Source organism: Manis pentadactyla, chromosome X (genome assembly GCF_030020395.1).
Source record: "Manis pentadactyla isolate mManPen7 chromosome X, mManPen7.hap1, whole genome shotgun sequence".
Lineage (NCBI taxonomy): Eukaryota > Metazoa > Chordata > Mammalia > Pholidota > Manidae > Manis > Manis pentadactyla.
The window spans coordinates 56,871,746-57,409,634 of NC_080038.1; the positions used below are offsets into that span (position 1 = coordinate 56,871,746).

General features: G+C 39.6%; 2 protein-coding genes, 1 long non-coding RNA gene and 1 pseudogene across 12 annotated transcripts; 1 reads left to right on the forward strand and 3 right to left on the reverse strand.

Moving 5' to 3' along the window:
• Positions 1 to 32,021: 32,021 nt before the first annotated feature.
• ZC3H12B (zinc finger CCCH-type containing 12B) lies at positions 32,022 to 299,811 on the forward strand. Its single transcript, XM_036892719.2, has 8 exons — positions 32,022 to 32,114; positions 132,284 to 132,550; positions 134,548 to 134,714; positions 257,802 to 258,566; positions 293,453 to 293,592; positions 295,010 to 295,244; positions 295,887 to 295,993; positions 297,170 to 299,811. Exons 4-8 carry the CDS (start codon positions 257,956 to 257,958, stop codon positions 298,588 to 298,590), a joined length of 2,514 nt encoding a protein of 837 aa, XP_036748614.2. The 5' UTR covers positions 32,022 to 32,114; positions 132,284 to 132,550; positions 134,548 to 134,714; positions 257,802 to 257,955; the 3' UTR covers positions 298,591 to 299,811.
• Positions 144,715 to 169,390, reverse strand: LOC118916129 (chromobox protein homolog 3-like; annotated as a pseudogene).
• On the reverse strand, positions 266,278 to 272,611 carry LOC130681889 (uncharacterized). Of its 2 annotated transcripts, XR_008995130.1 has the most exons (4): positions 272,538 to 272,611; positions 272,347 to 272,464; positions 267,482 to 267,543; positions 266,278 to 266,975 (listed from the first exon to the last, which is right to left on the reverse strand). It is a non-coding gene; the product is annotated as an uncharacterized LOC130681889 (long non-coding RNA). The 2 variants fall into 2 exon arrangements; XR_008995129.1 differs by having other exon boundaries at positions 266,278 to 267,543.
• On the reverse strand, positions 294,069 to 326,831 carry LAS1L (LAS1 like ribosome biogenesis factor). 9 transcript variants are annotated; one of them, XM_036892721.2, is made up of 15 exons: positions 326,481 to 326,820; positions 325,591 to 325,716; positions 324,525 to 324,594; positions 323,611 to 323,692; positions 322,459 to 322,743; positions 322,125 to 322,171; positions 321,161 to 321,270; positions 319,283 to 319,368; positions 318,890 to 318,940; positions 318,364 to 318,570; positions 317,875 to 318,022; positions 311,957 to 312,459; positions 308,878 to 309,028; positions 306,853 to 307,019; positions 294,069 to 294,513 (listed from the first exon to the last, which is right to left on the reverse strand). In XM_036892721.2, exons 1-14 carry the CDS (start codon positions 326,669 to 326,671, stop codon positions 306,887 to 306,889), a joined length of 2,190 nt encoding a protein of 729 aa, XP_036748616.2. In that variant the 5' UTR covers positions 326,672 to 326,820; the 3' UTR covers positions 294,069 to 294,513; positions 306,853 to 306,886. The 9 variants fall into 9 exon arrangements, 8 of the variants coding, with proteins under 8 accessions (XP_036748616.2, XP_036748618.2, XP_036748617.2 ...); XM_036892723.2 differs by lacking the exon at positions 294,069 to 294,513 and adding an exon at positions 294,593 to 295,170; XM_036892722.2 differs by lacking the exon at positions 294,069 to 294,513 and adding an exon at positions 304,128 to 304,264.
• Positions 326,832 to 537,889: the final 211,058 nt, after the last annotated feature.

The window sequence follows — 537,889 nt, forward strand, 5'->3', positions numbered from 1 at the left end:
GTTTATATAAAGAAAATCACAAAGTTTTCAGCCTTTGGAGCCTGGCTTTTTTCACACTGCATAACACATTTGAAATTCATCGATGCCATAACATGTAACAGTAGTTTGTTCTTTTTATTGCTGAGTAGTATTCTATCATAAGAATATATTACAATTTGTGTATCCATTCATCTATTGATGGACATTTAGTTTGTTTCCAGTTTTTGGCTATTGCAAGTAAAACTGATATGGCTTTTAATATATGAGATTTTATATGAACATTTCTTTTCTTTCTCTTGTATATATCCCAAGAAGTGGAATGGCTGGGTCATATTGTAGTTGTACATTTGTGAATAAATTGTACTTGTGAATAAATTACCAAACTTTTCCAAAGTGGCTGTACCATTTTACATTTCTGCCAGCCATATATGAGTTCCAAGTCCTCTGTGTCCTCAGAAACACTTGATATGGTCAATCTTTTTAAATTTTAGCCAGTTCAATAGGTGTGTTGTGATATCTCATTGTAGCTTTAGAGTGCATTTCCCTAATGACAAATGATATTGATCATCTTTTCACATGTTGCTATTTATTGAATGTCCTCTCCCCACCACCAATTTCATAGGTTGAAGCTCTAATCTCAAATGTGTTGGTGTATGGGGCCTTTGAGAGGTAATTATGTCATGAGAATGGTGGCTTCATGATGGTATTAGTGACTTTATAAGAAGAGACATGAAAAGGCTGCTTCCCCTTCCATCCACCCCACTTTCTCTTTCTTTCTTTTTCTCTCCTGGTCGTGTTAGGATACAGTGATAAGGCAGCTGTCTATGAGCTGGAAAACAGACCTTCACTAGACACAATATCTTCTGGTGTCTTGATCTTAGACTTTATAGCTCCCAGAACTGTAATCAATAAATTTATGTTGTTTAAGCCACTCAGTCTGTGGTATTTTTAATACCTCAAACTAAAATAGAAATTAGTACTGAGAAGTGGGGTGGTACTGTAAGAAATACCTAAAAATTCTTTGGATGCTGCTTTGGTAGAGGCTGGAAAGTTTTGAGATGCATGCTAGAAAAAGTCAATATTGCTATAAAGGGAATGCTAAAGACAATTTTCATGAAAGCTTAGAAAGAAAGAAAAGCTGGAGAGAAAGCTTCCATCTTCTTAGAGAACTCATAAATAATCATATACAAATGTTAGTAGAGATATGTTTGGTGAAGGCCATTCTGATGAGGTCTTGGATAGAAATGAGGAACATGTTATTGGACAACAGAGAAAAGGTAATCCTTGTTATAAAGGGGCAAAGAACTTGGCTGAATTTTATTCATGTTCTAGTGTAATGTGGAAAGTAGAACTCGGAAGTGATGAAATTGGATGTTTAGTCGAGAAAATTTCTAATCCAAATGTTGAAAAGACTTTCTCAGTTTCCCTGACTACTTGTAAAATGTAAGAAGAAAGAAATGAGTTGAAGGATTTGTTAAGCAAAAAGGAACCAGAACCTAAATTTGGAACATTCTCAGCCTCTCCATATTGCAAAAAATGAGAAAGCATATTCTGAAGAGAATACCAAGGGTGGAGCAGACCAACCATTTAATAAAGAGATTAGCATGGGCATGAACAAGGAACCTAATCAGCCACGACAGAAGGAACACTAACATTTTTCTTTTACCATCAAGTCTTTCTACTGAGTGTAACTTGCCTCTTTTGAATGAGCTGCCACGTGTGTAATTTATTTTTTATCAAAGTATAGTTGACATAATATTATAATAGTTTCCAGTGTACAGCATAATGCTTCAACATTTATATACATTACAAAATGCTCACCACAGTAAGTGCAATTACATTCTGTCACCATACCAAGTTAATACAATATTATTAATTATATCAAGCTATACTTCTCATCCCTATTACTTATTTACTTTCTAACGTAAGTTTGTACATATTGGTCCCCTTCACTTATTTTATCTATACCTCCCCCACTTCCCCTCCACTCTTGCAACTAACAATTTGTTCTGTGTATATATGATTATTTCTGGGGTTTTTTGTTTCATTGTTCATTTATTTTTTAGTTTTCACATGAAGGTGAAATCGTATTGTATTGTCTTTCTCTGAGTGGCTTATTTCACTCAGCATAATACACTGTAGGTCCATCCATGTTGTCACAAATGGCAAAATTTCATTATTTTTTAAGACTAATAGTCCACTCTGTATATATACCATATCTTCTTTATACATTTATACATTTATGTGGCTCCCATCTCTTGGAGGTAGTAAATAATGCTGCAATAAATGTAGAATTGCATGTATCTTTTTGACTTAGTGTTTTTGTTTTATTTAGGTAAATACTCAGAGGTGGAATTACGGGATTGTATTGTATTTCAGTTTTTAACTTTTTAAATAACTTGCTTACTGTTTTTCATGGTGGCTGCACCAGTTTACATTCCCAATAAGAGTTTATGAGGGTTGCCTTTTCTCCAGATCCTTACCAACACTTGTTATTTCTTCTCATTTTTTGATAATATCCATTCTGACTGGTGTGATGTTTGATCTCATTGTGGTTTTGATTTTCATTTCCCTGATAATTAGTGATTTGTAGGATCTTTTCATGCGTCTGTTTGCCATCTATATGTCTCTTTTGGAAAAAATGTAAATACGGATCCTCTGCCCACTTTTACATTGGATTATCTGGGGGGTTTTGGTGTTGAGTTCTTTATGTAATTTGAATATAAACCCCTTGTTAGATACATCAGTTGAGAATATATTCTCACATTCTGAATGTTGTCATTTTGTGATGATTTCCTTTGCTGTGCAGAAATGTTTTAGTTTGATGTAGTCTCACTTTTAGTTTTGCTTTTGTTCCCCTTTCCTGGGGACATGTATGCAGAAAAAAAATGTAAGGTACATGATGCCCAATAGTTTTCTTTTAGGTCTTTTCAGGTCTTAGATTATAGTATTGAATCCATTGCTAGTTTACTTTTATGTATGGTCTAAGATAGTGGTCCAGTTTCATGATGTATGAACCTGTCCAGTTTTCCGAACACCACTTATTGAAGATACTGTCCTTTTGTGCTTTCTTTGTTGTAGATTATTTGATCATATAAGCATAGGCTTATATGAAATATAAGCTTTATTTCTAAGGTCTATATTCTCTTCCATTGTTCTATGGGTCTATTTTTGTGCCTGTAAATACTATTTTGATTATTATAGCTTTGTAGTATAAGTTGAAATCAGGAATTGTGATATTTCCAGTTTTGTTCTTCTTTCTCAACATTGCTTTGGCTTTTTGGATTTTTTTGTGGTTCCATAAAAATTTTAGGACTATTCATACTTGTTCTGTAAAAAAAAGTCATTGATCATTATTTTCAAATACTTCCATGGTTGTTAGTGTATTTTCACTTTTTCTACATCTTCTTGGGTCAATTTTTTCCCCTAGAAAACCATCTGCTTAAGTGAGATTTTACCTATTAATAAATGTGATATATATTTAAAATAAGAAAGTCATTGGTATTTTGATAAGAATTTCATTGAATCTGTAGATTGCTTTTGGAAGTATAGATATTTTAGCAATATAAATTCTTCTAATCCATGAATTATTTCTCTCCATTTATTTATGTCATCTTTAATTTCTTTTATGAATATAATATGTTTTCAAAGTACTAGTTTTTCTCTTCCTAGGTTGAATTTATTCAAAGTATTTGATTATCTTTGGTACAGTTGAAAGTATGATAGTTTTCTCTTTTTTTATTTTGGTATCATTAATCTACAATTACATGAGGAACATTTTGTTTCCTAGACTCCCCCCATCACCAAGTCCCCCACACATACCCCATTACAGTCACTGTCCATAAGCGTAGTAAGATGTTGTAGAATCACTACTTGTCTTCTCTGTGTTGCACAGCCCTCCCCTTTCCCCCACCCCCCACATTATACATGCTAATCATAATACCCCCTTTCTTATTTCCCTCCCTACCCTCCCGTTCTCCGCAGTCCCTTTCCCTTTGGTAACTGTTAGTCCCTTCTTGGGTTCTGTGATTCTGCTGATGTTTTGTTCCTTCAGTTTTTCTTTTGTTCTTGTACTCCACAGGTGAGTGAAATCATTTGGTATTTGTCTTTCTCCACTTGGCTTATTTCACTGAGCATAATACCCTCTAGCTCCATCCATGTTGTTGCAAATGGTAGAATTTGATTTCTTCTTATGGCTGAATAATATTCCATTGTGTATATGTACCACATCTTCTTTATCCATTCATCTACTGGTGGACACTTAGGTTGCTTCCATTTCTTGGCTATTGTAAATAGTGCTGCGATAAACATAGGGGTGCATCTGTCTTTCTCAAACTGGGCTGCTGCATTCTTAGGGTAAATTCCTAGAAGTGGAATTCCTGGGTCAAATGGTAAGTCTATTTTGAGCATTTTGAGGAACCCCTATACTGCTTTCCACAATGGTTGAACTAATTTAAATTCCCTCCAGCAGTGTAGGAGGGTTCCCCTTTCTCCACAACTTCACCAACATTTGTTGTTGTTTGTCTTTTGGATGGTAGCCATCCTTACTGGTGTGAGGTGATATCTCATTGTGGTTTTGATTTGCATTTCTCTGATAACTAGTGATGTGGAGCATCTTTTCATGTGTCTGTTGGCCATCTGAATTTCTTCTTTGGAGAACTGTCTGTTCAGCTCCTCTGCCCATTTTTTAATTGGATTATTTGCTTTTTGTTTGTTGAGGTGCATGAGCTCTTTATATATTTTGGATATCTAGCCTTTATCGGATCTGTCATTTACGAATATATTCTCCCATACTGTAGGGTACCTTTATGTGGAATAATTTTTATAAGTTTTCCTCCATGTTTTCTCTGGTGACTTTGGGATAGCCTCTTTATCTTTGGATTATTGTACTTTAATCATGAAATGTCTAACTCTGGGGTTTTTCTCTGGTTTCACTTTATAGTTACCTTTAACAAAGTTTGGATCTGTGATTTAATTTTTTCATTATTTCTTTTGCACAATTTTTCCCTCTCTTCTCATTCTAGTATACCAACTCCACATGCATTAGACTATTTTATATTGTCCTATAGCTCCTGAATACTCAGTTATATTTTTTCCACAGTTTTTTAATCATTGTATATCAACTTCCATAATTTCTACTGTCTTATATTCAAGTTCAGTAATTTTTTGCTTACATTTATGATGTCTATTGATATAACTCTTTTTGGTAAGCAGAATAATGGCTCTCCCCCAAAGATGTTCATACCATAATCCCTGGAACTTGTGTGTATGTTGTTTATGGCAAAGAAAAAGTCACATATTGGATGATAATCCACTGACTTTGAGTTGGGGTGGTTATCCTGGATTATTCGTGTGAGATCAATAAAATCACAAAGGTCCTTAAGAGTAGAAAAAAGAAGAAGAAGATGAGAATCAGTGGGAGGTATGAATATGGAATAATAGTCAAAGAAATGCAACATTGCTAGGAAAGAGTCCATGAACCAAGTAATGTGGGCAGCTCTAGATTTGGAAATTGCAAAGAAATGGATTCTTTTCTAGAGCCTCTGGAAAGGATTACAACCATGAGAACACGTTCATTTTAGTCCGCTGAGACTTACACCATACCCTTGACTTATAGAACTGTAAGATTATAAATTTGTTTTTAGCTGCTGAGTTTGTGGTAATTTGTTAGAGCATCAATAGAAAACTAATACATCCTTTGAAGGCATTCTTCACCTTGGTTACCATGTTTTTATTTCTAACATTCTGTTTGACTATTTCTTACTGCTCCCATCTCTGCTCAAATTCACCATCTGTTTATACATGTGGTCCACCTTTTACACTACACTCTCTAACATATTTATCATATTTATTAAAAATTTTCTGTCTGATAGTCTTAATAGAGTCACTTATGAGTCTGGTTCTTTTCATTATTTTCCCTGTTTAACATTGAGTTACTTCTTTTTTTTGCCTTTTTGTGACTATTATACTTTTAACATGAATATTATATAGCAGATGTAGGAAAGTTGAGTCCGAGGTAATAATAATTATGGCTAGAAAATGGCATGCCTCCTCTTCTGCTTCTTTACCCCCCACATTAATGTAAAGGTTTGACACTTAGGCAGGTTGAGATCAAGTTGTATTTGGTTTGCCAGTTTCAAATTCCTCCAACATCTCCTTGGCAGCATCCACCCAAATGTCCCATCTCATATTTTAGGGTTCCATGTTTTTCAAACCACATCCATGACCTTCATTGAACATAAATTTCTACTCTGATAGATTCTGAGTTTGATCTTCTCCTGTGTTTGCTATATCTGAAGGAGATAATGTTCTCTTTTTAACCTAATAGAAAGACATTATGTCTCTCAAACTTAGTTTTGAACTATTTGTGTTCAGTTTTCTTATTACGTCTCTGTAAGTTGCCAATGCAACATAATGGTAACTAGCCAATCCCATTGCCTTTCTATGTGTTGTTCCTTCATGCTTTTCAAATGCTTGAACCATCTCATTGACTAAGGTGTCCCCTTCCACTGAGATGTTTTCCTGTCACCTTAAGTGAACTATTCAATAATTGATCTGCCACTTTATGCTGGGGTTTATCCAGGCCACATACCATTCAGGATGGGATGCTTTCCAGGAGGAAGTGAGTGATCTATTCTCAAAAACACTTCTTAACTGCCTATTTTATCAGAACACTTATGGTACCAACTGTATCCATTTGGGTCCTCTAGGAATTAGACCTAAGTTTAATTTAGAAGTGCTATAGATTTACTGGAGGTGATGCTTATGGAATATTACTCCCACTAAGCAGATACAAACAGCAAAAGCCTTCAGGCTGAAATAAAAGTCTAACATCTCTGAAGGGAGAGTGGGGAAGTAGGGAGAATTAAGTGAGAAAAGCCTGTCTGTGGTACAGCTCTGGGAAAGTCTCAGCCAAATGGGGAGCATCAGGGCAAAGATTTCCCATAGAGGGGCCCTATATTAGGCAGAAAATAGCCAGAACTTAGTTCCTTGACTATGTTGAGTTATTGGCTGGGACTGCCTGAGAAGAGAATGGCTTTAGCTGAAACACTGTGGCTGATCTGAAAAGGACTGCAGCTATAATGTGTCATCTTAACTGGGCTCCTTGTGGCAATTTCTCTCTTGAAAGGAGAGTTGAATTGCACACCTCCATTGCCACCAAATTGATTTAAATATTTGTATCATGTTAATAAATTCTCTATAGAAATTCAATTCTCTAGTATGCAAGTGCAACAGATTTATAATTTCATCTTGGGAAAAATATAAAATATACCTTATTAGAGTTATGAAAACTAAGGCCTATTATAGCCTTTTTAATATTAACTATTGACATGCAGTACTGAATTATATTTTAAAAACTCATTAGATAAAAATTTCTATAAAAACATTTATAAATGATAAAACATTTAATAAACATACAAATATTTAGAGAATTTCTTTTGTTATTTCTTTAAGTAAATGTTTAAATTATGGCCTTGGTTGTGTTGTTATGTGGTTTGTTTCTCTCCATTTAATCCCAAGTATTTTTGTTTGTTTCTGGAACTCAGGAGCTTTTAAAATATTCTAGGAAACATATCTAGGCATTAGTTGTTCTTGATGTAGATTATTAAAAAGTTTTTAAGAGAAGCTGTATAAGGGGTCCCTCAGACAACACCCCCAGGTTCACAGATTCATTAGAATATAGTTCTACTCATGGCTAAGAATCATTATAGAAGTGAAGTTAGACTATGCAGCTGAATTGTAAGTGGAAACAACACAGGCAACAGTCTGGAGTAATCCCTGTATAGGCTTTCTTGTGCTCCCTCCCTCCCATGAGGAGTCACAAAGATTCCACTCTCTTACAGCAATGAAAATACAGCAACACATGTGAATTTTCCACCCTGGGAGCCCATAGAAGTACATGTACTGCCATCAATATGCCTTCCTTAGACTCCCCTGCCAGGTATTCTATTCACTCAAGCAACTCCTGAAATCTGACCTCTTCTAAAGACTTAAAAACACCTTTTATACACTGTGAACTGTGTCATACATTAAAAACTATGAAAACTTGTACTGTTAAAAAATTACAACAAAATGAACACCAATATATCCACCACCAATCCAAGAAACACAAAGACATCTTTAATAAATGCTAAACAAGTAACGCATTCCTCCAGGCCTCTTTCTAAATATATTATCCCTATAACTACCATTTCTCTCCTATCATGCCCAGCACTCATGTACTTTTTTTTTCACTGAACATTAAAATATCATTCAATTGTTTGCTACATGGCTTGTGAGTCCTTCGGGTTTGTACACCTGAAAGAATCTGTTAACAGAGTTAACAATTATGACATGTGGAAGTAGTGGCAATTGTTGAGAAAAAAATTGAGACAGAATAACATGCCAGTTCACAAATACAGAATTAGGTAATCTTACTGTAGATAAAAAAATACACTAGATAAATGTGGGTTCCAGCAAGTGGGAACAAAGCTGTAGTGGAATTTCATATCTAATCATATGGAACTAAAATTATCATTGTTGTACAACATCTCACTTTTACCAGTCAGAATATATTCAAATTGCATCAGTACTTGCATTGAGCAACAAACTAAACAAACATTAAGTGACAACATAAAAAAGAGTGAAAATATTGAAGATTTATCATGGAATTCTGAGGAGCTATTGAAGAGTTTAAGCATAGTGACACCATAAAAATTATGTTAGCAAGAAAACTCAGAAGAATTGACATTTAATACAAAGGAGAGAAGGTTAGGGACCAGGAGAATGGTTAAGAAGTTATGACAATTATCCAGGTGAGAGATATTACAGAACAGTTGCAGTGGTGATAGAAAAGCATAGACAAAAAGCTGTTAAGGAAATAATCAAGAGGCCTTAGAAATCAGTTGGATGTGAAAGTTTACAGGAGCAGAGTTTGGAATGATTCAGTCCTAGTTTCTGGCTCTCCACTACTTAAATAGTGATGTCATTACCCAAGACAGAGGAATACAACTGAATTAACAAGTTTTGGTGAATGCTACAAATGTTAATTTCAAGAGAGTGGTGTAGACTAGAGGCATAAAATGTGGCATAATCAGAATATATATATATATAAACATTTTTGGGGAAGAGTATTAGTTGTCTCTGAAAATACCATATTTATTTATGTTAGGTTGTATAACCTCTTGATATATTTATTTAGCATTGATACTTTAGTGACTTGTAGTCCTCAGTTTTTACTTGGAACTAGATATTCTGGTGAGTTACTGTTCTTAATTCAAGGGTTATTTAGTTTAAATAACTAGAACAATTGTATAGAATCAAGTGAAACTCTCCTCTGAATGGTACTTCAGACAAAACTGCCTGTCATTCTCATTTTTTAGGAGAAAATGAAGAGACAAATATCAGAAAATATTATGAAATAGGAACTTTTTATAGACAAGGTAAGAGAGAATTAAAATTATAGGAAGTATCATCTAATAAAAAGAGCTTTGAATTAAGCTCTACTACAAGCAGCTATGTAGCCTTTGACCAAGTCACTGTTTCCTCATCTGGAAAATAATAATAATGAGGTAGAATACATTATCTTAAGTTCCATTTTAGCTCTAAAAGATTGTGAGAAAATGAAACTAACATAAAAGGGATGATCTCTTAATGAGTACATAATTCCAGAATTTTAACAGGGAGGAAATAAAAAAATTACTGTTTTAATTTTTTTTAAGAATGTTAGTTCCAGAAATTATACAGGCTTTTAAGGCTACATGAATGCCCTAAGCAGACAAACTTCATACTTAGGAGAATGAATAACGTAAAACAGAACTATTTGTAAGCTTTGCAGGACCGTATTTCTTTGTTCAGCTTTTTACACTGTACCTATGAGACCAGTTCCACAAGTATCTCTCTTTGATACAATCTTTTTTGGCCTGTTTTTAAGATTACAAACCAAAAAAAATAGTTTATAATGTAAAACTTTCTACATTTAGATGTTTTAGCAATGTCCTAGTCACAATTTATTTTTATATTTGCAGTAGACCAAGACATTGAGCCACTGTAGGTAAATGTGAATTTAATAGGTAACATCCAATGTCTAGCTGATTTTACATATGTTGTGTATACACAGCTTCTGAGCAAAATTATAAAATCAATAGAAAAACATAAAGCTGAGCTTTTTTTACCCAAATTCATTAAAGACAAATCACAAATGTGGCATTTCATTTATCAAAATTGTATATTAAAAAACACAAAAGCCATTCAGAACTTAACTTAGTGTTAACTTGATTGTGAACAGTACTCCAGAAGGTCATAGCTATAAACATCACTGACCACACTCCAGATGTGTGAAACTACTAGTCATAGAAAAAATCCAGACAAGAGCTTCTATCAAAAAAAATAATTTTTATTTAAGCTTTCAGTCACCTATTTTTGTCTGCTAGCCATATAAATGTGTATAAAATATGGGAAAAAAATAATTTCATCCATATCTATCTGATGATCTGGATAAAGAACAAAGCAAAGGAAACAACTGAATGGAGTACTTTCATGATAATGGAAGTTAACAGAGGTAATCAAAATAGGATTATGTATATAATATTCAAATCATTTTCCCAGTATATATGGTGTGTTTGAATTCCTGATAAATTGTTTCAGAAAATCTTAATGTTCCTATAGCAAATATAATAAATGGTTAAGGAAATATATTTTTCTTCAATGTTTTTGTGTATGCACACACATGTATTTTTAAACCATTCTTTATGCCTCTAATGTGTTTGGTACATAAATTTCTCTTTCAATACTGCTTCAGCAGTGTCCCACAAATTTTGATATACTGTATTTCAAATTCAATTACTTCAATGTATTTTTTATTGAAGTATAGTTGATATACAATGTTATATTCATTTCAAGTATACAACACAGTTGTTCAAGAGTTAAATAGATTATTAACTCCTCAGCCCAACTAGTGCAGTTACTATCTGTCAACATAGAAAGATGTTACAGAATCATTGGCCATATTCTCCATGCTGTACTATCATCCCTGTGAGAAAATTTTATATATATATATATATATTATGGTTGAGAATTTTTGTGCCCTTTTATCATCCTCCCCCATGATAATCACCAGTCACTTCTCAATGTCTATAAGGCTATTGCTGTTTTGTTCATTTTCTTTTGTTTTGTTCTTAGATTCCACAAATAAGTGGAATCATATGGTAGTTGTCTTTCTCAGCTTGGCTTATTTCACTTAGCTTATGCCCTCTAGGTCCATCCATGTTGTCACAAATGGCAGGATTTCTTTCTTTTTATGGCTAAGTCATATTCCATTGTGTATATGTACAGTCTCTTCTTTATCCACTCATATATTGATGAACATTTAGGTTGCTTCCATATCTTGGCTATTGTAAATAATGTGGCCATACATATGGGTGTATATATCTTTTGGAATTAGGGAATTTGTTTTTTTGGGTAAAATTCCTAGACGTAGAAATACTGAGTAGTATGGAATTTCTATTTTTAGTCTGTGAAGAACCTCCATACTGATTTCCACAGCGGTTGTGGTTGAATCAATTTACATTCCCAACATCAGTGTAAGAGGCTTCCATTTTCTCCATATTGTGGCCAACACTTGTTATCTCTTCTCTTAGGGATAGTGGTCATTCTAATTGGTGTGAGGTGATATCTCACTGTGGTTAGTTTTGATTTGCATTTCCCTGATGAATAGCAATGTGCAGCATCTTCTCAAGTGCCTGCTGGCCATCTGAATTTCTTCTTTGGAGAAATGTCTGTTCAGGTCCTCTGCCAATTTTTTTTATTAAGGTAGCATTGATAAACAATCTTGTGAAGGTTTCACATGAGCAACATTGTGGTTACAACATTCACCCAAAATATCAAGTCCTCCCCCACACCCAGGTGCAGTCTCTGTCCATCAGCATAGTAAGATATTATATGGTCACTATCTCTCCGTGCTATACTGCCTTCCCCATGACCTACATTATGTGTGCTAATCATAATGCCCCTTGATCCCATTCTCCCTCCCTCCCCATCCATCCTCCCCAACCCTATCACTTTAGTAACTGCTGGTTCCTTCTTGGAGTCTGGAGTCTGCTACTGTATTGTTCCTTCAGTTTTGCATTGTTGTTATACTCCACAAATGAACGAAATCATTTGGTACTTGTCTTTGTTGCCTGACTTATGTCCCTGAGCATAATACCCTCTAGCTCCATCCATATTGTTTCAAATGGTAGGATTTGTTTTCTTCTTATGGCTGAATAATATTCCATTGTGTATATGGAATCTTCTTTATCCATTTATCTACTGATGGACAGTTATGTTGCTTTGATATCTTGGCTAATGTAAATAGTCCTCTGATAAACATAGGTCTACATATGTCTTTTTGAATCAGGGATTTTGTTTCTTTGTGTAAATTCTTAGGAGTAGAATTCTGGGTCGAATGGTATTTCTATTTTAGTTTTTTGAGGAACCTCCACATTGCTTTCCACAATGATTGAACTAATTTACATTTCCACCAATAGTATACAAGAGTTCCACTTTCTCTGAATCCTCGCCAACATTTGCTGTTCCTTGTCTTTTGGATGGTGGCCATCCTAACTGGTGTGAGGTGATATCTCACTATGGTTTTAATTTGTATTTCCCTGATGATTAGTGATGTGGATCATCTTTTCATGTGCCTGTTCATCTGAATTTCTTCTTTGGAGAGGTGTCTGTTCATAACCTCTGCCCATTTTTTAATTGGATTATTTCCATTTTGGGTATTGAGGTGTGTGAGCTATTAATATATTTTGGATGTTACACCCTTATCGATATGTCATTTATGAATATATTCTCCAATATTGTAGGATGTCTTTTGGTTCTTCTAATGGTGTCCTTTGCTGTACAGAAGCTTTTTAGCTTGATGTAGTCCCATTTGTTCAGTTTTGCTTTTGTTTCCCTTGCCCAAGGAGATGCGTTCAGGGAAAAGTGTCTCATATTCAAGAGATTTTTGCCTATGTTTTCTTGTATGAGTTTCATGGTTTCATGACGTACATTCAGGTCTTTGATCCAATTTGAGTTTATTTTTGTGTATGGAGATAGACAATAATCAAGTTTCATTCACATACACATAGCTGTCCAGTTTTGAAAACATCCATTGTTGAAGAGGTCCTCATTTCCCATTGTATATCCATGGCTCCTTAATCATATATTAATTGGCCATATATGTATGGGATTATACCTGGACTCTCTATTCTATTCCATTGAGCTATGGGTCTGTTCTTGTGCCAGTACCAAATTGTCTTGAATACTGTGGCTTTTTAGTAGAGCTTAAAGTTGGGGAGCACAATGCCCCCAGTTTATTCTTCCTTCTCAGGATTGCTGTGGATATTCAGGGTCTTTTGTGGTTCCATATGAATTTTAGAACTATTTATTCTAGTTTGTTGATGAATGCTGTCAGTATTTGATAGGGATTGCACTAAATCTATATATTGCTTTAGGCAGGATGGCCATTTTGACAATATTAATTCTTCCTATGCATGAGGAGAGGATGTATTTCTATTTATTGATTGGTATCTTCTTTAATTTCTCTCATGAGTGTCTTGTAGTTTTCAGGGTATAGGTCTTTCATCTCCATTATTAGGTTTATTATTAGATATTTTATTCTTTCTGATGCAGTTGTGAATGGAACTGTTTAACTGATTTCCTTTCTGCTAGTTCACTATTTACTTTACAGGAATGCAGCAGATTTCTGCATATTAATTTTATATCCTGTAACTTTGCTGAATTCAGTTATTCTCATAGTTTTGGGGTGGATTTTTTAAGGTATTTTTTTTTTTACATAATATACTTTTTTCTTCCTTTTTAAAAATTTTGATATCATTAATGTACAATTACTTGAACATTATGATTACCAGACTCCCCTTATTATCAAGTCCCCCCACACACATACCCCATTACAGTCACAGTCCTCCAGCATAGTAAGATGCTTTAGAATCATTATTTGTCTTCTCTGTATATAATGCCTTCCCCATGTCCCCACCCATCTACATTATGTGTGCTAATCATAATGCCCAGTTTCCCCTAGTATCCCTCCCTTCCCACCCGTCCTCCCCAGTCCTTTTCCTATTGGTAACTTTTAGTCTACTCTTGGGTTCTGTGAGTCTGCTGCTGTTTTGTTCCTTCAGATTTTTCTTTGTTGCTATACTCCACAGATGAGTGAAATCATTTGATACTTTTCTTTATCTGCCTGGCTTATTTCACTGAGCATAATACCCTCCAGCTCCATCCATGTTGTTGCAAATGGTAGAATTTGTTTTCTTCTTATGGCTGAATAATATTCCATTGTGTATATGTACCACATCTTCTTTATCCATTCATCTACTGGTGGACACTTAGGTTGCTTCCATTTCTTGGCTATTGTAAATAGTGCTGCGATAAACATAGGGGTGCATCTGTCTTTCTCAAACTGGGCTGCTGCATTCTTAGGGTAAATTCCTAGGAGTGGAATTCCTGGGTCAAATGGTATTTCTATTTTGAGCTTTTTGAGGAACCTCCATACTGCTTTCCACTATGGTTGAATTAGTTTACATTCCCACCAGCATTGTAGGAGGGTTTCCCTTTCTCCACATCCTCGCCAACATTTGTTTTTGTTTGTCTTTTGGATGTTGGCCATCCTAACTGGTGTGAGCTGATATCTCATTGTGGTTTTAATTTGCATTTCCCTGATGATTAGTGATGTGGAGCATCTTTTCATGTGTCTGTTGGCCATCTGAAATTCTTCCTTAGAGAAGTGTCTGTTCAGATCCTGTGGGCATTTTTTTATTGGATTATTTGCTTTTTGTTTGTTGAGGTGTGTGAGCTCTATATATATGTTGGATGTCAACCCTTTATCGGGTATGTAATTTATGAATATATTCTCCCATACTGTAGGATGTCTTTTTGTTCTACTGATGGTATCCTTTGCTGTACAGAAGCTTTTCAGCTTGATATAGTCCCACTTGTTCATTTTTGCTTTTGCTTCCGTTGCCCAGGGAGATATGTTCATGAAGAGGTCACTCATGTTCATGCCCAAGAGATTTTTGCCTATTTTTTCTAAGAGTTTTATGGTTTCATGACATACATTCAGGTCTTTGATCCATTTCAAATTTACTTTTGTGCATGGGGTTAGACAATTATCCAGTTTCATTCTCTTACATGTAGCTGTCCAGTTTTGCCAACACCAGCTGTTGAAGAGGCTGTCATTTCCCCATTGTATGTCCATGGCTTCTTTATCATATATTAATTGACCATACATATTTGGGTTAATGTCTGGAGACTCGATTCTGTTCCACTGGTCTGGGGCTCTGTTCTTGTGCCAGTACCAAATTGTCTTAATTACTGTGGCTTTTTAGTAGAGCTTGAAGTTGAGGAGCGAGATCCTCCCCCACTTTATTCTTCCTTCTCAGGATTTCTTTGGCTATTCGGGGTCTGTTTTAGTCCCATATGAATTTTAGAACTATTTGTTCCAGTTCATTGAAGAATGCTGTTGGTAATTTGACAGGAATTGCTTTAGGCAAGGTGGCCATTTTGACAATATTAATTCTTCCTAGCCCAGAGCTTTGGATGAATTTTCATTTATTAGTGTCCTTTTTAATTTCCTTTAAGAGTGTCCCGTATTTTTCATGGTATAGGTCTTTCACTTCCTTCATTAGATTTATTCCTAGGTATTTTATTCTTTTTGGTACAATTGTGAATGGAATTGTTTTCCTGATTTCTCTTTCTTTTAGTTCATCGTTAGTGTATAGGAATGCAACAGATTTCTGTGTATAAATTTAATTTAATTTAATTTAATTTTTTTAGATAATTATTTTTTATTGAAGGGTACTTGACGCAGAGTATTACATTACATTAGTTTCAGGTGTACAACACAGTGATTCAACATTTATATACATGATAATTCTAGGTACCAGCTATCACCATACCAAGTTGTTACAATATTTTGACTATATTCCTTATGCTGTACATTACATCCTGGTTACTTGTTTATTTTACAATTGGAAGTGTGTACTTTTTTTTTGTGAGGGCATCTCTCATATTTATTGATCAAATGCTTGTTAACAACAATAAAATTCTGTATAGGGGAGTCAATGCTCAATGCACAATCATTAATCCACCCCAAGCCTAATTTTCGTCAGTCTCCAATCTTCTGAAGCATAACAAACAAGTTCTTACATGGAGAACAAATTCTTACATAGTGAATAAGTTATATGGTGAACAGTATAAGGGCAGTCATCACAGAAACTTTCGGTTTTGCTCATGCGTTATGAACTATAAACAGTCAGTTCAAATATGAATACTCATTTGATTTTTATACTTCATTTATACGTGGATACCACATTTCTCTCTTTATTATTATTATTTTTAATAAAATGCTGAAGTGCTAGGTAGATACAAGATAAAGGTAGAAAACATAGCTTAGTGTTGTAAGAGAGCAAATGTAGATGATCAGGTGTGTGCCTGTAGACTATGTGTTAATCCAAGCTAGACAAGGGCAAAAAAACATCCACAGATGCAGAAGATTTCTCTCAGAGCAGGGGGGGTGAGGTTCTAAGCCTCACCTCTGTTGATCCCCAATTTCTCACCTGATGACCCCCCTGCGACTGTGCCTGTCTTAGGTTGTTCCTCCCTTGAGGAATCTTACCCGTCTCTGGCTAACCAATCATCTTCCAGGGCCATACAGGGAAATGTAAAGTTGGTAAGTGAGAGAAAAGCCTTATTGTTTGAAACGGTTAGCTTTTTACTTCTTTGCATTTTATGCCCTGTAGCTTCTATGCCCAGCATTTGTCTTGAGGTATCTTTACCACTTGGAAGAATTATGATACTCAGTAAATTTGATATGGGGCACGAATTCTATTTAAGGGTTGTAATTAGGAAGGAAGAAGAAAAGCTATAGAAGTAGTAGGCGGAAGAAAACATGGGAAGATTGATTATTTCTTTGACATATCTTCTTGTAGAGTAACTTCAGCATGTATAGGTTTTAAACTACTACTTAAATTGTGCGCACACATTAACATAATAGGAGTATAGTTACATAACCAAAGTATATCTGTAATTACCAGCCATCTCCAGTGAAACCAAGAAAACCAGTTAGGCACCTTAGGCATTTGTGAAAACTTATCTATGATATGGTGGATATTGTCCAACTGAACTTGAACAGTCTGAGAGAAATCAGACAAATTGAAACAACCCATTCCTGGGGAATGTTCACATCCCTTATGTTCTTTTAACAGTAAATAGTCTGTAGTTGTAAGATTTTACAGTGCTACAATTTGCACTTCTCCTAATTCTTGGTTGAGTTCCAACAGTGTAGATCCAGTCAAATTTGTTGTTTTACTGTATGTACAGGGCAGCTTAGATATCTCCTTCTTCATTCCAATGGCAAGTCCAGGAACTGGTGGGATGAGTGCATCTACAGCTGTAGCAGTGTGTGGATCTTTGTTGGGGTTTTTTGATGATCATCTTCTGGCATGAGTCTTCCAGAGAGTGCTGATGTTGGAAGTTCTTTTTCATCCTGTGTCTTAGTTCATTTTCGGGGTAGCCCAATTAGGCTTTGATCCTCTGTATAAACACAAACAGACCCTTTGCCTACACTTTTATATGCCCTTTATACCCTTGTGTAGAACTCTTTAGAAGTTACCACACAGGAACTGCCTTTTTTTTTTTTGGTATCACTAATCTACACTTACATGACGAATATTATGTTTACTAGGCTCTCCCCTAGACCAGGTCCCCCCTATAAACCATTTTACAGTCACTGTCCATCAGCATAGCAAAATGTTGTAGAATCACTACTTGCCTTCTCTGTGTTGTACAGCCCTCCCCTTTCTCCCAACCCCCATGCATACTAATCTTAATACCCCCTACTTCTTCCACACCCCTTATCCCTCCCTACCCACCCATCCTTCCCAGTCCCTTTCCCTTTGGTACCTGTTAGTCCATTCTTGAGTTCTGTGATTCTCCTGCTGTTTTGTTCCTTCAGTTTTTCCTTTGTTCTTATATTCCACAGATGAGTGAAATTATTTGGTGTTTCTCTTTCTCCGCTTGGCTTGTTTCCCTGAGCATAGTACCCTCCAGCTCCATCCATGTTGCTGCAAATGGTAGGATTTGCCCTTTTCTTATGGCTGAGTAGTATTCCATTGTGTATATGTACCACATCTCCTTTAGCCATTCATCTATCGATGAACATTTAGGTTGCTTCCAAATCTTGGCTATTGTAAATAGTGCTGTGATAAACATAGGGGTGCACTGATTTTTCTCATACTTGATTGCTGCATTCTTAGGGTAAATTCCTAGGAGTGCAATTCCTGGGTCAAATAGTAAGTCTGTTTTGAGCATTTTGATGTACCTCCATACTGCTTTCCACAATGGTTGAACTAACATACATTCCCACCAGAAGTGTAGGAGGGTTCCACTTTCTCCACAGCCTCGCCAACATTTGTTGTTGTTTGTCTTTTGGATGGCAGGCATCCTTACTGGTGTGAGGTGATACCTCATTGTAGTTTTAATTTGCATTTCTCTGATAATTAGCGATGTGGAGCATCTTTTCATGTGTCTGTTGGCCATCTGTATTTCTTTTTTTGGAGAACTGTCTGTTCAGTTCCTCTGCCCATTTTTTAATTGGGTTATTTTGTTTTTTGTTTGTTGTGGCATGTGAGCTCTGTATATATTCTGGACGTCAAGCCTTTATCAGATGAATCATTTTCAAATTTATTCTCCCATACTGTAGGGTTCCTTTTTGTTCTATTGACGGTGTCTTTTTCTGTACAGAAGCTTTTCAGCTTGATATAGTCCCACTTGTTCATTTTTGCTGTTGTTTTCCTTAAGCGGGGAGATATGTTCAAGAAGAGGTCACTCATGTTTATGTCTAAGAGGATTTTGCCTATGTTTTCTTCCAAGAGTTTAAAGGTATCATGACTTACATTCAGGTCTTTGATCCATTTTGATTTTACTTTTCTATATGGGGTTAGACAATGGTCCAGTTTCATTCTCCTACATGTAGTTGTCCAGTTTTGCCAGCACCATCTGTTGAAGAGACTGTCATTTCGCCATTGTATGTCCATGGCTCCTTTATCAAATATTAATTGATCATATATGTCTGGGTTAATGTCTGTTTTCTCTAGTCTGTTCCATTGGTCTGTGGCTCTGTTCTTGTGCCAGTACCAAATTGTCTTGATTACTATGGCTTTATAGTAGAGCTTGAAGTTGGGGAGTGAGATCCCCCCTACTTTATTCTTCTTTCTCAGGATTGCTTTGGTTATTCGGGGTCTTTGGTGGTTCCATATGAATTTTTGAATTATTTGTTCCAGTTCATTGAAGAATGTTGCTGGTAGTTTCATAGGGATTGCATCAAATCTGTATATTGCTTTGGGCAGGATGGCCATTTTGACGATATTAATTCTTCCTAGCCACGAGCATGGGATGAGTTTCCATCTGTTAGTGTCCCCTTTAATTTCTCTTAAGAGTGACTTGTAGTTTTCAGAGCATAAGTCTTTCACTTCTTTGGTTAGGTTTATTCCTAGGTATTTTATTTTTTTTGATGCAATTGTGAATGGAGTTGTTTTCCTGATTTCTCTTTCTGTTGATTCATTGTTAGTGTATAGCAACGCCACAGATTTCTGTGTATGGATTTTGTATCCTGCAACTTTGCTGAATTCCGATATCAGTTATAGTAGTTTTGGGGTGGAGTCTTTAGGGTTTTTTATGTGCAGTATCATGTCATCTGCAAATAGTGAAAGTTTAACTTCTTCTTCACCAATCTGGATTCCTTGTATTTTTTTGCTTTTGTCTGATTGCCATGGCCAGGGCCTCCAGTACTATTTTAAATAACAGTGGGGAGAGTGGGCATCCCTGTCTTGTTCCCAATCTCAGAGGAAATGCTTTCAGCTTCTCGCTGTTCAATATAATGTTGGCTGTGGGTTTATCATAGGTGGCCTTTATTATGTTGAGGTACTTGCCCTCTATTCCCATTTTGCTGAGAGTTTTTATCATGAATGGATGTTGAATTTTGTCAAATGCTTTTTCAGCATCTATGGAGATGACCATGTGGTTTTTGTCTTTCTTTTTGTTGATGTGGTGGATGATGTTGATGGACTTTCGAATGTTGTACCATCCTTGCATCCCTGGAATGAATCCCACTTGGTCATGGTGTATGATCCTTTTGATGTAATTTTGAATTCGGTTTGCTAATATTTTGTTGAGTATTTTTGCATCTACGTTCATCAGGGATATTGGTCTGTAGTTTTCTTTTTTGGTGGGTTCTTTGCCTGGTTTTGGTATTAGGGTGATGTTAGCTTCATAGAATGAGTTTGGGAGTATCTCATTCTCCTCTATTTTTTGGAAAACTTTAAGGAGAATGGGTATTATATCTTCCCTGTATGTCTGATAAAATTCCGAGGTAAATCCATCTTTCCTGGGGGTTTTGTTCTTTGGTAGTTTTTTGTTTACCGCTTCAATTTCGTTGCTGGTTATTGGTCTGCTTAGATTTTCTGTTTCTTTCTGGGTCAGTCTTGGAAGGTGGTATTTTCCTAGGAAGTTGTCCATTTCTCCTAAGTTTCCCAGCTTGTTAGCATATAGGTTTTCATAGTATTCTCTTATAATTCTTTGTATTTCTGTGGGGTCCATCGTGATTTTTCCTTTCTCGTTTCTGATACTGTTGATTTGTGTTGACTCTCTTTTCTTCTTTATAAGTCTGGCTAGAGGCTTATCTATTTTGTTTATTTTCTCAAAGAACCAGCTCTTGGTTTCTTTGATTTTTGCTATTGTTTTATTCTTCTCAATTTTATTTATTTCTTCTCTGATCTTTATTATGTCCCTCCTTCTGCTGACCTTTGGCCTCATTTGTTCTTCTTTTTCCAATTTCGATAATTGTGACATTAGACCATTCATTTGGGCTTGTTCTTCCTTTTTTAAGTATGCTTGGATTGCTATATACTTTCCTCTTAAGACTGCTTTTGCTGTGTCCCACAGAAGTTGGGGCTTAGTGTTGTTGTTGTCATTTGTTTCCATATATTGCTGGATCTCCATTTTGATTTGGTCATTGATCCATTGATTATTTAGGAGCGTATTGTTAAGCCTCCATGTGTCTGTGAGCCTCTTTGCTTTCTTTGTACTTTATTTCTAGTTTTATGCCTTTGTGGTCTAAAAAATTGGTTGGTAGGATTTAAATCTTTTGGAATTTTCTGAGGCTCTTTTTGTGTCCTAGTATGTGGTCTATTCTGGAGAATGTTCCATGTGCACTTGAGAAGAATGTATATCCTGTTGCTTTTGGATGTAGAGTTCTATAGATGTCTATTAGGTCCATCTGCGCTACTGTGTTGTTCAGTGCTTCCGTGTCCTTACTTATTTTCTGCCCAGTGGATCTATCCTTTGGGGTGAGTGGTGTGTTGAAGTCTCCTAGAATGAATGTATTGCAGTCTATTTCCCCCTTTAGTTCTGTTAGTATTTGTTTCACATATGCTGGTGCTCCTGTTTTGGGTGCATATATATTTAGAATGGTTATATCCTCTTGTTTGTCTGAGCCCTTTATCATTATGTAGTGTCCTTCTTTATCTCTTGTTACTTTCTTTGTTCTGAAGTCTATTTTGTCTGATATTAGTACTGCAACCCCTGCTTTGTTCTCGCTGTTGTTTGCTTAAAATATGTTTTTCCATCCCTTGACTTTTAGTCTGTACATGTCTTTGGGTTTGAGGTGAGTTTCTTGTAAGCAGCATATAGATGGGTCTTGCTTTTTTATCCATTCTATTACTCTGAGTCTTTTGATTGGTGCATTCAGCCCATTAACATTTAGGTTGACTATTGAAAGATATGTACTTATTGCCATTGCAGGCTTTAAATTCGTGGTTACCAAAGGTTCAAGGTTAGCCTCTTTAGTATCTTACTGCCTAACTTAGCTCGCTTATTGAGCTGTTATATACACTGTCTGGAGATTCTTTTCTTCTCTCCCTTCTTATTCCTCCTCCTCGATTCTTCATATGTTGGGTGTTTTGTGCTGTGCTCTTTCTAGGAGTGCTCCCATCTAGAGCAGTCCCTGTAAGATGTTCTGTAGAGGTGGTTTGTGGAAAGCAAATTCCCTCAGCTTTTGTTTTTCTGGGAATTGTTTAATCCCACCATCACATTTGAATGATAGTCGTGCTGGATACAGTATCCTTGCTTCAAGGCCCTTCTGTTTCATTGTATTAAATATTTCATGCCATTCTCTTCTGGCCTGTAGGGTTTCTGTTGAGAAGTCTGATGTTAGCCTGATGGGTTTTCCTTTATAGGTGACCTTTTTCTCTCTAGCTACCTTTAACACTCTTTCCTTGTCCTTGATCTTTGCCATTTTAATTATTATGTGTCTTGGTGTTGTCCTCCTTGGATCCTTTCTGTTGGGGGTTCTGTGTATCGCCGTGCTCTGTTCGATTATTTCCTCCTCCAGTTTGGGGAAGTTTTCAGCAATTATTTCTTCCAAGATACTTTCCATCCCTTTTCCTTTCTCTTTTTCTGGTACACCTATAATACGGATATTGTTCCTTTTGGATTGGTCACACAGTTCTCTTAAAATTGTTTCATTCCTGTAGATCCTTTTATCTCTCTCTATGTCAGCTTCTATGCGTTCCTGTTCTCTGGTTTCAATTCCATCAATGGCCTCTTGCATCCTATCCATTCTACTTATAAACCCTTCCAGAGTTTATTTCATTTCTGTAATCTCCTTTCTGGCATCTGTGATCTCCCTCCGGACTTCATCCCATCTCTCTTGTGTATTTCTCTGCATCTCTGTCAGCATATTTATGATTTTTATTTTGAATTCTTTGTCAGGAAGACTGGTTAGGTCTGTCTCCTTCTCTGTTGTTGTCTCTGTGATCTTTGTCTGCCTGTAGTTTTGCCTTTTCATGGTGATAGGAATAGTTTGCAGAGCTGGGACGAGTGATGGCTGGAAGAACTTCCCTTCTTGTTGGTTTGTGGCCCTCCTCTCCTGGGAGAACAGCGACCTCTAGTGGCTTGTGCTGTGCAGCTGTGCACAGACAGGGCTTCTGCTTCCTGCCCGGCTGCTATGGAGTTTATCTCCGCTGTTGCTGTTGGCTTGGCCTGGTTCGGGCTGCTTCTCCAAAGTGGTGGAGTTGCGTTGGAGGGGGAGCGGCTGGAAGGCTATTCATCTCCCTAAGAGGCCTCCCTGCTCCCTGCAGCCCAGGGGTTAGGGTGCCCAGAGATCCCTGGATTCCCTACCTCTGGATTAAGTGTCCCGCCCTGCCCCTTTAAGACTTCCAAAAAGCACCCGCCAAAACAAAACGACCAAAAAAAAAAAAAAATTGGCCACTCGTCGTTTTTCTTTATTCTCCGGTGCCAGCCTCAGGCATCTGCTCACTGGTCTTTCTGCCCTTTTTCCCTAGTATTTGGTCCCTATCCCTTTAAGACTTCCAAAAAGCGCTCGCCAAAACAAAACAGCAAAAAAAAAAAAAAAAATGTTCGCTCGCTTTTCTGGTGTCCTCCTGCGCCAGGTCTCCGGTGCCCGCTCACTGTTCTTGCTGCCCTGTTTCCCTAGTATCCAGGGTCCCCCGCACACTCACTGTGTCTGCACTCTGTCCGGATGGCTGCGGCTGGGTGTTCGGCAGTCCTGGGCTCCGTCTCCCTCCCACTCTGCCTATTCTTCTCCCACCGGGAGCTGGGGGGAGGCGCGCTCAGCTCCCGCTGTGCCGGGGCTTATATCTTACCCCCTTCGCGAGGCACTAGGTTCTCTCAGGTGTGGATGCGGTCTGGATATTGTCCTGTGTCCTCTGGTTTTTTATTCTAGGAAGAGTTGTCTTTGTTATATTTTCATAGATATATGTGGTTTTGGGAGGAGATTTCCGCTGCTCTACTCACGCCACCATCTTGCCTCCCTCCCTTCTGTATTAATTTTATATCCCGCAACTTTGCTGAATTCAGATATTGGATCTAGTAGTTTTGGAGTTCTTTAGGGTTTTTATGGACAATATCATTCATCTTCAAACAGGGACAGTTTGACTTCTTCCTTGGCAATCTGGATGCTTTTATTTCTATGTGTTGTGTGATTTGCTGTGGCTAGGACCTCCAGAACTATGTTGAATAATAGTGGGGAGAGTGGGCATCCTTGTCTTATTCCCAATTTTAAAAGAAAAAATTTCAGTTTCTCACTGGCAAGTATAATGTTGGCTGTGGGTTTTTCATATATGGCCTTTACTATGTTGAGGTACTTGCCCTCTATGCCCATTTTTTTGAGCATTTTTGTCATGAGTGGATATTGAATTTTGTCAAATGCTTTTTCAGTATCTATGGAGATAATCATATGATTTTTGTCCTTCTTTTTGTTGATGTAGTGGATGATGTTGAAGGATTTTCTAATGTACCATCCTTGCATCCTTGGGATGAATCCCACTTGATCATGATGGATGATCTTTTTGATGTATTTTTGAATTTGGTTTGCTAATATTTTGTTGAGTATTTTTGCATCTATGTTCATCAGGTATATTGGTCTATAATTTTCTTTTTTGTGGTATCTTTGTCTGGTTTTGGTATTAGAGTGATGTTGGCCTCATGGAATGAGTTTGGGAGTATTCCCTCCTCTTCTACTTTTTGGAAAACTTCAAGGAGGATGGGTATTAGGTTTTCACTAAATGTTTGATAAAATTCAGCAGTGAAACAATCTGGTCCAGGGGTTTTGTTCTTAGGTATTTTTTTGATTACTATTTCAATTTCCTTGCTGGTATTTGGTCTATTCAGATTTTTTGTCTCTTCCTGGGTCAGATTTGGAAGGTTGTATTTTTCTACAAAGTTTTCCATTTCTTCTAGGTTATCCAGTTTGTTACCATATGATTTTTCATAGTATTCTCTCATAATTCTTTGTATCTCTGTGGTGTCCCTGGTGATTTTTCCTTTCTCATTTCTGATTCTTTTTATGTGTGTAGACTCTCTTTTTTTCTTGGTTTCCCTGGCTAGTGGTTTATCTATTTTGTTTATTTTCTCAAAGTATGAATTCCTGTTTCATTGATTCTTTGTATTGTTTTATTCTTCTCAATTTTATTTATTTTCATCTGATCTTTATTGTCTCTCATCCTACTGACTTTGGACCTCATTTTTTTCTTCTATTTCTAGTTTCATTAATTGTGAGTTTAGGCTGTTCATTTGGGATTATTCTTCTTCTTGAGGTAAACCTGTATGGCTATATACTTTCCTCTTAGAACTGCCTTTCCTGCATCTCATAGGCTATGGGCTGTTGAGTTGTTTTCATTTGTCTACATATATTGCTTGATCAATATTTCATTTGGTCATTGATTTATTGACTATTTAGGAGCATGTTGTTAATTCTCCATGTATTTTTGGGTTTTTTTGTTCTGCTTGCATAATTTATTTCTAGTTTCATACCTCTGTGTTCTGAGAAGCTGGTTGGTACAATTTTAATGATTTTAAATTTATTCAGGTTCTTTTTATTTCCTAGTATGTAATCTATTCTGTGAAACATTCCATATACACATGAGGAGAATATGTATCCTGTTGCTTTTGAGTGGAGTTTTCTGTAGATGTCTGTTAGGTCTTTCTGTTCTAATGCAATTTTAAGTGCCTCAGTTTCCTTACTTATTTCTGTCTGGTTGATCTGTCTTTTGGTGTGAGTGGTATATTAAAGTCTCCTAAAGTGAGTACATTCCATTCTATTTCCCCTTTCAATTCTGTTAGTATTTGTTACACATATTTAGGTGTTCCTATATTGGGTGCATAGATATTTAATTGGTTATATCCCCTTGTTGGGATGACCCCTTTGTCAACATGTAATGTCCTTCTTTGTCTCTTGTTTCTTTCTTTGTTTTGAAATCTATTTTGTCTGATAAAATAGTGGTACTCCTGCTTTTTTGCCCCTATCATTTACATGAAATATCTTTTTCCATCCCTTTACTTTTAGTCTGTGTATGTCTTTGGGTTTGAACTAAGTCTCTTGTAGACAGTATATAGACGGATCTTGGTTTTTATCCATTCTTCATCTTTATGTCTTTTGATTGGTGTATTTAGTCAATTTACATTTAGGTTTATTATCGATAGATGTGTAATTATTGCCATTGTATGCTTTAGATTTGTGGTTACAAAAGGTTCAAGGACAGCTGCCTTACTGTTTAACAATCTATCTTAAATCACTTATTACTGTATTCCAAATACAATGTAATGATTCTTTTTTTTCTGCCTCTTCTTCCTCCTCTAATCTTTATATATTAGGTGTCATACACTGTACTCTTTGTGTATCCCTTGAGTAACTTTGTGAGTAGTTTATATTAATTTTGTGTTTGCTTTTTTTTGTGGGTTTATTTTCTCTGATTACAGCTATTTACCCCTAGGAGCATTTCCATCCAGAGCAGTCCCCTTAGGAGATTTCATAGAACTGGTTTGTTGGTGCTCAATTCCTTCAACTTTTACTTAGCTACAGTTTTTTTAAACCCTGCTTCAAATTTACATAATAATCTTGCTGTGTAGAGTACTCTTGGTTGGGGACCCATCTCTTTCATTATATCAAATATATCATGCCACTCCCTTCTGGCCTGTAATGTTTCTGCTGAGAAGGCTGCTGATAGCCTGGTGGGCTTTCCTTTATAAGTGATGTTTTTTCTCTCTCTGGCTGCTTTTCAGTACTCTCTCTGTGTCCTTGGTCTTTACCATTTTAATTATTATATGTCTTGGTGTTGGCTTCCTAGGATTCCTTTTGTTGAGTCATCTTTGTGCTTCCATGACCTGGGTATCTATTTCCTTACCTAGAGTGGGGAAGCATTCAACAATTATTTTCTCAAAGAGACTTTCTATTTCTTTGTGTCTCTCTTCTTCTGGTACCCGTAGAGCGCTCATGTTTTCCGTTTCGATTGGTCACAGCTCTCTTGTTGTTCTTTCATTCTTAGAGATCCTTTTTTCTCTCTGTTCCTCAGATTCTTTGTCTTCTTGTTCTCTAATATCTATTTCATTTACTGTCTCCTTTACCTCATCTTATCTACTTTTAAATCCCTCCACTTTATGTTTCATTTCAGATACTGCATTCTTCATCTCTGAGTGGCTTTTTTTGAGGATTTCTCTTTGTTGAAGTCCTCCCTGAGATCTTGAATACTTTTCTGTAAATATGTGAGCATATTTATGACTTTTATTTTGAAATATTTATTGAGAAAATTGATGATTTCAGTTTCACTAATCCCTCTTTCTGTTTTTTCTTGAATTTTTGTTTGGACCAGATTCTTCTTTCTCTTCAATTTTTTTAGTGTTTTTATGGGATAACAGGTTTGAACACAAGGTACCCTCTAATGCCCAGAAGCTCAGTTTCCTGTGTGAGAGCCCCAGCTGTTGGTGTGCAGTGGTTGTGGTACCTGTCTGCCTTGCTAGTAGTGTTCTGAATTCATATGGGCTGTGTGGGCTGTTAGCTGATCACAGGAGCTGGGATAATACTGTCTGGAGCTTCCCTGGGTGGGGCCACCCTCTGTCTAGCCTGCTATGTTGGCAGGTGCTTCTGGTGAGTGGGACCATCACCTGCTGGTAGGAAAGATCTCCTGGTGCTATGCTACATTTAGGCATGCAGGTCTGTGAGACCACAGTTGTCGTGTTTGGAGCTGCCCTCTACCTGGTCTGCTGTGATGGTGCAGGCTGCTGTTGAACGGGACCAATGCCTCCTGGGAGGAAAGAGCTCCCAGGTCCGGCTCTTGCATGTAGCTCCCCAGCTGGCCCAAAATAGAGATGAGCAGGCTAATGTTCTCCCCCTGCCTAACCAGGAGTAAAATCTGATTTTACTTTCTGCTGTGAGGCCATGTGCCACTGTGAGGAGACTCCAGGCTGTGTTGCCAATGAGGGGATTGAGTGTCTGAAGCTCGAGAGGGCTCCCAGCCTGTTGGGCTGAGGGCAGGCTGGGGATGCATTGTCCACTTGACCTTTCTCCTAAACAGAGAGCACTGTGCAATCCTTGCCCCTCTGGCACACTTTCACTGTTGGGAAGTCTTTCAAACTGCCCTGTGCTTTCTTTCTCAAGGGGGCCAGTAGAGCATGCCTGATCTCCACAGACAGCTGGCTCTTAGCCTCCCTGAATGTTCTGCCTATCTCTGTGTCCAGCCCCACAAATCACCAGGGCACCATGAATGTGGGTTCGTGTTCCCATTGCAGATCTCCAGGGGCAGGTGTTCAAAGATCCTGGGCTTCTACTCCTTCCCCAGTCCATTCCTCTTCCTCTCACCTGTGGTCCAGGGTGGGGGTGGGCTTGGGGTCCACAAGATTGTGGCTTTGCCATTTTACCCTTTTATGTAGGATCTTCTCTTACTCAGATATAGGTGGTTAATTCTAAAGTCTTCAGGTTGATTTCAGGTCTAGTTGTATTTGCTGTAATTTCATGTTCTATATGATTTTGGGAGGAAGTTTTGCCTCACCTTCGTACACTGCCATCTTTTTTCCCCATCTCCACGTTTTTGTTTGTTTTAGTTTTTTGGATATGTTTTTCTTTAGTTATTTGTGTTCATTTAAATGGTCTATTTAAAGTTCTGCATTTCAAGTCCAATAACTCGGCTTCTTCTGGAACTGCTTCTATTTATTTCATTTTTTTCATATATATGTTATACTTTCTTTTTTCTTTGCATGCCTTGTAATTTTTTTGTTTAAAACTGAACATTTTGATATTATAATATGGCATCTGTTGCACTTATAATTTTCTTCCTCTCAAGAGTTTATTGTTGCATGTTGTAAACTTGTTCTTTAGTGACTTTTCTGAACTATTTTTGCAAATTCTGTGTATTTTTCATGTGTGGCCACTAAAGTTTATATTCCACTGATTTGGAAGTCAGCTAGTGATTCAGTGGTGACTTTATGAAATCTCTGAAGCCAAAAAAAAAAATTGAAATACTGTCTAGTATTTGAAGTTTTACCCCATATGTGTTGGGGTACACATTCAGTACTCAACTTGGCAGTTTACAACCCATCCTTAGCTTTCACTTCCAGCTTGTTAGACGTGTGAATGACAGCCATAAGTGAGAACTTAGAGTTTTGCAGTTTTTTTCTGAGTAGGCACCTGGTTATGGGCATGCATGTGGCCTTTCATATTCCCAGGAATACCTGGAAGCTTTTTAAAATCTTTATCCACACAGTGTTTCTTTCCCAACCTCTCCTCTAAAGCATTATGTATTGTTTGCCTCTGTTGTTATCCTTTGATCCAGGAAGCAGCAGCTAATACATTTGCCCTTAAATATTTTATTTAATGACTCCAGGTAACTTCCTAAGCCCTGGTAGAATTCTCAGTTACACAAAATAAAGGCAAGCCCTTTGAACTGGACATTGAAGGAGCCATAAGACCTGTCAAATTACCAAACAAAATTTTTTGAGAATAAGATATTTTCTGACTCCTCCAGTTCTAGGAACATATACTAGGAATATAGGTTATTGTCTTCAATGTCACCCCCAAGGGGGATCACAAGGGATAAGGCCAGGGTAAGTTCAAATGCTATGAAGCTTTTGCTGAAATTCAGATTTTTTTCTTGATTAAAAATTCCCCTCGAGTGACATCAACAATATGGAGGGATAGGGAGTCCCAACTCTTATTGCTTCCATAAAAACATCAAAACCTATAAAGACACAATTATTAAGCAATGAAAATAGCTCTGGGAAAGCCCTGGACTATAATTGAGAAGCAGCTTAAACTCAAAGGAGCTCAAACACTGAAGATGGCCACCTAGAAAAACAAAGGAAACAACCTGCAACAACCTGTATCCCAGTCCAGGGCCTCTTGGTGCCAGGAAGGATCCTCTTGGAGTGATTTTATCTTACCGGGTAAAGAAGAGCAAAAGAGCCCAAACAATTTTGAATATTTGCAGCCTTTGCTACTGAGGACTCTCACAGTTTTCACCAACACTGAGTCAAGCAACAGTGCTTCCCATAGTCCCCACCATTATGTTTCATTCCTGGGGCTGTGAGACCTGCCTCTAGAGGTTCTAATTTATGTGCCCTGCTCTCAAGTTTTGGGACACCACAGAAACTTGCCATCTATGAAACTGCAGCTGCTGCTTCTCTGATCCCTAGCCATGGGTTCCAGGTTTTAACTTCAATCTGCCCTACCAGACATTGCTGCCACTGCTCTGAGGCCTGCCCCTGATATCTCAGGTCATGGCATTAATTCTCTGTTACTGAGCTGTGCTGCTGCTACTCTAAACAGTGCCCCTGAGTCCCAGGTCACTGCTTTGATCTATCATTACCAGAGCTGCATAGCTGATGCTCTGTGGTCTCCACAGTCTGAAGTCATGGTTTAGGTCTGCCATTGGTGGGGCAGAGCTGCTGCTATTCTACATCACATCCCTTGGGTCCTGTCACTCAGCTTTAGTGGGTTATTTCTATGGACAGTCTACTGCTGTTCTGTGACTTATCATTTGGCCAGAGTTAAAACCTTGACCCACCATCCCCAGGCCATGCTGCTACTGAACCCACTAGGCCCAGGCCACAACTTAACCCTATAATCCCAGAACCCATGCCACTTCTGTATCCTATCCCCCAGCTCATGTTTTTGGGTGGCAAGATCCAGAGACCCAGTTCTACATATCTGCACATTCCCTCACCAAAGGTACCAACAGCACTGCCACAAAAAAAAGTATGCCTTTGCCCCAAGATCCAGGAACTGTTACAGTTCCACTTGCCCTTGATCTTAAGATCCTGGCTCCACTACTCCTCTGGGTACCAACATGCCAGACCTGGCAAGGAGAGGGGTCTGCATTGGGTAGAACTTACTCCTATGGACAAAAATGAAGATTTCAGCAGCCTTTGCCTTTAAGGACCCCAGTAGCCCTACTTTCCACTGCCACTGAAAAACCTCCACAGTATTTGCTGATGTTGATCTCAGCTGATGGAGCTTCACAGACACTATGCTACTGTTCTCTCTGATGATCAGAGACACTACACCTCACCCAGCTGGCACTTTCACAGCCACCTTCATATGAAAGTGTTTCTCCAGCAAAGCCAGTCCAAAAGGCTAGGAGAGATGACTGCTCAGTCAAATGAGTATGCGTTAATGCAAAACCACCAGAAATTCAAAATCCTGCAAAATATTACACCACCAAAGTAACACAATAATTTTCTAATAACTACCACCAAAAACATGGAGATCTGTGAGTTACCTGTCAACGAATTCAAACTATGTATTTTAAGGAAGCTCAGCAAGAATCAAATAACTCAGACACTTAAACACAGATAAGATCACTTGAAATTAATAAACCACCTTTAACTGTATAATTTATGAATACCTAGTTGGGTGTTTGAGTAAATAAAGTCATGCTTGATTAAAATTAAAGTGGTTTGGAATGTTATGCCAATCATTTCTTTAGGGCTAAAGATAAGGTTTCTTCCCCAAGTTCATCTAGCATACTTCCATCACTCCCTAAATAGTATATTACTTTTATCACATTCTAGTAGCATTCTTCCCAGATGGTAGCAAACTTGGGCATATCATATGCAAGGAAGAATTAATTACTTTGTGTTGTCATTTCATAGGCAGATTTTTTAAAAACAGTTACCAGAACTGATTAACTGACTAACTTTCCAACCCTGAAAAAAATTAAGGATGAATAAAATAAAAAATCCTTTTCATTATTTTAAATTAAGGTTCCTTGTAAATATATCTGAAAGCTTTCTTTGGCTGATCTTCAAGCCAATGCCATGACATCTTCCCTTTGTGTACTTGGATTTGGGAGAGGGGACTTCTCTTACCTGATGCTTTGAGTTCACTGTGTCCCTCCTAACCTCTTCAAATTTCCTGGTAATATTTCAAAAATATGAAAATGTGCTCCTTTTTCTAGGAAACATTAACAAACCTTTCTTACATTATTAAAATGGAAAGTAGGGGAGACCTTATTTTATTTCCATCTTAATCTAACAGTCAAAATACCACAAAAGAACTGTATTGCTGACATCTGTTATACTTGCACCAGCTCAGTTTTAAATCTTTGCTACAGAAACAATGTTAACGTAAACCCAAGATACTTAGTAACAACTATATAAATTGACTTAGTGATTTGTGTCACTTAGTAATCTGAAGGAAAGTAATTGAATAATTATCTCTCCCACATAGCATTCTGCAGGAATCATATGAGCCAATAGTAAACTTTGATAATCAGTCCATCTGGATGTGATCGCTTACTCAAGTGTCTGCAATAAGCAGGGTAAGTTTCATCTCATTGCATGTATGTGGTTTTAGAGTGGTTTCACTTAGTATCAAATATAAATAAATGTACTTGCCCTTCTCATTTCCCCATGATACCATATACCACATGGATACATTTTAGCCTATTATTGGCTAACTCACAGTCCTGGGAAAGTTTTTCCTAACAAAAGTAATCCTAAACTTTGCAAAAAATATTGCTGAGGCTTTTGTTCCCTCATTCTTGTAAAGATTTTTAGTATCACTGTGTTTTCCTCTTGACTGCTTAAACTTAAGTTTATTTCACTCTCTTTGTCTAAACAAAAAGGCTGTGTAGTGGACACTATTCTTAGCCTGGATCTTTAGATTAATAATCAGTCTTTTCCACTTTATAAGATTCTTAATTATTCTTTATTTTGTCAAATCAGTATTTAAAGGATGGAATAATCAGAAATAACAGCCACTTATACTTTTCTTCTTTATATTTTAAGGTGTTACCTTTATTTTTTTGTCTTATGTACAACTTGGATGCTACTAAATTTCTTTACAACACAGTAAAGGTGGATGATAATGTTTAAATATTTTTATTGAAATATATTTGACATGTAACATGCAAATTTAAGGTATACATGTTTATTTCATGTATTTTAATATTTTAATGATTGACATTGTAGTGATAATTACTACACCTATAACATTACATACTTATCCTTTCTTTTTAGTGGTTGGAATCAATAAGTTCTAGTTTCTTAAAATGTTTGATGATTACAACAAAGTATTGTCTATACTCAATATATTGTACATAAGGTCTCTAGGGCTTATTTAGTATGTGTTGCAATTTTTTTACCCTTAAACAACACTTGTGTTATTCCCCATATTCTGAGAACCACCATTTTATTTTCTGGTTTTAAGTTTCTTTTTTTAGATTCTACATATAAAATGATGTCATACAGTACTTTTCTTTGATTTATCTTATTTGGCCTAATATGCTCAAGGTCCATTCATGTTGTCACAGATGGCACGATATTTTTTCTCATAGCTCAATAATATTCCATTGTGTGTGTGTCTACACACACACACACACATTTTCTTCATTTATTCATTGGTGGGCATTTAGATTGTTTCCACATCTCAACTATTGTGAATAATACTACAACAAACACAAGACTGCATGTACATCTTCAATGTCGTGATTTCATTCCCTATGGGTATATATGCAAAAGTGCAGTTCTTGGATAATATGGTATGTCTATTTTTAATTTCTTGAAGAACCTCTATATTGTTTTCCATAATGCTTGAATCAATTTACATTCCCACCAGTATGTACAAGAATTATATTTTTCCCACACTCTCAACAGCACTTATTATCTCTTGTGCTCCAAACGATAGCCATTTTAATAAGTGTGAGGTAATATCTCATTGTGGTTTGATTTTTACTTCTAACTCACTCCAACCCTAAATGAATGAAATAATTCTATCTTTACTCTCATTCCATAAATCTACCTAATGTCAATAACTACACTGCAGAACCCTGTGATCATTAGTGTATAGAATAAACACTTGTCTGTCTCTGCAGAGGACAATGATTAACTATTGAAATGGGAAAATAACTTAATTTTCACCTACCATAGGTCTCAGGAAAATCAGGCAACTCAGCTACTAACAAAGTCAGTTGGAAGAAGCAGAGGAGTAATACCATTTTATTTAAATTTTTATCTCTTGCATTATATAAATGGATGACTTTCTTACTTGACAGGCATTAATCCAAGTAATTTGACATTAGCCTTATAAAAACAAAATAGGAAAAAAATACTGCTACCAATACTGGAGTGTTTCTTCTACTTTTATTCATGGAAGCCAAATATTGAAAAATGTGACTTCATGAATTAAATCTTTTTTACTTCTGATTTAGTCTTCAAACAATGAGATTGTATTTAATTTACTATAATAATGATAATGATCAACATTTATATAGTTCTTACTATGGACCAGGCACTGTTCTAAGAACTTTACACATATTAACTAATTTAATCCCTATGTTCGTACTCTTATTATCCCCTTTTTATACATGAAAGACCAAAGCACAGAAAACTTAAGGGACTTCTTTAAGATCATAGAGCAAGAAAGTAGTAGACCTGAGTAATGGATTCAGCCAGGCTTCTTCTGCAATCATAGTTTGCCAATTCTCCATTTAGCTTCCCAATTTAATACTAGCCACTTTTTTAACTGGCCATTGATATAGCTTTAATTAGATTTAATACTAATCTTTGTTATTTTTTTCTCATTATTGTATAAAGATTTTTATATGTAGCAAAAGGAGCAGCAATAAATTAGTAAATTGATTAGGAAATTAGAATTTTTAAGGCAAGAAACTAAAGAATTTATTATAGCCAATTTGTCCCCTACATAAAAGTAAAATTATTTTCTTCTTTTTAAAATATATAGTAGATGTCTTTTATCTTTCCATGGAGGCCAGCATGGTATAACACAAAGAACATGAAATTAAGAGACTGGGTTGAATTCATAACTGCTAATTATTAACTGTTTAACCTTGAGCAAGTTAGATTACCTGAGCCTTGGATTTCACATCTATAATATTAAGAAAATAGCATGGGTCCAGAAAGCTAGCTACTTTTCAGCACATGAGCCTGAGTTGTCTCTCTCTCTCTGACACATGGCCATTACCTCACATTGATAGCATCCTTGGAGTAATCAAGGGGCATGGCCCTGGCAGACCATTGCTCAATTAGGTTGTGCATGCTCAAATAGAAGAAGAGTAAAGAAATAGTGGATACCACTGGAAAGTTGACAGGAGAGCTGAATAGGACTTACTTGGAGGATACACACTCAAAATTTCCTTGTCTGAAAGGTCTCTAAATTGACTTCATATTTCTTCATGACCCTGACCTTCAAGATTCATATGTGGGATACAACTGAAGAACCAGGGGAACATGGCAAAACAGAAGAATAGTGAGCCCACCTTTTCCCATGGACACACTGAGTCAAAACTACATATAATGCAACTCACTCTGAAAACAACTTGAAGACTAGAAGAATAGACCTTCCACAGTAAAGAAAATAAAGAAGCCACAACAAAAAGAGTAGGATGGCAGAAGTACGATTGGAAACCAAACTCCCAGCGCAGTGACCACAGATGGGAGGAATACCATAGGCATGAAGGTCATCCCTGAGGAACAAGGGGATAAAGCCCTGAGGACTTGCAGTAGGACGATGAGCACCCACAGAGTCTGGCATTGAAAATAAGTGGGACTTAACTCTGGGAGCCTTGAAAATCAGTGGGAATTCACCTTGGGAAAGCTGGAGGGCCATAGGAAACCAAGACTCCACTCTTAAAAGGGCTAGTGTGCTATATCACAAAGTCTCAGACCCAATATAGTTAGAAAAATAGTTGAAAAGGCAGTAGTTTGAATAAGACCTGGGCTATACATGAAGGAAATTTATTGACTAATTTTAAGGCATGTGCTAGAGGGGCAGGGATCTGTATGTAGGAGTTTTCACTGGAATAGGAGTGCTTGAGGGTGCCATTTTTTCTTAACTTCCTTCAGCCTAGCTGGCCAGACACTTGTGGAAACCAGTTCTGATATTTTCCATCTACCATGCTAGCACCATTCACCCTACCCACGTGACCCCCTGCTGAACTGTACCACCCAACTCACCAGCCCAGGCAGGTGCCCATCCAAAGTGGCCTGCCCTGCAATATGCATCAGATAATCTCAGTAGGTCCCAGTGTTCCCTAATAGTGACTTTAACTGTAGCACACCTCATAGACAGACACAGCTAGGATCACTCCTTTAAAACAATTTGGGGTAGAGTGCCAGCCCTACCCACCAATACACCTGCAGGGGATACAGCTATGCCTTCCAGCCAGCAGAGCCAGGAGCTAATTCCACCCACAGCACATACTCAACAGTTGTGCCAGGCCTCAGTCAACCATGTCAGGGAATGGCCACACCCACATGCATGCCCATGGTAGTCTCAGCCAGATGTTCTGGAGACTGACTCCAACTATAAAGGCACATGAAGTACACACAGAAGATGCCCAAAGTACCTTGTTCTAGTGACCAGGGGGATAGCACTATTGGCTTTGCAGGACACCTTAACACAAGGCAACTGTTTTCAATACATCAAAACACATCTGACCTACATAATACATAGAAATATCACATAGATTTAAAAAAATGAGACTAGGAATATGTTCCAAACAAAAGATAAAACTTTAGAAAACAACTAAACAAAATTGTGGTAACCAAAGTTTTCAAAGTAATGGTCACAAATATTCTTATCAGATTGAGAGAAGAGTGGGTGACCTCAGTAACAGTTTCAACAGAGATAAAGTAATAATGAAAAAGAACCAGTTGGAGGTGAAGAATATAATAGCTGATTAAAAAACACTACGGAGAATCAACAGCAGATTACAAGGTGCAGAAGAACATATAAGGGATCTAGAAGTCAGGGCAAAAGAAAGCACCCAAGTTGAGCAAAAAGAAAAATATTTTTAAAAGGATACATTAAGGGACATAGAACAATATTAAGCATGCTAACATTCAAAGATTCTGGGGGTCTCAGAAGAAGAGACATAAAGCGGCAGAAAATGTATTTTAAGAACTAATAGCTGTAAACTTTCCTAACCAGGGAAAGGAAACAGACATCCAGGTCCAGGAAGCACAGAGAGCCCTACACAAGTTGAACCAAAGAAAGTCCCCATTAAGACACATAATAATTAAAATGTCAAATATTAAAGAGAGAAACAAAAGCAGCAAGAGAAAAGCAAGCAGTTACATACAAGGGAAACCCCACAAAGCTATCAGCTGATTTTTTCAGCACAAACATTTCAGGCCAGAAGCGTGATATATTCAAAGTGCTCAAAGGAAAAATCCTACAACAGAATACCCTACCCAGAAAGATAATAATTCAGAATTGAAGGAGAGATAAATACTCTCCCAGACAAACAAAACTTAAAGGAGTTCATCACCACTAAATTGGCTTTGCAAGAAATATTAAAGGAACTTCATTAAGCAGAAGAGAAAGTCATAACTTAAAGTAAAAAAATTATGAAAAGAACAAATTTCACTTGCAAAAAGCAAACAAAATAAAAGTACAAGAATAATCATTTATAAAGCTAATATAAAAGTTAAAAGATGAAAGTAATAAAATCATATTTGCAAAAATTAGTTAAGGAATACAATTTTAAAATGTAAAATATGACATAATATTCATAAAACATGGAGGGAATAGGTAAAAAAAAGAGTGCTTTTAGAATGTGTTCCAAATTAAGTACCATGAAATTAATATAGACTTCTGCATACATATAATGTTATATATCAGCTTCATAGTAAACACAAACCAAATACTATATAATAGATATAAAACATTAAGGAAAAAAGAATCCAAGACACTAAAGAAAGTCACCAATAACAAGGGATGAGAACAAGAGAAGAATATAAAAGAGAACTACAAAACAACCAGAAAACAATTTTTAAAAATGGCAATAATAACATATCAATAATTATTTTATATTAAATGGACTAAAGCTCCAATCAAAAGACATAGACTGACTGAATGGATAAAAAACAAGACCCATCTATGTTCTACCTACAAAAGACTCACTTCAGACCTAAAGAAATGTACAGACTGAAAGTGAAGGGATGGAAGGGAATATTTCTTTGAAATGGAAGTGAAAAATAAGCTAGGGTAGCAATGCTGATACTAAAAAATATTGCCTTTGAAACAAATACTGCAACAACAAAGGACAAAATAATAAGGGGATGCATCCAAAAAGAGAATATGGCAACTTCAAATATCTATGCACTCAACATAGGAGCACTTAAATACACAGGACAAATACAGGCCTAAAAAGAGAAATTGACAGTAATAAGATAATAGTAGGGGGCTTTAATACTCTACTGACATCAGTGGATAGATGACTGCCATAAAACCAATAAAGAAACACTGGCTTTTAACAATACATTATACCACATGGACTTAACAGATATATACAGTATCTTTACCAACAGAATATTCCATCCAAAATCAACAAATGCACATTCTTTTCAAGTGCACATGAAACATCCAGGATAGATCACATGTTAAGCCACAAGACAAGTCTCAATAAATTTAATATTAAAACCATATAATTTTTTTCTGATGACAGCAATATAAAACTAGAAATCAATTGCAAGAGAAAAGCTAGAAAAAACACAAGCATGTGGAAGCTGAACATGCTACTAAGCAACCACTGAATCAAAGAAATCAAAGAGGAAATAAAAAAATACCTGGAGAAAATAAAAATGGAAACATAACAGTTCAATATCTTTGGGACACAGCAAAAGTAGTTCTAAGAGGAAAGTTTATAGCAATATAGGCCTATTTCATGAAATAATAAAAAAAATCTCAAATAAATCTCACACTACAGCTAAAGGAACTGGAAAAGAACAAAACCCAAAGTTAGTAGAAGAAAAGAAATAATAAGAGCAAAACTAAATGAAACAGAGACAAGGAAAACAAGAGAAACTGAGGACATTCTTTGAAAAAATAAACAAAACTGATATGTTTTTAGCCATACTCATGAAGAAAATGAGAAAGAACTCAAAATCAGAAATGAAAAAGATGTTACAACTGACAACACAGAAATACAAAAGGTTATGACACTACTTAGAAAATTGTATGCCAACAAACTGAGCAACCTTGAAGAAATATATAAATTTACATGACACTATATATAGAAAGACCTAAAAAATATTAGAATAATGAATTCAATAAAATTACAGGATATAAAATTAATATACAGAAATCTGTTATGTTTCTACACCCTAATAATAAATAGAAAAAAATTAAAAAATCACAATTGTATCAAAAAGAACAAAATACCTTGAAATAAATCTAATCAAAGTGGGGAATGACCTGTACTCTGAAAACTATAATAAATTGATGAAAGAAATTAAAGATGATGCAAATAAATGGAAAAATATACCATGCTCATGGATTGGAAGAACTAATATTTTTAAACTGTTCATACTACCTAAAGCAATAAAAAATTCACTGTAATCCCTATCAATTAACTGACTTTTGTCACAGAACAGGAATAATCCTAAAATTTCTATAGAGTCACAGAAGACCTGGAGTAGCCAAAGCAGTCTTGAGAAAGAAGACAAAGGTGATGGTATCACACTCCCTGATTTCAAACTATAGTAATAAAAAATGTATGGTACTGGCAGAAAAAATATACACACAGATCAATGAAACAGAATATAGAGCTCTGAAAGAACCCCACTGTTATATGGTCAATTAATATATGACAAAGGAAGCAATAATATACAATGGGGAAAAGACTATTCAATAAATGGTGTTGGGAAAACTGGATAGCTACATACAGAAGAGTGAAACTGGATTACTCTCTTAAGCTGTACAGAAAAATAAACTCAAAATAGTTTAAAGCCCTAACTGTAAGGCCTATAACCATCAAAATACTGAAAGAAAACACGGGCAGTAACGTCTTAGACATAAGCCTTAGCAATATTTTCTAAGATCTGTCTCATCAGGTAAGGGAAAATAAACAATTGGGACTATATCAAACTAAAAAGCTTTCCTACATCCGAAGAACTTACCAACAAATGAAAAGATAAACCACTAAATGGGAGAAGATATCTGCAAATGATATATCTGATTAGGGGTTAATATGCAAAATATATAAAGAACTCATACAACTCAATATTTAAAAATCTGATTAAAAAATGGCAGAGGAACTGAGTAGGCATTTTTCCAAAGACGACCTACAATTGCACAACATATACTTGAAAAGATGCTCAACATCACTAATCATCAGAGAAATGCACTAAAAAGCACAGTGGGATTTCACCTCTCAACAGTTGTAATGGCTAGTATCAAAAAGAAAAGAAACAACATGTGTTGGCAAGGATATGGAAAAAAGGGAACACTCATGCACTGTTGATTGGGATATAATCGTGTGCAGTCACTATGGAAAACAGTATGCAGGTTCATCTAGAAACCTAACAATGGAAATTCCATATAATCTAGTAATTACCCTTCTGGATATTTACCTGAAGGAAATGAAAACATTAATTTTAAAAGATATATGCACCCCTATATTTACTGCAGCATTATTTACAATAGCCAAGATGTGGAAGCTAATGTCCATTAGTAGATAAACAGATAAAGATGTATTTTACATGTACACACACACACACACACAATGGAATATTGTTCATCCATAAAAATAAATCAAATCTTGCCACTTGTGACATCAGAGGGTAATATGTTAAGTGAAATAAGTCATAAAAAAAGAAATATCATGTATGATCTCACTTATATATGGAAGTAAAAAGCAACAAATGAACAAAGAAATATAAAAAACAGAAATAGACTCATAAATATAGAGAACTTGTAGTTGTCAGAGGGGAGGAGATGTGGGGGGATGGGTGAAATAAGCACAGGAGATAAAGAAGTATAAACACAGTTATAAAATAAATGTCACAGGAATGAAAAGTACAGCATAGGAAAAATATTCAATAATATTTTAATGACTTTGTATGGTGTTTAAGGAAACTACACAGCATGGTGAGAATTTTGTAATGTATATAATTGTCAAATCACTATGTTGTACACCTGAAACTAATATAATACTGTATGTCAACTTCAATTAAAATAAAAGTGGGGTGGACTTGGTGAAGGGGGGAGCCTAGTAAACATAATGTTCTTCATGCAGTTGTAGATTAATGACACCAAAATAAAAAAATTAATTAAAAAAGAAATTTTAAAAAGAAAATAGTATGTAGTTCACAATTATTGTAGGTAATGATGTAAGTAAATGAGAATCCTTACGATAATGTTTGTTATGTAATAAACATTCAATGAATATTAAGCTTTCTCCCTCTACTTTCATTTTCCTTTATAAAAACGATTTCAAACACTTTATGCATATAAATTAAAATCCATGAACCATATTAGAAAATCAGAACCAGTAAAGTAAAGGAAGTTTGGAATGCAAACTATAATGATTAACATTATTGCTGAGACTGAACATCAAATGTATCCTTGAGCTTCTTAGCAACCAAAGCAAAAAGGGGCACATAATAACACAGCTCTCACTATCGAAGAGAACTGAGGTAACCAACATTTCTCTAGCAGTAAATCTGAAAGTAAAAATTTTATTTGGGACTTTATACAAATATTAAACAAGATAATTGCTAATATCTTTAACCTTTTCACAGAAAATGACAATTTATATATCTAATCACTACAGATAGCTATTTCTAGGAATGGACTTTCATAGTGTTATTCAGGCATTATATTAAAATACATCTTGCAGAGATGATTCTACAAGATGGTAGGTCCAAGTATGTAGACTTTCAGTGGTCTCACTTAATCTAAAGCAATGTTACCCAAATATGGTATACATACATACCACCCAAGATTATTTGAGGTGGGTAAATTTTATTTTAATGGTTATGTGTTTAATATTTATTAGGAAAAATCATCTACCCATCACATCAAACCCAAAATTTCATTAATGTGTTGCTCTAGAGTATGCTAAATGAAAATGCAAGTCAATTTAAAGAAGAGTAAATTATAAGAGTTAGTACCCAGATATGTCAAAACTTGTGATAATGGCCTGAAATAACTGAGTTGTCAGAATCATTCATCCAAAGGAAAAAAATTGTCCCAAAATGCAGATTCTTCAAATGTATATTAGGTTTGATTCCTGAAAGATAATTTATCATAGCACACCTTTTTTCTCTCTCTTTCAGGTATTTGAAGAGTTCATGTAGCTTTAGTAGATTTTATGTGATTTTTTCTACTACCATCCTCTTCTATTATAGGTTCTTTTTATAGGTCTTTTAAAGTCATATTAATTCTTCAGTTGCAAATGGACTTATTTAAAAAGAAGAGTCATTCCATTATCTCTTTGCCAAATAAAACCTAATATATAATACTTATACTTAATTGACAGGATACTTAATTGTTCAGAAACACATGCTCTCTGTCTTCTGATTTACTCATTTGGCCACATGTACCTGGAGTTAGCTTATGTATGATTTTAAGACTAGTTTAAGAGAATAAGCTGAGAGAAAAGTTCTCAAGAGCAGCCCTCTGAAAGGAGCGTATTATTGTTTTCTGAGATCTTGTTCCCTTATAAATAAGCACCCTCTGGCAGCAGCAGCTTCTAACAAACTTAATTCTGACTTCAGTGATTATTTTCTGAGTCTTCAGTGGTTGAAATTTGATCATTTTGGCAAATTTGAGCACTGTTTGGGTCACCTTCTTGATGGTTTACTAGTGATGGGGATAAAAAATCATAACCATCTGCCTGCTATAAAAATGAATTCCTACTACCATGACAGATGAAAATGAAAGAAGGGGACCACATGCTAATTTTTGTGTATATTATTTTATCTAATCCTCATTAAAAAAAAACATTGTAAGGTAAATGTTGATTATCTTTTTTAGAGTTGAAGACACAGACTCCAAGAAGTGAAATTACTTGTCCAAGGTCATAATGTAAATAGGATTATTTTATCCCTCATTAAGATGTCTATTATATTAATTAATTTTCATGCATTATTTTCATTAAATCAGAAAATATGTATTAAATGTCTACTGTGTGCTGGAGAGCATAGTAAATAATTACTAAATATCTACTGTGTTCTAGATACTGTATATATATGGTATATATAACATATATATATTAAATATATTATATATACTTACTACATATATGTAAGTGAAGGAATAAGGAATACAGTTAAGACATGGTCCACAAACTTAAGTATTGCATAGCAGTAAAAAGTACCATTTTGTAAGTCATATAAACCTGAGCTCATGTCCCAGCTCTTATTAATGTATGACTTTTGGCAAGTTAACTTTACAAAACTTTCACTCTCTCACTTTTAAAATGAGGATAATCTTTCTCATTAAGCTTTTGTGAGATTAAAAATAAATGAAATAATATGTATATGACTTTTGCATAGTGGTTGGCAGATAATATCACTTGGTAAATGGAGTTATTAGCTATTATCATTGAGCAATTCACAAACAAATACAACAGACACATGTAATTACAATACGTTGTGATTAGGACTTTGAGATATTTTTAAACACTTTTGTAATCATAAAAGAGGGATGGTTATTTGTGCCTAGTAAGGATAATGAAAGTGTCATAGAGAAAGCACATGTTATCTGGGACTTACAGGATTCAGTTGGCAGACAAAAGGCAATCTACGTACAGCAAACAGCATGAGAAAAAGTATTAAACTCTAAAAATTCATGGCTGAACCAGGGCTACCTAGAGAAATGCATCAGAAAACTGGATGCTTCTGTAAGGTCAAAGGATAATTGTAATGAGAGAATTTGAGGTATAGATGGTTATGGTCTAAAAGTAGAATAATATTGATATCAGAAAATTAATATATTTAATGATAGCAAGTTCTCATATAAAATAAGTGGGTGCTTGAAATGTAATGGAAATGAAGACAAGTGTATACAGCTCATTCATAATCAATTTTCAAGTTAAAAATTTATTTTGGTAATATTGAATTTGACATTTCTTCAAATTTCTACATATAATTATGCATAGAATTTTATATTTCTTTAATTTTCTGTCCATAAATTTGACCTATGCAGAATTTATCCATATTTCATTTCATTACAAAATGGGAGATGGGAAACTTGAATATCAGAAAAAGTTTAATTTAAATCAGTAGTATTTATTGAACATTTTAATTTATTGAGTAACTTTATATTCACTGTCATTTGTTCCTACAAACTGGTTTTTTTAAAAGGGAAGGATTTATTACTATTATTTGACAGATGAGGAAACTTAAACCTAGATGATTTGCTTTAGGTCATGCGGGTACATGCAAGGCTTATGCCCACATTTTCTGAATCAAAATTCCTGTGCACCTTCCACTGCAGAGGTACTGATTTTGGGAATAGATCTCAAGCTGGAACAATTGTTGTATATAAACAATGCTCCTACTCATACATATTGGTCAAGAATGCCCACAAATAAAATCAAAGAAGGTACAAACCATCTAGTGTATGGATGAGAAATTGAGGGTAGGGAGAAGTGATTTGCATACAGCTGTTTAAAGAAACTGAAAACACTAGCTGGCTACTAAGCTAACAAAACAGTTTTCACAAGACACATGAAAAAGAATACAGCTTTACAAAATTAGTTTAGAAAATGTACTAAGAAGCACACAATAACAATCCACAATAAGCAGCTACAGAAAACCCCAAAGAAGGGAGACAATCTGATTTCCAGAGAGCAAAACTATAATATTCAAAATTTTCAGGTTTCAACCCAAAATTAAAAGATGCAAGGGAACAAGAAAGTATGGTCCATACAAAGGAAAAAAATAAATCCAGGCATAGGGAATATAATCAATCATTCTGTAACATCTTTCTATGTACACAAATAGCTAACTACACCAAGTTGGGATGAGGATCTGATAATGACTGTTGAATCACTATGTAGTATACTTGAAACCAACACAACATTGTATATCAACTATGCTTCAATAAAAATGGAATTGTTTAATAAGTAAATATGTATTTTGAACATTTGAACAGGAGAAAGAGAAACTTCCAAAGGAAGCCTAGGTATTCCACTTAATATATAAAGATTTTAACATAAACTATGTTAAATATGCCATTAAAAAAAGCTAAAGGAATACATGAGCATAATGTCTCACCAAATTGAACTATCAATAACAGAAAGTATAAAAATAAACAAATAGACATTTGGGGGATTAAAAGCAGGCAGAAGAAAGAATCTATAAATTTGAACATAGGCCAATTGTGATTATCCAGACTGAGGAGCAGAAAGGAAAAAGGAATGAGAAAAGTGAATAAATCCAAAAAGAACTGTGGGACACCAGAAAGTATACTAATATACATATAATTGGTTTTCCAGAGAGGGAAGAAAGGAGGGGTCTAGAAAGTTTATTTAAATAAATAATGGCCAAAAATCTCTAAAATTTATTTAAAGACATGAATCTACACATCAAGGAAGTTCAACAAAATACAAGCAGGATAAATTCAGAGATCCATATAAGAAACATGATAATCAAAATATTAAAAGTCAAGGAGAAAGAATCTTGAAAGTAGCAAAAGAAAAATAACTCATTCTAACAAAATATCCTCAATAAGAGCCAAATTATCTTCAAATATGATGGAAATCAGAAAGAATTTGGATAACATATCTTTAGTGCTGATAGCAAAAAGCACGTGAACTAGAATTCTGTATCTGGCAAAACTCTATTTCAAAAAAAGAATTTAAAACAATTATCAGATACAATGACACTTCTATTAGAATGGCCAAAACCCAGAACACTGACAACCTAAAATCTGAGCAAGGATGTGGGGCAAAAAGAACTCTTAAACATTGTTGATGAGAATGAAAAATGGTACAGCCAATTTGGAAGAGAGTTTTGCATCTTCTTACAAAACTACCTATATTCTTGCCATACAAACCAGCAGTAATGATCCATGATATTTATCCAAAGGAGCTGAAAATTTATTTCCACACAAAAACCTGTATATGGCTTTTTTTTTTTTTTTGTCTTGGAAGATACAGTTAATATTTTATTAAAAAAAGATGCTATGTTAACATGCAATGAGGTTTTTATTGTTACTTTAAAAGGAATTAATATTTTTAAAATTTCTCATTTAACATTTTGATTAGATAGTAAGCATTAAAAGCGACAACCTTCAAAAACAAGCTCTTTGGGATCCTCAATAGTTTTTTTTTTTTTTTTAGATAATTATTTTTTATTGAAGGGTAGTTGACACACAGTATTACATTACATTAGTTTCAGGTGTACAACACAGTGATTCAACATTTATATACATGATAATTCTAGGTACCAGCTATCACCATACCAAGTTGTTACAATATTTTGACTATATTCCTTATGCTATACATTACATCCCGGTTACTTATTTATTTTACAATTGGAAGTGTGTACTTTTTTTTGGTTGTTGTTGTTAGGGCATCTCTCATATTTATTGATCAAATGGTTGTTAACAACAATAAAATTCTGTATAGGGGAGTCAATGCTCAATGCACAATCATTAATCCACCCCAAGCCTAATTTTCGTCAGTCTCCAATCTTCTGAAGCATAACGAACAAGTTCTTACATGGAGAACAAATTCTTACATAGTGAATAAGTTACATGGTGAACAGTACAAGGGCAGTCATCACAGAAACTTTTGGTTTTGCTCATGCATTATGAACTATAAACAGTCAGTTCAAATATGAATACACATTTGATTTTTATACTTGATTTATATGTGGATACCACATTTCTCTCTTTATTATTTTTAATAAAATGCTGAAGTGGTAGGTAGATACAACATAAAGGTAGAAAACATAGTTTAGTGTTGTAAGAGAGCAAATGTAGATGATCAGGTGTGTGCCTGTAGACTATGTGTTAATCCAAGCTAGACAAGGGCAATAAAACATCCACGTATGCAGAAGATTTCTCTCAGAACATGGGGGGTGAGGTTCTAAGCCTCACCTCTGTTGATCCCCAATTTCTCACCTGATGACCCCCCTGCGACTGTGCCTGTCTTAGGTTGTTCCTCCCTTGAGGAATCTTACCCGTCTCTGGCTAACCAGTCATCTTCCGGGGCCATACAGGGAAATGTTAAGTTGGTAAGTGAGAGAGAAGCCTTATTGTTTGAAATGGTTAGCTTTTTATTTCTTTGCATATTTATGCCCTGTGGCTTCTATGCCCAGCATTTGTCTTGAGGTATCTTTACCACTTGGAGGAGTTATGATACTCGGTAAATTTGATATGAGGCACGAATTCTATTTAAGAATTCGTTGTAATTAGGAAGGAAGAAGAAAAGCTATAGAAGTAGCAGGCGGGAGAAAACATGGGAAGATTGATTATTTCTTTGACATATCTTCTTGTAGAGTAACTTCAGCATGTATAGCTTTTAAGCTACTACTTAAATTGCGCACACACATTAACATAATAGGAGTATAGTTACATAACCAAAGCATACCTGTAATTACCAGCCATCTCCAGTGAAACCAAGAAAACCAGTTAGGCACCCTAGGCATTTGTGAAAACTTATCAATGATATGATGGTTATTATCTAACTGAATTTGAATAGTTTGAGAAAAATCAGACAAATTAAAACAACCCATTCCTGGGGAATGTTCACATCCCATATGTTCTTTTAACAGTAAATAGTCTGTAGTTGTAAGATTTTGGAGCGCTACAATTTGCACTTCTCCTAATTCTTGGTTGAGTTCCAACAGTATAGATCCAGTCAAATTTGTTGTTTTACTGTATGCACAGGCCAGCTTAGATATCTCCTTCATTCCCATGGCAAGTCCAGGATCTGGTGGGATGAGTGCATCTACAGCTGTAGCAGTGCGTGGATCTTTGTTGGGGTTTTTTGATGATCATCTTCTGGCATGAGTCTTCCCGAGAGTGCTGATGTTGGAAGTTCTCTTTCATATCGTATCTTAGTTCATTTTCGGGGTAGCCAAATTAGGCTTTGATCCTCTGTATAAACACAAACAGACCCTTTGCCTACACTTTTATATGTCCTTTATATCATTGTGTAGAACTCATTAGAGGTCACCACATAGGAACTGCATTTTTTTTTAAATCATTAATCTACACTTACATGACGAATACTTTGTTTACTAGGCTCTCCCCTATACCAGGTCCCCCCTATATACTCCTTTACAGTCACTGTCCGTCAGCGTAGCAACCTGTTGTAGAATCACTACTTGTCTTCTCTGTGTTGTACAGCCCTCCCCTTTCTCCCACCCCGCTATGGATGCTAATCTTAATACCCCCCTACTTCTCTCCCCCTTATCCCTCCCTACCCACCCATCCTCCCCTGTCCCTTTCCCTTTGGTACCTGTTAGTCCATTCTTGAGTTCTGTGATTCTGCTGCTGTTTTGTTCCTTCAGTTTTTCCTTTGTTCTTATATTCCACAGATGAGTGAAATCATTTGGTATTTCTCTTTCTCTGCTTGGCTTGTTTCACTGAGCAAAATACCCTCCAGCTCCATCCATGTTGCTGCAAATGGTTGGATTTGCCCTTTTCTTATGGCTGAGTAGTATTCCATTGTGTATATGTACCACATCTTCTTTATCCATTCATCTATTGATGGACATTTAGGTTGCTTCCAATTCTTGGCTATTGTAAATAGTGCTGCGATAAACATAGGGGTGCACTGATCTTTCTCATACTTGATTGCTGCATTCTTAGGGTAAATTCCTAGGAGTGCAATTCCTGGGTAAAATGGTAAGTCTGTTTTGAGCATTTTGATGTACCTCCATACTGCTTTCCACAATGGTTGAACAAGTTTACATTCCCACCAGCAGTGTAGGAGGGTTCCCCTTTCTCCACAGCCTCGCCAACATTTGTTGTTGTTTGTCTTTTGGATGGCAGCCATCCTTACTGGTGTGAGGTGATACCTCATTGTAGTTTTAATTTGCATTTCTCTGATAATTAGCGATGTGGAGCATCTTTTCATGTGTCTGTTGGCCATCTGTATTTCTTTTTTGGAGAACCGTCTGTTCAGTTCCTTTGCCCATTTTTTAATTGGGTTATTTGTTTTTTGTTTGTTGAGGCGTGTGAGCTCTTTATATATTCTGGACGTCAAGCCTTTATCGGATGTGTCATTTTCAAAGATATTCTCCCATACTGTAGGGTTCCTTTTTGTTCTATTGATGGTGTCATTTGCTGTACAGAAGCTTTTCAGCTTAATATAGTCCCACTTGTTCATTTTTGCTGTTGTTTTCCTTGCCCGGGGAGATACGTTCAAGAAGAGGTCACTCATGTTTATGTCTAAGAGGTTTGTGCCTATGTTTTCTTCCAAGAGTTTAATGGTTTCATGACTTACATTCAGGTCTTTGATCCATTTTGAGTTTACTTTTGTATATGGGGTTAGACGATGGTCCAGTTTCATTCTCCTACATGTAGCTGTCCAGTTTTGCCAGCACCATCTGTTGAAGAGACTGTCATTTCGCCATTGTATGTCCATGGCTCCTTTATCAAATATTAATTGACCATATATGTCTGAGTTAATGTCTGGATTGTCTAGTCTGTTCCATTGGTCTGTGGCTCTGTTCTTGTGCCAGTACCAAATTGTCTTGATTACTATGGCTTTATAATAGAGCTTGAAGTTGGGGAGTGAGATCCCCCCTACTTTATTCTTCTTTCTCAGGATTGCTTTGGCTATCCGGGGTCTTTGGTGGTTCCATATGAATTTTTGAATTATTTGTTCCAATTCATTGAAGAATGTTGCTGGTAGTTTCATAGGGATTGCATCAAATCTGTATATTGCTTTGGGCAGGATGGCCATTTTGACGATATTAATTCTTCCTAGCCATGAGCATGGGATGCGTTTCCATCTGTTAGTGTCCCCTTTAATTTCTTTTAAGAGTGACTTGTAGTTTTCAGAATATAAGTCTTTCACTTCTTTGGTTAGGTTTATTCCTAGGTATTTTATTTTTTTTGATGCAATTGTGAATGGAGTTGTTTTCCTGATTTCTCTTTCTGTTGGTTCATTGTTGGTATATAGGAAAGCCACAGATTTCTGTGTGTTGATTTTGTATCCTGCAACTTTGCTGTATTCCGATATCAGTTCTAGTAGTTCTGGGGTGGAGTCTTTAGGGTTTTTTATGTACAGTATCATGTCATCTGCAAATAGTGACAGTTTGACTTCTTCTTTGCCAATCTGGATTCCTTGTATTTTTTTGTTTTGTCTGATTGCCGTGGCTAGGACCTCTAGTACAATGTTAAATAACAGTGGGGAGAGTGGTCATCCCTGTCTAGTTCCCGATCTCAGCGGAAATGCTTTCAGCTTCTCGCTATTCAATATAATGTTGGCTGTGGGTTTTTCATAGATGGCCTTTATTATGTTGAGGTACTTGCCCTCTATTCCCATTTTGCTGAGAGTTTTTATCATGAATGGATGTTGAACTTTGTCAAATGCTTTTTCAGCATCTATGGAGATGATCATGTGGTTTTTGTCTTTCTTTTTGTTGATGTGGTGGATGATATAGATGGACTTTCGAATGTTGTGCCATCCTTGCATCCCTGGGATGAATCCCACTTGGTCATGGTGTACGATGGTTTTGATGTATTTTTGAATTCGGTTTGCTAAAATTTTGTTGAGTATTTTTGCGTCTACGTTCATCAGGGATATTGGTCTGTAGTTTTCTTTTTTGGTGGAGTCTTTGCCTGGTTTTGGTATTAGGGTGATGTTAGCTTCATAGAATGAGTTTGGGAGTATCCCCTCCTCTTCTATTTCTTGGAAAACTTTAAGGAGAATGGGTATTATGTCTTCCCTGTATGTCTGATAAAATTCCGAGGTAAATCCATCTGGCCTGGGGGTTTTGTTCTTTGGTAGTTTTTTGATTACCGCTTCAATTTCGTTGCTGGTAATTGGTCTGTTTAGATTTTCTGTTTCTTTTTGGGTCAGTCTTGGAAGGTTGTATTTTTCTAGGAAGTTGTCCATTTCTCCTAGGTTTCCCAGCTTGTTAGTCTCTAATAATTCTTTGTATTTCTGCGGGATCTGTTGTGATTTTTCCTTTCTCATTTCTGATACTGTTGATTTGTGTTGACTCTCTTTTCCTCTTATTAAGTCTGGCTAGAGGCTTATCTATTTTGTTTATTTTCTCGAAGAACCAGCTCTTGGTTTCATTGATTTTTGCTATTGTTTTATTCTTCTCAATTTTATTTATTTCTTCTCTGATCTTTATTATGTCCCTCCTTCTGCTGACCTTAGGCCTCATTTGTTCTTCTTTTTCCAATTATGATAGTTGTGACATTAGACCGTTCATTTGGGATTGCTCTTCCTTTTTTAAATATGCTTGGAGTGCTATATACTTTCCTCTTAAGACTGCTTTTGCTGCGTCCCACAGAAGTTGGGGCTTAGTGTTGTTGTTGTCATTTGTTTCCATATATTGCTGGATCTCCATTTTGATTTGGTCATTGATCCATTGATTATTTAGGAGCGTGTTGTTTAGCCTCCATGTGTTTGTGAGCCTTTTTGCTTTCTTTGAACAGTTTATTTCTAGTTTAATTCCTTTGTGGTCTGAAAAGTTGGTTGGTAGGATTTCAATCTTTTGGAATTTACTGAGGCTCTTTTTGTGTCCTAGTATGTGGTCTATTATGGAGAATGTTCCATGTGCACTTGAGAAGAACGTGTATCCTGTTGCTTTTGGATGTAGAGTTCTGTAGATGTCTATTAGGTCCATCTGTTCTAGTGTGTTGTTCAGTGCCTCTGTGTCCTTACTTATTTTCTGTCTGGTGGATCTGTCCTTTGGAGTGAGTGGTGTGTTGAAGTCTCCTAGAATGAATGCATTGCATTCTATTTCCCCCTTTAGTTCTGTTATTATTTGTTTCAGGTATGTTGGTGCTCCTGTATTGGGTGCATATATATTTATAATGGTTATATCCTCTTGATGGACTGAGCCGTTTATCATTATGTAATGTCCTTCTTTGTCTTTTGTTACTTTCTTTATTTGGAAGTCTGTTTTGTCTGATACCAGAATTGCAACACCTGCTTTCTTCTCTCTGTTGTTTGCTTGAAATATCTTTTTCCATCCCTTGACTTTAAGTCTGTGCGCGTCTTTTGGTTTGAGGTGAGTCTCTTGTAAGCAGCATATGGATGGATCTTGCTTTTTTATCCATTCTATTACTCTGTGTCTTTTGATTGGTGCATTCAGTCCATTTACATTTAGGGTGATTATTGAAAGGTATGAATTTATTGCCATTGCAGGCTTTAAGTTTGTGGTTACCAAAGGTTTAGGGTTAGCTTCTTTACTGTCTTACTGTCTAAGTTAACTCGCTTGTTGAGCTATTATAAACACAATCTGATGATTCTTTATTTCTCTCCCTTCTTATTCCTCCTCCTCCCTTCTTCATATGTTGGGTGTTTTGTTGTGTGCTCTTTTTAGGAGTGCTCCCATCTAGAGCAGTCCCTGTAGGATGCCCTGTAGAGGTGGTTTGTGGGAGGCAAATTCCCTCAACTTTTGCTTCTCTGGGAATTGTTTAATCCCTCCTTCATATTTAAATGATATTCGTGCTGGATACAGTAGTCTTGGTTCGAGGCCCTTCTGTTTCATTGCATTAAGTATATCATGCCATTCTCTTCTGGCCTGTAGGGTTTCTGTTGAGAAGTCTGATGATAGCCTGATGGGTTTTCCTTTGTAGGTAACCTTTTTTTTCTCTCTGGCTGCTTGTAATACTTTGTCCTTGTCTTTGATCTTTGCCATTTTAATTATTATGTGTCTTGGTGTTGCCCTCCTTGGATCCCTTGTCATGGGAGTTCTGTGTACCTCTGTGGTCTGAGAGGCCATTTCTTCCCCTAGTTTGGGGAAATTTTCAGCAATTATTTCTTCAAAGACATTTTCTATCCCCTTTTCTCTCTCTACTTCTTCTGGAATGCCTATGATTCTTATATTATTCCTTTTATATTGATCACTCAGCTCTCTTAAAATTCTTTCATTCCTGGAGATCCTTTTATCTCTCTCTGCATCAGCTTCTCTGCGTTCCTGTTCTCTGTTTTCTAGTCCATTAATGGTCTCTTGCATCTCGTCAATTCTGTTTTGAAGTCCTTCCAGAGCTTGTTTTATTTCTGAATTCTCCTTCCTTAGTTCTTGCATATTTCTCTGCAAGTCCATCAGCATGGTTATGACTTTTGTTTTGAATTCTTTTTCAGGTAGACTGGCTAAATCTATCTCCCCAGATTCCTTCTCAGGGGAAGATGTAGCAGATGCTGAAGCTGTCTGGGTTAGTCTTGTCTGGATCATATTTTTTTGCCTTTTCATGTTGACAGGTGCTATTGACTGTCAGCTGGGAGGGCCAAAATTTTCACTTGCTACTGGCCTTTCTTTACTGGGGCAACTGCGACCCCTAGTGGCTTGTGTTGGGTAATTGCGTGTAGAGTGGGTCTTTGTGTCTTGTCTGGCCGGGAGGGAGAAATTTCCCTTTCTGTGGGCGGAATCTGTCTCAGGCTGCTTCTCTGCTTTCGCAGCGCCCGGTGGGGTGATGGATGGGGGGGCTGCTTGACTGTTTGCCTCCGTGAGGGGTCTCAGAGCTGTTGCCCAGGGGGTTAGTGCACCCGGTTTTCCCTGTAATTTCCAGCTGCTGTACTGTGACCTGGGTTGTTTCCGTCAAGCTGTTAAGTCCCTGTCCCTTTAAGACTTTCAAAAAGCCCCCGCTTTTCTTTGTCACAGGGGCATCAGCTTCAGCACCCGCTCAGAGGTCTTACTCCCTGTTCCCCCAGTATCCAGGGCCCCCTGGGCATGTACTGTGTCTGCGCTCTGGCCCGGATGGCTGGTGCTGGGTGTTCGGCAGTCCTGGGCTCCGTCTCCCTCCCGCTCTGCCTATTCTTCTCCCGCCCGGGAGCTGGGGGGAGGGGCGCTCGGGTCCCGCCGGGCCGGGGCTTGTATCTTACCCCTTTCACCAGTCGCTGGGTTCTCGCTGGTGTAGCTGCAGTCTGGCCACTGTCCTGCGTCTTCTGGTCTCTCTTTTAGGGCTAGTTGTGTTTGTTGTATTTTCAAAAGTATATATGTTTTTGGGAGGAGATTCCCACTGTCCTACTCACGCCGCCATGTTGGCTCCGCCTCTCTGTATATGGCTTTTTATAGCAGCTTTATTTATAATTGTAAAAACCTGAAGGAAACCAAGATATTCTTCAGTAGGTGAGTGGATAAATAAACTGTAGTTCATCCAGATAATGAAATATTAGTGCTAAAAAGGAATGAGCTATGAAGATATGAAAAGACATGAAGGAACATTAAGTGTGTATTTCTAAGTGAAAGAAGCCAATCTGAAAAGACTCAATGCTGTATGATTCCAACTATATGATATTCTGGAAAAGGCAAAACTATAGAGACAGTTAAAAGATCAATGGCTAAAAAAAAAAAAAAAAAAAAAAGATCAATGGCTGTCAGAAAGTTAGGGGGAGGGTGGGATTCATAGGCAGAATACAGGATATTTTAGAGCTGTGAAATTATTCTGTATGATACTAAAATGGTGAATATACACCATTATACATTTGTCATAAACCACAGAATGTATACCGAGAGTGAACCCTAATGTAAACTATGGACTCTAGGTGATAATGATGTGTCAGTGTAAGTTGATTGTGTAAATATAACACCCTGATGCAGAGTGTTGATAGTGGGGGAGGTTGTGCATGTATGGAGACAGAGAATATATGGGAACTCCTTGTGTTTTCCTCTCAATTTTTCTGTGAATCAAAAATTGCCCTAAAAAATAAAGTCTATTTCTTTAAAATTCCTGGAAAGAAAATACTAGAGCCAGATAGCTTCACTGCTGAATTCTATTAAATATTTAAGAAATAAAAAGTACATATACTGAACAAACACTGAAAATATTGAAGAGCAGCACATGCATCGCAATCGAAGCCACAGAGACAGCATTACTCTCAAACAGAATCAAAGAAAGGCCTTATAATAAGTAAATTACAAATAAAATCTTCATGATCATGAAGTAAAAATTATTTATAAAATCTTAGGAAATCAAATCCAAAAATAAAAAGACTACATCATGACTAAGTGGAAGCTTTCCAGGAGTGTAAGGTCATTTTAACATTTGAAAATCAAACAACATAATTCACTTTACTAACAAACTAAAAATGAAAAAGCACATGATCATCTCAATAGGTGCAAATAAAACACATTTGACAAAGCATCATACATGCCTAATAAAATCTCTCAGCAATGTAGAAATAAAAGGGGTCTTCCTCTGCCTTCTATAAAAAAATACACAGATAACATAATAATTAATAAATACTCTCCCACTAAGATGAGAAATAAGGGAAGATCTACATGTTCCACTTCAATTTAATACTGTACTTGAGGTTCTAATCAGTACAATAAAGCATGAAAGTTTGAAGAATGTTACATTCGTTTACAAAAGTCAAATGCATTTCTATATAACAGCAAGGAACAATAAGAATTTGGAAAATCAATACTATTTACAATGGCATTTTAAAATACCAAATGCATAAGGATGGATGAACCTGACAAAAGATATATAAGACTTGTACATTAAAAATAAAAAAACATTTCTGACCAAAATTAAAGACCTAAATAAAATTGAGATAAATACAGTGTAATGGATTTGAATACTCAACTCTTTTAAGATTCCAGTTCTTCTCAAATTGACATATCGATACAATGTAATGTCAATCAAACTCTCAGCAAGCATACTTGTAGAAATTAACTGACTTTAATATTCATTTGGAATTACAAAGTACCTAGATTAATCAAACAAATTGAAAATGAAGAATAAAGTTGGAGGACTTACCCTGTATTCAGGACCTTTTATATAAATAATATATTCAAGACATTGTGATTACTGGCATTAGTAAGGACTAATATATCAAAGGAAGATCATAGAGAGCCCAGTAACAGAGCCACATATATATGGATGATTGGGTTTCAACAAATGCTAAGCTCAGAGAAAGAAGGATATCATCCTTGTTAGTGTGTTAGAAAATTGGATACCCATATGCACATACACATAAAATGAACCTTGACCTATATCTCACACTGGATACAAAAATTAACTCAAAATGGATGATAAAACTCAATGCAAAACCTAAAATAAAAATACATACTTCTAGAACAAACATGAGAGATAATCTTAAGTTAGGCATTAAATATGAGTCTGAAAGAACAATCCATAAAGAAAAAATGATAAATTGGACTTCATCAAATTAAGATCTTCTGCAGTTTGAAAGACTTTTTTAAATGTAAAGAGAAACTATAGTCTTGGAGAAAATATTTACAACTTGCATATATCATAAAGGATTGAATACAGAATATGCCTTCTAAAAGCCTCAAAACTCAATAATAAGTAAACAAACCACCAAATAATCAGTGGATGAAATATTTGAACAGATACTTTATAAGAGAATGCATACAGATGGAAGTTGAACACATTATGACAATTCAATAAAATAACATCAATATTTTTAAAAGAAATGCCATTAAAACCACAATGAGATATCACTGACCGCCAATTAAATTATCAAATTTAAAAATTAATAATAAGAACCATTGGTAAGGTTGTAGAGGAACTAGAACTCTCAAAAACTTCTAGTGGGAATGCAAAATTATACGATACTTTGGGAAAAGATTTGGTTTTTTAGAAAATGTTATGTATACATTTACTTTGATCTAGCTATTCCACATCTAGATATTTACACAATAGAAATGAAAGCATATGTCCACACAGAAATTTGTATGCAAATATATTCATAGCAGCTGTACTTGTAAAATTGAAAATAACCCCAAGGTTCATTAAAAGGTGAATGAATAAGGAAATAGTTATATGTCCATACAATGGGGTACTACTCAACAATAAAAAGGAATTACTATTAATACATACCGCAAGGTGAATAAATCTCAAATAATTGAGTGAAAGAAGCTAAATATACAGAGTATATGCTGTACAATTCCATTTATATGAATTTCTAGATAATGCAAACTGTCATTACAGAAAATAAATGATTGGTTGCCTGTGGCTGGAATATCAGGAGGCATGGGAATGATGGACAACAAAGAAATAAGAAAATTGTTGAGGGTAATGGATATACTCATTTTCCGTATTCTGATGATAGTATCATGAGTGTACATAAATTAAAATGTATCAATGTATACACTTTAAATACATGTTTATTTTATGTACTTATATCTCAGTAAAGCTTTTAAAAAATAGTGGACACTCTTGAAAGTAATAAACTCCGGGTACAATATAACACATAATGTCTGCCAATCAATCAAAAATTAGTAGACCTAAAATAAATATGTGACTAAAAATAGGAAGAAAAGTTAGTCAATGGAAAAGTAGTCTCAAATGACTGATTGTGTAATTCTCAAAGACTTTAAAGCAGTTATAAATATTCTCAAGTAAGTAAAGGAAAACGTGAGCTTCATGTTCAGAGGAATGGACAATGCAAAAGGAATCTAAAGAAACTTAGAAATTTGAAATACAATACCTGAAATTTAAAAATATCTATTGGTGGGCTCTACCACAGAACAGACAATGAGGATAATAAGTGATTAATTGGAAACATAGCAATAGAAACAATCTATAATGAATCAAAGAAAATATTCCTGAAAAAAATTAGCAGATTCTTAGTGATCATGATACAGTGCTAAGCAGTCTAATCTGTGTGAATTCAGAATCCAAGACAGGAAACAGACATTTTTGAATAAATGATATTCACAGATGCAAGAAGCTGAGCAAACCACAAGCAGAATAAACACAGACACACACTAATTGTCAAATCACCATTATATATCTGAAACCTATGTAATATTGTATATTAACTATATTCTAGTAAACAAAAAGAAAGCCACACACTGAAATAACCATAATAAAATTGTTGAAACCATCAATAAAGAGAAATGTTTAAAGGAATCAGCAGAAAGAAGACACAAAACTTTTATGGAACAAAAAATTACTGTGAATTCTTGTAAGAAACAATGCAAGCCAAAAGACAAAGGAATGTCCTCTTTAAAATACTGAAAGGATGCAGACTGTCATATTTAAAGTCTTATATCCAGCAAAAATGTCTTTCATAAATAAAGGTAAAATAAATACATTGTCAATGAAAAACTGGAAATTTCTTGTTAACAATCCCACACCACTAGATATGCTAAAGAAAGTTCCTCACACTGAACAAAAATTATACCAGTTGAGAACTTGGACCTACACAAAATAATGGAGAGTGCCAAGATTGTTAATTATGTGGATAAATATGAAAAACTTTTGTATTGCCGTTTTTAATATCTTTAAAAAATAAGAATTCGGCTCCTACAGAAAAATGGATTAGTCCCACTACAGCCTATCCTTCTCACTGATTACAACTAAAACCTATGGAAAAAATACAAAATCAAATGTCGGAAGACTGAAAAGTAACTAAAGCAGGCAGTCTAGGGACTGAAATAAAACTTGAAGAACAATCAGTATGATAACTGAATTTCTTGGCTTTCCCTTCCTCTATATCCTAAATTTCATCTGAATGCAGGTTGACATGTAACTGAATAACAGGAGCAGACAAAAAAACCTCTGAGAGAAACCTATCTTTCTGGCCAGAGGATTGGGAAAAGGGGCCTCTGCAGGGTGGACAGTGTGGTAGGAATTGTTGAGGTTTTTTCCCCCTCTTTTCTTGTAAGCCCTTCTCCAAGGTCACAAATCAGCACTATGGTGATGATGGCAAAAACACCAAAAACTATGAAAGTAAATCCATCTTTTTGGATAGAAGAACCAGAAAAAGAGAGCAGGCACTCTTATGCAAAAATTGAGGAATTGCCATTATTATTTTCTCACTTCTTCACCATGAGGGTAGTTCTAATTTCAAAACTATGGAGGGTAAAAATCTAAGAGAAGCCTATCATTCTAGCTAAAGAAACTTGGAAAGTTGGTGTCTAGCCAGATAAACCAGGAAAATGGCTACTAGCATGCAGATAATCTGCAGGAAATGCTGGAGAGGAGAGAGCTAAAGAAAGGGATCACCCAAATCTGTTTATGAGCAAACATAACTCCAGGCTCATCTACAAGTTGTAGATGCACAGGTATACACAAAGATACATAGAAAAGGTTTTAAGAACTGCAGTATCAACCAATGTCTAAGTCTCAGGTAACACCATAATTGGCACAAATAAAGGTAGACACAAACAGCTTAACAAAGGCTTTGAAAGCTTAAAAGACATTGTAATGTCCATCCACAGGAGGCAAAATAATTCGTAGTATGCATGTAACTAGATTGACTACCTACCAAAGCAAACAAAAATCAATATCACTCAGAGGATTTTAACAGGACCTAGAGTCTCAAATCATGACATTAAAGTATCAATGATATAATCCAAAATTATTTCACAGAGAATATCTGACCAATTCTCAACAGAAAAGACAGACAATCAATGGATGGCAACCTGGAAGTGACCCAGATGATGAAATTATAAGACATAGATTTTAAAGCAGCTTTTATAAACATATTCCATAAGCCAAGATGAATACTCTTGAGAAGAATGGAAAAATAGTAGTCATCAGCAAAGGAAGAGGAAGTATAAAAAATCAAATGAGAATCTTATAACAGAAAAAAAAATACATTGAAATGACATTTACAGGGTAGACTCAATAGCAGAATGAAGATAGAAGAAAGTATCAATTAATTCAAATTAAAATTCAAATCTAAGATAGAATAGAAATTATGCTGTCTAAAGAAAACATGAATAAAGATTGAAAAAAAACAAAATATCGGATCTGTGGAACAATATCAAAAGGTCTGACATTGGTATCAGTGTTGTCTCCACTGGAGAGAAATATATTGACAGAGAAAAATAAGTTTTGAAGAAATAATGGTTGAAGTTACCCAAACTTGATTAAGTACTTAAATTCATATATTGAAAAATCTCACAAAACATACAAAGGAAACAACACTGACACACTATAATCAAATCATTGGAAAACCAAAGTTAAAGAAACCATGTTGAAAGCAGCCAGAGAAAAATGACACATTACAGGGAATGATGATTCAAATTACTCCTAGTGGCTCATCAGAAAACATGATGTATAGAAAGTGAAACATCTTTAAAGTACTGCACTAAGGACTTCTGGTTCCACAGGAAAGGAGATTGGAAGTCATTACTCCATGCTAACAACAAGTAAAAACCTGAATAGACAGAAATATCAGTAACTTGTGGTATCTTTAAGAGGAGATATAAGGCAAACTAATGCCTCCAAGATTGGAGAGACAGATGGTTATGGCTTACCAGAGCAGAAAATCATGAGGAGAAACCAACAAGAGAAGCAGTGTCTGGGTAGGAAAACCTGAACTATCATTGACTAATTGTTGGAAATTCAATGTGGACGACTCCAAGGATACCCAGTCATAGGAAGGATACCACAATATTGTGAGATTTACCTTCAGGAGTTCAAATATGTTCCACAGTAAATATCAGAGAAAAATCTCCTCGCACTTCTAGAAGTGGGGGGAAGGAAACACTTTGAAAAGTGCTAGAGCACCATATTCTTAATAAGGTCTCCATCAGGAGAAACTACTTAACCACAGCCTAAACTTCTGGGGTACTATCAAAGCCTAACTGACCTGGGGGAAGGGAAATACCCAACTTAAGCCCACTCTAGCCATTTTGTCTCAACTCAGGGTAGAGAAAAAGCTGAGAAAGTTTTTAAGCTTCCGTCAGGAGGAATAAGCTCACTAAAAGACTGAGACTTGATCATAGGACTATAGAACACTACCACCACACTTCACCTCACCACTACATTATTAAAAGCCTATTTGTAGCAGTTACTTTTATCTGGTACATTATGCCTATCAAAAAAAAATTCAATTCATTCCCCCCAAAACAGAAAATAAACCCCACATGATAGAGATATTAGAATTATCAGACTGAACTTACAATAGCTACGATTTATATGCTAAGAGATCTAATGGATAAAATACATGCACAAACAGATAAACAATGTAATCATAGAGATAGAAATACTAAGGAAGAATTAAAAAGTGCTAGAGATAAAAAACACTAACTGGAATGAAGAATGTCTAAATGGACTTATTAATTAGACTGAACTTGGCTTAGGAAACAATCTGTGAGCTAGAGAATATATCAACACCATTCTCGAAAGCCAAAAATCAAATAGAACAGACTGAAAAAACAGAACTGAATACACAAGGACTGTTAGAAAACTACAAAAAGTATAACATACACATAAAGGAAATATGCAAAGATGAGACAGGAAGAAAGATAATATATATTTGAAAAAATAATGACTGAGAATTTCCAAACAATAATGTAAGACTCCAAACAACAAATACAGGATCTCAGAGAATATCAAGAAGGATTGATGCCAAAAAAAACCATATATATATATATATATGTGTGTGTGTGTGTGTGTGTGTGTGTGTGTGTGTGTGTGTTTATAGGCATATCACTTTCAAATTGCTGAAAAAATGTTTGAATCCTGAAAGAAGCCAGAAGGATAAAACACATTGCCTACAGAGGGACAAAAAAAGAACTACATCCAACTTCTCAGGAAAGACACAAGCAAGAAGATACTACAGTGAAGTATTTAAAGTCTTCAGAGAAAAAATCTACCAAACTAGAATTCTGTACTCTGTGATACTATTCTTCAAAAGTGAAGGAGAGAGGAGGGAACACTCCCAAACTCATTCTACGAGGCCAACATCATTCGAATATCAAAACCAAGCAAAGACCCCACCAAAAAAAGATAATTACAGACCAATATCCCTGGTGAACATAAATGCAGAAATACTCAACAAAATATGAGCAAACTGAATTCAAAAATACATCAAGAGAATCATACACCATGATCAAGTGGGATTCATCCCAGGGATGCAAGGATGGTACAACATTCGAAAATCCATCAACATCATACAACACATAAACAAAAAGAAGGACAGAAAGCACATGATTGTCTCCATAGATGCTGAAAAAGAATTCGACAGAATTCAACATCCATTCATTATAAAAACACTCAACAAAATGGGTATAAAAGTCAAGTACCTCGACATAATAAAGGCCATATATGACAAACCAACAGGCAACATTATACTTAACAATGAGAAGCTGAAAGCTTTTCCTTTAAGATCGGGAACAAGACAAGGATGCCCACTCTCCCCACTTTTATTCAACATAGTTTTGGAGGTCCTAGCCACAGCAATCAGAAAACACAAAGAAATAAAAGGCATCCAGATGGATAAGGAAGAAGTCAAACTGTCCGTGCTTGCAGATGACATGATATTGTATATAAAAAACCCTAAAGAATCCAATCAAAAACTACTAGATCTAATATCTGAATTCAGCAAAGTTGTAGGATATAAAATTGATACACAGAAATATGTTGCATTCTGATACACTAATAATGAACTAGCAGAAAGAGAAATCAGGAAAACAATTCCATTCACAATTGCATCACAAAAAATAAAGTACCTAGGAATAAACCTAACCAAGGAAGTGAAAGACCTATACTATGAAAACTACAAGACACTCATGAGAGAAATTAAAGAAAATATGAATAAATGGAAACATATCCCATGCTCATGGATAGGAAGAATTAATATTGTCAAAATGGCCATCCTGCCTAAAGCAATCTACTGATTCAATGCAATCCTTATCAAAATACTAACAGCATTCTCTAATGAACTGGAGCAAATAGTTCTAAAATTCATATGGAACCACAAAAGACCCCAAATATCCAAAGCAATCCTGAGAAGGAAAAATAAAGCAGGGGAAATTACACTCCCTGACTTCAAGCTCTACTACAAAGCCACAGTAAACAAGACAATTTGGTACTTTCACAGAACAGACCCATAGACCAATGGAATAGAACTATAGAGCCCAGAAATAAAGCCAAGCACATATGGTCAATTTACATATGATAAAGGAGCCACATATATACAATGGGGAAATGACAGCCTCTTCAACAGCTGGTGTCAGCAAAACTGGACAGCTACATGAAAGAGAATGAAACTGAATCATTGTCTAACCCCATACACAAAAGTAAACTTGAAATGGATTAAAGACTTGAATGTAAGTCATGAAACCATAAAACTCTTAGAAAAAAACATAGGAAAAATCTCTTGGACATAAACATGAGCAACTTCTTCATGAGCATATCTCCCTGGGCAAGGGAAACAAAAGAAAAAGTGAACAAGTGGGACTATATCAAATTAAAAAGCTTCTGTACAGCAAAGGACACCATCAGTAGAATAAAAAGACATCCTACAGTATGGGAGAATATATTCATAAATGACATATGGGGTTGACATCCAAATTATATAAAGAGCTCACACACCTCAACAAACAAAAAGCAAATAAGCCAATTAAAAAATGTGCAGAGGTACTGAACAGACACTTCTCCAAAGAAGAAATTCAGATGGCCAACAGGCACTTAAAAAGATGCTCCACATTGCTAATCAAAAGAAAAATGCAGATTAAAACCACAATGAGATATCACCTCACACCAGTTAGGATGGCCAACATACAAAAGACAAACAACAGCAAATGTTGGTGAGGATGTGGAGAAAGGGAACCCTCCTACACTGCTGGAGGGAATGTAAAATAAATCAACCATAGTGGAAAGCAGTATGGAGGTTCCTCAAAAAACTAAAAATAGAAATACCGTTTGACCCAGGAATTTCACTCCTAGGAATTTACCCTAAGAATGCAGGAGCCCAGTTTGTAAAAGACAGATGCACCCCTATGTTTAGCACAGCACTTTTTACAATAGCAAAGAAATGGAAACAATCTAAGTGTCCATCGGTAGATGAATGGATAAAGAAGATGTGGTACATATACACAATGGAATATTATTCAGCCATTAGAAGGAAAGAAATCATACCATTTGCAACAACATGGATGGAGCTAGAGGGTATTATGCTAGGTGAAATAAGCCATGCAGAAAAAGACAAGTATCAAATGATTTCACTCATCTGTGGAGTATAAAACAAAGGAAAAACTGAAGGAACAAAACAGCAGCAGACTCACTTACAACCCCAAAATGGACTAACAGTTACCAAAGGGAAAGGGATTGGGGAGGATGGGTGGGAAGGGAGGGATAAAGGGGGAAAAGGGACATCACAATTAGCATGTATAATGTAGCGGGGGAGACACAGGGAAGGCAGTGTAACACAGAGAAGACAAGTAGTGATTCTATAGCATCTTACTATGCTGATGGACAGTGACTGTAATGGGGTATGTGGTGGGGACTTGATAATAGGGAGAGTCTAGTAACCATGATGTTGTTCATGTACATTAATGATAGGAAAATTTTAAAAAATGAAAGAGAATTAAATGCTTTCTAAAAAATTTGGTGAATTTGTTGTCAATAGCAGGAAGAGCATCTAAGAAGGGACAGGTGAAGGTAAATTTAAAAACTTCATTTTTCTTACTCTTAATTTGTCTAAGAGATAACGTTATTCTTTCAACATATTGGCAACAATTTATTTGATTATGTATGCTTATAGATATATCATATATATATATATATATATAACACTGTATGCTAATTTATAAGTGAAATGAATGACAATAATGATACAAGGGATAGGAGAGAGGAATTAGGATTGTTTTGTTATTATAAGGTGTACAACACACATACAGCGGTATAGCTTTATTTGAGTGCAGATTTCCATGATATGAAAGTGCATATTGTAAATTCTAACATAGCCACCAGAAATATAAACAAGGGAGTACCGGTGATAAACTGAGGAGAAAAAGATCAAATCCTATAAAATTCTGGATTAAAACCACAAAAAGAAGAAAAAAGAGTGAAGGGCAAAAATAAGAATAAGAATATAAGGCAACAAATGGAAAAGAGTAATGCAAATGGTAGATATTAATATTCAATATTCAGCAGGATTTTAAGTGAAATAAAGATATTCTCAGATAAAGGAAAGTTAATTTTTTTTACAGTAAACCTGTTGAAAATTAAATAAAATCTTATGTAGGCTGAAGAAGAAAGATACCAAAAGAAAAATGATGATTTGGGAATGAAAGAACAGAAATAGTAAATTTCTGAGTAAATATTATACACTATTTTGTCCTCTTTGTTTCTTTAAAATATGTATAACTGCTAAACAATAAATATATAATTGAAAGCAATGTTATGCATATGATATTTTTAATACAAAAGGGAAGAATAAGGGGACCAATATGGTTTTAAGACATCTGTATTTTACATGAAGTAGTAAAATTTTAACTGAATAAACTATGAGCAATTAGTTATGTATCCCTAGAGCAACCATTCAGGTAATACAACAAGTTATAGTCAAAAATCTAATAGATGAATTAAAATGCAACAGTAAAATTGTTTATAATATAGAAAAAGTCAGGAAACTGGGGTTAGGGAAACAAAACACAAAGGGAGAAAACAGAAAAATAATAAATGGCAGACCTAAATGTAAATACAATTAATTTATATTTAATATATACAATTAAAGACAAATACAAATAATTTTATTAAATGTAAACTACATACAGCATTTAAAAGAAAATGATTTCAGTTTGGAAAATAAAGGGAGTCTCAACTATATGCTATATACAAGAAAGTCTCTTTAAATGTAATGATATTTAAATTACATTAATATTTAAATTACAATGTTATTTAAATTAGATTACAAGTGAAGGGAAAATAATTAAATAACAAAAAATTATAATAAATCTTGGGGTTTTTAGCATATATAGAAATGTATGACAAAAATAGCACATGATGGATGGGAGGGGTAAATGGAAGTATACAGGTTTAAAATACTTGCATTGTACATAAAGTGTTATACCATTTGAAGATGGAACTGATAAATGAAAGATAGGTACTACAAACCAAATAATCACAGAAAAAAGAAAATGGTACAACTAATAAGCCAATAGAGGAAATAAAATGGAATACCAAAAGCCATAGGGAGATATCATTACCTACCCACTATTATGGCTACAACTAAAATATCTGAAAATATCAAGTGTTGACAAGGACTTGAAATAAGTGGAACTCATGGATTCCTGGAGAGAGTGTTGTGAAATGGTATATGATTTGAAGTCATGTTATAAAAAGAAAAGACCACTCTACTTTATTACTCAGGCATTACATTCCTAGATATTTAACCAAGAAAAATGGAAACATATATCCAAAAAAGAATTTCAACAAATGTTCACAACCATTTTATTAACAATAGCTCCAAATTCAAAACAGTGCAAATGCCCCTCAGCAGATAAATGGATAACTAAAATGTGTTATAACCATACAATAAAATATATTCAGTTAAAAAGAATGAGCTACTGGACTTGGATAAAAGATGATGGCATGAGAGGAGAGACAGAGGCTTCCTCCTAAAACTGGATACAATTAGAAAATTAATTGGCGCAACTAGTCCTGAGAGAGCAACAGGGAAGACGACGCATCAGACTGCACAAACCTGGAGAAAAGAGCAGACCTCAGCGAACAGTGTAATGTAGCAGAGCCATGGCTCCACAAGACCCAAGCCCCTCCCCCACCCAAGCTCACCGGCTGGAGAAAGAGAAAAGGAACAGGGAGGGAGTGGAAGACTTGGGACTGCTGAATACCTAGCTCCGGAAATCTGCGCTGGGAGCACAAACCTACATTTCATCGTACTTTCATGAGACTCGCATGACTACCAGGTTGGAAAGTTAATAAAGGCAGAGTTCCTGGGGAGACTGGGATTCCGGCTGCTTGTGGAAAGCAGAGATCCATATCTGGCTGCTCTGGGACAAAAACTTATACCTGGGTGCCCAGCCCACTGGCTCAGGCAGTGGAGACAGGCACAGGAGCCAGGAGGCGGGTAACAGCTATTTCCTACCCCCAGTACTGCTCCCCTGCAACCCCCGACATAGCTTCAGGGGCTCAGCAGCTCCAGAATAGAGCTTCTGGACACTAGAGGGTTTCATATACAAACATGAAATGCCAAAGAACCTTGTCCAGAGTAAAATTGTTAATACAACTCCAGAGAAGGACTTAAATGATATGGACCTTGTGACTCTTCCTGAAAGGGATTTCAAAATAAAAATAATCAACATCTTAATGGAGGTACGGAAAGACATCCAAGAACTCAGGAATGAATTTAGGTCAGAGATCCAATTGTTAAAGAACATAATGGACAGTATTAAAAGCGGGTTGGATATGGTGGAGGAGACAATAAATGAAATAGAAACTATAGAAGAGGAATACAAAGAAGCTGAGGCACAGAGAGAAAAAAGGATCTCTAAAAATGAAAGAATATTGAGAGAAATGTGTGACCAATCCAAGTGGAACAATATTCGCATTATAGGGATACCAGAAGAAGAAGAGAGAAAAAAAGGGATAGAAAGTGTCTTTGAGGAGGTAGTTGCTGAAAACTTCCCCAATCTGGGGAAGGAGATTGTCTCTCAGGCCATGGAGATCCACAGATCCCCCTACACAAGGGACCCAAGAAAGACAACAGCAAGACATATAGTAATTAAAATGGGAAAGATCAAGGATAAGGACAGACTGTTAAAAGCAGCCAGAGGCAGAAATAAGACCACATACAAAGGAAAGCCCACCAGACTAACAACAGACTTCTCAGCAGAAACCTTACAGGCCAGAAGGGAGTGGCATGATTTATTGAATGTCATGAAGCAGAAGGGCCTGGAACCAAGATTACTTTATCCAGTGAGATTATCATTTAAATTTGAAGGAGGGATTAAACAATTTCCAGATAAACAAAAGCTGAGAGAGTTTACCTCCCCAAAAACATCTCTGCAGTCTATTTTGGAGGGACTTCTATAGATGGAAGTGTTCCTAGGGTTGGACAGCTGTCACCAGAGATAGTAAAATCATGGTAGGGAGGGTGGAGCAGCTGATTGTGAGGCAAAAGCAAAATTAAATTGACTATCCCCAAAGCCAATCAAGGGATAGAGGAAAAGTATAGAATCTGATACCTAATATGTAAAGAATGAAGGAGGAAGAAAAAGGAGGAGAAATAGAAAAGAACCTTTAGATTGTGTTTGTAACAACATACTAAGTGAGTTAAGTTAGACTCTTAGATAGTAAGGAAAGTAACCTGAAACCTTTGGTAACCATGAATCTAAAGCCTGAAATGGCAATAAGTACATACCTATCGATAATCACCCTAAATGTAAATGTAAATGGCCTGAATGCACCAATCAAAAGACATAGAGTCACTGAATGGATAAAAAAACAAGACCCATCTTTACGCTGCTTACAAGAGACTCCCCTCAAACCCAAAGACATTCACAGATTAAAAGTCAAGGGATGGAAAAAGATATTTCATGCAAAAAATAGGGAGAAAAAAGCAGGAGTTGCAGTACTAGCATCAGACAAAATAGACTTCAAAACAAAGAAAGTAACATGAGATAAAGAAGGACATTACATAATGATAAAGGGCTCAGTCCAACAAGAGGATATAACCATTATAAATATATATAAACCCAAAACAGGAGCATCAGCATATGTGAAACAAATATTAACAGAACTAAAGGAGGAAATAGACTGCAGTGCATTCATTTTAGGAGACTTCAACACACCATTCACTCCAAAGGACAGAACCACCAGACAGAAAATAAGTAAGGACACAGAGGCACTGAAGAACACAATAGAACAGATGGACCTAATAGACATCTATAGAACTCTACACCCAAAAGCAACAGGATACACATTCTTCTCAAGTGCACATGGAACATTCTCCAGAATAGACCACATACTAGGCCACAAAAAGAGCCTCAGTAAATTCAAAAAGATTAAAATTCTACCAACCAACTTTTCAGACCACAAAGGTATAAAACTAGAAATAAGTTGTACCAAGAAAGCAAAAAGGCTCACAAAAACATGGAGGCTTAACAACACGCTTCTAAATAGTCAATGGATCAACGACCAAATTAAAATGGAGATCCAGCAATATATGAAAATAAATGACAACAACAACACAAAGCCCCACCTTCTGTGGGACGCAGCAAAAGCAGTCTTAAGAGGAAAGTATATAGCAATCCAGGCATATTTAAATAAGGAAGAACAAACACAAATGAATAGTCTAACATCACAACTATCAAAATTGGAAAAAGAAGAACAAATGAGGCCTAAAGTCAGCAGAAGGAGGGACATAATAAAGATCAGAGAAGAAATAAATAAAATTGAGAAGAATAAAACAATAGAAAAAATCAATGAAACCAAGAGTTGGTTCTTTGAGAAAATAAACAAAATAGAAAAGCCTCTAGTCAGACTTATTAAGAGAAAAAGAGAATCAACACACATCAACAGAATCAGAAATGAGAAATGAAACATCACAACGGACCCAACAGAAATACAAAGAATTATTATAGACTACTATGAAAACCTATATGCTAAGAAGCTGGAAAACCTAGAAGAAATGGACAACTTCCTAGAAAAATACAACCTTCCAAGACTGACCAAGGAAGAAACACAAAATCAAAACAAACCAATTACCAGCAAAGAAATTGAAGCAGTAATCAAAAAACTACCCAAGAAAAAAACCCCTGGGTCAGATGGATTTACCTCAGAATTTTATCAGACATACAGAGAATATATAATACCCATTGTCCTTAATGTTTTCCAAAAAGTAGAAGAGGAGGGAATACTCCCAAACTCATTCTATGAAGCCAACATCACCCTAATACCAAAACCAGGCAAAGATCCCACCAAAAAAGAAAATTACAGACCAATATCCCTGATGAACATAGATACGAAAATACTCAAAAATAAACCGAATTCAAAATATATCAAAAGGATCATACACCACGACCAAGTGGGATTCATCCCAGGGATGCAAGGATTCGAAAATCCATCAACATCATTCACCAAATAAAAACAAAAAGAAAGACAAAACCACATGATCATCTCCATAGATGCTGAAAAAGCATTTGACAAAATTCAACATCCACTCATGATAAAAACTCTGAGCAAAATGGGTATAGAGGGCAAGTACCTCAACATAATAAAGGCCATATACGATAAACCCACAGCCAACATCATACTGAACAGCGAGAAGCTGAAAGCTTTTCCTCTGAGATTGGGAACAAGACAGGGATGCCCACTCTCCCCACTGTTATTTAACATAGTACTGTAAGTCCTAGCCACAGCAATTAGACAAAACAAAGAATTACAAGGAATCCAGATTGGTAAAGAAGAAGTTAAACTCTCACTATTTGCAGATGACATGATATTGTACATAAAAAACCCTAAAGACTCCACTCCAAAACTACTGGAACTGATATAGGAATACAGCAAAGTTGCAGGATACAAAATTAACACACAGAAATCTGTGGCTTTCCTATACACTAACAATGAGACAATAGAGCGAGAAATCAGGTAAACAATTCCATTCACAATTGCATCAAGAAGAATAAAATACCTAGGAATAAACCTAACCAAAGAAGTGAAAGACCTATACCCTGACAACTCTAAGACACTCTTAAGAGAAGTTAAAGAGGATACTAACAAATGGAAACTCATCCCATGCTCTTGGTTAGGAAGAATTAATATCTTCAAAATGGCCATCCTGCCCAAAGCAATATACAGATTTGACGCAATCCCTATCAAATTACCAACAACATTCTTCAATGAACTGGAACAAATAGTTCAAAAATTCATATGGAAACACCAAAGACCCCGAATAGCCAAAGCAATCCTGAGAAAGAAGAATAAAGTGGCGGGGATCTCACTCCCCAACTTCAAGCTCTACTACAAAGCCATATTAAGACAATTTGGTACTGGCACAGGAACAGAGCCACAGACCAGTGGAACAGATTAGAGACTCCAGACATTAACCCAAGCATGTATGGTCAATTAATATTTGATAAAGGAGCCATGGACATACAATGGGGAAATGACAGTCTCTTCAACAGATGGTGGTGGCAGAACTGGACAGCTACATGTAAGAGAATGAAACTGGATCACTGTCTAACCCCATACACAAAAGTAAATTCAAAATGGATCAAAGACCTGAATGTAAGTCATGAAACCATAAAACTCTTAGAAAAAAACATAGGCAAAAATCTCTTGGGTGTGAACATTAGTGACTTCTTCATGAATATATCTCCCCAGGCAAGGAAAACAAAATAAAAAATGGACAAGTCGGACTATATCAAACTGAAAAGCTTCTGTACAGCAAAGGACACCATCAGTAGAACAAAAAGGTACCCTACAGTATGAGAGAACATTTTCATAAATGACAGATCCGATAAAGGCTTGACATTCAAAATATATAAAGAGCTCATGCTCCTCAACAGACAAAAAGCAAATAATCCAATTAAAAAATGGGCAGAGGAGATGAACAGACAGTTCTCCAAAGAAGAAATTCAGATGGCCAACTGACACATGTAAAGGTGCTCCACATCACTAGTTATCAGAGAAATGCAAATTAAAACCACAATGAGATATCACCTCACACCAGTAAGGATGGCCACCATCCAAAAGACAAAGAACAACAAATGTTGGCGAGGTTGTGGAGAAAGGGGAACCGTCCTACACTCTTGGTGGGAATGTAAATTAGTTCAACCATAGTGGAAAGCAGTACAGAGGTTCCTCAAAATGCTCAAAATAGACTTACCATTTGACCCAGGAATTCCACTTCTAATAATTAACCCTAAGAATGCAGCAGCCCAGTTTGAAAAAGACAGATGCACCCCTATGTTTATCGCAGCACTATTTACAATAGCCAAGAAATGGAAGCAACCTAAGTGTCCATCAGTAGATGAATGGATAAAGAAGATGTGGTACATATACACAATGGAATATTATTCAGCCATAAGAAGAAAACAAATCCTACCATTTGCAACAACATGGATGGAGCTAGAGGGTATTATGCTCAGTGAAATAAGCCAAGCGGAGAAAAACAAATACCGAATGATTTCACTCATCTGTGGAGTATAAGAACAAAAGAAAAACTGAAGGAACAAAACAGCAGCAGAATCACAGAACTCAAGAATGGACTAAAGTTACCAAATGGAAAGAGACTTTGGAGAATGGGAGGGTAGGGTGGGATAAGGGCGGGAAAGAAGAAAGGAGGTATTATGATTAGCATGCATAATGTAGGTGTTGGGGGAAAGGGAAGGGTTTTGCAACACAGAGAAGACAAGTAGTGATTCTACAACATCTTACTATGCTGATGGACAGTGACTGTAATGGGGTTTGTGGGGGGGGACTTGGGGTAGGGGAGAGCCTAGTAAACATAATGTTCTTCAAAAAAATAAAAATTAATTAATTAAAAAAAAAGAATGAGCTACTGATATACACAATTTGGATGTATCCCAGAAACATTACGCTGACTATTCAGGAAGCCAAAACACACAAAATAACATATCCTATATGATTCCATTTATGTGAAGTTCTGGAAGAAGCAAAATAATTTGTAAGTACATTAAATATCATTGGTTCACTTGAGCCATGAGTAACAAAAAGACTGAATTCAAAGTGACACAAGGGACCTTTTTGAAGAAATAGGAGAATGAGTTTGGAAGTTTAATATCTTTCTATATTCTGATATAGCTCATAAACAGATATTAGAGCTATAGAGATTTGGTAAAGCTTACTTATAAATTTGTCACTTTATTTTCAATCTTCTATACCACTTTGTTTCATTTGTAATTTGAAAATAGCATATAGCTCCATTTCATAAGCTGAATCACTTGACACTACCAGAATTATATTTGGAGTTATTTTTTCTGTCATATTATTTTATTTATCTTTTTTTATAATTAAATGTTTATTTAAGTATAGTTGATAATATTATATTGGTTTCAAGTATACAACACATTGATTCAACTGTTACATACATTATTCAATCCTCATCCCAACTAGTGCCATTACTATCTGTCAAATAAAAAAGATGTTACAGTCACTGGCTATGTTCTCAATGATTCATTTCCATCCCCATAACAAACCTATATTATGACTGAGATTTTGTTCCATTTTATCCCCTTTACCTATTCACCACCCATCCCAGTCCCTCCCCAATGGTAACTACTAGTCACTTCTCAGTGTCTATGTGTCTATGGCTGTTTTGTTCTTCGATTCCACATATGAGTGAAATCATGGTATTTGTCATTCTCCATGTGGCTTACTTCACTTAGCATGATACCTTCTAAGACCATCCATGTTGTTCCAAATGGTGGGATTCCTTTCTTTTCTATGGCTGAATAAAATTTCATTGTGTATATGTACCACACCTTCTTTACCAATTCTTCTACTGATGGGCACTTTAGTTTCTTCCATATCTTGTCTATTGTAAACAATGCAATGATAAACACAGGGTTACATATATCCTTTTGAATCAGAATTTTTGTTATCTTCATGTAAATTCCTAGAAATGGAGTTATTAAGTCATACAGTATTTCTATTTTTAACTTTTTGAGGAACCTCCATACAGCTTTCCAAAGCAGCTGCATCAATTTACATTCCCACAGAGTAAGAAGGTTCCCTTTTTTTTTCCTACACATTCTCAATAACCCTTGTTATTTCTTGTATTTTGGATACTGAGCACTCTGAAAAGGTATGAGGTGATATCTCACTGTGGTTTTAATTTGTATTTCCCTGGTGATTAGTGATGTGGAGTGTCTTTCCATATTTCTGTTGTTCATATATATTTATTCCTTAGAAAAATACCTATTTAGATCTTTTGTCCATTTTTGAATTGGGTTCTTTTTTTTTTTGGTGTTGAGTCATATGATTTCTTTACATATTTTGGATGTTAATCCCTTATCAGTTAAATCATTTACAAATATATTCTCCCATACTGCAGACTGCATTTTTGTTTTGTTGATGGTTTCCTTTGGGGTACATAAGCTTTTTGTTTGATGTAGTCCCATTTGTTCATTTTGGCTTATGTTTACCTTCCCTGAAGAGATGTGTCCAGAAAAAATATCACTCATGCTTATATTCAAGAGATTTTTGAGCAATCCCCTCTGGTTCTCCCTGCACCTCAACTCTCAGACGTGTACTCTTATCTTTTTCTGAACTTTATTCTCCAAATAAACTTTTAATGCTCAGAAAAAGGTTTTTGCCTTTGTTTTCTTTTAAGAGATTTATGGTTTCATGTCTTATATTTAGATCTTCAATTCATTTGAGTTTACTTTGTGTGAAGTTAAACAGTAATCCAGTTTCATTCTCCTGCATGTAGCTGTCCAGTTTTCCAAACACCTGTTATTGAAGAGTCTGTCTTTTCCCAACTATATATTCATGGCCCCTTTGTCATATATTAATGAACCATATATGTATGGGTTTATTTCTGGGATCTCTATTCTGTTCAATTGATGTATGGATATTTTCTTGTGCAATTACCATACTGTTTTGAGCATTGTAGCTTTGTAGTAGATTTTGAAGTGAGGGAGTGTAATAATCCCAGCTTTGTTCTTCTTTCTCAAGATTGCTTTGGCTATTTGGGATTTTTTTTGCTTCCATATAAATTTTAGGATTATTTTCTCTAGGGCATAGAAAATTTCCATTTAAATTTTGATGGAGATTGCATTGAATCAATAAATTACTTCAAGAAGAATGGTCATTTTGACAATATTAATTCTTCCTGCCATGACCTTGAGATAGTTTTCTATTTATTTGTGTCTTCCTTCATCAATGTCTTATAGTTTTCACAGTGCAGGTCTTTCACCTCCTTAGTTTTATTCCTAGGTATTATATTTTTTATGTAAATTGATTGTATTTTTAATTTCTGTTTCTGTTAGTTCATCATTACTATGTAGAAATGCAACAGATTTTGTATACTACGACTTTACTGAATTCATTTGTTAGTTCCAATATTTTTTTAATAGAATCCATAGGGTTTTCTATATATAGCAACATGTCATCTGCAAGTAGTGATAGTTTTACTTCTTACCTGAAAATTTGGATGATTTTTATCTTTTTATTGTCTGATTGCTGTGGCTAGGACTTCCAGTACTATGTTGAATAAAAATGGTGAAAATGGGCATCCTTGTCTTGTTCCTGATGTTATATAAAATGCTTTCAGCTTTTGCTCATTAAGTATGATACTATCTGTGAGTTTGTTGTATATTGCCTTTATTATATTGAAATATACCCATTTTGTTGAGAGTTTTTTTTTTATCATGAATGGCTGCTGGATTTTTGTCAAATGCTTTTTCAGCTTCTATTTAAATGATCATATTATTTTTATCCTTCTTTTTGTTAATGTGGTGTGTCACATTGATTTATGAGTATTGTACCATCCTTGAATTCCTAGAATAAATTCCACTTGGTCGTAATGGATGATCTTTTTGATCTTTGAGCTGATGATTTTTAAATTCAGTTCACAATATTTTGTTGAGGATTTTTGTATCTATGTCAGGGATAGTGGTCTTTAATTTCCTTTATTTGTAGTGTCTTTGCCTAGTTTTAGTTTTAGAGTGATCCTGGCCTCATAGAATTAGTTTGGGATATTCCATCCTCTTCTATTTTTGGTATACTTTAAGAAGGATGGGTGTTAGCTCTTGTTTAGATGTTATGTATAATTCAGCTATGAAGCCATCTGGTCCTGGACCTTTGTGTATTTGGAGTTCTTTGATCACCAAATCAATTTTGTTGCTGGTAATTGGTCTGTTCAGCTTTTGTTTTTCTTCCTGGGTCAGTATTAGAAGGTTGCATATTTCAAGGAATTTGTCTACTTCTTCTAGGTCTTCTAATTTATTGACATATAATTTTTTCATAGAATTATCTAATAATTGTTCATATTTCTGTGGTGTCAGTTGTCACATCTCCTTTTTCATTTCTGATTTTGTTTGTATACTTTCTTTTGTTTTCCTGATAAGTCTGTCTAGGGGTTTGCTACCTTGTTTATCTTCTCAAAGAACCAGCTCCTGGTTTCATTAATTTTTTCTGTTGTTTTCTCAGTCTCTATTTTATTTTTTTATGCTCTAATCTGTATTATGCTCCTACTTCTACTAATTCTTAGTTTAATTTTTTCTTTTTCTAATTACTTTAGTTGTGTTTAGACTGTTTTTTGGGACTGTCCTTGTTTCTTGAGATAGGCCTGTATTGCAGCATCCCACATATTTTGAACACTTGTTTTTCTGTTTTCATTTGTGTCCATGTAGTTTTTAATTTCATCTGATTTGTTCATTGATCTATTTCTTATTTAGAAGAATGTTGTTTAGTCTCCATTTGTTTGTGGGCTTTTATGTGTTTTTTTCATGTAATTGCTTTCTAGTTTCACTTCATTGTGATCTGAAAGATATTTGATACAATTTCAATCTTTTAAGTTTATTAAGGCTCTTTCTGTGGCCTAATACATGATGTATTCTGGAAAAGGCTCCTATGCACTTGAGAAAAATGTTATCCTGCTGCTTTGGGGCAAAAATTCTGTGTATATCTCTTAAGTCCATATGGTTTAATGTGTCATTCAATGCCTCTGTTTCCTTATTTATTTTCTGCTTGGATGACCTATTTATTGATGTAACTGGAGTGTGAAAATCCCCTAATATGACTATGTTGTTATTTCACCCATTAGGTCTGTTAGTATGTGTTTTACATAATTAGGTACTCCTATGTTGGATGGACATTTACAATTGTTATATCCTTTTGTTGTACTAATCCCTTTATCATTATATATTTTCCTATTATGTCTTTTGTTACTTTGGTTTGAAGTCTATTTTGTCTTATATAAGTACTGGTACTTTTTTTCTCCCTTTTATTTGCATGAAATATCTTTCTCCATTTCTTCACTTACAGTCTGTGTGTTTTTAGGTCTCAAATGAGTCTCTTGTAGGCAGTATATAGATGAGACTTGTTTCTTTACCCATTCAGCCACTCTACTTCTTTTGAGTGCCACTTTTAGTTCATTTATGCTTCTGGTAATTATTAACAGTTATGCACTTATTGCCATTTTATTCATGCTTTCCTTGTTTTTGTAGTTCCTCTCTGTTCCTTTATTTGTCTCTTATATGCTTTTGTGGTGGTTTGATGGTTTTCTTTAGTGTCATGCTTGGATTTCTTTTGTTTTGAACTTTTTGTGTCTCTGTTATAGATGTTAGGTTTGTGGTTACCATAAGGTTCATAGTGTTCTAAATATATAAATGTGTGTATTAATGTAATGGTTGTATTTTTAACACAATCTAAAACTAATATATTTTTATTCTTCCTCCTCCACACATTATGTATAAGATGTCATAATATACATCTGTTTACCTTTGATGTATTTTGTGTATAGTTGATTTTACTACTTTTGTTTTTTGAATTTATACTTTCTTAGTAAATGATAGTTTTGCTACATTTACTGTAGGTCTATTTTCACTGATTAAAAATATTTAGGTTTAAGAACATTTCCATCTACAGAAGTCCCTTTAACGTTTCCTGTAAGGCTAGTTTAGTGGGAGTGAATTCTTTTAACTTGTTTTCTGGGAAACTTTTAATTTCATCCACTTCTGAATGATAACCTTGGTGGGTAGAGGATTCTTGGTTGTAGGTTCATTCTTTTCAATACATTAAATATTGTGGGCCACTCCCTTATGGCCTGTAAATTTTCCACTGAGAAATCTGATAGCCTTATGGAGGTTCCCTTATAGGTAACTGTTTGCTTCTCTTTTGCTGCATTTAAGATTCTCTCTTTATCTTTAATCTTTGCCATTTTAATTATTATATGTCTTGATGTTTTTTCCTGGGTTTCCTCTTGTTAGGTACTCTCTGGGGAAGGTTTCTATTTCCTTCCCCAGATTAGAGATGTTTTGGAGTGTTCTTTCTTCTAAGAGACTTTCTACTCCTTTGTCTCACTCTTCTCCTTCTGGGACGCCTATTATTCAAATATTTTTTCATTTCTCGTTATCATAAAAATCTCTTAGCATCTTCTCATTTTCAGAAATTCTTTTTTCTCTCTGTTCCTAAGCTTGTTTTCCTGCTATTTTCCATCTCAGTGACTCTTTGCTATTCCAGCAGTCTCCTATTCATTCCCTCCAATTTGTTTTTCCTTTCAGTTATTTTATTCTTTAGCTCTGAATGAATATCTTTAAAATTTTCTATCTCTTTGTTGTAGTTCTTGCTGAGTCATCAATTCTTTCCCCAATGTCAGTGAACATCTTTATTACTGTTATTTTGAAATCTTTACCAAACACATAATCTCCATTTCATTTATCCATTTTTCTGGTGTCTTATCTTATTCTTTTGATTCAAAGTTATGCCTCTGACTCCTGATTTTGTCTGTGTTTCTGTGTTTCTTTGTATTAGATCAGCTATGCCTTCTTGTCTAGAAAGTAATGGCATTGTAAAGTAGGTGTCCTGTGGTTCCCAATAGCTCAAGACTCTGCACACAATTTCCTGGTTCACTTTTATGGTGGAGTTGCAGTTGATGTTAGTGGGCTGTGGGTGGGCCCACCTTTCTTCCTGTCTTTTGGCAGTGGCTGATTTCTATCAGCAGAGGCCAACAGCTCAGCACTTTGTGACCTTTCTGTGCTGTGGGGGCACTTCTGCTGGGATTTATTGTTTGTGGGAATGCCATCTGTGTGCTGGTCAGCAATGGAGGCCACTGCTAGACAGGAAGCCCAGGCAGGTTGGAGGCACAAGGTAGTGACTTCACAGTGCTGAGCCACAAGTGAGGGAGCTGAACAATTTAAAGCTGGCTCCTTCAAGTGCCCCACCAGTTAGGCTGAGGGTGGGCCAAGATATTTGGGAAAGCCTCCCTCTGCCTGCTAGGCAGCAAAGTCAATGGGATGTTTTCTTTCTTTTCCTTTCTGATAGTTGATTTTTAGTTTATAGAACAACAATTGATTTTTGCATATTGATTTTGTATCCTGCACCTTCACTGAATAAATTAATTCTAACAGGCTTTTTTTGGTGGATTCCTTAGTGTTTCCTATATATATATCAGGTCATCTGCAAATGGAGACAGTTTTACTCCTTCTTTTCCAATTTGAATACCTTTTATTTCCTTTTCTGCCTGATTATTCTGGAAGACCTCCAGCACATGTTGAAAAAAAGTGGCAGGTATAGGCATCATTGCCATGTTCCTGCTCTTAGAGGAAAAACGTTCAGCTTATATCACTGAGTATGATTTCAACTGTATACTGGTCATATATAGCCTTTATTATATTTAGGTATCTTCCCTCTATATCCACCTTGTAGAGTTTTTAACATAAGTGAATATTTAATTGTCAAATGTTTTTTTTCTGCATCTATTGAGGTGATCATATGTTTTTTATCCTTTCTATTGTTAATGTGGTGTATCACATTAACTGATTTGTGTATGTTGAACCATCCTTGTATCCCTGGAATAAATCCAACTTGATTATGGTGGACCATCATTCTAATGTATGGTAGGATTCACTTTACTAATATTTTGTTGAGAATTTTTGCACCTATGGTCATTAAAGATAGTGGCCTGTAATTTTCTTTTCTTGATGTGTCCTTCTCTGGTTTTGGTGTCAGTCAATTCCAGCATTATAAAATAAGTTTTGAAGTATTCTCACCACTTCAATTTTTAAAAAGAATTTGAGAAGTATTGGTATTAATTATTCCTTAATTGTTTGGTAGAATTCAACAGCAGAACCATCTGGTCCTGGACTTTTGTTTGTTGGGAGAATATTTTTGTTACTGATTCAATTTCCTGCCTCGTTTCTGGTCAGTTCAAATTTTCTTTTTCTCCATGATTCATTCTTCATAGGTTGTATGTTTCTAGGAAATTATCCATTTCTTCTAGGTTGTCCAGTTTGATGGTATATAATTATTCATAACAATCTTTTATAATCCTTTGTATTTGTGGTATCAGTGGGAAGATATCTTTCAATTCTGATTCTGAGTTCTTGCTTTATTTTTCTTGTTTAGTAAAGCTAGAGGTTTGTCAAGTTTGCCTTGCAAAAGAACCGGCTAATACTTTCATTGACCTTTTATATTCTCTTTTTTTCCCTCCATTTCATTCATATGTTTGATTTTTGTTATTTTCCTCCTTCTACTAACTTTGGGCTTCATTTTTTCTCTTTCTAGTTCTTTTATGTGTAAAGTTAGGTTGTTTATTTGAGATCCACGTTGTTCCTTGAAGTACATGTATTTTATTAAAGACTTTCATCTTAGGGAACTGCTTTTCTGCTTCCCATACATTTTGGCATCTTTTATTTCCATTTTAACTTATCTTAAGGTCTATTTTAATTTCTTTTTTTCATTTCTTCATTGATACATTGGTTGTTCGGTAGCATGCCATTTAATTTCCACATATTTTTTAATTTTCCAGTTTTCTGGTAATTGGTTTCTATTTATTACCATGTGGTTGCAAAAGATGTGTTATATGATTTTAATCTTCTAAAATATGGTACTTTTTGTTTTGTGACCTAACATATCATGTATCCTGGAGATTTTGCCATCTTCACTTGAGAAAACTGTGTATTCTGTTTCTTTTGGACTGAATATTCTATATTTATCTATGTCTACCTGTATAACATGCCATGTAAGGACAGTTTTTCCTTATTGGTTTTCTGTTTGAGGGACCAAACCATGAATGAAAGTCAGATTGCAAAGCTACTAATATTATTGTTTTGCTGTGTATCTCTGCCTTTTCATCTATTTAAGTTTCCTTTATGCATTTAGGTCCTCTTCTGTTGGGTGCCTAAATATTTATAAATAAGTTCTTATGGGATTGTTTTTTTATTTTAAAATAACCTTCTTTGTTTCATATTACACTCTTTTGACTTTGAGTCTGGTTTGGATGATACAAGTACAGCTAATGTAAAGTTCTTTTTATTTTTGGTATCACTAGTCTATAATTACATGAGGAACATTATGTTCACTAGACTCCCCCCTTCAACAAGTTCCCTGACAAACCCCATTAGTCACTATCCATCAGCGTAATAAGATGCTGTAAAATCACTACTTGTCTTCTCTGTGTGGCACAGCCCTCCCCGTGCACCGCCCCACATAATACATGCTAATCGTAAGGCCCCATTTCTTCTCCCCCCACTTCTCCCTCCCTTCCCACCCATCCTCCGCAGTCCCTCTCCCTTTGGTAACTGTTAGTCCATTCTTGGGTTCTGTGATTCTGCTGCTGTTTTTTTCCTTCAATTTTTCCTTGGTTCTTATATTCCACATATGTGTGAAATCATTTGGTACTTATCTTTATCTACCTGGCTTATTTCACTGAGCATAATACCCTCTAGCTCCATCCATGTTGTTGCAAATGGTAGGATTTGTTTTCTTCTTATGGCTGAATAATATTCCATTGTGTATATGTACCACATCTTCTTTATCTATTCATCTACTGATGGACACTTAGGTTGCTCCCATTTCTTGGCTATTGTAAATAGTGCTATAATAAACATAGGGGTGCATCTGTCTTTTTCAAACTGGAGTGCTGCATTCTTAGGGTAAATTCCTAGGAGTGGAATTCCTGAGTCAAATGGTATTTCTATTTTGAGCTTTTTGAGGAATCTCCATACTGCATACCACAATGGTTGAACATATTTACATTCCCACCAAGAGTGTAGGAGGGTTCCCCTTTCTCCACAACCTCACCAACATTTGTTGTTGTTTGTCTTTTGGATGGTGGCCATCCTTACTGGTGTGAGGTGATATCTCATTGTGGTTTTAATTTGCATTTCTGTGATAATTAGCAATGTGGAGCATCTTTTCATTTGCCGTTGGCCATCTGAACTTCTTCTTTGGAGAACTGTCTGTTCAGCTCCTCTGCCCATTTTTTCATTGGATTATTCACTTTTTGTTTGTTGAGGTGCGGGAGCTCTTTATATATTTTGGATGTCAACCCTTTATCGGATCTGTCATTTGTGAATATATTCTCCCATACTGTAGGGTGCCTTTTTCTTCTATTGATGGTGTCCTTTGGTGTACAGAAGCTTTTCAGCTTGATATAGTCCCACTTGTTTATTTATGCTTTTGTTTCCCTTGCCCAGGGAGATATGTTCATGAAGAAGTCACTCATGTTTATGTCCAAGAGATTTTTGTCTATGTTTATTTCTAAGATTTTAATGGTTTCATAGCTTACATTCAGGTCTTTGATCCATTTCGAATTTACTTTTGTGTGTGGGGTTAGACAATGATCCAGTTTCATTCTCTTACCTGTAGTTATCCAGTTTTGCCAACAGCAGCTGTTGAAGAGGTTGTCATTTCCCTATTGTATGTCCATGGCTCCTTTATCATATATTAATTGACCATATATCTTTGGGTTAATGTCTGGAGACTCTATTCTGTTCCACTGGTCTGTGGCTCTGTTCTTGTGCCAGTACCAAATTGTCTTGATTACTGTGGCTTTGTAGTAGTGCTTGAAGTTGGGAAGAGAGATCCCCCGCACTTTATTCTTCCTTCCCAGTATTGCTTTGGGTATTCAGGGTCTTTGGTGATTCCATATGAATTTTAGAACTATTTTTTCCAGTTCATTGAAGAATGCTGTTGGTAGTTTGATAGAGATAACATTGAATCTGCAGATTGCTTTAAGCAGGATGGCCATTTTGACAATATTAATTCTTCCTAACCAAGAGCATGGGATGAGTTTCCATTTCTTAGTGTCCTCTCTAATTTCTCTAAGAGTGTCTTGTAGTTTTTGGGATATAGATCTTCCACTTCCTTGGTTAGGTTTATTCCTAGGTATTTTATTCCTTGATGCAATTGTGAATGGAATTATTTTCCTGATTTCTCTTTCTGCTAGTTTGTCATTAGTGTATAGGAAAGCAACAGATTGCTGTATATTAACTTTGTATCCTACAACTTCACTGTATTGCGATATTAGTTCTAGTCGTTTTGGAGTGGAGTCTTTAGGGTTTTTTTTATGTACAATATCATGTCATCTGTGAATAGTGACAGTTTGACTTCTTCTTTACCGATCTGGATTCCTCGTATTTCTTTGTTTTGTCTAATTGCCATGGCTAGGACCTCCAGTACTATGTTGAATAACAGTGGGGAGAGTGGGAATCCTTGTCTTGTTCCCAATCTTAAAGGAAAAGCTTTCAGCTTCTCGCTGTTAAGTATGATGGTGGCTGTGGGTTTTTCACATATGGCCTTTATTATGTTGAGGTTCTTGCCCTCTATACCCATTTTGTTGAGAGTTTTTATCATGAATGGATGTTGAATTTTGTCGAATGCTTTTTCAGCATCTATGGAGATGATCATGTGGTTTTTGTCCTTCTTTTTGTTTATGTGATGGATGATGTTGATGGATTTTTGAATGTTGTACCATCCTTGCATCCCTGAGATGAGTCCCACTTGGTCATGTATGATTCTCTTGATGTATTTTTGAATTCAGTTTGCTAATATTTTGTTGAGTATTTTTTTACATCTTTGTTCATCAGGGATATTGGTCTGTAATTTTCTTTTTTGCTGGGGTGTTTGCCTGGTTTTGGTATTGGGGTGATTGTGGCTTCATAGAATTATTCTGGAAGTATTCCCTCCTCTTCTAATTTTTCAGAAAACTTTAAGGAGAATTGGTATTATTTCCTCTCTGTATGTTTGGTAAAACTTGGCAGTAAATCCATCTGGCCCTGGAGTTTTGCTCTTGGGTAGTTTTTTGATTACCGATTCAATTTCTTTGCTGGTAATTGATCTGTTTAGATTTTCTGTTTCTTCCTTGGTCAGTCTTGGATTGTTTTATTTTTCTAGGAAGTTGTCCATTTCTTCTAGGTTTTCCAACTTGTTAGCATATAGTTTTTTGTAGTATTCTCTAAGAATTCTTTGTATTTCTGTGGGGTCCATCATGATTTTTCCTTTCTCATTTCTGATTCTGTTGATGTGGGTAGATTCTCTTTTTCTCTTAATATGTCTGTCTAGGGGCTTATCTATTCTGTTTATTTTCTCAAAGAACCAGCTCTTGTTTTCATTGATTTTTTCTATTGCTTTATTCTTCTAAATTTTATTTATTTATTTTCTGATCTTTATTATGTCCCTCCTTCTGCTGACTTAGACCTCATTGTTCTACTTTTTCCAATTTCAATAACTGTGTCTTTAGACTATTCATTTGGGATTGCTCTTCCTTCATTAAGTATGCCTGGATTGTTGTATGCTTTCCTCTTAAAACTGCTTTGGCTTCTTCCCACAGAAATTGGGGCATTGTGTTGTTGTTGTCATTTGTTTCCATATATTGCTTGATCTCTATTTTGATTTGGTCGTTGATCCATTGATTATTTAGGAGCATGTTGTTAAGCCTCTATGTGTTTGTGAGCCTTTTTCTTTTCTTTGTACAATTTATTTCTAGTTTTATGCCTTTGTTGTCTGAGAAGTTAGTTGGTAGAATTTCAATCTTTTTGAGTTTACTGAGGCTCATTTTGTGGCCTTGTATGTGGTCTATTCTGGAGAATGTTCCATGTGTACTTGAGAAGAATGTGTATCCTGTTGCTTTTGGGTGTAGAGTTTTATAAATGTCTATTAGGTCCATTTGTTCTATTGTGTTGTTCAGTGCCTCTGTGTCCTTACTTATTTTCTGTCTGATGGATCTGTCCTTTGGAGTTAGTGGTATGTTGAAGTCTTCTAAAATAAATGCATTGCACTCTATTTCCTCCTTTAATTCTGTTAGTATTTGTTTCATATATGTTGGTGCTCCTGTATTGGGTGCATATATGTTTATTATGGTTATATCCTCTTGTTGGATTGATCCCTTTATAATTATGTAATGTCCTTTATTTCTTGTTACTTTCTTTGTTTTGAAGTCTGTCTTGTCTGGTACTAGTACTGCAACACCTGCTTTTTTCTCTCTGTTGTTTGCATGAAATATCTTTTTCCTTTCCTTTACTTTTAGTCTTTGCATGTCTTTGGGTATGAGGTGAGTCTCTTCTAGGCAGCGTATAGATGGGCCTTGCTTTTTTATCCATTGTATTACTCTGTGTCTTTTGATTGGTGCATTCAGTCCATTTACATTTAGGGTGATTATTGAAAGATATGTACTTATTGCCATTGCAGGCTTTAGGTTCATGGTTACCAAAGATCCAAGGTTAGCTTCTTTACTATCTTACCGTCTAACTTAACTTGCTTATTGAGTTATTATAAACACAGTCTGATGATTATTTCTCTCCTTTCTTATTTCTCCTCCTCCATTCTTTATATGTTAGGTGTTTTATTTTGTGCTCTTTTGTGTTTCCTTTGACTGATTTTGTGGGTAGTTGATTTTATTTTTCTTTTAGTTAGTAGTTGATTGTTTTGCTTACTTTGCTGTGATTTCATTTTTTCTGGTGACATCTATTTGGCCTTAGGAATACTTTCATCTGGAGCAGTCCCTCTAAAATACCCTGTAGAGTTGGTTTGTGGGAGACAAATTCTCTCAACTTTTGCTTTTCTGGGAATTGTTTAATCCCTCCTTCATATTTAAATGATAATCTCCTGGATACAGTATATTGTTGGTTCAAGGCCCTTCTGTTTCTTTGCATTAAATATATCATGCCATTCTCTTTTGGCCTGTAAGGTTTCTGTTGAGAATTCTGGTAATAGCCTAATGGGTTTTCCTTTGTAGGTGAACTTTTTTCTCTCTCTGGCTGCCTTTAATACTCTGTCCTTGTCCTTGATCTTTGCCATTTTAATTATTATGTGTCTTGTTGTTGTACTCCTAGGGTCCCTTGTGTTGGGAGTTCTGTGTGCTTCTGTGGTTTGAGTGACTATTTCCTCCCCCAGTTTGGAAAAGTTTTCAGCAATTATTTCTTCAAATACACTTTCTATCCCTTTTTCTCTCTCTTCTTCTTCTGGTACCCCTATAATGTGAATATTGCTCCGTTTGGATTGCTCACACAGTTCTCTTAATATTCTTTCATTCCTGGAGATCAGCTTCTCTGCTTTCCTGTTCTCTGATTTCTATTTCATTAATGACCTCTTGCACGTCATCCTTTCTGCTTTTAAGTCCCTCCAGAGATTGTTTTATTTCTGTATTCTCCCTCCTTAGCTCTTAAATATTTCTCTGCAAGTCCATCAGCATGGTTATGACCTTCATTTTGAATTCTTTTTCAGGAAGATTGGTTAAGTCTATCTCCCCAGGTTCCCTCTCAGGGAAGGATGTCCGTGTGATTTTGGTCCGGATAAAATTCTTCTGCCTTTCCATGGTGATAGATGTAGTCGTGGGCAGTTGGCACGTGTATCAGCTGGGAGAACAAAGTCCCTTCCTGCTTGGTCCTTGACTTCCTTTCCTGGGAGAACTGCGACCCCTAGTTTCTTGTGCTGGGCAGCTGCGCACAAATGAGTTCTCTGATTCATCCCCCGGCCACTGTGGAGGAAGCTCTGCATGGCTGCTGTGGGTGTGACAGGTCTCAGGCTGCTGCTCCACTATGAAGGGGCCATGCCATTGGAAACGGGCTGGAGATTGTTTATCGCTGTGAGGGTCCTCATAGCTGCACTGTCACCCAAGGGGGCTAGGGCACCCAGAGTTCCCTGGGATTCCCAACTGCTGGGCTGAGTGTGCCAGGACGGTTCTGTCCAGCTGTGAGGTTCCTGTCCCTTTAAGACTTTCAAAAAGCACTCGTTTTTCTTTTTTCCCAGGGGCGCCAGCTGTGGGAACCTTCTTGCAGATTTTACTGTTCTGTTCCCCTAGTATCCAGCACACCATGCACTGTGTGTCCACGCTCCCGGTGAAGATTTCTGGGGCTTGGTATTTAGCAGTCCTGGGCTCCCACTCCCTCCCTAGTCCAACTCCTGTCCCCCACCGGGTAGCTGGGGTGAGGGTTGTGCTCAGATCCCGCCAGGCCGCAGCTTGTTTCTTACCCCTTTCATGAGGCGCTGGGTTTTCGCTGATGTAGATGCAGCCTGGCTGTTGTCCTGGATCTTCTGGTCTCTCTTTTAAGAATAGTTGTATTTGTTGTATTTTCAAAAATATATATGGTTTTGGGAGGACACTTCCACTGCCCTACCTATGCCGCCATCTACCCTAACTTTCTTTTGATTTCCATTTACATGGAATATCTTTTGAATCCCTTCACTTTTAGTGTGTGTGTATACTTACATCAGAAGTTTATCTGCTATAGGCAGCATACAAATGAATCTTGCTTTTTTTTGCCATTGAGTAACTCTGTCATTTTATTGGAGAATTTAGTCCAATTGCATTTAGGTAATTATATATATTTAGAAATTTTTGACATTTTGCGCTTTGTTTTCTGTTTTGTAATTCCTTCATTTCTTCTTTTGTTCTTTTTTATGATTTGAGATTCTGTAGTGGTTTGCTAAGACTCCTTTATCTTTTGTGTATCTACTATAGTATGCTTTGTGGTTTCTATAAGGCTTACATAAAATAAACATATTTTTAATAGTCTATTTTAAGTTGATAGCAAGTTTGAATGCATTGTAAACTCTATATTTTTGCTTCTTCTACATGTTTAATGTTTTTGGTGTCACAATTTACATGTTTTTGTCTTGTGTACACATTCAAATTATTGTAGCTATAGTTATTTTTACTTCTTTGATTTTGAGCTACACATTAGCTTTAAAAGTGATTTTTCCATCACCTTTAAAATAGATTACTTGTAGTTTACTCTCTATTCACCTCTGTGAAATTTTTTCTTCTAGGAAGTTGTCCATTTCTCCTAGGTTTCCCAGCTTGTTAGCATATAGGTTTTCATAGTATTCTCTAATAATTCTTTGTATTTCTGTGGGGTCCATCGTGATTTTTCCTTTCTCGTTTCTGATACTGTTGATTTGTGTTGACTCTCTTTTCTTCTTAATAAGTCTGGCTAGAGGCTTATCTATTTTGTTTATTTTCTCGAAGAACCAGCTCTTGGTTTCATTGATTTTTGCTATTGTTTTATTCTTCTCAATTTTATTTATTTCTTCTCTGATCTTTATTATGTCCCTCCTTCTGCTGACCTTAGGCCTCATCTGTTCTTCTTTTTCCAATTTCGATAATTGTGACATTAGACCATTCATTTGGGATTGCTCTTCCTTTTTTAAATATGCTTGGATTGCTATATACTTTCCTCTTAAGACTGCTTTTGCTGTGTCCCACAGAAGTTGGGGCTTAGTGTTGTTGTTGTCATTTGTTTCCATATATTGCTGGATCTCCATTTTGATTTGGTCAATGATCCATTGATTATTGAGGAGCGTGTTGTTAAGCCTCCATGTGTTTGTGAGCCTCTTTGCTTTCTTTGTACTGTTTATTTCTAGTTTTATGCCTTTGTGGTCTGAAAAGTTGGTTGGTAGGATTTCAATCTTTTGGAATTTTCTGAGGCTCTTTTTGTGGCCTAGTATGTGGTCTATTCTGGAGAATGTTCCATGTGCACTTGAGAAGAATGTATATCCTGTTGCTTTTGGATGTAGAGTTCTATAGATGTCTATTAGGTCCATCTGCTCTACTGTGTTGTTCAGTGCTTCCGTGTCCTTACTTATTTTCTGCCCAGTGGATCTATCCTTTGGGGTGAGTGGTGTGTTGAAGTCTCCTAGAATGAATGCATTGCAGTCTATTTCCCCCTTTAGTTCTGTTAGTATTTGTTTCACATATGCTGGTGATCCTGTGTTGGGTGCATATATATTTAGAATGGTTATATCCTCTTGTTTGACTGAGCCCTCTATCATTATGTAGTGTCCTTCTTTATCTCTTGTTACTTTCTTTGTTTTGAAGTCTATTTTGTCTGGTATTAGTACTGCAACCCTGCTTTCTTCTCGCTGTTGTTTGCTTGAAATATGTTTTTCCATCCCTTGACTTTTAGTCTGTACATGTCTTTGGGTTTGAGGTGAGTTTCTTGTAAGCAGCATATAGATGGGTCTTGCTTTTTTATCCATTCTGTTACTCTGTGTCTTTTGAATGGTGCTTTCAACCCATTAACATTTAGGGTGACTATTGAAAGATATGTACTTATTGCCATTGCAGGCTTTAAATTCGTGGTTACCAAAGGTTCAAGGTTAGCCTCTTTAGTATCTTACTGCCTAACTTAGCTCGCTTATTGAGCTGTTATATACACTGTCTGGAGATTCTTTTCTTCTCTTCCTTCTTGTTCCTCCTCCTCGATTCTTCATATGTTGGGTGTTTTGTGCTGTGCTCTTTCTAGGAGTGCTCCCATCTAGAGCAGTCCCTGTAAGATGTTCTGTAGAGGTGGTTTGTGGAAAGCAAATTCCCTCAGCTTTTGTTTGTCTGGGAATTGTTTAATCCCACCATCATATTTGAATGATAGTCGTGCTGGATACAGTATCCTTGTTTCAAGGCCCTTCTGTTTCATTGTATTAAATATATCATGCCATTCTCTTCTGGCCTGTAGGGTTTCTGTTGAGAAATCTGATGTTAGCCTGATGGGTTTTCCTTTATAGGTGACCTTTTTCTCTCTAGCTGCCTTTAACACTCTTTCCTTGTCCTTGATCTTTGCCATTTTAATTATTATGTGTCTTGGTGTTGTCCTTCTTGGATCCTTTCTGTTGGGGGTTCTGTGTATTTCCGTGGTGTGTTCGATTATTTCCTCCCCCAGTTTGGGGAAGTTTTCAGCAATTATTTCTTCTAAGATACTTTCCATCTCTTTTCCTCTCTCTTCTTCTTCTGGGACCCCTATAATACGGATATTGTTCCTTTTGGATTGGTCACACAGTTCTCTTATTATTGTTTCATTCCTGGAGATCCTTTTGTCTCTCTCTATGTCAGCTTCTATGCGTTCCTGTTCTCTGATTTCAATTCCATCAATGGCCTCTTGCATTCTATCCATTCTGCTTATAAACCCTTCCAGAGTTTGTTTCATTTCTGTAATCTCCTTTCTGGCATCTGTGATCTCCCTCCAGACTTCATCCCATCTCTCTTGCGTATTTCTCTGCATCTCTGTCAGCATGTTTATGATTTTTATTTTGAATTCTTTGTCAGGAAGACTGGTTAGGTCTGTCTCCTTCTCTGGTGTTGTCTCTGTGATCTTTGTCTGCCTGTAGTTTTGCCTTTTCATGGTGATAGGAATAGTTTGCAGAGCTGGGACGAGTGATGGCTGGAAGAACTTCCCTTCTTGTTGGTTTGTGGCCCTCCTCTCCTGGGAGAACAGTGACCTCTAGTGGCTTGTGCTGTGCAGCTGTGCGCAGACAGGGCTTCTGCTTCCTGCCCATCTGCTATGGAGTTTATCTCCACTGTTGCTGTTGGCGTGGCCTGGTTCGGGCTGCTCCTCCAAAGTGGTGGAGTCGCGTTGGAGGGGGAGCGGCTGGGAGGCTATTCATCTCCCTAAGGGGCCTCCCTGCTCCCTGCAGCCCAGTGGTTAGGGTGCCCAGAGATCCCTGGATTCCCTACCTCTGGATTAAGTGTCCCGCCCTGCCCCTTTAAGACTTCCAAAAAGCACCCGCCAAAACAAAACAATGACCAAAAACAAAAAAAAAGTGGCCGATCGTCGTTTTTCTTTATTATTCGGTGCCAGCCTCAGGCATCTGCTCACCGGTCTTGCTGCCCTGTTTCCCTAGTATTTTGGTCCCTATCCCTTTAAGACTTCCAAAAAGCGCTCGCCAAAACAAAACAGCAAAAAAGCAAAAAAAAATGGTCGCGCTCTTTTCTTATGTCCTCCGGCACCCGGCCGCCAGTGCCCGCTCACTGTTCTTGCTGCCCTGTTTTCCTAGTATCGAGGACCCTGCACTCTGTCCTGGATGGCTGGGGCTGGGTGTTCAGCAGCCCTGTGCTCCGTCTCCCTCCCTCTCTGCCTATTCTTCTCCCGCCGGAAGCTGGGGGGAGGGGCGCTCGGCTCCCACCGGTCCGGGGCTTGTATCTTACCCCCTTCACGAGGCTCTGCTTTCTCTCAGGTGCGGATGTGGTCTGGATATTGTCCTGTGTCCTCTGGTCTTTATTCTAGGAAGGGTTGTCTTTGTTATATTTTCATAGATATATGTTGTTTTGGGAGGAGATTTCCGCTGCTCTACTCACGCCGCCATCTTCCACCCCTCATCAAATTTTTTCTGCTATATGTTTTTCTGTTACTTGTTATTACTCTTTTATTTCAGCTTAAAGAAATATCTTTAACATTTATTTTAAGGTTCATCAACTAATAAATTCCTTCAGATTTTGCTTGTCTAGAAAAATGTATTTTTCCTTCAGTTTGAAGGACAACTTTGCCATGTAGATTACTCTTGGTTGGCAGGTATTTTCTTTTAGCCCTTTGAGCGTATTGTGCAACTCCCTTCTGACTGTGAAATTTTTGCTGAAAAATCTGCTGACAGTCTTATAAGGGTTCCCCTGCATGTAACAAGTTGGTTTGCTTTTTTTACTTTTAAGATTATATCTCTTTTACTTTTGACACTTTATGGTGTGTGTTGTTGGGGTCTTTTGGGGTTTTTATTACTTGGAACTTACTGGGCTTCCTAGAACTCTGTGTCTGTTTCTTTCCCTGGTTAGGGATATTTTCAGCTATTATTTTTTAAATGTTTTCTGCCCCTTTCTCAGTCTTCTTTTGGGACTCTGTAATGTAAATATTGGTCCACTGGTGTTTTTCCATGAGCCCCTTAAGCTATCTTCATCTTTTTCATTTTTTTCTGCTCTGATTTGTGTTCCACTGCCCAGTCTTTGATTTCACTGATTCTTTGTTCTTTCATTTCATTTTCTGTTGAACGCCTCTGTCATATTTTTCATGTCAGTTATTATATTGTTCAGTTCTGTGACTTCTGTTTCAAAATCCATTATATTTTTTATCTGTTGAAATTCTGCCTTTGTTCATCCATTCTTCTGATTTTTCTTCTTCCATTCTTTCTTTGCCTTTTCTTCCCCTTATCTTTCTTTTCCACTCTTTTCTTGTCTTAATCAATTGATGTTTCTTTGAAGCATTCTTTCCTCTACTGGTTTGGAATTTAAGCATTCTATAGCTAGTCTAGTGATTGCCCTAAAATTGTTGCAGTTGAAAGTTCAAGACTTAATTTGGCAAATGTATCTTCATTCTGAATAAAACAAAAGTATTATCATTTCCCCTATCATTTGTCCTAGTGACTATCCTCCAAAACACATCCTGCCTTTTTATATTTTGCAATCATCTGTGATTTTGGTTGCACATAGCTATAAGATTTGTTTATTTATGTAACTCACAACTACAAATTTTACCCATTCATTAATGGTTTTTATATTATTTTCTTCCTCAAAATCATTTAATTCTTTTCTGTAATAATCTTTTAGTGTTTCTGGAAAAAATAAATGTGAAAATTAATTATTTTATGAATGCCTATAAGTATATTTTCTCCTTCACTGATCATTTTTGTCAGTGTGGAATTCTAATTTCAACATAATCTTCCCTTAGAGCTTTGAAAATATTGTATCATTGTTTACAAGTATCTAGTGATGTTAAGAAGTCTGAAGTCAATTGTGTCCTCATTTCTTTATAGGTAGGCTGGGGTTCTTTGTACGAAAGTATTTTAGTATTGATTCTTTATCTTTGTAGTTTTAAAAATAGTACCATAATTCATCTAACTACTCGTGATCTATTTCAGTCACAACAGTTCTCTCAAGTACTGATTTCTTAGACTTCCCCACCCCTGCTGGAAGTCTCCCACTTCAAGCAAGTCCCTACTTTTAGAGTTTTATTCTGAAGTCAAATATGGATGCTGCCTGTTTTCCAGTATAACTAGCCCTGTTTTCCAAATATAATTTTAAATGAATTAACTGTCCTAACATTTGCCCCCAAGGCCACTCTTTTATTTATTACATTTGTCCTCTGACCTTGGAATTTATCTAAATCACCATTTACTTTTAAAATAAATTTCTCCAGTGGAGGGTTTTCTCTATTCACCTTTGGTCCTTGTAATTTCTCTCACCCCAAAATTCTTCAGTTTTTGATCTACTAATGGTAATTTTGTTTTCCAGTATCATTAAATATATACTCTATTTGTATATTCTTTCAAATTTTTAAGGGCTTTGGAGCAGAATGAGAAGAAATGACATATCCTTAGTATATCATACTGATACAACAGATCCCAAATCAGTTTTAAAACTATTAGTTTCCTAATTCATATATTACTTCTTATCACACACATATTCAACAAGTTTTCCATAAGGTGACAAGTAAATAATAATAAATAAAATTGTGTATACTTTCCTTGTTAATGCAAATAAGTGATACATTGATATATCACAACTGAAATGAAATTAAAACACAAGAATGGATGAATATTATGAATGCATGTACTTTTAATATGTACATTGTATTTTTATTTCTCAATGTATAAAAGTTGTTAAAGGAAATGTAAGATAGAAAAGCATAAGTCAGTTTCTTTTTAGCAGAGAAAGTAACACAATCAGAAATTATTTCAGGATTTGGTATTTTTATTATCAAATGTACATCACAGTGTTTCAGCAGTCCCCCTCCCCTTCTACCCCCTTTCCACCCACTCCCCTCCTCCTTCATAACCACTAATCACTTGTCAGTGTCTATGAGTCTAATGTTCTTTTCTTCCTTCTGATTTGCTTTGCTTTTATATTCCACAAATAAGTGAAATCCTACTGTATATGTGTTTCTCTGCCTGGCTTATTTCACTGAGCATAATACCCTCTAGATCCATCCATGTTGTTCCAAATGGCAGGATTTATTTTCTTTTTATGGCTGAATAATATTACATTGTGTATATGTACCATGTCTTCTTTATCCATTCGTCTATTGATGGACACTTAGGGTGCTTCTACATCTTGCCTATTGCAAACGGTGCAATGATAAACATAGGGGTGCATATATCTTTTTACACCAGGGATTTTGTTTTTCTTGGGTAAATTCCTAGGAGTGGAATTATGGGGTCAAATGGAATATCTATTTTTAGTTTTTCTAGGAAGCTCCATACTGCTTTCCACAGTGGTTGCACCAATTTGCAGTCCCAACAACAGTGTAGGAGGGTTTCACATCCTTACCAGTATTTATTCTTCCTTCTATTTCGGATAGTGGCCATTCTAACTGATGTGAGATAATATCTCATTTTGGTTATAATTTAAATTTAACTGATGATTACTGATACAGAGCATCTTTTCATGTGCCTGTTGGCCATTTGTATTTCTTCTTTGAAGAATTGTCTGTTCAGATCCTCTGCCCATTTTTTTATCAGGTTATTTTTTTAGGGGGTGTTGAAGCATGTGAGTTCTTTATATATTTTGGATTTTAACCCCTATCTGATAAATCTTTTATGAATTTATTCTCCCAAACTATAGGATGCCTTTTTGTTCTGCTGATGGTGTCCTTTGCTATACAGAAGCTTTTTAGTTTGATGTAGGGCCACTTGTTCATTTTTTATTTTGTTTCCCTTGCTCAAGGAGATATGTCCAGGAAAAATTGCTCATGATCATATTCAAGAGATTTTTGCCTATGTTTTCTTCTAAGAGTTTTGTGGTTTCATGGATTACATTCAGGTCTTTGATCCATTTTGAGTTTACTTTTGTGTCTGGAGTTAGACAATAATCCAGTTTCATTCTCATATGTAGCTGTCCAGTTTTGCCCACATCAATTTTTGAAGAGGCTCTGCTCTCCCTATTGTATATTCATGGCCCCTGTATCATATATCAATTGACCTTATATGTGTGGATTTATATGTGAGCTCTCTATTCTGTTCCATTGATCTGTGGGTCTGGTTTTCTGCCAGGACCAAATTGTTTTGATTATGGTAGCTTTGTAGTAGAGCTTGAAGTCAGGGAGCATAATCCTCCCAGTTTTGTTCTTTTTCCTCATGATTGCTTTGGCTATTCAGGGTCTTTTGTGGTTCCATATGAATTTTAGAACTATTTGTTCTAGCTCATTGAAGAATGTTGTTGGTATTTTCATACAGATTGCATTGAATCTCTAAATTGCTTTGAGGATGGTCATTTTGACTATTCTAGTTCTTATTATACATGAGAATGGGATAGATTTCCATTTATTGGTATCTCCTTTAATTTCTTTCATGAGTGTCCTGTAGTTTTCAGAGTATAAGTCTTTTAGCTCCTTGGTTAGATTTATTCTTAGGTATTTTATTCTCTTTTTTTTGAAATTATAAATGAAGTTATTTTCCTGATTTCTCTTTCTGCTAAGCCTTTGTTAATATATAAGAATACAACAGATTTCTGTGTATTAATTTTGTATCCTGCAACTTTGCTTAATTTAGTTATTAGTTCTAGCATTTTTTGGGTGGATTCTCTAGGGTTTTCTATGTACAAAATCATGTGATCTGCAAATAGTAAGAGTTTATCTTCTACCTTACCAATTTGGATGACTTTTATTTCTTTATTCTGTCTGCCAAGGCTAGGACCTCCAGTATTATGTTGAAGAAAAGTGGTGAGAGTGATCATCGTTGTCTTTTTCCCTATCTTAGAGGAAAGTATTTCAGGGTTTTTCAATTAAGTATGAAGTTGGCTGTGGGTTTGTCCTATAAAGCATTTATCATGTTGAAGTACAAACACTCTACATCCATTTTGTTGAGAGTTTTTATCATGAATGGATGTTGACTTTTTTCAAATGCTTTCTCGGCTTCTATTGAGATGATCATGTGGTTTTTATCCTTTCTGTTAATGGTGTATATCATATTGATTAATTTATGAATATTGTATCATACTTGCATCACTGTAATAAATCACACTTGGTCATGAGATGGATGATCTTTTTGACATATTTTTAATTCAGTTTGATAATATTTTGGTGAGTATTTTTGCATCTATGTTCATCAGGGATATAGGTCTGTAGTTTTCTTTTCCTGTGGTGTCTTTGATTTTGATATTAGAGTGATGCTGGACTCATAGAATGAGTTTGGAAGTATTCCCTCCCCTTCTACTTTTTAGAATGCTTTAAGAAGGATGAGTATTAAATCTTCTTTAAATGTTTGGTAGAATTTGGCTATGAAAGCATTGGGACATGGAGTTTTTTTGGGGGTGAGTTTTTTTATTACCAGTTGAATTTCATTGCTGGTAATAGGTCAGTTCTGAATTTCTGATTCTTCATGGATCAGTCTTGGAAGGTTGTATTTTTCATGGAAGTTGTCTCTTCTAAGTTGTCCGATTTATTGGCATATAATTTTTCAGAGTATTCTCTAATAATTCTTTGTATTTCCATGTTGTCTGTAGCGATTTTTCCTTTGTCATTTCTGATTCTGTCTATGGGTATACACTCGCCGTTTTTCTTGATAAGTTTGGCTAGTGGTTTATCTATTTTGTTTATTTTCACAAAGAATCAGTTCCTGGTTTCATTGATTTTCTTCCATTGTTTTATTCTTCTCTATTTTATTTATTTCTGCTGTGATGTTTGTTATGTCCAACAATGAATTTCATTTGTTTTTCTCTTTTAGTTTCCTTAATTCTGATTTAGACTGCTTATTTGGGATTTTTCTTGTTTTTTGAGGCAAGCCTGTATTGCTATGCACTTTCTTCTTAGAACTGCATTTGCTGCATCCCACAGATTTTGTGATGTGTTGTTGCTTTCTTTTGCCTCCATGTATTGCCTGATTTCTGTTTTAATTTGATCACTGATTCACTGATTGTTTAGAATGATATTGTTTGGCCTCAATGTGTTTGTAAGTCTTTTTGTTTTCTTTGTGTAATTTATTTATAGTTTCATACCATTGTGACCTGAGAATCTGCTTGATACAATTTCAATTTTTAGAATTTATTGAGGATTTTTTTGTGGCCTGGTATGTGATCTATTCTGGAGAACAGTCCATGTACACTTGAGAAGAATGTATATCCTGCTGCTTTTGAGTGGAACGTTCTGTAGATATCTGTTAAGTCCATTTGATCTAATGTATTCCTCAGTGCCTCTCTTTCCTTAGTTATTTTCTGTCTGCTTGATCTATTGATGTGAGTTTTGTGTTAACATTTCTTAAAATGAACGTGTTGCAATCTACTTCCTCCTTTAATTCCATTGGTATTTGTTTTGCATATTTAGGTGCCCCTATGTCGGCTGCATAATATTTATAATTATTATATCCTCCTCTTGGACTGACCCCTTATCATTATGTAATATCCTTCTTTGTGTCTTGTTAGTTTCTTTGTTTTGAAATTAATTTTGTCTGAAATAAGTATGGTTACTCCTGCTTTTTTCTCCCTATTATTTGCATGCATTATATTTTTCCATCCCTTTACCTTTAGTCTGTGTATGTGTTTGGGTCTGAAATGAGTCTCTTGTAGGCAGCATACAGATGGATTTTGTTTCCTTATCCATTCTGCCATTCTATGTCTTTTTATTGGTGCATTTAGTCCATTTACATTTAAAGTGATTACTGATAGATATATATACTTATTGCCATTTTATTAATTGTTTACTGGCTGTTTTTTGTATTTTCTCTCTGTTCCCTCCTTCCTCACTTAGACTCTTCTCTTGTTATTGATGATTTGCTTTAGTGTTGTAGTTGTATTTCTCTCTTTTTTAATTAAGTTATTTGTTGTCTGAGTGTGTGTACTTATTGTAGGTTTTAGTTTTGTGGTTAACAAAGATTCAAGGATAGCTTATTTACTGTATAATAGTCTATCTGAAATTGCTGATTACTCTAACATAATCGAAAGGAACTGTTTTACTTTCTTCTTCCTCCTCATTTTTTTTGTACTAGATTTCATAATCTAAACTTTTTGTGTATACCTTGACTGATTTTTTGTATAGTTGGTTCTGCTTCTTCTGTTTTTGTTTAATTTTGTTCTTGCTTGGTACTTAACTGGTCTACTGCCTTTACTGTGTGTTTATTTCCACTGGTGAGGGCTATTTCACCTTTGAATCATTTCCATCTACAGCAATTTCTTTAACATATCATGTAAAACTGGCTTAATAGCTGAGAATTCCTTCAACTTTTATTTATCTGGAAATTGTTTAATACTTGCTTCAAATTTAAATGATAATCTTGCTGGGTAGAGGACTCTCCATTGGAGCTCCTTCTGTTTCAGTGTATTAAATATATCATGCCACTCCTTTCTAGCCTGTAGAGTTTCTGTAGAGAAGTCTGCTAATAACCTGATGGGAGTTCCTTTATGAGTAATCTTTTTTCTCTCTCTGCCTGCTTTCAACACTCTCTTGTCTTTGATCTTTGCCATTTTAATCATTATAGGTCTTGGTGTTGTCTTCCTGGGGTTCCTTTTGTTAGGGGATCTCTATACTTCTGTGACCTGAGTGTCTTTTTCCTTCCCCAGACTGCAGAAGTTTTCAACAATTATTTCCTTAAAGAGGCTTTCTATCCCTTCGTTTTTCCCTTCTTCTGTTACCCCTATTATATGAATCTTGTTTCATTTGGATTGGTCACATGCCTCTCTTATTCTTTTATTCCTACCTTTCTCAGTTTCTCAGCTTCCTTGTTTTCCTGTTCCCAATTTTATTTCATTTCCCATCTCCTCTACATGATTTAATTTACTCTTAAATCCCTCCCTTGTATGTTTCATTTCTGATACTGTATTTTTCAAAGTTTCTATCTCTTTATTTGTCCTCCCTCCAGGTGATTTTGAACATTTTTCTGTAGCTCTGTGAAGCATGTTTATTATTTTAATTTTGAAATCTTTTTCAAGAAGATTGGTGATTTCCGTTTCACTTAGGCCTCTTTCTGGTGTCTGCTGGATTTTTGTTTGTACTAATTTTTTTTGCCATTTCATATTTCTGTTAACTGCTATGGAATAATAACTTTGTGTAGGAGGCACCTTCTAGTGCCCAGAAGCTCTACACCCTGGAGCTGTTCAGCACCTGGAGCAATGGAAGGGTTTTTTAGGCATGTGGCATCAGTGCTTGCTGGGAAGAAAGAGCTCTTTTTTCTGCTTCCCAGCTGCAGTGCCTGCCTCCACTTCCAAGTCCAGTGGGCCAAGCACTCAGAGAGGAGCCTCTACATTATGCCCCTGTAGCTGATGTAGATGGGGCCACCCTCCAGCTTGGCCTAGTGTGATGGTGGGGGCAGCAGGTTGTTTGGCTGGTGCTTGCTATGAGGAAGGAGCAACAGGCTCTGTATCACAGGCTGCCTTAGCACTGTATTGCCAGCCTGGGGGTGCAGCATCTGAAGCTCCTGAAGGTTCCCAATCTGCTGGACTGAGTGTGCTGGGATGATTTTGTCCACCTGACCTTTCTCCTGAGCAGCAAGCTCTGTGTAATCTTTGCCCCTTTAGCACTCCTCTTTCTGTTGGGAAGCCTTTCAAAGTGCCTTCCTTTCTTTTGTCCTGGAGTGGCCAGTTGTGCATACCTGTTCTCCACAAGCAGCTGGAATCTCAGTCTCTTCGAGCATTCTGTCTTTGCTTTCCAAGCCCTGTAACCAGCAGAACACCATGTATTGTGGGTTCACACTCCCAGAGCATATATCCAGGGCTGTGTGGTTAGTAGTTCTGGGCTTCTACTCCCTCTGCACTCTATTTCTCTTCCTCCAGCCTCTGCACTGGGGTGGGGGGAGAGCTTGGGGCCCACCAGATCATGTCTTTGCTGCTTTACCCTTTTCTGTGAGATATTCTTTTATCCCCAGATGTAAGCAGCCTGTTCTGCTGTCTTTGGGTTGCTTTTCAGGATTACTTGTATTTGCTGTATTTTTGTGTTATATGTGGTTTTGGGAGGAGGTTTCTGCCTCACTTCTCATGCTGTCATCTTTTTTTTTATATTTTGTAAACTTTATTAAGATGATTCATGATATCTGTTTCTTTAGCCCTCTCTCTGGGGTTCTGTCTTGTAGTTTTCTTTGGATCATAGTCCTCTGCCTGCTCATTTTATCAGGTACTCTGTGTTTCCTCCTGTGTATTAGATGTCTCTGCTATGGGTTCTGGTCTAATGAGTAATAGCTTTATGAAGAAGGTGTGCTATGGTGCCCAGAAGCTCAAGATTCTTTACTCTCTCTAGTGACAGGTTCTATTTTGTGGGGGCTGCAGCTGTTGTCATGCTCTGGGTGGGGCTTTCCTTCTGTCTAGTTTCTGCCATGGTCTAAGTCTGGAATGGCAGTTTTCTTGAGCTTCTGCCTTTGTGATTAGCTCAGGAATCTATGTTGAACTCGGTGTGGGCTGGGCCACCATCTGCCTGTTCTGCAGCAATGGCGGCTGCAAGGTTAATGTGGTGGGCCAACCAATGTGCCCTGGGCAGATGTGCAGCACTGGGTTTGGACACCCACAGAGAAGGAGGAGCTCTTGGGGTGGGATCCTCCAGTCAACTCTGGCTGGGCTAAAATGGAGCCAAGGGAGCAGGGAGAGTCTCTCTCTGCCTGCCAGGCATAAAAGTCTGATGCTGCCAGTGGGCCAAGTGGGTTGTCTGTTGGCAGCACATGCATGGAGGAGCCTTGGGGCTGTGTTGCCAGGAAGGGAAGTGGAGCATTTGGGGCTTCCAAGAGTTCCAATCCATTGGGCTGAGGAAGGGCTTGGGAGGTATCCTCCACCTGTCCTTTCTCCTGAGAAGAGATTTCCATCCAACCCTCATCCCCTCTTGTACCCCTCCCACTGATGGCAAGTCTTTCAAACTGCCATGTCTGCTTTGGGTCCCAGAACTGGAAGTGTGCCTTCCCTCCACACTGGCTGGACTATCAGCCTCCCAGTGCATTCCACCTTCTCCTGGTGTCCAGCCCCAATAATCACCAGAACCAAATGTAATGTGGGCTTGTGCTCCCAGAGAAGATCTCAGGGCCAGGTGTATAGTGTTCCTGGGATCCTACCCCTTTCCACTCTGTTCCTCTTTCTCCTGCCTGTAAGTTGTGATGGAGGAAGAGCTTGGATCTCAGTCAATCTCAGCTTTGCCACCTCATCCTTTTCTATGTGGTCCTCTCTCCTTCCCCAGGTGTAGGGTGCCTATTCTGAAGTCTTCAGGACTTTTTCAGGTGTAGTTGCATTTGTTGTATTTTCCTCTTTTATGTATTTTTGGGAGTAAGTTTTGCTCTTGCCTTCCTATTTCACCATCTTTAATTGATCTTTCTGGGATTCAAAATTGTATATCAATAGGTAATTTTTTATCAAACCTTGGAAATACATCAAAGAGAATTTGGACATGTGATGATAAAGATATTTTTGTATGTTTTATCATTCTACTATTGATTTATTCATACTTTCAGTATATAGTATTTGCCATTAGAGGCAGTCTGTGACATGCAGCTGTGTTTCATCAACTGGTTATGCATATGAATACATACAAGACAGTACATCCATTTAAACCCATTTTCCATGTTGACTCAGAGTTTTAAATAGGAGGCACTTTCTGAATATCTTGGACACATCATATTTGAAAATAGAAGTCACTTAATGTTTTCCTTTGCAAAGGTTATACCTACATATACTATAATTTGAATCCACAATGAAATTTAAAAACAGCTCTTCTCTTATCATAGCTGATTACTACATACAAGACTGTTCTGCTGTTTGTTACCCTTTGTAATCACAAGCTCTTTCTGTAGACTTTTTTCCAGGATTTTATTATAGAATTTTAAAATGCACCATTGGTCACTTAGGAACTTTTGTTATAAACAGCAATTGCCACAAAATGAAGCCACAGCCTGTTGTTTTAATTTTAGAAAGCTCTGTCAGGACAAGCTGGCTGGGTTTAATGTAGCTGCTTAATTTTTGTCGACAGTAGACAACAGCCAATTGTCATTATTTGTGATAGTTATGTTTTATAAAGTCATTGTAAATTCATGAATACTGAACCATTGCCCCTAGGGGAAATGCAGGGTTGGGTTAGATTCCTAAAAGCCTCTAGTCACAACATGTTCATCAACTATCAGAACATAATCTTGTTTTTTTATGTGTGTTTTTGTTTAAGGAATCCTTATTTAATATATTTTTTATTCATTAACATTAAATTCAAAGCTAGCAGCACTATAATGAATGCCTGAAGTAAGCTTATCTGCACACATTTTTTTCTCCATAAGGTACATTACAGCTTTCTTGCCCTGAGGAACAATGAAAAGCACTTCAGAACTATACCTAAGGATCCATTTTAAGAAGTAAAATCACCATAGGAGTAGAACTACAACATAGAAAATATAACCAATAATATTGTAATATCCTGGTATGTTAATGGTGTAACTACACTTAACTGTGGCAAGCATTTAGTAATGTATATAATTACTGAATCACTGTACTGTACATCTGAAACCAATGTAATATTTTATATCAACTATATAGCAATAAAAATTATAAAATAAATAAAAAGGTAACCAACAAATAGCATAAAAATATACAAAAATGTGGCACTAAATAGACCATGGAAAGGACACATTTATTTAGAGTATGAGAGCTGAAGCAGGAAGGCAGAGTGTTGTCTTGTTCAACCTGAGCTGGGAATATGCACATCAGGTTAGTCAATTTTTTTGCTGCTCTTCACATCTTATAATGACTGCAGAAGTGCTTCAAGTATTGATTTGGGAGTTACAAATAAATTTTAGCAAGTAGGCAAATTTACAAATACAGAATCTTCAAATAATTAAGATCTACTGCATTATGAACAGAATGTAGGGCTATAGCAGAGAAGAAAAAAGTAAGGCCTGGATACCTTGAGCACAACTGCTACTGATCCTCTTACTGTCATACAAGGAAACACTCCTAATATCAAGGATGTGAAGGAAATGTCAAAGGTCTGTGGTGCCCATTTTCTCTTCCACATTTTCATGATGTGTTTACTTAGTTCATCTAGACCATTCAAACCAGCATAGCAGATACTCTAGGAGAGGTAGAAACAAAATGCTGCCAAGAAACAGAGGAAACAATTATTAACTGAGCCTGGAGAGAGTTGAGGAAAATCACAGAAGTGACGTTTGAATTAGAACTTGATGGATGTGCAACATTCTAAAGGGAGAATTTTGGAGAGGTTGACATTTCAGAGGGAGTAGAATATTCAAAAGCAGAAAATCCTGATAAGACATAATATTTCTGTGGAACTGTGAAAAGTACAATGAGACTAAATTAGGGTATGTGGAGTGGGGTTGAGATATTATGTTGGAAAGAACAGCCAGGACCAAATAGTAAAATTGGTTTTCTACTGTTAACAATGGAAAATTAATGGCAATCACCCATTTTTGACCTCTTAATTTCACTAAGTGTATAATAAAGCATACTTAGATTTTTACCATAGCCGTTTATTAATATCTGTGGAATATGTCAGAGAAAATCAGCTAGTGTGGCAATGTAACATAATTTATTCTGAAGCACAAATTTTATTCAGAAGTTGGAGGAAAAGAAAAAAATTGTATTGGAGGTCATCAATTACAAAATCCATGGAAATATTCTAATATCTGCCACTAGCTCAAATTCTCCATTTCCAGCACAATCCTCAGTATTCACAAGGGGGATATGTCATACATCTGAAACCAACATCATATTGGATGTCAACTATAATCTAATACTTTTTAAAAACTAGAAATAAAATAAAATATTTACTCACAATTTTTAAAAATGTTGGCAACTACGTAATGACAGTAGTCTTTGTACTGCTACTTGAAAAAGTGTAAAAATGACAAATTAAAAAAAAATTAAACAAGTTATCAACTTCTGACATTAAGCTACAAAGAACATGCCATTTAAGCCTAACCCATGCTGACTGACAAAGATAGGCTGACAGTTGAGACCCCCATATGATGACTTTGGAAAAAGCCATTGTCACTACTGAGTATGACTTAAAAGTTTTCATAAAATTAGTGTTTTTTTAAAGACATGTACAATTTTTCTTGCACTACTGCTTGGCAAGATGTTTCTATTGAATTGATTTCTGCTATGTATTAAATATTAAAAGAACATAACAGTAAATGTACTAAACTTTGATGTATGTTCCACTTCAGACTATTAAAATTTAATTGTTTTGGTTATATGTTTTCTATCAAAGACCACTCCCCATATTTTTAACTAGGTCCTGTTACTTTTTTCAGAGCCTATCTTTTCTTAATAGTTAAATGACCTTTAGAAATACACCCTTTCTAGTTAAATGAGATCAAATTTTAAGGTGACTCAATGTACAAGTTTTCTTTATGCACATCACCACCAACTCCAAATAAAAAATGTATTGTGACCTGAAAAAAACAAAACAATCTCTTCCCACACAATCTTTATTGACATTTGCCAAAACTTTCCATATGTACATTTCCTATGTGGAATTCTATGGTGGAAAACAATTAAAATTTGCCTGACCTCCCTGGAGCTAGTTTCATTTTACTTTGAGCTAGATCCTGGGAAATTTGGGGGATTTTTAACTTGAAACACCAGGTATTTAATTTGAAAGCCTGAGGTCAACTTTGGGAGGACTTTTGTCCCCATTCCTGAAGTCTTATTTTAGTATTAGGTTAGTTTTTAAATTAAAAAAATGTTTTCTCTCTTCTGCAAAGATAATAATACTGTCCAGTGTTAGCAAGTCAATCCATTTGGAATGCTTTCCATGTTATCTTATTCAGCCTCATTGCTATGTGATATCTATTCAGGCACAATTGGTTACAATAAGGGAGTAATAATTTGAACAAGAGGCTAAACCATTTATGGACACTGCAGACCACCTTGGTTCAAACAAGAACCATGTTGTAACCCAGTGTTCTCAAAAACTTTTGATCAACTATGTTTATCACTTAAGACATTAGCCACTGATAGACAGTGACTGTAATGGGGTATGTGGTGGGGACTTGATAATGGGGGTTATCTAGTAACCATAATGTTGCTCATGTAATTGTAGATTAATGATACCAAAATAAAAAATAAAAATAAACCACCCTTAGAAAAAGAAAAGAAGACATTAGTTTGAGATCTATCCTCCTAGTGAATTTCACATATATAGTATAATATTAAATATCATCATGATACTGTACATTAGCTCTCCAGAACTCATTCATCTTGAATAATAGAAACTTTTACATTTTGACTGAATTCTCTCCTCCCATCTACCCATGACTATCACCCTTCTACTCTCTGCTTGTGAATTTGACTATTTTAGATTACAAGTATAAATGTGATCATGCAGTATTTGTCTTTCTGTGTCTAGATTCTTTCACTTAACAGAATTCTCCTCAGGTTCATCTATGCTGTCACATAAACAAAATGTAATTTTTATGTACCAAAGATATCTCAATAAAGTTGTTAAAATGAAATAAAAATTCTAGAAAAAAGTATAATATGTGCCCTAACATTTTATAGTTATGTACATTAATATATAAACATGCACATTAATATACATAAATATTTACATATATTTGCAAATATTTATTTATTTATAAATTATGGACATGGACTACTATACCAGTATATTATATAAATTGCAAAACATATGCAAAACATAAATGTTCAAAGAATAAGATAAAATATAAATATAAAAAGTTCTATTATCAATCTTTCTGAATCCCACTGGATTGCCTTTTATACCACACTTTGGAAACTGCTTTTCTAACAGTTAACCACCAAAATAATTGTCCTTCTTTTGTGAAGACAGTGGTTCTTTTCTTTCCATTAACAGAGTTTCTTGCTCTCCCCCAACTAATAATTAAAACAAAGCAATGTTACTTTTTGTGCTTGTTAGTAAATCCTAATTGAATTAAGTGTTTCCATTTATTCATAGCTCCTTTAGTACTGTTTTCTGCAGTTTATCACTAAAATAAATAATTTGTGAAAATAAGCACCTTGGAGATTCGGATTAAAGATGGTGGTGTGAAAGGAGAGACAGAGACTTCCTCCTAAAACTGTACACAATTAGAAAATACAGTTGGTGCAACTAATCCTGAGAGAACAGCAGGAAAGAGGACTGTGCCAGACTGCATACACCTGCAGAAAAGAATAGACCTCACGGAACAGGTCACCAATCCAAATCCCATGGAACCCCCAACATTACCTCAAGGGCTCAGCAGCTCCAGAGAATAGAGCTTCTGAACACTACAGGGCGCCATATACAAATATGAAACACCAAAGGAAACTGGTCCTGAGTAAAATTAACATAACACCAGAGAAAGATTTAAATGACATGGACCTTATGACTCTTCCTGAAAGGGAGTTCAAAATAAAAATCATCAACATGCTAATGGTGGTACAGAAAGATATCCAAGAACTCAGGAATAAATTCCAGTTGGAGATCCAATAGTTGAGGAGCACAACAGAGGGTATTAAAAGCAGGTTGGATACTGTGGAGGAGATGATAAATGAAATATAAACTAGAGAAGAGGAATAAAAAGAAGCTGATGCACAGAGAGAAAAAAGGATCTCTAACAATGAAAGAATATTGAGAGAACTGTGTGACAAATCCAAATGGAACAATATTAGCATTATAGGGATACCAGAAGAAGAAGAGAAAGAGAAAGGTATAGAAAGTGTCTTTGAGGAGGTAATTGCTGAAAACCTCCCCAATCTGGGTAAGGAGGTAGTCTCTTAGGCCATGGAGATCCACAAATCTCTCAACACAAGGGACCCAAGGAGGACAACACCAAGACATATAGTAATAAAATTGGCAAAGATCAAGGATAAGGACAGACTATTAAAAGCAGCCAGAGAGAGAAATAAAGTCATATACAAAGGAAAGCCCATCTGGCTAACATCAGACTTCTCAGCAGAAACCTTACAGGTCAGAAGGGAGTGGCATGACATATTTAATGCAATGAAGCAGAAGGGACTGGAACCAAGATTACTTTACCAGCAAGATTATCATTTAAATTGGAAGGAAGGATTAAACAATTTCTATATAAGCAAAAGCTGAGAGAATTTACCTACCACAAACCATCTCTACAGTCTATTTTGGAGGAACTTCTAGAGATGGAAGTGTTCCTAAGGTTTAATAGCTGTCACCAGAGGTGATAATTCCACAATAAAGAAGGTAGAACAGCAAATTACAAAGCAAATGCAACATTAAATTAACTATCCCCAAAGTCAATCAAGGGATAGACAAAGAATACAGAATATGATACCTAATATATGAAGAATGGAGGAGGAAGAAAAAGGAGGAGAAAAAGAAAAGAACCTTTAGATTGTGTTTGTAACAGCATATTAAGTGAGTTAAGTTAGAATCATAGATAATAAGGAAATTAACCTTGAACCTTTGGTAACCACGAATCTAAAGCCTGCAATGGCAATAAGTACATACTTATCAATAATCACCCTAAATGTAAATGGACTGAATGCACCAATCAAAACACATAGAGTCACTGAATGGATAAAAAAATAAGACCCATCTATATGCTGCCTACAAGAGACTTACTTTAAACCCAAAGACATACACAGACTAAAAGTCAAGGGATGGAAAAAGATATTTCACGCAACTAACAGAGAGAAAAAAGCAGGAGTTGCAGTGCTTGTATCAGACAAAATAGACTTCACACTGAAAGCCACAAGAGACAAAGAAGGACATTACATAATGATAAAGGGGTCAATCCAACAAGAAGATATAAACATTATAAATATCTATGCTCCAAACACAGAAGCACCCACATTTGTGAAAGAAATACTAACAGACTTAAAAGGGGAAATAGAATGCAATGCTTTCATTCTAGAAAACTTCAACACTCCACTTACTCTGAATGACAAATCAACTAGACAAAAGATAAGTAAGGAGACAGAGGCACTGAACAACACAATAGAACAGATGGACTTAACAGACATCTACAGAACTCTACACCCAAAAACAACAGAATACACATTCTTCTCAAGTGCACAAGGAACACTTTCAAGAATAGATCATGTACTAGGCCACAAAAAGAGCCTCAGTAAATTCAAAATGATTGAAATTGTACCATCCAGTTTCTCAGACCACAAAGGTATGAAACTAGAAATAAATTACACAAAGAAAATGAAAAATCCCACAAACAAATGGAGGCTTCAAAACCTGCTCCTAAATAACCAATGGATCAATGACGAAATAAAAACAGAGATCAAGGAATATATGGAGACAAATGAAAACAATAATTCAACACTGCAAAATTGGTGGGACGCAGCCAAGGCTTTGTTAAAAGGAAAGTATATTGCAATACAGGCCTACCTCAAGAAAGAAGAACAATCCTATATAAGCAGTCTAAACTCACAATTAACGAAACTGGAAAAAGAACAACAAATGTGGCCCAAAGTCAGTAGAAGGAGGAAAATAATAAAGATTAGAGCAGAAATAAATAAAATGGAGAAGAATAAAACAACAGAAAGAATCAATGAAAGCAAGAGCTGGTTCTTCAAGAAAATAAACAAAATAGATAAACCCCTAGCTAGAATTACCAAGAAAAAAAGAGAGTATACACACATAATCAGAATCAGAAATAAAGGAAAAATCACTATGGACACCACAGAAATACAAACAATTATTAGAGAATACTATGAAAAATTATATGCGAACAAACTGGAAAACCTGGAAGAAATGGATAACTTTCTAGAAAAATACAACTTTCCAAGGCTGACCAAGGAAGAAACAGAATATCTGAACAGACCAATTACCAGCAACGAAATTGAACTGGTAATCAAAAACCTGACTCAGAACAAAACCCTGGACCAGATGGCTTCACGACTGAATTTTATCAAACATTTAGAGAAAACCTAATACCCATTATCCTTAAAGTTTTCAAAGAAATAGAAGGGGAGGGAATACTTCCAAACTCATTCTATGAGGCTAGCATCACTCTAATACCAAAACCAGGCAAAGACACCACAAAAAAAGAAAATTACAGACCAATATCCCTGAAGAACATAGATGCAAAACTACTCAACAAAATATAAGCAAACTGTATTCAAAAATACATAAAAAAGATCATCCATCATGATGAAGTAGGATTTATGTGAGGGGTGTAAGGATGGTACAACATTTGAAAATCCATCAACATCATCCACCACATCAACAAAGAGAAGGACATAAACCACATAATCATCTCCATAGATGCTGAAAAAGCATTTGACAAAATTCAACATCCATTCATGATAAAAACTCTCAAAAAAATGGGTATAGATGGCAAGTACCTCAACATAATTAAGGCCATATATGACAAACCCACAGCCAACATTATACTTAACAGTGAGAAGCTGAAATCTCTCCTTTTAAGATCAGGAATAATACAAGGATGCCCACTCTCCCCAGTTCTATTCAACATAGTACTGGAGGTCCTAGCCATGGCAATCAGACAACACAAAGAAATAAAAGGCATACAGATTGGCAAGGAAGAAGTTAAACTGTCCCTGTTTGCAGATGACATGATATTGTATGTAAAAATCCCTAAAGAATCCACTCAAAAACTGCTAGATCTAAAACCTGAATTCAGCCAAGTTGCAGGATACAAAGTTAATACACAGAAATCTGTGGCATTCTATACACTAACAATGAACTAGCAGAAAGAGAAATGAGGAGAACAATTCCATTAATAATTGCATCAAAAAGAATAAAATTCCTAGGAATAAACCTAACCAAGGAAGTGAAAGACCTATACTCTGTAAACTACAAGGCACTCATGAGAGAAATTAAAGAAGATACCAATAAATGGAAACACATCCCGTGCTCATGGATAGCAAGAATTAATACTGTCAAAATGGCCATCCTGCCTAGACAATCTATAGATTCAATGCAATTCCTATCAAAATACCAACAGCATTCTTCAATGAACTAGAGAAAATAGTCCTAAAATTCATATGGAAACCACAAAAGACCTCGAATAGCCAAAGTAATCCTGAAAAGGAAGAATAAAACGGGGGATTACGCTCCCCAAGTTCAAGCTCTACTACAAAGTTGCAGTAATCAAGACAATTTGGTACTGGCACAAGAACAGACCCAAAGACCAATGGAACACACTAGAGAGCCCTGATATAAACCCAAACATATATGGTCAATTAATATATGATAAAGGAGCCATGGACATACAATGGGGAAATGACAGCCTCTTCAACAGCTGGTGTTGGCAAAACTGGACAGCTACATGCAAGAGAATGAAACTAGATTATTGTTTAACCCCATACACAAAAGTAACCTTGAAATGGATTAAAGACTTGAATGTAAGTCATGAAACCATAAAACTCTTAGAAGACAGCATAGGTAAACATCTCCTGAATATGAGCATGAGCAACTTCTTCCTGAACCCATATCCTCGAGAAAGGGAAAGAAATGCAAAAATGAACTCATGGGACTACATCAAACTAAAAAATTTTGTATATCAAAGGACATCATCAACAAAACAAAAAGGCATCCTACAGTATGGGAGAATATATTTGTAAATGACGTATCGGACAAGGGGTTAACATCCAAAATATATGAAGAACTTACACACCTCAACACCCAAAAAGCAAATAACCGGATTAACAAATGGGCAGAGGATATGAGGAGACAGTGCTCCAAAGAAGAAATTCAGATGGCCAACAGGCACATGAAAAGATGTGCCACATCACTAATCATCAGGGAAATGCAAATTAAAACCACAATGAGATATTTCCCCTCACACCAGTGAGGATGGCCAGCATCGAAAAGACTAAGAAAAACAAATGCTGGCAAGGATGTGGAGAAAGGGGAACCCTCCTACACTGCTGGTGGGAATGTAAGCTAGTTCAACCATTGTGGAAAGCCATATGGAGGTTCCTCAAAAAACTAAAAATAGAAATACCATTTGACCCAGGAATTCCACTCCTAGGAATTTACCCAAAGAATACAACTTCTCAGATTCAAAAAGACTTATGCACCCCTATGTTTATTGCAGCACTTTTTTACAATAGCCAAGATATGGAAGCAACCTATGTCTCCATCTGTAGATGAATGGATAAAGAAGCTGTGGTACATATATACAATGGAATACTATTCAGCCATAAGAAAGAAACAAATCCTACCATTTGCAACAACATGGATGGAGCTGGAGGATATTATGCTCAGTGAAATAAGCCAGGTGGCGAAAGACAAATGCCAAATGATTTCCCTCATTTGTGGAGTATAACAATGAAGCAAAACTGAAGGAAAAAAATGGCAGCAGACCCAGAGACTCCAAGAATGAACTAGTGGTTACCAAAGGGGAGGGGTGTGGGAGGGCAGGTGGGGAGGGAGGGAGAAGGGGACTGAGGAATATTGTGTTTAGTACACATGGCGTGTGGGATTACGGGGAGAACAGTGTATCACAGAGAAGGGACATAGTGGATCTCTGGCATCTTGATGCACTGATGGACAGTGACTGCATTGGGGTATGGGTGGGGACTTGATAATATGGGTAAAGGTAGTAACCATATTGTTTTTTTATGTGAAACCTTCATAAGAGTGTATATCGATCATACCACAGCAAATCTGGTTGTACATAACTAATCTTCTTCTAAAATAACTGCTGTCTTACCTCACACAGCAGTTGAATACAAGTATATAAGACTTTTGGAAGATTATATTATAAATATGTAATAAAGTATATTTCTTAGTAAGTAAATAAGTTATTCCTCACTAAAGAGAGAATGTAGGAAGATTTACAGTTGAAGTAACCAAAAAGATTTAGACTCTGTTTTCAAATAAATCCCTATACTGTCCTGGAGTAACATACTAGCCAATAAAGTTATTTAAGATTCTTAAAGTTAATTTTAAAAACCACAGATACAAAAATAAACTTGAAATGGATTAAAAACATAAATGTAAGACCTGAAATGATAAAACTCCTAGAAGAAAACACAGGCAGTAAACTCTTGAACATTGGTCTTAGCAAATATTTTTTGCTAATTGCATACATTTCCCTAAGAAAAAGAAGCAGAAACAAAAAATGTGGGATAACATCAAACTAAAAACTTCTGCATAGCGAAATAAATCATCAGCAAAATGAAAAGACAACCTACAGAATGGGAAAAAATATTTTCAAATAATATACCCCATGAAAGGTCAATATGCAAACTATATAAAGAGCTCATAAAACTCAACACATAAAACACAAAGAATCTTATTTAGAAATGGGCAGAGGACCTCAATTTACATTTTCTCCAAGAAGAAATACAGATGGCAAAAAGACATAGAAAGATGTTCAACATTACTAATCATGCAAATACAAATCAAAACCACAATGAGCTATCACCTCACACCTGTCATAATGGCTAGTATGTAAAAGACAAGAAATGACAAGTGTTGATGAGGATGTAGAGAAAAGAAGACACTCATGGACTGTTGGAAGGAATTTAAACTGGTGCAGCCAATATGAAAACAGTATAGGGTTTCCTCAAAAAACTACAAATAGAAGTACCATATGACCCAGAAATTCCACTTATAGGAATACCCAAAGAAAACAAAATCCCTGATTATGAAAGTTATATGCACCTCTAAGTTTATTGCCATAATATTTACAATAGCCAAGATATAGAAGCAACCAAAGTGTCCATCAATAGATGAATGAATAAAGTAAATGTGGTACATATACAATGGAATATAACTCACCCATAAAATAGAATGAAATCTTGTCATTTGCAACAACATAAAAAGACCTAGAGGCTATTATGCGAAGTGGAATAAGTTATGCAAAGACAAATAGCAATATATTTCACTTATATGTCGAATCTAAAAACAAAATGAATGAACAAACTGATAAACAAACAAAACCCCACATACAAGCTCATACGTAGAACAAATTGGTGATTGCTACGGTGGAGGAAAACAGGCGGAAAGCCTAAGCAGGTGAAGGGATTTAAGAGGTAGATACCTCCACTTATAAAATAAGTAATGGGGTTGAAAAGTGCAGCATAGAGAAGATTAACAATAATATTTTTATGACTATTTTGAAAGATGGTAACTATGCTTATAGTGGTGAGCATTTTTTAATTATATAAATGTCAAATCACTATTTTTGCCCCTAAAACATACTGTGTCAAGTATACTTCAATTAATAAAATATAAAGCAAGGTCTTTTATTATTTCATAAACATTGTGGTTTTAGTTTCTATTTTGTAAAATAAGAAGTCTCTCCCTAAAATGTAGTCTTCTTATCCATTCTTATCAGCTGTTGTTTATACTTCTGGTTGCTGGTTAATTTCAAAACAAAATCTAGATTCTGTGTGGTTAACCTGAAAGACTCTCTATGCAATTTCTAGGCAGCTGGTAATTAAGTCCATATTCTATGTTCCCTGAGCTGGAACTATAGTCATTTTAACATGGTGTCTTTCCAATGGGTTTCAGCCCCGGACAAGTTTGCTATGGATTCAGTGTGACCAAAGAAATTGACAGCAAAACGTTCTTTGGGGTGAAAGGGTTTATTACCTGGCTTGTTCTCCCGGTGATCAGTCTAGCACTAACGTCTCTACCTCAGCGCAGAGCACTGGGCCGAGTTCTCTATATAGCACAACAATAGCTTATTGCCAAAGGTGTGGAAGTGGCAGCCTAGCAACAGGCCAGTTACATCACCAGGTGTTTTAAGTTCAGTGAGGATCCTGGCCATAGGAACCTCAACTTCCCCACACATGGCTTCAGTTCAATATGTTTTATTATCTTTTCCATTGGGTTTTGCAAGTGAACATTACATCTAGTGGCACTTTCCACAAAGAGTTGGGAGGTTACTCAGTTTTTACTAGCCTGTGTTCTTTCTGATTAAATTATGTTCAAGATTATTTGTGAATTGTTTCTATCAGGAGCTACATTATTCAACAATGTATACATTGCTTTTATCTTCATAATTATGACAGGTATCATATGGTTATAGAATATAATCCAGTTATAAGGTCTTGGAACAAAGAAATAGCTCAATGAATGAAAAATTGGGGACCCATTCTTGCTACTCCCTTGCATATATTAATTGCAACACTATAGAAAAAAAAATAACCCATAGAACTGGCCTGAGCCTACTTTAAAATTGTTACCAATTGGTATGGCTTCCCTGGGCCTGGACACTGAGAATTGGAGTGGGGTGTTGTCAAGAAAGACACAAAGAAACGCTGTCCCTGCTTGAAAGAGAGAAGGATGGAATAAAATGTTATTGTCTTCTTACTCCTGCAAGATTTTTTTAGGGATTGGGATAAGGGTACAGGTATAATATCTATCAAGAGCCAGAGGAGAAATGTGTGTCCTCACTGCAGAAATAAACAGATGCTTCTTCCAGGATGTGATGGAAAGCAGCTAATATTTATTGAGTGCTTACAATGTATTGGGCACTGAGACAACCACTTTCTTACATATTATATATTTCATCTTCTCAAGAGTCCTGTGACATAAGTATTTATAGCTCCAGTTTCAGGTGGAGTACCATGAGTACCTTAAGTAGGGTAATACTAGGGAATACTGAAAGATTGGCTTTCAAATGTTGGTTCAGCATGTATTTAAGATGAGACTGAAAGCTGTATGAGGCAAAAGAAGTGGACTGCTGTATTCACTCATTCAAATATACACTATCTACTGTGGACTGAGTACTTAGTGGGCACAAGTACCTGTTTTCATGGACTGTATATAGCTTGAATTCTGTGACTCCATTATTTTTTTTTATTGAAGGGTAGTTGACACATAGTATTACATTAATTTCAGGTGTACAACACAGTGATTCAACATTTATATACATGATAATTCTAGGTACCAGCTATCACCATACCAAGATGTTACAATATTTTGACTATATTCCTTATGCTATACATTACATCCTGGTTACTTATTTATTTTACAATTGGAAGTCTGTGTATATATATATATATATATATATATATATATATATATATATATATATATATATATATCTTTTGTGAGGGCATCTCTCATATTTATTGATCAAATGGTTGTTGACAACAATAAAATTCTGTATAGGGGGGGTCAATGCTCAATGCACAACGCACAATCATTAATCCACCCCAAGCCTAATTTTCGTCAGTCTACAATCTTTTGAAGCTTAACGAACAAGTTCTTACATGGAGTACAAATTCTTACATAGTGAATAAGTTACATGGTGAACAGTACAAGAGCAGTCATCGCAGAAGCTTTTGGTTTTGCTCATGAATTATGAACTATAAACAGTTCAAATATGAATATTCATTTGATTTTTATACTTGATTTATATGTGGATACCACATTTCTCTCTTTATTATTATTATTTTTAATAAAATGCTGAAGTGGTAGGTAGATACAAGACAAAGGTAGAAAACATAGTTTAGTGTTGTAAGAGAGCAAATGTAGATGATCAGGTGTGTGCCTGTAGCCTATGTGTTAATCCACGCTAGACACGGGCAATAAAACATCCACGTATGCGGAAGATTTCTCTCAGAACAGGGGGGTTGAGGTTCTAAGCCTAACCTCTGTTGATCCCCAATTTCTCACCTGATGGCCCCCCTGCGACTGTGCCTGTCTTAGGTTGATCCTCCCTTGAGGAATCTTACCCGTCTCTGGCTAACCAGTCATCTTCCGGGGCCATACAGGGAAATGTAAAGTTGGTAAGTGAGAGAGAAGCCTTATTGTTTGAAAAGGTTAGCTTTTTACTTCTTTGCATATTTATGCCCTGTGGCTTCTATGCCCAGTATTTGTCTTGAGGTGTCTTTACCCCTTGGAAGAATTATGATACTCAGTAAATTCGATATATGGCACGAATTCTACTTAAGGGTTGTAAATAGAAAGGAAGAATAAAAGCTATAGAAGTAGCAGGCGGAAGAAAACCTGGGGAGATTGATTATTTCTTTGACATATCTTCTTGTAGAGTAACTTCAGCATGTATAGTTTTTAAACTACTAAGTAAATTGTGCACACACATTAACATAATAGGAGTACAGTTACGTAACCAAAGCATACCTGTAATTACCAGCCATCTCCAGTGAAACCAAGAAAACCAGTTAGGCACCTTAGGCATTTGTGAAAACTTATCTATGATATGGTGGATAATGTCCAACTGAAATTGAACAGTCTGAAGGAATTCAGATAAATTAAAACAACCCATTCCTGGGGACTGTTCACACCCCATATGTTCTTTTAACAGTAAATAGTCTGTAGTTGTAAGATTTTGGAGTGCTACAATTTGCACTTCTCCTAATTCTTGGTTGAGTTCCAACAGTATAGATACAGTCAAATTTGTTGTTTTACTGTATGCACAGGCCAGCTTAGATATCTCCTTCTTCATTCCCATGGCAAGTTCAGGAATTGGTGGGATGAGTGCATTTACACCTGTAGCAGTGCGTGGATCTTTGTTGGGGTTTTTTGATGATCATCTTCTGGCATGAGTCCTCCCAAGAGTGCTGATGTTGAAAGTTCTTTTTCATATCGTATCTTAGTTCATTTTCGAGGTAGCCAAATTAGGCTTTGATCCTCTGTATAAACACAAACAGACCCTTTGCCTACACTTTTATATGCCCTTTATATAATTATGTAGAGCTCATTGGAGGTCACCACACAGGAACAGCCTTTTTTTTTTAACATTAATTTACCCTTACATGATGAATACTTTGTTTACTAGGCTCACCCCTATACCAGGTCCCCCCTATATACCCCTTTACAGTCACTGTCCATCAGCGTAACAAAATGTTGTAGAATCACTACTTGTCTTCTCTGTGTTGTACAGCCCTCCCCTTTCTCCCAACCCCCATGCATGATAATCTTAATACCCCCTACTTCTCCCTCCCCCTTATCCCTCCCTACCCACCCATCCTCCCCAGTCCCTTTCCCTTTGGTACCTGTTAGTCCATTCTTGAGTTCTGTGATTCTGCTGCTGTTTTGTTCCTTCAGTTTTTCCTTTGTTCTTATACTCCACAGATGAGTGAGATCATTTGGTATTTCTCTTTCTCCACTTGGCTTGTTTCACTGAGCATACTACCCTCCAGCTCCATCCATGTTGCTGCAAATGGTAGGATTTGGCCTTTTCTTATGGCTGAGTAGTATTCCATTGGGTATATGTACCACATCTTCTTTATCCATTCATCTATCGATGGACATTTAGGTTGCTTCCAATTCTTGGCTATTGTAAATAGTGCTGCGATAAACATAGGGGTGCATTTGTCTTTCTCATACTTGATTGCTGCATTCTTAGGGTAAATTCCTAGGAGTGCAATTCCTGGGTCAAATGTTATGTTTGTTTTGAGCATTTTGATGTACCTCCATACTGCTTTCCACAATGGTTGAACTAATTTACATTCCCACCAGGAGTGTAGGAGGGTTCCGCTTTCTGCACAGCCTCGCCAACATTTGTTGTTGTTTGTCTTTTGGATGGCAGCCATCCTTACTGGTGTGAGGTGATACCTCATTGTAGTTTTAATTTGCATTTCTCTGATAATTAGCGATGTGGAGCATCTTTTCAAGTGTCTGTTGGCCATCTGTATTTCTTTTTTGGAGAACTGTTTGTTCAGTTCCTCTGCCCATTTTTTAATTGGATTATTTGTTTTTTGTTTGTTGCAGCATGTGAGCTCTTTATATATACTGGACATCAAGCCTTTATCGGATGTATCATTTTCAAATATATTCTCCTATACTGTAGGGTTCCTTTTTGTTCTATTGACGGTGTCTTTTGCTGTACAGAAGCTTTTCAGCTTAATATAGTCCCACTTGTTCATTTTTGCTGTTGTTTTCCTTGCCCGGGGAGATATGTTCAAGAAGAGGTCACTCATGTTTATGTCTAAGAGGTTTTTGCCTATGTTTTCTTCCAAGAGTTTAATGGTTTCGTGACTTACATTCAGGTCTTTGATCCATTTTGAGTTTTCTTTTGTATATGGGGTTAGACAATGGTCCAGTTTCATTCTCCTACATGTAGCTGTCCAGTTTTGCCAGCACCATCTGTTGAAAAGACTGTCATTTCGCCATTGTATGTCCGTGGCTCCGTTGTCAAATATTAATTGACCATGTATGTCTTGGTTAATGTCTGGATTGTCTAGTCTGTTCCATTGGTCTGTGGCTCTGTTCTTGTGCCAGTACCAAATTGCCTTGATTACTATGGCTTTATAATAGAGCTTGAAGTTGGGGAGTGAGATCCCCCATACTTTTTTCTTCTTTCTCAGGATTGCTTTGTCTATTCGGGGTCTTTGGTGGTTCCATATGAATTTTTGAATTATTTGTTCCAGTTCATTGAAGAATGTTGCTGGTAGTGTCATAGGGATTGCATCAAATCTGTATATTGCTTTGGGCAGGATGGCCATTTTGACGATATTAATTCTTCCTAGCCACGACCATGGGATCAGTTTCCATCTGTTAGTGTCCCCTTTAATTTCTCTTAAGAGTGACTTGTAGTTTTCAGAGTATAAGTCTTTCACTTCTTTGGTGAGGTTTATTCCTAGGTATTTTATTTTTTTTGATGCAATTGTGAATGGAGTTGTTTTCCTGATTTCTCTTTCTGTTGGTTCATTGTTAGAGTATAGGAAAGCCACAGATTTCTGTGTGTTGATTTTGTATCCTGCAACTTTGCTGTATTCCGATATCAGTTCTAGTAGTTCTGGGGTGGAGTCTTTAGGGTTTTTTATGTACAGTATCATGTCATCTGCAAATAGTGACAGTTTGACTTCTTCTTTGCCAATCTGGATTCCTTGTATTTTTTTGTTTTGTCTGATTGCCGTGGCTAGGACCTCTAGTACAATGTTAAATAACAGTGGGGAGAGTGGTCATCCCTGTCTAGTTCCCGATCTCAGCGGAAATGCTTTCAGCTTCTCGCTATTCAATATAATGTTGGCTGTGGGTTTTTCATAGATGGCCTTTATTATGTTGAGGTACTTGCCCTCTATTCCCATTTTGCTGAGAGTTTTTATCATGAATGGATGTTGAACTTTGTCAAATGCTTTTTCAGCATCTATGGAGATGATCATGTGGTTTTTGTCTTTCTCTTTGTTGATGTGGTGGATGATGTTGATGGACTTTCGAATGTTGTGCCATCCTTGCATCCCTGGGATTAATCCCACTTGGTCATGGTGTACGTTCCTTTTGATGTATTTTTGAATTCGGTTTGCTAAAATTTTGTTGACTATTTTTGCATCTACGTTCATCAGGGATATTGGTCTGTAGTTTTCTTTTTTGGTGGGGACTTTGCCTGGTTTTGGTATTAGGGTGATGTTAGTGTCATAGAATGAGTTTCGGAGTATCCCCTCCTCTTCTATTTTTTGGAAAACTTTAAGGAGAATGGGTATTATATCTTCCCTGTATGTCTGATAAAATTCCAAGGTAAATCCACCTGGCCCGGGGGTTTTGTTATTTGGTAGTTTTTTTATTACTGCTTCAATTTCTTTGCAGATAATTGGTCTGTTTAGATTTTCTGTTTCTTTCTGGGTCAGTCTTGGAATGTTGTATTTTTCTAGGAAGTTGTCCATTTCTCCTAGGTTTCCCAGCTTGTTAGCATATAAGTTTTCATAGTACTCTTTAATAATTCTTTGTATTTTTTGTGGGGTCCGTCGTGATTTTTCCTTTCTCATTTCTGATACTGTTGATTTGTGTTGACTCTCTTTTTCTCTTAATAAGTCTAGCTAGAGTCTTATCTGTTTTGTTTATTTTCTCGAAGAACCAGCTCTTGGTTTCATTGATTTTTGCTATTGTTTTATTCTTCTCAATTTTATTTATTTCTTCTCTGATCTTTATTATGTCCCTCCTTCTGCTGACTTCAGGCCTCATTTGTTCTTCTTTTTCCAATTTCGTAATTGTGACATTAGACCATTCATTTGGGCTTGTTCTTCCTTTTTTAAATATGCTTGGATTGCTATATACTTTCCTCTTAAGACTGCTTTTGCTGTGTCCCACAGAAGTTGGGGCTTAGTTTTGTTGTTGTCGTTTGTTTCCATATATTGCTGGATCTCCATTTTGATTTGGTCATTGATCCATTGATTATTTAGGAGCGTGTTGTTTAGCCTCCAAGTGTTTGTGAGCCTTTTTGCTTTCTTTGTATAGTTTATTTCTAGTTTTATGCCTTTGTGGTCTGAAAAGTTGTTTGGTAGGATTTCAATCTTTTGGAATTTACTGAGGCTCTTTTTGTGGCCTAGTATGTGGTCTATTCTGGGGAATGTTCCATGTGCACTTGAGAAGAATGTGTATCCTGTGGCTTTTGGATGTAGAGTTCTGTAGATGTCTATTAGGTCCATCTGTTCTAATGTGTTGTTCAGTGCCTCTGTGTCCTTACTTATTTTCTGTCTGGTGCATCTGTCCTTTGGAGTGGGTGGTGTGTTGAAGTCTCCTAGAATGAATGCATTGCATTCTATTTCCTCCTTTAGTTCTGTTAATATTTGTTTCACATATGTTCGTGCTCCTGTATTGGGTGCATATATATTTATAATGGTTATATCCTCTTGATGGACTGAGCCCTTTATCATTATGTAATGTCCTTCTTTGTCTTTTGTTACTTTCTTTATTTTGAAGTCTGTTTTGTCTGATACCAGAATTGCAACACCTGCTTTCTTCTCTCTGTTGTTTGCTTGAAATATCTTTTTCCATCCCTTGACTTTAAGTCTCTGCGCGTCTTTGGGTTTGAGGTGAGTCTCTTGTAAGCAGCATATGGATGGATCTTGCTTTTTTATCCATTCTATTACACTGTGTCTTTTGATTGGTGCATTCAGTCCATTTACATTTAGGGTGATTATTGAAAGGTATGAATTTATTGCCATTGCAGGCTTTAAGTTTGTGGTTACCAAAGGTTCAGTGTTAGCTTCTTTATTATCTTACTGTCTAACTTAACTCGCTTGTTGAGCTATTATAAACGTGGTCTGATGATTCTTTATTTCTCTCCCTTCTTATTTCTCCTCCTCCCTTCTTCATATGTTGGGTGATTTGTTCTGTGCTCTTTTTAGGAGTGCTCCCATCTTGAGCAGTCCCTGTAGGGTGCCCTGAATAAGTGATTTGTGGGAGGCAAATTCCCTCAATTTTTGTTTTTCTGTAAATTGCTTAATCCCTCCTTCATATTTAAATGATATTCGTGCTGGATACAGCAGTCTTGGTTCGAGGCCCTTCTGTTTCATTGCATTAAGTATATCATGCCATTCTCTTCTGGCCTGTAGGGTTTCTGTTGAGAAGTCTGATGATAGCCTGATGGGTTTTCCTTTGTAGGTGACCTTTTTTTCTCTCTGGCTGCCTTTAATATTTTTTCCTTGTCTTTAATCTTTGCCATTTTAATTTTTATGTGTCTTGGTGTTGCCCTCCTTGGATCTCTTGTCATGGGAGTTCTGTGTACCTCTGTGGTCTGAGATGCCATTTCTTCCCCTAATTTGGGGAAGTTTTTGGCAATTTTTTCTTCAAAGACACTTTCTATCCCTTTTTCTGTCTCTTCTCCTTCTGGTATTCCGATGATGCATATATTATTCCTTTTTGATTGGTCACTCAGCTCTCTTAAAATTCTTTCATTCCTGGAGATCCTTTTATCTCTCTCTGCATCAGCTTCTCTGCGTTCCTGTTCTCTGTTTTCTAGTCCATTAATGATCTCTTGCATCTCGTCCATTCTGTTTTGAAGTCCTTCCAGAGCTTGTTTTATTTCTGTATTCTCCTTCCTTAGTTCTTGCATATTTCTCTGCAAGTCCATCAGCATGGTTATGACTTTTGTTTTGAATTCTTTTTCAGGAAGACTGGCTAAATCTATCTCCCCAGGTTCCTTCTGAGGGGAAGATGTAGCAGATGCCGAAGCTGTCTGGGTTAGTCTTGTCTGGATCATATTTTTTTGCCTTTTCATGTTGACAGGTGCTATTGACTGTCGGCTGGGCGGGCCAAACTTTTCACTTGCTACTGGCCTTTCTTTACTGGGACAACTGCGACCTCTAGTGGCTTGTGTTGGGTAATTGCGAGTAGGCTGGGTCTTTGTGTCTTGCCTGGTGGATATGGATGGATCTCCCTTCCTGTGGGCGGGGTTTGCCTTAGGCTGTTTCTCTGCTTTCGCAGAGCCTGGAGGGGTAATGGACCAGGGGGGGGCTGTTTGGCTGTTTACCTCCATGAGGGGTCTCAGAGCTGTTGCCCAGGGGATTAGTGCGCCCGGTTTTCCCTGTAATTTCCTGCCCCTGGGCTGTGACCTATGCTGTTTCCGTCCAGCTGTTAAGTCCCTGTCCCTTTAAGACTTTCAAAAAGCCTCCACTTTTCTTTGTCACAGGGGCATCAGCTTCGGCACCCACTCAGAGGTCTTGCTGCCCTATTTCATTAGTTACCAGCCCTCCACACATGCACTGTGCCTGCGCTCTGGTGCGGGTGGCTGGGGCTGGGTGTTTAGCAGTCCTGGGCTCCATCTCTCTCCCGCTCTGCCTACTCTTCTCCTGCCGGTAGCTGGGTGGAGGTGTGCTCGGGTCCCGCCATGCCAGGGGCTTGTATCTTACCCCTTTCACCAGGTGTTGGGTTCTCGCTGGTCTAGTGGTATTCTGTCTCTTGTCCTGTGTCTTCTGGTCTCTCTTTTAGGATTAGTTGTATTTGTTGTATTTTCAAAAATATATATGTTTTTGGGAGGAGATTCCCACTGTCCTACTCACGCCGCCATGTTGACTCCGCCCCCCGACTCCATTATTTTTATGAAACAGACACTTCAGATCTGGCACTAAAACCAGAAGAAACCCCCCTCCTCAGAAGACAGTATATCAACCGTACAAGCATGTCCTTTGGGACCCACAACCACAATCAGTTAACTCATTGAAGTATTATTTCCAAATTCTCATATAATGTTCTTTCTTCAAAGAGAGCTCAAAGAACTTCAGTAGGCAATACAGTGTGGCATTGGTGAAAGTATGGACACATAAATCAATGGTACAGTTTAGAGAGTCCATAAATAGATCCACACATATATGGTCAAATGATTTTTGATAAAGATGCAAAGTTCATTTAATGGAAAAAGGATAATCTCTCAACAAGTATTGCTGGAACAATTGTACATCCATATACAAAAGAAAAAGAAGAACCTCAAAATTTAACACTTAACTCACAGCATAAACAAAAATTAACTAAAAAATGGATCCTAGATCTAAATGTAAAATAAAAGCAATTATAAGAATTTAAAACAAGAAAACAGAGGAGGAAAACTCTGAGACCTCAGGTTAAACCAAGATTTGTTAGAATCAACACCAAAAGCTCAATCTATAAAAGAAAAAAAAATGATAAATTGTACCTCTCTAAAATTAAGAACTTCTGCTCTTCATATGACACTGTCAAGAGAATGAAAAGATAAGCCACAGAGTGGGAAAAAGAAGAGATATTAACAAATCACATGTCTGATAAATGCCTTGGATATGAAATATATAAAGAATTATCAAAACTCAGTAAGTGGAATAGCTCTTAATGAGTACTGGGATGATGAAATTTTTGGAAATTAGTAGTGATGATGTTTGCACACCTCTAAATATGCTAAAACTCACTGAAGTTTATACTTTAGTATGAATGCATGAGTTGTATGGTATGTGAATGATATCTCAATAAAGTGGTTTTTGGTTTTTTACATTTTATTAAAGTGTGGTTGATATGTAATATTATAATGGTTTCAAGTATACAGCAAAGTGATTTTACAGTTATATACATTTTTAAATCCTCACCCCAACTAATGTAGTTAATCTCTATCAACATAGAAGGATATTGTAGAACCATTGGCTATAATCCCTATGCTGTACTTTCATCCCAGTGACTAATTTACATTATGATTGAGATTTTGTGCCTATTTATCCCCTTCACCTATTTTACCCATCCACCCAAACCCTTCCCCCATGGTAACCACCAGTCACTTTTCAATGCCAATGTGTCTACTGCTGTTTTATTCATTTTGTTTTGTGTTGCTTTGTTTTCAGATTCCACATATAAGTGAAGTCATATGATATTTGTCTTTCTCCACCTGATCTATTTCACTTAGCATAATACCCATTAAGTCCATCTATGTTGTCACAAATGACAAGGTTTCTTTATTTTTATGGTTGATAATATTCCACTGTGTATATGAACCTCATCTTCTTTATCCACTCATCTACTGTTAGATGCTTACTTTCCTTTCTTAGCTAGGCTATTGTAAATAATGTGGCAATAAATGTAGGGTGCATATATCTTTTCAAATCAGAGATTTTGTTTTCTTTGTGTAAACTCCTAGAAGTGGAGTTGCTGGGTCATATGGTATTTCTAATTTTAGTTTTTTGAGGAACCTTCACACTGCTTTCCATACTGGTTGTACCAATTTACATTCCCACCAACAGTGTAGGAGGGTTCGCCTTTCTCTACATCCCCGTTAGCATTTGTTATTTCTTGCCTTTTGGACAGTGGCCATTCTGCCTGGTGTGACATGATATCTCATTGTGATTTTGATTTGCATTGCCTTGATAATTAGTAATGTGGACCATCTCATGTGTCTATTGGCCATCTGCATGTTACTTTGCAAAAATTCAGGGCCTCTGCCCATTTTTAAATCAGTTATTTTTTATTGTGTTGTGAATGCAAGTTCTTTATATATTTTGGGTGTTAATCCTTTGTCAGATATATCATTTATGAATACTCACAAAGTGAAAGTTGTCTTTTTGTTTTGTTGATGGTGTCTTTTGCTACATGGAAGCCTTTTAGTTTGAGGTACTCCCACTTGTGTACTTCTGATTTTGCTTCCTTTGACTGGGAAGACATGTCCAGAATAAAAATTACTCATGCTTTTGTTCAAAGAATTTTTGCCTATATTTTCTTCTAAGAGTTTTATCGTTTCTTGTCTTATATTTAGGTTTTTAATCCATTTCAGCTTTACTTTTGTGTATGGAGTTAATCCAGTTTCTTTCTTTTGCATGTAGCTGTCCAGTTTCCCCAACACCATTTGTTGAAGAGACTTTTCCTCATTGTATATTCATGGCTCCTTTGTAATATATTATTTGACCATATATGCATGGGTTTTCTATAAAGCTATTCTTGAAAAGTTCACTATTTCCATATTTATTTCACATTTTCTTCGTATTTTTAACATTTTGTTAGTGTTCCTAATTCATAAATTTTTTAAATGCTATGAAACTAAATATTGCATATAGTTCAAATATAAGAATATTTCATTATATCAAATGTAAATGAAAACATTTATGTTATATAAATGTTAAGTGCATATTATCAGTCTCATATAAATTATTAGCATATACAGTCAATAAAAATATAGTACTAGTCAAAATATAAACTTACCACAGTGTGTAATAGAGAAAAGCATCATCAGAAATGAAAGCAAATAGTATTTCTCTTCTCTAGAATGTGCTGTCTGAAGAAACAGTGTTTTAGTTGTTTCATTATTGAGTTAGGAATCTATTTCTGTGCTTTTATTCTCCAGCAGCCAAAACAAGCTCTTTCAGATTCTCAACTGATTGGGTAGTAGGGAGGATATATTTATAGGCCTACTCCAGTTATTTCTAACAGGGTCCTTTATCATGATTAATTACATGTGAATACTTTTTGAACATATTTGTTTTTAGACAGAAGACAAAAGTTTTGTTCACATGGTTTTCATCTTTGTTTTCAGACAATCTTTTTTCTTCCATTGCTACTCTCATTTGATTTCAACAGTATAAATTGAGATTCTAATGCATAGTTGTTACCTATATTAATAGAGATTTGTAAAATAGATCACTGATTTATGAAATATTTGAACTAAAATATGATTTATTCTTGCCCTTAAAAAAACCTCCATAAAAAGAAAACAAACCACCTAATTTTAAAAGGGGGAAAATATTTGAATAGGCACTTCACTATGAAAGAGATAGGAATCATAAATAAGCATTTAAAAAGATTCAATAGCATTAGTCATTAGAGAAATGAAAGTTAAAGCCACAATGAGATATTACTATACACTTACTAGACTGACTAATTTTTTTTTAACTGACCATACCAAATGTTAGAAAGAAGGTGGAGAATCTAGAACTCATACTGGTAAGAATTTAAATTGATAAAGTTACTTTGGAAAACAGTTTGGCAGCTTCTTAAAAAGTTAAAAATAGGAGTACCATGTGAACCAGTCATTCCACTCTTAATTATTAACCTGAAAAAATGAAGGCATATGACAGTTATTTAACCAACCAAAAGGAAAGCATATGTCCAAACAAATATTTGCAGACAAATATTCATTGCATCTTTATTTGTAAAGGTGGAAATAATCCAAAGATTCAATTACAGGTGAATAAATAAATTATAATATATTCATACAGTGCAATACTACTCAGCAGCAGTCTAGAAGCAGAAATAAAAATGTACCAGGGGATGGAGGGAGCCAAGATGGCGGCATGTGTAGAGCAGCAGAAATCTCCTCCCAAACCATATATATTTTTGAAAATAAAGCAAATACAACTATCCCTAAAAGAGAGACCAGAAGATACAGGACAACAGCCAGGCTATATCCACACTGGTGAGAACTCAGCACTTCATGAAGGGGGTAAGATACAAGCCATGGTCCAGCAGGACCCGAGCACCCCTCACCCCAGCTCCCAGCAGGAGGAGAGGAGTCGGAGAGGAGAGGGAGAGGGAGCCCAGAACTGCTAAACACCCAGCTGTAGCCATCCACACCAGAGCTCAGACACACAGTGCATGTGTGGGGTGCTGGAAACTAGGAAAACAGGACAGTAAAACCTGTGAGTGGGTCCCTGCAGCCGGCGTCCCTGGGACAAAGAAAAGCGAGTGCTTTTTGAAAGTCTTAAAGGGACAGGGACCCCACAGCTGGAGGAAACATCCCAGGACACTTAGCCTAGCAGCTGGGAATCCCGGGGAACTCCAGGTGCCCTAACCCCTGGGCAGCAGAGCAGTTCAGAGCCCCCTCACAGAGATAAACAGTCTCCCGCCCATCTCCCCTCCAATGTGGCTCCACCATATTGGAGAAGCAGCATGAGGCAGCAGGGCAGGGCTTCTTTCACATTGGCTGGGCAAGAATTAGAAACCCCATCTGGGTGAAGCTGCCCAGGACAAGCCACTAGGGGTCTCTGTTCTCCCAGGAGAGGAAGGCCACAACTGGCAAGAAGGGATGTTCTCCCAGCCAACACATGTGACAGCTCCCCACAAATACCTCTATCACCATGAAAAGGCAAAAGAATTTGATATACATACCAGACTAACCCAGACATCCTCCCCTGACAAGGAATCTTGGGAGATAGACCTAACTAATCTTCCTGAAAAAGAATTCAAAATAAAGGTCATAACCATGCTGATGCAGCTGGAGAGAAATATGCAAGATCTAAGGGATGACATATGGAAGAAGATTACAGAAATGAAACAATCTCTGGAAGGATTTATAAGCAGAATGGATAAGATGTAAGAAGCCATTGATGGAATAGAAACCAGAGAACAGGAACGCAAAGAAGCTGACACAGAGACAGATAAAAGGATCTCCAGGAAAGAATCAATATTAAGAGAACTATGTGACCAATCCAAATGGAACAATATTTGCATTATAGGGGTACCAGAAGAAGAAGAGAGAGGGAGGAAATAATCATTCAGACGATGGAAGCATACAGAACTCCAAACAGAAGGGACCCACGGAGGACAACACCCAGACACATAATAATGAAAATGGCAAAGATCAAGGACAAGGACGGAGTTTTAAAGGGTGCTAGAGAGAGGAATAAGGTCACCTACAAAGGAAAACCCATCAGCCTATCATCAGACTTCTCAACAGAAACCTTACAGGCAAGAAGAGAATGGCATGATATATTTAACACAATGAAAAAGAAGGGCCTTGAACCAAGAATACTGTATCCAGCACGATTATCATTTAAATATGAAGGAGGGATTGAACAATTCCCAGACAAGCAAAAGTTGAGGGAATTTGCCTCCCACAAACCACCTCTACAGGGTATTTTACAGGGACTGCTCTAGATGGGAGCACTCCTAAGGCTAAACAGATGTCACCAGGGAAAATAAAATCACAGGAAAGAAAACAGACCAACCAAATATTAACTAAAGGCAAAAATAAAATCAGCTACCCAGAAAAGCAGTTAAAGGAAACACAAAAGAGCACAGAATAAAACATGCAACATATAAAGAATGAAGGAGGAGGAATAAGAAAGGAGAGAAATAAAGAATCACCAGACAGTGTTTATAATAGCTCAATAAGTGAGTTAAGTTAGGCAGTAAGAAACTGAAGAAGCTAACCTTGAACCTTTGGAAAACACAGATCTAAAGCCTGCAATGGCAATAAGTACATATCTTTCAATAACCACAATAAATGTAAATGTACGGAATGCACCAATAAAAAGACACAGGGTAATAGAATGGATAAAATAGCAAGACCCATCTATATGCTGCTCACAAGAGACTCACCTCAAACCCAAAGACATGCACAAACTAAAAGTCAAGACATGGAAAAAGATATTTCATGCAAACAACAGGGAGAATAAAGCAGGTGTTGCAGTACTAGTATCAGACAAAGTAGACTTCAAAACAAAGAAAGCAATAAGAGATAAACAAGGTCAATAAATAATGATAAACGGGTCAGTCCAACAAGAGGATACAACCATTATAAATATATATGCACCCAACACAGGAGCACCAGCATATGTGAAACGAATACTAACAGAATTAAAGGAGGAAATAGAATGCAATGCATTCATTTTAGGAGACTTGAACACACCACTCACTCCAAAGGATAGATCCACCAGACAGAAAATAAGTAAAGACACAGAGGCACTGAACAACACATTAGAGCAGATGGACCTAATAGACATCTATAGAACTCTACATCCAAAAGCAACCAGATACACATTCTTCTCAAGTGCACATGGAATATTTTCCAGAATAGATCACATACTAGGCCACAAAAAGAGCCTCAGTAAATTCCAAAATATTGAAATCCTACCAACCAACTTTTCAGACACAAAGGTATAAAACTAGAAATAAATTTTACAAAGAAAGCAAAAAGGCTCACAAACACATGGAGGCTTAAAAACATGCTCCTAAGTACTCAATGGATCAACGATCAAATTAAAATGGAAATCCAGCAATATATGGAAACAAATGACAACAACAACACAAAGCCCCAAGTTCTGTGGGATGCAGTGATAGAAGTCTAAAGAGGAAAGTATAAAGCAAACCAGGCATATTTAAAGAAGGAAGAACAATCCCAAATGAATAGTTTCACGTCAAAATTATGAAATTGGAAGAAGAACAAATGAGGCCTAAAGTCAGCAGAAGGAGGGACATAATAAAGATAAGAGAAGAAATAAATAAAATTGAGAAGAATAAAACAATAGAAAGAATCAATGAAACCAAGAGCTGGTTCTTTGATAAAATAAACAAAATAGATAAGCCTCTAGCCAGACTTATTAAGAGAAAAAGAGAGTCAACACACATCAACAGAATCAGAAACAAGAAAGGAAATATCACGACGGACCCCACAGAAATACAAAGAATTATCAGAGAACACTATGTAAACCTATATGCTAACAAGCTGGAAAACCTGGAAGAAATGGACAACTTCCTAGAAAAATACAACCTTCTAAGACTGACCAAGAAAGAAACACAAAATCTAAGCAAACCAATTACCAGCAAAGAAATTGAATTGGTAATCAAAAAACTACCCAGGAACAAAACCCCCGGGCCAGATGGATTTACCTCAGAATTTTATCAGACATACAGAAAAGACATAACACCCATTCTCCTTAAAGTTTTCCAAAAAATAGAAAAGGAGGACTCATTCTATGAAGCCAACATTACCCTAATACCAAAACCAGGCATAGACCCCACCAAAAAAGAAAATTACAAACCAATTTCCCTGATGAATGTAGATGCAACAACAGTCAACAAAATATTAGCAAACCGAATTCAAAAATACATCAAAAGGATCATACACTATGACCAAGTGGAATTCATCCCAGGAATGCAAGGATGGTACAACATTTGAAAATCCATCAACATCATCCACCACATAAACAAAAAGAAAGACAAAAACCACATGATCATCTCCATCAATGCTGAAAAGGCATTTGACAAAATTCAACATCCATTCATGATAAAAACTCTCAGCAAAATGGGTAAACAGGGCAAGTACTTCAATATAATAAAGGCCATATATGATAAGACCACACCAAAGACCCTGAATAGCCAAAGCAATCTTGAGAAGGAAGAATAAAGTGTGGGGGGATCTCGCTCCCCAACTTCAAGTTCTACTACAAAGCCATAGTAATTAAGATAATTTGGTACTGGCACAACAACAGAGTCACAGACCAGTGGAACAGGATAGACACTCCAGACATTAACCCAAAAATATGTGGTCAATTAACATATGATAAAAGAGCCATGGACATACAATGGGGAAATGACAGTCTCTTCAACAGATGGTGCTGACAAAACTGGACAGCTACATGTAAGAGAATGAAACTGGATCACTGTCTAACCCCATACACGAAAGTAAATTAGAAATAGATCAAATACCTGAATGTAAGTCATGAAACCATAAAACTCCTAGAGAAAAACATAGGCAAAAATCTCATGGACATAAACATGAGTGACTTCTTCATGGACATTTCTCCCCGGGCAAGGAAAACAAAAGCAAAAATGAACAAGTGGGACTATATCAAGCTGAAAAGTTTCTTTACAGCAAAGGATACCATCAATAGAAAAAAAAGGTACCCTATAGTATGGGAGAATATATTCATAAACGACAGATCCCATAAAGGGTTGACATCCAAAATATATAAAGAGCTCATACACCTCAACAAACAATAAGCAAATAATCCAATTAAAAAATGGGCAGAGGAGCTGAACAGACAGTTCTCCAAAGAAGAAATTCAGATGGCCAAAAGACACATGAAAAGGTTCTCCACATCGCTGATCATCAGAGAAATGCAAATTAAAACCATAATGAGATATTACCTCACACCAATAAGGATGGCTACCATCCAAAAGACAAACAACAACAAATGTTAGCGAGGTTGTGGAGAAAGGGGAACCCTCCTACACTGCTGGTAGTAATTTAAACTAGTTCAACCATTGTGGAAAGCAGTATGGAGGTTCCTCAAAATGTTCAAAATAGACATAACATTTGACCCAGGAATTCAATTCCTAGGAATTTACCCTAAGAATGCAGTATCCCGGTTTAAAAAAGACAGATTGACCCCTATGTTTATTGCAGCATTATTTACAATAGCCAAGAAATGGATGCAACCTAAATGTCCATCAGTAGATGAATGGATAAAGAAGATGTGGTGCATATACAGAATGGAATATTATTCAGCCATAAAAAGAAAACAAATCCTACCATTTGCAACAACATGGATGGAGCTAGAGGGTATTATGCTCAGTAAAATAAGCCAGACAGAGGAAGACAAGTATCAAATGATTTCACTCATATGTGGAGTATAAGAATAAAAAAAATAACTGAAGGAACCAAACAGCAGCAGAATCACAGAACCCAAGAATGGACTAACAGTTACCAAAGGGAAAGGAACTGAGGAGGATGCGTGGGAAGGGAGGGATAAGTGGGGGGAAGAAAGGGGGTATTACGATTATCATGTATAATTAGCATGTGGGGGGCGCATGTGGAGGGCTGTGCAACACAGGGAAGACAAGTAGTGATTCTACGCTGATGGATAGTGACTGAAATGGGGTGTGTGGGAGGTTACTTGATAAAGGGGGGATCCTAGTAAACATAATGTTCTTCATGTAATTGTAGATTAATGATAACAAAACAAAATGTACCTGGTGTCAGAAGACCTGTGTTACCCTTCTATCTCCATCAGTGTGGTGTTTCATTACGTGGAATAAGTCACATAACATTTCAGGCCCTCAGTTTCTTCATTTAGGTAATGGAGGAAATATAATTACATTGTTTATTTAGTATTTTGGTTGTAATACTCAAATGAGTTAAATACATGGAACTGTTTGATGAACTATATTTATGTTACATTTATATTGGCCTTTTAACTTCTTATACTGATTAAATTTATGAAAATATGTTTTCTGGAATTTTAATTTTTCTCTAATATTTTCTCTATTTAAAAATGCTACATAGTCTGAGATCTTTAAGTCCTAAGTAGTAATTAACACGCTTGACACTCTTGGAAATTTTTTGCATTTGCTAAGAGATGGGAAGAATATAATTATAATTATGACTGTATGTTTTAGAATATCAATTCAGACTTTGAATTGTATTCCCTGACTTCTGGACCCCAATAAGTGATTTGGAATACTAAATCATTTAATCTATTACTCTTACATTGTGAAACTCAAAGTCTTCTGAATGTAGCATATCCTTATTATGAGGAAACATGATTAGTACTTACACATGCAATTTTGGGTCCAAAATTGTGCAGATTTCTTCTCTTTATTTGGTTTCGTGACCTTTTTAAAGCAATAATTGCATAAGAACATAAAAAAACTTACAAAAATAATTCCACCAAAGAAAATATACAAAAGTATGTCAATCATTGGATGATTACACAGCATCAGATTACTTAATAGTGTAAATTGGAATCTGACTCTTATTGGCTTACCTATATTAATGGTTTACCACATGTGAACTGTCCATTGCACTGATACATTGCTAGGTACATATAGAATAAATATATGTTCGCAGTGTATGTATATATATTTATGTTCTTAGACCCTTGAACTTGGGTTTCTACTGTGTAGATCCACTTGAATGTAGATGTGTTTCAATAAATATAAAAAGTTTTGAAGATTTATGACAATTTAAACAATGTTTTCTTTTCTCTAGCTTACTTAAGTGTAAGAATATGGTATATAATACATACAACATACAAAATATGTTAATTGTTTATGCTATCAGTAAGATTTCTGGTCAACAGTGGGCTATTTATTAGTAGTTCTATTTTGGGGGAGTCAAAACATATACACATGGATTTTCAGCCATGTGGGGGGCCAGTGCTCCCAACACCCACATTGCTCAGCTTTGTGTGTGTGTGTGTGTGTGTATTAGAGCAAGAGAAAGGGTATGACTTTTTTCCATCAGGGGAAAAACACTTTCAGATTTATCAACTATACAAAGAGGAATTATCCTTTTTTCCAACTGGTAGAAATTGGAAACAAGTTCAGTAATTTGGTGTCTTTTTCTAATAGAGACTCGTTTCTTCCTTGTGATTGTCATCTCTTCTGATAGGTAGCCCTTTAACTTGCTCATGAAATTTAGAAAATTCTTGGGATTATGTTGTATGTGTATATTTATTCTTTGCTATTGCTCGGTCATTTATTTACTTTTCTTTCTCTCTCTCTTTTTTGTTCTGTTCAGTTAAATCATTGTGAAGACAAGATGCTGGAAAGCAAGTGAAGACTGATACACTTATCCCTCTTCACCACCTCCTGTATTCTACCATGATTACACTCTAAGGAGGACATTTAGTTAATAGTCATCAATTGTGCTTCTCCTTACCCCTCTATGAGGAAGTAGCCTAATAGCCAAGTTGCAAGCTTCTTCTAAGGGCCATGAGTTTCATAGGTGACACCTGGAAAATGAGATAATGACCACCTATCTCCTTTATCCTGGGCATTCAGAAAGGTAAGTTAAGTAGCAGATCTTCCAAAGGACATATCCATATTTGCACCATTGTGTGAACCATTTTATCTCTTTCTCCAAAACATTGTTTCCTGTCCCACTATAAGATGACAGTCAACTCAATGAAATAACTGCTATTCAGTGATGAGGACAAAAAGAAAAACTTGGAAGGTCAGAAAAACGCTTCCCTCCTTGGGGATCTTATAAACTATTTGGAAGGTATTTGTGGAGTATATACTACATGTGAGCTTGGCACAGGAGACATAGGGTTTAGTAAGACTCACCCTATCCTCAAGAAGCTTAGTATAGCAGAATGAAAGCTACTGAGAACATTCTTCCTATAGAAGTGTCCTTCTAGACTCTAGAGGCAGGTCATGAGCCTTTTCATGGCTGCCCACAAATGTAGTATTAGTGCATCTACAAATCACTAAAACTAGAATCAGAAGGGGATCTCTCAAGAGTGGGTAAGGGTAAACAAAGTAAACAAGGTTGACGTTTTTATCATGATAGTTGTGGCAATAAGGAGATACAGCTAACAACATATTTGCTGGTATGGCCAGCTGAGATGACAGTACCTTATGTGATATATGTTCCTACAGATTGGTGATGCCAGGTTGAGCAGTAACTTTAAGAACCTGATAATATATGCATAGGGTATCAACTTCAGAACAGCTTTAAACTCCTGAACATGTTTCATTTCTAATAGAGTGTCATGGTTTATTTGCATAAAGCTGCATGTCATTTTCTTAAAGTTTATATGTCTAAATGAATTGCAGAATATATGCTATAATGATTTCAGGTTAAATATTATTGCCTGTGTCCCCAGTCTTGACTTTTCAACTGATTATTTCACCTATTTAGTGTCATTGCCTCATATGTCCTATTTATAGAGTAACCAAATTTTCCAAGACATTCTTAATTTTGAACATTCCCTTCTGTTATTCTTCTAAACCATCAGAGTCCAACAAGTTACAATTTTTTCAACATCAAAGTTACATCTCCACCAAGAAGCAACACAACAACCTCATTTATCAGATCTTATGGGACCTGGAGTTTGGAAAATATAGTCATGACATTACTAATACTAATATTCAGAGAATAAAAAAATATGCACAGCAGGGGAATGGATAAATAATGATAAGGACCTCTACAAACCTTTGTTATAGATATAATTTACTTCTGGACCATAGTCCAATGCTTGAACTTCTAGATGGGAAACATGTTTTAAACCACTTAAAATTAGAAAATGGTAATTGGTTATTATTGTAATGATTTAGCTATTTAATTTTCCAAAAAGATGACTAATTAATTTATTTTGATGTGAGAAAGAAATGAGTAGAAGGTTCAAGACTAGTCTTATCCAAGTGTTTTTTCTTATTTCTGTCAACTGTAAACTGCATATGTGATTTTTTAGTTAATTGGACCATGAGCAAACTAAACAATAGACAATTCTCAAGGTAGAAATATGATATATTTCAAGTCATTTGGAAATTAATGTTTATTCTAAATTGTGACCTTTTAGTACTTATGGTCTTGTTTTGCATAGAAGATCAAGAGGAAATAGTAATACCTAATCTGTAAATTGTACATAGACTATTTATGGAAACAGTCTGAATCTTAATGAAAAGTTTAGACAAAGTAGTTCTTAAATTCGCTATTCATCTGTGTCTTTCTTTTTTTAAACTATCTGTCCATGAATGCATAATGCAGCTATTATTCTTTAGACTTAGTCTTATCCACATCCATGAGTTGAGTTCTCTCATGCCTGTGGAAGATTCTAAGTATCAGCATACATGTAAGAGACTAAAAGAATCCTTTGCATCAGATTAGCACAATTATTGAAAAGAAGTGTCAACCTTTGAAATCCAAATCTCTTGCTTTCCTGACTACAGTACTGAACTTTAAATGGGTAAAACATGTTTCAGAGGATGGTTTATTGAGTTCTCACTGTAGGTTTGCTTTCTGCTCATGCAACTCTATTGAAATATTCCTTTCTCAAGGGTTTGGACTCTTTTTGACATTTCTGAATCAACAACAGAGGATAACAGCTATGATGTGATGTATAAGCCACACAAATAAATACAAATGTGGACTGTAGGCCTCCAAAGAAGAAATGAACTTGCTGAGGATCTGTGCCAGACACTAGAAATGTCTGAGATGTTAAGAGGTATGTACATTGGTGGTGGTTGTTGAGGGGGTCGGTGTTGGTAAGGGTAGAATGTTATGAGATTATCATGATCTGTATAATATGAAAAACAAGCTATTTTTATAAGAAAGTTAAGCTTCTTTCAGAAAGTTGAACTATCAAAGCAGTAGTGATAATCTGAAGAACACCGCTAATGACATTATCTTCTTAGGTTGAAAAAAAATGTAGGGTTTTGTAACAGGAAATCAGCCTAGGAGCCAGTGAAAGGAAAAGAGTTGTCATTTATTTAGTTTTACTAATCAAATACCAGGAGCTTTACATGTGTCATCCCATTTAATCCTCATAGCAATCATATGATGTATGTATTATTATGTCCATTTTACACATATAAAACAGTCTTGAACAGGTTACTTGACTTGCATAAGGTCATATAGCTATTAAGTTCAGGGTTGTGTTTTAGATGCAGTTCTCTCAACTTCTAACAGAGGACTAAACATGTAAGAGAAAACTGTGAGTTTATCATTTCTCTTATGAAGAATTGTACCTTCCCCTCATTTTAGTTCTCTGAGAAAAGTTTTTCACATAATATATCCAGAAAATGCTTTAGCAACCTCAATATATGCAACTGAAGAAAAATCAGTCGTAGAGAATAAAGCAATCATTCTCAGCAATGAAAATAGCTGTAGTTCTGACTTTTTTTCTCTTTCCTTCTTATGAAATTTTTTATATGTTATGTAAATGGAGATCAAATTTTCCAGAGCAGGTATACCCTTTGCTATGCGGAAATGAAGCCTTCCATTTTGAGATGTTTAATTTATTTAGCTAAAATGCAAATGCAGAGTTCATGCTCACTGACTCTAGATTTATTTTACATACTTTGGACATATGATCAACATAAGGAATTTAAGCCTCTTCTATTTTTATAGTTTAGATGTTTAGGTAGTTTTAAAGAGATGTGAAAAGATTAGTCTATTAAGTTACAGCTTCTAGAACTTCTTTCACGTGGCATTTATTAACTTTTAATTACATATTTTAAACTGTTTTACAGAATTCATTAAGTATGCCAAAATTATAGGCATCTGTGGTATAGTGAGTAATAGTGAGTAGATCCCTTGATTTGAAGTCAGGGAATCAGAATTGAAATCTCAGTTCTGCCTTTTATTTACTATGTAAATTTGGGTAATTCATTTGATATCTTTGGGCCTCAGTTTTCTCATCTATAATATTGGGATAATAACCCCTACCTCATATAATTGTGAGAATAACGAGATAATAAATAAGAATGAACTTTGGAGACAATAAGACTCAATGGCAATGTGAAGGAAAGGTAATCAAATGAACACTAGAGGAACACTTACTACTGTGGTAGCTGGTAATTGATTTTTTCTTTGATGCTTCCATCAAGACAAAGGCCTTCATATCTGTTAGGTGGGAGGCCTATATTTCGCGTTCTGGCTAAGAGGTGCCTCTTTGATTAACAAGGTGTGGTTATTTGATTGGCAGGTCCATCTATATAGCCATCCCTCTCAGTGTGCATGTCCTTTCCTATGATGAGGCACATTTTGGGCAGTTCCTAGTTTTGTTTGATTGTACCCATATTGGGATTAGGTTGGAACCAATTTAGCCTGGTTCTGATAGGCAAGGAAGTTATATCTTCCTATAAAGCATTTGTTGTCTTCAAGTGGGACCCCCTGAGTGGTCTTCTCCCTTGAAACTTATCTTCCCCTTCCCCAGCTGTTCATGTCTATCTTTATACCTAACATTCCCCCCTCAAGCAGTTGGGACCCAATTCTTTGGGGTTTGGGCAACAAATGCTCTGGCTGCTTCCTGCTGATAGAGGTGGTGTACCCAAACTGGTTCCCAGGGATTGCCCTCTGTCAATCAGGGTTTGAAGGTTATGACTGGTTGGTTAAGTACTGTCCGGCCCAGGGTCTGGGAGACCATGTCCAGATGAAGGTTCTGGTTGATCCAGAGGTCCCATACAGATAGAGGGTAAGGATATCTGAACTGGCTGACAGCCATCTTGAATCATCATTTGTAGATGTAGAGCCTGAAACTTGTAAGAGAGAAATCAAATAAAGAGATTAGGTAAAGGAGGTCTAGTGGTAAAGGGTACAACTAGTAAAACTAAGGGAAATACCAGGGTAGAAGGAGGGATATTAACCATGATTTCCAGCTTGAGGCTGCCATGCCAATAGTTTGAATCTTATCTGTGGAGTCTAGGATCTGCCAGACATCTTCTTGTACTTGGCCTGACTGATTGATATAGAAGTAGCATTCCTCCCCGTAGGTACAAGCAGGATCCTCCCTTGCTTACAGTGAGGAGGTCTAATGCTATGCTGTTTGGAAGAGCCACCCCAGCAAGTGAGTCTCATTGACTCTGAAGCCCTGTTAAGGCAGCAACTGTTTGGTGGAAATTCTCAGCTATTTCCTGGGATAATTGGGATTGAATGCCTAGGGAGGAACCTCCAGTGGTTGCTCCTGCAGTTCCCCATACTGAGAGGCCCACTGCCAGTAGGAGAAGGTGTCACACCCATTTGCTCAACTTTGGTGATACACCTTATAAGGCAAGGACATACTGGCCATAGCCAAGGACATACTGTCTTTTACTATAAAAGCCAAAGAGCACCATCCAGTCCATCTGGAAGGGAGCTTAAAATAAGCTCTATGTCCACACACCCAGTATAGTCCCAAAGAGGGAACAGTTGGGCAGTGAATGAGGTAATAAACAGCAGAGTTATGGTACAGTCCCTCTCCATCCATTTGGAAATTTATTCCCTTGAAGTTGAGTAGTCTGGACAGCTAAATTGGCTGCTATAAAGGGAAAAACAGTCGAGTCACGGGGTGTGGTTTGATTAGGTTGACCCATGTGTCTGGGAAAGAGGATGCCTTGGGTTGGGTTCCAGAGTAGTTGGTGGCCTTCTTATGTGAATAAGATGGAACATGACTGTTTTAAGAGTGGACTCATAAATGTGTGGGTTGTGGGCCACCCTTGACCAAAATAAGTCTGTTTGGAGGGAATTGGAAAGAGGGGTTTGACAGGAGTTCCTAGAGGACTGAGTAATAAGTTGGTCACTGCAGTAGTGTGGCCATTCATTGAAGTAATTCCCACAGAGGTATTAAGGGAAACCTGGACCTGGACATGGAAAGTGGAGTTACACTGCCAAGGCTGGAGAAGCCCAACATTGGGCCCAGAGGAAAGGTTGCTAATAATGCGAAAGGAGTAGACAACCTTCTGGCTATTTGTTAGATTGGAAAATAGGGGTCCTTCAGGAGTAGAAGTGAAACTATTCCAGCAGAGTAGGTAAGTTTCCAGGGATCTGATGAGGTAATCTTGGTTAATGGTTGTTATGGCTAAGAATCCCCATTCCAGGCTTACTGGGTGAGTTTTCACATCCATCAGGCCTAGAGTGATTGCCCATATAACTGCTGGCACTGGAATGACAGAACTCCATCCCTCGGTGGTAACACATAGCCATAAGTATCTGGTGAGGTTAGGGAGTTCAACCTTCTGGTTTACTAGATCAAGGGCTGAGTTTTTTATGGGAAAGCCATAGTTAGGTGGGTGGTCAGTTGTGGCCTTGGCACTGGCTGAGGCCAAAAACAGAACTAATGGCAGCCAAGATAATAACATTACTTATCTGAGACTTCTGCTGTGGTCCTTTTGTAAAAGAATCTTAGATCTTCTACTGGTTCACAAGCATAAGCTGGTTGTGTTGTCTCAAGCCCATGCATGGTCCAGGGCTTGACCCATGAGTGGTGAATCCAGCTAGTGATCTCAGGTGCCTTAATGGTGATAGAAGAAGATGAGTACTAGATAAGGTCCCTTCCAGGTTGTTTGCAATTGGGAGGCTGGAGAGCCCTCCTTCCATAATTTGATTAGGACCTGGGTTCCTGGTGGATATAAGGGGTCATTTGGGTTTACTGGGAATCTATGACAACCCATATTCTCTTAGGACCTGCTGGAATTGACTTAACTTGCATATCGATGTAAAGCTAAGGCCTCTGAATCAAGGAGAATCTCTGATTGAATGAAGGGACTCCCATACAATTGCCTCAAATGGGCTGAATTCCAAGGATGCCTTGGGTGCTACCCTCATTTTTATGAGGGCAATTGGGAGTGCCTCTGCCCACTGAAGGGCAGTCTCCTGGGTGATTTTTCTTATGGCTTATTTTAAGAATCAGTTGTCCAGTTCCACCTTCCCAGGGGATTGGGGTCACCAGGAGTAATGTAAGCCGTATTTAATCCCTGGAGCCTTAAACACATTCTGAACAATGGAAGCTGTGAATGCAGGGCCATTGTCACTCTGAATGAAGAGTGGAGGCCCAAACCTGGGAATAATTTCATGCAACAGCTTGCTGGCTACCTCAGTGAACTTCTCTTTCTGAGTTGGGAAGGCCTCTATCCATCTTGTGAAGATGTCTACAAACAACAGTAGAAACTTAGACTGTGTGGTGGAAGGCATTTCTGTAAAATCTAGTTGCCAGTCCTCCCCTGGTATGTCCCTGCTCATTTATGTGGCCTGAACCAGGGAGGACTTTCATGCCCCTTGAGGGTTATTGAAGGTACAGGTAGGTCAGGCTTTGGACACCTGTTCAGTGACCTTAGAAAAGTCCCTCCCTGAGAACACCTTGGATGTTAGAGTGACAAGGACATTTCTCCCTAGATGGGTATAGCATCATGTAAGGATGTTAATACCTTCCAAAGGAAGTTTTGGAGTAGAAAAAGAACCTTTCCTTTTTGGAGCCATCCTGAAGACAGGGGCTCAATCCCTTTTGCTGTGCCTAGGTCCTTTCCTCTGGTGTGTGGATAGGTGTGGGAAGGGCTTCAGATCTGGTACCACAGTGTCCAGAAGAGGTTCCTATAAGACTTCCTCTCTGACTGTTTCATCAGCCATCTGGTTCCCTTTGGCCACTATAATATATACATTTTGGTGGCCTTTACAGTGTACAGTAGCCACTAATTTGGGCAGCAAGGCTGCCTCCAAGAGGCATTTGATCTGGTCAGCATATTTGATCTGAGAGTCTCAGGAAATTAGAAATCATCACTTCCCCCATACAGCTGCATGTGCATGGAGGACAAGAGAAGTGTACTTGGAGTCTGTGTAAGTGGTTGTTATTCTCTCAGCTAGTTCAACGGCTCATGTCAGGGCAACAAATTCAGCCAATTGGGCAGAAGTGCTAGGGGGTGAGGACCACAGCATATCAAGCTACTTGCCTCCAATTTGACATAAAGCTACTCCCATCAATGAATCAGATTTCATCAGGACTGTTCAAGGGCTGGTCAGTCAGATCAGGGTGGGGACTAGTGGATAAGGAGAATGTTTCTTCACAAGAATGAAGTACGAGAGTATTATCAGAAGGGGGCAGCAGGGTAGCAGGGTTTAAAGAACATTACAGGTGGAGACTATAATCTCTGGGTTTTCTAAGTGGAATATTTGACTGTCAGACAACTAAATATGGCTTTTGTTCTATAATAGGGGAGCCACCTGATGGCTGGTGGAAAACTGAAGGGGAGACCCCAAGGTGAACTCCACAAGCAGCTAGAAGTCTCAAGCATTCTGGCCATCCTTGGGATTCTGAACCAAGTCTCTTGGATAGGTATCCCAGGGACCTTGTACTGGACCTAGTGTCTGGGATATTACTCCCAGGGCCATGCCTTCCCTTTCATGCACATATAAGTGAAAAGGTTTGGAAGGATCAGGCAGTCCCAAAGCAGGTGTCTGAAGCAGGAGATCTTTTAACTGCTGCATTGAGTTTTGCTGTTCAGGCACCCATAAAAAGCATTCCCAATCATATTTTCCTTTTAAGCAGTCATATAAGGACTTGGCTATTAAGCCATAATTTGACATCCAAATTTGTCAGTATCCTGTAAGCCCCAGGAAAGCCCTTAGCCGTTTATGGGTGGTTGGCTCAGGTAGCTGGATAATGCCCTAGACCTAATCAGAGGAAAGTCTCCGGTTGCCAGGTGACAATGGGATCCTTAAGTAATAGATATTTTGTTGTGCTAATTGAGCTTTAGATCAGAATGCTTTTCACCCATGCTCTGCCAAAACAATTTAGGGCCTGGATGGCATTCTCTTAGGCCTTAGCTTGGGTGAGTGAGCAGATAAGATCATCTACATATTGGAGGATGGTGCCCCACTAAAGCTGTAAATCTTATAAATCCTGAGATAAGACTTGTCCAAATAGGAGGGGGCTGTCTTGAAAGCCCTGTGGCAACAGGTTAATTTTAGGTGGAAAGCACCTGGATTATCCTATTCAAAGGCAAAAAGATATTGTGAGTGGGGACTTAGTGGTATACAGAAAAAGGCCTTCCTTATGATCTAAGGTGCTGAAGACCTTATGATCATGAGGTCTCTGGAGGGATGGTTCCCAGCAAAGTATAGGGGTTTGGAACCACCAGATGAAGGGGAATTACTGCTTCATTTATTATCCTTAAGTCTATGTACCAGATGGTAAGAGCTGTCTCATTTTCTTATAGGCAGAATTGGGGTGTTGCAGGGAGAGTTAGTGGGTATTAAGAGTCAATGTTGGATAAACTTGGATATTAAAGACTGAAGTCCCTTTTGAACCTCAGGCCTGATGGGCTATTGTTTCCAGTTTGGGAACTTAGTAGGATCCTTTAGTCCAACTATCACAGAGGAAGCCTTAATGGCTATCTCAGAGATGTCTTGGTGCCAGACATCAGGGTTGATAAAATTTTCCTAAGGTGCTGGTTTTTGTCCTGAGTTCTCTTTATCAGCCAGTACAAGCATTTGTAGGTGAGTCCAGTTGGAGGACAATTCTTCCAGAGTGACTCAAGTTCCCAGTTTTTGTAGAATATCCTGGCCTAGCAATGGGATGGGACATGCAGGCATTAACAGGAAGCTGTAGGAAAAGGTATGAACCTCCCACAGACAGCACAAAAGGGGAGTAAATGGCAGGGTAGTAGGTTTACTGTTAAGCCCCAAGATAGTACAGGTCCTTGAGGTGAGGGTCTAGAGAAGGAAGTCACAACAGAGTAGGTGACCCCAGTATCCAAAAGGAAAGTTACTGTCCTACCTGCAACATCCACTGGTACCCTTGGCTCCAGTACAGAGATAGTGATCTGTGGTGGGGCCAACTGGATGGCGCTGCATCAGTACATGTTGAGCAGTTGTAGGTCTGGGACTGCCTCAGACCCCCTGAACCCTTCAGTTTGAGAGACAGAGGGCAGCCTAGTGCCCACTTTCCACATTTTTGGCAGTCAGTGACAGGCAACTTGTGTATTCAGGGACATTCTTTGGCACAATGTCCTGATTGGTGGCAGATATAGCACATTGTGGAGACGTCTTTGGGTGTGGTTGGGGTACCAATGAAATGTCTTTGGCCTTGTAGGTCCACCATCATCTGGGCATGTCTAGCTTCTCTTTCCTGTTCATTCTCCTGTTGCCTCACCTTCTTCATCCTTTCTTTCTCCTGAGCCCAGGCCTCCATAACCTGCTCTCAGTTATAAAACACTGAACACTGAACTTGCTGCAGTAAGCATGTCATCTATCATGGCCTCTGAATCTGAGCTACTATTTGGATTTTCCTTCTAATATCTGGTGCTGACTGGGTCAGATATCTGTCCTTCAGGATGACCATGCCTTCATATGAGTCCAGGTCCAGATTGGTATGAATAATGGGTGCCTCTTTAAGCCTTTCAAGAAAGGCAGCTATGTTCTCAGTGGGCTCTTGGGTCACAGCAGAGACATTCATATAGCTGATTATCTATCTGTAGCCTTAAGCCCAGCCTTTTTGCAGAAGAATTTGAGCCTTGATCTCGTCAGGGTCTGGAGTTAAAGTGTTCCCATTGTCAGAAGATGCAACCCAGGGGGCTATCACAGGGAGTCGAGTATTTATTACCCATCTAGAATGAATAGGAAGAAGGACTAGTGAGTACAAGAACCTGGTGTCCCAGGGTCATAATTGGTGGCCTAGCATATGTATAGTGCCAAACAGTGCTCTGGATGGATGTCTCTGCCAATTGCATTCATGATAGCCAGTGAAATGGTACCTTTACACTGCCATTAATTGCCATGTATCTAGATCCAACCTAGGGTGAGGAGCCCTAGCACTCAATTAGGGTAAGGGTTGTGATCAAAGGTGAAGAGTCCAAGCAGCACCTCTTGGACATCCCTGGGGTTTGGTCAGCAATTAACACAATCTGGCATACCCTACTCCTTGCAATCTGCTGGAGGAGCAGCATCCCCAAGGGGCAATGTTCCTGGCTCCAGGATTCCCTAGTGACCTCCCACATTAAGCAGTAGTATTGCATTGAGCGGATGGTATCTGTGATTATTTGTCCTTATTGGAAGGGGCAGGGGTGGAACCATTCCAATCATATGCAGAGGAAATGGGAGAATAGGATTATAGGGGAGTAATCTTCAAGGAAACTTTGCTCTCTATACCTGCTGGATCTCCATTGGTCAAGGTTTTGGCAGTAGCTACAGGTACCAGGTAAAGGAAGAAAGAATAGGCGAGAGGAATATCTCAGCTGAGCTCCTAGAGTCACCAAAGGCATAAAGGGAAGGTTCTAGCTAGGCAAGCCTCACAGAGATCCAAGATCCTCACTGGGGCCAATAGGAAGAGGCCTAAATCAATGTATGAACCCAGGAGACCACCAAATTAGTTAGGAATCATCTCCAGTTGCGTAATGGGCTAGGGCAGCCATGAGAAAAAAAAACTTCTGCACTGGGGAAGTGGTTCTGGCCTGCTATGTTGCAGTCTGTTAGGCAGGAGAGATGGTTCATGATGGGATGTCAGAGTTAAGGTGGACCTGCAGATCTCATCAAGAATAAATGTCTCTGTTCACCTCTAAATGGAAAATAGGGCAAATACAATAATAGAAAGAACTCTGAGAGCAAAAGGGACAAAGGGTCATAGAATCAAAATGAGTGAGAAGGCTCTTAACTCCCATGTGGAGCCAATGGTAAGGAAGAGAGTAATAGGAGAAATCTTAGGCTGCTCTGGATGACATTCTGAGGACCCAATAATGACCTTCCTGCTAGGGAGGGGTACCCTGCTAGGGGACAACAAGCAGATACTGCCTTTGGCTGGGTTGGGTGCACATCTTGTGGCCAGGAGGAACATGAGATGAGGGTCTCTGGGTGATTACCCCAGAACAAGTCAGAGGGAAGCCTGTCATGGGAGTCTTAAGATTGACGGGTATCCTATTGATTTTTAACTGGCCGCCTGTGCCTGAGTGTTTGATAGTGACAGCTAGGGTCTGATTAGCTGACTTGAACATAATACAAAAAGCAAGGAGTAAGGGAAGAAAAGAAATGCAGCAAGTGGGAGAAATTTGAGAACACAGAAAAGGAAGTCTCTTGTATAGACATATTAAATACTACATAGGGATTTTCCATGGTGTTGGAAGTGGGTACTTTTTACAGTGTGCCTCTGTTTCACAGGCATTGTCTTGCAGTCAGTGGGGTGCCTAATGCAATTTTCCACAGTCTGTGACCTACTTATCCTGTCACAGGAGTCTTCCTTTGGTGAGTACCCTAATGGCATTTAAGTGATCAACCTATGCCCAGTGTGCAAATGACTTTTGGTTCATGAGAGAAAGAGAAGAAAGGGAAGGATTCCCAGAGAATAGGTAAGTAGTGAGTGCCTCCACCCAGGGCCAAGACACATGTGGCTTACCAGGAGCAGGGATCTGAGTCAAAAACCAAATATGTTATGGGCTGAATTTGTTCTCCTTGGTCCTTGTCCTGCAACAAATAATTGAAAGGCAGAGACATAATAGTGAGGCAGAGCAAAAGTTTTATCTCAATACACTCCAAGGGAGGATTGTGCCAGAGTCAAGGGAGACTAAAGGCCTCAATCTGTTAGGCAAGAGGTCTGTATACAACATTGCATTCTGGCTGGGATGTGCCTCTTTGATTGACAAGGCGGGGTCATTTTATTGACAGGACCATCTACATAGCCATCTCTATCAGTGTACATGTCTTTTCCTTTGATGAGGTATATTTTTGGAAGTTCTTAGTTTTGTTCAATTGTGCCCACATTGGGATCAGTTTGGGACCAGTTTGTCCTGGTACTCATAGGCAAAGATGTTATCTCCCTACAAAGACATTGTTGTTTTCAAGTGGGACTCCCTATCTGGGCAATTCTGGCAGTTTTTTCCTTAACTTTATTTCTCCTTCATCTGGCTGCTCATGCCTATCTTTTTACCTAATAGAAAAGCACTGTATTGGAAGAAAGAGAACCAGAGTTCCAATCCCGGTTTTGCTACCGAATTAATTGCATAACCTAAAGCAAGTCCCTTTCCCCTTTTGGCCTCAAGGTTCTCTATACAGTGAAATGAGATGTAGTTGATCTATCTCCAAAGTCTATTCCAAAGTCTATACTCTGTAATCCATTTTTAATAATAATAAAAATGTTTATATTATACAGATTTTAGAATGCCAATTTATACCTCAAAAAGAAAAAGAAAAAAATACACAAATTGTTTTTGCATTGTGTATAGTAAAAATTCACTTGTTTTAATACTTTATGGGGTATAGATAACATAATCCTTTGCATTTTCAAAGTATTTTAAGATCTATCATCTCATTTGAATCTCATAATACTGTTATTTCATCAACTATCCTCAGAAATTGAGAAACCGAGGCTCAAAGAATTGATAATAAATTATGAAATTGAGGACCAAAGGTTTGCACAAAGTGACACAGCTAAAACATTATAGAGCCAGTAATCTAACTCTGGTCTGTCTCGAAACCCATTGCTTTCCCACAAGCTGCCTAGGTTATTTAATCAAGGCTTAGAATAATAGAATTTATCTAGAAAATGAATTTAGAAGGAAAGAGTTACTATTTTAATATATGTTAAAATTAAAGAATAAGGACTTTAGAAAATATTCCTTAAACAAATTCCTTTACATTTGAGACTGAAGTTGCTAACCACATTGAAACAATTGCAGAAACAGTGTAAATGCATTTTCCAGATTCCTATGGATTATGAAAGATTAAAGAAATAATATATGTTATACATTTAAAAATAATTGGAAGAAAATGGCTATTTAAATATAGCATTTGGAGCTATAATCCTTAGTCATGCAACAGAAAGGAAAGGATTGAATGATGGGGAGGCAATCAAGATGGCAGCATGAGTAGGATGGCAGAAATCTCCTCCCAAAACCATATATATTTTTGAAAATACTGCAAATACAACTATTCCTAAAAGAGAGACCAGAAGATAAAGTACAACAGCCAAGCTACATCTACATCTGCAAGAATTCAGCCTCTCACAAAAAGGGTAAAATACAAAGCTGGACCTGGCAGGACCCGAGTGCTTCCCCACCTCAGCTCACTGGCAAGAGGAAACGAATCAGAGTGGGGAGGGAGTGGAAGCACAGGACTGCCAAATAACCAGCCCTAGTAATCTGCACCGGGAGCACAGACTCACATTGCATGGTGTACTGGATATTACAGAAATGGAAAAGTAAAATCCGAGATGGAGACTGCGAGTGGGTCCCCACAGCCAGCTCCTCTGCAACAAAAGAAAAGCCGATGCTTTAGAAGTCTTAAAGGGACAATGGTATAACAGGTGGACAAAATTGGCCCAACACACTCAGCCCAGCAGGCTGGGAATCTTAAGGAACTTCAAGCACCCTAGCCCTCTGGGTGGCAATGCAGCTCCAAAGCCCCTCTCAGAGATAAGCAGCCAGCTGATCATTCCACCCTGCCAGCAAGCAAACCAGTTGACCCGCCACTGCAGCAGACCAGCCGAGGAACAACCCCACCCACAGCAACCACATAGAGTCTTCTCCCAGCACATAGATAACCAGACCAGGCCCAGAGATTGTCACCAGAAGGCAGCTGCCAGACACAGGCAGAGGAAGCTGGCATAAGTTCCGGAAGGCACAAAGGGGCACCATTCTTCCAGGAGAACACACCCGGCATGTCTGCCAACCCCCATAGTGCCATAGGCTATCCTGAGGGACACCCTGCACATGGTAGCTCAGGAGATTAACCCAGAGACTGCTCCAGGTATTCAGGTAACTGGCACAGGCAGCAGAGAAGGGCACAGTGACCAGCAAGCAGGAAGGGACTTTGTTCTCCCAGCTGACACATGTGCCACATGCCGGCGATCACTTCTATCACCATGAAAAGGCAGAAGGATCTGGTCCACTCAAAAATCACTCAAACAGCCCCAGAGAGAGGGCCTGGCAGGATAGATATAACTAATCTTCCTGAAAAAGAATTCAAAATAAAAATCATAACCATGCTGATGGACCTGCAGAGAAATACACAAGAGCTAAGGGATGAAATCTGGAGGGAGATAACAGAAATGAAACAATCTATAGAAGAATTTAAGAGCAGACTGGATGAGGTGCAAGGGACTCTTAATGGAAGAGAAATCAGAGAACAGGAATACAGAGAAGCTGGGACAGAGAGAAATAAAAGGATCTCTAGGAATGAAAGAATATTAAGAGAACTGTGTGACAAAACCACACAGAACAATATTCACATTATAGAGGTACCATAAGAAGAAGAAGAGATAAAAAGGGATAGAAAGTGTATTTGAAGAAATAATTGCTGAAAACTTCCACAAGCTGGGGAAGGAAATAGTCTCTCAGACCATGGAAGCCCACAGATCTTCCAACACAAGGGGACCAAGGAGGACAAGAACAAGACATATAACAAATAAAATGGCAAAGATCAAAGACAAGGGGAGAGTATTAAAGGAAGCCAGGGAGAGAAAAAAGATCACCTACAAAGGAAAACTCATTAGGCTATCACTAGACTTCTCAACAGAAACCTTACAAGCCAGAAAATAATGGCATGATATATTTAATGGAATGAAACAGGGGGGCCTTGAACCAAAAATACTAACCCATCAAGATTATCATTTAAATTTGAGGGAGTGATTAAACAATTTCCAGATAAGCAAAAGTTGCTGGAATTTGCCTCCCACAAACCACCTCTACAGGGTATTTTTTATTATTTTTTATTAAGGTATGATTGATAAACACTCTTATGAAGGTTTCACATGAGAAAACAATGTGGTTACTACTTTTACCCATATTATTAAGTCCCCACCCATACCCCAATGCAGTCACTGTCCATCAGTGCAGCAAGTTGCCAGAGATCCACTATGACCCTTCTCAGTGATACACTGTTATCCCCGTGATCCCCCACACCATGTGCACTAAACACAATACCCCTCAGTCCCCTTCTCCCTCCCTCCCCACCAGCCTTCCCACACCTCTCCCCTTTGGAAACCATGAGTTCATTCTTGGAGTCTCTGAGTCAGCTGCCATTTTGTTCCTTCAGTTTTGTCTCACTGTTATACTCCACAAATTAGGGAAATCATTTGGCATTTGTCTTTCTCTGCCTGGCATATTTTACTGAGCATAATACCCTCTAGCTCCATCCATGTTGTTGCAAATGGTAGGATTTGTTTCCTTCTTATGGCTGACATTTGTATATATGTACCACATCTTCTTTATCCATTCATCTACAGATGGACACTTAAGTTGCTTCCATATCTTGGCTATTGTAAAAAGTGCTGGAATAAACATAGGGGTGCATATGTCTTTTTGAATCTGAGAAGTTGTATTTTTTGGGTATATTCCAAGGAGTGGGATTCCAGGGTCAAATGGTATTTCTATTTTTAGTTTTTTGAGGAACCTCCATATGGCTTTCCACAATGGTTGAACTAGCTTACATTCCCACCAGCAGTGTAGGAGGGTTCCCCTTTCTCCACATCCTTGCTGACATTTGCTGTTCTTAGTCTTTTCGATGCTGGCCATCCTTACTGGTGTGAGTTGATATCTCATTGTGGTTTTAATTTGCAATTCCCTAATGATTGGTGATGTGGAGCATCTTTTCATGTGCCTGTTAGCCATCTGAATTTCTTCTTTGGAGCACAGTCTCTTCATACCCTCTGCCCATTTGTTAATCAGGTTATTTGCTTTTTGGGTGTTGAGGTGTGTAAGTTCTTTATGTATTTTGGATGTTAACCCCTTGTTGGGTATGTCATTCACAAATATATTCTCCCATACTGTAGGATACCTTTTTGTTTTGTTGATGATGTCCTTGGCCATACAAAACTTTTTAGTTTGATGTAGTCCCATGAGTTCATTTTTGCTTTTCTTTCCCTTTCTTGAGGAGATGGGTTCATGAAGAAGTTGCTAATACTTATATTAAGGAGATGTTTGCCAATGTTGTCTTCTAAGAGTTTTATAGCTTCATGACTTACATTCAAGTCCTTAATCCATTTCTAGTTTACTTTTGTGTATGGGGTTAAACAATAATCCAGTTTCATTCTCTTGCATGTAGCTGTCCAGTTTTGCCAACACCAGCTGTTGAAGAGGCTGTCATTTCCCCATTGTATGTCCATGGCTCCTTTATCATATATTAATTGACCATATATGTTTGGGTTTATATCAGGGCTCTCTGGTGTGTTCCATTGGACTATGGGTCTGTTCTTGTACCAGTACCAAATGGTCTTGACTACTGTGGCTTTGTAGTAGAGCTTGAAGTTGGGGAGCATAATTCCCCCTGCTTTATTCTTCCTTCTCAGGATTTCTTTGGCTATTCAAGGTGTTTTGTGGTTCCATATGAATTTTAGAACGATGTTCTCTAGTTCGTTGAAGAATGCTATTGGTGTCTTGATAGGAATTGCATTGAATCTATAGATTGTTTAGGCAGGATGGCCATTTTGACATCATTAATTCTTGCTATCCATGAGCACGGGATGTGTTTCCATTTATTGGTATCTTCTTTAATTTCTCTCATGAGTGTCTTGTAGTTTACAGAGTATAGGTCTTTCACTTCGTTGTTTAGGTTTATTCCTAGGTATTTTATTCTTTTTGATGCAATTGTGAATGGAATTGTTTTCCTCATTTCTCTTTCTGCTAGTTCATTGTTAGTGTATAGGAATGCCACAGATTTCTGTGTATTAATTTTGTATCCTGCAACTTGGCTGAATTCAGATATTATATCTAGTAGTTTTTGAGTGGATTCTTTATAGGGATTTTTATGTACAATATCACATCATCTGCAAACAGGGAGAGTTTAACTTCTCCCTTGCCAATCTGGATGCCTTTTATTTCTTTGTGTTGTCTGATTGCTGTGGCTAGGACCTCCAGTACTATGTTGAATAGAAGTGGGGAGAGTGGGCATCCTTGTCTTGTTCCCAATCTTAAAGGAAAAGATTTCAGCTTCTCACTATTAAGTATAATGTTGGATGTGGGTTTGTCATATATGGCCTTAATTATGTTGAGGTACTTGCCCTCTATACCCATTTTGTTGAGAGTGTTTATCATGAATGGATGTTGAATTTTGTCAAATGCCTTTTCAGCATCTGTGGAGATGATGATGTGGTTTTTGCCCTTCTTTTTGTTGATGTGGTGGATGACGTTGATGGATTCTCGAATGTTGTACCATCCCTGCATCGCTGGCATAAATCCAACTTCATCATGATGGATGATCTTTTTGATGTATTTTTGAATACATTTGGTAATACTTTGTTGAGTAGTTTTTCATCTGTGTTCATCAGGGATATTGGTCTGTAATTTTCTTTTATTTGTGGTGTCTTTGCCGGGTTTTGGTATTAGAGTGATGCTAGCCTCATAGAATAAGTTTGGAAGTGTTCCCTCCTCTTTTATTTTTTGGAGAACTTTAAGGAGAATGGGTATTAGGTCTTCAGTAAATGTTTGATAAAATTCAGCGTTGAAGCCATCTGGTCCAGGAGGTTTGTTCTTAGGTAGGTTTTTGATTACCAGTTCAATTTCATCGCTGTTAATTGGTCTGTTCATATTTTCTATTTCTTCCATGGTCAGCTTTGGAAGGTTGTATTTTTCTAGAAAGTTGTTCATTTCTTCTAGGTTATCCAGTTTCTTACTATATAATTTTTCATAGTATTCTCTAATAATGTGTTGTATTACTGTGGTGTCCGTAGTGATTTTTCCTTTCTCATTTTTGATTCTGATTATGTATGTAGACTCTCTTTTTTTCCTGTTAAATCTGGCTAGGGGTTTATCTATTTTGTTTATTTTCTCAAAGAACCAGCTCTTGCTTTTGTTGATTCTTTCTATTGTTTTAATCTTCTCAATTTTATTTATTTATGCTCTAATCTTTAATATTTTCCACCTTTTACTGACTTTGGGCCTTATTTGTTGTTCTTTTTCCAGTTTCATTAATTGTGAGCTTAGAGTGCTTATGTGGGGTTGTTCTTCTTTCTTGAGGAAGGCCTGTATTGCAATATACTTTCTTCTTAGCACAACACGTCCCACAGATTTTGCGGTGTTGAATTATTGTTGTCTTTTGTATCCATAGATTGCTTGATCTCTGTTTTTATTTGACCATTGGTCCATTTGTTATTTAAGAGCATGTTGTGAAGCCTCCATGTGTTTGTTGGATTTTTCATTTTCTTTGCATAATTTATTTCTAGTTCCATAGCTTTGTGATCTGAGAAACTGGTTGGTACAATTTCAAGTTTTTTTAATTTACTGAGGCTCTTTTTGTGGCCTAGGATATGATCTATTCTTGAAAATGCTCCTTGTGCACTTGTGAAGAATGTGTATTCTGTTGCTTTTGGGTGTAGAGTTCTGTAGATGTCTGTAAGGTCCATCTGTTCTATTGTGTTGTTCAGTGCCTCTGTCTCCTTACTTATCTTCTGTCTGGTTGATCTGTCCTTCAGAGTGAGTGGAGTGTGTAATTCTCCTAGAATGAATGCATTGCATTCTATTTCCCTTTTAATTCTGTTAGTATTTGTTTCATATATGTGGGTGCTCCTGTGTTGGGAGCATAGATATTTATAATAATGGTTATGTCTTCTTGTTGGATTGACCCCTTTATCATTATGTAATGTCCTTCTTTGTCTCTTGTTGCTTTCAGTGTTTTGAAGTCTATTTTGTCTGATACAAGCACTGCAACTCCTGCTTTTTCTCTCTGTTAGTTGCATGAAATATCTTTTTCCATCCCTTGACTTTTAGTCTGTGTATGTCTTTGGGTTTAAAGTAAGTCTCTTGTAGGCAGCATATAGATGGGTCTTGTTTTTTGTATCCATTCAGTGACTCTATGTGTTTTGATTGGTGCATTCAGTCCATTTACATTTAGGGTGATTATCGATAGGTATGTACTTATTGCCATTGCATGCTTTAGATTCGTGGTTACCAAAGATCAAGGTTAATTTCCTTACTATCTAAGAGTCTAACTTAACTCACTTAAGATGCTGTTACAAACACAATCTAAAGGTTCTTTTCTTTTTCCCCTCCTTTTTCTTCCTCCTCCATTCTTTATTTATTAGGTATCATATTCTGTATTCTTTGTCTATCCCTTGATTGACTTTGGGGATAGTTAATTTAATTTTGCATTTCTTTAATAATTAGCTGTTCTACTTTCTTTACTGTGGTTTTATTTCCTCTGGTGACTGCTATTAAACCTTAGGAACACTTTCATCTATAGTAGTTCCTTCAAAGTAGACTGCAGAGATGGTTTGTGGGAGGTAAATTCTCTCAGCCTTGGCGTATCTGGAAATTGTTTAATCCCTCCTTCAAACTTAAATGATAATCTTGCCAGATAAAATAATCTTGGTTCCAGGCCCTTCTGCTTCATTGCATTAAACACATTATGCCACTCCCTTCTGGCCTGTAAAGTTTCTCCTGAGAAGTCTGATGTTAGCCAGATGGGCTTTCCTTTGTATGTGATCATATTTTTCTCTCTATCTGCTTTTAAAAGTCTCTCCTTATCCTTGATCTTTGCAAATTTTATTACTATATTTCTTGGTGTTGTCTTCCTTGGGTCCCTTGTGCTGGGAGATCTGTGGATCTCCATGGCCTTAGAGACTATCTCCTTCCCCGGATTGGGGATGTTTTCAGCAACTACCTCCCCAGAGACCCTTTCTATCCCTTTCTCTTTCTCTTCTTCTTCTGGTATCCCTATAATGCAAATATTGTTCCGTTTGGATTGGTCACACAGTTCTCTCAATATTTTTCATTCTTAGAGATCCTTTTTTCTCTCTGTGCCTCAGCTTCTTTTTATTCCTCTTCTCTAGTTTCTATTTCATTTATTGTCTCCTCCACCGCATCCAACCTGCTTTAATACCCTCCATCGTGCTCTTCAGTGACTGGATCTCCTAACTGAATTCATTCCTGAGTTCTTGGATATCTTTCCATACCTCCATTAGCATGTTTATGATTTTTATTTTGAGCTCCCTTTCAGGAAGAGTCATAAAGTCCATATCATTTAAATCTTTCTCCAGAGTTATATTAATTTTACTCTGGACCAGGCTCCTTTGGCATTTCATGTTTGTATATGGCGCCCTCTAGTGTCCAGAAGCTCTTTTCTCGAGCTGCTCAGCCCCTGAAGCAATATCGGGCAATGCCGGGGAGTGGTATTGGTGCCTGGGGGGAGGAAAGAGCTGTTTCCTGTTTCCTGGCTTCTGTGCCTGTCTCCACTGCCTTAACCAATGGGCTGAGCACACAGGTATAAGCTTTTGTCCCAGAGCAGCTGGATATGGATCCCTTCTTTCTACAAGCAACTAGAATCTCAGTCTCTCCAGGAATTCTGCCTCTATTAGCTTTCCAACCTGGTTGTCATGTGAATATCATGAAAGCACCCTGAAATGTAGGTTTATACTCCCCGAGCAGATCTCCGATGCTAGGTATTCAGCAGTCCCAGGCCTTCCACTCCCTCCCTGCTCCATTTCTCTTCCTCCCATCAGTGAGCTGACGTAGGGGAAGGGCTTGGGTTCTGCCTGGTCACAGCTTTGGTATGTTACCCTATTCCATGAGGTCTGCTCTTTTGCCCAGGTGTATGCAGTCTGGTGCCATCCTCTTTCCTGTTGCTCTCTCAGGATTAGTTGTACCAACTATATTTTCTAACTGTATAAAGTTTTAGGAGGAAGCCTCTGTCTCTCCTCTCATGCTGCCATCTTTAATACATGTTTTCTACAGGGTATTTTAAAGGGACTTCTCTAGATGGAACTACTCCTAAGGCTAAATAGATGTCACCGGAGAATATAAAACCATAGTAAGGAAAGCAGACCAAGCAAATACCAACTAAAGGCAGAAAATAAAATCAGCTATCCACAAAAGCAGTCAAAGGAAACACAAAAGAGTAGAGAATAAAACACCTAACATGTGAAGAGTGGAGGAGGAAGAATAAGAAGGAAGAGAATTAAAGAATTATCAGACTGTGTTTATAATAGCATAATAACTGAGTTAAAGTTAGATGGTTAGATAGTAAAGAAGCTACCCTTGAACCTTTGAAAACCACGAATCCAAAGACTCCAATGACAATAAGTACATATCTCTTGATAAGCACCCTAAATGTAAATGGACTGAATGCACCAATCAAAAGACACAGAGTAATAGAATGGATAAAAAAGCAAGACCCATCTATATGCTGCTCACAAGAGACTCACCTCAAACCCAAAAATGTGCACAGACTAAAGGTGAAGGGATGGAAAAAGATATTTCATGCAAACAATAGGATAAAAAAGCAGGTTTTGCAGTACTTGTATCAGACAAAATAGACCTCAAAACAAAGAAAGTAGCAACAGAAAAAGACATTACATAATCATAAAGGGGCCCACCCAAGAAGAGGATATAACCATTATAAATACATATGCACCCAACACAGGAGCATGAACCTATAGGAAACAAATACTAAGAGAATTAAAAGAGGAAATAGAATGCAATGCATTCGTCTTAAGAGACTTCACCACACCACTCACTCCAAAGGACATATCAACCACACAGAAAATAAGTAAGGACACTGAGACACTGAACAACACCCGAGAACAGATGGACCTAACAGACATCTACAGAACTCTACACCCAAAAGCAGCAGGATACACATTCTTCTCAAATGCACTTGGAACATTTTCCAGAATAAACCACATACCATGCCACAAACAGAGCTTCAGTAAATTCAAAAAGATTGAAATTCTTCTACCCAACTTCTCACATCACAAAAGTATAAAACTAGAAATAAATTGTACAAAGAAAACAAAAAAAGCTCACCAACACATGGAGGCTTAACAACATGCTCCTAAATAATCAATGGATCAGTGACCAAATGAAAACAGAGATCAAGCAATATATGGAGACAAATGACAACAACAGCAAAATGCCCCAACTTCTGTGGGATGAGGCAAAAGCATTTCTAAGAGGAAAGTATATAGCAATCCAGGCCTATTTAAAGAAGGAAGAATAATTCCAAATGAATAGTCTAAAGTCACAATTATTGAACCTGGAGAAAGAAGAACAAATGAGGCCCAAAGTCAGCAGAAGGAGGGACATAATAAAGATCAGAGAACAAATAAATAAAAATGAGAAGAATAAAACTGTAGAAAAAAATCAATGAAACCAAGAGTTGGATCTTTGAGAAAATAAACAAAATAGATAATCCCCTAGCCAGTCTAATTAAAAGAAAAAGAGAACCTACACACAAGCAGAATTAGAAATGAGAAAGGAAAAATTATGACAGACACCACAGAAGTACAAAGAATTATTAGAGAATACTATGAATATCTATATGCTAACAAGCTGGATAACCTATAAGAAACTGAGACCATTCTAGAAAAATAAAACCTTCCAAGACTGACCAAGGAAGAAACAGAATATCTAAACAGACCAATTACCAGCAATGAAATTGAATTGGTAATCAAAAATCTACCCAAGAATGAAACATCCTGTACAGAAGGATTCACCACTGAATTTCATCAGACATATAGAGAAGACATAACAACCATTCTAATTAAGTTTTCCAAAAAATAGAAAAGGGGGGAATACTTCCAAACTCTTTCTGTGAAGCCAGCATCACTCTAATACCAAAACCAGGCAAAAAGACCACAAAAAAAGAAAATTACAGACCAATATCCCTGATGAACACAGATGCAAAAATACTCAACAAAATATTAGCAAACCGAATTCAAAAATACATCAAGAGGATCATACATTATGATCAAGTGGGATTCAACTCAGGGTTGCAAGGATGGTACAACATTTGAAAATGCATCAACATCATCCACCACATAAACAAAAAAAAGGACAAAAACCACATGATCATCTCCATATATGCTGAAAAGGTGTTGGACAAAATTCAACATTCATTCATGATATAAACTCTCAACAAAATGGGTATAGAAGGCAAGAACTTCAACATAATAAAGGCCATATATGACAAACCCACAGCCAACATCATATTTAATAACAAGAAACTGAAATCTTTTCACCTAATATCTCAAACAAGACAGGATTCCCACTCTCCCCACTTTTATGCAATATAGTACTGGAGGTCCTAGCCATGGCAATCAGACAACACAAAGAAATAAAATTCATCCTAACTGTAAAGATCACTATTTTTAAATGACATGATAATGGACATAAAAATCCCTGAACACTCCACTCCAAAACTTCTAGAACTAATATCTGAATTCAGCAAAGTTGCAGGATACAAAATTAATACACATAAATCTGTTGCATTCCTATACAATAATGATGAACTAGCAGAAAGGGAAATCAGGAAAACATTTCCATTCACAATTCCATCAAAACCAATAAAATACCTGTGAATAAACCTAACCAAGGAAGTGAAAGACCTATACCCTGAAAACTGCAAGACAATCTCGAGAGAAATTAGAGAGGACACTCACAAATGGAAATTCATCCTATGCTCTCGGGTAAGAGGAATTAATATTGTCAAAATGGCCGTCCTACCCAAAAAAATCTACAGATTCAATGCCATCCCTATCAAAATACAAACAGCATTCTTAAATGAACTGGGACAAATAGTTCTAAAATTCACATGGAACCACAAAAGACCCCAAGTAGCCAAAGCAATCTTGAAAAAGAAGAATAAAGCAGGAGGGATCTCGCTTTCCAACTTCACCTCTACTACAAAGCCACAGTAATCAATACAATTTGGTACTGGCACAAGAGCAGACCCACAGACAAGGGGAACAGACTAGAGAGTCCAGATATTAACTGAAACATATATTGCCAATTAATATATGATAAAGGAGCCATGGATACACAGTGGGGAAATGGCACCCTCTTCAACAGCTGATGTTGGCAAAACTGGACAGCTACATGTAAGAGAATGAGACTGGGTCACTGTCTAACCCCATACACAAAAGCAAATTCGAAATGGATCAAAGACTTGAATGTAAGTCATGAAATCATAAAACTCTTAGAAAAAGACATAGGCAAAAATCCCTTGGACATAAACGTGAGCAACTTCTTCATGAACGTATCTCCCTGGGCAAGGGAAACAAAAGCAAAAATGAACAAATGGGACTACATCAAGCCGAAAGCTCTGTACCACAAAGGACACCATCAATAGAACAAAAAGGCATCCTACAGTATGGGAGATTATATTCATAAATTACATATGCAATAAAGGGTTGACATCCACAGTATATAAAGAGCTCCCACACCTCAACAAAGAAAAGCAAATAAGTCAATTAAAATGTGGGCAAAGGATCTGAATAGACACTTCTCCAAAGAAGAAATCCAGATGGCCAACAGGCACATGAAAAGATGATCCACATCGCTAATCATTAGAGAAATGCAAATTAAAACCACAATGAGATATCACCTCACACCAGTTAGGATGGCCAACATCCAAAAGACAAACAACAATAAATGTTGGCAAGGATGTGGAGAAAGCAGAACCCTCCTACACTGCTGGTGGGAATGTAAATTAGTTCAGCCATTGTGGAAAGCAGTATGGAGGTTCCTCAAAAAACTCAAAATAGAAATACCATTTGATCCAGGAATTCCACTAGTAGGAATTTACCCTAAGAATGCAGGAGCCCAATTTGTAAAAGACTTATGCACCTTTATGTTTATTGCAGCATTATTTACAATAGCCAAGAAGTGGAAGCAACCTAAGTGTACATCAGTAGATGAATGGATAAAGAAGAGGTGGTACATATACACAGTGGAATATTATTCAGACATAAGAAGCCAACAAATCCTACCATTTGCAACGACATGGATGGAGCTAGAGGGTATTATGCTCACTGAAATAAGCCATGTGGAAAAAGACAAGTATCAAATGATTTCACTCATCTGTGGAATATAAGAACAAAGAAGAAAACTGAAGGAACAAAACAGCAGCAGACTCACAGGACCCAAGAATAGACTAACAGTTATCAAAGGGAAAGGGACTGGGGAGAATGGGTGAGAAGGGAGAGATAAGGGGGGAAAAGGGGCATTACAATTAGCAGATATATTGTAGGGGGAGGTACGGGGAAGGCAGTACAACACAGAGAAGACAAGTAGTGAATCTATAGCATCTTACTATACTTGTGGAAAGTGACTGTAATGGAGTATTTGGTGGGTACTTGATAATGGGGGGAGTCTAGTAACCATAATGTTGCTCATGTAATTTTAGATTAATGATACAAAAATGAATAAAAAGTAAAACAATGAATGATGGTATTAAAGATGGTATCTGTTTATATAAGGATCATCTATCACATTCATGGTGTTGTATAAACTTTTCTGACATCCACTATACTCTCCTATTCCTTCCCGTGTTTCTTCCATCACCCCCCAATAACTATCATAGAATTTAAGGAGTTTCAAGTAAGTCATCTCTGATCATCTGTGACAATAATTGGAATGACTCTTTGTTATTGGTGTTATAGCAACAAGTTATAAATGGATAATTTGTGTATAATATCATTATTAACAATGATTTCAGAAAATGTGTTATCTCTGGGGAGCACATGCATTTAAAGGAAATAAACTCCATTTCTCCGGTGAATAAATTGTGAGTGTGGAAGCCATTAACTCCCTTATTAGCCTGTTAATCTTTTAATCAGAGGCAGCAAAAGGGATTTAGGTATATTAGACTCAAAGGCTCTGGAAGATGATTTTATGTGCATTATGAAGAAGTCTGTTGTTCCAAAAACACACATTCTGAGCCTTTACACCTCATGGTATGTATCAAATATTTACTAGGAACTCAACGTTTTTAGGGAGACAACATAGGTTTAAGATATGGACACTGCCCTCCTCGGGTTTACCACCTGACAGAGAACACAGAAATATATCTTACATCCATTACCTTATTTAAGAAGAAATCTAGACTATTATCCTAATTTCACAGATTGAGGAACTCACATTCAGAGAATTTAGGAAACTTGCCCAAAGTCACACAGCTAGTATTTGGCAAGTTCAGGTTTCAAACACATTGATTGTAAGATCTATACATTTCTTAACACAAAACACAGGACAAGGTAGACAAAGAAAAAAATAACACTTTAATAATATATAATAAAGAGAACATAATAATAATAATATATAGAACATACTTTAAGTGCAAAAGGAATTCAGAGAAGGATGATCTGAATTCAAGTTGGAGTATAATCAGTCCATACTCCCCACAGGGATATAGTACCTAAGGTAAGTGTTGTAGATTTTGTCTAAGGAGAAGAAACTAATCTTGTCTAATTAGAGGAAAAGGGGGAAAGAATAACCCTGTCACTGAGTTTGTTTCCTCATTTGTAATGAAGAGTTGATGCTCTCCACCCCATAGTACAATTGCTAAGAATGAATAAAATGGCATGTGTAAAAGCATTTAGTAAATTAAAAATCATTAAACAATGCATGTGATATGTGTACATAGCTGACTGTGAGGATATTTTTAAAAAGATGGACAACCCTCCCACTAACGATTTACAGAATTATAACCTCTCATATTAGAGACTCATTTTAGACCTAAAGACAAACACAGACTGAAGGGATGGAAAAAGATATTCCTTGCAAATAGGAATGAAAAATAAAAAGGTGGAGTAGCAGTACTTATATCAGACAAAATAGACTAAAAAATGACACACTGGATATTATATAATGATTCAGCCAGGAGATATAACAATTTTAATTATCTATGCACCCAAGAAAGAAGCACCTAAATACACCGTGCAAATATTAATGGACATGAAGGGAGAAACTGACAGTAGTACAGTAACAGAATAATAGTATCAGACTTTAACATCCCACTTACGTCAATGGACAGTTCATCAAGATAGAAAATCAATAAGGAAACAGTTGCTCGAAACAGCACATAACAATAAAAAACATCAGAATACTCATTCTTTTCAGGTGTACATGGAACATTCCCCAAGATAAATGACATTTTAGGCCACAATGCAAGTCAATAAATTTAGGAAGATTGAAGTTATACCAAGTATATTTTCACATCACAATAGTATGAAACTGAAAATCAATTACTGGGAACAAAAAACTGGAGAAAGCACAGATATGCATAGGCTAAACAGTATTCTATTAAACAGCCAATGGTTCAAAGAATAAACCAAAGAGGAAAAAAACACTTGGAGAATAATGAAAATAGAAACACAGAAATGCAGCAAAATCAGATATAAAATAGAAGATTTTAACATTGCAGAACTACCTCAAGAAACAGGAAAACTCTCAAGTAATGATCTAACTGTACATCTAAAAGAACTAGAAAAAGAAACAAACAAAGCCCAAAGTTAGTTGAAAGAATGAAATAATAAAAATCAGGGTGAAAATAAATGAAGTACAGATTTAAAATAACAATACAAAAACAATGAAACAAAGTTGTCTTTTTAAAAGATAAACAAGATTAATAAATCTTTGGCAAGACTTATCAAGAAAAGAGAAAGAGGACTCAAAATCAGAAATGAAAGCAGAGAAGGTACAAATAACAACACAGAAATACAAATAATTACAAAAGATTTCTGTGAAAATTTATGACAGCAAATTAGAAAACCTCAAGGAAATGGGTAAATTCCTAGAGATGTGCCATCTTCTAAGACTTAAGTAGGAAGAAATACAGAATTTGAGAAGACCAGTTACTAGCAAGGACGTTGAAGCAGTAATCAAAATAACCCTAACAACATTCAAGGATCACCTAACTACTCAGGAGAATTCTACCAATCATTTAAAGAGTTAATGTCTATTCTTCTCAAACAATCCCCCAAAAAATTAAAGAGGAAGGAAAGTTTTTAAATTCATTTCATGAGGCAAGCATCACCTAAATACAAAAACCAGATAATGACACTACAAAAGAGAAAACTACAGACAAATATCCCTCATGAACATAGATGCAAAAATCCTCAACAAAATATTACTACATTGAACTCAAAAATACATTACAGGGGGCTGAAGAGAGGCAAAAAATGACAGACTAGGATGGCAAGGTAAAACTTCCTCCCATGTACACACCAAAGAAGCAACTATAACAAATACCATTAACCATGAAAATGATCTTAACACTGCAGAATGGACCACCTACACCTGGTGAAGTGAGGACCACACAGAGAGGAAAAGGGAGAGAGCCCAGGTTGATTTGGAACCAAGCCTTTATGTATTCCAGCCAACAAGTGGAAGGGAAAAGAAAGGATTGGGGTGGGGATCAGCACTGAGGAATATGGCACACCAGGCCCTGGAGATCTTCTCTGGGAACATGAGTCAACATTGCACTGGGCTTTGGGGAGTAACAAGGCTGGACACCAGGGAGAGTAGGAGCAATCTGTGGGGTCAAGACTCCTGTTGCTTGTGGAGGACAGGGATGCTCCATGAAGCCCAGTGAGACCCTATTTCAGATTGACAAGCTGCAGTAAGTGTGCCAGAGGAGCAGGGTTCAGAGGAAGCACTCTCCAGAAAAGAAAGTGCAACTGTTTAGTCTCTCATGGGAGCCAGTTCCAAATGCTCCATCTTCCTCTCTGGTGGCTCAGCTCCAAAACAGTACTCCCTTGCACACTATCCTTGTCTAGCACCCTCAGGCCAGCAGCAGTCCAATTTTGCTGTCTGGCAGAGGGAGGACACTTTCCAGGGTTTCCCAAGCCTCCCTCATTCCAACTTATGGAGTGATTTCTGGAGACAGCTCTAAATTCTCCAGCTCCCTCATCATCAGCATAGCTCTGTGGAGATTCTCCACTGTGCAACTGCCCCTACTGGCTCTAAATTCTCCAGCTCCCTCATCATCAGCATAGCCCTGTGGATATTCTCCACTGTGCAACTGCCCCTACTGGCCATTGTTGACTAGCAGTCAGAGGGCAGCCCCACGCACAACAAATCCCAACAAAAGTGACACATAATAGAAAGGACATGCAGAAGTGATCCATTACCCTCTGCTGACAGAGATTGGCTACTGCCAGCAGACAGAAAGGTGGGCTTGGATCACAGGAAATTGACAGGGCTGCAGCTGCAGCTCCACTACAAGTAAACCAGACACTGGTGAGGAAAGAGTCTTTAGCTTCTGTACATCACAGGATGCTACTTCATAAGGCCATTATTTTTAGGCCAGGAGGCACAGAAACCCAGACAAAATCAGGGAGCAGAGGAATATCTTCCAAACAAAAGAACAAGATAAGACACCATGAAAATGAATAAATGAAAAGGATCTTACCAATCATCTTGATAAAAATTTCAAAGTAACAGTCATAAATATGCTCACTGAACTGGGAGATAGAATTGATTATCTCAGTGAGAACTTCAACAAAGAGAAGATTTGAAAAAGAGCCACTCAGAGCTACAGAGTACAATAACTAAAATGAAAAACACAGTGGAAGGAATAAATAATATACAACTGGAAGTAGAGTAAAGAATATGATGGGAGATAAAGAGCAGCAAAATATCCAACTTGAGGAACAGAGATAAAAAAGAATTTCTAAAAGTAAGTATATGCAAAGAGAGTTGTGAGACAGCTACAAATTAAACAATATTCACATAATAGGAGTCCCAAAGTAGAAAAAAGAGTGTTAGAAAGTCTCTTTGAAGAAATAGTAGCTGAAAACTTTCCCAACCTGGGAAAGGAAATGGACACCTAAGTCCTGGAAATGCATAAAGCCCCTAAGAAAAAAGGACTTTCTTACATGGAAATGTCCTTAAGTCTAAATATTTTACATCAATGAAAATAAAAGTACTGTAAAGTAGTAGAACAATTACTTACTAAGGAAACATGAAGTTAAAAAAAAATAATAATAAAATCAACTATATAAAAAGATTAATCAAGGGATAAACAAAAGATGTAGATTATTAAATCTTATAAATAAAGTGTGGAGGAGGAAGAAGAATAAAGAGGTAGTACTTTTAGATTGTTTTCAAAATATTGCTACCATCAACTTCATATAGACTGTTATATATTTAGGAAACTGCCTATGAACCATATGATAAGCACAAACCAGAAGCCATAATAGATACACAAAAACCTTTAAAAGAATAAATAAAGCATATGGGGTGGAGCCAAGATGGCAGCCTGAGTAGGACAGTGGGAATCTCCTCCCCAAAACATATATATTTTTGAAAATACAACAAATACAACTAATCCTAAAAGAGAGACCAGAAGACACAGGACAACAGCCAGACTACATCCACATGTGCAAGAGCCCAGTGCCTGGTGAAAGGGGTAAGATACAAGCCGCGGCCCAGCGGGACCCAAGCGCCCCTCACCCCAGCTCCCGGCGGGAGGAGAGGAGTCGGAGCGGGGAGGGAGAGGGAACCCAGGACTGCTAAACACCCAGCCCTAGCCATCCGCACAAGAGCACAGACACAGTGCATGTGTGGAGGGCTGGAAACTAGGGAAACAGGGCAGCAAGAACTCTGAGCAGGTCCCGAAGCTGATGCCCCTGTGACAAAGAAAAGCGAGTGCTTTTTGAAAGTCTTAAAGGGACAGGGATGCAACAGCTGGACAGAAACAACCCAGGTCACAGTACAGCAGCTGGAAACTCTAGGGAAACCCAGGTGCACTAACTCCCCGGGGCAACAGCTCTGAGACCCCTCACGATGGTAAACAGCCAAACAGCCCCCCGTCCATTACCCTTCCGGGGTGTTGCCATAGCAGAGAAACAGCCTAAGACTGGCCATGACCTCGGCAAGGGAGCTTCCTCCATACCGGTGGGCAAGACACAAAGACCCAGTCTACACGAAATTGCCCAAAACAAGCCACTAGGGGTCGTGGCTGTCCCAGTAAAGAAAGGCCAGTAGCAAGTGGAAAGTCTGGCTCTCCCAGCTGACAGTCAATAGCACATATCCACATGAAAAGGCAAAAAAATTTGATCCAGACAAGAATAACCCAGACAGCTTTGGCATCTGCTACATCTTCCCCTGAGAAGGAAACTGGGGAGATAGATTTAACCAGTCTTCCTGAAAAAGAATTCAAAACAAAAGTCATAACCATGCTGATGGACTTGCAGAGAAATATGCAAGAACTAAGGAAGAAGAATACAGAAATAAAACAAGCTCTGGAAGGACTTCAAAACAGAAAGGACAAGATGCAAGAGACCATAAATGGACTAGAAAACAGAGAACAGGAACGCAGAGAAGCTGATGCAGAGAGAGATAAAAGGATCTCCAGGAATGAAAGAATTCTAAGAGAGCTGAGTGACCAATCAAAACGGAACAATATCCGCATTATAGGGGCACCAGAAGAAGGAGAAGAGAGAAAAAGGGATAGAAAGTGTCTTTGAAGAAATAATTGCTGAAAACTTCCCCAAACTAGGGGAGGAAATGGCCTCTCAGACCACAGAGGTACACAGAACTCCCATGACAAGGGATCCAAGGAGGGCAAAACCAAGACATAATAATTAAAATGGCAAAGATCAAAGATGAGGACAAAGTATGAAAGGCAGCTAGAGAGAAAAAAAAAGGTCACCTACAAAGGAAAACCCATCAGGCTATCATCAGACTTCTCAACAGATACCCTACAGGCCAGAAGAGAATGGCATGATATACTTAATGCAATGAAACAGAAGGGCCTCGAACCAAGACTACTGTATCCAGCACGATTATCATTTAAATATGAAGAAGGGATTAAACAATTCCCAGACAAGCAAAAGTTGAGGGAATTTGCCTCCCACAAACCACCTCTACAGGGCATCTTACAGGGACTGCTCTAGATGGGAGAAATCCTAAAAAGAGCACAGAACAAAACACCCAACATATGAAGAAGGGAGGAGGAGGAATAAGAAGGGAGAGAAATAAAGAATCATCAGACAGTGTTTATAATAGCTCAACAAGCGAGTTAAGTTAGACAGTAAGATAGTAAAGAAGCTAACCCTGAACCTTTGGTAACCATAAATTTAAAGCCTGCAATGGCAGTAAGTACATACCTTTCAATAATCACCCTAAATGTAAATGGACTGAATGCACCAATCAAAAGACACAGAGTAATAGAATGGATAAAAAAGCAAGATCCGTCCATATGCTGCTTACAAGAGACTCACCTCAAACCCAAAGACATGCATACACTTAAAGTCAAGGGATGAAAAACATATGTCATGCAAACAACAGAGATAAAAAAGCAGGTGTTGCAATACTAGTATCAGACAAAACAGACTTCAAAATAAAGAAAGTAACAAAAGATAAAGAAGGACATTACATAATGATAAAGGGCTCAGTCCAACAAGAGTATATAACCATTATAAATATATATGCACCCAATACAAGAGCAACAACATATCTGAAACAAATACTAACAGAACTAAAGGAGGAAATAGAATGCTATGCATTCATTCTGGGAGGCTTCAACACACCACTCACTTCAAAGGACAGATCCACCAGACAGAAAATAAGTAAGGACACAGAGGAACTGAACAACACACTAGAACAGATGGACATAATAGACATCTACAGAACTCTACATCCAAAAGCCACAGGATACACATTCTTCTCAAGTGCACATGGAACATTCTCCAGAATAGACCACATACTAGGCCACAAAAAGAGCCTCAGTAAATTCCAAAAGATTGAAATCCTACCAACCAACTTTTCAGACCACAAAGGCATAAAACTAGAAATAAACTATACAAAGAAAGCAAAAAGGCTCACAAATACTTGGAGGCTAAACAACACGCTCCTAAATAATCAATGGATCAATACCCAAATCAAAATGGAGATCCAGCAATACATGGAAACAAACGACAACAACAACGCTAAGCCCCAACTTCTGTGGGACACAGCAAAAGCAGTCTTAAGAGGAAAGTATATAGCAATCCAAGCATATTTAAAAAAGGAAGAACAAGCCCAAATGAATGGTCTAATGTCACAATTATCAAAATTAGAAAAAGAAGAACAAATGAGGCCTAAGATCAGCAGAAGGAGAGACGTAATAATGATCAGAGGAGAAATAAATAAAATTGAGAAGAAAAAAACAATAGAAAAAATCAATGAAACCCAGAGCCAGTTCTTTGAGAAAATAAACAAAATAGATAAGCCTCTAGCCAGACTTATTAAGAGGAAAAGAGAGTCAACACAAATCAACAGAATCAGAAACGAGAAAGGAAAAATCATGACGGACCCCACAGAAATACAAAGTATTATTAGAGAGTACTATGAAAACCTATATGCTAACAAGCTGGGAAACCTAGGAGAAATGGACAACTTCCTAGAAAAATACAACCTTCCAAGACTGACCCAGAAAGAAACAGAAAATCTAAACAGACCAATTACCGGCAACGAAATTGAAATGGTAATCAAAAAACTGCCAAAGAACAAAACTACCAGGCCAGATGGATTTACCTCGGAATTTTATCAGACATACAGGGAAGACATAATACCCATTCTCCTTAAAGTTTTCCAAAAAATAGAAGAGGAGGGAATACTCCCAAACTCATTCTATGAAGCCAACTTCACCCTAATACCAAAACCAGGCAAAGATCCCACCAAAAAAGAAAACTACAGACCAATATCCCTGATGAGCATAGATGCAAAAATACTCAATAAAATATTAGCAAACCAAATTCCAAAATACATCAAAAGGATCGTACACCATGACCAAGTGGGATTCATCCCAGGGATGCAAGGATAGCACAACATTAGAAAATCCATCAACATCATCCGCCACATCAACAAAAAGAAAGACAAAAACCACATGATCATCTCCATAGATGCTGAAAAAGCATTTGACAAACTTCAACATGCATTCATGACAAAACCTGTCAGCAAAATGGGAATAGAGGGCAAGTACCTCAACATAATAAAGGCCGTATACCATAAACCCACAGCCAACATTATACTGAACAGCGAGAAGCTGAAAGCTTTTCCTCTAAGATTGGGAACAAGACAGGGATGGCCACTCTCCCCACTGTTATTTAACATAGTACTGGAGGTCCTAGCCATGGCAATTAGACAAAACAAAGTAATACAAGGCTTCCAGATTGGTAAAGAAGAAATCAATCTGCCACTATTTGCAGATGACATGATATTATACATAAAAACCCCTAAAGACTCCATACCAAAACTACTAGAACTGTTATCGGAATTCAGCAGAGTTGCAAGACACAAAATTAACACACTGTTGCTTTCCTATACACTAACGATGAACTAGCAGAAAGAGAAATCAGGAAAACAATTCCATTCACAATTGCATCAAAAAGAATAAAATACCTAGGAATAAACCTAACAAAGGAAGTGAAAAACCTATACCCTGAAAACTACAAGACACTCTTAAAGAAATTAAAGAGGACAGTAACAAATGGAAACTCTTCCCATGCTCTTTGCTAGGATGAATTAATATTGTCAAAATGGCCATCCTGCCTAAAGCAATCTACAGATTCAAAGCCATTCCTATTGAAATACCAACAGCATTCTTCAAAAAACTGGAACAAATAGTCTTAAAATTCACATGGAACCACAAAAACCTCGAATAGCTAAAGCAATCCTGAGAAAGAAGAATAAAGTCAGGGGGACCTCACATCCAAACTTCAGGCTCTACTACAAAGCCACAGTACCATTTGGTACTGGCAGAAGAAGAGACTCACAGACCAGTGGAACCGAATAGAGACTCCAAATATTAACCCAAAGATATATAGTCAATTAATATACAATAAAGGAGCCATGGACATGCAATGGGGAAATGACGGCCTCTTCAACAGTTGGTGCTGGCAAACCTGGACAGCTACATGTAAGAGAATGAAACTGGACCATTGTCTAACCCCATACACAAAAGTAAATTTGAAATGGATCAAATACCTGAATGTAAGTCATGAAACCATAAAACTATTAGAAAAAACATAGGCAAAAATCTCTTGGACATAATCATGTACATATTCTTCATGAGCATATCTCCCTGGGCAAGGGAAACAAAAGCAAAAAGGAACAAGCGGGCCTATATCAAACTGAAAAGTTCTGTACAACAAAGGATACCACCTATAGAACAGGAAGGCATCTTACAGTATGGGAGAATATATTCATAAATTTCAGATCCGATAAATGGTTGACATCCACAATATATAGAGCTCACACAGCTCAACAAACAAAAAGCAAATAATTCAATTAAAAAATGGGTTCAGGATCTGAATGGACACTTCTCCAAAGAAGAAATACAGATGGCCAACAGACACATGAGAAGTTGCTCCACATTCCTAGTCATCAGAGAAATGCAAATTAAAATCACAGTGAGATACCACCTCACACCAGTAAGGATCGCCACCACCCAAAAGACAAACGACAAATGTTGATGAGGTTGTGGAGAAAGGGGAGCCCTCCTACACTGCTGGTGGGAATGTATATTAGTTTAACCATTGTGGAAAGCAGTATGGAGGTTCCTCAAAAAACACAAAATAGAAATACCATTTGACCCAGGAATTCCACTTCTAGGAATTTACCCTAAGAATGCAGCAGCCCAGTTTGAAAAAGACATATGCACACCTATGTTTATTGCAGCACTATTTACAATAGCCAAGAAATGGAAGCAACCTAAGTGTCCATCAGTAGATGAATGGATAGAGAAGCTGTGGTACATATATACAATGGAATATTATTTAGCCATAAGAAGAAAACAAATCCTACCATTTGCAACAACATGGATGAAGCTAGAGTGTATTATGCTCAGTGAAATAAGCCAGATGGAGAAAGATAAGTATCAAATGATTTAACTCATCTGTGGAGTACAAGAACAAAGAAAAATCTGAAGGAGCACAATGGCAGCAAACTCACAGAACCCAAGAATGGACTAACAGTTACCAAAGGGAAAGGGACTGGGGAGGATGGGTGGGAAAGGAGGGATAAGGGGGGAGGAAAAAGAAAGGGGGCATTATGATTTGCTTGTATAATGTGCGGTGGGGGTCACAGGGAGGGCTATACAACACAGGAATGCAAGTAGTGATTCTACAGCATCTATGCTGATGGACTGTGACTGTAATGGGGTATGTGGGGGGAACTTGGTGATGGGGGTGTCTAGTAAGCATAATGTTCCTCATGTAATTGTAGATTAATGATACCAAAAGAAAAAAAGCAATTACAATTTGAGGACAGTTTATAGTTGCCTTTTTTTGCGAGCACCAAGTCTGCCTTATCTGAATCTCTCCATTTCATGAGTAACTTTAACTCCACACTTCTGTCCATGACACCAATTATTCTATCAGGATCAAGGCCTCTGCCAAAACCTCTTGGTTTATCAGCATCATCTCTTTTCTTCTTTCATTTGCTATCTTCAGATTTACTGTCAGATGAAGATTTTCTTTTTGTACCATCTTTTTCTTTACCAGCTTTTTGAAAATTAAGAAATGCTTCAATTAACTCTGGACAAACTAAATTTTCTTCAGGTTCCCAATTATTGTCAGCATCTGTAAATCCCTTCCACTTCAGGAAATACTCCACCTTCCCATTCATGACATGTCAGTCTAGTACTTTTTCCACCACAAATTCTTCAGGCTCTGCCTCTTCAACTTTTTTACTCTTTCCATTCTGTTTTTTTCCCCATTTTTTGCAATGTAGTTTTATTAGAGGCCATTTTTTATTGCAGATTTGAAGAGCTATTTTTCACTGCCTCTGAGCTGCTCCAGGTTGCTGCTTGGCAGCATCTCCTGCCTGGCACACCTCCAGTCCCATTTCTTTATTTTTGCTTTTGTTGCCTTTGTTTTGGTATGAAATACAAAAAAAAAGATCACCAACACAAATGTCTAAGGAATTTACCACCTATGTTTTCTTCTAAGAGTTTTATGGTTTGAGGTCTTACATTCAAGTCTTAATCCATTTTGCCTTAATTTTTGTATAGGTATAAGTGGTCCAATTTCATCTTTTATATGTGGCTGTCCAGTTTTCCCAAGATCATTTACTAAAGAAACTATCCTTTCCTCGTTGTATATTCTTGTCTACTTTGTCATAAATTAATTGACCAAACATGTGCAGGACTATTTCTGGGCTATTATGTTCCACTGATCCATGTTTCTGTTTTTATGCTAGTACCACACTCTTTGATTACTGTAGTTTTGTAATATAGTTCAAATTCAGTGAGCATGATGCCTCCGGCTTTCTTTTTTCTCAAGACTGTTTTGAATATTTGGGGTCTTTTATGGTGGTTCCATACAAATTTTAGGATGGGTTGTTCTATTTCTGGGAAAAATGCCATTGGTATTTTCAGAGATTGTATTGTGTCTGTAGACTGCTGTGGGTAGTATTGACATTTTAACAATACCAAGTCCTCCAATCCAAGAGCAAGTTACTTTCCATTTATTTGTGCCTTCTTATATTATATTTCTTTCTTTGGTGTCTTATAGTTTTCATCGTATAGGTCTTTCACCTCCTTGGTTAAATTTATCCTTAGGCATTTTATTCTTTTTGATGCAATTGTTAGTGGGGTTATTTTCTTAATTTCTCTTTCTGATAGTTTGTTAAAAGTATATAGAAACAAATCAATTTCTGTATATTGATTTTGTATCCTGCAAGTTTACTGAATCAGTGTATTAATTATAACAGTATTTTGGTGGACTCTTTAGTGTTTCTATATATAATATCATGTCCTCTGCAATTAGTGATAGTTTTGCTTCTTCATTTACAATATAGATGCATTTCATTTCTTTTCCTTACATTATTACTCTGACTAGGACTCTAAATACTATGTTGAATAAAAATGAAGAGACTGGGCATCTCTGCCTTGTTCTTGTTTAGAGAAAAAAATTTCAGTTTTTCATCTTTGAGTCTAATGTTAGCTGTGAGCTTTTCTTACATGGTCTCTTTTATATTGAGGTATGTTCCTTCTGTACCTACTTTTTTCAGAGTTTTTATCACAGATGGATGTTGTATTCTGTCAAATGCTTTTTCTCCATCTATTGATATAGCAATATGATTTTTATCCTCCCAATTTGTTAATGTTGTGTGTCACATTGAGATTTGCATATGTTGAAACATCCTTACACCCCTGGAATTAATCCTACCAGGTCATGATATATGGTCCTTTTTATGCATTGTTGATGTTTCTTAATATTTTACTGAGATTTTTGCATCTATGTTCATCAAGGATAAACATATAATTTTTTTTTTCCTTTTTGGCTTCAGGGTAATGCTGGCTTTGTAAAATAAGTTTGTAAGTGCTCCTCTTCTATTTTTTGGAAGAGTTTGAGAATCATTGGTACTAATTCTTTGATGTTTGATAGAATTCACCAGGGAAGTAAGCCATCTGGTCCTGAACATTTTTTACCTGGTTATTTATTTATTACTTATTTACTCTTACTAATAATCAGTCTATTCAGTTTCTATTTCTTCATTATCTAGTCTTGAAAGATAGTATGTTTCTAGGATTCAACATTTCTTCAGTTGGTGAATAGTTGTTCATAATAGTCTTTTATGATCCTTTGCATTTTTGTGATGTCAGCTATAATGCTTCCAGCTTCATTTGATTTTATTTATTTGAGTCCTCTTTTTTTGGTGGGTATAAGTAAAAGCTTATCTATTTTGTTTGTATTTTCCAAGAACCGGTTCTTGATTTCATTGATCTTTTCCATTATCTTTTTAGCTTCTATTTAATTTACTTTTGCTGTGATTTCTATTTCCTTCCTTCTACTAACTTTGGGCTTCATTTGTTCTTTCTCAGTCTTTGCAAGTATTAAATTAGGTTGTTTATTTGAGATTCTTTCTTTTTCCTTTATATCATTTATCACCAAGTACTTCCCCCATAGAATTGCTTTGACTGCATCCCATAAGTTTTGGTGCACTGTATTTACATTTTCATTTGTCTCACATTATTTATTATCTTTTGATTTCTTTGTTGCCCATTGGTTATTCAGTAACATGTTGTTTATCACCACACATTTATGAATTTTCCAGTTTTCTTGTAGTATTTATTTCTGTTTTCATACCACTGTGGTTGGAAAAGATGTTTGATATGATTTCAATCTTCTTGAATTTATTAAGACCTGTTTGGTAGCCTAGAATATGATTTATACTGGAGAATGTCCCATGTGTATTCTCTGAATGTTAGTATGCATTCTGCTTCTTTAAGATGGACAATTCTATATATCTAAGTCCGTCTAGTCTAGTGTGTCATTTTAGGCCAATATTTCCTTGTTGATTTTCCATCTGGATGAGCTATCCATTGATGTAAGGAGTTTTAAAGTCCTTTTTTATTATTGTGTGGCTATTTTTCCCTTTAGTTCTATTAATATTTGCTTTATATATTTTGGTGATACTATGTTGAGTACATGTATATTTATAGTTATATTCTCCTGCTGGATTGATCCCTTTATCATATATAATGTCCTCCTTTGTACTTATTAAACTTTGTTTTAGAGTCTATATCCCCTAATATAAACATAGCTTGCACAGCTTTTATTTCTATTTGCATATAATATATTTTTCCATCCCTTCACTTTCAGTCTGTGTATGTCCTTAAGTCTGAAATGAATTGCTTGGAAGCTATTTTCCAGTATGTCCACCCAGGAGACACATCCACATCCTGGCTTTTGTGGCCAGTAGTGCTTATGTTTGCAGTCTCATAGAACTGTATATACTTGTGTTCTTTGAAAGCTGCTGCCTCAGGGTCTACCTTCTAATCAGCCTGGATCTAGGTGCTGTTGGAAATTCTCCCTTTTAGAGCACTGACTGGTCTTGACATATCATCAACTACTGGGAGTTATTAAAAATAAAACAGACTGCCTGAATAATTTATAGTTATTTTATTCTCCTGCTGAGTTATTATATTACTTATTGTTCAGAGTTTTTATCACAGATGGATGTTGTATTCTGTTGTAATCAAAAGACACAGAGTAGCTAAATGGATTTTTAAAAAGACCATTTTTTTAATCCATTTTAAAACCCATTTTTAAAATCCTTTGTATTTACATTTTCATTTGTCTCACATTATTTTTTATCTTTTTAAAAATCCACTCAGCTACTCTGTGTCTTTCGATTAGAAATTTGAGTCCATTTACATTTAAAGTAATGACTGATGGATATGTACCTACTACCACTTTGTTAACTTTCTTTTGTTTGTAAGATATTCTCTGTTTCTTAATTTTGCTTTACTCTTTGTTTTGGTTTCTATGCATTAGATAAAACAGATACCACCTCTCCTAGTCTTAAAGGGTTGGCCCTATATAAGAAATGAATCTCATCATTAATCCCTTCCCTAGCTCTTGGTTGTCTCTCAAACATTTGTGACTGTTAAAATAGCCTGTTTTATTTTTAATAACTCCAAGTAGTTGATGACATCCCATACTCATGAATAAGAATAATTAGTATTGTCAAATTGGCCATCCTGCCCAAAGCAATTTACATAGTCAATGCAATCCTTGTCAAAATATCAATTGAATTTTTCAATGAAAATGAGCTTACAGAAATAGTGGTAGAACAATGAATTATTAGGCTGGTATGAAGATAAAAAGTAGTAAAATCAACTATACACAAAATGAGTCAAAGGATAACAAAAGAAGTAGATTAGGACATCTTATACATAAAGTTTGGAGAATGAAGAAGAAAAAAGTACAATTTAAGACTGTATTTGAAACAGAGTTACCATCAACTTATATTTAGGAAACTATCTAGTACTTTATGGTAACTACAAACCTAAAGCCCATAATGGATACAAACACAAAAAACAAAAGAAAAGAAATCCAAGAATAACACTAAAGAAAACCTTTAAATCACAATAGTATAAGAAAGGAAGAGAGAGGAACTACAAAAACAAGAAAATAATAAAGTGGTACTAAATAGATACCTATCAATAATGACTTTAAATACAGATATACTAAATGCACCAATCAAAAGATAAAGGGTGGCAGAATAAAGAAACAAGACCTATTTATATACTGCCTGCAATGGACTTATTACAGACCTAAACACATACATGGATTGAAGTGAAGGGATGGAAAAGATATTTCATGTGATAAAAGGTAGAAAAAAGCAGGAGCAGCAATATATATATATATCTCAAAATAGGCTTCAACGAAAAGAAAATCATGACAGAAAAGGAGGGACATTGCAAATCATGAAGGGATCAGACCAACAAAAGGATGTAACAATTGTAAATATCTATGAACTGAACATAAGAGTGCATAAATATATAAAACAAAAGCTAACAGACCTTAAAGGGGACATAGACAGCAACACAATCATATTAGGGAATTTAACAGATGATTTCCATCAATGAATTCCATCAATGAGATTATCCAGTCAGGAAATAAAATAGGAAACAAGCATTGAATGACACATTAGACCAGATAGACTTAACAGGTATATACAGAATGATCCAGCAAAAAGAAGCAGAATACATATTTTTCTGAAGTGTGCATGGAAGGTTCTCAAGAATAGAAAACATTGGGACACATAAAAGACTCAATAAATTGAAAAAGATTAAAACTGTGTTAAACACCTTTTCAGACCACAATGGAATGCAACTAGAAATCAATTACATGAAAAAAAAACAAAAGCCTAAACAACAGACTTCTAAAAAATCAATGGATAAATGAAAAAATCAAACAGAAAATCAAGCAACATGTAAAGACAAGTGGAAAAAAATACAACAGCTCAAAACCTGGGATGCTGTAAAAGCAGTTCTAAAAGGAAGAACATAGCAATACAGGCCTAATTTAAGAAACAAGAACAATCCCAAATAAACATTCTAAATTCACAACAAAAGAAACTAGGGAAAGAGGATTAAAGATGGTGGCGTGAGAGTTGAGACAGAGGTTTCCTCCTGAAACTGCATATAATATGAAAATATAATTAATACAACTAATCCTGAAAGAGCAACAGGGAAGAGGACTGCACCAGACTGCATACACCTGAAGAAAAGAGCACACCTCACGGAACAAAGCTGTGGCCCAGTGGGACCCAAGCCCTTCCCCCACCCCAGCTCACCGGCTGGAGGAAGAAGAAACTAGGGAAAGAAAAACAAGTGAAACCAAAATTTAGTAGAGGGAGGGACATAATAAAGATCAGAGCAGAAATAAATAAAAGAGAGAATAATAAAACAATGAGGAAATAATGAAAACAAAATTTGGTTCTTTGAGAAGATAAATAAAATAGACAAACCCCTACTCATACACACCCAGAGAAAGGGAAAGAGGACACAAGTAAAATCAAAACTGAAAAAGAAGGTACAAATGAAACCACAGAAAGACAAAGAATTATTAGAGATTTCTATGAAGAATTGTATGCCAATAAATTGGACAACCTAGAAGTGGACAAATTCCTAGAAACATGTAACCTTCCAAGACTGAGCCAGGAAGAAACAGAAAATCTAAACAGATAAGTTACCAGCAATGAAATACTGAATTAGTAATCAAAAAAACTCCCAACAAAAAAAATTCCAGAATCACATGGGTTCACAGCTGAATTCTACCAAATGTTTAGACAAGAGCTAATACCCATCCTTCTTAAAGTATATAAAAAATAGAAGAGTAGAGAATACTTCCAACCTCATTCTATGCTATCATCAGTCCAAAACCAAAACCAAAGAAACTGCAAAAACTTAAAATTATAGACCAACTCTGATGAACACATATGCAAAAATCCTGAGCAGAACATTAGCAAACTGAACTAAAAAATACACCCAAAAGCTCATCCATTATAACCAAGTGATATTTATTCCAGGGATTCAAGGATGTTATGATATTCATAAATCAGTCAATGTCATATACTATATTAACAAAAGGAAGTATAAAATCCATATGATCATCTCAGTAGAGGCTGAAAAAGCATTTAAAAAAATTAGACATCCATTTATGATAGAAACTCTCAGTAAAGTGGTTGTAGAGGGAACATACCTCAACATAATAAAGATCATATATGACAAAACCACAGCTACCATCATAGTCAATGGTGAAAAGCAGAGTTTTTTCTCTGAGATCAGGAACAAGATAAAGATACCCACTCTCACCTCTTTTATTCAATATAGTACTGGAAATCTTAGCCACAGCAATCACACAAGAAAAATAGATAAATGGGTACAAATTGGTAGGGAACAAGTAAAACTGTCACTATTTTTGCAGGTGACATGATATTATGTACATAAAACCCTAAGGACTCCACCAAAAAGCTATTTAACTAGATTTGGAGATCATAGGATACAAAATCAATATACATAAATCTGTTGCATTCCCATATACTAACAATGAACTAGCAGAAAGAGAAATCATGAAAACAACTCCATTTACAATTACATAAAAAAGATGAAAATATCTTGGAGTAAACATAACCAAATTGTGAATGACCTATACTCTGAAAATGACAAGACACTTGTGAGAGAATCTGAAGAAGACACAAATAAATGGAAATCTATCCCATACTCATGGATAAGAAAAATTAATATTGTCAAAATGGCCATCCTGCCCAAAACAATCTACAGATTCAAGGAAATCTTTATCTAAATATCAATAGTATTCTTCAAGGAAGTAGAATAAATAGTTCTAAAATTCATATGTAACCACAAAAGACCCTGAATAGCCAAAGCAATCCTGAGAAGGAAGAACAAAGCTGAGGGGATTATGCTCCCTAACTTCAAGCTCTATTACAAAGCCACAGTAATGAAAACAATTTGGTACTGGCACAAGAACAGTACCAAATGGATCAGAATGGAGATCCCAGATATAAACCCACACATATATGGTCAATTAACATACAATAAAGGAGCCATGAATATACATTGAGGAAAGACAGCCTCTTCAACAACTGGTGTTGGCCAAACTGGGAAGCTACATGTAAGAGAATGAAACTGGATCACTAACTCCATATGCAAAAGTAAACTAGAAATGGATCAAAGACCTGAATATAAGTCATGAAAACATAAAACTCAGAAGAAAACATAGGCAAATTCTCTTCAATATAAACATGAGTGACTTTTTCATGAACACATATCCTTAGGCAAGGGAAACAAAATCAATATGCAGAAATCTGTTGAATTCCATTTCCAAATCAAAAAGAATAAAATACCAGGAATAATCCTAACCAAGGAGGTAAAAGACCTGTACTCTGAAAACTATAAGACACTCATGAGAGAATTTGAAAAAGACACAAATAAATAGAAATTCATCCCATACTCATGGATAAGAATAATTAGTATTGTCAAAATGGCCATTCTGCCCAAAGCATTGTACATATTCAATGCAATCCTTCTCAAAATATCAATGGAATTTTTCAATTAAGTAGAGAAAATAATCCTAGAATTCATATGTAACCACAAAAGATCCTGAATTGCCAAAGCAATTTTGAGAAAGGAACAAAGCCAAGGGTATTATGCTTCCTGACTTTAGGCTGTACAAGATTGGTACAGTAATCTGAATAACTTGGTGCTGGCACAAGGACAGACCCCTAGATCAATGGACCAAAATAGAGAACCAAGAAATAAACCCACACATATATAATCAATTAATATATGATGAAAGAGCCATGAATATACAATGGGGAGAGATCACAGGAATATGGCGGCATGAGTAGTTCAGAGGAAATCTCCTCCCCAAAACATATATATTTATGAAAATACAATAAATACAACTATTCCTAAAAGAGACACCAGTGGATGCAGTACTACAGCCAGGATACATCTACATCTGTGAGAACCCAACATCACATGAAGGGGGTAAGATACAAGCCGTGGCCAGGCAGGACCCGAACCCTCCCCCACCCCAAAACCCAGCAGGAAGAAAGGAGTCAGAACAGGGAGGGAGTGAAAGCCCAGGACTGCTAAAGAACCAGCTCTAGTAATCTGCACCCAGAATGCAGACAAAAGGAACACGGAGTGCTGGATATTAGAGAAACGGAAAAGCAAAACCTGTGGGCAGGTCCCTGCAACCGGCGCCCCTGAGACAAAAGAAAAGTGAGTCTTTCTGCAAGTCTTAAAGAGACAGGGACCCCATAGCTGGATGAAGTTGTCGCGGCACACATAGCCAGCAGCTGGGAATCCCAGGGAAACTTAGGCGCCCTAAACCCCGGGGAGGCAGTGCAGCTCTGAAGCCCTTCACGGCACTAAGCAGCCTGCCAGTCATTCCTCCAACTGGCGCGGACCCCTACACACCAGCCCAGTAGCAGGAGAGTGGCAGCGCGTGCCAGGGACGGCAGCGCCACATGGGACCAGGAACAGATCCATGCACCAGCAGTGCCAGATGGGACCAAGAGAGGCTTGTGCGAGTCCGCAACAGTGCGACCAAATAGCCCGGGCACAGCTTGTGCACACCAGCGGCAGTAAAGCCAGAGGAGCCTGGTAGACGCCCGCGTGGGAGAGCCCCATGCGGGAAAGCCCTGCACGCACCTGCAGCAGAGCGAAAGGGAGAAGGTGCACTCCCAGCAGCCGACCGGAATCCCAGCCCAATACACAGCCGCACAGGCCAGCCCCAAAGGGGGATGCTGCCACACAGCTGCATGGCAGGGGTGCTGCTAGCACGGAGGAGTGCAGCTGGTGTGCCTGCCACTCCCCACAGGGCTTCGTGCTGCTCTGATGGACACCCCGCCCACAGCAGCTTAGGGGACTAACCTGGTGGCTGCTCCAGGAGTGCAGGTAACCATCACAGGCAGCGGAGAAGGGCAAGGCATCCAGCAAGCAGGAAAGGACTTTCTTCTCCCAGCTGACACACCCGCAACCTGCCTACAGCCACTGCTATCACCATGAAAAGGCAAAAAAATTTATCCAGTCCAAGATAGTTCAAACAACACCTGAGAAAGGATCTGCAGAGGCAGACCTATCCAGTCTCCCTGAAAAAGAATTCAAAATAAAAACCATAAACATGCTGACAGAGCTGCAGAGAAATATACAAGAGCTAAGGGATGAAGTCTGGAGGGAGAGTACAGACATCCGGAGGGAGATTACAGAAGTGAAAAAGACTCTGGAAGGATTTATAAGCAGAATGGATAAGATGCAAGAGGCCATTGATGGAATAGAAACCAGAGAACAGGAATGCATAGAAGCTGACGCAGAGAGAGATAAAAGGATCTCCAGGAATGAAACAATATTAAGAGAACTGTGTGACCAATCCAAAAGGAACAATATCTGCATTATACAGGTACCAGAGGAAGAAGAGAGAGAAAAAGGGATAGAAAGTGTCTTTGAAGAAATAATTGCTGACAACTTCCCCAAACTGGGGGAAGAAATAGTTGCTCAGTCTACAGAGGCACACAGAACTCCCGAGAGATGGGACCCAAAGAGGACAACACCAAGACACATAATAATTAAAATGGCAAAGATCAAGGAGAATGACAGAGTATGAAAGGCAGCCATAGAGAGAAAAAGGGTAACCTACAAAGGAAAACCCATCAGGCTATCATCAGACTTCTCAACAGAAACCTTATAGGCCAGAATAGAATGGCATGATATATTTAATGCAATGAAACAGAAGGGCCTTCAAACAAGAATACTCTACCTGGCAAGATTATTACTTAAATTTGAAGGACGGATTAAACAACTCCCAGACAAGCAAAAGTTGAACAAATTCGTCTCCCACAAACAACACTTACAGGATATTTTAAAGGGACTGTTCTAAATGGAAGCACTCCTTAGTCCAAATTGATGTCACCGGAAAAAATAAAATCACAACAAAGAAAGCAGATCAAATATTAATTAACAGAAAAAAATAAAAACAACTACCCACAAAAGCAGTCAAAGGAAATACAAAAGAGCCCAAAATAAAAAACCCAGCATATAAAGAATGGACAAGGAGGAATAAGAAGGGAGAGAAATAAGAATCATCAGACTGTGTTTATAATAGCTCAATAAGCAAGTTATGCTAGACAGTAAGATAGTAAAGAAGCTAACCTTGAACCTTTGGTAACCACAAATCTAAACCTTGCAATGGCAATAAGTAAATATCTTTCAATAATCACCCTAAATGTAAATGGACTGAATGCACCAATCAAAAGACACAGAGTAACAGAATGGATAAAAAAGCAAGACCTATCTATATGCTGCTTACAAGAGACTCGCCTCAAACCCAAAAACATGCACAGACTAAAAGTCAAGGGATGGAAAAATATATTTCATGCAAAGAAGAGGGAGGAAAAAGCAGGAGTTGCAGTACTAGTATCAGACTAAATAGACTTCAAAACAAAGAAGGTAACAAGAGATAAAGAAGGACATTACATAATGATAAAGGGGTCAATCCAACCAAAGGATATAACCATTATAAATACATATGCACCCAACACAGGAGCACTAACATATGTGAAACAAATACTAACAGAATTAAAGGAGGAAATGGAATGCAATGCATTTATTTTAAGAGACGTCAACATAACACTCACTTAAAAGGACATATCCACCAGACAGAAAATAAGTAAGGACACAGGGGCACTGAAGAACACACTAGAATATATGGACCTAATAGACATCTATAGAACTCTACACCAGAAAACAACAGGATACACATTCTTCTCAAATGCACATGGAACATTATCCAGAATAGATAAACAAAAAGAGCCTCAGTAAAGTAAAAAAGATTGAAATTCTACCAACCAGATTCTCAGACAACAAAAGTATAAAAATAGAAATAAATTGTACAAAGAAAGCAAGAAGGCTCACAAACACATGGAGGCTTAAAAACATGCTCCTAAATAATCAATGGACCAATGACCAAATCAAAATAGAGATCAAACAATATATGGAAACAAATGACAACAACAACACAATGCCAAAATTTCTGTGGGAAGCAGCCAAAGCACTTTTAAGAGGGAAGTATATAGCAATCCAGGCACATTTAAAGAAGGAAGAACAATCCCAAATGAATAGTCTAAAGACACAATTACCAAATTTGGAAAAAGAAGAACAAATGAGGACTAATGTCAGCAGAAGGAGGAACATAATAAAGATCAGAGAAGAAATAAATAAAATAAAGCAGTATAAAACAATAGAAAAAGTCAATGAAACCAAGAGCTGGTTCTTTGAGAAAATAAACAAAACAGATAAGACCCTAGCCAAACTTATTCAGAGAAAAAGAGAATCAACACACATCAACAGAATCAGAAATGAGAAAGGAAAAATCATGACAGACCCCACAGAAATACAAAGAATTATTAGAGAATACTATGAAAACCTATATGCTAAGAAGCTGAAAAACCTGGAAGAAATGGACAACTTCCTAGAAAAATACAACCTTCCAAGACTGACCAAGGAAGAAAGACAAAATCTAAACAAACCAATTACCAGCAAAGAAATTGAATTGGTAATCAAAAAACTACCCAAGGAAAAAAACCCCGGGCCAGATGGATTTACCTCGGAATTTTATCAGACATACAGAGAAGACATAACACCCATTCTTCTTAAAGTTTTCCAAAAAATGGAAGAGGAGGGAATACTCCCAAACTCATTCTATGAAGCGAACATCATCCTAATACCAAAACCAGGCCAATATCCCACCAAAAAGGAAAATTACAGACCAATATCCCTGATGAACATAGATGCAAAAATACTCAATAAAATATTAGCAGACCAAATTCAAAAATATATCAAAATGATCATACACCACGACCAAGTGGGATTCATTCCAGGATGCAAGGGTGGTACAACATTCGAAAATCCATCAACATCATCCACCACATAAACAAAAAGAAAGACAAAAAACTCATGATCATCTCCATAGATGCTGAAAAAGCATTCGACAAAATTCAACATCCATTCATGACAAAAACTCTCAGCAAAATGGGTATAGAGGGCAAGTACCTCAACATAATAAAGGCCATATATGATAAACCCACAGCCAACATCATACTGAACAGTGAGAAGCTGAAAGCTTTTCCTCTGAGATCGGGAAAAGACAGGGATGCCCACTCTCCCAACTGTTATTAAACATAGTACTGGAGGTCCGAGCCACAGCAATTAGACAAAACAAAGAAATAAAAGGAATCCAGGTTGCTAAAGAAGAAGTCAAACTGTCACAATTTTCAGATGACATGATATTGTACAAAAAAAACCCTAAAGACTCCACTCCAAAACTACTAGAACTGATATCGGAATACAGCAAAGTTGTATCCTCAAAGGTGCAGGATACAAAATTAACACACAGAAATCTGTGGCTTACCTATACACTAACAATGAACCAATAGAAAGAGAAATCAGGAAAACAATTCCATTCACAATTGCATCAAAAAGAATAAAATACCTAGGAATAAACCTAACCAAAGAAGTGAAAGACCTACGCCCTGAAAACTACAAGACACTCTTAAGAGAAATTAAAGAAGACTCTAACAAATGGAAACTCATTCTATGCTCCTGGCTAGGAAGAATTAATATAGTCAAAATGGCCATCCTGCCCAAAGCAATATACAGATTTGATGCAATCCCTATCAAATTACCAAGAACATTCTTTAATGAACTGGAACAAATACCTCAAAAATTCATATGGAAACACCAAAGACCCCAAACAGCCAAAGCAATCCTGAGAAAGAATAAAGTGGGGGTGTCTCACACCCCAACTTTAAGCTTTACTACAAAGCCATAGTAATCAAGACAATTTGGTACTGGCACAAGAACAGAGCCACAGACCAGTGGAACAGAATAGATACTCCAGACATTAACCCAAACATATATGGTCAATAATATTCGATAAAGGAGCCATGGACATACAATGGGGAAATGATAGTCTCTTCAACAGATGGTGCTGGCAAAACTGGACAGCTCCCTGTAAGAGAATGAAACTGCATCACTGTCTAACCCCATACACAAAAGTAAATTCAAAATGGATCAAAGACCTGAATGTAAGTCATGAAACCATAAAACTCTTAGAAAAAAACATAGGCAAAAATCTCTTGTACATAAACAGTAGCGACTTCTTCATGAACATATCTCCCCGGGCAAGGAAAACAAAAGCAAAAATGAACAAGTGGGACTATATCAAGCTGAAAATCTTCTGTACAGCAAAGGACACCAACAATAGAACAAAAAGGTACCCTACAGTGTGAGAGAATATATTCTTTAATGACAGATCCGATAAAGTCTTGACATCCAAAATATATAAAGAGCTCACACACCTCATCAAACAAAAAGCAAATAATCCAATTAAAAAATGGGCAGAGGAGCTGCACAGACAGTTCTCCAAAGAAGAAATTCAGATGGCCAACAGACACATGAAAAGGTGCTCCACATCGCTAGTTATCAGAGAAATGCAAATTTAAACCACAATGAGATATCACCTCACACCAGTAAGGATGGCTACCATCCAAAAGACAAACAACAACAAATGTTGGCGAGGTTGTGGAGAAAGGGGAATCCTCCTACACTGCTGGTGGGAATTTAAATTAGTTCAACCATTGTGGAAAGCAGTATGGAGGTTCCTCAAAAAACACAAAATAGACTTACCATTTGACCCAGGAATTCTACTTCTAGGAATTGACCCTAAGAATGCAGCACTCCAGTTTGAAAAAGACAGATGAACCCCTATGTTTATCGCAGCACTATTTACAATAGCCAAGAAATGGAAGCAACCTAAGTGTCCATCAGTAGATGAATGGATAAAGAAGAGGTGGTATATATACACAATGGAATATTACTAAGCCGTAAGAAGAAAACAAATCCTACCATTTGCAGTAACATGGACGGAGCTAGAGGGTATTATGCTCAGTTAAATAAGGTAGGCAGTAAAATACATGTATCAAATGGTTTCACTCATATGTGGAGTATAAGAAGAAAAAAAACTGAAGAAACAAAACAGCAGCAGACTCACAGAACCCAAGAATGGACTAACAGTTACCAAAGGGAAAGGGACTGAGGAGGATGAGTGGGAAGGGATGGACAAGAGGGAAAAAGGGGCATTACAATTAGCACACATAATGTGGGTGGTTGGCACGGGAAAGGCAGTACAACACAGAGAAGACAAGTAGTAATTCTATAGCATCTTACTACATTGGTGGACAGTGAATGTAATGGAGCATGTGGTGGAGTCTTGATGATGAAAGGAGTCTAGTAACCACAATGTTGCTCATGTAATTATAAATTAAGGATACCAAAATAATATAAAAATAGAAAACTATAACAAGAAACAAAAATAACATTATATAATGTTTAATGCCTAAATTCAGCAAGAAGATACAACAATTGTACTTATCTACACATGTAAAAAGGAGCACCAAATATAGAAAGCAAATATGAATGGACATAAAGGGAGAAATTGACAGTAATAAAATAATAATAGAGGACTTTATCATCCCATTAAAAGCTATGAGTGGATATCTGGATATCCAGACAGACAATCAGTGAGTAAATAGTGGCTTTGATTGACACATTAGACCAAATGGTTTAGTGATATATACAAAACATTACAGTCAAAAACAGAATACACATTCTTTTCAAGTATACACAGAACATTCTCCAGGAAAGATCATGTTAGGAAAAAAAAACCTCAATACATTTAAGAAGATTGAAATTGTATCAAGCATCTTTTATAAAGACAACAGTATGAAACAGGAAATCAATTACAAGAAAAAAATCTCAACAAAACCTAAACATGTGGACGATTAGCAGCATGCTATTAAACAAGGAGTCAATGAAGAAATCAAAAAATACCTGGAGAATATTGAAAATAGAAACACAATGACTCAGAATCTATGGTATGCAGCAAAAGCAGTTCTAAGAGAGAAGTTTATAGTGATATCAGGCTTCTTATTTGCAGAGTTGAAAAATGAACTTCACAAACACTTATGGTAGGCAACAGGAGAACAGGTTTTTATTCAGAGAAAGGAAAGTACCGAACTCCCAGTGCACGCTGGAAGGGGCAAGGCTGCTGCTTATGGGCTCATGTCTAGGGGTTTTATGCCTGTTGCATCAGCGAGGAAGATAAGCTATCTGTTGTCTATAGGTTCACTCCAGAATGCTAGCTATGTTTCAACTTATCATATTAGAGATAACTTTTATTTTAAACTCATATATCTATCTCTGTGACTATGGTCAGCAAACTGTTCCATATTACTGGGTTTTGGGTGGAATTTCCCTATACATTGTTTCATTGTTTCAAGCACAAGTATTATATTTACCTTTACATTCCTAAAGCTTTAGCAAGGTTTTGTCCTTTTTCATGGTCCCATATCCTACTCTAACTGGACAGGAGCTGCCCCCTGTCACTTCCTTGTCTCACTCTCCCCTCTGCAGATGAAGACCCTAGCTGCTGTTAGGTCATTGGGTGATAACTGCTCTAACTGCTTCAGGCTGAGAGGGGGCGAAGTGAAGGATGCAGTCAGGTCTCCATCACTGGCCAATCAAGAGGGCCCCAGAAAATGGACATTTCCATCACCATCTGTAGTTTTATGGCTTCTAGGAGAGATCAAAGAAATTGTATCAGTAGGTTAAGCAAACAAGGTCCAAACACTAGTATAAGAATAATGATGAGCCCAATAAGTAGGATATAGCTCCACCAAAAAGACTCAGAAAACCAGTTCCATATTGTAGTGGTCCATGGGATATCAGAATCTGATATGACTTGGACCTGTTTTTGGAGATTGTGGAGTGAATCACAAACATTTTGTGAATAATCTGGAAAATATACACAACACTCAGTTTTAATTATGGCACAAGTTTCTCCTTGTGCTGCCATTAAGATATATAATGACATCCTGTTCTGTATAACAGCTTGGCACTTTAATCTAACTTCAGTATTAAGAAGAGAAATTTCTTGGATAGTATAATTCAAGGCCTTCTGCGTAAAGTTAGGTAAGGATTCCATATGCCAGATTACTTCTTCTAGTCCAAAAGATGGCTTCAAAATATAAGCTAAGTGGTCATGCCAATGAAAAACACTCCTAGCCCATCCTAGTGTTGGAGGACTGGGAGGTTTGCAGGGCATGGGATTTCTTTGACCCAATGCCCTTGTAACCAAGGGAATTCCAGTGTGCATCTTCCTGTCCATCCTGGATGGAGCCATGGCCAAAGGTTAGTCCCACATAGCCAGTGAGTGCTGTTTGGGGAAGGCCAATGGATTCCTGGGTGGTATGGCCAATATATTGCAAACCAATCTGTAGCCTGTAAGGTTGTTAAGTGTGAACAATGGTCCTTAGGGTCCAACCCAGATATTGGTGCAGTTTGGGTAATTTTTAGAGTGGTTTCTTTGTTCCCAACACAGAGGGACCTTTTGGTTCAGGCGTCCTGCAGTTGGGGTGACCCAGGGAACTCATCCCAGATTTGAGAAAAATGTTTTCATATCTGTGATTATTCCTATGGAGAATTGGCATCCCGGAAGCATTCTGTAGTTGGAGAAGTGCTAGAATGGTGTGGTTAGATTCTTTGTAACATTACAGGAGAAGGGAAAATTGTGTCCTTTGTTTGATCAAGTGTCATTAATGGGCTAGGAGCCCAGATTTCAATTGGTTGCTCCTGCATAAAATACACTCTTGGTGGTGCATGCATCATTTGTAAAAGCTTGCAACTGAAACTAATCACATCCATGAAGTGAAGACACCCACCAAGGAAGTCCTGAGGAACTAGGGACAGGAAGTATTCCACACATCCAACAAGATGAACTCCCATTGACTCTGGCCACTTCCTTAGCCCAATTTAGAAAGGAAATAGATTCACTCATCATGAAATGGACACCAGAAAGCAATAAGCAAAGGAATAGAGTAGGCCTCTTGTTAATCAAACAAATCAGGGTAATAACTTATTTCAGACTAAACAGGGGCAGAGATGCTCCCGGCCTATGGGAGGTGGCTCACCATAACACAGGGCAAAAAGGACAATGTGAATGCCTACATCTACAATGATAACAAAGAGAATCCAATACCTAGAAATCATGGAGTGCTTATCTTAAGGGTCTATCATCTGAGAAGACTTCCTTTTGAAGATTAGTTTCAGACCCTCTAAAGGTTTGCAGGCATAATTGCATTCCTGACTCTTGGTGCTCTCTGAAATGGGTTTCTCTTTGTCTGTGCTATTTGAGAGGTCTTCAAGAAAGTTTTTCCAGGCTTTACTCTGGAGTGGTGGATCCAGGCCTCGATACCTGTGATCTTAATGGCCATAGGGGAAGAAAGTATAACAGTATGGGGCCCTTCCCCCACTGGACTAAGAGTTGGAAAATTAGAGGAAATTGATTTAGTCAGTACTTGGTCCCCTGGTTCAAAGAGGGCTACCCAAGTGGCTCTACTTTGCCCTCTGGACAGATTTTGAAGGAGTGTCTAGGATTTGGCAAGATGTGTCACATATTGGACTATCTCTGTGACTTCTCAGACCATCATTAAATCGTTTCTCAGGAAAACTCTTCCATAGAGCATTTCAAAGGGGCTCAATCCTGAAGTTTGGGGAGTATTTCTTATTTTTATCATGGCTAGTGGTAGTAAGTCAGACCAAGGCATGTGGGTTTCTAGTGACAACTTCCTTAAGTGTCTTTTTAAGATATCATTGCCCTTTTCTACTTTACCTGAGGATTGCAGTCTCTAGACACAATGAAAATTATACTAAATGCCAAGGGACAATGACACTCCTTGAGTCACAGCTCCCTTAAATGCCAGGCCATTGTCACTCTGCAATCCTCAGGGCATCCCAAAGCAGGGAATAATTTCATGCAAGAGTACTTTCACTACTTGCCTTGCCTGTTCAGCTGTACAGGGGAAGGCCTCTACCCATCTTGTGAAGGTATCTACCCACACAAGGAGCTATTGGAACCCTTTTGCCTTTGGAATATGTGTAAAATCTACTTTCCAATCTTGCTCTGGGTATCTGCCTGATCACTGCAACCCTGGGAAGCAGTTCTTTCACTCAGCAGGTTATTCCCTTGACAAATCTCTCAAGCTTTAGTGATCTGTTCTATGGTTTTCAATAGACTTCTTGCAAAAATACTTTTGGCCATTTGGTAAGTATTTTCTATACCTAGGTGGAAAGTCTGGTGTAAGGTTTTAAGAACTTTCCATTCTGCACTCTGAGGCAGATGGATTTTCTCATCCTCAGTCTGAAGCCAGCCAGAGGGAAGGAGAGTGCCACCTTTGGAGAGGACATCCCGTAGCTCTTTCTCACTATAATGGGGGATAACATCAGTCGGCATTCCTGTCTGTAATAGAGGGCTTGAATAGGTGCCTTATAAGTTTCTCATGCTGCTTCTTTGGCCTTTGTATCTGCTCTCCTGTTTTCTTCTGTTATCTCATCCACTCCCTTCTGGTAGCCTCCGCAGTGAATAACTGCTACCTCTCTAGGCTTATGCACAGCCTGTATTAGCTGGTTAATTTCATTATGGTATTGATAGGGGAACCTTCAGAGTTTAAAAAGTCTCTTTCTATTTGGCTGCATGGGCATGCAGCACTAGGTAGACATATTTAGAAGTCATTGTATATATTTGCTATCTTTCCTCCCTGCATTTCAAGGGCCCACGTTAGGGCTGTCAATTCTTCCAGCTGGGCACTCATGCCCCGTGGAAGCGGCTGACATTTGATAGTATCCCACAGACAGAAAACTGCATAGCTGGCTTTCTGCTGGCCCTGCTCAATAAATGAGCTGCCATATGTGAAGAGGACAAGCTCTAGGTTATCTAAGGGGGAGTCCTTCAGATCTTCTCTGGTGGAATAGTTTAGGGCAAAGACCTGCTGGCAATCATGCTCAGGTTCCTTGCTCATGGATTCTGGCAGAAAGGTGGCTAAATTCAGGGTAGACAATGTCCACAGCTGGGTCACAGGGCCCTTGAGGAGGAGTGGCTGGTATTTCAGTAGGCTGCTATCTGACAACCACAGGTATCCCCGGGTATTTCATAAGTTGATGTTGTTATGGGGTGTGTGTACTATCAAGTCTTTTCCCAGGGTTAGTTTTGTGGCCTCAGGTACTAGCAATGTGATTGCTGCCACAGATCTCAGGGAGTGTGGCCAGACTTTAGCTAGTAGGTCCATCTCTTTACTCAAATAGATAGGCTGCTGTGCTTCTCCTTGAGCTTGGATTAGTACTCCCAGTGCCACTCCTGACCTCTCAGTAAAAAACAGGTTAAACTGATTCCCAGTGTGCAAACTTAAAGCAGGATCCTGGAGTAAGGCCTCTTTAAAGTCTCATAAGCTGCATCAGGTTCCCACTGGAGTTTTATCATGCCCTCCCTTTGGGCTTCTTTAAGTAGCTGATAGAGGGATCTGGCTAACTCTCCATATCTGGGGATCCAAATTCTGCAGAATCAAGTGATGCCCAAGAATCCCCCCAGGTGTATGATAGTACTGGGTAAGGGGTGGCAGAGAATGGGCCATACTCCCTTTTCTCCCAGGGCTCTGGTGCCCTGAAAGAGGTTAAGGCCTAGGTATTTCACCTGCTGCTGACAGATCTGTGCTTTTCAGAAGGAGACCTTATAGCCACACTCAGCTAGAAAGTTCAGCAATATCTGAGTACTTTTCTGGGATTCTGCCTCTGAAGCAGCACAGAAGTATATCATCCACATATTGGATGATCTCTACCTTCTCTGAATCAGAGGAGGCCAGGTCTTTTGTAAAGACCTGCCCAAATAAATGTAGGCTGCCCCTGAATCTCTGGGGCAAAACTGTCCAGGTTAACTGGACTGAGGGTCTTACAGGATCCTTGAAAGCCAAAAGAAACTGGGATTCAGATGCAAGCAGGACACAAAAGAAAGCATCCTTTAGATCTAGCACAGTAAACCTTGGCACTCCCTCAGGAATCTTGGATAATGAAGTGTAGGGATTAGGTACTACTGGGTGCAGGGGCACAACTGCTTCATTAATGTCTCATAGGTCTTGCACAAGGTGCCAACTTCCATCTGGTTTTTGTACTCCCAAGATGGGAGTGTTACAGGGACTGTTACAGGGTATCAGGAGACCTTGGGTTTTCAGATTGTCAATGACTGGCCTCAGACCCTCATGAGCTTCTAGTTTCAAGGGTTACTGCCCCTTATGAGAAAAGTGTTTGGGGTCTTTGAAGTGGATCTGCACTGGTTGGGCTGACTTAGCCCTGCCAATAATTCCATCAGTTGCCCAGACCTCAGGATTAATGTCTTCTTCCACTAGAGGGAGGCATCATTCATCTTTTTCCATGTTCATATGTACAGAGACCTGTACCTTAGCACATTATGGTCTAGGAGTGGTTTTGGGCTTTCTAAAACCACTAGGAAGGCATGGGAGAACGGCACAGAGTTCCACTCACAGCTTAAAGGCTGAGCAAAATATTTGGTCATTGGCTTCTCAGATATGCCTCTAACAGTAGTTAACTGGAAGGAGGGAGGACTGGGATTGTGGAAGACTGAATAGGCAGCTCCTGTATTGAGCAAGAAATCAATGGTGTGGCCCCCTACAGAGAGAATCACCTGGAGCTTCTATGGAGTTATAATGGTGATAGGAGCCAGCATGGGTAGCCATGGGCCCCTTCAGTTCTGAATATGCTGTTGCAAGCCTGACCCCAGTTGCATATACTTCTGAGGGCAGTCTCACTTCCACTGGTCTCCTTGAAAGAGTGGGCATGGCTTTGGCAGTTTTTGGCACCCAAGCCTAGGGCATTCTTGCTTAAAATGCCCCTTTCTGACACAGAGAAAACAAGCCCTGGGCCCGGTCCCTTGGGCTGGCTTCCCTTTCTCAAACCTCGGAATTCCAAGGCTAAATTCCTGCAAGACCATCACAAATGCCTTTGCCTCTCACTTGCGTCTCCTATCCCATTCCCTCTTCTCTTCCTCATCCCTATTATAGAAAACTAATGTGATGATTATCAGGAGGCTCTCCAGATTTTGTTCTGGGCCAAATACCTATTTCTGCAACTTCCCCCTGATATCTGGGGCTGACTGAGTGATGAATTTATCTTTAAGAACAATTTGGCCCTCTGGGGACTCTGAAGACATATAAGTGTGCTTTACCAGTGCCTCCCTGAGTTGCTCAAGGAAGGCCAAGGGACTCTCCTTTTCTTCCTGTGTCACTTCTGATAACTTGGAGTACCTCAGGGGTTACACTCATGTCCTATTAGCCCTTCCAGAATGCAGGTTATAAAATGGTTCTGGTCACAGTTATTGGTATCATCTGCATCTTGGTGCCCCTCTGGGTCAGTGAGTGGTACTGCCTGACAGCCAGTGGGGACTCGGGTTAGTTCCTCTGGAGAGTTGCCACTCTCATTTACAGTGTACCATTCATCTCCAAATTCTAGGGCTCCCTGATCATTTTTTCTTTCTCCCCTCCAGTAAGGGTTTAGTTTAATATAAGCATGATGTCCTTCCAGGTTAGCTCAAAGGTCAAGATAAGTCCTTGGAAGGCTTCTATGTATTTGTCTGGGTCATCTGAAAACTTTCCCAGGTCCTGTCTTATTTGCCTCAGGTCTTGGAGGGAGAAAGGAACATGGACTTGAACTTGCCCCCATTCTCCATTGGCTACTTCTTATAGGGACAGTAAGGATGAATATAATTGTTTCACTGCCTCCTGGGGAGCCTGGCATGGCCATTGGCCTGATGGTGTTTGAGGTTGTGGCTTTCCTGTGGCCTGACTTTCGGACATCTCAGTGGGTGGACCTGGATAGGGTGAGCAAAACAGGGCCAATGGCAAGGGGCTAGTCCTTGGAGGAGGGTCAGGAGTTAATCCACATTCTTTGCATACTCTTTTATCTTCTCAAAGGGCAAAGAAAGCCTGCACATATGGGACCTCTGACCATTTCCCCTCCCTACAGCAAAACAAATCTAGCTGCAAGATCTTATTGTATTGGATATCTCCCTCAGGGGGCCAGGTCTCTCCATCAAGGAGTTTGTAGTGAGGCCACTCTTGCGTGCAGAAGATTACATGCTTCTTTTTCAGAGTCAGGGGATCAAAATACTCCCAATTCCTCAGTATACACATTAGTGGGGTGCCTGACTTTAGGCTTGATGAGGTTTTTATCATATGGAAGAGAAAGCAGGAACAGACATCCAGCACCTGGCTGTCTTCTTCCCTTATTGGGGCATCCCCATCTAACAGCTGGGAGACAAGGTGAATAGTGAAAGTTCACCTCCTTGGGCCTACTGGACTCTAGTCACTCCTTTACCAGTATGGCCATATCTGTACTCATCCCCTACTTCCCACTAGGTAAGGGGTGCAGGGCATCTGTTTTAGTGGGTTTATACTGGTGTCATTGTTCCCTACTGACTTTGGGAATTTTGACTTGGACTAGAATCCTCTGTTTGCATGCTTGTGCATGAACACAGAAGCACAAATTTGGTGGTAGATTTCCTCAGTGCAGCATTCAAATATGCATCTTACACACAATTACACCAAGGACTGGAGATTCTTATTCAACTGGAATCTGACCTTTACCAGGGCAAAGGCCTCCCTAGCCTTTGGGAAATCTCCAAAATATTGAAGGGAATTGGACATTTTGAGTTCTACTGAAATCCAATCTAGGAAGACAAGGTGCACAGCCTAGGTGAGATCTTGGGCCCATTGATCTTGGACCCTTGAACTTCCTTCATACTACAGTGGAGAAAGTGGCAGAGCCCAAGGAGAACTGCCTCCAATAAGGAGGTGGTGGAACCTGGCCAGAGCCACAAGTCAAAGGGGGAGCAGGGGTGCCAAAGACAGCGATGAGGCTGGGAGCCAATAACTCCAAGAACCAGTTCTTGCACTGCTGGTGAATTATTTTACTGGTTACCCTCTGTAGAAAGTCCAGGCTACTGGGTAAGAGTTTGGGGTTATCTGCAACTCTTGCATAGGCAGCAGCCTAGCTAGAGGTTCGCTCAGCGCCAGCAGTCAGCTTCAGCTGAGACCCAAGGACCACTGTCCACTAGTTCAGTCTGCCCTCAGAGTCCACAGGTTAAGATAGGAAAGTAAGAAGTCAGCTCAGCTACCTTTGAGACTCACATCTGGAGGTGGAGAATCAAGGGGCAGCAGATGCCCAGACAACTTTCACCCAAGTCTTGAAGCTTGTGGACTATGCTAATCACTCTTAAGTGGCCAATGGGTGCCCAGACACATTTATGAGACAAAGCAAAAGTGCAGCAATAGGGTCAAGAGCAAAGCAAAGCATGTATCTCCTACCTTGTGGTGGTAAGCATCAGGTTCTGTGAAATTGATAGAAAAGTCAAAAGTATACTGAGAGAGCAAAAAGGAAGTAAGGAAGCACCTCCCAGAAGGGCCAGAGTGGCCTGGAGAAGTAGAGAGTGGCTGGTAGTCAGAAAGAGAAAGCAGCTCCTCATGGATACCTGATTGTGCAGTTGGGGTCTGAGTTCAGACATGCAGACCTTTGAGAGGTTGCTGAGGTGCAGCCTCAGCCTGGACTCTCACAATTGTCCACTTGCTTTCATCAGTCCTTTGCATCCAAGGAGAGCCTCTGAAAGAGAATCCTGGTCCCCACTCAGTCGACTGTCCTGGCTCCTAAGGGAGATGGGGGATCCATGGAGGGAGACACAGGGTAACCTATCACTCAAGGCTTAAGATCAGCAGCTGGGCTGGTCCCATTTAAATGACTGACAAGCATCCAGTGTTGTGTGCCATAGACGATGTCCTAAGAAAAGTTGAAGAAAAGGAAGAGTTTGGATGCAGATACTCACCTCTGAAGATGATCCCAAACGAGCCCCCAAAAAGATGATACCAGGGTTCTTGTTCACAGTCAAAGAATGAACTTCACAAATGCTCAAGGTAAGCAAGCAGGAGAAAAGGTTTATATTCAGAGAAAGGAAAGTACAGAACTCCCAGTGCATGCCAGGGAGAGACAGCCTGCTGTTTCTGGGCTCGGGTCTAGGAGTTTTATGCCTGTTGCATCAGTGAGAAAAATGAACCATCTATTGTCTACAGGTTCACTCCAGAATTATAGCTATGTTTTAACCAATCAAATTAAAAGTCACTTTTATTTTAAACTCACATGTCTACATGACTATGGTCATCAAAGTGTTCCATATCACTGGGTTTTAGGTGGAATTTCTATATATATTCTTACATTGTTTCAACCACAAGCATCCTGTTTTCCTTTTAACATTCCTGAAGCCTTAGTGAGGTTTTGTCCTTTTCCATGGGCCTGTATTCTACTCTAACAAGACAGGGGTTGACCTCTGTTACTTCCCTGTTTCAACAGTGATATAGGCCTACATCAAGAAAAGAGGGTAGCAGAGGAAGATGCAGAATAGGAGCACTGTGATAACCTTGTCCCACGTACATACTGAGGAAGCAGCTATAGCAAATACAACTAACTCTGAAAATGATCTGAAGGCCACAGAAAAGATATCTATGCCTGACAAAGAAGAGACCACACTGAGAAGAGTAATGGCAGAGCCACAATCAATCAGGATCCAAGACCTGTATCCTGGAGCACAAGTGGGAGATAGAGGAATGGAGTGGGGATGGGATAAATGCTCTGCAGTCCAGCATACCTGGCCCTGAGGATCTGCTCTGGGAATATAAATCCTCATTAAACTGGGGTTGAAGATTAATGGGGCTGGAAACCAGGGAGAGTTGGAACACTATGGAGGACTGAGTCTCCAGGCACTTGAAGAAGTCCAGCATGCTCTATCAATCCCTCTGAGATGCAACAGAGAGACAGCAGCTTAAAAGGGTTGCTAGCCTTGGGAAGTGTGTTGTAGAGGCAAGTGTCTCAGGGAGCTCTCTCCAGAGGAGAAAGTGCAAGTGGATGACACATTTCTGGCCCTCCCTCAACCCAACTATCCAGAGGCCTGGGGTTCCAGCCCTAAAACTCTCCACCTATTCTGTTGGTTGAGCCAAGACATTCCCATGTACACTTGTACCACCCAACATGCTCAGCCCAGCAGTAGTTGGCCATTGTGGGCAGCCAGGCAGAGGAAGGCTCCACCCACATTGCACTCTGGGAGAAATGCCAGAGTCACACAAAGGTGCATTCGTGATGAAGCACCACTGCTGAGAGATGGGCAGAGTAAGATCCATCCACAGGGCATCTCAGCAGAAATACACAGGTTAGCAGTGGAGATCTGCCATTGCGGCAGACAGGCAGAATGAAGGTTCAACCCACAGCTTACCAATATTCTCCAGAGTCCAGCCACAATAGCCACACTTCTAGAACACCTGGCTCTGGTGAAAAAATGGATTTTGTGCTTCTGGACACAAGAAGGAACATACCAGATAAAGCCACTACTTTCCAGACCAGGGGCCATAGCTGCTCTATCTAATACAGAGGAAGAAATGTGGAGACACAGGCAAAATTAGGAGGCAAAGAAATATGTTCCAAACAAAAGAACAAGGTAAAACACCAGAAAAAGGGATAAATGAAATGGATATAAGCAATCTCCATCACAAAGAAATCAAAGTAGTGAACTTGGGGAAAGAAATTATTATCTCATCAAAAACTTCAACAAAGAGAGAGAAAATATTTTAAAAGACCACTCAGAGCTAAAGGATACAATAACTGGAAAGGAATATAATAGAGGGAATAAATCATAGACTAGAGGAGGCAGACGAAAGGATCTGTGAGTTGCAAGGCTGGAATTGAAAGTAATCAAGCCGAGGAACAGAGAAAAAGAATTTCTAAATATAAGATGCTAAGAGAGCTCTGAAACAACTCCAAATGAAACATTATTTGCATAACAGAGGTCAGAAGGAGAGAGGAAAGAATAGATAGACTCTTTTAGGAAATAATAACTAAAATCTTCCCCAACCTGGGGAAGGAAACAAACATCCAGGGCATGGAAGTATATAGAGCCCTAACAAGATGAAACTAAGGAGAACAACACCAATGTACATAGTAATTACAGTAGCAAAGATTAAAGATAAAGAGAAAATCTTAAAAGCAGCAAGAGAAAGGCAAATAGGGAGATTCTGGGAAAAAAGATGGAGTATGAAGGCAAGCTGGAAAACTCCTCCCACAAATATACCAAGGAAGCAACTACAGCAAATACATCTAACCGTGAAAGTGACCTGATAACTGCAGAACAGACCACCTACACCTGGAGGAGAAGAGAAGACCACACAGGAAAGAGTAAAGTGACAGGGCCATGATAGAGCAGGACCCAAGCCCTTCCCCCATACCAGTCCACAGGTAGGAGGAAGAGGAATGGAACAGTGAGGGGATAGGCACCCAGGAACTCTGCATACCTGACCCTGGAGATCTTCTCTATAAGCACAAGTCCACATTGCATTGGATGCTGGTGTTTAGTGGCACTGTACACCAGGGACAATTGGAACACTATGGGAAGCTGAGGCTCTGGCCACTTAGGGAGGACAAGAATCTCCACCAGTCCTGCTAATACCCAAAGCACAGGAGCAGTTTAAAACACTTGCAACAATGAGAGGGGTACCAGCAGGGCAAGGGCTGGACAGAGCTCTCTCCATGGGAGAAAGGGCAGGTGGACAGACTTCCCCATCCCTCCCTCAGCCCAACAGCTTGGGCACTCTCAGGAACCCCAGACATGCCATGCACCTTCCTGGTGGCTCAGCATGAAGGTGCATCCCTGTGCATCACTAATGAGCTAGCTCACTTGGCCCAAGAGCATCATACTTTGATGTCTGGCAGGCAGAGGGAGGCTGTCCCAGCCTTCTTGGCCATCTCAGCCCACGAGGGAGGCACCAGCAAGAGCCATTTTGAAGAGCTGCTTCCTCCCTTTGGGCAGCCTAGCCCAGTCTTGAATGGCTCACTGCTGCCAGGGGTTGTCTGCATAACTTGCTGCCACAGCAAGCCAGGACACCACAGATACACTGCACCCTGTCCTGCCCCAGAGCCATGCAACCTCCCCTCCCTCACTATAGGGCACCCCCACCATTGCTACAGAGCAGGCAGAGGGTGTCCCCACCCACAAGGGTCCTTGCAGAAGCCACTGCTCTGATCACAAAGGGCTGGCTGAGGCAACTTGCCAGCTGCAGCAGAATGAGACCACTTCTGATAGACAGAAAGGTAGCCTGGTCCATTGCCCACAAACAGTAACTGGGGCTCCAACACAAAGGAGAACCAGGCACTGTAATAAAGAATCTTGAGCTTTTGGGCACCACAGGATAGGCATTACCTGGTATCATAAAGGCATTACTCTCTAGACCTGGAAGCATAGCAGAACCATCTAATAAAGGGATAAAAAACACAGAAACCCTGATGAAATGAGGAAGCAGGAGAATTTTTTCCAAACAAAACTACAGTATAAGACATCAGAAATAGGGCTAAATGAAACAGAGATTACCAATCTTCCTATTAGAGATTACAAAGTAAAAGTCATAAATATGCTCATGAATCTGGAGAAAAGTATTGAAGCTGTCAGGAACAACTACAGCAAAGAGTTACAAAAGCTAAAAAACAACTACTCTGAGTTGAAGAATACACTTGCTGAAATGAAACATACAATGGAGGGAATGAATAATAGATTGCTGAAAGTAGAAGAGACAATCAATGAGATGGAATTTAGAGAAGAGAATACAACATAGCTGAGGAACATAGACAAAAAAGAATTTGAAGGAATGAAAGAATAATAGGAGAGCTACGTGACCAAACCAAATGAAACAATATTGTCATAATAGGGGTACCAGAAGGAGAAGAGAGTGACAAAAGGAAAGAAAGTCTCTTTGAGGATATAATTGTTGAAAAATTCCTGAATCTAGGGAATGAAATAGGCATGCAGGTCATGGAAGCACAGTGATACCCTAAAAAAAAGGAATTTTTGGAAGACCACACCAAGACATATAATAATTAAAATAAACAATATTAGGGATAAGGAGAGAGACAAAAGATTACTTATATGGGAAAATCCATCAGGCTATCAGCAGAACTCTCAGCAGAAATGTTACAGACCAGAAGGGAGTGGCAAGAAATATTTAATGTATTAAAAAAGAAGGGCCTTCAACCAAGAATCCTCTACCCAGCGATACTACCATTTAAATTTGAAGCAGAGATTAAACAGTTTCCAGATAAATGAATGCTCAGGGAATTTGTAACTACTAAATCAGTATTATAGGGACTGTTATAGATGGAAATGTTCCTAAGGCTAGTTTTCACTAGTGAAAATTAGCCCATAGTAAAGGCAATAGACCAATTAATTACCAAAAAAGTACAAAATTAAAATGGAACAAAAGCAGTAAAGCCAACTATACACAAAATCAGTCAAGGGATTCACAAAAAGGGCAGATTATGATATCTACTAGATAAAGTGTAGATGAGGAAGGAGAAAAATGAAACAGTTTTAGGTTGTGTTTGAAACAGGGTGATCATCAACTTAATATAGATGGTTATATAAACAGGAAGCTATCCTTCAATCTTTGCTTACCACATAACAAAAGTCTATAATACATACACACAAAATACTAAAAGAGAGGAATCTAATCACAATGCTAAAGAAAATCATAAAATAACAAAAGAATATAAGAGAGGAAGAAAGCAACAAAGAGGAGTGATACAAACAACCAGGAAACAATTAATAAAATGGCAATAAGTACATAGGGATAAAAAATTACCTTAATTGGAAGGAGGAAGCAAGATGGCAACATGAGTAGGGCAGTGGAAATGTCCTTCTAAAACCATGTATATTTTTGAAAATACAACAAATATAACTATTCCTAAAAGACAGACCAGAAGATATAGTACAACAGCCAGGCTACATCTATACCTGCAAGAACCCAGCGCATCACGATGGGGGTTAGATACAAGCCATGGCCCAACAGGAACCGAGCGCGCCCCCCACCCAAGCTTCCAGGTGGGAGGAGAGGAGTCAGAGCGGGTAGGGAGTGGAAGCCCAGGACTGCTAAATACCCGGTCCTAGTCATCTGCACCGGGAGCACAGACACACAGTGCATGGTGTGCTGGATACTATGGAAACAGAACAGTAAAACCTGTGACTGGGTTCCCACAGCCAGCGCACCTGGGACAAAAGAAAAGCTAGTGCTTTTTGAAAGTCTTAAAGGGACAAGAGCCTCACAGAACACACAGCCCAGCAGCTGGGAATGCCAGGGAACTCCAGGCAACCTAACCCCATGGGGGGCAGTGCAGCTCTGAGGCCCCTCATGGCAATAAACAGCCTCCCACCAGTTCCCCCTCTGGCACAGACACACCATAGCAGAGCACCAGCCTGAAACTGGCCACGCCCACAGCAGCCATGCAGAGCATCCTCAGACTCAGAGGACCCGTCGAGCACAGATGACCGGCACGAGACTCTAGGGGTCGCCATTCTCACAGGAAGGGAAGGCAACTGAAAAGCAGGAAGGGATTTTGTTCCCCCAGCTGACACATGCGTCAACTACCTACAACAACCTCTATCGACATGAAAAGGCATAAGAATTTGATACAGACAAGAATACCACAGACATACCCTAAGATGGAACCTGGGGAGATAGATTTAACCAATCTTCCTGAAAAAGAACTCAAATTAAGGTCATAACCATGCTGATGGAGCTGCAGAGAAAAATGCAAGAGATAACAGATAAAATAGAGAGGAAGAATACAGAAATAAAACTATCTCTCCAAGAACTTAAATGCAGAATGGATGAGGCACAAGAGCCTGATAATGGAATAGAAATCAAAGAACAGGAATGGAGAGAAGCTGACACAGAGAGAGATAAAAGGATCTCCAGGAATGAAAGAATATTAACACAATGGTGTGACCAATCCAAATGGAACAATATTCGCATTATAGGGGTACCAGAAGAAGAAGAGAGAGAAAAAGCGAGAGAAAGTGTATTTAAAGAAATAATTGCTGAAAACTTCCCCAAACTGGGGGAGGAAATAGTTGCTCAGACCAGGGAAGAATACAGAACTCCCAAAACAAGGGACCCAAGGAGTACAACACCAAGACACATAATAATTAAAATGGCAAAGATCAAGGACAAGGACAGACTATTAAAGGCAGGTAGAGAGAGAAAAAAGGTCACCTACAAAGGAAAACCCATCATGCTATCATCAGACTTCTCAACAGAAAACTTACAGGCCAGAAGAGAATGGCATGATATATTTAATGCAATGAAACACAACGGCCTTGAACCAAGGATACTGTATCCAGCATGATTATCATTTAAAAATGAAGGAGGGATTAAAAAATTCCCAAAAAAGCAAAAGTTGAGGGAATTTGCCTCCCACAAACAACCTCTAAAGGGAATTCTACAGGGACTGCCCTAGATGGAAGCACTCCTAAGGCTAAATAGATTTCACCAGAAAAAAACAAAATCACAGCAAAGAAAGCAGACCAACCAAACACTAACTAAAGGCAAAAAGTAAAATAAACTACACACAAAATCAGTCAAAGGAAACACAAAAGAGCACAAAATAAAAAACCTAGCATATAAAGAATGGACGAGGAGGAATAAGAAGGGAGATAAATCAGAATCATCTGAATGTGTTTATAGTAGCTCAATAAGTGAGTTAAGTTAGACAGTAAGATAGTAAAGAAGCTAAACTTGACAGTTTGGTAACCACAAATCTAAAGCCTGCAATAGCAATAAGTACATAACTTTCAATAATCACCCAAGATGTAAATGGACTGAATGCACCAATCAAAAGACACAGAGTAATAAAATGGATAAAAAAGCAAGACCCATTTGTATGATGCTTACAAGAGACTCACCTCAAACCCAAAGACCTGCACAGACTAAAAGTCAAGAGATGGAAAAAGATATTTCATGCAAACAACAGGGAGAAAAAGCAAATGTTGCAGTACTAGTTTCAGACAAAATAAATTTCAAAAGAGAGAAAGTAACAAGAGATAAAGAAGGACATTACATAATGATAAACGGGTCAGTCCAGCAAGAGGATATAACGATTATAAATATATATGCACCAAACACAGGAGCACCAACATATGTGAAACAAATACTAACAGAAGGAGGAAATAGAATGCAATGCATTCATTTTAGGAGACTTCAACACACCACTCACTGCAAAGGACAGATTCAAGAGACAGAAAATAAGTAAGGACACAGAGGCACTGAACAACACACTAGAACAGATGGACCTAATAGACATATATAGAACTCTACACCCAAAACCAACAGGATTCTCAATCTTTTCAAGAGCACATGGAACATTCTAAAAAATAGGCCACATACTAGGACACAAAAAGAGCCTCAGTAAATTCAAGAAGATTGAAATTCTAGCAACCAACTTCTCAGACCACGAAGGTATAAAACTAGAAATAAATTATACAAAGAAAGCAAAAAGGCTCACAAATACATGGAGGCTTAACAACATGCTCCTAAATAATCAATGGATCAACAACCAAATTTAAAATAGAGATCAAGCAATATATGGAAACAAATGATGACAACACAAAGCCCTAACATCTGTGGGACGCAGTGAAAGCAGTCTTAAGAGGACAGTACATAGCAATCCAGGCACATTTAAAAAAGGAAGAACAAACCCAAATGAATAGTCTCACATCACAATTATAGAAACTGGAAAAAGAAGAAAAAATGAGGCCTGAAGTCAGCAGAAGGATGGACATAATAAGGATCAGAGAAGAAATAAAAAAAATTGAGAAGAATAAAACAATAGAAAAAATCAATGAAACCAAGTGATGGTTCTTTGAGAAAATAAATGAAATAGATAAGCCTCTAGCCAGAATTATTAAGAGAAAAAGAGAATCAACACACATCAACAGAATAAGAAACGAGAAAGGAAATATCACGAGGGACCCAACAGAAATACAAAGAATTATTAGAGAATACTGTGAAAACCTATATGCTAACAAGTAGGAAAACCTAGAAGAAACAGAGAACTTCCTAGAAAAATACAACCTTCGAAGACTGACCAAGGAAGAAACAGAAAATCTAAACAGACCAATTACCAGCAACAAAACAGAAGAAGTAATTTAAAAACTACCCAAGAGCAAAACCCCTGAGCCAGATGGATTTACTGCAGAATTTTATCAGACATACAGAGAAGACATAATACCCATTATCCTTAAAGTTTTCAAAAAAATGGAAGAGGAGGGAATACTCCCAAACTCATTCTATGAAGCCAACATCACCCTAATACCAAAACCAGGCAAAGACCCAACCAAAAAAGAAAACTACAGACCAATATCCCTGATGAATGTAGATGCAAAAATACTCAACAAAATATTAGCAAACTGAATTCAAAAATACATCAAAAGGATCATACACCATGACCAAGTCGGATTCATCCCAGGGATGCAAGGATGGTACAACATTCGAAAATCTATGAACATTATCCACCACATGAACAAAAAGAAAGACAAAAACCACATGATCATTTCCATAGATGCTGAAAAAGCATTCGACAAAATTCAACATCTATTCATGATAAAAACTCTCAACAAAATGGGTATAGAGGGCAAGTATCTCAACATAATAAAGGCCATATATGATAAACCCACAGCCAACATCATACTGAACAGCGAGAAGCTGAAAGCTTTTCCTCTAAGATCGGGAACAAGACAGGAATGCAACTCTCCCAACTGTTACATAACATAGTACTGGAGGTCCTAGCCATGGCAATTAGGCAAAACAAAGAAATACAAGGAATCCAGACTGGTAAAGAATAAATCAAACTGTCACTATTTGCAGATGAAATGATATTGTACATAAAAAAACCCTAAAGAATCCACTCCAAAACTACAAGAATTAAAATCGGATTTCAGCAAAAGTTGCAGGATACAAAACTAACAGACAGAAATATGTGGCTTTCCTATACAATAATAATGAACTAATAGAAAGAAAAATCAGGAAATCAATTCCATTCACAATAGCATCAAAAACAATAGAATACCTAGGAATAAACCTAACCAAGGAAGTGAAAGACCTATACCCTGAAAACAACAAGACACTCTTAAGAGAAATTGAAGGGGTCACTAACAAATGGAAACTCATCCCATGCTCCTGGCTAGGAAGAATTAATATCATCAAAATGGCCATCCTGCCCAAAGCAATATACAGATTCGATGCAATCCCCATCAAATTACCAACAGCATTCTTCAATGAACTGGAACAAATAGTTCAAAAATTCATATGGAACCGTCAAAGACCCCGAATAGCCAACGCAAACCTGAGAAGGAAGAATAAAGTGGGGGGGATCATGCTCCCCAACTTCAAGCTCTATTACAAAGCCACAGTTATCAAGACAATTTGGTACTGGCACAAGAACAGAGCCACAGACCAGTGGAACAGAATAGAGACTCCGAATATTAACCCAAACATATACGGTCAATTAATATATCATAAAGGAGCCATTGACATACAATGGGGAAATGACAGTCTCTTCAACAGATGGTGCTGGCAAAACTGGACAGCTACATGTAAGAGAATGAAACTTGATCATTGTCTAACCCCATACACAAAAGTAAACTCCAAATGGATCAAAGACCTGAATGTAAGTAATGAAACCATAAATCTCTTAGAAAAAAACATAGGCAAAAATCTCATGGACGTAAACATGAGTGACTTCTTCATGAACATATCTCCCCGGGCAAGGGAACCAAAGGGAAAAATGAACAAGTGAGACTATATCAAGCTAAAAAGCTTCTGTACAGCAGAGGACACCATCAATAGAACAAAAAGTATCCTACAGTATGGAGAACATATTCATAAATGACAGATCCGATAAAGGATTGACATCCAAAATATATAAAGAGCTCACATGCCTCATCAAACAAAAATCAAATAATCCAATTAAAAAATGGGCAGAGGAGCTGAATAGACAATTCTCTAAAGAAGAAATTCAGATGGCCAACAGGCACATGAAAAGATGCTCCACGTCACCAATCATCAGAGAAATGCAAATTAAAACCACAATGAGATATCACCTCACACCAGTAAGGATTGCCATCATCGAAAAGACAAACAACAACAAATATTGGTGAGGTTGTGGACAAAGGGGAACGAACCCTCCTACACTGCTGGTGGGAATGTAAACTAGTTCAACCATTGTGGAAAGAAGTATGGAGGTACCTCAAAATGCTCAAAATAGAAATACCATTTGACCCAGGAATTCCACTTCTCGGAATTTACCCTAAGAATGCAGCACTCCAGTTTGAAAAAGACAGATGCACCCCTATGTTTATCACTGCAATGTTTACAATAGCCAAGATATGGCAGCAACCTAAATGTCCATCAGTAGATGAATGGATAAAGAAGATGTGGTACATATACACAATGGAATATTATGCAGCCATAAGAAAAAATCAGATCCTACCATTCGCAACAACATGGATGGAGCTAGAGGGTATTATGCTCAGTGAAATAACCATTTGAAATAAAAATCAAAAACAATAGAATACCTAGGAATAAACCTAACCAAGGAAGTGAAAGACCTATACCCTGAAAACTACAAGACACTCTTAAGGGAAACTGAAGGGGTCACTAACAAATGGAAACTCATCCCATGCTCCTGGCTAGGAAGAATTAATATCATCAAAATGGCCATCCTGCCCAAAGCAATATACAGATTCGATGCAATCCCCATCAAATTACCAACAGCATTCTTCAATGAACTGGAACAAATTGTTCAAAAATTCATATGGAACCGTCAAAGACCCCGAATAGCCAACGCAATCCTGAGAAGGAAGAATAAAGGGGTGGGGGGAATCACGCTCCCCAAATTCAAGCTCTGTTACAAAGCCACAGTAATCAAGACAATTTGGTACTGGCACAAGAACAGAGCCACAGACCAGTGGAACAGAATAGAGACTCTGAATATTAACCCAAACATATAAAGTCAATTAATATATGATAAAGGATTCATGGACATACAATGGGGAAATGACAGCCTCTTCAACAGTTGGTGTTGGCAAAACTGTACAGCTACACGTAAAAGAATGGAACTTGATCATTGTCTAACCCCATACACAAAAGTAAATTTGAAATGGATCAAAGACCTGAATGTAAGTCATGAAACCATATAACTCTTAGAAAAAACATAGGTAAAAATCTCTTTGACATAAACATGAACTAATTCTTCATGAACATATCTCCCCAGACAAGGGAATCAAGTTGGACTATATCAAGCTGCAAAGCTTCTGTACAGCAAAGGACACCAACAATAGAACAAAAAGGCACCCTACAGTTTGGGAGAATATATTCATAAATGACAGATCCAATAAAGGGTTGACATCCAAAATATATAAAGAGTTCACCCACCTCAATAAACAAAAAGCAAATAATCCAGTTGAAAAATGGGCAGAGGAGATGAACAGACATTTGACCAAAGAAGAAATTCAGATGGCAAACAGTCACATGAAAAAATGCTCCACATCGCTAGTCATCAGAGAAATGTAACTTAAAACCACAATATCACCTCACACCAGTAAAGATCACCACCATCCAAAAGTCAAACAACTACAAATGTTGGCAAGATTGTGGAGAAAGGGGAACCCTCCTACGCTGCTGGTGGGAATGTAAATTAGTTGAACCATTGTTGAAAGCAATACTGATGTTGATCAGATGCTCAAAATAGAAATACCATCTGACCCAGGAATTCCACTTCTAGGAATTTACCCTAAGAATGCAGCACTCCAGTCTGAAAAAGACAGATGCACCCCTATGTTTATCGCAGCACTATTTACAATAGCCAAGATATGGAAGCAACCTAAATATCCATCAGTAGATGAATGGATAAAGAAGAGGTGGTACATATATGCAATGGAATATTACTCAGCCATAAGAAGAAAACAGATCCTACCATTTTCAACAACATGGATGGATATAGAGGGCATTATGCTCACTGAAATAAGCCATGCGGAGAAGTACAAGTACCAAATGATTTCACTCATATGTGGAGTATAAGAACAAAGGAAAACTGAGGGAACAAAACACCAGCAGAATCACAGAACCCAAGAATGGACTAACAGTTACCAAAGGGAAAGGGACTGGGGAGGATGGGTGGGAAGGGAGGGATAAGGGTGGGGAAAAAGAAAGGGGGCATTACGATTAGCATGTATAGTGTGGGGGGGTGCACAGTGCGGACTGTGCAACACAGAGAAGACAAGTAGTGATTTTAATACATCTAACTACACTGATGGACAGTGACTGTGAAGGGGTATGTGGGGGAGACTTAGTGAAGGGGGAAGCCTAGTAAACTTAATATTCTTCATGTAATTGTATATTAATGATAACAAAATAAAAATATAAAAATAAAAGAAATACCATTTGACCCAAGAATTCCACTTCTAGGAATTTACACTGAGAATGCAGCAGCCCAGTTTGAAAAAGACAGATGCACCCCTATGTTTATCGCAGCACTATTTACAATAGTGCTTAAATGGAAGCAACCTAAGTATCCATCTGTAGATGAATGAATAAAGAAGATGTGGTACATATACACAATGGAATATTATTCAGCCATAGGAAGAAAATAAATCCTATCATTTGCATCAACATGGATGAGCTCAAAGGTAATATGCTCAGTGAAATAAGCCAGGCATTGTAAGGCAAGTACCAAATGATTTCACTCATATGTGGAGTATAAGAACAAAGAAAAAACTGAAGGAACCAAACAGCAGCAGAATCACAGAACGAAAGAATGGACTAACAGTTACCAAAGAGAAAGGGATGGGGGAGAATGGGTGGGAAGGGAGAGAGAAGTGGGGGGAAAAGAGAGAGCATTATGATTAGCATGTATAATGTGGGTGGAGGCACAGGGAAGGCTGTGCAATACAGGGAAGACAAGCAGTGACTCTACAGCATCTCACTACACTGATGGACAGTGACTGTAATTGGGTTTGTGGGGGGGACTTGGTGAAGGGAGAGCCTAGTAAATATAATGTTCCTCATGTAGTTGTAGATTAATGATAAAAAATTGCCTTAATTGTAAAGGGACTGAATGTACCAATCAAAAGACATAGATTGTCAGAATGGATAAACAAAGAATATCCATTTACATGATGCCTACAAGAGACTCTTCTCAGAACCATCTGGTCCAGGGATTTTGTTCTTGAGAAGTTTTTTGATTACCAATTAAACTTTATTGAATGTAATTGGTCTGTTCAGATTTTCTCTTTCTTCCTGGGTCAGTTTTGATAGGTTCTATTTTTCTAGAAAGTGTCCATTTCTTCCAGGATATCCAGCTTGTTAACATATAATTTTTCATAGTATTCTCTAATAACTCTTTGTATTTCTGTGGTGTCTGTCTCGATTTTACATTTCTCATTTCTGATTCTTTTTATGTTTGTAGATTCTTTTTTTTTTCTCTGTAAGTCTGGCTGGGTATTTATCTATTTTGTTTATTTACTCATAGAATCAGCTCTTAGTTTCATTAATTCTTTCTATATTTTTATTCTTCTCAATTTTATTTATTTCTTCTCTGATCATTATTATGTCCCTCCTCCTACTGACTTTTGGCCTCATTTGTTTTTATTTTTCCAGTTTCAATAATTGTGAATTTATTACTGTTCATTTGGGATTTTTCTTCCTTCTTTAAATAGGCCTAAATTGCTGTATACTTTCCGCTTAGAACTGCCTTTGCTGCATCGCACAGAAGGGATGTTGAGCTGTTGTTTTCATTTATCTCCATATATAGCTTGGTCTCTGTTTCAATTTGGTCGTTGATCCATTAATTATTTATGACCATGTTGTTAAGCCTCCATATGTTTGTGAGCCTTTTTATTTTCTTTGAACCATTTATTTCTAGTTTCATACTTTATTGATCTGAGAGGTTGGTTGGTACAATTTCAATCTTTTTGAATTTGCTGAGGCACTTTTTGTGGCCTAGTATGTGATCAATTCTGGAAAATGTTCTGTGTGCACTTGATAAGAATATGTATCCTGTTGCATTTGGGTGGAGTGTTCCATAGATGTCTGTTAGGTCCATCTGTTCTAGTGTATTGTTCTATGTCTTTGTCTCCTTACTTATTTTCTGTCTGGTTGATCTGTCCTTTGGATTGAGTGTTGTGCTGAAGTCTCCTACCGTGAATGCATTGCATTCTATTTCCCCCTTTAATTCTGTTAGTATTTTTTGTAAATATTTGGGTGCTCCTATGTTGGGTGTGTAGATATTTATAATATGATAATGGTTATACCTTATTGTGGAACTACCCCTTTATAACTATGTAATGTTCTTCTTTATCTCTTGTTATTTTCTTTGTTTTGTTATTTATTTAATCTGATACAAGTATTGCAACACCTGCTACTTTCTCCCCATTGTTTGCATGAAATATCTTTTTCCATCCTTTCACTTTTAGTCTGTGTATGTCTTTGGGTTTGAAGTGAGTCTCTTATAGGAAGTATATAGATGAGTCTTGCTTTTTTACCCATTGTGTAACTATGTGTTTTGATTGGTGCATTCAGTCCATTACACTGAGGTTGACTATCGATAGATATATACTTATTGCCATTGCAGGCTTTGGATTCTTGGTTACCAAAGATTCAAAGGCACCTTCTTTACTATCTTGAAGTCTACCTTAACACTTATTATCCTTTCTAAAGACAATCTGAAGATTCTCCCCAACCTTTCTTTTTCTTCCTCCTCCACTCTTTATATGTTAGGTGTCATATTCTGTTCTCTTTGTGTTTCACTTGACTGACTTTGTGGGTAGCTGATAACAGCATTTGGTTAGTATTTAGTTGGTCTACTTCCTTTGCTATAGTTTTCTTTTCTCTGATGACAGCTATTTATCCTTAGGTACACTTTCAACTAGAGCACTGCCTTTAAAATACATTGTAGAGATGGTTTGTGGGAGGTAAATTCCCTCAGCTTTTGCTTATCTGGGAATTGTTTAATCACTCCTTCAAATTTAAATGATAATCTTGCTGGATAGAGTATTCTTGGTTCGAGGCCCTTCTGTTTCATTGCATTGAATATATCATGTCACTCCCTTCTGGCCTGTAAGGTTTTTTGCTGAGAAGTCAGATGACAGCCTGATGGGTTTTTCTTTGTAGTGATCTTTTTTCTCTTTCTGGCTGCTTTTTATACTCTGTCCTTGTCCTTGATCTTTGCCATTTAAATTATATGTCCTTGTGTTGTCTTCCTTAGGTCCCTTGTGATGGGAGATCTGTAGACTTCCATGGCCTGAGAGACTACCTCCTTCCCCAGATTGGGGAATTTTTCAGTAATTATTTCTTCAAAGACATTTTCTATCCTTTTTTCTCTCTCTTCTTCTTCTGTTACCCATACAATTTGAATATTGTTCTGTTTACATTGGTCACACAGTTCTCTTAATATTCTTTCATTCCTAGAGTTCCTTTTTCTCTCTCTGCCTCAGCTTATCTGTATTCTTGTTCTCTAATTTCTATTCCATTTACTATCTCCTCTACCTCATCTAATCTGCTTTTAAATCCCTCCATTCTTTGTTACATTTCAGTTATCTCCATTCTGAATTCATCCCTTAGCTCTTGAATGTTTCTCTGTAGCTCCATTAGCATTCTTATGACTTTTATGATGTTATACAAGGAAAATCCTAAAGACTCCAAAAAATCTATTGGAACAAATAACTGGATTCAGCAAAATCATGGGATGTGAAATTAATTCACAAAAATCTGTTGTGTACCTATATATTAACAATGAAATAGCATAAAGAGAAATCAGGAAAATATTACATTTACACTGTCATTAAAAATGAATAAAATACCTAGGAATAAACCTAAACCTAACCAAGAAAGTGAAAGTCCTGTACTATGAAAACTATGAGACACTCATGGGAGAAACTGAAGTAGACTCAAATAAATGGACATTGATCCAATGCTCATGGAGAGGAAGAATTAGTATTTTCAAAATGGCCATCCTGTCTGAAGCAATTGACAGATTTAATGCAATCCCTATAAAAAACCCAACAGTGTTTTTCAGTGAACTAGAACAGTTCTAAAATTCATATTAATGCACAAAATATCCAAACTCGCAAAGAAATCCTGAGAAAGAAGAACAATGTTGGGAGGATTATACTCCCTGACATCAAACTATACTGAAATGACACAATAATCAAAGCAATTTGATTCTGGCCCAAGAACAGACCCATATGTCATTGGAACAGAATAGAAATCCCAGATATAAAACCATGCATATATGGTCAATTAATATAAAATAGCCATAAATATATATGGGGAAAATATACAGTCTCTTCAATAACTGGTGCTGTGAAAACTAAACAGCTACATGCAGCAGAATGAAACTGGATTAGTGTCTAACTCCATACACAAAAGTAAACTCAAAATTGATTAAATACCTGAATGCAAGTTCTGAAACCATAGAATTCTTAGGAGAAAACACAGGCAGGAATTTCTTGAATATATATAATTGATGTTTTTCCTGGACATATCTCATTGGGCAATGGAATCAAAACAGAAAATGAACAATTGGGACTAGTTCAAACGAAAAAGGTTCTGTAGAGTGAAGGACACCATCAGCAGAACAAAGAGGCAACTTAAAGTGTGGTAGAATATATTTGTAAATTATTTATTCAATAAAAGTGTGGTAGAATATATTTGTAAATTATTTATTCAATAAGGGATTAATATCCAAAATATATAAAGAACACATACACCTCAACACCAAAAGAACAAATAACACAAATCAAAAATAGCAGATGATATGAATAAACATTTTCCCAAAGACATACAGATAGATTGCCAACTGGCACAGGAAAAGATTCTTCACTTTGCTTATCATCAGGGAAATGCAAATCAAAACCATGAGCTATCAGTCAGAATTGCTATTATTCAAATGACAAGAATTAACAAATGTTGGCAGGGATGTGGGCAAAAAGGAAACCTCTTACACTGTTGGTGGGAATGTAAATTGGCTCAGGTACTGTAGAAAACATTATGGAGGTTCCTCAGAAAAAAAAAAAACACCTAAAAATAAAAATACCATACAACCCAGCATTTACACTTCTGTGAATTCACCTGAAGAAAACAAAACTACTTATTTGAAAAGATGCATGATCTCCTATGTTTATTTCCATATTAGTTACATTAGCCAAGATATGGAAGCAACAAAAGTTTCCATCAATAGATGAATGGATGAAGGAGTCTTCATTATCATGGAATAGAATATTACTCAGCCATTAAAAATAATGTAATCTTGCCTTTTCCAACAACATGGGTGGCTCTAGTGAGTATTTACCTAAATGAGATTAGCCAGGCAAACAAATACAAATACCATGTGATTTCACTTATACATGGAGTCTAAAAACACAAAACAAGCAAAACAAATAGACTCAGACACAGAGAAAAGCCTGGTTGTTAACATGGGAAAAAGCTTGGGGTGCATGGATGAACTGGGGGAAGAGGATGAAGAGGCACAAAATCTCAGTTATAGTATAAATTATTCAAAGGATGAAATGAAAGTACATTATAGAAAATATAGTCAATAATACTGTAATATCTATGTTAAGAGACAGAAACTACTTACTGGGGTGAGCATTTAATAATGTAGGTAACTGTTGAATCACTATGTTGTATACTTAAAACCAATAAAGTACTGTCTCTCTTCTCCTCCTGGCACCATATTATGCAAATACTGTTACATTTGCAGTTGTTGCAAAACTCTCAGCATCTTCTCATTTTTACAAATTCTTTTTTCTCTGTTTCTCAGCTTGGTTACATTCCACTACCATCTTCCAGCTAACTGATCCATTCTTCTGCATCCTCTAGGCACCTATGCATTTCCTCTAAATTATTTTTCATTTCAGCTATTGGGTTCCTCAGCACTGAGTCATTATTTTTTATATTTTATATTTATATCTTCATTTAAGTTCTCACTGAGATTGTCATTTCTTTATCTCAATTCAGTGAATTTTGAATTCTTTATTAGCTAGATGGCTTATCCCTGTTTATTTTAGCACTTTTTCTAGTGTTTTGTCTTGTTCTTTTGTTTATAATATATTTATGACCCTCATTTTGTCTGGGTCTCTGTGTTTCATCCTTTGTATTAGATAGATCAGCTGTGGTTCCTGGTCTTGAAAGTAGTGGCTTTATGTAGTAGGTATCCTATGCTGTAATGAATTGCAAAACTCCTGATCACCAGAATCCTGTTCTCTTCTGTGGCAAAGCAGTGGCTGCTGTTGGTGGGCTGCGGGCCAGGCCCACATTTCTGCTTGTCTGCAGTAATGGCAGATCCCCACTGCTAGCCTCTGTGTGCCCTTTGAGTAATGTCTGTCATTTCTGCTGTGATGCATAGTAGGTAGGGACGTCGTCTGCCTGTGTGTTAGCAATGGCTGACTACCAATTATCACTGGGCTAAACATGTTGGGTGAAGCTGCTCTGCAGGGAAATACTGAGACTGAACCAGTGTGAACATCCCAGAGTTGTTTTCCACAGGCATCTGGCAAGTTGAGCTGAGGGAGGGCTGGAAATGTGTTATCTGCCCACCTTTCTCCTCTGGAGAGAGAGCTCTCTCAGGTCCTGCCCCACCCCCAGCACATCTCCCAAGAGTAGCAAGTTTTTCAAAATGCTCTCCCTGTGTTGGGCCTCAGAGGGATCAACAGAGTACTCCATTCCTTCATAAGTGAAAGTAGACTCATTCCCTCATAGCACTCCAATTCACCTTAGTGTCCAACCTCATTAATAGTCAAAGCCCAATACAATGGGGACTCCTCTTCCCAGTGCAGATCCTCAGGGCCAGGTGTACCAGGTTCCTGAGTGTTTATTCCTCTCTCTTCTTTTTGTGGGCTGGTACGGGAGAAAGGTTTGGATCCCAATCAATTGTGACTCTGCCCCTTTACCATTTTCTTCTTACCCAAAGTCTTTTTCATATTTTCTTCTTTTCCAGGTGTATACATTCTCTTATGCTGTTTTCAGGTCATTTTCAGAGTTAGCTGTATTTTGTGTAGTCACTTCCTCAGTATGTATATGAGAGGTTATCACAGTGACCTCCTATTCTGTCATCTTCCTCTGACTACTTGTTCTCTCTTTTCTATATATTTTAGTTATTTTCCTAGAAATTGCTCTGGGTATTACAATGAATATCTTCACTTATAAAATTCTACTTCATAATAACATCAATTTATTTAAAATAACGAATAAAATTTTGTTTTAACTCTGATTCGTTCTGATATAATTTGTTTTCACATACAAATTACATCTTTGTACATTATGGGTCCATCAACCTAATTTTATCTTTATTGAATAATGCAGTTGTCTTTTAAATCCAACAGAAAAAAAATAATTATGAACCAAAATACATATATATTGGCTTTTATATTTTTCTATTTAGTTACCTTACCAGTACACCTTCATTTTCAAGTGTATTCAAGCTACTATTTAGTGTCCTTTTTTTAGCATGAAAGGCTCCTTTAGTATTTGTAATAGAGCAGGTCTGCCAATAACAAATTGTTTCAGGTATTTAGGAATTTCTTCATTTCTCCTAATTTTTAAAGGATAGTTTAACTGGATATAGAATTTATGGTTCACAATCTGTTTCCGTGTTTCAATCAGTACTTTGAGTTTGTCTTCCCACTCACTGCCTTCTGGCTCCATTTCTAATCAGAAGTACCTGTTATTCTTAATGAGTATACCTTGTACATGATAAATACTCTCTTGTGACACCCAGTATTCCTTTTATCTCTGACTTTTTTTTGTTGTAGATAATTATTTTTTATTGAAGGGAAGTTGACACACAGTATTACATTACATTGGCTTCAGGTGTACAACATAGTGATTCAACATTTGTATACATGATAATTCTAGGTACCACCTATCACCATATCTACTTGTTACAATATTTTGACTATATTCCTTATGCTATACATTACATCCCGGTTACTTATTTATTTTACAATTGGAAGTGTGTGCATTATTTTTGTTTGTTTGTTTGTGAGGGCATCTCTCATATTTATTGATCAAATGGTTGTTAACAACAATAAAATTCTGTATAGGGGAGTCAATGCTCAATGCACAATCATTAATCCACCCCAAGCCTAATTTTCGTCAGCCTTCAATCTTCTGAGGCATAACAAACAAGTTCTTACATGGAGAACAAATTCTTACATAGTGAATAAGTTACATGGTGAACAGTACAAGGGCAGTCATCACAGAAACGTTCGGTTTTGCTCATGCATTATGAACTATAAACAGTCAGTTCAAATATGAACACTCATTTGATTTTTATACTTGATTTATATGTGAATACCACATTTCTCTCTTTATTATTATTATTTTTAATAAAATGCTGAAGTGGTAGGTAGATACAAGATAAAGGTAGAAAACATAGTTTAGTGTTGTAAGAGAGCAAATGTAGATGATCAGGTGTGTGCCTGTAGACTATGTGTTAATCCAAGCTAGACAAGGGCAATAAAACATCCACGTATGCAGAAGATTTCTCTCACAACAGGGGGGGTGATGTTCTAAGCCTCACCTCTGTTGATCCCCAATTTCTCACCTGATGAACCCCCTGCGAATGTGCCTGTCTTAGGTTGTTCCTCCCTTGAGGAAACTTACCCGTCTCTGGCTAACCAGTCATCTTCCGGGGCCATACAGGGAAATGTAAAGTTGGTAAATGAAGAGAAGCTTTATTGTTTAAAATGGTTAGCTTTTTATTTCTTTGCATATTTATGCCCTGTAGCTTCTATGCCCATCATTTGTCTTGAGGTATCTTTACCACTTGGAAGAATTATGATACTCGGTAAATTCGATATATGGCACGAATTCTACTTAAGGGTTGTAATTAGGAAGGAAGAAGAAAAGCTATAGAAGTAGCAGGCAGAAGAAAACATGGGAACATTGATTATTTCTTTGACATCTTCTTGTAGAGTAACTTCAGCATGTATAGGTCTTAAGCTACTACTTAAATTGCACACACACATTAACATAATAGGAGTATAGATACATAACCAAAGCATACCTGTAATAACCAGCCATCTCCAGTGAAACCAAGAAAACCAGTTAGGCCCCTTAGGCATTTGGGAAACTTACCTATGATATGGTGGATATTGTCCAACTGAACTTGAACAGTCTGAGAGAAATCAGACAAATTAAAACAACCCATTCCTGGGGACTGTTCACATGCCATATGTTCTTTTAACAGTAAATAGTCTGTAGTTGTAAGATTTTGGAGCGCTACAATTTGCACTTCTCCTAATTCTTGGTTGAGTTCCAACAGTATAGATCCAGTCAAATTTGTTGCTTTACTGTATGCACAGGCCAGCTTAGATATCTCCTTCTTCATTCCCATGGCAAGTCCAGGAACTGGTGGGATGAGTGCATCTACAGCTGTAGCAGTGCGTGGATCTTTGTTGGGGTTTTTTGATGATCATCTTCTGGCATGAGTCTTCCAGAGAGTTCTGATGTTGAAGTTCTTTTTCATATCGTATCTTAGTTCATTTTCGGGGTAGCCCAATTAGGCTTTGATCCTCTGTATAAACACAAACAGACCCTTTGCCTACACTTTTATATGCCCTTTATACCCTTGTGTAGACCTCATTGGAGGTTACCACACAGGAACTGCCTTTTTTCTTTTCTTTTGGTATCACTAATCTACACTTACATGACAAATATTATGTTTACTAGGCTCTCCCCTAGACCAGGTCCCCCCTATAAACCCCTTTACAGTCACTGTCCATCAGCATAGCAAAATATTGTAGAATCACTACTTGCCTTCTCTGTGTTGTACAGCCCTCCCTTTTCTCCCACCCCCCCATGCATGCTAATCTTAATACCCCCCTTCTTCTCACCCCCCCAATCCCTCCTTACCCACCCATCCTCCCCAGTCCCTTTTCCTTTGGTACCTCTTAGTCCATTCTTGAGTTCTGTGATTCTGCTGCTGTTTTGTTCCTTCAGGTTTTCCTTTGTTCTTATATTCCACAGATAAGTGAAATCATTTGGTATTTTTCTTTCTCCGCTTGGCTTGTTTCACAGAGCATAATACCCTCCAGCTCCATCCATGTTGCTGCAAATGGTAGGATTTGCCCTTTACTTATGGCTGAGTAGTATTCCATTGTGTACATGTACCACATCTCCTTTAGCCATTCATCTATCGATGGACATTTAGGTTGCTTCCAATTCTTGGCTATTGTAAATAGTGCTGCGATAAACATAGGGGTGCACTGATCTTTCTCATACTTGATTGCTGCATTCTTAGGGTAAATTCCTAGGAGTGCAATTCCTGAGTCAAATGGTAAGTCTGTTTTGAGCATTTTGATGTACCTCCATACTGCTTTCCACAATGGTTGAACTAATTTACATTCCCACCAGCAGTGTAGGAGGGTTCCCCTTTCTCCACAGCCTCGCCAACATTTGTTGTTGTTTGTCTTTTGGATGGCAGCCATCCTTACTGGTGTGAGGTGATACCTCATTGTAGTTTTAATTTGCATTTCTCTGATAATTAGCGATGTGGAGCATCTTTTCATGTGTCTGTTGGCCATCTGTATTTCTTTTTTGGAGAACTGTCTGTTCAGTTCCTCTGCCCATTTTTTAATTGGGTTATTTGTTTTTTGTTTGTTGATGCGTGTGAGCTCTTTATATATTCTGGACGTCAAGCCTTTACCGGATGTGTCATTTTCACATATATTCTCCCATACTGTAGGGTTCCTTTTTATTCTATTGATGGTGTCTTTTGCTGTACAGAATCTTTTCAGCTTAATATAGTCCCACTTATTCATTTTTGCTGTTGTTTTCCTTGCCCGGGGAGATATGTTCAAGAAGAGGTCACTCATGTTTATGTCTAAGAGGTTTTTGACCTATGTTTTCTTCCAAGAGTTTAATGGTTTCATGAATTACATTCAGGTCTTTGATCCATTTTGAGTTTACTTTTGTATATGGGGTTAGACAATGGTCCAGTTTCATTCTCTGACATGCAGCTGTCCAGTTTTGCCAGCACTATGTGTTGAAGAGACTGTCATTTCGCCATTGTATGTCCATGGCTCCTTTATCAAATATAAATTGACCATATATGTCTGGGTTAATGTCTGGATTCTCTAGTCTGTTCCATTGGGCTGTGGCTCTGTTCTTGTGCCAGTAGCAAATTGTCTTGATTACTACGGCTTTATAGTAGAGCTTGAAGTTGGGGAGTGAGATCCCCCCTACTTTATTCTTCTTTCTCAGGATTGCTTTGGCTATTCGGGGTCTTTGGTGGTTCCATATGAATTTTTGAATTATTTGGTCCAGTTCATTGAAGAATGTTGCTGGTAGTTTCATAGGGATTGCATCAAATCTGTATATTGCTTTGGGCAGGATGGCCATTTTGATGATATTAATTCTTCCTAGCCATGAGCATGGGATGAGTTTCCATCTGTTAGTGTCCCCTTTAATTTATCTTAAAAGTGACTTGTAGTTTACAGAGTATAAGTCTTTCACTTCTTTGGTTAGGTTTATTCCTAGGTATTTTATTTTTTTGATGCAATTGTGAATGGAGTTGTTTTCCTGATTTCTCTTTCTGTTGGATTCATTGTTAGTGTATTGGAAAGCCGCAGATTTCTGTGTGCATTGATTTTTTATCCTGCAATTTTGCTGTATTCGGACATCAGTTCTAGTAGTTTTTGGGGTGGAGTCTTTAGGGTTTTTTATGTACAGCATCATGTCATCAGCAAATAGTGACAGTTTAACTTCTTCTTTACCAATCTGGATTCCTTGTATTTATTTGTTTTGTCTGATTGCCATGGCTAGGACCTCCAGTACTACGTTAAATAAAAGTGGGGAGAGTGGGCATCACTGTCCAGTTCCCAATCTCAGAGGAAATGCTTTCAGCTTCTCGCTGTTCAATATAATGTTGGCTGTGGGTTTATCATAGATGGCCTTTATTATGTTGACTTCCTTGCCCTCTATTCCCATTTTGCTGAGAGTTTTTACCATGAATGGATGTTGAACTTTGTCAAATGCTTTTTCAGCATCTATGGAGATGATCATGTGGTTTTTGTCTTTCTTTTTGTTGATGTGGTGGATGATGTTGATGGACTTTCGAATGTTGTACCATCCTTGCATCCCTGGGATGAATCCCACTTGGTCATTGTGTATGATCCTTTTGATATATTTTTGAATTCGGTTTGCTAAAATTTTGTTGAGTATTTTTGCATCTACGTTCATCAGGGATATTGGTCTGTAGTTTTCTTTTTTGGTGGGGTCTTTGCCTGGTTTTGGTATTAGGTTGATGTTAGCTTCATAGAATGAGTTTGGGAGTATCCCCTCCTCCTCTATTTTTTGGAAAACTTTAAGGAGAATGGGTATTATGTCTTCACTGTATGTCTGATAAAATTCCAAGGTGAATCCATCTGGCCCGGGGGTTTTGTTCTTTGTTAGTTTTTTGATTACCGCTTCAATTTCGTTGCTGGTAATTGGTCAGTTTAGATTTTCTGTTTCTTTCTGGGTCAGTCTTTGAAGGTTGTATTTTTCTAGGAAGTTATCCATTTCTCCTAGGTTTCACAGCTTGTTAGCATATAGGTTTTCATAGTATTCTCTAATAATTCTTTTATTTCTGTTGGTTCCGTCATAATTTTTCCTTTCTCATTTCTGATACTGTTGATTTGTGTTGACTCTCTTTTCTTCTTAATAAGTCTGGCTAGAGGCTTATCTGTTTTGTTTATTTTCTCGAAGAACCAGCTCTTGGTTTCATTGATTTTTGCTATTGTTTTATTCTTCTCAATTTTATTTATTTTTCTCTGATCTTTATTATGTCCCTCCTTCTGCTGACCTCAGGCCTCACTTGTTCTTCTTTTTCCAATTTCGTAATTGTGACATTAGACCATTCATTTGGGATTGTTCTTCCTTTTTTAAATATGCTTGGATTGCTATATACTTTCCTCTTAAGACTGCTTTTGCTGTGTCCCACAGAAGTTGGGGCTTAGTGTTGTTGTTGTCATTTGTTTCCATATATTACTGGATCTCCATTTTGATTTGGTCATTGATCCATTGATTATTTAGGAGCGTGTTGTTAAGCCTCCATGTGTTTGTGAGCCTCTTTGCTTTCTTTGTACAGTTTATTTCTAGTTTTATGCCTTTGTGGTCTGAAAAGTTGGTTGGTAGGATTTCAATCTTTTGGAATTTACTGAGGCTCTTTTTGTGGCCTAGTATATGGTCTATTCTGGAGAATGTTCCATGTGCACTTGAGAAGAATGTATATCCTGTTGCTTTTGGATGTAGGGTTCTATAGATGTCTATTAGGTCCATCTGCTCTACTGTGTTGTTCAGTGCTTCCGTGTCCTTACTTATTTTCTGCCCGGTGGATCTATCCTTTGGGGTGAGTGGTGTGTTGAAGTCTCCTAGAATGAATGCATTGCTGTCTATTTCCCCCTTTAGTTCTGTTAATATTTGTTTCACATATGCTGGTGCTCCTGTGTTGGGTGCATATATATTTAGAATGGTTATATCCTCTTGTTGGACTGAGCCCTTTGTCATTATGTAGTGTCCTTCTTTATCTCTTTTTACTTTCTTTGTTTTGAAGTCTATTTTGTCTGATATTAGTACTGCAACCCTACTTTCTTCTCGCTGTTGTTTGCTTGAAATATGTTTTTCCATCCCTTGACTTTTAGTCTGTACATGTCTTTGGGTTTGAGGTGAGTTTCTTGTAAGCAGCATATAGATGGGTCTTGCTTTTTATCCATTCTATTACTCTATGTCTTTTGTTTGGTGCATTCAGCCCATTAACATTTAGGGTGACTATTGAAAGATATGTACTTATTGCCATTGCAGGCTTTAAATTCGTGGTTACCAAAGGTTCAAGGTTAGCCTCTTTAGTATCTTACTGCCTAACTTAGCTCACTTATTGAGCTGTTATATACACTGTCTGGAGATTCTTTTCTTCTCTCCCTTCTTATTCCTCCTCCTCGATTCTTCATATGTTGGGTGTTTTGTGCTGTGCTCTTTCTAGGAGTGCTCCCATCTAGAGCAGTCCCTGTAAGATGTTCTGTAGAGATGGTTTGTGGGAAGCAAATTCCCTCAGCTTTTGTTTGTCTGGGAATTGTTTAATCCCACCATCATATTTGATTGATAGTCGTGCTGTATACAGTATCCTTGCTTCTAGGCCCTTCTGTTTCATTGTATTAAATATATCATGCCATTCTCTTCTGGCCTGTAGGGTTTCTGTCGAGAAGTCTGATGTTAGCCTGATGGGTTTTCCTTTATAGGTGACCTTTTTCTCTATAGCTGCCTTTAAAACTCTTTCCTTGTCCTTGATCTTTGCCATTTTAATTATTATGTGTCTTGGTGTTGTCCTCCTTGGATCCTTTCTGTTGTGGGTTCTGTGTATTTCCGTGGTCTGTTTGATTATTTCCTCCCCCAGTTTTGGGAAGTTTTCAGCAATTATTTCTTCTAAGATACTTTCCATCTCTTTTCCTCTCTCTTCTTCTTCTGGAACCCCTATAATACGGATATTGTTCCTTTTGGATTGGTCACACAGTTCTCTTAATATTGTTTCATTCCTGGAGATCCTTTTATATCTCTCTGTGTTAGCCTCTATGCGTTCCTGTTCTCTGGTTTCAATTCCATCAATGGCCTCTTGCATCCTATCCATTCTGCTTATAAACCCTCCAGAGTTTGTTTCATTTCTGTAATCTCCTTCTGGCATCTGTGATCTCCCTCCGGACTTCATCCCATTTCTCTTGCGTACTTCTCTGCATCTCTGTCAGCATGTTTATGATTCTTATTTTGAATTCTTTGTCAGGAAGACTGGTTAGGTCTGTCTCCTTCTCTGGTGTTGTCTCTGTGATCTTTGTCTGCCTGTAGCTTTGCCTCTTCATGGTGATAGGAATAGTTTGCAGAGCTGGGACGAGTGACGGCTGGAAGAACTTCCCTTCTTGTTGGTTTGTGGCCCTCCTCTCCTGGGAGAACAGCTACCTCTAGTGGCTTGTGCTGAGCAGCTGTGTGCAGACAGAGTTTCTGCTTCCTGCCCAGCTGCTATGGAGTTTATCTCCTTTGTTGCTGTGGGCATGGCCTGGCTCGGGCGCTGCTCCAAAGTGGTGGAGTCACGTTGGAGGGGGAGCAGCTGGGAGGCTATTTATCTCTGTAAGGGGCCTCCCTGCTCCCTGCATCCCAGGGGTTAGTGTGCCCAGAGATCCCCGGATTCCCTACCTCTGGATTAAGTGTCCCGCCCTGCCCCTTTAAGACTTCCAAATAGTGCCTGCCAAAACAAAACAACCACAAAAAAAAAAAAAAATTTTTAAGTAAAAAAAAAAAAAAAAAAGTGGCCACTTGTTTTAATTTATTCTCTGGTCTTGCTGCCCCATTTCCCTATTATTGAGGTCCCTATCCCTTTAAGACTTCCAAAAAGTGCTCGCCAAAACAAAACAGAAAAAACTAAAAATGGTCGCTCGCTTTTCTGGTGTTCTCCAGCGTCAGGCCTCCGGTGCCCGCTCAGTGTTCTTGCTGCCCTGTTTCCCTAGTATCCAGGGCCCCCTGCTCACGCACTGTGTCTGTACTCTGGCCTGGATGGCTGGGGCTGGGTGTTCGGCAGTCCTGGGCTCCGTCTCCCTCCCGCTCTGCCTATTCTTCTCCTGCCGGGAGTTGGGGAGATGGGCTCTCGGCTCCCGCGGGGCTGGGGCTTGTATTTTACCCCCTTTGCGAGACGCTGGTTTCTCTCAGGTGCAGATGTGGTCTGGATATTGGCCTGTGTCCTCTGGTCTTTATTCTAGGAAGGGTTGTCTTTGTTCTATTTTCATAGATATATGTGGTTTTGGGAGGAGATTTCCGCTGCTCTACTTAGGCCGCCATCTTACGATTTCTGCCTTGTCTCTGACTTTTGAACATCTGATTACACTGTGTCTAGGTGTGTATCTTTTTTATCCAAGTTGGACTTCATTGATCTTAAGTGTGATAATTTTTCATCAGATGTTGGAAATTTTGGCCATTATTTCTTCAAATTATTATTTCTGATCCTTACCTTCCCTTTCTCCTCTCCTTCTGAGACTTTTATTTTATGTGTATGTTTGGTACACTTGATGATGTACCACAGTTTTCTTGGTCTCTACTGGTTTTTCTTCATTCTTTTCAATTTCTGCTCCTCATGCTAATTTTACTTGACATAGAAAATTCACTGTTCTTTTATTTTGCTAGGTGAAATCTGCTGTGAATACCTCTAATGGCTTTTTTTCACTTGTCCTTTTCAACTTCAGAATTTGGATTTGTTTTTACAATTTCTATATTTTTATTAATATTATATATTTGGTAAGACACCATACTTATATTTTCATTTAGTTCTTTAGAAATGTTTTCTTAGTAGTTCTTTGAACATGTTTAAAACAGCTGTTTTAATACTTTGTCTAGTAACCCTGACATCTGTGCCTGCTCAGAGATAGTTTCTATTGCCTGCCTTTTTCCTGCATAAGGGCCATAAATTAGTAGCACTATTATGTTAATTCACATATACATTGCCTCACATAGATATCTTGTTTCTTACACTTTTTGTGTGTTGATAACACTGAAGATGTACTGTCTTAGAAAATTTCAATTATACACTCCTGTATTATTAACTATAGGCAACTTGCTGTACATTATATCCCCAGAAATTATTCATCTTGTAAATGAAAGTTTGTAATCTTCAAGAAACACCTCCCTACTTCCCCTTCCCCCACTGCACCTAATAACCACCATTTTACTTTCTGGTTCTTTAAGAACAACATTTTTAGATTTCCATATAAATGAGATCATACAGTACTTGTCTTTCTCTGTCTGGTTTATTTCACTTAGCACAATGTCCTCCACATTATTGTAAATTCCAGGATTTCCTTCTTTTTTATGGTTGAATAACATTTAATTTTGTGTATATATAATATTTTCTTTATCCATTCATCTGTTGATTTACACATATCTTGGCTATGTGAATAGTTGTGTAATGAATATGGCCATGCAGATGTCTCTTAGAGACAGTGGTTTCATTTCCTTTCTGTATATACACAGTATGGATTGCTGGATTGTATGGTAGTCCTATTTTTAATTTTTTGAAGGAATATCCACACTATTGTCCATAATAGCAACCCCGTTCCAAAAGTGTACAAGGTTTTCCTCCTTTCTTCATGAACACTTATTTATCTTTTTGTTAGAAGACATGCTAACACATATGAAGTTATATCATTTGTGGGGGGGGGGGTTGGTATCATTAAGCTACAATTACATGAGGAACATTATGTTTGCTAGATTCCCCCCATCACCAAGCCCCCCCTCACATACCCCATTACAGTCACTGTCCATCAGCATTGTAAGATGCTGTAGAAACACTACTTGTGTTCTCTGTGTTGTACAGCCCTCCCTGTGCCCTCCCACATTATACATGCTAATCATAATGCCACATTTCTTTTCCCCCCATCCCTCCCTTCCTACCCATCCTCCCCCATCCCCTTCCCTTTGGTAACTGTTAGTCCATTCTTGGGTTCTGTGATTCTGCTGCTGTTTTGTTCCTTCAGTTTTTCTTTGTTCTTATACTCTACAGATGAGTGGAATCATTTGGTACTTGTCTTTCTTCACCTGGCTTATTTCACTGAGCATAATACCCTCTAGCTCCATCCATGTTGTTGCAAATGGTAGGATTTGTTTTCTTCTTATGGCTGAATAATATTCCATTGTGTATATGTACCACATCTTCTTTATCCATTCATCTCATCCACTGATGGACACTTGGGTTGCTTTCATTTATTGGCTATTGTAAACAGTGCTGTGATAAACATAGGGGTGCATCTGTCTTTTTCAAACTGGAGTGCTGCATTCTTAGGGTAAATTCCTAGAAGTGGAATTCCTGGTCAAATGGTATTTCTATTTTGAGCTATCTGAGGAACCTCCATATTGCTTTCCACAATGGTTGAACTAATTTACATTCCCACCAGCAGTGTAGGAGGGTTCCCCTTTCTCCACAACCTTGCCAACATTTGTTGTTGTTTGTCACACCTTACTGGTGTGAGGTGATATCTCATTGTGGTTTTAATTTGCATTTCTCTGATGACAAGTGATGTGGAGCATCTTTTCATGTGTCTGTTGGCCATCTGAATTTCTTGTTTAGAGAACTGTCTATTCAGCTCCTCTGCCCATTTTTAAATTGCATTATTTGATTTTTGGTTGTTGAGGTGTATGAGCTCTTTATATATTTTGTATGTCAACCCATTATCGGTATGTCATTTATGAATATATTCTCCCACACTGTAGGATGCTTTTTTGTTCTATTGGTGGTGTCCTTTGCTGTACAGAAGCTTTTCAGCTTGATATAGTCCCACTTACTCATTTTTGCTTTTGTTTCCCTTGCCCGGGGAGATATGTTCATGAATCATTTGTGGTTTTAATGTGTATTTCCTTGATTATTAGTGACGTTGTGAACCTTACCATCTCATTGGCCATTTGTGTGTTTCTTTCTTGGAAAATATACACTTAGGTCCTCTACCTATTCTATAATCAGATTGTTTCTATTTGTTTGTTTGTTTTTGGGTTGTACAAGCTCCTTATATATTTTGCATACTAAGCCATGAAAGATTTCTGTTTTGCAAATATTTTCTCCCATTCTATGGGTTGCCTTTTCATTGTGTTGATTCAATCATTGCTATAGAGAAGATTTTCTATTTGATTTTTTGTTAGCTTTCATTGCCTATGCTTTTGGTGTCATATCAAAAAAAAAAACCCTGCCAAGAACAATGTCAAGGATATTTTTCCTGTTTTCATCTAGGAATTTGATGGTTTTAGTTATTATATTTATATATTTAATCCTTTTGGATTCGATTTTTATATTGGTGTAAAATAAGGGTCCAATTTCATTTTCTTACATATGGATATACAGTTTTGTCAGCACTATTTATTGAACAGACACCTCTTTACCTATTGTGTATTCTTGGTGCCCTTGTCAGAGATCAATTGAATGTATAAGCATGAATTTATTGTTGTGCTCTGTGTTGAATCTTTGATCTATGTGTGTATATTTATGCCAGTATCATGCTGTTTTGGTTAATGTAGCTTTGCAATATAGTTCAAAACATGAAGTGTGATATCTCCCACTTTGTCCTTATTTTTTGAAGTTGCTCCTTCTTTCTTGAAGTTGCTTAGGCTGCTCTGGGTCTTTTGTGATTCCATGTGAATTTTAGGATTATATTTTCTCTTTCTTTGAAAAATGCCATTGGATTTTGATGAGGATCCCATTGTATATCATTTTGAATAGTATAGATATTTTCACAATAATTATTTATATCATAAACATGGAATATATTCCCAATTATTTGTATCTTCAATTTTTTCATCAATGTTTTACAGTTTTCCATGTACAGATTTTTCACTCCCTTGGTTAAATAGTTTTTCACTGAGAATCACTGTTTGTTTTTAAATAATTATACTTTTACAGAAAGTTGCACAGACAGAACAGAGCAGTTCCAGGTGCACTATTCACTCTGTTTCTCCTGATGGTAATATCTTGCAAATATATGGTATAGTATGACAACTAGGATATTGTCACTAATATAATCAAAACAGAACATTTCCATTACCACAAGGATCCTTTATGTTGATTGCCTTTTTACAGCCACTTCCCTTCCACTCCGGTCTCCTTAATGTCTGGCAACTACTAATCTTTCTCTATTTCCATAATTTTGCCCCTTCAAGAATGTTCTTTAAATAGAATCAATCTGCATGCAACAGTTTGAGATTGGCTATTTTCTATTTTTTGTTGTTTTTGAAGTATAGTTGATATATATACACTCATATTAGTTTCAAGTATACAACACAGTGGCTCAATAGTTACCCATATTATTAAATATCACCACAACTAGTGAAGTTACTGTCAACATAAGATGTTACAGAATCATTGTCTATATTCTCCATGCTGTACTACTACCATCCCCATGACCAACTTATATTGAGAATTCTGTGCCCCTTAATACTTTTATTCTATAAACCCTCCCCACCCACTCACTCCAACTCCTCCCCCGGGTTCATAAGTATTTTATTTGATGCTACTGTAAATGAAATTCATGTCTTCAGTTTCTTTTACAGACAGTTAATTGTTAATATAAATGCAACTGATTTTTGTACATTGGTTTTGTATCCTGCAACTGTACTGAATTTGTTAGTTCTAACAATGTTTTGGTGAAGTATTTCAGGTGTTCTACATAAAGTATCATGTAGTCTACAGAGAGATAGCTGTGCTTTTTCCTTTCTGACTCAGATACATTTCTTTTTCTTACCTAATTGGTCTGGCTAGGATTTCCATTATTGTGTTGAATAGAAGAGGTAAGAGTGGGCATCCTTACATTTCTGATCCAGGAGGAAAAGCTTTCAAGTTTTCACCATTCAGTATGATGCTAGCTGTGGACTTATAGGCTTTTATTAAGTTGAAAAACATTTTTATCATGAAAGGAAAAATTTTGTGAAGTGTGTTTTCTGTGTCTTGTTTACATGATCATATGATTTTTATCCTTCATTCTATTAATGTGATGTATCACATTTATTGATTTGTATATGTTGAACCATCCCAGCATTCCAGGGATAAATCTCCTTTGATCAAGGTATTGATCCTTTTAATGTTTTGTTGAATTTAGTTTGCTAGTGTTATTTTTAGGATTTTTTCACTGATGTTCATCAGGAATATTGGCCTGTAACTTTCTTTTCTTGTTGTATCTGTGTCTGGCTTTCATCTGGTATTAGGGTAATGCTGGCCTCATAAACTGAGTATGTAAGTGTTCTTAAACTTGGGGGAAGATTTTGAGAAGGATTGGTATTGATTGTTTTTTAAATGTTTAATAGAATTCACCAGCAGAGCCATCTGGAACTGGAGTTTTCTTTGTTGGCAGGCCTTTTATTACTGCTTTGGTCTCTTAACTCATTATTAGTCTGCTCAGATTTTCTATTTCTTCATGATTAATCTTGGTAGGTTGCATGTTTCTAAGAATTTAGCCATTTCTTCTAAGTTATCCAGAATTTCACTTGTAATTTTTCATAGATGTCTTTATGACCCTTTATATTTCTATGGAATTAACTCTAATAAAGTCTCTAATGATCCTTTATATTTCTATGACAACACTTGTAATAATTTTCTTTACTTGAGTCCTCTCTTTTTTCTTGGTTCTATCTAAAGGTTTGTCAAATTGTTTATCTTTTCAAGTAAACAACTATAAATTTCACTGATTTTTTTCTATTGTCTTTCTAGTCTATTTCATTTTCTCTGCTCTAATCTTTATTATTTCCTTCCTTCTGCTAACATTGGGCTTCTTTTGTTCTCTTTCTACTGTATTGACATATAAATTTAGCTTGTTTGCTTGAGGTTATTTTCCTTATTTGTCTCTGAACTTCCCTCTTAGAACTGCTTTTGCTGCATCCTGTAAGTTTTGGTATGCTTTTTTTTCCATTTTTTTGTTTGTTTGTGTCAAGTACATTATGATTCCCCTTTTAATTTTTTCTTTGATGTATTGGTTTTTTTTTAAGAGTGAGTTATTTAATTTCCACACATTTGTGGATTTTTCAATTTACCTCCTGTTATTCATTTTTTGTTTCATACCATTGTGGTTCAAACACAAGCTTGATATGAATTTGATCATAATTTTCTTGGCCTTCTTTGTGACCCAATGTATGATCTATCCTTGGGAATGTTTCTTGTATGCTTGAGAAGAATGTGAATTCTGCTTTTGTTGGATGGAATGCTATGTGTATATGTCTGTTAGTCCCACTTGTTCCATAGTATTATTCAAATCCACTGCTTCCTTATTGGTTTTCTGCCTGTATAATCTATCCAGTGTTGAAAGTGCAGTATTGAATTATCCTACTATTGTATTACTGCCTATTTCTCCCTTTAGTTCTGTTTATATTTGATTTTTAAGTGTTCCAGTATTGGGTACATATATACTTAAAAGTGTTACATCCTCTTGATGAATAAACCCCTTTTTATTATATACAGATCTTTTTTGTTTCCTGTGGCCAATTTTGACTGAAAAATCTATTTTATCTTAGTATGGCCAGGCCTGCTGTCTCCTAGTTGCCATTTGCATAGAATATCTTTTTTTTATCCCTTCACTTTCATCCTCATTGTGTCCTTAAGTGAGTCTCTTATAGGCAGTATATTGTTGGATCTTATTTTTACATTCATTCAGCCACTCTATGTCTTTTATTTGAAAAATGTAATCTATTTATATTTAAAGTAATTACTAATAGATCAAACCTTACTATTGACATTTTGTTCATTATTTCCTGATATTTCTGTAGTTCCTTTTTTGTATTCTTCTACTCTTGCTATCTTCCACTGTGATTATTTTTTGTAGCAGCATGCTTTAACCTTTCTTTTTATCTTTTTTGTATCTACCAGAGGTTTTTTTCCTTTGTGATTACCATGAGTCCTACACAAATTATCTTATCATTGTAACAGTTGATTTCAAGTTGATAACAACTTATCATCAACTACATATAAAAATTGTACAACTTTACTTCTCTCCCCACATTTTATGGCACTGATGTCACACTACATATTTTCATGTTGTGCACCCATTAAAAATTATTGTAACTATAGTTATTTTTAATACTATTAATGTTTAACTTTTACACCAGAAAAAAAATGATTTATTCACCAGTACAGTATTAGAGTATTCTGAATTTGATTATATATTTACCTTTACCAGTGAGTTTTATACTTTCATATGTTTTCAAGTTGTTACTTAGCATCCTCTCACTTCAACTTGAAGAACTCCCTTGGTATTTCTTGTAAGGCAGGTCTAGTGGTGATAAACTCCCTCAGCTTTTGTTTGGGAATGTCTTCATCTCTCCATTTCTGAAGGATGGTTTTGCCAGGTATACTATCCTTGGTAGTAATTTTTTTCTTTCAGCACTTTGAATATTTCATCTCTTTGCCCCCTGGCCAGCAAGTTTTCTTTCTATGAACTGAGAAATCTGTAACCTTATGGGGTTCACTTGTATAGGACAAGTCATTTTTCTCTTGCTGTTTTCAAAATTCTCTCTTGCCTTTGTCTTTGGCATAACAATTTGATTATCTTCTTTGGGTTGATCTTGCTCAGGGTCCTTTGAGCTTCATATACCTCAGTATCTGTATCCCTCTCAAAATTGGAAATCAGCCATTATTTTTTAAATAAGCTTTTTGCCCCTTTTGTTACTTCTGGGACTTCCATAATCCAAATGTTCATTTGCTTGATTGTGTCCCATAATTTATATAGGTTTTCTTCAGTCTTTTTCATTATTTTTGTTTCTCTACCTAGGTAATTTCAAATCACCTGTCTGAATTTGCTGAATCTTTCTTCTGCATGATTGATTCTGCAATTGAAGCTTTCTGTTGAATTTGTCTGTTTTGTCATTGTATTCCTAAGCTCCAGGGTTTCTTAGTTCTTTGTTAAATAACTTTGTTTCTATTTCTTTAATAAACTTCTCTGTCTGTTAATACATTTTTTCTTCATTGCACTTAGGTGTGTTTTGTCTTGCATGTCACTGATATTTTTATAGATTTTTTTATTTCTTGTCAAGAAATTCATAGATTCCATTTATTTGGTTTCAGTTACTAGAGGTTTATTGTAATGTTCGGTCTTGTCATACTTGGTTGATTCCTTGGGATCTGTGTAGATTTGCATTTATGTGTGCGTTTGAAGAAGAAAACACTTCTTCCATCTTTACAGACTGGTTATGGCAGTTAGGGACGTTTTTCTGTTGGTTCTCTGGGTTGTTGGGACTACCGCCAGAATTGCTGTCAAGTTGGTTTGGGGCTGGTTCATGTGAATATCACTGAGTCTGCAGCTGGGTCCCTAGTTGGTGAATCTGTTATAAGAGGCTCAGCTGGATGTGGATACTGTTTTTACCTTAGGTGAATGGGACTTCTTCTAGTACCTTACTGGTAGCCACTAGTAACGGGGGCTCTGGGACGTGGGTCTACTTTAAGGTCCACAGAAAGTGGGCCTGTTACCAAGTGGTGGGCTTGGCTTTGGCTAGGTGACTAAGTAGATCCCTAGTCAGGCAAGACTGGCCATGTACTGTGATTCACAAGGGATGAAATCAAGTCCTAGGCATACTACAGGGTCCACATCCAGGACTGAGGGCTGTATATGTGGCTCAGGAATCACAGACAGGTATGTCTCCCACCACCAGTTCCATGAACAGGCAAGAATGCTCCCTGGCTGCTATTAGAAAGGGCTCAAACTGAATTACAGGGCCTTTTCAGGATATGCAGTTTGTAGTTTTTGAGATTCCCTCTGGGTGCATGTACAGATGTTTTCCTGGTAGGACTCTGGGTAGGCAGGATTACTCACACATGATGGCTGGGAGTGGCTGGAACTAAGTTATAAGGGTGTTCCAGCATCTACTATTGAAGTGAAATTAGCTGCCTTACCTCTACAGATACCAATGGGTATACTTCCAAGCAGGACACTGGGTAGGGCAGGAGGGCTCTCTGAGCATGGCTGGGTGGAGCCAAAGCCTAGTAACAAGACTGTTTCAGGATCTCTAGGGGCACAGACAGGCATGTCTCCCACCAGGTCTCAGAGCTGATGGGACTGCTCCAAGACTGCAGCTGGGAGGTGCTGGAGCTGAGTATCAGAGCTATTTTAAAATCTTTAAAGGAAAGAAAGTGCATCTCCCTACAGATTCATGGCAAGTAGTATTGCTTGCAGACTGCTTCTGAGAGCAGGTAAAGTCTAGTTACTGGGAAGTTTCAGAATCTACATTTAGATCAAATTCAGTGGGCTTGGCTCCAAGGGCTCCTGGACAATGGCCCATATAGGCTAGTGCCAGGTCATGGACCACTTCAGAATCCATAGCAAAGACCAAGATCTACAGGACTGTAACCTGAGGCATGGACAGAATGGACCCCCTGTGTCCCTTGGCATGTGGTACTGGTGGCAGGACCAAGGCCAAAAAGGGATGTATCAATACCAAAGGAGGACAGACTGTTTGTAGGTCTGTAGCCATGACTACAGTTGGTGAATCAGCCACTTGGATATGGACCTGACTTCTCAAAATGGCCCTCATCAGTCAGACTCTATGAATTTTCACAATCTCCTATCTGGATCCCTAAACCCATAGGGCACTTTTATTCATGGATGGCTGTCAAATTGTTATTGCTGAGGGGCAATACATCGGCCTCCTATTCCACCAACTCGCTAACATCAACTGGGACATGCATTTTTGTTCTTTGTTCATAATTCTTTATTGAAAATTGGACATTTTAAAAAAGCATAATATGAGGGGATTCTGTAAAGATGGCACACTAGGAGGTTGCTGTGATAACCTCTTCCCATGTACACACTGGGGAAGCAACTACATCTAATACAACTAACTCTGAAAATGACCTGAATATAAGCAGAACAGACGTTCTACACCTAACAAAAAGAGAGAATGAAATTGAGAAGTGTAGAGGGGTGGATTCATGATCTATCTGGATAAAAGGCCTCCCAACCCACAAGTGGGAGGGAGTGAGGAATGGAGGGCGAGGAGATAAACAGGAACTGGCACACCTGGCCTAGGGTCCTCCACCAGGAGGAAGAGTCCCAACAGCATTGGGATTTGAAAATCAATAGGGCTTAACACCAGGGAATGCTGGGGGATGGGAGAGACATAGTCTCTACTTATGGAAGACTGGAATCCTGTGTCAGTCACTCTGAGATCCAGCACAGGAGCAGCAGTAGTAATTGGCTACTGGAGTCAAGCTGAGTGTGGACCACACCTACAGACAACTAACAGCAATAGTGCCTAAGCCACATCAGGAGTGTGCACACAATCCACACAAAAGACAGCCCTAGCCCTGGAGCACCTGACTATGTTGAGTAGGGGGCTTTGGGCTTCTGGACCCCACAGGACACCTACTACAAAAAGCCACTGCCTTCAGGACCAGGAGACATAGCTGATCTACCCAAATACATAGAAACAGAGAACCAAACAAAATGAGGAGATAGAGGGATATGTTCCAAACACAGAACAAAACAAAACACCAGAAAAAGTGCTAAATAAAATTGAGATAAACAATTTATCTGATAAATAATTCAAACTAATGGCCATAAAGATTCTCACTGGACTGAGGAAAAGAATAGGTGAACTCTAGGTTGACTTCTACAAAGGGGCAGAAAATATAAAAAGTCAGAACTGAAGAATACAATACCTGTAATGAAAAATACAATAAAGTGAATGAATAGCAGATTAGAGGATGCAGAAAGCAGATCAGTGATCTAGAAGGCAGTGTAGTAGAAAGCAAAAAGCTAGCAGCAGAAATAAGAAATTCTAAAAATGAGAAGGTGCTAAGAGATTCTGTGACAACTTCAAATTAATCACCATTCACATCAGAGAGGTCACAGAAGAAGAGAGAAAGGGAAAGAAATCCTATTTGAAGAAATGACTGAAATATTTCCCAACCTGGGAAAGGAAAAAGAAATTCAAGTCCAAGAAGCCTAGAGAACCCCTAACAAGATTAACTCAAGGAGGTCAGCACCAAGGCACATAGTAATTACAATGGGAAAGATTAAATATAATAAAATCTCCAAAGAAGGAAAACAAATGCAGACAGTTACCTACAAGAGAAAGCATCTATGGTTATCAGTTTTTTCAGCAGAAATTTTGCATGCCATAACGGAGAGGCATGAAATATTCAAGGTGCTGAAAGAGCAAAATCTACAACCAGGAATGGTCTACCCAGCAAGGATATCATTTGGAATTTAAGGAGAGATAAAAAGTTTTCCAGATAAATAACTGTCAAAAAATGAAAGAAAGTTTAATGGAATCCTTTATATAGAAAAAAATTTCATGGGGGAAAACAAATCAACAGTAAAGATAGACCAATTGGTTACAAAGTGAGTAAAAAGTTTAAGAAACAAAAGTAATAAAACCACTTCTACAAAAAAATTATCTGAGATTCACAAAAAAATCTAGATTATGACATCATGTATATAAAATATTGAGGGGAAAATAATGATAAAAAGTGTCACTTTCAGAATATGTTTAACTTAAGTGACCATCAACCTAATATAGACTGTTATATATATTGTATGCTATTTATGAACCATTAGGAACCACAAACCAAGAGACTATAATACATACATAGAAAATAAAGACAAAGGAATTCAAGCATAGCACTAAAGAAAATTGTCAGATCACAAGGGAAGAGAGTAAGAAACAGAGAATTACAAAAACAACCAGAAAAAATTAACAAATTGGCAATAAGTACATACTTCTCCATGATTATTTTCAATATAAATGTACTAAATGCTCCAGTCAAAAGACAGAATGGCTGAATGCATAAAGAAACAAAATCCAGCTACATGCTTCTTGAGACTCACTTTGGACTTTAAAACATAAAGACTAAAAGTGAAAGGATGGAACCAGATATTCCACACAAATAGAAGTAAAAAAAAGCAGAAGTAGCAATATATATATGACAAAATTGACTTCAAAACAAAATGAGACACAGAAGGGCATTAAATAGTGATAAAGGGATCATTCAAACAAGGATATAACAATTGTAAACACCTATGCACCAACATAGGAGAACCTAAATATATAAAGCAAGTACTAACAAACCTAAAGGGAGAAACTGACAATAACACAATTATAGTAGGGGATTTTTAAAAAATACTTACATTAATGGATATATCATCCAGACAGAAAATAAATAAGGAAACAGTGGAATTCAATGACATATTTGACCAGATGGACTTAAACATTACAGAACATTCCACGTAAAATCAGGAGAATACATTCTTCTCAAATGTACATGGAACATTTTCCAGAATAGATCACCTGTTAGGTCACAGGTCTCAATAAATGTAAGAAGATTGAAATCATATCAAGCACCTTTTCTGATCACAGTGGTATGAAACTAGAAATCAATTACAAGAAAAAAACTGGAGAAAACTCAAACGCATGGAGGATAAACAACATGCATGTAAATAATCAATAGATCAGTGAATAGATCAAGGAGAAAATCAAACAACACACATGGAGACAAATGAAAACAGAAACACAATGGTTCAAACTATGTGGATTAAAGCAAAAGTAGTTCTAAGAGGGAAGCTCATAGTAATACAGCCCTACTTCAAGAACAATCTAACTGTATAACTAAAGGCACTAGGGAAAAAAAGAACAATTGCCAATGTCAGTAGAGAGGGACATAGTAAAGATCAGAGCAGAAAAAAGTAAAATAGAGATTAAGAAAACAGTAGAAAAACAATGGAATTAAGAAATGGTTCTTTTAAAAGATAAACAAAATTGAAAAATCTTTAGACAGAGATATGGAGACAAAATGAGAAAGGACTTAAAAGAACAAAATTAGCAATGATGAAGAAGTTACAACAGATTAACTCTAATAGAACTGAATTGGTAATTTTAAAAAGCTTCCAGAAAATAAAAGTCCAGGACCAGATGGCTTCACAAGTTAATTCTACCAAACATTTTAAGAAGAGCTAATACTTATCCTTCCTAAAGTATTCCAAAAAATAGAAGAGAAAATAATATTCCAAACATTCCATAAGACCAGTATTACTCTAAAAACAAAACCAAAGATGCTACAAAATAAAATTACAGACCAATATCCCTGAAGAACATGGATCCAGAAATCCTCAACAAAATAGCAAACTAAACTCACATATACATCAAAAGGATCATTCATGACAACCAAGTGGGATTTATTCCAGGGATGAAAGGAAGGTACATTATTTGTAAATCTATCAATGTGATACACCACATTATCAAAAGTGTAAGTACCATATGATCAACTCAATAGATGCTGAAAAAGATTTTGAAAATTCAACATCTGTTCATGTTAAAAACTCTCAACAAAAAGTCATAAAGGGAATGTACCTCAACAAAATAAAGGCCATATATGACAAATCCAGAGCAAATATCATACTCAATGGAAAAAAGCTGAAAAAAAAGCAGCAAAAAGCTGAAAGTTTTTCCCCTAAATCAGGAACAAGACAAAAATGCCCATTCTCATTGCTTTTATCCAATATAGTACTAAAAGTCCTAGCCACAGGAATCAAAGAAGAAAAATAAATATAAAGGCATTCAAATTGGCAAGGAAAAAGTAAAACTGTCATTATTAACAGATGATATGATACTATATAAAAAACTCCACTAAAAACTATTAGAACTAATTGAATTCAGTAAAATTGAAGGATACAAAATCAAAACTTAAATATGTTGCATTTCTATACACAAACTAGGAGAAAGAGAAATCAAAAAAACCACTTCATTTGCAATTGTATAAAACAACAATGAAGTACCTAGAATAAACTTAACCAAGGAGGTGAAAGATATAAGAAATTGAACAAGATACAAATAAATATAAAGATATTCCATGAATTAGTATTGTCAAATTGCCAAAATGGCCATATGGCCCAAAGTAATCTACAGATTCAATGCAATCCTTATCAAAATACCAATGGCATTTTTCACTGCACTAGAGCACATAATACTAAAATTTGTATGGAACCACAAAAGACCCCCAAATCACCAAAGCAATCTTGAGAAAAAGAAACAAAGATGGGAGTATCACAGTTCCCTATTTCAAGCTATACTACAAAGCTACAATGATTTAAAAAGTATGGTACTGAAACAAGAACAGACCCATAGATTATCGGAAGAGAATAAAGAGCCCAGAAGTAAACTTATGCTTTATAGGGTCAATTAAACTATGATAAAGGAGGCAAGAATTTGTAATGGGGAAAAGACAATCTTTTCAATAAATAATGTTGGTAAACTGGATAGTTACATGAAGAAAAAAACTGGATCACTGAATCACACACACACAAAAACAGACAGTCAAAATGGATTAAAGACCTAAATGTAGAACATTAAACCATAAACCTCTGAAAAGGAAACATAGACAGTAAACTCTTGAATATCAGCAGTAGTAATTTTTTTGTTGTCGATAGGACTCTCAAGGCAAGGGAAACAAAAGCAAAAATAAGAGGACTACATCAAACCACAAAGCTTTTGCACAGCAAAGAAAACAACAAAATGAAAAGACTACCTATTTTATTGGAGAATAATATTTGCAAATGATATATCCAGTAAGTGGATAATATCCAAAATATATAAAGAATTTACACAACTCAAAACCAAATAAAGATTAAAAACTGGGGAGAGGACCCAAACAGACATTTTTCCACAGAAGACATACACATGGCCAACAAGCACATGAAAAGGTGCTCCACAACATTAATGACCAGGTAAATGCAACACAAAACCCAATGAATATCATCCCACACCAGTCAGAATGGCTACTATGGAAAAGACAAGAAATAAATAACAAATGTTGGTGAGCATGTGTAGAAACTGGAACCCCCCTATGCTGTTAGTGGAAATGTAAACACATCCAGCCACCATGGAAAGCAGTAAGGAGAAACCTCAAAAAATTAAAAATAAAAAAAAAGAAAACTACAGACCAACATCCCTGATGAACACAGATGGAAAAATACTCAACAAAATACTAGTAGACAGAATTCAAAAATACTTAAAAAGATCATCCCTCATGATCAAGTGGGATTCATCCCAGGGACGCAAGGACGGTACAACATCAAAAAATCTATCAAAATCATCCACCACATCAACAAAAAGGACAAAAACCACATGATTGTCTCCATAGATGCTGAAAAAGCATTCAACAATATGCAACATCCATTCACAATAAAAACTCTGACCAAAGTGGGTATAGAGGGAAAGTACCTCAACATAACAAAGGCCATATATGACAAAACCACAGCCAATATTATACTTAACAGCGAGAAGCTGAAAGCTTTTCCTTTAAGATCAGGAACAAGACAAGTATGCCCACTCTCCCCACTTTTATTCAACATAGTTCAGGAGGTCCTAGCCATAGCAATCAGAAAACACAAAGAAATAAAAGGCATCCAGATTGGTAAGGAAGAAGTCAAACTGTCCATGTTTGCAGATGACATGATATTGTATATAAAAAACCCTAAAGAATCCACTCCAAAACTACTAGATCTAATATCTGAATTCAGCAAAGTTGCGGGATACAAATTTAACACACAGAAATCTGTTGCATTCCTATACACTAACGATGAACTAGCAGAAAGAGAAATCAGGAAAACCAATTCCATTCACAATTGCATCAAAAAGAATAAAACACCTAGGAATAAACCTAACCAAGGAAGTGAAAGACCTATACTATGAAAACTACAACACTCTCATGAAAGAAATTAAAGAAGATACCAATAAATGGAAACACATTCCATGCTCATGGATAGGAAGAATTAATATTGACAAAATGGCCATCATGCCTAAAGCAGTCTACAGATACAATGCAATCCCTATCAAAATACCAACAGCATTCTTCAATGAACTAGAGCAAACAGTTCTAAAATTCATATGGAACCACCAAAACCCCGAATAGCCAAAGCAATCCTGAGCAAGAAGAATAAAGCAGGGGAAATTAAGCTGCCTGACTTCAAGCTATACTACAAAGCCACAGTTATCAATACAATTTGGTACTATCACAAGAACAGATCCATAGACCAATGGAACAGATGAGAGGGCCCAGATATAAACCCAAGCATATATGGTCAATTAATATATGATAAAGGAGCCATGGATATATAATGAGGAAATGACAACCTCTTCAACAGCTGGTGTTGGCAAAACTGGACAGCTACATCTAAGAGAATGAAACTGGATTATTGTCTAACCCCATATACAAAAGTAAACTCAGAATGGATCAAAGACCTGAATGTAAGCCATGAAACCATTAAACTCTTAGAAAAAAACATAGGCAAAAATATATTGGAAATAAACATGAGCAACGTCTTCATGAACATATCTCCCCGGGCAAGGGAAACAAAAGCAAAAATGAACAAGTACAGCAAAGGACACCATCTGTAGAGCAAAAAGACATCTCACAGTATGGGGGAATATATTCATAAATGACATATCCAACAAGGGGTTGACATCCAAATTATATAAAGAACTCACACACATCAACAAACAAAAAGCAAATAAGCCAATTAAAACATGCACAGAGGAGCTGCACAGACACTTCTCCAAAGAAGAAATTCAAATGGCCAACAGGCACATGGAAAGATGCTCCAGATCCCTAATCATCAGAGAAATGCAAATAAAAACCACAATGAGATATCACCTCACACCAGTTAGGATGGCCACCATCCAAAAGAAAAACAACAAATGTTGATGATGATGTGGAGAAAGGGAACCCTCCTACACTGCTGGTGGGAATGTAAGATAGTTCAACCATTGTGGAAAGCAGTATGAAGGTTCCTCAAAAAGCTCAAAATAGAAATACCACTTGACCCAGGAATTCCACTCCTAGGACTTTACCCTAAGAATGCAGGAGCCTAGTTTTAAAAAAGCATATGCACCCCATGTTTATCGCAGCACTATTTACAATAGTCAAGAAATGGAAACAACCTAAGTGTCCATCAATACATGAATGGATAAAGAAGATGTGGTACATATATACAATAGAATATTATTCAGCCATAAGAAGAAGACAGATCCTACCATTTGCAACAACATGAATGGAGCTAGAGCGTATTATGCTCAGTGAAATAAGCCAGGCAGAAAAAGACAAGTATCAAATGATTTCACACATCTGTGGAGTATAAGACCAAAGCAAAAACTGAAGGAACAAAACAGCAGCAGACTCACAGAACCCAAGAATGGACTAACAGTTACCAAACGGAAAGGGACTGGGGAGGATCGGTGGGAAGGGAGGAAAAAGGGATAAAAGGGGGCATCACGATTGCCACATATAATGTAGGCGGGGAACACGGGGAAGGCAATGCAACACAGAAAAGACAAGTAGTGATTCTATAGCATCTTACGATGCTGATGGACAGTGGCTGTGATGGGGTTATGCAGTGGGGACTTGATAATAGGGGGAGTCTATTAACCATAATGTTCATGTAATTATACATTAATGATAGCAAAATTAATTAATTAATTAATTAATTAAAAAATAGAAATATCAAATGACCAATCACTTCCACTTCTGAGAATGTACCCAAAGAAAACAAAATAACTGATTTGAAGGTATATATGCACTCTTATGTTTATTACAGCATTATTTAAAATTGCCAAAATATGGAAGCAACCAAAGTGTCCATTAGTAGATGAATGGATAAAGAAGACATGGTTCATGTACACAGTGGAATATTCCTCAGCCATGGAAAAGAATGAAATCTTTACATTTGCAGCCACATGGGTGGACTTATAGGATATTATGCTATGTGAAATAATCCAGGCAGAGAAAGACAAATACTGTATGATTTCACTTATCTGTAGACTATAAAAACAAAACAAAACAGATGAACAAAATAGCCATAGATTTATAGACACTGAGAAGTGACTGGTGGTTACCATGTGTTGGTGGGTAGGTAGGGATGGTAAGGGGGATAAAGGGGCACAAAAATTCTCTATCAGAATATAATTTGGTCACAGGGATGGTAGTACAGCATGGAGAATATAGTCAATGATTCTGTAACATCTTCCTATGTTGAAAGATAAAAACTGCACTAGTGGGGGCAAGGATTTAATAATATAGGTTACCCTTGAACCACTGTGTTGTATACTTGAAACCAATATAAGATTGTGTATTGGTGATACTTCAACTGAAAAGAGAAGTATAGGTCTCAGTTCTGTAAATATTTGGTAGATTTCAGCTGTGAAGCCATCTGTTCCCAGAATTTTGTTTACTGGGAGTTTTTTGATTACCAACTCAATTCCCTTACTGGTAACTCATGTATTCACATTTTCTGTTTCCTCCTGTGTCAGTCATGGAATATTTATGTTTCCAGGTATTTGTCCATTTCTTCTAGGTCGTCCAATTTATTGGCATAAAGTTTGTCATAGAATTCTCTAATAATTCTTTGAATTTCTGTGGTGTCAGTTTTCCTTTTCCTTTTATGTTTCTGATTTTATTGATTTGCATGTTCCCTCCCTTTTTCTTGATAAGTATGGCTAGTGGTTTGTCTATTTTATTTACCTTCTCTAAGAATTAGCCCTTGGTTTCACTGTTTATTCTATTTTCTTGTTCTCTTATTTATTTAGTATTTATTATTATGTCCTTCTATCTACTAACTTTGGGCTTTGTTTAGTTTTCCAGTTCCTTTAGTTGTGAGTTTAAATTTTTACTTGGGATTTTTCTTGTTTATTGATGCAGGCCTGTGTTGCTCTGGACTTCCTAGAACCACTTTTGCTGCACACCCTATATTTTGAACTGTTATGTTTCTGTTTTCATTTGTTCCCATGTGTTGTTTGATTTCCTGTTTGATTTATTCATTGATACATTGTCTATTTACAAACATGTTGTTTAGCCTCCATGTGTTTGTGGGGTTTTTTGGTTTTCTTCATATAATTCACTCCTAGTTTCATACCATTGTGGTATGAAAAGATGTTGCTTCAATTTCAATATTTTTTAATTGAATGAGGCTCTTTTTATGGCCTAACGTGATCTATACTGGAGAATGTTCCATGTGCACTTGAGAAAAATGTGTATCCTATTGCTTTTGGGTGGAATGTTATCTGTTAACTCCATTTGTCTAATGTGTCATTCAACATCTGTATTTCCTTATTTATTTTCTGCTTGGATGGTCTATCCACTGATGTAAGTGGGGTGTTAAAATTCCCTAATATGTTTGTGTTGCTGTCTATTTCTCTCTTTAAGCCTGTTACTATTTGTTTTATATATTTATGTGCCCCTATGTTGGGTACATAGATACTCACAATTGTTACATCCTCTTGTTGGACTGATCCCTTTACCATTGTTTAATGTTCCTCTTTGTCTCTTGTTACTTTCTTTGTTTTCCATTCTATTTTGTCTGATAGAAGTACTGCTACCTCTGCCTTTTTCTTACTTTTATTTGCATGAAATATCTTTTTCCATCCCTTCGCTTTCAGTCTATGTATGTCTTAAGTCTTAAATGAGTCCCTTGTAAGCAGCATATAGATGGGTCTTGTTTCTTTATCGGTTCTGCCACCTTATGTCTTCTGATTGGTGCATTTAGTCCATTTAAATTTTAGTTAATTATTGATAAGTATGTACTTACTGCCATTTTATTATTTTCTGGTTGTTTTTTATAGTTCTTCTCTCTTCCTTTCTTCCTCTTATACTCTTCTGATTTGATGTTTTTCTTTAGTGTTGTGCTTAGATTCCTTTTTAAATTTATTTGTCTATCTATTGCAGGCTTTAGGTTTGTGGTTACCATGAAGTTCATAGATAGTTTACTAAACATGTACCAGTATATATTAAGTTGACGGTTGCTCTATTTCAAATACAACCTAAAAGTAGTACATTTTTTATTCTTCCTTCTTCATGCTTTACATATGTCATAATCTAAATCTTTTGTGCTTCCCTTGAGTAGTTTTGTGCATAATGATTTTACTACTTTTGTTTTTTTAACTTCATGTTTGCTGTTAAGTAATTGGTCTACTACCTTTCCTTAGGTTTCTTTTCACTGATGAAAACTATATAGGCTTATGAACATTTCCATCTACAGAAGTCCCTTTAACATCCTGTAAGTCCAGTTTAGTGGTGGTAAATTCTTTTAACTTTTTTTTTTATCTGGGAAACTTTTAATCTCTCTTTCAACTCTGACTGAAAGCCTTGCTGGTAGGGAATTATTGGTTGTTTGCTCTTCCCTTTCAATACTTTGAATATTTCATGCCACACTCTTTTGGCCTATAAAATTTTTGTTGAGAAATCTGCTGAGAGTTTTATAGAGTTTCCCTTAGAAGTAACTGTCTGCCTCTCTCTTGCTGCTTTTAAGATTCTCTCTTTATCTTTGAGATTTTAATTACTATGTGTCTTGGTGTTTTCTTCCTGGGGTTCACTTGCTGGGGGCTCTCTATGCTTCCAGGACCTAGATGTCTATTTACTTCCTAAGGTTGGGGAATTTTTCAGCTATTATCTCTTCAAATAGACTCTCTATCCCTTGGTCTCTCTTTTCTCCTTCTGTGACCCTTATTATGAAAATATTGTTTCATTTGGAATTGTCACACAGCTCTCTTAGCCTCTTATAATTTTTAAAAATTCTTTTTTCTCTCTGTTCTTCAGTTTGGTTCCTCTGCAGTTCTCTATGTTTCATCATGCTGATTCATTCCTCTGACTCCTCTAAACTGCTTATGATTCCCTGTATTGTATTTTTTCATTTCAGTTATTGTATTCTTCAGCTCTGAATGGCTTTCTTTCATACTTTCCATCTCTTTATTGTAATTCTCTTTGAGCTTATGAATTGATTTCTCCATATCATTGAGCACCTTTATGACTGTTAACTTGAATTCTTTATCACAGTTCAAGTTTAAATGAATCTCTATTTCATTTAGCCCCTTTTCTGGTGTTTCATATTGTTCTTTTGTTTGTAATATATTCATCTCTTTCCATATTTTGTCTGTTTTTCTGTTTTTTTCTTTATATTAGATAGATCAACTATGCCTCTTGTTTGTGAAAGTAATGGCTTTGTAGAGCAGACATCCCTTGGTGCCCAGTTGCTCAAGACTCTTTGCCACCAATGCGTCATTGTTTTGTGTAGCTGAGCTGCAGTTGCTGTTGCCTGGCTGTGATTGGGGCCTATCATTTTGGCTATTATCCAGTAATGGCTGATCTCAGAATTCACTTCTGTGTGCCCTCTGTTTGACATGAGTCACTTCTGCTGGGATTCATTTTGGGCTGGGCTGTCCTATGCCTGCTGGTCACCAATGGTAGACACTGCTGGGTCAAACATGCTGGGCAGTGTGGGCACACCTTGAGGTGCTGGGGTTAAACCAGTGGGGCAGGTAGATAATTTAGAGTTGCTCCCATAAGCATCTGGCCAGTTGAGCTGAGAAGTGCTGAGAGTCAGGAAAGTGTAGTCCACCCTCTGCCTGACAGTCAGCAAAATTGGCCATCTGCTGGGCTGAATGAGATAGCTGCCAATCACGATAGGTATGCAGAGGAGTGCCACCATGGCTCTGAACTTCAGCAATAGAGATGGAGATTTCCAGAGAAGATCCCCATGAGCCCATGACCAGTTGAGCTGAGGGAGGGCCAGGAAAGTGTCATCTGCCCTCCACTTGCCAATCAGAAAAGTCAGCCCACTTCTAAGAGGAGTGTGCCATGTGGGGCACATATGGGTTGAACTGTCAACAAAGTAGATGGAACATTTTGGAGCTGTGTCCCCTGAGTTCTGGGCCAGTTGGGCTGAAGGAGGTCTAGGAAAACATCATTCACCTGTCCTTTCACCTCTGGATTGAGCTACCTCTGACCCCCACCTCTCTGGCACATTTTCCACTGCTGATAAATCTTTCAAACTGCCACCTCTGTATTGGGTCTCAGCAGGATTGGCAGAGTATGCCTGTCCTCCACAAGTGAGAGGACTCTTGGTCCCCTAGAGTGCGCTAACTCTCCCTGGTGTCCAGCCCTATTAATCACCTAAGCCCAATACAATGTAGACTCTATTACCAGAGCAGATATCCAGGGCCAGGTGTGCAGGATTCCCGAGTGTTCTTCTCTTCCCCACTCCATTCCAATCTCTCCTGCTTTTGGGCTAAGATGGGGGAAGGGCTTGTGTCTTGATCAACCACTGCTCTAATCCTTTACCTTTCTCAATATGGCCCTTTCTTCTTCACCAGGTGTAAATGGTATATTCTGCAGTTTTCAGTTCATTTTCAGGGTTCATTGTATTTTCTCTAATTGCTTCCTCAGTGTGTACACGGGAGGTGGTTTTTACCTTGCTGTCCTATTCTGCCGTCTGTTTACTATGCCAAAACCTTTATTCCACTTATTTTTCAAAGCAACTTAATTGGAGAAAATTCATAAAGATCAAGCTCAGTATTATTAACTGAATGGGATTCTCAAGATATATTTATTGCTATTAAAGTCATAAAACAGGAGCCATTTCTTCTTCAATCTATTTTAAGTATAGGCTAACACAACTATATTTCCCTATAGTTTTTGACCACAAGACTGTTGGCGGAAGAGTGTGTGGCACAGAGAGAAAAAGAAGAAAATGGAGAGGAAGGGGAAAAAGAGGTAGAGGGGATAAAAGAGTGAAAGAAAGGAAGGAAGAAGGAAGGATGAAGATAAGAAACTTCACCAATGAGTCATGAAAGTTGGTACATTCTAAGGAGAAGCTACTTTCATAACAGCTCCCCAGCTGTTGCTGGGGGCTAGAGAACACATATTCAGTACACATTCTAACAGAGACCGTCTTTTTTAGTGTATGATGCAGCTTCCCCACATGAATTGCAACTGGCCTTTCTTTAGACCTTCTTTATATGGAAAGAAGAAAATAATAAATATGGTTGCATATAGTTTCCTTATCCTTCTGGATGGTTGAGCACTAGAAATTCTTTTTCTATAGGAAATTGAATCCTGTATAAATTGACATTACATTTACCAATGTGGTTTTAATTAATTTGGACAACAGAGTGTGTGTGCTGCAAGGTGTTTTAGATGTGTTATGGACATAAGTTCTTCCTAATGGGATAAGTGGTAGTGATGGAAGGTAGCAGGAAAATGAGCCCCAGTTCAAAACATAAGGATAATGGGTTTTGAAATATAATGATTGTGTGTCTATTATGTTTGAAATCCTAGAAGAATGAATGGATAATGGAAGTCAACAGACCACTATTTTCCTATGAACATTTGTCTAAAGCTTCAACAATGATGTTAGGGAGAGGAACAAGAATCGAAGCCATTTTCTCATGCAAAGCTTTGAAATGAAATCCTAAATTTTGACTAACTCAGTTGTACTTAGCTCTGGCAGTGGCAAATTTTGCTCTTATATGCATCATACTGAGAATGCATTAAAGATAAAAAAGAAAAAGTCAGTTTTGCTTTACACAGTATTATAAAAACAGGCTGACAAGCATGCTCTCATTGTTTGAGGGAAATCCCACTCCTACAAACCACAGAAAATGTGCTTTTTCTTATACTTATTTCTTTGCTAAGTGTTACTACATATAAGCCATTAAAAAGCTCATGAATAAGTGAATGTAACTGGATGTTGAAGAAGCAGCAAAGTAACTGTTTATTCCCTTTATGATATAATTTCTGTATGTGATTTATTTACTATAACTGAAAATGGAAAGTTAGGAATTTTGGATTTCCTCAAATCACCTTTGTGTGAAACATTTTCATTTTGAGAATCAGTAAAGGTTTCAAACCCTTTTTCATCCCAAGCATTGAGAAAGCTTACCCTTTATGCTTTATCCCTGGGATCTATGTAACTTCTTTAGCTGATGTGCTTGACACAGAGACTTAAAGGTGACCTACATAAGTTAAAACCACCCAAATCTCAGACAGGAATAAAGACGGCAATCGGAGAGGAGAGACAGAGGCTTCCTCCTAAAACCATATACAATTAGAAAATATAGTTGGCGCAACTAATCCTGAGAGAGCAACAGGAAAGAGGATGGTGCCAGACTGCATACACCTGGAGAAAAGAGCAGACCTCACCAAACGGGGTAACATACCAGAGCTGTGGCTCGGTGGGAACTGAGCCCTTCCCCCACCCCAGTTCACCAGTGGGAGGAAGAGAAACTGAGCAGGGAGGGAGTGGAAGGCTTGGGACTGCTGAATACCAAGGTCCATAGATCTGCTCTGGGAGCAGAAACCTACATTTCATGGTGCTTTCATCATACTCTTCTGATTACAAGGTTGGAAAGCTGGGGCAGGTGGAGTTCCTGGGAAGACTGGGACTCTGGCCACTTGTGGAAATCAGGGATCCATATCCAGCTGCTCTGGCACAAAAGCTTATATCTGTGTGCTTGGCCCACTGATTCAGGCAGTGGAGACAGGCACAGCAGCCAGGAAGCGGGGAACAGCTCTTTCCTCCCCCCAGGCACCAATACCGCTCCCCTGCAACAGCTGATATTGCTTCAGGCACTGAGAAGCTCCAGAATAGAGCTTCTGGACATGAGAGGGTGCCATATACAAATCTGAAATGCCAAAGAAACCTGGTCCAGAGTAAAATTATAAATACAACTCCCGAGAAAGATTTAAATAATATGGACCTCGTGACTCTTCCTGAAAGGGAGTTCAAAATAAAAATCATCAACATTCTAATGGAGGTACGGAAAGACATCCAAGAACTCAGGAATGAATTTAGGTCAGAGATCCAGTCATTGAAGAGCACGATGGAGGGTATTAAAAGCAGGTTGGATACGGTGGAGGAGACAATAAATGAAATAGAAACTAGAGAAGAGGAATACAAAGAAGCTGAGGCACAGAGAGAAAAAAGGATCTCTAAGAACGAAAGAATATTGAGAGAACTGTGTGACCAATCCAAATGGAACAATATTCACATTATAGGGATACCAGAAGAAGAAGAGAGAGAGAAAGGGATAGAAGGTGTCTTTGAGGAGGTAGTTGCTGAAAACTTCCCCAATCTGGAGAAGGAGATATCTCTCAGGCCATGGAGATGCACAGATCTCCCAACACAAGGGACCCAAGGAAGACAACACCAAGACACATAGTAATTAAAATGGTAAAGATCAAGGATAAGGACAGACTTTTAAAAGCAGCCAGAAACAGAAATAAGATCACATACAAAGGAAAGCCCATCAGGATAACATCAGAATTCTCAGCAGAAACCTTACAGGCCAGAAGGGAGTGCCATGATGTATTTAATGCCATGAAGCAGAATGGCCTAGAACAAAGATTACTTTATCCAGCAATATTATCATTTAAATTTGAAGGAGGGATTAAACAATTTCTATATAAGCAAAAGCTGAGAGAATTTACCTCCCACAAACCATCTCTACAGTCTATTTTGGAGGGACTGCTATAGATGGAAGTGTTTCTAAAGTTTAGTACCTGTCACCAGAGGTAATAAAACCACAGTAAAGAAAGTAGAACAGCTAATTATGAAGCAACTGTAAAATTAAATTAACTATACCCAAAGTCAATCAAGGGATAGACAAAAAGTACAGAATGTGATACCTAATATACGAAGAATGGAGGAGGAAGGAAAATGAGGAGAAACAGAAAAGAATCTTTAGATTGTGTTTGCAACAGCATACTAAGTGAGTTAATTTAGACTCTTAGATAGTAAGGAAATTAACCTTGAGCCTTTGGTAACCATGAATCCAAAGCCTGCAATGGCAATAAGTACATACCTATCAATAATCACCCTAAATGGAAATGAACTGAATGCACCAATAAAAAGACATAGAGTCAGAGGGGAGAACAAAGGTGGCGGCATGAGTAGAGCAGTGGAAATCTCCTCCCAAAACCATATATATTTTTGAAAATACAACAAATACAACTATTCTTAAAAGAGAGACCAGAAGACACAGGACAACAGCCAGACTACATCCACACCTGCGAGAACCCAGCACCTCACAAAGGGGGTAAGATACAAGCCATGGTCCAGCGGGACCCGAGCGTCCCTCTCCCCAGCCCCCGGTGGGAGAAGAGGAGTTGGAGCGGGGAGGGAGAGGGAGCCCAGGACTGCTAAACACCCAGCCTTAGGCATCTGCACTGAGAACGCAGACACAGTGTCTGAGGTGCTGGATACTAGGGAAACAGGACAGTAAGACCTGTGAGCAGGTCCCTGCATCCAGCGCACCCAGGACAAAGAAAAGCGACTGCTTTTTGAAAGTCTTAAAGGGACAGGGACCCCACAGCTGGATGGAAGTGTCCCGGGACACTTACCCCTGCAGCTGGGAATCCCAGGGAACTCCAGGTACCCTAACCACCTGGGCGGAAACGCAGCCTGGAGGCCCCTCACGGTGATAAACAGCCTCCCGCACATTCCCTCTCCGATGTCAGAGCAGCAGCCTGAGGCAGGCCATGCCCACAGCAACCACAGAGCTCCACAGCGGCTGGGAAAGAATCAGAAGCCCTGTCTGCGTGCAGCTGCCCAGCACAAGCTGCTAGAGGTCGTTGTTCTCCCAGGAGAGGAAGGCCACAAACCAGCAAGAAAGGACTTTCTCTTAGCCAACACATGCACCAGCTCCCCACAAATACCTCTATCGCCATGAAAAGGCAGAAGAATTTGATACAGACCAAGACCACAGAGGCAAACCCTGAGAAGGAGATAGACCTAACCAATCTCCCTGAAAAAGAATTAAAAATAAAGCTCATAACCATGCTGATGGAGCTGCAGAGAAATATGCAAGAGCTACGTGATGATGTCCGGAAGGAGATTACAGAAATGAAACAATCTCTGGAAGGATTTATAAGCAGAATGGATAAGATGCAAGAGACCATTGATGGAATAGAAACCAGAGAACAGGAATGCCTAGAAGCTGACGCAGAGAGAGATAAAAGGATCTCCAGGAATGAAACAATATTAAGAGAACTGTGTAACCAATCCAAAAGGAACAATATCTGCATTATAGGGGTACCAGAAGAAGAAGAGAGAGAAAAAGGGATAGGATGTGTCTTTGAAGAAATAATTGCTGAAAACTTCCCCAATCTGGGGAAGGAAATAATCATTCAGACCAGGGAAGTGCACAGAACCACCAACAGAAGGGACCCAAGGAGGACAAAAGCAAGACACATACTAATTAAAATAACAAAGATCAAGGACAAGGACAGAGTTTGAAAGGCAGCTAGAGAGAGGAAAAAGGTCACCTACAAAGGAAAACCCATCAGGCTATCATCAGACTTACCAACAGAAACCTTACAGGCAGAAGAGAATGGCATGATATATTTAATGCAATTAAATAGAAGGACCTAGAACCAAGAATACTGTATCCAGCACAATTATCATTTAAATATGAAGGAGGGATTAAACAATTCCAAGACAAGCAAAAGTTGAGGGAATCTGCCTCACACAAACCACATCTACAGGGTATTTTAGAGGGACTGCTCTAGATGGGAGCACTCTTAAAACTAAATAGATGTTACCAGAGAAAATAAAATCATACCAAAGAAAGCAGACCTATCAAACACTAACTAAAGGCAAAAAATAAAATCAAATACACACAAAAGCAGTTAAAGGAAACACTAAAGAGCACAGAATAAAACAACCAACATATAAAGAACGGAGGAGGAGGAATAAGAAAGGAGAAAAATAAAGAATCACCAGACAGTGTTTAAAATAGCTAAACAAATGAGTTAAGTTAGACAGTAAGATAGTAAAGAAGCTAAACTTGAACCTTTGGTAACCACAAATCTAAAGGCTGCAATGGCAATAAGTACATATCTTTCAATAATCACCCTAAATGTAAATGTACTGAATGCACCAATCAAAAGACACAGAGTAATAGAATGGATAAAAAAGCAAGACCCAACTTTATGCTGGTTACAAAAAACTCACCTCAAACCCAAAGACATGCACAGATTAAAAGTCAAGGGATGGAAAAAGATATTTCATGCAAACAACAGGGAGAAAAAAGCAGGTGTTGCAGTAATATCAGACAAAATAGACCTCAAAACAAAGAAAGTAACAAAAGATAAAGAAGGACATTACATAATGATAAAGGGCTCAGTCCAATAAGGGGATATAACCATTATAAATATAAATGCACCAAACACAGGAGCACCAACATATGTGAAACAAATACTAACAGAACTAAAGGAGGAAAGAGAATGCAATGCATTCATTTTAGGAGACTTCAACTTGCCGCTCACTCCAAATGATAGATCCATTGGACAGAAAATAAGTAAGGACAAAGAGGCACTGAAAAACACACTAGAACAGATGGACCTAATAGACATCTATAGAACTCTACATCCAAAAGCCACTACTTACAATAGCCAAGAAATGGAAGCAACCTAAGTGTCCATCAGTAGATGAATGGATAAAGAAGATGAGGTACATATACACAATGGAATATTATTAAAGCATAAGAAGAAAACAAATCCTACCATTTTCAACAACATGGGTGGAGGTAGAGGGTATAAATAAGCCAGGCAGAGAAAGACAACCACCAAATAATTTCACTTATATGTGGAGTATAAGAACAAAGAAAGACTGAAGGAACAAAACAGCAGCAGAATCACAGAACGTAAGAATGGACTAACCATTACCAAACGGAAAGGGACTGGGGAGAATGGGAGGGAAGGGTGGGGAAAAAGAAAGCGGGAATTACGATTAGCATGTATAATGTGGGAGGGGGCATGGGGAGAGCTGTGCAACACAGAGAAGACAAGTAGTGATTCTACAGCATCTTACTACGCTGATGGACAGTGCCATAATGGGGTTTGTGGGGGGGACTTGGTGAAGGGGGGACCCTATGAAACATAATGTACTTCATGTAATTGTAGATTAATGACAGCAAAACAATAAAATAAAAAACAACTTTAAAAAAAGACATAGAGGCACTGAATGGAAAAAAAAAGCAAGACCCATCTATATGCTGCCTAGAAGAGACTCACCTCAAACCCAAGGATATGCACAGACTAAAAGTCAAGGAATGGAAAAAGATATTGCATGCAGACAAGAAGGAGAAAAAAGCAGGTGTTGCAGTACTAGTATCAGACAAAATAGACTTCAAAACAAAGAAAGTAACAAGAGATAAAGAAGGACATTACATAATGATGAAGGGCTCAGTTCAACAAGAGGACATAACCATTATAAATATATGTGGACCCAACACAGCAGCACCAGCATATGTGAAACAAATACTAACAGAACTAAAGGAGTAAATAGAATGCAATGCATTCATTTTAGGAGACTTCAACACACCATTCACTCCAAAGGACAGATCCACCAGACAGGAAATAAGTAAGGACACAGAGGCACTGAACAACACCCTAAAACAGATGGACTTAATAGCCACCTTTAGAACTCTACATCCAAAAGCCACAGGATACACATTCTTCTCAAGTGCACATGGAACATTCTCCAGAATAGACCACATACTAGGCCACAAAAAGAGCCTCAGTAAATTCAAAAAGATTGAAATTCTACAAACCAACTTTACAGAACACAAAGGTATAAAACTAGAACTAAATTGTACAAGAAAGCAGAAGACCCACAAACACATGGAGGCTTATCAACATGCTCCTAAATAATCAGTGGATCAACGACCAAATAAAAATAGAGATGCAGCAATATATGGGAACAAATGACAACAACAACACAAAGCCCCAACTTCTGTGGGACACAACAAAAGCAGTCTTAAGAGGAAAGTATATAGCAATCCAGGCATATTTAAATAAGGAAGAACAAACCCAAATGAATACTCTAATGTCACAATAATCGAAATTGGAAAAAGAAGAACAAATGAGGCCTAAATTCAGCAGGAGGGACAGAATAAAGAACAGACAAGAAATAAATAAAATTGAGAAGAATAAAACAATAGAAAAAATCAATGAAACTAAGAGCTGTTTCTTTGAGAAAATAAACAAAATAGATAAGCCTCTAGCCAGACACACTAAGAGAAAAAGAGAATCAACACACATCCACAGAATCATAAACAAGAAAGGAAACATCACGATGGACCCTACAGAAATACAAAGAATTATTAGAGAATATGATGAAAACCTATATGCTAACAAGCTGGAAAACCTAGAAGAAATGGACAACTTCTTAGAAAAATACTACCTTCCAAGACTGACCAAGGACGAAACACAAAATCTAAAAAGCTCAATTACCAGAAAAGAAAATGAAGTAGTAATCAAAAAACTACCAAAGAACAAAACACCCAGGCCAGATGGACTTACTTCGAAATTTTATCAGACATACAGAGAAGACATAATACCCATTCTCCTTAAAGTTTTCCAAAAAATAGAAGAGGAGGGAATACTCCCAAACTCATTCTATGAAGAAAACATCACCCTAATACCAAAACCAGGCAAAACCCCACCAAAAAAGAAAATTACAGACCAATATCCCTAATGAACATAGATGCAAAAATACTCAACAAAATTTTAGCAAACCGAATTCAAAAATACATCAAAAGGATCATACACCATGACCAAGTGGAATTCATCCCAGGGATGCAAGGATGGTACAACATTCGAAAATCCATCAACATCATCCACCACATCAACAAAAAGAAGGACAAAAGCCACATGATCATCTCTATAGATGCTGAAAAAGCATTCGATAAAATTCAACATCCATTCATGATAAAAACTCTCAACAAAATGGGTATAGAGGGCAAGTACCTCAACATAACAAAGGCCATATATGATAAACCCACAGCCAACATCATACTGAACAGCGAGAAGCTGAAAGCTTTCCCTCTGAAATCGGGAACAAGACAGGGATGTCCACTCTCCCCCCTGTTATTCAAAAGAGTACTTGAGGTCCTAGCCACAGCAATTAGACAAAACAAAGAAATACAAGGAATCTAAATTGGTAAAGAAGAAGTTAAACAGTCACTATTTGCAGATGAATGATATTGTACATAAAAAACCCTAAAGACTCCACTCCAAAATGACTAGAACTGATATCAGAATATAGCAAAGTGGCAGGGTACAAAATTAACACACAGAAATCTGTGGCTTTCCTGTACACTAATAATGAACTAATAAAAAGAGAAATCAGGAAAACAATTCCATTCACAATTGCATCAAAAAGAATGAAATACTTAGGAATAAACCTAACCAAGGAAGTGAAAGACCTATACCCTGAAAACTATAAGATACTCTTAAGAGAAATTAAAAAGTACACTAACAAATGGAAACTCATCCCATGCTCTTGGCTAGGAAGAATTAATATCATCAAACTGGCCATCCTGCCCAAAGCAATACACAGATTTGATGCAATCCCTATCAAATTACCAACAGCATTCTTCAATGAACTGGAACAAATAGTTAAAAAATTCATATGGAAACACCAAAGACCCCAAATAGCCAAAGAAATCCTGAGAAGGAAGAATAAACTGGGGGGGTATTTTGCTCCCCAACTTCAAGCTCTAATACAAAGCCACAGTAATCAAGACAATTTGGTACTGGCACAAGAACAGAGCCACAGACCAGTGGAACAGAATAGAGACTCCAGACATTAACCCAAACATATATGGTCAATTAATATATGATAAAGGAGCCATGAACATACAATGGGGAAATGACAGTCTCTTCAACAGATGGTGCTGGCAAAACTGGGCAGCTACATTTAAGAAAATGAAACTGGATCACTGTCTAAACCCATACACAAAAGTAAATTTGAAATGGATCAAAGACCTGAGTGTAAGTCATGAAACCATAAAACTCTTAGAAAAAAACATAGGCAAAAATATCTTGGACATCAACATGAGCAACTTCTTCATGAACATATCTCCCTGGGTAAGGGAAACAAAAGCAAAAATAAACAAGTGGGACTATATAAAGCTGAAAATCTTCTTTACAGCAAAGGACACCATCCATAGAACAAAAATGCATCCTACAGTATGGGAGAATATATTCATAAATGACATATCCAATAAAGGGTTGACATCCAAAATGTATAAAGAGCTCACACACCTCAATAATCATAAAGCAAATAATCCAATTAAAAAATGGGCAGAGGAGCTGAACAGACAGTTCTCCAAAGAAGAAATTCAGATGGCCAACAGACACATGAAATATGTTCCACATCACTAGTCATCAGAGTAATGCAAATTAAAACCACAATGAGATATCACCTCACATCAGTAAGGATCGCCATCATCCAAAGACAAACAACAAATGTTGGCAAGGTTGTGGAGAAAGAGGAACCCTCCTACACTGCTGGTGGGAATGTAAATTAGTTCAACCATTGTGGAAAGCAGTATGGAGGTTCCTCAAAAAGCTCAAAATAGACACACCATTTGACCCAGGATTTCTACTTCTAGGAATTTACCCTAAGAATGCAGCAGCCCAGTTTGAAAAAGACAGATGCACCCCTATGTTTATTACAGCACTATTTACAATAGCCAAGAAATGGAAGCAACCTAATTGTCCATCCATAGATGAATGGATAAAGAAGATGTGGTACATATACACAATGGAATATTATTCAGCCATAAGAAAAATCAAATCCTACCATTTACAACAACATGGATGGAGTTAGAGGGTATTATGCTCAGTGAAATAAGCCAGGTGGCAAAAGACAAGTACCAAATGATTTCACTCATCTGTGGAGTATAAGAACAAAGAAAAACTGAAGGAACAAAACAGCAGCAGAATCACAGAATCCAAGAATGGACTAACGGTTACCAAAGGGAAAGGAACTGGGGAGGATGGGTGCAAAGGGAGGGATAAGGGTGGGGAAAAAGAAAGGGGGCATTAAGATTAGCATGTATAATATGGGCGGGGGCATAGGGAGGGATGTGAAACAGAGAAGACAAGTAGTGATTCTACAGCATCTTACTACGCTGATGGACAGTGACTGTAGTGGGGTTTGTGGGGGGGACTTGTTGAAGGGGGGAGTCTAGTAAACGTAATGTTGTTCATGCAATTGTAGATTAATGATAACATAATGAATTTTAAAAACCCCACCGAAATCTGCACTGTGCAGGAGAAGGCAAATAGTGACTCTGTGGCATCTTACTATACTGATGTGTAGTGACTGCACTGGGGTATCAGGGAGACACGATAATATGGGTGAATGTAGTAACCACATTGTTTTTTCATGTGAAACCTTCATAAGAGTGTATATCAATAATACCTCACTAAAAAAAATCTGCACTGTGCAGGCAGTGATATGGCCCTGTTGACTGAGAGCATGTATGTGAAAGTACTTAGGCAACTCTAACATGCAAAGCAAATGTAAGTCATTGTTCATATTTTATATGCCTATTACTAAAGTTTCATAATAACTTTTTTCTTTGCCACTTTTAAAGTAAAGTATGATGGGTAGATACAATACAGGCTTGCATTTGTAGTTTTTAAAGCTAATTCTAAAAACAGTCGTACAGTTCAAAGAGTACAAACCAAGAAAAGATCTTAGTATTCTAATGAGACTGAACCATATTCACTTCTCAGTTATCTAGGCCCACCAAAATTCCCACACAGTAGACAGTTTTTGATATGTTTATTTTCTTTGAGGATGCTTATTATGAAGAGCTGGGAGAGAAAGGGAAGGGCAGTTGTCTAACTAGTTATCCCTAAGTGTCTCTTAAAACATGCCTTCCTAGAGCACAGCTTGAATTTAACAACTCCACAAATAATAAAGTAGCTTAGCCAAATAGAAATAATTTAGAATTTACTATTCTGACCTTGACTTGGACACCTGCTGAATAGCTCTGTCCTATATGCTTATATGGCCATTGGGCTTTTTAAAATATCTCCAATGGTTTTGGCTCAGTAGACACAGCCAGATGTTTCTGTCTCCACACAGGGTGTTTGGCAGAGTTTGGAAAAGATGAGGTGGAATCTGTAGTAGAAACTAAAGATCGATCTTGGAAAAATACTCTATGTAAATGCAAAATGAATGAATTGTATTTCATAATAAAAAGATGGGGGCAGGGGCTGAAGTAGATTCAGCAGACTTAATGGTAAGGAGAAGAGTCTTTTTTTTGCCTTAATTTAAATTTCTTGAACTCACTACTGGCAGCTTTTGCTTGCACGTGTTTCTCTGCTTTTTTAGGTTCAAATACAAGGTTGCAATCATTTGTTGAATCATATTCTTAAATTATAGGCAAGATCTGTACCCTATACCATGCAGATTTGTGGTTACAATACTCTTAGATCCATATACAAGTTACATGCAGTCCTTTAATTTCATTTGACTAATGTGATTTTCCAAAGTATGCCTGTCTTTAATGTCTTCATTTATGATTTTTTTCAATCAATAACAATGGAAAGTAAAAACTCTTAGCAACACTGGTCATAAATAGCAAGTAGAACATCATCTTCAAAACTTTTTTCCCACTCACATTACTTTTTGGGCCAAAGTAACTATTTTCCTTTAGCCATCCTCAATGCTTTGATTTATCACTCCTCACCATTAATATTAGACATGAAGTGTTAATTAAGCACAATATATTAATGTTCATATTTCTATAATTTTAAAACCTCTTCCCTGACCTACAAATTGTTACTTTCCTTTAAGCCTCAACTCATTTCTCCCTATATTTTTTAGCATTGAATCACTTGTCACAGTTTGTAATTATGAATTATATAATTATTTGATTGTGGTTTGTCTCCACTACCCACTACCACAATAAGCCCCTAGAGATCATGATCTGTGTCTGTTTTTATATCCCCAGTGCCTAACATGCTTCCTGGAACATAGTACTAAATAAATGTTTATTTAGTAATTAATCAGAAAATAACTTCAAATATTATATCCTTAAATTATTTCCTAATCTCTTTAGCCACTATCCCTATTTCTCACACCACTCACAGAATTAAAATTTTCCTCTTCTATATGTCAACACAAATTTTCATGTTATTTGAAGGACCAACTGTACATTCAGGTTTGCCTGGTACATCCCTAGTTTATGCTTATTGTTCTGACATAATTGTTAATAATGCTTCTTTCATTTTCAAAAGTGTTCCAGTTTAGACTGTAATTAAAATGGTCAACCTCTATAGAAGTTTGTTTCAGCACTTCCTAAAGCCACTTTTAGCCAACATTTTTTATTAGTTTCCAAATTCTTTGAGGACAGGATTATTTCAGGTTTACCTTCCTAGACCTAGGGCTTATCATAGTGTCTGGCACTCAGTGACTGTTCTTTTCAGTGAAAAGACATTCCTGCAATTGCAAAGAAGTTTGCATTGTAAAGCAAGCAAAACAAACACAAAAAACACATGACACCTACACACCTGCAAACATTTTAGGACAGACAACAAACCTTTTTATTAAAATTTTGCTTAAGACTTTGAAAGGTAAATCCAAGTTTATGTCTACTAGGTCATCTATTTCTTTTCTACCTTTAGGTTATTGAGTAGGAAGCATTCACAATAATAACTAGTAATTTCAATGCATGCTTACTATGTTGTGGGATTTTCCCTGAGTTTAAATTTGCTATAATATGTGTACATGAACATGGTAAAGGTGCTCACATCAACGTCAATTTTAATAGAGTCAGATATCAGAGAGTAGAGGAGAAAAACATTCTGTGGTCCTTAGCTAAACTTGTCTTCTACAGGTACCTTCCATTTGCCAATAAAGTATGCAGTTAGTCTTATAAACAGTTGCATTTAAGTGATTTTGGAGCTTTAAATAAGTGCAGGGGGAAAATCTTGATGTCATGTGTTCACTAGAAATTATTTTGGAGGGAATAAAATGAAAGTCAGATAGTAAATGTGGAATTTATAGAGGAAATAAGCTTTAAAATTTGAATAACAAAGATTAATGGAAAAGTGAAAGTAAAATGGCTATGTGTTGGCTAATTAAGGGAAAATTTGCAGTCAGAAGTGGTAGCACAATCATTAGAGAAGTAATTATATGCTATCTGAATGTCAGTTCTGAGAAGTCAATTCTGTGTGCATATGATGTTTCCAAATGTGACACTTTTAACATAAGCATGCCATTATCCATGCTTAGATAGAGATGTTGGTTATTTTTTTCTCCTGTCTGTATAAATAGGATTGAAGTAGCTGGAAAATATTAGTACGCTGGTTACATAGATAGTCTGGTTTTAGATTAGTGAGCACACCTGCTATCTGAAAAGCATGTCAGTGCTCACAGGTCTACAGCCTTGCCTGTCAGTCTTCTTTTTCTTTTTAAACCAAATTCCTAGTGGTGTCTGTTGCACTCTTTACATATATCGAGAACCTACTATGTTCTGTACACTTTTCTAAAGACTTTCTCTGCTTATATTATTTAATCTCTGCCCTATAAGATAACTATCAGTGACCTCATTTTACATGTGGGGAAACCAAGACTCAAATTAAAGGAAACAATTTGGCCAGGTTAGAACTCAGAACTGCAGGGACAGATGAAAGAGGTGAGATGAGGAGTTTAGAAATAAAATTGTCCTTAATTCTTTCCTGTAAATATTCTTTTTAAAATGTTCTGGTTTCTCATGCAAACTGAGTTGATGTTTGCCTGTTTTACAATACAATAAATATAATTGCAGCAAATAAAAGAGGCTGCAGGTACAATTCATGAGTGTGCACAAATCTCTTTCCTTATCTGGAGCACACCTCTCTGTCATTCTTATTGCCTGCTTCAATTGCTTGAAAGCAATTTTAATGATTTTTTAGTCACCCCAGTAGATGTTGTCCCTGATATCTGGCAAAGAGTAGTACTGAAGAGGTTGTGCTCTTTAGGGGTGTAGCTCAACCTTAGCAAGAAGGATCAACTGCAGAACCTGGAAAAGCTTACCTGACAGAAATAAATAGAATTCTTTCAAGGATATATATATTCCTGCAGCCTTGTTGAAAAGCTATGTTCCTCTTTTTCAAAGTTGTTTCAGTATGCAGTTAATTTTAGCTGTGATTTTCCTGTCTGTGTGGGAATTACAGCATTTTTTCTATCCCTGAAATTTTTATTTTTAGAATTATTAGAGAATTAGAGACTTTATTTTTTAATGTAAGGTGAGTCCAAACATTTTAAGCAGAAAAATAAAATGTCAGACAACCTGTAGTTTCTCATGAAGAAACCTTGTGTTTTACAATGCTTTTCCAGAACTTCACTAAACATGATTATGGTATGTGTGTTTACTTGTAGAAACTGGTAACGTCTGAACATATCCAACCAAACAGGCAAAATCGTGCACCATCACTACCACCACATTTTACCACAAAGGAATGCCACTGCACATGGACTCCAAGCAGATTAAAAATAAAAATAGTTGATTAGACTTCAGACTGTCCTGAACGGGATGACGGCTACAGCTACAGTGAAGACACCAAAAATGGAGAAGAGTGCCTCCAAGGAAGAGAAACAGCAGCCTAAGCAGGACAGCACAGAGCAGGGCAAAGCTGATTCTGAAGAGTGGATGAGCTCTGAGAGTGACCCTAAACAAATGAGCCTTATGAGTGGTAACCACAATGAAGACAGCTGTCAACCTGGGGTTTCTCAGTTAAAGAAAGATGTGATTTCCTCCAAGTCACACCGCCAGCTCTGTAGATCACCCTGCCTAGATTGTCCAAGCTTCTCCCAGAGCAGCATTTTGCAGTATGGGACGCTTGACTTGGAAAAGGAATATCAAGCCAAGATGGATTTTGCTCTAAAGTTGGGCTATGCAGAGGAACAGATTCAATCAGTGCTGAACAAGTTGGGCCCAGAATCACTTATTAATGATGTATTGGCAGAACTTGTAAGACTTGGGAACAAAGGTGATACAGAAGGACAGGTCAACTTGAGTCTGTTAGTGCCTCGGGGGCCCAATTCCAGAGAGATTACAAGCCCTGAACTGTCTTTTGAAGGTGAAATAGAAAATATTGACAATTTGAGGCCTGTTGTCATTGATGGAAGTAATGTAGCAATGAGGTAAGCATGGTGTATTTTCTCTCTTTCTTTAAAACTGTCCTGAGTTCATAGAAATCATCTTCCTTTGCAAAGCACTAGGAGAGGCACTTGGTTGTTGTCGGTGGCTTGTGCTTTCCTAGGTGGACAGAGGCTAAAATGATCCTTCCCCGGCCTTTTCTCTCTCCTTTGAAATTGTTACCAACTTGTTTTCAGGTGTTCTGGAAGCAGCTGAGACATCACTGATGCTTCAGAGGAGATATAACCATTCAGCCTTTGTTCCTCTTGAGGTCCCCTCTCCCATCTCTACTTGGCTAGACCAATCATCCTGAAAATTCTTCTTTAATAATGTCACTTGGGGCCTTACTTGGGAACTTGCAGTAACTCCCAATTGCTCTTCTACCAAATTTGGATCCCTTTGCCTGGCTTTGTGATCTGACCTTTCCATCCTCCCATTTAATTGCATCTCTCACTTAACTACATTTACAGCAATTCATTAACAGTCTACATGTAAAGTATGCTGATTTCTGCCCTCACTACTTGTGTTTATATCATTTCCCAACCTAGGAGTGACTTCCTCCTTATCTCCAAACTAGCAAGTTTCTCATTTGATTATCCCATTTTCTTTGAAGGCCGGGATATTGTTTTATGTCTCCCTTGTTTCCCCCACAGCATATAGTATAATATTGGATGCTCCTATGGAGATACAAGGGAGCAGGGATAGGAATAAGTCTTATGAACCATACCATTGCTGTGTGCAAGACTTGTTTAACATGCTATCTGGGGGTACATTTTAATATATAGTTCTATTTAATCCTCACAGAAATTTAATCCTAGTGATGAGAAAACTAGGTTTTCAGCAAAGTGACTTCCCTGAGGTTACTTGCTATAGTTAATAAGTAGCAAACTAAGGGCATGGACTTCAACTTAACTCTTCTGGATTCAAATGAATGAAATGAAACTAACACTTAATATCTATTCTGTGCCAACTACTTTTGTATATGTTATTTAATCCTCACTAAAGACCCTACAAGGATGAACTAATTAGGTTCATTTTTGCAGGTGAAGAGACTCAGGTTCAGAGAGAGTAAGTGTCCAAGGTTACACAAGAAATAAATGACAAAGCTTGTATTAAAACCCGAATCTAACTCCAAAACTCCTTTGACAATATCATTCAATAATGTGTTGTTAAGAATATTTGATATCCCTCCTAGTAGTCGAAAATATATTTACAGATTTCCTTTTGCAAATCTTTTAAACAATGACAGCATCATCAAAAAGTGGGTAAAGCAGGTTAGACATCTCCCCTATTTTAATGACGGGAAACTAGAAGCTTAGTAACAAGAAAGTTAAATGACCTGCAAGGCAGTGGGCCAATAAAAAGGACAGGGTGATTTAAATGTTCTAAGAGCCAAAGGTAGCTCTACTCCCCTCCAACACGGATAAACTAGAGTAATTCCTGAGGGGAAGAGTTACGGGATCTGCCAAACTCAATCTCTTATGAGATTAGACCCTCAGAACACCTTAGATTGGACCTGTTTCCCAAGGCCTACCCTTCTTTAAGGGTTTTGTATTTTAGAGGTGGTGATGAAAAGAACCCAGGATTTATTGAAGACTTTGACTTTATGATGATACAAAATCTTCTTTGGCTTTGAACTACTGTTCAAGCATTGCTGGTTATAGCACCCTATGGTCTTTTTGTTTTGTAAGGAATAATGAAGAGATCAATTACCAAGGTAATTAGTTTCAATATACCTAGCCTGTGCCAGTAGCAAACTGTTATAGTAAGATGAACTATTGTCATTTGTAGAAGTTGATTAGCTAAATTAAAGATAACTCACACAATTTAAATAAAGAAAATAAAGAAAAAAGCAACCACTCAAGCTTATTTTTAGGAGCATATCAAAATAGTGCATAGTGGACCACATGATTTTTTAAATGTCCAGCTTGTCCTTGTTAGTGTCTCTTACGTTGTCTGACTAGGTAAGTTATTAATGAATCCCATTTATTCTGCAATCACATTTCACACGGTTAAAGTATAGCACCATAGTCTGCTTATGAATTTGTTAGTGCTGTTAACCTAATCTAATCTGGTATGTTTTCCCCATTGTCTAACTAACTTTATCATGAGGTTGATACTTCTTAGACAAATTATATACTGAAAAGTATTGTTACTCAGCATATTATGTGAATATGGGTTGAAGTCATGATGTTTTGTCATCTGTAGCATTTGCTTAACATTTGCAGTAGTGGTGTACCTGTGATTTACATACTGATATATGTGAAGATCCTAAAGGGTACATTCATTCTGAAATCTTTCTCCTTTGGGAGGAAAAATCAATTTCAGGGAAATTAAAGCTTTCAAATGTAAATGTCACCATATCCTTAGTTAAGTATGGGAGAAGCCCAAATATTTGAACCCTACAAAAAAAAAAATTGCAGAGGAAGAGGTCAGTAACCCATCTGCTAGGCAGAATTTGGCTTGAAACCTGGATCATGATATGTGTCTTGATCAGTTTACAGAACAAAGTAAGCTGTTGTCAACAAGACACTCTGTGACTTTCAGGTCCTAGGTTTTTAGGTTGCATTTTAGATAGGCTTTTAGGACCTAGCTTTTTTTAATTAAGGTATCATTGATATATGTATGATCTTATGGTTTCACTTGAGCAACACTGTGGTTACAACATTCAGCCATATTATCAAGTCCCCCACACAGACACACCACAGCCACTGTCCATCAGCATAGAAAAATGCTATAAAGTCACTACTTGTCTTCTCTGTGCTGTACTGCCTTCCCTGTGACCCCCCTACATTATGTGTGCTAATCATAATGCCCCTTAGTCATCCACCCACCCTCCCCAACACCTTCCCTTTGGTAATCCATAGTCCTTTCTTGGAGTCTGTGAGTCTGTTGCTGTTTTGTTCCTTCAGTTTTGCTTTGTTGTTATACTCCACAAATGAGTGAAATGATTTGGTACTTGTCTTTCTCCACCTGGCTTATTTCACTGAGCATAATACTCTCTAGCTCCATCCATGTTGTTGCAAATGGTAGGATTTGTTTTCTTCTTATGGCTGAATAATACTCCATTGTGAATATGTACCACATTTTCTTTATCCATTAATCTACTGATGGACACTTAGGTTGATTCCATATCTCAGCTATTGTAAATAGTAGGTCCTAGCTTTTTTTTTCATTGCAAATAATATTTTGAGGGTGTGGGCTAAAACAGGTCATACTGTAAGCATTACTTTATTTTCCCCTTTTTTTCATTTATTCATTCCTTAAATATTTACCAAGCACTAAACTTTGCACAGTGAGCTCTTATGTGGGACTTCATTGCCACCCTGATAAATGTTGAAAGTGAATTCAAATTCCTCTTGGGAATTTGGTACCTCTGATGGAATGCTACAGTGGTATGATTTTAACATACTTTCAATGGAATGCTATAGGTATTTTACACTTTTTATGGGGTAATTCTCAGTATATCAAAAAATTTGTATCAAAATACAGATGTAGGGTTCTCTTGTCCACTCATGGCATGAGCCAGGAGCTCTTTCCTCTCATTTTATTTCTAAATAAAAGCCTGTACCTTGCTCTCCTACATTGAGTGTTTGTGAAGCTCATTCTTCCGCTCCGCAAACAAGAACCCTGGCATCATCTTTGGGGGCTTGCCTGGGATTACCTCAGAGGTGAGTATTGGCATCCAAGCCCACCTTTTCTTTCACTGTCCTTATAGAAGGAAGCTGTCTATGGCACACAATGTTGGGCACTAATCAACCACTTAAGTGGGACTAGTCCAGCTGCCATTCTCAAAGTCTTGAGCAACTGGTTCCCCTGTGTCTCCCTCAGCAGATCCCCAATGTCCCTTGGGAGCCAGGAAAGTCTCCTGAATGGAGGCCAGGATTCCCTTTCAGAGGCATCTCCTTGGATGTGAGGGACTGAAGAGAGCCGTGGACAACTGCAAGAGTCTAGGCTGAGGCTGCATTTCAGTGGCTCTGCAAAGGTCTGCGTGTCTGGAATCAGGCCCCAAAAGCCCAACTGGGTATCCATGAGGAGTGTCTCTCTCTCTCTGTCTCTATGACTTCCAGCCTGCTTTTTCAGGCTGCCCTGGCCTCTGGGTGAGGCAAGGATGATCTTTACTTCCTTTACACACTCTCTATGTGCTTCTAACTTTGTCAATTTCATGGAACCAGATGCTCACCACCACAAGGTAGGAGATCTACACTTTGCTCTTATCCCTGACTTAATGCTGTACTCTTTATCTCACAAAATGTGTCTGGGCACCCATTAGCCACTTAAAAGATGATTAGTGTTGGCTAACAGTTTTAAGTCTTGGGTGAAAGGTTTCCTGGTGTCTGCTGCTCCTTGGTCCCCCACCTCCAGATGGATGGGAATGTCGGGAAGTGGCTGAGCCAATATCCTACTTTCCTATCCTAATTTGCACACTCTGAGGGCAGACTGGACTAGTAGACAGTGGTCCTTGTATCTAGGCTCCAGCTGATTGATCCAATGGCGCTGAGTGAACCTCTGGCTAGGCTGCTGCCATTGTGAGAGTCACAGATGGCCCCTGACCTCATGTCTCACAGATCAGATTTCTTACAGTGAATGACTAGCAGGCTGATTCCCAGGCAGTGGCAGAAACTGGTGTTTAAGAGTATAGACCCCCTCCCTTTAATGTCCACTGCAGTCTCTGAACAATCTCTGGCCTTGGAAAAAGTTCCCCTGCTCCCCATTCAAATCAGTCCTCTTAGGCCTGTGCCACCTCCTGTGTAATGTAAATGAAATCTGTGAAGTAATCAAACTGAAACCTTGAGCCCAACATGTAAATGGCATTATTCTATTGATTTCCCTATTTTAGAGGCAGTCATCCTGGGGCTAGGCATTTCCTTTTCTGCAGCCCCAGGGAAGCGAAACAGGCTTGTGATTCTAACCAAGGCTCTGGCAGCAAGAGGTCACACAGTCCCTGCACTTATCGGACAGGCAAGGTCTCTCAAGGAATGACTAAAGCTCATGCAGAGAAAACTAGGAAAACTCCCAAAAGGCATAAAGTAGGAGCACACTGGTAAGGTCCCACTAAATCCAGAGCTCTGAGGTGACTCTTGCTTAATGGGAAGGCAAAAGGGGAATCAAAGCAAGGTACAGGCCATACTGATAAGGAGTGGTTAAGTCCAGTAGGCCTGGCAGGGGAGGTGACTGACTACTGTCACCCAGGCTCCAAGGCGAGTGGACGCCCTCAAGCAGAGAAAGGCCGACCAGGTGTTGCACACCTGTCTTTCTCTTTTCCAGGTGGGAGCTTCCTGTTCAAGTTTAAAGCCAGACATGCCTCTGGCTTGCATTCTAAAGAACTGGGAGCAAATTTGATCCCCAGACCCTGAAAAAGTGCCTTATCTTCTGCACACAAGCCTGGCCTCAATACAAACTCTCTAATGGAGAGGCTTGGCCCCTGAGAGAAGTACACGATATTATAAGGTTATACAACTAAATATATTTTGCCGCAAAGAAGGAAAATAGTCAAAAGTCCTGTAGACTACTACAATATGGTACTAGTTTTCTAAATTTTTTTTAATGAAAATCTATTGTTATTGATGATGCCGGGGTTCTTGCTCACAAAGCTGAAGAATGAGCTTCACAAACACTCAAGGTAGGAGAGCAAGGTACAGGCTTTTATTTAGAAATAAAGTGAGAGAATAGAGCTCCTGGTTCATGCCAGGAGGGGACAAGAGAGCCTGTAGTGGTGCGTTGTCTAAGGGGTTTTATAGGCAGTTGAGGATTTTTTGAGAACATGAAAAACTTAGGGGTGGGGACTTTTTAAGTGGTTCCTGAATATTAAAATTTAACGTAAGGAATTTCCTGCCTTGATTTCTCTCTGGGACACCGGCGCCTTGGTCTGGGAGCACATCAAAGGGCTGCCTGCCCAGCCCCCCAAGGTGGGCTGAGGTATTGTCTACTTGCTAAAGAATCTTGCCTCTTGAACTTCCTGGGTGTTAAAATGCAATCATCTTTAAGATGGAATTCTTCCTGCCTTTTACCATGCTGTCTACAGCTGGGTCTACATGCTGTTAGTTGCTTAGTTTGCAAAATCACCTTGTCAGATCTGAAGGAGGAAAGACAGCACATAGGCCTGGACCTTTTAGCATGCTAAAGTGAATCTTACACATGGTTACAAATGATTAGCATAATAAAACGTGCTACTCTTCTTTATCTGGGGAATATTAACTGATATCACTGAAGAATGATTCTAGAGCTCAATGTTTAACATAGAGTTTTAGTAGGGGGGTTTCCTTGCATGTAGTTACATTTCTCTGACTGCAAATATCCCGCTCTGCCCCCTCCAGAGGCCCTCACCCTACTCTGACAACACCCATGGTCCCTGTCTCATTGGGTTCATCATTATCCTCAAAAATTAGGTTTTAAAACTAGACTCCCTGAAACAGAAGAAATTTATCTTTTATAATACAGCCTGGTTTTAAATGACTGGTGCTAGAATTCTACTTGCATTTCATTTCCAGTCCCCTGGACACACACAGTCCCTATCAGTTCAGAGCTTTCATCGGCCCTGTTAGTCTGGGGCCATCTAAACCTTAACCCAGTTATGTAAACTGCTTGCCTGTGGAATGTATTCTTGAAAACTGAGATACTTTTAGTCAAATAAGCTAAAAGGAAAGAAGGCGATTGGATATCAGTAACTCAAATCTTTGTATCAGTTTATCTGTGTATATGTTCTTTTATGAAAAATGTTGCTAACTGTAGTCATTATGTCTCAATCTGTATGTTTGTGTCTAAGTGTGTAAATGAAAAATATTTTTCTATGTCCAGATGGTATTAATAAAATTGATTTAAAGACAAGCGCTTGTGGAAACTGGGCATTCTAAAACTTTCAGAAAATTCTAATAGAAAATGTAAGATAAATTCCAATAAATTCCGACTGAAGTAAGCAGGCGAAGAGAAACAACAAAGGGCCAGGCAGTTTATTTGAGCGAATTCCCTGGGTGATATTCCACCGGTCTGGGTACTACAGGCCAGGGAAGTCACATCCAGCAGGGCAGGCAGCAAGTTTTTAAAGGCAGGGGGAGGGAGAGCAAAGGTGTACATTGGCGCGAGGATTGGCTCGTCTAGGGTACATGGGGGTCTCTTACTGGCCTTTAGCCAGGTACTGGAAAGTAACCACTAATCCTTTAGCTTGGGGGAAGGGCTCTAGTTGGGAGGGTTATCCGATCAGGTGCTGGAATGTTCGCCTCGTTTGGGGAGGCCTGAGTTTGTCCAGCAGGCTCACCCCTTCCCCTGATGCCTTCCGCCTAACAGAAAATATTAAGCATTAATGCTAATTTAAGTGAAACTGAAACGGACAAGTCCTTATGGTTATCAGCTGCCTAAGTTTACCTAAAGTTATTTAAGTTGATGTTATCTGTTAAATCTTTCAAGGAAAAATGCTTGAAGGCATGGTTTTGTCTAGTAATATAGCATAGTTGTTAGGAATGAATAAACTAAGTGTAGCAAGTGAACCTTATAATTGTGTGTAACAGTGTGTATACCTACAGCCTGAGAATCTTTGTGGTAACCTAAAACCTTAAAGTTTTGCTACGTTTATACATATTTTGTGCTTAGTGAGATTGTGCTGTAAAGCACACAGTTCCAGAAATTATAAAATGTGTTCATAAATATGTCAATCTAAAGAATGTGATGCCCGGGTTCTTGTTCACGAAGCTGAAAAATGAGCTTCAGAAACACTCAGGGTAGGAGAGCAAGGTACCGGCTTTTATTTAGAGATAAAGTGAAAGGACAGATCTCCCAGCTCACGCCAGGAAGGGAAGAGAGTCCGTGGTGGTGCGTTGTTTAGGGGGTTTTATAGGCAGTTGAGGATTTTTTGAGAACATGAAAAAAACTTAGTGGTGTGGACTTGCATCACCTGCCCTGTCCTCAAGGTGGGCTGGGTCACAGTCTGATTGCTAGGGCTGACAGCAGAGTCACGGGTTATACTGATACCCTTGCAGAACACTCAAACAATCCAGGCCAAGTTGCTTCTGGCCTTTTGACCTTTAGCTGATCTTACTGAAGATGTCTATATTCTTAGGTATCTTTCCCTAGAGAATTAGTGTGACCTTGACTTTGCATAATGCTTAACAGAGTTTCAATGGGGACTTCTGTGCCCATTGTTACATTGCTCTGACTGTAAATATTCCGCCCTGCTTTTCCCAGAGGACCTCACCCTACTGACTACACCCACCATCCCTGTCTCATTCCCCCCTCTACAGATGGAGACCCTAGCTGCTGCTAGGGAAAGGGGCGATGACCTCTCTGGCTGCTTCACGCTGAGAAAGGGCGCAGTAAAGGGTGCAGTTAGGTCTCCATCAGTGGTCATTTGAGAGGGCCTCGGAAGATTGGTGCTTCTATTCCAGGTTCTATTTCTATTACTATTTGCAGTTTTGTGGCTTCTAGGCAAGATAGAACAAATTGTGTTATTAGGTTAAGTAGAATATCTGGAGTTGGATTTTCCATTCTGGAAAGACAAACTTGATGAGATTAAGAATGCATGGTTGAATATGAGAACTAGAAATAGTAAAACTTTAATTGAAATGATAGGAGAAAACTAAAACATCTAGAAAATCATCATAGCCAGACATTTTGAAGAAGCTAGAATTCTGGATCGAGTTTATGTCCCAATGACTAGTATTAGGATTTAGTATGTATAAGGCTGCATTATTGAAAGAATATTTTGCTCTAAAATCACCATCATTTTTATTAGAAGTAATCAGATTAAGAAAATAATTAACACTTGGCTTTATTTGCATAAATGCAGCAAGAAGAGCAATTGATTACATAGGCTCTTTTAAATGTGCTTTGCTGGAACTTTTTGTAAGGAATTTCAGATTGAATTTTTAAAGGCCTCTTGAGGCCAGACAGCCAAGCCAGACTTGCCATTAGGTTTTGCCTGCAGTACCTGTAGATTTGGGTGAATTCCTCTCTTCTCAAGGTCCCCAAGACATCCAGAGGTTCCTGCACCTGCCAGGAAGTGACTTTCCTTACTCACCTGGTAAGGCTGCTGGGAACCATGTAGGCAAGGTACCAGGCCTGTTCTTCCAAGGGGCTTTGTTGACTTTATAAAGTCAACCTTAGTTCCTTAAAGCTGTTCATATCTGAGCTTTATGCACGTGTCTCTCAGGCATGACATTTCAGTCAAAGCCTTGGTAGTATAACCTGTGGTTTTAATTGGTCCACTTACAACGAAAGCAGATTCTTATTGAACTTATGCAAATAAACATACTGCTATGAAATATAAAAACAGTCACTGAGAGTTTTTAAATTCTGGAGGTATCAGGTAGAGAGAAAGATAAATGTTTCAATTTTGCTTATAAAAAGTCTTTACTAAACTGTTGTCAGCTTAAGAGAAAAAGCTTAAAACACTTTAGAAGTGAGCAACATTTGAAACAAAGTCACAAAATCACCTTCCTTAATTTACTTAATCTTATGTAACCAATACCTGTTCTGCAGAAATCTAGTTCTTTACTAGCTTAGGAGTACTAAAACAGTGGCTATAAATGACAAAGGATTTAAATGACAATGGTTAAATATCTGATGAGAGCTTACTGTATGACAGTTGACATAAGGATATTCGGATATTTCTGTAACACAAAACATTCAGTAACAAAGTTTAGCATCATTCCCTTTGATAGTGCTTTTCAGGTAATTAAGCAGGTAATTATATATCAGATAAATAAGCTAAATTAGCCAAATACTTTCTCCAATGAGAAAAAAATTCCTCTGACATGTTCCAGGGGCCCTCTGGAAAATATCAGAATTAACTCGAGGTAAAAGCACCTTTTTGCATTTGATTTTTTTTTTTTGGCATTTGCTTAAATAGGATTATAGGTTGCCATGAAGCAATACTTATCCATTTAACCAGAATGACAACAAAATACCTCACAGGCAAATAAAGGTTACACAGTTGTTAGCAAAGTTTAGCTTTTAGTCCTTTTAATATTAAGATCTCATTTTCTTAAATACTCCAAAAACTCATTGAGACTTTAAGCATGAGAAAGTGCTTTGATAAAACAATTAGAGAACTCTTTGCAATCTTTCAATATTAGGAGCAGACTAAGTTAAGAAATCTTTGACTTTTTAACTTTAAACAAAATTCTAATTTTGCTGTGTACTTGATACCGAGCTGCACTGTAGAACAATTACTTTCTTTTATCAAAAGACACATTCTTTAGCATGCAGAAATGTTTTCCTTATTACTTTAAGTAGTTTTAATTAGAACTTACAACCATTAGGTACCTTAACTTTTAGTGAACACTGAGGAGGAGGCTATTATAAACTGTTACACTAGCATTCTTTGGATTGACAAATTTATGAACATTTTATAATTTCTGTTAACTATGAGCTTTACAACACAATTTCTCACTAAGCACAATGTATATCTTCTTAACTTAGCAAAACTTTAAGGTTTTTGGTTACCACAAAGATTCTCAGGCTGTAGATAGGTATACACACCGTCACACACAATTATTAACAAGTTCACTTGCTACGTTTAGTTTACTCATTCTTAACAACTATGCTAGACTACTTACAAAACCTTTTGTAAGATAAATTCTAGCCGGAATAAGCAGGCAAAGAGAGGCAACAAAGGGCCAGGTACTTTATTTAAATACCCCCGGGTCATGTTCTCGCAGCCTGGGTACTACAAGCCAGAGAAGTCACTCCCAGTTAGGGAGGTGGGGCGCTTATAAGGGATTAGGAGGGGGAGGAGTGGGCAAGCTATCCTAAGGGGTGTTGAGAGGTATGATTGGCTAAAGGTGACATAATAGTCAACTAGAAACTTTTTTCCTTCCAAAAGGAGGCTGACATCCGGGTCTTGGCACATCAGGATGGAATTCAGGAAGAGCTGTCCCCTTTCCATATATGGCACGGACTTTGGGGTCTGGTCTGTTCTCCCCCTATGGCATCTCTCTGTTCTGTTTGCATGTCCTTGTTTTTCCTTTCTCCAGCCTTTTGGTCATAATGGGCGATGACTCAATCTGGCTACTTCTGGCTGACAAGGGGCGTCGTGGGAGTTTGAGGCTGGTATTAGGCCGAAGGAGGGGGTTCAGTGGAAGAGGTGCGTAACGGTGAAGTAACATCTGGTTGGTGGCAACTCGGGTCATCTGGGTTAGCTGCTGTTGGAGGAACCTGAGGACACAAGGGGCAACTAAGAGTAAACTACAAACTGTTATTAAGGTGCCCAGTAAGGGCATTAGCCAGGCTGTTATGAGGGACTGGAATTCTGGATCGAGTTTACATTTCAATGACTAGTATTAGGATTTAGTATAGATAAGACTGCATTATTGAAACAATACTTTTCTTTAAAATCACCCTTATTTTTATTAGAAGTAGTTAGATTAAGAAAATAACTAACAGTTAGCTTGATTATTTGCATAAGTGCAGCAAGAAGAGCAATTGATTACATGGGCTCTTTTAAATATGCTTTGCTGGAGCTTTTTGTAGGGAATTTCAGATTGGACTTTTAAGGGCCTCTTGAGGCCAGAAAGCCAAGCCAGACTTGCCATCAGGTTGTGCCTGCAGTACCTGTACATTTGGGTGAATTCTTCTCTTCTTGAGGTTCCGGCACCTGCCAGGAAGTGACTTTCCTTACTCACCTGGTAAGGCTGCTGGGAACTCTGTAAGCAAGGTACCAGGCCAGTTTTTTTAGGGGGCTTTGTTGGCTCCATAAAGTCAATCTTAGTTCGTTAAAGTTGTCTGTTCATATCTGAGTTTACACACGTATCTCTCAGGTATGATGTTCCAGTCAAAGCTTTGGTAGTATAACTAGTGTTTTTAATTGGTCCTCTTACAAGGAAAGCAGATTCTTATTGAACTTATGCAAATAAACATACTGCCATGAAATATAAAAATAGTCACTGAGAGTTTTTAAATTCTGGAGGGATCAGGTGGAGAGAAAGATAAAGCTTCAATTCTGCTTATAAAGGCAGTCATTTACTAAACTGTTGTCAGCTTAAGAGAAAAAGCTTAAAACACTTTATCAACAACATTTGAAACAAAAAGTCACAAAATCATCTTCTTTAGCTTACTTAATCTTATGTAACTAATACCTGTTCTGCTGAAATCTAGTTCTTTACTAGTGTAGGAGTAATAAAACAGTGACTATAAATGGCAAAAGACTTACAAATGACCGTGGTTAAAGATCTGATGAGAGCTTACTGTAAGACCATTGACATAAGGAAATTCTGATATTTCTGTAACACAAAACATTCAGTAACAGTTTAGCATCATTCTTTTTGACAGTGCCTTCCAGGCAATTAAGCAGGTAATTATATATCAGATAAATAAGGCAAATTAGCCATATACTTTCTCCAATAAGAAACAATTCCTCTGACATGTCCCAGGGGCCCTCTGGAAAATATCAGAGTTAACTAGAGGTAAAAGCACTTTTTTGAATTTGATTTTGGGAAGTTGTTAAAAGTTTTAAGGCACTTGCTTAAATAAGATTATAGGTTGCTATGAAGCAATACTTATCCAATTAACTAGAATGACAACAAAGTACTTCAAAGGCAAATAAAGAAGGTTACATAGTTATTATCAAAGTCTTAAAAGATTTAGCAGATAAACATTGATTTAAATGACCTTAGGTAAACTTAGGCAGCTGATAACAACAAGGACATGCCCGCCTCAGCTAAACTCAAATTAGCTTTCATGCTTAACATTTTTTTACTAGATTGTCTGGAAGTTCTAGAATGCTCAATCTTCACAAGCGCTTGTTTTTAAATAAAATATTTTTCATTTATACACTTAGACACACAAACGTACAAACTGTGATACAACAACTACAGTCAGCAACACTTTTTTCATAAAAACACATACACAGATAGACAAACCGATACAAAGACTTGAGTCACTGATATCTAATTTCCTTCTCTCTTCTCAGCTTCTTGTCTGTGGCTTCTGGAACTAGAGGGCGGGAGGGGCGTGTTCTGGTGGGGGAAGAGGGCGGTGAAGGTGGAAGGAGAGGGGGAGGGGTGGTGAGGCCACCGGAAGAGGAGAGCAGGACAACGGCATGGTTGATAATGCAGGAATTTAAGATGGAGGCGACACGTGGGAAGACAAAGGACTTAGAGATGGTGGTGGAGAGAGGGAGAGGGGATTGCGAGCTGAGGGAGGTGGGCGACTGAGGTTCTGGCGGATCTGAAAAGGACGGACTGAGCAGAATAACAGGCTGACAATCTTTAACTGGAGATCGGGCCAAAAGAACCTGAGTTATATAACACTTAACATAAAGGTTTTGACGGGAGTGCAAAGTCCAAAAAGCCTGCACATGTGGGCTTTCATTCTACTTTCCGCTCTGGTGGCAATAATTAGTTAAGTCGGTGAGGAGGCTAAAATCAAAAGTTCCCTCAGGGGGCCAGCGAGATTGGTTGTCCAAGGGATACTGAGGCCCGGCCTCAGAGCAAAGGAAGACTAACTTCCATTTGCGAATTTCCCAGGACAAACAGAGTAGCCAGATTAGAAATGAGACACCGCAGCCGGGTCTGAGCCTCTGCTTTCATGGGCTGGTTTCCCATGTCTGCATTCACTTCCCAAAAAATATCCCGCTGAGAGGAAGCACCCAGCGTCCCAAGTGCACCAAGTCAGGGGAGACGGCCTGGGAGCCTGGGTGAGGGACGTCTCCCCCACCGCAGGGCCAGGGGCGAGTATCCCGGATACTCGCAACGGAGGACTGAATGCCCAGACCTGGACGTAGCTACGATTTTGGACGGACCAGGTGAAATGGACTTAGGAAGGGAAGCAGACCGGGGAAACTGAGGGACTCACCGGAAAATAGTCCACGCAGCGGAGAGCAGGCTGAGGTCCTGGGTCGGGAAGGAGGGGCCGGGCCGCCAGTGGCCGGTAGGGGCCTCGTGCTCACACTCCTCCCGGGTTTCGGCACCATCTGTAAGATAAATTCTAGCTGGAATAAGCAGGCAAAGAGAGGCAACAAAGGGCCAGGTACTTTATTTAAATACCCCCGGGTGATGTTCTCGCAGCCTGGGTACTACAAACTGGAGAAGTCACTCCCAGTTAGGGAGGTGGGGCGCTTATAAGGGATTAGGAGAGGGAGGAGTGGGCAAGCTATCCTAAGGGGTGTTGAGAGGTATGATTGGCTAAAGGTGACATACTAGTCAACTAGAAACTTTTTTCCTTCCAAGAGGGAGGAGGCTGACATCCGGGTCTTGGCACATCAGGATGGAATTCAGGAAGAGCTGTCCCCTTTCCATATATGGCACAGACTTTGGGGTCTGCTCTGTTCTCCCCCTATGGCATCTCTCTGTTCTGTTTGCATGTCCTTGTTTTTCCTTTCTCCAGCCTAACACCTTTACTGAATATTAGACAAAGTCAAGCCTCTAAGCATTTTATTCTTGAAAGATTTAGCAGATAACATCAACATCAACTTAAATGACTTTAGATAAACTTAGGCAGCTGATAACCATAAGGACATGTCCATTTCAGTTCAACTTTAATTAGCATTAATGCTTAATATTTTCCATTAAAATTCTCTGGAAGTTTTAGAATGCCTAATTTTCACAAGCGCTTGTCTTTAAATCAATTTTATTAGTACCATCCGGAGGTAGAGAAATCTTTCATCTACACGCTTAGACAAACAAACATACAGACTGAGACATAATGACTACAGTTAGCAACACTCTTCATAAAAAGTACATATACACAGACAGATAAACTGACACAGAGACTTGAGTTACTGGTATCTAATTGCCTTTCCTTTTAGCTTATTTGACTAAAAGTATCTCAGTTTTCAAGAATACACTCCACAGGCAAGCAGTTTATATAACTAGGTTAAGGTTTAGTTGGCCTCAGACTAACAGGGCCGATGAAGGTTCTGAACTGATAGGTGTAAGAATATAGTGATTTATCCTCCATTTAACCCATGGTCCCAAGCACATAAGCTGGTGAGAATTATGCCTGAGCTTGCCTGGGGCTTGACTGGGCTTACCCCTCCTTATCTCTAAACATCCCAACCCTCCCCCAAAGGAACAGGCCGAGCGGATCCGCCACAATAAAAGGCACCACGCTGCTGCCCTCTCTTCCTCTCTCTCTCTCTCTCTCTCGCTCTCGCTCTCGCTCTCGCTCTCGCTCGCTGCTTTCTGTCTCTGTCTCTCTCACTCGCTGCTCTCTCTGTCTCTCTGCTGCCCTCTCTCTGTCTCTGTTTCTCTCTCTCCCTCCCTCCCTCTCTCTCTCTCTGCTCTCTCTGTCCCGCTGCTTTCTCTGCTCTCTCTCCCCACCCCTGTCTGGGGCAGCCACTGTCTCTCTGTCTCTTTCAGATAATAAAATCTCTTGCGTGGGCCCTTGTCTCCCGAGTCGTTCTGGGTAAGGAGGGTCGCGGCGAGATACCCTTTCAATAGGGACTGTGTGTCTCCAGGTGGCTGGAAATGAAATGCAAGCACAATTCTAGCTCCAGTCGTTTAAACCCAGGCTGTATTGCACAAGATACATTTCTTCTGTTTCATGGAGTCTAGTTTAAAAACTTCTCAACTTTTGAAGATAATGAACCCAATTAAGTAGAATAGATTTCCACCAAAATAACTTAAAAAACTAGTTCCATATTGTAGTTCACGGGACTTTTGACTATTTTCTTTCTTTGCATTAAACTAAATTTAGCTGCATAACCTTATATTGTGTACTTCTCTCAGGGGCCAAGCCTCTCCATCAGAGAGTTTATATTGAGGCCAGACTTGTGTGCAGAAGATAAAGCACTTTTTCAGGGTATGGGGATCAAAATTGCTCCCAGTTCATCAGAATGCATGCCAGAGGTGTGTCTGGCTTTAACCTTGAAGAGGATGCTCCCATCTGAAAGAGAGAGAGAAAGACGGGTGTCCAGCACCTGATCAGCTTTTCTCTGTGAGGACGTCCCCTAGCTTTGGAGCCTAGGTGACAGTGGTCAGTCACCCCCTCTGCCAGGCCTACTGGAATTAACCAACCACTCTTTACCAGCGTGGCCTGTACTTTGCCTTGATTCCCCTCTTGCTTTCCCACTAAGTAAGAGTCACCTCAGAGCTCTGGATTTAGTGGGACCTTACCAGTGTGCTCCTACTTTACACCTTTTGGGAGTTTCCCTAGTTCTCTCTGCAGGAGCTTTCTTTGAGCACCTCCTGCCTGTCTGATAAGTGCAGCGACTGTGTGATTTCTTGCTGCCAGAGCCCTGATCTAAGTCACAGGCCTGTTTTGCTTTCCTGGGGCTGCAGAAAAGGAAATGCCTAGCCCCAGGACAACTGCCCCTAAGGAAAGGAGATCAACAGAATAGAGCTATTTACATGTTGGTCAGAGGTTTCTGCTTGATTACTTAACAGACATCATTTACATTACACAGGAGAAAGTGGTGCAGGCCTAAGAGAACTGCTTTGAATGGAGAGCAAGGGAACTTTTTGCTAAGGCCAGAAATAAAATTCAGGGGCTGCCACGGACATTTATGGGGTGGGGGGGGCTATACTCTCAAACACCAGTTTCTGCCACTGCCTGGAAATTATCTCGCCAGTCACCCACTATAACAAATCTGATCACTGAGACAAGAGGTCGGGGGTCATCTGCGACTCTCACATAGGCAGCAGCCTAGCCAGAGGTTCACTCAGCGCCATGGGATCAATCGGCTGGAGCCTAGATACAAGGACCACTGTCTACTAGTCCGGTCTGCACTCAGAGTCCGCAGATTAGGATAGGAAAGTAGGAAATTGGCTCAGCCACTCCCCAACACTCCTGTCCATCCGGAGGCGGGGGATCAAAGAGCAGCTGACATCGGGAAACTTTTCACCTGAGACTTAAGACTGGTAGCCAACGCTAATCGTCTTTTAAGTGGCTAACGGGTGCCCACACACATTTTTGTGAGATAAAAAGTGCAGCATTTAGTTAGGAATAAGAGCAAAGCATGGATCTCCTACCTTGCGGTGGTGAGCATCGGGTTCCATGAAATTGATGAAGTTAGAAGGGAGTTAGGGGTGCCCCCTGCCTCACTGAGGCCAGGGCGGCCTGAAGAAGCAGGCTGGAAGTCCCAGACAGAGAAAGAGAGATGCTCCTCATGGATACCCAGTTGGGCTGTCAGGGTCTGTTTCCAGACACGCAAGCCTCTGAGAAGCCGCTGAAATGTAGCCTCAGCCTAGACTCTTGCAGTTGCCCACAACTTTCCTCAGTCCCTCGCATCTGAGGAGATGCCTCTGAAAGGGAATCCTGGCCTCCACTCAGGTGACATTCCCGGCTGCCAAGGGAGACAGGGGATCCACTGAGGGAGACGCAGGGGAACCTGTCGCTTGAGACTTTGAGATCGGCAGCCAGGCTAGTCCCATTTAAGTGGCTGACAAGCGCCCAATTTTGTGTGCCATAGATGGCTTCTTTCTATAAGGACAGTGAAAGAAAAGGCAGGCTTGGATGCCGATACTCACCTCCAGACTTGTCCCAGATGAGCCCCCAAAGATGATGCCGGGGTTCTTGTTCACGAAGCCAAAGAATGAGCTTCACAAACAGTCAAGGTAGGAGAGCATGGTACAGGCTTTTATTTAGAGATAAAATGAAAGGACAGATCTCCCAGCTCACGCCAGGAGGGAACAAGAGAGTCCATAGTGGTGCGTTGTCTAGGGGGTTTTATAGGCAGTTGAGGATTTTTTGAGAACATGAAAAAAACTTAGTGGTGTGGACTTGCATCACCTGCCCTGTCCTCAAGGTGGGCTGGGTCACAGTCTGATTGCTAGGGCTGACAGCAGAGTCACAGGTTATACTGATACCCTTGCAGAACACTCAAACAATCCAGGCCAAGTTGCTTCTGGCCTTTTGACCTTTAGCTGATCTCACTGAAGATGTCTATATTCTTAGGTATCTTTCCCTAGAGAATTAGTGTGACCTTGACTTTGCATAATGCTTAACAGAGTTTCAATGGGGACTTCTGTGCCCATTGTTACATTGCTCTGACTGTAAATATTCCGCCCTGCTTTTCCCAGAGGACCTCACCCTACTCTGACTACCCCCACCATCCCTGTCTCAAATGCTAGTGGAACAATTTACAGTGGCCTACTTCTTAGTGTTCACTGAAAATTAAGGTTCCTAATGGTTTTAAGTTCTAATTAAAACTACTGAAAGTAATAAGGAAAACATTTCTGCATGCTGAAGAATGTGTCTTTTGATAAAAGAAAGTAATTATTCTAAAGTACAGCTGTTTAAAGAAGAACTCTGAATGTAAAAGGAAGTTGTAGAAAGTTTGTGGAAGAATTGATGTGGTCATGCTACATAAAATTAAAGGAAATGAGTCTCAATATCAAGTACACAGCAAAATTAGAATTTTGTTTTCAGTTAAAATGAAAAAGTTGTCTTAAACTGTTAGTCTGCTCTTAATGTTGAAAGATTGCAAAGCGTTCTCTCATTGTTTTATCAAAGCACCTTCTCATGCTTAAAGTCTCAGTGAGTTGTCTGAGTATTTAATAAAATGAGATCTTAATATTAAAAGGACTAAAAGCTAAACTTTGCTAACTGTAACCTTCTGTATTTGCCTTTGAGGTATTTTGCTGTCAATCTGGTTAAATGGATAAGTATTGCTTCAATGGCAACCTATAATCCTATTTAAGCAAGTGCCAAAGAAACTTACAGCTTCCCAAAGTCAAATGCAAAAAGGTGCTTTTACCTCTAGTTAACTCTGATATTCTCCAGAGGGCCCCTGGAACATGTCAGAGGAATTTTTTTCTCATTGAGGAAAGTTATTTGGCTTATTTATCTGATATATAACTACCTGCTTAATTAGCTGAAAAGCACTGTCAAAGGGAGTGATGCTAAACTTTGTTACTGAATGTTTTCTGTTAAAAAAATATCCAAATTTCCTTATGTCAACTATCTTATAGTAAGCTCTCATCAGATCTTTAACCATTGCCATTTGTAAGTCTTTTGTCATCTATAGTCACTGTTTTATTACTCCTAAACTAGTAAAGAACTAGATTTCAGCAGAACAGGTATTGATTACATAAGATTAAGTAAACTAAGGAAGATGATTTTGTGGCTTTTTGTTTCAAATGTTGCTGATAAAGTGTTTTAAGCTTTTTCTCTTAAGTTGACAACAGTTTAGTAAATGACTATCTTTATGAGCAGAACTGAGACATTTATCTTTCTACCTGATACCTCCAGAATTTAAAAACTCTCAGTGACTGTTTTTATATTTCATAGCAGTATGTTTATTTGCATAAGTTCAATAAGAATCTGCTTTCGTTGTAAGTGGACCAATTAAAACCACAGGTTATACTACCAAGGCTTTGACTGAAATGTCATGCCTGAGAGACATGTGCATAAAGCTCAGATATGAACAGCTTTAAGGAACTAAGGTTGACTTTATAAAGCCAACAAAGCCCCTTGGAAGAACAGGCCTGGTACCTTGCCTACATGGTTCCCAGCAGCCTTACCAGGTGAGTAAGGAAAGTCACTTCCTGGCAGGTGCAGGAACCTCAGAATGTCTTGGAGACCTTGAGAAGAGAGGAATTCACCCAAATCTACAGGTACTGCAGGCAAAACCTGATGGCAAGTCTGGCTTGGCTGTCTGGCCTCAAGAGGCCTTTAAAAGTCCAATCTGAAATTCCTTATAAAAAGTACCAGCAAAGCACATTTAAAAGAGCCTATATAATCAATTGCTCTTCTTGCTGCACTTATGCAAATTACCAAGCCAAGTGTTAATTATTTTATTAATCTGGTTACTTCTAATAAAAATGAAGGTGATGTTAGAGAAAAGTATTGTTTCAATAATGCAGCCTTTATCTATACTAAATCCTAATACTAGTCATTGGGACATAAACTAGATCCAGAATTCTAGTTTCCCCAAAATATCGGCTTTGAATTCTCTAGATGTTTTAGTTTTTTCTTATCATTTCTATTAAAGTTTTATTATTTCTAGCCATGCATTATTAATCTCATCAAGTTGATCCAAAATGAAAACTCCAACTGCAGATGTTACTACTTAACCTAATAACACAATTTGTTCTATCTTGCCTAGAAGCCACAAAACTGCAAATAATACCAGAAATGGAATCTGGAATAGAAGTGTCCATCTTCCGAGGCCCTCTCAACCGACCAGTGATGGAGACATAACTGCATCCCTTACTTGCACCCCGTCTCAGCATGAAGCAGCCAGAGTGGTTGTCGCCCCCCTTTCCCTAGCAGCAGCTAGGGTCTCCATCTGTAGAGGGGGGAATGAGACAGGGATCATGGGCTTAGACAGAATAGGGTGAGGTTCTCTGGAAAAAAGCAAGGCAAGATATTTACAGTCAGAACAATGTAACTACATGCAAGTTAACCTACCAAAACTGTACTAAACATTAAGCTCTAGAATCATTCTTCAGTGAGATTAGTTGATACTCGCCCGGTAAAGGAAAGTAGCCCATGTTTTTATTATGCTAATTGTTTGTAATCATGTGTAAGATTCACTGATTAAGTCCCTAAAAGAGACTTAAAGTCTCATCAAGGACAAACATCCTGAGGCCACTTTTAACAAGTCCACACCCTGAGCCCTTTATCAGTTCCCGAAACACCTCAACTGCCTATAAATTCCCTGGACAATACAGCAGCCCGGTCTCTCTTGTCTCCCGCCTCCTGACATGAGCCAGGAGCTCTTTCCTCTCATTTTATTTCTAAAAAGCCTCTCCCTGGCTCTCCTAAAAAAAAAAAAACAGATGTATCAAAATATTAACAGTATTTTGCTCTGGTTGGTAGTGAAATGTATTCTGCAGCAATTTTTTAATTTTTTGTGTAGTTTCCACATTTTATAATATAAGCATATATTTTATAATAATGAAAAAATTTATTGAAAATAACTCACATACAATATTGTATTAGTTTGATACACAACGTAGTGATACTATATTTATATACACTATGAAAAGGTCATCACAATAAGTTGTTACCATTGTTCACCATACAAAGTTGTTACGATATTATCGACTAAATTCCACAGGCTTTACATTACATCCTGTGCCTTACTTCTTTGATAACTGGAAGACTGCCTCTTAATCCCCTTCTCCAATTTTGTCCATCCCTTCGCCCCATTCCTCTACAGCAACCATCAGTTTGTTCTCTGTATCTATGAGCCTGTGGATGTTCTGTTTTATTTATTCATTTGTTTTGTATTTTAGATTCTACATATAAGTGAAATCATACTGTTTTTGTCTTTATTTGTCTGACTTTTTTCGCCTAGCATAATACCTATTAGGTAATTTCTTTTTTTATGACTGTTGTCTATACATACCACATATTCTTTATCCATTCATCTATTGACACACACTTCAGTTACTTCCATATGTTGGCTATTGTAATAATACAATAAACATAAGAATACATTCATCTTTTCAGATAAATTATTTTGTTTTCTTTAGGTAAATTCCCCGAAATGTAATTGCTGGGTCATATAGTATTTCTATTTTTAACTTTTTGAAGAACCTTCATACTGCTTTGCATAGTTGCTGGATTAATTTACATTCCCACCAACAGTGTAAGAGGGTTTCCTTTTCTCCACATCCTCTCCAATACTTGCCATTCCTTTTCTCTTGGATAGTGGCCGTTCTGACTGGTGTGAGGTGATAACCATTGTGATTTGATTTACATTTCCCAGATGATTAGTGATGTGGAGCATCTTTTCATGTGTCTGTTGGCCATCTGTATGTCTTTTGTAGAAAAATGTCTACCCATATCCTCTGCTCATTTTTAATCAGGTTGTTTCATTTTTATATTGAGCTGCATGAGTTATTTATATATTTCAGATGTTAATCCCTTAACAGATATATCATTTCTAAATATCTTGTCCTATTTAGGTTGCCTATTCATTTTGTTAAAGGCATCTTCTACTCTGCAAAAACTTTTAGTTTGATGTAGTCCCATTTGTTTATTTTTGCTTTTGTTTCCCTTGCCTGAGGAGACTGATCCAAAAAGATATTGCTACAACTGATGTCAAAGAGCTCACTACCTATGTTTTCTTCCAGGAATTTTATGGTGTCAGATACTACATTCAAGTCAATTTATTTTGAGTTTATTTTTGGCCTAAGATAGTGGTCCAATTTCATTCTTATACATGAAGCTGTCCAATTTTCCAACACGATTTATTGAAGGGACTGTCTTTTCCTTATTGGATATTCTTGCCTCCTTTGTTATAGCTAAAGTGACTATATAAACATGGGTTTATTTCTGAGCTACTATGTATGTTTTTGTGCCACTCCCATATCGTTTTGATTACTACAGCTTTATAGTATAGTTTGAAATCTGGGAACGTAATGGTGCCAACTTTGTTCTTTTTCAAGACTGCTTTGGGTTTTGGGGATCTTTCGTGGTTCAATACAAATTTTAGGGTTATTCTAGTTGTGAGAAAAATGCCATTGATATTTTCAAAGGGAATGTATTGAATCTGTAGATTGCTTTGGGTAGTATATGGACTACATAAGTATTTATTTAGCTATATTAATTCTTCCAATCCATGAGTACAGTATATCTTTCCATGTATTTCTGCCATCTTCAATTTCTTTCATCAATATCTTATAGTTTAAGAGTACAGATCTTTCACCTCCTTGGTTAGGTTTATTCCTAGGTATTTTATTTTTCCGGATGCAATTGGAAATGGAATTGTCTCTTGGTTTCTTTTTCTGCTAGTTCATTTTTAGATAGAGGAATGCAACAGATTTCTGCATGTTAATTTTGTATACTACAAATTTACTGAATCTATTTATGAGTTCTAATAGTTTTTTGATGGAGTCCTTGGGGTTTTCTATATATAGTATCATGTCATCTAGTTTTATAGCTTTGTGGTCTGAAAGGATGGTTGGTAGAATTTCAATCTTCTTGAATTTACTGAGGCTCTTTTTGTGACCGAATTGTAAGATAAATTCCAATAAATTCCAGCCGAAATAAGCAGGTGAAGAGAGGCAACAAAGGGCCAGGCAGTTTATTTCAACGCAATCCCCAGGTAATGTTCCATGGTCTGAAACACAGGCCAGGGAAGTCACACCCAGCAGGGCAGGCAGCAAGTTTTTAAAGAAGGCAGGGGGAGGGAGAGCAAAGGTGTACATTGGCACGAGGATTGGCTCGTCTAGGGTATGTGGGGGTCTCTCATTGGCCTTTAGCCAGGTACTGGAAAGTTACCACTAATCCTTTAGCTTGGGGGAAGGGCTCTAGTTGGGAGGGTTATCTGATCAGGCTCTGGAATGTTGTGAGACAGGAACCTGTTGGTCTCTTCACCTCCTTTGGTGAGGCCTGAGCTTGTCCATCAGGCTCACCCCTTCCCCTGATGTCTCCAGCCTTACACTAATATGTGGCCTATTCTGGAGAATGTTCCATGTGCACTTGAGAAGAATGTGTATCCTGTTGCTTTTGGGTGTAGAGTTCTATAGATGTCTATTAGGTCCATCTGTTCTAGTGTGTTCTTCAGTGCCTCTGTGTCCTTACTTATTTTCTGTCTGGTGGATCGGTCCTTTGCAGTGAGTGGTGTGTTGAAGTCTCCTGAAGTGAATGTATTGCATTCTATTTCCTCCTTTATAGCTTTCTGGTCTGAAAATGTTCCATGTGCACTTGAAAAGAATGTGTTTATTCCTAGGTATTTCATTTTTCTTTGTTTCACATATGTTGGTGCTCCTGTATTGGGTGTGTGTGTGTATATATATATATATATATATATATATATATATATATATATATATATATATATATATAATTAATCTACAATTACAGGAAGAACATTATGTTTACTAGGCTTCCCCCTTCACCAAGTTCCCCCAAACACCCCTTTACAGTCACTGTCCATCAGCATAGTGAGATACTGTAAAATTACTAATTGTCTTCTCTGTGTTGCACAGCCCTTCCCGTGCCCCGCCCTCCACTATACATACTAAACGTAATGCCCCCTTATACATCCCTTCCCACCAAACCTCCCTAGTCCCTTTCCATTTGGTAACTGTTCTTGGGTACTCTGATTCTGCTGCTGTTTTGTTCCTTCAGTTTTCCTTTGTTCTTATACTCCACATATGAGTGAAATCATTTGGTACTTGTCTTTCTCGGCCTGGCTTATTTCACTGACCATAATACCCTCTAACTCCACTCATTTTTTTATTTATTAATTTTATTTTGGTACCATTAATCTACAATTACATGAAGGACATTATGTTTACTAGGTTCCCCCCTTCACCAAGTCCCACCCACATACACGTTCACAGTCACTGTCCATCAACATAGTAAGATGCTGTAAAATCACTACTTGTCTTCTCTGTGTTGCACAGCCCTGCCCATGCCCACCCACACTATACATGTTAATCGTAATGCCCCCTTTCCTTTTTCCCGCCCTTATGCCTCCCTTCCCACCCATCCTCCCCAGTCCCTTTCCCTTTGGTAACTGTTAGTACATTCTTGGGTTCTGTGCTTCTGCTGCTGTTTTGTTCCTTCAGTTTTTTTTGTTCTTATACTCCACATATGAGTGAAATCATTGGTACTTGTCTTTCTCTGCCTGGCTTATTTCACTGAGCATAATATCCTCTAGCTCCATCCATGTTGTTGCAAATGGTAGGATCTGTTTTTTTCTTACAGATTAGTAATATTCCATTTTGTATATGTACCACATCTTCTTTATCCATTCATCTACTGGTGGACATTTGGTTGCTTCCATATCTTGGCTATTGTAAATAGTGTAGGAATAAGCATAGGGGTGCATCTGTTTTTTTCAAACTGAAGTGCTGCATTTTTAGGGTAAATTCCTAGAAGTGGAATTCCTGGGTCAAATGGTATGTCTATTTTGAGCTTTTTGAGGAACCTCCATACTGCTTTCCACAATGGTTGAACTAATTTACATTCCCACCAGCAGTGTAGGAGGGTTCCCCTTTCTCCACAACCTTGCCAACATTTGTTGTTGTTTGTCTTTGGATGATGGCGATCCTTACTGGTGTGAGGTGATATCTCATTGTGGTTTTAATTTGCATTACTCTGATGACTAGTGATGTGGAGCATCTTTTCATGTGTCTGTTGTCCATCTGAATTTCTTCTTTGGAGAACTGTCTGTTCAGCTCCTCTGCCCATTTTTTAATTGGATTATTTGCTTTTTGTTTGTTGAGGTGTGTGTGCTCTTTATATATTTTGGATGGCAATCCTTTATCAGATCTGTTATTTATGAATATATTCTCCCATACTGTAGGATACCTTTTTGTTCTATTGATGGTGTCCTTTGCTGTACAGAAGCTTTGCAGCTTCATATAGTCCCATTTGTTCATTTTTGCTTTTGTTTCCCTTGCCCGGGGAGCTATGTTCAAGAAGAGGTCACTCATGTTTATGTCTAAGAGATTTTTGCCTATGTTTTTTTCTAAGAGTTTTATGGTTTCATGACTTAGATTCAAGTCTTTGATCCATTTCGAATTTACTTTTGTGTATGGGGTTAGACAGTGATCCAGTTTCATTCTCTTACGTGTAGCTGTCCAGTTCTGCCAGCACCATCTGTTGAAGAGAGTGTCATTTCCCCATTGTATGTCCATGGCCCCTTTGTCAAATATTAATTGACCATATATGTCTGGGTTAATGTCTGGATTGTCTATTCTGTTCCATTGGTCTGTGGCTCTGTTCTTGTGCCAGTACCAAATTGTCTTGATTACTGTGGCTTTGTAGTAGAGCTTGAAGTTGGGGAGTGAGATCCCCCCCACTTTATTATTCCTTCTCAGGACTGCATTAACTATTCGGGGTCTTTGGTGTTTCCATATGAATTTTTAAAGTATTTGTTCCAGTTCATTGAAGAATGCTGTTGGTAGCTTGATAGGGATTTCATCGAATCTGTATATTGCTTTGGGCAGGATGGCATTTTGACTATATTAATTCTTCCGAGCCAGGAGCATGGGATGAGTTTCCATTTGTTAGTGACCTCTTTTATTTCTCTTAAGAGTGTCTTATACTTTACAGGGTATAGGTCTTTCACTTCCTTGGTTAGGTTTAGTCCTAGGAATTTTATTCTTTTTGATGCTATTGTGAATGGAATTGTCTTCCTGATTTCTCTATCAGTTAATTTTTAGTGTACAGGAAAGCCACAGATTTCTGTGTGTTAATATTGTATCCTGCAACTTTGCTGAATTCCAATATTAGTTCTAGTAGTTTTGCAGTGGAGTCTTTAGGATTTTTTATGTACAATATCATGTCATCTACAAATAGTGACAGTTTGACTTCTTCTTTACCAATCTGGATTACTTGTATTTCTTTGTTTTGTCTGATTGCCGTGGATAGGACCTCCAGTATTATGCTGAATAACAGTTGGGAGAGTGGGCATCCCTGTCTTGTTCCCAATCTCAGAGGAAAAGCTTTCAGCTTCTTGCTGTTCAGTATGATGTTGGCTGTGGGTTTATCATATATGGCCTTTATTATGTTGAGGTACTTGCCCTCTATGCCCATTTTGTTGACTTTTTATCATGAATAGATGTTGAATTTTTGAGTTCTATTTAAGTATCTATGGAGATGATCATGTGATTTTTGTCCTTCTTTTTGTTCACGTGGTGGATGATGTTGATGGACTTTCGAATGTTGTGCCATCCTTGCATCCCTGGGATGAATCCCACTTGGTCATGGTGTATGATCTTTTTGATGTATTTTTAATTTTGTTTGCTAAAATTTTGTTGAGTATTTTTGCATCTACGTTCATCAGGAATATTGGTCTGTAGTTTACTTTTTTGGTGGGGTCTTTGCCTGGTTTTGGTATTAGGGTGATGTTGACTTCATAGAATGAGTTTGGGAGTATTCACTCCTCTTCTATTTTTTGGAAAACTTTTAGGTGAATGGGTATTATGTCTTCTCTCTATGTATGATAAAATTCCAAGGTAAATCCATCTAGCCCGCGGGTTTTGTTCTTTGGTAGTTTTTTGATTACTTCTTCAATTTCGTTGTTGGTAATTGGTCTGTTTAGATTTTCTGTTTCTTTCTGGGTCAATCTTGGAAGGTTGTGTTTTTCTAGGAAGTTGTCCATTTTTCCTAAGTTTCTAAGCTTGTTAGCATATAGGTTTTCATATTACTCTCTAATAATTCTTTGTATTTCTGTGGGGTCCGTTGTGATTTTTCCTTTCTCATTTCTGATTCTGTTTATGTGTGTTGACTCTCTTTTTCTCTTAATAAGTCTGGCTAGAGGCTTATCTATTTTGTTTATTTTGTCAAAGAACCAGCTCTTGGTTTCATTGATTTTTTTGTATTGTTTTATTCTTCTCAATTTTATTTATTTCTTCTCTGATCTTTATTATATCCCTCCTTATGCTGACCTTAGGCCTCATTTGTTCTCCTTTTTCCAATTTCAATAATTGTGACATTAGACTATTCATTTGGGATTGTTCTTCCTTCTTTAAATATGCCTGAATTGCTATATACTTTCCTTTTAAGACTGCTTTTGCTGTATCCTACAGTAGTTGGGGCTTTGTGTTGTTGTTGTCATTTGTTTCCATATATTGCTGGATCTCCATTTTAATTTGGTCATTGAATCATTGATGCATTGATTATTTAGGAGCATGTTGTTAAGCCTCCATGTGTTTGTGAGCCTTTTTGCTTTCTTTGAACAGTTTATTTCTAGTTTAATGCCTTTGTGGTCTGAAAAGTTGGTTGGTAGGGTTTCAATCTTTTGGAATTTACTGAGGCTCTTTTTGTGTCCTAGTATGTGGTCTATTCTGGAGAATGTTCCATGTGCACTTGATCAGAATGTGTATCGTGTTGCTTTTGGATGTAGAGTTCTATAGATGTCTATTAGGTCCCTCTTTTCTATTGTGTTGTTCAGTGCCTCTGTGTCCTTACCTATTTTCTGTCTGGTGGATCTGTCCTTTAGAGTGAGTGGTGTGTTAAAGTATCCCAGAATGAATGCATTGCATTCTATTTCCTCCTTTAATTCTGTTAGTATTTGTTTCACATATATTGGTGCTCCTGTATTGGGTGCATATATGTTTATAATGGTTATATCCTCTTGATGGACTGAGCCCTTTATCATTATGTAATGTCCTTCTTTATCTCTTGTTACTTTCTTTGTTTTGAAGTCTATTTTGTCTGAGACTAGTATTGCAACACCTGCTTTTTTCTCCCTGTTGTTTGCATGTAATATATTTTTCCATCCCTTGACTTTTAATATGTGCATGTCTTTGAGTTTGAGGTGAGTCTCTTGTAAGCAGCATATAGATGGGTCTTGTTTTTTTTATCCATTCTATTACTCTCTGTCTTTTGATTGGTGCATTCAGTCCATTTACATTTAGGGTGTTTATTGAAAGATATGTACTTATTGCCATTGCAGGCTTTAGATTCGTGGTTACCAAAGGTTCAATGTTAGGTTCTTTACTACTTTACTGTCTAACTTAACTTGCTTATTGAGCTATTATAAACACTGTCTGATGATTCTTTATTTCTCTCCCTTCTTATTCCTCCTCCTCCATTCTTCATATGTTGGGTGTTTTGTTCTGTGCTCTTTTTAAGAGTGCTCCCGACTAGAGAAGTCCCTCCAAAATACCCTGTAGAGGTGGTTTGTGGGAGGCAAATTCCCTCAACTTTTGCTTGTCTGGAAATTGTTTAATCCCTCCTTCATATTTAAATGTTAGTCGTACTGGATACAGTATCCTTGGTTCAAGGCCCTTCTGTTTCATTGCATTAAATATAACATGCCATTCTCTTCTGGCCTGTAACGTTTCTGTTGAGAAGTCTGATGATAGCCTGATGGGTTTTCCTTTGTATGTGACCTTTTTTCTCTCTCTGGCTGCCTTTAATACTCTGTCCTTTTCCTTGATCTTTGCTATTTTAATTATGTGTCTTGGTGGTGTCCTCTTTGGGTCCCTTCTCTGAGTAGTTCTGTGTGCTTCCGTAGTCTGAGCAACTATTTCTTCCCCCAGTTTGTGTAAGTTCTCAGCAATTATTTCTTCAAAGACACGTTCTATCCCTTTCTCTCTCTCTTCTTCTTCTGGTATCCCTTTTTCTCTCTTTTCTTCTTCTGGTACCCCTATAATGCGAATATTGTTCATTTTGGATTGGTCACACAGTTCTCTTAATATTGTTTCATTCCTGTAGATCCTTTTTTCTCTGTCTGCGTCAGCTTCTATGCGTTCCTGTTCTCTGGTTTCTATTCCATCAATGGCCTGTCACATCTTATCAATTCTTCTTATAAATCCTTCCAGAGATTGACTTCTGTAATCTCCCTCCAGACATCATCCCTTAGCTCTTGTATATTTCTCTGCAGCTCTTTCTACATGTTTATGATTTTTATTTTGAATTCTTTTAAGGGAGACTGGTTAGGTCTGTCTCTGCAGTTCCTCTCTCAGGTGTTGTCTGAACTATCTTGGACTGGACAACATTTTATTGCCTTTTCATGGTGATCGTGCTGGCTGTAGGCAGGTTGCAGGTGTGTCAGCTGGGAGAAGAAAGTCCTTTCCTGCTTGCTGGATGCCTTGCCCTTCTCCACTGCCTGTGTCAATTACCCACTCTCCTAGAGCAGCCACTGGGTTAATCCCCTAAGCTGCTGTGGGTGGGGTCTCTGTCATAGCAGTGCAGCACCCTGTGGGGAGTGGCAGGCACACCAGGTGCGCTCCTCCGCAATAGCGATGCCCTTGCTGGGCAACTGTGTCCCAGCAGTGGCCTTTGGGTCTGGCCTGGGTGGCTGTGCGTCAGGCTAGGATTCTGGCCGGCTGCTGGGAGCATGGCCGCTCCCTCTTGCACCGCTGTAGGTGCACGCTGGCATTTCCCGTGCAGACTTCTTCCAGGCTTCTCTGGTGCCACTGCTGCCTGCGCTCGCATGCCGCACTCTGGCTGTTCAGTCACCACCGCAGCAGGCATGCACGAGCCCCTCCCAGTCCCCTCCGGCACCGGCGGTGCACGCAATCTGCTCCCAGTTCCCTCCGGCGCTGCCACCGCCGGTGCTCGCTGCCCGTCTTCCACTACTGGGCCCGTGGGTCAGGGTCCGTGCCAGTTGGAGGAACTACTGGCAGGCTGCTTTGTGCCATGAGGGGCTTCAGGGCTGCACTACTGCCCCAGGGTTTAGGGTGCCTAATGTTCCCCGGAATTCTGAGCTGCTGGGACAACTTCGTCCAGCGATGGGGGTCCCTGTCTCTTTAAGACTTGCAAAAAGCACCCGCTTTTATTTTGTCTCAGGGATGCTGGTTGCAGGGACCTGCCCACAGGTTTTGCTTTTTCATTTCTCTAATATCCAGCACCCCGTGCACCTGGTGTCTGCGCTCCGGGTGCAGATTTCTAGAGCTGGCTGTTTAGCAGTCCTGGGCTTTCACTCCCTCCCCGTTCCAACTCCTTTCTTCCCACTGGGTTCTGGGGTGGGGGAGCGTTCAGGTCCTGCCTGGTCGCAGCTTGTATCTTACCCCCTTTGTGTGATGTTGAGTTCTCACAGATGTAGATGTATCCTGGCTGTTGTACTACATCCACTGGTGTCTCTTTTAGGAATAGTTGTATTTATTGTATTTTCATAAATATGTATGTTTTGGGGAGGAGATTCACACTGAACTCACACTGCCAGCTTCCCGTGATCCTTATTGGGTGCTTATATATTTATAATGGTTATATCCTCTTGTTGTATTGACCCCTTCATCATTATATAATGTCCTTCTTTATCTCCTGTGACTTTCTTTGTTTTGAAGTCTATTTTGTCTGATACTAGTACTGCAACACCTGTTTTTTTGTCCTTGTTTGCATGAAATATCTTTTTCCATCCCTTGGCTTTGGGTTTGAGGTGAGTCTCTTGTAAGCAGCATACAGATGGGTCTTGCTTTTTTTCCCATTCTATTACTCTGTGTCTTTAGATTGGTGCATTCAGTCCATTTACATTTAGGGTGATTATTGAAAGATATGTACTTATTACCATTGCAGGCTTTAGGTTCGTGGTTACCAAAGGTTCAAGATTAGCTTCTTTACTATCTTACTGTCTAACTTAACTCACTTATTGCGCTATTATAAACACAGTCTGATGATTCTTTATTTCTCTCCCCTATTCCTCCTCATCCATTCTTTGTATGTTAGGTGTTTTTTGTGTGTGTGTGTTTGTGCTCTTTTGTGTTTCCTTTGACTGCTTTTGTGGGTAGTTGATTTTATTTTTTGCCTTTAGTTAGTATTCGATTGTTCTGCTTTCTTTGCTGTGATTTTATTTTCTCTGGTGACATCTGTTTAGCCTTAGGAGCGCTTCCATCTAAAGCAGTCCCTCTAAAATACCCTGTAGAGGTGGTTTGTGTGAGGCAAATTCCCTCAACTTTTGCTTGTCTGGGAATTGTTTAATTGCTTCTTTGTAGTTAAATAATAATCATGGTGGATACAGTATCCTTGGTTCAAGGCCCTTCTGTTTCATTGCATTAAATATATCATGCCATTCTCTTCTGGCCTGTAAGGTTTCTGTTGAGAAGTCTGATGATAGCCTGATGGGTTTTCCTTTGTATGTGACCTTTTTTCTCTCTCTGGCTGCCTTTAACACTCTGTCCTTGTCTTTCATGTTTGCCATTTTAATTATTATATATCTTGGTGTTGTCCTCCTTGGGTCCCTTGTGTTGGGACTTCTGTGTGCTTCTGTGGTCTGAGAGGCTATTTCCTCCCCCAGTTTGGGGAAGTTTTCAGCAATTATTTCTTCAAATACACTTTCTATCTTTTTTTCTCTCTGTTTTTCTGGTACCCCTATAATGTGGATATTGTTCAGTTTAAATTGTTCACACAGTTCTCTTAATATTCTTTCATTCCTGGAGATCCTTTTTTCTCTCTCTGCATCAGTTTCTCTGCATTCCTGTTCTCTTATTTCTATTCCATCAATGGCCTCTTATGTCTTGTCCATTCTGATTTTAAGTCCTTCCAGAGATTGTTTTATTTCTGTATTTTCCCTCCTTAGCTCTTGCATATTTCTCTGCAAGTCCATCAGCATGGTTATGAGCTTTATTTTGAATTCTTTTTCAGGAAGATTGGTTAGGTCTCTCTCCCCAGGTTCCTTCTCAGGGGAGGATGTCTGTGTGATTCTGGTCTGAATGAAATTCTTCTGCCTTTTCATGGCAATGGGCAGATGGCAGGTGTGTCAGCTGGGAGAACAAAATCCCTTCCTGCTTGCTCCTCGCATTCCTCTCCTGGGAGAATGACGACCCCTAGCGGCTTGTGCTGGGCAGCTGCACGGAGGCCTGTAAGTCTGGCTCAGGCGGCTACTGTGGGCATGGCTGGCCTGACTGCTGCTCCGTTATTTTAGAGCTGCCCCCAAGGGGGAACAGGTGGGAGGCTGTTTATTGCCGTGAGGAGCCTCAGAGCTGCGCTGCTGCCCAGGGGGTTAGGGCACCCGGAGATCCCCGTCATTCCCAGCTGCTGGGCTGTGTGCACCGATACACTTCCATCCAGCTGTGAGGCCCCTGTCTCTTTAAGACTTTCAAAAAGCACTTGCTTTACTTTTGTCCCCGGGGCGTCAGCTGTGGGGACCCGCTCTGCAGGTTTTACTGTCCCGTTTCCCTAGTATCCAGCACACCACGCACTGTGTGTCTGTGCTCCCAGTGCAGATGGGTAAGGCTGGGTATTTAGCAGTCCTGGGCTCCCTCTCCCTCCCTGCTCTGACTCCTCTCCTCCCGCCAGGGAGCTGGGGTAGGGGTGTCTCTTGGGTCCCGCCGGGCCACGACTTGTATCTTACCCCCTTCGTGAGGCGCTGGGTTCTTGCAGATATAGATGTAGCCAGGCTGTTGATCTGTATCTTCTGGTCTTTTAGGAATAGTTGTATTTGTTGTATTTTCAAAAATATATATGTTTTTGGGAGATTTCTGCTGTCCTACTCCCGCCGCCATCTTGGCTCCTGTTTTGATGTATTTTTTTTATTGAAGTTTAGCTGATACTGTATTTGTTTCAAGTATAAAACATAGTAATTCAAGTTTCATTATTAAATCTCCAACCCAACTAGTGCAGTTATTATCTATCAACATAGATTTTACAGAACTATTGACTATATTCCTCTATGCTCTACTTTCATTTGTACTTTTTAAGTGGCTGATTTACTTCCTTTACCAGTGATATTCTTCTCATTTATTTTCATATTTCTAGTTACGTCCTTTTCTTCTATGCTTAGTGAAGACCCTTTTAACATTCTTTATACAGCCAGTTTAGTGTTGTATAAACTTTTGCTTGTCTGGGAAATTCTTATCTCTCCTTCAACTGTGAATGATATAACCTTGTCAGGTAGATTATTTTTGGTTGTAAGTTTTTCCTTTCAGCATGTTAAATATATCCTGCCACTCTTTTCTGGTCTGCAAAGTTTCCACTGACAAATCAAGTGACAGTCTCAGAGGGTTTCCCTTGTATGTATTTGCTTCTCTCTTGCTGCCTTTAAGATTTTCTTTTCACCTTTAAATTTTGCCAATTTAATTGTAATATGCCTTGGTATAGATCTCTTTGTGTTCATCTTGTTTGGGACTCTCTGTTTTTCTTGGACCTGGACGTGTATTTTCTTCCCCAGATTAGGAAAGTTTTCAGCCATTGTTTTTTCAAGTAAGTTTTCTTTCTCTCTTCTCCTTCTAGGACCCCTATAATGTGAATGTTATTGTGCTTGATGCTATCCCAAAGATCCCTTAATCTCATTTTTTAAAAATTTTTTTCTTTCTGCTGTTCTGATTGGGTGGTTTCCACTATTGTATTTTCTAGTTTACTGATCCCTTCTGCATCATCTAATCTGCTGTTGATTTCCTTTAGTGTATTTTGCACTTTAATTATTGCATTCTTCAGCTCTGTGACTTCTGTTTAGTACTTTCTTATATTTTCTCTTTGTTAAAGAGTTCTGTGAATGTCTTTATGACCATTATTTTGAACTCTTAATCTGGTTAATTATTTTTCTCCACTTCATTAAGGTTTTTTTCTGGGGTTTTATTTTTTCACTTGGAACATATTCTTCTATCTCCTTATTTTGTTCGACTTTCTGTGTTTGTTTCTATGAACCAGGTAGACCAGCCACCTCTCTCCGTCCTAAAAAAGTGGTCTTGTATAGGAATGTTCCCTGTGTATGCTGTGTGTGCCTGGCAGCTCTGGGTGGCCTGCCAGAGATAGAGTGGTTTTGGACTAGGGGTACTGTGGGGCATGCAGTACCTGCTCAGTGGAAAGGCTGGAGTTGCAGCAGGTGCAGGCTGGGAAGTTCCCAGGGTACTCTACTCCAAGGCTACCCTGGAAGGGTGGCTGTAGGTAGAGTGGGCTCAGGCCAGGAGTGTCCTGATACATGTCACACAAGGGCAGTCCTAACAAAACTTCTGAGTCAGGTGCAGGCCAGCGGGTTTCCAGAGCATGCTGCACAAGGGCTGCCTAGGTGGAATGGCTGCAGTTGGTGTGGCTAGGGGGCTGAGGCTCATGGGTTGCCACAGCATGCTGCCTAGATCACCTAGAATTTGCTCCCACCCACACTATCAAAGTTGAGGGGGAATATAAATAATGGCCTTTATCCATACCTGTGACCCTGAATTGACTTCCAGCAGTTCTTCCACTGTCTCCCAGATACTTTAGGATTAGTAAATGGATTTCCATCACTTGTTTTCTAATTGCCCTTTAAATAGCTATTTTCTTGTTGTGCTCCAAGGTGGACAAGTCTTCCTGTGAGCCCATCAGTGATATCCTTCCCTGCTGCAGGTTGCCACATCAGGAGTGGGGTTTCCACCATTACCATGTCTCCTACTCTTCTGCCCTTATCTATCCTTTGTTGTGCAGAAGCTGTTCAATCAGCCTTCAGTTTTAATTCAGGAGAAATTTTTCTCTATATAGGTATAGATTTGGTTAGGTGGGAGTAGGTAAATTCAGGGTCTACCTATGCTGCCATCTTGGACTGCCTCCTAAAAAAAACATTTTTGGCATCATCAAGAAAGAAAATGTGTGTTATCAATGTCTTGGTGCTAAGAAAAAAATTTGTTTGGAGTATTTCTTTGCTACTTGTTGTTAATCCTCTCTTCTTTCATTCTCTATCTTCCTAAAGCCATGGGAATAAAGAAGAGTTCTCCTGCAGAGGAATCCAACTTGCTGTAGATTGGTTTCTAGATAAAGGCCATAAGGATATTACTGTATTTGTGCCTGCATGGAGAAAGGAGCAATCTCGTCCTGATGCACCAATTACAGGTATTTCAAATAAGACATTTCTTCTCTTCCAGAGACAAAACTAGCAAGAGAGTTTGGGGAAAGGTTGATGGTCCCAATTTATATATTTTTCTAAGTTTATTAACTACACTTAAAATTCCTTTTATTAAGCGCATTTTTAAGCATATTTTTCTTGACCCAAATAAAGCCATTATATTGTGGCATATAGTAGTTAAATAGAAAAAACCTCAATTCAGCAAATAATGAAGCACACAGTTAAAAAAAGGAGTGGTTTTCTATTTGACCATAGACTTCAGACTAAAGGGGGCTAAATCAAGTTATGAAAGTGACTGAGTTTTCCAAAAGACTAAGGAAACCATGGTAGACAATGGATCTCATTGCGTAACAGAGAAGTGATCATGGGATTTGCAAATTATAGGGCATAATAGAAAGAGAGAAAAACCCCATGACAGTCAGAGCCAGTTATCCCAGTGCCTAGAGCCCACAATACATTTAGGGTCCCACAGAAAAGTTTTAATTTTTTTTCTTTTAATGTCAGAAGGGAAAAATGAAAACAATAACAACGAATGTATAATAATGTATCTAACTAGGTTGTTTTTATGCCAACACAGTTGTAAAGTATAATTTTTAATACTTCTTTGTGGAAGAAAGGACCTAGAAAGCAAAAGTGTCTAAGGTCTAAAAAAGTCATGATGTGGCCATAATATCAGTAGAATCTCAACATTCACTTACAATAGTATATGTAGGTAGCTCTTTACAGCATTTGAGAGCATATGGACCCAGTTCTCTGTTCTCAGCTGTTGCCTGATGTGCCAAATGAGGAAGTCCAGGGAATGACAGTAAGCTGTGTCGAGTTGTCTGCCAGCTGCTGAACAGGCTCCCAGCCTCAGTCAGAGCAGATCCTGGCCTTGCTGGAGCCCAGCCTGCAAGCTTTCTTAGCAACTAAAAGGCCAAAAGGAAAGGGGGTCAGTGCTCACATACTACAGCTTTATGTTCTTCCTTAGTTGTGGCCTTCCTTCAGGTAGGCAAAAATGTAAGTTCCTAGGAGTTGTGCTTTACTCTCTGACACATCCTCAGCATACTCCCGTTTTCCTCAGCAACCAAAAGCTGGTGCTTCAGCCAAAGGGCAAAACAAGCATCATAAATGCTAGGATATCAATGTTATTTCTCACTCTTCATAGTAGTTTTTAAAACTTAGATGTCATTGAATCCAGTTCCTTTATCTTATTGAAAAGAGAACTGAAGTCTGAAGGGGAAAGTGACTTGCCTAAGGTCACAATCCAAATTGGTGTCATAGCCAGGAACAGAGGTTACTTTCTCTCTAAGGGCAAATAATGTACTCATCCAGTACCAACTTTTGTATGTGTAATATGAGGACAATGGTGTTAATTTCCAGAGACAATTTTTACTCTGTGGTATGTAATCCATATTTCAACAGATCAAGATATCCTGCGTAAACTGGAGAAGGAAAAGATTCTTGTCTTTACACCATCGCGAAGGGTCCAAGGCAGGAGAGTTGTCTGCTATGATGACCGGTTCATAGTCAAACTGGCTTTTGATTCTGATGGCATCATTGTATCCAATGATAACTACAGAGACCTTCAAGTTGAAAAGCCAGAATGGAAGAAGTTTATAGAGGAGCGGTTGCTGATGTATTCTTTTGTGAATGACAAGTATGTTTCTTTACAGTAGGCTCTGAATAGGCTAAATTTAAGTTACTCTAGGGATAGATTTAATTTCAATGAACATTTATTGAACACTTACTGGGTACTACACATTATGCTGGTTACCATGGGGATGAAAGGCTGAATAAGAAAGAGGACTTACCCTTAAGAGGCCCAAAGTGTAGTGGAGAAGAAAGAGAGAGACAAATACAATGTATTTTAATTAACTGCTCAGGTTCAAGTTTTTTTAATTCCTTTGTCTACATGAAATGATAAGAAACAGCCTTACAGAGGAGGTGACATTTGAGATGAAGTTTACAGACAGGGTTTTACAGGTGAAGGGGACACCATGAATAAAGCCATGAAGACGTGAAATTAGGTTGCATGTTGGGGGAATGAGCAGGCATGCCACTATGGTTGGAACATATAGTCCATGGCAGAATGATGCACAGCAAAAATGTATCCTTTTTTGTGATCAAGTAGGAACAGAAGGAAGAACTGTTGGCTTAGCAGAAGATAAACCTGAGGCAGGAAGGGCAATTGGAAGGCTGTGACAAGAGTACAGTCAAGAGGTAATGAAGGATTGAACTCCTGAATAGGGTGAATGCGGACAGAAGGGAAGACATTTACCTCTTGCTTGTTTGCTTTCAGATTTATGCCACCAGATGATCCTTTAGGACGCCATGGCCCAAGTCTTGAAAATTTCTTAAGAAAAAGACCAATTGTTCCTGAGCACAAGAAGCAACCATGCCCTTATGGTGAGTACACTATGGACAGAACTGAGTTCTGTATTAAGGGAAACATAAGGACTCTGTGAGTAGTTTCTCTTCAAGATTTCCCTGTCAAATGAAAAATCCTGGCTTGTCCTTTTTCTGTGAGTTAAAGTCTGTGTCTTCATGTATGCTCAGTTAGGCATTTAAAGAAACATCCTAGAAATGGCACAAGGAAAATGTATCTAGAATTTGAAGGGAAGATTGTCACTTGTTAAAATGATGCATGTGTTCTAGCTGCCTCTGTCCTTAACAGTGTTCATGGGGGCATGGAAGTGCAGAAACCTACATGGCCTGTGGAAGCAAAAACGAAAATGCTAAATTGGGTTTGACCCTGAGAAGGATGTGTCTCTCAGGCAGATGAATGTACCCTCTTCAACTATTAATACCCTTTCCTTCTAATGTGTGCTTTCCAGTTTGCTTCCCAAGTTCATTTTCATTTGCTTTTTTAAAAATATAGTTTCATGCAGTGCTTTCATGATCTTACCCAAGTCACTCTGACAGAAAGTTTGTGAGCCTAATAGTGCAACATGGGCTGCCTGGTCTGAGGCTACTTTGTATGATCACTCTTTTTGGATAATTTGTTTATGAGACATTTTGGTTTTTGTTCTGATTAACATTTAAATCATAAACTGTTTTCATATTTATTATCTTCACTTACTCTTCACAATGACCATATAATATAGGCATGATTATGAATATTCTTTATAGAAGAGGAAAATGAGGCTTAGAAAGAAAAGTTACTTACTAAGGTCACATGGCTAGTAAATGAAACATCTGGAGTTGAAACTCAGGTCTGATTGGCCTCCAAGCCTGTGCTCTTTGCACTACACCATGCTGCCTCCTGCTGCTATATACCACCTCAGCATACAGTTTTATGCCTTGGCAAAATTTTGAATTACAGGAAAATGAAGGTGGTTTAACTGCTCAGCTCTTAGCATTGACACTGCAGTTTACTCCCCAGCTTTCTACTTCTTCCCTTTACGTTCACAGTGTGTGATGCCTCGTTGGTATTGTCTCTCATCTTTATGGATAGTTAATTTTCTGCCTTAAACCCAAAGTGTTAAAGCTCTAACCTGAGTGAACAGATTGTTACTACAGTTTCTGGCACAGAGATTTGCACCACTATGAGAGAGAGTCTTACCCTAAGGCATTATTTTTCAGGCAAAAAATGCACCTACGGCCACAAGTGCAAATACTACCACCCGGAGCGGGCCAACCAACCCCAGCGTTCGGTGGCTGATGAGCTCCGCATCAGTGCCAAACTGTCCACAGTGAAAACCATGAGTGAAAGTACCCTGGCAAAATGTGGCGCAGGGTTGTCTAGTGCCAAAGGTGAGATAACCTCAGAAGTCAAACGTGTGGCCCCCAAGCGCCAGTCAGATCCCAGCATCCGGTCTGTGGCTGTGGAGCCTGAGGAATGGTTGTCCATTGCCCGTAAACCTGAGGCCAGCTCTGTCCCCTCACTTGTGACTGCCCTAAGTGTCCCTACAATCCCACCCCCCAAAAGCCATGCAGTGGGTGCCCTCAATACCCGTTCAGCCAGCAGCCCAGTGCCAGGATCCTCTCATTTTCCCCACCAGAAGGCCTCGTTGGAGCACATGGCCAGCATGCAGTACCCCCCTATTCTGGTTACCAATAGCCATGGCACCCCTATTAACTATGCTGAGCAATACCCAAAGTTTGAGTCCTTGGGAGATCACAGCTACTATTCAATGTTAGGTGACTTCTCCAAACTGAACATCAACAGCATGCATAACCGAGAGTACTACATGGCTGAAGCAGACAGGGGCATGTATGCCCGGAATCCCAATCTCTGTCCTGACAGCCATATGAGCCATACCAGGAATGACAACTATTCCTCTTATAACAACCTGTACTTGGCTGTGGCTGATGCCCATCCTGAAGGCAGTTTGAAGCTGCATCGCTCAGCATCTCAGAACCATCTTCAGCCTTTTCCTCATGGTTACCATGAAGCCTTAACACGAGTGCAGAGCTATGGCTCAGAGGATTCTAAGCAAGCCCCCCACAAGCAGTCAGTCCCCCACTTAGTTCTGCATGCCCAGCACCCAGCAACTGGACCACGCTCCAGCTGTCCTGCAGACTATCCCATGCCTCCCAGTATCCATCCTGGAGCCACCCCCCAGCAAGGACGTGCCCTGGTGATGACTCGGATGGACAGCATTTCTGACTCCCGCCTCTATGAGAGCAACCCCATGAGACAAAGGCGACCTCCTCTGTGCCGGGAACAACATGCCAGCTGGGACCCACTGCCCTGTGCAACCGACTCATATGGCTACCACTCTTATCCCTTGAGTAACAGCCTCATGCAACCATGCTATGAGCCAGTCATGGTAAGAAGTGTGCCTGAAAAGATGGAGCAGCTTTGGAGGAATCCTTGGGTTGGGATGTGCAATGATTTCAGGGAGCATAGGATCCCAGAGCACCAGTATCAGACCTACAAGAACCTTTGCAATATTTTTCCTTCAAACATTGTCCTTGCAGTAATGGAGAAGAATCCACACACAGTAGATGCCCAGCAACTGGCAGCCTTGATTGTTTCTAAGCTTCGGGCTGCACACTGACATGACATAGGATACATCCCTTTATATAAAAATATGAATACTAATATGAATAATCACTAATACCGTGATAGTAACTACTAATTTTGTGTTGCGCTTTACAAGTTATATCTTGAAGCGTGTAACAACCCTGTGAGGTAAGTCTTACTAATGTCTTGTCTCTAGACAAGGAAACTGAAGCTCAGTGAGATTAAGTGACCTGCCAAGGTCACACTACTAGCAAATGTCCAAGCCAGAACTCACACCCAAGTCCTCTGAATCCAAATCTCATGCCCTTTTGCCCTGCACCATGCAGGTAATGGAGGACAAAACCCAGGAGACGAGGTCTAAGTTTAAGAAACTCCAAGGAATTCCATTACCAATGTTTTCTTAGTCACACATTCTGTATTACAAAGTAATGATGATAAAACTAATTTAGAGATCAAGAGCATCAGAATCAGATCATATGTTGAATTAACCTTTTGAGATTTTTCATAGGAATATTTAAAGCTATTTAAAAGTAAATGCATACTTTATTGCATGGATATCTGACCATTCAATACCTTTGCTAACCAAGCTATAGGGTCACATTGAAGTTTCTAGAAATATATTTCAAACATAAGGTTAACAATTATATTGCATGAATGACTATATATCTAGTTTGAGATGTGTGTGTATTTCTGCATAACATTTTACATAGTGATGATAAGACAGGCTTTGCACAGTCCTTAGCCTAACAGCTTACAGATCACAAATCTGACTTGATTTTGTCACATTTATAGTTTCAAAAAATACTTTGAAAGTGAAATTACATGCCAATATTTGAACATTGCTTCCTTAGGCACCAGAGCAAATAGCTCTTTCCTTTGCATTTTTTACTTGTCAAAATTTATTGACAGTTTTTAGCTTTCAAGTCTCTTCACCTCAGCAAATTAGGGATCAAATTGCAGCCACCTTCTGCAGAAGAGCTGTTGGATAAAATCAAGTTCCAAGCATAGTAGGCGTGTGCACGACAAGCGCAGAAAAGTCTGACCAAGACCAAGGGATTTACTACCAGAGTCTGCTTCTCTTATCCCAGAAGAAATGGCCGAACTTATGTGGCATTAAATGATGAACACAAAAGCTGCACTCAAGGGAGAATCTAAAGGATGCTCTTTGGACTTTTGACCTATGCAGCATTCAATATCACAGGATGAAATGTAATGGAAGACAGTGCATAGCCATGTAACACACTTTCTGCAGCTGTCCACCAGGGTCGATCATTGATCGGGCAGAATTTCTTTAGGAAACAAATCCAGGGGATTTTTCTAGGTGGAAAAAGGCAGCTTCCAAAAGGGGATGCTACATCTTTGCGAATAGCTGGCTATTATACATTTCAAATCCATGGAAAGAAGGTGCACTTGCCCTTAGATAATTCTTAAATGTGTTACTATAGACGGCAGGATTCTGGGTTGAGCTGCACCATTTGTGCAACTTGTATCTTGCTCAGGGTGGAAACCTTTGTAGCTAAATGCCTTTAGAAGAGGCATTTATTGTTTTTGTTTTTCTTGAGCTGTACACTAAATGAACCCCCTTTTTGAATCCATTGTATATTTTAACATTTTGAACCACAACCAGCTATTTTTTGAGCTATTACTTGCTAATCTCTATGGTCGTTTGTCATGAAAGTTGAAAAGGCCTGCTCTCGGCCTTTTGTTTCTTCATGAGATGGTCTGACAACTGCCTATAAAAGTTTCTTACTGTGAAACACTCCGAATGTGAGGCTGTAGTCAGGGTGGTTTCTGGTGGTTTGATAATGGTTTGCATGCTACTTTCTGACTTTCTCAGTCCTAGTTGATCAAAATTGCATCTTAACCAATGTTTCTCTTCAGTTAACTACAGCTTCAAATTCATCTCCTATCCTCTGATCTTTTCTTCCCCCAGCATACTGAGGTATTTTCTGTCAGATAGGTCCATAGAGAATGACAGCTGCCACTGATATGTTTGCTATTTCACACAAACACCATTTCATACCTTCAACTACCTGAACCTTCTAAATCTGTCCCATGTCTAAATCAGGATATTTGACAATCTTAGATGACTCTACTGCCTTTGTACCAATTAGCTTATGTTCCTCCCAAAATCCTCAATGGCACCACTATATCCACCAGCTGTATAATTTACACAGATGCACAAGACCAATCTTGTCAGCTGCAATTCATCTTGAGCATGTTCAGATTTAGTACTCAAAAAAATTGTAAAATTGTAAGCTCCTTCCAAAACAGAAAATATTTTTCAAGGCAGGATATGTATTTCTTCCTAAAAACAATTGTTATTCTTCTCTTCTCATAAAATGTGTATGAACCAAAGTGGCTAAAAGCAATGCCTCAAATAACCAGAAATGACCTTTTGTTGATACAAATTTTATCTTTTTGCCTAATTGTATAGAGACAAATGTACAAAACTGATCTTTAACTAGGTTTGGTACTGGGTTTTCACCAAGATGTTTGTGGCACTACATGTCACAGGGAAGTAGCCCCAGGGTCATGAGGAAGCTTTTATTTCCAGAGGGCAGAAGTAGTTTATAGGCAAAGACAAATTTTCAAGGCCTCTTTATTACTATGTACACAACTATTTTGTGTACAGTTTCAAGCATTATATTGCATAAGTTCTCTTTAGCCTGTTAAATTCAGTATGTTCTTGCAAAAGGGATTTTGTGTAAAAATGTGTTTAGTGAATCATCTGCAATAATCTATAAATGGAGCTGTACAATTATGAATGCATAAATTCAACTTGTTCTTGGTGAAGTTACTAGAGAAACATTTTTTTAAACTGAGGTGAGAACACTTCTTGACTTTTCCTGTTTGTACTTATAAAACAGCAAATACAAAGAAGCACTGGGACCCCCTTGGCTCCCTTGATAATAAAATCAAGCTTCCTTTCTGGGGCTTAGCGTGTGTCCTTCAGGAGATTTACCTCCAAGCACTCAGCGAGGATTACTGCACAGTGTTTGTGTGGTTTTTAAGAAGCAGTGTATTTTGCAAGAGGTGCTTTGTAATTTTAATTATTTCACTGAGTTTCTGAACTCATAGCAAGTCTGCCTGTTCAGGCCTTAATTTTGTAGATTTTGTGATTTTTTTGTGTGTGTGATTCTGCTGTTATTTTTATTTTGACCTGAAAAATTGTTGAGTCTAGGGTAGCATGGTCAGTCAGGAGCACCATTTCTGTAAGACAGTTAAGGGAAAGGATCCTTTTCGATAGTAACATAACAGCTATTGCACTTTCTTAAGGTACAAGGTATGGAAGGGGGAATGACAGATGCCTTATGGAAATGGTCTACAAAACTTTTCTTCTTCTAAGTAATGAAACACACACACACACACAATTTCCCTTTCCTCTTTCTCTGCTAGTTTCCAGGATACTTTTAAAACCCATTTTTTCTATCGTAGAATAAATTATCTTTATACAGTAATTCAAATATTGATACCCATTAACCTTGGGCACGGGGTTTTCTTCTAACATAGAAGAGTTCATTTTGAGAGGCACTCAGTTACCATTCTATCTATGCTGTTAAGTATGGGACTTTGTACAAATGCCCTTTTTGAGGGCCAACAGTTTCAATACACTTTGTTTTTCTCTGTGAACCAGGTGTGGAACTGCACAGGGAAAGTAATGTTGAGCTGTCCAAAGAGCCCTGCTCAGGTCTCCTCCTAAACCTTTTCTGCCTTCCCCTAGTTGCTACTCCTCAGGTCTGAAACTGAAGACTGCAGTCTTCAACTGAAGTGGCACTACAGTTAGTTCTCATTGGAAACCAAACCAGTATATTTCGGGAACCTGTTTGTCTAAAGTAGTCAATGCCTTTGAAAAGACTCAGCATATTAAATATTACATTGTAGCTAGCTATATACATAGGCAAATTGACTATTTTTAGTCCTGGTTTGTGTATCATTGAGCTATAATAGTTTGCTTTATCCACTTGTGGGATTAAACAATACTGTTTAATGGTCGTAAACTTTTATATAACCTCTTTGGGTTTTTTGTTTGACCCAAACATAACGTAAGTCTCAATGACAAAATACACAAAGCCAACCAGAGGTGAGTGAAAATATATCCCATCCCCAATTTTGTCTGCCCCTATAATGCACGTGCAATGCTTTGCAGTATGTTCTCACTAGCATGAATGTGCTATGACTACTTCCTGAGATTTTGTTTCACCTATAATCACGACAGAAAATGATGTATCACTGACAACAATGAACTGTACCACACTTATTTACTGCATAAAGTATTTGTCTACTAACCACTAATGGCTCTGTTTCTTTAAGAATATCAACAACAAAAGCCATACCACACCTACATACACACACACTCTAGTTTGTTCCTAAAAAAATTAAACTTGTGTCCTTGGGACTTGTATCTTGAGATAAGCTATAAAAGTAAAGTTCTCCCCAAATGAGTTTATCTTCATTTTATCACAGTAAAGCACACGTCCTCTAATTTTTGTATACTAACACAACTCCAAGTGCTAGTCAACTGGTGTTTCCCACTGGGATGAACTGGGTCTCCACTGGTTGAGTCAGAAACAAGTAGAGGGCTCAGTGCCAGGCTTACTTCCATAAACAACCTATAGTTTCTCCCCTGAATAGCCTCAGAGTCACAGAGACATCATCTGCTGGGCCTTAGGCAGAATATCAGAGCTAAAGCAGCCTGACAGCTGACACTTCAAAGAAGTCATTCAGAAGTGCTCAGCTGCATCAACTCCATGAGGTTATAAGTATGGGAACTGAGACTCAGAGAACTGCAGAGATTGGACTAAAGCTGAGCAGTCAGGACTGGAACCCAAGGATCATTGCTCCCAGGCCAGTGAGCCCTGTATCACAGTGGTGTCTGCTCTTCCCTCAGGCCTCTCTGGAACACCCTACTCACACCTCACCCCCACCCCCAACTGTGACCATTTTCATTCTAAAGGCAGAAGTGGCCACAGTAGCTGTAGGGGAGCCCAGCTTTAAAACCTTTGGAAGGGGCTATTTGTGAATCAGATTATCTTTATCATCCTTCTTGGGACCATGAGTGCTCATCTTTCCCCACTCTTCCTCTTTACTCTTGCTGCCTCCTTTCACATTTCTTAGGCACACATGTATCAGGTTCTTACTGAATACCAAATAGGGGCCTGGCCCATACTGGGCTAAGGAGACAGAGAAGAGGAAACAGTTATTGTCTTCTGGAGCTTATGTGATTGTGAGGGAATGAAGCACACTTAGAAAATACATTAATAAACTAAGATTTTCTTGGAGAGCCCATGGCAGCATGAGGGTAGGGACAGTGGTAATAAAATTCCAAGAAGGGACAAATCAATGTCCAATACACAGGTGGAAAATCAACTAGTTGGATCGTATCCCTGTCTGGCTTACCATTCTTGTCTCACAACCTGCCATATTCTTCACATAACCCATGCTCCAATTAACCTGGACCCTTCACTCATGCCTCAACATGCCATATTCTTATCCCCTCCAGACTTTTACCTTCCTTCTACTCCTTGTTCTGACTAGTAAACTTTTGCCTTTGAAGACTGCTAATGTCACCTCCTCTATTAAGTTGTCTCACTTCCTTGTCCAAGCGTTGTTAATCCTTTTCCCCAGTGGGCCTTGCAGGCATCTTGAACAGTACCTCCATGTCAGCACTTATCACTGCTATGTTGGTATACAGACTGCAGACAACTCTGAAATATGGAGAGTTCCTTAGGATCAGGAATAATTTCTTGACCACTAATGAATTATCTTCAGTCAGAAGAGGTGACTCTCAATTACTGTTCTTGAATAACAATATAATCTATGCTCCCTTCTCTTGAATCCCAGCCCTATTCTCCCATTAAATATGTGCAGTTCAAAGACTTTTTCTTACCAGTCTCTGATCTCTAGTTGGAAAAGATCCAAGGGCATGGAGCTAAGGTTTCTTCCTGGTCAGTTCTCCCCCTTCCTCTCCCATTCCCATCTGAAGGAACCTGGTTTCAGAATCCCAGGTTTCTGGTGGACTCTAACCACCAATGACCGTTCGTTCTTACTCTCCTTGGACCTGGACTAGAAGTGAGCTCAAAGAGCCTGCTCCTTATTAGGTCAGTCTTTGAGGGCCAGGAGAAAGCACTCTGTCCTGGAGTTGGAGACCTGAGTCCTGAGTTCAAGGCCCACCAACCCTGTAATGAATGCACATGACTTACACAAAGCATGGTAAGCTTTAGAGAGAACTTTCATATCTATTTTTTGATCCTTACAACAAGCCTATAAGGCAAAAATTATCCTTCTTCTACAGATGAAAGAATTGTGGCATAGTTTGCAGAAGGTTGTTCCCGGTGGAGCTTGCCTGGAACCTAAATCTTCGGGTAGCTTTATCCTCTATACCAGTGGATCTCAAACTTTAGTGTGCATCACAATCACCTGAAGGGCTTGACAAACCATATTGCTCCCTATGCTCAACCTGACTCAGGTCAGGAGTAGGATTTAATAATTTGCATTTCTAACAAATACTGAGGTGATGCTGATGTTGCAATGTCTCAGTGCACATGAGAGGGCTAGACTAGAACTTATTTCCAAACTTTTTTAGCAGCAAAACCCACTTTGCCAAAAAAATTATGTATACACTACATACACAATAGATAAAATCCAGGCTGCTCTAGAGAAGTGGTGGAGGAGAACCAAGAGTTTGCAGCATGCATCTCCCCACAGAACAGGCAATGAGCTACTTCCCCAAAGACATATTTGAAAATCCCTTGACTACATGTGGCCTAGATGCTCTTTGAAGGCTCCTTCATCTCTGGATGACTTAGGAGGCTGAAAGACTTAGCATTTGCCATTGTGGCAGGAGAGAGAAGAGTTGGAGGGAAACTGATTTTGCATTAACCAGTGTAGGAGATTGCTCTGCTTATACCTAATGCTTGGATCCACACACAACAAGAAATCTTAACCCTGTTGGACCGTTGGACTCATGGACCCCTTTCATAACCTGATTAGGCCTGAGAACCAGCTCTAGAAAAATTGTATACACATACCCACAAAGATATTCAGGGTATCTCTCAGAGGTGTTGCAGACTCCCTAGGGGTCCTACCTCAAGATAAAAACCTTTCTTGACTGGGCTGGAAACACATTTGCACTATTATTTCTCCTTGGCATTTTCACAGCATAAATGTTCTCCTTCCCTTCTTTCATCATTATTGAGCTCAGCTACCTTGGGGGCCAGGTTCTTGACTAGAATGCTGCCTGGTACTATCCCATGCCCCTTTTCTAGGCCAAAACTTGGCTCCACAGATACCCACTTTCTTGCCCAGCTATTACTCTCCCCAGAGTGGGGATCGGAGGTTCTGTAGCCACACTTGACCTCAGTCAACTGCCACCAGGAACCACCACCCTGAGAAAAACAAAGAACACCAAAGCTCCCTTAAGGTACTTAGCGGAGGCATCAGGTGATAAGTGATGACTATCTCCTCTCACCAGGTGGAGGGCTCAGACACCTGAGAACATAGCAGACTGTACACTGGTCTGCTCCACATGGTCTCCTGGCAGCTCAGGGCTAGGCACTCTGAGTGTCTGAGGGAATTGGGTGACCACAGAGGAACTATGAATCAGCCCCTAAGGCATTTCTTTGGCCCCATTGTCCAGCACAGAGAAGCCACTCTTAACTTTTCAAGGCCAAAGGAGTAGAAAAGTGACAAAGAAAGGTTTCTGTTTAGCTTTCAACTGTTGTTTGGTGCCCAGTGAAGGCAGGTAGGGAAATGAGCCAGAGCCTGCTGGGTGGCATCAGTAAGGCCCTGGGTATTCCTGCAGTCAAGAGGTTCTGAGCAGATTCTCCTTATGTTGGCTGGGCTCTATGATCAGCAATGCTTCTTTTCTGGGGGCCTAATGCTTCCAAGTAAGCTGGCTCCATACCACAGCTGAAGGGAATGAAAATGATTTGAGACAGGAAGAATGTATGAGTAGGGCCTGGTGGGTAGAAACAATCAGGGGCAGTAGGCCCTAAGGACCTCAGGACCCAGCTCCTGCTGGAAGCCCTGTTATGACCATGCCTTCTCTGGAGCACCCAGAATAAAGGGAGAACTACACTGATCTGCTCCAGCACACAGCCCCTCATTTCACAAATACTTAAACAACAGTTGCCTGTTTATTGTTTTTCAAAACAAAAGAAAAAAATCCCAAAACACATTCAAAACTCCACTGTGGTGGAAAACTGAGCTGATGTGGGCCATCTCCCAGGTTGTTTCATGGAGCATCAGGAACACTGTGGAGGTGGGGGTGGGGGTCAGGGGGGATCTTCCATACCATGGCTGGATCAACACTTGTACCAGGGCAGGCATCAGAAGAGCTGCAGGCCCATTTTGAGCCCATGAAGCTGTCCCTGGCTCCAGAGAAGGCCCTCCAAGTTGCTGCTGCCGTCGCTGCTGTCATTGCAGCTGCCACTCCTGACACCACAGCTCAGACCCAGGGTGCTATGGAGAGAGTCGGGGGGTGGTCAGTCAGGAAAGGAGGCAGCTTTAGGCTCTGGAAGGGCTAAGGGTGCTTGATGTGTATGCCTTTGGGAAGAACCCACCCTCCTCCCTTACTTTACAAAGAAGCAGCTAGAGCAAATCTGAGAAACAACTTCAGGGTTGGCTCTGCCCTCTCCTAGTTGAGGGGGGGGAGGGGGAGGAAAGGAGTAGAACTTTTCAAGTGAAGCTGTATGCAGAGCCCCAGTACATACACCAAATTAAACTGAGCTATTTGGGATGAAGTAGGAGAAGGGGACCTGTACTACCACACCCCCAGGAAAATATTGGAAGTGGCTGCCTTAACAGGCCTTCTTCCAAGGTCCTAGTACTTGGGGGCACAAAGGACCATGGGCTGGATCCCTCCCACCCCCAACAGCTGGTTAATGGGCCCAAATCCAGGCTTGGGCTGTAGGGATAGGCCCAGCTCCCATCCCAGGATTGCAAGATTGCTCTAGGAAGGTAACTGCCCTCCCCCTCCCTGGCCCTGCTCAGAACACTCTTGCTTCCTCTGATTCCTTCAGGTCAGAGGTCCTTCCAGGTAGATGAGGGTGACAGCTGAGAGCAAAGCCATCATCCTTCCCCTCAGGCAGATCCACGGTTACACTACTGCAGCTGAAAAAACCCTTAGAAATGATCTAGTCCCATCCCCTCCCAACACCCACCATCTTATAGACAAGGGAACTGAGGCCCAGAAATGAAAAGGGATGTGCTCAATCCACAGGGCCAGGTCAAAGATGGAGGTTAGAAAAGAAGCAGGAGTGGGCATGCCCACTCCAGCAGAGGACCCCTCTCCACTACAGGGCATGTGGAAGCTTTCTTCTGGATTTCACAGCTCCACCTGTGCACTTGATACCCTGGTACTCATCAAGCCAACCTTACCCAAGGGGAGAGGAGACATCTCAGACATGTGGCTCCACTCCCAACTACAGACCACCTGTTTCCCCAACTGCCTCCTCTTCTTTCCAAGAGGCCTGATGCCCCTTGCCCTAGGACATAAAGTCCACGGCACTGCCTTGGGCCTGGCCTGCTGCTGGGGCCCCTGGGTTCTATAGCCTTCTTCCTGAATGTCCAGAGGAAGAGGAGTTCATCTCCCAGGGAGTGGGCAGGCAGCATAGGGATAGACTCTCAGTTTCTCAGGGGCCCACAGAGGTTTCTCTCTGGTACTAACAGGATTCTCCCAGTCACAATGGCCCCGCATTCCGGAATGTACAGGCCCTCTGGACGGGCTCCTTTGTGTTACCAGCAGCGCCCCTTAGCAAGGGCTGCTTGGTTCCTGGCTCCCTGGTGACCCAAGGGCTCCCATGCTTGTGATCCAGAGGCGAGTTTCGAGGGAGAGCATGGAGCCCTGTGCAGGCCTTGCTACCAAGATGCCTGGACAGTGCGGGGAGGCCTACTGATTACTCTGTACACCTTTGGACAAATCCCTTCCCCTTTCTGGGCCTCAGTTTTCTCAGGAACATAAGGAAGTTGTATTAGAGCATCCATTCTTGACCTTTTGGGAGTGGAGGACTCTTATGAGAATCCTTTGAAAACTATGGACTTCCCCCAAAATGTGCGTGCACAAACGCATACTCATGAACAAACTGGATGCAAACTGAGAGGGGTGCCAAGTCAGTTCTGCATGGCTGCCTCACTGGCTCCCCCCATTAGGGGCTGAGTCCTGACAAAGGCCCAGCCAGAGACTGAAACTTTCATTTCATTCAGGCCATGACTGGGGACAGCTACCTCCCAACCCACTCTAGTTTGTGTCTCTCTCCCTCCCTCCCTCCTGCAGGAGGCAAAGAAAGGGGTGAGAAATCCTGCTGCCATGGGCACTCACCCAGTTTTGGACGTTGGGGGTTCCAGCCGCTGCTCTAGCACAGGCTGGTCCAAAAGATACATGGTGTCGTAATTCTCCAGCATAAGCTCTGCTGGGTCCTCAGTCTGACCTGGTACTTGGCCTAAGGGGAAGGCGTCCCATCGTACATCTTCTGTGGAGCAAAGGGAGGAGGCAAGAGTGGGTACACAGGTCCATCTATCCACCTCAATTAACCTACTCAGCATGGGCCTTCTGTGTTTCTCCAGCCTTATTCCTCTCTGCATCATTTAACCTTTGCACTCCCTACCTCTTCCATGCTCCCCTATACACTCTTTACAGTCCTTCTTCCCCTCTGTTCACACACACACACACACACACACACACACACACACACACAACCACAACCCACCCCTCACCCCACACACCCCACATACCATGCACACAACTACAGACATTATTGTTCCTCTCTGTTCTTCTCCCACATCCCCAGACATGTCTCCACATAGACAACATCTTCAGACCTGGTTGTATTCACTGCCTCAACTTCACCACTATTTATACATGCACACATATCCTGGAGAGTCTGTATGCCCCAGAATTCCCTGCACCTCCATTCCAAAGCCAAAGACAACTCAGAGTATCTAAATGACCTAGATTTCCTACACATCCACACACAAACCCCCCGACATGTCTGAATGTCCCATCTTCTCTTAGTGGACTTACCTTGGGAAATATATACACACACCCACACACCACCTCAGGGTGGACACTCTGTCAGTGGTATTATGCTCCCCCTGCCCCCTGCAAGGTCTTATTGCCCCTGCAAGGTCGAGATGCTCACACAAAAAACATCCCCTCTTCAGGGAAGGGTTGTCTTACTGCGTATCCCACCCACCACCACTGCTTAAGTATACACACATTAAGCACATAGGCACTCCACTCAAAGTTTCTCAGTTTCACTCCCTGCCTCCCGCATCTCTCATTCATAGGCACATAACCCAGACATCTTAATACCCTGCATCCCCATATATGTGTATGCACACACAGAAGAAGCAATGGAAAGGGGGAGAGAAAGATTTTAATGCCTTAGCTTTTTCATGTTCATAATCCTTCCCTGACAGCCCACCCAGATACTCCATTTTAGAATGGACTGTGTCAGGGACTCCCCAACCCCTCTAATTCTATCACTTAAACACTCCATCCCAATCCTTATACCAGTATATCCAATGCTTTTAAGTGAAGCCTTCACTGGTGAGTTCCTCCAAGGAGATACAATTTCTGACCTCCTGAAACTCCCTGGTATCCAAGGAATTCTCCTTGTCATAATGCCCCTGGCATTCTGCAAAGTGCCAACCCTGGACTAGCTTTTTTTTTTTTTTTTTTTTTTTTTTAATAATTATTTTTTATTGAAGGGTAGTTGACACACAGTATTACATTACATGAGTTTCAAGTGTACAACACAGTGGTAGAACATTTATATACATAATTCTAGGTTCCAGCTATCACCCTACCCTGGACTAGCTTTTTATGTTACCCACAGAACCCCCCAGGAAAGGCTGTTCCTCTGCCTGCCCATCCCCCAATCCCTGGCTGTTATACAGGAAAGAAGTTGTGCCTTTCTTAATGCCCTGCATTGCCCTATGCATACACAGATACCTTTATACACAGGGACCACTCCCCTCATGTCTGTCACTGACTAACTTGACCATTCTCCCTCCCCATTTAGAATATGCCCAACCCTGTCTCCATCACTGCCCTTGCCTCTCTGGCCTGATACCCTTGTACATGGCCCCTCAGTGACAGCACAGACATACACAGGCCATCTCTGAATGGCTGCCTTACTGCCTATTCTCACACCTTTCCATATATCCCCATCTCTCATTGCTTCTGCTTCTTTCCCTCCTGGTACTCATGGGTCTCAGTGACCCTGCTAACTCTTCCAAAAATAAACATAGCCCACTTCAGTTACTTCTTTCACAGCCCCTACTCTTTCTAACAAATATAGTTATGCCCGTGTCAATGCTTGTCCCTTTTGTTATTTAAACAACCCCAAAACACAGCTGCCCTTGTCCTAAGAGAGTTCTGTTATTGTGCCTTGGATTGTCTAGCACATGCAGGCACACACACATTCAGATGTAAACATGTTCCCCCATCCTTAACCTGTGGGGTCTTTATGCCCCAGCCCCTCCACACACATGTCCAGACAAGGACAAAGTCTCCACCTTTCCCTCATTGCCCCCACCCTTTATTGTTCCTGACCACACCCACCCAACAACACACCCAGTACCAGCTGTTTTCCCTCCCTCCCTCAGGCTCCATCACACAGGCTGTGGCCCCATATCTATCTGCCCGGCCTCCAGTGTGTACGCATATACACATGACCACACAACACACAGCAACCAGATGGTTCATCCTTCACGGTCTTACTGTCTTAAGGTTCTCACTCCCTAACTTAAACGAAGGCACTCAAAAGACCACCCTCAGGAGGAGCAGATTAATCTTCCCCCACCTTATTACCACCCAACCCTCTCTGCCCCCTCCCAGTTTTGTCTAATTTATATGCTCACCTAAAAACCACATCACTCCTTATTGTCACTCTGATCTCATTTCTACTTCCTCTGACTTAATACCCCTGGGTTCCCTCTCACACACACAGCAAAATCATGCCGTATCACCACCCAGCCCGCATGCATACATGCGCATTCACATATACATAGAAAGCACTCTTTGTTGTCTTCCTGCTCCTGGATCACTGTATGCAAAAAACACATGCAGAATCACACATATATCCGCCCCCTATCCTCTTGCTTTCTATTCTGTTTTGCTACTTAGTACCCATACCCAATTCATCCCTTCTGAATGTGCTCCCTACAAGCAGCAGCTGGCTGCATTAACAGTTCCACGGGCCCTGGTACTTACACACTCCATCCTGAAGAAGGGAAGCCAACTGTCATCTAAACACCAGGCTGCCTCCCAAGCTTGCCTCGCACTGGCTACCTCCTGCTACCTTCCATCTCTTCTCTAGAGTATAGGGAAGCTTCAAGAGCCAGCCACAGAGGGACGACTGGTATGGTGAGAAGGTGGGTATCAGGCTTCTTACCCGAGCTTACTTGCCATGCAGAGCCCTGCAAAGCTCCTATTTTCTGGGCCAGGAACCTAGCATTCTCAGCAGTGAGGGACTCCTCCCCTGTAGAGAAAGGCCCCACCTCCATTCTGTCTTCATCGTCCTCCTCATCTTCATCCTCCTCCTCCTCCTCATCTTCATCATCATCTTCCTCCCACTTCTCTGCGTCACCATTTTCCTCTTCCTCCTCCTCCACGTGGTCTTGTGAGATCCCTTTCTCCTCCTTTTCATCTTCTTTGACATCATTGAGGCTGACCTGCTTCTCCTGCTGCTGGGCTTCTTCAGGCCCAGAGCTGGTACCCATTGGTTTGAGGTTCCAATACAGGCTGTTCAGTGTATATGGAGACTTCCCAATGGGAGAGGCCTCTGAGACCTCCTGTACCAGGCTGTTTTCTCCACTCTGGGTATAAATGGAACATATGTGCAGCAGCTTCTTCTGCTCCTCATCTGGTAGGACCTGCCCCATGGCTTTGAAGATGCTGAGCAAAGGGAGGGATAAGATATGAAGGATTCAAAATCTCAAGTTACCTCACACCCCAACACTCCAGTTTGAACTTCTGGTCTCTGAGCTTCCATACCTGCCTTTGAAAGGCAATGCAGTAGAGCAGTCACAACACAGAAACAGGACCATGTACCCTGAACAAACTCTATGATTCATCTCTGGATCACTTCCAATCTCGGTAAAATGAGGACAGTAACAGCCCGACTTACAGGATTGTTGGGAGGATAAATAAGATAGCTCACAAAGAATGCCTGGCACAGTGGACATGCAATAAATGACAGCTATTAGTCAGTACTGAAATGCTATATGAATACATAAACTAACTAATAGGCCTGCAGGGCTGGATATGAGAATGGCAGACCCCTCTCTTCCTCTGCTTAGCTGAGTAATCTGTCCTGAGCTCCAAAGACATGTCTGGAAGTGTGCTAGAATTCTGCATAGAACACGAATGTGATTCCATTTGTGGGAGCAACTACGGCCCAGCCTGGAATGGAGGAAAAGAAAAAAAAAGCAGCAGTTGACAAGACAAAGCAGGATGTGGGAGAAAGGCCAGATGAGCACTGTGGACCTCAGTCACTACAGAAGCTGGGGGGAGGCAGCGAGCACAAGGAGGACAGCAGAGATCAAGGGAGGGCCTCGTGCAGACAAGAGCAAGCACACAATGCTGTGTGCATGTGGTGAGAGTAACCTGGCTTGAGGGGAAGGGCTGTGCTGAGGAGCTGTGGGAGGAGGAGAAGGCCTCAAAGGTTGAGTGTGTGTGCTGGGCAGAAGGTGTCACCTGATGACTCTGAGCGCTGGTGATGGCTGTGTTTCTGAAGATGACCATGGGGCCCATGTGGAGGATGGTCTGTACAGGGCATCCTGGAGGCAGGGAGACCACAGACAGTTGGTGAAAGCTGACCTAGGGTGCTGGCAGTGGAGATGGCAGGGAGAGAAGCTGTGAAGGACAGACAGACAGAGAGCAGGGCTTGGTGACCAGATGGCAGGACTCGCGCAGACGAGAATTAAAGATGGCAACATTGTGCACACAAAGGATGGCACTAACAGCCAAACCACCAACAGATACAGAACCGTTGGGAAGGAGAGCCCCTGGGAAGGAAAAGGGTGAGCACCCCTTGCAGAGCCTCATAGAGAACGAGGCACCTAGTCACTGCTGGAGGCATGGGTGGGGTGGACAGGAGGACAGCTTCCTTCTAGGTGTATCCAGTTTGAACTGTGGGCCGTTTGTGGAGGGGCACATGCTCAGTGGGCTGTTTTCTCTCTGGGCTCCACAGGCAGACTGACCAAATGTACATAGTCTCTGGTCACTGGCCACTGGTCGCTAAGGGCTAGTGACTCTACTGGGAGACCCTCTATGCATGGCTAATTTCATATTCCAAGAGAACACTGGCTTTAACTGAATTGATATTGGCTGGCTGAGGGAAGCTCCTGAAAACTTCCAGCCTCATTAGAGGAAAAGCCACAGAGAAACTCTCTTCCCTTTCACTGTGGTCAATTAGTAAAATTAATATTCCCAGGCACCTGATATTGGTAAGATACCATGTCAATGCTATGTATTATTACCCACCAGCTATCTCAAAACTGTCTAGTCTGACCAGCATTGGGGTGATATGAATCCTAAAATGCAAACTCCCTCAGATTTGCCTGGACACAGCTTGGGAATAAAAAAGTCACAAGTCAGGTTGGTGGGAAGGAGGTGGACTTTGGTCTCACAAGTCCTGGGCCCAAATCCCTGTCCCACCATCAACAAACCATGTGGTGACATTTGCATCATTTCATTCCTCAGAGCCTCAATGCCTTTCTTATCTGTGAAATAGGGGTATAATACCTCCACCTCTGAAAGATAGCTTTGTCAAACAGAAAGAACATAACTTCTACAAAAAACATAGCAGCATGCCTGAGACTTTTCATTGGCACCTTTTATTTTTCCTCTGGGGAAAACAAAAACCAATTTTTGGATGTGTCTAGTAACACATGCTTCTTCCAATAATGCACCTAATGGGACATTGGAGAAATAACACAGGAGTAAGGATAGGGTATCTGGATTCTGGTCCAGCTCTGACTTGCAGCATAATACCAGGGGAAATCCTGTTTCCCAATCTGTGTAATGGGGCAATTGGGACTAGAGTCACTGATTATCTGGGAAAGGCAGGATCTGTGCATAAGGAATCGTACCCAAGTGAGCCGCTGTTACTGCTGGCATGTGTCGCATCCCTCTGGTATGCTTGGGTTGGGAGAAGATCTCTGTGGTCCAGACTTCTCCAAGACCAGCAGCTTCCATTCTGCAGGCACTTAGGATTGGAAAGTACCTTGAAGGCCACCTAACCAAATCTCTCCATGCTGCTCTTTTCACTCCCTCCCCCCATTACATACACATGCCACATTCCTTCTGGACTTTGACATTTCCTTTATTTCTTCTCCTGCTCCAATTGCTCAAATGTTTCATCTATGATGCTTTTCTGACCCCTCTAGGCCTTTTTGGTTCTCTTCCCAGTTTCCCACCCATACATATCATTTCCAGACTACAGCACACACATCTGGAGATTTGGCTGGTTCAGTCCCATCTCCTGGAGATGCTGCTCTTGCTGACTTTGTCTACAAGGCTACTTTTTTCTCTTATAAGTTACTACTGTGCCCAAAATGCCAAAAAGATTCAAAAAGACCTTCTGACTCCATAAGGGGATCAGGGGACAAAGAGGATCTTGGCATCCAGAACTCCCACTTCATTCATTCCCCAGACATGGAGTCAGCCCCCACCAAAGACAGCATTGCTGGCAATGAGATAGCAGAATATAGTTTAGTTCTACAGTGTTTACTGAGGCCTGTTTGGGGCCCGGATTTGTGTGGTGTGCTGGGGCACAGATGGTTAATGAAGAACCCTTCCCCTTGAAAAGCTCAGTGTGATAGAGGGAAGGAAAAACTCCAGGAAGTAGACATGGCAACACAAAATCTCAGATTTGGGCAATACTCAAGAGTGAACGTAACAGGGTAGATGGTGCTGCCACCAAGTGAGATAGGGAGCAGAGGAGGAAGATTACTTTGGGGTGGGAGTGGGAAGTAAGATGACCAATTCTCTTTTGGTCACAGTAAGGTACCTGTGGGCCATCCAAGCAGAGAGATATGACATGCAGTCAAATGTAGGCTGAATCTTGGGGAAAAGGCCTGGTCTAGATAAAGTTATTTGGCCCTCAGCACTTTATAGGAACTAGTAAAAAAAAAAGCATAGGCATTTCAAAGAGAGAGTGATAAAAAGCAGTAATGCAGCAGAGAGCAATGAACAAGGGCCCACTGGATTTGGTAATTAGGTCAAAGCAGCTCTGGGGCTGAATGCTAAATTATAGCAGATTGAGGAGTAAGAGGGTAGTGAGGAAACTGAGATATGTTGAGTGTAGACTACTCTTTTCAAATGTTTTGATGGGAAAGGGAGTAATAAGCTGGTGATATCCCAACAGAAGGACCACAGGGTCAAAGGAGATTTTGTGTGTGTTGTTATTGTTATTTTAAGATGAGAAAAACTCAGGCATGTTCATAGGTTGAAGAGCAAGAGCCAGTAGAGCAAGGGAGAGGCTAGGGTAAGGGCCCAGCGATGCTGGCAGAGGTGGCTCCAGAGCACAGGTGGAGGAGCAGGATTTGAAGCAGGGCAAGGCCACCTCATCCTGAGGCTGGTGAGAAGGTTGAGTATAGCCGCAGATCAGTTCACGAAGGCTGGACCTCTGGTCAAGGAGGCCCTGCTGGATGCCTCCATGTCCATAAGGAAGCTAGGGTGAAATGGGGCAGGAAGAGGGACTTGAGGTGAGTGACAAGGGTTTAGAACAGTCAGTAAATGGGAGAGAAAGTGGGCAGAAAACAAGTAAAAGTTCAGACAAGCAGAAGTGAGGTCTGGACCAAGATTAAAAATCATACCTTTACAGTGGCAGCAATCCACAAGACTACGTGGTTTTCTCCAGCAGAGCTCAGCTACCTGGGCTGAGCAGTGGGGGAAGTGCAGTGAAGATCAATCCCAGCTCAGGGGTTTGCAAGTTAAATACACCAAAGGATGGGCAGAGCTGAGTGTGTTGATGATGGGTGGCTGAAGTGACCAACCCACAGACAGGATTGAGAAAAAGCAACATTCTGGGAGATAGGAATGTTGATTCCCCTTTACCCAATCCACCCTGGGCACCATGGTGAAACTGAATATCGTACTGGTTCCTCTAAATACCTGTGGCTCTCTCCCTTTCCTTTTCTCCTTCTCTGTCATTTCCTGACCCCAAGCCACTTCCCTCATAACTCACAGAAGCCTTTAGCACCTGATTCTCTTACTGCTTTCTGGAGCAATATGTTTCATTTGAGTAACCCATCTGACACTTTTCAGCTCCTCAACTCCAGTGACCTTCATTCTCCAATATACCCAGCAACACATTTTCATCACTCAGAGCTGTTTCACCTTTGAAAACTGTCATCCCAGCATCCCATTCAGTGACCACCCCTTATTATCTTTACAGTTCTCACCCTCACATCCTATGACATCTGCTTTTTGCCTACATCCATACTCCCATCTTTCCACTTTCTATCTCCCAAAATGTTGCTTTTCTTCAATCCTGTCTGTGGGTTGGTCACTTCAGCCACCCATCATCAACACACTCAGCTCTGCCCATCCTTTGGTGTATTTAACTTGCAAACCCCTGAGCTGGGATTGATCTTCACTGCACTTCCCCCACTGCTCAGCCCAGGTAGCTGAGCTCTGCTGGAGAAAACCACGTAGTCCTGTGGATTGCTGCCACTGTAGAGGTATGATTTTTAATCTTGTTCCAGACCTCACTTCTGCTTGCCTGAACTTTTACTTGTTTTCTGCCCACTTTCTCTCCCATTTACTGACTGTTCTAAACCCTTGTCACTTACCTCAAGTCCCTCTTCCTCCCCCATTTCACCAATGCTAGGTTGGGGCAGAATCAGAAAGATATTTGAAACTCAGGCTAAGAAGCCTAGACTTCAGAAAGGCAACAGGGAGCCACTGAAGATTGTTGAGCACCTATGAGAGGTATACTTTGGGAAGATAATAGAGGAGACAGCACTGAGCTTAGAGTCAGAAGACTGGGTTAAATAATCAACAGCAACTACCATTTATTGTGCACTTATGCTGTACAGGCCACTGTGCTAAGCACTCTACAGGGATTGTCTCATTCATTCTCATAATGGACTCATTTTAGCCAGGTCTTAAGCTGTGTGATCTTAACAAGAATGCTCTATACGTTCCCTCTCTGGGATTCAGCTCTCCCATCTATTAGTAGGAGGGGGGCAGGACTAGGCGTCCTTGCAAGAGCCTTTCCAAATCTGCCATTCTAGGGCTGTGTGGCCCTGAGGCCTGCAGGGCCTCACCCTCTGACCACCAGATGGAATTCAAGAGACTTACAGCTGAAGCAGTTGAGGGCTGGCCCAGCAAGGTGAGCCCACGCAGGACTCAACCACCCGAGGCCAGTCAAGGGAGGCAGAGCAGTTGAATAGCCTCCAGCTCCTTCTTGCTTCCCACTGGTTTGCAGAAAATCGGCGGGCATTGCTTACTGAGAGAGAAGAGAGGGCCTGAGGAGAAGGAATCAGTAAGTCCCCCCATCCAACCTTGCACCTTGAAAAGCTTGGCTCTGTCCCTCCCCATCTCCCCAAACTCCCCATTCTATAACTCCCAACTGCTCAAGCATTCAGGGCCCTTTGCCTCACCCATTTAGTTGGCTCTGAGAAGAAAAGGATGGAGGGAGATTTGTCAACTGCTGCTGCTTTTGGGCAAACCTAAACTTTTAACAAGGGATGTGTCCTCCTGGTGCTATTCAGCTGAGAGCTGAGGACAGCAGCAGATGCTCCTGCCTGGGCTGTGTTAGGCCCTGGGACTAGGGCTAGTCTCCCTCACCAGTCTTGGTGTTAGCCACGATCAGTTCAATGGTCCATCTTAGGATGTAGGTGGGCCGGATCCCGCTGTCCCCCAAAGCTGGCAGCTCGGAGAGCATCCTCTCCAGCAGGGCCTGCGTGAAGGTCTGGGAATGCAGGCCCCTGAGCAGGGGCTGCCAGAATTGAGAGAATGGCTTTGGCACCAGGATGTCATTCAAGTCCAGGTTTTCTGATTTGTGAGGACACGTGTTGACAGGGAAAGGGGAGGTGGGGGCCCACAGGAGGCAGGGAGGGAAAGGGAGAGAAGAGTAGCAGAGGAAGCGAGTAGGGGAGGGGAGAGAGAAGGAGGGAGGTAGGGGAAGAGAGACGATGGGGAGGAGAGGGGGGCCCCACCACCACCAACAGAGTTGTCACCGCAGAACAGTAAGAAAGAGGAGAGCAGAACAGTGGGGAGAGAAACCAGTTAGTATCTCTACTGATACTGACTCGAAACAGATTATAAATGAAAAAGAGCTCTGGTTCTATCTTCAGCTTTATCAACAACTCACTGTTTGACTTTGGATCAGTACCTTCCCCTCTCTGGACCTCAGTCTGCCCATCTGTAACATGAGGATGTTGGACTAGATGACCTCACAAGGCCCTTCCAGTTCTGCTGTTCTAGCTCCCTAGTTAGTGCCCAAATTACAATTAACATAGCACAATAATGGCATTAAGACTCCCCCACCCACCCTGTCCCACCCCACCCAATTCCAGGCCACCTAAGCATAGCCCAGTAAGTCCTTATCAGTGGGGCTACTTGTTCTACTCAGCCAAGAGGGGCTTCCAGACACTACAGAATGGCAGCAAACAGCTCCTGACCCCCAGCCCAGGGCCAACCAGCCCACCCCTAGTGTTTTCACCCAGCAACACAATAAGGCTACAGCAAACCCCCAGGACCCTACCTTCATAGTCTATCTGCAAAGCTGCCAACTGCTCAAACGTGGGGATAAGAAAGCCGTCATCCAGAAAAGCATCCAGCACAGCCTCCCTGGAGCAAGAGGACACTTAATTGAGCAAACTGAAGCAGGCAGAAGACCCTCTCGTACTCTCCTACCCACTCCCAGGGCAGCTTAATGTCTCTGGCTCAAGTGGCCAAAGCAGCTTTTGGGGGAAGAAAGGCACTTGACAGATGAATCCCAGACCTCATCCTCCTGGAGGAGGGCCTGTGCCAGAGACTGGGACCCTGGGTTCCGAATAAGCATTTACCAAGCATATGCTGATGTGTAAGGCCCATAATGAGGGCAGCAACAACTGGAACAAACCTGAAAGCAAAGATGGAACAAAGTCCCAGGCCCACAGAGAAGTTAAATGCATGGGGTCTCAGGGTCAAGGGCTTTTAGACTTTAGTTCCTGCTCAGCCTTTTTCTCTTGACAGTCTTCTGGTCTCCTACCCCTCCCCTTCTCCCTGGCTTCCCCCTTTCAGATCCTAGAAGCAGAAACTTTGGGGACTCAACTGCCAGACCAAATAGGATCCTTATGCTTAGGGTCCCCCAAAACCCAGAACTAAGTTACAAAGTTTGAGAGCACAGGCTATAGGCTAATCTTTCATCCCCATGTAGCTCAAACTGAAACAAGCAAAATCCCCAGCTGTGTCCTCCAGAGCTAGTAGTTCCCCCAAGAGAGGCTCTTCTAGCTGACCAGGCCTAGAGGTAAAACAAGAGCTCCCAAGGTGTCTGAGTGCCTGGAGGGTTATCATGCTCAGATCCCTTCTTCCAGGTTTGAGGTGGCAAGAGTTGACCTTCCACTCATCTCCCATCTCCTCAGGTCAATAACCAGGAAAAGCACTTAAAGCAGTCAGCCAGTTGCCTGCTCAGCATAACTGGTCAGACACTATTATACAGAAATACAGGATAGTTTTCTCCACTGCTTAATCCACCCCGCCTCCCACATTGCTGACGGGTACAGCCAAGGCATTGATAAAATACCTTTGCCACTGGCAGTATCCTGGAAATGAAAGAAGACTCCAGGGGCAATCCCAACCTGCACTGCAAGGTCCCACCCAGGCCCACTCTGGCACTTACACCACCTTCTCACACATTCTGCTCCATCCCAGATTCCTTTCAACCTTTCCCTAGCTGAGATCTAGCACTGCCTCCACAGGTTTGTAGTGGAAGGTTCCCCAAAACCCTTTCCAGCTAATATAGGTAGTAAGCACCTAAGAGCGAGGGTGGAAAGGAATGGAAAGATACTGTGTGTCTGCTCTGGACTGAACTGAGCACTATTTTGGGGAAAAAGAAGGCTCATGGCCATACTGAGTGGGGGAAGGACTCAGACTTTCAAGGAGCCAGGCTCCAGAATTAAATGTTTCAAGGAGCCAGGCTCTGGGAAGGCCCCTCCTTTTCCCCCAACCATGACTATTCAGGGGATGCTGACACTCCAAAAGCAGTTCAAAAGACCAGAGCAGCAGTACCCATCACACATATTTTATCTCAAACCTGGACAAGGAATAGACAACAAGGTGGTAAGAATGGAGGGCTTTCCCTGGTTGCCCAGAGCTCCACATCACTGGACAGAGAAGAACAAAGCTGGTCACAGGATGGATAACAGTAGATATTCCTGCCTCTGGCCATTTTAGTGATGCACAATGGCAACCCCTATGTATTGGCAGGGCTGGGGGAAGAGGGTCATGTAGAATGCAGGGTCACCCCTTGGGGGAACAGGATTATCCCTGGGATTTCCTACAGCAGAGGTTGGCAAGCTTGGATATGGAAACCGATTTTAGTGAGGCTGCTGCGCTCTACCCTAGAGAGTAGACAGCCCCTGATTACCTAGTTACACACCTGTTCTCCCATGTAATGCCCTTGAGCTCTGCCAGGATGCATTCTACAGGTGGGGACAGGTTATTCCACGCCTTAATGGCCTGAGGTAAATGCCTAAATTTTTCCAGCACCTGCCAGCAAAGAGGGTCCCATCAGAAGGCTGGTTCAGCCAGGCAACACTTCCCCACCCCTCCAGGATCCCTTCCCACACGACCTCTCAGCACCTCCCTTCAGGACACAGGGCATGGCGTGCAGGGATAGGCTCTCAATTCCCCTACTGGCCCTGCAACAAAAAATGTCCTGAGCCTCAAATGCCAGACTTTCTCTTCTTCCTTCTTTTCCTCCTCCCTCCCCTGCCAAATTCCCCATGGCTCCCAGTCACCAGATATCCCAAAACTGAGATATCCAGTGGTGGGATCTAGTTGGAGTTGGGCCAGAGCCTCTTGGGCCATGGGGTGAGATAAAGCCATGAATTATGGAAGAAAGGGGATCAGAGGACTCTGGTTCATCACTAACTGCATGTGATCTTGGGCCCAACCCTTCACTTATGCATGGTTTTAATTTCTTCATCTGTGAAAAGGAAAGGTTGATCTGAATGGTTTCTAAGCTACCTCCCTTCCTGCTAAAAACTGCACCCCTCGAGCTCGCCTGATCTAGGATAGCTCCTGGGCACCATCTGCTGATCTGCTGCAGCACTGCAGGGCTAAGTAACCATCTATGCCCAGTTGTTCCCTACCACCCAGTGAGGCAGATTACCCACAAATTTCCATCAACTGCTCCCTTCAATCAGCGTGGAGGATCAGCCAACTGGACTCTGCTCCTCTTGTCTCCTTCCTAGTTCCCCCCTCTTTCTTTCCAAGAAGTTCCCTCAAGCCTTGCCACTTTTCTTTCAAATTCCTTCTCAGGACTTCTCTCAGGTAGCTGGCAAGAGGCAAGAAATGTCTGGGGCAGGTGAGAATATGCCAGGTCAAGGGCACTTTCTTACCTTAAAATGCTCCTCTTCATATGATACCAGCAGTTCTCGGGCTCTTTCTGAAAACAGAACAGGGAAACAGATAGGACAGCCAGCCCAGCCCCATGTTCCTTGTGGGCTTCTGTGTCCCTCACACCTTATTTCCTGAGCTATAAATTGGGAACTAGAATTCTTGCCTCTCCTGCTTCACAGGGCTCAGGGAAGATGGTTTGTGATGTAATTTTTTTAAGCTAAGACTCACCACAACCCCAGAGGAAATGCTGAGCCAGGGAAATAACCAGCATCAACCCTAAGCCCAAGTCTTCCAGGCTCATGGGCCCCTCTCTGCCCCTGCAAGAACACCTACCATATAGCTCTTTATGTCTCAGAGACTTTTCCCAATGCGAATCAACCTCTTTGTTGCCTTTGCTGTCTCCATCAGCCCTGCCGTCCTGCTCTGCATCTTTCCCCTCATCCTCAGGCTCTGATCTCTGTTCTGTGATGTCATCAACAACAATGTTCTTATCTTCGTCTTGATCTTCTTCATCTGTCTCTTCCCTGTCCTCCTCCAACTCCCAAGTCTCTCTCAGGCTGTTCTCCAGTTGGCGGGACCAATAAGTCTTCTGGAGCCAATCCAGGACAAAGTAGCAGCCTAAAGGAGGGAAGGAAGGCAGTCAGTGCCATAGGAGCAGCCTCATGCAAGAAGCTCCACAGCCAATAGCCAAATCTTGCAAGTAGAGTAGGGCCCCAGGGAAGAGGCTTGGTTCCAAGGCACAAATCTCAAATGTCCAGAAGTAGCCACTCTTGCTCCAGGTTACCCCCTTGTTCTTTGCCTTCTCTTATTCACCTGTACCTTTCCAAGAAAAAACTAACAACAGACTTGGAGATGGGATGCCATAAATGGCACAGGGCTGGCATGTGGGAGAATAGGGACCCAGCCCCACTAGCTAGTTATATGGCCTTGGCCAAGTCTTTTCCCTTTTCTAGATATGTTTCCCCAACATGAAGGGGCTAGGTTGAATCAGGGGTTCTTAGTTGGGATGGGGTGTCCAAAGAACCCCTGGGTTTATGACACTAGGCTCACACCTCTCAACCAGCCCTGCCATTCCCCTCCTCAGGCACAAAATTTATGGGGATGCCAAAAAAACTCGGTAATCAAAATACCAAAACAGGATCAGAACAGTGCCCTGCCAAGCCATATTGAAGACCAACACAAAAGGAGAAATCAGTAATGTTGATTTATTTTATTTAAAAACTTGTAGTTTTAAACTTATTTAAATAAATATATTTAAATTATTTGCCTTTTATTTAAAACTATTGTTCATCAAAAATGAAATGTTATTTATCTTGATTACTGACTTCTGACACCCCCTTAAAGTTTGTGCCCAAGGCAAGTACCTTACTTGCCTCACCCTAGTCCTGGCTCTGACCCCAGGTGGAGACCCTCTCCCTCTGCCCACTGTTATCCAGCCTGGGGCCCTGGGCTTAACTGTGATAGGTATACTCTCTGGAGACTCACCTCTGCGGCAGTCATTTATATGGGGCATTTTCTTGTGGGTCAACTCATGGCGGAGTTCAACAATCCAATCTGGAATGTTCACCTGATCATGAGGGAGAGTGTGAGTGCAGAAATTAGAAAATATTAAAGCTGGAAGGGACCAGAGATGAATTAGCCTGGCCTCCTCCCATTTTATAGATTAAAAAAACTAAGGTCCTGGGAGGAGTTTCCAGTGTTAGCAGCAGAGTCAATATTAGAAACCAGGTCTCTTGATCATTTTTCTTCTCTGTGGAGGTGATCTTGAAAATCAGAAAAGACACTTCACATACCTCCACCACCAACCACCCTCCTCTAACAGAGAGAGATTCCTGTGAAATAAGAATTAACAATCACCTTCTCCAGCCTCCCGCTGTCTTGTCTGTGCCAGTGCCTCTCCCTGGGTATACCCTTTGCCCTTTCTTCCTCTCTTCCTCCCTCCCTCCCACACTTCCTCCAGAAAGCTTCTTTTGATAGCTGAGAACCTGCCAGCCCTCTGGGCATCTACACAACTCACATACTAATTCAGGGCAGTTATGTCTGGTTTTCATGCTGCTTGGCTGTGCTTGTCTCCCCCCAGAATGTCAGCTCACACAGGGCAGGTGCTATGACTGCCACCTCTTTCCTATCCACACCCAGTGGTTTATTCAGATGCCTCAGCTTCACTGGGTCACTCCCACCAAGTAGGGCAGGTCAAGCCCACCGAAGATAGCAGCCATGAACAAAGGAACAAGTCTGCTTCTTTTAAGTTGGAGGCTGAGGCTCTAGGGCTCTTGCTGGGCTTGGCTGGTAGTAGTCGGATGAGCTAGTCAGACTGTATGCCCACATCACCCCATGCCCCATTCAGTGACCCCCTCCTGGGAAGAGAGAATTGAGCAAGGCCACTTTATCATACGCACCTCCTGAGCCAAGAACTTGAGGGGCAGTTTGACAAACTTTGTCTTCCTCTCCGAGATCAGATTCACAAACCTGAAGTTGGGGAAGAAATAAGTGGCACAGCCCAAGTAACTGGTGAACTCAAACCAATGGGGTTTCAAAACACCTTGCTAAGTTACTGACACCTTGCATTTCTACAACCTCTCCACTGACTGTCCTGTCCTGTTCTTACGGTTGCTGTCAACCAGAGCAGGGAGATTCCATCCAGTCCAATATTTACTGAGAGTCTGCCCTGTATTGAAGCCATACAGATGAATAAGACACTGCTCTGGCTTTGAAGACGTCAGTCTAGGATAAATAATCATGACATAATACAATATGCTATATACTTATAGTATATTATGTTTGAGAATAATATGTTATAAATGCTAGGAAAAAAGGACTACATCAAATGATATAGCAAGCACAGCCTAATGACAGAGAAGGTAAGAAGAGCTAGGGAGGACCTCAAGGCAGACAAGGGGAGCAACATGAAATGAACAAAGACTTTGACAGATGAGAAAACTCAGTTGCAGTCTTTTTCCCTGATGTGCATGAGACAGCTAGAACCACTCTGAGTCACTTTGTAAGTCAGGAACTCCTGGCCCACGTGTCCACTTCCACAATTCAGCAACCTTTCAGTGTACGTGGAGAGAAGGAGAAAAGGGTAATGCTAAGTATAGATGTGGGTAGGATTGGAAAATCCACATTAAATCATGGTCAAGAATATTAAATGATTCAGTAAAGTTCCTCTGGATCAAAGAGTTACAGGGGAAGAAAAAAAATTGTCAAAACTGGAAGAGACCCACAGAGATCACTTGGTCTCAACCCAGCCCTACCCCACATTCCAAGAAAGAGATGGAAAGAAAAATGGGAGAGAGAAATCTCTCAGAAAAAGAAAAGGAGCAATGTGGGTTGACAGGAGGGTACCAAAAGCTGTCAAGTAATGCAATCACAGGGTGACACACAGGGCCTTTTGCTTCAGGTAGCACCTGAAGCCAAGCTTTGCTTAGCATATGCTACCCCCACCCCTACCCATTAAGGTCTTACCTTACCAACGCCATGCCATAGAGCAGTCTAAGTTCATCAGTGCCCAAGCCACCAGTTACATCCATGAGCTTACAGCGCACGAGGTCAGCAGTAGAAGCCACTGCCAGGGGGAGTTCGTTGCCTAACCTAAAGGGCCACAGTCCAGAACCATCATAAAGGTCCCATACACTGGTACACCCTCCACCTCAGAACCCAGGTTGCTGTAGGCTATTCCAAATATGTAATGACTCAAGAGTGCACAAAAAGATACAAATCCGTAAGGTGGGAAGAGGGAGAGTAATGTCCTAGGACCCAATAGTACACAGAGCATGAGAAACTAGAGTATATGCAGGATATCTAACTGCTATCCATTTAACCAATTAAGAGTGGCTACACCCCCTTCTTTCACCCTGAAACCCTCAACTCTTTCAGCCGGAAAAGACCCTTACCCCTTTAGACCTTTATCCCTTGTCTGCTGCCAACTCAATCTTACCAAATGGACTGAAACGCCCCATTCAAACATGGCCTTGCAGGCAAGTCCCCCCACCCCTTCCCTAATTCGAATCGGTACTCCAACGTAGGGTGCTAACCTACTCCTTAAGTCCTGGCTCAGCCACACTGGTCCCTCGGCACCCTCCCTAAGAAGGGATAAGTAAGGGTTAAAGCTCGCAGATTTGGTAAGAGGTTTGTTGAAGCACACCTGCTTTCTTTTCGCAAATGGGATTAGTCCAAGAACTTGGCTACAACTTTCACCCAGGCACTTGTGAGAGGGGCAACGTTCAAACCACCCATATGGGAACCATTAAGCAATTTAGGGGAAGACTAGAAAATAAAGCCTTATAGGAATTCTACGAAGGAAGGGGTGACGCGCCAAAAGCACGCAGGCAGGGAAGCTGGACCTGCCACCTTACCTACTCCTCCACACGGTGATGCGGTTCAGCGCGTACCGCTGCAATTTATGGTCATCACAGAACAGATACACCGTCACCTGATCCCATTCGGCCCTACTGAGCCAGGCGACCACGATGCGCTGGGCCCAGAGCGGCGACGACCCTTTCTCTTTGACGCACTTCCCGCACCAAGCACTCCATACACGATCCATTCCCCGGGGGATCCACACCTAGCCAGGCCCCGGATTCCAACCAGACACTGGGCTAGACAACAACCCTGGGCCGCGGCACTCCGTACCGCCTTCAGCTCAACTGCTACCCTCACTCCAAACCGCCGCCGTGCCAACAGCCAATAGGAGAGCATAAACCCAACGCAAGCCCTCCTCCCAACGTTAGCGTGACAAATCGGAATGCGAGAGTTGGGAGCCGACCAAATCACAATTTGGGTGTACGGCCTGGCCTGCCGGAAGTGTTCTTTCGCAAAGCAATCGTACCAGCTGCAAACATTCAGTCTTAAGGTTCCGCTAGTTTCCTGTTTGCTGACTGGCTTCTTTCTGTCCCGGACCCAAGGGACGTTAATGGACTGCAGGAGGAATTTTAGTTTGCGCTCCCTGGTGGCCGAGGGAGGGATTGTGGTCACCCAGTGTATTGAACATGCGTTTTTAAGTGTTTTCATTGCTATGAATGAGCACCTGACCCAATAAAACACTATGGACACCGAAATAAGGCTACAGAGCAAAAATCTAATAGACAATTATGTAAAGTGGGATTGAAAAGTCGGCTGAGTTTTCACATCTGTACAGTGAGGAGCTTAGACTGGGTGAGCTCTAGATTCTCTTCCATAGATGAAAATTACAGTATTTTACTCTGCCACCATTCCACTGCTGTGTTGGTTTCAACATCTGCAAAGGTATACTTAACTTTTTGGCATAATTCTTTGGGGTTCTGGAGTTCTAGGGGAAAGCAATATTGTAAAGCGCTTCTGATCTTAAATTGGCTAAAATGTGTTCAGGACTCTGTCCCAATCCTTCCCACAGGAGTTATTTTCCAGTCCAACACTTGAGAGAGAACTGTTGCTAGCAATCTTAACAGCATTGCTGTGAATAGTTCTTTCTAACTTTGCAGCAACAAATTCCAATCCATCCTCTATATGTGCTTTTTTTTTTTCAGCCAGCCTCTCCTACAAATGTAGTCTGCCCATGGTTCTTGAATGACAGTTACTCTGTCCTGAGTAGCCATACCAACCGGTAGGCCAGGTATCTGCCTGAAACCAGAAACCCTTTTATCTTTGGGATCTTAGCTGTTCATGCAAAGACAGGTAGATGGCTTATATGACCCCTCAAGATCCAGTACAGTCAAAGGAGCTGCCAGATCTGCAGGAATCATTCATGAACATTTTTGGGAGTTTAGAAGCTAATTTTGGATAGTGCTTTTTTGGTAAAGGCCCCTATCCTTCTCCTTTCCTTGCCCATGAAAATGAAGGTCTGCCTATTCTATGTGTTCCAAGAAAACTTGACCAAAGCACATAACAAGAGTACCATGTTTAATATGTGGCAAATGTGGCCTGAGACCTACTGAAAATTAGAAATTATTAGGTCAAGTATGTTGAGTGGTAATAGCTTTGAGAAGTACTAAATTACTTTCCTGTGACTGCTATAACAAATTTCCACAAACTTGGTGGCTTAAAACAACAGAAAGATATTTTCTTACAGTTCTGGAGGCCAGAAGTCTGAAATCAGTATTATTTGGCTGAAATTATAGTCCCACTGGCTGATGGCAAGGCCTCTAGCTGCCCTAGGGGGGAACCCATACCTTCTTCTTTCCAGCTTCTGTTGGCTATTGGCATTTCTTAACTTGTAGTCACACCACTCAAATCATCAAGGCCAGCCAGCATCCTCAAATGTCTCTCTGTTCCATCCTCACTTCACCTTTTTTCTCTGTGTGTAAGATCTCCCTCCATCTCCCTCTACTACATGTGATTGCATTTATGGCTCATCTGTACAACTGCAGAATATTCTTCCCATTTGAAGATCTTTAAATTGTATCTGCAATGGACAGTGACTGTGAAGGGGTATGAGGGGGGGACTTGGTGAAGGGGGGAACCTAGTAAACATGATGTTCTTTCTGTAATTGTAGATTAATGATACCAAAATAAAAAAAAATTAAAAAAAATTGTATCTGCAATTAAATTTATTTTTATTTACTTTACCATATAAAGTAGCATTATTTTCTTTTATTTATTTTATTAAAGTAACATTCACAGATTCGAAGGATTAGGATGTGGATATCTTTTGGGTGGTCGATTTTTTCAGCCTACTACAGACACTATGGAATTCATCCTGGAACATATTCAAGAATCCTAAGAATCCCTAGGCATTTGGTGCTGCAGGATACCTCCAGCTGTACCAGTGGGCTTGAATTAAACAAGCACTCTCCAGGTCTAAGGCACTGCCTGTAAAATCTTGTAAATTGATCAAATTTGTATTCAAGCTTCTACTTCCACTTGTTTTTTTGCCATTCTCCTCCCTCTAACTCCCCACCCCTACTTTTGTGTATCTTATCCACCTAAGGCAGTGCTGAAGCTCCTACTGAGCATATAAGTATATGTTGATGAACTTCAAGTCTCCAGCTCTGGTCCCAATCTTCCTCTGGAGCTCCAGAGCCATTTAACCAATTGCCTACTGCACTCAATATCAACGTGTCTAAAACAAATAATTTCCCTATATATCTGCCATCCACCCGCCCCCCACCCCCCACTCCTATACTCTTCAATCACAGTAAATAGCAACACTATCCACACAGTCATCCAAACTTCAATCTCTGCACTCAAACAGTTTGAGCTTGAATTCTGGCATCACCATTTATTAACTGTATAAATTTGAGCAAGTTATTTAACTTCTCTGTGCTTCATTTGCTTCATCTGAATATGAAAAAAAAGAGCACTTACCTCATAGAACTATTGAATGGATTAAGAGATTAAGTATAGAGCTATTAGACTTGTGCATGGTACATTGTAAGTACTTGAAATATTAGCCTATATTGTTATTAACATTATCATCCTACACTATTCCACCTCTTCCCTCACCTCCATGTTGCCCCTCCCCTACTACATAATTGGTCTAGTAAATTTTATTTACTTTTTAATCAGTCCTCTCCTTGGTACCCTCATGGCCAGTGCTCTAGTTCAGATCTTGATCCTCTCTGGATCATGTACTATCTTTCTAACTGGTCTCATCGCCTCCATCCCTTACACAGCAGTGATAGGGTCTTATAAACTGGAACCTCATCTTATTAGAATCACAAATTCCTGGACTGTTCCCCTGAAACAATAGGTATAAAATGGCTTTTCCAGAGTTTTTCCAATTTGGCCCTAACAAACTTCATGTCCAGTTACTCCTTATACCACATTGAAGTTGCACATGATCTCCAAATATGCAAACCTCTTGTAAGCCTCCATACCTTTACCTAGAATGTTCTCCTTTCTTCCTTATTTTGGGCAAACCACTATTCATCTTTTAAGATTCAGGATCCTTTGTCAAATCGAGTTCTCCCAAGCAAAGTAAATCTGTCAGTCCCTTCTCTGAACCCCCAACACTACTTTGTACATCCCTCTGTTAGAGAAAGGGAGGGATAGAAACACTTGCTGAATGCCTACCCTTGGCCAGTCCCTATGCTAAGTACCTGACAACTTTTAACTTTATCTGAGCCCTGGGCTCCAAGAAAGCAGTCACAGTTGAGAAACTCTCCCAACCTTTTGTGTTCCCCAAACAGCTAATTTTAAAGGACCACATTTCCCTGGCATATTCCAACATAAGTCCCTCTCCGCTCTTCCTCATGACTCCCCTAAGACTCAAGAGCATTTCTTTGCTTATCTGCCTCTATAAAACCCTAACTTTCCTTTCTTTTCTTTGTTCATTCACCCTGTGGCTATATCCTGAATAAAATCATCTCCTTAACTGCCTGGCACATTTTGTCTTTCACATGACTCTCACAGTTCTGTGAAGCTGGTTTTGTTTCATCAGTTTACAATGAGCAGTCCAAAGCTCAGCTGCATGGCCTACGGTAACACCACTAAGAAAGAAGGGAAATATGATTCCCTCCCAAGTCTTTGTGTCTCTGAAGCCTAGGCTCTTTCCACAACCCTCAGACATGGGCTGTGATTTACCTCTTTACAGGTCTGCTTCAGACTGTGAATGCTTCAAAAGTAGCAACGTCCAGGGCTCCAGTTTAGCCTTTATCCTTGTTTGCTGAATGAATTCCTGAATAAGCCACATCAACTTCCACTAAGGTAGTGTTGCAGTGTTTCTCAAACTTTATTTTTTAACTTAAACCTCTTTTTGATAAGTAGGAAAAAGGAATGTGAAAGGCTGAAATTGTCAGTCAAAATGTAGAAGATAGTGTCTTATCCAAAGGAATGGGGCCCTATGAAGATTTTCAGACCTGTTTTTGGGGGGAGGGCTAATATTCCTTTCAAAATTTCCAGCCTTCTAAAGCACTGAAGTGGTAGAATTTCCTCAGAAAAGTTAGATGAGCCACTTGAGAATGGAAGTTCTTCATTGGCCACTGTGTCATATTTATTGTTCTATCCAACATTACCTCAGAATCACATGTTGGAAGGTAATACTGGATAACTCACCTCAGGTTAACTGCCTGCTTTCTGTTGTAGGATCCTCTCTAGAATCGTAATATCCTCCCAATGGACTGAGCTCCAAAGGTTATCTTTCCAGTCCCCTAAGTAGATAGCATCTTAGTCAAATGGGAACCTAGGTCTTTTTAAGGATTTGTTTTAGATGTCAACAACGCTCACAGCAGGAAGTTGTTATTTGTGTCTAGCCTCCACCTTTTGTACTAGAGTAGCAAGTGGCTTCTTTCAGTTCCCTGCCAAAATAACAGACAAGATTCAAAATTCCCACTCAACCCTTAATCTACCTGCACAGGGCCTCTGTTTTCAGATTATGTACTCTTCCCAAACAAAGCCAGATGCCCCTCTACTACTAGCATGGAAGGTTAGATTGGAGCAGTGCAAACTGGCTGAGAGAGGGGATCATCCCTTTTAGGGGGTCTATCAGCGTTTCTCTAAGGCAATAGTTTTCAAATATTTCTGGATCCAGGCCTATTCAAAGAAATACATTTTACTTATTGACTCATTTCACACATACATATGTATAACTGAAACAAAATTTCCATAAAACAATACTTACCCTTAATATACACAATTCAACTACTTTATTTAGTTTCACTTTTTGAAGAATTCTGGTCATCACTGTTGTATTAGGGGGTCATGTACATATACCACTAACACCGCAGAAAAAACCCTACCCACATCCTTAGCCTGAACATTGAGAACTGAAACCACACCTTCCTGTCTACACTGATATTATTTTGCTATTCTACTGTCTTCATTAGCATGGCATTTCCTTTCCAGGATACTCCTGCCTGGTCTAATGGTTCATTATAGGAATATCCTGAAAAACCTAACAAGTAACTCCTCAATGGAAAGCATCAACAGGGAGTTTGCAGCGCCTTAAGATTTTTAAAATCCCTCACCTCAAAATCCCTGCCTTGCTGTTTCCACCAACCCTAGACTGTTATATTATGATCCTTACCTAATTAGAATCAAGTGCCTATGTTGAAAGACCTACCTCAAACCAAATTTTCAATTCTTAAGTCCTAACCTTGTTTTCCCTCCTGAAACAACTCTGCTGAAATTTTGCAGAAGTGGTGTTTTCCTTCACCCCAGTAAGCAATAAACTCAGCTTGGCCTTATCAACAGACAGTGCTGATAATATCTGGGGAGCCAACTTTTGACATGCCATAGGGTGCAGATACAATGTGAGGTTTATTGGGGGAAAACTTACAAGCAAGCAGAGAAGTAGCAGCGTACACACTCTCCCGAACTCTCTTGTTCCATGGCATAGGTCAGTCTTGATATTCTGTATGCTCTAAGGCCAAAGTCCTGACTGGACAGGCTGACTGTGTAACTGTGAGAACTCTAAAAGAATAGGATCTCTGCCTCCACACTGGGAAATGGGGCTAAGAGAACACCTAGTTTCTCTAAGTGACAAGAAATGTATCAATGATCCACCAGATCAGGAACAGTGCTAGGGAGTGTGCATGCCCAGGGCCAAGGTCTGCATACCAAGGGCCCTAGGAAGAGCCTTGCCTGACAGGAATGATACCAACCGAAGACCTTGTCTTTCTGAAGCTGGCTCAGTACAGCACAGCCAACCAGCTAAACTACTGAAAAGGGAATGGAAATGAGGCCCTAGGGCTAATCAGACTTGTCTTTCATCCATCATCCCACAAGAAAATAACTGTTGGGTTGCAACTTTGTAAGTCCGGGGAGAGGAAATCCGGGGGGAAAATACCTCTAAAAACCGAAATCAGCCAAAGGGAGAAATAAAGTTTAAAATCCGTTTATTGCTTACAAACTGCAATCCAGGACTGTCTTCCTCCTCTGCTCCAGAAGCAAGCAAGCAAGCAAGCCAGCCAGCCAGCCAGCCAGCCCTTCCCTTTAAACTCTCAGGTCCAGACACACCCGATATGGAGATGAACTTCTCTCCTCCCCTGAGGATATGCAAATATGCTAAAGCCAGGCGCGAATTCTGGAAATGTTACAATTTTACCCACAAACTTGCAGTTTAAAAAACACTAACTTTTGGGGTGATTAAGATGTTGATTATATTGATTGTGGCCATGGTTTCATGATTGCATACTGTGAGAAAACACACTCACTGGTCCATATTCAAGAAGTGGACACGGAGACAGAGAGAACAGCGGAGAGAGGCTTTAATGACAGTCTTGCATGATCGGGTGTCTGGTGGGCAGGCACACCTGGGGAGTTTGGCGCCAGTAATTTATCTCCTAGTGCAGGAGTCCCTCCCCTGTTCCTCACTGGTTGAGTACTACAGGGTTCACATTCTTCCCCCAACGTCGCCTAAGCCAGTTATATCTTTCCCTTATTTAAAAAACTCAAACAGGTATCACCAGGCCCTTATCAATTCCCCCACCCCCACTCTCAGCCCTAGCAGCTCCCACCACATGGCCCTTTGTTAATACCTTACTGTTAAATTATTTAAACATCCTAGTGGTGATGCCGGGGTTCTTGTTTGCGGACCCGAAGAATGAGCTTCACAAACAGTCAAGGTAGGAGAGCAAGGTACAGGCTTTTATTTAGAGATAAAGTGAAAGGACAGAGCTCCCAGCTCACGCCAGGAGGGGACAAGAGTCCGTAGTGGTGCGCTGTCTAGGGGGTTTTATAGGCAGTTGAGGATTTTTCGAGAACATGAAAAAACGTAGGGGTGTGGGTGTGGACTTGTTAAATGGTCCCTGAATATTAAAAATTAACTTAACAGAAGGAATTTCCTGCCTTGATTTCTCTCTGGGACACCGGCGCCTTGGTCTGGGAGCATATCGAAAGGCTGCCTGCCCAGCCCCCAAGGTGGGCTGAGGTATTGTCTATTTGCTAAAGAATCCTGCCTCTGGAACTTCCTGGGTGTTAAAATGCAATCTTATCTTTAAGATGGAATTCTTCCTGCCCTTTACTATGCCGTTTACAGCTGGGTCTGCAGGCTAAGTTAATTGCTCAGTTTGCAGAATCACCTCCTCAGATCTGAAAGAGGAAAGACAGCACAGGCCTGGGCCTTTTAGTATGCTAAAGTGAATCTTACACATGTTACAAATGATTAGCATAATAAAACATGTGCTACTCTTCTTTATCTGGGGAACATTAACTGATCTCACTAAAGAATATTCTAGAGCTCAATGCTTAACATAGAGTTTTACTAGAGGGGTTTCCTTGCATGTAGTTACATTGCTCTGACTGCAAATATCCCACGCCCTACCCCGTCCGGAGGCCCTCACCCTACTCTGACTACATCCAGGGTCCCTGTCGCAGTGGGAATAAATCACATTTAGGTTTTATACTTTCCTAACACATACATATACCAAAATGCATCAAATTTTACATTTTAAACATGCAGTTTATCATATGAAAATTATACACCACTGAAGCTATGAAAAATTAATAAAAGGGGTGGCTAAGCATAGAGGGCATAGATACAAGATTGACCATATATTGATGATTGTTAAAGTTACTTTTGCTGGTGTTTAGAAATTTCCTAAATAATTTTTAAATTATTTTAAAAATTATGAATTTTACTACACAGAAATGGAAAAAAAAACATCAAGGAGCAAAGACCCTGTTCTAAGGATCTGCACAGTTATTATAAGGAGAGTGGAGAATGAAAGTTGCTCCAAAGCTCCAGCAGACAGAAGTTTCTTAGAGCTTTCTGTTACCCTGGTGAAAGAATTTCTAATATTCTAAAGGCATAGAAGAAATGCAGGGAGTAAGTGATAGTCATACATTCAGTGATTCATGGAATTGAGCACCCATAAACACCAGACACTATTCTAGCTACGGGGGGATGCAGCAGTGAACAAAGTCCTAGCCCTCATGGAGCCTACATTCTAGTGGAAAGAGAGACATGACCTCACAGGAAAACAAATACTGTTTGGTATAATTTCAGGTAATGAGAGGAGCTATAAAAAAAAAAGTGGTACAAGGATAAGAGAGTAACAAGGAGTTTAGAGAAGGCCTCTAAAGAATGGGTTCAGTTTAGAGTTGGGAGGGAAAAACGAAATGAAGACAAGGGAAGGAATATGAAAAGAGGATTAAAAACTAGAAATCAATGTTATTTACTGTTTATTGGAGAAAAAGTGCTAAAGATGAGATATTGCTCAAGTGAAAAATGTCAAAACCTCCTCCCTTACACTAGGCAGACAGGAGCGGGTCCTGCCCTGTCCTGGACAAGGTCCTCCCCTTTTCCACCTACAGGTGGTGGAACACGCCCTAAATCCCTCCTTGTTTATGGTTCAGTTTCCAGCCTTGTCAGGGCCTAACAAGACGTAAAAAGCCCAGTGGGGCTTCCAGACCAGGAACACAGGTTGGCGCAGGCATGCACACCAAGACCCAGTGATGCCAGGGTTCTTGTTTGCGGAGTCGAAGAATGAACAGTCAAGGTAGGAGAGCCAGGGAGACTTTTATTGAGAGATACAGTGAGAGGACAGATAGAGCTCCTGGCATGAGCTAGGAGGAGACAAGAGAGCCCGTGGTGGTGCATTGTCTAGGGGTTTTATAGGCAGTTGAAGATATTTGGGAACATGAAAAAAAGCTTAGGGGTGTGGACTTGTTAAATGGTCCCTGAATATTAAAAATTAACTTAACATAAGGAATTTCCTGCCTTGATTTCTCTCTGAGATACCGGCATCTTGGTCTGGGAGCATATCAAAAGACTGCCTGACCAGCTCCCAAGGTGGGCTGAGGTATTGTCTGTTTGCTAAAGAGTAAGTTAAGAATCTTACTTGTTAAACTTCCTGGGTGTTAAAATGCAATCTTGTCTTTAAGGTGGAGTCCTTCCTGCCTTTTACTATGTTGTTTACAGCTGGGTCTGCTTGCTAAATTAGTTGCCCAGTTTGCAAAATCACTTCATCAGATCTGAAGGAGGAAAGACAGTACATAGGCCTGGGCCTTTTAGCATGCTAAAGTGACTCTTACACATGGTTACAAATGATTAGCATAATAAAACATGTGCTACTCTTCTTTATCTGGGGAACATTAACTGATCTCACTGAAGAATGACTCTAGAGCTTAATGTTCAACACAGAGTTTTGGTAGGGAGTTTCTTTGCATGTAGTTACATTGCTCTGACTGTAAATATTCTGCCTTGCTTTTTCCAGAGGCCCTCACCCTATTCTGTCTAAGCCCATGGTCCCTGTCTCACCAGGAGGTGAGATGAAGTGACCCGGAATTAATTATACCATAATTATAATAAATTTTAAATTGCGGTTTTGGCGCTCCCCCCCCCCCCCGTGGGCTTTTCTTGGGTACTTATGGGTAAGTGCTTGCGCACTAGGAAAAAGGTTTCATAACCTAAAACTGTTAGACAGGAAGCCAGAGATAAGCAGGAGGAGAGGTCGGGCTGACCACAGAGAGGGCAGGACTACAGATGGCGTCCACCAATGAGAAAATCCATAGCAGGAGGAGTAAAACCACAGAGAAATTCCACAAGCTATAGTCCAACTGGGCATGCTCCTGGGGTGTCCTGAAGTGACCTTTCCTCATTATAGAGTCATTAAAATAAATCAGCATTGTCCTTTAGCCCCCTTGGTGGGCAGAGAAAATTCTGGGAAAGAGCATGCGCAATAAAAATTAGCTTACATCATTGCCAGCCCGTCAATCAACATTTGTTTGCATAACACTACCCCGCCTAAAAACCCTTTGCAAGCCCCATAAAAAGGAACTCTTCCTGAATATTCAGGGCTTCTCTGACATTAGATCGGCCCGCTCTATTACAGAGTGTAATAAATCTGCTTGCTTTCTTAACCTCCTTGACTTTAGTTTCACTCTTTTTCAGCTTTCCTTTGTCAACGAACAAAACTCAACAAAACTGTCAATCAACATGTCCGTCAAATGATGTAATGTAGGGAGGGGCTTTCCACCATTTTAGAGGAAAAACCAGCCCTAACCCTAATAGCGGGGCTGTTCCTGGTTTCCAGACAGCCAGCGTTCTGCCCTTCACAGGTGTCCACTTTCGCCTTGCTTAATAAACTGCCGCTTGAGACTGTCTCTTGATTTAATTCTTCCTTAGAGAAGACAAGGAACTGAGGTGAAAACAAACTGGTAACATACCTACTAATAGAAGGAGATAAATGCGGGGCTTTGGGGATCCCTTTGGGGAGTCCTGGATGAATGGGGCTCAGAAGTCTAGACCAGGCACAAGCCCAGGGACCCTTAGAAAGCACCCAGCTCCTCCTGTCTGGGCTTGTGCTGTTAGAGTGGAAATAGCACATCTGGTTCCTGGTTGGTCACCTTTCTGTGTCTCACTTTTCATCTGTCCAATGACTTAGCTGAGCCCTATGTTGCCAGCAATTGAGTTATACATCAGGTTGGAAAGCCAGAGCTTGGGGGTTGGGCATCAAGAAGCTGAGAATTATTAAGTCCTGATCCTCTACTGACCAGATATGGGGGGACTGCTCCACTTGAGGGAGTCAAAATGGATCTTCCATACTACTGCCATGCCTATTATTACCTTACCATCTCCCAATTTTATATTGTTTTAATTATACTCTTCCAAACAGGTTTACATTTACAGAATATGTGCATTGCCATTAACTATATAAATCTGACCATATAAATATTGGGGATATTTTGAACAGTCTTTTTTTGTGGGAATCCTCTTTCTCATCATCCCCATAATCCATGTTGATAATTTAGTATATATCTTCCATATAACCAGATATTCCTATGCATAGATGCACATGTTTGTTTTCCAAAATGGGATCATATCATAAAGTATTCAACAATACCTCGTAAAAGACCAGTCAGGCCATCTGGTATAGCCACAATTATTTCTTTTTAATAACTGCATAATATTCCCTGACAGGAATGTACCAACCATTCCCTATTGTTGGGCATTCACTTTATTACCAACTTTTTCCCCAGATCTATCATGCAATGATACTGTACAGATTTGCTGGAAAGGCAGTACTGCAGTATATAATTCATATGGCTATACCTGGAAGCCCTGCTAATAAGGGTAAACAGGCTCTTAAAATGTTTTTTAAACCCTGATTTGTACTGTTTGCCAATTTCATGGTTTAAATACTTTCATCACAGCCAAATTCAAGCTACCAATGTGAAATTGCTAAATGCAGAGTTGGGAAGAGGCACACAATTGGCTTCAGCCTATATGAAGAAACTTCAGAACACATTGTGAGGACTAATAGGAAATGTGGTGTTCTATTCTCATTTTTTGTTAATTTCTTTTTGTGGTAAGAAGAGGAATAGCACCTTTATTAGCAGGTCTGCATGGCACCATTCACATCTATATGAAGTTGTGAGAAAGTCTGGAATTGTGCAAAGCACAGCTGTTCTCAGTGGGCTTACTTTCTAGTGTTACTAAAATGATACCATTTTGCTTCTTTGTGAGGCCAACCTGAAGGTACAAGGCAGAGGTTCTCAAAGTGAGCATGTAGTAGAATCACCTGGGATGCTGGTTAAAACCAAAATTACTGAGCTTCATCCTCAGGGTCTTTGACTCTGTAGGTCTGGGGTGGGGCCCATAATTTGCATTTCTAACAAGTTCCCAGATGGCAATACTGTTAACTTAAGGACTATCTTTTGAGAACTACTGGTATAGAATAAACTAGGTATTCCCTCTGTAAGCGGGAAATGATGGCTTGAAGACTCAATTAGACTGCCCTGCCTTAGGGAATAAGGGCTCAGGGTAGAGTGGGTTCCCAAACTCAGATGCCTATTGGGGCCTCGAAGGTAACAGAAATATGTGTAGTGACTAGCTGGAGTAAAGAAAATGTTACATTTAGGATTAATTCCTTTCCATTAAGGTTTAGCAATTTTAGAAAAGACAAATTGACCAAAGTCAAGAGCAATGGGGGCTAGGCAATGAGGCTAGGAGATGGGAATGAGATGACACAGAGTCAGCAGCCTAATGACCACAGTGTAAAAGAGATGTCAAAAGCAGGAGGGGAAGGCTCTATAGCCCCTTCCCTTTCTAATACTGCCCTGCTCCCGCATCCTCACATCAGCCTCAGGATCCTCAGATTCCAGGGTATTAAGGGAGTCTTCTGGGTGTGAATTAAGGGTATAGAGGTGTGAAGAGATATGTTAGCCTGCAGCCAGCACTAATGTGGAAGGGTTTGCTTGAGCTGCAAGTCTGATTCCAGATGCAGCGACATGAGCTCTGTACTAGGTGGCAGGACACCCTAGTAGTCCTGTTACTCTTCTCCCTCAAGAAGGTGAGCCAGACCTTTCTCTGGACTTTATTTCAATCAGTAAAATGAGAGCTTTGGGCTAGATTATATCAACAGACCATTTCTATGAGCACTACAGTGCAATATGTGACCCCTCTTGGGGGATTGTTTTGGAATTAGGGATTGGAGACATACCTGTGGATGCCAAGAGGTTGGAGGAATGGGCTTGCTGCCTCCCTATAGCTGACTACTATATTGGCAGAAATGGACCCTCCATTCTTCCCTCTCCACCACCACACTGGTCCCCTCCAAATTTCTCAGGGGCCCCAGCCAATGACAAACACTCGTTACTATCATACTTTGTACCTTGTGGGTATGTGTGAAAGGAATGGGGTAGGCTGCAGGGTAAAAGGCTAAAATGGATTGAAAAACTAGCAACCTGAGTTTTGGAGACTGTCTTCCCATCTCTAAAGGGCTATTTCTTACCATGCCAGGGTTGCAATAAACCCAAATGGGATGACAAACAAAACATTTATCAGGAGCTTTGCAATACTGTAAGAAAAGAATTGGATCCAGAGTCAACCAGTCTGGCTTGAATTCTATCTAGTCCACTTTTCAGCTCTTTGATCTTAAGCTACTTATCTCATTCAGCCTCAGAGTCTCCTTTGTAGCATCTGTTGAGCCATTAACATCCATTAGACAAGGGTTTCTCATCCTCAGTATTACTGACATTTCAACCCAAATAATTTGTTGTTGGAGTTGTCTTGTGCACTGTGGAATGTTTAGCAGCATCCCTGGCCCCCACACACTAGATGCCAGTAGCACTCTCCTCACCAATGCCTCCATATATTGCCAGATGTCCCTGTGGGTGAAATCACCTGCAGTTGAGAAGCACTGCTCTAGAATACAGGTTTATTGGGAGAAATGGACATTAGAAGTGCATGGCAATTTGTTGAACCTATGCATTTTTACAAATTGTTAGGATTTTGGTAAGAGAAATAGACATAAAATAGTTTGTGAGTCAAACAAATGAGGATGTGAGATGGTTGGATTGTGCCTTCATTTGGAGAGTTGAGAAGAGAGTTCAGGAAATAGGATGACCAACCATCCCAGTCTGCCAGAACTCAGGGGTTTCCCCTAGTATGAGACCTTCAGTGCTAAAACCAGTAAAGTCCTGGGCAAACTGGGATATCACTATAGTCAAATAAGTCACCACCAGTATGTACTACATGTCAGTCTTTGTACTGGGCACTTTAAATATGTTGTTGAATCATGGCATTGACCCTGTGACAAAAGTAATATCCCTATTTCCTTGATAGGCAACTGAGACTCAGTGCAGTAGGATGGTCTAGCCATAGGCATTTGGGCAAGTCTGCTCAAAGGAGGTGGGATGTTTTCAGGTCTTCCAAAAACCTTGTTGTATGATGCAGACTCCCTTCTATCCCACTCTGGGGTCTTCCTCTCCTTCTGTCCTTGGCCCAGGATACAGAGAAGGCCTACCAGAATATAGGCAGTGACTTGCTGGTGACACTATGTGTGTGATCACAAGTCCAATCTCATGTCCATTGGGTGAGCTATGAGTGAGTTATGAAGGAAAAGCACTCAAAAGACTGGAGGAAAACCCCAGAGATGCCATGTGATACATGAGGGTTTATTAGGAGTTATCTAGTGTGTCCAAGAGTGACTGGCTGATGAGGTTGCATATCACTATCAGGGACAGTGTGGGAACTGCTTATATGAGGTAAGGAGACAAAGACTATGTCTGTGCCAGGGGTCAGGGGCCAGAGACTACTGTGCTTTGCTAGAAAGGATCATTTTTGTGTGACCAGCACCCCAAGAAACAAAGCCTTGGTCAGAAGGGTCTACCTCCCAAAAAGATGCTTCTATAGATAAGGTGGACCTAGATTTGGCCAGCTCCAGGCCACCAACATACTGTATACCACCCAAAGGAGGGAGGCATGTGGACACATGGTTATTCTGGGACAAAAGTTACAAGTGGACAGTGCTTGTCCCCACAGTGTAGAAGCATGATTCTGAACATATCATGCTCAAAGCCTTCAGCATGATGTGGGCTGGAGTAGGCCTCCTTGGAATATACTGTATATCAACAAAATCATCTCCAAGGGGAAGGAGATAGTCATGAGGAAAGGAGGACTACCAGGAATTTGCATCTGCAAGATCGTCTTGGCTCCTTTGGGGGCATTATTACCTTTGAGTAGGAGAAGTTGGAAGTTGGGGTGGGAGAGGTGACTGGGGTGACTTGGGGCAGAAAAAAGACAGCAAATCCACTGTGCCATTCTGGAGCTTACATTTCCTCAGTGTGTCATCATTTCCTAGGAATCTTCAACATTCCACCCCAACCCGTACCAAATTTTTTTTTAAAGGTTTTAACCCTGGAATGCTCTGCCCAATGATATGGCACCACACACCCATGTCAGACCTTTTGGAAGGAAGCTGTCTTTCCTGGGATGAGAAATTTTCTTAGGGAAGTCTGGAGCTTTCTCTGCTAATTGCTGAAAAATATGCGCTCTCTCTCCCACTCTTCTTTCTGTCTGCACTTTGATGTCCTAAATAGCTACCCTCACTCTAGCCTTAGCAACTTGAAAACAAACTTGGATTTGTTCATTAGTGTTACCAGAGATGGGTCCTTGGTCTAGTTGCAAGAAAGAATTCAAGAACACAAAAGGGGCTGAGCTTTAACTATTTAGAGAATAACAGTTTAAAGAAGTGCGAGAGTACATGCCCCTAGAGCTGAGCATTAGCAGACCAGCGGAGATTGCCTCGAGTAAATAATAGGGAGCCTTTTTATGTAAATGAAGATGAATATTCACTAGGTGGGTAGGTTCCAAAGGAAACAGGTGGTATCTTCTTGGAGTTTGGGCTTGCTCTACCCTCACTACAGGCAGGGGAGTATTTGGCTATATTTGGTTCTCATCAGGACTGTCATGGTACAGGGAGGTGTGATTTTTTACTATGTTAATGAGTATATAATGTACATTGGAGTGAAGTTTGTGTCAACTTGTCTTCCATGTTAGAACCATCCAGCTTTGGTTGGTCTGTTATCTATCCTCACACCCTATGAGAACAGCTTGCATGGAGTGTAGAATGTAGGCATCCAGCCAAATGTAAACATATGCCTACTGTAAACAATGGCCAAATCCTCACCCTGCTTCCCTGCTCATATCTGGCTATCTACCTACTCTAACATTAGTACCTACAATGGAATGTGTGAGTTGCTCACTTTCCCATGAATATTGTTTGATCAAGCCCTGGATTTATTAATGCTGCTGTTTGCCTAACAGGAACTACCCACTCTAATCACAGCTTTACCTGTTCTTCTCTGATATTCAAGGCTGCCAGAGAATAATGTTCTTTGCTGTATGGCCCTCCCACTTCTACCTCTGGCCAGCCACAGAGACTTCAGAAGGGGTGGTAAAGAAACATGCTCACAGAAATCCTCTCTTACACTTAAAACTTCTGAGGCAGATTCTCCGAGAAATGTGGACTGTTGGAGCTTGAAAGGACCTTCAGAAAATTAGCCAGTTTAACTCCATAAGCTTAGAGAGGGGAGGCAATAATGACCAGAAAAGTCAGTGGCCTAGCGCAAGATCACTCAGTGAGCTGGGAACTGTAACTTGCACTAAAATCTGCAGCTGCTGGAATCTAAAATATCATTCATAAGGCTTTTTACTTTCCTAACACCATCCTAACCCTGTTACAGATGAAGAGATAAGAAGTTCAAGCCAGTAGCCTGGCTACATGCTACCTTGAGATGAAGAGCAGTCTGCTGATCCCCTTTTTGTAAAGGTCAGTGTCCTCACCCAAGTGCCCAGCCCCAGGAGAACAGCCTTGGGGAGTGGGGAGGAAGGAAGCCAGATCATCAGAGGAGTTGGTGAGGTGATTGATGTCTCAGTGACTCTCACTGCCAGATGTGATCCCTGATGTAACTGATTTGCCTAGCTTGGCATAATTAAGTTAAAGACTAGATTTTTCTCTATTTACAGCTTCCATAAATCTCCATTAAACTGCTGCTAAAAACCAGCAACACATGTTAAGATGAAAGGTCCAAGGAGTTTCTCTTTTTTTTAACTCTTGGATACATGTGTTATGGTGTCTGTCCTAGGGTTTCAGCCCCAGGCAAGTTCACTATGGATTTGATGAGACCAAGAAATGACAATGGAACATTCTTGGAGTAAAAGAGCTTATACCTGGCTTTATTCTCCCAGCAATAGGTTGAGCACTAGAATCACATCAGCATCCAACAATCTGTAGGGCCATAATCCACCTCTGTCTCTGCCTCTGCCCAGAGTACTGGGCAGAGCTCTTTATATAGTGACTCAGACAATAATAGCTAATTGCCTACAGGTGTGGAAGCATTAGCTTAGCAGCAGGACTGTTATATCATCATGTAGTTTAGGTTCAGGTGAGGATTCTGGTCATAGGAACTTCCATTTTCTTCACACTACACCCCTCCAGGATTCTCACCTCACACTATACATGCCCTCAGTTTTCTGCAATGGTTCCTATGCAAGAAAGCTGGAGCATTGTAACCAGATTCCACATAGCAACAGAGGAAAACAACATACAGATAACAAAAGTTATGATACAACAAAAATTATAATAATCCTCAAGCCTGAGGAGATCAATTGCCACCAAGCGGTTGGTCATTCCAGCTGTATTCAAACCAGTTCTACTCAGATGAGTTCATGACTCACACTTTCTGTGTGAGCAATCAATCTTCTGCAATGGTCCCTGTGTGAGAAAGCTGGAACCTTGTCACAAAAATTATAATAATAATAGTTGTCCTCAAGCCCAAGGAGATTGATTGCCACCAAGTGGTCATCCCAGCTGTATTCAAACCAGTCCCAGTTCACAATTTGCACTTTGCACAAGAGGCCAGTAGTGGTACTGATAGGAAACTCCATGTACCCCAGCAAATAGAAGTTTTTGCCAGGGTGTGTGCCCAATCCACAAAGACATTACAGGAGATTAAATTTAAGGTCAATAAGACACATGTTTTAATGATATCAACATAGGCAAAATCTTGTCCATCAGGTAGGATGCATGCATGATGAGTGGTCCTGTGATAAAACCATGGCAGAAAAGGGGTCCCATCCAGGTCTAATATACCATACCTTTACCCCTCTCCCTGTGAGAGTTACTGAGGTGTGTATATATAGTGCTACTGGAGGTGCATGCCCTGGCCATAATGATAAAACAAAACTCCCCAGTAAGATGCTACTACCTTCTGGTCATTTAGGATATCCTGCAGTAATCTTTGGGAGCCATTCTGTTGTTGCTCCAGTAATACAGAGGGGGCCAGCTTCCAGGACTTGTCCCCAAGGTGCCAGGAGGGCCAGCCATTTCTAGTCCATGTGTTGAAATGTCCAAGGTCATGTCCACTGAACAGACTCTCCAGGGTTTAATGCAGTTGGTTCTGGCAGCAAGATATTATTCTGGTGGCTAAATCTCAGCTTCAATGATACCTCCTTGGTTTGTACTTGAAGTTGTATAGCAGAGGCAGCAATGTATCTTAGCATGTCTACGGGGCTCCATGTCCCCTTCTGGGGCTTCTAATTCAAATGCCATAGCACTGTCCATAAGCAAACTAACCATCCTCATAGACTACTGATGTCTGACTTCAGTCCAGATATTAATGAACCATTGTACCTCTCTATCATGCCTACACTGGTAAGGATTTGATCCCAAATTGTTCACTTATTCTTGCAGTGCATGTACAGTAAAGTGGGTGCCTTGATCACTCTCAATTACCTGTGGTTGGCCATAGGCTGCAAAGAGATGCTCTAGGCCTCTTTTGTTCATCTGCTGATCTGCACAATGTGTAGGAAAAGCAACCAGAAGTCCAGCTGCTGTTTCCACACAAGTCGTGGCATATTGGTACCCTTCTTACATGGGCAGAGGCCCATTATAGTCTATCTGCCACATGATGAGGAGTATCAGCCCCTTATCTATTGTCCCATGTTGCTGTGGGACTCGGTATAAGTCCCTTTTAGAGCATACAGTGCACTTCTGACAGACTCTGCTGACTTCTTCAAGGGTAAAAGGCAGGACTCACCTCCGGGATACAGCCCACATTATCTTCTGCCCCACACACCACAAATGTTGATGTAACCATTGGGCCACATCAGAGGCAGGATTTCCTTCTAGCTAATGTACCTGGGTCAATTCACCTGCTCCATTATTTCCCGGTGATGCTAGTGGCAAATGACCTGTCACATGATATACTGTAACTGTTTTAGTCTGACCAGAGGCCCATAAGTCTTCCCACAACTCTTGCCCCCAAAGGGGTTGGTGAACAACCAACTAGTTGGCATGGTAACATGTTGGAAGCCACAGAGTCAAGCCTTGATAGACAGCCCAGCTGTCAGTGTAAACAATTGTAGGGGAGGGCTCCTGGCTGATCACAAGCCACACTGCCCACAATTCTACCCACTGAGTGCTCTTCCCCTCACTATATTCCATCCATATTGTCTCATTCTTAGGATGGAAAGCTATGGCCCTCCATTTCAGGGGCTGCCAGTGGCTGGAGCTGTCTGTGTACCATACATCTCTGGGTATAGGGGACCTTCCCTCCTGAAAAGGGCTCTCTGCAACTAATGGCTGTAAAACAAATTCTTCCTGCTTTTCACTGGTATATGTCACTGGCCCCAATAAGTGTGGTAGTTCTTCACTAAAGGGGCTACTAGAGAGGGCACTATGCTGCTGTAGATGTGCTCCCCACTTGGCCAGTGTAGGTGTCTATGCCATGCCACTTCATGACTTTTGGGCCCAGTCTCAGGCCCAATCCATGGTGGGATAGGTGGTTATTACCTTTATTGTGGCCGTTCTGGTGATGGGCTCTGTAGCCAGCAAGGTATGGTACATGGCAGCCAATTGTTTCTCTATTAAGGTGTATCATACTCTGTTCCTTTCTATAGTTGTGACCAGAATCCAGTAGGTTGGTGAATTCATTCAAGCCATTACCAGAGAACCCAGCCATAACCATCTTCTGTTATATGAATATAAAGCTCACAAGGCCTTGATGAGTCTACCACACTCAAGGCCTGCATGGCCCTGACTGCCTGCTTTGCTGCAGTAAAAGCAGATGCATATATCTCATCCCAGTACCACCTGACACCCTTTCATACCAAATGGTATAAGGGCCTCAGAATTTGTGCTAAGTGTGGGATGAAAATTCTCCAGTAGCCTAAAAGACCACAAAACTCCTGTAACAGTGCCATAGTTGTAGGGATAGGGGAGTCCTGAAATTTATCTATGACTGCTTCTGGGATAACTTTGGTCTTACCCGACCAGACGACCCCCAATAATTTGACAGACAAACCAGGTCCCTGAACCTTGGTACTGTTCACAGCCCGTCCTTTCTCCTGTAGATGTTGCAGCAGTCTAGGTGCTGTACCTTCTAGATCTGAAGGAGAATCAGACTTGAGCATGCTATCATCAGTATAATGGTACAGCCACACCATTGGTGGTTTCTCACATGCTGCGAAGTCCTGGGTTCACGTCTGTGACAGATGGTGGGGCTGTGGAGGTACCCCTGTGGAAGGACAGTAAATGTCCATTGCCATCCTTCCCACATGAAGGCAAATTGTTCCTGACTTTGCTGTTCTATTTCAAAAGAAAAGAAGACATTAGCAAGATCTACAACATAATGATACATTCCTAGTTCATGACTGAGGGTATCCATCAGGTCTGTGATGGAGAGGACAGCAGCATGCAGAGGGAGTATGACTTTATTCAATTCTCTGTAATCCTTACTCATACACCAGGAGTTATCTGCCTTTTTTTTTTTACTGGCCACACCAGTGAATTGAAAGGACTACAAATGGGCTTTATAATACCCACATTCTCCATTTCTTGGAGGGTTTCTCCAATTTCTTTATGCCCTGCAGGCATAAACAATTTGTATTGTTTAATATTATTTACCTCCTGAGGCATAGGCAAATTTTCTCCAATTTCTTTATGCCCTCCAGGCATAAACAATTTGTATTGTTTAGTATTATTCACCTGCTGAGGCACAGGCAAAGGTATGGGTGCTTAGCTTAGCATGTCCTCTCAGAACTGCCTTTGCCACATGAATCCTCAATCTGAACTCACCTGTAGTGTGATTAGCAACCATAGGCCCTGCAGAATATTTATCCCCAAAATATATTTGGAGATGGGTGAGATATACACAGTACACAACTTTAGGGGTAGACAGACACCTTATTCCCAAAGGGATTTGGGCTTGTTTCACTCTGACAGCCTTACCCCCATATCCATCTATAATTGTAGGGGTCTCAGGAAACCACCCAGGGTTGCCATAAATCAGTGAATATTCAGCTCCTGTGTCCACCAGAGCCAGGACACATTGTACATTCCCTGGGGACCAATGGATTGATATTTCAGCATGGGGCCTCCTGTGTTCCCCAGTCCCTCAGGGTAGGTACCTCAACACTCCCCTCTGTCAAACTGTATCCCCCAGTCATCTTCTTGTGTGGGTTCAGGCAAACACACAGGTCGTACTTGTGGCTCTGTCTCTAGCCTCCATTTCTTGGTCCTCAGTGGCCAGAAATGCTGTCCACTTTCAGTTGTTGTCACAGCTCCACTAAGATTCTATTGGCTTCCCATCCAATTCTCTCTGTTGCTCCTGCCCCTATTAAATCTAACCACATCTGGGTCCTTGTGACCTTCACAGGCCCCTTTAAACTCTTCCTATAACAGACCACATTTCCTTTTATACTCTCATTGTTTCAGCCTTTCTGAATTCTGCTACTGTACGGATAACCTCATATGTGGGCTGCCCAAAGTGAGGGGCAAGAATGGCCACCAGGGGCCCAAAGAGGGATGTGGGAGCCATTTGAAGCACCACATTTCTCATCCCCACAGTAAAAGGCTCTTCATCTGGGCCATAATTCTCTGGACTATAAATGGCATTTTTCATGCCTAATTCCTGTAACACCTGTTGGAGCTTGTTATAGTCCACTATCTCGCAGGGGAAGATTGTAAATCACCCTTATTGGGTCATATAGGATGATGTGTGGCCATAAGCCAATTGAGGAGGGAGGGAGTGTTTGATGTGCATTTTGTAATCGCTGCCTGAAGGCAGGATGAACTGTCAGGAAGCCAGCTTTCCCATTTCTGATTCAGACAATTCCATCCCCCTACTACACCCCAGAGATGCAGAAGCCAAGCTGATATTGACTCTGAGGGCTTTTGCCAAAACTGGGAGTCCAAATCTACCAGCTCAGCCTGAGTATATGTGCAGGGCATAGAGTGCTCCATGACCTGTGTCTCTCACAAGAGCATGTTCCTCTCATCTGTAGCCTTTGTTAATATTCTGAGAAACAGCCAACCCATGGTTCCCACCCTCTTGTGGGCATTCTGTTTCTCACAGGACCTCCTTATTATGTGAAACACCAACTCTACTGCCTCAGGCAACATCTCCACCTCCCTCCAGTCCTGGGAAGGGGCCCAGTCCTCTAGGAGGCAAGCCACCTCAAACTACATGCCCATTGGGGGAACACTTGAATGTCTCCACATTCATAGGGGCAGCCTGCTGAAGCACCCCTCCCATGAGGGGAGTCTGTTCCATTCTTCAGTCTACAATGAATCCTGCTGACTATGCCAATTATCTTGCCTGAGGGTTTCAGCCTTGGGAAAGTTCACTATGGATTCAATGAGACTCAGAAATAACAACTGGAACATTCTTGATTTAATAGGATTTATACCCAGCTTTGTTCTCATGGTAGTAGGTCAAGCACTAGAATCACATTTGCATCCAGCAGTCTGTAGATCCCTAATCCAACTCTGTCACTGTCTTTACCCAGAGCACTAGACAGAGCTCTTTATATAGTGACTCAATCAATAGCTCATTGCTAACGGGTGTGGAAATATTAGTCTAGCAGTAGGCCAATTACATTATCAAGTAGTTTAGGGTTAGGTGAGGATCCTGGCCATAGGATCTTCCATTTTCCCCACATATGAGTTGTGAATTTAGACACATGCATATGATATGTTGTCTTTTGGGAAATATTTTTGTGGTTTTCATTAAAGAATGATATAAAGAGCAGGAACTTTAGAGATTAACAGATGAGGATTCCAGCCCCAATTTGAGTTAACTGCATAAACATAGGTGAGTTGCTCAATATTTATGAGCTTGATTTCTCTAGCTGTAAAATAGGAGCTATCATACTCACTTCAACAGGTTGTTAGGAGAATTATATGAAATGATGCAGGTAAAGTGCTTGTGGTAGGGAGAAAGACATATATAAGTGGGACGAAAAGAGTGTGGGGCCCACCAAGAACTCACGGAGTTAATCAGATAAAACCAGATATCTAAAAAGGACTCACAGAGTTAATGCCCTTTGCAATGTGAGTTCATTTCACATGCTCTGAACCTGAGCTGACCCTGAGATTTGCCTTAGCTAATACAGGTGAGATAGGGCAAAGACATGAGACAAACATTATCATTCATTTTCCTAAAAATGCCAGGATGTGAATAGCATAGTGGGAACAGGAGGGAATTACCTCGAGGCTAAGATTCCATTTTTAAAAATTTTGTTTTCATTAATCTACAATTACATGAAGAACATTATGTTTACTAGGCTCCCCACTTCACAAAGTCCCCCCCACAAACCCCATTACAGTCACTGTCCATCAGTGTAGTAAGATGCTGTAGAATCACTACTCGTCTTCTCTGTGTTGTGCAGCCCTCCTCATGCCCCCCTCCCCACATTATACATACTAACCGTAATGCCCCCTTTCTTCTTCCCCGCCCTTATCCCTCCCTTCCCATTCATCCTCCCTAGTCCCTATCCCTTTAGTAACTGTTAGTCCATTCTTGGGTTCTGTGATTCTGCTGCTGTTTTGTTCCTTCAGGTTTTCTTTGATCTTATACTCTGCATATGAGTGAAATCATTTGCTACTTGTCTTTCTCTACCTGGCTTATTTCACTGAGCATAATACCCTCTAGCTCCATCCATGTTGTTAAAAATGGTAGGATGTGTTTTCTTCTTATGGCTGAATAATATTCCATTGTGTATACATACCACCTCTTCTTTATCCATTCATCTCATCCACTGATGGACACTTAGGTTGCTTCCATTTCTTGGCTATTGTAAATAGTGCTGCAATAAACATAGGGATGCTTCTGTCTTTTTCAAATTGGGCTGCTGCATTCTTAGGGTAAATTCCTAGGAGTGGAATTCCTGGGTCAAATAGTATTTCTATTTTGAGCTTTTGGAGGAACCTCCATACTGCTTTCCACAATGGCTGAACTAACTTACATTCCCACCAGCAGTGTAGGAGGGTTCCCCTTTCTCCACAACCTCGCCAACATTTTCTGTTGTTTGTCTTTTGGATGGTGGTGATCCTTACTGGTGTGAGGTGATATCTCATTGTGTTTTTAATTTGCATTTCTCTAATGACTAGTGATGTGGAGCATCTTTTCATGTGTCTATGGCCATCTGAATTTCCTCTTTGGAGAACTGTCTTTTCAGCTCCTCTGCCCATTTCTTAATTGAATTATTTGCTTTTTGTTTGTTGAAGTGCATGAGCTCTTTATATATTTTAGATGTCAACCCTTTATTGGATCTGTCATTTATGAATATATTCTCCCATACTGTAGGGTACCTTTTTGTTCTATTGATGGTGTGCTTTGCTGTACAGAAGATTTCAGCTTGATATAGTCCCACTTGTTCATTTTTGCTTTTGTTTCCCTTGCCCAGGGAGGTATGTTCATGAAGAAGTCGCTCATGATTATGTCCAAGAGATTTTTGCCTATGCTTTTTCCAAGAGTTTTATGGGTTCATGACTTACATTCAGCTCTTTGATCCATTTCAAATTTACTTTTGTGTATGGGTTTAGACAGTGATCCAGTTTCATTTTCTTAAATGTAGCTGTCCAGTTTTGCCAGCACCATCTGTTGAAGAAGCTGTCATTTCCCCATTGTATGTCCATGGCTCCTTTATCATGTATTAATTAACCATATATGTTTGGGTGAATGTCTGGAGTCTCTATTCTGTTCCACTGGTCTGTGGCTCTGTTCTTGTGCCAGTACCAAATTGTCTTGATTACTGTCACTTTGTAGTAAAGCTTGAAGTTGGGGAGTGAAATCCCCCCCACTTTATTCTTCCTTCTCAGGATTGCTTTGGCTATTCTGGGTCTTTGGTGTTTCCATATGAATTTTTGAACTATTTGTTCCAGTTCATTGAAGAATGCTGTTGGTAATTTGATAGAGATTGCATCAAATCTGTATATTGCTTTGGGCAGGATGGCCATTTTGACGATATTAATTCTTCCTAGCCAAGAGCATGGGATGAGTTTCCATTTGTTAGTGTCCTCTTTAATTTCTCTCCAAAGTGTCTTGTAGTTTTCAGGGTATAGGTCTTTCACTTCCTTGGTTAGGTTTATTCCTAGGTATTTTATTCTTTTTGATGCAATTGTGAATGGAATTGTTTTCCTGATTTCTCTTTCTATTAGTTCATTGTTAGTGTATAGGAAAACCACAGATTTCTGTGTGTTAATTTTGTATCCTGCAACTTTGCTGAATTCCAATATTAGTTCTAGTAGTTTTGGAGTGGAATCTTTAGGGAGTTTTTATGTACAATATCATGTCATCTGCAAATAGTGACAGTTTAACTTCTTCTTTACCAGTCTGGATTCCTTGTATTTCTTTGTTTTGTCTGATTTCCATGGCTAGGACCTCCAGTACTATGTTGAATAACAGTGGGGAGAGTGGGAATCCGTGTCTTGTACCCAATCTCAGAGGAAAAGCTTTCAGCCTCTCGCTGTTCAGTATGATATTAGCTGTGGGTTTATCATATATGGCCTTTATTATGTTGAGGTACTTGCCCTTTATGCCCATTTTGTTGAGTGTTTTTATCATGAATGGATGTTGAATTTTGTCGAATGCTTTTTCAGCATCTATGGAGATGATCATGTGGTTTTTGTCCTTCTTTTTGTTGATGTGGTGGATGATGTTGATGGATTTTGGTATGTTATACCATCCTTGCATACCTGCGATGAATCCCACTTGATCACGGTGTATGATCCTCTTGGTGTATGTTTGAATTCGGTTTGCTAATATTTTGTTGAGTATTTTTGCATCTATGTTCATCAGGGATATAGGTCTGTAATTTTCTTTTTTGGTGGGGTTAAGATTCCATTTTAAATGCCGTTGGGGATTAGATTCCTAACATATTCTTTGGTAATCAGCCAATGGCTTATGTTAAGGCAAGGCAAGCAGTCTTAACTGATATGCTCCCAGTGCTTGGGAGTATCCACTTTATAGGAGAGAAACAAAAAGTTTATTCTACAGAATTACAGAAGGGACTGGCTATAGACAATAACATGTTATCACTCACCAGAGTTGGACAACATGAGATTGCCTGACAAGACTGCGCCTCTAACACTTTACCTTTATTCCATTCTTGAAACTCTCACCAGAGATAGATATCATGAGACCACCTAATAAACCTATGTCTCCCCATCCTTTACCTTTATCCCATTCTTGAAAGCCTTAAAAGACAGAATACTATTCCCTTAAGTGTGCCTCACCCTTTCTTAGGTTGCCCACACTCATCTTTCTTCACATGTGTCACTCTCCCTTTCCTACTCCAGATAAGTAGTGAGAGGCTACTGAGAGCTCTGATTTGGGCTTACAAGTTCCCATCACCTGAGTGACCCAGATGGAACTGCAGTTATACTATCTTGCTCCTTAGTAGCCTTCATGAAAATTTCTTTTCTTTACCTTTAGTAAGATCTCAGAATCTCACTCCATCCAATGCTCTGTGGCTCCTCCAAATCCTTTGGTGGTAGGGACTTACTTCCCACACCATGCAGATTCAAGCAGACACTCAACACCAGGTGACACTGGCTTTAGGAATTGGCAAGGGATTATACCTTATGCCAAGCAGCAGTTCAGTGAGCTTTCCTTTCCTCCCTGTTTTTCCTTCCTCTGTGTTTTATTCAAGTAAACCTGCCTTTGTCTACCTTGACTCTGGCCCATTCCTCCTTTAGAGTGCATTCAATGAAAATTTTGGCTCTGCTTCACTACTTTGTCTCTGCCCTTCAATTATTTGTTGCAGTGGGGACAAGAACTGAAGAAAACAAACTCAACCCCCCAACATGTTTGGGGCTGTGACTTGGATTCCTATTCCCAGTTAGCCACATGTATCTTGCCTCCTGGCTGGAGGCACTCACTCACTATCTATATCTCCTCTGGAATCCTTCCTTTCCTTCTCTGTCTCTTGAGGACCAAAAACAGCTGCACCCTTGGCATGGGTAGAGCAGCAAATGCCACAGGAGCTCACAGGAGAAAGATTTGCATGACAGGATAAGTCAGTCATGGACCAGGGAATATTACATTAGACATCTTGTCAACTGCAAGACAATGTTTGTGCAATGGAGGCACACCATAAAAGCACCAACTTCCAAACCCTGTGGCAAATCCCCAAGCAGTGTTTAGTATGTCCATGCAGAGACTTCCTTTTCTGTGTTCTCAAATTTCTCCTACTCATTGTTTTTCTCTTCTTCCCTTCTTCTAAGTTTTTGTGTTATCTGCTGATTGGCTAATTTGGGTGACCCCCCCCCCCAACACTTGATTAGTGCCTGACACATATACTGAATGTGTGTTCAGCCAATAGCATCTATTAACATCATTGTTATATTATGTGATGTTCTTCTAAGGGCATTGGGATCTCTAGGAGTGTTGCAGCCACTTGCCTGGTAAGAAGTAAACCATCCCCATAAACCCTGTCCCAGCTCCCCAATCCTCTCGTCTTATAAACATCAAAATCAATTTGGACTGTGGCTAGGCTAAATGGAATCAGTGTGATTGAAATTTCCACTTGCCCTTTACTAGTTTGGGTACTCTGCTAATATCCTGAGTATGTATCTTTACCCCTGCCTTTTTGCATTGTTTTATAATGATCTGTTTATATCACTATGTTTGTCTAGCTAGATTTTAAATGAGTTAAAAAAACTTTCTTAATCCTTTCTGATGCCCTGGGGCCCAGCATTAAGCCTACAAGAGAGCAGGTGCTCAAGGAGTATTTAAATAAATTAACAAATGAGTGAGTCCCCAGATGCTAAGGACTGAGTACGCAAGCACTTTCTGATTGTAAATGGGCCCACTTCTCTCCTTAAATCACTCATCTGTTTGCCTAAAGTGTCCCAGATGTTTCTGGTAATAGGGTTGTTTCCAAGATGTTTTAAGACACTTTTTTTTTGCCACACCCATCCCATTTGAGTTTACTTTCTGTTCCTCTTCATGTGCATGGAAATGTCCACCTTTATTCTGGAACTTAACAAAGTCTTAGAATACAGTGTGTCATATATTTCAGCTATCACTAAAGAGTGGCTCCTCCTAGAGGGTGGGTTTGGCTTTGAATCACTGGCTAATCTGACAGATCTGGATTGAAACTGTGTAGCTCAACCACTCATTAGAACTTCAATAAGTGCTTAACCTCTGCGTCCAGTATCTGTACTTGTACAATGATGTAAAAGATTTGTAAAATTTTATTTAATCCTTGTAACAATCCTATAAGGGAGGGTATAGAATTGTTAACAAGGATTAAATAAGATGATGAGTATAAAGTGTCCAGCATAGTGCTATTGCAGAGTCCTGACTAATGCTGCTCCATTTTGTAGGTGACTTTATTTTGTGAGAGACGGGTCACATCGGGGGGGGGGGGGGTAGGTTGCAGGAACTGCAGGGATTTGGCCAACACAGTTGCCATGGCTGGCCAGATGCTCCCGGCCAGTGGAAGGTGGATGGCTTGCCCACCCAGTGGTCGGGAGTGTCGCTTCACCTGGAGGGAACCGGTCCAGGTGGTTGGTGAGCAGGTTGGTTGTGGTGAGGGTCAGGTCATATCTGGACCCAGTCTGCACATGGCCCATTCTGCTCTGTGCACAGCCTGCTCTGTGCACGACCCGTTCTGCGCACAGACCGCTCTGTGCACAACCCCATTCCTGTGTATAAAAGAAGAACGAGGAGGGTGGAGTCAACATGGCAGCGTGAGTAGGACAGTGGGAATCTCCTCCCAAAAACATATATATTTTTGAAAATACAACAAATACAACTAATCCTAAAAGAGAGACCAGAAGACACAGGACAACAGACAGACTACAACTACACCAGCGAGAACCCAGCACCTGGTGAAAGGGGTAAGATAAAATCCCCGGCCCGGTGGGACCCGAGCACACCTCCCCCCAACTCCCGGCGGGAGAAGAGTAGGCAGAGCGGGAGGGAGATGGAGCCCAGGACTGCTAAACACCGAGCCCCAGCCACCCGCACCAGAGCGCAGGCACAGTGCATGTGTAGAGGGCTGGTAACTAATGAAATAGGGCAGCAAGACCTCTGAGCGGGTGCCGAAGCTGATGCCCCTGTGACAAAGAAAAGCAGAGGCTCTTTGAAAGTCTTAAAGGGACAGGTATTTAACAGCTGGACGGAAACAGCATAGGTCACAGCCCAGTGCCAGGAAATTACAGGGAAAACCAGGTGCACTAATCCCCTGGGCAACAGCTCTGAGACCCCTCATGGAGGTAAACAGCCAAACAGCCCCCCCACCCCCAACCCCCGTCCATTACCCCTCCAGGCGCTGCGAAAGGAGAGAAACAGCCTAAGGCAAACCCCGCCCACAGAAAGGGAGATCCATTCATGTTGGCCAGGCAAGACACAAAGACCCAGCCTACTCACAATTACCCAACATAAGCCAATAGAGGTCGCAGTTGTCCCAGTAAAGAAAGGCCAGTAGCAAGTGAAAAGTTTGGCCCGCCCAGATGACAGTCAATAGCACCTGTCAACATGAAAAGACAAAAAAATATGATCCAGACAAGACTAACACAGACAGCTTCGGCATCTGCTACATCTTCCCCTGAGAAGGAACCTGGGGAGATAGATTTAACCAATCTTCCTGAAAAAGAATTCAAAACAAAAGTCATAACCATGCTGATGGACTTGCAGAGAAATATGCAAGAACTAAGGAAGGAGAATACAGAAATAAAACAAGCTCTGGAAGGACTTCAAAACAGAATGGACGAGATGCAAGAGATCATTAATGGACTAGAAAACAGAGAACAGGAACGCAGAGAAGCCAATGCAGAGAGAGATAAAAGGATCTCCAGGAATGAAAGAATTTTAAGAGAGCTGAGTGACCAATCAAAAAGGAATAATATACGCATCATCGGAATAGCAGAAGGAGAAGAGACAGAAAAAGGGATAGAAAATGTCTTTGAAGAAATAATTGCCGAAAACTTCCCCAAACTAGGGGAAGAAATGGCCTCTCAGATCACAGAGGTACACAGAACTCCCATGACAAGGGATCCAAGGAGGGCAACACCAAGACACATAATAATTAAAATGGCAAAGATCAAAGACAATGAAAAAATATTAAAGGCAGCCAGAGAGAAAAAAAAGGTCACCTACAAAGGAAAACCCATCAGGCTATCATCAGACTTCTCAACAGACACCCTACAGGCCAGAAGAGAATGGCATGATATATTTAATACAATGAAACAGAAGGGCCTCGAACCAAGACTACTGTATCTAGCACAAATAACATTTAAATATGAAGGAGGGATTAAACAATTCCCAGACAAACAAAAATTGAGGGAATTTGCCTCCCACAAACCACCTCTTCAGGGCACCCTACAGGGACTGCTCAAGATGGGAGCACTCCTAAAAAGAGCACAGAACAAAACACCCAACATATGAAGAAGGGAGGAGGAGGAATAAGAAGGGAGAGGAATAAAGAATCATCAGACTGCGTTTATATTAGCTGAACAAGCGAGTTAAGTTAGACAGTAAGATAGTAGAGAAGCTAACCCTGAACCTTTGGTAACCACAAACTTAAAGCCCCCAATGGCAATAAATTCATACCTTTCAATAATCACCCTAAATGTAAATGGACTGAATGCACCAATCAAAAGACACAGAGTAATAGAATGGATAAAAAAGCAAGACCCATCCATACACTGCTTACAAGAGACTCACCTCAAACCCAAAGACATGCACAGACTTTAAGTCAAGGGATGGAAAAAGATATTTCATGCAAATAACAAAGAGAAGAAAGCAGGTGTTGCAATTCTGGTATCAGAAAAAACAGACTTCAAAATAAAGGAGGACATTACATAATGATAAAGGGCTCAGTCCATCAAGAGGATATAACCATTATAAATATACATGCACCCAATACAGGAGCACCAACATATGTGAAACAAATACTAACAGAACTAAAGGAGGAAATAGAATGCAATGCATTCATTCTAGGAGACTTCAACAAACCACTCACTAAAAAGGACAGATCCACCAGACAGAAAATAAGTAAGGACACAGAGGCACTGAACAACACATTAGAACAGATGGACCTAATAGACATCTACAGAACTCTACATCCAAAAGCAACAGGATACACATTCTTCTCAAGTGCACATGGAACATTCTCCAGAATAGACCACATACTAGGCCACAAAAAGGCCTCAGTAAACTCCAAAAGATTGAAATCCTACCAACCAACTTTTCAGACCACAAAAGCATGAAATTAGAAATAAACTGTACAAAGAAAGCAAAAAGGCTCACAAACACTTGGAGGCTAAACAACACGCTCCTAAATAATCAATGGATCAATGACCAAATCAAAATGGAGATCCAGCAATATATGGAAACAAATGACAACAACAACACTAAGCCCCAACTTCTGTGGGACACAGCAAAAGCAGTCTTAAGAGGAAAGTATATAGCAATCCAAGCATATTTAAAAAAGGAAGAACAAGCCCAAATGAATGGTCTAATGTCACAATTATCGAAATTGGAAAAAGAAGAACAAATGAGACCTAAGGTCAGCAGAAGGAGGGACATAATAAAGATCAGAGAAGAAATAAATAAAATTGAGAAGAATAAAACAATGGCAAAAATCAAAGAAACCAAGAGCTGGTTCTTCGAGAAAATAAAAAAAATAGATAAGCCTCTATCCAGACTTATTGAGAGGAAAAGAGAGTCAACACAAATCAATAGTATCAGAAACAAGAAAGGAAAAATCACGACGGTCCCCACAGAAATTCAAAGAATTATTAGAGAGTACTATGAAAACCTATATGCTAACAAGCTGGGAAACCTAGGAGAAATGGAGAACTTCCTAGAAAAATACAACCTTCCAAGACTGACCCAGAAAGAAACAAAATCTGAACAGACCAATTACCAGCAACGAAATTGAAGTGGTAATCAAAAAACTACCAAAGTACAAAACCCCCGGGCCAGATGGATTTACCTCGGAATTTTATCAGACATACAGGGAAGACATAATACCCATTCTCCTTAAAGTTTTCCAAAAAATAGAAGAGGAGGGAATACTCCCAAACTCATTCTATGAAGCCAACTTCACCCTAATACCAAAACCAGGCAAAGATCCCACCAAAAAAGAAAACTACAGGCCAATATCCCTGATGAACGTAGATGCAACAATACTCAACAAAATTTTAGCAAACCAAATTCAAAAATACATCAAAAGGATCATACACCATGACCAAGTGGGATTCATCCCAGGGATGCAAGGATGGCACAACATTCGAAAGTCCATCAACATCATCCACCACATCAACAAAAAGAAAGACAAAAACCACATGATCATCTCCATAGATGCTGAAAAAACATTTGACAAAGTTCAACATCCATTCATGATAAAAACTCTCAGCAAAATGGGAATAGAGGACAAGAACCTCAACATAATAAAGGCCATCTATGAAAAACCCACAGCCAACATTATATTGAACAGCGAGAAGCTGAAAGCTTTTCCTCTGAGATCAGGAACAAGACAGGGATGCCCACTCTCCCCACTGTTATTTAACATAGTACTGGAGGTCCTAGCCACGGCAATCAGAAAAAACAAAAAAATACAAGAAATCCAGATTGGTAAAGAAGAAGTTAAACTGTCACTATTTGCAGATGACATGCTACTGTAAATAAAAAACCCTAAAGACTCCACCCCAAAACTACTAGAACTGATATCGGAATACAGCAAATTTGCAGGATACAAAATCAACACACAGAAATCTGTGGCTTTTCTATACACTAACAATGAAACAATAGAAAGAGAAATCAGGAAAACAACTCCATTCACAATTGCATCAAAAAAAATAAAATACCTAGGAATAAATTTAACCAAAGAAGTGAAAGACTTATAGTCTGAAAACTACAAGTTACTCTTAAGAGAAATTAAAGGGGACACTAACAGATGGAAACTCATCCCATGCTCATGGCTAGGAAGAATTAATATCGTCAAAATGGCCATCCTGTCCAAAGCAATATACAGATTTGATGCAATCCCTATGAAACTACCAGCAACATTCTTCAATGAACTGGAACAAATAATTCAAAAATTCATATGGAACCACCAAAGACCCTGAATAGCCAAAGCAATCCTGAGAAAGAAGAATAAAGTAGGGGGGATCTCACTCCCCAACTTCAAGCTCTATTATAAAGCCATAGTAATCAAGACAATTTGGTACTGGCACAAGAACAGAGCCACAGACCAATGGAACAGACTAGACAATCCAGACATTAACCCAGACATATATGGTCAATTTATATTTGACAAAGGGGCCATGGACATACAATGGCAAAATGGCAGTCTCTTCAACAGATGGTGCTGGCAAAACTGGACAGCTACATGTAGGAGTATGAAACTGGACCATTGTCTAACCCAATATACAAAAGTAAACTCAAAGTGGATCAAAGACCTGAATGTAAGTCACGAAACCATTAAACTTTTGGAAGAAAACATAGGCAAAAACCTCTTAGACATAAACATGAGTGACCTCTTCATGAACATATCTCCCCGGTCAAGGAAAACAACAGCAAAAATGAACAAGTGGGAGTATATTAAGCTGAAAAGCTTCTGTACAGCAAAAGACACCATCAATAGAACAAAAAGGAACCCTACAGTATGGGAGAATATATGTAAAAATGACACATCCGATAAAGGCTTGACATCCAGAATATATAAAGAGCTCACACGCATCAACAAACAAAAAACAAATAACCCAATTAAAAAATGGGCAGAGGAACTGAACAGACGGTTCTCCAAAAAAGAAATACAGATGGCCAACAGACACATGAAAAGATGCTCCACATCGCTAATTATCAGAGAAATGCAAATTAAAACTACAATGAGGTATCACCTCACACCAGTAAGGATGGCTGCCATCGAAAAGACAAACAACAACAAATGTTGGCGAGGCTGTGGAGAAAGGGGAACCCTCCTACACTGCTGGTAGGAATGTAAATTAGTTCAACCATTGTGGAAAGCAGTATGGAGGTACATCAAAATGCTCAAAACAAACATAACATTTGACCCAGGAATTGCACTCCTAGGAATTTACCCTAAGAATGCAGCAATCAAGTATGAGAAAGACAAATGCACCCCTATGTTTATCGCAGCACTATTTACAATAGCCAAGAATTGGAAGCAACCTAAATGTCCATCGATAGATGAATTGATAAAGAAGATGTGGTACATATACACAATGGAACACTACTCAGCCATAAGAAAAGGGAAAATCCTACCATTTGCAGCAACATGGATGGAGCTGGAGGGTATTATGCTCAGTGAAACAAGCCAAGCGGAGAAAGAGAAATACCAAATGATCTCACTCATCTGTGGAGTATAAGAACAAAGGAAAATCTGAAGGAACAAAACAGCAGCAGAATCACAGAACTCAAGAATGGACTAACAGGTACCAAAGGGAAAGGAACTGGGGAGGATGGGTGGGTAGGGAGGGATGGGGGGGAGAAAAAGATGGTTATTAAGATTAGCATCATAGGGGGGTAGGAGAAAGGGGAGGGCTGTACAACACAGAGAAGACAGTGATTCTGCAACATTTTGCTACACTGATGGACAGTTACTGTAAAGGGGTATATAGGGGGGACCTGGTATAGGGGTGAGCCTAATAAACAAAGTATTCATCATGTAAGTGTAGATTAATGTTAAAAAAAAAAAAGCAGTTCCTGTGTGGTGACCTCCAATGAGCTCTACACAATGATATAAAGGGCATATAAAAGTGTAGGCAAAGGGTCTGTTTGTGTTTATACAGAGGAGCAAAGCCTAATTTGGCTACCCTGAAAATGAACTAAGATATGATATGAAAAAGAACTTTCAACATCAGCACTCTTGGGAGGACTCATGCCAGAAGATGATCATCAAAAAAACCCCAAGAAAGATCCAAGCACTGCTACAGGTGTAGATGCACTCATCCCACCAATTCCTGGACTTGCCATGGGAATGAAGACGGACATATCTAAGCTGGCCTGTGCACACAGTAAAACAACAAATTTGACTGGATCTATATGGTTGGAACTCAACCAAGAATTAGGAGAAGTGCAAATTGTAGCACTCCAAAATCTTACAACCACAGACTATTTACTGTTAAAAGAACATATGGGATGTGAACAGTCCCCAGGAATGGGTTGTTTTAATTTATTTGAATTCTCTCAGACTGTTCAAGTTCAGTTGGATATTATCCACCATATCATAGATAAGTTTTCACAAATGCCTAAGATGCCTAACTGGTTTTCTTGGTTTCACTGTAGATGGCTGGTAATTACAGGTATGCTTTGGTTACGTAACTGTACTTCTATTATGTTAATGTGTGTGCACAATTTACTTAGTAGTTTAAAAACTATACATGCTGAAGTTACTCTACAAGAAGATATGTCAAAGAAATAATCAATCTCCCCAGGTTTTCTTCCGCCTGCTACTTCTATAGCTTTTCTTCTTCCTTCCTAATTACAATCCTTAAATAGAATTCATGCCATTTATTGAATTTACTGAGTATCATAATTCTTCCAAGGGTAAAGATACCTCAAGACAAATACTGGGCATAGAAGCCACAGGGCATAAATATGCAAAGAAGTAAAAAGCTGACCTTTTCAAACAATAAGGCTTCTCTCTCACTAATCAACTTTACATTTCCCTGTATGGCCCTGGAAGATGACTGGTTAGCCAGAGATGGGTAAGATTCCTCAAGGGAGGAACAACCTAAGATAGGCACAGTCGCAGGGGGGCCATCAGGTGAGAAAATGGGGATCAACAGAGGTGAGGCTTAGAACCTCCCCCCCCCCGTTCTGAGAGAAATCTTCTGCATACGTGGATGTTTTATTGCCCGTGTCTAGCTTGGATTAACACATAGTCTACAGGCACACACCTGATCATCTACATTTGCTCTCTTACAACACTAAACTATGTTTTCTACCTTTATCTTGTATCTACCTACCACTTCAGTATTTTATTAAAAATAATAATAATAAAGAGAGAAATGTGGTATCCACATATAAATCAAGTATAAAAATCGAATGAATATTCATATTTGAACTGACTGTTTATAGTTCATAATGCATGAGCAAAACCGAAAGCTTCTGTGATGACTGCCCCTGTAATGTTCACCACGTAACTTATTCACTAGGTAAGAATTTGTACTCCATGTAAGAACTTGTTCATTAAGTTTCAAAAATTGGAGACTGATGAAAATTAGGCTTGGGGTGGATTAATGATTGTGCATTGAGCATTGACCCCCCTATAGAGAATTTTATTGTTGTCAACAACCATTTAATCAATAAATATGAGAGATGCCCTAACAAAAAAAAGTATATATATATATATATATATATATATATATATATATATATATATATATATATACATGCACTTCCAATTGTAAAATAAATAAGTAACCGGGATGTAATGTATAGCATAAGGAATATAGTCAAAATATTGTAACAACTTGGTATGGTGATAGCTGGTACCTAGAATTATCATGTATATAAATGTTGAATCACTGTGTTGTACACCTGAAACTAATGTAATACTGTGTGTCAACTACCCTTCAATAAAAAAAATAAATAAAAAAGAAAAAAAATAAAAGAAGAACGAACTTGTACTTTGGGGTCTCCACCTGTGAGTGTGAGACCCCAGCATGCTGGCCACCCAATAAACTCTCTTGCTTTTGCGTCCACGCATCTCCTGGTTATTTGGAGGTCCATTTCATGGACCCAACATTTGGGGGCTCGTCCGGGATCGAGCTCCCATAACCAGCGACCGTGTGGAGCGTGTGGATGTGAGTGTGACTGCAGTGTTTGACTGTTTGTGCCGTGTGTTATTGTATTTGTGCTGGCGGAAACCCAATCTGGCGGTCCGGGGACTAGGTAGTTGCACTATTTTTCCCCGCACCTTGGTGAGCACGAAGACATCCCTCGCTCACTTCTGGTCTTTGGAATTTATTTTTCAGTCTGGCAGAAGAAGGGAGGTCGCTCCCTGACAGAGCCCTTTTACGGGAGAGGCCGTCCTCCCACACCTGGTTTTTGTTTCTTTTTGGAGAGCATGATGGAGCCCTTTTATGGGAGAGGCCATCCCTCTTCGTCTAGTTTCTTTTTGGAAAAAGGCGCCCTTACATTGCATTCTCTGTTTCTATATTCATATTTGTCTGTCTTGTCTTCTTGCCAGTCGCACTCTACTCCCTCTACTCCTCTGTCTGTCTTCATATCTCGCTTCAGTGACCTTCGAACCCAGGCTTAAAATCTTGGTTTTGCTGTCAAAAAGGGTGAACTTTCTATCTTTTGCAGAAACAAATGGCCTAAGTTCAGAGTCGGGTGGCCTGAGGAGGGCACGTTTGACCTCCCCACCATTTTCAGGGTCAAGGACCTTGTATATGGATGTCCTGGGCACCCCGACCAGGTTCCTTACATCACCACTTGGCAGACTCTAGTGGGAAGTCAATCTAAATGGCTGGCTCCCCTTCTTCCACCTTTAAAGGTGACCCTTGTGGCCACTGCTTCCTCTAAAGCTCCAAGCTTCTCTAAGTCACCCCGCAAGTTGAATCCCAATCCCTCGGTTCCTTCAGCCCCACCTCTTTATCCTGTCCTTCCCCCTTCAGACCCCTCTTCAGAAGATCCATCCTTTCCCCACCCACCGCCATATGAACTCGCTCCTCTTCCCAATCCTCCTGAACCTTTACCAATGGAAGAGGAACCTGACCTGGAGGACCCACCCATGTTGATTAGTCCTCCCCATACTCACTCTCAAGACCGATGAGCTCCCAAGAACACCCCAGGCACCATGGCCCTGCTTTTGCAGGCAGCGGGCCCACTGGGCCCCGATGGCCAACAGTTCTTAGTTCATTGGCCTTTCTCTACCAGTGACTTGTATAATTGGAAAATGCAGAAGCCCCCCCCTTCTCTGAGAAACTCAGTAAACTTATAGACTTATTGGATTCAGTCCTTTTCACCCACCAGCCCACCTGGGATGACTGCCATCAGCTTTTACAGGTTCTCTTCACCACTGAAGAGAGAGATAGAGTCCTGACTGAAGCCCAGAACCTAGTCCCAGGGGTCGATGGGAGACCAACCACGGATTTAGATATTATAAACATCAGATTCACCTCGAGTAGGCCCGACTGGGACTTCAATACGGACAAAGGTAAGGAGAGGCTCATTGTCTACTGCCAGATTCTAATGGGGGGTCTCTGGGCTGCTGCACGCCATCCCACCAATTTGTCTAAAGTAAGTCAGGTAAAGCAGGAGCCCACAGAATCTCCTGGAGTTTTCCTTGAGAGACTGCTGGAGGCCTACAGGATCTATACTCACCTGGACCCAGAAGCTGCTGAAAATTGGTCTGCAGTAAGTTTGGCCTTTGTTAATCAATTGGCCCCAGACATAAGGCAGAAGTTACAAAGATTAGAAGGTTTTGAGGGAAAAAGGCTAGCCGAACTTTTGGCAGTGGCTAAGAAAGTGTTCAATAACTGACACATTCCAGAAGAGCAACAGACCCGTGGGTTGGCTAAGATTTTGTTGGCTAATTCATTAGAAGGTCCTGCCTGGAACTGAGAATTAAAAAGGCTGACTGAACAATGGGGCCCTCGAGATCCCAAAGCCTCCCCCAAGGGCTGGAACCTGCTACAGAAAGACCAGTGTGCCTACTGCAAAGAGAGAGGCCACTGGAAAAATGAATGCCCCAAGATAGAAGCCAGGGAACAACCCAAGGTCCTCCAGATGGAAGGCTTAGACAACTGAGGGGGACAGGGTTCAGCCCCCCTCCCTGAGCCTTGGGTAACCCTGAATGTGGAGGGGAAGCCAGTGACTTTTATGGTCGATACTGGAGTAGAACATTTAATCCCTAAGAACCCCATGGGGCCCCTTTCTCCCAAACAGTCCTGGGTACAGGGAGCTACAGGATCCAACCAATATTCATGGACTACCTGAAGATCCATAGACCTAAAATTGGGATGGGTATCCCACTCATTCATGGTTATCCCTGAGTGCCCCTACCCACTTCTGGAGAGAGATTTGCTATCAAAGGTGAGAGCCCACATCCACTTTGAGGGTGACTCAGTTGCCATAAATGACCAGAGCGGAGCCCCCGTCCACATTCTTACCTTATTGTTTAATGATGAACATAGACTTTACACTAGCCCGAGAAGAGGAAAAGACAACTATGAGCTCCTCCATAAATGGCTAAAAGAGATCCTGGAAGTATGGGCCGAGACGGGAGGCATTGGATGAGCAAAGCATCAGGCGATAGTGGTTCAACTAAAGGCCACTGCCACCCCTGTCTGTTTGCAGCAGTACTCGATCACCCAAGAAGCAAAGGTGGGCATTGCCCTTCATATCTGATGCCTGCGACAGATGGGAATTCTAGTCCCGAGCCAGTCGCCTTGGAACACCCCTCTACTGCCTGTTAAGAAACCAGGGACAAATGACTTCCATCCAGTACAGGACTTGAAGGAAATTAATAAAAGGGTAGAGGACATCCACCCCACAGTCCCCAACCCTTACACCCTTTTGAGCTCTCTGCCACCTGACAGGGTCATATACACCATCCTTGACCTAAAAAACTCTTTCTTCAGCTTATTGCCAGCTTCCTTGAGTCAACCGCTGTTTGCTTTTGAATGGAGAGATCCGGGGGATGGATTGAATGGTCAACTAACATGGACCAGGTTGCCTCAGAGATTCAAGAACTCACTGACCATCTTCGATGAGGCCCTCGATGAAGATCTGAAAGAAGTCACCTACTTGGGATACAAACTCAAGGGGGGACGCCGATGGCTATCCCAGGCCAGAAAAGAGACTATTTTCCAGCTACCAAGGCCAGACTGTAGAGGGCTGTCAGAGAGTTCCTGGGGACAATGGGGTTCTGCCACCTCTGGATTCCTGGCTTCATCGAACTAGGTAGATACCTTTTCTGGATGGGTAGAAGCCTTTCCAACCAAAAGAGAAACTGCTGTAGTAGTTGCCAAGAAATTCCTGGAAGATATTATTCCAAGGTATGGCCTTCCTGCTTTTATTGGATCAGACAATGGACCAGCTTTCTTCTCTCAGGTAACACAAGGGCTGAGTCATATATTGGGGACTAATTGGAAGCTACACTGTGTATATCATCCCCAAAGCTTAGGTCAAGTAGAAAAGATGAATTGGACCATTATGGAGATTGTAACCAAATTAACCCTAGAAACTGGCGGTGACTGGGTGACTCTCCTCCCCTTTGTTCTGTTCAGGGTCAGAAACACTCCCTATAGATTGGGCATGACCCCATTTGAAGTCCTGTTTGGCAGGCCTCCCCCAATCCTTCCCAATTTGCGAGCTGATCTGTTAACTGAGCAAAATGATAAAAACTTTCTTTCTTCCATACAAGCTTTGTTTCAGGTCCAAGAAGCCTTTTCAGTTGGTCCCCATGGCTGACAACTTTATTATCAGCAGCAGCAGGTCTCCCCTTACTTCTGATACTAGCTCTTACATGTGGCCCCTGCCTTATTTGTACAGAAACGGATCTCCACCATCCAACTCATGATCCTTAGATCTCAGTACAGGCCCTTGAGTAAGGAAGACCCTATTCCGTTACTTCAAAGATTTGAAGTAGAATAAAACTCAAGGGGGGAATGAAGAGTCCTGACTAATGCTGCTCCATTTTGTAGGTGACTTTATTTTGTGAGAGACAGGTCACATTGGGGAGGGAGGTTACAGGAATTGCAGGGATTTGGCCAACACAGTTGCCAGGGCTGGCCAGATGCTCCCGGCCAGTGGAAGGTGGACAGCTCACCCACCCAGCGGTCGGGAGTGTCGATCTACCTGGAAGGAACCGGTCCAGGTGTTGGTGAGCAGGTTGGTTGTGGTGAGAGTCAGGTCATATCTGGGCCCGTTCTGCACACGAACTGTTCTGCTCTGCACATGGTCAGGTTTGTGCATGGCCTGTTCTGTTCTGCGCACGGCCCGTTTTGTGCATGGCCCGCTCTGTGCACAACCCCATTCCTGTGTATAAAAGAAGAACGAACTTGTACTTTGGGGTCTCCACCTGCGAGTGTGAGACCCCAGCATGTTGGCCACCCAATAAACGCTCTTGCTTTTGCATCCACGTGTCTCCCAGTTATAGGGAGGTTGACTGCATGGACCCAACACTATCACATAATAGATATACAGCTGATATTAGCTTATTATTTGTTTATGAAGGATAACATTACAGAAAAAAATGTAGAAAATAGGGAAAAGAAAGAAAAATTTATCTATAGTTCTGTTAGGTAGAAAGACAGATATAAGCACCCTGGGGAAAGGAAGATAAGGTTCAAGGAAAAAACCACCCAATTATGGGGTCCCACTTGAGACAACATAGGCTGTGCAGGGAGATAACTTACTTGCCTGTCAGGACCAGGCCAAATCAGTTCCAACAAGATCACAATGCAGGCACAATTAAACAAAAATAAGAACGGCCCAAACCACACCTCACAATCTCATTAAAATAAAATTGCAGTTTTGTGACCCCAACATGGGCTTTTCTATGTGATTTTGGGAATAGACATGCTCACCAAGAGGAGTAGGTATATAATTAGAACTGCCAGTCAAATGACCTCACCCTGTTAATCAAAGAGGTGCCACTAGGACATGATAAATAGACCCTCCCCTAGAAGATAGGGGCTTTGATCTACCTTGACTCTGGCCCCCTCCTCCCTTGGAGTGTATTGAAATAAAACTTTCAATCCACTTCTCTCTTGTGTCTCTGCTTTTCTATTCTTTATTTCAGTGGGGGAAACAAAGAACTAAGGAGAATGAACTTGACTCATAACATATTTGGTGCCATGACTTGGATCACTAGTCCTGAGGGGAATGGAGATGTTTACTCTAGGTGGGATCTGTGGGTCTGACTTGACCATGACCCACTTATCATGACTGCACAAACCTGCATGAGCAAAATAAACCATGGCCAAAACCTTTTCCCCATCACAGCAACTTTTTCACATGGCTGTCTTAGCCATTGCGCCACCCAAGATGATCTTTCCCAACAAATTTGACAGTCTCTCTGGGTCCAGACCTTGACTCAGGCCTCTTCCTCTTGGCTCCTGAAGAGGCTCTCAGATCTCCAGGAGTCTCACCTTGTCAAACCCTCCCTTTATGCCTTTTGTTGACTGTGGGGACCCAGCTAAGAGCTGCCTCCCTCCTCTCCTTCCTCTTTTATCCCAGCACCTGTAGAAGCTGCCCAAACCTTGACCAATAGAGACCCAGCAGGTATCCCCAGAGTTCTATTCTCCTATTTCCTCTGTCCACGATTGGAGTGGCTCCACCCTTGCCCCTTCTGACAAGAGCAAACATTCACAGGTACAACTAACTCAGTGCAATGCTACTGCTTAATGTGTGGGTCACTAGGGAATCCTGAAGCCAAGAGTTTTACCTCTTGAGGATGTTGTCCCTCCAGAAGATTGCAGGGAGAAGGGTATGACAGATTATTTTAATCACTGCTCCCTGAGATGTCCAAGAAGCCCACTTGGACTCTCCACCTTTGGTCACTGAGCCTTTCCCTAATCAAGTGCTATGACTCCCATCTTAGCTGGATCTAGATAGATGGTAATTGACAGGAGTGAAAAGCTACCATTTCACTAGCTGGCAAGACCGCACCAGAGGGAGGTGTCTTTCTGAAGCACCATTTGTTGCTAGACCATAAGCTAGGCTACTGGGTAATAATCCTGATATGTTGGGCTTTCTTTACTCACTAGTTCTTTGGGAACTGACAGCAGTGGAAAGGTACCATTTCACTGGGTGTCATGACCATGTTGGATGAGACATCCTTCTGGAGCACTGCTGGGTGCTACACCATATGCTAGGCCACCAAGTAATGACCCTGAGATGTCAAGCTCTCTTTACTTACTAGTCCTTCTTCCAGTTTATTCTAGACAGTGGACTAATATTTGATTCCCTGTGATAGCCACTTGGGTTGCATCTTCCAATACTGGGAATGCTTCAACCTCCAGAACCTAAGCCTTCAACAAGCCAATGACCTCCACAGAGGATGACACCCCAGAGCCTAAGCCTTCAAAAGAGGGTATGGGTCCAAAGAAGCCAACACCCTCAAAGAAACCTCTACACTATCCTACTTTGCCCACATACCCTGGGCCCTCTCCACCATACTGCAAACCCCTGGGGCTTCAGCTCTCAAACACATTGCTACTTACAAATCTTCCCATATTTCAAGTCCTCCTGATGTCCACAGATATCCCCTTGATCTGGAGGGTTGCCTCAATGTAGAACAACAACCATTGCCTCTGCAGATGGTTTGCCCCCTTCTGGAGGCAGCAGGGGAATTTGGTTGGTCCCCAGCTTGTGCATAAGCCCTTCTATACTGGCAATCCTGATGGTTATATAAAGTTTCCAACATGTAACAGTTGCCTATGATCTACTCAGAGAGATGTCTGGGTCATTTTAACTCAGACTCTTACAGACACAGAACTATAGACAGTGACTCGAGAGGCAAAGAAATTTGCAAGTGGCCCACACCTAACAAATCCTAATTATCCCATAGGAGACACAGCTATCCCCCACCCCCAATAGATCCCAGATGGCACTATAGTAAGTCTGACCAATGCTGGTTTTGGAACCATTATTTGATTTGCATAAAGGCCAGCAGACAGGTTATCAGCTATACAAAAGTCTGCTGTGACCCAAGAGCCCACTGAGAACCTGGCTACCTTTCTTAAAAGGCTTAAAGAGGCACTCATTAAACATACCAATCTGGACCTAGACTCATACAAGGGGAGAGTCAACCTGAAAGACAGATTTCTGACCTAGTCAGCACCAGACATTAGGAGGAAGCTCCGAAAAGTAGTTCAGGATTCAGAGGTCACAATAGATGCCATGCTTACCACAGCAACTGCAGTTTTTTTTTAAACTAAGAGCAGGTCTTAGAAGCTAGGGCTCAGGAGATGAAAAAGAAGAAGGAGATAAGGCACCAGGAGGAAGAATAGAAAACAGAGGCTAGGCATGCCCAGATGATGGTGGTCCTACAGGGCTGAGAGCAACTCATTGGTATCCCAACCACACCCAATGATGGCTCCATGAGGTGCTATATCTGCCACCAAGTGGGATATTGGGGCCAAAGAATGTCCCTGAAAGGACAGGCCACCTGTCACTGCCTGCCCAAAATGCAGAAATGCAGGGCACTAGGCTGCTCTCTGTCCCTCACACTGAAGGTATCAGGGATCTGAGGCAACCCCACGCCTGCAACTGCTCAACCAGGACTGAGTCCCCTCCAGGTGGCCCCATCACATATCACCATCACTGGACTGGAGCCAAGGGTACTAGTGGGTGTAGCAGGTAGGACAATAACTTTCCTTTTGGATACTGGGGCCACCTACTCTGTTCTGACTTCCTTCACCAGACCCCTCAAGTCAAGAGCCTGCACTGTCTTGGGACTTACTGGTAAGCAGACTTCTCTGCCATTTACTCCCCCTATGTCCTATTTATGATAAGGCCATACCTTTTCCCACAGCTTCCTGATAATGCTTGAATATCCCAGCCTGTTGTTAGACCAGGAAATTCTACAAAAACTGGACACTCAAGTCACTCTGGGAGAATGGTTCTCCCATCAGACTCCCTTACAAATGGGTGTGCTGACTGATGAGGATAACACAGATAAGGACAGAGCCTAGAGACATAGGAGAATGCTATCAACCCTGACATCTGGGCCCAAGCCATCCCCAGGAGAGCCATTGCAACCTCCCCTGTGATAATTGAACTAAAGGATCATACTCAGTTCAAACCATCAAACTGATTTTTGTAATAGGGCTGCCCACCACCCATGCATTTGTCAGTCTGCCTTTAAATCAGTCATCCACTAACTGTTCCGTCTTGTTCACAGGAGCAGGCCACCAGCTACTCTGGAACCCAGCCCAAGGCACTCTCTTTTTGAGACCCATGGTCCAACCTAATCAAACCATACCCCATGACCCGATTGTTTCTCCCTTCATAGCAGCCAATTTAGCTGCCTAGACTACTCAACTTTGAGGGAAGAAATTTCCAAATAGACAGGGATGTGCTAGCACCATAACTCCCCTGTTCATTACTCCTTTCACTGTCCATCTGTCCCCCATTTTGGGACTGTCCTGGGTGTGTGGACATAAGCTTATTTTAAGCTCCTTCCTGGGTGGATTGGACACTGCTCTTTGGGCTTTGTAGTAATAAACCTGACCTTGTTTATGACCAATATGTTCTTCCCTTATGTGGTGTATCACTGAAGTTGGCAAAATGGGTGGAACCCCTTTTCCCACTAGCAGTGGTGCCTCTTGTTAGCAAAGTTTAGCTTTTAATCCTTTTAATGTTAAGATCTTATTTTCTTAAATACTCAGACAACTCACTGAAACTTTAGGCATGAGAAACTGCTTTGATAAAACAATTAGAGAACTCTTTGCAATCTTTTAACATTAAGAGCAGACTAATTTAAGAAAACTTTATCTTTTTAACTGAAAACAAAATTCTAGTTTTGTTTTGTACTTAATATCAAGACTCATTTGCTTTAATTTTGTATAGCATGACCTTATCAATTTTTTCACAAACTTCTTACAACTTCCTTTTACATTTAGAGTTCTCCCTCTTTAAATAAACAGCTCTGTACTTTAGAACAAAGTTACTTTTATCAAAAGACACATTTTTTTAACATGCAAAAATGATTTTTTATTATTTAAAGTAGTTCTAATTAGAACTTAAGACCATTAGGAACTTTAATTTTCTGTGAACACTGAGAAGTAGGTTATTGTAAACTGTTACACTAGCATTCTTTACATTGACAAATTTATTAACACATTTTATAATTTCTGGAACTGTGTGCTTTGCAGCACAGTTTCACTAAGCACAAAATATGTCTAAACTTAGCAAAACTTTAAGGTTTTAGGTTAGTACAAAAATTCTCAGGCTGTTTGTAGGTATACACACTGTAACACACAGTTATTATTAAGATATTTACTTGCTACACATAGTTTACTCATTCATAACTATGCTAGACTACTTACAAAACCTTTGCTGAATATTAGACAGTCAAGCCTCTAAGCATTTTATTCTTGAAAGATTTAGCTGATAACATCAACTTAAATGACTGTAGGTAAACTTAAGCAGCTCATAATCATAAGGACACGTCCATTTTAGTTCAACTTAAATTACCATTAATGCATAATATCTTTTATCAGAATTTTCTGGAAGTTTCAGAATGCCCAATTTTCACAGGCACTTGTCTTTAAATCACTTTTATTAATACCATCCGGAAGTAGAAAAATATTTCTCATTTACACACTTAGACACACAAACATACAGATTGAGATGTAATGACTACAGTTAGCAATACTTTTTATAAAAGAACATATACACAGATAAACCGATGCAAAAGTTTGAGTTACTAATATCCAATTACCTTCTTTCCTTTTAGCTTATTTGACTAAAAGTATTTCAGTTTTTAAGAATACACTCTAAGGGCGAGCAGTTTATATGTAACTGGGTTAAGGTTTAGATGGCCCCAGACTAACAGGGCTGATGAAGGCTCTGAACTGATAGTAACTGTGTGTGTCCAGGGGGCTGGAGATGAAATGGAAGTACAATACTAGCACCAGTCACTTAAAGCCAGGCTGTATTGCAGAAGATAAATTTCTTCCATTTCAGGGAGTCTAGTTTAAAAACCTCCCAATTTTTGAAGATAATGAACCCAATAAGTAGAATAGATTTTCACCAAAAAAATTTAGAAAACTAGTCCCATATAGTAGTAGTTCACAGAACTTTTGACTATTTTCCTTCCTTGCATTAAAATAAATTTAGCTGCATAACCTATTATATTGCATACTTTTCTCAGGGACTAAGCCTCTCCATTAGAGAGTTTGTATTGAGGCCAGACTTGTGTGCAGAAGACACATCTTTTTTTATTTTATTATCATTAATCTACAAGTACATGAAGAACATTATGTTTACTATACTCCCCCCTTCACCAAGTCCCCCCCACATAGACCATTACAGTCACTGTCCACCTGCATAGTAAGATGCTGTAAAATCACTACTTGTCTTCTCTGTGTTGCACAGCCCTCCCCGTGCCCCCCACGCACTATACATGCTAATCGTAATGCCCTCTTTCTTTTTCCCCGTCCTTATCCCTCCTTTCCCACCCACCCATCCTCCCCAGTCCCTTTCCCTTTGGTAACTGTTAGTCCATTCTTGGGTTCTGCAGAAGACACTTATTTTTCAGGCTTTTTCAGGGTCTGGGGATGGATTTGCTCCCAGTTCCTCAGAATGCATGCCAGAGGTATGTCTGGCTTTAAACTTGAGGAGGAAGCTCTCACCTGGAAGAGAGAGAAGGACAGGTGTACGACGCCTGGTCAGCCTTTCTCTGTGAGGGCATCCCCTCGCCTTGGAGCCTGGATGACAGTGGTCAATCACCTCCTCTGCCAGGCCTAGTGGATTTAACCACTCCTTACCAGCATGGCCTGCACTTTGCCTTGATTCCCCTCTTGCCTTCCCACTCAGCAAGAGTCACTTAGGAGCTGTGGATTTAGTGGGACCTTACCAGTGTGCTCCTACTTTATGCCTTCTGAGAGTTTTCCTAGTTTTCTCTGCAGGAGCTTTAGTCATTCCTTGAGAGCCCCCTGCCTGTCCTATAAGTGCAGGGACTGTGTGACCTCTCACTGCCTGAGCCTTGGTCAGAGTCACAAGCCTGTTTCACTTTCCTGGGGCTGCAAAAAAGGAAATGCCTAGCCCCAGGATTACTGCCTCTAAGGAAAGGAGGTCAACAGAATAGAGCCATTTACATGTTGGGCTCAGGGTTCAGTTTGATTACATCACAGAGTTCATTTACATTACACAGGAGAAAGTGGCACAGGCCTAAGAGGACTACTTTGAATGGGGAGCAGGGGGAACTTTTTCTAAGGCCAGAGATAAAATTCAGAGGCTGCCATGGACATTTATGGGGGGGGGTGTCTATACTCTTAAACACCAGTTTCTGCCACTGCATGGTAATTATCCTGCTAGTCACTTTAAGAAATCTGACCTGTGAGACAAGAGGTCAGGTGTTACCTGCGACTCTCACATAGGCAGCAACCTAACCTTAGGTTCACTCAGTGCCATGGGATCAATCAGCTGGAGCCCAGATCCAAGGACCACTGTCTACTAGTCCGGTCTGCACTTGGTGTCCACAGATTAGGATAGGAAAGTAGGAAATCAGCTCAGCCACTCCCCAACATACCCGTCTATCCGGAGGTGGGGAATCAAGGAGTGCAGACACCGGGAAACCTTTCACCGGAGACGTAAGACTGGTAGCCAATGCTAATCATCTTTTATGTGGCTAACAGGTGCCCAGACACATATTATGAGATAAAGAGAACATTATTAAGTCAGGAGTAAGAGTGAAGCATAGATTTCCTACCTTGCGGTGGTGAGCATGGGGTTCCGTGAAATTGAAGTTAGGAGAGAGTTAGGAAAGCCCCTTGCCTCACAGAGAGGCCAGAGCAGCCTGAAGAAGCAGGCTGGAAGTCAGAGAGACAGAGAGAGAGAGAGAGAGAGAGAGACAGTCCTTATGGATACCCAGTCAGGCTGTTGTGGTCTGATTCCAGACATGCAGACCTTTGAGAAGCCGCTGAAGTTTCCCATGGCTTTCCTCAGTCCCTCGCATCCAAGGAGATGCCTCTGAAAGGGAATCCTGGCCTCCACTCAGCTGACTTTCTTGGCTCTCAAGGGAGATGGGGGATCCACTGAGGGACATGCAGGGCAACCTGTCACTTGAGATTTTGAGATTGGCAGCCAGACTGGTCCCATTTAAGTGGCTGATGAGCACCCAATGTTGTGTGCCATAGACAGCTTCCTTCTGTAAGGACAGTGAAAGAAGAGGCAGGCTTGGATTCCGGTACTCACCTCCGAAGTTATCCCAGATGAGCCCCCAAAGATGATGCTGGGGTTTTTGTTTGCGAAGTCAAAGAATGAGCTCTTCACAAACACCCACGGTAGGAGAGCCAGGGAGAGGCTTTTATTTAGAAATAAAGTGAGAGGAAGGAGTTCCTGGCTCCCTCCAGGAGGGAACAAGAGAGCCCAGGTTGGTGTGTTGTATAGGGGATTTATAGACAATTGAGGATTTTTGAGAATTGAGGGCTTAGGGTGTGGACTTTTACCACCTGCCCTACCCTCAAAGTGGGATGGGTTGTTGTCTGTTTGCTGGGGCTGTTTATAGTGAAGTCACGGGTTATGCTGAGATACACCTGCGGAACACTCAAACGTTCCAGGCCAAGTTGCTCCTGGTCTTTTGACCTTTAACTGATCTCACTGAATATGTCTATACTTCTAGTCTAGTATCTTTACCCTAGAGAATTAGTGTGACCTTGACTTTGCATAACGCTGAACACAGAGTTTCGATAGGACTTTATATTGTTATATTTCTTTGACTGTAAATATATTTCCTTGCTTTTTCCAGAGGCCCTTACCCTGCTTTGTCTAAGCCCATGGTCCCTGTTTTAAAGGGATTCTGGGCCACTTCAGGTTATCTTGTTCTGTGCCTGGGGTAGGTTTATGTTCCTGACAGTGTTAGGCAAAAAGACAAATTAGCGGACAAAAAGGAGAGAGGGGCCTCCTAAAACTGACTCAGTGATTTATTTAATCAGATAAAGCCAGAGAGACAGAAATGACACAGAGAGTTAATCAGATGAAGCCACAGGGTCCAAATAGTAACTCAGGAAATGTCCCGGGTCTCCCCAGATAAGAAACATCAGAAGCACAGGCACAGCATAGCACCTGTCCTCATTTCACCAATCAGAACAGACCTAGCATGCTAAGAGCTGTCAATCAAGGACTTTTCTGTACTGCCAAAATGACATAAAAGAAACCTCACAATAAGCAGGGAGGCCTAACTTTAGGAAGGCCCACTTTATTATTCTATACAGAGTGCATTTATACTTACTTTGCTTTCTTGACTTTGGTTTCATATCTCACCCTGACTGCCCTGTGACAATGAGCTGAGTCCCTTCCTTCATAACAATACAACCTCACCTCTATTCTGCCTCTGCCCTTAGCCACCCAGTCCTGGCATTTCAGTCCCCACCCTGTACTGGGAGCCTTTGAAATTTCTTCCAGTAGAGCCAAGCTGGGACTCAAAGTAATCCTTCTCCTCCAGTCCATCAGCCCCAGAGCCCATCCTCACACTCTACTGCAGGAATTTGACCCACACACCTGTGAGGCCCTTTATAGCCTGCCTTGATTCCAGAATACTGAGCATGTTTTTTGCAGATTGATGAAATGTCCCTGCAGATGCTCATGGAGAAAACCCAGATGAGAGAACACAAGTAGGAGTTCAACAAATGGGGATATAGGTCTACTAGGGTTTCTTTGTAGAATAGAAGATGGGGGGATCAGGGGGAGTGGGATGGATCTGGAGCAGGGGTAGGCACAGTCATACTTACGTGCCTCCAGTCTGCTTGGTGGGCTTTACCTCCCTGGGCCTCAACTACCACTGGAGTTTGAAGGAAAAGCTTCCCAGAATGTTCAAATGGGGATGGACTTCAGAGGTCTTACCCATCTGAGACTCATAGACTTTTCCCAGGTAAGTTAATGTCAGACCTTGGATTTGAGTGCAAGGAAAAATGCCTACACAATAACCAGAAAAAAGTAGGAACTCAAATGTTCGTTTCCTTTTTTGTGACTTATTAGTCAGGTTCTTTTTAGGATGATGAACTTGTCCTGGTTTCCCTGGGATTTTCCCAATTTTAGCAATCCAAGTCCTGAGTCCTGGGAATCCTCCTCAGTCCTGATAATCCTAGTTCTCTTACTGCTTTCCTCTTACCATCTTGCTTCCCTTTGGGAAATTAAATCTTGGGCAACTGGCTCAAACTCTGCACTTCAATTTATCTCATTTGTAACTCAAGGAAAAAGTAGTGAGCACTGATCCTGGCACTTAAGAAGTTAGATATTATTATATAAACTACCATTTGCTCCTCATAACAATCCTGTGACATAGGGACTATAATTATAACCATTTTACAAATGGAAAAAATGAGACTCAAAATAGGTAGACCACTTTCCCAAGATCACACAGTTAACAAGTGTTGGCAGTGGGCTTCCAATCCATGCAGTCTGATTCCAGGGCCTATTCTCTCAACTCCTGTGTAATGTAGTTAAAAGTCACCCAGAAAGACAACGGGGTCAGTGGCAGACCCAGGAGCCCTGGGGAAGGTGGCTGAGTCCAGGATTCCAGAGAATGAGAAGAACTGCTGTCTCAGTAAAGGTATCCCAAAGAATCAATCCTAGCCCCATTGAGACCTGAGGAGAGGGTCAGTGCCAAGGAGTCCAACAGAATTCAGGGACCTGGGAGGATCAGGGAACTGTCCCTGTCTATTGCAGGGTAGAAGGTCCCTAGTCCAGCTTTCTTCAATCCCAGCAACAAAGTTTGACCAAAGCTTTCTTCCTTTCCTGACCTGGTCTTGCCCCATAGCAAAGAGAGCTTCCACTAGCTGAATCCCTCAGGCCCATGGAAAAGACCCCCTCTAGGCTTGATACAGTCTTTGAGCATCTTCACTTGCTCTTTCTATATAATAACATTAAACCCATGGATTTAAAAGAAAATAATAATTTTCATGCATGTACACTGCTTTAGCTATTTACAAAGCACTTTTTTCACATACCTCTCTTGATCTCCACAACTAACTTGGACACAGGAGCTTCTTTCTATTGTATAGCTGAGGAAACAGATGCTCATAGTTGAAGTGATTTTCCCAAGGCCAAATCATTGGGAAAATGTGGGTCCTAAAGACAGGTCAATTGCCTGATGTGTCACCAGGGCATGCAGGGAAAGGGAACCAAAAGCTAACTCTTGCTCATGCCCTCATTTGGTTCCCTTCCATCTCTGCTATCCGGGGCATTGCCTTCACTCTAGGGCTGGCAGTTTCTCAGCATCTGGGTCTGACCTGTGCTCTGCTAGAAGAATTTGGCAGCAACATTCTAAAGCAGGTGACCTAGGAGGATTCAGTGTGGATTATTCCGAGGGGGAGTAGAGTTTTTGGATGACTGACTGGGAACAACTCCCTGTCCTCCTTCCATTCCCCACCTTCCATATTAAGCATGTTCCAAGTGAGGGCTGCCACTAGATTAGTGGGGGGTGGAGAGGGCTTAAGTTCTCCCCACCAACCATCTAGTTCTATCCTACTAAGAGTCTTTGCAATTGCTCCCTTACTGCTCTTGAGGGAGAGATAGTATGCTGTGCAGCCATAGCTCTCGCTTAGGAGGTGAAGGTTGTTGCACAGGTAGTGGGGTCTAGGGAATGCTTAGAAACTGCATGGTTTCTGTGCCTATATGAATTGTCAGCTCTTAGGGACAGGCCTAGGTCTGAGACCCTTGACCTTCTTGTCTGAGGAAATGGGTCATCCAAAGACTCAAAATTGAACTCTCACTCACACCAAAAGAAACTTGGGTCACAAATAAGAATGAGTGAGTGCCAAAGCTCTCCCTGAACAGTTCTCTGGGGAAAGGTGTGTGATGAGGGGAGAGGGGCACTAGGACAGAGCAGAAAGGCTCTTTTGTCAACCAGCATACCAGCATTTCTGTATATGAGCCCAGGAGTGGGCATTGTTCCTTTCACTAAGGCCTGTCCTCACAGAGCTCCAGTGACCTTCAGCAGAAGTGGGCATACTGTATCTGCTTCTTTCCCATGGCCACATAGTTTCATACTTCGTGGTCCACCTATTAGCACAGGCTGACCACCTTGCCTCCTACAGTGTGTTTTACTTTCAGAACAGCCATTGGTCAACTTCCTCCTTCTCCCCTTTTCCTTTCCCCACTCTTTCCCTCCACATTCCACTGGGTTGCAGGAGATTGAAGACCGAGAAATGCTGGATTTTAACCTGTCTTCCTTTTCTGGGACTCACTTTTCTGCCTGTCTAACGGGCACTCACCCAACCTAGACTCATTCAGAAACAGCAAGCTCTCTTCCTTCTCCTGGCCTTGGTTAGGCACCAGAGGCCCTCTGCACCTCTATCTCAGTAGGTTTCACAATCTCAGATCAGGATTATAACACCAGAGCTGTAATATTCATTTTTTGGATATCATTAATCTACAATTACATGAAGAACATTATGTTTACTAGGCTCCCACCTTCACCAAGTCAACCACTCAAACCCCTGCACAGTCACTGTCCATCAGCATAGCAAGATGCTGTAAAATCACAATTTGTCTTCTCTGTGTTGCACAGTCCTCCCCATGACCCCCACACACTATACATGCTAATCATAATGCCCCATTTCTTTATTCCCACCCTTGTCTCTCCCTTCCCAGCCATCCACCCCAGCCCTTTTCCCTTTGGTAACTATTAGTCCATTCCTGGGCTCTGTGATTCTGATGCTGTGATGTTCCTTCAGTTTTCCTTTGCTGCTATACTCCACATATGAGTGAAAATATTTGCTACTTGTCTTTCCCCACCTGTCTTATTTCACTGAGAATAATACCCTCTAGCTCCATCCATGTTGTTGCAAATGGTAGGATCTGTTTTTTCATATGGCTGAGTAATATTCCATTGTGTATATGTACCAAATCTTCTTTATCCATTCATCTGCTGATGGACATTTAGGTTGCTTCCATATCTTGGCTATTGTAAATAGTGCAGCAATAAACATAGGAGTGCATCTGTCTTTTTCAAACTGGGCTGTGGCATTCTAAGGGTAAATTCCTAGAAGTGGAATTCCTGGGTCAAATGGTAAGTCTATTTTGAGCATTTTGAGGAACCTCCATACTGCTTTCCACAATGGTTGAACTAGTTTACATTCCCACCGGCAGTGTAGGAGGGTTCCCCTTTCTCCACAAACTCGCCAACATTTGTTGTTGTTTGTCTTTACGATGATGGCGATCCTTACTGGTGTGAGGTGATATCTCATTGTGGTTTAATTTGCATTTCTCTGATGATTAGTGATGTGGAGCATCTTTTCATGTGCCTGTTGGCCATTTGGATTTCTTCCTTAGAGAATTGTCCATTCAGCTTCTCTGCCCATTTTTTAATTGGATTATTTGCTTTTTGTTTGTTGAGGTGTGTGAGCTCTTTATATACTTTGGATGTCAACCCTTTATCGGATCTGTCATTTATGAATATATTCTCCCATACTGTAGGATGCCTTTTTGTTCTGTTGATGGTGTCCTTTGCTGTACTTGATAGCTTGAGCTTGATATAGTCCCACTTGTTCATTTTTGCTTTCGTTTCCCTTGCCCAGGGAGATATGTTCATGAAGAAGTCACTCATGTTTATGTCCATGAGATCTTTGCCTGTGTTTTTTTCAAAGAGTTTTATGGTTTCATGACTTACATTCAGGTCTTTGATCCATTTGGAGTTTACTTTTGTGTATGGGTTTAGACAGTGATCCAGTTTCATTCTCTTACATGTAGCTGTCCAGTTTTGCCAGCACCATCTGTTGAAGAGACTGTCATTTCCCCATTGCATGTCCATGGCTCCTTTATCAAATATTAATTGGCCATATATGTTTGGGTTAATGTCTGGAGTCTCTATTCTGTTCCACTGGTCTGTGGCTCTGTTCTTGTGCCAGTAACAAATTGTCTTGATTACTGTGGCTTTGTAGTAGAGCTTGAAGTTGGGCAGCGAGATCACCCCAAATTTATTCTTCCTTCTCAGGATTGCTTTGGCTATTCTGGGTCTTTGGTGGTAACATATGTATTTTTGAACTATTTGTTCCAGTTCATTGAAGAATGCTGTTGGTAATTTGATAGGGATTGCATCAAATCTGTATATTGCTTTGGGAAGGATGGCCATTTTGACAATATTAATTCTTCCTAGCCAGGAGCATGGGATGAGTTTCCATTTGTTAGTATCCTCTTTAATTTCTCTTCAGAGTGTCTTGCAGTATTCAGGGTATAGGTCTTTCACTTCCTTGCTTAGGTTTTTTCCTAGGTATTTTATTGTTTTTGATGCAGTTGTGAATGGAATTGTTTTCCTGATTTCTCTTTCTATTAGTTCATTGTTAGTGTATAGGAAAGCCACAGATTTCTGTGTGTTAATTTTGCATCCTGCAACTTTTCTGAATTCCAATAATAGTTCTAGTAGTTTTGGAGTGGAGTCTTAAGTTTTTTTTTAATGTACAATATCATGTCACCTGCAAACAGTGACAGTTTTATTTTCATTTTTATTTTTATTTTTTTATTTTGGTATCATTGATCTACAATTACAGAAAGAACATTATGTTTACTAGGTTCCCCCCTTCACCAAGTCCCCCCCACATATGCCTTCACAGTCACTGTCCATCTACGTAGTAAGATGCTATAAAATCACTACTTGTCTTCTCTGTGTTGCGCAGCCCTCCCTGTGTCCCCCATGCACTATACATGCTAGTAGTAATGCTCTCTTTCTTTTTCCCTGCCTTATTCCTCCCTTCCCACCCATTGCCCCAGTCCCTTTCATTTGGTAACTATTAGTCCATTCTAGGGTTTTGTGATTCTGCTGCTGTTTTGTTCCTTCAATTTTCCTTGGTTCTTATACTCCACATATGAGTGAAATCATTTGGTACTTGTCCTTCTCTGCTTGGCTTATTTCACTGAGCATAATACCCTCTAGCTCCATCCATGTTGCGAATGTTAGGATCTGTTTATTTCTTATGGCTGTGTAATATTCCATTGTGCATTTGTACCACATCTTCTTTATCCATTCATCTACTGATGGACACTTAGGTTGCTTCCATGTCTTGGCTATTGTAAACAGTGAAGTGATAAACATAGGGGTGCATCTGTCTTTTTCAAACTGGAGTGCTGCATTCTTAGGGTAAATTCCTAGAAGTAGAGTTCCTGGGTCAAATGGTAAGTCTATTTTGAACATTTTGAGGAACCTCCATACTGCTTTCCACAATGGTTGAACTAGTTTACATTTGCATGAGCAGTGTAGGATGGTTCCCCTTTCTCCACAACCTTGCCAACATTTGTTGTTGTTTGACTTTTGGATGGTGGTGATCCTTACTGGTGTGAGGTGATATCTCATTGTGGTTTTAATTTGCATTCCTCTGATCATTAGCGATGTGGACCATCTTTTCATGTGCCTGTTGGCCATCTGGATTTATTCTTTAGAGAACTGTCTATTCAGCTTCTCTGCCCATTTTTTAATTGGATTATTTGCTATTTGCTTATTGAGGCATGTGAGCTCTTTATATATTTTGGATGTCAATCCTTTATTGGATCTGTAATTTATGAATATGTTCTCCCATACTGTAGGATACCTTTTTGTTCTATTGATGGTGTCCTTTGCTGTACAGAAGCTTTTTAGCTTGATATAGTCCCACTTGTTCATTTCGGCCTTTGTTTCCCTTGCCCGGAGAGATATGTTCATGAAGAAGTCACTCATGTTTATGTCCATGCGATTTTTGCCTATGTTTTTTTTATGAGTTTTATGGTTTCATGATTTACATTCGGGTCTTTGATCCATTTGGGGTTTACTTTTGTGTTTGGGTTTAGACAGTGATCCAGTTTCATTCTCTTACATGTAGCTGTCCAGTTTTGCCAGCACCATCTGTTGAAGAGACTGTCATTTCCCCATTGCATGTCCATGGCTCCTTTATCAAATATTAATTGGCCATATATGTTTGGGTTAATGTCTGGAGTCTCTATTCTGTTCCACTGGTCTGTGGCTCTGTTCTTGTGCCAATAACAAATTGTCTTGATTACTGTGGCTTTGTAGTAGAGCTTGAAGTTGGGCAGCGAGATCCCCGCCACTTTATTCTTTGTTCTTAGAATTGCATTGGGTATTCGGGGTATTTGATGGTTCCATATGAATTTTTAAACTATTTGTTCCAGTTCATTGAAGAATGCTGTTGGTAGCTTGATAGTGATTTCTTTGAATCTGGATATTGCTTTGGGCAGGATGGCCATTTTGACGATATTAATTCTTCCGAGCCAGGAACATGGGATGAGTTTCCATTTGTTAGTGACCTCTTTTATTTCTCTTAAGAGTGTCTTATACTTTTCAGGGTATAGGTCTTTCACTTCCTTGGTTAGGTTTATTCCTAGGTATTTTATTCTTTTTGATGCTACTGTGAATGGAATTGTTTTCCTGATTTCTCTTTCTATTCGTTCATTGTTAGTGTATAGGAAAGTTACAGATTTCTGTGTGTTAATTTTGTCTCCTGCAACTTTCCTGATTTCCAATATTAGTTCTAGTAGTTTTGCAGTCGAGTCTTTAGGGTTTTTTTTTTTGTACAATATCATGTCATCTGCAAATAGTGACAGTTTGACTTCTGCTTTACCAATCTGAATTCCTTGTATTTCTTTGTTTTGTCTGATTGCCATGGCTAGGACCTCCAGTACCACGTTGAATAAGAGTGGGAAGAGTGGGCATCCCTGTCTTTTCCCGATCTCAGAGGAAAAGCTTTCACCCTCTCACTGTTCAGTATGATATTAGCTGTGGGTTTATCATATATGGCCTTTATTATGTTGAGGTACTTGCCCTCAATGCCCATTATGTTGAGTGTTTTTATCATAAATGGATGTTGAATTTTGTTGAATGCTTTTTCAGCATCTATGGAGATGATCATGTGATTTTTGTCCTTCTTTTTGTTGATGTGGTGGATGATGTTGATGGATTTTCAAATGTTGTAACATCCTTGCATCCCTGGGATGAATCCCACTTGGTCATGGTGTATGATCTTTTTGATGTATTTTTGAATTCGTTTTGCTAATATTTTGTTGAGTATTTTTGCATCTATGTTCATCAGGGATATTGGTCTGTTGTTTTCCTTTTTGGTGGGGTCTTTGCCCGGTTTTGGTATTAGGGTGATGTTGGCTTCATAGAATGAGGTTGTGAGTATTCCCTCCTCTTCTATTCTTTGGAAATCTTTAAGGAGAATGGGTATTATGTGTTCTCTGTATGTGTAATAAAATTCCGAGGTAAATCCATCTGGCCCGGGGGTTTTGTTCTTGGTTAGTTTTTTGATTACCACTTCAATTTCATTGCTGGTAATTTGTCTCTTTAGATTATCTGTTTCTTTCTGGGTCAGTCTTGGAAGGTTGTATTTTTCTAGGAAGTTGTCCATTTCTCCTAGGTTTTCCAGCTTGTTAACATATAGGTTTTCATAGTATTCTCTAATAATTCTTTGTATTTCTGTGGCATCCGTCATGATTTTTCCTTTCTTGTTTCTGATTCTGTTGATGTGTGTTGACTCTCTTTTTCTCTTAATAAGTCTGGCTAGAGGCTTAACTATTTTGTTTATTTTCTCGAAGAACTAGCTCTTGGTTTCATTGATTTTTGCTATTGTTTTATTCTTCTCAATTTTATTTATTTCTTCTCTGATCATTATTATGTCTCTCCTTCTGCTGATCTTAGGCCTCATTTGTTCTTCTTTTTCCAATTTTGATAATTGTGACATTAGACTATTCATTTGGGATTGTTCTTCCTTCTTTAAATATGCCTGGATTGCTATATACTTTCCTCTTAAAACTGCTTTTGCTGCATCCCACAGAAGTTGGGGCTTTGTGTTGTTGCTGTCAGTTGTTTCCATATATTGCTGGATCTCCATTTTAATTTGGTCATTGATCCATTGATTATTTAGGAGCATGTTGTTAAGCCTCCATGCGTTTGTGAGCCTTTTTGCTTTCTTGGTACAATTTATTTCTAGTTTTATGCCTTTGTGGTCTGAAAAGTTGGTTGGTAGGATTTCAATCTTTTGGAATTTACTGAGGCTCTTTTTGTGGCCTAGTATGTGGTCTATTCTGGAGAGTGTTCCATGTGTACTTGAGAAAAATGTGTATCCTGTTGCTTTTGGATGTAGAGTTCTATAGATGTCTATTAGGTCCATCTTTTCTATTGTGTTCTTCAGTGCCTCTGTGTCCTTACTTATTTTCTGTCTGGTAGATCTGTCCTTTGGAGTGAGTGGTTTGTTAAAGTCTCCCAAAAGGAATGCATTGCATTCTATTTCCTCCTTTAATTCTGTTAGTATTTGTTTCACATATATTGGTGCTCCTGTATTGGGTCCATATATGTTTATAATGGTTATATCCTCTTGTTGGACTGAGCCCTTTATCATTATGTAGTGTCTTTATTTACCTCTTGTTACTTTCTTTGTTTTGAAGTCTATTATTTCTGATGCTAGTATTGCAACAAGTGCTTTTTTCTCCCTGTTGTTTGTATGAAATATCTTTTTCCATCCCTTGACTTTTAATCTGTGCATGTCTTTGGGTTTGAGGTGAGTCTCTTGTAAGCAGCATATGGATGGGTCTTGCTTTTTTATCCATTCTATTACTCTGTGTCTTTTGATTGGTGCATTCAGTCCATTCCCATTTAGGGTGATTATTGAAAGACATGTACTTATTGTCATTGCAGGCTTTAGATTCGTGGTTACCAAAGGTTCAAAATTAGCTTATTTACTACCTTACTGTCTAACTTAAGTCCCTTATTGAGCTGTTATAAACACAGTCTGATGATTCTTATTTCTCTCCCTTCTTATTCCTCCTCCTCCATTCTTCAATTGTTGGTTGTTTTGTTCTGTGCTCTTTTTAGGAGTGCTCCCATCTAGAGCAGTCCCTCTAAGTTATCCTGTAGGGGTGGTTTGTGGGAGGCAAATTCCCTCAACTTTTGCTTGTCTGGAAATTATTTAATCCCTCTTTCATATTTAAATTATAATCGTGCTGGATACAGTATCCTTGCTTCAAGGCCCTTCTGTTTCATTGCATTAAATATACCATGCCATTCTGTTCTGGCCTGTAAGGTTTCTGTTGAGAAGTCTGTTGATAGCCTGATGTGTTTTCCTTTGTAGGTGACTTTTTTCTCTCTCTGGCTGCCTTTAATACTCTGTCCTTTTCCTTGATCTTTTCTATTTTAATCACTGTATGTCTTTGTGTTGTCCTCTTTGGGTCCCTTCTTTTGGGAGTTCTGTGTTCTTCCGTAGTCTGAGCAACTATTTCCTCCCCCAGTTTGGGAAAGTTCTCAGCAATTATTTCTTCAAAGATACTTTCTATCCCTTTTTCTCTCTCTTCTTCTTTTGGTACCCCTTTAATGCAGATATTGTTCCTTTTGGATTGGTCACGCAGTTCTCTTAATATTGTTTCTTTCCTGGAGATCCTTTTATCTCTCTCTGTGTCATCTTCTATACGTTGCTGCTCTCTGGTTTCTATTCCATCAATGGCCTCTTGCATCTTATCCATTCTGCTTATAAATGCTTCCAGAGATTGTTTCACTTCTGTAATTTCCCTCCAGATGTCAACTTTTAGCTCTTGTTTCTGCATCTCCATCAGCGTGTTTATGATTTTTACTTTGAATTCTTTTTCAGGAAGACTGATTCATTCTATCTCCTTCTCAGGGGTTGTGATTTTTGTCTGTATCAAATTCTTCTGCCTTTTCATGGCGATAGATATAGTTAGCGGAGCTGGCATAAGTCATGGGTTGGAGAACGTCCCTTCTTGTTGGTTTGTGGTCTTCCTCTCCTGGGGGAGCAGCGACCTCTAGCGGCTTGTGCTTGGCAGCTCCATGCAGATGGGGCTTCTGATTCTTGCCCAGCCGCTATGGAGTTTAGCTCTGTGGTTGCTGTGGGCTTGGCCTGCCTCAGACTGCTGCTCCAATATGGCGGATCCGCATTGGAGGGGAAATGGCCGGGAGCATGTTTTTGTCTGTGAGTGGCCTCTGAGCTGCGTTGCTGACTAGGGGGTTAGGGTGCCCAGAGTTCTCCGGTATTCCCAGCTGCTGGGCCAAGTGTCCCCGGATGTTTCTGTCCAGCTGTGGGTTCCCTGTCCCTTTAAGACTTTCAAAAAGCACTCGCTTTTCTTTGTCCCATGAGCGCCGGCTGTGGGGACCCTCTCACGGGTCTTACTGTCCTGTTTCCCTACTTTGTAGCACCCCATGCATGCACTGTGTCTGTGCTCTGGTGCGGATGGCTAGGGCTGGCTATTTTTCAGTCCTAGGCTCCCTCTCCCTCCCCACTCCGACTCCTCTCATCCTGCTGGGAGCTGGGGTGAGGGGCGCTCGGGTCCCACCGGGCTGGGGCTTGTATCTTACCACCTTCGTGAGGTGCTGGGTTCTTGCAGGTGTGGATGTAGTCTGGCTGTTGTCCTGTGTCTTCTGGTCTCTCTTTTAGGAAGAGTTGTATTTGTTGTATTTTCAAAAATATATGTGGTTTTGCGTGGAGATTTCCACTGCTCTACTCATGCCACCTTCTTGGCTCCAGTCCTAATATTCATTTTTTTAAAGAAAGTTCATTCAACAAACATTTATTGAGGCTTACCAAGTGCTAAGTTCTATGCGTGTCCTTGGGGACACAGGGATGAATCAGACACAGTCCACACTGTCAGGGAGCTCCCACAGTCACAGTAGTATACATACAGGGAACTTCACTGCAGTTTTATTATATGGTGCAATCATGGGAAAGACAGGCCTGTGAAAGCACAAATGTTAACGATCTAAGATCCTTGAGTTCCCCATGCCATAATAATTATCATAAGACTCAAAGTTCGGCTTGGACAAGGGTTTATTGTGGATCGTGCTTGAACACAAGGGATATAACACAAAGGAAAGAGTCCTCAGGCTGGTTCTCCAAGAAAAGGTGGGGGAGAGTTTTTAAAGAGACTTTGGGGGGTGGGGTCATGTAGTCAGAGAGTGCCAGGAATTTGGATGCAGGCACAGTTGACAGAACATACATTTTCATTCATCACACATCTCATTAGCATGTTAAATATCCACCTCTGGGTATGATTTTTAGTATTATAATAAAGGAAAAAGTCCATAAAATGTCAATGCTGTCATAGCTCTTAGCAGCTGAATTCCTTTCTTAGGTAAAATCCTGCTTCCACATTCCTGTATGATATACTACACAGGAGGTATATGGCTTAGCTTTCCTTTTATGAAAGTATCCAAGGACCACTGGATTTTGTGGTCAGGGTGAGGGATGAAGGGAGATAGTGACAGGGATAGGTCCTTTTCTATTCTGCATTACAAGGAAGGATCAATAACTGTTGGGGTGGAAGAGAGGCTGATTAAGATGGTTTCTCAGAAGAAACAACATATAAGGTGGACCTAGAAGGATTAGCACAAGTTAGCTCAATGGATAACAGTGAGAAGAGGGACAATCAAGTCAGACAAAAGCTGGTGCCAAAGTTCCAAGGTCTCTGTGAGCATGTGTGCCTGAGGAATGTGGAGTGGCTGGTTGTGGCTGAAGCTTCATGACTGGTGGCTAGAGGATGGGAGTAGTGGGAGATGAGACTAGTCAGGTAATTCTAGGTTAGGTTGGTGTGAATTTGATATCCTCTAAATAGGGAAACATTGAATGTTTAAAGCAAAAGTTGTTACATGATCAAATGTATGTTCCCAAAAAGAAAGAGTATGGTAACTGTGAAAGAAGTTGGAGTAGGAAGGGAAAGGAGCAAGGAAAATAGATCATGGGGGAAAATTGCCTGGCCTAGTGCATTTTCAGTAGAGATAGAGAGGAGGGGAGAGTTTGGATAGATCAGAAAGGTGTTCAGAAAGCAAAATATGCAAAACTACCAATATATCAGTTTCATATAGCTGCTTATAATTACCACAAATTTAGTGGTTCTGTAGGGGAGGAAAAATAATTTTCCTTCTACCTTTCTAGTTTCTTGGCTGGGATCCCCACTGTAATAAAATGACAGATTAACAGGAGGAAAACAATATAATTTCCTACCTATGTATGGGAGCACACAAAGATATGATACTTGAAGCCAGTCAGGCAATTGAGGCTTACATACCACCTGGAGCTAAGGAAAGGGATAGGGCCTGGGGCTTCAAAGGGGAGGAAGGCAAACAGGAAGTGAGAAGAACAGATGTTTGCCCTGCCATGAAGATAAATCAGATATAAAAAGTTACCTCTTACAGTAGCTCTCTTCCTGGTACAGGGTCCCATCTAAATTATTTTAGGCAGTTAAGCAGGAAGTAAAAGCTTTTCCTGAGTCTGCTAAACCTTGAGTTCTGTAATCTCAAAATAATCCACAAGCTAAATGACATTTTGCAGTGGCATATTCTGCTCCCCTTCAGTTAAAAACAACAGAAATTTATTCTCTTTCAGTTCTGGAGGTCAGAATTCTAAAATCAAGGTATCACCGGGGCTGCATTCCTTCTGGAAGTTTCAGGGGAGAATCTGTTTCCTTATCTTTTCCTGCTTCGAGAAGCTGCCTACATTTCTTGGCTTCTGGCTCCTTACTCCATATTCAAAGCCAGCAGTGCAAAATATTCAAATTTTTCTCACTCTACCCTTCTGAATCCCTCTTATAAGGGCCCTTGTGATTAGATATGGCCACTTGGATAATCCAGAAAAGTAATCTCCCAAACTCAAGAACCCTAATTTAATCAGTTCTCCAAATCCCTTTTGCCACAATTTACAGGGATAAGGATGTGGACATCTATGTAGGAGGCAGCTCTATTCAGTTTACCACAACAAATATGATGTGGGAATAAAGGGAAAGGAGGTATCGAGAATGATATCTTGCTGTCTATTATTGAAAATTTCACACACACATACACACACATTAAGTGAAAACTATGTTATAATGGATCCCCATGTACCCATCACCCAGCTTTAACTATCATTAACATTTTGACAGTCTTGTTTCAAGTACCTCTCTCCCTTTTTTCTGATAGGAGCATTTTTTTGTTGTTATGGCAAGAACATTTTAAAATAAATTCCAGATAACTTGTCATTTCACCCATAAATAACTCATTATGTATCTCTAAATATGAGTTTTTCCATAACTGTCACACATTCAATTATACTTCATAAAATTAACAATAATTCCTTAATGTTATAATGTTATCTAATACTGAAGATGATTTTGCAGTGTCTTCTATGGCTAATTTTGAGGCTGGTGATGACATTCTCTGAAATGGAAATGGGAAGAGTATAAAGTTTTGTGGGTAATCAGATAATGAGTTTTGTTAGATATCCACAGTCAAAATTGGAGCATCACTGAATGATTGGAAAAGAGAGGGAACTTCCAAGGGGACCATGGCAACATTAGGAATTTGGTTGTAGTTATGGGGGTGCAGACAAATGTATGGCCTATCCTTAGAGCTGGTAAAACTTATCGCATTGGCAGTGCTTGTTCCTCTCACTTGTTTGTAGCACATGGCCATTGACAAGCCATTCTTCAATTCATCTTTTTATCTGTCCTCCACAACTACATTTTGATATAGCAAATACAGAAAAATACTTATCCTATCCACTTTACAAAGGTGGGGGAAACAGAAGCTCAGAGAGGCAAAGTGACTTGCCCAAGTGACTTGTCTATTAGGTTTCAGAACAGGGATTTGAAATCAAACCTTCTGACATGGCTTTCTGGGTCTGAAGTGGGGCCCCCTTCAGTATCTCCCTTTTCCCTCCACAGATGACCTGAGGGGAAGCATGTGATAATGGAGGGATGAGGACTATAGGGATGGGAACCAGGTTTTGGGGTATTCATTGTAGGGTTGGAAGTCTAGGGCTAGACAGAAATCCAAACAGTCTTCCCGTTTGGCCTTTTTCAAAGCCAAGTGTTGCCTGCCCCTGCTGGGACCTTACTTCTTCCTATCCTGATGATACAGCCCCTAAACCCTTTCCTACCTACCCCTCCCCACCTGGTAGCCCTCAGATGAGCATCTCAAGAAAGATTTCTTGACATTCACTCTGATACTGCTCATAGCCATTAACAGCAGGAAGCTGGGAGCTTCTTCTTGTTCCAGAAACCACAACTCACCTAGTGCCTCAAGGTGAGGAATGATAATGACCTTGGCATTCAAGGTTCTACTAACCTACCTTTATTAACAACTCTCTTACAAACTCTGTCACACTTGCTCAGCCCCTTTACAGTCTACAATGCTTTCATAACATAGCAGCTGAGATACTCTCTCAATAAAGGTTGAGAGTGAAAGCTTCATTTTGGTCAGTATTTTTTAGGTAAGATGCCATGATATGAACCAATATGTCTGAGGCTACACAACTAGTAAGTAACAGACCTGGAACTGACCAGCAGTAGTCTGATGCCCCATGTGGCAGTCCTTTCTAGGGCAACATATCACCAGTGGTCCTGCTTCACTCCATCTCTACTCTGGTGGGTCAGTGTGGGAAAGATTCATGCTTTTGAAGGATCAATCATCTGTGACACAAGATTCTACTGTGGAAGAGGAAAGGGGGGCATCTAGACCCTTCCATCATCCTGTTTTTATCTGTGTAAAAAACTGGGCAAATAAACATCTCTTATATATTGAGAGTCCTGGGAATTGCTGTCTTTCTGACACTTATTCTTAGTGCCCAACATAAAATCCTCTTTTGGGTTTGAACCCTAACTCTACCTATTTGTTAGTTTTGTTTTTCTAATATCAAAAGTAGGGATAATTGTAACATATACTATTTTTCAAGCCTAGTGAGATTTAATATATATCCTAGATGATTTAATATCCCCCAAAACTTTTTAGCTATAGCCAGGTAAGTGGGAGCATGTTGATTCATTCAGTCATTCCACAAATATTTATCAAGTGTCCTCTAAGTGGGTTTCATTTTTTATGAATCTTTAGGCTAAAATAAGATGTTTTAAGGAAACCTAGAGTTTGCAACATAAGAGCCCCTCATAAAAACCTGCCAATGGTTTTCAGCTCTGGACAAGTTCACTATGGATTCAGTGAGACCAAAGAAATGACAGTGGAACATTCTTGGGGTGAAAGAGTTATACTCAAATTTACTTCCACAGTGGCAGGTCAATCACTAGAATCCCATCCATTCAGAGCGAGTCTGCATGCAGCAAGCCAGTCTCTGCCTCTGGGCCTCTCTGCCCCTGCAGCTGTATCAGTCTCTGTCCTTGGTGCTACCACCACCCCAATCTCTGTTCTCCTGCAGCCTTGCAGCTATGCCACCATGTCGCCCAGAGCACTGGGCGGAGCTCTTCATATAGAGTCAGTAACGACGTAGTGAGCTAGCCAACCAGGGTCAGGTGAGAATCCTGGCCATAGGAACCTTCACTGTATCCACAGTGACAAACACCATATTTGGCCCTGGGTATAGTACACACTACAGAACAAGCAGACAAAGTCTGAGGGAGAGTTTGAGGGGCTCTTATGTTGCAAACTCTAGGTTTCCTTAAAACATCTTATTTTAACCTAAAGATTCATAAAAAATTTCTATTCCAAAATATTAAGATTAAAATAATGTTCTATAATTATTTACCATGGAGGAAAATTTATGTTCCAGACAGATGCACTGTGTTTATTGTTTGATTTTGTAGAACCCTACCTGGCACACAATGTATAAAAATAACAGCTGCTCTTTACTGAGTGATTACTGTGTGCCAGGCACATTTTTAAATGTTGAATGCATGTTTACATATTTAAATTCTGTAAAATTCTTTTGAGATACTTATTATTGTCATCTTCACTTTACAGATGAGAGGAGTAAAGGTACTGAGAAGGCAAGCTAGTTGCCTGAAGTGACTCAACTACCAAGAGGTAGAGCTAGCGTATGGATTTGGCTCCAAAGATCATCCTTTTAATCACTCTATTGGCTTACCTTTGAGATCTGTGGGCCCTCATTGGTGACTCCCTGATTTTAGTGTATCATAGTAGGAGCTCATCAAATATATATTATCTTCCCTTCCTCCTTCCTCTTGAGTCTAATTTTATCTTTTATGCTATATCAAGAGCTGCTGTTGGATATAAGGCAATTTGTTATTGGGGAAGATTTCAGTTAAGACATATGAGGTAAGAAACCTATGAAATCCTTTGCTTGGAAGGCCTTGGAGACAAATATCACCCTTTCCCTAGCTTGGATCCCCCTTCCCTGTTGATTCTTACTGGTGGTAATGGAACAGGAACCTCAGGACATCTTGACAATTTCAAATATTCTGGAGGCCTCCCTTGTTGTTGCTGCTCTCAGATCCCCCTATCACCTTGCTTTGAACTTTAGTGACTGAAAGGAGACTTGGGAATAATGACAAGAAGGAGGTACTCGTTTGGGTAGGCTGGTTCACAGCTCTAAGCTAGCAGTCCTTCAATTAAAGTGAGAACTAATACTTGGTCATATACCTGTCCAGGGTGGGACAACCTTCCCCTAGCTGGCTGGGCCCATTCTTGAGGTCAGGACAGAGTCTAGGCCTAGGGATTCAGGATGCGCCTGTTTCTTACCTACTTTGCTCCTAGAGGCAGGGATTCTTTCCTTTCTGTACCTGGTTGCTTTCTGCTGACCCTGCCTTGGGCTACTTTCTACCTGTTCTCTCCAAATGTTCCTTCTTACTAGTCACAAATGTCCTTTTTCAGCAAATTCAAGCCCCCTCTGGAAGATCAAGAGAAGATATAACTTCTGGACTGCTTCCAGAGTTTTCTTGCATTGCTACCACTGGAGATCCTGGAACAATAAGATTGTTTTAGGATAAACCCTCCTATGATGCATGCTTTTTTCCCTATGCCACCAAGCAACTCTCCAACACTGGCTGTGTGTCCTACAATTCAACTCAATTCTGACACTATCTACCTTGAAATAGTATCAGATCCCATAGATAAAGGGCTCAGTCCTACAAGACTGCCCCCTCCCCCACTGCAGACATGAAGTACAAGTCCAAGTTGTCACCTGTGTGCTTCTGATCCACTGGTTATTGATCGGAGGTTCCTGTGATCCCTCCCTCAGATTTGGTTAATTTGTTACAGTGGCTCATAGAACTCAGAGAAACATTTTTACTTACTAGATTACCGATTTCTTATAAAGTGGAATAATTCAGGAACAACCAGATGGAAGAGAAGATTAGAGCAATGTTTGTGTGAAGGGGTGAAGGGCTTCCATGCTCTCTGAGCACACCATTTCTCATAGGGTCTCCATGTGTTCAACTACCTGGAAGCTCCTAGAACTCTCTCATTCTGGGTTTTTATGGAGGTTTCATTACATAGGCATAATTGATTGAATCATTGGCCATTGGTCAATGGACTCAACCTCAAGCCCTTTTTCCTTCCCTGGAGGTTAGGGGGCAGGGGCTGGGGCTGATAGTTCCAACCCTCTAATCACATGGCTGTCTCCTCTGGCAACCAGCCCCCATACCTTAGGTACTTCCCAGAAGTCACCTCATTAACATAAACTCTGGTGTGGTTAAAAGGGGTTTGTTATGAATATCAAGGTACATTTATTGCTTTCATTGCTTAGCAAATTCCAAGGGTCTTAGGAGATCTGTGCCAGAAATGGGGAGGAAAACCAATGTATGTCTTATTACAGATCACAATATCATACCACCCAAAACATAGGTAAGCATTCTCCAGCTGTCTAACCAGCTGGCTGACTGAGTAGTTAACTCACAATCTCATAGATTCACAACTGAGTTTACTGACTGGATTGACCCTTTGACTGACTAATCCCTCATCCTGATGTCCTGATTGAGCAATTAACCCTAACATATTAACTGACCATTAATGACTTGCTGACTTGGACTAATTTGGACTGCTTAGTCCTAACTAGGAACTGACCACTTTACTAACTCTAACCAACTGATAGTATGGACTGATGATGTAGAAGAGGAAAAAATTTCCCTTCTTCCCTTTTAGGTACTATGGGTGGCCTAATAATTAAATTGACATAAGACAGATTAATGGGAGAGAAAAAATTTAATTATGTTTGTACATAGTGCCCACAAAGATTTAAGATGCAAAAAGCAGACAGGCAATTGAGGCTTATATAGCATCCTGAGCCAAGGAAAGGTATAAAGGCCTAGGGCTTTAAAGGAGAGGGAGACAATTGACAGGAAGGTGAGAGGAGGAAAGATACGGTAAACAAAGTTTGCTATTCCATGCAGGTAAGCCTCTCAGATGACAAAGTTGTCTTTGGTAATAACTTTCTTCCTGGTACAGGCCCCTTCTGTAATGTAAGTTTCAATGAGTTGAAATGTTCTGTTCAATTAACTGGTGCTGACCTAATAAAGCCTGACTCATTAGGCCTAACTAATTCACTGATAAGCTGGGCAATCAATATCCTAATTGACTAACCAGTTAACAACCTCTCCAAACAACAAACAACTCTCTATTTAGCTGACTGGCCTGACCATGGGTAGGAATAACTATTTAAAACTTGTTGTGTAATTAAATAAATGAGGCATAGTAGGGGAAGGTTCACTAGGTAAGTGGCCAGCCAGCTCTTTCTAAGATTCATACCCCTCTGGAGTTTGGGGCATTGCCTTGGTTGTCTGTGGAATACACTCACAGGACTAGAGATAGATTCATGAACTCTCCATGGCTGAGGATCATGAAGTTTCATGGAAATGTGACTTTTGGAGATTCTAAGGCCTTTTCCTGAGTGTGAGTGAGGTAGAAGAGGAAACTGAGTTTATTTGGGAATAGCAGAGGAATTGCAAATCAGGAAATGCATGCCATACCAAGCTACAGGTAAGTACATGGAGGGTTTGGAGCAGGCTGTATTTATGGGCTGAGAGTGCAAAGAAGAAGAAGTCCAGCCTAAACCCAAGCAGTTAGTTCATTGACTTGAGGTGGAATGAGATTCTTGGTGGATGTTCATTGATCAGGAGATACTCTTGGTTTTCTGTAAATCAGACATTTATAGGAAATCAGCCTCTCAGTCCTTAAGTTCTGTTCTTCTGAGGACACATATGTGAGAACCTGCATTTCATATCTTCCATTTCAGATTGAAATCCTTTCACACTTCAGTTGTGTGCTCAAGTATAGGCTTAATGAACACTGTGTGGTACTTGTCTCCTTTGTTCCTAGGGCAGGGAGGGACAAGAGGGGAGGGAGAGTGCTGAATGCTAGGATTCTGGAAAGAAATGCAGGGAAACCTGTAAGCTTAGTTTAACACTTCCTGAAGACATTTCATTCAAGACTGAGGTAGAAGGATCCAGTTATTAGACTCCCTGCTTGACAGGAGGTGAGTGGCAGAATAGGCATGCAGGATAATAATAATAAATGTGGTGGATAAATACAAATATCTATTTGTACTGTAAGTAGTACAGTACATAAGTAGGAGCAGTGAGTATGTGAGTAGGTATGTATATTTATAAGAGTACTAACACATGTTTATAAACATTGTGTGTACAGTATATGAATGTATATATTTCTATATATGTATTGTGTATTGAGTGAGGCCATATAACATCTGTGAATGACAGTTTGTCTTGCCAATGGGTTTCAGCCCTGGGCAAGTTCACTATGGATTCAGTGTGACCGAGGAATGACAATGGAACGTTGTTGGAGTGAAAGGGTTTATTACCCAGCTTGTTCTCCTGGTGATAGGTCGAGCACTAGAATTATGTCTGCATTCAACAGCCTGCAGGTCTGTAATTCTCTGTCATCTCTGCCTCCACCCAGGTCACTTTATATAGTGACTCAGTCAATAATAGCTTATTGCCTATGGGTGTGGAAGCAGTAGCCTAGCAGCAGGCAGTTACATCATCAGGTAGTTTTAGGTTCAGGTGAGGATCCTGGCCATGGGAACTTCAATTTTCCCCACACTGTTTAAAGTCCTTTTTGGATTGAGAGAGGATAGGAAGAAAGGAAGAGCAGGACAGAAAAAATTATTAGGTGGGTATATCTATAACTTGATAGAACTTCATGGGTTTCAAAGGGCTTTGACATATATTGTGTTACAACTTCCTTCTGAAGCATGCAGGCCCAATTTTATTGTCTCCATTTGCTAGATAAGGAGTTCTGGATAAGCTCAAGAAATTTGTGTGATTTTCCCAAGGTCATACTGTAGGTGACTGTCTTGGCAATGGGTTTCAGCCCCAGGCAAGTTCCCTATGGATTTAATGTGACCAAAGAAATTGACAGCTAAATGTTCTTCGGGGTGAAAGGGTTTATACCCAACTTTATTTCCAGGTGTCAGGTCAGTCACTAAAATCCCATTCACTCAGAGCGAGTCTGCATGCAGCAAGCCGGTCTCTGCCTCTGGGCCCCTCTGTCTGCACAGCCATCCCACACAGCCACCCTCTAGGCGTCTCTGCACAGTTGTCCCACACAGCCGTCCTCTGGGCCTCTGTCCTTGGTGCTGCCACCACTCCAGCCTCTGCTCTGCTCTCCTGCAGCCATACAGCCCTGCCACCATGTCATGCCCAGAGCACTGGGAAGAGCTCTTTATATAGCGTCAACAGCCCTGTATTGCCCACAGGTGTGCAATGAGCCAGTCAACCAGGGCCAGGTGAGAATCCTGGCCACAGGAACTCTCATTTTATCCACAGTGAGAAAGCAATGACTGAGACCTAAGTTTCCAGATTTCCATTTCATTATGCTGTACTAGAAGCAGTGGGGTAGATTAATGGTATCTCATTTGATTCTGTGAACATATAAGCATGTATCTGTGGCAAGGAAGGACTAAGGAACTTACAAAGACCTGAGCAGGGCAACAAGATGCTGGAACACTCAGGGCTTTCTCTCTCCCTGTTTCTCTTTCCCTTCTCCTTTAGCAACTGATAAGCTAGATGAGTATCTTGCCAATGGGTTTCAGCCCCAGACAAGTTCACTATGGATTCAGTGAGACTGGAAAAATGACAGTGAAATATTCTTGGGGTGAAAGTGTTTATACCCAACTTTATTCCCATTGTGGCAGGTCAATCACTAGAATCCCATCCACTCAGATCAAGTCTTCATACAGCAAGCCCGTCTGCCTCTGGGCCTACTCTGACCCTGCAGCCGTCTCAGTCTCTGTCCTCGGCACTGCCACCACTCCAGTCTCTGCTCTCCTGCAGCCTTGCAGCCATGCAGCCATGCAGCCACGTACCCCTGAGCACTGGGTGTCTTTCTTATTGTTCTCAGGTCCTTCTGGGTCCTGATTCTCTCAGAATCTCCTCCTCTTTGCTTTGCTGCCTCCTCCTTGACTTGATAAGTTTGATTATGATGGGGATGCCTTGATGTGACTTAGTTCATGGTACTTTGCAATGTGTCCTTTTTTCTGTCTGCCAGTTCTTTCCCTGGATCCTCACATAATCCTAGAGAGGCAAGCAGGGCAGGTAACTAGCACAAAATGCCAAGCTAAACCCAGAAACAAGTGTGCTTTCCCTCAGTTCTCCTCTTCTCTCCCACTCTCCTTTCCATCCATTCAATAAGTATATGATGAGCCCCTTCTTTGTGCCAGATTTTGTGCTGGGCACTAAGAAACAAATAGGTCACATGGAGTGCCTGCCCTCAATGAGATAAGTACCTCCCTTATCTAGGATTTTGTCTCTTACTAACTATGTGTTCTTGGGAAGTCATTTAATCTTTCTGGGCTTTAGTTCATATATAATTAGAATTCAAGGCAGAATATCACTGGTATAAGAGAGATCAAAGGAATACAAAAGCTGGAAAAATCAGTTCCATTTTGGAAAGTCAAGGAAGTTATGAAAGAAATAGTATTTAAGGTAGGCATTAAAGAATAAGCAGAATTAAGAATTAATACCCACCCATTAAATAATGTGTAGTGGGAGAGCATGGTGAACAAGAAGTGGACAGAGAATTCGAGTTAGAGGATCTGGGAATCTTATATTGATCTCAGGGACAATGATTGCTGACCTGCCTATTTCCAAGTATTGTGAGGATCAAGTGAAATAAGATATAGACTGGAGTTATTTGGATATAGATATTTAAATCTAGGTGGGGTCAGAGCTTAGGGGTCCTTAAATGAACAGTAGGAGTTTCAACTGCACCGTTATCTTGAACAATTTATAACTGAGGAGGGGCTGATGCCTCCAGCATCCACAGGGCCTCCACCCTCACCTGTTCCTTAAACCTCAGCTCCTCCTTCATTTCTGGGGATGACAGCATCACTACACCCTTCACCTCCCCCACAGCACCTCATAGCCTGCATTCTTGTGCTTCTTCTCATGCTACCATTACATCCTTACCATTTCCACAGCACCTCATTAGTGATGTCATTTCATTCATTAAGAAAATTTTCACTTCCTCTGTGGCACCTCACAGCTCATGTTCTTGTGCTGCCTCTTCTTGTGTTTTCTGCAGGAGGACATCTTTCTCCCTATGGCCTTTCTCAACACTGAAAAAAAACACCCCATAGTTCCCACTGCTTCACAGGCACTCCTTCTTTAAGGAATTCCCTATTTTGCAGAGGGCCAACTTTACTGCCTCAGGTGTCATCTCCACCTCTTCCCAGTCTGGTAAACAGGCCTGGTCCTCTAGGAGGCAAGCCACGTCAGACCACAGAATGTCCATTGGGGGACACTCAAATGTCTTCCCATCCATAGAAGCAGCCTGCTGAAGCACTCCTCTGATGAGGGCAACCTGTTACATTCTTTGGTCTACAGAGAATCCTGCCGATGTTGCCAGTTGACTTGCCTGAGGGTTTCAGCCCCAGGCAAGTTCACTCTTGGTTTGGTGGGACCAAAAAATGACAACGGAACATTCTTGAGATGAAAGGGTATATATCCACATTTATTTCCATGGTGGCAGATCAAGTGCTAGAATCCCATTCACCTCAGAGCAAGTCTGCATGGAGCAAGCTGGTCTCTGCCTCTGGGCCTTTCCACCCCTGCGGCTGTCTCAAGTCTCTGTCCTCAGTGCTGCCACCACTCCACTCTCTGCTCTTCTGTAGCTGTGCAGCCCAGAGCACTGGGTTGAGCTTTTTATATAGAGTAAATAACAATGTATTGCCCACACGTGTGCAGTGAGCAAGCTGACCAGGGTCAGGTGAGAATCCTGGCCATAGGAATTTTCATTTCACTACATCTAGTTCGCTACTTGTTCATATCACTCAGTGAAAGCTTTTCATTGAATTCCATTCAGCTCCAGTCTCTGGGATGTGGGCATTTGAGATTTAGGTACCTGTTGTTTCTTCCCTTTAGGCCCTGTACATGGGGGAGCATCTTTATTTAGTTCTACATGCATTCCATGAACACTTACTGTGCACAGGGTGCTGCTCTTGGATCACTTCTGGCAGATAATAACCTCTGAGGAGTCATGTATTTTGATACTGCCCCAAATCTTTTCTCTCATTGGATTCTGTTAAGAGCTTACTCTCTTCATTTTATAAAGAGAAAGCAAGAGCCTCTCAGAGCATGGGACTTGGAGGCAAATAACTCAGGGGTGAATTTCTGGTTCTGCTATTTCTTAGCTATATTAGTCTGCTAGGGAGGCCATAAAAAATATACCACAGGCTGGGTGGCTTAGCAATAGACATTTATTTTCTCATAGTTCTGGAGGCTAGAAGTCCAACATCAAAGTATCATCATGTTTTCTTTCTTCTGAGATCTTTCTCCTTGGCTTGCAGATGGCCACCTTCCCTGTGTCCTCACATGGTCTTTTCTCTGTGCACATGCATCCCTGGTATCTCTGAGTCCAAATTTCCACTTTTGATAAGGATACCAATCAGATTGGATTATGACCCACCCTAATGGCCTCATTTTAACCCAATAACCTCTCCAAATACTATCACATTCTGAGGTACAGGGGTTAAATTTCCAACATATAAATTTTTGAGGGACATAGTTTAGCCCATAACACTAGCTATGTGACTTTGGCTAAGTCACTTCACTGCTCTGAACTTCAGGTAAATGGAGGTAATCAGAGATGATATTTAAATTTAACATCAAGCAGGCATTCTCACCAGACTTCAACTTTGGTGGTCTTACTGCTACAGCAGAGTCCTAGAGGCCCTCTGCTATGCTCAGAATTAACCTTCTGGTTTCTTAATTATTTTTTCATTGAAGTATAGTTGATATACACTATATTGATTTTAAATATATAATATAGTGATTCTCCATTACACACATTATTAAATCCTTATCCCAACTAGCGCAGTTACTATCTGTCAACATAGAAAGATGTTACAGTACCACTGGCTATATTCTCCATGCTGCATTTCCTTCCCCATGACCAACTTACATTATATTTGAGATTTTGTGCCACTTTATCCCCTTCACCTACTTCAACCCCTCCCCACTGGTAACCACCAGTTACTTCCCAGTGTCTGTGAGTCTTTTGCTCTTTTGTTCATTTTGTTTTTAGATTTCACATACAAGTGAAATCATATGGTGTTTGTCTTTCTCCACCTGGCTTATTTCACTTAGCATGTCACTGCAAATGGCAGGATTTCTTTACTTTTATGGCTGATTTATATTCCATTGCATATACATGCAACATCTTTATCCATTCATCTATTGAGGGACACTTTGGTATCTTGGCTTTGTAAATAATGCAGCAATAAAGATAGGGGGTGCATATATCTTTTTAAATCAGAGATTTTGTTTTCTTTGAGTAAATTCCTAGAGGTGGAATTACTAGGTCCTATGGTATTTCTATTTTTAGTTTTTTGAGGAACGTCCACACAGCTTTCCATACTGGCTTCACCAATTTACATTCCCACCAACAGTGCAGGAGGGTTTTCTTTTCTCCATATTTTCACCAACATTTGTTATTTCTTGCCTTTTGGGAAGTGGCCATTCTAAGGTATGAGGTGGTATCTCATTGTGGTTTTGATTTGCATTTCCCTGATGATTAGTGATGCAGAGCGTCTTTGCATGTGCCTGTAGGCCATCTGTATTTTCCTCTACCCATTTCTTCATTGTGGTATTTATTTATTTATTTTTGATGTTGAGTTGTATGAGTTCTCTATATATTTTGGATGTTAGTCCCTTATCAGATAAATCATTTATGAATATATTCTCCATACTGTAGGTTGTCTTTTTGTTTTGTTGATGGTGTGCTTTGCTATACAGAAGCTTTTTAGTTTAATGTAGTTCCACTTGCTTATTTATGTTTCTTCCCTTGCCCAAGAAAATGTGTCCAGAAAAAAATTGCTCCTGCTTATATTTAAGAGATTTTTGCCTGTTTTCTTCTAAGAGCTTTGTGGTTTCATGTCTTACATTTAATACATTTTGGGTTTACTTTTGTGTATGGAATTATACAATAATCCAGTTTCATTCTCTTACATGTAGCTGTCCAGTTTTCCCACCACCAGTTATTGAAGAGGCTGTCTTTCCCCCATGATATATTCATGGCTTCTTTATCATATATTAACTGATCATATACATGTGGATGTATTTCTGGACTATCTATTCTGTTCCATTGATTAATGGGTCTATTCTTGTGCCAGTACCATACTGTTTTGATTACTGTAGCTTTGTAGTATAGCTTGAAGTCAGTGAGCACAATTCCCCCAGCTTTGTTCTTCTTTCTCAAGGTTGCTTTGGCTATTGGAGTCTTTTGCGGTTCCATATGGATTTTAGGATTATTTTCTCCCATTCAATGAAAAATGCCATTTGTATTTTGATAAGGATTTAATTGAATCTGTAAATTGCTTTGGGCATGATGGCCATTTTGACAATATTAGTTCTTCCTATCCATGAGCATGGGATAGATTTCCATTTATTTGTGTTTCTTCAATTTCTTTCATGAGTGTCTTATAGTTTTCAGAGTACAGGTCTTTCACCAGCTTGGTTAGGTTTATTCCTAGGTATTTTGTTCTTTTTGATGCAATTATAAATGGAATTGTTTTCCTGATTTCTCTTTCAGTTAGTTTATCATTAGTGTATAGGAATGCAATGGATTTCTGTATATTGATTTTGTATCTTGCAACTTTGCTAAATAATAACTATTATTAGCTCTAATAGTTTTTTGGTGATATCTTTAGGGTTTTATATAAATAGTATCAAGTCATCTGCAAATAGTGACAGTTTTACTTCTTCCTTACCAATTTGGATATCTTTTATCTGTCATATTGTCTGATTGGCATAGTTAGGACTTCAAGAACTGTGTTGAATAAAAGCAGTGAGAGTGGACATCCTTGTCTTGCTCCTGATCTTAAGGAAAAGCTTTAAGCTTTTCACCATTGACAATGATGTTAGTTGTGGGTTTTATGTATATGATCTTTATTAGGTTGGGATATGTTCTCTCTATACCCATTTCATTGAAAATTTTTATAATGAATGGATGTTGGATTTTGTCAAATGCCTTTTCAGCATCTATTGAGATGTTCATATGGTTTTTATCCCTCCTTTTGTTAATGTAGTGTATCACATTGATTTATTTATAAATATTGTACCATACTTGCATCCTTGAAATAAATTCTCCTTGGTCATGATGGACGATCTTTTTAACGAATTTTTGAATTTTGTTTGCTAGTATTTTGTTGAGAGTATTTGCATCTATGTTCATCAGGGATATTTGTCTATAATTCTCTTTTATTGTAGTATCTTTGTCTGATTTTGGTATTAGAGTTATGCTGGCCTCATAGAATGAGATTAGAAGTATTTTCCCCTCAAATTTTGGAATATTTTAGGAAGGATGGGTTTCAGCTCTTCTTTAAATGTTTGGTAGAATTCACTTGTGAATCCATCAGATCCTGGATTTTGTTTGTTGGGAGTTTTTGTTACCAATTCAATTTTATTACTGGTATTTGGTCTGTTGAGATTTTCTGTTTCTTCCTGGGCCAATCTTGGAAGGTTGCACTTTTCTAGGAATTTGTCCATTTCTTCCAGGTTGTCCATCTTATTAGCATATAACTTCTCATAGAAATCTCTAATAATTCTTTGTATTTCTGTGGTGTCAGTTCTAATGTCTCTTTTTCATTTCTATTTTTGTTTATTTGTGCCCTTTCTCTTATTCTTGATAAGTCTGGTTAAGGATTCATCTATTTTGTTTATCTTCTCAAAGAACCAGCTCTTGATAGCATTCATTTTTTTCTATTGCTTTATTATTCCCTATTTTATTTATTGCTGCTGTGATCTTTATTATTTCCCTTCTTCTACTAACTTTGGGTTTTATTTGTTCTTCTTTTCCTGTTTGCTTTAGTTGTGAGTTTAGACTGTCTTTGGGATTGTTCTTTTCTCTTTGTAGTAGGCCTGTATTGCTGTGTAATTTCCTCTTAGAAGTGCTTTTGCAGCATCCCACATGTTTTGAACTATTGTATTTTTGTTTTCATTTGTCTCTGTGAATTATTTGATTTCCTATTTGATTTTTTCATTGATCCATTGATTATTTAGAAGCATGTTGTTTAACCACCATATGATTGTGGGGGTTTTGTGTTTTCATGTAACTGATTTTTAGTTTCATACCATTGTGGTATGAGAAACTGCTTGACACAATTTCAATATTTTTTAATTTATTAAGGTTCTTTTCGTGTACTAATGTGTGATCTATTCTGAAGAATGTTCCTTGTGCACTTGAAAAAATTGTGTCTCCTGCTGCTTTTGCATGGAATGTTCTGTACATATCTGTTAAAGCCATCTGGTCTAATGTGCCACTCAATGCCACTGTTTCCTTGTTTATTTTCTGTCTGGATGATCTGTTCATTGATATATGTGGGGCATTAACATCTCCTAAGATGATTGTGTTGCTATTTCCCCCTTTAGTTTTGTTATTATTTGTTTTATATATTTAGGTGCTCCTATGTTGGGTGCACAGATATTTACAGTTGTTATATCCTCTTGCTGGACTGATCCTTTTATCAATATGTAATGTGCTTCTCTGTTTCTTGTTATTTTCTTTGTTTTGAAGTCTATTTGTCTGATACAACTATTGCTACTTCTGCTATTTTCTCACTTTTACTTGCATGAAATATTTTTTCCCATCCCTTCGCTTTCACATGTATGTCTTTCAGTCTGAAATGAGTTTCTTGTGGGCAATATATAGATGGGTCCAGTTTCTTTATCTGTTCTGCCACCCTATGTCTTTTGATTGGTGCATTTATATCTTAGGTAATTATTGATAGCTATGTAGTTATTGCCACTTTATTGTTTCCTTGTTGTTTTGTAGTTCCTCTCTCTTCCTTTCTTCTTCTCATACTTTCCTGTTTTGATTTGATGGTTTTCTTTAGTGTTATGCTTGGATTTCTTTAAAAACTTTTTTTTTTTTGTATCTATTATAGGCTTTGGTTTTGTGGTTACCATGAGGGTCATAGAAAGTTTCCTAAATATATAACACTCTATATTAAGTTGATGGTTACCTTATTTCAGACACATTTAAAAGTACTACATTTTTATTCTTCTTCCTCCACACTTTATGTATAAGACATCACAACTTACATCTTTTGTGTATCCCTCCACTGATTTTGTGTATAGTTTATTTATTTACTATAACTTCATACTTAGTAAGTATATGGTCTACTACCTACACTGTTCATTTATTTTCACTGATGAAAAATATTTAGGCTTAAGAACATTTCAATCTACAGAAGTCCCTTTAACATATCCTGCAACATATCCAGTTTAGTTTGGTGAATTCTTTTAACTTTAATTTACCTGGGAAACTTTTAATCTCTCCTTCAATTCTGAATGATAACCTTGCTGGGTAGAGGAATCTTGTTGGTTCTTTCTTTTCAATACACTAAATATTTCCTGTCACTCCCTTCTGGCCTCTGAAGTTTCTATTGAGAAATCTGCTGATAGTCTTATAGTGTTTCTGTCAGAGGTAATGGTCTGCCTCTCTCTTGCTGCTTTTAAGAGTCTCACTTTAACTTTAATCTTTGCCATTTTAATTGCTATATCTCTTGGTGTTGTCTTTATGGGGTTCCTTTTGTTAGTGGATCTGGGTGTCTACTTCCTTCTCCAGATTGGGGAAGTTTTCAGTTATTATTTCTTCAATGATATTTTCTGCCATTGTTGTTCTCTCTTCTTGGACCCTTATGATGTGAATATTGTTTCATTTGGTGTTTTGTCACACAGTTCTTTTAGCATCTTCTCATTTTTATAAATTCTTTTTCTCTCTGTTCTTCTGCTTGGTTGTTTTCCTGTTCTTTAATTTCCATCTCATGGATTCTTTCATTTATTTCTAGCAGTCTATTCATTCCCTCCATTGTGTTTTTCATTTTAGTTATTGTATTCTTCAACTCTGAGTGGCTCTTTTTCAAATCTTCTATCTCTTTGTTGATGTTCTCACTGAGATTTTTCAATTCTTTTCTGCAGGTCAGTGAGCATATTATGACCATTACTTTGAAATATTTATCAAGAAGACTGGTGATCTTCATTTCATTTAGTCCTCTTTCTGGATTCTTATTTTGTTCTTCCATTTTGAACATATTCCTCTGCCTCCTTATTTTGTCTTCTGGGTTTCTATCTTTCTTCCTTTGTATTAGATAGATCCACTTGACTCTTGTCTAGAAAATAATGGCTTCATGAAGGCATCCTGTGGTGCCCAGAAGCTCAAGACTCCTTGATCACCAATGCCTAGTTTTCTATTGTAATGGATCCACAGTTGCTGTTGGTGGGATGTGAGTGGGGCTGCCTTTCTACCTGTGTGCCAGTAGTGGCTGATCTTTGTCAGCAGAGGCTGACAGGTTGCCTCTGCAGGCCCTTTGTGTGCCATGTGGCACTTCTTCTGTGATCATTGTGGGTGGGGCTACTCTCTACCTGCTTGGCAGCAATGGCAGCTGCTGATGGACTGGTGGGTTGGATAGATTGGGTGCTCAGGCAAGCACCACCATGGAGCTGAGCTTCCAGTGAGGACAATAGTGCCTTTGGAGCTGGCTCCTACAGATATCTCACCAGTTGAGCTGAGAGAGGGTCAGGAAAGCTGGGAAAGTGTCCCTCTGCCTCCAGGCAGTAATGTCTGACTGCTTCTGGGCCAAGTGGGCCAGGTGGGCATGCAGGAAAGCATGATATGGGGCTGAGATGCCAATGATGGAGAATGGAGCACTTGGAGGTGGCTGCTGTGAGTACCAGACCAATTGGGCTGAGGGAGGGCTGAGGTAGTGTCAATGGGTCCTTGTTTCTAATAACTTGTTTTATATGCCAGCTAAAATATCATTTTACACCTAATCATCACTTTGGTTTTGAAGCTGTCCCCTGATACTGATATTTCTTAGACTTTGACTATTCCTTTACATATTAATTTACTGATGAAGGTCATAGTTCCTTAGTATTAAACCATACAATTGACTTCCAATCAACTAGCTTCAGTAGAATCTGAAAGAAAATAATACAACTACTATTAACCCTAATTATTAATACAGTACTAGCATCTCTACTTGTGCTTATTGTTTTCTGACTCCCTCAATTAAATGCATACTCAGAAAAAGTAAGCCCTTATGAATGCAGATTCAACCCCATTGGATCAGCATGCCTTTCTCAATAAAATATTTCCTAGGAGCTGTCACATTCCTATTATTTAACCTGCAAATTGCACTCCTATTCCCCTTGCCAAGAGCATCGTAAATGAGCTATCTAAAAACTGTATTTACAATAACACTAACATTAATTACTTTGCTAGCTAACAGCCTAACCTATGAATGAATTCAGAAAGTCCTAGAATGAAATAAATATGATAAGTAGTTTAATTAAAACAAATAATTTTGACTCAGTAAACTGTGATTAAGTTCACAGTTATCAAATATCTTCAGTCTATATTAAAATCATGGTAACATTTGTTATTTCACTTGTGAGGGCTATTAATATATCAATCACATCTTATATTCTCACTATTATGTCTAGAAGCCATAATATTCTCTCTGTTTATAATACTAGCTGCAACAATTTTAAATATTTACTTCACACTCACCAATGTGGCTCCCATTATCCTACTAGTGATCACAGCCTTTGAAGCTACTCTAGGATTATCTCTGCTAGTTATAGTCTCTAATACATATGGGACTGACTACATACAAAACCTCAACCTTCACCAATGATGAAGCTTATTATTCCAACTATATTAATCTTTCTAACATTACTATCAAACAAGAATATATTTTGAATTAATACTACAACCTATAGCTTATTAATTAGCCCCATCAGTCTCTCAATTCTCAATCAACATGATGAGAATAGCCTAAACTTTTCACTAAGCTTCTTCTCTGACCCACTGTCAGTGCCTCTACTGACATTAACAACATGACTCCTCCCAATAATACTCATGGTGAGCCAGTTCCACCTGTCCAAAGAACCCCTGACCTGAAAAGAACTTTATATCACAATGCTAGTGAACACTTCAAGCCCTCTTAATTATAACATTCACAGCCACAGAATTAATTATATTTTACATCCTATTTGAGGCAATGTTTGTGCCAACCCTTACTACCATCACACACCATGAGGAAAGCAGAGTGGTTAAACGAATACCATATATTCTACACCATAATAGGCTCATTACCCCTTCTTATTATTCTGACTTGCATCCAAAACACAACAGGCTCACTTAGTATCCTAATAATACAACACTGAGATAAAGATATGACCACTTCTTGATCCAATATGCTCATGTGATTAGCATGTAAAATAGCTTTCATGGTAAAGATACCAAAGTATGATTACCAAAAGCCCACATTGAGGCTCCCATTCCAGGCTCCATAGTACTTGAGGCTCTCCTACTGAAATTAGGAAGCTATACAGTACTATGAATGACACTCATACTAGACATAGCAATAAGCTTCATAGCATATTTCTTTTTCATACTTTCCCTCTGAGGGATAATTATAACTAACTTTATCTGTTTACATCAAGCAGACCTAAAATCACTAATTGCTTACTTCTCGGTAATTCATGTAGCACTAGCAATCATATCAATCTTTATCAAACACCATGGAGTTATATAAGAGCTACTGCCCTAATAGTTGATTACAGCCTAACATTGTCCATACTATTCTGCCTAGCAAACTCAAATTATGAATGAACCCACAGCTATAATTTCAATGCATAGGTTACAAACACTCCTACCACTAATGGCTGCCTGGTGACTTTTAGCAAGCCTAACTAACTTAGCACTACCCCCTACTACTAATTTAATTGGAGAGTTGCTTGTAGTCATAGTATCATTTTCATAATCTAATATCACTATTATTCTGATAGGAACAATTATTATCATTACCACTCTGTATTCTTTGTATATACTAATAACAACACAATGCAGCAAGTACATACACCACATTAATAATATTGACCCATCATTTACACCAGAAAACATCCTGATAGCCTTACATATATTATCCTCCTGATAGTATCTATAAACCTCAAAATAATTCTAGGGCCAATCTACTATAAATATAGTTTAATAGAAACTCCAGATTGTGAGTCTGATGACAGAAGGCTATAATTTCTTCTTTGCCAAAAAAGTACACAAGAACTTCTAATGTACCCACATGTAAATATATGGCTTTTCAAGCTTTTAGAGGATGGTAGTTACCCATTGGACTTAGGATCCGAAAAGTTGGTGAAACTTCAAATAAAAGTAATCAAATATATTTACCTCTTCCACATTAACATTGTTTCTAATACTAACTGTGCCAATTTTAATTATCCCTTCCAACATCTACAAAAACAAAAATTACCCACTATGTGTAAAAATGATGGTGTCATATGCATGCAGTATCAGCCTAATTCCTGCAATAACATTTAAATGTTCAAATCAAGAAGCAATTATTTATAATTAGCTCTGAATGATAATCCAAACTTTAAAAATAACATTAAGCTTTAAACTAGACTACTTCTCAACAATATTAATACCAGTAGCACTTCTTGTCACATGATCAGTTATAGAGTTTTCACTCTGATATATAAACTCAGACCCATACATTAATCTATTCTTCAAGTATTTTCTTATGCTTTTTTATTACAATAATAATTATACTTACTGCCAACAAACTTTTCAACTTTTTATAGGTTGGGAAGGAGTTGTGATTATATCTTTCTTACTGATCAGGTGGTGAGACAGATGAATAGACACAAACACTGCTGCCCTGCAAGCAATTTTATATAACTGCATTGGAGATATCAGCTTTTTAAAACAATAGTATGATTCTTATTTAATATAAGCTCATGAGAATTCCAGCAGATCTTTATTCTTAATCTTGAAGTTAATAACCTTCCTCTAATTGCACTTCTACTTGGTGCAACTGGCAAGTCTGCCCAATTTGGTCCCCACCCATGACTCCCTTATTCCATAGAAGGTTCCACACCCATATCTGCATTACTCCAGTCTAGCACCACAGTGGTTGCAGGTATATTCTGTTTAATTTGCTTTTACCCCTTAATAGAAAATACTAAGACTATTCAAGCACTAACACTATGCTTAGGGGCTATTACCACTCTATTTACAGCCATCTGAGTCCTAACTCAAAATGACATTAAAAAAATTATAGCCTTCTCAACCTCCAGTCAACTAGGTCTAATAATAGTAACTATTGGCATTAATCAACCACACCTGGCATTTCTACATATCTGCACACATGCTTTCTTTAAGGCTGTATTATATATGTGTTCTGGGTCAATTATTCACAACCTAAATGAGGAACAAGACATTTGAAAAATAGGAGAACTATTTAATACCTTACCCTATTACCACTACTGCCCTTACCATTGGAAGCTTAGCACTAAAAGCAATAGCATGGAATTCTTACTGGTTTTAACTCTAAAGACGTAATTACTGAAACCACTAACATGGCATACACAAATACCTGAGTCCTAATTTCTTTCATTGCTACCTCCCTGAAGGCTGCCTACAGCATTTGAATCATCTTCACACTCCTTGGGCAGCTCGAATTTTTCAGCCAAATCATAATAATGAAAACCACCCAACACTAATAAAGTCTGTTTAACACCTAATACTAGGAAGCATCTTTACTAGATTCCTGCTATCCAACAATATCCTCCCAACATCCATCCCACACATAACCATACCATGCTACCTAAAATTAACAGTGCTAATCATCACAATCCTTTATGCTAGCATTAGTACTCTTTACTACAACACAAAAATCTAAAATTTGATGCCCCTTCAAACGTACTCAAATTTTTAGCTTACTCTGCTAGTTCCCTACTATTATACACAGCACATGACCACTCATCACCCTAAGAACCACCCAGAAGTCAGCATACCTACTACCAGACCTAATCTGACTAGAAAATAGTCTAGCAAAGTCCACCTCACTCTTCCAAATAAAAAGCTCACTACTAGTAGCTAACTAAAATAGCCTCATTAAGCTATACTTTCTATCTTTTGTAATAATACTAATTCTAACTCTAATTTTATTTAATACCCTTGAGTAACTTCTACAATCACAACATAAATCAATAGTGACTAGCCAGTCACAATCACAAGTTAAGTCCCATAACTATGTAAAGCAGTAATTCCCATGGCTTCCACACTAAAAAACCCAGAATCTGAAAAGATGGCAGCATGAGAGGTGAGACAGAGACCTCCTCCTAAAGTGACATATAATACAAAAATATAATTAATACAACTAATCCTGAAAGAACAACAGGAAAGAAGGCTGTGCCAGACTGCATACACCTGGAGAAAAGAAGAGACCTCAGGGAACAGGGAAACATACCAAAGCCATGACCCGATGGGACCCAAGCCCTTCCCCCAACCCAGCTCACCAGCGGGAGGAAGAGAATCAGAGTGGGGAGGGAGTGGAGGCCTGGGACTGCTGAACACCCAGCCCAGGAGATCTGCTCTGGGAGCATGAACCTACATTGCATGGTGCTCTGGTGATCACTGGGGTTGGAAAGCTAAGATAGGCAGAACACCTGGAGAGAATGAGATTCCAGCTGCTTGTGGAAAACAGGCATCCACATCTGGCTGCTCTGGGACAAAAGAAAGGTGGGCAGTCTGAGAGACTTCCTAAAAGTGAGAGGGCTGCTAAAAGGACAAGGATTGCACAGAGCTTACCGCTCAGGAGAAAGGACAGGTAGACAAAATTGTATGGGTGCACTCTGCCCAGCAGGTTGGAAACTTTCATGATCTTCAGGCGCTTCATCCCCCTGGCTGGCTATGCAGCTCCAAGGCTCCCCACCATGATACGCAGCCAGCTGTGTCTTTCTCCCAGTCAGTCCATGCCTGGCTCGGAAACTGGCAAACCCTGCCATGGCCAGAGGGAAACCCCACCTACAGCAGCTATAATCGCAAAGTACAGAGGCACAGAGGCTTACAACTGTGTGTTCAGCCCATTGGTTCTGGCAGTGGAGACAGGCATAGCAGCCTGGAAGCAGAAAACAGCTCTTACCTGGCCCCAGGCACCAGCACCACACCCCTGCAACACCCGACATCGCTCCAGCGGCTGAGGAGCTCCAGATAGTAGAGCTTCTGGACACTAGAGGGCACCACATACAAAGATGAAATGTCAAAGGAACCTGGTTCAAAGCAAAATCTCAACAACCCCAGAAAAATGGTCGAATGAGACTGAACTAATCTTCCTGAAAGATATTTCAAAATAAAATTCATAAACATCCTCCTGGAGGTACAGAAAAATATTCAGGAACTCAGGAATGAATTTAGGACAGAGATCCAATTGTTGAGGAGCAGAATGGAGGGTATTAAAAGTAGATTAGATATGGTGGAGGAGATGATAAATGAAATAGAAATTAGAGAAGAGGAATACAAAGAATCTGAGGCAAAGAGAGAAAAAAGGGTCTCTAAGAATGAAAGAATACTGAGAGAACTGTGTGACCAATACAAACTGAACAATATTCATATTATAGGAGTTCCAGAAGAAGAAGAGAGAGAAAAAGGGATATAAGTGTCTTTGAGGAGGTAATTACTGAGAACTTCCCCAGTCTGGGGAAGGAAGTCGTCTCACAGGCTATGGAGGTGCACAGATCTCCCAACACAAGGACTGAAGGAGAAACACACCAAGACATATAATAATTAAAATGGCAAAGATGAAGGACAAGGACAGACTATTAAAAGTAGCCAGAGAGAGAAAAAAGATCACATACAAAGGAAAACCCATCAGGCTGTCATCTGACTTTTCAGCAGAAACCTTAGAGGCCAGAAGGGAGTGGCATGATATATTTAATGCAATGAAGCAGAAGGGCCTCGAACCAAGAATACATTATCTGGCAAGATTATCATTTAAATTTGAAGGAGGATTAAACAATTTCTAGATAAGCAAAAGCTGAGAGAATTTACTTCCCACAAACCATCTCTACAGTGTATTTTGGAGGGACTGTTATAGATGAAGTGTTCCTAAGATCACTTAAATAGCTGTCACCAGAGGTAATAAACAGGGATAGACAAAGAGTACAGAATATGATACCTAATATATAAAGAATGGAGGAGGAAGTAAAGGAGGAGAAAAAGAAGAACCTTTAGATTGTGTATGTAATAGCATACTAAGTGAGTTAAGTTAGACTCTTAGATAGTAAGGAAGTTACCCTTGAACCTTTGGTAACCATGAATCTAAAGCTTGCAATGGCAATAAGTACATACCTATCAATAATCACCCAAAATGTAAATGGTCTGAGTTCACCAATCAAAAGACACATAGAGTCACGGAATGGATGAAAAAACAAGACCCAACTATATGAATCCAAGAATAGACTCAAAACAAATCCAAAGACACACAGAGACTAAAATTGAAGGGATGGAAAAAGATATTTCATGCAACCAATAGGGAGAAAAAAAGCAGGTGTTGCAGTACTTGTATCACACAAAGTAGACTGTAAAACAAAGAAAGTCACAAAAGCTAAAGAGGGACATTACATAATGATAAAGGGGTCAATCCAACAGGAGGATATAACCATTATAAATATCTACGCACACAACACAAGAGCACCTACATATGTGAAACAAATACTAACAGAATTAAAAGGGCAAATAGAATGCAATGCATTCATTCTAGGAGACTTCAACACTCCACTCATTCCAAAGGACAGATCAACCAGGCAGAAAATAAGTAAGGACACAGAGGCACTGAATAACACACTAGAACAGATGGACCTAACAGACATCTACAGAACTCTGCACCCAAAAGCAGCAGGATACACATGGAATATTTTCAAGAATAGATCATATACTAGGCCACAATAAGAGCCTCAGTAAATTTAAAAGATTGAAATTGTGCCAACCAGCTTCTCAGACCACAAACGTATAAAACTACAAATAAATTATGCAAAGAAAATGAAAAAGCCCATAAACACAAAATAGATAAACCCCTAGCCAGATTCACAACATGCTTCTAAATAACCAATGGATCAATGACCAAATTAAAACAGAGATCAAGCAATATATGGAGACAAATGACTACAATAGTTCAACACTGCAAAATCTGTGGGATTTAGCGAAGGTCGTGCTAAGAGGAAAGTATATTGCAATACAGGCCTACCTCAGGAAAGAAGAACAATCCAGTATGAACAGTCTAAACTCACAATTATTGAAAGTAGAAAGAGAAGAACAAATGAGGCCCAAAGTCAGTAGAAGGAGGGACATAATAAAGATTAGAGCAAAAATAAATAAAATCAAGAAGAATAAAAAAAGAGAATCAATGAAAGCAGGAGCTGGTTCATTGAGAAAATAAACAAAATAGATAAACCCCTGGCCAGACATATGAAGAAAATAGATAGCCTACACACATAAACAGAATCAGAAATGAGAAAGGGAAAATCACTGTGGATACCACAGTCATACAAAGAATTGTGAGAGAATACTATGAAAAATGATATGCTAACAAACTGGTTAACCTAGATGAAATGGACAACTTTCTAGAGAAATACAACCATCCAAAGCTGACCCAGAAAGAAACAGAAAATCTGAACAGACAAATTACTAGGAATGAAATTGAACTGGTAAACAAAAAACTACCTAAGAACAAAACCCCTGGACCAGATGGCTTCAACACTGAATTTTATCAAACATTTAGTGAAGACTGAATACCCATTCTCCTTAACGTTTTCCAAAAAGTAGAAGAGGAGGGAATACTTCCAAACTCATTCTATGAGGCCAGCATCACCCTAATACCAAAACCAGGCAAAAACACCACAAAAAAGAAAATTACAGACCAATCCAATATCCCTGATGAACACAGATGCAAAAATATTCAACAAAATATTGGCAAACTGAATTCAAATATGCATAAAAAAGATCATCCACCATGATCAAGTAGGATTTATTCCAGGAATTCAATCCATCAACATCATCCACCACATAAACAAAAAGAAGGACAGAAATCACATGATCATCTCCATAGATGCTGAAAAAGCATTTGACAAAATTCAACATCCATTCATGATAAAAACTCTCAGCAAAATGGGTATAGAGGGCAAGTACCTCAACATAATAAAGGCCATATATGACAAACCCACTGACAACATCATACTGAACAGTGAGAAGCTGAAAGCTTTTCACTTAAGATCAGGAACAAGACAGGGATGACCAGTCTCCCCACTTCTATTCAACATAGTACTGGAGGTCGTAGCCACAGAAATCAGAAAACACAAAGAAATAAAAGGCATCCAAATTGGCAAGGAAGAAGTAAAACTGTCCCTGTTTGCAGATGACATGATATTGTACAAAGAAACCCTAAGGACTCCACTCCAAAACTACTAGAACTATTATCTGCATTCAGCAAAGTTGCAGGATACAAAATTAATACACAATAATATGTCGCTTTCCTGTACACTAATGATGAACTAGCAGAAAGAGCAATCCAGAAAACAATTCCATTCACAAATGCATCAAAAAGAATAAAATACCTAGGAATAAACCTAACCAAGGAAGTGAATGACCTATACTCTGAAAACTAGAAGACACTCATGAGGGAAATTAAAGAAGATACCAATAAATGGGAACACATCCAGTGCTCATGGATAGGAAGAATTAGAATTGACAAAATGGCCATCTTGCCTAAAACAATCTGCAGATTCAGTGCAATCCCTATTAAAACACCAAGTGCAATCCCTATTAAAACACTATTCAACAAACCAGGCAAATAGTTCTATAATTCATATGGAACCACAAAAGACCCCGAATAGACAAAGGAATCCTGAAAAGGAAGAATAAAGCTGGGGGGATTACGCTCCCTGACTTCAAGCTGTACTACAAAGCCACAGTAATCAAGATAATTTGGCATTGGCACAAGAACAGACCCATAGACCAAAGGAACAGACTAGAGAGCCCAGATTATATGGTCAATTAATATGCAATAAAGGAGCCATGGACATACAATGGGGAAATGACAGCCTCTTCAACACCTGGTGTTGGCAAAACTGGACAGTCACATGCAAGAGAATGAAACTGGGTTATTGTCTATCCCCATACACAAAAGAAAACTTGAAATGGATCAAAGACCTGAATGTAAGTCATGAAACCATGAAACTCTTAGAAGACTACATAGGCAAAAATCTCCTGAATATAAACATGAGCAACTTTTTCCTGAATGCATCTCCTTGAGCAAGGGAAGCAAAAGCAAAAATGAACACATGGGACTACATCAAACTAAAAAGCTTCTGTACAGCAAAGGACACAATCAACAGAACAAAAAGACATCCTACAGTATGGGAGAATATATTTGTAAATGACATACTCTACAAGGGGTTAACATCCGAAATATATAAAGAATTCACATGCCACAACACCCAAAAAGCAAAGAACCCAATTAAAAACTAGGAGGAGCATATGAACAGACAATTCTCCAAAGAAGAAATTCAGATGGCCAACAGGCACAAGAAAAGATGCTCCACATCTCTAATTATCAGGGAAATGCAAATTAAAACCACAATGAGATGTCACCTCACACCAGGTAGGATGGCAAACAAAGAAAAGAATAGGAACAACAAATGCTGGTGAGGATGTGGAGAAAGGGGAAGCCTCCTACACTGCTTGTGGGAATGTAAACTAGTTCAACCATTGTGGAAAGCAGTATGGAGGTTCCTCAATAAACTCAAAATAGAAATACCATTTGACCCAGGAATTTCACTCCTGGGAATTTACCCTAAGAATGTAGTTTCCCAGTCTCAAAAAGACATATGCACTCCTATGTTTATCACAGCACTATTTACAGAAACCAAGAAATGGAAGCAACCTAAGTGTCCATCAGTAGATGAATGGATAAAGAAGATGTGGTACATATACACAATGAAATACTACTCAGCCATAAGAAAGAAACAAATCCTACCATTTGCAGCAACATGGATGGAGCTGGAAGATATGCTCAGTGAAATAAGCCAGGCGGAGAAAGACAAGTACCAAATGATTTCCCTCATTTGTGGAGTATAACAGCAAAGCAAAATTGAAGGGACAAAACAGCAACAGACTCACAGACTCCAAGAAGGGACTAGCAGTTACCAAAAGTAAAGGGTGGGGGAGGGTGGGTGGGGAGGGAAGGAGAAGGGAATTGAGGGGTATTGTGATTGGCACACATGGTGTGGGGGGACCAAGGGGAAAACAGTGTAGCACAGAGAAGGCAAATAGTGACTCTGTGGCATCTTACTACACTGATGGGCATTGACTGCAATGGGGCGTAGGGGGGACATGATAACATGGGTGAATGTAGTAACCACATTGTTTTTCATGTGAAACCTTCATAAGAGTGTATATCAATAATACCTTAATTTAATAAATAAAAAATAAATAAATAAAGATAAGAAAACCAGAATACCCAGTATCGTAAATAATCCAATCACCCTGACCATGAAACTCAAACATAACCATTACCTCATCATTTTTTAACACAAAATACACTAATAAAACTTCCATGAGCACCCCAACAATGTGTTCCCAATACAGTTGCATTCGGTATTCAAACCTCAGGATACTCCTCAATAGCTATAGCTGTCGTTTAGCCCCAAACAACTAGCATTCCCCCAAGATAAATAAAAACACCATTAGACCTAAGAAGGAACCACCAAAATTAATTACAATCCCACAACTAATCTCACTACCTACAATCAACCCAAGCCCACCTTAAATGGGTGAATGTTTTGAAGAAAAACCTACAAAACTAATTACAAAGATTGTATTTAAAATAAACACAATGTGTATCATCATTATTCCTATGTGGAGTCTACCATGACGAATGACATGAAACATCATTGTTGTCATTCAACTTTAAGCATATCATGACCAACATCAACTAATCAAAATTATCAATAGCTCATTTATTGACCTACCCATCCCATCAAACATCTCAGCATGATGAAATTTTGGCTCACTCTTAGGAATCTGCCTAATCCTAAAAACCCTGACAGTCCTCTTCCTAGCAATGCACTACACAGCAGATACACTGACTGATATGTGCGTTCTCATCAGTAACACACATCTGCCAAGATATTAATTACAGATGAATTATTTGATACATGCACGCTAATGGAGTGTCCATATTCTTCATTTGTCTATTCATCCATATTGGATGAGGTTTATATTATGGATTGTATGCATCTATTATCATCTTATTCCTAGTAATCATACACCTCCTATTCTTAAATGAAACCAGGTCTAACAATCCAACAGGAATTATAACTGACTCAGACAAAATCTTATTTCACCCCTACTACACCATTAAAGATGGTATAGGCCTTCTATTCTGAATCCTAACACTTATGATGTTAGTACTATTGTCCCCAGACCTACTAGTAGACCCTGATAACTACACACCAGCAAATCCCCTTAGCATATCCCCCATATCAAACTACAATGATGCTTTCTATTTGCTCAATTCCCAACAAACTAGGAGGCATCCTAGCTCTTATCCTCTCCAAATTCTAGTCCTAGCAATTATCCCCATGTTACATACATCAAAACAATGAACCACAATATTCTGCCCCTTTAGTCAAATTGTATTCTGGCTACTAGTAGCAGACTTACCAACATTAACATGAATTGGAAGCTAGCCAATCAAATACCCCTTTATTATAATTAGACAACTAACATCAATCCTGTACTTCACTCTGATTCTAGCAATCATACCAAGCATAGGCATCATTGAAAACAACCTCACAAAATGAAGAGTCTTTGTAGTATATCAGTTACCCTGGTCTTACCAGAAAAGGAGAACAAACCTTTCTCCCTAAGACTTCAAAGAAGGAACAACAGTTCCATTGACAGCACCCAAAGCTAGTATTCAACATAAATGATTCCCAGATTTCATTATGCTTAAAGTGTATATTGTATGTTTATGACATGCTAATGTTGAAGCACATTCTTTTTTGGATTGCCCATGAAACATGCCCTATTATAAAACAGAAAAACAGAGGGATTAAAGATGGCAGGGTGAGAGGAGAGACAGAGGCTTCCTCCTAAAACTGGATACAATTAGAAATTTTAATTGGCGCAACTAATCCTGAGAGAGCAACAGGAAAGAGGACGCATCAGACTGCACACATCTGGAGAAAAGAGCAGACCTCACAGAACAGGGTAACGTACCGGAGCTGTGGCTCCGAGGGACCCGAGCCCCTCCCCCACCCCAGCTCACCAGCAGGAGGAAGACAAATGGAGCAGGGAGGGAGTGAAAGGCTTGGGACTGCTGAATACCTAGCTCTGGAGATCTGCTCTGGGAGCACAAACCTACATTTCATGGTGCTTTCATGTGACTCGCATGACTACTGGGTTGGAAAGTTAATACAGGCAGAGTTCCTGGGGAGACTGGGATTCTGGCTGCTTGTGGAAAGCAGGGATCCATATCTGGCTGCTCTGGGACAGAAACTTATACCTGTGTGACCAGCCCACTGGCTCAAGCAGTGGAGACACGCACAGCAGCTGGGAGGCAGGGAACAGCTCTTTCCTAACCCCAAGCACCAGTACCGCTCCCCTGCGACCCCCAACATTGCTTCATGGGCTCAGCAGCTCCAGAATAGAGGGCGCCATATACAAACATGAAATGCCAAAGGAACCTCGTCCAGAGTAAAACTGTTAATACAACTCCCGAGAAAGATTTAAATGATATGGACCTCGTGACTTCCTGAAAGGGAGTTCAAAACAAAAATCATCAACATCCTAATGGAGGTACAGAAAGACATCCAAGAACTCAGGAATAAATTCAGAGATCCATCATTAAAGAACACTATGGAGGGTATTAAAAGCAGGTTGGATATGGTGGAGGAGAAAGTAAATGAAATAGAAACTAAAGAAGAGGAATACAAAGAAGCTGAGGCACAGAGAGAAAAAAGGATCTCTAATGAAAGAATACTGAGAGAACTGTGTGACCAATCCAAGCGGAACAATATTCGCATTATAGGGATACCAGAAGAAGAGAGAGAGGGAAAGGGATAGAAAGTATCTTTGAGGAGGTAGTTGCTGGGGAAGTACATTGTCAGGCCATGGAGATCGACAGATCACCCAACACAAGGGACCCAAGGAAGACAACAGCAAGACACATAGTAATTAAATGGGAAAGATCAAGGATAAGGACAGACTGTTAAAAGCAGCCAGAGGCAGAAATAAGATCACATACAAAGGAAAGCCCATCAGACTAAGATCAGACTTCTCAGCAGAAACCTTACAGGCCAGAAGGGAGTGGCATGATGTATCAAATGCCATGAAGCAGAAGGGCCTGGAACCAAGATTACTTTATCCAGCAAGATTATCATTTAAATTGGAAGGAGGGATTAAACAATTACCAGATAAGCAAAAGTTGAGAGAGTTTACCTCCCACAAACCATCTCTGCAGTCTGTTTTGGAGGGACTGCTATAGATGGAAGTGTTCCTAGGGTTGGATAGCTGTCACCAAAGATAGTGAAATCATGGGAGGGAGGGTGGAGCAGCTGATTGTGAGGCAAATGCAAAATTAAATTGACTATCCCGAAAGTACAGAATTTGATACCTAATATATAAAGAATGAAGGAGGAAGAAAAAGGAGGAGAAATAGAAAAGAACCTTTAGATTGTGTTTGTAACAGCATATTAAGTGAGTTAAGTTAGACACTTAGACAGTAAAGAAAGTAATCTGGAACCTTTGGTAACCATGAATCTAAAGCCTGAAATGGTAATAAGTACATACCTATCAATAATCACCCTAAATGTAAATGGACTGAATGCACCAATAAAAAGACATAGAGTCACTGAATGGATAAAAAAAACAAGACCCATCTATATGCTGCTTACAAGAGACTCACCTCAAACCCAAAGACATGCACAGACTAAAAGTCAAGGGATGGAAAAAGATGTTTCATGCAAACAATAGGGAGAAAAAAGCAGGTGTTGCAGTACTAGTATCAGACAAAATAGACTTCAAAACAAAGAAAGTAACAAGAGATAAAGAAGGACATTACATAATGATAAAGGGCTCAGTCCAACAAGTGGATATAACCATTATAAATATATATGCACCCTACATGGGAGCACCAACATATATGAAACAAATACTAACAGAACTAAAGGAGGAAATAGACTGCAGTGCATTCACTTTAGGAGACTTCAACAAACCATTCACTCCAAAGGACAGATCTAACAGACAGAAAATAAGTAAGGACACAGAGGAACTGAAAAACACACTAGAACAGACGGACCTAACAGACATCTATAGAACTCTACACCCAAAAGCAACAGGATACACATTCTTCTCAAGTGCACATGGAACATTCTCCAGAATAGACCACAAAAAAAGCCTCAGTAAATTCAAAAAGATTGAAATCCTAACAACCAACTTTTCAGACCACAGAGGTTTAAAACTAGAAATAAATTGTACCAAGAAAGCAAAAAGGCTCACAAACACATGGAGGCTTAACAACATGCTTCTAAATAGTCAGTGGATCAACAACCAAATTAAAATGGAGATCCAGAAATATAAGGAAATAAATGACAACAACAACACAAAGCCCAAACTTCTGTCTTAAAAGCAGTCTTAAGAGGAAAGTATATAGCAATCCAGGCATATTTACAGAAGGAAGAACAATCCCAAATGAATAGTCTAATGGAACAATTATCAAAATTGGAAAAAGAAGAACAAATGAGGCCTAAGGTCAGCAGAAGGAGGGACATAATAAAGATCAAATAAGAAACAAACAAAATTGAGAAGAATAAAACAATAGAAAAAATCAATGAAACCAAGAGCTGGTTCTTTGAGAAAATAAACAAAATAGATAAGCCTCTAGCCAGACTTATTAAGAGAAAAAGAGAAACAACACACATCAAGAGAATCAGAAATGAGAAAGGAAACATCATGACAGACCCAACAGAAATACAAAGAATTATTAGAGACTACTATGAAAACCTATATGCTAAGAAGCTGGAAAACCTAGAAGAAATGGACAACTTCCTAGAAAAATACAACCTTCCAAAAATGACCAAGGAAGAAACACAAAATCTAAACAAACCAATTACCAGCAAATAAATTGAAGCGGTAATAAAAAAACTACCCAAGAAAAAAACACCCGTGCCAGATGGATTTACCTCGGAATTTTATCAGACATACAGAGAAGATATAACACCCATTCTCCTTAAAGTTTTCCAAAAAATAGAAGAGGAGGGAATACTCCCAAACTCATTCTATGAAGCCAACATCACCCTAATACCAAAACCAGGCAAAGACACCACCAAAAAGGAAAATTACAGACCAATATCCCTGATGAATGTAGATGCAAAAATACTCAATAAAATATTAGCAAACCGAATTCAAAAATATATCAAAAGGATCATACACCACGATCAAGTAGGATTCATCCCAGGGATGCAAGGATGGTACAACATTTGAAAATCCATCAACATCATCCACCACATCAACAAAAAGAAAGACAAAAACCACATGATCATCTCCATAGATGCTGAAAAAGCATTCGACAAAATTCAACATTCATTCATGATAAAAACTCTCAGCAAAATGGGTATACAGGGAAAGTACTTCAACATAATAAAGGCCATATATGATAAACCCACAGCCAACATCATACTGAACAGCGAGAAGCTGAAAACTTTTCCTCTGAGATCGGGAACAAGACAGGGATGCCCACTCTCCCCACTGTTATTTAACATAGTACTGGAGGTCCTAGCCATGGCAATTAGACAAAACAAAGAAATACAAGGAATCCAGATTGGTAAAGAAGAAGTTAAACAGTCACTATTTGCAGATGACATGATATTGTACATAAAAAACCCTAAAGACTCCACTCCAAAACTACTAGAACTGATATCAGAATACAGTAAATTTGCAGGATACAAAATTAACACACAGAAATCTGTGGCTTTCCTATACACTAACAATGAGCCAATAGAAAGAGAAATCAGGAAAACAATTCCATTCACAATTGCATCAAAAAGAATAAAATACCTAGGAATAAACCTAACCGTAGAAGTGAAAGACCTATACCCTGAAAACTATAAGACACTCTTAAGAGACATTAAAGAGGACACTAACAAATGGAAACTCATCCCATGTTCCTGGCTAGGAAGAATTAATATCGTCAAAATGGCCATCCTGCCCAAGGTAATATACAGATTTGATGCAATCCCTATCAAATTACCAATAGCATTCTTCAATGAACTGGAACAAATAGTTCAAAAATTCATATGTAAACACCAAAGACACTGAATAGCCAAAGCAATCCTGAGAAAGAAGAATAAAGTGGCGGGGATCTCACTCCCCAACTTCAAGCTCTACTACAAAGCCATAGTAATCAAGACAATTTGGTACTGGCACAAGAACAGAGCCACAGACCAGTGGAACAGATTAGAGACTCCAGACTTTAACCTAAACATATATGGTCAATTAAAATTCGATAAAGGAGCCATGGACATACAATGGGGAAATGACAGTCTCGTCAACAGATGGTGCTGGCAAAACTGGACAGTAACATGTAAGAGAGTGAAACTGAATCACTGTATAACCCCATACCCAAAAGTAAATTCGAAATGGATCAAAGACCTGAATGTAACTCATGAAACCATAAAGCTCTTAGAAAAAAACATTGGCAAAAATCTCTTGGACATAAACATGAGTGACTTCTTCATGAATATATCTCCCCGTGCAAGGAAAACAAAAGCAAAAATGAACAAGTGGGACTATATCAAGCTGAAAAGCTTCTATACAGCAAAGGACACCATCAGTAGAACTAAAAGTTACCCTACTGTATGGGAGAATATATTCGTAAATGACAGATCCGATAAAGGCTTGACATCCAAAATATATAAAGAGCTTACGCACTTCAACAAATAAAAAGGAAATAATCCAATGAAAAAATGGGCAGAGGAGCTGAACAGACAGTTCTCCAATGAAGAAATTCAGATGGCCAACAGACACATGAAAAGATGCTCCACATCGCTAGTTATCAGAGAAATGCAAATTAAAACCACAGTGAGATATCACCTCATACCAGTAAGGATGGCTACCATCCAAAAGACGATCAACAACAAATGATGGCGAGGTTGTGGAGAAAGGGAAACCCTCCTACACTGCTGGTGGGAATGTAAATTAGTTCAACCATTGTGGAAAGCAGTATGGAGGTTCCTCAAAATGCTCCCAATAGAAATACCATTTGACCCAGGAACTCTACTTCTAGGAATTTACCCTAAGGATGCAGCACTCCAGTTTGAAAAAGACAGATGCACCCCTATGTTTATCGCAGCACTATTTACAACAGCCAAGAAATAGAAGCAACCTAAGTGTCCATCAGTAGATGAATGGATAAAGAAGATGTGGTATATATACACAATGGAATATTATTCAGCCATAAGAAGAAAACAAATCCTACCATTTGCAACAACATGGAGTTAGCTAGAGGGTATTATGCTCAGTGAAATAAGCCCAGAGGAGAAAGACAAATACCAAATTATTGCACTTATCTGTGGAGTATAAGAACAAAGAAAAACTGAAGGAACAGAACAGCGACAGAATCACAGAACCCAAGGATGGACTAAGAGTCACCAAATGGAAAGAGACTGGGGAGAATGGTAGGGTAGGGAGGGATAAGGGAGGGGAAGAAGAAAGGGGGTATTATGATTAGCATGTATAATGTGGGGGGTGGGGGAAAGGGGAGGGCTTTGCAACACAGAGAAGACAAGTAGTGATTCTACAACATCTTACTATGCTGATGGACAGTGACTGTAATGGGGTTTTTTGGGGGGGACTTGGGGTAGGGGAGAGCCTAGTAAACATAATGTTCTTCATGTAATTGTAGATTAATGGTAACAAAATAAAAAAAAACAGACAAACAATGCACACACCACACCTAATATAGAGACCAATGTACTCAAGAACAGTATAATCAATATTTTATATATTGGCTACTAGTAAGACCCTAATCAACCCATACTTATAAGCAGGTACATTAAATTATTATAGTACATAGGACATACTATGTTTAATCATGCATTAATGATTTGTCCCATGCTTATAAACAGATACATTACATTATTATAGTCCAGTGTACATATTATTATTGACCAGACATACCCCATTAAGTCAAATCAGTTCTAGTCAACAAGTTTATCACAACCACTGAAGGCTGTTTAATCACCAAGCCATGTGAACTCATCAATCCATCTGCAGTTCTGTCCCTCTTCTCTCTCTGAGCCCATTAATGGGGGTTGCTAAACTGATTTATATTTGGCATCTGGTTCTTACTTCAGAACCATGTCATCTAAAATTGCTCATTCATCCCTCTTAAATAAGACCCTTCAGTGGATTAGCAACTAATCAGTCTATGCTTACACATAACTGTGGTGTCATGCCTCTGGTATCTTTTATTTTGAGGGGATTCTTGGACTCACATATGGCTATCTGAGGTCCTAACACAGGCCAATACCTTGTAGCTGGACTTTAATTGAACTGTGATTGGTCAGGCATAAAACCTTAAGGTGTTACTCAGTCAAGGGTTATGGGACATACAGATTTTATAAAATGTGAAAATTCTAGACATAAATATAGATGTAAATATAGGGGTAAGTGTATGAGCAAGCATAAGTATAGATGTAAATGTAGATATGTTAATCTGCCATAGTAGTTGTAAAACTACTGCAATATTTATAGCTGTGGTCATTAACTTAGTTAAATAAAATAATCACCAGTTTAGTTAGCTCAAACCCCTTCTACCCCCAAAACAAAGATGAGCACATGAAAGCACTAAGCATAACATACAAACTGGTGGCAATCCCAAAAGCCCATAGAACTCGATTTCCAATACCCACTCTATGTTCACCTGTGCAATACTTAGTTATCTGGGTATATATGGGAGGGGGGATTTTATAATAAATTGCACTTAATGTAACAAATTCAGTTAAAGTAATGTAATTAGAATAAATAACCCTATTCAATTGAACTAAAATGGTTATTACTTATACATATTAGTACAAACTGCTTCCCCCCAAATACCTCATAAAATTTAGGTTCGTGTAGCTTAGCAATAAAGCAAGGCACTAAAAATACCTTGATGAGCAGAACTGCTCCATAAAGAACTAGATTTGGTCCAAGACTTTCTATTAGTTCTTAACAAAATTACACATGCAAGTACCCACCCCAGGTGAAAATGCCCTCTAAATCAACTGACCCAAAGATTGAAAGGAGCAGGTATCAAGCACACCCTCAAGACAGCTCATAGCACCTTGCTTAACTACACCCCCACAGGAAACAGCAGTGATAAAAATTAAGCCATGACCAAAAGTTTGACTAAGTTATGTTATTGAAGGTTGGTAAATTTTGTGCCAGCCACCATGGTCATATGAATAACCCAAAGTAATAGAAAATTGGCATAAAATGTGTTAAAGATAAATTTATATCAAATAAAGTTTAGCCCTGGTCAAGCTGTTAAAACATCATGACCAAAGTAAAAATACACAACAAAAGTAACTTGGTAAACTGATCACATGATAGTTTAGGTGCAATTTGGGATTAGATACCACACTGCTCTTAGCCCTAAACCTAAGTAATTTTACATAACAAAATTAGTCACCAGAATACCACTAGTAACAGCTTAAAATTCAAAGGACTTGGTATTGCTTTACATTACCCTACAAGAGCCTATTCTATAATTGATAAACCCTGATAAATCTCACCAGCCCTTGCTAAACCAGCCTATGAACTGCCATCTTCAGCAAATCCTGAAAAGGAAGCATAATAAGCCCAAATATAAATCATAAAAACATTAGGTTAAGATGTAGCCTATGGGATGGAAAGAAATGGCTTATATTTTCTAATAGAAGAACACAATTAAGTGAACATCCCTATGAAAAATAAGGACCAAAGAAGGATTTAGTAGTAAACTGAGAATAGAGAGCTCAGTTGAATCAGGCCATGAAGCATGTCACCCTCCTCAAGTGCTGAAGCTTGAATCAAACATATAGCTATTAGCCAAAACATGAGATAAGTTATAACAAAATAAGCATACTGAAAAGTGTGCTTGAAGACATCAAAGTGTAGCTTAAAATAAAGCACCTACCTTGCACACAGGAGATATCATGCTAAATGACCACTTTGAACTCATGCTAGCCCAATTCATACATAATGCGACCAATACAAAACCCTTAAATAAAACATTTACCAAAACTTAGAAGTATAGGTGATACCACTCACATTGATAGATAGATCAACCAGACAGAAGGTAAATAAGGAAACAGAGGCACTGAACAATGCATTAGATCAATAGACTTAACGGTTATCTACAGAGCACTCTAACCCAAAGCACTGGATACACATTTTTCTAAAGTGTACGTGGAACATTCTCCAGAATAGATCACCTACTAGGCCACAAGAAGAGCCTCACTAAACTAAAAAAGACTAAAATTGTATCAAGCAGTTTCTCAGACCACAATGGTATGAGCCTAGAAATAAATTACGCAAAGAAAAGAAAAAGACTTACAAACACACAGAGGCTAAACAACATGCCTCTAAATGATCAATGGATCAATGACCAAATTAAAACAGAAATCAAGGAATACATGGAGACAAATGAAAACAAAAACACAGTAGTCCCAAATCTGTGAAACATAGCAAAGGCACTTCTAAGAGGAAAGTACATAGCAATACAGGCTTACCTCAAGAAACATGAACAATCCCAAATAAACAGTTAAAGAAATTAGATAAAGAAGAACAAATGAAACCCAAAGTCAGTAGAAGGAGTGACATAATAAAGATCACAGCAGAAATAAATAAAATAGAGAAGAATAAAATAATAGAAAAAATCAATGAAATCAGGATCTGGCTCTTTGAGAAATAAACAAAATAAATAAGCCCTAAGCCAGAGTTACCAAAAAACAAACAAACAAAAAAGAGAGAGTGTTTACATACATGAACAGAATGAGAGAAAAAGAGATCACTACAAACACCACAGAAATGCAAAGAATTATTAGAGAATACTATGAAAATTTATATACCAATAATTGGACAATTGGACAACTTAGAAGAAATGGACAACTTCCTAGAAAAATACAACCTTCCAAGATTGACCCAGGAAGAAACAGAAAATCTAAACAGACCAATTACCAGCAATGAAATAGAATTGGTAATCAAAAAACTCCCCCAAAACAAAACTCCAGGTCCAAGACAGTTTCACAGCAGAATTTTACCCATCCTTCTTAAAGCATTTCAAAAAGTACAAGAGGAAGAAATACTTCCAAACTCATTCTATTAGACCAGCATCACTCTAATACCAAAACAAGGCAAAGACACCACAAAAAAGAAAACTATAGACCAATATCCCTGATGAATATAGATGCAAGATCCTTAACAAAATATTAGCAAACTGAATCCAAAAATACATCAAAAAGATCATCCATAATGACCAAGTGGGATTTATTCCAGGGATCCAAAGATGGTACAATATTCATAAATCAATTAGTACCATACACCATATTAATAAAATGAATAAAAACCACATGATCATCTCAATAGATGCTGAAAAATCATTTGACAGAATTCAACATCTATTCATGATAAAAATCCTCAACAAAATGGGTATAGAGGGTACATACCTCAACATAATAAAGGCCATGTATGGCAAACCCACAGCCAACATCATACTTAATAGCAAAAAGTTGAGAGTGTTTCCTCTAAGATTGAGAGCAAGACAAGGATGCCCACTCTCACCACTTTTATTCAAACTAGTACTGGAGGTCCTAGCCATGGCAATCAAACAACACAATATAATAGCTAAGAGATAAAATGCATCTAAATTGGTAAGGAAGAGGTTAAACTCTCAGTTATTTGCAGATGACATGATTTTATTCATAGAAAACCCTAAAGACTCCACCAGAAGTCTACTAGAACTAATAACTGAATTCAGCAAAGTTGCAGGATACAAAATTAATACACAGAAATCTGTTGAATTCCCATGTACTAGCAACTAACTAGCAGAAGGAGAAATCAGGAAAACAATTCCATTCACAATTGCATGAAAAAGAATAAAATACTTAGGAATAAACCTGATCAAGGAGGTGAAAGACCTATATGCTGAAAACTACAAGACACTCATGAGAGAAATTAAAGAAGATACCAATAAATGGAAATACATCCCATACTCATGGATAAGAAGGATTAATATCATCTAAATGGCTATTCTGCCTTAAACAATCTACAGATTCAATGCAATCCCTATCAAATTACTGACAACATACTTCAATGAACTAGAACAAATAGTTCTACAATTCATATGGAACCACATAGGACCCCAAATATACAAAGCAATCCTGAGGAGGAAGAACAAAGCAGGAGGAATTACATTCCCTAACTTTAAGCTCTTCTACGAACTACAGTAATCAAAACAATTTGGTACTGGCACAAGAGCAGACACATAGATCAATGGAACAGAATAGAGAGCTCAGATATAAATACATGCATATATGGTCAATTAACATATGATAAAGGAGTCATGGATATACAATGGAGAAAAGACAGCCTCTTCAAAACTGGTGTTGGCAAAACTGGACAGCTATAGGTAAGAGAATGAAACTGGATTATTATCTAACTCCATACACAAAAGAAAACTCAAAATGGATCAAAGATCTGAATGTAAGTCAGGAAACCACAAAACTCTTAGAAGAAAACATAGGCAAAATTCTCTTGAATAAAAGCATGAGCCATTATTTCCTGGACACGTCTCCTCAGGCAAGGGAAACAAAGTAAAAAATGTACAAGTGGGACTACATCAAAATGGAAAGCTTCTGCACAGCAAAGATCACCATCAGCAGAACAAAAAGGCGTCTTAAAGTATAAGAGAATATATTCAGAAACGACTTATCTGATAAGGGGTTAACATCCAAAATATATAAAGAACTCATATGCCTCAACACCAAAAAACAAATAACCCAATCAAAGAAATGGGCAGAGGACCTGAACAGACACTTCTCCGGAGAAGAAATGCAAATGGCCAACAGGCACATGAAAAGATACTCCACATCACCAATCATCAAGGAAATGCAAATCAAAACCACAGTGAGATATCACCTCACACCAGTTAGAATGGCCACTATACAAAAGATAAGAAACAGCAAATGCTGGCAAGTATACAGAGAAATAGGAACCATTCTACACTGTTGGTGGGACTGCAACTTGTTGCAACCACTGTGGAAAGCAATATGGAGGTTTCTCAAAAAATGAAAATTAGAAATACCATTTGACCCAGTAAATCTTCTCCTAGGAATTTACCCAAAGGAAACAAAATTCCTGATTCAAAATGATATATGCACCCCTATGTTTTTTGCCGCACTGTTTGCAATAGTCAAAATATGGAAGGAACCAAAGTGTTCATCAATATATGAATGGATGAAGAAGAGGTGGTACATGTACACAATGGAATATCATTCACCCATGAAAAGAAATCTTTCCATTTGCAACAACATGGATGGCTGTAAAGGTTATTATGCTCAGTGAAATAAGCCAGGTGGAGAAAGACAAATACCATATAATTTCACTTATTTGTGGAATATAAAAACAAAGTGAAACAGAATAAACAAAACAGCAGTAGATTCATAGACACTGAGAAGTGACTAGTAGTTACCAAGGGGGAGGGGAGTGGGTGTGGGTAGAGGGGAGGGGGAAGAGGACTGTTGAACCACTGTGATGTACATTTGATAATAAAAAAAGTTTAGGTAATAGAAATTATAATTTGGCACTATGAAGTACTGTAAGGGAAAGATGAAAGAAGAGTTAATAGTACCAAACAGCAAAGCTTACCCCTTTTACCTTTTGCATAATGAGTTAAGCAGAATGGTTTTACAACAAGAACTTAATGCCAAATACCCTGAAAGCAGACAAGCTATTTATGAGTAGTTCAAAGGAACAAACTCATCTGTGTGGCAAAATAGTGAGAGGACTTGTAAGTAGAGGTGAAAGGCCTAATGAGCCTGGTGATAGAAAGCTGGTTGTTCAAAAAAGAATAAGCTCAACTTTAAATTTATCCTCCCAAATAATAATTCCAATGTAAACTTAAAATATACTCTAAAAATGTTCAGCTTTTTAGGAACAGGATACAACCTTAACTAGAGAGTCAGTCAAATTACCATAGTTGGGGTAAAAGCAGCCCCAATTAAGAAAGCATGCAAATTCAACAGTAAAATTATCTTAATACCAAAAACCAAGACCAACTCCTAAATTGACACTGGATTAATCTATTAAGCAGCAGAAGCAGTACTGTTTATACAAGTAACAAGAAATAATTCGTGCATGAACTTAGAACAGATGAACTGCTGATAGATAACCAGATAAACTCCCAAATCAACTTTTAAACAACCTGTTAACCTGACACAGGAGTGTGTTAAAAAAAGATTAAAAAAAGTAAAAGGAACTCAGAAAATTCAAACTCCACCAAAAACATCACAGCTAACACAGCTAGTAATAGAGGCACTGCCTGCCCTTCTGTACCTAGAACTGTAACTGGTAAGTGGGCAGTGGGTGTCAGCTCCTGCCTTGCAGGTCTCCTCCTTGGGCCTATTCCAAAATCCTCCAGCTGCTGCTGAAAAACTGAAGAGACTATTCTTGGGGAAGATCTAGGTAGCCAACAGTCCCTACTTGGAGCGTCTGACTGTGAGTTTCTACTACAGTTCCCTTCCCCAAGCTAGTGAGGGTCTTGGGTAAAAACAGTTACCTCCTGGAGGAATAAAAGTTTATGGGGAAGAAAGATACTTGTGCACTGACAGAAGCCAGGGAGTCTCTGGTGGAAGGAAGATTTTGCATCTGGTTCAGCTCCTCTTATCTAACCAGAATTTCCCTTATCTGATCCTGAGCTCTTCACAAGTGTCATTTCCCCAGTTCTCTTTCCTGTTCCCAAGACCCTCTGTTCAGAGGAGACCTGCACTTACACTCTCACACTGCACTACGTGGTTTGTCCAATCTAAGTTGTGGTCCATGTCTCCTGGGCAAATGTTTTTTTTTTAAAGAAAAAAATCACAGCAAGAACAGAGGACCGAAGGAAACTGGCAAGAGTGGCAAAAAGACCTCAAGGAATGACTTTTCCAGCTTTTTTGAGCTCCCTGGATGCTACACAGAAGACCTAGGAATACTTACATAGAAATATAAAGCATCAATACCTGCAAAAATTATTCTGAGTATGTGTGAAGGTAGTATTGGATGTATGTAGGTAAGTACAGAGTTGGTAAGTATGTGTGAATGAACATGATTGTGTGTCTTTGTATATTATCCTGTGGGTTGTAGAATGATATGGTTGTATATGTATGCTAAGAAGGTATGAGAATGACAGACTGTGGATATGCCTAAAGGGAATGATATAAGTATCATGAGTGTGGTTGATGTGCATGTACAGGTTTAGTTGAGTGTATGCATGTGTAGTTATGTGAAAGTTTGTATGTCCAGGGGTGTGTAATTGTGGCTATTTTAGGATTGTGTGTGTATGCACATATTATACACACACACACATATGCATTGATGCATGTGTCTGATCAAAGAAGAAGTTGAATGTGAATATGTAATGGTATGAGTGTGTAATGGTAAATTTGGATGACTGTGTGCATGCTGGGAGAGTGGTGAGTCATTCAGGGCTATGAATCTAATGGTACTATGTCTTGTTCCTCTGGACTGGTGGGCAGAGGTTAAGTGCTATAGAAATTGGCTAGCATGGCTATTCGGGGCTGAAGTGCACATAGTTCTTGGACACACAGCCCTCAACTCCCACAAGAGGGAGACTGTGTCTGTGCATGAGCCATCACTGTGTTTGGAAACTTGGTGGGTCATCTACAGGACAAGAGGAACATTACTTTCCTCTACAATCAGGTTTGCTGCAGGCTCATTCCCTTGCTCATTCAACTCACAGACAAGAATAAGGAGTTGGTGAAGGTGACTTCACAACCCTCAACTAGTTTCCCCCATGTTCCCCTCTCCCTGCTCCCTTCTCCTCCTAGCAGCACTCCCAATGTCTATTAGCAGCAAGCTCCAAGTTGCCTTCTAGAGTCACTGGATGCATTTTTTCTCTGTGATGGCCTAAGGCCTGTTTCTTCAAGCAGGGAAGGTTGGTGGAAGGTGGGGAGATCCCACCCCTCCCCTGGGACTCAGCTTTTTAGATGAATTCCTTAATGAAAACCTAAGACCTCTGAGGCCCCACCTCACTGCCACATTACTCTTCTCCAGGACCCAAAGACCTTCCGTCCCACCTATCCCTTTTCTTCTCTTCCCTGCTTACTTCCCCTGGTTTGACCTGGGCCAGAGGCCCACCTTATCCCTTCCTCCCACAAAATGGGGGATGAAGTCAGTGTGGGTCTAAGAAGAAAGAAGTTGTTGTAGGAGTCTCACAGCCTGGCACCAGAACAGCTGTCTGGCTCCCTCATTTTGGCCCTTTTTCTTGTTCTACAAAGCCAAACTCACTTTCCACTGTGCCAGTTTCCTCTAGTGGTCAGAGTTCTGAAAGCTCTTTTAATGACCCTGGATGTGGGTCTTAGGGCTCTGCAAAATGTCTGGAAGTACTTCGTAAGGATGGATTTAATGATTGAGATTGCACAGGCTTTGGGTAGTCTCTTTCCCCTTTCTTCTCCCAAGTCAGGGGAATATGACCATGGCTAACTTGCTGGTGTACTTTGCCTTTGGTTTTCTTTAGCTCCGAGGCAGTGGTGGTAGAGAGAAGAGAGGGGCTCTGGTTCTTCCAGTCTTGAGAGTCTGCCTCAGCAATTCATATGTTAGCAGAGCCATTCATTAGGTATCCTCTCAGTGGACTGTTTCATGGAAACTGGAAAGGCATCTTTACATTTTGGCCTTCTACTCACTGAGCAGGCAGGCTCTACCTATCCAGTTGTTGAGGTATCATTCTCTAGTTAGACTCGATGGCAGTTCTTCAAGGGGTGGGGGTACCCTGTTTGTGGGTTCAGCCCCGTGATTTTCTTTTAGCTCCTTCTGCACAACCTCCTCACCTTTCTTTTTTTTCACCTTAACTTCTTTTGTTTCTTTGCTGATACTCATTCCTCTTTTTCTCCAGAAGCCACCCTCACCATTCTTTCATTGTTTAATTTCCTGCCTGTCACTATCTGACCACAGGAATCCAATTTGTGTATTCACAAATGCAATCTTCCATTAGCTGTATAAAAGGTGGCTTTCTAACTTGAGGGAAAACAAAGCAAGGTAGAGAGGATTCAGATGTTGTGGAGCGATTCACTGTTCCCAGGACCGCCAGAAACCAGATGAGGTCCTTATGAGAATCTAGGGATCAAGTTAGCCAACCTCACTTCAGAGCCAACTTCACCTTTCTTTTCCCTTCTCTTCCCTTCCCTTCCTTCCTTTCACTTCCCTGACCTTGCTCCTTAGAAACTCCCCCCACCGTTTCCTTTAAATTCAACAAAGGCCCCCTTACCAGGGGGTGTCTTCCAAGAAGGAAGCAGTATAAGGAACTAAATAAGTGCTTTTCTCAGTCTGAAAATGACTCTCCCCATTTTTTTCCCTAAGTAAAGAAAGGGAAAGTAAAATAATTTCCATTCCCACTGCTTTATTGGGTTTCCTCAGGGACAGATGGTTACTGCCGAAACCAGTGAGTGGAATGATTGGGTGGGCTAGATAAGATGGAACCCCTGCTGCAAGCAGAGGGGAAGCAGTGTATAGGAGGCTGGGCCCTGGGTTAGGAGTTCAGAGCCCTTCACAGACCCATGGAAGAGAGGTAAGAAAGGAGGAAAGGAGGAAGAAAGGATGGCTGAGAAAGAGAGAGTGAAAGTAGTCTCCAAGCTATTTCCTACAGGCTCCTGGTGGGGTTCGTGACTGGCAATGGTAGGATTGACAGAGAGAACAGCTGTGTACATGGGATGGGAACAGAAGTGCCTCTGTCCTCTGTGCTCTGAGAATCCAGGTAAGATGAGAACACCAGAAAACCAACTCAGGCAAAGACTTAGTGTCTCCATTAATCAAAAATAAGGGATGGGAAAGCAAAAACTTCAGTTAGAGAAATTGTTTATTTGGTCAGGTTCATGCCAAGAAGCTCTACTGGCTGATTTTCCCCCCCACTAAATCAATCAGGTGAATCAAGTTGACCAAAACTGGCCAAACTGTCTGCTTAGTTTTAATGTCATGGAGACAATAACTTCTCCCTAGGCCCCAGTTTTCCTATTAACAGTAGTTCCATATATAATGATTATTACTTATATAAAAACAACTGAAAAAATTATTTCTAGGATTAGCTTCTCTGGTTCTGTATGCCTCCATCCCCATGCCCAACTCTAAAACTCCAGAGCTAGAAAGGAGCTGGATTCCTCTTTTTTTGTTTCAGTCTCTGATGTTCTGGCAAAGGATTAGGAAATGTTTATCCACAATGTGACATCCACTTTGTAAAGACAGATGGTCTTTACAAAGTGGCTCAACTGATGTAACATCTCAAATTGGAATCAGACTTTCATGCTGCCACCTCTGAACAGCATCCAAACTCCTAATCCCATGCTGTCTGGATATCCTTCAAGCCTTCTGGGCTCCATGGAATTGTCTAGACTTTCCCTGTCCCTCCCATCCCAGCCTCACCCCATTCTTCCCTTCTTCATCCTGGCCCAGATGCTTTTTTAGAATAAAGGCTTATTTTCAGCACTCCATGGTTTGCTTAGGTGGTTTTGCCCCTCTCCCTGTATGAGTCTTGATTTTGTTATAATATAGGAGGATGTCTACTGCAAACCAGCTAAAACCATATGAGTGCCCAACTTGAAAAATAGAAAGGATCTCAGCCCTTCTTTAAACTTAGTCTAAATCTTGAATTACTACCTCAGGTCCTATACCTAATAGGCTTTGGGCTTTGGACAAAGACTGCTACCCAGTCACTGGACATGGCATTTTTCGGGAGTGGAAGGAGTTGGGACTTGAGCATCAAAAGGTAATTTTGAATGAAGCGATCTTAAGTCCCTCCAGCACTGAGATTCTAAGTCAATTAGCTTCATTTCTCTGAGCCTCATCTGCAAAATGGAAATAACTTTTCCTGTCTCACCAACCTCAGAGAGCTATGTGATACTAATTAAACGGCCATTTGGGTGGTAACCTGTCACTCACTGCCAGGTTGCTCCTGTGTTCTAGTTGAGTGTTAGGTGTTGAAAAGTAGTTGATGTATACATACCCCCAGATGTAAAGAGTTTAGGCAATGAGTGTTAGAATCATCTTAGCTCCAGAATTTGCACACCTCTGAGATGTAGGGACAACTCCAGGGAACAATGGCATCATGTGTTCTGGGCCTGAGGAGGAAGGGTAGATGGAAAAGGAAATTGTGGTCTGAGGGGAAGGATGTCTTTCTTTGTTCCTAGCAGTTCCAAGCCAACCAGGAAATAAATTTTCAAGATAATTTCATTTAAACATAATTTGGCTGCATAACTTCCACCTCAACCCTACAAAATATGCTTCAGGCCCATGCCTAAACCTTTGTCACCCCCAAGGGCAAAAATGCTCTTTATTTTTCATTCCATTATCATCCTTTCCTCCCCTCACCAGCTGTCTAAGCACCCCTCCTATCCATAGCCTTCCAGGAACCAACTCATTCAGGGCCCTATTCTTTGGACAGATTCGTGGAACTCAAAACCCAGATGGGAGAGGAATGAAGAAAGATTCATTTCTCCCAGGACTCCTCCCTGATTTGTCATTGGGCCTCTGCCTGATTTATAGTTATCTACCCCCAGTTTTATTCCAGAACTGGGCTAAGGCCAGATCTCATTTTCCGGCATCCCAACTCTTACCCAGCTTTCCTTCTATCCAGACATCCAGCATAGGCCAGCTGGAGGTCAAGGATGGTGACTCATTGGAGGGTCCAAGCAGGTGTACCTGGCCTAGATTCAGCCCTAGGGAGCTTCTTGTCCTAAACTTCTAAGAATCTCCATTCCCAGATGAAGCATGCTGTCAGTTCTTGGCAGATAACACAAAACCTGTCCTCCTTTCCCTCTTCTGCCTGAAACTAAGCTTCCCTCTCCTCTGACCTACAATGTATAAGATTTCTGCTAGGACCTGGATGAAGACCCTTTGGGAGGTTAAGTAGGGTACAGTTCTGTTTAAAGGGGGGAAAGACCCAACTCCTTAACTTCCAAACTAGCTTGTTGAAACCCTTATTGAAAGAATGTGGGAATGTCCAACTCTCTAGCCCTGAGCTCTGGGTCTTAAGATTTGGCACAGAAAGGCCTGTGCCAGGATATGAAGCCAATTCTTAGCAGATCAGATGCGGCAGAGACACATTCAGTGAACAGCCAGCCCAGCAGCATGGGCCCAGAGAACAGCCTTCTGAGCTGGTTCATAGAACGACGGTCTGAATCCTTTCTTCCATGTCACTTTCAGAAGCCAGATTCTCTGGCTCCCAAGCTGCCTGACATTCCATTCCCCCACCTTTCCTGGTGAAGATAGGGATAACAAGTTTGGGTTCTGTTTCTTGACTGCAGAAGGTGGGACTATGTGAATGTCCTGTGGATTACTCCTGGAAAGTGAATCCCCCGTCCTCTCAACTTTCTGGAGACAAAGAGTGAGTTGGGTGTGGCTGGGGAATTCCACTTTTGAGGAACAAGGCAGGTAGGCTAAGCTAAGCCTCTCAGCCACTGTGTGGCACCATTTACCCACTTTTCTGTGCAAGGCTAATGGGTAGTGGCTGTGTGCAAAGGAAACCGTATCTGAAAACTTTTCAGGGACTTAGTTCTGACTTAGCTACTAATATGATGAAGGAGGTTAGGCAAGTTCCCTGCCCTCTGTGATTCTCAGTTCCTCATTTTGTGAACCGGGAAGCAAGTGGAAGTCTTTACAATCTCTTCCAGATTCATTATTCTGCAAGTATATAGGTGTCCTGCAACAGTCATCTGAGTGATACAATTTGGGGCCTTTGAGCCACTCAGAGGATGAGTATAGAAAAAAGGCCAAGATATGTGTGTGGAGCTGGGGACAAGGAGAATGGGGGTCATGGAAGCAGGAGGACTTTACAACACAAGGGTTAAGATTTCTCCTGACCTTTCCATGGTACCAGGGAAAAGAAGAGGGAGCCGTTCATTCTCTGAGTAAACACTGACTGACCATGAAATTGGTGCCAGGCATTGTGTGATGGAGGTAAGGCTGCAGTGGTGCATGGGAGTGGAGTGGATGGTGGGTGGGTCACCAAGGTGAATAAACACCAAAGGTATTTAACAGCCAGTGGGGAAGTAGATGAGTAAACAAACAACCAGCACACAAGGGAGAATGACATCCTTGCTAAATAGAACTATAAACTGCTAGGGGGATGGGAGGAAGGAGGGATAAATTCTGACAGGATGATAAGGAAGTTCTCACAGAGGAGAAACCATTGTAGGTGGGCTTTAAAAGACAAACAGATGTGGTGTGTGTGTGTATGTTATGTGGAGAAAGGGAGGGCAGGAAGGGGAGAGATAGTCAGGCATTCTTGGCAGAAGGAATGGCTTAAGGAAAGATAGGAGGATGGGTTCATTTTTGCTGTTTGGAGGAATAGGGAGTCATCTCAGGTGGCATGAAGAATGGAGTAGGAGACTTTGCAAAAATGGTTTGGAGCCAGATTCTGGATTTATGGAGCCCTGTTCACATGTCCAGCTCTGTATAGGTTGTAGGGAACAAACTCTCAAGATGTGGACAGGGTTCTAGTTCTCCAGCATGGGGAGGGCAAGACCCAGTCCCTCACACATATAGAAAGCTACCAAAGAACAGTTCAGTTGAATGGAGCAGACAGGCCTGACTAGATCACAACAGCGGTGTCCTGAAGAGAGCACCCTGAGGAAGAGTGGTCTTCCTGGGGGAGGGTATTCACTCTCCTACTTTCTCCTGGAACCCAGGTGGTAGAGGCTTTGAAGATATGACCCATGAGGAACAGGAAGAAGTCCTGGCTTAGGAATGTGACAACCATGCTCAGAGAATTGGCTAACTGCCCCTGCTAATGGCTCATTGGCAAGGGTTAGTTACCAGTTTGTTTCTAGTTAGCCATCAGTAGCCAGGGACAAGTAGTAAAAGGGTTGTGGCACCACAGGACCTGGCATCAGTCCAATTAGGATAACAAAGCAGGTGGATTCAGATTAGATTTACGGAAGGAAGAAGTCTGTTCTCTGAGAAGTGAGAGATCTGGTAACCATGAAAGGCTATAATGTGTTTGTTCAGTCACTAATGAGTGCCTACAATGTGCCAGACTCGTGACTGGAAGAAGCAGTGCATGGTGCAGGGTTGTAAAGATAAATCAGACATAACTCAGCTCTTGGGGAATTCAAAGTTGAGATGCGTGCAGTAGGTAGAATAATGGCTCCCCCAAAAATTTCCATGTCTTAATCCCTAGAACCTATGAATATGTTATATTACAGGGCAAAGAGAAATTAAGGTTGCTAATGTGATGATTCTATAATAGGGAAATTTTCCTAGATTATCTAAGTGGGCCCAATTTTTCACAAGGGCATTTATAAGTAGAAAAGAGAGGCAGAAGAGGAGGTTGGAGTGATGAGGTGAGAGAAGGACTCAACCTGCTATTGCTGGCTATGAAGATGGAGGAAGGGGGCTAAGAGCCAAAAAATGGAAGTGCCCTCTAGAAGCTGGAAAGGTTAAGGAAACAGATTCTCCCTTAGACCCTCCAGAGAGGCACAGAGTCTTGCCAACACTTTGATTTAGTGAGATTCAAGATGGACTTCTGACCTACAAAACTGAAAGATAATACATTTATGTTTATGTTTATGTTTTTTAAGCCACTAAGTACATGGCAGTTTGTTACAGCAGCAGTGAGAAAGCTAATACAATGGGGCAATGGATACATATGTTCTAGGTATGAAAAGTGCCATGGAAAAAGAAAAGAAGGTCATGAGAATGCAGAGGACAGGATCTTGTCTTGGGGAGAAGGATTCAGAGAAGGCTTCCCCAAAGAGGGGACTCTAGAGATGGACAAAAGAGTATTTTCTAGATAGCTGGAGGGGATGGGATAGTTTTAAAAGAGACTGCTGGTTTAGGGAATCAAGAAGCAAATGGACTAGTGTGGATGAGGGACAGAACATGTGAGTGGAAGGGGGTGAGTGAGAGGGGCAGCTGCTGCCTCTACTCTCCTCACTTGGATTGTGTTGAAATGCCCAAGTTATTGTCTGTCCTCCTTGGCTTTATAAAGCTAAGGCCTGCCATGGCTGTGTTTGCCACCATGCCTGTTCCCCCTATGCTCACCAAGAAGTGCACTGAAGGGACCCTCCCTTGCACCAGCCCCATGGCAAGGCAATGACCAAGAGAGAAAAGAAAAGCCAGGAGTCTGCTTGAATGTCTCAAAGCTCTCAATCCAAATGGGTCCTGGCTTTGAGGGATGGGCTGAAAAGGAAGAGTTGGGGAGGGTAGTGAATTGTGGTAGGAGTCTTCCTTAGTTGTAGAAATTTCTGGTCTGGTGAGAGGAGAAAGGCATAAAGTCTGGGCCAAGGTTGGGAGCTATCTCAGAATTTAGGATCATGTGGGTGCTCCATTGGCAAACTCTTATCAGTAGCAAAATAAGAGACTGGCCCGGTTCCCAGGAAGGGGTTCTGGTGGCAGAAGTTAAGTAAGAGGGGAAGGAGGGGATGTGGCTTGCTTCAAGGGGCTGGGGTGTTTGCCAATTTTGGCACAGGCCTCAGGCAAGCTGGCTTCTTTCTGAGGTGGCTTGTTTCTCTGTTTCTCCCATTCTCCCATTCCTACCTCCATCATTGGCTCCAGAGCATCTGGAGAAAAGGGAAGAAAAATGAGTGGGAGAATGAGCTGGCTACAGCAAGAAGCACATCTGGCCTCTCAGGCTGTCTGTTCCTCACTTCCCCTCCATCCACATCTGTTGCTCCTTTTCAGGCTTCTGATAGGAAGACTATAGTGGAGCTGGTGGGACGGTGAGGAATTGGAGAGGGGTTGGGAAAGTTGTTTGAAATGTTAACTGGTTTTGTGAAGTGGCCCCTTGGCTGGACGCTGGCCACCTAACTTACTGTTTTTCCTCCAGCTGCCTCTTCCCGTCCCTCTACTCTGGGATGGAACTGAGTCAAGAGAGGAAGGAGTTGCAGCAAAGTTGGCCAGGGTCTCTTGTCTGACTGCCTCTTGGCTGGGGGCCAGGATGGCCTCCCTAAACAAGCATGCCAGAAGACAGACAGCATTGAATTGGATTGTTATGTCTTGGCACTTGTTCATCTGGCCACAGCAGAGACAAGAGGCTCGTGGAAGAAACTAGCTTCTTGCCAGTTCTTCCATGAGCATACCCTAGTTCTAGGGCCTGAGATTTCTCCATTCAGGAGTCATGAACTCCAGATTCTGCAGCAATACCAGGCACAGCACTCACCCCATCAACTCCGGACCTGGTGCCCTGCCAGCAGCTGGTCGCATCACTGCTGGTGTTCGTGGAGCATGCAAAATAATCAAGTGAGCAAGCAGGAGCTGGCTGAAGGATAGGGGGAGTGGAGGCTGGCAGTGGGAGGTTCCGAGACTGGAGGTAGTTGCTGTGTTCTCATCCATTTTTGCCCTCAGGGACAAATATGGGAGGCCTGCTAACAGGCTTCCTGTCACAGGGGGTAGGGGATACTGAAATGTTGATGTGAATAGGTGTTTTGGCCCCACAGGTTTGCCTTTCTGTGCTCCTGCCTCCCTCTTTCTCTATCCCACCCACCCCACACAGTCTGTTCTTACCCCTTTTTGTTCCCAGGCAAGGAACTCATTAAGCCCAAAGCAATTTTAGGGAATCCAGTAGAGAGACCCACTGAGGCTGTTGCTGCTGCTGGTGCTACTGGTGCTGTTGATGCTGATGATGAGTCCTTAGGACTGGGTGCCAGGGGAGTCAAAAACCATAGCTGTCAGGTCTGCTGATGCCCCAGCCAATTTCTCAAGTCAGGCACCTCTTACTCCCTGTGGAGGCCTAGGAATCTCCAAAGCCCTCCAGATTCCCCCATCACCTTCATCTTCACTCCCCAACCCCTGCATGTAGCCTCCTTTGGCAGCTCCTCATTTTAACTCCTCCCTCTCCCCATCCAATCCCACCCCAGGTTTTCACGGTGAGGGACAGAGGACTAAGAGATATCCTTATCTTCACTGGGTAGTCTGTGGTTGCCTACCTGTGACTTAGCCTGCTGTATACCATGGCACAGTTGTTTTCTCAGAGTCACTAAGCATCTCCCAAAAGCCCTTGGAAAACATATGTTTTCAGACTAAGCCGGTTTTCTCCTGGAATCGCTGGATCCAGGAGAGACTCTGGCTACTCACTGTGACCACACCTGAGAGCTGCTGTCCTCCTGATTCTCTAGACCCACAAAAACAGACACCCTCAGCTTCCTGCCTGAAGGGTGCTCCCTCAGGTGCCCAAACTACCACATCACTTCTGTGGCCCTCAGCCTCCTCCCTGCCCTGGCCAAGCTTGGGAGGGTAGGAAGGCAGGAGGAGTATATCCTACCCCTATCATCCCTCATCTTGCCAGAGGATCTAAGCCATATGAGAAGCAGGCTCACAATTTACCATGGTGGGCTTTGATGATAAACTGACCCTGAACATGGCACACATGCACCACAAGACCTACATCACCATCTTGCAGGCCTTTCCAGGCACCTGCCTCTACAAGCTGACTGAGCCACCCCTACCTGGCACCCCAGCTGCTCAGGGTCCACCTGTTCAAGACCTTTTCTTTAACCAAAAATCATGACCTCTGTCTCTGTGCTGGACTACCACCATACTCTGCAGCTGCACTGCCCTGTCAACAGTTTTTAGGATATCCCAGACAAAGAATTGGCTTATTGGGGCCTAGCAGAAGAACCACTGGCACCTTGCTTCTGGTTCAAGTTAAGTGGCAAGGAGACACAAACCCAGGACTTCCTATCTTAGGAGACCTGTGATTGCCCACATGGATGAGCACCTTCTGCTGAACCCCACTGAAGGCCAAAGATTGGGAAATTCTTGAAAGCCACGGTTCTGGGTGCTTTTTGATCAGCTCTGATCTTCCCTAGGGTACAACATAATTCATTAACAGTATTGTGGCACCATGCTAGACACTCTAACTCTCCTTTCAAGTTGCCACAATGGTCACCACACTTGGCATGGTACATGGGCCCTGAATCTACAGACACTCCTCAGGACAATTTGAGGGGATTCTCCACAAAAAGAGGCAAACAAGGTAGGAGTCCAGTTAGAAAGGCAGGGATAGCTGGTAAATCAAGGTACTTCTGACATGCCTCTTTTCCCTTAGTGCCTTTTCCTGATCTCTACACTCTTGGACATGTGTGCTCTGGTCATCTTATTACAGGAGACAGAGGTCCAGGTGGATTACTTCTCTGCTAACTTCACTCCTATGGGACATGGGGTGGAGACAAAGGGAAGTCAGCAGCAGCATAACAGTGGTCTTGTTTACCACTGCGCTTCCCTGATCTGTTCTACCTGGAACTGTTCAGTGCCCTTTGTTTTGGAACTGAGCTCTTTGCTCAGGCCATTTCCTGCCCTGATAAAGTATGCTTGATGTGTAGCCTTCTCAATCTAGCTGATATCTTCTGTTTATTCCCTGTGCTGCTGGAATTGGTGGTGGGTGACAAGGCTGAACAGTGAGTGAAAAGGCTGTCTTAGCCTTACACTTGGGGCCATTCATTCTCCCTAAGTACCCAATCTGGTGCATCTCCTGGGCTTCCTTGAGAAGTCCCTGGCCATGGGAGTCCTGGTTCATACCCTCCATTCCTCCTGGAAGGATGTGTGTGTGCCTTTCTCCTGATTTGGGTGGCTGAGATCTTATTCTTTGGCTTACTCTTCCTCTATGGGGAGCTCCTGGGCTTGTCTACCTCAGGTCAGGATAAGCCCCATTTTGTACATATCTTTACATGTTTCTGGTGAACTGCAATAACTCTCACCACTGTTGGCTATAGAGACATCATCCCCTCTCTTCTCTAGGCCAGCTCACTGCTGCTGTCACAGCCACTGCGGGCATGCACACCAGTATCTTGTTGGTTCCTATGCTGTGGTCCAATTCCAGGTTACTAAGCTATAGCCCTGGGTTGCCAGAAACCAAGGCCCAGTGGAATCCAGTAATGGGCTCAATGGTCAAAAGGGTGGACACTACCTTTCCTTTCTTCCTCTTGCCAGTTTTTGGTTATAGATAAGGGTTTTGCTTTGAATTTGGCAAATAATCCTTCAAGGTAGTCCTAAATCATGGCAATCCCTGCTAGTCAGAATCACGTGGCCATGGTCTGAAGGGTAGGCTTCTTCCCATCATCAGGGGACTACCCTGAAGGAAGGGGCTTAGGCGCAAGTCCAGCTAGGGCTCAGATTCCCCCTGCCATACCCTAGGACTTCTTCTTAAACCTAAGTGACAGGTAAGGATAGAGGATAGTTCTTCCTGGATTGGTGCTATGTCCCCCTCTCAACCAATTCTCCCTTCCCATCCCCTCATCCCTGTCCTCTAACTAGACCATGTCTAGATGTGGGCCTTGTGAGTAATGGTACCAATAGGATATCAACATCAGTCACCTATGGATATCAATGGTGATTGTCTGTGGGTATCAGTAGCAATTGCCTGTGGGTATCTAACAACACCTGGTTATGGGAATTGATGGTGATTGGTACCAGCAGTGCCCAGACACAGCCAGATCATAGCATTGCTCCCCATACTATTCCTGAAACAAATACTCCTTAGAGCCATAAGGGGGTCCTTTGAAAATTCTCGGATACCCCTAACAGATGTGGGTCAGACAGGTCTGAACCATAAGCGCTTGAGCTCCCTGACCTCCTCTTCATCCCATTTTATCCTTCCCCACTCCTCCCCTCTCCTTCACATCTCTGTGATTTTCCCAGGTATGGTATTAACCATCATTAACCACAAGATGTTAATCAATATTAGCCACACTAGCTCAGCTACAATAATAGACATGAAATATTATTACTGCACATGGCATTGATGGGAATGAGGAAATTGGATTTGCTGGCAAGAAAAAGCAAGTGATTTCCTCTTCCAGATTTAATTTTTTAGTTCAAGATTTTGGTTTTTTTTTACCCATTTAAAATTCTTTTTTAAATTTTCTTCCAGACACATTTCAGTACTCACAATGGGTCTGTGTCCAATCCTTAGAGTTATTAAATATTCCTACCTTGCTAGCTCCTATCCTTCTTCTCCTCCTCCTACTAACTGAATGCTCTTCCCTCCTGTCTTTTCCTGTGGTACCCACCACCACCCATCTCTCTTAGAACTGGTTTTCATGGGGAGAGAAGGGACAACCTCCGGTCTGACATCAAGTAAAGCCACTTGGGTGTCTGAGGAAGTGCCATAGACAATGAGGCTGAGCTGGGAGGTTGAATTTAACTCTCATCATTCCTGAAGCTGTGAGAATAATTCTGTTTACAATCTTTTAAGTAAAATGTCCTTTGAAGTCTCCATTCAGGGTCTGCCTGTGGTTTTTTGGGGAGAAGTTTATGGGCATCAGTGGGGATGGAGTGGTATAAAAACTAATGACAAGATGTGTGGGCAGATCACTTGATAGGGGAAAAAGCAGTTTGCTCTCTTTATTGCAGCTGTTCCTTGCAATGAACTATTATCATACAGACACCTTGACTTGGAAAAAATAACTTTTTGTTTTGTGGTGGGAACAGGGTTAGGAGGGGAAGGAGTTGGGTCCAGGATTTGAGTAAGTGGAACAGAAAGTTGGTTCTTTTGTTTACTGCATAGTATTAGAAACCCTGGGCACTTATTAGAGGTGGAAGGTTGTGAGGGGAGAAGTTTCCATTTAAGAATCTCTGAAAAAAGATCAAGATTATGACAAAACATCAAAGACAATCTCCACCTTCTCACTGCTTAGAAGTGGAAGACCTTGGAACAATTTGGTGCTTTCAGAGACCATTCAAGTCTACTACGCTTAAGTTAAAAATGGGAAAAATGAGATGCAGAAAAGGGAGGGGATTTTCCCAAGGGCACACAGTACTAGTGGCAGACCTGTGAGTTCTGTCACTTCAAAGGAATACTGTACCAATCATTAACCCACCAGTGTCAGAAGTGGATGATTAGAATTTTCAGTGAAAAGTAGAGAAGCCTGTATCCCACTGTAGGCAGCAGGCTGAGGGGTGGCATTAGGATGTTATGGACAGCCTATGAAGCTTGACTGAGTAGGGTGGAACCTTAGGGTTGAAAGGATCTTAGGGAATGTCTGGGTCCTATTTGGGTAAGGGGAGAATGTCAAAGAACATTATGAAAAGAACCATGTAGAATGTCAGGGCTGGGAGAAGCCTGGGTACTCATCAAGTCCAACCCCTTCTTGTTTCAGGTGGGGAAACTGAGGCCCACAGAGAGGCTGGGACTTGACTTGGGTTATATAGTGATTAAGGAACAGAACTAGAGCTGCAACCAACTCTGTCACACAGAGAAGGACACAGTCTTCCTTTGTTTTTCCCCTTGCATCTTCATTGGATTGTCAGACTTTTTAACCAAGAAAAGGAGAATGGGAGTACAGAGTTACATTACTTGTCTACAACTGCTACAATGAAAAATTATAGAATAACAGTAATGAAAGGCTCAGTATATGCCTATTTCTGTAACATAACATTTGATCTGAATCATTCCTAACCTTCCAGCACAGGGAATAATGTTTATAGATTTCCCCAAATTTATTGATACTCTAAGACTGAGAACAAATCTTCTAGGCCTTAGGGCTTCCCAAAATACTGAATACTCTCCAGTATATCATCTCATGACTTAAATTTTCACTTCTATACTAAGGCCATAGTGGGTCTTCTACCAGGAATGCATTGTTTCAACTCTGTGGAGGGCAAGGAGTAAATGGAAATGTTTATATTAATTAGAGTTCTTTGCTTCAAATGTGAAAACTTCTCAGCTCTGTAACCAGCTTGTTCTCATGCCCATCTTCACAACACAGTCACACTCCACCACCAAATATTCATCCACATTCTCCCCAGATCTACCTACTTTAATCATGGCAGAGACCCCACTGGCAATGCCCTCTGTACAACCCTGCAAATGTAATAAGAATTACTGGTGGGGATTAAAGATGGCAGTGTGAGAGATGAGACAGAGGCTTCCTCTTAAAACCACATATAATATGAAAATATAATTAATACAACTAATCCTGGAGAGCAACAGGAAAGTGTACTGCGCCAAACTGAATACACCTGGAGGAAAGAATAAATGTCACGGAACAGGGTAACATACCAAAGCCGTGGCCTAGCAGGACCCAAGCCATTCCCCAACCCCAGATCACTGGTGGAAGGAAAAGAAACAGAGCGGGGGAGGGGGTGGAGGCCTGAGACTGCTGAAAACCTAACTTCGGAAATCTGCTCTGGGAGCACAAACCTACATTTCATTGCATGGTACTCTCATGATTAGGGGGTTGGAAAGCTAAGACAGGCAGAATTTCTGGAGAGACTGAGACTCCAGCCGCTTGTGGAAAGCAAGGATCCATATCTGGCTGCACTGGGACAAAAGAAAGGTGGGCAGTCTGAGAAACTTCCTAACAAAAAGAGGGATGCTAAAGGGGCAAGGATTGCACAGAGCTTACCGCTCAGGAGAAAGGACAGGCAGACAAAATAGTCTGGGTGCACTCTGCCCAGTAGGGTGGGAGCTTTCATGATCTCTTCAGGCACTCCAGCTCCCTGGATGGCTACACAGCTCCAAGGACCCCCTCCGTGATACTCAGCCTACTTCACCTTTCTCCCGGCAAACCCCACCTGGCTTGCAAACCAGCAAACCTGACCCTGGTGTTAGGCCAGCCAGAGGGAAGTTCTGTCTACAGCAATTACAAACACAAAGCATAGAGCACCTGTGTGCTCGGCCCACTGGTTCAGGTAGTGGAGACAGGCACAGCATCCTGGAAGCAGGACACAGCTCTTTCCTTCCCCCAGGAACCAGTACCACTGCCCTGTGACCCCTGACATTGCTTCAGGGGCTGAGAAGTTCCAGAGAGTACAGCTTGTGGGCACTAGAGAGCACCATACACAAATATGAAACGCCAAAGGAACCTGTTTCAAAGTAAAATTATAAATACAACTCCTGAGAAAGATTAAAATGACATTGACCACAAAAATCTTCCTGAAAGGGATTTCAAAATAAAAATCATTAACATGCTCATGGAGGTACAGAAAAATATTCAAGATCTCAGGAATGAATTATGGTTGGAGATCGAATCACTACAGAACACAGTATCAGAAATGAAACATACACTGGAAAGTTTTAAAAGCAGATTAGATATGGTGGAGGAGATGATGAATGAAATAGAAATTAGAGAAGAGGAATACAAAGAAGCTGAGGCAAGAGAGAAAAATGGATCTCTAAGAATGAAAGAATATTGAGAGAACTGTGTGACCAATTGAAACAGAACAATATTCGCATTATAGGGGTCCCAGAAGAAGAAGAGAGAGAAAAAGGGATAGAAAGTGTCTTTGAGGAGGTAATTGCTGAAAAATTCCGCAATCTGGAGAAGGAGATAGTCTCTCAGGCTATGGAGGTGCACAGATCTTCCAATACAAGGGACCCAAGGAAGACAACACCAAGACATATACTAATTAAAATGGCAAAAATCAAGGATAAGGACAGACTATTAAAAGCAGCCAGAGAGAGAAGAAAGGTCACCTAAAAAGGAAAGCCTATCAGGCTATAATCAGACATCTCAGCAGAAACATTACAGGCCAGAAGGGAGTGGCATGATGTATTTAATGCAATGAAGCAGAAGGGCCTCGAACCAAGAATACTTTATCTGGCAAGATTATCATTTAAATTTGAAGGAGGGATTAAACAGTTTCTAGATAAGCAAAAGCTGAGAGAATTTACCTCCCACAGACCATCTCTACAGTGTATTTTGGAGGGACTGCTATAGATGGAAGTGTTCCTAAGCTTTAATAGCTGTCACCATAGGTAATAAGAGCAGAGTAAAAAAAAATTGAGGAGTTAATTACTAAGAAAATTCAAAATTAAATCAACTATTCCCAAAGTCAATCAAGGGAAGGACAAAGAGTACAGAAAATGATACCTAATATATAAAGAATGGAGATGGAAGAAAAAGGAGGAGAAAAAAGAACCTTTAGATTGTGTTTGTAATAGCATAATAAGTGAGTTAAGTTAGACTCTTAGGTAGTAAGGAAGTTAACCTTGAACCTTTGGTAACCACAAATCCAAAGCCTGCAATGGAAATAAATGCATATCTATCAATAATCACCCAAAATGTAAATGGACTGAATGCACCAATCAAAAGACACAGAGTAATAGAATGGATAAAAAAGCAAGACCCATCTTTATGCTGTTTACAAGACACTCACCTCAACCCCAAATATATACACAGACTAAAAGTGGAGGGATGGAAAAAGACATTTCATGCAAATAGGGAGAAAAAAACAGGTGTTGCAGTACTTGTATCAGACAAAATAGACTTCAAAACAAAGAAAGTCACAAGAGACAAAGAAGGACATTAATAATGATAAAGGGGTCAATCCAACAAGAGGACATAACCATTATAAATATCTCTGCACCCAACACAGGACCACTGACATATGTGAAACAAATACTAACAGAATTAAAGGAGGAAATAGAATGCAATGCATTTATTTTAGGAGACTTAAACACATCACTCACTCTAAAAGACAGATCAACCAGACAGAAAATAAGTAAGGACAAAGAGGTTTTGAACAACACACTAGAACAGTTCGACCTAACAGACATCTACAGAACGCTACACCCCAAACCAGCTGGATACACATTCTTGTCAAGTGCGCATGGAACATTTATCAGAATAGACCACATACTAGGCCACAAAAAGAGCCTCAGTAAATTCAAAAAGATTGGAATTCTACCAACCAACTTCTCAGACCACAAAGGTATGAAACTAGAAATAAATTGCACAAAGAATGCAAAAAGGCTCACAAACACATGGAGGATTAACAACATGCTCCTAAATAATCAATGGATCAGTGACCAAATTAAAATAGAGATCAAGCAATATATGGAGACAAATGACAACATCAGCATAAAGCCCCAACTTCTGTGGGATGCAGTGGAAGCAGTTCTAAGAGGAATGTATATAGAAACCAGGCCTATTTAAAGAAGGAAGAACAATCCCAAATGAATAGTCTAAAGTCACAATTATTGAAACTGGAAAAAGAAGAACAAATGAGGCCCAAAGTCAGCAGAAGGAGGGACATAATAAAGATCAGAGAAGAAATAAATAAAGTTGAGAAGAATAAAACAATAGAAAAAACAGTGAAACCAAGAGCTTGTTCTTTGAGAAAATAAACAAAATAGATAAACTCCTATCCAGACTTATTAAGAGAAAAAGAGAGTCTACACACATAAGAAGAATCAGAAATGAGAACAGAAAAATCACAACAGACCCACAGAAATACAAAGAATTATTAAAGAATACTATGGAAGTCTATATGCTAACAAGTTAGAAAACCTAGAAGAAATAGACAATTTCCTAGAAAAATACAACCTTCCAAGACTGACCAAGGAAGAAACAGAAAATCTAAACAGACAAATTACCAGCAATGAAATTGAATTGGTCATCAAAAAACTGCCCAAGAACAAAACACCCAGGCCAGATTGAGTCACCGCTGAATTTTATCAGACAAATAGATAAGTCATAATACCCATTCTCCTTAAAGTTTTCCAAAAAGTAGAAAAGGAGGGAATACTTCCAAACTCATTCTATGAAGTCAGCATCACTCTAATACCAAAATCAGGCAAAGATCACACCTAAAAAGAAAATTACAGATCAATATCCCTGATGAACATAGATGCAAAAATACTCAACAAAATATTAGCAAACCATATTCAAAAATACATCAAGAGGATGATACACCATGATCAAGTGGGATTCATCTCAGGGATGCAAGGATGGTACAACATTCAAAAATCCATCATCATCCACCACATCAACAAAAAGAAGGACAAAAACCATATGATCATCTCCATAGATGCTGAAAAAGCATTCGACAAAATTCAAGATCCATTCATGATAAAACCTCTCAAAAAATGGGTATAGAGGGCAAGTACCTCAAAATAATAAAGGCCATATATGATAAACCCACAGCCAACATCATACTACACAGAGAGAAGCTGAAAGTTTTCCACCTAAGATCATGAACAAGACAGGGAAGCCCACTCTCCCCACTGTTACTCAACATAATACTGGAGGTCCTAGCCATGGCAATCAGATAACACAAAGAAATACAAGGCATCCAGATTGGTAAGGAAGAAGTCAAACTGTCCCTGTTTGCAGATGACATGATATTGTAAATAAAAAATCTAAAGACTACACTCCAAAACTACTAGAACTGATATTTGAATTCAGCAAAGTTGCAGCATACAAAATTAATACACAGAAATCTGTTGCTTTCCTATACACTAACAATGAGCTAGCAGAAAGAGCAATCAGGAAAACAATTCCATTCACAATTGCATCAAAAAGAATAAAATACCTAGGAATAAACCTAACCAAGGAAGTGAAAGACTTATACCCTGAAAACTACAAGGCACTCTTAAGAGAAATCAAAGAGGACACTAACAAATGGAAACTCATCCCATGCTCTTGGCTAGGAAGAATTAATACTGTCAAAATGGCCATTCTGCCTAAAGCAATCTACAGATTCAATGCAATCCCTATCAAAATACCAACAGCATTTTTCAATGGACTGGAACAAATAGTTCTAAAATTTGTACTGAACCACAGAAGACCCTGAATATCCAAAGACATACTGAGAAGGAAGAATAAAGCAGGGGGGATCTCACTTCCAACTTCAAGCTCTACTACAAAGCCACAGTAATCAAGAGAATTTGGTACTGGCACAAGAACAGACCCACAGACCAGTGGAAAAGAATAGAGACTCCAGATATTAACCCAAACATATATGGACAATTAATATACGTTAATGGAGCCATGGATATACAATGGGAAAATGACAGCTGCTTCAACAGCTGGTGTTGGCAAAACTGGACAGCTACTTGCAAGAGTATGAAAATGGATTATTGTTTAACCCGATACACAAAAGTAAACTCAAAATGTATCAAAGACCTGAATGTAAGTCATGAAACCATAAAACTCTTAGAAGACAACATAGGCAAAATTCTCCTGAATATAAGCATGAGCAACTTTTTCCTGAATGCATCTCCTAGAACAAGGGAAACAAAAGCAAAAATGAACACATGGGGCTACATCAAACTAAAAATTTGTGTACGGAGAAGGACACCATCAACGAAACAAAAAGGCATCTTACAGTATGGGAGAATATATTTGTAATTTGCATATCCAACAAGGGGTTAACATACAAAATATATAAAGAACTCACATGCCTCAACACCCGAAAAGCAAATAACCCGATTAACAAATGGGCAGAGGATATGAAGAGACAGTTCTCCAAAGAGGAAATTCAGATGGCCAACAGACACATGAAAGGATGCTCCACATCACTAATCATCAGGGAAATGCAAATTAAAACCACAATGAGATATCACCTCACACCAGTAAGTATGGCCAGCATCGAAAATGCTAAGAGCAACAAATGCTGGGGAGGATGTGGAGAAAGGGGAACCTTCCTACACTTCTGGTGGGAATGTAAACTAGTTCAACCATTGTGGAAAGCAGTATGGAGGTTCCTGAAAAATATAAAAATAGAAATACCATCTGACCCAGAAATCCCACTCCTTGGAATATACCCAAAGAATACAACTTCTCAGATTCAAAAAGACATATGCACCAATATGTTTATTGCAGCACTATTTACAACAGCCAAGATATGGAAGCAACTTATGTGTTCATCAGGAGATGAATGGATAAAGAATAGGTGGTAAATATACACAATGGAATACTATTCAGCTATACGAAAGAAACAAATCCTTCCATATGCAACAATGTGGATGGAGCTAGACAGTATTATGCTCAGTGAAATAAGTCAGGCAAAGACAAATACCAAATGATTTCCTTCATTTTTGGAGTATAACAACAAAGCAAAACTGAAGGAAAAAATAACAGCAGACTCACAGACTCCAAGAAGGGACTAGTGTTTACCAAAGGGGAGGGGTGTGGGAGGGCAGGTGGGGAGGGAGGGAGAAGGGGATTGAGGGGTATTATGTTTAGTACACATGGTGTGGGGGATCACGGGGAAAACAGTGTAGCACAGAGAAGGCAAACAGTGAATCTATGGCATCTTACTACACTGATGGACGGTGACTGCATTGGGGTATAGGTGGGGACTTGGTAATATGGGTAAATTTAGCAACCACATTGTTTTTTCATGTGAAACCTTCATAAGAGTTTATATCAATAATACCTTAATAAAAAATTTTTAAAAAAAGAATTAATGGAGAGGGGGCGGAAGATGGCGGCGTGAGTAGAGCAGCGGAAATCTCCTCCCAAAACAACATATATCTATGAAAATATAACAAAGACAACCCTTCCTAGAATAAAGACCAGAGGACACAGGACAATATCCAGACCACATCCACACCTGAGAGAACCCAGCGCCTCGCGAAGGGGGTAAGATACAAGCCCCGGCCCTGCGGGAGCCGAGCGACCCTCCCCCCAGCTCCCGGCGGGAGAAGAGCAGGCAGAGCGGGAGGGAGACGGAGCCCAGGGCTGCCGAACACCCAGCCCCAGCCATCCGGGCCAGAGTGCAGGGTCCTCGATACTGGGAAAACAGGGCAGCAAGAACAGTGAGAAGGCACTGGAGGCTGGGCGACAGAGGACATAAGAAAAGCGCGCGACCATTTTTTTTTTTTTGCTTTTTTGCTGCTTTGTTTTGGCGAGCGCTTTTTGGAAGTCTTAAAGGGACAGGGACCCCAATATTAGGGAAACAGGGCAGAAAGACCGGTGAGCAGAGGCCTGAGGCTGGCACCAGAGAAAAAAGAAAAACGAACGACCACCTTTTTTTTTTTAAATTAAAATTTTTTTTTTTTTTTTTAATTAAAAAAATTTTTTTTCTTGTTTTTTTTTGTGGTCGTTGTTTTGTTTTGGCGGGTGCTTTTTGGAAGTCTTAAAGGGGCAGGGCGGGCCACTTAATCCAGAGGTAGGGAATCCGGGATCTCTGGGCACCCTAACCCCTGGGCTGCAGGGAGCAGGGAGGCCCCTTACGGAGATAAATAGCCTCCCAGCAGATCCTGCTCCAACGCGACTCCACCATTTTGGAGTAGCTGCCCGAGCCAGGCCACGCCCACAGCAACAGCGGAGATTAACTCCATAGCAGCCGGGCAGGAAGCAGAAATCATGTCTGCGCGCAGCTGCGCAGCACAAGCCACTAGAGGCCGCTGTTCTCCAAGGAGAGGAGGGCCACAAACCAACAAGAAAGGAAGTCCTTCCAGCCGTCACTCGTCCGAGTTCTGCAGACTATTCCTATCACCATGAAAAGGCAAAGCTACAGGCAGACAAAGATCACAGAGACAACACCAGAGAAGGAGACAGACCTAACCAGTCTTCCTGACAAAGAATTCAAAATAAGAATCATAAACATGCTGACAGAGATGCAGAGAAACACGCAAGAAAAATGGGATGAAGTCCGGAAAGAGATCACAGATGCCAGAAAGGAGATCGCAGAAATGAAACAAACTCTGGAAGGGTTTATAAGCAGAATGGATAGAATGCAAGAGGCCATTGATGGAATTGAAATCAGAGAACAGGAACGCATAGAAGCTGACATAGAGAGAGACAAAAGGATCTCCAGGAATGAAACAATATTAAGAGAACTGTGTGACCAATCTAAAAGGAGCAATATCCGTATTATAGGGGTCCCAGAAGAAGAAGAGAGAGGCAAAGAGATGGAAAGTATCTTAGAAGAAATAATTGCTGAAAACTTCCCCACACTGGGGGAGGAAGTAATCAAACAGACCACGGAAATACACAGAACCCCCAACAGAAAGGATCCAAGAAGGGCAACACCAAGACACATAATAATTAAAATGGCAAAGATCAAGGACAAGGAAAGAGTGTTAAAGGCAGCTAGAGAGAAAAAGGTCACCTATAAAGGGAAACCCATCAGGCTAACGTCAGATTTCTCAACAGAAACCCTACAGGCCAGAAGAGAATGGCATGATATATTTAATACCATGAAACAGAAGGGCCTTGAACCAAGGATACTGTATCCAGCACGACTATCATTCAAATATGACGGTGGGATTAAACAATTCCCAGACAAACAAAAGCTGAGGGAATTTGCTTTCCACAAACCACCTCTACAGAACATCTTACAGGGACTGCTCTAGATGGGAGCACTCCTAGAAGGAGCACAGCACAAAACACCCAACATATGAAGAATCGAGGAGGAGGAACAAGAAGGGAGAGAAGAAAAGAATCTCCAGACAGTGTATATAACAGCTCAATAAGCGAGCTAAGTTAGGCAGTAAGATACAAAAGAGGCTAACCTTGAACCTTTGGTAACCACGAATTTAAAGCCTGCAATGGCAATAAGTACATATCTTTCAATAGTCACCCTAAATGTTAATGGGTTGAATGCACCAATCAAAAGACACAGAGTAACAGAATGGATAAAAAAGCAAGACCCATCTATATGCTGCTTACAAGAAACTCACCTCAAACCCAAAGACATGTACAGACTAAAAGTGAAGGGATGGAAAAACATATTTCAAGCAAACAACAGTGAGAAGAAAGCAGGGGTTGCAGTACTAATATCAGACAAAATAGACTTCAAAACAAAGAAAGTAACAAGAGATAAAGAAGGACACTACATAATGATAAAGGGCTCAGTCAAACAAGAGGATATAACCATTCTAAATATATATGCACCCAACACAGGAGCACCAGCATATGTCAAACAAATACTAACAGAACTAAAGGGGGATATAGACTGCAATGCATTCATTCTAGGAGACTTCAACACACCACTCACCCCAAAGGATAGATCCACTGGGCAGAAAATAAGTAAGGACACGGAAGCACTGAACAACACAGTAGAGCAGATGGACCTAATAGACATCTATAGAACTCTACATCCAAAAGCAAAAGGATACACATTCTTCTCAAGTGCACATGGAACATTTTCCAGAATAGACCACATACTAGGCCACAAAAAGAGCCTCAGAAAATTCCAAAAGATTGAAATCCTACCAACCAACTTTTCAGACCACAAAGGCATAAAACTAGAAATAAACTGTACAAAGAAAGCAAAGAGGCTCACGAACACATGGAGGTTTAACAACACGCTCCTAAATAATCAATGGATCAATGACCAAATCAAAATGGAGATCCAGCAATATATGGAAACAAATGACAACAACAACACTAAGCCCCAACTTCTGTGGGACACAGCAAAAGCAGTCTTAAGAGGAAAGTATATAGCAATCCAAGCATATTTAAAAAAGGAAGAGCAATCCCAAATGAATGGTCTAATGTCACAATTATCGAAATTGGAAAAAGAAGAACAGATGAGGCCTAAGGTCAGCAGAAGGAGGGACATAATAAAGATCAGAGAAGAAATAAATAAAATTGAGAAGACTAAAACAATAGCAAAAATCAATGAAACCAAGAGCTGGTTCTTCGAGAAAATAAACAAAATAGATAAGCCTCTAGCCAGAATTATTAAGAAGAAAAGAGAGTCAACACAAATCAACAGTATCAGAAACGAGAAAGGAAAAATCACGACGGACCCCACGGAAATGCAAAGAATTATTGGAGAATACTATGAAAACCTATATGCTAACAAGCTGGGAAACCTAGGAGAAATGGACAACTTCCTAGAAAAATATAACCTTCCAAGATTGACCCAGGAAGAAACAGAAAATCTAAACAGACCAATTACCAGCAACGAAATTTAAGAGGTAATCAAAAAACTACCAAAGAACAAAACCCCCGGGCCAGATGGATTTACCTCGGAATTTTATCAGACATACAGGGAAGACATAATACCCATTCTCCTTAAAGTTTTCCAAAAAATAGAGGAGGAGGGGATACTCCCAAACTCATTCTATGAAGCTAACATCACCCTAATACCAAAACCAGGCAAAGACCCCACCAAAAAAGAAAACTACAGACCAATATCCCTGATGAACGTAGATGCAAAAATACTCAACAAAATATTAGCAAACCGAATTCAAAAATACATCAAAAGGATCATACACCATGACCAAGTGGGATTCATTCCAGGGATGCAAGGATGGTACAACATTCGAAAGTCCATCAACATCATCCACCACATCAACAAAAAGAAAGACAAAAACCACATGATCATCTCCATAGATGCTGAAAAAGCATTTGACAAAGTTCAACATCCATTCATGTTAAAAACTCTCAGCAAAATGGGAATAGAGGGCAAGTACCTCAACATAATAAAGGCCATCTATGATAAACCCACAGCCAACATTATATTGAACAGCGAGAAGCTGAAAGCATTTCCTCTGAGATCGGGAACTAGACAGGGATGCCCACTCTCTCCACTGTTATTTAACATAGTACTGGAGGTCCTAGCCACGGCAATCAGACAAAATAAAGAAATACAAGGAATCCAGATTGGTAAAGAAGAAGTTAAACTGTCACTATTTGCAGATGACATGATACTGTACATAAAAAACCCTAAAGACTCCACCCCAAAACTACTAGAACTGATATCGGAATACAGCAAAGTTGCAGGATACAAAATCAACACACAGAAATCTGTGGCTTTCCTATATACTAACAATGAACCAACAGAGAGAGAAATCAGGAAAACAACTCCATTCACAATTGCATCCAAAAAAATAAAATACCTAGGAATAAACCTAACCAAAGAAGTGAAAGACTTATACTCTGAAAACTACAAGTCACTCTTAAGAGAAATTAAAGGGGACACTAACAGATGGAAACTCATCCCATGCTCGTGGCTAGGAAGAATTAATATCGTTAAAATGGCCATCCTGCCCAAAGCAATATACAGATTTGATGCAATCCCTATGAAACTACCAGCAACATTCTTCAATGAACTGGAACAAATAATTCAAAAATTCATATGGAAACACCAAAGACCCCGAATAGCCAAAGCAATCCTGAGAAAGAAGAATAAAGTAGGGGGGATCTCACTCCCCAACTTCAAGCTCTACTATAAAGCCATAGTAATCAAGACAATTTGGTACTGGCACAAGAGCAGAGCCACAGACCAATGGAACAGACTAGAGAATCCAGACATTAACCCAGACATATATGGTCAATTAATATTTGATAAAGGAGCCATGGACATACAATGGCGAAATGACAGTCTCTTCAACAGGTGGTGCTGGCAAAACTGGACAGCTACATGTAGGAGAATGAAACTGGACCATTGTCTAACCCCATATACAAAAGTAAACACAAAATGGATCAAAGACCTGAATGTAAGCCATGAAACCATTAAACTCTTGGAAGAAAACATAGGCGAAAACCTCTTAGACATAAACATGAGTGACCTCTTCTTGAACATATCTCCCCGGGCAAGGAAAACAACAGCAAAAATGAGTAAGTGGGACTATATTAAGCTGAAAAGCTTCTGTACAGCAAAAGACACCATCAATAGAACAAGAAGGATCCCTACAGTATGGGAGAATATATTTGAAAATGACACATCCGATAAAGGCTTGACGTCCAGAATATATAAGGAGCTCTCACGCCTCAACAAACAAAAAACAAATAACCCAATTAAAAAATGTGCAGAGGAACTGAACAGACAGTTCTCCAAAAAAGAAATACAGATGGCCAACAGACACATGAAAAGATGCTCCACATCGCTAATTATCAGAGAAATGCAAATTAAAACTACAATGAGGTATCACCTCACACCAGTAAGGATGGCTGCCATCCAAAAGACAAACAACAACAAATGTTGGCGAGACTGTGGAGAAAGGGGAACCCTCCTACACTGCTGGTGGGAATGTAAGTTAGTTCAACCATTGTGGAAAGCAGTATGGAGGTACATCAAAATGCTCAAAACAGACTTACCATTTGACCCAGGAATTCCACTCCTAGGAATTTACCCTAAGAATGCAGCAATCAAGTTTGAGAAAGACAGATGCACCCCTATGTTTATTGCAGCACTATTTACAATAGCCAAGAATTGGAAGCAACCTAAATGTCCATCAATAGATGAATGGATAAAGAAGATGTGGTACATATACACAATGGAATACTACTCAGCTATAAGAAAAGGGCAAATCCAATCATTTGCAGCAACATGCATGGAGCTGGAGGGTATTATGCTCAGTGAAACAAGCCAAGCGGAGAAAGAGAAATACCAAATGATTTCACTTATCTGTGGAATATAAGAACAAAGGAAAAACTGAAGGAACAAAATAGCAGCAGAATCACAGAACTCAAGAATGGACTAACAGGTACCAAAGGGAAAGGGACTGGGGAGGATGGGTGGGTAGGGAGGGATAAGGGGGGGAGAAGTAGGGGGGTATTAAGATTAACATGCATGGGGGGGTAAGAGAAAAGGGAGGGCTGTACAACACAGAGAAGGCAAGTAGTGATTCTACAACATTTTGCTATGCTGATGGACAGTGACTGTAAAGGGGTTTATAGGGGAGACCTGGTATAGGGGAGAGCCTAGTAAACATAATATTCGTCATGTAAGTGTAGATTAGTGATAGCAAAAAAAAAAAAAAAAAAAAAGGGCAGTTCCTGTGTGGTAACCTCCAACGAGTTCTACACAAGGGTATAAAGGGCATATAAAAGTATAGGCAAAGGGTCTGTTTGTGTTTATACAGAGGATCAAAGCCTAATTGGGCTACCCCAAAAATGAACTAAGATACGATATGAAAAAGAACTTCCAACATCTGCACCCTCTGGAAGACTCATGCCAGAAGATGATCATCAAAAAACCCCAACAAAGATCCACGCACTGCTACAGCTGTAGATGCACTCATCCCACCAGTACCTGGACCTGCCATGGGAATGAGGAAGGAGATATCTAAGCTGGCCTGTGCATACAGTAAAACAACAAAATTGGACTGGATCTATACTGTTGGAACTCAACCAAGAATTTGGAGAAGTGCAAATTGTAGCGCTCCAAAGTCTTACAACTACAAACTATTTATTGTTAAAAGAACATATGGCATGTGAACAGTCCCCAGGAATGGGTTGTTTTAATTTGTCTGATTTCTCTCAGACTGTTCAAGTTCATTTGGACAATATCCACCATATCATAGATAAGTTTTCACAAATGCCTAAGGGGCCTAACTGGTTTTCTTGGTTTCACTGCAGATGGCTGGTAATTACAGATAAGCTTTGGTTATGTAACTATACACCTATTATGTTAATGTGTGTGCGCAATTTAAGTAGTAGCTTAAAACCTATACATGCTGAAGTTACTCTACAAGAAGATATGTCAAAGAAATAATCAATCTTCCCATGTTTTCTTCTGCCTGCTACTTCTATAGCTTTTCTTCTTCCTTCCTAATTACAACCCTTAAATAGAATTCGTGCCTCATATCTAATTTACCGAGTATCATAATTCTTCCAAGTGGTAAAGACACCTCAAGACAAATGCTGGGCATAGAAGCCACAGGGCATAAATATGCAAAGAAGTAAAAAGCTAACTTTTTCAAACAATAAGGCTTCTCTCTCACTTACCAACTTCACATTTCCCTGTATGGCCCCGGAAGATGACTGGTTAGCCAGAGACGGGTAAGATTCCTCAAGGGAGGAACAACCTAAGACAGGCACAGTCGCAGGGGGGCCATCAGGTGAGAAATTGGGGATCAACAGAGGTGAGGCTTACAACCTCACCCCCCCGTTCTGAGAGAAATCTTCTGCATACGTGGATGTTTTATTGCCCTGGTCTAGCTTGGATTACCACATAGTCTACAGGCACACACCTGATCATCTACATGTGCTCTCTTACAACACTAAACTATGTTTTCTACCTTTATCTTGTATCTACCTACCACTTCAGCATTTTATTTTATTTTATTTTATTTTATTTTTTTAAATAATTATTTTTTATTGAAGGGTAGTTGACACACAGTATTACATTACATGAGTTTCAAGTGTACAACACAGTGGTAGAACATTTATATACATAATTCTAGGTTCCAGCTATCACCCTACCAGGCTGTTACAATATCTTGACTATATTCCTTATGCTATACATTACATCCCGGTTACTAATTTATTTTACCATTGGAAGACTGTCCTTTTTTTTTTTTTTTTTTTTTGTGAGGGCATCTCTCATATTTATTGATCAAATGGTTGTTAACGACAATAAAATTCTGTATAGGGGAGTCAATGCTCAATGCACAATCATTAATCCACCCCAAGCCTAATTTTTGTCAGTCTCCAATCTTCTGAGGCATAACAAACAAGTTTTTACATGTAGAACAAATTCTTACATAATGAATAAGTTACATAGTGAACAGTACAAGGGCAGTCATCACAGAAACTTTCGGTTTTGCTCATGCATTATGAACTCTAAACAGTCAGTTCAAATATGAATACTCGTTTTTTTTTTTTTTTTTTTTTTCATTAATTAGAAAACTTTAATTTGTAATTTTTTTTTTTTAATTTTAATAATTATTTTTTATTGAAGGGTAGTTGACACACACTATTACATTACATGAGTTTCAAGTGTACAACACAGTGGTAGAACATTTATATACATAATTCTAGGTTCCAGCTATCACCCTACCAGGCTGTTACAATATCTTGACTATATTCCTTATGCTATACCTTACATCCCGGTTACTAATTTATTTTACCATTGGAAGTCTGTCCTTTTTTTTTTTTTTTTTTTTTTTTTTGTGAGGGCATCTCTCATATTTATTGATCAAATGGTTGTTAACGACAATAAAATTCTGTATAGGGGAGTCAATGCTCAATGCACAATCATCATTCCACCCCAAGCCTAATTTTTGTCAGTCTCCAATCTTCTGAGGCATAACAAACAAGTTTTTACATGTAGAACAAATTCTTACATAATGAATAAGTTACATAGTGAACAGTACAAGGGCAGTCATCACAGAAACTTTCGGTTTTGCTCATGCATTATGAACTATAAACAGTCAGTTCAAATATGAATACTCATTTGGTTTTTATACTTGATTTATATGTGGATACCACATTTCTCTCTTTATTATTATTATTTTTAATAAAATGCTGAAGTGGTAGGTAGATACAAGATAAAGGTAGAAAACATAGTTTAGTGTTGTAAGAGAGCAAATGTAGATGATCAGGTGTGTGCCTGTAGACTATGTGTTAATGCAAGCTAGACCAGGGCAATAAAACATCCACGTATGCAGAAGATTTCTCTCAGAACAGGGGGGGTGAGGTTCTAAGCCTCACCTCTGTTGATCCCCAATTTCTCACCTGATGGCCCCCCTGCGACTGTGCCTGTCTTAGGTTGTTCCTCCCTTGAGGAATCTTACCCGTCTCTGGCTAACCAGTCATCTTCCGGGGCCATACAGGGAAATGTGAAGTTGGTAAGTGAGAGAGAAGCCTTATTGTTTGAAAAAGTTAGCTTTTTACTTCTTTGCATATTTATGCCCTGTGGCTTCTATGCCCAGCATTTGTCTTGAGGTATCTTTACCACTTGGAAGAATTATGATACTCGGTAAATTTGATATGAGGCACGAATTCTATTTAAGGGTTGTAATTAGGAAGGAAGAAGAAAAGCTATAGAAGTAGCAGGCGGAAGAAAACATGGGAAGATTGATTATTTCTTTGATATATCTTTTTGTAGAGTAACTTCAGCATGTACAGGTTTTAAGCTACTACTTAAATTGCACACACACATTAACATAATAGGAGTATAGTTACATAACCAAAGCATATCTGTAATTACCAGCCGTCTGCAGTGAAACCAAGAAAACCAGTTAGGCACCTTAGGCATATGTGAAAACTTATCTATGATATGGTGGATATTGTCCAACTGAACTTGAACAGTATGAGAGAAATCAGACAAATTAAAACAACCCATTCCTGGGGACTGTTCACATGCCATATATTCTTTTAACAGTAAATAGTTTGTAGTTGTAAGACTTTGGAGTGCTACAATTTGCACTTCTCCAAATTCTTGGTTGAGTTCCAACAGTATAGATCCAGTCCAATTTTGTTGTTTTACTGTATGCACAGGCCAGCTTAGATATCTCCTTCCTCATTCCCATGGTAAGTCCAGGAACTGGTGGGATGAGTGCATCTAGAGCTGTAGCAGTGCGTGGATCTTTGTTGCGGTTTTTTGATGATCATCTTCTGGCATGAGTCTTCCAGAGAGTGCTGATGTTGGAAGTTCTCTTTCATATCGTATCTTAGTTCATTTTCGGGGTAGCCCAATTAGGCTTTGATCCTCTGTATAAACACAAACAGACCCTTTGCCTACACTTTTATATGCCCTTTATACCCTTGTGTAGAACTCGTTGGAGGTTACCACACAGGAACTGCCCTTTTTTTTTTTCTATCACTAATCTACACTTACATGACGAATATTATGTTTACTAGGCTCTCCCCTATAAACCCCTTTACAGTCACTGTCGATCAGCATAGCAAAATGTTGTAGAATCACTACTTGCCTTCTCTGTGTTGTACAGCCCTCCCTTTTCTCTTACCACCCCCATGCATGTTAATCTAAATACCCCCCTACTTCTCCCCCCCTTATCCCTCCCTACCCACCCATCCTCCCCAGTCCCTTTCCCTTTGGTACCTGTTAGTCCATTCTTGAGTTCTGTGATTCTGCTGCTGTTTTGTTCCTTCAGTTTTTCCTTTGTTCTTATATTCCACAGATAAGTGAAATCATTTGGTATTTCTCTTTCTCCGCTTGGCTTGTTTCACTGAGCATAATACCCTCCAGCTCCATCCATGTTGCTGCAAATGATTGGATTTGCCCTTTTCTTATGGCTGAGTAGTATTCCATTGTGTATATGTACCACATCTTCTTTATCCATTCATCTATTGATGGACATTTAGGTTGCTTCCAATTCTTGGCTATTGTAAATAGAGCTGCAATAAACATAGGGGTGCATCTGTCTTTCTCAAACTTGATTGCTGTGTTCTTAGGGTAAATTCCTAGGAGTGGAATTCCTGGGTCAAATGGTAAGTCTGTTTTGAGCATTTTGATGTACCTCCATACTGCTTTCCACAATGGTTGAACTAACTTACATTCCCACCAGCAGTGTAGGAGGGTTCCCCTTTCTCCACAGCCTCGCCAACATTTGTTGTTGTTTGTCTTTTGGATGGCAGCCATCCTTACTGGTGTGAGGTGATACCTCATTGTAGTTTTAATTTGCATTTCTCTGATAATTAGCGATGTGGAGCATCTTTTCATGTGTCTGTTGGCCATCTGTATTTCTTTTTTGGAGAACTGTCTGTTCAGTTCCTCTGCCCATTTTTTAATTGGGTTATTTGTTTTTTGTTTGTTGAGGCATGAGAGCTCCTTATATATTCTGGACGTCAAGCCTTTATCGGATGTGTCATTTTCAAATATATTCTCCCATACTGTAGGGATCCTTCTTGTTCTATTGATGGTGTCTTTTGCTGTACAGAAGCTTTTCAGCTTAATATAGTCCCACTTACTCATTTTTGCTGTTGTTTTCCTTGCCCGGGGAGATATGTTCAAGAAGAGGTCACTCATGTTTATGTCTAAGAGGTTTGTGCCTATGTTTTCTTCCAAGAGTTTAATGGTTTCATGGCTTACATTCAGGTCTTTGATCCATTTTGAGTTTACTTTTGTATATGGGGTTAGACAATGGTCCAGTTTCATTCTCCTACATGTAGCTGTCCAGTTTTGCCAGCACCACCTGTTGAAGAGACTGTCATTTTGCCATTTTATGTCCATGGCTCCTTTATCAAATATTAATTGACCATATATGTCTGGGTTAATGTCTGGATTCTCTAGTCTGTTCCATTGGTCTGTGGCTCTGCTCTTGTGCCAGTACCAAATTGTCTTGATTACTATGGCTTTATAGTAGAGCTTGAAGTTGGGGAGTGAGATCCCCCCTACTTTATTCTTCTTTCTCAGGATTGCTTTGGCTATTCGGGGTCTTTGGTGTTTCCATATGAATTTTTGAATTATTTGTTCCAGTTCATTGAAGAATGTTGCTGGTAGTTTCATAGGGATTGCATCAAATCTGTATATTGCTTTGGGCAGGATGGCCATTTTAACGATATTAATTCTTCCTAGCCACGAGCATGGGATGAGTTTCCATCTGTTAGTGTCCCCTTTAATTTCTCTTAAGAGTGACTTGTAGTTTTCAGAGTATAAGTCTTTCACTTCTTTGGTTAGGTTTATTCCTAGGTATTTTATTTTTTTGGATGCAATTGTGAATGGAGTTGTTTTCCTGATTTCTCTTTCTGTTGGTTCATTGTTAGTGTATAGGAAAGCCACAGATTTCTGTGTGTTGATTTTGTATCCTGCAACTTTGCTGTATTCCGATATCAGTTCTAGTAGTTTTGGGGTGGAGTCTTTAGGGTTTTTTATGTACAGTATCATGTCATCTGCAAATAGTGACAGTTTAACTTCTTCTTTACCAATCTGGATTCCTTGTATTTCTTTATTTTGTCTGATTGCCGTAGCTAGGACCTCCAGTACTATGTTAAATAACAGTGGAGAGAGTGGGCATCCCTGTCTAGTTCCCGATCTCAGAGGAAATGCTTTCAGCTTCTCGCTGTTCAATATAATGTTGGCTGTGGGTTTATCATAGATGGCCTTTATTATGTTGAGGTACTTGCCCTCTATTCCCATTTTGCTGAGAGTTTTTAACATGAATGGATGTTGAACTTTGTCAAATGCTTTTTCAGCATCTATGGAGATGATCATGTGGTTTTTGTCTTTCTTTTTGTTGATGTGGTGGATGATGTTGATGGACTTTCGAATGTTGTACCATCCTTGCATCCCTGGAATGAATCCCACTTGGTCATGGTGTATGATCCTTTTGATGTAATTTTGAATTCGGTTTGCTAATATTTTGTTGAGTATTTTTGCATCTACGTTCATCAGGGATATTGGTCTGTAGTTTTCTTTTTTGGTGGGGTCTTTGCCTGGTTTTGGTATTAGGGTGATGTTAGCTTCATAGAATGAGTTTAGGAGTATCCCCTCCTCCTCTATTTTTTGGAAAACTCTAAGGAGAATGGGTATTATGTCTTCCCTGTATGTCTGATAAAATTCCGAGGTAAATCCATCTGGCCCGGGGGTTTTGTTCTTTGGTAGTTTTTTGATTACCTCTTCAATTTCGTTGCTGGTAATTGGTCTGTTTAGATTTTCTGTTTCTTCCTGGGTCAATCTTGGAAGGTTATATTTTTCTAGGAAGTTGTCCATTTCTCCTAGGTTTCCCAGCTTGTTAGCATATAGGTTTTCATAGTATTCTCCAATAATTCTTTGCATTTCCTTGGGGTCCGTCGTGATTTTTCCTTTCTCGTTTCTGATACTGTTGATTTGTGTTGACTCTCTTTTCTTCTTAATAAGTCTGGCTAGAGGCTTATCTATTTTGTTTATTTTCTCGAAGAACCAGCTCTTGGTTTCATTGATTTTTGCTATTGTTTTAGTCTTCTCAATTTTATTTATTTCTTCTCTGATCTTTATTATGTCCCTCCTTCTGCTGACCTTAGGCCTCATCTGTTCTTCTTTTTCCAATTTCGATAATTGTGACATTAGACCATTCATTTGGGATTGCTCTTCCTTTTTTAAATATGCTTGGATTGCTATATACTTTCCTCTTAAGACTGCTTTTGCTGTGTCCCACAGAAGTTGGGGCTTAGTGTTGTTGTTGTCATTTGTTTCCATATATTGCTGGATCTCCATTTTGATTTGGTCATTGATCCATTGATTATTTAGGAGCGTGTTGTTAAGCCTCCATGTGTTTGTGAGCCTCTTTGCTTTCTTTGTACAGTTTATTTCTAGTTTTATGCCTTTGTGGTCTGAAAAGTTGGTTGGTAGGATTTCAATCTTTTGGAATTTTCTGAGGCTCTTTTTGTGGCCTAGTATGTGGTCTATTCTGGAGAATGTTCCATGTGCACTTGAGAAGAATGTATATCCTGTTGCTTTTGGATGTAGAGTTCTATAGATGTCTATTAGGTCCATCTGCTCTACTGTGTTGTTCAGTGCTTCCGTGTCCTTACTTATTTTCTGCCCAGTGGATCTATCCTTTGGGGTGAGTGGTGTGTTGAAGTCTCCTAGAATGAATGCATTGCAGTCTATATCCCCCTTTAGTTCTGTTAGTATTTGTTTGACATATGCTGGTGCTCCTGTGTTGGGTGCATATATATTTAGAATGGTTATATCCTCTTGTTTGACTGAGCCCTTTATCATTATGTAGTGTCCTTCTTTATCTCTTGTTACTTTCTTTGTTTTGAAGTCTATTTTGTCTGATATTAGTACTGCAACCCCTGCTTTCTTCTCACTGTTGTTTGCTTGAAATATGTTTTTCCATCCCTTGACTTTTAGTCTGTACATGTCTTTGGGTTTGAGGTGAGTTTCTTGTAAGCAGCATATAGATGGGTCTTGCTTTTTTATCCATTCTGTTACTCTGTGTCTTTTGATTGGTGCATTCAACCCATTAACATTTAGGGTGACTATTGAAAGATATGTACTTATTGCCATTGCAGGCTTTAAATTCGTGGTTACCAAAGGTTCAAGGTTAGCCTCTTTAGTATCTTACTGCCTAACTTAGCTCGCTTATTGAGCTGTTATATACACTGTCTGGAGATTCTTTTCTTCTCTCCCTTCTTGTTCCTCCTCCTCGATTCTTCATATGTTGGGTGTTTTGTGCTGTGCTCCTTCTAGGAGTGCTCCCATCTAGAGCAGTCCCTGTAAGATGTTCTGTAGAGGTGGTTTGTGGAAAGCAAATTCCCTCAGCTTTTGTTTGTCTGGGAATTGTTTAATCCCACCGTCATATTTGAATGATAGTCGTGCTGGATACAGTATCCTTGGTTCAAGGCCCTTCTGTTTCATGGTATTAAATATATCATGCCATTCTCTTCTGGCCTGTAGGGTTTCTGTTGAGAAATCTGACGTTAGCCTGATGGGTTTCCCTTTATAGGTGACCTTTTTCTCTCTAGCTGCCTTTAACACTCTTTCCTTGTCCTTGATCTTTGCCATTTTAATTATTATGTGTCTTGGTGTTGCCCTTCTTGGATCCTTTCTGTTGGGGGTTCTGTGTATTTCCGTGGTCTGTTCGATTACTTCCTCCCCCAGTGTGGGGAAGTTTTCAGCAATTATTTCTTCTAAGATACTTTCCATCTCTTTTCCTCTCTCTTCTTCTTCTGGGACCCCTATAATACGGATATTGTTCCTTTTAGATTGGTCACACAGTTCTCTTAATATTGTTTCATTCCTGGAGATCCTTTTGTCTCTCTCTATGTCAGCTTCTATGCGTTCCTGTTCTCTGATTTCAATTCCATCAATGGCCTCTTGCATTCTATCCATTCTGCTTATAAACCCTTCCAGAGTTTGTTTCATTTCTGCGATCTCCTTTCTGGCATCTGTGATCTCTTTCCGGACTTCATCCCATTTTTCTTGCGTATTTCTCTGCATCTCTGTCAGCATGTTTATGATTCTTATTTTGAATTCTTTGTCAGGAAGACTGGTTAGGTCTGTCTCCTTCTCTGGTGTTGTTTCTGTGATCTTTGTCTGCCTGTAGCTTTGCCTTTTCATGGTGATAGGAATAGTCTGCAGAACTGGGACGAGTGACGGCTGGAAAGACTTCCTTTCTTGTTGGTTTGTGGCCCTCCTCTCCTGGGAGAACAGCGGCCTCTAGTGGCTTGTGCTGGGCAGCTGCGCGCAGACAGGGCTTCTGCTTCCTGCCCGGCTGCTATGGAGTTAATCTCCGCTGTTGCTGTGGGCGTGGCCTGGCTCGGGCAGCTACTCCAAAATGGTGGAGTCGCGTTGGAGCAGGAGCTGCTGGGAGGCTATTTATCTCTGTAAGGGGCCTCCCTGCTCCCTGCAGCCCAGGGGTTAGGGTGCCCAGATATCCCGGATTCCCTACCTCTGGATTAAGTGACCCGCCCTGCCCCTTTAAGACTTCCAAAAAACACCCGCCAAAACAAAACAACGACCAAAAAAAAAAAAAAGAAAAAAAATTTTTTTTTTAATTAAAAAAAAAAATTTTTTTTTAATTAAAAAAAAAGGTGGTCTTTCGTTTTTCTTTATTCTCCGGTGCCAGCCTCAGGCCTCTGCTCACCGGTCTTTCTGCCCTGTTTCCCTAGTATTGGGGTCCCTGTCCCTTTAAGACTTCCAAAAATCGCTCGCCAAAACAAAGCAGCAAAAAAGCAAAAAAAAAAAAAAAAATGGTCGCGCGCTTTTCTTATGTCCTCTGTCGCCCAGCCTCCAGTGCCTGCTCACTGTTCTTGCTGCCCTGTTTTCCCAGGATCGGGGGCCCTGCACTCTGGCCCGGATGGCTGGGGCTGGGTGTTCGGCAGCCCTGGGCTCCGTCTCCCTCCCGCTCTGCCTGCTCTTCTCCCGCCGGGAGCTGGGGGGAGGGGCGCTCGGCTCCCGCAGGGCCGGGGCTTGTATCTTACCCCCTTCGCGAGGCGCTGGGTTCTCTCAGGTGCGGATGTGGTCTGGATATTGTCCTGTGTCCTCTGGTCTTTATTCTAGGAAGGGTTGTCTTTGTTATATTTTCATAGATATATGTTGTTTTGGGAGGAGATTTCCGCTGCTCTACTCACGCCGCCATATTCCGCCCCTCCCTCCTCTCTTCAGCATTTTATTAAAAATAATAATAATAAAGAGAGAAATGTGGTATCCACATATAAATCAAGTATAAAAACCAAATGAGTATTCATATTTGAACTGACTGTTTAGAGTTCATAATGCATGAGCAAAACCGAAAGTTTCTGTGATGACTGCCCTTGTACTCTTCACTATGTAACTTATTCATTATGTAAGAATTTGTTCTACATGTAAAAACTTGTTTGTTATGCCTCAGAAGATTGGAGACTGACAAAAATTAGGCTTGGGGTGGATTAATGATTGTGCATTGAGCACTGACTCCCCTATACAGAATTTTATTGTCGTTAACAACCATTTGATCAATAAATATGAGAGATGCCCTCACAAAAAAAAAAAAAAAAAAAAAAAAAAAAAAGAAGGACAGACTTCCAATGGTAAAATAAATTAGTAACCGGGATGTAATGTATAGCATAAGGAATATAGTCAAGATATTGTAACAGCCTGGTAGGGTGATAGCTGGAACCTAGAATTATGTATATAAATGTTCTACCACTGTGTTGTACACTTGAAACTCATGTAATGTAATACTGTGTGTCAACTACCCTTCAATAAAAAATAGTTATTAAAAAAAAAAAAAAAAAAAAAAAAGAATTAATGGTGGCTGCGAGGGAAGGTGCATTCTCCCAGTACACACTTCTATCTGGATAGTTCTCATTAGGGAGAGGCCAGGAAGTCTATGGGCCAACCCTAGTCCAAGTGTCCGCTCCTATCTGATGAAGCATCCAGTTGCCATCTGTGTCCCTCTCCTGCCTGAAGTCTTCATCATTTTTCTCATCATGTCAAGTCTAGCTGAGCCTGCACTCCCAGGTCAGATCTATAGAGGGCAGCCACTGTTAGTTTATGAGAAATTATTCTGGGTGTGGCCTCCCTCTCCCTTGACTTCTTTTTCAGTGTTTGTACAATTCTAGAACCACAGGCTATTAGAGTCACAGGATGTGATCAGATAACTTCTATTCAAATCCCCTCATGATACAGATAGGGAAATATAAGCCCAGAGAAGGGATGAGACCAGTCTAAACTCAATGATCCACTCTGCAACACAGCTAGAATACAAGATTTCCTGAATCTCAGATCAGAACTCTCGAAACACGGTGCTAATCACCTAGTCCAAACGCCACATTTTATACTTATTGAAACTGAGGCCCAGGAAATAACTTGTCTGAGGTCATTCAGTTGTTGTGACATTGCTAGGACTCAAACTCAGGTATTCCAAAGCCTAGTCCAGGACTTTTGAAAGATAATATTGGGCATCTAGATCATCCTGTATATTACAAATGAAAATGGTTCAGAGACTGAATGCAATTTGCCTGAAGTGACAGAGTAAATTACAGTCAGAACTAGAGCCTAAGACTGGCTGTAGAACTGGAATTAAGTAGATTCTGGAGATTCTGACTTTTGTCCCTCAAAAACCCTAATGGCTTAGGGACTTAGTGTCTCAGAATTAAATAGCAAAGGGTTGGATATAGTCCTTGCTTAAGCTGGCCGTTTAGTCTCTAGGTAGAATTTGGGGCACAATGTGTATGTGTGTGTATATGTGGGGGGCTCTGTCCACCTCTGTTCTGGCTTCCCTTCATGGAAAAAAAACTCTTAACAGAAGACTCACTTCATTTATCCCCTTTCAAGGCCTCTGGCTTTCAGAGTGAGAATATGACTCACTCAGCGCCACAGTCCCCACTGATGAGAACATAATTGCTAGCTGGGACATCACCATAGCACCCAGTCATCACATTTGCAGAGCACCGTCCTGTTTTTGTTAAAGCTCTTTCCTATCCGTTTTTTTTTTCACTGCAACTGCTCCAAGCCCCAGGAAGCCAGATGAGGCAGATATCATTACTCTTTTTACAAAGAAAAAAATGATTTATGTAGGTTGGTGAAGGAACAACACTCTACTGAGCTAGTTTAGAACAGACTGAGACTAAATCTCTTGATACTTTGATTTCCATGTTTCTATAGTATTCCACATATAAATATCCAGAGCCTCAGAGGAAGCATCAGTGTCCTGATGGGAGCTCCCTTCTTTGTTTATTCATCACTGAGCCAGAAACCATATTGGACTTTCACTGAAGACAAAGGAGACCTGGACCCTGTCCTTGGGTGTTCACAATCTGGATATCTATCAAGTCTCCACCCCACCTATCACTCTACTCAGCCTTCTCTTCTCCTAGCAATGTTCTAAGAAGTGCCTTTCAACTGATGCTATTGAATCAATTTTATAATCTTTTCAGAGCACTTGATTAGGAGTCAGAAGACCAGCATTCTAGTTCCAAATCTTCCATTACTTCACTGTGAAGCAGTGGGCCATTCCTTTTCTTTCTCAGGGCCTCAGTTTTAACATTTGCAAAATCTTGGTGTGAGGGAATGCCGAGAGGGAGTATGAGTATATGGTTGTTAAGAACCTGTGGCTCAGATCATCTAGTAGATGAAGATCCTTTCTGATCTGTGGGCAATGCCTTCTCTTTGAGTGAAAGGCTGGAGGGTAGGAGCCAGTTGGTCCTGCTAGAGACCCTTCATCAGTCTATGTTGTTAGTTTTGTGTGCCCTTCCTGAGGGGAGGAGTGAGGGATTTGAGCTTCCTGAGGCCCTCAAAGGGATCTAATTTCTTCCCCTACACAACAGCAACACTAAGGAAGCATCAGTGCTATTATGAGTCGGAAGCTCTTCAGCCAGATTCATCCTCTGAGGTTGGGGCTGGGGCAGAAAGAAAGAGAGTGCTAGAATCAGAGACAAAGACACAAAGAAGACAGGCAAAAAGGAAGAGGCAGAGAGACAGACATAGAGGGAGGAGAGAGAGAAGGACAGAGAGGGAGGAGGAAAGGGGGGAGAGGAGAGAGAGAGAGAGAGAGAGAGAGAGAGAGAGAGAGAGAGAGAGAGAGAGAGAGAGAGAGAGAGAGAGAGAGAGAGAAGAGAAAGAGAAGAAAAGAAAGAAACATAAACAGATGATGGAGAGAGAGAGAGAGAGAAGAGAGAGAGAGAGAAGAGAAGAGAAGAGAAGAAAAGAAACAGAAACAGATGATGGACAGAGGCAGGTAGAGACAGCAAAGAGAGAGACAGAGACTGATAATGGAAATGCTTAGTCCCAGATGTCCTCATGGGAGCAGCTGCATAAAATCCTGCATCTTGTAATAATAGAATACAGAACTGGAAGGATCCTTGAAAAAAACTGAGGCTAGAGGGGTGTTAAGACTTGCTCATAGTCACCCAGCAAGCTAGTGGCAGTGCTAGGACTCAAACCCATGACTAGAATAGGGTAGCTCAAAAGAGGCTGGACTGAGAGTCAGAGGCTTGGGCCTTGTCAGTCTGTCTTTGCAGGACTGTGGGCATTGCAGTAACACAACAAGAGTTCCAGCATGTTGTCAGCCCCAAAGGAGGCATTAGCATCAGGGAGTCCTATCCTTCTGCCCCATCAGCATTCCCTTAAGGACACAGACTCACATACCTGTGAAGGCTGAATGGGGTAAGTTAAGTTCTCTAATACAGTGTTTTGTGAGATTACAGGCAGACTTCATGGAGGGGGTAACTTTAAAAGGGTTGGGACTTGAAGGATGAAAACATAAAAAAAATTTTAATGACAAAGATGTAGTCATCCTTCTAAAAAAAATTCAAACAACCTAGGTAACCCTAACATGGGTAGGATTTTGATAGGGGCAGAAAGGAATGGCTCTAGCTCAAGGGAGTAGCACAGGGGGCAGGAAAGCTCAGGGTAGGCATTGGTAGGGAGCTAGACAAGGTGACATTTGCCTTCCAGAGGGCAGAGGGCATGAACAGGGGCAAGGAGCCCCAGGTTTTGGTCACCCATGAATGTCAGGTATTTGGGTTGGTTTATGCCTACAGTGGGGAGGAAAGGAAGCATTTTGAGCAGGGATGAGGCAAGACTTGAACCGACTTCTAGAAAGATTCCCTCTGCCAGGAAGTCTCAGGGAAGATGGATTAGTGGGAAGATACTGACATCAGGGAGCTCTGATAGAAGATCTTTGCTGTTCTCCAGGTAGCAGACACATAAGGAGAATCTGATGTGGTGGAGTGGGCATGGTTATGGATGTGCTGGGATAGAGGGTGGCTTTCTAGGGCTTCTGTAGAAAAAAATACTCTATAGAATTTGAATTAGGATGATTATAGGGGAATGAGAGGGATGAGCAGGGAGTTAGAAAATAGCCCCAGAGAACTACCTGACAGCTAGCTGTCTTTTCCTAGCTTCTGGTTGGAGTTTGTGGGCGTCTTTCTTTACTGTGTGTCTGCTGCTCTGAGAGTGTGTCTGTGTGCATTACTTTGTGTGTCCCAATGTGCATGTGCAGCCTCCTGCTTCTGCATACAGCTGTGCATCTCCAGGTATCTAAATGTGTCTATATTTTCTCTGTGTGTTTCATCTAATCCATGCTGTGGTTAAACTGACTGGCTAACAGAATGATTTCACATTGTCTTGTGCATCTTTGACTGCAGGAATACATATCCTTCTCCCTAAATGTGCCTCTGAATTCTACTTGCTAATCAAGGCTGTGATGAACTTGATTTGTTAAAAGTGCTATTTCACAGCCAAAGCAATTCTGAGAAGGAAGAATAAAGCTGGGGACATCACGCTCCCCAACATCAAGCTCTACTACAAAGCCACAGTAATCAAGATAATTTGGTACTGGCATAAGAACAGACCCATAGACCAATGGAAGAGACTGGAGAGCCCTGATATAAACCCAAACATGTATGGCCAATTAATATATGATAAAGGAGCCATGGACATACAATGGGGAAATAACGGCCTCTTCAACAGCTGGTGTTGGCAAAAATGGACAGCTACATGCAAGAGAATGAAACTGAATTATTGTTTAACCCAACACACAAAAGTAAACTCGAAATGGATCAAAGACCTGAATGTAAGTCATTAAACCATAAAACTCTTAGAAGATGACATAAGCAAACATCTCCTGAATATAAGCATGAGCAACTTCTTCTTGAACGCATCTCCTCGAACAAGGGAAACAAAAGCAAAAATGAACTCATGGGACTACATCAAACTAAAAAGTTTTTGTATGGCAAAGGACACCATCAACAGAACAAAAAAGCATCCTACGGTATGGGAGAATATATATGTAAATGACATGTCTGAAAGGGGTTAACATCCAAAATATATAAAGAACTCACATGCCTCAACACCCGAAAAGCAAATAACCCAATTAACAAATGGGCAGAGGATATGAAGAGACAGTTCTCCAAAGAAGAAATTCAGATGGTCAACAGACACATGAAAAGAAGCTCCACATCACTAATCATCAGGGAAATGCAAATTAAAACCACAATGAGATATCACCTCACACCAGTAAGTATGGCCAGCATCGAAAAGTCTAAGAACAACAAATGCTAGGGAGGATGTAGAGAAAGGGGAACCTTCCTACACTGCTGGTGGGAATGTAAGCTAGTTCAACCATTGTGGAAAGCAGTACGGAGGTTCCTCAAAAAACTAAAAATAGAAATACCATTTGACCCCGGAATCCCACTCCTTGGAATTTACCCAGAGAATACAACTTCTCAGATTCAAAAAGACATATGCACTCCTATGTTTATTGCAGCATTTTTTTTACAATTGCCAAGATATGGAAGCAACCTAAGTGTCCATCCATAGATGAATGGATAAAGAAGCTGTGGTACATATATACAATGGGATACTATTTGGCCATAAGAAAGAAACAAATCCTACCATTTGCAACAACATGGATGGAGCTGGAGGATATTATGCTCAGTGAAATAAGCCAGGTGGCGAAAGACAAATGCCAAATGATTTCCCTCATTTGTGGAGTATAACAATGAAGCAAAACTGAAGGAAAAAAATGGCAGCAGACTCAGAGACTCCAAGAATGAACTAGTGGTTACCAAAGGGGAGGGTTGTGGAAGGGCAGGTGGGAAGGAAGGGAGAAGGGGACTGAGGAATATTGTGTTTAGTACACATGGTGTGGGGGATCACAGGGAAAACAGTGTAGCACATAGAAGGCACACAGTGGATCTGTGGCATCTTACTACACTTATGGACAATGACTGCACTGGGGTATGGGTGGGGACTTGATAATATGGGTAAATGTAGTAACCACATTGTTTTTTTCATGTGAAACCATCATAAGAATGTATATCAATCATACCTTAATTAAAAAAAGTGCTATTTCAAATTACCTGTGCTCCATAGCAAAACTATGGCTTAAAATCTAATTACTGTGTGCTGCAGGAATTATCATAATGCATTTGGCTTGATTTTCCAGACAATAATTTAAGACCTCAGCACATCTATACAAATGGGACCAGACCTGGGAAGTTCTTTTGGACCAATGAGAGCTCTGCTGCTTTGTGAAGGGAGTGGAGAGGGGCCTGTAGTCCCAAAGGACCCCAGATCCCTGATATGGTTAGATTCTGCCTGGAGACAGAGCCATGGAGTCCACATAGGCTTCAGGTCTCTTTCATAATTCAGACCATCTTTTTCAGTTTTTTCTATTCCAACCTGTGAAGTGGGGAGTGTTTTTATCATGCTTTCTTTTCATCCCCAGATGCCACCAGCTCTACCATGTAGGCTTTCAATAAATATTTGTTGCCTTGAATTGAATTTTGGCTGTCTAACCCAAGTCCCAGAGAAAAGGAGGAATTTATCGAAACTCTCAAAGAGGAATTAGAGCTCAAACCCTGGTTTCTGAATTTCCTGTCAAAAGCTCTTGCAACCATCATTGTGCTTTGAGATAACTCAGGCTCGGATCTATGGAAGAAGATCGTTCATGCTGCACTGACCGACTATGTGACTGGGGACAAGTTCCTCTCCCCTCTGTGAGTGCCAGTGCACTTATCCAAACCATAGGAAGATTAGATTACAAAGTCTTGAAAGGGCCCTTACTGTTTTGTTTCTAAGAATTTGAGACCAACATTGACAACATAAAACCCTTGGGTGGGGTAGAGAGAGGAGGAAGTAGTTAGGGCTTGTCTCAGAGGCTGCGTGTTACACCCTTCTTCCCCTCTCCTGACTCCAAAAAGAAGTAAAATAACTTTACCGGTTTGGAAAATCTTGCTCTCACCCATAAACCACTGGGTCTTTGAGAAGTAGGACAGCATGCCCAGCATGCAGCCTTCAGTGCCTTATAAGGCTAGAAAGGCCTAAGTGGCTGACTGGGCAGGTGGGGAATGGTTGACCTGGAGAAGTTCTCTAGTTCTGAAGGATCTAACCCTAGTGGGAAAAGGGGGTGACTGCCACTGAACCGTGAGCAGGTTGGCAGGCTGGACCAAGCCAGTGTGTTCTGGAAAAGCCAGGAATGATGTCATGGGACGCTTTAGGCTGCAACAACAGGAAACCACTGAGTGTTTACATTGGCTTGCAAAGCCCAGGCAGCCTGTTTGTTCTTCACTTCCTCAGTCTATCTGTTTCCTCTGATTCAAATACTATGAAGAGGGACTCACTGCCCATGCCATGGGAAGCGGAAGGGAGGCCCCCAGTAGAAAGAGCCCCCTTCTCAGCCCAGAAGGTTAGATGATTGGGAGGGAAGGCTGGATTTACTCTAGCTGGGGCCCTTCCAAGGGCAGACCTTAGGGTAGGGGAAGCAAAGTAGTTAGTGCATGCTCTGGGTGTTCTACAACTCCACAGAAAGCAACTTCAGAATTCTCCCTAAGACTCAAGTTCTAACCCTGGAAGCCATTTTGGTCCTTTACTTAGATCCAGCCACTCACTGAGTCTTGTGAATTCATTTTAATTGAATCCATGTAATCAACAGTACATTTGTCTGCTAAGTGCTGTGTTGAGCAGACAATACAGGCACTGGTGTGATACAATGATTGAAAAACACCCAGTTCTTACCCTCAAGGAACTGACAACAGAATGAAAGAGTGACAGTGAGATGTCCTCCATGTATTCTGTTCTTTTCATCCTCAAGATGGTTGCTCCACTTCAGGATCCCCATCACTTCCCACCTGCATCATGCAACAGTCTCTTAACAGATCTCCCTGTTTTCAGCCTTCTCTGCTCCTATGTCTCTTCCAATGATTATACTGGAGTGACTGACCCACCTCTCCAGCCCTACTCTCTCCCCATCAAGCCCTCTAGTAGTATGACAGGGTGCTTCACAATGTGGTCGTGGTGCCATACACAGACTTAGATTTGAATCTACCTTACCACTCACCATTGGCTGTCTCAAAGTGGCCAATTGACTTTGCCTTTCCAAAATCCTACTTCTTGAGCCTCAGTTTCTTCATTTGCAATATGAGGATAGTGACTACCTTGCAGGGCTGTTGTGAAAGTTAAATGAAATAATGTATGTATGATGCCCAGAGAGGAGTTAGCACTTGTTAAATGGCAGCTATCTCTCAGATGTGCCATGTTCTTTTCTATCTTAACTCCTTTATGCTCTGAAACAGAATCCTTTCCCTTAAAGACTACTACAACCAGTAGGGCAAAAATACCATCTAGAGCAGTGCGATTACACTATGACAGACAGCCTGTGACTGGAAACAATGTGCCTAAAGTTACACAGAAAATTAATTACAGAGGCTTACCTAGAATCACTAATAGAAGTAGAACTAGGATTGTCCAGAATCCTGGCCCAGTGATGGTTCTACTGCACCATGCTAAACATGCACACAGCACCAACTACTAGACCAAACCCTAACCATTAAGATTTATCAATGGGTGATACTACTTCTTCTTAGAGGGTGCATATGCGTGTGTGTGCCCGCAAGTATGCACATGCAGTTTCCCTCTCTGTGAGATATTCCTAATATTACTACTGCTAAACCACAATACTAAAATTTATTGCATATTATTATGTGAAAAGCACTAGTTTGAACACTTTACAAGTATTAGCTTCTGTTTCACTCCACCTCAAAGCCCGTTCCTACACAATCTCTGCTATCAAAGAAAGATGACATCACTGTATACCCAATGGCAACTCAGAAACTTAGAGTTATCTTCTTGGTCTCCTCTTTCTCACTCCCTCACCACCCAGTCTATAAGCAACTCTTGCTACACTCAGAATATATCCCTAATACATTCACCTCTCTCCTCATTTACTTCCTACCAATCATATCTGAGTTTCAGTCATCAGTCTCTTGGACAACTGTCCTAGCCTCATAACAGATTTCCCTCCTTCCGCCCTTCCACCCTACAATCTATTCTTCACAAGGAAGCCAGAAGAATCTTTGTACAACACAGATCATGCCATTCCCCTGCTCAAAACCTTCAAGTGTCTTCCCATCACATGAGGACCACAAGTCAAATTATTTACCATGGTCCACAAGGCCCCTACATGATCTTGTCTCTGCCAATCTCTCTAATCCCAGTTTTTAATATCTATTCCCTTTCTCTTCAAAATCCATCCATGCTGTTTTTTGATTTTTGAACAGTCCAATGTCACCATCACCTTCTCTCCTTGTTAGCTGATTCATTCCTTAAGGCTCATATGGTCACTTGTCCTGGGAGACTCCCTTTCACCTCTCAGACTAGGAAATGCCTTTTGTGTGTTCCTTCTTCTTTCCTAGCATTCACCCCTGTTTCAGTTATTGGTGTGATTTTTAATTTAATGAATGGACTGTATGCTCCATGAGAACAGATATTGTCTCTCCTAGAACTCTATCCCACATGCCTAACAGTGCCTGGAATATACAGCATTCACTTATTTGTGCATTAATTTATTTAAGAAATATTTATCTAGCACTTATTGTTTTCCGGGCACTGTTCCAGGAGCTTGTGGTACAAAACAGACATAAAGCCCTTGGCTTCATGGAGTCTACCTTACAGTGGGATATACAGTGAGTAGCCAGTTTTATCTTAGATCTTTACTGGATCTGTGATCCTGAGCCTGAGTAGAACTGTATTACTCATTTATTCAAAAAACATCTATTGGGTATTTTCAGTGAACCAGGCCCTTTGGTATCCTCTCACATAAGCTTTAAAACAACCCTGTGAAAGAGGTACTATCATTAACCCCATTTCTAGGACAGAGTAACTGAGGTCAGAGAGACTTAGCAACTTGCCTTAGGTCACACAACTAATACAGAGTCAAGTGCAGGTATTTTGGCCACAAAGTCTACCAGATTTACTCATCACACCACAACACAGTGCTTTTGACACATCAGTTCTGGGTCTAAAATGATACATAGGAAACTCTGCAGGGCCCCTGAGTCAGAGAGAGACCTTGAGAAGAAGCAGCCACACAGAAAGCTCCCAGCCTAGGCCAGGCTTGATATGGCCCCCTTACACTCTCTATCTCTCATAGTGATAGTGCAGGTCTCATAATTGGTTTCTATTTGACAGTTGGGGGAAATAGAGATATAGGGTCATGTGGGGAGTCTCCTAAAGTCATAGGCAGTGAAGAAAGACCCTGGTACCCTGTATTCAATGGATCATAGAATATGGCACTGGTAGTTAACTGCAGGAAAGGGGAGGGCAATGGGAGCTACAGAGAAAGCATTTGATTGTCACTCTAAAGCCTGTACTCCTGGAGAAGACCTGCCTCCATGCCTTTATATGAACGCTCACTTTCAATTCCTCCCTAGAAGCAGAGGAAACGGTTCTGGGGTTTACCCTCTTCTAAAGGCAGATATTGGAAAAAGACTCCAACATCAAAAGGGGGCGAGGTGCAAGGGCATAACCCTACCAGACTGGCCTTCCCTGAGGTCCAGGGCAGAGCTCTGTCTGCACAGCACCTCCTGCTAAGTGATTCCAAATGGCTACAGTGTGGGACAGACAGACAAGGGAAGGTGGGAAGGAGTTGGCAGTTCCTGGGTGTGGCCTGGGCTGAGCCTTTCAGGGACTATGACACTATTCATGGGGTTTGTATGTTGATGAAATGAAGACAGCTTAGCATGGAGAAAGGGCAGGTCTGGGAAGGGAAGAAATACAGAGGGGGACGTGGCAGTGTGTGAAGAATCTTTGTGCCTAGTTTTGTTGCCAGAACACAGTATGACTGTATTTCTGAGACATGTGTTCATATTTGGGTAGGTGGTGGGAGACATGGCCTTTCATATGCATTGACTGTGAAGACATGTGTATGTATGTGAGGTGTCAGTGGAGGAGTTGTGACAGTCTGTCTTTTGTATAGTCTGTCTTGATGTGCATGTGTTTCTGTACAGTGTTTAAGGAACACTAAATATAGGCAGTGTGTCTCAGGGAAATGTGATATGTGACATGTGCAAGAGGAACATGGGGTGAAGTGTGCAGTGTCTGCTGTGGATTGTGAAGGACACCCTGAAGTGAGGTGGAGGCAAAGTGCATGGTGCACTGGCTGTGCAGAGTATACAATGGCTGTGGAATTGTCTATGTCCATCTGGCCTCTTGGTGAACTGAGCCATGTCTCTCTAAACCTCAGCTTCTCAGCTGAAAGATGGAGATAAGCCCCACTCCTACACAGAGTATATGAAAATTCATGAGTCAATCCATCAGAGGTGTCCTGCACTCACTTGGTGCTCAAGAAATTGTTATTACCATTATTCTGTCTTCACAGAGAAGTTGCTAACACCTGGGTCAGAGCAGGGGCTCATTAAACATTTGCAAAATTGCAGAATGAATGACTTGTTTGGTGTGGTTTTGCCTGATTGACACCAAATACTTAGTTGATAACTAAACTAGGGCTTGAGGTGGCCCACTATTTTGTCTATATTGGAAGTACTGAAACTGGAGCCCTTTGCTTTTGAAGTCCATGGTGGGTAGGGTGGGTAAGGAAGCAGACTGTTGGAAAGACAATCAGCCAGGGCTGGACAAAAGCAGGGGAAGGGCAGAGTTCTCCAGGTACTCAAGGAACTGCATCAAGAAGTGATAAAGTCAGTAAGGTGCCAGGACACAAGGGAGTATTGCAAAGGATAAAGAACATCTAAATTCCCCATGTCTGACCCGGACTCTGTTATTCCAAGGCAGCTCTTGATTTTGAGGCTCAAGCCCATTCAGAACAAGGCAAAACTGGATACCTAGATAGCAGAGGGAAGGGAGGAGCAAAAACCACTTGCAGAGGAACTGCCCATTGCCATGGACTTGATCATATATAAAGCATAATTCTGCAACCTAGGTCATAGGGTCCTGAACCAAGGCAGGAGCTCATCAAATGGTCATGGAGAAGAGAAGCCACCTAGTGCCAGGGCCACAACAGTATTGAAGCTATAAATTAGGTTCCCTGATTCCTTATTTGTGTATTTTCTGTCTCCTCTCACTAGAATGTCCTTCACCATTTCCCTGGTACCTAAAATAGTATATGGCATGGAACAGGTACTTTGCAAATGGTTACACTGAATCACATCTGTAAGAGTAGTATGCATAGCTGTCACCATATTTTTGTGTGTCTTGGATTGTGATAAAATATATATAAAACACAAAATTTACCAGTTTAACCATTTTTAAGTGTATAATTCAGTGCCATTATTTTCAGTGTTATGCAACCATCATCTATTTCTGAAACTTTCCCATTATCTCAAACAGAAACTCTGTAAACATTAAGGGATAACTCTCTACTTTCCCCCTCCCCCCAGCCCTAATCTAATTTCTGTTTCTATGAATTTGCCTATTCTGGATATTTCATATAAGTGGGATCATATAATATTTGTCCTTTAGTTTCTGAATTATTTTACTTAGCATAATGCTTTCAAGTTTCAACCATACTGTGGCATGTATCAGAACTTCATTATTTTTAGTGGCTGAATAATATTCCATTGTATGTATATGCCCATTTTACTTATCCATTCATTTGTTCATGCACACTTGGGTTGTTCCCACATTTTGACTGTTAAAGATAATGCTACAATGAACATTGGCAAATAAGTATCTGTTTGAATCCCTGTTTTAAATTCTTTTGTGTATAAACATAGGAGTGGAGTTGCTGGGTCATATGTAATTCTATGCTTAGTGTTTTGAGGAACTGCCAAATTGTTTTCCACAGTGGCTGCACCATTTAACATTCCCACTAGTAATATATGAAGTTTGAATTTTTCTACACTTTGCCAATAATTATTTTTACATTCTTTTTTAAAGCTTTTGATATTTATTTTTAATTGTGATAAAATATGCATAATGTAAAATTCACCAACTTAGAAATTTTTAATTGTATAGTTCAGTAGTGTTTAAATACATTGTTATGCAAACAATCTCCAGAACCCTTTTCATGTTGCAAAACTGAAACTTTATACCCATTAAAAAACAATTTCTTATTTGCCCTTTCACCCATACCCTAACATCCACCATTCTATTTTCTGTCTCAATGAATTTGACAACTCTAATTCCTTCTTGCACATAGAATCATACAGTATTTGTCTTTTTGTGACTGGCTTATTTCACTTAGCATAATGTCCCCAAAGTTCATCCATGTTGTAGAATTTATCAGAATTTTCTTCTTTTGTTAAGGTTGAATAATATTACACTGTGTGCACATACCATATTTTGTTTATCCATTCATCTGATGATGGCTACCTTTTGGCTATTGTGAACAATGTTGCTTTGAATATGGCCATACAAATATCTCCTTGAAATCCTGCTTTCAATTCTTTTGGATATCTACTTTGAAGTGGATTTGTTGGAACTTATGGTCATTTTATTTTTAATTTTTTGAGAAACTGTCATACTGTTTTCTATAGCAGCTATACCATTTTATGCTCCCACCAATAAGGCACAAGGATTCTAATTCTCCACATCGTTGCCAGCACTCTTATTTTTTTAAATTATAGCCATCCTAATGGGTGTTAAGTGGTGTCTCATTGTGGTTTTGATTCACATTTCCCTAATAACTAATGATGTGGAGCATATTTTCATGCATTTATTTGACATTTTATATCTTCTTTGGAGAAATGTCTATTCAAATCTTTCACCTATTTTTAAAATTGGGTTCTTTTGTCTTTTTGTTTTGAATTATAAGAATTCTTTATATATTCTGGATATTAAACCCTTATCACATATATGATTTGCAAATGTTTTTTCTCATTATGTAGATTGACTTTTCATTTTCTTGATAATATCCTTTAATACCCAAAAGTTTTTAATTTTAATGAAGTTCAATTTATCTGTTTTTTTCTTTTCATGCTTTTGGTGTCATATCCAAGAAAACCAAATCCAAGATCATGAAGATTCATCCCTATGTTTTCTTCTAAGGATTTTATAGTTTTAGTTCTTATATTTAGGTTGTTGATACATTTTCACTTGAATTTTGTGTATCGTGTGAGGTCAGGGTCGAACTCTGTTCTTTTGCATGTGGCAGTCCAGTTGTCCCAGCATCTTCCATTGAAAAACCTATATTTTTCCCATTGAATGGTTTTGCTATCTCTGTCAAAAATCAGTTGGCCATTTATTTCTAATTCTATTCCATTGGTCTGTGTGTCTATACTTACGCCATTACCATACTTTTTTGAAACTGGGAAAATATTCTTCCAGTTTTCTTCTTTTTCAAGACTGTTTTGGCTATTTGAGGTCCCTTGCAATTCCATATGAATTTGAGGATTGGCTTTTCCATTTCTGCAAAAAAGCCTATTGGAATTTGATAGGGATTGCATTGAATCTGTAGATCATTGGACTAGTAAGATTGACATCTTAACATTATTAAGTCTTCATATCAATTAACAAGGGAAGTTTTCCCTTTATTTAGATCTTCTTAATTTTCTTTCTGAAATTTTCTGTAGTTTCACCCTGATGATTAAAGTTATTCCTTGGTATTTTATGCTTTTACATGTTATTGTAAGTGTAATTGTTTTCTTAGCTTTTTTTGAATTGTTCATTGCTGGTGAACAGAAATACAATTGATTTTGCATGTTGACATTATACCCTGCAACTTGGCTGAATTTGTTTATTAGCTCTAATAGCTTTTATGTGGATTCTTTAGGATTTTATGCATCTGGGATCATTCCATCTGTGAATAAGAAAGTTTTACTTTTTCTTTCCAATTTGGATAATTTTAATTTCTTTTCTTAATCTTATTTCTGTACTTAGAGCTTCTAGTAAAATGTTGAACAGGACTGGTGAGAGCAGGAATCTTTGTCTTGTTTCTGACCTTAAGAGGAAAGCTTTCAGTCTTTCAAATTGAGTTTGATGATTAGCTATGAATTTTTCATAAATGTCTTTTACCATGTTGAGAAAGTTACATTCTGTTCCTAGTTTTCTGAGTGTTTTTATCATGAAAGGGTGTGCATTTTGTCAAATGCCTTTTCTGCCTCAATTGAAATGATCATGTGATTTTTTTCCTTTGTTCTATTAAGGTAATGTATTACATAATTAATTTTCTTATATGTAGTGTCCCTTGATACTTCATCATTAGGTATAGTTCTTTAATATGCTATTGGATCTACTTTGATAGTATTTAGTTGAGGATTTTTGTATCTATATTCATACATATACTGATACATAATTTTCTTTTATCTTTATCTGGCTTTACTATCAGGGTAATGTCCTTACAGGATGAGTTATGAAGTATTTCCATCTTTCCTACTTTTGGAAGAGTTTGAAAAGAATTGAAGGTAATTTTTCATTAAATGTTTGGTAGAATTTATCAGTGAAGCTTCCCAGTACTGGATATTCCTTTGTTGTGAAGTTTTTGACTACTGGTTTAGAGTTTGTACTAACTCAGGTAAACTGATCTACTAAACCAGTACAGGTCTGTTAAGGTTTTCTATTTCTTCTTGGGTCAGGTAATTTGTACATTTCTATGAATTTATCCATTTTACCTAGTTTACTTAATTTGTTGGTATACAATTTTTCATAGTATTCCCTTATAATTTTTATTATTTCTGTAAGTTCAATAGCAATGTCTGAACTGTTATTTCTGTTTTAGTTACATGTGTCTTCTCTCTCTTTTTCTTTGTAATTCTAGCTAAAGGTTTGCCAATTTTGTTGATATTTTCAAAGAACCAAATTTTGGTTTCATTGACTGTATTGTTTTTCTTTTCTGTAGTGTATTTATCTCCACTCTAATTTTTATTATTCTTTCTTTCTACTATTTTTGGACTTAGTGTGCTCTTCTTTTTATAGTTCCTCAAGGTGTAGAATTAGGGTATTGAGTGGCGGTCTCTCTTCTTTTTTTAATGTAGGTATTGTTTACTATGAATTTCCCCCTGATCACTGACTTCACTTCATCCCAATAATTTTGATATGTTTTTATTTTCATTTATCTTTAAACATGTTGTAACTTTCCCAGTGAATTATTATTTGATCAGTTGGTTACTTAAGAGCATGCTATTTAATTTCTACATATTTGCAACATTTCATTTTTCCTTTCATTATTGACTTCTATCTTCATTCCATTGTGGTTGGAGAAGGCAGTTTATATGATTTCTTTCCATGTATATAATTTTGCATTTCAAGAATGTTATATGAATTATATATATATATATATAATATATAACTTTTAGGATTGACTTTTTTCACTCAGCATAATTCTTTTGAGGTCCATCCAAATTGTGTGTCTTAACAGTTTATTCCCTTTTTATTGCTGAGTAGTATTCCATGTTATGGATGTGCCACAGTTTGTTTAACCATTCACCCACTGAAAGACACTGGGGTAGTTTCTAGCTTTTGGTTATTATAAATAAAGCTGTTATGAAGAGTCATGTACAAGTTTTTGTGTGCTCAGAAATTTTCATTTACTGTATGGATGCCCAATAGGATAATTGCTGGGTCAAAAAAACAGTAGTTGCATTTTTAGTTTTATAAGAAACTGACAAACTGTTTCAGAGCTATGCCATTTCACATTGCCCCCAGCAGTGTTATTCTGTTGTTTCATATCATTATCAGCATTTGGTGGTGTCATTGTTTTTCATTTTAGACATTCTGATGGGTGTACAGTGGTATCTATCTCAATGCATGACCTGAGCTATTTCATAGCATCCACTTCAGTGGGATTCATGTGGGAGTTCATGTGTGCAAAGTGTTTGGCACACCTAAATAAATATTAGCTATAATTATTATTACAAAGATTGAGATAATATTATCCCTATCTTCAAAATAGTCACTATCTATGGAGGACAAAGACATGGAAACAAATAATATCAACCCAGATTGCTAAATGGAGGAGGCATGAACCAGAAATTAAGGGATCCCAGACTGGGGATGGAGGATGATCAGAGAAGATTTCCCAGTAAATGTGATTTTTAGCTAAGCTTTGAAAAATAAGAAAGCAAAGGGAGGGGAGGCATGGATGCATTTCAGGCAGAGTACATATAGGTTATGGTGGTCATAATTTTAAAATAGCTGTAGGTGAGGGAGATAAGTATGGAGAGAAGTCAGAGATGAGACTCGGGAGGGGATGGTGAGGAATCAAGCAAGGACTTAAAACAAAGAATTTAGGATGAACCTCATAGGCACTGGGGAGCCACAGAATCCCCAAGAATGACATTTGGTCAGGTTGGAGACTTCATGGTACCCCTCATCTCTTGGAGCTTCCTGTCCAGACTCCCAGTAACAGGGAGCTGGCTACCTCCTGGGCCTCTGATAGGGCTGGCCACTGCTCCTATTTCAAGGGTTTCTGCTAAAAGAAAAAGCTCTTTACATATTAGACGTATGTGCAATTCCTCTCTAACCCATCACCAAACAAAGCCCAAACACAGCCATAAACATTTAATGAATCACATCTCTGTTCTTATTAAGACAAGTAAACTCAGTTATATTTTCTCTTTTTTTTTCCCCATGATGGACAGTGGGAATATTTTCTTCTTCTTTTTTTTTTTTTGCTTCTTCCATAACATTTATTTTACTATTTTGGTATCATTAATCTACAATTACATGAAGAACATTATGTTTACTAGGCTCCCCCCTTCACAAAGTCCCTCCCACATACCCCTTCACAGTCACTGTCCATCAGCGTAATAAGATGCTGTAAAATCACTACTTGTCTTCTCTGTGTTGTACAGCCCTCCCCGTAGCCCCACACACACTATACATGCTAATTGTAATGGCCCCTTTCTTTTTTCCCGCACTTGTCCCTCCCGTCCCACCCATCTTCCCCAGTCCCTTTCCCTTTGGTAACCATTCTTGGGTTCTGTGATTCTGCTGCTGATTTGTTCCTTCAGTTTTACTTTGTTCTTATACTCCACATATGAGTGAAATCATTTGGTAATTCTCTTACTCCGCCTGGATTATTTCACTGAGCATAATACCCTCTAGCTCCATCCATGTTGTTGCAAATGGTAGGATCTGTTTTTTTCTTATGGCTGAGTAATATTCCATTGTGTATATGTACCGCCTCTTCTTTATCCATTCATCTACTGATGGACATTTAGGTTGCTTCCATATCTTGGCTATTGTAAATAGTGCAGCAATAAACATAGGGGTGCACCTGTCTTTTTCAAACTGGAGTGCTGCATTCTTAGGGTAAATCCCTAGAAGTGGAATTCCTGGGTCAAATGGTATTTCTATTTTGAGCATTCTGAGGAACCTCCATACTGCTTTCCACAATGGTTGAACTAATTTACATTCCCACCAGCAGTGTAGGAGGGTTCCCCTTTCTCCACATCCTTGCCAACATTTGTTGTTGTTTGTCTTTTCGATGATGGCGATCCTTACTGGTGTGAGGTGATATCTCATTGTGGTTTTAATTTGCATTTCTCTGATGATTAGTGATGTGGAGCATCTTTTCACGTGCCTGTTGGCCATTTGGATTTCTTCCTTAGAGAATTGTCTATTCAGCTCCTCTGCCCATTTTTTAATTTGATTATTTGCTTTTTGTTTGTTGAGGTGTGTGTGCTCTTTATATATTTTGGATGGCAATCCTTTATCAGATCTGTTATTTATGAATATATTCTCCCATACTGTAGGATACCTTTTTGTTCTATTGATGGTGTCCTTTGCTGTACAGAAGCTTTTTAGCTTGATATAGTTCCACTTGTTCATTTTTGCCTTTGTTTCCCTTGCCCACAGAGATATGTTCATGAAGTCACTCATGTTTATGTCCATGAGATTTTGGCCTATGCTTTTTTCTAAGAGTTTTATGGTTTCATGACTTATATTTGGGTCTTTGATCCATTTGGAGTTTACTTTTGTGTATGGGGTAGGACAGTGATCCAGTTTCATTCTCTTACATGTAGCTGTCCAGTTTCGCCAGCACCATCTGTTGAAGAGACTGTCAATTCCCCATTCTTTGTCAATGGCTCCTTTATCATATATTAATTGGCCATATATGTTGCGTTAATGTCTGGAGTCTCTATTCTGTTCCACTGGTCTGTGGCTCTGTTCTTGTGCCAATACCAAATTGTCTTGAATACGGTGGCTTTGCAGTAGAGCTTGAAGTTGGGGAGCGAGTACCCCCCACTTTATTCTTCCTTCTCAGGATTGCTTTGGCTATTCGGGGTCTTTGGTGGTTCCATATGAATTTTTGAATTATTTGTGCCAGTTAATTGAATAATGCTGTTGTTAATTGCATAGGAATTGCATCAAATCTGTACATTGCTTTGGGCAGGATGTCCATTTTGACGATATTAATTCTTCCTAGCCAGGAGCATGGGATGAGTTTCCATTTGTTAGTGTCCTCTTTAATTTCTCTTAAGAGTGTCTTGTAGTTTTCAGGGTATAGGTCTTTCACTTCCTTGGTTAGGTTTATTCCTAGGTATTTTATTCTTTTTGATCCTATTGTGAATGGAATTGTTTTCCTGATTTCTCTTTCTATTAGTTCATTGTTAGTGTATAGGAAAGCAACGGATTTCTGTGTGTTAATTTTTTATCCTGCAGCTTTGCTGAATTCCGATATTAGTTCTAGTACTTTTGTAGTGGAGTCTTTAGGGTTTTTTATTTACAATACCATGTCATCTACAAATAGTGACAGTTTGACTTCCTCTTTACCAATCTGGACTCCTTGTATTTCTTTGTTTTGTCTAATTGCCGTGGCTAGTACCTCCAGTACTATGTTGAATAACAGTGGGGACAGTGGGTATCCCTGCCTTGTTCCCGATGTCAGAGGAAAAGCTTTCAGCCTCTCGCTGTTCAGTATGATGTTAGCTGTGGGTTTATCATATATGACCTTTATTATGTTGAGGTACTTGCCCTCAATGCCCATTTTGTTGACAGTTTTTATCATGAATGGATGTTGAATTTTGTCAAATGCTTTCTCAGCATCTGTGGAGATGATCATGTGGGTTTTGTCTTTCTCTTTGTTGATGTGGTGGATGATGTTGATGGATTTTCGAATGTTGTACCATCCTTGCATCCCTGGGATGAATCCCACTTGGTCATGGTGTATGATCTTATTGATGTATTTTTGAATTCGGTTTACTAATATTTTGTTGAGTAGTTTTGCATCTACGTTCATCAGGGATATTGGTCTGTAGTTTTCTTTTTTGGTGAGGTCTTTGCCTGGTTTTCGTATTAGTGTAATGCTGCCTTCATAGAATGAGTTTGGGAGTATTCCTTCCTCTTCTATTTTTTGGAAAACTTTAAGGAGAATGGGTGTTATGTCTTCTCTGTATGTGTGATAAAACTTTGAGGTAAATCCATCTGGCCCGGGGGTTTTGTTCTTGGGTAGTTTTTTGATTACTGCTTCAATTTTGTTGCTGGTAATTGGTCTGCTTAGATTTTCTGTTTCTTTCTGGGTCAATCTTGGAAGGTTATACTTTTCTAGGAAGTTGTCCATTTCTCCTAGGTTTTCCAGCTTGTTAGCATATAGTTTTTCATAGTATTCTCTAATAATTCTTTGTATTTCTGTGGGGTCCGTCGTGATTTTTCATTTCTCGTTTCTGATTCTGTTGATGTGTGTTGACTCTCATTTTCTCTTAATAAGTCTGGCTAGAGGCTTATCTATTTTGTTTATTTTCTCTGAGAACCACCTCTTGGTTTCATTGATTTTTTCTATTGTTTTATTCTTCTCAATTTTATTTCTTCTCTGATCTTTATTATGTCCATCCTTCTGCTGACTTTAGGCCTCATTTGTTGTTCTTTTTCCAGTTTCGATAATTTTGACATTAGACTATTCATTTGGGATTGTTCTTCCTTCTTTAAATATGCCTGGATTGCTATATACTTTCTTCTTAAGACTGCTTTTGCTGAATCCCACAGAATTTGGGGCTTTGTGTTGTTGTTGTCATTTGTTTCCATATATTGCTGGATCTGTATTTTAATTTGTTCGTTGATCCATTGATTATTTAGGAGCATGTTGTTAAGCCTCCATGTGTTTGTGAGCCTTTTTGCTTTCTTTGTACAATTTATTTCTAGTTTTATACCTTTGTGGTCTGAAAAGTTGGTTGGTAGGATTTCAATCTTTTGGAATTTACTGAGGTTCTTTTTGTGGCCTAGTATGTTGTCTATTCTGGAAAATGTTCCATGTGCACTTGAGAAGAATGTGTATCCTTTTGCTTTTGGATGTAGAGTTCTATAGATGTCTATTAGGTCCATCTGTTCTAGTGTGTTGTTTAGTGCCTCTGTGTCCTTATTTTCTGTCTGGTGGATCTGTCCTTTGGAGTGAGTGGTGTGTTAATGTCTCCCAAAATGAATGCATTGCATTCTATTTCCTCCTTTAATTCTGCTAGTATCTGTTTCACATATATTGGTGCTCCTGTATTGGGTGCATATATGTTTATAATAGTTATATCTTCTTGTTGGACTGATCCCTTTATCATTATGTAGTGTCGTTCTTTATCTCTTGTTACTTTCTTTGTTTTGAAGTCTATTTTGTCTGATAGTAGTAGTGCTACACCTGCTTTTTTCTCCCTATTGTTTGCATGATGAAATATCTTTTTCCATCCCTTGATTTTTAATCTGTGCATCTCTTTGGGTTTGGGGTGAGTCTCTTGTAAGCAGCATATGGATGGGTCTTGCTTTTTTTATCTGTTCTATTACTCTGTGTCTTTTGATTGGTTCATTCAGTCCACTTACATTTAGGGTGATTATTGAAAGGTATGTACTTATTCCCATTGCAGGCTTTACGTTTGTGGTTACCAAAGGTTCAGTGTTAGCTTCTTTACTATCTTACTAAGTTATCTAGCTTGTTGAGCTATTATAAAATGGTCTGATGATTCTTTATTTCTCTCCCTTCTTATTCCTCCTCCTCCCTTCTTCATATGTTGGGTGTTTTGGTCTGTGCTCTTTTTAGGAGTACTCCCTTCTAGAACAGTCCCTCTAAAATACCCTGTAGAGGTGGTTTGTGGGAGGCAAATTCCCTCAACTTTTGCTTGTTTGGGAATTGTTTAATCCCTCCTTCATATTTAAATGATAATCGTGCTGGATACAGTTTAAAGCTCTTCTGTTTCATTGCATTATATATATCATGACATTCTCTTCTGGCCTGTAAGGTTTCTGTTGAGAAGTCTGATGATAGCCTGATGGGTTTTAGTTTGTAGGTGACCTTTTTTGTCTCTCTGGCTGCCTTTAATACTCTTTCCTTGTCCTTGATCTTTGCCATTTTAATTATTATGTTTCTTGGTGTTGTCCTCTTTGGGTCCTTTCTGTTGGGAGTCCTGTGTACTTCCATAGTCTGAGCAACTATTTCCTCCACCAGTTTGGGGAAGTTCTCAGCAATTATTTCTTCAAAGACACTTTCTATCCCTTTTTCTCTCTCTTCTTCTTCTTGTACCACTATAATGTAGATATTGTTCCTTTTGGATTGTTCACACAGTTCTTTTAATATTGTTTCATTCCTGTAGATCCTTTTATCTCTGCATCAGCTTCTATGCATTCCTGTTCTCTGGTTTCTATTCCATCAATGGCCTCTTGCATCTTATCCATTCTGCTTATAAATGCTTCCAGAGATTGTTTCAGTTCTCTAATCTCCCTCTGGACGTCATCCCTTAGCTCTTGTATATTTCTCTGCATCTCTGTCAGCATGTTTATGATTTTTATTTTGAATTCTTTCTCAGGAAGACTGGTTAGGTCTATCTCCTTCTCAGGTTTTGACTCTGTGATTTTTGTCTGTCTGAGATTCTGCCTTTTTATGGCTATAGAGATAGTTTGCGGAGATGGGGCAAGTGACGGCTGGGAGAATGTCCCTTCTTGTTGGTTTGTGGCCTTCCTCTCCTGGGAGAACAGTGACCTCGAGCAGCTTGTGCTGGGAAGCTGCATGCAGATGGGACCTCTGATTCTTGCTCGGCCACTGTGGAGTTTAGCTCTGCAGTTGCTGTAGGCGTGACCTGCCTCAGGCCGCTGCTCTGATATGGTGGAGCCGCATTGGAGGGGAAACGGCCAGGAGGCTGTTTATCTCCATGAGGGGCCTCTAAGCCACCCTGCTGCACAGGGGTTTACGGTGCCCAGAGTTTCTCGGGATTCCCAGCCGCTGGGCTAAGTGTCCCGGGACGCTTCCATCCAGCTGTGGGGTCCCTGCCCCTTTAAGACTTTCAGAAAGCACTTGCTTTTCTTTGTCCCTGTGGCACTGGCTGTGGGGTCCCACTCACAGGTCTTACTGTCCTGTTTCCCTAGTTTCCAGCACCCCATGCATGCACTGTGTCTGCATTCCGGTGCGGATGACTATTTAGCAGCCCTGGGCTCCCTCTCCCTTCCTGCTCCGACTCCTCCCCTCCCGCCAGGAGCTGGGCTGAGGGGCCCTTGGGTACCATTGGGCTGGGGCTTGTATCTTACCCATTTCTCAAGGAGCTGTGTTCTTGCATGTGTGGATGTAGTCTGGCTTTTTTCCTGTGTCTTCTGGTCTCTCTTTTAGGGAGAGTTGTATTTGTTGTATTTTCAAAAATATATGTGGTTTTGGGAGGAGATTTCTGCTGCTCTACTCATGCCGCCATCTTGTCTCCACCCTCAGAGTTCAATTTTTTAACTCCCTGCTCTAGCTTTCCCTGCTTTTCCCCAAGCTTTTCTTAGGTTTTCTTGCTCTCTCCCTCTGTTCTGCCCTAGTGAAATTCAGACAGCCTCAGTTGCCTCATCTGTACCAGGAGGTGTGTTAACCTTAATGGTCTGACATTCCCCAAAGCTATTTGTGATAACAGGAACTCTTCTTTCACTTGTAGCTTCTAATGTCTTATTCTCCTGCAAAGTTCTTGAGGACTTCAACATGATGGGTATTAGTTAAACTTTTTAAGAAGGAGGCTGAGTTTCAGAAGGGTAAAGTCATGTGCCCAAGTCACAGCATTTTAGGGGCAGAGTTGGGCCTTAAACCTATGTGATCTGATGCCTGACCACCAGACCAGACAGCCCTTATTCACCTTCTCAGCCAAACTTCCTTGCTTTCACCCCAGTTGGTCCTCAGAACTCCCAAAAGAGAGGTTTTCGCTAAGAAGTTTTTAATTCTTGTCCAGGGACCCTGAAAGATGACTGAAAAGGGAGTCAGAGAGGCATCCAAACAGGCCCAGATGAGTATGTTGTTCCCATCACCTTACCTAACACTCATAGAACCATTGTGACAGATCAGGTGAAGAACTTTAAAGGCCCTAAATGATGAACAGATTGTGGTGCCCCTGCTTATATGTAATTCAAAATAAAAACAGTAATAAGCTATTGAAATCAGTGTAAAGAAGTTCATTAATATTTTCTATCTTTTACAATGAATAATTTGAAGTGTTTTTAAATATCAAATGAGAAAGTATTCTTTTTTAGGGGACCATTTTCTTGTGCACTTGCTTTGAGGGTAACTATTTATTCACTCATCTGCATTACATGGTGGGTGAGTGCCTGGTGACAGCACTGTGCAAATATGAGGGCTGTTTGGGCTCACTGCCATGCTTACCTTGGTCTCTCTGTCTGTCATGGCCTCTGGGAACCCTGTTAGCTTCCACCCCTGAGGAACTGGATTCCATATGGACTACCACCAGGGCCCAGTTCAGGCCTCTAGCCAGAGTCTGTTGGCTTGATGCAGGGGTTTAGGGCAGGAAAAGGAATTGAGGCTCCCTCTCTTTTCTTTGGCTCCCACTCTCCTTTTTCCTCTGCTTATCTCTAACTTTGTATCTGTTCTCCTCTTTGTTTTGGTTTTTTTTTTCTTGCCTTCTCTATTTCTGAGTCTTTCTCCTTCTTTGCCCCAGTCTTTCAGACTATGTTTCTCCTTTTATCTTTCCCTTTCTACTTCTCTCCTTGTCGTTCTGCCTTTCTTCATATCCCAGGGTCTTTTCCTTTGCTTCTTCACCTCTGTGGGCATGTGTCTTGTCTCAGTCTTTCCCTGTTTTTGTCTTATTTTCTTTCCCATCCTAGAACCCACAGGGATTTTTAGAGGGGATAAGCTGCTATATCCTGAACTTTCTCTCTCAAGGAGTTAGGGATGGAGAATTAGGGCCAAATTTGAACTTTTCAGGCTTGGGTGGGGCCTTCCAAGTAAACAGCTAATGAAGGAAGGAAAACTGGCTTATTCAGTAAGAGGATGGAGCCTGGGGTGGGAACTTGGCAAAGACTGTGAGTTCCAACATTCAGTCAGTGTCCTGGCCCTGCACTCTCTGACTGAAGCCTTGAGGCTATTTTTGGAAGCTTTCAAAATATTCCAGAAGGCTTCTACCCCATCCATTCAGCCTGGGATATCAGAGTATTCATTGAAGATAGAACTGAGATTTGCCCTCTATTCTTCCTCAGCTCCCACAAGCCTTGAGAAAACAATAGTAACACTGTCCCAGTATGGGGTGTTATGGAGGGAGGGGGGATTAATGACAGCAGATGATGAACCAGCCAAAGAGCAGGAAAAAGGTAAATAAAGTGCCTAAAATCCCAAGACCCAAAAGTGTCCTAGTTAGAAGGGATCCTAAAGGTCAGCTGGTCTTAAAACCTCAATATATGTATGTGACGAATACTGGAGAGAGTGCTGCTAATATCTCTCAAAAAGGAAGGAAGGAAAAAAAAGAATTTCATAGATTCATCTCCTTCATCTCTGCCCTGTTTACTACCTCTGGTCCATATTGCTGCAACAGCTTGTTTCTTTCTGCTTCCAGACTCTGGGTAATCTAGCTTCTATGCTGGCCAGAGAAACCTATCATATTTTACAGTGGAGGTGGGAGTAGAGAGACAGCTATGAGTCTGCCACTTCTGCTTAAAGCCTTCAGTAGCTCCCCAGTACCTATTGGATAAAACCCAAAACCCCTTAGCTTGACACACAAGCCTAAGCCTGTTTGTGATTTAGCCCCCACTTACCTTTCCAAATTCTTACTTGTAATGTTTCCCTTTGGAACCTTCAAAACTCTCTGCCATTCTCCACATTTTCCTAACCTGACATTTTCTCTCTCTCTATGTCCCTCTCTCAGAAACAAAGTTAACACACATCTACAAGTAGAAATTGAAACAGCATAGCAAAATGGAAAGCAAAACTCCTTAAGCTTTCCATACCTTACGACCATCCAAAGGCAGCCACCTCCCACCTCTCTGAACCTAATCTGTTGTCATTCTCCCGTGTTACTATGATCGAACCATAAGGGCCTCCTTGGTATTCCTAGAACATATGAGCTCCCACCTCAGGATCTTTGTCCTTACTAATCCTTTTGCTCGGAATGCTCTTTCCTCAGACACCTCACTTGTTCCTTCAATTCCTTCATGTTGTTACTTAATTGTCACCTTCTCAGTGAGGCCTTCCCTGAACTACCTTACCTAAATTTGAAACTGCCCCCACATCTCCTATTTCCTTCCCTACTTCATTATTTATACTTATCACCCTCTAATTTACTATATATTAGACTGATTTACATGTTTATTGTCTCTCTCCTACTAGAATGTAAGTTCCATGAGGGAAGTGGTTTTTCACTATAGCTGTACTATGAGTACTTAATTGACCACCTGTCACATCATAGGTTTTCAATAAAATATTCATTGAATAAAATTCAGTACATGACAACCATAAATTTTCATATGTATTTGAGAGTCTATTCTGACCAACTGATTTGTTTGTTCTTTTCTTGGTACCAAGCTGCTTTAATTACTGGAGTTTTTTTAATATGTTGATGTGTACTCTTACACTTCTGTACATGCTATTGCCTCTGTATGGCATGAGATTCTGCCTCCCTGGTCTGTGTGGAGGACGCTTGCTCACTCTTCAAGTCTCAGCACAAGCTCCACCATTTTGTGAAATCTGCTTCTGCAAGGCTGGATTAGATGTCCCTCCTTCATTCTCACATAGTCTCTCTGCCACTGTACTTATTACCTTGTGCCTTGATCATCTACTTATTTACACATCTGCCTCCCCTACTAAACCGTATGTACCCTGAGGAACCAGGACTTGATGATGGTATCCCGAGTGCTTAGTATAGTGCCTGGCATTCAGTAGGTGCAGCTATAATTAGAGAGATCTGAATTGGAATCCAACTCAGCCACTTCCTAGTGAGAACTTAGGCAAGTGACTTCACCCTTCTGATCTCAGTTTTATATCTGTAATTCAGGCAACATGATAGTTACTTACCACATGTGAGTTGTGGTGAGAATGCAATGAAATAACTCCACATACTGTAACAAATATGTGGGCCTCTAGTTATCTCCTCATGAGAGAAGAAGGGCAAGTACTGAGCTCCATTTTACAGGGATCAAGAGAAGAGAAAGTTAATTTTCCAAGACGGGAGGATAAAGAAGTAGCAGATCCAGGACGCAGAATGAATCTTCCAGATTAGAAACTCTTTGTCTGGAAAGTAGGAAGATTGTGGACACCAAGGCTCCTGGCTCCTAAGCCAGCATGTAGGTATAATGTACTGGAACTTCCCTGACAGTGTGCCCTGCCCACTGAGGGAAATGGAGAGTAGTCTCCCTTTGCTCCAATCTCCTCGTTAGCCCAGGGTTTCTTGGCTACCTCAGCTTCTTTTTTTTTAATTTTGTTATCATTAATATAAAATGACATGAAGAACATTATGTTTACTAGGGTTCCCCTTGCACCACATCCCCCCCCCACAAACCCCATTACAGTCACTATCTATCAGTGTAGTAAGATGTTATAGAATCACTACTTGTCTTCTCTGTGTTGCACATCCCTCCCCATTCCCCCCCCAACATTACACATGCTAATCATAATACGCCCTTTCTTCTTCCCTGCCCTTATCCCTCCCTTCCCTCCCATTCTTCCCAGTCCCTTTCCCTTTGGTAACTGTTAGTCCATTCTTGGGTTCTGTGATTCTGCTGCTGTTTTGTTCCTTCAGTTTTTCTTTGTTATTATACTCCACATATCAGTGAAATCATTTGGTATTTCTCTTTCTCCACTTGGCTTATTTCACTGAGCATAATACCCTCTAGCTCCATCCATGTTGTTGCAAATGGTAGGATTTGTTTTCTTCTTATGGCTGAATAATATTCCACTGTGTATATGTGCCACATCCTCTTTATTAATTCATCTACTGTTGGACACTTAGGTTGCTTCCATTTCTTGGCAATTGTAAATAGTGCTGCGATAAACATAGGGGTGCATCTGTCTTTTTCAAACTGGGATGCTGCATTCTTAGGGTAAATTCCTAGAAGTGGAATTCCTGGGTAAAATGGTATGTAAATTCTGAGCATTTTGAGGAACCTCCATACTACTTTCCACAATGGTTGAACTAATTTACATTCTCACAAGCAGTACTGGGGAGTTCCCCTTTCTCCACAACCTCACCAGTATTTGTTGTTGTTTGACTTTTGGATGGTAACCATCCTTACTGGTGTGAGGTGATATCTCATTGTGGTTTTAATTTGCATTTCTCTGATAATTAGCGATGTGGAGCATCTTTTCACATGTCTGTTGGCCATCTGAATTTCTTCTTTGGAGAACTGTCTGTTCAGCTCCTCTGCCCATTTTTTCATTGGATTATTTGCTTTTTGTTTGTTGAGGTGAATGAGCTCTTTATATATTTTGGATGTCAAGCCTTAGCAGATCTGTCATTTATGAATATATTCTCACATACCATAGGGTACCTTTTTGTTCTACTGATGGTGTCCTTTGCTGTACAGAAGCTTTTCAGTTTGATGTAGTCCCACTTGTTCATTTTTGCTTTTGTTGTCCTTGCTTGGGGAGATATGTTCATGAAGAAGTCACACAAGTTTATGACCAAGAGATTTTTGCCTATGTTTTTTTCTAAGAGTTTTATGGTTTCATGACTTACATTCAGGTCTTTGATCCATTTTGAATTCACTTTTGTGTATGGGGTTAGACAGTGATCCAGTTTCATTCTCTTCCATGTAGCTGTCCAGTTTTGCCAGCACCATCTGTTGAAGAGACTGTCATTTCCCCATTGTATGTCCATGGCTCCTTTATCATATATTAATTGACCATATATGTTTGGGTTATTGTCTGGAGTCTCTATTCTGTTCCACTGGTCTGTGGCTCTGTTCTTGTGCCAGTACCAAACTGTCTTGATTACTATGGCTTTGTAGCAGAGCTTGAAGTTGAGGAGTGAGATCCCCCCACTTTATTCTTCCTTCTCAGTATTGCTTTGGCTATTCGGTGTCTTTGGTGTTTCCATATGAATTTTTGAACTATTTGTTCCAGTTCATTGAAGAATGTTTTTGGTAATTTGATAGGGATTGCACCAAATCTGTATATTGCTTTGGGCAGGATGGCCATTTTGATGATATTAATTCTTCCTAGCCAAGAGCATTTGATGAGTTTCCATTTGTTAGTGTCCTCTTTAATTCCTCTTAAGAGTGTCTTGTAGTTTTCAGGGTATAGGTCTTTCACTTCTTTGGTTAGGTTTACTCCCAGGTATTTTATTCTTTTTGATGCAATTGTGAATGGAATTGTTTTCCTGATTTCTCTTTCTATTGGTTCATTGTTAGTGTATAGGATAGCCACAGATTTCTGTGTGTTAATTTTGTATCCTGCAACTTTACTGTATTCCGATATTACTTCTAGTAGTTTTGGAGTGGAGTCTTTAGGGTTTCTTATGTACAGTATCATGTCTTCTGCAAATAGTTTAACTTCTTCTTTACCATTCTGGATTCCTTGTATTTCTTTGATTTTTCTAATTGCTGTGGCTAGGACCTCCAGTACTATGTTGAATAACAGTGGGGAGAGTGGGCTTCCCTGTCTTCTTCCCGATCTCAGTGGAAAAGCTTTCAGCTTCTCGCTGTTCAGTATGATGATGGCTGTGGGTTTGTCATATATGGCCTTTATCATGATGAGGTACTTGCCCTCTATACCCATTTTTTGAGAGGTTTTATCATGAATGGATGTTGAATTTTGTCAAATGCTTTTTCAGCATCTCTGGAGATGATCATGTGGTTTTTGTCCTTCTTTTTGTTGATGTGGTGGATGATGTTGATGGATTTTTGAATATTGTACCATCCTTGCATCCCTGAGATGAATCCCACTTTATCATGTTGTATCATCCTCTTGATGTATTTTTGATCATTGTTTGCTATTATTTTGTTGTGTATTTTTGTGTCTATGTTCATCAGGGATATTGGTCTGTAATTTTCTTTTTTGTTGTGGTCTTTGCCTGGTTTTGGTCTTAGTGTGATGCTGGCCTCATAGAATGAGTTTGGAAGTATTGCCTCCTTTTCTACTTTTTGGAAAAGTTTAAGGAGAATGGGTATTATGACTTCTCAATTTGTCTGATAAAATTCAGCACTGAATCCATCTGGCCTGGGGGATTTGTTCTTGGGAAGTTTTTTGATTACTGATTCAATTTCATTGCTGGTAATTTGTCTGATTAGATTTTCTGTTTCTTCCTTGGTGAGCCTTGGGAAGTTGTATTTTTCTAGGAAGTTGTCCATTTCCTCTAGGTTTTCTAGCTTGATAGCATATAGATTCTCATAGTATTCTCTAATAATTCTTTGTATTTCTGTGGTGTCTGCCATGATTTTTCCTATCTCATTTCTGATTCTGTTTATGTGCATAGATTCTGTCTTTCAATTATTAAGTCTGGCTAGGTGTTTATCAATTTTGCTTAATTTCTCAAGGAACAAGCTCTTGGTTTCACTGATTGTTTCTATTGTTTTGTTCTTCTCAAATTTTATTTATTTCTTCTTTGATCTTTATTATGTTCCTCCTTCTGCTGATTTTGGGCCTTATTTGTTCTTTTTTTTTCCAGTTTCAATAATTCTGACTTTAAATTATTCATTTGGGATTGTTCTGCCTTCTTTAAATAGGCCAGGACTGGTATATACTTTCCTCTTAGAACTGCCTTCACTGCATCCTACAGAAGTTGGGGCTTTGTGTTGTTGTTGTCATTTGTCTCCATATATTGCTTGATCTCAGTTTTCATTTGGTTATTGATCCATTGATTATTTAAGAGCATGTTCTTAAGCCTCCATGTGTTTGTGAGCCCTTTTGGATTTTATTGTACAATTTATTTCAAGTTTTATACTTTTGTGGTCTGAGAAGTTGTTTGGTAGAATTTCAATCTTTTTGAATTTACTGAGGCTCTTTTTGTGGCATAGTATGTGGTCTATTTTGGAGAATGTTCCATGTGCACTTGAGAAGAATGTGTATCCACTTGCTTTTGGATATGGAGCTCTATAGATGTCTATTAGGACCAATTGTTCTAGTGTGTTGCTCAGTGCCTCCATGTCCTTAGTTATTTTCTGTCTGGTGGATCTATCCTTTGGAGTGAGGGGCGTGTTGAACTCTCCTAAAATGAATGCATTGCATTCTATTTCCTCATTTGGTTCTGTTAGTATTTGTTTCACATTTGCTGGTGCTCCTGTATTGGGTGCATATATATTTATAATGGTTATATCCTCCTGTTTTACTGGACCCTTTATCATTATGCAATGTCCTATCTTATCTCTTGTTATTTTCTTTGTTTTGAAGTCAATTTTGTCTGATACTAGTACTGCAACAAATGCTTTTTTCTCCCTGTTCTTTGCATGAAATATCTTTTTCCATCCCTTTACTTTTAGTCTGTGCATGTCTTTGGGTTTGAGGTGAATTTCTTGTAGGCAGCATATACATGGGTCTTGCATTTTTATCCATTCTATTACTCTGTGTCTTTTTATTTTTTTATTTTTTATTTTGTTATCATTAATCTACAATTACAGAAAGAACATTATGTTTACTAGGTTCCCCACTTCACCAAGACCCCCCCACATACCCCTTCACAGTCACTGTCCATCTGCATAGTAAGATGCTGTAAAATCACTACTTGGCTTCTCTGTGTTGCACAGCCCTCCCTGTGCCCCCCACACACTATACATGCTGGTCATAATGCCCTCTTTCTTTATCCCCACCCTAATCCCTCCCTTCCCACCCATCGTCCCCAGTCCCTTTCCCTTCGGTAACTATTAGTCCATTCTTGGGTTCTCTGATTTTGTTGCTGTTTTGTTCCATCAGTTTTCCTTTGTTCTTATACTCCACAAAAGAGTGAAATGATTTGGTACTTGTCTTTCTGCACCTGGCTTATTTCACTGAGCATAATACCCTCTAGGTCCATCCATGTTCTTGTGAATGTTAGAATCTGTTTTTTTCTTATGGCTGAGTAATATTCCATTGTGTATATGTACCACATCTTCTTTATCCATTAATCTACTGATAGACATTTAGGTTGCTTCCATATCTTGGCTATTGTAAATAGTGCAGCAATAAACATAGGGGTGCATCTGTCTTTTTCAAACTGGAGTGCTGCATTCTTAGGGTAAATTCCTAGAAGTGGAATTCCTGGGTCAAATGGTATTTCTATTTTGAGCATTCTGAGGAACCTCCATACTGCTTTAAACAGTGGTTGAACTAATTTACATTCCCACCAGCAGTGTAGGAGGGTTTCCCTTTATCCAAAACCTGGCCAACATTTGTTGTTGTTTGTCTTTTGGATGAAGCAATCCTTACTGGTGTGAGGTGATATCTCATTGTGGTTTTAATTGACATTTCTCTGATGATTAGCGATGTGGAGCATCTTTTCATGTGCCTGTTGGCCATCTGGACTTCTTCTACAGAGAACTGTCTATTCAGCACCTCTGCCCATTTTTTAATTGGATTATTTGCTTTTTGTTTGTTGAGGTTTGTGAGCTCTTTATATATTTTGTATGTCATTCCTTTATCGGATCTGTTATTTATGAATATATTCTCTCATACTGTAGGGTACCTTTTTGTTCTATTGATGGTGTCCTTTGCTGTACAGAAGCTTTTTAGCTTGTTGTAGTCCCACTTGTTCATTTTTGTCTTTGTTTCCCTTGAGCTGGAAGATATGTTCATGAAGAAGTCACTCATGTTTATGTCCATGAGATTTTTGCCTATGTTTTTTCTATGAGTTTTATGGTTTCATGACTTACATTCAGGTCTTTGATCCATTTTGAATTCACTTTTGTGTATGGGGTTAGACAGTGATCCAGTTTCATTCTCTTACATGTAGCTCTCCAGTTTTGTCAGCACCATCTGCTGAAGAGACTTTCATTTCCGCATTGTATGTCCATGGCTCCTTTATCGTATATTAATTGGCCATATACATTTGGGTTAATATCTAGAGTCTCTATTCTGTTCCACTCGTCTGTGGCTCTGTTCTTGTGCCAGTACCAAATTGCCTTGATTACTATGGCTTTGTAGCAGAGCTTGAAGTTGGGGAGTGAGATCCCCCCCACTTTATTCTTCCTTCTCAGGAGTGCTTTGGCTATTTGGGGCCTTTGGAAGTTCCATATGAATTATTGAAATGTCTGTTCCAGTTCATGGAAGAATGCTGTTGGGAATTTGATAGAGATTGCATTGAATCTGTATATTGCTTTGGACAGGATGGCCATTTTGACAATATTAATTCTTCCCTGCCAGGAGAATGGGATGTGGTTCCATTTGTTAGTGACCTCTTTAATTTCTCTTAAAGAGTGTCTTATAGTTTTCACGGTATAGGTCTTTCACTTCCTTGGTTAGGTTTATTCCTAGGTATTTTATTCTTTTTGATGCTATTGGGAATGGAATTCTTTTCCTGATTTCTCTTTCTGTTAGTTAATTGTTAGTGTATAGGGAAGCCACAGATGTATCCGTGTTAATTTGTATCCTGCAACTTTTCTGAATTCCGATATTAGTTCTAGCAGTTTTGCAGTGGAGTCTTTAGGGTTTTTTATGTGCAATATCATGTCATCTGCAAATAGTGACAGTTTGACTTCTTCTTTACCAATCTGGATTCCTTGTATTTGTTTGTCTTGTCTGATTGCCGTGGCTATGACCTCCAGTACTACGTTGAATAACAGTGGGGACAGTGGGTATCCCTGCCTTGTTCCCGATGTCAGAGGAAAAGCTTTCAGCCTCTCGCTGTTTAGTATGATGTTAGCTGTGGGTTTATCATATATGGCCTTTATTTTGTTGAGGTACTTGCCCTCTATGACCATGTTGTTGAGAGTTTTCATCATGAATGGATGTTGAATTTTGTCAAATGCTATTTCAGCATCTATGGAGATGATCATGTGGTTTTTGTCCTCCTTCTTTTTGATGTGGTGGTTGATGTTGATCGATTTTCGAATGTTGTCCCATTCTTGCTTCTCTGGTATGAATCCCACTTGGTCATGGTGTATGATCCTTTTGATGTATTTTTGAATTTGGTTTCCTAATATTTTGTTGAGTATTTTTGCATCAACGTTCATCAGGGACATTGGTCTGTAGTTTCTTTTTTGGTGGAGTCTTTGCCTGGTTTTGGTATTAGGGTGATGTTGGCTCCATAGAATGAGTTTGGGAGTATTCCCTCCTCTTCTATTTTTTGGAAAACTTTAAGGAGAATGGGTATTATGTCTTCTCTGTATGTCTGATAAATTTTTGAGGTAAGTCCATCTGGCCCGGGGGTTTTATTCTTGCATAGTTAATTGATTACCAATTCAATTTCATTTCTGGTAATTGGTCTGTTTAGATTTTATATTTCTTTCTGGGTCAGTCTTGGAAGGTTGTATTTTTTTTGGAAGTTGTCCATTTCTGCTAGGTTTTCCAGCTTGTTACCATATAGGTTTTCATAGTATTCTCTAATAATTCTTTGTCTTTCTGTGGGGTCCATCGTGATTTTTCCTTTCTCGTTTCTGATTCTGTTGATGTATGTTGACTCTCTTTTTCTCTTAACAAGTCTGGCTAGAGGCTTATCTATTTTGTTTATTTTCTCAAAGGAACAGCTCTTGGTTTCATTGATTTTTTCTATTGTTTTATTCTTCTCAATTTCATTTATTTTTTCTGTGATCTTTATTATGTCCCTCCATCTGCTGACTGTAGGCCTCATTTGTTCTTCCTTTTCCAATTTTGGTAATTGTTCCATTAGACTATTCATTTGGGATTGTTCTCTCTTCTTTAAATATGCCTGGTTTGCTATATACTTTCCTCTTAAGACTGCTTTTGCTGCATCCCACAGAAGTTGGGGCTTTGTGCTGTTGTTGTCATTTGTTTCCATATATTTCTGGATCTCCATTTGAATTTGTTCATTGATCCATTGATTATTTAGGAGCATGTTGTTAAGCCTCCATGTGTTTGTGAGCCTTTTGCTGTCTTTGTACAGTTTATTTCCAGTTTTATACCTTTGTGGTCTGAAAAGTTTGTTGGCAGGATTTCAGTCTTTTGGAATTTACTGAGGCTCATTTTGTGGCCTAGTATGTTGTCTATTCTGGAGAATGTTCCATGTGTGCTTGAGAAGAATGTGTATTCTGTTGCTTTTGGATGTAGAGTTCTATAGATGTCTATTAGGCCCATCTGTTCTAGTGTGTTGTTCAGTGCCTTTGTGTCCTTACTTATTTTCTGTCTGGTGGATCTGTCCTTTGGAGTGAGTGGTGTGTTAAAGTCTCCCAACATGAATGCATTGCATTCTGTTTCCTCCTTTAATTCTGTTAGTATTTGTTTCACATATATTTTGCTCCTGTGTTGGGTGCATGTATGTTTATAATGGTTATATCCTCTTGTTGGAGTGAGCCCTTTATCATTATGCAATGTCCTTCTTTATCTCTTGTTACTTTCTTTATTTTGAAGTCTATTTTGTCTGATACTAGTATTGCCACACCTGCTTTTTTCTCTGTTGTTTGGATGAAATATCTTTCTCCATTCCTTGACTTTTAATCTGTGCATGTCTTTGGGTTTGAGGTGAGTCTCTTGTAAGCAGCATATAGATGGGTCTTGCTTTCTTATCCATTCTATTACTCTGTGTGTTTTGATTGGTGCATTCAGTCCATTTACATTTAGGGTGATTATTGAAAGATATGTACTTATTGCCATTGCAGGCTTTAGATTCGTGGTTACCAAAGGTTCAAGGTTAGCTTGTTTACTACCTTACTGTCTAACTTAACTCACTTATTGAGCTGTTATAAATGCAGCCTGATGGTTATTTCTCTCCCTTTTTATCCCTCCTCCTCCATTCTTCATATGTTGGGTATTTTGTTCTGTGCTCTTTTTAGGAGTACTCCCTTCTAGAGCAGTCCCACTAAAATACCCTGTAGAGGTGGTTTGTGTTAGGCAAATTTCCTCAAGTGTTGCTTGTCTGGGAATTGTTTAATCCCTCCTTCATATTTAAGTGATAATCATGCTGGATACAGTATTCTTGGTTCAAGGCCCTTGTGTTTCATTACATGAAATATATCATGCCATTCTTTTCTGTCTTCTAAGGTTTCTGTTGAGAAGTCTGATGATAGCCTGATGGGTTTTCCTTTGTAGGTGTCGTTACTCCTCTCTCTAGCTGCCTTTAATACTCTGTCCTTGTCCTTGATCTTTGCCAATTTAGTTATTATGTATCTTGGTGTTGTATTCCTTGGGTCCCTTTTGTTGGGAGTTCTGTGTACTTCCGTGGTTTGATCGATTATTTCCTCCCCCAGTTTGGGGAATTTTTCAGCCATTATTTCTTCAAAGACACTTTCTATCCCTTTCTTTCTCTCTTCTTCTTCTAGTACCCCTATAATGCACATATTGTTCCTTTTGGATTGGTCACACAGTTCTCTTATTATTGTTTCATTCCTTGAGATCCTTTTTTCTCTCTCTGCATCAGCTTCTATATGTTCCTGTTTTCTGATTTCTATTCCATCTATGGCCTCTTGCATCTTATCTTCTCTGCTTATATATCCTTCCAGAGATTGTTTCATTTCTGTAATCTCCCTCCTGACGTCATCCCTTAGCTCTTGCATATTTCTCTGCAGCTCTGTCAGCATGGTTATGACCTTTATTTTGAATTCTTTTTCAGGAAGATTGTTTAGGTCTATCTCCTTCTCAGGGGTTGACTCTCTGATTTTGGTCTGTATCAAATTCTTCTGCCTTTTCATGGGGATGGAGGTAGTTGTGCTTAGCTGACACATGTGTCGGGTAGGAGAATGCCCCTTCTTGCTGGTTTGTGGCCTTCTTCTCCTGGAGAACAGCGACCTCTAGTGGCTTGTTCTGGGCAGCTGCGTTCAGATGGGGCCTCTGATTCTTGCCCGGCCGCTGTGGAGTTAAGCTCCACAGTTGCTTTGGGTGTGGCCAGCCTCAGTCTGCTGCTCCAATATGGCGGAACTGCATTGGATCAGAAACAGGTGGGAGGCTGTTTATTGCCATGAGGGTCCTCTGAGCTGTGCTGCCACCCAGGGTGTCAGGGCACCCGGATTTCCCTGGGATTCTCAGCTGCTGGGTTACGTGTCCTGGGACACTTCAGTCCAGCTATGGGTTCCCTGCTCCTTTAAGACTTTCAAAAAGCACTTGCTTTTCTTTTTCCCAGGGGCACCAACTGTAGGGACCTGCTCACAGGTCTTACTGTCCTGTTTCCCTAGTATCCAGCATACCACACATTGTGTGTCTGTGCTCTGGTGCGTATGGCTAGGGTTGGGTGTTTAGCAGTCCTGGGCTCCCTCTCCCTCCCTGCTCCAACTCCTCTCCTCCCACTGGGAGCTGGGGTGAGGGGCGCTTGGGTCCCGCTGGGCTGCAGCTTGTATCTTACCCCCTTCACGAGGCACTGGGTTCTCTCAGGTGTGGATGTAGTCTGGCTATTGTCCTGTGATTTCTGGTCTCTCTTATAAGAATAGTTGTACTTTATGTATTTTCAAAAATATATGTGGTTTTGGGAGGAGATTTCTGCTACTATACTCATGCCACCATCTTGGCTCTGCCCCTACCTCAGCTTCTTAATCAGGGAGCAGGAAGCAGTTGTCTACTCTCTGAGGTTGGAAGGAGTAGAAATGTAAGAATTCTTTTTGATGAGGGGCAGCTGAAGGCCAGGCCTGCTCTGGGGATGTTCTAAGAGGGAAGGAGAGCACAGGAGCCACTGTACATAGTGCTTATGATTTGCCAACCATTTTCTCATGTGTCTATCATTCAGGTTATAAACATTTACTGGGCATCCACTGTTTGTCAGATGCTGTGCTTGATGCTGGCGATGCAGCATGAATTAGACTAGAGGGGGAGGGCACAGATGGTAAACAGGTGATAACCATAAAGAACACATGGTGGTCTTCTCATTTTATGGTTGAGGAAACTGGCTCTCAGGGAAGGGATATGAATTGGCCCCAAAACACAACTAGTGCTGAGATGCAAAATGCAGATTTATCTAACCAACCCTGGCACTCTTTTCACCATCCCACCTACTTCCCTGAACCTGCTGCCTCCAAATAATTTCCTCCTTTTATGACACCATTAGAGAGGCATTCCTATTGGGCAACACTTGCTTACAAGAATTCCCTATCAACATGGCAGGACAGCATAACTGGGTGCCTGAGAACACGTAGGCAGCTATTAACATATACCTCAGTTTATGAGCTTTAATCTACCAGTCACCTAGTTGGAAGCAGAGGAAAACAGGTACCAGGTAGTAAGTTCTGATGAAAGGCAGAGATGGGATGAGGAAAGGTACAGGAGCTGGAATGAGAGCCTAAATATATTAGCAGTAAAGATGGATTAATATTTGTATAGCCTTGTCAGGACAAGAGAGAAATATCAAGATGATTATAGGTAAGGCTAACACCTAAAAATTTTTTTTGTGTTGCATAAATTAAAGTCAAAAGACTGAGGACATATTTGCAAGGTATGTGACATACAAGGGGCTGATATTCTTAAAACAAAGAAATTTTACAAATCAATAATCAAAAGAGCACACCTCAGGAAAAACTGAACAAATGATAGGAATCGATAATTTATAAAAGAAATATAAATGACTGACAATATGAAAAGATGCTTAACCTCACTAGTAATTAAATAAATGAAAACAAGATGGAGAGGATATTCGTTTTTTGGTCTAGCATACTAGCAAAGATTAAAGTAACTGATACCCATTGTTGGTGGACATGTTGGGATACAAGTACTTGCATTTACTGCTCATGGAAATAAAAGTTCGAACAATCTCTTTGAAGATTGTTTGGCAATATGTATCAAAATTTTAAATTTGCTTATCCTTTGACATATTGAGGAACATATGTCGACCAGTGTGTAGAAATCTATGTATAAGTTGTTTATCACAGTGTTGTTTGACAGCACAAAATTGGAAACAACCCATGTTCTTTGATAGCAGAATGGTTAAAAAAAAACTATGGTTCCATGCAATGAAATACTATGTAGCTGCTTAAAATTATATTAGTTGACATACAAAGATGCTCATGAAATACTGTTGACTGAAAAAAGCAGATTATAAGTCATCTTGTAAAGACTGTAAATTATGCTGTGTGTGTGTGTGTGTATGTGATATCCTGCACTATATTAATAGAAGTATAATTTCTAGATGTTCATTTCTATATTGAGCAGAGTCCTTCAGGTTCCAGTTTTGGGCATTTGGGCATGACATGTTAACACACAGACAAATGACAAATTGGAATCGGTCCAGAAGGAAGTAAGTAGGCTAGGAGGAAGTGGACACAACTCAGGGAAATAATTGAAGGAGCTGGAGCCAGAGATGATAAAAATCCAGGAAAACCAATTCTGGCTTAAATAAAAGCAGCTCTTTGAATATCCTAGCTGTCTGTGATTGAGTGGGCTTTCCAGCTAGGGATGGGGAAGGAGCTTCTCACCACTGGAGATGTGTAAGAAGAGGGTCAGGGAGTCAGTTAGATGGACCCTTCTAGTTTTTGAAAGTCTCAGTCTTGAAAGATGTTGTGGGCCTGCACTGCCTACTTGGGGCTGATGGGAAAAGCGCGGGCAGGAGCCATGGAAATAAAGCCCAGTGGGACTTTCAGTAAGTGACAGCAAAGACTACAGTCAGATTGGCTTCCCACCCCTAGCCCCTCAGAGAGTTCTCCCTCCCATCACCTGGTGTCTTCCCCAGACCAAGCCCTTCCTACTTCATAGCATCTGACTTATGGGAACTGTAGGACTTCCATCAAGGACATTGGAACTCTCACAGCTCTTCCTCCTTCTGGATCAGAGTTTAAATTGGTTCCATTATTCAGCTGAGCAAGTAGGTAGTTACCTATGTGGTATGATTCCAAGGGCACTAGACTGATCTCCCTCTTCTAAGAGACCTCCTGAAGGTGTGATTTTTCATCATTAGTGTTTTATCCTTTGAATCTTGGATATTTTCCAAAATTCCTTTGCAAAAAACTGCCATTAATTCCAGGAAGGGGATCACCTTAAGCTGCCAGGCAAAGAGGAGGGGTGGGGAAGGGTTTCTGTATTCTGTCGAGTGCCTCTTCTGCGTGTCTAGAGGAAATTTTGTACGCTGGGAGGCTGAGCAAGGCAGAAGAAGGGAGGAGGCCTTTGAGGGAGGAATTTTTATCTCCAGGGTCCCAACCTACTCTGTGGTTAAAGCTTAGAACAGCTAGATTCAGTAGTTCCTAGGCCTGGGTGCACATTAGACTCTCCCAAAGAGCTTTTAAAAATACTGATGCCCAGATTTCACTCAAGCCAGAAGATCCTGATTTGATTGGTCTACGATGGGGTCTAAGCACAGTTATTTTTGCATATTTTACCAAGTGATTCTACTGTGCAGTCAGGGCTGTGAACCACTAATCCAAGAGAAGCCCAGTCGGATATAATCTATCCTGGGGGAGAACAAACAGGTCTAGATTAGCCTCTTGGTCCCCAGTAGGGCAGAACCATAGGGAAGGGGTGGCACTACCCCACTGCTCCAAAGCTACAGTTGCTTGCCTCAAGGGTGATTAAGGGCAGGAGGGCTACTTACTTGTATAAATGACCAAACTTTCTGGTTTGCCTAGGACTTTCCTGGTTCTAAAACTGAAAGTAACATATATCTAGCAATCTGGAAAGGTTGGCCACCCTACACAGGGTGACTGCAAGTATTTAAACCTTAAGTCATTTGAGCACTGATTGGGACAAACACCCCTTTTGCTCCCTTAGTTTTTTCTTCTGTAGAATGGGGATGGCTTTTAAATGTTTGTTCTGTTTCTCTCACTGTCTGCTGTAAAATAGAATAATGTTAGTGAAGGGCTCAGTGATCTTTAAAGCACTGCACACACTACTGGATGAATGATTATAAATAATAAACAGTACCTTCCAGGCTGAAAAGGTCACAGGATTCTTGCCAGTTAAATCCATAATGTCCATTGTAGCAGCTGGATGGTTCTCATTTATCCTTCTCCTCTTTCCCATGGTTTCCTTTACCCCTTCCTACATTTTAAAAATCCTAGACTATCAGAGCTGGAAGGGGCCACTGATGCCTTTCAGTCCTGTCCTACCATCAAACAGATGGAGAGATGGAGGCATAAAGATGTAAAATTAACTGATCCAACATCATATGGCTCACTAGTTGCAGAGCTGGGACTCAAACTCAGCACATCTTGATGCCTAGCCCCTTCATTCCAGAGTTATATAATATTGCCCGACCACCTCCCTGGCTCCCATAAGCCCATAAGTCCTTTTCTGGGAGCACTATATTTAATTTCTCCCACAAACACTGTCTGAGTACAAAGAGAAAAGAAAGGTCAAGGGACTGTGTGAACTCAGGGCAGAGGAACCACATTCAGCCTGGGAAAGTGGCTATGGTCAGGGAGGACCTCTCAGATGAGGTGCTAAAAGAAAAGTAATCGTTCTTCAGGTAAACAGTGGTGGGAAACAGCAGGAGAAGGGCCTTTTAGGCAGTGGGAACAGCATGCCCAATGGTCCAGAGGAGTCAAAAAACATGGCTTTTCAGTCCAGTCCAGTGGTTGGTATGACTGGAGAGCAGGATGATGGGTAGCTGGACAAATGAAGCTGGCTGTAATTGCTCTACTTAGGGGTTTGGACTTCAGCTATAGGTGTCAGAACACCCCTGGAGGATTTTAAGCTTCAGTTAGATATTTAACTCTCTTTAACCACTTGTAACTCTAGGGCAAATAGAGAGGGATTAACAAAAACAATGGTAAAATTATTTATCCTCACTCTCACAAGACTAACACTCACTTTCCTAGCCCAAGCTATCCAATAATGGAACAGATTCCTAGCCCTGATTGACTCATCCCTGGGATATTGGGCTGGGAGGAGGCCCAGCTCCTGTGTTGAGGTTCAGCCCCACTCCCTGCTCTCTGGGTCCAAGAGCCATGTATTCCTTTACTCTAGGATGTGCTGTCTCCTGGCAATGTGTCCCGCACAATCTCTGCTCTGTTCCCATCTGTCTGGGTTTCCTGTAAGGATCCCTCCCACTCTTACGTCCCCATAACACAGAGTTCTTTTTTTTTTCCTCCTCATGGAATTTCCCTAAAGCATGTTCATTAGCTGACAGTCTAATAAGAAAGGCAGACAAGAGTAATTATAGGACAGAGGGAGGGAGAATTGAGTGTCCCAAGCACAGAGGGAGCACAGAAAAGGAAGGGAGTTTCTATCAGGGATGAGACAGCTTCCCAAAAAATGACATTTGGCTTGGGCTGTGAAGAGTTATGAGTTGGAGTTGTTCAGGTGGAGAAGTATTATTGAGAAGTAAAACTGAAGGAACAGAGGGTTCAGAGGAACAGAGCTCTGAACCTACTTGGAGACAATTAGGGGTGGTTTCAACATAGAGGAAATGCATGGGGGGTGGTGAGAGAGGGAAGGGAATGGGGGAGCGAATGTTGAGATTAGATTGCTCAACTGTCTCCTGCACAACTTCACCTGGGTATCTTAAACTCACCATCTTTTCCTTGCCACACAAACTGGTCCTCTTCTGGGGCTTCTAGTCACCAAGTCCTAATTCCACATCTCTAATGTCTAATTTTATCCTCTTCTCTCCATTCCTAATACTAATATCCAAGTCCAAAACTGAAGAATTAACATGCCTTTTCCTTTTCTACAATGAAAACTGTGACTGATGATGTCTCTCTTTACACATGGACTCCAGGATACTCAGAGCCAAATTTACAGTTCAAATAAGTGAGTCCTAGTGGCTGCACTCTCTTCTTACTAATTTTGCCTCCTCTCCCACCATCATTAACAGGGTTCCTCAGTTTTGACTCCCTGATTTTGACATGTCACCCTGATTTAAATTATTTATTTATTTATTTTTATGATTTTATTGTATTTTTGTGGTGAGTTACCTCAGAATATTTTGGAATGAGTTGAGAGATGGATGAATTGAGAGATGGTTGGCTCATAGGAGATAAAATAGTTCATATTTTCTTTATTTTTGCCTGAACTATTACAATGGCTTCCAAACTGAGTTCTATATCCCATACCAATCTGTCTTCCTCTGGCCTGCAACATTATCTTTTCTAAATGCAAAACCTGATCAAGTCACTTTCCTGCTTTAAAACCATCAGCAGTTTCTCATTGCCCTGAGAACAACATTAAAGACCCCCTAGTAAGAGGTGAAAGTGGGGTGGATTAATGATTGTGCATTGAGCATTGAATCCCCTATACAGAATTTTATTGTTGTTAACAACCATTTGATCAATAAATATGAGAGATGCCCTCACACACAAAAAAGAAAAAAAGTACACACTTCCAATTGTAAAGTCAATAAGTAACCAGGATGTAATGTATAGCATAAGGAATATAGTCAAAATATTGTAACAACTTGGTATGGTGATAGCTGGTACCTAGAATTATCATGTATATAAATGTTGAATCACTGTGTTGTACACCTAAAACTAATGTAATATAATACTGTGTGTCAACTACCCTTCAGTAAAAAATAATTATCTACCAAAAAAAAAAAAAGAGGTGAAAGGCCCTTTGTGAACTTATCACCTTTCATTTATTTATACTTATTGAGTACCAACTATACATGTGCCAAACACTGTGCTAGGCACTGGCATTTAATAGTGATAAATAATGGACACTGTTCTTGCCCTCATGAAACTTAGGTCTACTTGGGGAGACAGACACTAATCAACTCAAAACTCAAATAAATGGATACTTGCAAATTGTGGTAAGTTCTCTGGAAGAAGGGTGGCTAGTTCTCTGAGGACATAAGGCAGGGAACCTGACTAAGTTTTAGAAAGTTCCACAGCAGTGATATTTTTCTAAAGAAAGGATTGGTTTGGTATTAACTAGGTTAACTGTGGGAGTGGGGAATCATGTGCCCCCAGCAGAATAAATAGTAGATAAAGATCTTTGTAGGGGATGGATTAGATGAAGCATGATACATTTTAGAAACAGAAAGAAGGTCAGCCATGGCTGGGTTGCAAATAGCAACAGGGAGATTTAGTTGAGAGGTTGGAGAGGTAGGCAGGAGCCAGACCATGAGGCCATGACAAGGATTCTGTTCTTTATTGTAAGAGCAAAGGGAAGAAGCCATTGAAGGCTTTTAAGATGGAAAGTGAATTTATCAGATTTCAGATTTGCAACCTGAAAATATTCCTCTGGCTGCTTTGTGGATAATAGATTGGAAGAGAGCCAGAAAGTATGTGGGGATATCAGTTGGGAATCTGCTGCAATTGTCCTTTTGTCTTTGCTGGGGCCAGGGTAGTAACAGCGGAGACACAATGGGCAGATTTGATATCTATTTAGGAGGCCCACTGGTAGGACTTGGCAAAGGACTGTAGTTGTTGGGGGAGGTAAGGAAGAAGGAGAAGTGAAGGATGACTCTCAGGTTTCTGGAGGAGGACAGGTTTGACAGGGAAAATCACAAGGGTTTTTTGAAATGAGCTGGAGGCATCTGTGAGGTTGAGCCTTTTTGTCACATGACTTAGCACTCCCACCTCAGCAATCTGCTGGCAGATCTCTAAATTTCTGTGATCCTTCTTGCTTTCTTGACTTTATAGATCCTGTTCCTTCTGTCTGATGCACTACTTTCATTACTCCTCCCTTACCCCATCCCTACCTTCTAGGAGGAAGTAGTAGTATAGTCTCTAAGGTGTGAATGTGCTGCAGGGTGTGCGGGTATGAATAAAGAATAACTGAGTGAGTATAGTAGTTAAGAGTGTGGATCCTATGTCCGAGCATCTGGGCTCACATCCTGTCATCTCCAGGTGCCAACAACCTTGGGCAAGTTACTTGATCTCCTTCAGCTTCAGCTTATTCATAAAAATATGGAGATAATAATATCTATTATATGAGGTTGTGGGGACTAAAAGAGGTATAATAATGCATATCAAATGTTTGGCAAGATACCTGGCACATAATAAGCATTTACTAAATATTGACCATAGTTATATTGCTATTGAGTGTTTATGTGTGTGTGTTTTGAGTGTTTAGGTGTGTAGTGGGTGGATAATGAAGACACCAGCCTGACTGGTGAAAATTAGGATTTTCCTAATCCAGCTGCATTTAAAGGGAAAGAAGAGGCAGGAAATAAAAGGTAGGGTCCGGCTGTGAACAGGGAGAGAATGCCAAAGCTCACAATGTCCATAAGTTGCCAAGTGAGCACTCAAACCTAGGCTGGGATGTCAAATCTGCTGACCTTTCTGCTCAATTTACTGCTTCCTTTCAATAGGAGGAAAATGAAGAAAAAGGTGTTGCTAAAAGGCAGGGTGTATCATTTTAGCAGGCAGAAAGTGGAATGCTCAGGATGTGTTCTAAGGGAAGAGATAAGATAGGTCCAGCATATGGAAGGTTGTGTATAAGGAAGAGGTAGAGGTAGGTGATAGTTCAAAAAAAGTAAAATTATTACTGGGTTTGATGTCTGGAGTGTTGGATTCTAGTTCCAACTCATTCTCACTGGTTATATGGCCTCTGGCCAGGCTCATAACTTGTCTGAACCTTTTCATACTAGAGCTAGGAATCTCTACTTTGCCAAAATAGGAAAAACAAAAAAAAGCAAGGAGTAAATGAGATGATAAAACATAACGTGAGAAAAACAGACCGTTACCAGTACATCCACAAATAACATATGAACAAGCTCCTAACATTGTACATGGCATATAGCAGGTGCTCCAGGCAAGGCATTTGGAGAAAGATCAGTATCTGTATATATGGAAGTATGACAAAGAACATATGTACATTCTTATGTGGACAGGGGCTGATAGTCTACAGACTTCCTTTTCCTATAAATAAAAGATGTAGGTGTTCCCAGGCTTCCAGCTTCTCTCTCCTACCAAGCGCTGGCTGGGAAGGTATTTGCCTCCTTTAGGCTAAGCCCCTTCGATGGAAAGACATTCCAAATTGAGGAGCATTATGGAGGGAGTATGTGAAAGGAATGCCCAGGCTTCATTCATTTATCTAAACCAACCAATATTAATTGAGAGCCTACTTTGTGACAGACAATCTACTGCATGCCAGGGCTATGATGATGAGCAGAACATAGTTCCTGCTCTCATAAATAGCCTGGTCTAATGGGGGAGTGGAATAGTTTTCTATTGCTAGTGTAACAAGTCACTACAAATTTAGTGACTTAAAGCAACACTAATTTATTATCTTATAGTTCTGGAGGTCAGAAGTCTAAATGTGTCAGCAGGTCTGCATTCATTATGGAGACTCTAGGGAAGATTCCATTTGTCTGCTTTTCCAGTTTCTTGAGATTTCCTGCATTCCTCGGCTTGTGGTCCCTTCCTCCATCTCAAAAACAGCAATGGCAGTTGAATCCTCATCACAACAATCTGACCTCCTCTCATGCCTCTCTCTTTTCCATTCTCCCACTTTTAAGGACCCTTGTGATGACACTGGATCTGGACAATCCAGGATAATCTTTCCTATCTCAAGATCAGTTGATCAGCAACCTTAATTTCTCTTTGTCATGTAGTATAATATATTCACAGGTTCTGGGATTAAGATGTGGACATCTTTGGGGGGACAATTATTCTGTTTTTCTGCCTACTGCAGGGAGATAGACATTAAACAAGTAAATACATAGTTAAATACATTATTGCAAACTATAGTAAGTGCTGTGAAGGATACAGATCTCAGATTGAAAATAAAGTGTTGTTTTTGGGCAGGGGATGGGCAACGAAAGGAGTTTCTATTTGAGGAAGAATGGGCATGGAAAGGAGTTATATTTAATCTGAGTCCTAAAGGAATGGAAGAAACTTCCATACAAATAGCCAGAGGAAGAGTGTTCCAGGAAGAGTGAACCAGGCAAAAGGAATAGCATATGTGAAGATCTTAAAGTGGGAAAAGGCATTGCACTGAACAGGAAGTGGAAATAGCCCAAGTCCAGCCTTGACTAGGGTGTGGGAGAGCTCAGGTAGGAGCAGAACACCTTGAAGAAGCAGAAGAAATGATAAGTGACTAAATGCAATAATAGGGCTGGAGACTTAGGGGTGAGATACAGCCCCTCTGGACTAGGAGGCAGTCCCATGACGGCTGGTATATAATGTGCTGATACAGCTCCATAGAAGATGGGACAAGCAGAATATGAAGCACTGGAGGGCTGGCACACTTTCAGCTCAGGTACACAGCCAGCCAGTGGGTGGATCCAAAGGCCTTTGCCTAGGCAGCCAGGATGATCTGGAACTCATGTCGCAGGAGGAATAAGACTTCCCCAGTTCCCATATTAGCTGATGGACAAGAGAAACCTGCATTTATCCTGGGTCACAGATCCTGCCCTGAGCTATGGTAAGTACTCTCCATGTGTGCTCTCAGCAGAGAGAGCCACCAGCCAGCCTCTGTTTCTTTCTTTTTTTTTAATTTTGGTATCATTAATCTACAATTACATGAGCAACATTATGTTTACTAGACTCCCCCCATCATCAAGTCCACCCCACATATCCCATTACAATCACTGTCCATCAGCGAAGTAAGATGCTACAGAATCCCTACTTGTCCTCTCTGTGTTGTACAGCCTTCCCCATGCCCCCCACCTACATTATGTCTGCTAATAGTAATGCCCGTTTTTTTTCCCCTTATACCTCCGGTCCCACCCATCCTCCCCAGTCCCTTTCCCTTTGGTAATTGTTAGTCCATACTTGGGTTCTGTGATTCTTCTGCTGTTTTGTTCCTTCAGTTTTTCTTTGTTCTTATACTCCACATATGAGTGAAATCATTTGGTACTTGTCTTTCTCTGCCTGGCTTATTTCACTGAGCATAATACCCTCTAGCTCCATCCATGTTGTTGCAAATGGTAGCATCTGTTTTTTTCTTATGGCTCAGTAATATTCCATTGTGTATATGTAGCACATCTTCTTTATCCATTCATCTACTGATGGACATTTTGGTTGCTTCCATTTCTTGGCTATTGTAAATAGTGCTGCGATAAACATAGGGGTGCACCTGTCTTTTTCAAACTGGAGTGCTGCATTCTTAGGGTAAATTCCTAGAAGTGGAATTCCTGGGTCAAATGGTATTTCTATTTTGAGCTTTTTGAGGAACTTCCATACTGATTTCCACAATGGTTGAACTAATTTGCATTCCCACCAGCAGTGTAGGAGGGTTCCCCTTTATTCACAACCTCTCCAGCATTTGTTGTTGTTTGTCTTTTGGATGGTGGCAATCCTTACTGATGTGAGGTGATATCTCATTGTGGTTTTAATTTGCATTTCTCTGATGACAAGCGATGTGGAGCATCTTTTCATGTGTCTGTTGGCCATCTGAATTTCTTCTTTGGAGAACTGTCTGTTCAGATTCTCTGCCCATTTTTTAATTGGATTATTTGCTTTTTGTTTGTTGAGGTTTGTGAGCTCTTTATATATTTTGGATGTCAACCCTTTATCGGGTCTGTCATTTATGAATATATTCTCACATACTGTAGGATGCCTTTTTGCTCTATTGATGGTGTCCTTTGCTGTACAGAAGCTTTTCAGCTTGATATAGTCCCACTTGTTCATTTTTGCTTTTGTTTCCCTTGCCCGGGGAGTGATGCTCATGAAGAAGTTGCTCATGTTTATATTCAAGACATTTTTGCCTATGTTTTCTCTAAGAGTTTTATGGTTCAATAACTTACATTCAGGTGTTTGATCCATTTCAAATTTACTTTCATGTATGGAGTTAGACAACGATCCACTTTAATTCTCTTACATGCAGCTGTCCGGTTTTGCCAACACCAGCTGTTGAAGAGGCTATCATTTCCCCATTGTATGTCCATGCCTCCTTTATCATGTATTAATTGACCATATATATTTGAGTTAATATCTGGACTCTCTATTCTGTTCCACTGGTCTGTGGGTCTGTTCTATTTCCAGTACCAAATTGTCTTCATTACTGAGCCTTTGCAGCAGAGCATGAAGTTCGGAAGTGAGATCCCCCCTGCTTTATTCTTCCTTCTCAGGATTGTTTTGGCTATTTGGGGTCTTTGTGGTTCCATATGAGTTTAAGAACTATTTGTTCCAGTTCGTTGAAGAATGCTGTTGGTATTTCAATAAGGATTGCATTGAATCTGTAGGTTGCTTTTAGGCAGGATGGCCATTTTGACAATATTAATTCATCTTAGCCAAGAGTATGGGATAAGTTTCCATTTGTTAGTATCCTCTTTAATTTCTCTTAAGAGTGTCTTGTAGTTCTCAGGGTACAGGTCTTTCACTTCCTTGGTTAGGTTTATTCCTAGGTATTTTATTGTTTTTGATGCAATTGTGAATGGAATTGTTTTCCTGATTTCTCTTTCTGCTAGTTCATTGTTAGTGTAAATGAAAGAAACAGATTTCTGTGTATTAATTTTGTATCCTGCAACTTTGCTGAATTAAGATAGTAGTTGTAGTAGTTTTGGAGTGGAGTCTTTAGGGTTTTTTATGTACAATATCATGTCATCTGCAAATAGTGACAGTTTGACTTCTTCTTTACCAGTGTGTGTGCCTTGTATTTCTTTGTTTTGTCTGATAGCTGTGGCTAGGACCTCCAGTATTATGTTGAATAGCAATGGGGAGAGTGGGCATCCCTGTCTTGTTCCTAACCTTAGGTGAAAAGCTTTTAGCTTCTTGCTGTTTAGTATGATGTTGGCTGTGGGTTTGTCATATATGGGCCTTTATTATGTTGAGGTACTTGCCCTCTATAACCATTTTTTTGAGATGTTTTATCATGGATAGATCTTGAACTTTATTGAATGCTTTTTCAGCATCTATGGAGATGATCATGTGGTTTTTGTCATTTTTGTTGATGTGGTGGATGATGTTGATGAATTTTTGAATGTTGTACCATCCTTGCATCCCTGAATGAATCCCACTTGATCATGGTGTATCATCCTCTTGATGTATTTTTGAATATGTTTGCTAATATTTTGTTGTGTATTTTTGCATCTATGTTCATCAGGGATATTGGTCTGTAATTTTCTTTTTTGTTGGGGTCTTTGCCTGGTTTCAGTATTAGTGTGATGCTAGCTTCATAGAATGAGTTTGGAAGTATTCCCTCCTTTTCTACTTTTTGGAAAACTTTAAGGAGAATGGGTATTATGTCCTCTCTGTATGTCTGATAAATTTCTGAGATAAATCCATCTGGCCTGGGGGTTTTGTTCTTGGGTAGTTTTTTTTATTACTGATTCAATTTCATTGCTGGTAATTGGTCTGATTAGATTTTCTGTTTCTTCGTTGGTGAGTCTTGGAAGGTTGTATTTTTCTAGGAAGTTGTCCATTTCTTCTAGGTTTTCCAGCTTGTTAGCATATAGATACTCACAGTATTCTCTAATAGTTCTTTGTATTTCTGTGGTGGCCGTCATTATTTTTACTTTCTCATTTCTGATTCTGTTTATGTGCATAGACTCTCTTTTTCAATTAATAAGTCTGGCTAGGGGTTTATCAATTTTGTTTATTTTCTCAAGGAACAAGGTTCTTGGTTTCACTGATTGTTTCTACTGTTTTATTCTTCTCAAATTTAATTTATTTCTTCTCTGATCTTTATTATGTTCCTCCTTCTGCTGACTTTGGGCCTCATTTGTTCTTCTTTTTCCAGTTTCAATAATTGTGACTTTAGATTATTCATTTGGGATTGTTCTTCCTTCTTTAAGTAGGCCTGGACTGCTATATACTTTCCTCTTAGAACTGCCTTCACTGCATCCTACAGAAGTTGGGGCTTTGTGCTGTTGTTGTCATTTGTCTCCATATATTTCTTGACCTCTGTTTTCATTTGGTCATTGATCCATTGATTATTTAGGAGCATGTTCTTAAGCCTCCATGTGTTTGTGAGCCTTTTTGTTTTTTTTGTAAAGTTTATTTCTAGTTTTATACTTTTGTGGTCTGAGAAGTTGGTTGGTAGAATTTCAATCTTTTTGAATTTACTGAGGCTCTTTTTGTTGCTTGGTATGTGGTCTATTCTTGAAAATGTTCCATGTGCACTTGAGAAGAATGTATATCCTGCTGCTTTTGGGTGTCGAGTTCTGTAGATATGTGTTAGGTCCATGTGTTCTAGTGTGTTGTTCAGTGCCTCCATGTCCTTACTTATTTTCTGTCCAGTGGATCTATCCTTTGGAGTGAGTGGCGTGTTGAAGTCTCCTAAAATGAATGCATTGCATTCTATTTCCTCCTTTAATTGTTAATATTTGTTTCACATATGTCCATGCTCCTTTATTGGGTGCATATATATTTATAATGATTATATCCTCTTGATGGACTTACCCCTTTATCATTATGTAATGTCTTTCTTTATCTCTTCTTACTTTCTTTGTTTTGAAGGCTATTTTGCCTGACAGAAGTACTGCAATGCCTGCTTTTTTCTCTATATTTTTGGAGGAAATATATTTTTCCATCCCTTGAATTTTAGTCTGTGTATGTCTTTGGGTTTGAGGTGAGTCTCTTGTAAGTAGCATATAGATGGGTCTTGTTTTTTTATCCATCCTATTACTCTGTGTCTTTTAATTGGTGCATTCAGTCCATTTACATTTAGGGTGATTATCAAAAGATATATACTTATTGCCATTGCGGCTTTGGATCCTTGGTTACCAAAGGTTCAAGGGTAGCTTCTTTAGTATCTAACTGTTTAACTTATCTCTCTTATTAAACACTTTTAAACACAGTGTGATGATTCTTCATTTCTCTCCCTTCTTATTCTTCCTCCTCCATTCTTTATATGTTCGATGTTTTATTCTGTACTTTTTAATATTTTGCCTTTTGTTAGTATTTGGTTGGTCTGATTTCTTTCCTGTGACTGTATTTTCTCTGGTGACATCTATTTTGCCTTAGGAGTGCTTCCATCTAGAGCATTTCCTTTAAAATATCCTGTAGAGGTAGTTTGTGGGAGGCAAATTCCCTCAACTTTTGCTTGTCTGGGAATTGTTTAATCTCTCATTTATATTTAAATGATAATCATGCTGGATACAGTATTCTTGGTTCAAGGCCCTTCTGTTTCATTGCATTAAATATATCATGCCTTTCTCTTCTGGCCTGTAAGATTTCTGTTGAGAAATCTGATGATAGCCTGATGGGTTTTCCTTGTAGGTGATCTTTTTTTTCTCTCTGGCTGCCTTTAATACTCTCTCCTTGTCTTTGATCTTTGCCATTTTTGTTATTATATGTCTTGGTTTTGTCCTCCTTGGGTCCCTTGTGTTGGGAGTTCTGTGTGCTTCCATGGTATGAGAGACTATTTCCTCCCCCAACTTGGGGTGGTTTCCAGGAATTATTTCTTCAAAGACACTTTCTATCCCTTTTTCTCTCTTCTTCTTCTGATACTTCTACAATGCGCATATTGTTCCATTTGTATTGGTCACACAGTTCTCTTAATATTCTTTCATTCCTAGAGATCCTTTCATTTCTCTTTGCCTCGGCTTCTCTCTATTCCTGTTCTCTGATTTCTATTGCATTAAAAGTCTCTTGCACCTCATCCAGTCTGCTCTTAAGTCCTTCCAGAGATTGTTTGGCTTCTGTAATCTCCCTCTGGACTTCATCCCTTAGCTATTGCATATTTCTCTGCAGTTCCATCAGCATGGTTATGACTTTTATTCTGAATTCTTTTTCAGAAAGATTGGTTATATCTATCTCCCCAGGCCCTGTCTCTCAGATTGTCTGAGTGATTCCTGACTGGACCAGATTCTTTTGCCTTTTCATGGTGATAGAGGTGGTCATAGGCAGGTGGCGTGTGTGTCACCTGAGAGAACAAAGTCTTTTCCTGCTTGCTGGTCACCTTGCCTTCTCTGCTGCCTGTGTCGGTTACCTGCACACAGGGAGCAGACTCTGGGACAATCCCCCAAGCTGCTCTGGGTGGGGCAGCCCTAGGGATATCCCAGAGCCCTGCAGGGAGTGGCAGGCATACCAGTTGTGTTCTCCTGTGAGAATAGTACCGCTTCATGCCCTTTGGGCCTTGCTCTGGCTTCCTCTCTCTGTGCTGGGAAGCTCTGTGCCAGTGGCAGCCTCTAGGTCAGTCCCAGGTAGATGCATGCTGGGAGGAGACTCTGTGTGGCTGCTGTGGGTGGGGCTGCCCTCAGGCTGCTCCGCCACTGTGGTGGGTCAGCCGGTTTGCTTTCAGCGGTGGCCACAGGGAATGAATCTCAGGCTGCTTATCACTGTGAGGGGCTTTGGAGCTGGGTTACCCACCAGGGGTTAGGGTGCCTTAAGTTCCTTAGGATTCCCAGCCTGCTGGGCTGAGTGTGCAGGGACGATTCCATAGAGGCTGGGGGAAGAGGCTCAAGATGGCGGCATGAGTAGGGTGGCGGAAACACCACACTATCCCTAGGCTGTTAAGCCCCGTCCCTTTAAGACTTTAAAAAAGCACCCGCTTTTCTTTTGTCCCAGGGGATCCGACTGTGGGGACCTGCTTGCAGTCTCCGTGTCGGATTTTACTTTTCCGTTTCTCTAATAACCAGTACACCATCCAATGTGTGTCTGTGCTCCCCGTGCAGATTACTAGGGCTGGTTATTTAGCAGTACTGTGCTTCCACTTCCTCCCTGCTCTGACTCTTTTCCTCCCACCAGTGAGCTGGGGTGGAGGGAGTGCTTGGGTCCTGCAGGGTCGTGGCTTTGTATCTTACCCTTTTCGTGAGATGCTGAGTTCTTGCAGATGTAGATGTAGCCTGGCTGTTGTACTGTATCTTCTGGTCTCTCTTTTAGGCATAGTTGTATTTGTTATATTTTCAAAAATATATATGGTTTTGGGAGGAGATTTCTGCCACCCTACTCATGCTGCCATCTTGAGCCTCTTTTCCCAGCCTCTATTTTTTTATGCCTCTCCATAAGAACCACTCAGCTTCTACTTTCAGATGTCCCAAGAGCAACAGAATTATAGGACCATTTCTCTTTTTTACTAAATTGCATGATCCTTATTGCTCTTGAGTTTGGAGACCCAGCAGAAAGAACACTAGCCTAGGAGTCTGGAGAGCTAGTTTTTTTCCCTGAGCAAGTCCATTTACTTCTTCTGGCCTTAGTTTCCCTGCACATAAAATGGGTATTTGTAGCCTAGATGATGTTAAAGGTGTGATATCCTAGGGTTATTTTTTTTTATCATTTCACAAGGATATGGGAGAAGTGGGATTAGGTGGTGAGAAAGGACCAAGCTAGCTCTAAGATTCAGTGTTGCTATGACTTTAACACAGGGCTCTCTTCTTCCAAACATTCTGACACTCAGAATAATTGGCTGGATGTCTTTGGACCCAGTCATCTGGTAGCACATTTGAGGTTTTGTGGATCTGAGGAAAGTAGAGCCAGACCTCTTGGCTCCCAGTCCCAAAGCCTTGGAGAAGCAGAGGCTGAGGGGATTGTGGAGTGGTATGTGTCTGAGAGGAAGTAGAGAATAGCTCCTCCTCTTTCCCTGAGGCATTACACCAGCCAGCAGCACATCCTCTGGAGCTACTGAGGAGGTCCAGGAACACATGATGTGCCTGGTTCTGAGGGCCCTGCATTTTCCCACTGAGACACACCCACATATGGGCTCTTATTTGCATGTAAGCAAAGTGCTTTTGGTGGGTGTGGGAAGAAGGGGAAGGGCTCTCAAATTATAGTTAGGGATGTTTGAGACTTGTATTTCTCAGACAAAAGAACGTTAGAATGTTTCCTGGTCTGAGACTAGGAGTTGAGAAATGAGAAAAAGTGTTTGAGGAAGATGTACCTACACATCAGCAACATGGAAATACACATTAAGCCCATCAACACTCATATACTCAGATGAATACATGAACAGGCAAGCATGGGAGCATATCAATAACATTCATATGGCCAGAAAGAGGCACATCTAGGCCTAGGAAGACCTTGAAACCTACATTTCCACCCCAAATGCACATAACTATGGTCATCCTGTTTCCATATGCAATCATTTTATAGTTTACAAAAGCTCTTCTCATGGTCAAACTTATATATACTCCCAAAAACAATCCTGGGATATATTGAATATTATTACCTCAATGTTTACAGTTGAGGAAACCACGGCTTGGGGTTTAATCGACAGATTGGCCTAAATGTGTTGAACTAGTAAATGATGAAAGGAGACCAAAATCAGGTCTTCTGGTTCCAAATTCAGTGCTCTTTATACTATCTAATCCTGCATTCCAAGTAGCACTTTCTCTTTCTCATATGCATGCAAAAGTAATAATTCAGCTAAGTTGAATATTCATATTCATATACACATATATATGAATAAAGCATATATACCTCTAGCCACCAGCAGGTGTTGAGCAGTGCTCTTACAGAGGTCTCAATAATAGGAGGAGGGGTCTACTCAAACCCCTGAGCCATCCTTCCCTCTGTTCCTTGTCCATTCACCTATGGGCTGCTTTGTCCATTTACCTGAGCCACAAATTGGAGCTTTCCATCCTGCACCAATGGTTTCAATTAGTGCTGCTGAGATGACAGCTTTAATCTCTGTAACGCAACAATTTAGGATGTGGGGAGTGGTGGAAAGTACACATTATTTCCACAATATATTTCTTGTCTGTCCCACCAGGCACTGAGTTCTGTGAGAGTACAGACATTTTGTCTTTTCCTATCTATATCCCTAAGCCTAGTATAATAAGCACACACACATGCACACATGCCTACACACACACATTTTCTGAATGTATAAAATGAATGACTGGATAAATAATAAAATCAAATGGTTTAATCTCTAGTCTTTACTTGTAGTGTGATCATGGATAAGTGGCCTCACTTCTTTGAATCTTAGAGACCTTATCTGTCAAGTAAGGATTGATACTTACTATGTTATTCTTAGAAGTGAATACTTAGATTGATACTATGTTATTCTTAGAAGTGAATGAGATAATGATTTGAAAGTGACCCTTTTTCACTTGGGAGATTTTACCATATTGGTCACATAGACTCTCAGAGTACAGGAATCTTCCCTTCAACCTCCAGAGTGTGTGGTTATCCAACTTTTGCTCATACACTTCCAGTCATGACTTCATTACTCATCCAGTGACTTTCTCCAGTTTTGGACAGATATGGCCATAAGAACCATCTTCCTTGCATCCCATTATAGCTTTCTCTCAACTCTGCTCTTTGGCTATATAGAGCCCTTATGTTCTGTTTTTCTCAAGGCGGCCATTCAGAAATCCAAAGACATAGATAACATTTTCTTGAGTCTTTTCAAACAACCTCAGATACTCCCACTGTTTTTCATGGTCCTGGGTCCCAGCCCCCACCTACCTCACTCCCCTATGGATATACCCTAGTGCGTGTGTCGTGTCCTTAAAGTGGGGTCCATATCAGGATATGGCTTTACAGATGGGACCTAACCCAGAAGAAGAAGGCTGGAATGTCTTCTTCCTTCTAGATATTAGCCTTCTAGGTTTGAATTAACTCTCCTGAAAGCAACAGTTCATTGCTAACATTTATGGAGTTTATTATCAAGTAAAACTTCAGAGCTCTTTTTAGCCATACTGCTGCAAAGTCACACCTTTCCCATCTTTTCCTCATGAGGTCAACTATTTGGACTATGAAAGTTAATTAAGGGAAACCTCACTGACATGGCATTAGAGAGGCCTGCAGGAGAAGCTCTCCTGCCCACCACTCCTTGTATATTTCAGATCCCGCAGGAAGAGATGGATGTGGTACTGTTTTAGCTGCTTTACTACCCAGCAGGAAGAAGAAGGCTTCCCCCTTCTTCCCCAGCACAGCCAATGAAAGACTGTTGTTACAACTCAGCCAATGAGAAGCCTCAATATGTGGGACTTCCCAGTTTACTCCAATGGATTTTTTTGCATAGAAACAACCCTCCTAACTTGGACATTTTCCTCTATAAAAGAGCAAATCTCTTCTCTGCTCTGTGGACATACCTATGGTTTTGCTGTCACTTGCATGTCCTGGATTGCAATTCTCTGCTATTTCTGAATAAAAGAATTTTTGTTGGTAATCTAATTGATTGTTTTAGTTTTAAGGCTAATGGGACTCAAACACAACCTTTACATTTGTTCTACTTTTAAGCTTTACCATCATTTGGGCTTGTCATAAACTTTTTGGATCCTGATTCTTTTGTTCAACCTTTCTACATTCTCTCCCAGAATTTTCTCTTTTTCCTTGCATTTCTTCTTCCCCTTCTTCCTCTTCCTCAACTTTATTTTTCCTTTTACCACTTCATATAATTATAAAAGTAATTAAGGCTCATTGAAAAAAATCAAATAATATAGAAATACATACATTAAGAAGTAAAAATTCTTCCTCTGGTATCCTCTCTAGAGGTAACAACTGGTATCCATTTACTGTGCATCTTTCTGCTTTTCTGGGGACTTATAAACATATGTATAAACACTTGGATATTTTTAATTCATAAGTGGTATCATACTGTTCATATTTTTTGGTGGTTTCATAGTAGATTAAAGAACCCTCTTTTCATTGTACTTAATGCTTTTAAAAGGCTGAACAGCATCCCATTGTATGGATATACCATTATGTATATAATTGGTCCCCTAAGATGGACATTTATGTTGTGTCATTTAATTATTATAGTATTGCAGCAAATGTCCTTGTAAATTCCTCTTTATGAACAGTAGAGAGTTTACTTAAGGTAGCAGAACTCTCTTGCCCTCTCTCTCTCCTTTTTCTCTCTCTCTCACACACACACATATAGAGAGAGAGACAGAGATAGAGACATAGTTTTGATTTGGGGGAGAAGGAACAATGAGATATGAATAGAAGGCTTTGTTCCATTGGCCTTGTCTCCTAACAGAAGAACTTGAGGCAGCATAAGGGGGAACTTGGGCCCTTAGAGAATTTAGACATAATACAAGAACATAGGCCTGCAGAGTTGGATATGAGAATGGCAGACACCTCTTTTATTCTGGCCTAGCTGAGTAATCTGTCCTGAGCTCCAAAGACATGTCTGGAAGTGTTCTGGGATTCTGCACAGAACACAAATGTGATTCCATTTGTGGGAGCAACTACGGCCCAGCCTGGAATGGAGGAAAAGAAAAAAAAAAGCAGCAGTTGACAAGACAAAGCAGGATGTGGGAGAAATACCAGATGAGCACTGTGGATCTCAGTCACTACAGAAGCTGGGGGGAGGCAGAGAGCACAAGGAGGACAGCAGAGATCAAGGGAGGGCCTCGTGCAGACAAGAGCAAGCACACAATGCTGTGTGCATGTGGTGAGAGTAACCTGGCTTGAGGGGAAGGGCTGTGCTGAGGAGCTGTGGGAGGAGGAGAAGGCCTCAAAGGTTAAGTGTGTGTGTTGGGCAGAAGGGGTCACCTGATGACTCTGAGCACTGGTGATGGCTGTGTTTCTGAAGATAAACATGAGGCCCGTGTGGAGGATGGGCTGGATGGGACAGCCTGGAGGCAGGGAGACCAGGGACAGTTGGTGAGGGATGACCTAGGGTGCTAGCAGTGGAGATGGCAGGGAGAGAAGTTGTGAAGGACAGACAGAGAGCAGATAGCAGGGGTCAGGCAGAGGAGAGTTAAAGATGATGACATCATGCACACAAAGGATGGTGCTAACAGCCAAACCACCAACAGATACAGAACCATTGGGAAGGAGAGCCCCTGGGGAGGAAAAGGTTGAGCACCCCTTGCAGAGCCTCATAGAGAACGAGGCACCTAGTCACTGCTGGAGGCGTGGGTGGGGTGGACAGGAGGACAGCTTCCTTCTAGGTGCATCCAGTTTGAACTGAGGGCCGTTCATGGAGGGGCACATGCTCAGTGGGCTGTTTTCTCTCTGGGCTTCACAGGCAGACTGACCACATGTATGTAGTCTCTGGTCACTGGCCACCGATTGCTGGGAGGCATCTCTTAAAAATTTTCCAATCTTAAGGGGGATCATGGGAAGATGGTGGCATGAGTAGTTCAGAGGAAATTTCCTCCTCAAAACATATATATTTATGAAAATACAATAAATACAACTATTCCTAAAAGAGACACCAGTGGATGCAATACAACAGCCAGGATACTTCTACATCTGCAAAACTCAGCATCACACAAACGGGGTAAGCTACCAGCCATGGCCAGGTGGGACCAGAATGCTCCCCCATCCCAAAACCCGGTGGGAAGAAAGGAGGAATGGGGGAGGGAGTGAAAGCCCAGGACCGTTAAACAACCAGTTCTAGAAATCTGCACCTGGAACGCAGACACAAGGTGCACAGGGTGCTGGATATTAGAGAAACGGAAAAGCAAAACCTGTGGGCAGGTCCCTGCAACCGGCACCCCTGAGAAAAAAGAAAAGCGAGTACTTTCTGCAAGTCTTAAAGAGACAGGGACCCCATAGCTGGACTTAGCCAGCAGCTGGGAATCCCGGGGAAACTTAGGCGCACTAAGCCCCAGGAAGGCAGTGCAGCTCTGAAGCCCCTCACAGCACTAAGCAGCCTGCCAGTCATTCCTCCAACTGGTACAGACCCCGACACACCGGCCCAGTAGCGGGAGAGTGGCAGCGCGTGTTGGGGATGGCAGTGCCAGAAGGGACTGAGAGCAGATCCGTGTGCCAATGGCACTAGAGGAGACCAGGAGAGGCTTGTGCGAGCCAGCAGTGGGGCGACTGAAGAGCCCGGGCATGGCTCACGTGCACCGGCAGCAGGGGAGACAGAGGAGCCCAGTAGAGGCCTGCGCACACCTGTAGCAGAGCTAGAGGGAGCAGGAGCGCTCCCAGCTGCCGACCAGAATCCCAGCCCAAGACACAGCCGCCCGGGCCAGACCCAAAGGCTGCTGCTGGCACAGGGCTGCCCGGCAGGGTCACCGCTAGCATGGAGGAGCACACCTGGTGTGCCTGTCACTCCCCGCAGGGCTCTGCGCTGCTCTGATGGACACCCCACCAACAGCAGCTTAGGGGACTAACCCGGTGGCTGCTCCAGGAGTGCAGGTAACTGTCACAGGCAGCGGAGAAGGGCAAGGCATCCAGGAATCAGGAAAGGACTTTCTTCTCCCAGCTGACACACCCGCAACCTGCCTACAGCCACTGCTATCACCATGAAAAGGCAAAAAAACTTGGTCCAGTCCAAGATACTTCAAACAACATCTGAGAAAGGATCTGCAGAGGCAGACCTAACCAGTCTCCCTGAAAAAGAATTCAAAATAAAAATATTAAACATGCTGACAGAGCTGCAGAGAAATATGCAAGAGCTAAGGGATGAAGTCTGGAGGGAGATTACAGACATCAGGAGGGAGATTAGAGAAGTGACACAAACTCTGGAAGTATTTATAAGCAGAATGGAAAAGATGCAAGAGGCCATTGCTGGAATAGAAACCAGAGAACAGGAACGCATAGAAGCTGATGCAGAGAGAGATAAAAGGATCTCCAGGAATGAAAGAATATTAAGAGAACTGTGTGACCAATCCAGAAGGAAAAATATCCGCATTACAGGGGTACCAGAGGAAGAAGAGAGAGAAAAAGGGACAGAAAGTGTCTTCAAAGAAATAATTCCTGAGAATGTCCCCAAACTGGGGGAGGAAATAGTTGCTCAGACTATGGAGACACACAGAACTCCCGAGAGAGGGGACCCAAATAGGACAACACCAAGGCACATAATAATTAAAATGACAAAGATCAAGGACAAGGACAGAGTATTAAAGGCAGCCAGACAGAGAAAAAAGGTCACCTAAAAGGAAAACCCATCAGGCTATAATCAGACTTCTCAAAAGAAACCTTACAGGCCAGAAGATAATGGCATGATATATTTAATGCAATGAAACAGAAGGGCCTTGAACCAGGGATACTGTATCCAGCATGATTATCATTTAAATATGAAGGAGGGATTAAACAATTCCCAAATAAGCAAAAGTTGAGGGAATTTGCCTCCCACAAACCACCTCTACAGGGTATTTTAGAGGGACTGCTCTAGATGCGAGCACTCCTAAAAACAGCACAGAACAAAACACCCAACATATGAAGAATGGAGGAGGAGGAATAAAAAGGGAGAGAAATAATCATCAGGCTGCGTTTATAACAGCTCATTAAGTGAGTTATGTTAGACAGTTAGGTAGTAAACAAGCTAACCTTGAAACTTTGGTAACCACGAATCTAAAGCCTGCAATGGCAATAATTACATATATTTCAATAATCACCCTAAGTGTAAATGGACTGAATGCACCAGTCAAAAGACACAGAGTAATAGAATGGATAAAAAGCAAGGCCCATCTATACGCTGCTTACCAGAGACTCATCTCAAACCCAAAGAAATGCACAGATTAAAAATCAAGGGATGGAATAAGATAGTTCATGCAAACAATAGGGAGAAAAAAGCAGGTGTAGTACTACTACTATCAGACAAAATAGACTTCAAAACAAAGAAAGTAACAAGAGATAAAGAAGGACACTACATAATGATAAAGGGCTCAGTCCAACAAGAGGAAATAACCATTATAAACATATATGCACCCAATACAGGAGCAACAATATATGTGAAACAAATACTAGCAGAATTAAAGGAGGAAATAGAATGCAATGCATTCATTTTAGGAGACTTTAACACACCACTCACTCCAAAGGATAGATTCACCATACAGAAAATAAGTGAGGACACAGAGGCACTGAACAACACACTAGAACAGATAGACCTAATAGACATCTGTAGAACTCTACATCCAAAAGCAACAGGATACACATTCCTCTCAAATGCACATGGAACATTCTCCACAATAGACCACATAATAGGCCACAAAAAGAGCCTCAGTGAATTCCAAAAGATTGAAATCCTACCCACCAACTTTTCAGACCACAAAGGTATAAAACTAGAAATAAATTGTACAAAGACAGCAAAAGGCTCACAGACACATGGAGGCTTAACAACATGCTCCTAAATAATCAATGGATCAATGACCAAATTAAAATGGAGATTCAGCAATATATAGAAACAAACGACAACAACTACACAAAGCCCCAACTTCTGTGGGACGCAGCAAAAACAGTCTTAAGAGGAAAGTACATAGCAATCCAGGCATATTTAAAGAAGGAATAACAATCCCAAATGAATAGTCTAATGTCACAATTATCGAAATTGGAAAAAGAAGTACAAATGAGGCCTAAGGTCAGCAGATGGAGGGACATAATAAAGATCAGAGAAGAAATAAATAAAATTGAGAAGAATAGAACAATAGAAAAAAATCAATGAAACCAAGAGCTGGTTCTTTGAGAAAATAAACAAAATAGATAAGCCTCTAGCCAGACTTATTAAGAGAAAAAGAGAGTCAACACACATCAACAGAATCAGAAATGAGAAAGGAAAAATCATGCCGGACCCCACAAAAATACAAAGAATTATTAGAGCATACTATGAAAACCTGTATGCTAACAGGCTGGGAAACCTAGAAGAAATGGATAACTTCCTAGAAAAATACAACCTTACAAGACTGACCCAGAAAGAAACAGAAAATCTAAACAGACCAATTACCAGCAACGAAATTGAATTGGTAATTAATAAACTACCCAAGAACAAAATCCCCAGGCCAGATGGATTTACCTCGGAATTTTATCAGACATACAGAGAAGACATAACACCCATTTTCCTTAAAGTTTTCCAAAAAATAGAGGAGGAGGGAATACTCCCAAACTCATTCTATGAAGCCAACATCACCCTAATACCAGAACCAGGCAAAGGCCCCACCAAGAAAGAAAACTACAGACCAATATCCCTGATGAACGTAGATGAAAAATTACTCAATGAAATATTAGCAAAACAAATTAAAAAATACATCAAGAGGATCATACATGATGAACAAGTGGGATTCATCCCAGGGATGCAAGGATTGTACGTCATTTGAAAATCCATCAACATCATCCACCACATCATCAAGAAGAAGGACAAAAACCACATGATCATCTCCATAGATGCTGAAAAAGCATTTGACAAACTTCAACATGCATTCATGATAAAAACTCTCAACAGAATGGGCACAGAGGGCATGTACCTCAACATAATAATGGCCATATATTATAAACCCACAGCTAACATCATACTGAACAGCGAGAGGTTGAAAGCTTTTCCTCTGAGATCGGGAACAAGACAGGGATGCCCACTTGCCCTACTGTTATTCAACGTGGTACTGGAGGTCCTAGCCACGGCAATCAGACAAAACAAAGAAATACAAGGAATCCAGATTGGTAAAGAAGTCAAACTGTCACTATTTGCAGATGACATGATATTGTACATAGAAAACCCTAAAGACTCCACTGCAAAACTACTAGAACTAATATTGGAATTCAGCAAAGTTGCAGGACACAAATTCAACACACAGAAATCTGCAGCTTTCCTATACACTAACAATGAGCTAATAGAAAGAGAAATCAGGAAGACAATTCCATTCACAATAGCTTCAAAAAAGTAAAATACCTAGGAATAAACCTAACCAAGGAAGTGAAAGACCTATACCCTGAAAACTACAAGACACTCTTAAGAGAAATTAAAGAGGTCACAAACAAATGGAAACTCATCCCATACTCCTGGCTAGGACGAATTAATATCGTCAAAATGGCCATCCTGCCCAAAGCAATATCCAGATTTTATGCAATCCCTATCAAATTACCAACAGCATTCTTCAATGAACTGGAACAAATAGTTCAAAAATTCATATGGAACTGTCAAAGACACTGAATAGCCAAAGCAATCCTGAGAAGGAAGAATAAAGTGGAGGGAATCTCACTCCCCAACTTCAAGCTCTACTACAAAGCCACAGTAATCAACACAGTTTGGTACTGGCACAAGAACAGAGCCACCGATCAGTGGAACGGAATAGAGACTCCAGACATTAACCCAAACATATATGGCCAATTAATATTTGATAAAGGAGCCATGGACATACAATGGGGAAATGACTGTCTCTTCAACAGATGGTGCTGGCAAAACTGGACAGCTACATGGAAGAGAATGAAACTGGATCACTGTCTAACCCCATACACAAAAGTAAACTCTAAATGGATCAAAGACCTGAATGTAAGTCATGAAACCATAAAACTCATAGAAAAAACATAGGCAAATATCTCATGGACATAAACATGAGTGACTTCTTCATCAACATGTCTCCCTGGGCAAGGGAAACAAAGACAAAAATGAACAAGTGGGACTATATCAAGCTAAAAAGCTTCTGTACAGCAAAGGACACCATCAATAGAACAAAAAGGTATCCTCCAGTATGGGAGAACATATTCACAAATGACAGATCCGATAAAGGATTGACATCCAAAATATATAAAGAGCTCACATGCCTCAACAAACAAAAAGCAAATAATCCAATTAAAACATGGGCAGAGGAGCTGAATAGACAGTTTTCTAAAGAAGAAATGCAGATGGCCAACAGGCACATGAAAAGATGCTCCACATCACTAATCACCAGATAAAGCCAAATTAAAACCACAGTGAGATATCACCTCACACCAGTAAGGATCACCACCATCCAAAAGACAAACAACAACAAATGTTGGTGAGGTTGTGGAGAAAGGGGAACCCTCCTACACTGCTGGTGGGAATGTAAACTAGTTCAACCATTGTGGAAAGCAGTATGGAGGTTCCTCAGAATGCTCAACGTAGAAATACCATTTGACCCAGGAATTCCACTTCTAGGAATTTACCCTAAGAATGCAGCATGCCAGTTTGAAAAAGACAGATGCACCCCTATATTTATCGCTGCACTGTTTACAATAGCCAAGATATGGAAGCAACCTAAATGTCCATCAGTAGATGAATGGATAAAGAAGATGTGGTACACATACACAATGGAATATTACGCAGCCATAAGGAAAAAACAGATCCTACCATTCGCAACAACATGAATGGGGCTAGAGGGTATTATGCTCAGTTAAATAAGGTAGGTGGAGAAAGACAAGTACGAAATGATTTCACTCATATGTGGAGTATAAGAACAGAGGAAAACTGAAGGAACAAAACAGCAGCAGAAGCACCGAACCCAAGAATGGACTAATAGTTACCAAAGGGAAAGGGACAGGGGAGGATGGGGGGAAGGGAGGGATTAGGGCATGGCAAAATAAAGAGGGCATTATGATTAGAATGTATAGTGCATGGGGGCACGGGGAGGGCTGTGCAACACAGAGAAGACAAGTAGTGATTTCACAGCATATTACTATGCAGATGGACAGTGACTGTGAAGCGGTATGTGCGGGGGGACTTGGTGAAGGGGGGAGCCTAGTAAACCTAATGTTCTTCTTGTAATTGTAGATTAATGATACAAAAAAAAAATTTCCAGTCTTATCAGAGGAAAAGTCAGAGAGAAGCTCCCTCTCCATTCACTGTGGTCCATTAGTATGGTTAATAATATATATTCCCAGACACTTGATATTGGCAAGATGGCAAGATACTTGGCAAGACCATAGTTTATTATCTATCTACCCACTATCTTAAGCTGTCTATTCTGACCTCTGGGGTGTTGGGGTGATATAAATCCTAAAATGCAAACTCCTTCCTCTAATTTTCCTGCTCACAGCTTGAGACTACGAAAGTCACAGTCAGGTTGGTGGAAAGAAGATGGACTTTGGTCTCACAAATTCTGGGCCCCGATCCCTGTCGCACCATCAGGAAACAATGTGACTTTTGGGTAAGTCACTTCAATCCTCCGAGCCTCAATTTCCTCATTTCTACCTCTAAACGCTCTTGTAAGGTTTTGAAATAGCTTTTCTGTGTCTCAGCAAATGATAAGTACCTCATTAAGTTTATGTTTTCCTTTTTTACCCAAATCCTAGCTTTTTTTCCCAAGAAGTCGGTGGAAGAGTGAGGGTGGTTAAAAGCAAGATATCCTTATTGCTGTAGTTCTTAATCTTAGCTGTATTGTACCAAAAGCACCTCTTACATTGGGGGAGATAGCAGTATATTCTCCCATCCATTCTCTGTTTGTGTAAAGGGCACAAGTACCTAGTGCTTGGACTATTGACTTAGGGGAAGGAAGAGAGAGAAGGCTTCAGCATGTGCGGCCTCAAACTAATGTTTTTTTATTTTTTATTTTGATATCATTAATGTACAATTACTTGAACACCATTATGGTTACTAGACTCCCCCTATTATCAAGTCCCCCTCAAATACCCCATTACAGTCACTGTCCATCAGTATAGTAAGATGCTATAGAATCATTACTTGTCTTCTCTTTATATACTGACTTCCCCATTTCTCCACCGCCCTACATTATGTGTGCTAATCGTAATGCCCCATTTTCCCCCTTACCCCTCTTTTCACACCCATCCTCCCCAGTCCCTTTCCCTTTGGTAACTGTTAGTCCATTCTTGGGCTCTGTGAGTTTCCTGCTGTTTTGTTTCTTCAGTTTTTTCTTTGTTGTTATACTCCACAGATGAGTGAAATCATTTGATACTTGTCTTTTTCCACCTGGCTTATTTCACTGAGCATAATACCCTCTAGCTCCATCCATGTTGTTGCAAATGGTAGGATTTGTTTTCTTTGTTCTTCTGATGGTATCCTTTGCTGTACTAAAAGAAGATTTTTAGTTTTATATAGTCCCACTTTTTCATTTTTGCTTTTGTTTCCCTTGTCTGGGGAGATATGTTCACGAAGAAGTTGCTCATGTTTATGTCCAAGAGATTTTTGCCTATATTTTTTTCTGAGAGTTTTATGGTTTCATGACTTACATTCAGGTCTTTGATCCATTTTGAGTTTACTTTTGTTTATGGGGTTAGACAATCTCAAACTAATGTTTTGTTTCAACTATCTGCCACATTTCTCTTCGCAAATGGAGAAGAACAACCTCAGAAGCTTAGTTTTTGCTTTCTGCAAACTTAGTTTAGTCTTTCTGCAAGCATCAGCCAAGAGCAATTATGCTGAGTGAAGCAGAGGGGATCTAATTTAGCTGTGAAGAAGGACTTTCCAACAGTGATGAAAATGAAAAGCAGCCCTTAGAAAATTCTGAGTGATGGGGGAATTTCAACTACTACCATCCAATGATTGGGGTTGGGGGATGGAGGGTATCTCTGGGATTCAGGACTGCTCCCTACCCAGTCCTCTTTGGTATTACCTGTCCTGCACTATCATGTCCTCTGAAGAAGGAATGCTATTTAGAATGCAGAAGCTTCTTTATTGCAGTGAGCTTAGATCTTTGGTGGGAGGTGATTACATGTCCTCTTAAGCTTGGCATAGGCTTTCACGTAAATCAGCGTTATGCAGTTTCTGCTCGTCACTCCCTTGACTTTGATGTCCAGATTTGCTGCAGCTCTGAAACAGTTCCAGCCCCCGCAGAATCCTAAGCCTTTCCACCTGGACCCCCATGTCTGGCCCTAAAGTGCTGGTCAAATCTCCTTTTGCATCTCCTATCCCTTGATTCAGATGCCCCCAGCTTCCTGCGACTCCTAGCTCCAGAATGCCCCAGTACCATCCTCTGCTCATACTGGCCCTCACCTAGCTTTACAGCTCGAAAAATACTTGCTTGTTCCTCCTTGAACTTTCTCAGTTCAGCTCTTCTAAAAACCCAAGTGTCTTCAGACCTATTTCCCTCACCCACAATAGCATGTGGGATGTTTAGCCCTTATTTCCTTGTCTTCTCTATACAAACACTGGAATAAACCTTATCATATCAAAACCTAATTGTCAGGATTACTCTAGCCCCAGGAAGATTGAGCTAACTCAATTCAAATAGGATCATAGTAGGGAATGGGGTGGGGAGAGATCAGAAATTCTTCCCATATACACATGAGGTATTTTACAAGGAGGTAGGAAACAAAAGTGTGTTTCTCTGGCCATCTTGAAAAAGAGAGTACCTTAGCTGCTTCTGCTGTACTCTGGAGACAGGGGAATTACTGTGTTGGGTCCCTCCTAGCTGAGGGTTTCAATTTTAACCTTCAAGCAAAGTCCACCTGCTTGACCATAATCACCATGACCAGCCTCTGTCTGGTGAAGTGGTTGTGTGTGTGTGTGTGGTAGGGGAGTTGGAGATCACTACTTCCCTGGCTCCCCCCAAAATTTCCTGCTTATATTAT

Excerpts from the sequence above, each read along its gene's own strand:
- ZC3H12B (XM_036892719.2), top strand. The coding sequence starts at position 257,956 with ATGACGGCTACAGCTACAGTGAAGACACCAAAAATGGAGAAGAGTGCC. Across the intron at positions 293,593-295,009 it reads TCCTGATGCACCAATTACAG|ATCAAGATATCCTGCGTAAA; the intron begins GTATTTCAAATA and ends ATATTTCAACAG. Across the intron at positions 295,245-295,886 it reads TATTCTTTTGTGAATGACAA|ATTTATGCCACCAGATGATC; the intron begins GTATGTTTCTTT and ends GTTTGCTTTCAG.
- LAS1L (XM_036892721.2), bottom strand. The coding sequence starts at position 326,671 with ATGGATCGTGTATGGAGTGCTTGGTGCGGGAAGTGCGTCAAAGAGAAA. Across the intron at positions 322,172-322,458 it reads GAGACATAAAGAGCTATATG|AAAGAGCCCGAGAACTGCTG; the intron begins GTAGGTGTTCTT and ends TTCTGTTTTCAG. Across the intron at positions 318,571-318,889 it reads TACTGATCCAAAGTCAAACA|AAAACCTGGACTTGAATGAC; the intron begins GTGAGTTGTTGA and ends CTCACAAATCAG.